Source organism: Bos indicus, chromosome 21, assembly GCF_029378745.1.
Source record: "Bos indicus isolate NIAB-ARS_2022 breed Sahiwal x Tharparkar chromosome 21, NIAB-ARS_B.indTharparkar_mat_pri_1.0, whole genome shotgun sequence".
Taxonomy (NCBI): domain Eukaryota; kingdom Metazoa; phylum Chordata; class Mammalia; order Artiodactyla; family Bovidae; genus Bos; species Bos indicus.
Window position 1 is genome coordinate 67,374,968 of NC_091780.1, and position 564,058 is coordinate 67,939,025.

At 51.5% G+C, this 564,058-nt stretch overlaps 10 protein-coding genes, 3 long non-coding RNA genes and 3 pseudogenes across 24 annotated transcripts; 10 read left to right on the forward strand and 6 right to left on the reverse strand.

Annotated features, from left to right (window-relative positions):
* Positions 1-1,848: 1,848 nt before the first annotated feature.
* Positions 1,849-119,416, forward strand: RCOR1 (REST corepressor 1). Of its 2 annotated transcripts, XM_070775782.1 has the most exons (12): positions 1,850-2,411; positions 2,492-2,551; positions 84,425-84,508; positions 95,984-96,036; positions 97,413-97,574; positions 98,185-98,303; positions 100,560-100,638; positions 105,640-105,834; positions 110,891-110,968; positions 111,187-111,244; positions 111,945-112,171; positions 115,396-119,416. In XM_070775782.1, exons 1-12 carry the CDS (start codon positions 2,108-2,110, stop codon positions 115,435-115,437), a joined length of 1,461 nt encoding a protein of 486 aa, XP_070631883.1. In that variant the 5' UTR covers positions 1,850-2,107; the 3' UTR covers positions 115,438-119,416. The 2 variants fall into 2 exon arrangements, with proteins under 2 accessions (XP_070631884.1, XP_070631883.1); XM_070775783.1 differs by lacking the exon at positions 97,413-97,574 and having other exon boundaries at positions 1,849-2,411.
* A 47,828-nt stretch (positions 119,417-167,244) lies between these two features.
* TRAF3 (TNF receptor associated factor 3) lies at positions 167,245-283,488 on the forward strand. 2 transcript variants are annotated; one of them, XM_070775784.1, is made up of 12 exons: positions 167,245-167,463; positions 229,513-229,633; positions 252,920-253,165; positions 254,770-254,821; positions 257,709-257,813; positions 258,416-258,583; positions 263,295-263,375; positions 265,865-265,939; positions 267,689-267,781; positions 272,389-272,529; positions 277,521-277,695; positions 278,253-283,488. In XM_070775784.1, exons 3-12 carry the CDS (start codon positions 252,921-252,923, stop codon positions 278,822-278,824), a joined length of 1,707 nt encoding a protein of 568 aa, XP_070631885.1. In that variant the 5' UTR covers positions 167,245-167,463; positions 229,513-229,633; position 252,920; the 3' UTR covers positions 278,825-283,488. The 2 variants fall into 2 exon arrangements, with proteins under 2 accessions (XP_070631885.1, XP_070631886.1); XM_070775785.1 differs by lacking the exon at positions 265,865-265,939.
* Positions 210,693-211,497, reverse strand: LOC109575255 (ferritin light chain pseudogene; annotated as a pseudogene).
* Positions 283,489-291,054: 7,566 nt separating the features above from the next.
* AMN (amnion associated transmembrane protein) lies at positions 291,055-301,683 on the forward strand. 2 transcript variants are annotated; one of them, XM_070775787.1, is made up of 12 exons: positions 291,055-291,144; positions 291,860-291,978; positions 292,080-292,124; positions 299,427-299,514; positions 299,610-299,827; positions 299,960-300,097; positions 300,279-300,387; positions 300,508-300,590; positions 300,770-300,947; positions 301,039-301,225; positions 301,310-301,403; positions 301,475-301,683. In XM_070775787.1, exons 1-12 carry the CDS (start codon positions 291,102-291,104, stop codon positions 301,559-301,561), a joined length of 1,389 nt encoding a protein of 462 aa, XP_070631888.1. In that variant the 5' UTR covers positions 291,055-291,101; the 3' UTR covers positions 301,562-301,683. The 2 variants fall into 2 exon arrangements, with proteins under 2 accessions (XP_070631888.1, XP_070631889.1); XM_070775788.1 differs by lacking the exon at positions 301,039-301,225 and having other exon boundaries at positions 301,310-301,543.
* Positions 301,684-303,378: 1,695 nt separating this feature from the next.
* On the reverse strand, positions 303,379-401,701 carry CDC42BPB (CDC42 binding protein kinase beta). Of its 4 annotated transcripts, none has more exons than XM_070775789.1 (37): positions 401,416-401,700; positions 358,423-358,514; positions 352,732-352,815; positions 350,004-350,099; positions 347,498-347,646; positions 341,872-341,965; positions 339,845-340,045; positions 337,960-338,208; positions 336,487-336,566; positions 334,067-334,233; positions 333,872-333,991; positions 333,026-333,159; positions 332,420-332,662; positions 330,235-330,345; positions 328,985-329,229; positions 328,805-328,910; positions 328,306-328,430; positions 327,822-327,927; positions 324,153-324,301; positions 322,832-322,926; positions 320,906-320,985; positions 317,846-317,935; positions 317,491-317,568; positions 316,236-316,341; positions 315,590-315,726; positions 314,927-315,066; positions 313,709-313,790; positions 312,387-312,603; positions 312,211-312,273; positions 310,691-311,287; positions 308,252-308,349; positions 308,092-308,176; positions 307,891-308,008; positions 307,699-307,816; positions 307,243-307,348; positions 307,079-307,149; positions 303,379-304,586 (listed from the first exon to the last, which is right to left on the reverse strand). In XM_070775789.1, the coding sequence occupies exons 1-37, from the start codon at positions 401,588-401,590 to the stop codon at positions 304,455-304,457; spliced, it is 5,139 nt and encodes a 1,712-aa protein (XP_070631890.1). In that variant the 5' UTR covers positions 401,591-401,700; the 3' UTR covers positions 303,379-304,454. The 4 variants fall into 4 exon arrangements, 3 of the variants coding, with proteins under 3 accessions (XP_070631890.1, XP_070631892.1, XP_070631891.1); XM_070775791.1 differs by lacking the exon at positions 401,416-401,700 and adding an exon at positions 380,641-380,659; XM_070775790.1 differs by lacking the exon at positions 317,491-317,568 and having other exon boundaries at positions 401,416-401,701.
* A 19,752-nt stretch (positions 401,702-421,453) lies between these two features.
* Positions 421,454-429,849, reverse strand: LOC139178266 (uncharacterized). The gene is made up of 2 exons (XR_011562739.1): positions 428,796-429,849; positions 421,454-421,928 (listed from the first exon to the last, which is right to left on the reverse strand). It is a non-coding gene; the product is annotated as an uncharacterized lncRNA (long non-coding RNA).
* Positions 429,849-433,888, forward strand: LBHD2 (LBH domain containing 2). Its single transcript, XM_019984030.2, has 3 exons — positions 429,849-429,932; positions 431,444-431,600; positions 432,648-433,888. Exons 1-3 carry the CDS (start codon positions 429,861-429,863, stop codon positions 432,746-432,748), a joined length of 330 nt encoding a protein of 109 aa, XP_019839589.2. The 5' UTR covers positions 429,849-429,860; the 3' UTR covers positions 432,749-433,888.
* Positions 433,889-433,952: 64 nt separating this feature from the next.
* LOC109575744 (uncharacterized) lies at positions 433,953-434,623 on the reverse strand. Its single transcript, XR_011562738.1, has 2 exons — positions 434,537-434,623; positions 433,953-434,416 (listed from the first exon to the last, which is right to left on the reverse strand). It is a non-coding gene; the product is annotated as an uncharacterized lncRNA (long non-coding RNA).
* Positions 434,624-438,488: 3,865 nt separating this feature from the next.
* Positions 438,489-453,605, forward strand: EXOC3L4 (exocyst complex component 3 like 4). The gene is made up of 12 exons (XM_019984029.2): positions 438,489-438,650; positions 444,451-444,872; positions 445,736-446,387; positions 447,321-447,432; positions 447,672-447,794; positions 448,148-448,248; positions 448,451-448,531; positions 450,050-450,164; positions 450,951-451,070; positions 451,143-451,295; positions 451,939-452,060; positions 453,063-453,605. Exons 2-12 carry the CDS (start codon positions 444,467-444,469, stop codon positions 453,253-453,255), a joined length of 2,178 nt encoding a protein of 725 aa, XP_019839588.2. The 5' UTR covers positions 438,489-438,650; positions 444,451-444,466; the 3' UTR covers positions 453,256-453,605.
* A 3,192-nt stretch (positions 453,606-456,797) lies between these two features.
* On the reverse strand, positions 456,798-456,916 carry LOC139178518 (5S ribosomal RNA; annotated as a pseudogene).
* A 1,592-nt stretch (positions 456,917-458,508) lies between these two features.
* On the forward strand, positions 458,509-469,084 carry LOC139178267 (tumor necrosis factor alpha-induced protein 2-like). Of its 2 annotated transcripts, none has more exons than XM_070775793.1 (11): positions 458,509-459,153; positions 459,440-460,082; positions 462,687-462,801; positions 462,939-463,061; positions 463,221-463,321; positions 463,459-463,557; positions 464,147-464,270; positions 464,657-464,779; positions 464,935-465,090; positions 465,278-465,399; positions 466,047-467,252. In XM_070775793.1, exons 1-11 carry the CDS (start codon positions 458,526-458,528, stop codon positions 466,321-466,323), a joined length of 2,511 nt encoding a protein of 836 aa, XP_070631894.1. In that variant the 5' UTR covers positions 458,509-458,525; the 3' UTR covers positions 466,324-467,252. The 2 variants fall into 2 exon arrangements, with proteins under 2 accessions (XP_070631894.1, XP_070631893.1); XM_070775792.1 differs by lacking the exon at positions 466,047-467,252 and adding an exon at positions 467,317-469,084 and having other exon boundaries at positions 458,511-459,153.
* Positions 469,085-477,956: 8,872 nt separating this feature from the next.
* Positions 477,957-492,873, forward strand: LOC139178329 (exocyst complex component 3-like protein 4). Its single transcript, XM_070775937.1, is given in 14 exon segments — positions 477,957-477,967; positions 478,078-478,184; positions 478,302-478,350; positions 478,488-479,399; positions 480,332-480,443; positions 480,683-480,728; positions 480,731-480,804; positions 481,160-481,260; positions 481,460-481,540; positions 483,061-483,175; positions 490,234-490,353; positions 490,428-490,580; positions 491,195-491,316; positions 492,331-492,873. Coding segments are annotated over 14 exon segments (2,196 nt in total). The 3' UTR covers positions 492,524-492,873.
* A 10,396-nt stretch (positions 492,874-503,269) lies between these two features.
* On the forward strand, positions 503,270-514,190 carry LOC109575533 (tumor necrosis factor alpha-induced protein 2-like). The gene is made up of 11 exons (XM_070775799.1): positions 503,270-503,587; positions 503,867-504,509; positions 507,085-507,199; positions 507,336-507,458; positions 507,618-507,718; positions 508,309-508,407; positions 509,004-509,127; positions 509,979-510,101; positions 510,257-510,412; positions 510,599-510,720; positions 512,429-514,190. The coding sequence occupies exons 1-11, from the start codon at positions 503,425-503,427 to the stop codon at positions 512,835-512,837; spliced, it is 2,178 nt and encodes a 725-aa protein (XP_070631900.1). The 5' UTR covers positions 503,270-503,424; the 3' UTR covers positions 512,838-514,190.
* LOC139178268 (uncharacterized) lies at positions 511,756-521,667 on the reverse strand. The gene is made up of 2 exons (XR_011562740.1): positions 521,581-521,667; positions 511,756-514,393 (listed from the first exon to the last, which is right to left on the reverse strand). It is a non-coding gene; the product is annotated as an uncharacterized lncRNA (long non-coding RNA).
* On the forward strand, positions 521,570-552,134 carry LOC109575658 (tumor necrosis factor alpha-induced protein 2-like). Of its 5 annotated transcripts, XM_070775794.1 has the most exons (13): positions 521,570-521,693; positions 522,627-522,733; positions 541,108-541,468; positions 541,808-542,462; positions 545,022-545,136; positions 545,273-545,395; positions 545,555-545,655; positions 546,246-546,344; positions 546,944-547,067; positions 547,910-548,032; positions 548,188-548,343; positions 548,530-548,651; positions 550,374-552,134. In XM_070775794.1, the coding sequence occupies exons 1-13, from the start codon at positions 521,657-521,659 to the stop codon at positions 550,513-550,515; spliced, it is 2,265 nt and encodes a 754-aa protein (XP_070631895.1). In that variant the 5' UTR covers positions 521,570-521,656; the 3' UTR covers positions 550,516-552,134. The 5 variants fall into 5 exon arrangements, with proteins under 5 accessions (XP_070631895.1, XP_070631896.1, XP_070631897.1 ...); XM_070775795.1 differs by lacking the exons at positions 521,570-521,693; positions 522,627-522,733 and adding an exon at positions 538,294-538,364; XM_070775796.1 differs by lacking the exons at positions 521,570-521,693; positions 522,627-522,733 and adding an exon at positions 538,314-538,467.
* Positions 524,078-528,352, forward strand: LOC109575532 (exocyst complex component 3-like protein 4; annotated as a pseudogene).
* Positions 552,135-564,058: the final 11,924 nt, after the last annotated feature.

Here is a 564,058-nt window from a genome sequence, read left to right on the forward strand (position 1 = left end):
CAGCCCTCAGCCAGGTGTGAAGGCCACTTCTGGTTCCTAACCTTTGGCTTTGCTGCCTGTATCCTCCCACTGCGGCTGGTGGGGAGTTATCCGGGGGGAGTGGGGGGCACACACCTGCACCACCCGGGCTCTCGAAGGAGACGGGTGTCCTTTTAAGGGGAATCCAGGAGTTGAGACCCTGAACTCGGTGAGGGCACGTCTCCTCCATGGTGAGGGCACAGTGCCTTTTCTTACAGGCCCTTTGGGCCGAAGTGAAAGTGGTCACTTCATTGAAGTAATAATGACGGTCCATTCTGCAGAAAACGTGGAGGAGAACATCCTGCTTATTTATTCAGACTTTTAAAACCATCAAACTCCAGATCTCTCCCTGTAGCTATTTATAACCAGAGCTGGTGTAAACTGTCCCCATATTAAGCGCAGGTTCGAAGTAACTTAAAAAATAGCCATCCGCTGCATATAAAATTAAAAAAAATTTTTTTTCATTTATAGACCTTCTCTCGCCTCCGATTATGTGTGAAGAGCGCTCGTTGTTCGGAGGAATCGGTGGGGGTGGGGCAGATACAGACCTGGGGGGGAGGGGGTCACACACTCTCCCATCCACCCCTCACAGCTATAAAAGCAGCCCTGGGCCCACTGGTCAACTGTCCAGGGCGAGGATGTTTTGGCCTGGGTCGAGCGTTTCCTCACCGGGGTGCCCAGGGTGGAGCGGCGGAGGCCGGGCAGGCGGCAGATCCGGAAAAGTGGCTCTTGCCTCGGAGGAAGTTGACCCTCCTCCCCCTACCGAGGGCTTGGGATGAAAACGGCTACTGCCCCCTTTACCCTTCTTGGACCCCCCAGCCCGTTTCTGTAAGCCCCCCGTCCCCGTTTTCTAAGGGCTCCCCTCCCCCCCCGGGGACAATTCGGCCCCTTCACAGCTCTCCAAACGGCCATCTGGGGTGGCAGGGGGACCCCCCCACCCCGCGCCCCGACTCTGCGTCCGGGCAGCGCCCCAGCTCAGGACCCTATCCTCCGGCCTCGCAGGCGCGGCGGCGCCCCGAAACTCGGGCGATTGAGGCGACTTCCAACGTCTCCCGCACCCCCCAATTAGCAGAAAGCCCCACCAAAACCCCACCCCGCACCCCGAGCTCCCACACTGCCTCCTCCGACTCCAGGAGACACTGCCACCTGGGAACTCTGTCCCCCGGCACCGGCGCTGCCCCCAGCGCTGAGGCACCCCCCAAAACCCCGTGGGAACCGCGGGGCCGCAATTAGTTTCTTCCAATTAGTTTCCCTTCTTTGTATAAGAACCCATTCAAACTGCGAGAGGTAGTCCTCCGCGCGAGGGGGAAAGTAGTCCCGACCTCGCCTTCGGTCTCCTCTCTTGCGTCGCGCGTGTTTCCCTTCAGGAAACCGGTGGGGCTCTCGGCGGAGCCCTCCGGGGAACGCAGGGGCCGGGGCCGCGGGGTGGGGGTGGGGGTGCGCTCAGGGGAAGCGGGGCGGGGGGGTGCCGGCAGAAGGAGGGGGCGGGGAGGGCGGCTAACTCCTCGCTATTGCCTAGAGAGATGGATCATGGGGCGTAGAGAGACGGCAAACCTCAAACCACGTACAGCGGGCGATACGCGTCAACCGAACCTGACCAACGGAAGCCTGGCGCCACCCCCCTCCCCGCTCTCCCGCCCCGGCCCCTCGGACGGACGGCTGCGCGCAGCCAACTGGGCTGCCGCTCGCCGTCCAAATCGCACGAGAGCCAATGGGGGCGCGCGGGGGGCGGAGCCACTCCCTCCCCGCGCCGGGTTGGGCTGCGCGCGGCTTTCCCCCCCGCCTCACCTCACTGCTGGCTCAGGCCCCGCCCCCCTCCCCTCCCGCTCGCTGCTCCCGGAGTAGTTAGAGCCAGTGAAGTGCGGGCGGCGAGGAGAGCGAAAGTTGCGCTGGGCTCGGCGCCGGGGGGCCTGAAGCGGCTCCGCGCTCCGCCCGCCAGGGCCGCCTCAGCCCCAACTCGCGCCCGCAGGCTCCGGCCGCGCCCGCCCGCACCCCCTCCCCGGGCCCGGCGCACCCCCCACCCCCACCCCCGCCTCCTCAGGAGCCGCGGGGTCCCCCGTCACTTTCGCCCGGCTCGGGCCCCCCGCCGATGCCGGCCATGGTGGAGAAGGGCCCCGAGGTCTCAGGGAAGCGGAGAGGGAGGAACAACGCGTCCAGCGCGGCCGCCTCGGCCGCCGCCGCCGCTTCGGCCGCCGCCTCGGCCGCCGCCGCCGCCTCGGCCGCCGCCGCCTCCTCGGCCGCCGCCGCCTCCGCCGCCGCCTCCGCCTCGGCCGCCGCCGCCCCCAATAATGGGCAGAATAAAAGTTTGGCGGCGGCGGCGGCGCCCAATGGCAACAGCAGCAGCAACTCCTGGGAGGAAGGCAGCTCCGGCTCGTCCAGCGACGAGGAGCACGGTAGGTGGCAGCCGCCCGCGCCGCCCCCGCGCCCGCCCGCCGGTCCGCGCGCTGACCGCCCCCTTCTGCTTTTCCCGCAGGTGGCGGCGGCATGCGGGTCGGACCCCAGTACCAGGCGGTGGTGCCCGACTTCGACCCCGGTGAGTAGCGCCCCGGGCCGGCCGGCTGGCTGGCCGGCCGGCCGGCGACCCGAGGGGGCGGACGGCCTCGGACAACTTTTCTTTCTGTGGATGTGGGTCCTGCCGTCCGCGGGGAGACGCTCGCGCCAGTGTGTCCTGCTGGCGGGCCGGACCCCCCACCCCCCACCCCGGGGAGGCCCGAGGGTCGCCCGGGCGGGTCGGACGCGAGGCGGCGGTGCGCCGGCCACACCTGGCCACCTGGCCCGGGGTTCCGGCGTCCCCGGTCCGCGCGAGCCGCGCCGGGGCCGGGCGGGGGTGGCCGCGCGCCGGAGACTTAGCTTCCTGCGAGCGCCCCAGGGCTCGGGACGGCCTCGGACCCACCTCTCCCCTGCGGAAGGTTGCCCCGCGTGCCCTCTCCTGCCGGCTCCCGGGCTCCTGCCTGCCCCCGACTCCCCTCCCGTCCTGAGATTCCCCCCAAAACCAGTTAGTAAAAGAAGTGTGCTTCCCAGAGGGCGCCTGACTGGGGAAGAGAGGCTTGCTGGCGGCAGTTTGATTTTAAGGACCTATTTGTAAATGTGTGTGTTATTTCCTTTTTTTGTTTGTTTGTTTTGTTTTAAAGGAAGAGGTTGTGAAAGGTTAGAACCCTCAGAAAGCTTTAGCCTAACACCTCCAAGGCATCCCAACCCCCTTGCTTGGAACATTTGTTACCCTTGCTGCTCTTCTGTGTGCAGGCAAATTCAAAGTACCAGAAAAATCCTTCCAGACAAAGGAATTCGTCAGTGAGATTCTAGCTTGTCTCCGTATAAGACTGTCTTTAAAGATTGTTGGCGTGGAAAATGTTTGAAAGGACGTGGGTTTTATTTCAGAAATCAAATTCGAAAGAGAACCTTGTGGAACTGGAGTTAACAGTCCTCCTGGTTGGAGGGCTTTAGAACTGGTGGTTCTCTATGTAGGTTACACAACGAGTTTATTTGAGAGAATAAATGCATAAATGCTTTTTCCTTGGAAACAAGACTGCAGAAAATTGCAAGGATCTAGCCCTTGAAAAAGGCGATTGCTCTTAAGCTGTTATTAAGGTATGAAACTCTGGGTGTTCTTTGAAGTGAAGATACGTAGGCATCCCTAAGTGAGCTGTTGGGTTCTCTGGAAATAAATGACCTTTCCCACATTTGCTTTCTACAGTTTTGGTCTGTTGATGATTTAAATCTCTTAGAGTATCTGTAGTCTGACGCCCAGGTTTGTATTCCTTTTAAACTTCGGTTAGTCTTCCTATAGTTTCCCCTTCCCCCACCTCTTCCTTTTTTGGTCGTCACTTCTCATTTATAAGAGCGACAGGATGGGACTCCCAGGCCAGGCTGCTTCTCCCCTGTGCATGCCTTCTCCATTCCTCGGTTGGCCACCAGGGGAAGCATACTGTTTTTTGGTTACAGTTGACCCTATCTTCATTTTGTAGGTCAAGTCCATCTTTGTTTTAATACACAGACCATAAAGCAAAGCTCTTCACCAAGTTTCCCCCACATATTTTTAAAAAATATCAACTTGTACACATCTTTTAGTAAGTTGGTCAGTTTTGGGGTACATTTTGGTTACATTTATTTTGAAAGCTTTGTTTAAATATGTTGGCTGTGACTAAAGATAAGTACATATTTGATGGCAGCAGCGAGAATTAGATTTCTGATATTGTTCTAAATGTTGACGCCTAGCTCTGCATTGTTAGGAATGAGGCAGACTTCTTCGGAGTTGTTCTCTTTGAAGCAGCACGTGTAGTAGGATCATATTTTGAGCTGTCCTTGCAGTTTTGGTGGACTAAGGGCAAGCATAAATTTGTCAGAGACCTGCCATTCTAAATAGTGAAACGCTGCAAATGTCTTGCTGTATGGTCTTACTGTCAGTTGATTGGCTCTTGGCGTTAACATTTCCTATTTTGTGTTTGTTTTAATCTGGAAAGGAATCTAACTGATGTAAAATAATTTGAAGCCTTGTTTTGCTATTCTGAGCAGTGGGACAAATTCCTAGGCATGGCTGGAAATTGTAGGATTTTACTTTTTACTACGTATTTATTTATTTAAAAGATGTGTTCTCATTTAACTTAAAATCTAAGGGAAGGGGAGACTTCCATTTTGGAATAGAAATGACACACCAGTTTTGTTGCATGTCAAGCACATTTTTTTTTAGGTCTGGATTTAGTTTTTTTCCACGAGTACAAGTTAGGAATAATATGGAATTGAGATTGTGATTGTTACTGCTTTTTCTTTTTCTCTTCCTGAGTTTTGAATGCATGTTTGTTTATTTATTTTTACCACCATATGAACAGACTAGTGAATGTGAAACTCATCAGGAAGCCACTTTAAAAAAAAAAAACAGAAAAACCTATCTGTAAAGATGTATGAGTGGAAGAATGTTAATTTTTTTTTTTAAGGTCAGGTTTTGTTTACCCACAGTCTCCTAACTTGACCCTATTTAGCTTTAAGAACAAATGGTGGAAACTAGATCCTCTTGAAATCCCCTGTAGAGCCCAGGGAAGGTGCATTTCTGTCACCCCTCACACATGGTGAGCAAAGTGGACCGCGAGTGGCCATCCTAAAATGCTGATTCATGTCTTATTACCTAATTAAGACCTAAACTGGACCACTGGATCAGAACTTGGTAGTTAAAATAACATCTTTGTTTATAACGGTGAACAAGTTTTATCAGGTAGGTTTAAAAACAAAGACCAGAATGGAGTTTCATATATTTAACTTTGTCTTTGTTCCCGTGTGGGGTCCAGACTGTCCATACTCTATTTCATACTTTATGCCATGTCGTATGCTGAGTTGGCTTTGGATTCTTTTAGAATTTAATAAACATACAGTAAATAAGAGGGAAGAGTGCTTATGCTAGCCTTCCTCTGGTCAGTTATTTCCTGCATTTGCAAAACATAATTTATTTTGAAACTGGTAGTGTTCTTCTATACAAAAATGTAAGTAATTCCATGGTCTTACCAAGAAACGTGCAGAGGAAGAAGCGGTAGCCTCCGGGTTTCTTTGATCCCTTGTTTGGTACTCTTCCTCTTTGTTGTCTTCTAACTAGAGGAACACAGTGGCAGGATTTTAAGATTGACTCAGGTTCTTTGTTTTCTGAAGCATGTGTTGTTATTGTCAACTTCTCTCCGAGTTAGTGATCACAGTACACGAATAGGAAAATTAAGACTCTTACAGAAGAGGAAATGTTAATGGTAAATTTTTTTGAGGTAATGGCTCTTTAAACATGCAACCTGTATTTGGAACATTGAATCCAATATATTTAATCAGATTAGAAAATTTGTGGTTGTCATTGGTTCAACTGTCACTTTCAGAGTTGACTTATATTAATAAAATGTAGAATAGTTTTCCTGAACTATTTAGGGTATCTTGACCTGCTTTTCATTTCTTTTTGGTGGTGATTCTGTCTTCCTCTTTGAGCACATTATTTGCTTTGCTTTAGTTTCATTGTAAAAATAAATTTTATAGATATCCAAAAATTCATAGGTTATGGTGAAGCCTTCATGGTGGAGGCATACTTGGAGGCAGTGTTTACCCAGATGAGAGGTGAGGGTAATGAGAAGTCCTGTGTGTGATCCCCTTTGTGATGCAGTGCAGTAGGAGGCGCCTAGAGCTGTCTCTCGGGAGGTCTAGTGCCTTGTCTCTGTGATTAAGAAGGTGGTTTAAAAAGGTCAGGCTGGTCATTTTATCTCAGGAGCCTCTGTTTCCTGCATTGTGAATCAGGTTCTTTCATCACTGTGGCCTGTGATTATGTCAGTTACAGTCATCTTTTTAATTTCAGGCTTCTTTCAGAAGCAACATAGAGCAGACTGTGAGCTTGGGTTGTGAGAACCATCAAACCCAAGTTCAGATCTTGGCAGTGCCTCTTGACAATTGTGTTTCAGCCCTGGGCAGGTTTCTTTATTTTTCCTTTCATCTGTAAAGTAGAGGTAATGGAACTTCTTCCTCAAGAAAAGAAATTAACTGAGTTAATACATGTAAAATGTCCAGTGCAGTGCCTGGCACTCAGCAAATGCTAAGCAAACATTTTCTGCTGTCTTAATTTAGTTATCATTTGAAGGACTTAGTTGCCAAGTAGTGGTCCTTGCGTTGCCTGCTTTACTGCAAAGGTAAGGCTGGATTATTAATGAAGCTGTAGATTTGAATGCGAATTATGCATTCAAAGATACTTGAAGATGATTGCTTTTAAGTTACAGTACCTGCTGCAATTTAGGTAAATACCCTTTGCTGGGAGAGAGAACTAGTCCAAAACATTTTTATAGCAGAAAAGTACACAGAGATCCAGAGGGAATAGATAGCCCTGTTCAGCTCAAGTTTCAGGGTAGTATGAAAGAAACGTTGAGTCCATCCCTGGGCCAAAGTGAAGTACACATTAACTGTGTTCTGAGTCAGGGAGTTTTTACTCTCAATTCTCAAGTTCTTGTCTTTGAGAGTTAATATTGAAGTGAGGTTCTGCTGCTGCTGTACTTCCTTGGGTGATGAGTACTTCCTTGGGTGTGATCCAAAGGTTAGTTGGTGGAGGCTCATCAGAGCAGAGTTGTTTTAAAAGCAGTGTTGAAAGTCATTGGTACTGAAGAAATGTAAGCTTACTCTTTTCTTTTTTTAAAATATTTTTATTCGTTTGTTTAGGCTCTCTGGGTCTTCGTTGCTGCCTGGGCTTTTCTCTAGTTGCTGTGAATGGAGGCTGCTCTCTTGCTGAGCAGCAGGGGCTCTAGGGCACCCGGGCTTCGGTAGCTGAGCGTGTGGGTTCGTAGTTGCTGCTCCTAGCTCCAGAGCATGCATGGCTCGGTAGTCGTGGTGCGCCGACTTAGTTGCTCTGCAGCAGGTGGGATCTTCCCACATCAGAGACTGAACCTGTGTCTCCTGCAATGGCAGGTGGATTCTTTACCACTGAGCCACCAGGGAAGCCTTAGGCTTATTCCTTTTTCGTTTCCTCCTTCTTTTTCTTTTTTTCCCTAGGCTTACTGTAAGAAACCTAGTTTCTTTAGTGTTATAAACTTCTATGGTTCTATAGGGCAGTTTAATTGACAAAAATCTTAGTCTTTGGAAATGAAACATCGAAGTCTATCCAAATTACTGTATTCTTCCCCAGTTTATTTTACTTTTTATATTTTACTCTCTGCTATATCGATTGTTATACTTAATTTATAATTTAGCCCTCACTTTCTTCTGAGCCTTTCTTTAGAGGTTCCATGCATAATGTTAAAGTAAGAAATAAGGCTTCTATTTGTCCCCTTACTCTGATAGAAAACAGCTATCTTTGCTAAGGAGGATGTGTTCCGTGGGATTTACATTAAAACAGAGCTGGAAAAACCTTGCCGTAGAGGGAGTCTCTGGAACAGCAGTAAAGGCCCAACTGAGGCAATAATGGGGATTGAGTGCCAGCTCAGTAACTGGGCTGAGTCACCTCTACAGCCTCAAATAGCAAGTACGGAAAATACGTGTCACCTAGGATTGATTAGGGATAATGGTTGTAATTTAACAGTTTCTGTTTTATGTTCTGGAAATTTTACTAATACATATATCAAACAATACATATATCTTCTAGTTGAGTTTTATGTTTTTTATTGTTGATTTTTTAAAAATATAAAATAGAATGTTTTTAAAAATATAAAATAGAATGTTTTAATGTGATAAAAAGTGTTTTGATAAAATGTTTGAGATAAATATTTTTAAGTAAAATTAAAATGCCATTTAAGTGAAATGTTGATAGTAAACCCTAAAACGCCTACTTTTTTTCAAATAAGTCAAATTTTGTTTTTTCTTTCTTTTTGTTTAAGTTAGTCATATTCTTTATTTAATATGAGGATCCTGTAAAAATTGCATGCTAGACATAATTCTTTGAAGTTTCTGGATTTTCTCTCCCTCAGAGCAGTGAGAGAGAAAATTGTAGTGTTCACTCAGTGCAGCCTTCCTGTCTTCTAGATGAGGAAGGTGAGGCCTGCAGAGACAAAGTGACTTGTATTTGTCTTTCAGTCATTAAAAGCATCTCCAGGTAGGTTTGAGGCGTGTGATACCAAATTTTATTGTTTTACAGCCTTGTTCTGGGTACAATAACATGTGTGTGTAATTTTAGATAAAGGTAGTGGAGGTGACGGAATTCCAACTGAGCTGTTTAAAATCCTAAAAGATGATGCTGTTAAAGTGCTGCACTTAATATGTCAGCAAATTTGGAAAACTTAGGACTGGAAAAGGTTACTTTTCATTCTAAGCCCAAAGAAGGGCAATACCAAAGAATGTTCAGACTTCCATACAGTTGTGCTCAATGCTAGCAAAGCAATGCTCAAAATCCTTCAAGTTAGGCTTCTGCAGCACATGGTCTGAGAACTTCCAGATGTATAAGCTGTGTTTTAAAGAGGCAGAGGAACCAGAGATCAAGTTGCCAACATTTGTTGGATCATGGAGAAAGCAAGGGATTTCCAGAAAAACATATTCTTTTGCTTCATTGACTATGCTAAAGCCTTTGACTGTGTAGATCACAACAAACTGGACAATTCTTAGAGGTGGGAATGCCAGACCATTTTACCTGTCTCTTAAGAAACGTGTATGTAGGTCAAGAAGCAACAGTTAGAACTGGACATGGAATGACTGGTTCAAAATTGGGACAGGAGTATGACAAGGCTGTATATTGTCACCCTGCTTATTTAACTTATATGCAGAGTGCATCATGTGAAATGCCGGGCTGGATAACTCACGAGCTGGAATCAAGACTGCCAGGAGAAATATCAACAACCTCAGATATGCTGATGATAAAACTCTAATGGCAGGAAGTGAAGAGGAACTAAGGAGCCTCTTGATGAGGGTGAAAGAGCAGAGAGAAAAAGCTGGTTTGAAACTCAACATTAAAAAAAACTAAGATCATGGCATCTGGTCCCATCACTTACTGGCCAATGGAAGGGGAAAAAATGGAAGCAGTGACAGATTTTCTTTTGGGCGCCCAAATCACTGTGAGCAGTGACTGCTGTCATAAAATTAAAACATACTTACTCCTTGGAAGAAAAGCTATGACAAACCTAGACAGCATATTAAAAAGCAGAGACATCACTTTGCTGACAAAGGTCCATATAGTCAAAGCTATGGTTTTTCCAGTAATCACATACAGATGTGAGAGTTGAATCATAAGGCTCAATGTGGAAGAATTGATGCTTGCGAACTGTGGTGCTAGAGAAGACTCTTGATAGTCCCATGGACTGCAAGGAGATCAAACCAGTCAATCCTAAAGGAAATCATCCCTGAATATCCTTTGGAAAGACTGATGCTGAAGCTCCAGTACTTTGACCAGCTGAGGCATAGAGCCAACTTACTGGAAAAAGACCCTGATATTGGGAAAGATTGAGGGCAGAAGGAAAAGGGGATGACAGAGGGTGAGATGGTTGGCTGGCATCACCGACTCGATGGACATGAAACTCTTGTGTAGGAGTTTCATAGGTGTAAATGCCTGAGACCACAGGAGGGAAGAAGGTGAGGCAGCAGAGCCTTCAGCTTGGATGCAAATGTGACACCTGTGAAGGAAAGCAGAAGGAAGGGTGATAGATGATGAGATCCAGGAGCCTAAGATTGCAGTGCAGCCAGAGCAAAGGTGCTTTGTTAGAGTGTGTTGGGCAGGACTGGGCCTTCTCTAGAAAACCGGCTGCGTTCTGGCGTTGGCCTGGAGTTAGCATGCAGCGTGCTGCAGTGGATCCCGAAGCTGCTGGGCAGCTGGGACTGTCAGCTACTTACACTCCTCTCAGCGCTCTCTCTCTTGAAGAGAAGTCTGAGTGGCAGGCTCTCAAGGTCATCAGAATCCCTGTGCCTGTTTTTGTCCTTGAGTACATACTTAGTATGAAAAGCGGTATGTTTTGTTATTGTCAAAGTATTTTTGTAAATGGAATTATTTGTGCATATTCCTCTAACAGGCACAGAAAATTCCTTTCCTTCATTCAATTTTCACTAAGGTGTTAGGCTTGTTAACTTTTTACAGTGCTATCTTTTTGTAGTCTGTGTTGGCATTTTTCTAATTACTGGTGAGGTCAAGTGTGCTTTTATGTGTTTTTTCAGCTACCTGGTTTCCCTCTGTGTATATATCTTTTGCTGCTTTTCTGTAGGGTGTTCTTTTTCTTACTGATTTGTGTGTGCTCTTTGTATATTTGGATACTGATCCTTTCTTAGGGTTGTAGAGTTGTAAAGTTTTTGTTGTTGTTTTTCTCTCTAGTGTGGGAGTTGATGGAGTTTCTTTTCAGAAAGGAATAAAAACATATCCCTGGTTGGATATATTTCTGCTCAGAGACTGGACTTGGTACATAGCTTCTTACCCATTGTCACTAGGACTCCTGGTGTCTAAGATGATTGCCACTGAGAATTTGATACGTCTTTTTTTGTTATGTTGCAACTTTTTTCAGTTAATTTGGTGTACTAATTACTAACCAACTGACCTAAATTATAGCGCTGGATGACTTGAAAAGCTCTGATTTAATTTCTGTTCAACAGCAGAAATTTTAGTTTTTACAGCTAGTTTTAATAGCATACTAGCTTTGTTCATAGTGACTTGTGAAGTCAAGTGGGCCTTAGGCAGCATCACTATGAACAAAGCTAGTGGAGGTGATGGAATTCCAGTTGAGCTTTTTCAAATCCTGAAAGATGATGCTGTGAAAGTGCTGCACTCAATATGCCAGCAAATTTGAAAAACTCCGCAGTGGCCACAGGACTCAAAAAGGTCAGTTTTCATTCCAATGCCAAAGAAAGGCAATGCCAAAGAATGCTCAAATTACTGCACAATTGCACTCATCTCACACGCTAGTAATGTTCAAAATTCTCCAAGCCAAGCTTCAGCAATACGTGAACTGTGAACTTCCAGATGTTCAAGCTGGTTTTAGAAAAGGCAGAGGAACCAGAGATCAAATTGCCAACATCCGCTGGATCATGGAAAAAGCAAGAGAGTTCCAGAAAAACATCTATTTCTGCTTTATTGACTATGCCAAAGCCTTTGACTGTGTGGATCACAATAAACTGTGGAATATTCTGAAGGAGATGGGAATACCAGACCCCCTGACCTGCCTCTTGAGAAACCTATATGCAGATCAGGAAGCAACAGTTAGAACTGGACATGGAACAACAGACTGGTTCCAAATAGGAAAAGGAGTACGTCAAGGCTGTATATTGTCCCCCTGCTTATTTACCTTATATGCAGAGTACATCATGAGAAACGCTGGGCTGGAAGATGCACAGCTGGAATCAAGATTGCAGGGAGAAATAGCAATGACCTCAGATATCAGATGACACCACCCTTATGGCAGAAAGTGAAGAGGAACTAAAAAGCCTCTTGATGAAAGTGAAAGAAGAGAGTGAAAAAGTTGGCTTAAAGCTCAACATTCAGAAAACTACGATCATGGCATCCAGTCCCATCACTTCATGGCAAATAAATGGGGAAACAGTGGAAACAGTTGATGACTATTTTTTTGGGCTCCAAAATTGCTGCAGATGGTGATTACAGCCATGAAATTAAAAGATGCTTACTCCTTGGAAGGAAAGTTATGACCAACCTAGACAGCATATTGAAAAGCAGAGACATTACTTTGTCAGCAAAGGTCCATCTAGTCAAAGCTATGGTTTTTCCAGTGGTCATGTATGGATGTGAGAGTTGAACTATAAAGAAAGCTGAGCGCTGAAGAATTAATGCTTTTGAACTGTGGTGTTCAAGATTCTTGAGAGTCTCTTGGACTGCAAGGAGATCCAACTAGTCCATCCTAAAGGAGATCAGTCCTGGGTGTTCATTGGTAGGACTGATGTTGAAGCTGAAACTCCAATACTTTGGCCACCTGATGCGAAGAGCTGACTCATGTGAAAAGACCCTGATGCTGGGAAAGATTGAAGGCAGGAGAAGGGGATGACAGAGGACGAGATGGATGGATGGCATCACCGACTCAATGGACATGGGTTTGGGTGAACTCCGGGAGTTGGTGATGGACAGGGAGGCCTGGCGTGCTGCAGTCCATGGGGTCACAAAGAGTCGGACACGACTGAGTGACTGAACTGAGCTGAGTTAGAGATTAAAGTCATAACTTTAGTTTCCATGGTGGTCAGTTATTTTTCCATAAAAGGTGAATGTGCTGTGGACTAAAACCCAGTTCAGCTGTCTTACGGTTTTGTCACTGATTGTGAGGGAGTGGGTGAGTGGTGTGGTGCCACTTGTCATCACAACAGAAAACCCTTGAAGGAATAATGTCAGTGCCAGGTTAGTGTAGTGTTTGCTGTGTGCAGACTGGTTTGAATACTTCATTAATAATTTAACTTAACAATCACAACAATCACATCAGATAAAGTTGTTATCACCATTTTCCATATGAGGAAACAGAGGCAGAGAGGTTTACTGTTATGGTTCACCCTAGTAACCTGCCCAAGGTAACCCATTCTAAGATGCCATCTGTTGTCAGAAGCATCATTATTTTGTATATTGCTAAGGAAGGAAAAATACCAGGATACCACTAAGATAAGTTGCAGTTGGACTGCAATCTAGTGTGTTTCAGGGAGACTTAGCCAGAAATCGTCTCTTAAGAAAAACCACTTAGAGCAGCACTTTATTGGATCAATTGCTTAGTTGTTTGCACGTGGTCCCAGGTATTGTGGAGATTTTTGTGTGGGGTGGCCAGAGCCTGATTCGTGCCCAGTTGCATTCCTTCTCCTCTTCTCAATGAAAGCACAAATGAAATGGGAGGTGTCTGGCTTGGTTGACTGAGGTGAATTGGAATGAGTTGCTTTACTCTTGCACGTATGTTGAAATAGTCATTTTCAGAGTGTAAAACAGTTGTTTTTTGAGGGGAGTGATTTTTTGTGATTGGATGACTTAAGGTTACAAAGGACCGTGTTATGTTGGTTACCTTTGAGTTTAACAGATGAGAGTATAACATTTAAATATCTATTTTCCCCCCTCCCCATATGTTTTTCTGCAGGTTCACATTGAACTTGAGCTGTGGGATGAGTTTAAGAACCATGTCTTGAATAAAGTGTGAAAAAACACACACATTAAAATATCTAAGAGTATTTTTAAAAGCCATTGGTTTCACCTGTACAACTATCTGGTTAGTATGTTCAGCACCTAATTCTCCTTCCTTGTATATTATTCCCAATCTCCTCCCCCATCAAAAAAACGAAAACCAAACTAACTGCCTCTCTCCCCTGAAATAACCCTGATGTATGTATTTCTTAGTGTTATTAGCGAATTGTGTTCTGTTTTTCAAAGACCAGAGTATACTTACAGAAAATTGTAAGCTTTATTCTGATTGACTTAAATGTGAGGTTTGCCATGGTTGGTTTGATCATAAGGTTAACTGAGGACTAGCTTCTGTCTGCCCAGAAACCAAGGCTTGCCTCGGGGGACTGGGTGAGCCTCTGCCCAGGAGTCTGGCTGTGCTTGTCTTCAGCAGTTGCATCTAGTGACCAGCAAATAGTCCCTTCTGGCCTTCTTTATGTTTGAAAAGGTTAATTAAAATTTTGGGATTGGTTAAACATTCTGTTCACTTGAACTCGGGGTCTTTCTATGCTGTTTCACACACACACACACACACACACACACACACACACACACTTACTAAAGGCTGCACATCCTGTTTTACTGGCACAGAAGCTTCTGGGCTGGGACTTGTCTGCTTTCAGACTTAGCGTGCACGTGCGGGAGCAGGATCGTAAGACGGGAAGGGTAAGGCTTGCTAGTCTGATCTCAGGCGGTCCCGTGAAGTCTTCATGGTGTCATGCACTTCTGCTTTCTGAGTGTTCTGAGCCACCAATTCTGTTAATATCTAAGGTTTATCTTTCTCACTTGACATAGCTGAATGTGGTTCTGCATTTAATAAGAGCACTTGTGTGCACTGATTGACTTTGCTCGAATAGGCATTTTGTAGTGGACAGTTGATAACTAAGAACCAAGTTTACTTAAAAAATGGAAACCTAAGGGAAAAAGTGAGCTTTAAAGTTGCATTTAAAACCTGGCGTTGCCTGTTTTAGGTGCTTATTTAATAATGAAGTTGTGTGAGTTAGATATACATCTTAGATACATTCTTACACTTTTTTTTCCCAAGGTGAATTTCATACAACATGGGGCTTCCCTGGTGACTCAGATGGCAAGGAATCTGCCTGCTGTGCAGGAGACCTGGGTTCCATCCCTGGGTCAGGAAGATCCCCTGGAGAAGGAAATAGCTACCTACTCCTCCAGTATTCTTGCCTGGAGAATCCCCATGGACAGAGGAGCCTGGCGGGCTACAGGCCATGGGGTCCCAAGGAGATGGACATGACTGAGTGACTAAAACACTTTCACTTTCATATAACATAAAATTAACCTTTTAAAAAATTGTTTGTTTATTTATTTGGCCACACTGCACTGCTTGTGGGACCTTCGTCCCCAGACTAGGAATCAGACCTGGGCCCTGAGCATTGAGAGCACAGAGTCCTAAGCCTTGGGTTGCCAAGGCATCCCCAGAGTAACCATTGTGAAGTCAGTAATTTAGTGGCATTTAGGACACTTAACGTTGTTGTGCAACTACCACCACACCATCTAGTTCCAGAATGTTTTCATCACCCCAAGAGAAAATCTCAAGTCTGTTAAGTGGTTACTTCCCCCTCCCCCTGCACATTGCTGATGACAGAGGGCGCTACGCAGCACAGTGGGGCGGGGGGAGGGTCACCTTACTTGGGGCTTGGTGATTGAAGAAACCAGGAAGAAGTTGTAGGTGAAGTAGTTCTTTGAGCCAAGTCTTGAAAATAGGGGTTTTCCTGTGTTTATGAGTTTATAATGTTTACTAATTTAAAAATTAATAGTAAACTATGAAGTTTAAAACTATAAAACTGTTATTTTGAAAATGTTAATCTTTCTGAAAATTTCAATCCAGATTTCCTTTTAAATTGTTTTAAGCTGTGCTGTCCAGTAACGTAGCCACTAGTAATCTATAATTATTTAAATTTATTAAATAAAATCAAACTGAAAATGCACTTCTGTCGCGCTAACCACATCATTCCAAGCACGTGGCCCCTGGCTGCTGTGTCGGAGCGCAGAGCGGGGCATTTCCCATGCTGTTGGGCAGCATGGAGCCAGAGACCTTAGGAGTGAAAGCTTCATTCTTCTTAATTTTTATAATTAGTTCAGAAGTTCTGCCTCTAATCAGGGTGCATGGTGAAATGTGATACTGGAATGTGATGGTTGTGTATGGAATTCCTCTAGTGGAGTATTTGTTAAAATATTGCTATTAAGGTATTCAAAATAAGGCTTCTTAAGAAAGCAAGTAGAAATTGAAAGCTTTTTTTGTGGAAGTGGGGGAGATGGTTATATAACACCTAGTTAAACCAAAAGGATAATCAAGATGTGTGACTATATTGAAGAGAAATGTAGAACTTAAAAAGTCAGCAATATGAAGGCTTACCCTTGTTTGAAAAGGTTAGGTTTCATATCTCTCCTGAACATACTCAGCCTTTGCTCCAACTTCTCAAACACATTTAAACACATTATAATTGTTCTAATGCCCTTGTCTAGTAATTCTCTTATCTGTCTCATTTCTGAGTTGGTATCAGTTGATTGATTTTTTCCCTCATTATGAGTTGTCTTTTCCCGTTTCTTTGCTTGTTTGGTAATTTTTGTTTAGATGCCAGACATTATGAATTTTATTTTGATGGATGCTGGATATCTTTATATTCCTATAAATATTCTTGAGCTTTGTTCTAGAACATGGTTAAGTTCCTTAGAAGTGGTTTGTTCACCACCCTTATGGCAGAAAGTGAAGAGGAACTAAAAAGCCTCTTGATGAAAGTGAAAGAGGAGAGAGAAAAAGTTGGCTTAAAGCTCAACATTCAGAAAACGAAGATCATGGCATCCGGTCCCACCACTTCATGGGAAATAGATGGGCAAACAGTGGAAACAGTGTCAGACTTTATTTTTTGGGCTCCAAAATCACTGCAGATGGTGACTGCAGCCATGAAATTAAAAGACGCTTACTTCTTGAAAGGAAAGTTATGACCAACCTAGATAGCATATTGAAAAGCAGAGACATTACTTTGCCAACAAAGGTCCGTCTAGTCAAGGCTATGGTTTTTCCTGTGGTCATGTGTGGATGTTAGAGTTGGACTGTGAAGAAAGCTGAGCGCAGAAGAATTGATGCTTTTGAACTGTGGTGTTGGAGAAGACTCTTGAGAGCCCTTTGGACTGCAAGGAGATCCAACCAGTCCATTCTGAAGGAGATCAGCCCTGGGATTTCTTTGGAAGGAATGATGCTAAAGCTGAAACTCCAGTACTTGGGCCATCTCATTCGAAGAACTGACTCATTGGAAAAGAGTCTGATGCTGGGAGGGATTGGGGGCAGGAGGAGAAGGGGACGACAGAGAATGAGATGGCTGGATGGCATCACTGACTTGATGGACGTGAGTCTGAGTGAACTCTGGGAGTTAGTGATAGACAGGGAGGACTGGCGTGCTGCCATTCGTGGGGTCGCAAAGAGTCGGACACGACTGAACGACTGAACTGAACTGAACTGAATCGTTTTTGAATTTATTTTTGTATATGGTGTGAGAAAGTAGTCCAGTTTGATTCTTTTGCATGTTGCTGTCCAATTGTTCCAGCACCATTTATTGAAGAGGCTGTCTTTTCCCTATTGGATATTCTTGTCTCCTTTGTCATGGATTAATTGACTGTGTAAATGTAGGCTTATTTCTGGGCTCTGTATTCTGTTCCATTTTTCTGTGTGTCTGTTTTGGGTCCAGTAGCATACTGTTTTAACGACTTTAGCTTTGTAATATAGTTTGAAATCAGGCAACATGATACCCTCAGTTTTGTTGTTTTTTTCTGAAGATTGCTTTGGTGTGTTACAGCTTTTAAACTTTTGAGTCTTATGTTCATGGAAGCCTTCTGTAAATGCTTTTAGAAACCAGGATATTAAAATTTCATGTTTTTATATAGCCACTATTCATTTTAGTGTCCATGACAAAGTGCTCAGACTAACTGCTTGCTCATTGAAATCTGATGATTCTAGCCCAGAATTTTCCAAAGCAGAATAGTTTTTTTTTTAGTTCACTATTCTTTATAAAATAAATTATTAGTGTAAATTAAAACTATTAAAAATTAGCTTTAAAAGTTATTAGTCCTAGTTAAGAACTAATTTTTTTCAGAGAAAAGTGTATGTTTTTCTTTGAAAAGTGTAATTTAGGAAGTATCTCCTTGGACTGTGTAAGATCTCCATTTGCTGTGCTTAATCACTCAACTGTGTCTGACTCTTTTGTGACCCCATGGACTGTAGCCCACCAGGTTGACTGAAAAATCCCATGGACGGAGGAGCCATCTTGCTGGGATGTAAAAAAAATGAGTATTTGTAATAAAATTGGCATTTCCTTTTGAAGCCCTTATAGAATTTTGATTGTTTCCTAGTCATTTTCAGCTTGATGTCTTCTAGATTTTGAACATCTGCTGCTTTCATATGCCATGTATTGATACTCCTGAACTGAATTAGGGTTTTGTATAACTGATGAACTCTCATTCTGAGCCTTTGCTGGTGTTCTGCTTGTGTGGCAGTGGGTCAGTTTCCATGGCATTGCCATTTTGTAGAGCCTTGTTGGTGGAGCAGAGAGGTTGAGGGTGGGCATGCAGGCCCTTACCTGTTAACACAGGGTCTGAACTGGAATAATTGAGCTTTTATTTAGTTTTGCATTTTAAGTTTCTAGATAATTTTAAAAGTAAGAGTTCTATTTCTGTAAAAAAGTTTTAAATCACACTTTCTGTCTTATGTAAACAAGTAGCAGTAGCAAAGTGAAAGTGTCAATACCAGTGATTTGAAGTGTAAGTTCTAGAAAGTTCGGTGCAGATGAGACAGGCTAATGATCAGTAGGCAGTCTAAAAACATACAGTTTTTGCCTCAGTTGGACACATTCATTGGTGGACTGTGTTTAATTGTGAAGGAAAAAAAATTTAAGAACATGTATGAAATTGGAATTATACTCTGGAAAAAGCAGGATGAGATGTAATTAGGTGTTTTTTAGTTTTAGCTTTTCAGAAACATAATTCCCCTCTGATGTGTATTGTCTAGCTTTTTACCCATTGTACTTTTGTACTATTTTAAGGAACTCGTGTGAAAAAATGATGGACTGCTTTTACTTCTGGTGGTCTAAAAACACTAATTTTTCTCTCTGTTACAGGATTTTACACTTGCATAGTTTTCCTAAACATTGATGAGTTGCTTTTTTGCTTATAGAAAATTTGAACATGTAGAAAACAATAGAAATATTATGGAGTCCTGTATTGTCTGGCAGCTGTCTTTAGCCAAATAAATAAAAACACTTTTTTTTTTTGCTAAAGTTTAGTGAATTTGCTTTTTCACATTATAGAAAATGAAGTTGTGTGTTAGACTTTTGGATACTTTAGTTATAGAATGCCTCGCCTGGGGTGTGGCGAGTGCTGTGTGATACAGGCGTGCCTGTGTTCTAGGGGCGGGGTGGTGGTTGAAATCTGTGTGGAGGGGAAGGCTTTCCCCAGGTGATCGTGAGGTCAGTCTGGAAGAGTCGATAAAGGGAAACTCTCCAGGACTGAGAGATGTGACGTTTTTGAGGAAGCTTGATCTGGCTGAGGCTGGGGGAGGCAGTCAGGAAAGTGGTGGAAGGAGAGACTAGAGGCACTGAGGCTGTGTGTGCTAAGCTGAGGAGCTTATTTAATTTTTAAATAATAGCTTTACTAAGATATAATTGACATCCATAAAGTTTACTCTCTTAAAGTGTACAATTTGGCAGTTTTCAGTGTATTTACAGAGTTGTGCAACCATTACCACTCTCTGATTTTGTTTTCATCACCTCCAAAGAAAGCCTGTACTTATTAGCAGTCATTCCCCATTTGGAATTTATTTTAAATGTCATTTAAATGGGGACTTCCTGCTGGTCCAGTGGTTAACTCTCTCAGCTCCCAATGCAGGGGGCCCAGGTTCGATCCATGGTCAGGGAACTATATCCCACATGCTGCAACTAAGACCTGGTGAAGCCAAATAAATGAATAAATATTAAAAAATAAATGTCATTTAAATGTTTTTATTTTATTTTATTATTTGTTTTTGGTTGCATTGTGTGGCTTGCAAGATCTCAGTTCCCCAGCCAAAGATTGAACCTGGGCTGTGACAATGAAAGCGTGGAGTCCTAATCACTGGGCTACCAGGAAACTACCTATTTTATTTTACTTATAGTTGGTTTACAATATTGTGTTAGTTTTGAATGAACAGCATAGTGATTCAGTGTTTTTACACATTATACTCCATTTATAAGTTATATAAGATAATGGATATAGCTCCCTGAGCTATGCTGTAAATCTTGTTTATCTATTTTATATACAGTATTTTACACCTGTTGATTCCCTACCCCTACCTCTCCTCCCCTCTCCTCTCTCCCCGTTGGTACCATGAGTTTGTTTTATATACAGTATTTTACACCTGTTGATTCCATACCCCTACCTATTCCTCCCCTCTCCTCTCTCCCCGTTGGTACCATGACTTTGTTTTCTGTGTCTGTGAGTCTGTTTCTGTTTTGCATGTACATTCATTTATTTTATTTTTCAGATTCCATGTGTAAGCAGTATAATACAGTTTGTCTGATTTATTTCACTAAGCATAATACTATTCTAGGTCTATCCACATTGCCACAAATGGCAGTATTTGGTTCTTTTTTTTTGTGATTCACATTCTTGTGTGTGTATCACATCTTCGTAATCATATTGTCTGTTGTCAGGCACTTGAGTTACTTTCATGTATTGGCTGTTGTACCAAAATAGTGCTTCTGTGAACATTGATATGCTTTTTTTTTTTTTCATTTATCTTTTTGAATTAGTGTTTTTGTTTTTTTTGTTTTTTGTTTTTGATACATACTCAGAAGTGGAATTGCTGGATCATATGATAGTTTTATTTTTAGTTTTTTAAGGACCCTCCATACTGTTCAGCACCCCACTCCAGTACTCTTGCCTGGAAAATCCCATGGACGGTGGAGCCTGGTAGGCTTCAGTCCATGGGGTCACTAGGAGTTGGGCTTGACTGAAAGACCTCACTTTGACTTTTCACTTTCCTGCATTGGAGAAGGAAATGGCAACCCACTCCAGTGTTCTTGCCTGGAGAATCCCAGGGACGGGAGAGTCTGGTGGGCTGCCGTCTAGGGGGTCACACGGAGTCAGACACGACTGAAGCGACTCAGCAGCAGCAGCAGCATAGTGTTCTCCATAGTGACTGCACCAATGTACATTCCCACCAGCAATGTTCCAGGGTTCCCTTTTCTCTTCATCTTCTCCAGCATTTGTTATTTGTAGACTTTTTGATGATGGTCATTCTGACTGATGTGAGGAGTTACCTCACTGTGGTTCTGATTTGCGTTTCTTTAATAATTAGTGATGTTAAGCCTCTTTTCGTGTGTCTGTTGGCCATCTGTATTTCTTCTTTGGAAAAATGTCTGTTCAGGTCTTCTGCCCATTTTTTGATTGGGTTGTTTGGGTTTTGAGTTTTTCTGATATTGAGTTTTATGAGCTGTTTGTATATTTTGGACATTAGCCCCTTGCTGGTTGCATCATTTGCAAGTATTTTCTCCCGTTCTATAGGTTGTCCTTTTGTTTTTTTTCAGTTGTTCTCTTTGCTGTGCAAAATTAAGTGAGCTTTAATAACCACTTAAGACTTATTTCTCTTAAAAATAACCCTCCTAACGTTTGTGTTATGGAGGCAGTAGTGTAATATTTTTGTGAAATAATACTGTGTCACAGGTGTTGACCATGTGTGTTTTTTAAAATGCATTTCATAACTTCTTTTTCTAAAAAATGTTGTGTTTGTTTATTTATGGAGGTGTTGGGTCTTAGCTGCCATATGCAGGCTCTGCACTGTGGTGCTCGGGCCGGTCTAGTCGCGATGTGGGGGCTTAGTAGTTGTGCTGGGCTGGTGGGCTTAGTTGCCCTGAGGCACGTGGAGTCTTATTTCCCTGGTTAGGGATGGAACCCACGTCCCCTGCCTTGGAAGGTGGATTCTTAATCAGTGGACCACCAGTGAAGTTCAAAGACTAGAGAACTTTGAGCCACGGAGTGCTGTGAATGTAATTGCAGTTGGGAAAGATCATTGGTTATTGTGATGAGGAGAGCTTGTGAGAATGAATTAATGGAAGGTAGAGAAGACCACTTATTCAGAAACTCGTACATGAGCATGTACTATGTGCCACACACTGCTGGCACTGTGAACAGACTGCACACCCGGCCCTCCTGGAGTTAAGTGGTGAGGGGATGCTGTGAGGGTGACTGGGAGACGAGGATGTGCTGGCAAGCTCTTAAGTGGTTATGGTAGACAGACTGGAACGATGGATTTAATGTGTGGCACGGGGGGACGACAGCTCCTGGGGTCTTGCTGATTGGTGGTACCATTCCAGCAATAGAGGATGTAGCTGTTTTGAGGTTGAGATACCCACACATAAGTCAGGCAACATTTATGGGGAATTTTCATGGATGGTTCTGCCATCTCTCCTCTAACTTGGGTCTACCTCGTCTGTCTTCCTGTTGAACCTTGGATTTAAGTCTGTTATAGCGCTTCTGTCTCTTTAGGTAATTACTGACTTCCTTGTTGTCTTCTCCCTGCCCATTGAGGTGGGAACTGCCTGTATCATTTTCCCATCCCTCCCTGCAAGCCGACCCTGCCAGCCTAGAGAACAGATAACTCCTCTTGGCCTCCGCTGCGGCTGTCGTCCTGTGCACCGTTGTCTGTAACGTGAATTACTGAGCTTGCTTCCAGGAAGTGTTCTGCTTCCGTGTGCTGAAGTGTAAGTCAGCATGTTTCTCTACTGCCCAGGACCTCGCAGTGGCCTTAGGAGACCTGTTTAGTCTGGTGCTTGTGTTACTGTTTTAACTTTTGTCTCCTTTGTGTCTTTCGAATCTTTGCTTAAATATCACCTTCTCAGTGAGGCCTGTCTTGGCCTACCTGCTGTCCATCTGTAAGTATGCTGTCTCTAAAATGGAGACAGTCTAGCTTCTTACTGTATTCTTTCAACTCGATGATATCCTGTGAGAGTCAAAAGATGAGTGGCTGCCGGGGGTTAGAGTAGGAGGAGGAATGATTAGGCAGAACAGATTTTTAGAGCAGAGAAAAAACACTGTTGAATGCACAGTAATGGATACCTGCTGTTACACGTTTGTGCAGACTCAGAGTGTCCGGCCTAGAAGTGGGCCCTGGTGTGTGCTGGGCTTTGTGTAACTGTGATGTGTCAGGACAGGTCCGTCAGTTGTGACAGATGTCCTGCTCCGGTGGGGTGCTGATAGTGGGAGGAGCTGTTATGGGTGGGGGCAGAGAGTATATGGGAGATCTCTGTATCCTCCTCTCAGTCTTGCTGTCAACCTGGAGCTGCTCTAAAATAATTGTCTTTAAATGTAAAAGACAACAACAGTATCAGCAAATATATAACCACAGATAGCACAATTAAATAAAAATAACGTTTGTTCCTTCGTGTGATGAAATCTCCAGTCAGCTCTTTTTAAACAGTTGTTTAGCATTCGAACATGATGCACATGTTGCATTAAAAAAAGTAGCTTTATTGAGGTGTGATTGACACTCAGTAAACTGTCATATTTAAAGTGTACAGTTTGATTAGTTTTGACATATGTACACACCTGTGAAATTATTACCACAATCAAGAGACTGAATATATTCCTCACCCCGAACCCAAGTTTCCTCATTCCCCTTGTGATTCCTGCTAGTTGCCCTTCCTCCCCCAAGCAGCCACTCATCTGCTTCCTGTTACTGGAGGTTAGTTTGCATTTTCTTGTGTTTTATATAAATGAAAGCTTAACTTCTGTACTATCTTGACATCCGGCTTCTTTCAGCATAATTATTTTGAGAGTCATCCACCTTGTTGTGTGTATCATTTGATTAATTTTTATTGCTTAGTCATATTACCTTGTATGGGTACACCAGAATTTTTTTATTCACTCACCTCTTGATGGACATTTGAGCTATTTCCATTGTTTGGCTGTGACAAATATTAGTATGAATAGTATGTGTCATTTAGAAATTCCAGAATGATAGAGTGATACTTAACAATATACCTTCCCCCTTATATGTATTTTATTAAAAGAAATTATAGATAGGTGGTGATGACCTTGGCTTTCCAGGTGGTGCAATGGTAAAGAATCTGCCTGCCAATGTAGGAGATGTAGGTTCAATCCCTGGTTCGGGAAGATCCCCTGGAGTAGGAATGGCAACCCACTCCAGTGTTCTTGCCTGGAAAATCCCATGGACAGAGGAGCCTGGTGGGCTACAGTTCACGGGGTCACAAAGAGTCAGACACGACTGAGCACGCATGAATAATACTCGTGTACAAGTCTGTGTGTGAACATGTATTTCCTTCTCTTGTGGTAAATGTTCAGGATGAAATCATATAGTTGTATACCTGAGTTTTTAAGAAACTGCAAACTTCCCCAAAGTGGGTTTATCCAATATAATTTTGCATTCTTACCAGCAGTGTATGAGAGTTCCAGTTGTTCCACAGCCTTGCTAACATGTGGGACGGTCAGTCATTTTAATTTTAGACATTCTAATGTGTATGTAGTGGTATCATACTGTGGTTTTAGCTTACGTTTGCCTACTGACAGATGATATTGAACAATTAAAAATAAGTATATTTGCCATGTCTGTAGCCACCTGTAACGGTTTACTTCACTCTCCCAGCTCCATGGCGTGGAAGCTCTCAGAACAGGAAGCTGGGACAGCAGTAGGGCTCAGCTCTCTTGTTTCCCATCTTTGAGCTATCACTGATGTGCATTGTCTGGAAGACCCTTGTTTCATGTTTGTTTGGATTTTTCAAGGAGGAGGGTAATTCTGGTCTCTGCTACTCCCATGTTGGCCAAAAGCACACACATGAATTTTAACATCTAAATTTCCCCCTTTCTTTTTGATTTCTCTCATAGTTTCATTATAGAAAACCACTAGAGTTTCCCTCATTCTAGGTTTTCTCATTACATCCCTGTGCTTTTTTAAAAACATGTTCCTTTGTGCTTTCTGTAACGTGTGTGCACTCACTTAGTCGTGTCTGATTATTTTGCAACCCTGTAGACTGTATGTAGCCTGTCAGGCTCCTCTGTCCATGGGATTTTCCAGGCAAGAGTACTGTGATGCATTGCCATTTCCTTCCCCAGGGGATCTTCCCAACCCAGGAGCTGAGCCCTAGTATCTTGGATTGGCAGATGGATTCATCACCACTGAGTCACCTGGGAAGCTCTTATCCTGGCTTACTGTTTCTTATTTTCATAGCACTTACTAACATAAATGTATACATTTGTTTAATATCTGTTCTAAAATTTAGACTCCATAAAGGCACAGGTCTTTGTTTACTGCTGTATCCCCAGAGTCTAGAACATTGTTGAGCATCTAGTTGACACAGAATACAAATCTTTTGAACAACAACAAAAATTAATGCAGTACAAAGGTGCAGAACTGGTGAACTGTCCTTACCTTCATTCCTTTGATAGAAAAGTAACATTTTCTTTTGTGAGAAGAATTGTGTTTAACAACCCTGTTAAAGACAGTGTAAACTCTTCTGGGTCTTGGGCAGTTAGAAACTCCCCAGGTAGATTTGGGAGAGGGCTGTGTAACCAGATCTGCTTCTTCCTCTGAGACTAACCCTCCTTTTGGTAGCTACCAGAGATTTATTGGCCCTTTAAAATCCCAGGTCAGAGTCCCAGCCTTTTTCAGGGGATCAGGAAAGCGTTCCTGTGCTCAGAGTGAGATCGCTGCCCTGCCAGCCTTAAGGCTTCAACAGAATTCAGAGGAAGCCCCAGAACTTCAGGCGTTCCTGGCGGATCCTCCCCCCACCATCCCCTCCCTCAGTGCTCCTAGCATCTCTGTCGCGCTTTGCCTTTGGTATTGATCTCATGATGTGCTTTTTTCCTTAGTAGTCAGTCACCAGGAAGGCCAGGGTTCCTAGGGCATTCCCTCGTTCTATGGGCTCTCTAAGACCCCTGACCTTCTCTGGACACTTTTATATTCAGCCTTAAACTCAGGGTGCAGCAGCAGAATCCCTCTGACCCTCTGTTTCTTTTGTGACGTCCCTCACCTTGTTCTTTCTGCAGCTTGGTGGTTTCCTGGTGACACCGTTTTCCCTGCAGCCCTCTCAAGTGGACCTTGCTTTCCCCCTACATTCCTCCTGGCACGGTGCCTGAAGTGGGATGTCTTCCTTGTTCTGTGTCACCACTTCTGTACCACTTTTTTCTCTTCCATAAAGCACCACAATGACTGTGATGTCAAAGATTACACCACTCACTACTGCTTTCTGCTGCCTCTCCCAGGATCGCTGTGGAGGAGCCAACCCCAGTGACGGAGTGTCACTCCTTCCCTCTCCTAATGCTTCTTGCCTCGTCGGTATAATTATCCCAGTTTCTTCTCGTTGGTGTTTGCATAGTGACTTTTTTCATCTTTGTCCTCTCAGTCTTTCTTTATTCTTATGTTTTAGGTATGTCTATACACATTTTTATCCGAATCTTAAAAGCAAATCTTTGCTTTTACCTTGGACATTTAGTATCGTTCAGTTTCTTTTAAGTATTCACTCATATATTTGTAGTTCAGTTCAGTTCGGTTGCTCAGTTGTGTCTGACTCTTTGCGACCCCACGAATCGCAGCACGCCAGGCCTCCCTGTCCATCACCACCTCCCAGAGTTCACTCAGACTCACATCCATCGAGTCAGTGATGCCATCCAGCCATCTCATCCTCTGTCATCCCCTTCTCCTCCTGCCCCCAATCCCTCCCAGCATCAGACTCTTTTCCAGTGAGTCAACTCTTCGCATGAGGTGGCCAAAGTACTGGAGTTTCAGCTTTAGCATCATTCCTTCCAAAGAAATCCCAGGGCTGATCTCCTTCAGAATGGACTGGTTGGATCTCCTTGCAGGCCAAGGGACTCTCAAGAGTCTTCTCCAACACCACAGTTCAAAAGCATCAATTCTTTGGCGCTCAGCTTTCTTCACAGTCCAACTCTCACATCCATACATGACCACAGGAAAAACCATAGCCGTGACTAGACGGACCTTTGTTGGCAAAGTAATGTCTCTGCTTTTCAATATGCTATCTAGGTTGGACATAACTTTTCTTCCAAGGAGGAAGCGTCTTTTATCATGGCTGCAGTAAATCTACTGATTCAAAGCTTTCTATTTATTTGACCCACTTGTTCTCTTTCTTGTTCCTTTGATCTTCTTTTGCATTTTGTGTTTATTATTATTCTACCCTCTCTCCCTAGCTTGGTACTTATATGTTTTTTCAGAATACTATTCTCTTAATGGTTACCCGAGAGGTTTAAATTTGGATTTCAAATATTTTTATTGTGCTAAAATACATGTAATAGAAAATTTACCATCTTTAATCATTTTTAAGTGCACAGTTCAGGGTATTCAATAATTCATGATGTTGTGCAACCATCACCACCATCCATCTCCAGAATGCTTTTCATCTTGTAAAACTGAGACTCAACCCATTCAATACACTCCATTCCCTCCTCCCCGCAACCCTTAGCAACCACCACTCTACTTTCTGTCTCTCTGAAATTTGACTACTCTAGGGACCTCATATAAGTGGAATCATACCGTTTTTGGTTGTTTTGTGTGTGTGCGAGAGAGACTGGTTTCTTCATTTGGCATAATGTCCTCAGGATTCGTTCATGTTGTCGTGTATGTCAGAATCTCCTTCCTTTCTAATGCTGTTTAAAGAACAGTGTTGCCAGATACAAGGTGTTTGGTTGATGGGTCTTTCCTTTTCGCACTCTCGAGTATACTGACCTGCTGTCTTCTGGCCTCCAGAGTCTCTGATGAGAAATCTGCCTGTGATCTTACTGAGGACCCTTGGGATGTGATGTGTCGTTTCTCTCTCTTGAGAATCTCTTTGTCTTTGACTTTCAAAAGTTTGACTGTTTCTGCTGTATAGCAGAGTAATTCAGTTATGTATACTTTTTTCAATTCTTTGCCTTTACGACTATCACAGAATATTGAGTATAGTTCCCTGTGTTGTACAGTACAACCTTGTTGTTCATCCATTCTATCTGTAATGGTTCGCATCTTCTAACCCCAAACTCCCTACCCATCCAGCTGCCACCTCTCTCCCCCTTGGCAGCCACAGGTCTGTTCTCTGTGTCTGTGAGTCTATTTTTGTTGTGTAGATATGTTCATTTTTGTCATATTTTAGATTCTGCGTGTAAGTGGTGTCATACAGTATTTGTCTTGCTCCTTCGGACTTTGCTTGGTGAGATAATACTGGTTGTACCCATGTTGCTGCATGTGGCATTATTTCATTCTTCTTTATGGCTGAGTAATATTCCGTTTATATATCTACTAGGTCTTTATCCATTCTACTAGGTCTTTATCCATTCATTTGTCGATGGACATGTGTTTCCATGTCTTGGCTATTGCAAATAGTGCTGCTATGAACACAGGGATGCAGGTATAAAAGCTGAAGTTGAAATTAACACAGTGTACCTTTTTCTAGAAGTTGCAAGCCTTCGGTAGACCCCAGAGTTCCTCAGGAGTTACATCACCAGATTCTGCCAGTGCAGTTGTGGTCCAGTTGGGGAGACAGATTTCTTGTGCTTCTTATCCCACCATCTTCCCAGAATCTTCTCCCCTAGCGATTACAGTTTTTACATACTTATCAATCTGATGTAAACTAAGTGCTTTTACCCTCTTGAAGGACAGTGCGAGGACTGTAGACCCCTTCAGTTACCCTTTCTGCTCTCTGTGTGCCTTGGTTGTTTTATATTTTAAGTCTTACATGTTTTAATTCCTATAAGAAACAGTTTTCTTACACAGTTGTTTCATTTGGACTTAGTCACATATTTACCCTTTTTGTTGCCCTTTGTTTCTTTGTGTCTTCTCATATTTTTCTATCTGGGTTTATTTTTCTTCTGCTTGTGGAATATCCTATGATATTTCTTTTAGGGTACACCTGTTAATGATGAATCTATCTGAAAATGTTTTTGTTTCAGGTTTATTATGAAAGGTTGTTTTTATTGGGTTTCTTTGAGCACTTTCGAAGTATTTCATTGTGGTTTGTCTTCTTTTTTAGTAAAGTAATATAATTGTAACCTGCCTTTTTTTTTTTTTAGGTGACTTAAGTTTTTTTCTCTTTGTTTCAGCTATTTTATTATGATGTTCCTAGATATGATTTTTTTTTTTAATTTGCTCTGAATTCTTAGGCTTCTGTGGCTTGCTGTGTTTCATTGATTTTAGAAACTTCTCAGTCATTGTTCAGTTATTGCTTCTGTTCCATTCTCCTCTTCTTTTTTGGGATTTCAGTTTCATATATGTTCTGTATCCCTGTCTCTTAGCCTCTGGTCCATGTTTTTCAAATTTTAATATTTTGGGCTTCATTTGACATATTTTAGTCTAATTTGTCTTTCTCTGTCTGCTTTTAAATCCATCCATTGAGTTCTTGGTTTCAGTTGTATATTCTTTTTTTAATTTTAGACCTTCCATTTGGTTCTTTTTTTTTATATATATAGTTCCTAGTTCTCTGCTAAAATAGTATATTTTGTTTTCTATCTCCTGGAACATTGTAAGTACAGTTATTTTAAAATCTGGTAACTCTTAATATGTGGAATGCTTGTGGATCTGCTTCTATTTTATATTTCTTCTGTCTTTTGTTCATGTTGTATTTTTTCCTCATATGCCTGGTCATTTTTATTGCATGTTTTATATCAAACTTGCAATTTGCAAAATTGATTATAGAAGAAATTTGAGGTCCAGGATAATATCTTACACTAGCACCCTGGAATCACCTTAATCGAGTTTCAGAGGAGCCAGTTTGAAATGGTTCAGAACTAAGGTGCAACGCCTTGGAAGGTCTGCTTTCCTCAGTTTCATCTTTAACTCCTGGAGGCTAGCCTGCTGGAGTGTCCACCAGCAAATGGGCGTTCTCTCACCTCCGTCTTCCTCTCCTCTCTCCGGGGCAGTGCTAGTGCGGTCCAGTGTCTTTGCCTTAGCTCCGTAAGCCTGTCAGGTGCATTGCTGTCTCTCAATGGTCCCCTGTGAAATTGGCAAACAACCTTGGGGGAAAAAAGTGACCTCAGTGGCTGGCCTTCCCTCCCCAAGCCTGCCTATCCTGCATTCTGACCTTACCTTGTCAGTTGTCTTGTTGCTTCAAGCGCGTGTTTTAAATACTTCGCTCAGTTTCTCTAAGTATCCTCAGTGGGCGGGGTCTGAGTTACTAGTCTGTCCCTAGAACAGGAGTAGCTTCTACCTTTCTGTGGCTGAGGACAGTCCAGTGTCTGTAGTCCTCTGTCATTTCAGTATCCGTGAAGACAACTGATCTCAGAGCTGCTGTGAGTGGCTGGGCAACGGTTACACTACAGTGACCCTGGTCCTTAAGCACCTCAGCTTCTTACTTCTTTGACTCCTTTCCCTGTTCTCTGCCCTTCCCTCTCTTGCCATTCCCGTGGATTACCGTCATCTGAAACTCCTCTGTCATCTTAGTATCAGACTTAGCACTCTGACTGTTCCTCCTTGATCTTTTTAGCTCACATCTTCCAACATCCCACTTCCTACAGACTTAAGCTCCATCGTGACTTTCAGTTCATTGATCCTGCCACTTTTCCTCTGAGCGTTGTTGTGGTTTTGTTCACTTAAGTTCCATAGTTGGTTGTTACAATCCCATCCTCTACTCCTGTTCGCTTATGTTCTGGTTTCATCTACAATCTTGGCTAAGCCACAACCTGTGTCTTAGCCTGGATTTGCCAGAAAAGAGAGCATAAGACAAAGCTTATATGCTAGTACTTTATGTGAAGTTAGAGTAAGAGGGAAACAAGAAAGTGAGGCAGAGAAAGAGAGAAAGCATATATGAAAAGGTATGTTACCAAGCTGGCTACTGATTCACAAGAACCTTAGCTGGTTTCTCAGCAATGTTGAAAGTCCCCAGAGAACCATAGCACCTCTGAGAACACTCCCAGGGGCGGGGTGTGGGGTGGACCACGGAGACATGCCTTGGCTCCTGTCTCTTAATGGTCAGAGTTGCCTCCCAGGGTCTAAAGTATTCTGTGTATTCGGGTTTGTCTCTTGGCTTCCTTAAGTACCTGCTGGAAAAGCAGCTGAATTTGGGTGTTGGAGCTGGTGTGGCTTGTGCTAGAGTGGACAGAACAAAGCCCACCAAAGTCCGACCCTCACCCCTGGGGGAGGTGGGGACAGCTGGGGTGTTGGGTGTGGGCTGGGGCTCTGTGAGCATGTGAAGCTTGCGAGCCTTGGCAGCCTGGTTGGATGTGGGGTCTGGGGGAGGGCACAGCTGCATCTGTCATGGCCTTGTTTAATCCAGCCTCTTGCTTATCCTTTGCTTGTGTCTGCACAGCTGAAGAGTGGCTGAGAAAGCCTAGTGACTAGTCTGACTTTAGAATCCTGGTCACCAAACTCAAGCAGGCCAGTTCTCGGTTACATTCTGTTTTACTCTAGTTACTCTCTTGAACAGTATTTAAATATCTCACTTTAAACCTTCCAATTCTTCCTTCCCCATCCTTCCTTTATTTCACTGGGAAAGAAACTGAAGCCATTGGAAGGAAACGTCCACAGGCTCCCACGGGCATATGTGCCCCTCCCACTTGTGTGCCTGGCCCTCTGCCTTGTCTTGTGAGAGTGTTTATGCTCCTGGCTGAGACCACCACCTCTTCACGTGCACTCGACTTTCTTCCTACTCGAAGACTCACTCCAGTTATTCTTCTTTATATAATGCTATTAGATTTTTCTTCTTTATTGTACCATTCTTAGTAGCCTATAAAACACTGTTACTTTTCCTTTTTTTTTTTTTAATTCCTCTTGTAGTTAATTGTCTATATTCTCTTCTTTCCTATCCCTTTATTCTTTCTTGAACACATTCCATTTAGGCCCCACTCCTCTAAAAGTGCTCATAACATCACTTGTGACTTCCATGTTGCTAGATCCAGTGGTCAGCTTGCAGTCCTCATGTTATTTGACCTGTTTACCCCCAAGAGACCCTGTAGATTACTCCTCTTTTTGAAGTCTGGTCAGGCAGGGTTCTCCAAAGACACAGAATCAATAGGAGAACCATCTGTATTGATATCTGTATGGCTTATTACAAGGAATTGACTCATGTGACTCTGGTGGCTGAGAAGTTCCAAAATATGCTCTCAGCATGCTGGAGACCCAGGAGAGATGATGGTGTAAGTTCTAGCCCGTGTTCAGAGGCCTGAGAACCAGCTCAAGTCATCAGGTTGGAGAGGTTTCCTCTTACTCAGTGTTTTTGTTCAATTCAGGCCTTTAACTGATGGGCTGCTGCTGCTAAGTTGCTTCAGTCATGTCCGACTCTGTGCGATCCCATAGACGGAAGCCCACCAGGCTCCCCCGTCCCTGGGATTCTCCAGGCAAGAACACTGGAGTGGTTGCCATTTCCTTCTCCAATGCAGGAAAGTGAAAAGTGAAAGTGAAGTCGCTCAGTCGCGTCTGACTCTTAGCGACCTCATGGACTGCAGCCTACCAGGCTCCACCGTCCATGGGATTTTCCAGGCAAGAGTACTGGAGCGGGGTGCCATTGCCTTCTCCGATGGGTTGCAGGCCACCCAAATTATGAAGGGCAGTCTTCATAATAGGTAGGCTTTATTCAGCCTTCCGATTCAAGTGTTAACTTCATTGGAAGCAACCCTCCCTGACAAGCCACAGTCATGTGTGACCAGTATCTGGGCACCCTCTGGCCTGGCCCATCTTCTCGTGACATCTAGAGCAGGTTCCCTGGTCATCCCTCTGAGATCTGGTCACTGTCACCCGTGACCTCAGCTCCAGCTTTGCTCCACTCCGGTCACAGATACCTGCTTGCTGTTTCTTGACCATTGTCAGAGACGCACGTGCCTTAGGGTCTCTGCACTCACTTTGATTCTTGTTCCTCTGCCTCCCCTCAACCCTTAATCTATGTGGCTCATGGCCTTATCTCTTTCCCTTTGCACTGAGATACCACATTCTCACTGAAGTTTTTCCAGGGTCAGTCTGTCTAAGCATTTCAGCTGCTTCCTGTTCCCTCTCCTTGCTTTATTTTTTTCTTATTCACTGTCATTAATCAGACATAGTTCCTAGTTTATTTTGTTTATTGTCTGACTCCCTCAGACACCCACTAGAAGGGTCAGCTTTCTGAGGTGAGAGCTTTTCAATTTAGTTGCGTTTCATACCCCAGCTTCTGGGATAGTGCCTGGTGCAAATTTGTCTCTCAGTAGCAACTTTCTTTTTGTTTAAAGACATGGACAGAAACTCTTCCCAGGAAGTTTACAAAATACAGGTTTCTAGCCTGAGTTCTCAGCAGTGAATACCTTTATTGGCTTGTAGGTGCTTTTTGTATATGTCCTTTTTAGGTATGTCTTTAGTAGTCTAACTGTGAAAGAACTGATGTCATTCTGAAGGCACATTATCAGCTTTCTCACCTTTGTTTCTAGCTCTGTGTGTGTGCACGCTCGTGTGTGTGTGTGTGTGTGTAAGAACCAATACTGCTGAAGCGCTTTACAGACAAGATCTTATTTAATCCTTAAAAAAATCCCACAACACAAGTTGTATCATCCCCATTGTACAAATGGTGAAACTGAGATTCAGAGAGCTTAACCAGCTTGCCCAAAGGTCTCAGTTGCTGAGTGGCAGAACCCAACTTGGAGCACCTTGGTTTTGACCCTGTCCTGACGACTAGTAGAGGTGTTGTGTTGTGTTGTGGCTTGCAGGACATGCAGGAATTTAGAAATCTTGGGCAGGCTATTTGTTGCATTTCAGCCATCGTGGTGATAAATGGTCAAGGTGTTTGAGGTTCCACTGGAAGTCAGGAATCCTCTCTGACATCAGTGGAGCAGTAACTGAACCTCAAGCCTTTTTCAGCTTTAGCCTTCCCAGGTCTTATTGGGCCCGTCTGTCTGTTATGTTAAGTTTCTGGATCTGAGGTTCATACCTTGTCCAGGAGATTAGATGGGAAGTGGTGACTGCCATCACCAAAGATCCTGCCCTTTCTGGCTCAGGTTATCGAATCAGCTCCACCTACCTCTGGAGTATTTCATAAGGAATTACAGAAAAGTGTGACAAACCACTCAAACCTCTAAGCTTTAGATAACGATGCTTATTTTGTGGTTTTTGCGGAGCCTGGATAGCTGTCTTGTTGTGCTTACTTGGGGAGCCTCATGTGGTTGCTGTCTGGGAGTCGCCGGGGTTGGTGTTGTCTGCTGGCTTCACTGAGGAGCCAGGACACCTGGACTGTGTTCTCTGTGCAGTCGCAGGGCCTGTGCTTGGGACGTGAGATTTCTTATGCAGTGGCTCAGGGCTTCCAAGAAGGAGGAAGCAGAAGTTGCCAGTTCTTTTTATAAAAAACATTATATGCTTTTACTTTATTTTGTTTTTTTTTTTTTTTTTTGCCACACTGTGTGTCATGTGGCAAGCTACCTAGTTCCCCAACCAAGGGTCGAACCTGGGCCCCCTGCATGGGGAGTGTGGAGCCTTAGCCACTGGACCACTGGGGAAGTCCCAGAAATTGCTAATCTTTTTACCCTGTAGGTCCAAAATGGGCACCTTGTCAGTCCTGTCACATGTGCTTGGTTAACATGGGTCACGGACCAGCCCAGATGTGTTGTGAGTTCACTACACGAGGCGTGGAGCAGGTTCGTTGGTAATAGACTAGTCCAGACTACTTCTGAGAGTGAACCGGGGCCTGTTAAAGATCATGTTGAACTGGTGGGTATAAACTGAAGCTGGCTAGGCCTCGCCTGCGTATGTGATCATCATAGTTGTACCTGCGCCCTGGAGGAGGCAAGAGCTGGGGGTTACCCTCAGTCTTGTGTTTCTCTCACTCAGTATGAAGTTTGACCATGTGAAGTTCGGGTCTCATGTTTTAAGTGGAACATGACTTTTAAATAACAAGCCAGCAACTTTGTTTGGATGCTCACTGAGTGAGTATAGGAGTTATTTTGACAGTGAAGGCTTTACGCTTTCTGAGATGACTTTGCTTTTTGGCCTCCAGTGGGGAGTTTTCCTGAGGTATTTTTCAAGATTGATTTTGACTGTGTGCCTTTTTCACATTACATGGTAACTTGGAACCTCATCCTTTCATAAGATAGAGCTTCATTCTGCAGTTAATCAGAGGATCTCAGAAGGTCTGTTTGCTCAGAAGCTCCCTCTCACCTGGTAGGAAGTTGTTACAGGTGCTCACAGGACAGCGGGCACACCCGCAGCTCCCACGTGGTCTGGGGCCAGGTGGGATCCAGAAAGCTGTGTGGGTGGAGTTCTTTTTACTCTGTACTTTGAAGGAATGTCAGTTTGCAATCCAAAATGGAACTTGTGCTCAGTAGAATATTTCATCTGTAAAAGAAAATTCTAAAATTAAAAATCTTGTTTTTCTGTATAATAGAAGGTGCACTTCTGAGGTGTGACCTTTAAGATCCCATTTTGATGTGAAGCGCCTCCAGAGTGTCTTGCACCGACATGCTTGTGCACCCACACGTAGCTGTGCTGGCGGAGTGTGGGCTGAGGGCCGTTCTGTCTTCCCTGAAGTTCACTGGGGAGGGATGGACTTCTGAGGAGGGCTTCCTGATGCCCTGTGCTGTCTTGCCCCAGCTGGTGAGGGGGAGTGTCAGTGAAAATTCTAGGCTTGAATGCAGTGTAATAGCCTCTTTATTAGCCCTGACTGTAGTGTGAAAACCAGAACAAAACCAACCTCTCCAAACTGGGTTTCTACAGATTTGAGTAGCTGGGAGACCTCTTTTTCGCTCAACAAGTTGAAAAGTGGACTGTGGTCAAGTGAAGCGCTGTGCTTTCTGCCACTGGGGGCAGAGGGTTTCAGGTAGTATACAACAAATGTTTTGGTATTTATGACGCTTTACCGCAGTGTGTTTCAAGTTACATTTTTAATGCTGCAGCAGCTCTGACACTAGTTGTGTTTGTAGTAAGGGGCAAGGCTCAGTTTAAATATTGCTGTTGGTCTGTTTCCCACTTGCAGGATGGGGAGAAAGGTGGCTGGGGTGACTAGTGGGCTGGGATGTGCTTGGCAGACTCGTGTGTGTTGAGGTTCAGGGATTAGTAGCTAGTTTGTTCGCTTTTCAGATGAGTTTGGCGGCAGCGTTTAGTTGCTCAGCGGAGTCAGACTCTTTGTGACCCCGTGGGCTGTAGCCCGCCAGGGTCCTCTGTCTGTGGGATTTCCCGGGCAAGAATACTGCATTGGATTGTTGCCATTTCCTTTTCCAGGGGATTCTCCTGGATCAGGGATCAGGGATTCACATCTCCTGCGTTGGCAGGTGGATTCTTCACCGCTGAGCTACCAGGGAAATCCTGAGTTTGGGGTAGGTAATGTTAATTTTTAAAATTGTTAAGTTATTATGTAGGGAGAGGATTATCTTTTATAGAACACCCTTTAGATGTACATTTATAGCAATCTTGTGAAGAACTCTGGCCTTTTACCCAGAGGGAACTAAGACTGACTCACCCAATGTTACATAGTTAGTCATCTGTCAAGCTTGGATTGAGCTCAGGTTTGTTTGACTTAAAAATTCTCATGGATCACCGCTTCCGCTCTCCCACCCCCAACCTTGGTAACTTACACGAAAATCCTTCCCAACTAGACATGGTCTGTACTTTGTCTTCCACTGAATATGGAGACCCACAGCCCAGAATAGAGCGGTTCCACCTGGCTGTATTGCCCTGTGTTTTCCATACGCCTGTTTCTTACTCTGTTGTAAACATACTGATCACACAGGGTTTTTTACCTGGGACCTAGGAACCCTCTGAAGTGGTGTGCAAAATGTTGTGCTTTTTTTGTGGAAAATGTCAGCATTGATAACTTTCATTAAATTCTCAATGGTTTCTGACTCAAGTAAAAGAAAATAAACCAACCCCCAATAGTAATGCTTTGGACCATTAGTATTGTCTCAGCATTATTATTTCTCACTTCCACTGTATAATCATAAGGGATTTGATTTAGGTCATACCTGAATGGTCTAGTGGTTTTCCCTGCTTTCTTCAGTTGAAGTCTGAATTTGGCAATAAGGAGTTCATGGTCTGAGCCACAGTCAGCTCCTGGTCTTGTTTTTGCTGACTGTATAGAGCTTCTCCATCTTTGGCTGCAAAGAATATAATCAGTCTGATTTCGGTGTTCACCATCTGGTGATGTCCATGTATAGAGTCTTCTCTTGTGTTGTTGGAAGAGGGTGTTTGTTATGACCAGTGCATTTTCTTGGCAAAACTCTATTAGTCATTGCCCTGCTTCATTCCATATTCCAAGGCCAAATTTGCCTGTTACTTCAGGTGTTTCTTGACTTCCTACTTTTGCATTCCAGTCCCCTATAATGAAAAGGACATCTTTTTTGGGTGTTAGTTCTAAAAGTTCTTGTAGGTCTTCATAGAACTGTTCAACTTCAGCTTCTTCAGCATTACTGGTTGGGGCATAGACTTGGATTACTGTGATATTGAATGGTTTGCCTTGGAAACGAACAGAGATCATTCTGTCGTTTTTGAGATTGCATCCAAGTACTGCATTTCGGACTCTTTTGTTGACCATGATGACCACTCCATTTCTTCTGAGGGATTCCTGCCTGCAATAGTAGATATAATGGTCATCTGAGTTAAATTCACCCATTCCAGTGCATTTCAGTTCGCTGATTCCTAGAATGTCAACATTCACTCTTGCCATCTCTTGTTTGACCACTTCCAATTTGCCTTGATTCATGGACCTGACATTCCAGGTTCCTATGCAATATTGCTCTTTACAGCATCAGACCTTGCTTCTATTACCAGTCACATCCACAGCTGGGTATTGTTTTTGCTTTGGCTCCATCCCTTCATTCTTTCTGGAGTTATTTCTCCACTGATCTTCAGTAGCATATTGGGCACCTACTGAGCTGGGGAGTTTGTCTTTCAGTATCCTATCATTTTGCCTTTTTATACTGTTCATGGGGTTCTCAAGGCAAGAATACTGAAGTGGTTTGCCATTCCCTTCTCCAGTGGACCACATTCTGAATTAAAGTACATAAAGTCCTTAGAACAGTACCTGACAAGAAGTAAGCTCATTATTAGTGTTATTATGACATTAATAGTTTTCTATGTGTATGGTCTTCAAAACTTTTAATAATTGGATAACAGTATCAATAACCTCAGATATGCAGATGACACCACCCTTATGGCAGAAAGTGAAGAGGAACTAAAAAGCCTCTTGATGAAAGTGAAAGTGGAGAGTGAAAAAAAGTTGGCTTAAAGCTCAACATTCAGAAAATGAAAGATCATGGCATCCGGTCCCATCACTTCATGGGAAATAGATGGGCAAACAGTGGAAACAGTGTCAGACTTTATTTTTCTGGGCTCCAAAATCACTACGGATGGTGACTGCAGCCATGAAATTAAAAGACGCTTACTTCTTGAAAGGAAAGTTATGACCAACCTAGATAGCATATTGAAAAGCAGAGACATTACTTTGCCAACAAAGGTCCGTCTAGTCAAGGCTATGGTTTTTCCTGTGGTCATGTGTGGATGTTAGAATTGGACTGTGAAGAAGGCTGAGCACCGAAGAATTGATGCTTTTGAACTGTGGTGTTGGAGAAGACTCTTGAGAGTCCCTTGGCCTGCAAGGAGATCCAACCAGTCCATTCTGAAGGAGATCAGCCCTGGGATTTCTTTGGAAGGAATGATGCTAAAGCTGAAACTCCAGTACTTTGGCCACCTCATGCGAAGAGTTGACTCATTGGAAAAGAGTCTGATGCTGGGAGGGATTGGGGGCAGGAGGAGAAGGGGACGACAGAGGATGAGATGGCTGGATGGCATCACTGACTCAATGGATGTGAGTCTGAGTGAACTCTGGGAGTTGGTGATGGACAGGGAGGCCTGGTGTGCTGTGATTCATGGGGTCGCGAAGAGTCCGGACACGACTGAGCAAGTGAACTGAACTGAACATGAAATAGAATATTACCAGACATACCCTCTCTTTATTGTTGGTAATATTCAGGTTTAATTTCAATATTCAGTTTTAATTTTTTTTCTTATAAGCAATTTGAGATGAATCTCCATATATATAAAACAGTTCCCTGTATTTTGGATTTTTTCTGTGGATTCCCCAAAGTGAAATTACTAGGTAATCATGTATGAACATTTTGAAGATCTTTAGACACATTGCCAGGCTGTGTTCCAGAAGGCACATAAGTAGTGCATAGCAGCAGTAAATTGCAGTGCTGTATATATTTTTGCTTGCACTAGACAAATAGATGAATAAACAAGAGTGCCTTGTTTAATAAAAACTTTTGCAGCTTCCAGAGGTAAAACATTTTCTCTGTACTCTTTTGAATTGTCTCTACGTCCTTTTATCATTGAATCTTTTTTATGATTTTCTTATCAATGTGATACATTAGTTATCTGTTGCAGATACATGTTCTCAGATTGCTTGCCTTTTAGATATTTAGAAACAATTTTTTTTAAAGTAAAATCTGTGGCTTTTTTTTTTTTTTGCATGTACTGCTATTGTTTTTAATTTCTAAGTCCTCCTTCTCTGTCCCATATCTCTAGTTTTTCTCATGCCAACTTTAAAATTTTCCTCCATATAAATTTCTAAAATCTCCTATATAGAGAAATATTGAAGCAGTATATACTTATTAGACTGTATATATACACGTATATAGAAATGAACTATAAAGGCAGCTATTTTTCTTCATAATGACTGTGTAGTGTTTGTGTGGATTTAATCATAATTTGACTTCCCTGGTGGTTCAAATGGTAAAGAGTCTGCCTGCAATGCGGGAGACCTGGGTTCGATCCCTGGGTCGAGAAGATCCCCTGGAGAAGGAAATGGCAACCCACTCCAGTATTCTTGCGTGGAGAATCCCATGGACAGAGGAGCCTTGCAGGCTACAGTCCATGGGGTCACAAAGAGTCAGACACCGCAAAGAGTCAGACACAACTGAGCAACTTCACTTCACTTCAGTCATAATTTAACCCTATTGATAAACATATTCTTGTTTCTGGTATTTTCTGTTACAATTTCTGCATGATTGTCTTGCTACATGCAGTCTCTGCTCACTTAGGTTCACTTTTCTGTACAGTAGGTACCCAGGTGGCTCAGTGGTGAGGAATCTGCCTGCCTCACAGGAGATGCCGGTTCGATCCCTGGGTTGGGAAGATCCCCTGGAGAAGGAAATGGCAACCCATTTGAGCATTCTTGCCTGGGAAATCCCATGGACAGAAGAGCCTGGCGGGCTATAGTTCATGGAATTGCAAAGAGTCAGATATGACTGAGAGACTAACACAACAACAGTGGATTCCTAAAAATGAAACAGTTGGATCAAAATTTAGATAGAAAACTATGAAATTGCCTTCTGCAGAGGTTATTCTCATTCCATGTAGATTTTGAAAGTGTCCTTATTTTAAGAATGATTATCAGTCTTTTTATATAAGGCAATGGCAACCCACTCCAGTACTCTTGCCTGACAAATCCCATGGACGGAGGAGCCTGGAAGGCTGCAGTCCATGGGGTCGCTGAGAGTCGGACACGACTGAGCGAGTTCACTTTCACTTTTCACTTTCATGCATTGGAGAAGGAAATGGCAACCCACTCCAGTGTTCTTGCCTGGAGAATCCCAGGGACGGGGGAGCCTGGTGGGAAGCCGTCTATGGGATCGCACAGAGTCGGACACGACTGAAGCGACTTAGCAGCATACATATATTTATGGATCATTTGTTTTTTCTTTCTATGAACTATTTGTGACCATTGCCCATTTTATTTTCTTACTGATTTATGAGGACTGTTTGTACATTAAAGGAACTAGCCTTTTGATACATATTCGTGCATTTATAACAACAGCACTGGCTCTTGATTGCTGTGCCCAGGCTCTCTCCAGCTGCGGTGAGCAGGGCTGCTCCTGGTTACAGTGTGTGGGCCTCTCACTGCAGTGGCTTCTCTCGTGGAGAGCAGGCTCTAGACACCTGGGCTTAGTAGTTGTGACGCACGGGCTTAGTTGCTCCACAGCGGGTGGCATCTTCCCAGACCAGGGATAAAAGTCGTGTCCTCTGCATCGGCAGGCAGATTCTTGACCGCTAGACTACCAGGGAAGCCCTTGATACCAGTTTTGTAAATGCTTTTATTTTGATGATGTAAGGAGTTTAGCTCTTAAAAAGTTAAAAAAAATTTTTTTAAGTTTTAGATTTTATGTAGACAAATTTGTCATTTTACTTACGACTTCTAGGATTTTTAGTTTTTGGTCAGATTGCTAGGAGAAAGATGGTTTAAAGAAAAGTCTTTGCCTTTTCTGTGTTAGAAGTTTTATAGTTTGGGAAAAAGCACATTGTTATGAGGGAGCATTTCTTTATTTTCTCTAGTTGTAGTGTATTTAAATTTAGTTTTTTATAGTTTCTGTAGTGTTTAAAAACTGGAAATAAACATCCAAATTTAAAGTAATTGTCTTCACAATTTGTATTAGGTACTTCTTTTACTTCAAATATCAGTACTTAAAAAAAATTAGTTTAAAAAACCAATAAAAACATTTAACTTTCCTCGGATTATAGATTTCATACATAGAATGGGTTTCCTCCTTGTGTCCAAGCCAATTTGACAAATTTGCTACATCAGAAAGAACTATGGGAACCAACCCTGGGAATATACAGATAGGCCAAGGTCAGTATCAGTCTGATGTGGACGTTGTTACTGAATTCTTATTAACAGTTTTTTTCAGAAACACTGATTGGGGGTCGGTTTAAGGAGGGAGATTCTAGCAGAAGGATGTTTGGACTTGTAGGTAACGGAGAAGGGAATTTTAATGGGAAGGGCTCTAGACACTGTCCCTACCTTTGTAGCACTGTTTTCCATTCAAGTTTTCAGTATGAATCTCTGGGGGATCTTGTCCTGATTTTGTGCAGCTGCCACTGTACTGTTCATGACTGTATCCATGGGAACATAAGTAGGTGACATAAGTTTATAACTTGTTGCTAGGCAGATCTAGCTTGAAATGTAATAAAATTTCCTCATTAAAAAGTGTTTGGATGTTTTACCTTCTGTGGGGGAAGGTAACTAAACAGAATAGTTTGGAATTAAAACTGTGAAATTGTATAAACCTTTTATAGTGTAAAGAACTGGTCATGTTTTTAATTAATTGAATGTTTGAAATTGAAGAGAATAAGATAACTCTGTGCTGCAGGCTTGGTCTTTTAGGTTTAAACGGTTAGTATTCAGCTGTGTAGGGACTAGATGTGGACCCCTAAATCTATCTCAGAACACATGTTTAATTCCAGAAAGACGACAGATACTCTAGGTTGTCCTTCCCAGACTTGGCAGACTCATGAAGGAGGCCTTGTAGGGCATCAGATGCCTCTCTTATTTTGGTTGAAATTTCATTTTTTTAATTAAAATCTTTTAATAGGTAATGTGTCAGTGGTGTAAAACAGCTAAATTTGAAAAAGGTAGAGTGAAATATAATTGGTTTCTTACCCTTTTCCTCTTGAGTCTCACAGTTACCCAGAGACCACCATACTTATTAGCCTCTTGTCTGATTATAATTTAAAGAATATGTTTGAGTAGTTATTTAGAAATAGTAGATGACATTTATGCATTTTGTATGCCAGCCACTGTGGTCAGTGCATCGCAGGACAACCTAGGAAGTAGTTTCTACTCAGTGTTTTACAGATAGGGAAGCCTACTCTCAGGCTTCAGAAAGTTAAATAACTTGCACAAGGTGTCATATTTCTTGCCCACAGATTAATCCATGTTTTATTTCTACTCTGTGCTCCTGTGTCTAGTACAGTGACTGTGGGACTGGAGTAGTGTGTCAAGTGTAGTGTGAAGGCTGGTTTTACACAGGTGGTCATATCCTCATCTGGTAGCTTTGAACTTGTGTAGCTGTGACTCACTTCTCTTTGTAGACAAGTTACACTGAGGATTGGCGCAGCATTGTGTCTGAATATTCATGAAAGTAATCTTATATTTCTGGATCTCATGTTGGGAACATTTGGGAGAACCTCCCTTGTGATTGGATAAGCTCAGTATTTGGGGATGAGGGTATTAACATAGGCATTGATATAATTGTGACTCCATTCCCTGTAGGTGTGTTCGATTTTTATCCCCCCTTCTCCTGCCTCAGCTGTATCTTGGCCCATGTCCTTTCAGTTTCCTCATGTAAGAGAAGGAATAAGTGGGACTAGGAGTCATCTAGAAGGAGTAAAGTGTTTTGTTAAATGCCAATATTAGCAAATGTCTGTGATTTTGAAAATCTGTGTTTAGTGTAAATTGTGTGTAGTGCCTCCAATTTTTTACCTTTGAACTGTAGAAAATAAAATTTTAGAGCTTGGGTGAGACTATTGAGATTATTTGGCAAGAGAAAAATGAGAAATGATTCAATTCCATAGGTAGTTGTTGAACTACTTTCTTTGTTAAGTGAGGATAATATTTATCTCATAGGATTGGTATGAGGATTAAGAGATAATCCTTACGAAAGTCTTGGGCTGATTATTTAATGATAATACTAATCGTTAAACTCACTGAACGCTTAGTATGTGCTAGCATAATAGGAGCAGAGGAGTATTCTGAGACATCATAGGAAGGCCTGGGTAGAGTGTAGAAGAGAGTTAGGAAGGCCATTTGAAAGATTTTTAGTGAGAGTGAAGGCTGAACTAAGAGATTAGCTTTGAGGGAATGTGAACAAAGCATATAGAGCTGGCAGACGGGTAGAGGGTAAAAAGACTGAGTTTTGATGCCTTCAGTAATGGGATACTGGAAAGAGTAGAGCAGTCTGGAGATGTCACTAGTGTTTTGGAAACTGAAAACAGGCTAATGTAAAGTAACTACCTTGGCAGAACTGAGGAGGCTGAGCCAGAGGGAGGGAGAGGTGGTGTGAGGCCCTAGGAAGCAAGAAGGCTGCTGCTGCAGCGCCTCCCAAAGGCCGGGGTGGGGGGCAGGTGGACATGCCAGCTGTCTGCAGGGCCTAGTGTGTTGTGGGCAGGGCTCAGCTGCAGGGCTGACTGGAAGTCTGGCTCCACTCCTGTCACCCAGCAGCTACCCTTTCCCTCTCCCAGCAGAGGGCCAGTTTACTCATAGTGGAGTGTGAGCCCCAGGGATGCTGGAGGGGAAGGCTGGAGTGTGGGTGCCTAGACCAGAGACGGTGCTGGGTGCAGAGATTGCGTGAAGTTTCCACGGTGAAGGGTGAGAACCTCAGGACATCCCAGAATTCTTGCAGCCTGGTTGTTCCCTCCGGGCAGCAGATAAGATTCTTCTTTGAGAGAAAACTGGCCCAGATGTAAAGGCCTACAGCCTCCAACAACTGTCAGCCTGCATCCTCGTCACTGTTTGTATAGCTGTTGTCACAGCTATTGCCTGAAAACAACAACTGTTAGTTTACTATCTCACACGGTTTTTGGTGGTCAGGGTTTAGGAAGGGCTTACGCGTGGGCAGGTTTGGCTTGTATTTCTCTTCAGGTTGTGGTCACATAGTGGCTGCACACAGATCAGCAGGGCCACTGAAGCGGCTTGGACTGGCCTGGCACCTCCTTTCCTGGGTCTCAGCATGGGCACGTGCCAGGAGAGCCAGGTGAGAGTCAAATCACCTTTGTGACCTGCCTCAGGAGCCTCACAGCCTCGGTTCTGCCCTAGTCTCATGTCTGTTCAGCCTCAGAGGGAGGCAACATAGACTCCACCTCTTGATAAAATTTGAATCAAAGTCTGATTCTGAGGAGAATGTGTAGGAGGATGTTGTGACCACTTTTGGAAAAGATGATTTACCACAATTTACCTTTTGATTGTAAGATGTTCCCATTGTTGATATTCAGTCGCTAAGTCATGTTCCAAGTTGTCGCAGCCTCATGGACTGCAGCACACCGGGCTCCTCTGTCCTTCACTGTCTCTTGGAGTTTGTTCAGATTCATGTCCATTGAGTCAGTGATGCCATCCAACCATCTCATCCTCTGTCATCCACTTCTCCTCCTGCCCTCAATCTTTCCCAGCATCAGGATCTTTTCCAGTGAGTCAGTTCTTCTCATCAGGTGGCCAGAGTATTGGAGCTTCCCCTTCAGCATCAGTCCATCCAATGAATATTTAGGACTGGTTACCTTTAGGATTGACTGTTTGATTTCCCTGCAGCCCAAGGGACTCTGAAGAGGCTTCTCCAGCACCACAGTTCTAAAACATCAGTTCTTCAGCTCTTAGCCCTGTTTATGGTCCAACTTTCACATCTGTACATGTGAAAAACCATAGCTTTGACTATATGGACCTTTATCTGTATAGTCAAAGATGTTCCTACTACATGCAAATTATGTTCATACCCTCCCCCAGCACCCTTTTCCAGTTGTGACATCAGATCCTGTCCCCTAAATCAGGCCAGCTGTGGCCAGATGTGTTTCCTCAGGTATAGTTCTGGATCTGGACACATGTGGACTTAAGAGCCAAGTAATCTGTTTTCTCCACATGGTGGGTAAGGCTTAGGATAGATGCTGCAGGCACACCTGTTCAGAAAAGGAGAAAACAGGCGCAGCAGTCACGGGTCCAAGGTGTTCCTGAAATCCAGGCGGGCACAGCTGCCAGCCCTTTATCAGGACTCAGTTCTCTCACCTGGGAGTGATTCTCCAAGGCTCTTGGCTCTACTCTGAGAGTTTTGTTTTGCCTTCTGAGTTATCCTTTACTATAGTAGTGTCTAGGTTTTAATAATTGGGTTAAAATACATGTAAGATAAAATTTACCATCTTAACTATTTTCCCTTGTGGCTCAGCTGGTAAAGAATCTGCCTGCAATGTGGGAGACCTGGGTTTGATCCCTGGGTTGGGAAGATCCCCTGGAGAAGGGAAAGGCTACCCACTCCAGTACTCTGGCCTGGAGAATTCTATACAGTCCATGGTGTTGCAAAGAGTTGGACATGACTGAGCTACTTTCAGTTCTCTTCAGCCATTTTTTACCAAAGTACAGTTGGTTTACAGTTCATAACGCCATGCCAACCCCTGCTGCGCAGCGCAGCGCCGCGCCTCAGTTTCACACATGCATGTTCTTTTCCACAGTCTTCTCCATCATGCTCCATCCCTGGAGACTGGATGTAGGTTCCTGTGCTCTGCACAAGGACCTTGTTGTTCCGTCTTAACCACTTTTAAGTGAACAGTTCAATGATATTGAATACCTTCATAATGTTGTACAGCCGTCAGCAAAAATCCACCTCCAGAATGCGTTTCATTTTGTAAAATTGAAGCTCTGTATCCATTAAACACTTAAGCTCTCATTCCCACGATCCACCTCCCCCCAGCTCCTGGCAGTTGCTGTTTTGCTCTCTGTCTCTGTGACTTTTAACTACTCTAAGCACCTCATATAAGTGGACTCATACAGCGTCTGTGTTTGTGTAACTGGCCTGTGTTTGTTAGCATGATGTCCTCGAGGTTCCTGCATGCTGTAGCCTGTGTCAGCATTTCCTTCTGTTTTCAAGGCTGAATAATACTCCATTGTATGGATGTGCCATATTTTGCTTGGGTATTCTTCTGTGGATGGAGCCTTGGATTGCTTCCATGTTTTAGCTGTTGTGACTAATGCTGCTATGACATAGGTGTACAAATATCGCAGAGATCCAGCTTTCAATTCTTTTGGATATATATACCCAGAAGTGGAATTACTGGCTCATATGGTATTTTAATTTTTTTTTTAGGAACTGCCTTGCTGTTTTCCACATTGACTGTACCATTTTACATTCCCAGCACCATGTAAAAGTTCAGATTTCTCCACATCCTCACAAATGCTCGTTATCTTCCTGTTCTTTTTTTGGTGGTAGCCATCCTACTGGGTATCATTTTGTTTGTATTTACCTAATGATTAGTGATACTGAACATCTTTTAATGTGCTTCTTAACCATTGGTGTATATTCTTTGGAGAAATGTCTGTTGAAGTACTCCGCCCATTTTTAAAATCTGTTGTTGATACTGTTGAGTTTTACAAGTTCTCTATGTATTCCGGTTATTGATCTCTTATTAGATCTATGATTTGCAAATTTTTTTTCAAGAAATGGCTGGTTTTTAGAGAGGGATAGATTGGGAGTTTGCAATTGACATGTATTCTGGATTGACTACTGTATTTAAAATACATAACCAACAAGGACTTACTGTGTAGCACAGGGAACTCTGTTCATTACTCTGTAATAACCTGAATAGAAAAAAATTTGAAAGAGAACAGGTACGTGTATGTGTATAACTGGATCCCTTTGCTGCGCACCAGAAGCTATCACAACACTGCTAATCAGCTGTGCTCCGGTGTAAAGTTAAAAAAAAAGGAATGGCTGGGTTTTATAGCTGAGTGAAGTTTTCTTAGTCTGCTTCATGCTCATAATATTTTGGGAATAAAAAAGGCCTTTGTTCTATATTATTTTTGTCTCTTTCAGTCCAAACTGGTACACTTCCTTAAAAATTCGTGTAGGTTTTCTGTGTGTCAGTTTATTAATCCACTCCAGTTAGACAAAAGCCACCTTCCGATGGGTCCTTCCCTTCCTCCGGCTCCTTGTGCATCTGCTGCGGGACAGCTGCTCCTAACAGTCTGAGCAGCTCCACTGCTTCATTGAAGAGGCTCTTTAGAAGCAGCCCTTAATGTTTTTAGAAGATCCTTGGTTTGTTTTGAAATGCCAATTTGGAACCTTCTTGGATCTTTCTGAGGTATTTTAAAAAGTTTTTCAACCATAGCCTGGATTTGATTTCTCCCCCATAGCCATTTCTCGTTTTGATGTATTCATTTATGTGTTTATTTAGACTGTGCTCGGTCTTTGCTGCTGCACAGGCTTTTCTCTAGTTGCGGTGTTCGGCTTGTAATCGCCATGGCTTCTCTCGTTGTGGAGCACGGGCATTAGGCTCACAGGCTTTAGCAGTTGCGGCACTCAGGCGCAGCTGACTTCCTTTATTTTTAGCAATCCGTTTTCCCTAGCTACTCCTCTCTCCCCTCTCATTTTATCATAGGCATTGTGAAGAGACTGGTGACATGTTCAGTGTCATGCCCGGGAGTCTCCTTCGATGGGTCATTTGAATTGATTAGGTAAAAGATTCCACATGACTGCACACCACATTTCCCACCACCACATAACAAAGGTCCCCTTTTTTCCAGTGTATAGTAGTATTTTTCTTACTTTCGTGCCTAAAAAATGACCCCCCCCAAGCTAATTGCATGCTTTCTGTGGGTCAGGAATTTGGGGGAGCTTTGCTGGGCGATTCTGATGCTGGCTCAGGTAACGTCTTGGCTGCTGTCAGTCGGTGGAGCTGGAAGAGCCGTGGGCACAGGGAGGTGGGTCTGTGTGTGTGGTGGGGGCACGGCAGGCTCCTTTCTCAGCGTGTAGTCTCGGGACCTCTCCACAAGGTCTCTGCGTGTGGACTAGATTGTGCTGCTGCTTCAAGGCACTCAGATCACGTACTCAGACACACACTTTGCAAAGGTGTATGTCTCAAGAGAAACAGGTAGAATCTGTTTTGTCTCTGTGCCTGAAAGTCAAAGCATGTCACATGCTTTGGTTACAAATTTGCCCAAGTTCAAGGGGGAGGGAACATAAACCTCACCTCTTGGAGGCAAGAGCTCCAGTTGGTCACAGTGTTAGAAGATCACATGAAGTAAGAGGTACTGTGGTCAGCTTTAGAGAACACAGTCCATCGTGGCTCTCAGGGAAACAGATGGATCCATGTCCCATCACTCTGCAAGCCTTGCTGCTTAGGAAGCCTTGTGTGCACATGCAGGGAAAACCTGCTTTTTAAGACTTCCTTCCTAATTGTGCCTCAGCAGTCAAGGATCATTGTAAACATGAAGAAAGCTTCTAACAGTAATGCAAGCAGATAAAAAAGAAATTGAATGAAGAGAGAAAACGTAAATTGCAGAAGGAAAGTTCAAAGTTCAAAAACAAAAGGCTAAAAGAACTTAAAGAAAATGTTAAATTCATGATACAAAAATAGTATTTTAAAGGGACTTCCTTGGCAGTCGAGTGGTTAACACACACTTCCATTGCAAGGGGCATGGGTTTGATCCCTGGTCAGAGAGCTAAGATCCTGTGTGCTGGACAGCCAAAAAAAAAAAAAGATTATACAAAATAGGGAACCATTCAGAGAGTAAGAAAGAGCTCTTGGAAAATAGAAGAGCAGAGGAAATTTTCAATAGGAAACTGAAAAAAAATCATTCAGAAAGTATTAAGCGAAGACCGATGAAAATGTACAGTGCCTGAGCCGTGATGAGATCAGTGAAGAGTATTGTTTGGGGAGGAGGAGGAGGTGGGGAGATGTGGATGTGGACTGTGTATCAAGTGTCGGTTTTCTTCAAGTGTGATAATGGTGCTGAGGTTTGTAGCAGAAGTGTCCTGAAGCAGCAGCACATGCTGTCTGCTTCCCTCAGGTGTATGCGTATATGCACAGGGAAGAGAGACGCCATGCCAGGAGAAAGAGAGGACCAAAGCAGTTATGACTTTATGTCAATCATTAGTGATAAATGCAGACGCAAAACAGAAAGAGTATATCACAGTTGATGGATCAGTTCAGGAGAGCCTACATCTGGATTACTAGAGAGAGGGGGAAAAAAGAAAATTGAAAGGACACAGTGATTAAATTAGTCCTTAAAAAATTTTCCAGAACTGAAGGTCATAAATCTCTAGATTGAACAGATCCACCAAGTGCCCAGCACAGTGAGTAAAGGAAAAAATAATGCAATTTCAGAACGTTGAGGTTGGAGAGGATCCCACAGTCTTGCAGAGGGGACAGATGAAGTTCAGCAGTGGACTGGGGTCTGTGTGGCTCTGGAATCTCGGGGACAGTGGACTGGCGCCCGTGGGTCCTGGGAGCATTGCTTCCAGTCTTGGATTCCACACCAAGCTGTTTTCCATTCTTGAGGGGCTGCTCCACTTCACGTTCCTACCGGCAGTGTATGAGGGTTGCATTTTTTCCACATCTTTGTCTACACTTGTTATTGTCTGTCATTTAAATTATAACCACCCTGGTGGTGTGAAGTGTATCTCACTGTGTATGTGTTTCTGTTTCTTTCTTTGCCCTGTGGCTTATGGATCTAATTGCCTGAGCAGGGATCAAGCATGGGCCATTGCACTAATCACTGGACCACCAGAGAATTTCCTTGGTGCTTTTCATTTGTATTTCCCTGTTGATTGATGATATTGAGTATCTTTTCATATGCTTATGTGGATGAATACTTTTTTAGATCCTTTTTCCACTTTAATTTGGTTGTCTTCTTATTATTGAGTTGTAGATTATTACTTAACGTATCATTGTTTTTCCTATAAAGACAGACATTCTCCTTTATATAAAGCACGGATCAAAATCAGGAAATTGGAACATAGATTCAGTAATACCTCTAATCTTTTTGGCCACCAGCACCTTTAGAACACTGTCTTTGGGGGGAGTTTCCCACATCATTCGTCCTAAAGCGGAAGCTATTGCTGTGCTTTCCCGCCCTTCCGTGCAGTTAGCCATAGGCATGTGGCTTCTGCTCCATGAACCAGGGCAAGACGGAGGGTGGGAAGGAGCCAGAAGAGCTGAAGGGACCGGCCTCAGGCAGCAGTTTCTAGGAGTGGTGTTCGCTGCCCCTGTCCTCATTGTGAGGAGCACTTGTGGCTGTAAGGTCTCCTCAGAAGCAGTTGTGTGGCATCTGGCCCCGTGACTTCTAAAGCTGAGTCTTTGGCCCTCTTAGAGATGGTGTGAGCAATTGAGTTGCTGGGTTAGAATGCAGTCTGTCTACAGTGAAAAAGTCTGACTGAGGAAACGGGCATTCTGTCTATGATCCACCATGGGTTGGTTCTCTAGCATGGCGGTGTGTGAGGGCAGGGAGGCAGAGGGAGCTAGAAGCAATGTAGTGATCAGCAAGCAGTGCTAACGACTAAGGTTACCGTGAATCAGTGTGTAGTAAAGCTTCAGGAGGAAGTGAGTGGAAAAAAGCACACAAACCTCACAGACCTCACCACACCCATCAGTGAAACAAACCAAAATAAAACCAAACAGGATTTCCCCGGAGAGCGGGAAGTGGGGTGGGGGGGGGGGGCGGGGCGGGGGAGGCTTTAAAGTGCAGCAGGTAGGGTGATGTCCTCTCTTGTCTGTTAGTGGAGTCTAGAGGTCAGGTCCAGTTTTCTCACTTTACTGATGGGGAAACAGTCCCAGATACTTTCTGAAATTTCTGTATTTTTGCAGGAGTTTGATTATTCTGCAGTTGTTGTATTAATATATGAAGGAATGAACTCGGGGTTACTGAACTCTATTTTGTCTCATTGGTATCATAGATATTCTTTCCAGCTGAGTTTGGAACTGAGATATTTTAACAACACGGAACTCTCTTTTTTAAAAAATTAAATGAATTAATTTATTTAGCTGTATCAGATCTTAGTTGTAGCCCACAGGCTTTAGTTGCCCTGGGGGCATATGTGATCTTACTTCCCTGACTAGGGATGGAACCTGCATCCCCTGCATTGGAAGGTGGCTTCTTAACCACTGGATGGCCAGGGAAGGTGCCCCCTTTTAGAGTTATTAATTATTCAGTGTTGGATGGCTTGCCATGTACTGAATAGTCTGTCTTCTCACTCCTGACTGCTGTGTAAGTATTAGGACTTGGACTCGTAGTAGAATGCATGGATTTTAATGAGAATGTTCTCAGTTTTAAAGTGAACTCCTAATTTACCAGCAGCTGATAGAACTCTCACAGCTGCATCACAGATCACCGACTGTGATTGGGGAAAATAATTTGACTTGTAAGTTTTGAGTATTGCCATTTATGAGGGATATAGAGTTAAAAATAGTTTCAGACTGAAGTAGAAATTCTTGATATGAGTAAGCATATTTATAGACTGAATGGGTCCCCTCATTATTTAGAGACTTGCATGTATCTGATCTCTGGTGGCTGAGAGTTGCCTGAGTTGATTATTAGTAGTAGGCCTTTTAAATAAAGAAAACTTATTCTAGAGGATCTTTATGCCTGGAATAAGTAGAATTGTTAGGTTTGCTTTCGATGGGAGCAGGGTAACCGGGTCTCTTAGAAGCAGCTTTAGGATTGAATCTAGTTCTGATGTCTGGATCGTTTATTTTAAGCCCCTCATATGTGCTAAATAACCTTTGCTGCTTGTTTTAAAATGCTATTTTATTTAATCTCTATGAGGAAGAAATTGTTTTTTCCATCTTTACAGTAGAGAAAACTGAGGCTTAAAGATATTAGGCAACTCTACTTCAGTCTGGACAGTCTTGTTGCATTCCAGAACTGTTTCACTAAACCCTGTAAATGGCTGCATCAGAGGATGACTGGCGGGATGGAAGAAGGGTGCTGAGAAGTGCCCTGTGGGTACCTTCCTGCCCCCTGTCTCCTTTGGGCAGTGCTTAGCTTTCTCAGACCTTTGCCTGATTCTTGTGTCCTCAAACTAAGTGTTTTGTGTGATGTTGTTTGTTCCGTCCTCTTATTAGTCTTGCCTATCTTCTTGTCCTTCTGAACATTTCCCTTCACATATTGTTGTACCATCCAGCTACATTTGTATTTAAGTATTTTATTATGTCCTTTCATTGAGGCCTTACTTTGGGGGAAAATTCTCAAAACTACATTTCTCTCTAGCATATTCTGTTTTTGTCAGCCTAGAACCAGCCTCCCAGCTGAGATTTTTTGCTTAGAAGCATAACAGCCACTTACTGTTAACATTTTCTGTCTTCCAGTTGACAAAAATATTACTATTGATAAGTAGTGAATGTGCTTAGAATGTATAGGTAACATAAATTGGAAGGGTGTGTGTGTCCATTTGAATATAGCTGCTGTCAAGGTTTAGTGTTATTTCTTAGTAATTTGTAAAAGATTCTTGTTACATATTTGTTGGCATCAGGTAAAATGTGGATTCCATTTTGAGTTGGGCACTTGCATAAAGCTGAAGAGGAAGTAAAGACAAGACTGAATTCTGATTTGAGCTTGTCATTGAGTAATGCCTTATAATGGCTGTGGGTTATGACAACACCCCCCCTTCCTGTGAGCTGGAAGGCCTGGATGTTTGCGGGAACCATGGTGTTCCCAGCCAGAGGGTGGTGGTCCAGCCAGTCTCAGTAACTGAGAATTGGTGGTCGTGGCCACACCTCGTTCCCTGTAGTTCACTTTTTTTCTTCTTAAATAAAAATTTATTGAATATTTGGATAGGTATTATAGGCATGTAGCACACAATTCAAAGATGCAAACGGGCATGTATGATGACAAGGAGAGTTCTCCGGCATCCTCAGCCTTCTGTTTCTCCTCTCTGGAGGCAGCCGTCTTACTCGCTGCTTCTGTGTGTGTTGGCACCGGCTTCCTGGAGTGTCTGACCTGTCGTCCTTTAGAACGACTCGTATTCAGACGTTTCTTTTTTCCTTTTATGGTGCTCATTGGCATCCATCTTCTGAGGACCTTGTCTATGGCAAGCCTCGTAATTTACTTTTCCCACTTTATCATGACGTTTTCCTGTGTTTTTATGATCTTTCAGTTTTTAAGAACTGACTTTGGTATCTTTTCTAGAGATGATTATAAGTTAATGTTTGTGAAAGTACCTGGCACATAATAGTTGGTTAATAAATATTTCCTTTTATCTTGCCCCATCTCTTCCTCCCACTTGGTTTGTATAAAACAAAAGACAAGATGAAAAAAAATCTGTGAACCAGGCAATACAGTAAATTCCAAAATTAAGATTAAGCTTGTGTGAGTAGTAATGTTTCTTGGTGAGCCCATTCGAGTAGAAATAAATTGTTTTTATTATTTTAATTCACTTTGCCTCAGCTGTTAAAAAAAAAAAAAAAATTCTTCTAGTTTTGGTTTTTGCCCTTAAGTAGTTTTGTTAGATTGACTTTGTAAGCCCAAACACATACAAGGTAGGAATGTGTTAAAAAGGCTCTTGAACATATCTTTGCAAGATGTCTGGAGGAGGAAATGGCAACCCACTCCAGTTTCCTTGCCTGGAGAATTCCTTGGGGTCTCAAAGAGTCGGACATGGCTAAGCAACTAACACACCCAGCCATCAAAAGGCATTTTGTTTCTTTGTTTTCAAGATGTTCCTCATCACAGTGGTGGATACTTGCGTGTGCCCAGTGTCTGGATTTAGGATTTCCCACCTATATTGTTCTTTTGGTGCATCTTCGGTTTAAGGCATGGAGACATAATGGCTTTTTGTTAGGTGCTTTAAAACCCAAGTATTTTGATCTAAGCCTGATTTACTTCCACTTGAAGCTGACTTACTTAAACCTTTTTAGGCAGGTTGTCTTTGCTTTGAATAAGATTGCTATAACACAGAAGTATTGTGAGGATTAATTAATTAATGGCTTTTGAAGATGAAAAGGATTTTCATAATTGGCATATAATTAAAATGGCTGTCATCATCCTGGAAAAGCTATCTGTAGTATAAAGCAAAACTTTAAATCTTACCCATCCTTTTTGATATTAGACAATTTGATTTATTTATCTAGTGGGATTTTAAACTGTATATGTTTCTCCTAAGGTATGATTATGAAGGATAAAATTTTAACTGGACAGCTTCCCATTGCATTGTTGCTCTGAAACAAGTGCAGGGTTTTTCTTTCTTTTTAAAAATGATCTGCAAGTTGTAGTTTTGACATTTTCTTATGTTTATTGCACTAATTCTATAAGTTTTGGGGGTGTTACTTTCTCAGAAACAGATGGCTACTCACCTTCTCCCCTTCCTGTACACTGCAGATTATCAGGTCCCTCTCCCAGTGTCCTTGGTGTTGACCTCTTACATTACCATTCAGTCTATCACAGCATCAAAACCAAGAGGCCAGCACTGGTGCGTCACTGTTACCTAAGCTTGATTCGGTTTTCACTAGTTTTCCCATTGATGCGCCTTTTCTTTTTCAGAATCCAGTCCAGGTCTCCATATTGCACTGAACTGTCTTGCCTGCCTGGTCTCCTCTGGGCTGTGACAGTTAATCAGTCTTTCCTTGTTATTCATGATCTTGAGAGTTTTGAGGAGTTTTGTAGAATATTCCTGAATTTATCTGTCCTTTTTCTTACAATGAGGCTGGTGTAATGGGTTTGGGGAAGACTGTACAGCGGCAGACTGCCCTTCACTTCTCATCACATTAGAGTGTGTCCGTGTCGGGGGTAGAGGCAGCAGGGATTGCGTACGTGCTGGAATCATGAAGAGAACCATGCCATGTTAACCTTGATTACCTGGCCAAGGTAATGATAACCAGATCTCTCTCCCGTAGGGTTACCCCGCCCTCTTTCCTGCTCTGTTCTTTGGAATCCAGTTACTAAGTCCAGCTCACAAGCCAGTGGTGGGGAGTAAAGCTCCACCTCCTGGAGAAAGGGAGTATTTACATAAATTGCAATTCTGCAGGGAAGCCACTTTTTTCTAGGAGGTAGCTTCTTTGCCCATTTTTCTGTTGGCTTTTTGGGCTTTTTAAAATTTAACTTAAATGAAGTGTTTTACATAGGATCTTAACAAATATTTGGATAAATTATTGAGCTTAGCTATTTGCATATAAATAAGTTGGTTTGTTTGGTTGGTAGAAAGTTATGAGATCTCTACTATCAAAACAAATATATCTTCTTCTCATCAGCATTATGAGTGGCTAGGTAGTAGAATCGTTACAGCTCATGAGCCTTCCGTTGGTATTTTGGCTCTTCTGGTGGCAGGTAACATAATAGTAACAAGAACAATTACTTTGTTTTCCCAGAAATTTCTGTGAAGTCCCACAGCACCATGACAAGGAACCATGCTTTTTTCCTGAGCATGAAAGGTCTGGACTAAGTGTGATCATGTGTGGCTGAGACCTGGGGACAGAAATAGTAGTGGGAGCCTGCATTAAAGACTTAGCCTTGGCATTGAATCACCTTGGGCAAGACACTGCATGTCTCTAGAGGATGGTCTCCCCACTTGTAAATTAGGCAGGCTCTGTGAAGTTCTTTGTAGCTGTAACATTATGAGTCAGGTTAGGAGCCGGCATGAACTTCGGAGAAATTCTTGCAGGAAAATGTGAAGTAGAGTTACACGAGGTAATGTGAGATAGAATTACACAGACAAGACAGATGTTTCCTGAATCTGTTTGGAACAAGTTTGGATTTGGAGGCAAGGGGAGGAGGCGGAGAGTTTGATAAGGATGTTGTTGCGACCTGAACAAGCCACTGAGGGCCTGGGTCAGTGGTTTGGAATGTAGGAGAAGAGAGCCATAGCTGGGAAGCACTTAGAAAATTATGTTCAGTTTTTCTCAGGTGGTGCTTTTTGCTTGTCTTACTCCAAACACTGGCTTTCATAGTAAGAGTAGTCAGTTTTTCATTTGAGAAAATGAAGACTTCTTTCCAAGGGACTTTTTCAGTGTCTTAAGCTTTGTAGGCAGCACACCTAGAATTCTGCCCTACGGTGATTTGGGTTTGAGCCCGTCTATTTAACCGGCTCATCACCACGGGTTCTCTGTGATGTGAACCAGAGTTTGTGTGCTTTATGTGATCTGATGAACGTGAACATTTTGCTGCTTTTTAATAAAATTGTTCTATGAATTTGATGTACAGTGTAAGTGGTATTTGTTGTGATTTCCCTAACAAGTATGAAAATTTGAACAGATATTTTTGCATAGGTTACTTTTGGGGGCAAAAATAATTTTTGTTTATAATAAACTTATTATAATTTAATAATCTTATATAATAAAGTTAACTTTTCAATTTGTGCTAAATTAAAAAGAGATGTGCCTTTTCTAAGACTAGTATTAAGAAATTGAAGGCATCTGGTTTTCCAACATTGTTAAAATGTGATATTACCAGATTAGTATGTTAATGAAAAGATTGTATGACAATTTTCAGTTTCAGCTGTAATATTAAGGATAGAGGTTTTGTTAATATGGTGTGATTTGTATAAATTGGGTTAGATTTGTTTTTAAAAGAAAACAGTAAAATTGTATATTGTGGTATTGCTAAACTCTTCTGAGATATGATGTGATTTTTGTATTTATATGTTACTGTTTGAATTAGACTAGTAATAGTCCTAGCTTCAGACTGTATGCCCAATTAAGATCATTTCTTACAGGAGTGAGATGGTACCCACTCCCCAAAGTCTATTACTAAGTTGTTTGTATATCACTGTATATCAAAAAGAGAGGAATTCCCTAATTTCCATTTAAAACTACAACAAAAAGTTATTTTAATTTCGGTTTCATGTGTTCTGTTTTAAGCATAGATATTTAACCTTTTGGGTGCAAAGTGTTTTACAGTATTCTTGGGTTCAGTTAGGTTAATGGCATTGTAGTCGTAGAAAGTATGCTTATTCTACATATGTTATATTTCTTGTAGTGCTTTTTTTAAAGACCATTTATGGGACCAAGGGGGGCTTCCTACGTGGCTCAGTGGTAAAGAACCCAGCTGCCAATGCAAGAGACACAGACGAAGGTTCAATCCCTGAGTAGAGAAGATCCCCTGGAAGAGAACATGGCAACCCACTCCAATATTCTTGCCTGGAGAATCCCATGGACAGAGGAGCCTGGCGGACTACAGTCCATGGGTCTGCAAAAAGTCAGACACGACTAAAGCAAGTTAGCATGCACCCATGTGGGACCAAGGATGTCCAAAATTTTTTCAAAGGGATAAAGCACTGTAAAGAGAGATTGAGGAGGCAGGAAGCTAATAAAATCCTCACAAATCTGGATTAGTTATGGAAGAGTCAGTAATAATTATGAAGATTTAAAAAAAATTTGATCCATAGTGCTGTTTTTTAATTCCATCAATAGATTGGGTAATCATTCCTTTTTCTTTCATTAAACTGTGTCATTGGGTTTAAACTCTAAGCAACTCCTAACTTCCTAAGACATCAGATGGAAGGAAATAATTTCTTACTAAGTGTCAACAATTTAATGATTTATTAAGTCTTCAGCTGTGGGAGCAGCCTTGGGGAGGGAGCCTCTGCGAGGACAGTAGGCGCTCTTGTTAGAAGGCAGCCCAGCCAGGTGAGTGGGCTATATTGGGCTTTTCCTAGATATGGAGTTACGTTAATAGAAACGTAATTGTAAGTGGACGTGAGTTGTTACCTTGGATGATTCAGTAACATACAGTGCTTCTTGTAGTCTGCTCTGTTTTACTTGGTGTATTGTCTCTTCATGTAAAATGTACATTAAATGGACAGTTTAAAAAAGCAACTTCTTTTAAAGTGTTCGTCGTTTCCCTTGTATCGTTACATCAAACTTTTAAAGTCTCTTGGACCTTTGAGTTGTTCCCAATTTACTGCCATTTTCAGCAGCACTTGATGAGCAGCTTGGTAGATGAATTTTTATGTAACTCTGTGATTATTTTGTTTTAGGATAAATTGCTAGAGGCTTTGGTAAACATTGCCAAACTGTCCTTCTGAAAGCTAAACTAATTTATGTCAATTGTCAGTATTCTGTTAATGCTTTTTGCCAGTTTTTCTGTATTCCTCTCTAACATCTTGCTCTGCCAAACTTTTGGAAAGAATTCCATGTTCTCATTTCCCCAACCCAACTCTTTATAAGTAGATTCTAATTAATAAATGGGTACAATATTAAAGCTGTGTCCTCAGCTGGTAGTTCAGTGACTGAAATTTTCCCTGGGCCATGCAGACGTGGGGATGATGGTGTAGGTTAAACCAGCCCTGTGTATTTCTCGTGGTGGTGGTGTATCACCATTAGTCAGACGGTGGCCAGAGGGGCTTTCCCTTCTTGGTGTGCCCGGTGGTGAAACAACAGTAGTTCTGCCCATTGGGACCCAGTGTACTTTTGTGACATTGCTGGTTAGAATGGTGTTAAGAGAAATAGGGAGACCCAGAACACAAAACTTTTCACTGTGTATTTAAAGGGTGCTTGAAGTGTTTTGTCCGTCCTTGTTTTGGTTTAAAGATTATATACATAATGATATTGCATTGATTAAGCAATGAGTTTGCTAGATTGACAGAATGGAAGGAAAATGTTTATCTTTTCTCTAGAGAAGACTGATTTTGAGTTCAAGACATCTGTAGGCTTCAACAATACGTGTGAACTGTGAACTTCCAGATGTTCAAGGTGGTTTTAGAAAAGGCAGAGGAACCAGAGATCAAATTGCCAACATCTGCTGAATCATCAAAAAAGCAAGAGAGTTCCAGAAAAACATCTATTTCTGCATTATTGACTATGCCAAAGTCTTTTGACTGTGTGGATGACAATAAACTGTGGAAAATTCTGAAAGAGATGGGAATACCAGACCACCTGACCTGCCTCTTGAGAAATCTGTATGCAGGTCAGGAAGCAACAGTTAGAACTGGACATGGAACAACAGACTGGTTCCAAATAGGAAAAGGAGTACGTCAAGGCTGTATATTGTCACCCTGCTTATTTAACTTACATGCAGAGTACATCATGAGAAACGCTGGACTGGAAGAAGTACAAGCTGGAATCAAGATTGCCGGGAGAAATATCAATGACCTCTGATATGCAGATGACACCACCCTTATGGCAGAAAGTGAAGAGGAACTAAAGAGCCTCTTGATGAAAGTGAAAAGAGGAGAGTGGAAAAGTTGGCTTAAAGCTCAACATTCAGAAAACGAAGATCATGGCATCCAGTCCCATCACTTCATGGCAAATAGATGGAGAAACAATGGAAACAGTGGCAGACTTTTATTTTCTTGGGCTCCAAAATCACTGCAGATGGTGACTGCAGCCATGAAATAAAAAGACACTTTCTCCTTGGAAGGAAAGTTATGACCAACCTAGACAGCATATTAAAAAAGCAGAGACATTACTTTGTCAGGAAAAGTCCGTCTAGTCAAGACTGTGGTTTTTCCAATTGATGCTTTTGAACTGTGGTGTTGGAGAAGACTGTTGAGAGTCCCTTGGACTGCAAGGAGATCAAACCAGTCAATCCTATGGGAGATCAGTCCTGAATATTCACTGAAGGACTGATGTTGAAGCTGAAACTCTGATACTTTGGCCACCTGATGCGAAGAGCTGATTCATTGAAAAAGACCCTGATGCTGGGAAAGATTGAAGGTGGGAGGAGAAGGGGACGATGGAGGATGAGATAGTTGGATGGCGTCACTGACTCAATGGACATGAGTTTGAGTAGGCTCCAGCAGTTGGTGATGAACAGAGAGGCCTGGCGTGCTGCAGTCCATGGAGTCACAAAGAGTTGGACACAACTGAGTGAGTGAATTGAACTGAACTGATAAGTCAGGGGGAATGAGAGAAAACATGATATTTTCTTAGGGGAAGCACACTGACGGAAATTGCCCACCCTGGCCAAGCACCACAGTAACCGTTCAATGTGAGCTATTTTACAACAGCAGGTCCTGTTAAGAAACATGGAACTAACAAGCCACCACTAACAGAAAGAGTTTGGGAAAGGTCAAAAAGAGATTCCACGTGTCCAACCACCTCCCAGAATCCTTCTCGCTGACATACATCTTGGCTGAGCAATGTGTGCCACCGGAAAGGACCCTGAGACAGAATGATTGGCCAGAGACAACCTGGAAACTATTCATGTCACCATAAAACCCGAGACTGCGAGCCATGCAGCAGAGCAGTTCTCCTGGGTCCCCTTACCTGCCTGCTTTCCGCCCGGGCGCCCCTTCCCGATAAAATCTCTTGCTTTGTCAGCACGCGTGTCTCCTTGGACAGTTCATTTCCAAGTGTCAGACAAGAGTGCCCTTTCCAGCCCTGGAAGGGGTTCCCCTTCATGCAACATTTTTTAATTAGAAAGGATCCAAGTATACACGTGCATTTTCTAGTGTAGAGTTTACTTCAGTAGCATTTTATCGGAACCTAAATTCCTTGAGGAATCAGAGGGACAGAGATCAGGATTGGCTGGACGCAGGTTACCGGAACTGAGGAAGGTTTGCGCCTGGTGTTGTCAGCTGGAAACATTGTACATTGTTGTATGTTTGAAATGGCCTTCTTGTCAGGCTAGAGCCTTTTCCTCTCTTTGAGGAGAGGTGTCAGGGGTGGGGGTGGGGGGAGGTGAGGCCTGCCCTCTAGAGGTGGAGGGGTTCAACATACTACCCCCTCCTAAAACTTTCCACTAGTTGGTGGCCTAACTTGTTACTTTATGCATTCCAGTTTATTCAGCTTTTATGAAGCCCTGGTCACGGTCCAGACAGTGAAGACACAGAGGTCTCCAAGGCCTCAGTCTAAGAGGGGAGACTGAAGGGAGTAATACGTGTGTATTGGGTACTTAGCATGTACCCTTCTGAATCCTCAGAGAAGCCCAGGCTCTTGGTACACACATGGGTCCATGAAGCTGAGTTCAGCCTCACCGGGCAGCAAAGTGGCCAAGTAGGAATGCAGTCTCAGACAGGAGCTCAGATAATGGCCACTGGATGGAAAGACTCAAGGATAAGGTAAACCAATTCTTATCTCACAGGGCTGTTTTGTGTGTTTTATGACATAGATATGTACAGTACTTTAACCCTGTTACTGGCACATAGTATTAATAATAGGTAATAATTAGATTGTACTGACCCCAAAGCCACTGGTAATAATTGCCACCAGTAATAATTGAGTTTAACTTATAAAGTCATTGTTCTTTCCACAGCAGCTTGTGTCTTTATGGAGACCATTATCAAAGTCTGAGCTGTGACAGAGGCTGTCCCTGGTGATACAGGAGTGGTGAGGGGGTGGACTACTGAGCTGTTCTGGGAGAGTCAGGGCAGGCGGTGATCCTAAGGCTGTCTTACAGGACTAGTAGTAGCTAGCTGGTGGGAAAAGATAGGGAGGGACATTGCAGTGAGAAGGAAGTGTGAGAGGAAATACGTGAGAGAGCAGAAAGGCTTAGTGACCCAGGTATCACATGGGGATGATTGTCGGCAGAGTGGGGCGTGGAGTTAGAAAGACAGGGTGGCCAGACTGTTCAAGGCATTGGAATGCCCTGGGTTTATCCTGAAGACAGTGGGGAAGCTGTGCATGGAGGTTTTTCAAAGTAAACTTTCTATTTTAGAATAGTTTCAGGTTTACAGAAGTTACCAGGACAATCCAGAGAGTTCCCACACACCCAGCACCCCTGCTGCTGTCTTAAATTAGTATGGTGCATTTCTTACAATTGATGAAACAATGTTAATACATTGTTATTACTTGAAGTCCATGTATGTCCTGTTTTTACTTCCTTAGTTTTACTTTTTCTCTTCTAAGATCCCATCCAAGATACCACCACATTACATCTAATTGCCATGTCTTCTTAGATTCCTCTTGTCTGTGATGGTATCTTTTAAAAACTTTATTGGGGTATATAGGCTTCTCCAAGCTCAGCTTCAACAGTATGTGAACCGAGAACTTCCAGATGTTCAAGCTGGATCTAGAAAAGGCAAAGGAACCAGAGATCAAATTGCCAACATCCGTTGGATCATAGAAAAAACCAAGAGAATTCCAGAAAAGCATCTGCTTCTGCTTCATTGACTACGCTAAAGCCTTTGACTGTGTGGATCACAACAAACTGGAAAATTCTTAGAAAGATGGGAATACCAGACCACCTTACCTGCCTCCTGAGAAACCTGTATGCAGGTCAAGAAGCAAATTAGAACATATGGAACAACAGACTGGGAAAGTAGTACATCAAGGCTGTATATTGTCACCCTGCTTATTTAACTTACAGTCTGAGTGAAGTGAAAGTCTCTCAGTCATGTCCAACTCTTTGTGACCCCATGGATGATACCGTCCATGGAATTCTCACTCATAGTGGGAAGCCCACTATATTGTGTAACAGGAACTAATATAGAGCTGCAGGTCAATTAAAAAAAATTTTTTTTAATCACAGAAAAAGACACCAGATTTGGGATTACAAGGTTTGGGGGAGAGGAGAGATGGGATGAAGGTAGTCAGACGGTTCAGTTCGATTCAGTTCAGTCGCTGTCCAGCTCTTTGCGACCCCATGAATCACAGCACACCAGGCCTCCCTGTCCATCACCAACTCCCGGAGTTCACACAAACTCATGTCCATCAAGTCGGTGATGCCATCCAGCCATCTCATCCTCTGTCGTCCCCTTCTCCTCCTGCCCCCAATCCCTCCCAGCATTAGGGTCTTTTCAAATGAATCAGCTCTTCGAATCAGGTGGCCAAAGTACTGGAGTTTCAGCTTCAGCGTCAGTCCTTCCAAAAAATCCCAGGGCTGATCTCCTTCAGAATGGACTGGTTGGATCTCCTTGCAGTCCAAGGGACTCTCAAGAGTCTTCTCCAATACCACAGTTCAAAAGCATCAATTTTTCGGCACTCAGCTTTCTTTATGGTCCCACTCTCACATCTGTACATGACTACCGGAGAAAACCATAGCTTTGACTAGAACGACCTTTGTTGGCAAAGTAATGTCTCTGCTTTTCAATATGCTGTCTAGGTTGGTCATAGCTTTTCTTTCAAGGAGCAAGCGTCTTTTAATTTCATGGCTGCAGTAACCATCTGCAGTGATTTTGAAGCCCAAGAAAATAAAGTCTGTCACTGTTCCCACTGTTTCTCCATCTATTTGCCATGAAGTGATGGGACCAGATGGCATGATCTTCATTTATTGAAAGTTGAGCTTTAAGCCAGCTTTATCACTCTCCTCTTTGACTTTTATCAAGAGGCTCTTTACTTCCTTTTTGCTTTCTGCCATAAGGGTGTTGTCATCTGCATATCTGAGGTTATTGGTACTTCTCCCAGCAATCTTGATTCCAGCTTGTACTTCATCCAGCCCAGCATTTCGCATGATGTACTCTACCTATATCAGGCTTCCCTGACAGCTCACTTTGTAAAGAATCTGCCTGCAATGCAAGACACCTGGGTTTGATCCCTGGGTTGGGAAGATCCCCTAGAGAAGGGAAAGGCTACCTACTCCAGTATTCTGGCCTAGAGAATACAGTCCATGGAATTGCAAAGAGTCAGACATGACTGACTGACTTTCACTTCATACAACATAGTGATTCAGTATTCTTACACAGTTCAAAATGGTCACCACAATAAGTCTAGTAATTGCAATATGTCACTATAGAAAGATACCACATAATTACTGATTGTATTTCCCGCACTGTACATTTCATACCTGTGACACATTTTGCAACTGGGAGTTTGTACCTCTTACTCTGTATCATCTACTTCTTTCCTCCTCACCCCACCTCTTGCCACCACCTGTTTGTTCTCTGAATCTATAACTCTATTCTGTTTGTTCATTTCTTTTTTTAGATTCCATATATAAATGAAATCATACAATATTTGTCCTTCCGTCCCTGACTTACTTCATTTAGCATAATGCCCTCTATGTCCATCCATGTTTTTGCAGCCAACAAGGTTTCTTTTTTTATGGCTGAATATATTCCATTGCGTATATATGCCACATCTTCTTTATGTGTTCATGTATTGATGGGCACTTAGGTTACTTCCGTATGTTGATTATTGGCTGTTATGAACATGTTGTTGTTCAGTCACTAAGTTGTGTCCAACTCTGTGACCCCATGCAGCACTCTAGGCTACCCTGTCCTTCACTGTCTCCCAGAGCCTGCTCACACTCCTGTCCATTGAGTCAGTGATGTCATCCAACCATCTTCATCCTCTGCCTCCTTGTCCCCCTGCCTTCAATCTTTCTGAGCATCAGAGTCTTTTCCAGTGAGTCAGCTCTTTGCATCAGGTGGCCAAAGTAGTGGAGCCTCAGCATCAGTCCTTCCATGAATATTCAGGGTTGATTTCCTTTAGGATTAAATGGTTTGATCTCCTTGCTGTCCAAGAGATTCTCAACAGTATTCTCCAGCACCACAGTTCAAAAATTGTCAATTCTTCAGTGCTCAACAGTCTTTATGGTCCGACTCTCACATCTGAACATGACTATTGGAAAAACCATAGCTTTGTCTATATACACCTTTGTCAGCAAAGTGATGTCTCTGCTTTTTAATACACTGTCTAGGTTTGTCATAGCTTTCCTTCCAAGGAGCAAGTGTCTTTTAATCTCATGGCTGCAGTCCCCATCCACAGTGATTTTGGAGCCCAAGAAAATTATAAAATCTGTCACTGTTACCACTTTTTCCCTTTGTATTTGCCATGAAGTGATGGGACTGGATGCCATGATCTTAGTTTTTTGAATGTTGAGTTTTAAGCCAGCTATTCCACTCTTTTTTACCCTTACCACGAGGCTCTTTAGTTCCTCTTCACTTTCTGCCATTAGGGTGGTATCGTCTGCTTATCTGAGGTGGTGATATTTCTCACAGCAATCTTGATTCCAGCTTGTGAGTCATCCAGATGGTTGTTTCACTTAATGTACTCTGCATATAAGTTAAATAAGCAGAGTGACAATATACAGCCTTGATCAAGTACTCCTTTTCCAGTTTGGAACCAGTCTGTTATCCCATGTCCAGTTCTGACTGATGCTTCTTGACCTGCACACAGGTTTCTGAGGAGGCAGATAAGGTGGTCTGGTATTCCCATCTCTTGAAGACTTTTCCACAGTTTGTTGTAATCCACACAGTCAAAGGCTTTAGCATAGTCAATGAAGCAGAAATTTTTCTGGAATTCCCTCGCTTTCTGTATGATCCAGTGAATGTTGACAATTTGATCTTTGGGTCTTATGCCTTTTCTAAATCCAGCTTATACATCTGGAAGTTCTCAGTTCATGTACTGTTGAAGCGTAGCTTGAAGGATTTTGAGCGTGACCTTTCTATCATGTGAAATGAGCACAATTTTGTGGTAGTTTGAACATTCTTTTGGCTTTGCCCTTCTTTGGGATTGAAGTGAAAAAAGACCTTTTCAAGTCCTGTGGCCACTGCTGAGTTTTCCAAATTTGCTGACTTATTGAGTGCAGTGAACGTAGAGGTGCTTATATCTTTTCTGATTAGTGTTGTTTTGTTTGCTTTGGATAAGTACCTGGAAGTGGAATTGCTGGATCATATGTTAGTTCTATTTTTAATTTTTTGAGGAATTTTGTTCCATATTGTTCCATAGCAGCTGCACCAATTTACATTCCCAACAACAGTGTGTGAATATTTCCTTTTCTCCGCATTCTCACCAAGAATTATTATTTGTTGTCTTTTTGATAATAGCCTTGCTGGTGGATTCTTTACCACCTGAGCTATCAGGAAGATCCTCTGGAGAAGGGATAGGCCACCCACTCCAGTATTCTTGGCTTCCCTTGTGGCTCAGCTGGTAAAGAAGCCACCTGCAATGTGGGAGATGTGGGTTCAATTGCTGGATTGGGAAGATCCCCTGGAGAAGGGAAAGGCACATACATACACAAACACAAAACAGTAGGGCTTCCCTGATAGCTCAGTGGGTAAAGAATCCACCTGCGATGCAGGAGACCCCGCTTTGATCCTGGGTCGGGAAGATCCACTGGAGAAGGGATAGGCCACCCACTCCAGTATTCTTGACTTCCCTTGTGGCTCAGCTGGCAAAGAATCTGCCTGCAATGCGGGAGACCTAGGTTCGATCCCTGGGTTGGGAAGATCCCCTGGAGAAGAGAGAGGCTACCCACTAAGTATCCTGGCCTAGAGAATTCCATGGACTGTAGTATAGTCCATGGGGTCGCAAAGAGTTGGGACATGACTGAGCAATTTTCAGTTTGATAATAGCAATTCTAATAGATGTGAAGTGGTAATCTCACTGTGGTGATTTACATTGCCCTTATGGCTAGTGAAGTTGAGCATCTTTTCATGTGCCTGTTAGCCGTCTGTATGTTTTTCTTGGAAAAGTGTCTCTTCAGGTCCTCTGCCCAGTTTTGATTGGGTTGTTTGCTTTTTGGATTTGAGACCTATTCATTTTTGCTTTTGTTTGACTTGTCTGGGGAGACATATAAAAATAATTACCAAGATCAATTGATGTCACAGAGCTTACTGCCTATGTTTTCTTCTAGAATTTTTATGGTTTGAGGTCTTCCATTTAAGTCTTTAAGCCATTTTGAATTTATTTTTGTGCATGATTTGAGAGAGTTGTCCAATCTGATCCTTTTGCATATAGCTGTCCAATTTTTCCAACACTGTTTTTGAAGAGGCTGTCTTTTCCCTGTTGTTTCTTCTCGCCTCCTTTGTTGTAGTTGTTGTTCATTTGCTGAGTCTTGTCCGACTCTTTGCAACTGCATGGTCTGCAGCACGCCAGGCTTCCCTGTCCTCGACTTGTTTCCTGGAGGTTGCTCAGATTTATGTTCATTGAGTCAGTGATGCTATTTAATCATCTCATCCTCTGCTGCCTTCAGTCTTTTCCAGCATCAGGGCCTTTTTCAGTGAGTCAGCCCTTTGCATTGGGTGGCCAAAGTATTGGAGCTTCAGCATCAGTCCTTCCAAATGAATATTCAGGGTTTATTTCCTTTAGGATTGACTAGAGTGATCTCTTTGTGGTCCACAGGACTCTCAGGAGTCTTCTCCAGCACCACAGTTTGAAGGCATTAATTCTTTGATGCTCAGCCTTTTTTATAGTCCAGCTCTCGGATACATATGTGACTGGAAAAGCCATAGCTTTGACTGAACACACCTTTGTCAGCACATGATGTCTCTGCTTTTTAATACACTGTCTAGAGTTGACATTACTTTCTTTCCAAGGAGCAGACATCTTCTAATTTCATGGCTGCAGTCACCGTCTGCAGTGATTTTGAAGCCCAAGAAGGTAAAGTCTGTCCATGCTTTCTTTTTTCCCCCTTCTGTTTGCCATGAAATATATTATCTGTGTTGTAGATTAATTGTCAAAAAAAAAGTGAAAGTTCATTTCTAGGCTCTCTATTCGATTCCGTTGATCTTTGTGTGTGTTTTTGTGCCAGGATCATGCTGTTTTGGTGACTGTAGCTTTGTATTATAGTCTGAAGTCTATAATAAGTCTTTAGTCTGTAAGTCTAAAGGAGCATGCACCTTCAGTTCTGTTCTTCTTTCTGAAGATTGTTTTGGCTATTCAGGGTCCTTTGTTTTGATAGAAATTTTGGAATTTTTTTATACCATTGGTATTTTGATAGAGTTGCATTGAGTCTGAACATTGGCTTGAGTAGTATGATCATTTTAACAGTATTAATTTCTTCCAGTCCATGAGCATGGCGTACCTTTCCTTCTGTTTATATCGTTTAGTTTTTTCATCATTGTCTTATAGTTTTCCATATACAGATCTTTTACCTCCTTATTAGATTTATTAGATATTTTATTCTTTTTGATGTGATGGTAACTGGGGTTTTCTTAATTTTTCTTACTTATAGTTGGTTGATTGTGTATAAAAATGCAACAGATTCAGTATATTAATTTTGTATCCTGCAACTTTTCCAACTTTATTGAAGAGTTCTTTTAGTTTTTTGGTGGCATCCTCAGGGTTTTTTATGTATAATATCATGTCATCTGCAAAAAGTGATAGTTTTACTTCTTTTCAGTGTGGATTCCTTTTATTTCTTTTTGTCTTATTGCTGTGGCTAGGACTTCTGAAACTATCTTGAATAAATGTGGCAAGAGTGGGCCTCTTGTCTTGTTACTCTTCTTAGAGAAAATGATTTCAGCTTTTCACTGTTGAGTGTGATGTTAGCTGTGACCTTTATTATGGTGAGGTATGGTACCTCTGTACCCACTTTGTTGAGAGTTTTTGTCATAAATATATGTTGAATTTTGTCCATAGCTTTGTCTGCATCTTTTGAGATGATGATTTGATTTTTTTATTCACTTTGTTAATGTAGTGTACTGCATTGATTGATTTGCAGATAGTGAACCATCCTTGCACACCTGGGATAAATCCCACTTGCTCACAGTTTATGATCCTTTTGGTTTATTGTTGAGCTTGGTTTGCTAATAGTTTGTTGAGGATTTTGTGACAGTGTTCATCAGTGATATTGGCCTGTAATTTTATTTTGTGTGTGATATCTTTGTTTGGTTTTGGCCTCAGAATGATTCTGGCCTCATTGAGTTGTGTTCCTTTTGCAATTTTTTGAAATAGATTGAGAAGAATGGGTGTTGACTCCTTTCTAAATGTTTCATAGAATTCACCTCTGAAGCCGTCTGGTCCTCAGCTTTGTTGAGAGTTTTTAAAATTACTGGTTCAGTTTCATTACTGGTAATTGGTATGTTCATATTTTGTATTTCTTCCTGGTTCTGTCTTGGGGGATTGTACATCTCTAAGAGTTTGTCTGTGTCTCCTCTAAGTTGTCCATCTTATTGGCATATAATTGTTTGTGGTGGTCTCTTGTGATTCTTTGTATTTCTGTGGTGTCAGTTGTAACCTTTTCCTTTCTGATTTTATTGATTTGAGCTCTCTTTTTTCCTTGATGAGTCTATCTAAAGGTCTATCAATTTTGTTTATCTTTTCAGAGTCAGCAGTCAGTTTAGTTGATGTTTTCTATTGTTTTTTTTTTTAATTTTATTTACTTATTGATCTTTGTTCTTTTATACAGTTGATAAGGTTCTCAAGGCATGTATATTGGGTGGTTTGCTATTCCCTCCTCCGGTGGATCAGATTTTGTCAGAACTCTCCACTATGACCCATTAGTCTTGGGTGGCCCTACGCAGCATGGCTCACAGCTTCATCGAATTATGCAAGCCCCTTCACAACGACAAGGCAGTGATCCATGAAGGGGATATTACACCGAAAGATGAGTCCCCCAGGTCTGAAGGTGTCCAGTATGTTACTGGGGAAGAGTGAAGAAGAACTACTAGTAGCCCCAGAAAGAATGAGGTGGCTGGACCAAAGTGGAAACAGTGCTCAGTTGTGGATATGTCTGGTGATGAAAGTAAAATCTAATGCTGCTAAGATCAGTATTGCATAGGAACCTGGAGTGTTAGGTCCATGAATCTAGGTAAACCGGACATGGTCAAGCAGGTGACGATAAGCAAAAATATCGACATCTTAGGAATCAGTGAACAAAAATGGGTGGGAATGGACAAATTTAATTCAGATGACCATTAAATCTACTACTGTGGGCAGGAATCCTATAGAAGAAATGGATTAGTCCTTATAATCAACAGAAGAGTCCGAAAGGGAATACTTGGGTGCAACCTCAAAAACAACAGAATGATCTTGGTTCATTTCCAAGGCAAGCCATTCACTATTACAGTGATCCAAGTCTATATCCCAACCACTAATGCCAAAGAAGCTGATCAGTTTTATGAAGACCTCCTAGAACTTACACCAAAAAAAGATGTTCTCTTCATCATTGGGGATTGGAATGCAAAAGTAGGAAGTCAAGAGATACCTGGAGTACAGTTTGGCCTTGGAGTACAAAATGAAGCAGGGCAAAGGCTCACTGAATTCTTCCAGGAGAATGTACTGGTCATAGCAAATACCCTTTTACAACAACACAAAGAGATGACTTTACACATGGACATCACCAAATGGTCAATACAAAAATCAAATTGATTACATTCTTTGTAGCTGAAGATGGAGAAGCTCTATATGGTCAGCAAAAACTAGACCTGGAGCTAACTGTGGCTCAGATTATCAGCTTTTCATAGCAAAATTCAGGCTTAAACTAAAGAAAACAGGGAAAACCACTAGACCAGCCAGGAACGACCTAAATGCCCTATGAATATGCAGTGGAGGTAACGGATAGATTCAAGGGATTAGAACTTGTAAATAGTGTTCCTGAAGAACTATGGACAGAGGTCTGTGATATTGTATAGGAGGCAGTGAACAAAACCATCCCAAAGAAAAAAAAGCAAAAAGGCAAAGTGGTTATCTGAGGAGGCATTACAAATAGCTAAAGAAGAGAAGCGAAAAGCAAGGGAGAAAGGGAAAGGTATATACAACTAAGTGCAGATTCCAGAGAACAGCCTGGAGGGAGAAGAAGGTCTTCAATGAACGGTGTCTAAAACTAGAAGAAAACAACAGGATGGGAAAGACTAGAGATCTCTTCAGGAAAACTGAAGATATCAAGGGAGCATTTGCCCTAAGATGGGCACAGTAAAGGACAGAAATGATAGAGACCTAGTAGATGCTGAAGAGATCAAGAAGAGATGGAAACAGTACACACAAGAGCTGTTCAAAAAAGATCTTAATGAACTGGATTAATATGATGGTACAGTCACCTAGAGCCAGACGTTCTGGCGAGTGAAGTCAAGTGGGCCTTGGGAAGCACTGCTGTTCCTAAAGCTAGTGGATGCTTTTAGGATGGTAGTGGAATTTTAGTAGAACTCTTCAAAACGCTAAAGGATGATGCCATCAAGGTGTTGCATTCAGTATGTCAGCAAATCTGGAAGATGCAGCAGTGGCTACAGGACTGGAAAAGATCAATCCTCATCCCTGTTCCCAAGAAGGGTAGTACTAAAGAATGTGCTAATCCTCGGACAATTGCACTTATCTCCCATGCTAGTAAGGTCATGCTTAAAATCCTGCATGCTGCACTTCAGCATTATGTGAACCAAAGAACTTCCAGATGTCCAAACTGGGTTTAGAAAAGGAAGAGAAACCAGAGATCAAATTGCAAACATTCGCTGGATCATAGAAAAGGCAGTGGAATTCCAGAAAAACATCTACCTCTGTTTCATCGACTACCCCAAAACATTTGACTGTGTGGATCATAATAAACTGTGGAAAGCTCTTCAAGAGATAGGAATACCAGACCATCTTACCTGTCTCCTGAGAAACCTGTATGCGGCTCAAGAAACAACAGTTAGAGCCCTGTATGGAACAACTGATTGGTTCAGGGTTGAGAAAGGAGTGTGACAGGGCTGTCTGCTGTCCCCCTGTTTGTTAAATCTATACGATGCCATCATGAGAAATGCTGGGCTGGATGAGTTACAAGCTGGAATCAAGATAGGTGGGAGAAACATCAACAACTACAGATACGTGGATGATACCACTCTAATGGCAGAAAGCGAAGAGGAAGTAAAGAGCCTTTTGATGAGGGTAAAGGAGAGTGAAAGGGTTGGCTTGAATTTTAAAAAAACTAAGATCATGTCATCCAGCCCCTTTACTTCATGGCAAGTAGAGGGGGACAAGGTGGAAATAGTGACAGATTTCCTCTTCTTGGTCTCCAAAATCACTGTGGATGGTGACTGCAGCCATGAAATCAGAAGATGTTTGCATCTTGGCGGGAAAGCTTTCAACAGTACTCTTGCCTGGAAAATCCCATGGATGGAGGAGCCTGGTAGGCTGTAGTCCATGGGGTCGCTAAGGGTGGGACACGACTGAGCAACTTCACTTTCACTTTTCACTTTCATGCATTGGAGAAGGAAATGGCAACCCACTCCAGTGTTCTTGCCTGGAGAATCCCAGGGACGGGGGAGCCTGGTGGGCTTCCGTCTATGGGGTCGCACAGAGTTGGACACGACTGAAACGACTTAGGAGCAGCAGCAGCAGCAGGCTCTAGGGCAACCTGGCTTCAGTAGTTGTGGCTTGGGAGCTCAGTAGTTGTAGGGGTGTGGGTTTTGTTGCTCTGTGGTGTGTGCGATCTTCCCCAACCAGGGATCAAATCCGTGAGCCCTGAATTGTCAGCTGGATTGTTAACCACTGGACCACCAGGAAAGTCCTGTATCTATTTTTTCCAGATTATTTTTCTTTATAGTTTTTTACCAGGGTGAATATAATTCCCCAGAGGAAAGTGAAAGTGTTAGTCGCTCAGTCACGTCTGACTCTCTCTGACCCCATGGACTGAACCCCCCAGGCTCCTCTGTCTATGGAATCCTCCAGGCAAGAATACTGGAGTGGGTAGCCATTCTCTGCTCCAGGGGATCTTCCCGATCCAGGGATTGACCCAGGTCTCCTGCATAGCAGGCAGATTCTTTACCATCTGAGCCACCAGGGAAGCCCCATAATTCCCTGTGCTATAAAGCAGAGACATTACTTTGCCAACAAAGGTCCGTCTAGTCAAGGCTATGGTTTTTCCTATGGTCATGTATGGATGTGAGAGTTGGACTGTGAAGAAGGCTGAACGCCGAAGAATTGATGCTTTTGAACTGTGGTGTTGGAGAAGACTCTGGAGAGTCCCTTGGACTGCAAGGAGATCCAACCAGTCCATTCTGAAGGAGATCAGGCCTGGGATTTCTTTGGAGGGAATGATGCTGAAGCTGAAACTCCAGTACTTTGGCCACCTCATGCGAAGAGTTGACTCATTGGAAAAGAGTCTGATGCTGGGAGGGATTGGGGGCAGGAGGAGAAGGGGACGACAGAGGATGAGATGGCTGGATGGCATCACTGACTTGATGGACGGGAGTCTGAGTGAACTCCGGGAGTTGGTGATGGACAGGGAGGCCTGGCGTGCTGCGATTCATGGGGTTGCAAAGAGTCGGACAAGACTGAGCAACTGATCTGATCTGATAACAGTAAATCATTGTTGCTTACCTGTTTTATGTATAGTAGATTGTAGATGTATCTGTTAGCCCCATGTTTCTAATGTATCCTCTCCCCTTTTCCCTTTTAGTATGTTTGTCTTCTATGTTTGTGAATCTATTTCTGTTTTGTATATAGATTGATTTTTATTATTTTTTAGATTTCATATTTAAGTAATACCATAAAATGTTTTTTTTCTTGAATTACTTCACTAAGTATAACATTCTCTAGGTCCATCCATGTTGCCAGAAATGGCAATATTTGATTCTTTTTTTATGGGTGAGTGTTTATATGTATTTACATGTATACATTTATATGTGTTTATATGTATACACATATGAAATGGATGAAGCACAAGCTGGAATCAAGATTGCCGGGAGAAATACCAGTAACCTCAGATATGCAGATGACACCACCCTTATGGCAGAAAGTGAAGAAGTAAAGAGCCTCTTGATGAAAGTGAAAGAGGAGAGTGAAAAAGTTGGCTTAAAACTCAACATTCAGGAAACTAAGATCATGGCATCCGGTCCCATCACTTCATGGCAAACAGATGGAGAAACGGTGGAAACAGTGAGAGACTTTATTTTCTTGGGCTTCAAAATCACTGCAGATGGTGACTGCAGCCATGAAATTAAAAGACACTTGACTCCTTGGAAGAAAAGCTATGGCCAACCTAGACAGCGTATTAAAAAGCAGAGACATTACTTTGCTGACAAAGGTCTGTCTAGTCAAAACTATGGTTTTTCCAGTAGTCGTGTATGGATGTGAGAGTTGGAACATAAACCTGAGTGCCAAAGAGTTGATGCTTTTGAATTGTGGTGTTGGAAAAGACTCTTGAGTCCCTTGGACTGCAAGGAGATCAAAACAGTCAATCCTAAGGAAAATCAGTCCTGAATGTTCATTGAAAGGACTGATGCTGAAGCTGAAGCTTCAATACTTTGGCCACCTGATGCGAAGAACTGACTCATTTGAAAAGACCCTGATGCTGGGAAAGATTGAAGGCGGGAGGAGAAGGGGATGACAGAGAATGAGATGGCTTGATGGCATCACCAACTCAATGGACATGAGTTTGCGCAAGTTCTGGGAGTTGGTGATGGAGAGGGAAGCCTGGTGTGCTGCAGTCCATGGGGTTGCAAAGAGTCAGACTCGACTGAGTGACTGAACTGAACTGATACGTGTACACACTGCATCTTAAGGCAGTCATCTGTCCATGGCACTTGGGTTGTTCTCATGTCTTGGCTATTTAAATAGTGCTGTGTGAACATTGGGGTGCATGTATCTTGTTGAATTTGAATTTTCATCTTTTCTGGATTTATGTCCAGGAGTGGCATTGCTGGATCATCTGGTAGTTCTTTTTTTGTTTTGGTTGTACCACATAGCATGCGGGATCCTCGTTCCCTGACCCTTGCATCCCGCGTTGGAAGCATGGGGTTTTAACCAGTGGAACACCAGGGAAGTCCTATTTTTTGCTTTTTAAGGAGCCTCCATACTGTTTTTCAGAGCAGCTGCAGGAAGTGTAGGAAGGTTCTCTTCTTCACACCCTCATCAGTGTTTATCATTTGTAGACTTTTTGATGATGGCCATTCTTAGTGGTTTGAGTTGATACCTTGTTGTCCTTTTGATTTGTATTTTTCTAATAATTAGCAGTGTTGGGCATCTTTTCATGTGCCTCTTGACCTTCTGTATGTCTGCTTTGCAAAAATGTCTGTTTAGATCTTCTGACCATTTTTTGAGTGGGTTCTTTGTTTATTTGATGTTGAATTGTGTGAACTGTTGGTGTGTTTTGGATATTAACACTTCGTTGATCGTATCATTTACAAATATTTTCTTCCTTTCCATAGGTTGTCTTTTTGTTTCACTGATGGTGTTCTTTGCTGTGTAGAAGCTTTTAGGTTTAATTAAGTTTCATTTGTTTATTTTTGCTTTTATTTCTTTGGCCTTAGGAGACCGATATAAGAGAATATTGGCATGAATTTATGTCAGAGAATGTTTTGCCTGTGTTCGCTTCTAGGAGTTTTATGGTGTCATGTCTTATATTTAGGTCTTTCAATCATTTTGAGTTTATTTTTTGTAGTACAGTATTATTATAGTCACCATGCTGTTCATTACATCCCCATAGTTTATTCATTCTAGCACTGAAAGTTTGTACCTTTTAATCTTCCCTTCATGATATCACCCCGTTCCACCCTCCACCCCTGGTAAGCACCACTGTTTACTGTGTCTGAGCTTTTTTCAGATTCCACATTAGTGAGATCATGTGGTGTTTGTCTCTGCCTTGCTTTCCTTAAGTACTGCCCTCAGGATCCACCCAGATTGTCCCAGACGGCAACGTTTCATTTTCATAGTTGAATAGCATTCCTGTGTGTCCATGTTCATTCTTTTATCCATGGATACACACTGAGGTGGTTTCCAGCACTGGCTGCTGCATGTAGTGCTGCTGTGAACACTGAGGTGCATGCATCTTTCTGATCTAGTACTTTCCTTTTCTTCAGACAGATGGGATTGCTGGATCATTTGAGAGCTTTATGTTTATTTTTTGAGGAACCTCTGTACTATTTCCCATAGTGGCTGCACCGGTTTACATTGCCACTGACAATGTGCCTTTTCTCTACCTTCTTACCAACACTCGTCATTTCTTGTCTTTTTCATAATAGCCATTCTAACAGGTGTCAGATAACACCTCATAGCATGTCCCTGATGATTAACAGTGTTGAGCTTTTTTTTTTTAATGTACGTGTTGGCCACCTATATACCTTCTTTGGAAAGCTGTTTAATTGAATCTAGGCTTATTTTTAAATTGAATTTTTTTTTTTTTTTTTTGCTGTGAAGTTGTATGAGTTCTTTTTTATTTTGTGTATTATTCACTTATCAGATATTTGGTTTGCAAGTATTTTCTCCCAAAATTTGCAAGTATTTTCTCTTTTGATTCAGTGGTTTTCAGTAGGTTGCCTTTTCATTTTGCTGATAAACTCCTTTGCTTTGCAGAAGTGTTTTATTTTGATGTAGTCCCACTTATTTATTTTTACTTCTGTGCTTTTGGTTTTGGGCTAACATTGTTATACATGTCTTTGTGTTTGCTCGTTTGTTGCTTACTCATTTCTGTGATTCCCACTTCTGTTTCTTGAAAAATTCCATATATGTTTATAATTCTGTGTTTGTTAATTGCAATATCTGAAGTCCAGTATGTGCAGACTGTTGCATGCAGTGTTTTGTTGAGTATTTGTCATCTTTGAATGTATTTATATTGTGGCAGTCTGAGAGACTAATCCTCAAGGAAAGCTAGCTTAAAATTGTTTTCCTCCTGCTGGTCAAGGAGCGTAAACAAGAAATAGGTTATAGATTTTTCAGGTTGCTTGTTTGTTGCCCACGTTTTTAGGCGCTAGTTCTGCGGTCATGCGCCTCCCTGTAGTTACACTAGGAGACCAGGGGTGAGACGGCGTTGCCTGAAACTGAGTGAGGTTCTGCTTTCCTTTATTCTGTTGTAGTGGGTTTCCCCCTGAAAGCTCTAAATTCTTTAATTCTGGAAACATACTTAGTTTTCTTTTTGTAAGTAATCGGTGCAGGTTTTCAAGTTTTTAGGAAATGAGCAACATAAGAAATACAAAATTGCAATCATGAAATAATTCTCTGTAAGTTTTAAATGAATTCTCTTTTCTTTTGTAAAAGAGAATTTAATTGTGTATTACTTGAATGCATTATTATGAAGAGAATCCAAACAATAAGAAAGTATGTGGAGCAAAAAGCACAAATTTCATTTTTTCCTCTCAATCCAGTGCCCCCACTTCTTTTCTAGGATTTATCCACTGTTTAAATTTACCGGGTGGTTTTTCTTATCTCTGGTTTGGTATTTTTGCATTTTAATTGATTTACTCATTTAAAAAATACTTAGGCTAGAAACAAGTATTCTCACTTTTAAAATAATGGTTTTATTAAGATATTCACAAAATGTACAATTTCGTTGTTTAAAATGTGCAAATCGCTGGTTTTCAGTATGTTCACATGATTGTGCAGCCGTCACTACTCAGTTTTGGACCATTTCTTGCTGCCCCATGAAGAGATGCTCCACCCAGTAACAGTCGCTCCTCCTTCGCCCAGACACCGCCCACCCCCCGCCACTAGCAGCCACTCATTTACTTTCTGTCTATAGAATTGCCTACTCTGGACATTTCATGTAGATGGAATTGTATACTGTGTCTTTTTTTGTGACAGACTGCTTTCACTTTTAATATGATTTCAGGTTGAATCTATACTGAACATGGATCAGTACTTCATTCTCGCTTATGGCCGTATAATAGTCCATCATACACACAGACTGAAATCTGCTTATTCATTCATCGGTTGATGTACATTTGGATGGTTTCCAGCTTTGGCTGTTGTGAATAGTGCTGTGAAAGTTTGTATACAAGTTTTTGTGCAGCTACACACTGGTTACCCACTCCAGTATTCTTGCCTGGAGAATTCCATGGACAGACGAGCCTGCCGGGCTACAGTCCATGGATGGGGTCACAAAGAGTTGAACATAACTGAGCAACTGACATTTCCACTTTTCACTTTCACGTTTTCCTTTCTCTGGGCTGTACACCTAGGAATGGAATTGCTGAGTTACGGTGACTCTGTTCAGGCTTTTGAAGAAGTGCTCGACTCCTTTCTTTTCTGTGCTTGATTGCTTTGGATATCTATACTGTGATTCAGCCAGTTCCTGTGGATGGACTTAGAAGATTTTGCCGCATTACAGCACTGTAAACAGTGCTGTAATGACCATCCATGTTAGAGTTCTCCAGAGGAACAGAAGCAGTGGTGTGTGAGTGAGTGTTTAGACATTATTTTATGGTATTGACTTCTGTGATCGTGGATGCCCAGCACATGTGAACTTTGTAGGGCAGGTCCTGCAGGAGGAAGCTGAGGCTCAGTGTTGAGGCAGAGAAATCTCAAGTTTTCCCTGTAAGGCCTTTCAGTGATTAGACAAAACACACCCAGGATGGAGGGTTTCTTCCTTACTTAATGTCAGCTCATATAGCCAAAGCTATAGCGCCTAGATTAACGCTGGATTCTGTGCCTGGTGCTGTAACCAATCCAGTTGATACCTGTGTTAAGCAATCTCTAGGCAGGTACTTAAAAGCTTTGAAAAATATGCTGGTGTTTTCTATTCTTCTTCTTTCTTTCTTTTTTTTTAAATGCTGACTAGGACCCAATCAGTAAATTGGCCCAACTTGCACTTTGAAAAGCATTGCTACTGATACACGTATTATATCTAGAAATGGGTTGCTGGTTGCAGCAAAGCTGGTTGCTTCAGCTTTCTCATACATTGCCAGCGTTCCCTGAAGCAGTTGTACCGATGTACATTCCCACTGGCAGTGCGAATTCCCTTGATGGCAACTGATAATTTCAGTTTCCTTGTCTTTCTTCAGCTTCCCTCCAGGTAGGGAAGGTTTTTAACACTCGGTAATCAACTTTAAACGAGGAGAATGTTGTGAATCACTGTGTTGTACAACTGTAACTTATAAAAATCTTGTACGTCAATGACACTTCAATAAAAGCTCTACTAAACAAAAGAGAGCAGCTGCAGAGTTATTAACACCTCCAGCAGATATCAGTGTCTGTCCAGAAATGAATGGCACTGCTTTCTTTGCGTTGTATTTGTATTCAGATTGCATACAGCGAAATGGACTGGTGTTTGGTGTCCGTATTTGTGAGAATCAAGACGTGTAGTTTCATGTAACCACCCCTGCAGCTGGGATACAGAATGGTTCCATCTCCTCACAACATTACCTTGCACAACTCTTCCCTTCCTCCCTGCCTTGTGGTTTTCACCTGTCCCAGACTGTCACGTGGATGGAATCACACAGCGTGTGAGCTCTTGCGGTCTGGCCCCGCTGCTGCGCTGTCAGTGCTCCATGTGTTTTGAATGCTGGGTGGTGCTGCCGTGTGTTTAACCTCTCCAGCCTGTTTAACCTTTTACTCTTTGAGGACATTTGGGTTTCTTCCCCGGTTTTTGACAGTTGTGAATTGTAAGTCACTGTGTGCAGGTTTTATTGTGAACATGTATTAACTCTCCCTGGAGAAGGGAATGGCAACCCACTTCAGTATTCTTGCCTGGAGAATCCCATGGACAGAGGAGCCTGGCAGGCTACAGTCCATGGGATCACACAGATTCAGACACGACTGAAGCGACTTAACATGCATGCATGTATGTTAACTCTGTAGGGTATATAGTCAGGTAGAATTGTTGAGTCATTCGTTAAGTATGGTTGTATCTGATTAAAGCTGAAGAACTTTTCTTGAGTGATTTTATGATTTTGCACCGATCCCAGCACTGTCAGAAGGCTTCAGTTGCTCCGTATTCTTATTAGTACTTGGTATTATCTGTCTCTTTTATTTTAGAAGTTCTAATAGTTATACAGTGGTTTCTCATCGTGGCTTTAGTTTGCATTTCCCTAATGGCTAATGATGTTGCTTTTCATGTGCTTATGTGCCATCTTTGGTGAAACAGTTGTTAAATCTTTTGCCCATTTTTAAAGTTGGGTTATTTTCTTACTGTCGTGTTTTAAATGTCTTTTCTATGATCTGGGTACAAGTCCTTGTCCGGTGCTGTGCTTTGCAGATGTTCTCTCACAGTCTGAGTTTTTATTAAGCTCAGTTTATTGTTTTTAACTTTTATGGATTGTGCTTTTGGTGTTATATCTAAGAATGATTTCCGTAATCAAGTTCATGAAGATTTTCTCATGTTTTTTTCCTAAAAGATTTGTAGCTTTAGGTTTTACTTTTATATTTAAAAGGGCTTCCCTGGTGGCTCAGAGGGTAAAGTGTCTGCCTGCAATGCAGGAGACTAGGGTTCGATCCCTAAGTTGGGAAAATCCCCTGTAGCAGGAAATGGCAACCCACTCCAGTACTCTTGCCTGGAGAATCCCATAGACGGAGGAGCCTGGTAGGGAACAGTCCACGGGGTCGCACAGAGTCGGTTTATATTTAAGATCCATTTTGAATTGAATTTCTGTAAGGTATGAGGTATAGGTCGAGTTTCACTTCTTTTGCATATAGAGATCCATTAAAAAAGAAAATACTTCTTGGTCACACCACACACTATGTGGGATCTTAGTTCCTGATCTAGGATCAAACCCTCGCCCTCTGCAGTGGAAGCGCAGTCTTGACCACTGGACCACCAAGAAAGTCCTTCTGATTATTGAAGTACCCTTTGTTGAAAAGGATATCCTTTCTCCATTGAGTTGCTCTTGCATCTTTGTTTCATATCAGTTGGCCGTAGTTCCGTGGGTTTACTTCTGGTCTGCATCTGCCCACTGGCCCGTGTGCCTCTTCACCAGCACCCCACCGCCTCGCGTGCTGTTCTACATAGTGAGTCTTAGAGCGGGGTGGTCTAAGTTATCCAGCTCCAGCCTGGCTGTTGTAGCCTCATTTGCCTTTATGCTGTCCATTTGTCTGTGTCGGTATGGACTCATACATCATTATTACTTCATGATTTATAGAGTATTATTTTATTATGATCATTTATTTTGCTCAGATTATTGCAGATTTGATCTGTGGTAGATAGATTCCATCATTCTTTGAGCACTCTGCTAGCGCTTGGGATTCCCCAGTGACTCAGCAGTAAAGAATTTCCCTGCAGTGCAGGAGATGCAGGAGACACAGGTTGGATCCCTGGGTGGGGAAGAGGAGGAAATGACAACACGCTCCAGTATTCTTATGAGGAAAATCCCGTGGACAGAGGAGCCTGGCAGGCTAAGATCTATGGGGTTGCAAGAGGCATACACTGAAGTGACTGAGCGTGCACGCTGCCTCCTGGCATAACAGAATATTCCAGGTTCTCTTACACTTTTCCTGTCCTAGCCCTCCAAGGCCTGGAGTCAACCATTTTCCTATGGAGATCTAGTTTCCTTTATTGTAGAACGATATTTAGAGACCAAGGTCTGACAGCTAAATGTGCTCACCTTCTTACTAGGTTGTCATTGTGTCTAGAGTCTTGAGGTGGACAAACCGGGATCAGTAATGTATTTATGTGTGCGCACATATGCACGTCTGTGAACACTAAAACCAGTTGGTTCTTAACGATAAGCACCTGTTTCTGTCCAGCACCTGAGAATCCTTTCTCACCTCCCCTTCTGTGTCTGTAATGCTTTCACTCAGCAGGGTTCTTCTGAGATTCGTTCATACCGTGTGCCTGAATAGTTCATTCCTTTTTATTGCTGAGGTTTATTCCTTTTAATGGACATACTGCAATTTTAGGAAGTTTGCTGGGCTTTCCCCCAAAGTGATAGTACCATTTCGCACTTCCGCCAGCAGCCTTGGAGCCTTCTGATCTCTCTACATTATGCCCCCTGTGGGCATCGTCAGCCCTTTGAACTTCGTACTTTGTAGTAGGTGTGTTGTGGCGTCTCGTGTGGTTTTGCCTTTCCCTAATGACTGTTGGTCTTTAATGCCTTTCCATGTGTTTCCTGTCCATTGCTTGGTATTTATTCAAATCTTTTGCCCATTCCTTGACAGTTGAGGTTTTTCTTATTGTTCAGTCTTGAGAGTTCTTTATATATTCTGGATACAAGTCTCTATAAGATGTGTGGTTTATAATTACTTTCTCTTAGTCTTTGGCTTGGCTTTTATCCCTTTAGTAGTATTTGAAAATAAGTTGTTACCTTTGATGAATCCAATTTATAAACTTTTTTCTTTTATGGATTGTGCTTTTGGGTGTTTATCTAATAAGATCTCTGTAAACCTAAAATCAAAAATATTTTTTACAAGTTTTATAATTGGGGGTTTATATTTAGTCTTGAATAAATTTTTGTATATAGGGTAAGACTAGATCTATTAATTTTTCTAAGTATGAATATCCATTTGTTCAGGCATCATTTGTTTAAAAGATTATTTTTCTCCATTGAATTTTACCTTTGCACCTTTGTGGAAAATCTATTGATCCTATATGAGGGGTTCTGTTTTGGGACTCCGTTCTATTCCATTTCTTTCTCTATGTGCCAGTACCACACTGTCTTGATTACTGGATCTTCATAATTAGTTCAGTTCAGACAGTATGTTTTCCAGCTTTGCTTTTTTTCAAAGTAGTTGTGGCTATTTTAGGTTCTTTACATTTTCCTGTGGGAGAAGGCAATGGCACCCCACTCCAGTACTCTTGCCTGGAAAATCCCATGGATGGAGGAGCCTGGTAGGCTATAGTCCATGGGGTCGCTAAGAGTCGGACACCACTGAGCGACTTCACTTTCACTTTTCACTTTCATGCATTGGAGAAGGAAATGGCAACCCACTCCAGTGTTCTTGCCTGGAGAATCCCAGGGACGGGGGAGCCTGGTGGGCTGCCGTCTATGGGGTCACACAGAGTCGGACACGACTGAAGTGACTTAGCAGCAGCAGCAGCAGGAATTTTAGAATGTTTGTCAGTTCCTACAAAAAAGTATACTGGGATTTTGATGGGGTTGTGTTGAATCTATAGAGCACTTTGGGGAGAGTGCTATCTTAATATTTGAGTCTTTTGATCCATATAATGATATATCTTATTTACTTAGATCTTTAGTTTTAGTTTCTCTCAAATATTTAGCAGTTTTCAGTGCATGTCTTCACTCTGACGTGTTAGTCACTCATTCATGTCCAACCCTTGGTGACCCCCTGGACTGTAGCCCATCAGGCTCTTTTGTCCATGGATTTCTCCAGGTAAGAATACTGGAGTAGGTTGCCATTCCCTTCTCCAGGGGATCTTCCCCACCCAGAAATCAAACCCAAGTCTCCTGCATTGCAGGCAGATTCTTTACCATCTGAGTCACAAGGGAAGCTCAAAGTGAAAGTAAAGTTGCTCAGTCGTGTCCGACTCTTGCAACCCCATGGACTGTAACCTGCCAGGCTCCTCTGTCCAGGGGATTTTTCAGGCAAGAATACTAGAGTGTGTTGCCATTTCCTTCTCCAGGGGATCTTCCCAGCCCAGGGATTGAACTCCGGTCTTCAGCACTGCAGGCAGACTCTTTTATTGTCTGAGCTACCAGGGAAACCCATGTCTATCACATCTATCAACTAAATAGGGGTATTCTTTCATTTTGATTTTTGATTACACACATATATAGAAATTGAGTTGAAACAACTTGTTTCCTGCAACTTTGCCGAAACTCATTCATTCTAACAACTTTTCGTAGGTACAGTAGATTTACTACACAGGTGATCATGTCATCTATGAATAAAAACAGTTTTAATTCTGCTTTCTCAACGTGGATTCTTTTATTTCTGTTTGACTTTGGATTTTTATTTGAAATACCGAAAGCCTGTATTCCATGTCTGGTCCATCCCCACACAAGTATTTGTTGGCTTTATTTTTACTTTTAGATTTTGTGTAGCCTTAACATTGTTCTAAAAGTCAGACCCGTATTTAAAAACCGTATAAAAAAGTGACTTAAAAGCAGTCACTCCCATCTGTTATCATACTCCTGTGTCCCTCTTCATTACACCCTGTTCCTATCCAGCCGGTAAATTCCACCTTTAATCTTGCCTTGTTCATAGTCTTGCCTTCCCACCATTCCATCAGTTTTCTTTAAAGTAGTTGCCCCACAGATTTTAGCAAAAGTGCAGAAATTCATTAAAATCAAGACTACGTTGTTATACAAAGTTATATAAAAGATAAGATTAAAAGATCTGGCAATTTCATAAAAGCACGAATTCTTAAACAAGTCTTTATAAATTTTATGAAAGTATGTTTATATTGGTGTGTGTGTTTAAGTTGAATTTTTTTCTGGAAGTAGATTGCAGAACTTTCATCATGTTTCAGAGGAATTTATTTAAAGAAAAAAAGGTCAAGTAAGAGAATGTCTTTAGAATGAATGAGTTTGGATCTAAATCAATCTAAAGACTGATTAGTGAGCCTTTTGTCTCTTGAGTCTTTTGTACCTTTTGAAGATAACATCTTAATTGTCTCTATTGTAATTTTTGACTGTCGTTTGTGGTCAGTCCAGTTGTACGAGTCATTTGTATATCTTTTGACCTACTGTTTTGTATCAGATTTTTAAGAATTTGAATGCACTTCACACATTTCCTTTCAGTTTAAATCTTTTTAAGTGGTTGGTTATTCTTTCTAAAAGGCTTCCCTGGTGGCTCAATCGGTAAAGAATATGCCTGCAGTGCTGGAGATGTGGCTCTAATCCCTGGGTTGGGAAGATCCCGTTTAGGAGAGCGTGGCAACCCACTCAAGTATTCTTGCTTGAAGAATCCCCATGGACAGAAGAGCCTGGTGGGCTACAGTCCATGGGGTCGCAAAGAGTCGGACACTGAGCAACTAAACACATACGTAACATTCTTTTTTAAAGTTGTTAAAAGAATTTTTGAATTCCTGCTGTCAAATCACTAAAATACCCAGTACGCGAATGGCAGTGAAGGGTAAGGTTATTCAAAGCACACGTGAAAAATTCAGTTGAAAAGAATCCTTGAACAACTTGCCACATGCAGCTTCCCGTGCCGCATCAGCTTCCGTTCTCTGTGTCCCCTTAGTCCGTGGTGACGAAACCCTCAGGCGCTGCAGCTGTCCTGGCTGAGCGTGAGCTCAGTCCGGGTCTGCCTCCCAGCAGCTGAGTGACCTGTTCGTCTCCTCACCTAGCAAATGAGAATAGTAGTCACACCTACCTCATATATGCCTGTTTGTTACATAAATAAAAGTTTAGGTAGAAGAAGACTTGGAAGCAGAAATGTTTCCGCAAACTTCAGGACTCTTCCCCTGCACCCACCCATGTTAAATGCGCAGGTTCCAGTGGGGCAGATTTCAGGTGGCTGGGTGATGTCATCATCTTCTGAGGTTTAAAACAGACCAGAGTGGTGGTGTTAGTTGTCACTAGTTATGTCTGCTAAATTTTTAATAAGAATTTTCTTTTTTTATTTCTCCCAAGCCAAACTAGCAAGACGCAGTCAAGAACGAGACAATCTTGGAATGCTGGTCTGGTCACCTAATCAAAATCTATCAGAAGCAAAATGTAAGTTTTAAAGCACTTTTGTCTTCCATCTTTCTTATTTACTGCAAACTTTTAGACTTACCTTTGTAGCTAAAAGTCTATAGGTATATTACATTTATTTTACATTTTTTAAGTAATTTGAAGAATCTGAAAATATGTTCTTTGTTGTATCCTGTCATAATGATTTAAAGATTCTTAAAGTATGGTTTCATAATTTACTTTATATGTAAAATGTGGAAATAGCTAATATTCTGAAGTAACTAGAAGGAAAGGTTCAGAGTGGAAAGAAAATGATAATACAGTGTATAACTCCTTCAGCTGGGAATTTATAGATCTATAAAGATGAAAAGTTGAACAGAAGATTACTTCGTGGAAGGATTGCAGAGGGCACATGCATTTACTGAAAACAGATTTCATGATGTACGGTTTGGCCTGGCCAGAGGCAGAGCTTGGCTCTTTTGTGTTTACATTTTGGGAGCATGAATATTCTGAGCTACTTTGGGGTTTCTTTTAAGGGGTGGGGATCCTAGAGTGAGATTAATTGTATTTCCCAAGTTTGCCTTTTCACTTTTTCTGTCCCCTCTGCTCAGATGATCAGGCAAGAATAACTTTATATTTGATACATTGCCATAAATCTTTGCTGTTTTCAAAGTTTTTGTTTTTGTCATAGCTTTAAAGACAGAAAAAACCCTAAATTCTCCTCTTTGAGAATTATTCAGTGTGTGTGGGGTTGTCCATGGACAGAATTTATGGGGATTTGTGAACTTGGAAATCACATGCCTTTTTTTTTTTTTTTATGGTTTATGCATGGTTTTCTGGAGAAAACTGGGTTTTTCAAGGGCTCTTTGAAAGAAATTGGATAAGAATCAGTGTTCTAAAATGTATTAGGGCTTAGAAAGCATCAGTGGTAAATGTTGGTCAGGAAACTTGAATTGTGAATGAAGGCTGTACTCTCAGGCTTCGATCAGAATTTGCCAGATTGTGTTTTACAGTCGATGTCAACAGGTTTCCTCCATCATGTAACAGTTAGAGGTGATGCATATTGAATGTACACCTCTTGTACAGGTAACACGCATGTTTGCACATTTAAGATGCAGAGAGCTCATATGGTAAAGAAATGTTTAATTTTGACCAAAAAGGATCTTTTTTTTTAAATACAGTACCTTCTGTGGAGCACAGGAAATTCAACTACTCTTAGTAATGCTAAATTTAGCAAGAATAAAGTAATCTCAAATCTAAGATTTTTAGAGTATCTTAATTTTGCCTCTATGCCAAATCCTTTGACTGTGTGGATCACAATAAACTGTGGAAAATCCTGAAAGAGATGGGAATACCAGACCACCTGACCTGCCTCTCGAGAAACCTATATGCAGGTCAGGAAGCAACAGTTAGAACTGGACATGGAACAACAACAGCTTTCCAAATAGGGAAAGGAGTACGTCAAGGCTGTATATTGTCACCCTGCTTATTTAACTTATATGCAGAGTACATCATGAGAAACGCTGGGCTGGATGAAGCACAAGCTGGAATCAAGTTTGCCGGGAGAAATATCAATAACCTCAGATATGCAGATGACACTACCCTTATGGCAGAAAGTGAAGAGGAACTAAAAAGCCTCTTGATGTGAAAGAGGAGAGTAAAAGTGAAAGAGGAGAGTGAAAAAGTTGGCTTAAAGCTCAACATTCAGAAAACGAAGATCATGGCATCTGGTCCCATCACTTCATGGCAAATAGATGGGGAAACAGTGTCAGACTGTATTTTTGGGGGCTCCAAAATCACTGCAGATGGTGATTGCAGCCATGAAATTAAAAGATGCTTACTCCTTGGAAGGAAGGTTGTGACCAACCTAGATAGCATATTAAAAAGCAGAGACATTACTTTGCCAACAAAGGTCCGTCTAGTCAAGGCTCTGGTTTTTCCAGTGGTCATGTATGGATATGAAAGTTGGACTGTGAAGAAAGCTGAGTGCCGAAGAATTGATGCTTTTGAACTGTGGTGTTGGAGAAGACTCTTGACAGTCCCTTGGACTGCAAGGAGATCCAGCCAGTCCATGCTAAAGGAGATCAGCCCTGGGATTTCTTTGGAAGGACTGATGCTGAAGCTGAAACTCCAATACTTTGGCGACCTCATGCGAAGGGTTGACTCATTGGAAAAGAGTCTGATGCTGGGAGGGATTAGGGGCAGGAGGAGAAGGGAACAGAGGATGAGATGGCTGAATGGCATCACCGACTCGATGGACATGAGTTTGGGTGGACTCTGGGAGTTGGCGATGGACAGGGAGGCCTGGCGTGCTGTGATTCATGGGGTCGCAAAGAGTCGGACATGACTGATCGACTGAACTGAAACTAACAAGTATGGGTGCACCATAGTTTAGTCTTTTCTTCTTGTATTTTTATTCTTATTTTTTAAAAAGCACATTTCCTCCAAAAGTATCTCAATTAGGGTTATATTGAATTTGTGTTTTTTCAGTGAGAATTGATTTCCTTCACATTTTTATTGAGCCGTCTTGTGTGCCTGGTAGGTACCAGGAGGGAGGGATTCAGGAAGTTTATATTCTGATGCACAAAGAGGGGGGCAATGAAATGTAAACAGATCATTTATGTGTATTTTCTTTAGTCCAGCTGCTTCCTTTTAGTTGCAAAAACCTGGGATCTGGAAAAGTTAGGTCAAATGTTTAGGGTCCCTCAGCTAGTTAGTAGCCAATGTTGGTCTAGATTTCTGGTTTGAGCTCTTATGACACAGGTCTCCCTTGGTGTGCTGTCTGATTTAATAAACGAAAATATTTAAAGTATTACTTATATTACATAGTTGCTCTTGTGTGTGTCTAAGTAAAACTTCCTTAAGGAAAGATGCAACCTTTGGAGTATGCCTAGAAAATGTGCAGAGACGCATTTCATGTAGAGGAAATATGGACAAGTCCAAGTAGCATAGATGAGAACAATGGCATTTGGGTATTATTATACACATTATTGTAGCAAATTACATGATTAAATGGTGACATGATATTTAGGGGGCAAAGGCACAAATGATGGTTCGGTCCTATAAGGGAATCTGGAGGTCGGGCAGTGAGAGAAACCGGAAATCATCACCTCTCCAAAGACAGCCACACTGGAAGGTTGGAATTTGCTGGCCGAACTTTAAAGAAAAAAATTAACGCTTTCAACAGGGTAGACATATAGAACTTAAAATCGTGTCAAATTAGGGATTTTAAAGTAAGCTTTAGCTTTTAGGGGATGAGAACCCTCCTTGGACCTGCATATAAAAAGTTATTTCTGCATTAAGTCATATGACTTCAGTACCCATTTTCAAAATTATAAGTGAAAGTTTCACAGGTATGTAGTAAATGCCTAAACTTTCATAGAAATATATATAGTAAACGTGTCGGGGTCTCTATTCACAACTTTCTAGATGACTGTAAGTTGAAGTCAGAAGACCTGACAGTTGCCACTAGGCGCCCTGGGGTCTGAGCCCACCTCTGCCCTCTGGACGCAACCAGAGCCCGCTCCCCTTGTCCTCATCCCTCTTGCTGAGTTCTCCATGGTGCTCTCCCCTCACTTCCTCCTGGGCATGGCTGAAGTGTCCCTGGGGGCCCTTCTTGACCACACACAGAGACCATACTGCCTGATCTCCCTTTCCTTGGTTCCACCTTTCTCCCCTGTTCATAACCCCTCAGCTGGAGGTGGGCTTGAAAGGAAGTTCTTTTACATGGTTGAAATTCACAACTCACAAATTTAGAAACTTCATTTTATATTAACAGTAACATAAAAAGCACATTTCTCCTCCTTTTTGTGGTTCTGATATTGGCGTAATTGTTTAAAATACAAAACCTTAAAATTTTGTGTTCATTGAGGTGGTTTCTGTCACATTAAAATTTGGGAACTGTTCTTTACACATCAGTGTTACTCTCTAATTCATTGATTCATCATAGTCACCTGGGATCATTATAAAAACAAACCCATAACATCAAGAGTACATTGGCTTCTTTCCTTGATCTGAGTGTATTCATTTCCTGAAAATGAACCCAGCTGTATCCTTACATATGTGCTCTTCTCTACACACATCATACTTTACTAGACCATGCACACACACATATGTTCATAAACATGAACACAGATACATATTTATACACATACATTACAAAACAGGGTGGAACCCGAGTCAGTATTCTAAAGATGCTTATCAGACAGTTCTTATCAGTCAGGATTGGGAACTGTGAACTGGGACGCAGGTCTGGTGGTGTTCAGGGACTGAGTCGGTGCCTCTAAGTATTTATGTATATGTATATTTTTGTACAGAGAATTTATAAAAATACTTCTTATTTTACAAGTGATGAAATGGACTTAGCTGCAAGTTCCTGATAGAAAAAGGACTCTTACTCATCGTCCAGGGCTGTTTGCACTATAGCTCACTGTGAGATTATAGGTGAAACAAGGGTTAGTCTTTTTCTCCCTCTTTTAATGTCAGGAAAAGTTGCCTTTAATTGAGGAAGATGCAGACCTTGTGAGCGTGGTTCCTTCCTCAGCTTGTGGCACAGAACAACTCCCGAGAGCAGACAGGACAGGCTTGAGGGCACAGCCGCCTGCTGGGGCTCGGCCGTCAGGTGCTCATGTGCTGCGACAGGGGTGCAGGCGGCTAGCAGGCTAGTTGCCACTGCGTGCGTCTCATTCCTTGCCACAGACTTGGGGCGTTTAAGGAGAAAGATGGTTATTTTGATTAGTCACAACTAAATGTCCTTCATTCCAGTGATGATCAGTTTCTACAACAGAGAATATGCATATGCCTTTCTGGAAAATATACCAGTGTATAAGTACTAGAGTAAATGGGGAGGAGTGCACTTATCTTTTTATTGGAAAAAAATTTAATGCAACACACAAGCAAGTTTAAATCTAACAGTTAAATGGTTAGTCCTGGAAGGCATGATGGGCCGCCTACTCTTAGATGAGGAGGGCCCTGCAGCACTGAGGCGGGGGAGGACGTGATTCGGGGTGGACCAGGTAGGACTAGATGCTCGAGGCTGAATTCCATTGTTTCTTATTTCGCTTGATGAGATTGTGAGATTGGGCTGGATTTGTAGTGTTTACTGGGATGCAGAGGATGGGGAAACTTTTTCTATGAAGTGGGCTTTTAACAAAACTACATGAAGAAATAGCTTTGTTGTAAAGGAAGCATGTTGTATCCCTGATGAAGAGGGACTGGTGCTTTCATCATAGTCTGGCTGAGTCCCTGGCTGATCTTACTTCTTAAGCCTACTACTCCCACCTCGAGATACCACGGGGATTGTTGAAATGTTGTAGTGATGTCTGTGCCCACCAGGTGGCACAATTGCTTTACCTAACTGATTCAAGCTCATTTTGATTCTCAGTGAGTTACGGTGATGATTCATTTCTTATTTTAATAGCTCAAGGAGACACCACAATGTTTGTTATCATATTCTTGAAGAAAACTTTAGCATGCTGTTTTTGAGTTATGAGAGAGAAAGTGGTACCGTATCTCCTTTGCAGCACCTGCAGCTATAGTAAATTGGATGGTAAAAACTTTACAGCTGTCCTAAGGCTGTGGGTTTGTCCTCAGCAAAGGTGCCAGCCTCTTGCTCTGCACAGACTGTGCAGGATCACAGGTATTCCAGGTTGCTGCAGTATCTGGGGAGGGAAGGGTGAGCTAAGGTTACTGTGGCAGTTTTCTTCTGCATTCTTCCCAGTTTTGCAGTCGAATTTAAGATTCTTACTAATGATACTGGGAGCATTTAGATCATTGGGTTAGAAGATGAATATAGAAACTTGTGAAGCTTTGCTCAAGGCGGTCCTCGGTCTGTTAGCCTCTGTCTCCGTCACGTCCTTCATCAACCACAGTTTTGTTTTCTTGACTCCATTCAAATGGAATGGACTGTGTTGCTGCCTTGCTCAGCATTCTCGCCATGGAGCTGTCTTTATCTGAAGTGAACCTCTCCTGACTCCCTTACTCAGGGGAGAGGATTGCTAACTGAGGTTTAACTCAATGGGTCCTGGGGCCAGACACTCGGGGTGCATTGATACAAGAGTCCTGTGTCTGCCTTTACCAGCTGTGTGACTCTGGCCAAGTGGTCTAACCTCTCTGCACCTCAGTGTCTTCGTTTGTGGATAGGAGTGATAGTAGAACTATTGGAGAGGATTAAAAAGAGAAGCCTAGTAAAGAGCTTAGAACAGTGGCCCGCAAGTAGCAGATTCTCAGACGTTAGTGACTTTTGTTAATCAGTACAGCTCCATGGGGTCGCAAAGAGTCGGACACGACTGAACTACTGAACTGAACTGAACAGCTGCTGAGGCTTCAGGAAGTTTCTCTTGAATGCCCGTCATCACCGCCGCTGCATTCTCAGGCTGTCCTGCGACTGCGCTTGTTGCCATGTGTATTTACGTTCTCTTCTGTCACCTGTGTGTTGGTTCAGGGTACTGCAGGGAATCGTTTTTCTTTTGTATTTGGCCTGCTGTTTAATACAGTGTTCTGTACGTAGTGAGGGTAGTTCAGTAAGTGTTTGACTAAGCTCTGTTAAATTTTGTACATTTTCTTGATGAATCTTACACACATTCTACCTTTAAATGATGTTACCCCTCCAACAACTCATTCAGTTGTGCTATGCATAATGGTAAGTTGTTGTCAAAAAAGGCATGGTTTGTGTAGTTCTTTAAAGGATGCATCCATCATGATCTAAGATTGGACCATTCTTCCTGGCTGTTTCTGTAGGAGCTTTCAAGTTTTTAAAAACACGGCATTATGCAATGATAGGATTGTTTTTAAAGCAGAATACACTTAACCCTGTGTCTGAGTCTCCTGCTTCTGATGCCAGATTAGAGTGTCAGCTAAGCTACACAAGGCAAGTCTGCCTGTGGCTCCCGATGACCCTGGTCCTGTCCCGAGCGCACTGGGGAAGGCTGCTGGGGGCGGAGCCTGGGCCTTTCCCTAAGCCCCGGGGACTTTGCTCGTCAACCTGATCACACTCAGTCAGCCTCTCTGCCTGCAATGGCTGTTTGCCCCAGATTAGGATGAACTCTGGTTAACCTTTAATCTTCTAGAGACAAAATCAAGATTATTGTTGCCAGGTAATAGAAAGTGCTGGGAATGCCCCCCCAACTCCTGCCGCGTTCTTTGTCTCAGGCAGCTGGCACTTCTCTCGTTTCCCTTGTTTCATCTTTGTCCCCCACCTCAAGTATCCAGGCATCCTTTGTTTTTCATAGGAGCAGGTGGGAGTCAATTTTGTTTTCTGAGATTGAAAGCTCATTTTTGCTTAAAAAAGCCATGCGGGAGGTTTTCAAAATGTTCCATTTTCTTCATGACCTGCCAAGAGCTCCTGGCAGGCTGTGTAAAGCAGCCAGGCAGGTGTTGGGGAGGGCCTTGGGAGCACAGAAGCTGAGGTGAGGGTCCCTGTCCACTGCTGCTGAGAGGGAACAGGGGCTGGGGACGGCTCAGAGAGGGCAGGCAGGGGAGACAGGCCTGTCACAGCACTGTCTGTGCCTGTGGCTGTACTGAATTCACGCTTGTCCAGAACGCTCTTTGAGTAGCCGGGGACCGGAGGCCTTCCCTCCGTGGTGTAGTTTTCAGTCACGTGATAACCTAGCTCTGCTGGTGTGAGCAAGTTGCTGGGGGTAGCACAGTCTTAAATACGGTGCTTGTCAGGCACCACTGGATACGAACTCATTTTATCAACAGACAGAGCCAGGATTTGACCTGAGTCTTTCTTACCCCATACCTAACCTGTGCTGCCTCTCTTTACTTCCCTTTCTTTGTTTTAGTTAAGGTATAGTTAATTTACAGTATTGTGTTAATTTCAGGTGAAGACCAAAGTGATTCAGATTTATATATATATATTTTTCCAGATTATTTTCCTTTATAACTTATTACAAGATACTAAATATAATCCTCTGTGCTATACAGTAAATCCTTGTTACTTGTCTTAATGTGTATAGTGGTTTGTATTTGTTAATCCCATGCCCCTAATTTATCTACCCCTTCCCTCTCTCCTTCGGTAACCATAAGTTTGTTTTCTATGTCTGTGAGTCTGTTTGTTTTATGTATAGATAGATTTGTATTATTTTTTTAGATTCCACATACACATGATATATAATATTGGTCTTTTTCTGCCTGACCTCATTTAGTATAATAATCTCTAGGTTCATCCATGTTGCTGCAGATGGCAATATTTCATTCTTTTTTATGCCTGAGTAGTAGTCCATTGTATAAATACACTGCATCTCCTTAAGCCATCTGTTAGTGAGCACTTGGGTTGTTCCCGTGTCTTGGCTTTTGTAAAAACTGCTCCTGTGAACATTGGAGTGCCTCTATCTTTTCCAGATACGTGTGCAGGAGTGGGATCGTGTGTTCTGTGGTAACAGAACCTCCGCACTGTTCTCCCTGGCTGCCACACCAGTTTACATTCCCACCAGCAGTGTGGGCGGGTGCACTTTTCTCCACACTCTCTCCAGCATTTGTTATCTGTAGCCTTTTTGATGATATGTGCTGCCTTTCACCTTGCTAGAAAAAGAACCTAAGATGTTAACATTGTACATATCACAGTCCGCTAGCATCCATTCAGCAAACGTTTGTCTAGCTTTTATTGAACACTGGGCAGGGGGACTATGAAAGAATAAAGAACTGGGTTTTCACTGGCAGGTGTCAGACGGTAGTCCTTTTCTAAGCTGCAAGGCCCCCGTATGTTCACTTATTTCATCGGACCTTCAAGGCCAGGTGATGTCACCTCAGTAGCTGTGATACAGTTCTTTCTCCCTTTGCTTCAGGTTTGAGTCCTGAGGGTGGTCTCTAAGAGCACCTAGAAGATGTGACTTAAAAAGCCACCTTATGCTGTTTGCTGTTGTTGCTCAGTCGCTAAGTCACATCTGACTCTTTGCGGCCCGATGAACTGCAGCATGCCAGGCTTCTCTGTCCTCTGTCTCCCGGAATTTGCTCAAACTCATGTCCATTGACTCGGTGATGCCATCAACCATCTCATCCTCTGTCACCTGCTTCTCCTTTTGCCTTCAATCTTTCCCAGCATCAGGATCTTTTTCAGTGAGTCGGCTTTTCACATCAGGTGGCCAAAGTATTGGAGCTTCAGCATCAGTCCTTCCAATGAGTATTCAGGGTTAATTTCCTTTAGGATTGACTGGTTTGATCTTCTTGAAGTCCAAGGGACTGTCAAGAATCTTCTCCAGCACCACAGTTTAAAAGCATCAATTCTTCTGTGCTCAGCCTTCTTTATGGTCCAACTCTCACATCCATACATGACTGCTAGAAAAACCATAGCTTTGACTATGCACACCTTTGGTGGCAAAGTGATATCTCTGCTTTTTAATATGCTGTCTGGGTTTATCATAGCTTTCCTTCCAAGGAGCAAGTGTCTTTTAATTTCATGGCTATAGTCATCATCCACAGTGATTTTTGAGCCTAAGAAAAGAAAATTTGTTACTATTTCCATTTTTCCCCCTTCTATTTGCCATGAAATGATAGAACCGGATAGATCTTAGTTTTTTGCATGTTGAATTTCAAGCCAGCTTTTTCATTCTCCTCTTTCACCTTTATCAAGAGGCTCTTTAGTTTCTCTTCACTTTCTGCCATTAGAGTGGTGTCATCTGCATATCTGAGGTTGTTGGTATTTCTCCCGGCAATCTGTGTACAACATGGCACATATTACATCCACATTTAGCAGCAGCAGCTGGGATCCACTGTTTTAGTCTGTTTTACTGGTCCTACCACCAGTTAATTTCTTATATAAAAACAAAAGAACAGATAAAGATAGAAAAAGCATCTAAAGGATGGTTTTGTTTCCCTTGTAAGGTTTTTAGGTAAATCTGATCAGAAACAATGGGGACCATTTTAGTGGACTGTTACTGATGTAGCAGACTGTGGTTCTGCCCTGAGAGGGTGGGCAGGGCAGGCTCCCAAGGGCTCCTGCATAACAGCCGGCCTGTGTGTTTACTTGCCTAAAGACCATGTGACTGACTGGGGATCACATGACTGAATGTGTGCACACACCACACATTCCATATCTGTTAAGGTAAGTAAGAGCTTCTGGAAACCTGTATGCTCACAGAGACTAAATAGCAGAGGTTTGAGGTGCGTTTATTGTTCATTCAGCAGATATTTATAAAAAGAAGGAACCCATAAAGCAGACCTCCAGGGCTGACCATCAGTTGACTCTAGTTTCTTTTTCTCTCTTCCTCTCACGTGTTCTTGACTTGAGCACATCTCATTACCTGGCTTTTGTCCTCTGACCTGAGGTCCACCCCCAGGGTCTGGGGTGCCTTGGGCAGCATTTAGGCTTCTCTCAGGCAGCCATGCAGCCACCAGCTTTAGCAACCTTACTTTTCAAGGCTTTTTTTTTTTTTTAAAGAACCTTCCATCATTTTTCTGTTATTTGGCATAATACCCTGTTGTGAAGTAATAAGCAAGGGATGTACTTTGAAACATTTCAGCCCCCAATTAAAAAATCACCAGTTTCAACTTTGGGGATAAACGAGGGCCTTTATCATTTACTGACTCTCAGGTAAATTGGAATTTTACTCAGTGGAGTAGCCAGTCAGTTTGTGAGTATATTAGATGTAAAAAAAAAACAACCCAGAAAATTAGTGCCTTACTATTAAAATGCACTATATGTAGTTACTATCTGAATTAAATTGGGTCTTTTGTCAGTGGAAAAAAATCCCCCCTGGTATTAGAACATATGCTAAAGAATTTGCATTCACTCTCAGAGTTGATTTCTGTTTCCCACTTGGTGGTCAGCTTGACCGCAGCTAGGGAGGATGGTACCGTGGAGCTGGATCTCGTGCTGAGACCAGGCGCTGTGACTCTCTCAGGCGTCTTCTGCTGGCTCTGTCGCCCTCAGCCTGTCCCTCAGCTCGGGTCTGGTCGTTGCCCCTGGAAAGTGAGATCTGAGGGAAGGGCCTTGTGTTTGTTTCCTGCAATTCTGTGCTCCCTGCGTTTTCCTTTCTGAGTTCGCCTTGCTTTTGTAGTTGGTAAGGAGAGTCACACAGGAGCAGAAGGAGGTGCTGTTTGTTAGCGGTCTCTTCCTGTTCTGGGGGCAACCTGGGACGTGTAGTTCCTGGGGTTTATCTCCTAGATTTTCTTTAACATGAAAGTAGGTTGCTTGCTCTTCCATCTGAGAATAAACCCCCATTTCATATTTCTTTTTATTTATAAATAATTATGTTTTCAAGTACCAAAGTAATATTTGCTTATCATAGAAAATTTAAGTAGAACCTTGTTTTAAAAAAAGAAAAAACCAGAATCACAACCTCACCATCCAGAAATAAGCACTGTGAGTATTTATTTGTCCAGCCACTTCTCTGTGAGATCTGCATATGTGAGATCCATCACGAGGTGACACTGTACGACTCTGCTCCGCTCCTGTCTTGCCTTTGTCTTCATCCTCGTGCATGGCAGGCCTGAGTATATATGTAGTCAACAGCAGTTCTGGTGCCCGTAGACCGTGCCCTCCTGCTCCTGTTCACGGCCTCCTGTCTTGTTTTTCAGTGGATGAATACATCGCCATTGCCAAAGAGAAGCATGGGTACAACATGGAGCAGGTAATGGTGGGATTTTGTTGTTGTTAAAAATGGGTTTTATAGCTCAGTTGTTAGGTGTCTCGTGTTCTGTGTGTTAGGCAGCATGGTTTCCTCATTAGCCATGTCTGGTGGTTACTGGCAGTGCTACAGGGGCTCTGATCTACTTGTTACTGCCTGAGATGAGCAGTAGAGACCCTTGGCCTGGAGGGGCGTCTGTGGGCTCCGCCGGTCCTCCCTGCTCAGGTCTACTTGGGCACAGTGCTTTCTTACTTGAATATATGATTTGTTTCTTGATCTTGTGGTTTCTTGACTCATGTTGTCACACTCAAGTCTACTCAGACCTGTTTTAATTGTTTTGAATCATTTTTCAGGTTGTAAAATTTTACTCAGTTGTTAAGAATTGTTTGGAGCCAATTAATGAGAAATCCACAAGATTAATTTTTCTCCAGAAGCATGATATCTTATTTCAACCTTATTTTTAGTTACAGTTTTTTTCAGATTATCACCTTAAGTCAGATTAATACTTTCCTTTGTATTGATCTAGATTTTACAGCCTGTAAATAATCTTTTTTCATTTACCCTAATGCCCAAGGATACCACTAATTTTGGTTACATAGACATGGACCCTTTCTTTCTGCCATGGCCTCACTTTTGGTTGTTTTATCTGGTAGAACTGTTAGGGAAGGCAGTTACAAGAAGGTAGTTCCAGAATCTTTTGAAGCAAGAAATGTATGTCTCTTTCTCCAAAACCTGCTCTTGAACCTCACAAAGCTGCTTAGAAAATCATTAATTTTTCATTTTGTTTAGAAAGTGTAACTGTTATTGGGTGACTGCTAAGTGCACTTGTATGAAATTTGTGAGTATTTTGGTCTCCCAAAGTATGATTATTTCCACTGTAAAGTAGAATTGCGGGGAGTTTTCTTAGAAAAGTATTCCTGAATTCTCTTGTTTCTACTTTGTTCCTTACTCATTTGTATTTTTTTTCCTTTCTGGGCTGAAAAACGAAACTCTTTATGTTTGAACTTTTTGGCCAAAGGAAAACAGTGGTGTGCTTTTTGAGTCACTTTCTCTTTTCATGTCCACTGGCACTAGAGTGTGACCCTTTTACGAGCGCAGATTCCAGAGCCCGCTGCTTCTGCCATTGTCCACTGTGACCATCAGCAAGTTACTGGGTTTCTCAGGCCCCTGTATTCCAGTTTGAGTCATGAGAAGATGGGGACTTACCTTGTGGGGCCTGAGCTGGACGGGTTAGTGCACAGAGGGGCACAGCAGCAGTGTCTGTGAGTTCCCATGTGTGTTCGTCAGGGTGTAAAATGTGCTTCCCTTTGCCAGCCTCATTTCCACGATGTTTTAGTCACATTGTTGGTCTAAAAATTTCACTGATACTATTTTTCTAGGCTCTTGGGATGCTCTTTTGGCATAAGCATAATATTGAAAAATCATTGGCTGATTTGCCCAACTTTACCCCCTTCCCAGATGAGTGGACTGTGGAAGATAAAGTCTTGTTTGAGCAAGCCTTTAGTTTTCACGGGAAAACTTTTCATAGAATCCAACAAATGGTGAGTAGGTGAGACCACTGTGTGTGTGCGCCAGCGCCCCAGGAGGGCTGCCCTCCTCCAGTGTGAAAGGTCCTGTGTTTGGTGCAGTGGGAGCTGCTGGGTGGGCAACATTTCCTCGCACCTCCCCGCTTGATAGCCCCTCGGCCCAGCTCTTGGGTCAGGACTGCCCAGAGTGTCCTGAGAGAAAGGGTCTCTTGACGGGGAATGGGTGAGGCGCAGCATCGGAGGCACTGTCTCCTCGAGGAGTTCTGCCGATCCCTCACGTTTTAGAATGGTATTTGGTGGACTCCTACCATGAACACTAATTGACGGTCACATTAGTGTTAAAATGAATTCCTTAAAAAACAACCTAGAAATTGTTAGAAGCTTCAGCTGTGTGAAAACCCTGATTCATCTTAAACTGACTCTGCAGTCTTTCATGGGCCAAGTTTCACTTGGAGTCAAAACTTCAGTCATTTGAAACTGTATCGATGAGGGTTCTATGAATTCAGAGAAAAATGACTGTGACTTACGACATTTCTGAATATGTGAGCGTGATCCTTACAAAATATATGTACATACATTTGATTTTTAAAGATTAAACCTGAACCAGCTCATCTCTTCTGTCTAGCTTCCTGATAAATCTATAGCAAGTCTGGTGAAGTTCTACTACTCCTGGAAGAAGACGAGGACTAAAACCAGCGTGATGGACCGCCACGCTCGGAGACAGAAGCGTGAGCGGGAGGAGAGGTCAGTAGGCACGGGTGGTGTCCCAGCCGTCCGGGGAGCTCTGACGGCCCTGGCATCTCTAGGAGCAGGTGGACACACAGAGGAAAGGGAGGGGAACCAGTTTCCCCAGGGCCTTCAGAGTGGACCCAAAATTTACACAGATGAGCTGCGTTCAGGGTGTTAACGTTCTGAAGGCATCTTTCCTCAGCACTCTGCAGTCACAGTGAGTGAACTTCCCCACACGTTCCTCTCTTCCCCTTAGGGGGGTGTATCCTTTAGCAAAAAGGAATCTCTTACTTCCCGGGTTGAAATTTACTCATGTACTTCTGCAGGATTCAGCTGACATGTTTTTATGTCTGATTTGTTAAAAATCTGCAGTTGAGATTTCCTTCCTCCCTTTCTCGACCATCTGTTCTGTGTATGTGAGCGAGAGCGCTGGTAGGGGATCCTTTTATGACTTCTTTATAAGGAGCTTAGTCTTAGGGACAGCTCAGTGTGCAGGACACACCTGAGACGCCACACCCGCAGCCTTTTGTACACAGAGGCATGGAAGTGGCCTGTGCTTACCCACAGAAGTGGGTTCTGGTCTCAGTGAGAGGCCTGCTGGTGGGGTCCATGCACTCATCCCCAGGCCTCTGTCTCCTCAGGTCTGAAGGCAAGACACAGAATGGGTTTTGTGTTAGTGGGAATATAGGTGGCTTTTAAAAATTATGTTTCTATATTACTTTTATAAATTAACAATGCAAAAATAAAATGAAGGAATAAAGTAAACTCTATGATCTTCATGGCCCTGTCTCAGAAGAGTGTTTTATGATTTCAAATGAAAGGAATGATGTGTGGGGACAAGTCGATAATCAGGTGTCACTTCTGGAGAATTCTAAGGTCTGGGCACAAGTATAAAATGAGAGCAATGTGAAGAACATGTGCAGAGCTCTTTCCAGCTGTAAGATTCTGTGAAATTGTTGACCTTGACAGTCTGCATATTTTTTGGTCTGTATCACGTGTAACCAGTGGGTCTATTTATGGGTCAGTACTCTCTGTAACCAAAGAAAAGCAGCAAACTATTGAATTTGTTTTTAGTGTTAGCAACTTTTGATTAACATTTTTTGTTTTTATTATACCTTAGGTTTAATTCACTGTTTGTGAAGTAAATCTATTACTACAAACAGGTGCAGTTTACTAAGTTGGAATCAGAATTAAATCTAAAAAAGAAAGATTGGGATTTGTCATCCTTGAGGATGGAACCATAATGGTTTGGCGAACATGCCCGAGTTCTCACTTTCCGTCTGCCTACGGGTGCTCCTGTCTGCCCTGTGCACCTGTACCACCATCAGGACGCAGACAGAGGAGGGACACGGGCCCCTGGAAGACCCCAGGAGACAGCTGACTTTCTGGCGGGACCTGCCCGTGAAGGGAATGGCAGGGCCGGGGAGAATCCCCTCCGCCCCCAGCCCTTTCTCCTCTCAGCGCCTTCCTCAGCCAGAACTGCTTACAGTGTGGGCCTGGGTAGAGAGAAGAGGACGGGGTGCCGGTGGGCGTCCCACCGGGGTGGGCCCATGAGACAAGGGGTGTTGACACTTGAAGCCCTGAGTGCTGTGCCACCAGCCCTGCTCAGCTGGCTTTAGCTGCGGGTAGACATGGCAGCTGTCTGGCCTCTGGGAGCCGTCATGCTCATTTTTTGTAAAGCTCCTACCCCGGACAGAGCTTTTTTGTTTTTTTAATACTTCATGGAAGGATATAAACAAAAGCATTTGAAGCACCGTATCGGTGTGAGCGTTCTTTTTGAAGTTCACTTTGAGTTTTTTAGGCCACCAGAAACTTTCTCAAATTCTCAGAATTGTGTAGCTGTGGGTACACAGATGGGACATGAAAATGAGTTTTTACTTGTGGGTGAATTTATTCTCAATATCATGAACCTGTATTCTTGAATAATTTCTCAGTTATATCTAATGATCATGTCCTGGTCCTCTACTAGATAATTAAGGAGAATTAAAGTCTTAAATTTGATATTTTTAGTTGAGAGAAAACACTTTACAAATATAAAGTGACAATGTTCTAGGCTTGGTTTGGGAGGTAGAAACCTATTTCAATAGCTTTTTAAATCATTTAGACTAAAAGAACTATGGCGTTGGTATTTTATTTGAATTGTAAAAACATTTTTCTCAACATTCTGAAAACATATACTAATTTTATATTAAATCAATTTCTTGCTTATATTTGTATATTAAATAGAATTAGCACAAAATAATCTTTGAGTAACTTGTTTTTGTCTTCCAGTGAGGATGAACTGGAAGAAACAAATGGAAATAACCCCATTGACATGGAGATTGATCAAAACAAGGAAAGCAAAAAGGAGGTATTTTTTCCCCTAGTATTACTAAGGCAAATACATTTCATTTACTAGTTTCAAAGTAAAGCGTTCTTTTTCCTTAGTCTACTTAATATATTAAGTGCCACATGGGAGACTTCCCTGGTGGCTTCCCTGGTGACTCAGACGGTAAAAGTGTCTGCCTACAATGCGGGAGACCCGGGTTCAATCCCTGGGTTGGGAAGATGCCGTGGAGAAGGAAATGGCAGCCCACTCCAGTATTCTTGCCTGGGAAATCCCATGGACAGAGGAGCCTGGCAGGCTGCAGTCCATGGGGTCACAGAGAGTTGGACACGAGTGAGCGACTTCACTTTCACTTTCAGGAGACATCGTGGTATGTATGAGTTTTGAAACAATATTACCAATAACCTCAGATATGCAGATGACACCACCCTTATGGCAGAAAGTGAAGAGGAACTCAAAAGCCTCTTGATGAAAGTGAAAGAGGAGAGTGAAAAAGTTGGCTTAAAGCTCAACATTCAGAAAACGAAGATCATGGCATCTGGTCCCATCACTTCATGGGAAATAGATGGGGAAACGGTATCAGACTTTATTTTTGGGGCTCCGAAATCACTGCAGATGGTGATTTCAGCCATGAAATTAAAAGATACTTACTCCTTGGAAGGAAAGTTATGACCAACCTAGATAGCATATTAAAAAGCAGAGACATTACTTTGCCAACAAAGGTCCGTCTAGTCAAGGCTATGGTTTTTCCAGTGATCATGAATGGATGTGAAAGTTGGACTGTGAAGAAAGCTGAGCTCCGAAGAATTGATGCTTTTGAACTGTGGTGTTGGAGAAGACTCTTGAGAGTCCCTTGGACTGCAAGGAGATCCAACCAGTCCATTCTGAAGGAGATCAGTTCTGGGTGTTCTTTGGAAGGAATGATGCTAAAGCTGAAACTCCAGTACTTTGGCCACCTCATGCGAAGAGTTGACTCATTGGAAAAGAGTCTGATGCTGGGAGGGATTGGGGGTAGGAGGAGAAGGGGACGACAGAGGATGAGATGGCTGGATGGCATCACTGACTCGATGGACATAGTTTGGGTGAACTCCAGGAGTTGGTGATGGACAGGGAGGCCTGGCATGTTGCAATTCATGGGGTCGCAAAGAGTCGGACACGACCTAGCGACTGAACTGAACTGAACTGAACCTTGCTTTATAGAACTTAAGAGTTTTGTTTGCCAAGAAATATAAGAAAGGAAGCCTTAAAGGGGAAGATGGCATTAATGAGAGGTTTTCTGTAGGGTAGCAGTCCTCACTGCCCTCTTTGCTGGGCACTCGCTCAGCAGGTTAGAAAGGGGCCTCTTGCCCTCCTCTCGGCCGTGGGCTCCTTCCTCCTGTGGGCGCCCGGGGCCTGTGCCCTCTAGGTCATGGAGAAACTTTAATCTCTCTCACGTTTTAAAAACCATGATGCCAGAGGTGTTTAGTCTCTGGATTCAAGAGACCCACAAACCCCTACAATCATATATGACTTTGGGGGGTATATTTATAGCATTTATTTATTATAAACTGTTCACTGAGAACAAGGGGGTATCTGGGTGATCTTAGCCTTTGAAATGAGGGTGATAAACTTGGATTCTTTTGCTGATTCATAACTGAATAAAGCACGTGTAGGATCCCTGAGGACCCTCTGAGGACACCAGGCCTTGTCACTGTGGCCCAGTGGAAACCCCCACAATGCAGACCTCCCTGCAGGCGGTCCCTGATGCGGCCCCCACCGCTTGGGCAGAGGTCCCAAGCCCTCTGGTGTCCGTCCGCTGGAGTCCCATTCAGGCTGGAGTGTGGAATCCCAGCATTGGTATTACTTGTACATGTGTTCAAATAAGTGTCTGTTGTTTCATTAAAATCTAAAAGTTTCTGTCTCAGAAGGTACTGAAGTATGAAAAAAAGAAAAGAGTCTAGACATACCTAAACTAAAAATATACCAATAATAAATGTTTTTTTATAGATATGTAGGAAATAACAGCTAAACAAAAGGGAAAAAATGAAAATGATTTATAACATCATCACCCTTTATCAGGTCTTTGGTAAAGAAGCCGCCTGCCAATGCAGGAGTGAAAGTGAAAGTTGCTCAGGCAACCCCATGGACTATACAGTCCATGGAATTCTCCAGGCCAGAATACTGGAGTGGGTAGCCTTTCCCTTCTCCAGGGGATCTTCCCAACCCAGGGATCAAACCCAGGTCTCCAGCATTGTAGGCAGATTCTTTACCAGCTGAGCCACAAGGGACGCCCAAGAACACTGGAGTGGGCAGCCTATCCCTTCTCCAGCGGATCTTCCCGACCCGGGAATCTGACTCAGGGTCTCCTCCACCACAGGCAGATTCTCTACCAGCTGAGTCACCAGGGAAACCTACCAGTGCAGGAGGCGTGGGTTTAATCCCTGGGTCAGGGAGATTCCCTGGAGGGGAAATGGCAACCCACTCCAGTATCTTTCCTAGAGAATCCCATGGACACAGGAGATGTGGGATGTGGGACACAGTCCATGGGGATGCAAAGAGTCAGACACGACTGAAGTGACGAAGCACCTACCCATTATCACTGTTAACATTTTGGTGACTCTTTGAGATGACCTTCTTTGTAAAATATGTGTGTGTGCCTGCTCAGTCACTTCAGTCATGTCTGACTCCTTGCCACCCCATGGACTGTAGCCCGCCAGGCTTCTCTGTCCATGGATTCTCCAAGCAAGAATACTGAAGTGGGTTGCCATATTATATAGTTCCCTGTGCTATGTTTTTGGACCATGTTTTTGCATTAAATATATAAAGCTTGTCTCTGCTAGTCCCAAACTCCCAATCCAACCACCTCTCCCCCCAGCAACCACAAGTCTGTTCTGTATGTGATTCTGTTTGTTTCATAGATAAGGTCATTTGTGTTCTATTTTAGATTTCACATATAAATGAAATCGTGTGATACTTGCCTCTCTCTGTGTTGCTTCACTTAGTATGATCCTCTCGTTGCGCTCATGTTGTGGCAGATAGCATTGTTTCCTTCTTCCGGCTGAGGAGTCGTCTCCCGCTCTTCCCCAGTAGCACACTGGACGCTTCCGACCTGGGGGGTCTCATCGTGCGGTGTCATGTCTGTTTGCCTTTTTATGCGCTCCGTGAGGTTCTCAGGGCGAGTATACTGGCGGGAGGTTCGGGGTGGTGTGCCATCCCCTCTTCCAGTGGATGACGTTTTGTCAGAACTCTGCTGTGACCCATCCGTCTTGGGTGCCCTGCACAGCATGGTGTGTAGCTTCCTTGAGTTAAACAAGCCGTTCACCGTGATAAGGCAGTGATTCCGGTGTATGTGTACCACGTCTTGTTCTATCCCTTCATCTTGTCAGTGGACGCTTGGGTTGTCTCCATGGCTTGTCTGTTGTGCATAGTGCTGCTGTGAAGAGAGGGGTGCACGTATCTTCCGGATTACAGATTTGTCCTTATATATGCCCAGGAGTGGGGTCACTGGACCACGTGGCAACACTGTTTCTAGTTTCTTGAGGAATGCTACTGCTAAATCTTGATGTATTTTTATGTTGAATATATTTGTATGCATAGCAGTATGTTTGTTATTCTGTCACAAATCTTTTATAATTGAGTTAATTTATACAAATTTTTAACAATCTTTTCCCTATAATTAATGCTGAAATCTGATACCATAACTACATATTTGTGCACTTAATTTTTTCTATTAGAATTAATTTCTGGAAGTTGAATTATTGAGTCAAAATGTTCTAGATATATTCTTAAGGCTTCTTTTGGCATAAAATATTATTATCAAATAGGAAACTGGTCATACTCTCTGGATGGCACTCTCACCAGTGATCTATATGAGTGCCCAGATCATTTTAAGGATTAGTTAAATTACATTGTTTGTGAAATCAAATAGAACTTGAAGTTTTTAGTAAGCTTTGTTTTTGATGCATTGTTATTTATTAGGTTCTTCAGTGGAACATTTTAAATGAAAGAGAAGAGGCTTGGTTTTATATTAATTTCTATAATTCTTATTTATATAGCACAGTTTCTGATCTGAAAAGAAAAATGGTTAGTTTCTTCTTTAGTTTCTTAGCTTCTTAACGTGCTGAAATGTCTGAACACAGACCTGGTCAGTCGGTGATCTACACTGACCGTGCTGTTACAGAGCACAGGTTATTGCTGACTCAGATTTTTATGTGTTGTTTATTACCACTTGTTTGAGAGCTTATTGCTACCATCATAGTCTGCATGGTGTTTTTATCTGTCTTAAAATGTGAAGCAACAAGCTTGAATGTATTTTCAGCTTTACCAGCCAGTGTTAACAGACTAACAAGATGTCAGTTAACCTAAACTTCTTGTTAAAATGATTACCAATAGATGTTATCCTTTCCTTGCCAAGATGTGAGTGCATTTCATTTCCAAAGGTTTTGGTTTTAGAAAGAGCATTTTAAAAAATAAGCAGCAGTCACACATTTCTAAATGACAGCTTATAGTTTTTGAAGCAGGTTACATGCCATGAAAAGTGTGTCATCCCAAAAAAGGGGTATATAAACAAGTTTCATATTCAAGTTTTTATTTTTATAGCCTTCTATCAAGATTTAAGGAGTTTAAATGGATCCTTAAACAAGTGCTGACTCATTTTTTTTCTTTCCGTGGCCATATGTCTGTCCACATTGCTGGGGACTCTTAGGATGAACTCATTCCTTATTCATATATATACAGCTCACCAGAAGGGAGCACAGGTTATTTTTTTTTCCTGTGTTCCTCCCGGAAGCTAGGCATGCTTCTTGTCAGAGGTTTATAGAATAAAGATGTGTCTGGAAAGGAAGGAGGTGGAGTCCACTTTGAGTTGTTTCTTTAGCTGATGTTCTTTGTCTGTTAACTGTGTTTTAGAATTTGTGCGTGGTTATTTTGGTATGGTATGGTATATGTCTTAGATTGTTTGGAGCCATGTTAAAATATGCTTATTGCTATTCACTTGACATTTTAATTTTTTCACTTTCTCATTTATCAAATATGTGTACCATGCAGGTGCCCCCTACTGAGACGATTCCTCAGATCAAAAAGGAAAAACATAGTACTCAGGCTAAAAATAGAGCAAAAAGGAAACCTCCAAAAGGAATGTTTCTTTCTCAAGAAGACGTGGAGGCTGTTTCTGCCAATGCCACTGCTGCTACCACGGTGCTGAGACAACTGGACCTGGAGCTGGTGTCCATCAAACGACAGGTGCCGTGCACCCCATCCTGGCGAAGAGTGGCCCTGCACTGCAGCCATGCTCTCGCTGCTCACTCACTTCACAAGTCTCAGAGGGGTGTTCTGTTTCTAAGGAATTGGACAGAGGATCTTAGGCCCATTGATTTTTTTTTTCTCCTAACTTAACCATGAAATTGAAATTTTACATATCTGTATCAATCTAGATACAGATCTCAGTGATTTTCATAACATGAACACACCCATGTAGCCTCTATCTGGTCAAGACCTGGAACATGGTCTCCGGCACCCCATTGACCTCCCCTTTGTCCCTGCTCCTCTTCTCCTTTGGGTTTGGCTTGTCTCCCCTTGTTGACTGTTACTGGGCACTGATAGGAACGAGATTGATGTGCCTCTTGGTGTGCTGTGTGTGTGTGCTTGTTGGAGACACCCCTCAGGGTGCAGTTGCCAGGTTGTTGAGTGTGCACACATCCAGCGCTAGAGAACTGTCTCCCAGGCTGGTCGTGTCACTTTATGTGAGTGTTGGTTGCACCCTGGCAGGATTTCCTAATCGTAGCACAGCTGACTTTTTGGGCCAGATAACTCTCTTTGTGGGAAGTTGTCCTGTGTCTTGCAGGACATTTAGCAGCAGCTTTGGCTTCCACCCACTGGACACCAGCAGCGCCTCCCCCCACCACTCTACTGTGCCCACGTTGTGGAATTACGGGGCTGGCAGGGGGTTGTCTCACGTTCCCATTGGAGGCCTGCCTTGTTACGCACTCAGTGGCATCTTTTTTTTTCCTTAGTATTTATTTGGCTGCACCAGGTCTTGGTTGTGGCATGCGAATCCTTAGTGCGGCTGTGGGATCTAGTTCCCTGACCAGGGGTCGAACCTGGACCCCCTGCACTGGGAGTACGGAGTCTTAGCCACTGAACTGCCCCCAGCCCCTCCTAGTGGTATCTTTGATGAACTGATGCTCTTAGTCTTGAGGTGGTCCAGTTTCTTGTTCTTGTCTTGTGTGGTGGGTACTCTTGAGTTCTGTTAGGAACCCTTCCTGAGGTCATGAGGCACTGTGTTACAAGCTTGGTTTTGCCTTTTGCGTTTTGATCTTCAGTTTACCTGGAATGTTTTTCTTTGTTGTTACGTTTGGGGTTGTTTTTTTTTTCCACATGAGTATCTAGTTTACCAAGCAGTAGTCATTAAAAACTGCCCTCTTCCTGTTAGAAGGCTGTGGGACCTTTGTTTTAAATCTAGTGTCCATCATGTGTATGGGTCGGGTCTGGAGTTGGGTTTCTCCTTTCTTCAGCAGCACCGCATGGTCCTGACGATACACAGATTATAAATGGCGCTTTGTGGTAGGGGAGTCTTCCAACGTTGTCATGGATCCCTGCCCTTGTGTTTCCATATAAAACTTAGAATCACCTTCTCAATTTCCAGAAAAGTAATTTTACTAGAGTTTGATTGGGATGCTGTTGAATCTGTAGATCAAGGTAGAGAGTTAACATCTTCTCACCCACGAACATGATTTGTCCCCGCACTTCTGTGATCTTGTTTCTTCCAAAATTTTGTAGTTCTTGATGGGAACAAGTCTTCTGTTTCTTTTATTGGAGTTACTCCTACATGTTTGGTACTTTTTTGGTGCTCTTGTAAAGAATAGTGCTTCTAAAATGAATCCTTTCCTGATTATTTGTGCCTCGTGTGGGAAATGACTCATCCTTTTGGTCTCATTTTGCACAGAAGTCAAGCTGAGAAGTCAGCCGAGTGGCCCAGTGTTGTCCTTGCCTTAGTCGTCTCCCCCGACCCCCACCCTGACTTCTAGGTGAACTGTGGACTGGCAGTTCTCGCTGCTTGGACGAGATGAGAAGAGCAGGGTGGCCTGCTTCCTCTGGTGCAGGAAGCGCACAACCCAGGACCGAGCCAGCCCCACGCACTCACGGGCTTGGCTATCTGTCCCAGCTGCTGGCAGAGCTGTATTCTAATCTTAGGAGAATCAGTTAATCTCTCTGGGCCTCTTCTCAAACAAGGAGATTGCTCCTTGTCTGCCTGATGGTACAGGATGCATGAGGACTTGTAGGCTGCATGTGTGTGCGGAGGGCTCTCTGGTTAGGGCCGGGGCTCCCCTCTGCATTTCATCTCCCTCTCCTGGGGCTTAAGTCCCATGGCCAGGTGAGTTTCTGATGCTTGCTGTGCAGTATCAACATGGAAAGGGGATGAGACCCTTTCACACAGAGCCGTTACTGGTAGATAGAGAGCCTTCAGTTTTCAGAGCCAGGATCAAGAGCAAGAATGTTTTATTTAAAGGTAGCTGCCCAGAGTTGACATTACTAAAGAGCGAATTCTCAGAGTCTTCAGTTCCTGGGAGATGAGGCCAGTTGTTTGCCTTCTGCACCCTTTAGCTCTCCTGCCCGCTGCACTCCCAGACGGCCATGGTGGTCAGTCACATGGTAGGCCCCCACGTCTGGTCGTATGTGTGGGACACATTCATCCGATGGTAACAGAAAACATGACTAACAATGGCTCAAACAGTGAGCTGTTTGTTTGTTGTTTTTTATTTTTATAAAACAGCAAGAAATTCCAACATCAGTGGTTGCTGGTTAGTTCCTCTGCTCAGTGCTGCTCTCGGAGGCCCCAGATTCTTTCAGGGTTTCCTACATCCTTAGCTTTTAGGGTTTTCATCTTGCTTGTGGCCTCACGCTGGACACTGCTGAAGCCATTTCATCACCTTTGTGTCTCTGTTCAGGGTAGTAAGAAGAGGGGGGCGAGCGGACCTGTCCCTTTCAGCAGGAAAAGCTCTTGCCTCCCCAGAACCTCCTAGACGTTCTGTGCACCAGGGCTCTGCAGCCCAGCTCCTCCTAGCTCCAGGGAGATCCTCAGTTGCTGTCAAAGATACAAGTGAGACGGGGACTGGGGGCAGGTTTGCCAACAGTCACTGCCTGTTGCATCAGGACTTGCTGGGTGGAGGGAATGAAAAGGTCTGACGTTAGAGAAGAATCACTAAATACTCAGTAAAGCAGGAAAAAGAAAGTTGTGTTCAGCCAGGAGCCCTCGGTAAGACCCCAAGCCAAATGGACTGCTTTGTTTGGTTCTTTTTTCCATGCTGGTTACTTTCTTATCCTGTGTCTTATCCAGCTTGTTGCCACTCTGGCTTCCTTTCCAGTTGGCATAATTCTGTCAACTAACCCCTATTCTTGCACTTATTAGTAAACACAAATGATTAGAAGAAGGCCTGTAGGTAAATGAGAATATTGAGCTAACTTTTAGTTCAGAACTTGTGGATATTTTACCTTGTAGCCACTCATTTAATGTCTATGCTTTTTTATCCACTGATTTTAGAAGATGCATGTGTTACTTAAACAGATTGGTCTCCTTGGAAGATGCATGTCACTTCATCCCAGTGCAGTATAGAGAGATAGATAGATCTCACACACTCTCTCAGCTTTGTGTCGTATGAACAGCCAGCTAGAGTGAATAGAGTAACTGGAGTGCCTGAGGAGAGGGGCAAACATGGGGTATTTTAGACCCCTGACTTGAGAATTTGCTCATTGTATATAGGAAGTTTCTAGGCTTCATTTGCAGAATTCAGGGAACGTAATCTGAGTGCCTTGCAATATTTTGTGGTTTGTTGGTAACTGCAAGGTCTGAGAAGAATCTAAGATTTTGCTCTATATTATCAAAGAGTGTTCTATTAACTAATGCTGGTATGAGAGCTTGGAATTACTTACTCTGAATAAGTTTTGGGTATTTTCTTCTGATTTGTATACCTTTTCAAAATAAACTAAAGCAAATTTCAGTAAAGTATGGTCCTAGTTTATGGTTTTTACTGTAGAGTAAATTTTGTGCATGTTTCCAGTATTTTTCTTTTCAGATGTTTTTGTGTTCTGACGTGACACTGTTATCAAAAGATGTGGAGTGGGCTGTATGACGGGTAGACTATGAGGCCCTTCTAAAGGCAGACAGGGTCGGTTCTGGTCCTTAGGAGTGCTGGTCTTATTTACTTGCCTGCTGGTCCCATAGCATCAAAAAATCTTTCCTGTATTCCTCCCCCGCTACCCGATGCCTTTAAACCTTTGAGAAGTAAAACACAGGAGGAAAGGATCTGTGAAACTGGAAATCAGTGAAATCTAAGTAGTTGAAAGTGGGATTTTTGGAAATTGTGTAAGTATGAAAAGTTTTAGAGAGACAAGTATTAGAAGTGCCCATATGACAGTATCTCCACCCATCTCCCAACTCTTCCCTGGCTCTGAGAGTGCTGCTTTTCTTCATTTGCCTAGGGCACTTTCTGGTCACAAAATGTTTTTGGTGTTTCCCTTGGAAAAATGAACCTGTTCCTCTGCTTGCTTTCTTATTTGCCCAAGTGATATTCAAGAATGAAAGTGCCAGGGCCAGAGTTCCCCTGGTGCTTGGCACAGAAATTCCCCTCCACCTAGAGCGGAGTGAGAAGGGCCCCATCTGTGACCCCACTTGCTCAGGAGTCTGAGCAGAATTAAGGAGCAGCCCTGGATTGATGGAATGGTTTGTCCTGTTGTGTCTTTCTTTTGATTAGGCAAGCTCAGTGAAAGATTAGGTCCACTGAATCAAAGCAAGAATGTGGAAAAGATAATTTGTGAGAAAATGAAGAAGTTACAGTTGCTCAAAATAAGGTTGGGGAAAAATAGCTTTTCCCTCCCCTTAAGGAAGTCTGAAGGGCGGGCTTCTGCCTTTATTCTGCCTGCTCTGCTCCCCCAGCCCCACTCTGTGTGGTGGGGGCCCAGGCGCGGTGTCGGCGTCAGATTCAGATTGTGCCTTCTGTTGCCCAGGTGGGCACCTGTTAACGAGCTATTGGATTAGGATTGTGTGTGCAGGAACCTTCTTGCCACCATCCCTTCTTTGTTTGTTCCTTGTTTGTTGCCCTCAGCAAGTTAATTAAAACATCTATTAATAGTTAGCTGCTCTCAAAGGATGCAACAGGGGCCTTGTATTTGGGGCTGTCATATAGACCAGGAACTTCTTTCCTCTTGGCTTTTTGTTTCTTTTAACTTTCATAGTTTTGTTTTCTTTTCATACCTTTATAAAAGTCTTTCATTTTTAAAATGAGAATCTTGTTTCTCTTAGATTCAGAATATTAAACAGACGAATAGTGCTCTAAAAGAAAAACTTGATGGTGGAATAGAACCATACCGACTTCCAGAGGTAAGATTATGTAAATATCATCTTTGAAGTCACACCTGAGTTTATGTGTTTAAGAATTTACTGTGTCTCCAGTACACATCTTCTAGAAGGAAAGGTATAGACATCATTCATTATAACCCTAGCAGATGTTAACATTCTGATATAAGATTGATTAATCCTCATAAGGACATGCCCGCGCCTAAATGTAGTATGCTAACAGCACTTGTTTGGATGTCCAGGTCATTCAGAAATGCAATGCCCGCTGGACCACGGAAGAGCAGCTGCTCGCTGTACAAGGTAGGAAGCTTGTACTTATAAACAAGAAGCTTGTACTTATAAACGTAGAAGCTCTGCTTATAAATAGAGAGCTTAGGCAGAGCAGTCGCCTCAGGAGGCAGTTGTGCTCCATCCTGCTCCCAGGACATCGCTTGCCTTTAACAGACTCCTGTGAGCTGACATCCTTCTAGTGAACATCATATTAGCTGAATTTCTGCGTTCCCTTTGGGCTTTGCTTTTTTCCTTTCCCGTGTCTCACAAGATGTAAACATTAATCTGGAAGTCTCGGTGTCTAAATTTCATTTTAGCAGCTGCTTGTTGGGTTCTGAATAGTCAGAAAGGACCGATTGAGGGTTAGGGCTGTAAGGTTGGATGTAAGGTTGTTCTAGTCCTGGGACCCTGGAAAGGCCCGTGTGGAATGTCCACAGCACAGGATAGCTGCTGGGTGACCTCAGTTGTACCACATGGTGTGTGGTGAGAAGGTGCAGACCCTACACGACAGATAGCGCAGACTGTGACCGGTCTTGCACGCGGACCATGTGACTGGTCTCGCACGTGGACTGCCGTGCTACTCTTCCCATTGGTTTCTACACTAAGATAGTGTCTGCTATTAGGAGCCCCCGTGCTGCCTTATCTAGATCAAGGGTGAGTCTCAAGTGTGTGTGTGTGTGTTTTATTATTTTTCTCTTGTGTTGAAAAAGACGCTTTCTTCCATCCTTAGCCATCAGGAAATACGGCCGAGATTTCCAGGCCATCTCAGATGTGATTGGGAACAAATCAGTGGTGCAAGTGAAAAACTTTTTTGTAAATTATCGACGCCGCTTCAACATAGATGAAGTTTTACAAGAATGGGAGGCAGAGCATGGGAAAGAAGAGAATGGTCCCAGCAACCAGAAACCTGTCAAGTCCCCAGACAGCTCCATCAAGATGCCTGAGGAGGACGACGAGGTAAGTCTGAAGCCAGCTGGTCTCTGCTGGATTCATGCTCAACCCCCAGTTACTTTCTTCACTGATGACCTTTTCCAGCTGTAGAAGTAGATTTAGGCTCCGGCTGTGTCAGTAATGACTCTTACCCGTAAATGCTGTAGTATGTGTTGGCTTTAGTCACTTCTTGGTCACTGTGTACGTTATTCATGTTTTAATTCCTGGACAGATTCTTAAGTCCACCCTACTTTCTCTAGCCACAGAATATTTCACATTACCAGTATTTCCTTAAATACAGTAACCACTTGGCCCTGAAACGATAAGTCAGAAGTGCCCTGAGGATCGGTAGAGTCCAGTCATGTGAACTGTATGTTGTCCCCTGTGAGGTGTGTGAGCTCACAGGGGCGTCTGCAGGCTCCTGGTGAGTCTCTGCTGCCACACCTCCAGCCTGGCTGCTGTTGGGGGGCCAGCGGCTGAAGGACTGATGGGGACAAGCCTAGGTCCTGGGTTGCCTGGCATTTCCAGACTGGAACTGATGTTCCTGTGACCTCCTGGGTGGTGGCACTGAGTCCACTGGCCCAGTTGGCAGAGATTGAGGGGAGGTTCCTGAGGCTGCAGGGTCCGTCTGCTGCCTGCGTGCTTCCTGCGGCAGGGGGCTGCCCCCTGCACGCCCACCCTTCCCCATAGACAGTGCGGAGGGCCAGGGGGTGGGAGTGCATGCCATCCACTTTATTTTTGCGTTTGTTCACTGACATGGTGGGCTTCCCTGATAGCTCAGTTGGTAAAGAATCCGCCTGCAATGCAGGAGACCTGGGTTCGATTCCTGGGTCAGGAAGTTTCCCTGGAGAAGGGATAGGCTACTCACTCCAGTATTCTTGGGCTTCCCTTGTGGCTCAGCTGGTAAAGAATCCGCCCGCAATGCGGGAGACCTGGGTTCGATTCCTGGGTTGGGAAGATCCCCAGAGAAGGGAAAGGCTACCCACTCCAGTATTCTGGCCTGGAGAATTCTAATGTGAAGATTAATTTACTCATTACTTTATCATCAAAATCTTCCCCAAACGAGGCAGGAAAGACTTGGAAGTCACTTCTTCTGTGCTGTCCTGTGACTCTTCGCTCCCAGAGCCTGGCTGCAGGACTTGGAGGCCCCAGCCTGTGCGTGCATGGGCCTTGTGAGGAGGGCGCCCTGAGAGCACGGCATTGCCAGCCACCCCCATCCTCTGCGTCCATATGCCAGTTTGAGAAAGGGCCCTGAGGCATCTACACCTGTCAGAAGAGGTCGTTTTAGAAGCATACTAATTTTATCAGACTGTTTAGATTTTGCTACCAGCAAATATTTGCAGTCGTCTTCACAGTCTCTAGTACTGGCAGTGCAAGTGGTTCCTTGACTCACACCCACCCAGCCCTGCCTGCCCACCAACAGGACAGCACAGAAGCAAAAGAGGTGTTTTTATCTTGGGGCAGTGACTTTATCTGACAGCTAGTTGGCCCTTTAACAACAGATTACCTTCCCTGAAGTCCTGGACTCAGTTCAGGAAGCATTGAGAACATGAGGATTACTGGGGAAGGGCCATTAGAACTTGGAGAATGAACGCTTTCTTCCAGGTCTGTTTTCTGACTTAAGGCTCATGAAGCAGAAATGAGAGGAAACTCCGATCTCTTTTCGCTTCAGGTTTCATCCCAGCCGGCTCCAGCGGAGTTAGCGTGAAAAGTGTGACCACAGGTTGAGGACCCAGAGTCGTCATTTTCTTAGGCCTGATCCGTTGATTAATGAGCTTAATCTGTCAGCTCATGTTTCCTCCTGTCTTGCTAGCCCAGAAAGTCTGTCCTTCCTTTTCTTTAGTCCCTTTTTTCTTATGCTTCTTAAGGCGCCAGGCCTCCTGCTTTGCCACCCTGGTTTTCCAGTCTCTGTGTGTTAGCCCGCAGAAGGAAATTAATCTGTAAGGACCAGCTGCTTCTCTGTGTCCACCAAGGGCCTAAGGGAACTAGCTAATCGTCTGTCTGATCAGTGCTTAGAACTTAGTGTGCTTGTAATTTCTCCATTCCTGTGGAGTCCAGCAGCTCAGAAAGATGTCTGCTGGTATCCAGCCTGCCCACAGGTTTTACCTGTTTATGCAGTGCAGACAGATTTGAGAAGTTTGTGGTCATCTATCAGCTGTGGGCTTTCTTCCTTTGGAGCTGAGGAGGGAGAGTAGCCCACGAGGGTTGAGTGTGTGAGACTCAGGGTTCTCTGGGGAGGGGCGGGCACAGATGGAGCCCGGGGAGGTGTCAAGAAAGGCGTGGAATGACGCTGAAGGTGACTGGTTTGGAGGTAAACATTCTAAAGTGTAAAGCGATTAAGTGTATTACTATTAAGGAGAAATTGATTTCACTAATAACAGTTCTCATAAATTGGGATTTCACCTGAAGGCACAGCTGTTTTCAGATTTTGGACTCTTAAGTTTGGCTGTTTCCTTAGAAATAAGACACCACGGGGGAGCAGCAAGCTCTGAGACCCTCGATGATCTTGAGGCCTAGGTCCAGCAGTCAGTCTTTAAAAATGAGAGTGGAGAACTAGAAAGGCCTGTGAAGTTTATACAGAGAAGGCAATGGCACCCCACTCCAGTACTTTTGCCTGGAAAATCCCATGGACGGAGGAGCCTGGTGGTCTACAGTCCATGGGGTCGCGAAGAGTCAGACACAACTGAGCGATTTCACTTTCAACTTTTCACTTTCATGCATTGGAGAAGGAAATGGCAACCCACTCCAGTGTTCTTACCTGGAGAATCCCAGGGACAGCGGAGCCTGGTGGGCTGCCATCTGTGGGGTCACACAGAGTCGGACACAACTGACGTGACTTAGCAGCAGCAGAAGCAGCAGTGAAGTTTATAAGAAGATCCTACAATCTTTATGTTGTAGCTGTCTGCTAAACAGGGTGGGTGCTGGGACTCCCAGCAGTGCACCTGAAGGCTTTGTGCGGAAGTCCGCCTTAACCCTGTGAGGTAGACTGCAGTGTTGGGGTACCTTCTGCTGATCAGGACCCTGATAACTCACCCCGGACACACAGCTGGAAGGGCATAGTGGGGCCTGGAGGTCCAGGCATGTAGCCGTGGAGGCCTACTCACCTGCCCACGCGGCCTGGCACAGCCTCCGCCTCTGCGCCCTGGCCTGGGAGCCATGGGGCCGGAGATGGTAGGGGGGCTGCCCCAGACCAGAGTCAGCAGTGCGTTCTGGTGACCTGTCTTGTGTTTCTCTGTTTCCTCCTCGCTCAGGCTGCTTCTGTTCTTGATGTCAGATACGCGTCTGCCTCCTGAGACGCTCTGGTGGCTTGAGCGCTTGGTGTGGACGCCTGCATTTTCCAGGATTCAGGTACCTCCAGACTTCACCCAGCCATCCGCATCACAGCTCTGTGGACAAGCAGCTATTACCAAAAAGGCACACACTCGCAGTCCTGGGCTACACCTGCCTTAATTCTCCGCTCGTTCCTCGTGCGGGGCCGCTTCCCCGAGAGCTCTCTGTGTCTCTCACTCCGCCTCAGTGCGGGGATCCCGTGGCCTGCACGCTCCTGCGTCGCCGGGGCCCGCCGCCCCCATGGAGCCCCGGCCCACCTACGGCAGCTCTTCCCCGTTGGCGGCTTCGGAGCAAGGAGTCACTCGGAGGTGCGACTCTGTTCCTGCATGGCCTGCAGTCCCTACTTTGTGCATAATGTGATTTTCAGAGTAACTGTGACCCGTTGGCCTTCTGGGAAGTTTCCTTTGTTCTTTTCTGAGGCATCCACCTAAGTGATACCATGCTTCTTCGGAAATCACCGTATATTGGCAGACTGCGTCATAACCTTTATCGTGCCAAACAGCTTGATACAACTCCCCTTCCCCTCAGTGTAGGTATAATTATGGTTTATAAATTCACTTGGCTTAAATCTCTCCCCTCTCCCTGCCCGCGTGGTAGAAAGCTCATTCTCTGCACTGTCCTTGGAGGATCGTGGACCCCAGCACTCGCTGCCTTCAGCGTCGTCACCCCAGGACGGGCGCCGCCCCGTCTTCTCCTTCCCCTGCCTGCCCCCAGCTCCAAGAGTGTCCATACACTGTACCTGGTGCTTGTACATTGGGAATTGGTGCCTTCTCCTTTTGGCAACCATGTTTTCAACCCTCTTTTCTGTTTCAGTGTCTTATTTCTTCTTTAAAGTTGATTGCTTGCCAAAGATGACATCACTGAGATGAGACGGGGAGGCCTTGCTGCAGGTGCTTGACAGAGTGCAGATGCTCGGTGTCACGTGGGGCGGCAATAAGGGGCGCGAGGCTGGCCGGCGATGGTGTTCTCAAGGCTCTGTGCTCTTTGGGCGCTGTCCTCTTGTCCCTCTCTCCACGCGGCCTCTTGTCTGTCACGTGCGCGCCGTGCAAGCACCCCCTCCTCGATGTTACAGAACAGGCAGGGACGTGTTGGGTCACTGGTTCTAGTGGGTCCAGGTGGGAAGAAACCATCTGCAAAGGGAATGTGATGCCTTCTGGTTGGGCTGGGAACAAGTACAGCTATTTAACAAATGTTCTAAAACTTCCAGAATCACTTTTACTCTCTTGCCAGGCCATGGGCCTGTGGAGCGGCTGAGGGTAGACTGCGCTGCGCCTCCTGGTGTGCCCCGTTCCCTGGCCTGTGGTCGGTTCAGTCTGCACTAAATATGTGGAAGGAGCTTTTCTGTTGTTGGTTTTTGCATCAATGAAGTATTTTTTGTGCTTTCAATACCAAAAAGAAAAAAATTCCAGATGCTTTAAGGCATAAACAGAATTCTTAAGAATTTGAAATATGCAATTAAAATTTGTTGTTTTGACTCCCACGCACCTTGCTTTTTTTTTCTTTTTTTTTTTTTTAAGTCAGCTGATTTTCTCTTTAGGAAGAGGGTCAGCAAGACACCTAGAATGTTTGGAATTGTACTTCTTTTTTTGAAATCTGGAGAAAGGTTATCAGAAAGGGAGTGAGACAGGACTTTCCTGGCGCCCATCACCTACCCATCCCTGCACGCAGTGTCTGTCGGTCACGTGAGGGCTGGTGAGGAAGAGCCTCCGAGCAGCCCGGCACCCCCGCCACTCGTGCCAGGCGGGCAGCACAGTAACAGTGGGCACTGTGCAGGGTCCGTTCTGTTTTTCTCGTGAGCCTGCCGCCTAATTGGAACATGGCAGGAAAACACGGGCAAGAGGTGGCAGGAGTCTTGCACGTTGCTAAAAGGGGACAGGCGGCCTGGAGGCTCCTGCCGCACCTGGCCTCTTCTCCAGACCTCCTTGCTCGTTAGAGAAGCAGCGGGTACCTCGCTGCAGCGGTCTGTCTGCCAGTCGTGCTTCCTCTCTTCACCCCCAGGCTCTGTCCCTCAAGAGTCGATCCCGCTTGGCAGTGCTTCAGGGCTGGCGCTGGTCTGTGCTGCACGGCGGGCACACCGGCAGTGCCAGGCCCGTCTGTGCTCAGACGTCCCCTGATCTGGCTCCTGGCAACAGGTGGTCTCCAGTCCCGAAGAGTCACGGTGCCGGTGTACCTGCCATCATGGCCACTGGCTTTTGGCTATCTCGCCAAGGGAAAGGGGTGTGTTGTTTTCATTTGCTAGAAGGAAAAAAGATAGTTGTCTCTGCCTGACTGCCTTCGTTGCAGTTTCATGCATAAGATGGCACTGTGTTTTAAACTGTTTCATTACACTGTCTTTGCAATGATGTAAATGCAAGAAATCACTTCCCTTTAGAAGCGAAGTGGTTTGGTCTTATTTATGGGACGACCCTTTTTAACATACCAAGACTTGGGTGCGTCCGCAGGTTGTGTTTGGATGTGTAAGGGTCCATGATGACCGCTGCTTCAGATGCAGTGTTCACTTAAGCTTTGTCTTCTTAAAAATTATCAATGTGAATGTCATAATTATATATATTTTTTGTGGAAAATTTCTCCTAAGTATAAGTTATTGTGCAAAATATAGTACCATTGCAGCAAATGATAGTTTACCTTTTAGTTTAGAAATCCTGAAAGATATAAATTGTATTGCATATGCATTAAAAGTTTGTTTTATTTAATTTTATGTAGATGTGTAAAGTGTTAGGTAAACATTTTTTCACTTACTCATTTGAACACCTTGTTACTTGAATATTGTTTTGACTGGTCTGAAACAGTGATGGATTCTGTAGGATCGCTCCGTAAGCAGGAAGCAGCCCCGCCGGCTCATGCTGAGTGGGGAGCCGTGGGGCGGCAGCGGTGGAGTCAGCCGGACCCCGAGGTTAGGGTAGACCCCCGCCTCCCCACGTCGTCTCCGTGCGTCTGCGCCCACCAGACGTCAGTTCCTCAAGATGGCTTTGGATAGTTTTTAACCTGCCAGATCCTTTGATGGTCGTAAACCTCCGATCAAAAAATGAAAACGTAGTTGAGTTTGGAAAGCTGACTGTTGCCACATGCCACTCTAAGTGTGCTCGTTGTCACTTTAATTTCAACTATGCCCTATTTTTGTCTTTCTGATTATCAGATTGTACTATTGGTATAATTGCATACCAAAAATAAGCCAAATAGTGCATTACACTAACTGGATCCCTGCTTATATGAGCAAAGGTCGGATGCAGCCAGCTCACCCGAGAGCCTCGTGTTTCTTGTCTAGCCTGATCTAACCTGAGTGACCCCGGATTCAAGCTTGTGATATCAAGTGAGACTTTATCTCAAGTTGACTCGAGGTGGTTAGCTAATTTGAATCTAGTGATCTTGTGCAATGCTCAAAACAAATCCTCTCTCTGCCACTCCCCGGACCTCTGCAGCGTTCCCTCCTTATAGTGAAGCACAATTGCAGTAACGTTACAGTCCAGCGAAGGAAGGTCAGTACAGCCTATGCATGTTGTATGATAATGAGTGTTTACAGCCCTTCTCCTGAACTCAAGTCTGTACTGGAGCGGATAGTATTCCATTACGTAGACTTATCAACTTTGCTAAGTGCTTTTTAGATTGCTTAAAAATTTTTTCAAGATTTTAAAAGATGTATAAGGTTAAGTTTGCAAATATAATGGAAATGCTGTATATCTTTTGAAGTGATAAAAATTCATGTTGGAATTTTAAAGAAAATATGTTGTAATAATGCTGTTGTAAGTAATATTTTAATGTCTCTTTTTGCTTGTTTTCTATTTCAGCACATTCATTGTGGTGAATGTTCATAGCATTATAATTGCTTAGCCATCGAATGATAACATTTGTTAGTAGAGACTGAAAAATTTATTTGTGAAATTCTGCAGAATTCATTTTTCTATTTCCAATATTTGCTGAAGTTAAATAAAAATTTTCAAGCCATTGATGTAATAAAATATGAAACAAAAAACTGTTCTGACCCTCCAGGCTCCATCAAAGCAGCAGCCCACCCTGACTGGCACCAAGTGGGCTTTCCCTGCCTCTTGCCCGGGGCCTTTGGGTTTCTGAAAGCGTCCATTCCCCAGCACTGCGCACTGTGGGAGCACACGGCTGGGGTGCTTTTGTTTTTAACCTTTAGATCTACTTGAACTACATTTTTTATTTTATAATATATGATCATCTTACGGTTGGGATCAAATCAGTGGACATGAATTCGTTATGTTTGTGATAGTTGAGGACTTAAATGTATAGGTTTGATGCGAGGAATTTTTTTCCTGTTAGTGGTTTTTTGGCTCCACTGGCTTTGACGCGTGGCTGCCGACCTGAGCACAGACTGTGGGGGAGAGAAAGCGAGATGACTGCCTGTGTTGCGTCTGGTCAGCCCAGTGGGCACAGCCCAGGCCTCAGCGCCTCTCTGAATCACATGAGGACTCTGAGTGCCCAGTGGCCATCTCTGTGGTCCTTTTTCGCCAGAATGTAGGATTTGGTTAGATAACGCTTGTATAAAAATCTGCCTTGCCTCACACAACATGTAAAACACATAGGTGGGCTCGCTCTGTGTGGTGACTTCCCTTAGCGAATGGGGTTTGCGTGACGCTTCCCAGAGGCCCTTCCCTGGCAGACATGGTCGCTGCGCTGAGTGTCCGCGGAGCGTGTGTGTGGTGCTGTCGGGGGTGGCCCCTGGGAAAGGAGCTCAGAGGCTCAGAGACCTCAGCACGTGTCTCTGGAGGTGACTCCGGTCCAGACTCAGAGGGAGCCAGGGCCTGGGCTTTCCTCCAGGAGACCGAGAGGGTGTGTGGGCAGGGACAGAGGAGGCCACGTTGGCTCTGGGGTGGGCCCGGTGAGGGCTGTTTGGGCTTCTGATGAAGTTCCCACTCCTCACTGCGCTCTCTGAGTTCTCCTCCTCCGTGTGTGGCACTGCTGTGTCCGAGCTCATCAGACGAGAAACAGTGTCGCCTGCTTCTGGCCCCCTACTCGAGGGCCTTCCTCCATTACTACGTCCTGAGCTGATGCTCTTGCTCCGAATTCATCTTGACCCTGACATGCCTCTTTTCCTGCTCGCTTACACCCCACGTCTCCCAGCCGTAATCAGGGCGCTTTCCTGCTTAAAACGCTCTCTCTGCCTTCCAGAAAAGCTCATTCATTCCAGAAAAGCCCTTCATTCTGTCTTAAGCCACATCACATGCCTATGCAGGGCCAGTCTCTGCTTTTCTTATAAACGATGCCACACCCCACTGCAGGGCCCTGAAGTCCTGACCCGCAGCTCAGGCCTTCACCTTCAGCAGAGGAACCAGTCTCAGGGCCTCTGCCACTTACGCATCTCTGCACTTCCTCTTCCTACTGTACCGCAAAGAAATGGCTTTACGTTTGCTCTTCTTTTGAATAGGTAACCAGCATGCTTGTTACAAAAGGCAGACAGTGGGACGCAAGCTCCCCGCCTGTGGCCTCCAGCCACCCACCCTTTCCGCGCCTCCTCTGAGAGCGTATCAGCAGGTGTACAAGCACGCGTGCTCACTTGCACGTGTCACATACGTTTCCATGCAGATAACATGCGGTCGTCTCTCCGTCAGTATGTGGGGGATTGGTTCTAGGACCCCACAGACGCCGGGATTCAAGGATACTCCAGCTGCCCCTGTAGCAGGGCGCAGTCAGCCCTCCCCGGCCGCGGGCTCCCTGGCCGCGGGCACGTGCAGCGGCGGACTGTACTGTGTATACAGTTCTTACCTCACACAGCGGTACCTTAGTCCGCTACCCCAACCCATGGATAGGAAGTTGCTTCATTCCTCTGCACTGGTTTCATGGTATCCAGTTACGACAGTAACTGTTTATTTAAACTGTGTCATTTGATAGTCAGTGAAGAATCATGTAATATCAGCAGATTGGAGCCAGCCTATGTTATTTTGCCTACAGGCAAGTGTAGTTCTGGGGATAAATATCGAAGATTGGAATTTGAGTCCAGAAATTGGTTCACTTTGACACTTGACATGTAATGCTGTGTTTCTCCCAGAGGGGTTGTACCAGTCTCTCTTTCCATCGGCCGTGAATGAGGCAACCTGTTGCCCTGTGCCCTTCCTAACGCTGTGATAATTAAACATTTTGATCCAAGGTGTTTTATAAGCTTTTCATGAGATCAAGACTGTCATAGTCATCTCTGTGCCCACAACTGGCAATAATAGGCTCGTGGAATAAAGAGCTGGGATGTCAGCACGTAGAAGAAGAAGAACAAGCGCCTGCTGGCCCTCGTGTGCAGGATGAAAGGCCCCATTGTGGTCTGTGATGGCCGCCCCCGGAGGGGAGGGGCACTCGGCAGCCGCTGGTTCCTGGGCATCCAGAGACGGATGAGAGGAGAGGTTTGGGGTTTTCTGGGCCCTTTGCTTCTTTCTCAAACTATTTGCCTTGTTTTAATTGCCTGAGGACTGGGGAAAAATGAACTGGAATTAAAGGTCTGGTGCTGGTACATTAGGAATGAGGTTGGAGAGTGCTCTGTGCAGCCTGGTTTTCTGGTCCTCCATCCCCGTGCGCCATGGCCACCCCGCCTCGGTTAGGTGCCACATGTGCCGTGCCAGCTGACCAAGGTCCTGCCGGAGACGCTGCACGGACACCTTCCAGCTGAGACACCACAGGCAGTGCTTCTCAAACCCAAGTGAGCCATGGGGAGAGAGCGTCCCGCTGGGCACATTCTTGGAAGGCGTCCCCGAGAAGGTGACAGCTGGCCCAGCGTCCCTGCAGACCCCGTGGTTATGTGGGACGGGCCTGCTTCCTCGCCACCCACTGGAGGGTGTTGGAGCTTCCTGTGGCTCCATGGTGATCCCTCTGTCAGTCTGGTGAATGTCGCTGCTGCTTGGAGATGGGGAGCAGCCACGTCACCTGCAGGCACCACACGCAGACTCCCTCCTGCAGGCTGGCCCGTGGCCGTCAGGGTCAGAGGACGGGGTAGGCTGAACACTGCCACGTGGCTCTCCAGCTGTGGTTTCTGTCAGGGATTCCCCGGCCTCTGGGTTGGGCAGCTGCTGGTTCCCGAGGACAGGCGTTGCTGGAGGGGGCTCCTTGTCCTCCTGCCAAGACTCTTCATGGAATGAAGTTGTTTGGCAGACGGTGGCTCGTGACGCTTAACTTATTGAAAAGTAAATCTAGTAGTAATTAGCTCTTATATTCTGCATAATCATGAATAGGAAATTATTTGTGGTTTTTAGTATTAATTGCTTGATTTGTTGAAGATGATCTTGGCCCCAAGGGACCAAACCTGTCTTGTTTGAGGTAACGCTCATGGCAGCCTCACGCAAAGGGCCTACCATCCTGGTCTTAGAGGAGATCGAGACTAGGAAAAGAATGTCTTCCCAAGTTAGGTGAGTAGAAAGGGCCTGAGTTGGGGCTGGACATGCCAGAGGCTGTGCTCTACGTGTGGCCTCCTCCTCAGGCCCCGGGACACGGCCTCAGTCTCCCCTCAGCCACCTCATCTGTGAAGCAGGGACGATAGCCGTCTGACTTACCCGAGGCAGTGCCTGGAGATGGCTCGGTCCAGCTCAGGGGCCTGCAGAGCAGTGGTGCCCCACAGAAGGCTCACCCTTCCCTTCCACAAAGACCAGTTTTCTCAGGAGTGTGTGTTGCCTCATCTCCTGTGAGCAGGGGATGAACCAAAGTTTTTCACAGTTCATGGGCCTTCAGACAGAGCCCTCGTTTCTCTTCCCCAGTCTCCATCTCCAGTCCTACCCCAGACCAGTGGCGCTCCTGTGGTTCTGGTGGCACACTCTTATCAGACAGGAATTTACTGACTAGGCACCGCCGTGTTCATATATTCGTCTGTAGCATTTGTATGGGCAGTGCCTGTAATTAGTATGTTCAGAATTGGAAAAACCCCTGAAGCCATTTTCTTCTGTACCTCTATTCTAGACAGCTCACTGACACTGATGGTCCCTGGCGGTCTCTGCTCCGAGGCTCGGGAACACTGTGCTGTGAAGGAGGCGCTGCCCGTCCCCCTGCCCCCGTGTCTGCGCGAGCCAAGGCTGGAGTGCTGCAGTGATGCGCAGGGTCACTCAGCCGGCAGCGGGTGGGCGTGCCTTGAGACCGCTCCTCGCCAGGCCTATCGCTGTGGCCGCCGAGTGGCTGAACTGCTGTGCGGAAGGTGAGGGGGGCCTCTTCAGTTTGGCTGCCCCCGAGGCCAGGCCCGTTCTGAGCCCCCCCATTGCCAGCAAGCACGGTCCAGCTCCCCGTCTTGAGTCCAGGCCCCAGGGCCAGTGCTCAAGTGTCCTTTCCCGCCTTCAGCCTCTGCCGATGCTGGCCATGGGCACTCTCTTCCTGCAAGGGAACTCATGTCTCTGGGGCCACTCGTCTCTAGAACGGATCCCGATTTCACGTTGCCACCATCACAACAGTTGGTTTCGGATGCCCTGCTGCTCACCGCACACCTGCCCCTGAACCCACATAGTGCCCAGGGCTGACTGGACGTGGTGTCCAGCTGTCCTCCTCAACTAAGTCCTGGGCACCCCCATCTCCTCCCATGGCACCAGGCTATCCAGAGAGGACTCTGGAAATTTCCCCACCTTGTCCCATTTCAGGCCGCCCAGCCATTGAGGCCTCCCAGGCCCTTCCTCCTAGGGTGATCTTTGGCTCCTCTGTAGCCCGGGGCTCTGGGCCCAGGGCCTGGTGGTGCCCGGTGAATCCTGCCCAGCAGCACCGTGAGGCCCGGGCTTCCGTCAGCCCTCTTCACAGCAGCACTGGGACGTAATTCTGCCCTTGTGTGGCCCTGACCACAGAGGTGGCCCTGATGACCCCTTTTCTCTGACGTCGCTGGTAGGAAAGACTCTTGGAGGAGTGGCCCCAGTGAGTCACATCTCCGAGTATGCTCACCACACGCTGTCACTCACCCCAAGTCTTCTCACTCGTGGGCTTGCTTCACCCCACAGAACCTTAGCAGTCGTAACGCGAGCGTCAGCCTGTGCTTTCTCTTGTGGTTGAACACTCTGCCACCCTATGGAGAAGCTTTGCAACCACCTTCTGTACACACTGTGAGAGTCCCAGGCAGAAAAGAAAGGGGCAGAGAGGGTATTTAGAGAAATAATGGCCAAGAACTTCCCAAGTTTTATGAAAGACACAAATATAAACATCCAAGAAGCTCAACGAGCTCCAGGTAAGATGAAGTCAGAGACCCACACGAAGACACGTTAGAATGACGGTCAAAAGCCAAGAGGATCCAGAAAGCAGCAGGAGAAGAAAAAAGCAACTCTGCACACAAAGGGGATCCTCAGAAAGATAATGAGCAGATTTCTCATGAGAAGCACCAGAGTCCAGAAGGCAAAGGGCTGAGCATAACAAAAGCCGTACGTGAGTGAACGTCGTGTTCAGTCGTGGAAGAGTGAAAGCGCCTACTCTAAGATCAGGAGGAAGGCGAGGATGCCTGCTTTCACCGGTGTAGTACTGGATGTCCTCACCAGAGCAGTTAGGCAAGAAAAAGTGTAATAAGAGGCATCCAAATTGGACAGGAAGAAGTAACATAATCTCTGTTCATGAATGATATGATCTTATATGTAAAAAATCCTAAAGATGCCACAAAGGAACTTAAAACCAATAAATGCAGCAAAGTACCAGGGTAAAAAATCACACGAAAATCGGTCTGTAATTTTTATACACTAACAATGAACAATCTGATAAGGAAATTAAGAAAACAATAAACAATTCCATTTACAGTGGCTTAAAAAAGAATAAAATACCTAGAGCAATAAATTTAACCAAGGAAGGAATAGGTTTGTACACTGGAAACTACAGAACGTTGCTGCAAGAAATTAAAGACAAAAGACATCCAATGTTCATGGGTTGGAAGACTCAATATTGTTAAGATGTATGGTGAGAACATTTAAGATCTATTTTCCACAAATTTCAAGTATACAATAGAGTACATGTATTTATTCATCAATTTTTGGCTGTGTCGGATCTTCACTGTGGCTTGAGGGCCTAGTTGCTCTGCAGCAGGTGGGATTTTAGTTCCTCGACCAGGGATCAAACCTGAGTCCCCTGCACTGCAAGGAGAACTCTGGACCACTAGCCCACCATGGAAGTCCCACAATACAGTATTATTATAGAATAGTCACCATGCTGTGCATTAGGTCCTCAGAACTTACTAACCTTATAACTGGATACTTGTACCCTTTTCTCCACCCCATACTACATTCACTTTACACATCATCCTAGACCTGCCCACATGCTCTGCTCTCTCTTCCTTGCATCGGCTGGTTTGTTACCATGATCACGGACTCGGGTGTGCTGCAGTGGCAGCGACTCCTGGACTCCTGTGGCTCAAGAAACTCCAGTAACGCTTCACCTCGTAGCTGGACTCAACCCCTTGCCTCTGGCCCAGAGACTTTCCTGCTGCCGCTGAAGTACCAAACACAGCAGGATCTTCTCGGTAGCCAGGGTACTGCGACAGGCGTTGATGCCCTCCCTGAACTCCAGCCGTAGAGGATGGCTGGACTCAGCCTATTAATTCTTCTCCCTCACACCCTGGACTCTGCAGAGATGTATAGCTTCATACAGCCTCACTGACAGTGTATCATGAGGTTGAACAAATCAGTTTGTCCTGAAGCTGTGGCTGGTTCAGTAATGGAAGTGAAAGTGCTAGTCGCTCAGTCATGTCCGATTCTTTCTGACCCCGTGAACTGTAGCCCACCAGGCTCTTCTGTCCATGGGATTCTCCAGGCAAGAATACAGGAGTGGGTTGCTATTCCCTTCTCCAGGGGATCTTCCCAAGCCAGGGAATGAACCTGGATCTCCTGCACTGCAGGCAGATTCTTTATCACCTGAGCCACCAGGGAAACCCCTGCACCTTCTTAAATTTGCTCTTGTTGCTTGCTTTATTCCTCACTTTCCTTGCCTTGCACTTGCTGATAAAGAGCTTTTACCTCTGGCTCTAGTTCCCAGGGAGCCTGGCAGTCTGCAGTCTTCTGACTTGTCATCCATAGTGAGCACGCTGCAGGCTGGGGTGCGGGTGTGCATCTGCAGGACTCACGCTTGCTAGTGACGGGAACAAACTCTGGCCAAATTAAGCAAAAGAAGGGAGTTCTTAGAAGGGCCTTAGGAAGTTAAAGACAGAATTGGGTTCCTTAAAGTTAAAGATAGAATTATCGTTTGACCCAGTAATTCCACTTCTGGATACATGTCCAAAGAATTGAAAGGAAGGTCTTGAAAAAGAATTTGTACACCCATGTTTACAACAGCGCTATTCACGATAGCCAAAAAGTGGGAGCAACCCAGCGTCCTTTGACAGGTGAATGGATAAACAAAATGTGTCCAGTGAATACTGTTCAGTCTCAAAGGGGCTCTGAGATGCACTACAGTGTGGAAGTACCTGAGGACTGTCTTAGTCCACTTGGCTTGCTTATAGCAAAATAACGAACTGGGGAGCTAATAAAAAAAATGTATTTCTCACAGGCCTGGAAGCTGGGAAATCCAAAATGCAGGCATCATCTGACTTGGTTTTTGATGAAGGCCTTATTCCTGGTTTCTAGACAGCTCTCCTTGCTGTATCCTCAAAAATGTCCTCCTGAAATGTCTTAAAAGAGCACTAATCTCATTCATAAGGGCTTTACTCTCACGACCTAATTACCTACCTGCCAAAGGCCCCACCTCCAAATACCATCACCTTGTATCAAAATAAGAGTTTTGTGGGGACACAAACATTCAGTCTATTACAAGGACTTTATGCTAAGTCAAATAAGCCACAAAGAGAAAAATACCGTATGATTCCGCTTACATGAGGCATTGAGAATAGGCAAATTCAGAGACAGACGGTGGAATCCTGGCTCCCGGGTGCTGGAGGGGAGAGGGTATTTGTTTCATGGGTATACTGTGGATTTTGCAAGGTGAAAAGAGTTCTGGAGATGGCTGGTGATTGTTAATGTGAATGTACTTCACATCACTGAACTGTACACATCTAAGTGGTTAAGAAGGTAAATTTTATCTTACACGTGTTTTACCACTGGAAGTATTGAAGACTTCCAGTCTGATGGTGGAGTGAAGTGGTCAGGCCGCCCGACCTGCATATAACTATGATAAAATTTGAGCGAAATACTCAAACAAATACATGCAAACTATTTAAAAGACCTGGAGATGCAGGAGACACAGGTTCGATCCCTGATGCAGGAAGAGCCCTGATGCGGGCCGTGGAGCAGCTGAGCACGTGCACCACAGCTGCTGAGCCTGTGCTCCAGAGCCCGGGAGCCGCAGCTACTGAGCCTGCGTGCCCCAGAGCCCAGGAGCCGCAGCTGCTGAGCCTGCGCTCCAGAGCCCGGGAGCCGCAGCTACTGAGCCTGCGCACCCTAGAGCCCGTGCTCCACAGCAAGAGAAGCCGCCGCAGTGAGAAGCCCGTGCACCGCAACTACAGAGCAGCCCCCACTCACTGCGACTAAAGAAAGCGCCTGCACAGCCATGAAGGCCCAGCACAGCCAATAAATAAATACAGAATAAAAATAAAAGAACTGCAAAGCACCCAAAGCAGAAATGAGAGGCGTATTCTTCCTGAAAACTTAACAACCACAAGAGCTAAGAATCGAGAGTTTGTTTTTCCTCCTGATGATGCTGCCCAGTGCCCCTTGCCATAGAGGAGGAGAACACGCGGAACGCCACATCCCTGTCAGCCTCAAGTAGTAGAGAGCAGAGTTCAGAGCCGAAAGAAAACCCGGGCGAGCCTCTGGATGTGAGAGAACCACAGAAGGGATGACGCCAAAAATCTGAGTCAACCTGCGGCTCAAATCCCTGGCTGACCACAGTTCTACCCGTGTGCTGCAGATTCAGTGAAAAACAGGCAGGAATCTGTCTACTCTTAGAAGGCAGCTACACTGGATGATATTTGCAAGTTTACTGCTTTTTATCTGACTGTGTTCCCCGACTGTGCACAGCATGAGCGGTAGAAAGCTGCAGCCTTACACGTGAGATATCAGAGGATATAACCTGGTGCTGGGAATAAGCTGAGAATTCCGGAGGGAATGCTCAGAAGGAAGGAAACCACAGAGGATAAGCTTCTGAGTGTCAAGTTTACTGAGATCCTTGACTGATGGCCAAACTATGCAGGCAGAGGGGAGTATCCCCAGTGGAACAGCGAAAGTAAAGTTGTGACTACAAGCTAAAGAGACCAGCTGCCGCACCCTCCCATGGGAGACAGAATTCAGTGTGAATATAGGCAAATTAACTTTCCTCTAAAACAATAACAATAGCGAAACAATCATGCTTAGAACACAACAAAATCTAGAGACACTACAATATGTTGTCTGACATGTCTAATTTTCAACCAAAAGTTAGACATGCAAAGAATTGGGAAGATATGTTCACTGTCAGGGAAAAAAAAACAGTAGAAATTGACTCCAAGTGGATTCGGGTATTGAATTTAGCAAAGACTTCAAAACATCTGTTATAAATATGTGTCAATAATTAAAGGTAGTTATTTTAATTGGTGAACAGGTAGGAAAAGTCAATAGTTAAAAACTATTAAAAATGGAATTTCAAGAGCCAAACAGTATGAAGAGTGAAATTAGAAATTTGTGGGGTTTTTTGGATGGTTTGAATGGCAAATTAGAGATGGCAGAAGAATGAGTGAGCTTCAAGATCAATAAGAACCCCAAAAATGGAGAGAAAAAAGAAGAAAGATGAACAGAGCCTCAGATGTGGGGCAATATGAAGGAGCCGACATACATGTAATTGTCTTAGAAGGAAAGGAAGTGGGGAAAGGGACAGGTGATATTTTTAAAGAAATAAAAGTGAAACCAGCCGAAATTTTGTGGAAAACATTGAAGATCCAAGAATCTTACTGAACCTAGAGCAGGTAAAGACACTCCTTGGAGCATCATAGTCTAAGTGCCAAAAGCTAAAGATAAAGGAGAAAATCTTAAATGCAGTGAGATAAAAACAACAGGTTGTATGGAACAGTTCTCTGGCTGACAGCTGACTTCTCAACAGAAAAGCCTGAACATTTTGGAATGTCATATTCAAGGTGCTGAAGTTTCAAACTATCAAAGCGAAGGCAAAATAAGGACACTTTTCGGCAAACAAAAATTGAGGAAATATGTCGCAAGCAGATCTCCACCATGAGAAATGCTAAAGCAAGTTGTTTAGGGTAAGCAGAAATGACCTCAGATGACACGTCCGAGCTACGGGTCGGAATGGGCGGCACAGGGGGTGGTAAAGGAGTGAAGGGCTGGATCTACCAGTCAGCATCCAGGCAGAAGACAGAAACCACTCAGAATCTGAACAGAGAGCTTTTAGCAAAGCATTACAGATTGGTAAACGATGGTTAGGGCCTCCCAGGGGGCTCAGTGGTAAAGAACCCGCCTGCCAGTGTAGGAGACACAGGAGACTTGGGTTCAATCCCTGGGTCAGGAAGATCTCCTGGAGAAGGGAATGGCAACCCACTGCAGTCTTCTCGCCTGGGAAATCCCATGGACAGAGGAACCTGGTGGGCTATAGTCCATGGGGGTCACAAGAGTCAGACACGACTTAGCAACTAAACGACAACAACGAGATGGGTAAAAGAGAACTTTAAGGATTACAGGAATACAAATGCGGGAAACAGCTCAGGGATAAATGGAGAAGGTCGGATGCCCCCCCACCACCACAAGGCTGAGCTTCAGACCTCCGTGGCACGTGCAGCTGGCAGTGGTGAAGAAGCAGAACAGGGCTGGCTGAAGCTGGGTCCTCGGCAGTGACCACAGTGGCCAGGGAGCCCGCTGGGCCTCCTGCCAGCTGCTGGCAGCTGCCCTGCCGCGGGATGAAAGCCCCGGGCCTCGGGGAGGAACTGTGGCTGACTGGCCCTGCGGTGGCCCTCCTGTGCCCTCTATTGACAAAACCTAGCACCGTCCAGCAGACAAGAGAGAGCTTCCTGTGATCGGCGCCAGCTCCACAGAGCAGGGCAAAGGCGGGTACACGTGGAGCTGAGAGCCAACAAATGTAACTGGCACGCCCCCTTTTTTTTTGGCTGTGCTGGGCCTCCATTGCTACACGTGGGTTTTCTCTAGTTGTGACTTGCAGGCTCTACGGCACGAGCTCAGCAGCTGTGGCCCACGGGCTCCGTTGCCTCCTGACACGTGTCATCTTCCTGAGCAGGGAGGGAACCTGTGTCCCCGTCACTGGCAGGTGGTCTTAATCCCTGGACCACCAGGGAAGCCCCGGGCACGCTGTATGATGTCCGCTTGTCTTAATTCCCTTCTTCACGAATGTATTTATTTGGTTGCACTGGGTCTTAGTTGTGGCAGGTGGAATCTTCTAGTTACGGTGTGTGAAACCTTAGTTGTCACATGTGGGATCTAGTTCCCTGACCAGGGTTTGAACCCGGGCCCCCTGCGTTGGGAGTGCAGAGTTTTAACTCGTGGACTACCAGGGAAATCCCTCTTAATTCCTTTTAGAGGAATTATACACAGTCTGGGCTTCCCTGGTAGCTCAGCTGGTAAAGAATCCACCTGCAATGCGGGAGACCTGGGTTCGATTCCTGGGTTGGGAAGATCTGGAGAAGGGAACAGGCTACCCACTCCAGTATTCTTTTTTTTTTTCCACTCCAGTATTCTGGCCTGGAGAATTCCAGGGACTGTATAGTCCGTGGGGTCGCAAAGAGTCGGACACGACTGAGCAACTTTCACTTTCACTTCTTTCATGTGCATTGCTGTGTTTATGACATAAATGCGATGTGGATGGCAGCGTGACTAGAGAGGCTCGTGGCTGTATTTTACCTGAAGGAATCCAATACCAATCCCGTGCACACTGGGACACATTAAAATGTGTACTTCATCTCTAGAGCAGTCACTGACTGCATATGCAAAGACAGCTGGAAATCCAATACGAAAATTATGGGATCCGAAGAAATACTGTATTAACACAAAAAAAGGACTAGAAAGAGGAACCAAAAGAGATAAATAGCAAGATAGCACATCTAAATCTAACCTAACTGCAACTGAAATTCTATGTAGATGGAATAAAACTCCAATTACAAGATATGTACTATTGTACTAGATCAGTGCAAAGAAATAGAGGAAAACAATAGAATGGGAAAGACTAGAGATCTCTTCAAGAAAATTAGAGATACCAAGGGAACATTTCATGCAAAGATGGGCTCAATAAAGGACAGAAATGCTATGGACCTAACAGAAGCAGAAGACATTAAGAAGAGGTGGCAAGAATACACAGATGAACTGTACAAAAAAGATCTTCACGACCCAGGTAATCATGATGGTGTGATCACTCACACTCACCTAGAGCCAGACATCCTGGAATGTGAAGTCAAGTGGGCCTTAGGAAGTATCGCTATGAACAAAGCTAGTGGAGGTGATGGAATTCCAGTTGAACTATTTCAATTCCTAAAAGCTGATGCTGTGAAAGTGCTGCACTCAATATGCCAGCAAGTTTGGAAAACTCAGCAGTGGCCACAGGACTGGAAAAGGTCAGTTTTCATTCCAATCTCAAAGAAAGGCAATGCCAAAGAATGCTCAAACTACCGCACAATTGCACTCATCTCACACGCTAGTAAAGTAATGTTCAAAATTCTCCAAGCCAGGCTTCAGCAATATGTGAACTGTGAATTTCCAGATGTTCAAGCTGGTTTTAGAAAAGGCAGAGGAACCAGAGATCAAATTGCCAACATCTGCTGGATCATCGAAAAAGCAAGAGAATTCCAGAAAAACATCTATTTCTGCTTTCTTGACTATGCCAAAGCCTTTGACTGTGTGGATCACAATAAACTGTGGAAAATTCTGAAGGAGATGCGAATACCAGACCATCTGACCTGCCTCTTGAGAAACCTATATGCAGGTCAGGAAGCAACAGTTAGAACTGGACATGGAACAACAGACTGGTTCCAAAAAGGAAAAGGAGTACATCAAGGCTGTATTGTCACCCTGCTTATTTAACTTCTATGCAGAGTACATCATGAGAAACGCTGCTCTGGAGGAAGCACAAGCTGGAATCAAGATTGCCGGGAGAAATGTCAATAACCTCAGATATGCAGATGACACCACCCTTATGGCAGAAAGTGAAGAGGAACTAAAAAGCCTCTTGATGAAAGAAAGTGAAAGAGGAGAGTGAAAAAGCTGGCTGAAAACTCAACGTTCAAAAAACGAAGAGTGTGGGATCCGGTCCCATCACTTCATGGCAAATAGGTGGGGAAACAGTGGAAACAGTGGCAGACTTTATTTTTGGGGGCTCCAAAATCACTGCAGATGGTGACTGCAGCCATGAAATTAAGACACTTACTCCTTGGAAGGAAAGTTATGACCAACCTAGATAGCATATTGAAAAGCAGAGACATTACTTTGCCAACAAAGGTCCGCCTAGTCAAGGCTATGGTTTTTCCAGTGGTCATGTATGGATGTGAGAGTTGGACCATAAAGAAAGCTGAACACTGAAGAATTGATGCTTTTGAACTGTGGTGTTGGAGAAGATTCTTGACAGTCCCTTGGACTGCAAGGAGATCCAGCCAGTCCATCCTAAAGGAGATCAATCCTGGGTGTTCATTGGAAGGACTGATGTTGAAGCTGAAACTCCAATACTTTGGCCACCTGATGTGAAGAGCTGACTCATCTGAAAAGACCCTGATGCTGGGAAAGATTGAGGGCAGGAGGAGAAGAGGATGACAGAGGGTGAGATGGTTGGATGGCATCACGAATTGAATGGACATGGGTTTAGGTGGACTCCGGCAGTTGCTAATGGATAGGGAGGCCTGGTGTGCTGCAGTTCATGGGGTCACTAAGAGTTGGACACGACTGAGCGACTGAACTGAACTAGATGAAAAGCAAATTTCAACTTTGTGCTGTCTACAAGAGACACACTTTATACACAAAAGCACAGACAGTAAGTAAGAGTGTGGAAAAGGAGACACAGAGTGACCTCAGAGATCCTGTGGGTTCAATTCCAGATCAACTGCAATAAAACAAATATCACAATAAAGCAGATCATGGGAAGTTTCTTATTTCCCGGGGCATATGGAAGTGGCCTTTACTCGGGGAAGAGTGAGTTAGGGAGTTTGGGAGCGTCATAAACACACTGCTGTATTCAAAATGGATAACCAACAAGGGCCTGCCCTGGCGGCTCAGACGGTAAAGAATCCGCCTGCAACGCGGGAGGCCTGGGTTTGATCCCTGAGTTGGGAAGATCCCCTGGAGAAGGGAATGACAGCCTACTCTAGGATTCTTGCCTGAGTATCCCCACGGACAGAGGAGTTTGGTGAACTACAGTCCATGGGTCGCAGAGCCGGACACGACTGGGCGACTAAGAGCAGCACCACCAACAAGGACCTGCCGTGTAGACACGGAGCTCTGCTCGGTGTTTTGTGCCAGCTTGGACGGGAGGGGGTTTGGGGAAGAACGGATACATGTGTATGTATGGCTGAGTCCCCTACCTCTTCACCTGAAACCACCACAATATTGTTAATCAGATATACCCCAGTACAAAATAAAATGGTTTAAAGTTTTGGGGAAAGAAGTTGTTTTTACACTACACTAATCTATTAACTGTGCAATAGCATTATCTAAAATACAGTGTACATACCTGAATTTGAAAATGCCTTATTGCCCCCCAAAAAAAGCTAACCATCATCTGACAATACTGTGTTGCCACAAACCTTCAATTTGTAAAAATTCAATACCTGCAAAGCACAATAACGTGGGTACGCCTGTACCTTGCAAGCAGCCTAGGAAAGCTAGAGAGATTGTGTTCATATCACACAAAATAGATTTTAAGTCAAAGCATATTATTAGAGGCAAAGAGGGACAGTTCTTACTGATGAAAGGGCCAGTTCATCAGGAGGACTTGAAGTTGTAAGCGGTTATGCGCCTGAAAGCAGCTTCCAGACATGGAGCACAGAGTCTGATGGCGAGACGGCAGAGGCAGGTCTGTAATTGCAGCTGGAGGCTTGAACCCCCGTCTCACCATACTGAGAACGGCTGGGTATGTAAGTGACGCAGGACCCCAGGAAGAGGATCAGGAAGTCCAGAGAACCTGCGAGGGGCTGAGAACCCGGCCAGGAGGCCCAGCTGCTGGGAACCGCCCCACTGACATCGCAGCCTAGAAGCACCTCCACGGGGACTCCGCTGCCTTGGCTCCTGGGCAGCGACCCCACAGGCTGCACCCGCCCCGGCCACTGAGACCGGCCCCTGGGCTTGGAGCCACGGCCACCTGGGCCCTGCCGCCTCCCCAGCCCTGGCTGTCCCCACCACCTGCCTCCAGCCCATCCTCTGAGCATGCCCCCACCCCGGAGCCTGCGCCATGCCCGTGAGTCACCCTCTGGGGCTTCTTCTTCCAGCAGCCGTTGTCTTCCTACTTGTTACTGAGACCAGAGTTTGGAGAATCCAGCAGCAGGAAGAGCCAAGGCGGGATTTCAGCCCAGGCCGGGTCCTTCCAGGGCCCCTGATCCAGGGGCCTCCCTCCCCGCCACCCCCTGTCAGGACGGGGTCCTCTCTGGGCCTCTAAGGGCCCCCGTCTCTGGGACCATCAGCGCTCTGGGGCCGGGTGGATGCAGCCTGGATGGGCAAAAGCCTGCTGGGTCTCCATGGCTGGCCAGGGAGGGCATCTGCTTCCCGGGAGAGGTCCTGGCAGAAGATGGAGGGAGCATCTGGAGGAGCCCCCCATGCGCTGTCCACCCTCTTCCGCCAAGGACCCCTGTTCTGGGACCCAACCCCACACCTGAGCCCCTGGGTGCCGGCCTGGGCGAGGCTTTGGACGGTAGCGGCAGGCATGGCCCTCAAGCCTAGCCGGGACCCCAGGTCTAGGGGAAGGAGCTGCCAGGATGGGGGCTTCTCCTCCATATCCAGGGGGAGGCTGGTTCTGGAAGGGCCCTTGGGCGGTGGTGCAGCAGCTCAGCGCCGAGGCGGTTGGGGGCTGCGCCTGCTGGACGTGGTTTCGGCAGAGACACTGCCCTACCCGGCTCCCTGGGGGGTGCCTGAGGCCCACACGGTGAACACAGGCCTCTGGTGGGCTGCCTGGCTGTGGGCTGAACCCACTGAGACCTTGGGCTCCAGGAACTTCCAGAAGCACCCTTGGAGGCACCGTGTCGGGCGTGGGAGGGGCACACGGTTCCTCTGGGGCCCTTTGTCCCTGGGACCCCCCCAGCGGGACTGGGCTGCAAAGTCCCCCAGAAGCCACTGTGGTGGCTCTCCAGGGGGGCAGGCACAGGGACCCCAGGAGAAGTCTGGAGCGAATCCCTGTCCTGCCCTCAGCCCACCCTTGAGGGGCATCAGGTGTGGGTGGCAGCCCCAAAGGCTGAGGGGAGGGGCCTTTGGTGGAAGCCAAGGGTACTCGTGCCCTGTACCCCCTCCGGGGGGCTGCTGTGTCCCTGGACCCTGCCCTTGAGCCCTTGAGGGCCCTCCGTCCCGCCTGGACCGTCGGCCTTTGCAGCCTGGGCCCTGGGCATGCAGACGGTAGCTCAGGCATGGGGCGGGGTCCTCGGGGGAGGGGGCTTCAGTGGAAGAGGGTGGACTGTGCACAGGGGCTGGGGGGTCGCTCCAGACCCTCTCCTCTTCCTTCCACCCTGGGAAGCAGACTGGGAGAGCCAAGCCGGATGGGAGAGGGGTGAGGGCCGGGTCCCAGGGAATGCCTGGGCCTCACGGGGATGCTGGCCCCCGTCTGTCTGCTCAGGAGGCCTCGGCCAGGGCACGGGAGGCAGGAAGGGCTGTTTGCTTGGTCCGCTTGGGACTGCAGCGACTGTCTTCCTGGGGTCCAGACGGACCAGCTCCATCGCCTGAAGTGCCTGCTGGCAGGAGGCCCTCCGTGAGGGCCAGGCCCTTCTGGGAGGCCCCGGAGGCAGGGGGCCGCCGCCTGTCCCTACCCCTCCAGCCTGTTTGTCCCTCTGTCCTGGCCACAGTCTGCTGCAGAGAGGGAGCCCACGCCTGCTGGCTGCAGCCTGGGCATGTGCCCCCCGCTGCAGGCAGCTTCCCGCGTGTCTGGCTGTGTGGGAACGCGGATGCGTGCTCTTGGTGGATTTGCCACCTGGAGGGAGGGTGGCGGTCTCGTGGGGACAGGGCTGGGCTATGGGCACCCTCTCAAAGCCCAGATTAGCCTTGAGAGTCATCAGCTTCTCCAGGGGGCACGTGGGATTCTCCTGACCCCAAATCTGCACCTCCTGGTGATGGGCCAGGAGTCAGCACCCCACCCCATGCCCTACCCTGGCCGTGTACCTGTCCCAGCTCCCAGGCGCCAGGCCCTGCAGGGCTCCAAACCCAGGCCGGGGAGCCAGGCTGCCCTCTGGCCACGCCGGGAATAGTCCCGGGCTGTGGTATTTTGAAGACATGAGCTGAACGACAGAGACTGTGGGCTGGCCCTCCACCCCGGACGTCTGGCGCCCTGGCTGTTGTATTTTGGTGACCAAACCATTTTAGCCTCCAGAATGTGTTGCTTCTCAGAATTTCTGGATGGGAACTACCACTCCAGTGGTAGCTTATTCTTATCAGCAGGGCGGGGACCCCAGGCAGGCTGGGTGGGGGCCCAGCCTCCTTCTCCTCTACGCTGGGAATGGAGTGCTCGTGCCCAGCTCATGTCCGCCTTTCCCACCCTGGCCGGAGAAGCGTCACCCGCAGGGGACCGGGTCCTCCCTTGACCCCTAAGCCGGGAGCCAGGCTCGACTGCCTGCTCCCTGCAGCCCCCCATTCCCATCCTCCTGTGAGGACAGGCTCACGGTCCCCGAGGGCAGGTGAGGAGGTGCGCCCCGAGAGTGCAGACGCCCCAGTCTCACATGGCCAGGACCCCCGGCACTGGCTCCGCTTTGGGGCTGTGCTTGGCCCTCAAGCTGGGGGGCCTGTCCCGTCGTTATTGTCTGTTGATTCCGGGTCTGCACAGCCGCACATATTCATGTATTGCAAACCGCGTTCCCTGCTGTTTGCCAGCTCGTTCAGGCAAACCCCAGAATGTTTTGCCTGCGCGCTCGCACCGGATCATGGACAGGGAGAGGGCCCTTCCCCCACCCATCCTGGGAAAGCACGCGCCACTTGGTGGGAACTGCCTGCCTCCGGGCCCTGCGGGACGAGGGCCCGATCCCCCCTCGCTCGTCCCCGCTGCAGCTCAGCTCCCGGACCTGGGGTCCAGCCGCCAGGCTTCTCCTCTGCCGCAACTGGAGGGTGACCCCCCACCCCCCACCCCATGAGGTGCCGGCAGCCTGTGCCCACCATGCTGGGGGTCTATTCCTGTCCTACCACCTGCTGGGCAGCCAGGAGGAGTGGGTTCAGGGGTAAGGCTCCAGCTATTTTTAGCACCTTGGGCTCTGAGGCTGCTGTAAACACTGTCCCAGCCTCTCTGGGCCCCAGATACCTCTCTGCCCGCAGCAGCACTCTGCCCTGCGTCCCTCAGCTCCCAGGTCAGCGATTTCTTCCACAGAGCTGTGCATCAGGGCCCAGCCAGAGCCTGGACGAGGCTGCACCGCAAGGCTGCAAGTGCCACAGAGCCGGACCTGGAGTTGTTGTGAAAGAAGCAGGGCTGGGACTTCCCTGCTGAACCAGTGGTTAAGGCTCTGTTTCCATTTCAGGGGGCATGGGTTCTATGCCTGGTCAGGGAAGTTCCACATGCCACACACAAAACCTGTGGCTAAAAATAGATAACAAAATTAAAACCCATTAAAAAAAATACAATCTTCAAAAACAAAAAAAAAAGCAGAAGGGTTTCCCTAGGGGCTCAGTGGTAAAGAACCCACCTGCCAGTGCAGGGACCCAGGCTCGGTCCCTGGTCTGGGGCGATCCCGTACGCCACAGGGCTACCACGCTGTTGTGCTCTAGAGCCCGGAGCCACGACTGCTGAAGCCCGTGCTCCACAACTAGAGAAACCACCGCAATGAGAAGCCTTCACACTGCAGCAAAGAGGAGCTCCTGCTGGACGCAACTTGAGAAGCATCCGCACGCAGCTACGAAGACCCAGCACGGCCGGAACTAATTAATCGATTAATTTAAAAAAAAACCTCAGGGCCCTGTGCGCCAGCTGCCCGCATCCCGGGCTGTCAACCGCCGCACCCTGCCCGCCGTAAGCAGCCGTGCGGGGCCTCCATAGGGAGGGCGCTGGCTGTCACCCATTCTGCACACCCTCCTTGGCATGCTGGCGTGTCACGATTTATCGCGACAACCCAGGTGGCAACTGGTAGGTGCCAATCCCGGGGGCTGGACCCAGGGGAGGGGGAGCAGAGAGGTGTGTGGCTGCCCGGGGTTAAAGTGAAAGTCGCTCAGTCGTGTCTGACTCTCTGTGACCCCATGGATTGTATAGTCCATGGACTTCTCCAGGCCAGAATACTGGAGTGGGTAGCCGTTCCCTTCTCCAGGGGGTCTTCCCAACCCAGGAATCAAACTGGGGTCTCCTGCATTGCAGGCAGATTCTTTACCAACTGAGCTATCAGGGAAGCCCATCCCAAAGCTTCAGCGGCGCCTGCATGGAGGGGGGCCCCTCCACTGCGGTTGGCTTTCTGAATGCGCGGAACTGGCCAGAACTGACCTCTCTGTGAGCTGCTTACCCGCTGGCAACACCTTTCCCACTAATCGGCACGTGTTCTCCCAGAGCGAGCGGGGGAAGGGCCCTCTCCCTGTCCATGATCCGGGGGGCGAGCGTGTAGTCAGGATGTTCTGGGGTTTGCTTGAATGAGCCGGCAAACAGCAGGGAACGACGTGGTTGGAGACACGTGAATATTCGTGGCTGTGCAGACCCGAAATCAACAAATGATAATCAGCACATCAACACAAATTACACCAACAATCAACAAATAAGAATACACCAGGCATCCACAAGTTCCAAGAGCGAGACTCCGCGTTAGGACAGTTCTCAGCTTCCGTGTCTCGCCCTGGAGTTTGCAGGGCCCGGCGCCCTGTGGTCACAGCCGGGGCCACACCGGGGTCAGTTGTCCAACCTCCCGAGGTGGCCCTGTGGTCTTTTATGCCCCCTTGTGGGTGAGGAGGTCGGGGCTCAGAGGTCCCAGTGCGCAGCGCGTGCCTGGGAAGCAGAAGTTGAAGAAAAGCTTGGGAGCAAGTAGTTCCGTCTGGGGTGCTGGAGCTGGACTCCGACATAGGGGAGCCCCGGAAGCGTGGGGACCCGCAGGCGGAGGGAAGGCCCTGGTGTCCCAGGGGCTCCTGGGGCTCAGGCTGCTGTGGACACCCAGAAAGCGTGTATCACACGCCTCGGATGGCTGGTCAGAAGAAGGGGAGGCTGGTGTTTATCCAGTGGCTCCTGGTCCAGTTGGTTGAGGGTCACCCCTTGGGGGGTTAAACTGCATTACTTTCTACTGGGAGGGGCAGGGTGGTCTCCCTGGCTTCTGAGAAACCTGTGACCCCTGGGGCCAGAAATCTGTGACCAGCTGGGGCAGGCCTGACATAGGACCTGGCCTCGCCCGCCACTGTCTGCTGGGGCTGTGCAGAAATTGGGGTTCAGGACAGGGACGCCCAGAGAACGCGTCAGATCTGGGCCTTGGGGCCTGGCCCTGGAAAAGAAGGCTGTGATGCTGACAAGGAGGTCTGCTTCTACAAACGCCCAGAGGGCTAAAGATCAGCAAAGCCCTTTGCTTTTCAGCACCAGGACCGCATAGAACGGGCTCTGCGGGGAGCTGCCTGCCCAGGACTCAGAGACCCCCCGGAACCTGGTCTCCCATGAGCAGGAACAAGGAAGAGGTCACGGGGTGACCCGCTCAGAGGAGGACACACATCCCAGTGCAGCTCCATCAGCGCCCATATCGGGAGAGGAGTCGGGGGGCTGGGAGGTCAGGACTCATGGAGGGCTCTGATGGGCAGTCACTGAGGCCCCAGGAGCCTGTTGCGGGGTTGTTAGGGCCGGGATGACACACCAAGCCCATCTCAAAGTGCTCTGATGCTGTGCGTGCTTGCTGGGTCGTGAGCTTGCCCTTGAGCTCGGCTCACTGCCGGGGCCGCTGGTGATGGGTCGGAGGCCCAGGCTTCCGCGGCTGCGCTCGGATCTCCGCTCCAGGGTTCAGGTGTGTGTAACCCTGGGTGGGTTACTTCCCCTCTCTGGGCCTCATCGTTCTCCTCTCTAAAACAGAGATGATGCAAGCTCCTGTGGGGCGGCAGTGAGGATCAAGTGAGGTGATTCTGAGGTGTGCTCAGAGAGCTGGGCCCAGCAGCAGGGGAGGGGCAGCCTCTTATTATTTTATTATTATTATTAATGGTGTCCATGGGACAGAGGCACTTCCTTTTCAGATGCGCATTACGGCTTCTCTGGGAGCCACGCTCAGGGGCTCCCATGTCCCCTTCTCGTCCCTCACCACCCACCTCCTTCCCCACGAGGGTTTGAATCGGGAAGAGCCAGCCGGGCCAAGGCTGAGGTCACCACTGAGGGCCACATCTTCCTTCTCCAGAGACTGGGGACAGGGCTGGAGGGTGGGGTACCGGCTGAGGGGGGAGGGGAGTTGGGGTGCCCCAAGGGGTTGCTGGGGTTGGGGGCCAGGGTTAGCAACTGCTGCACACCTAGGGTATGGGGACAGTTCTTTTTTAAAATGTTTATTTGGCTGTTCAGGCCCTAGTTGCAACATGTGGAGTCTAGCTCCCTGACCAGGGATGGGACCAAGGTCCCCTGCATTGGGAGCACGGAGTTGTAGCGGCTGGACCACCAGGGAAGTCCCGGGAGGGTTCTTTTAACCCAGTGACAAGTTAGGAAAATTGAGCATCATGGTTTTTCTCCCAACTCAAGATGAAAATAACTTTACTGAGACCCACAGACAAAAATCGTCCAGAGAGATCTGAGATACTGTGAGATACCAGATACCAGATACCAGAGAGATACTGAGATACCGTCCCAGACCACAACCGTAATGCAAATGCCACCATGAAGGGACTCACATGAGTTCCCTGGTTCCCCAGTGCATGTGGAAGCCATGTTCACACTAAGGTGTAGTCTGTTAATATGGAGCAATAAATGCATTACGTCTAAAAGAAGTGCATGCCTCAATTAAAAAATGCTTTATTGCTAAAAAGTTCTACACCATTGTCTGAGCCTATGGGGAGTCACACTGAGGCGCACAGCTCACCGACCAAATAATAATGAGAAGCCCGAACTATTTCAAGAATTAGCAGAAACGTGCCACAGACACACGAGGTGAGCACATGCTGTTGGCAGAATGGTGCCGACAGGCCTGCCGGAGGTGGAGTGGCCACAAACCTCCGATTTGTAAAAACGCAGCATCAGCAAAGTGCAATCAATGAGGCACGCCCCTCGGTTCAGTTCAATTCAGTCACTAAGTCATGTCCGACTCTGCGGCCCCATGGACTGCAGCACACCAGGCCTCCCTGTCCATCACCAACTCCTGGAGCCTGCCCAAACTCATGTCCATTGAGTCGGCGATGCCATCCAACCATCTCATCCTCTGTTGTCCCCTTCTCCTCCTGCCTTCAATCTTTCCCAGCATCAGGGTCTTTTCAAATGAGTCAGTTCTTTGCATCAGGTGGCCAAAGTATTGGAGTTTCAGCTTCAGCATCAGTCCTTCCAATGAATATTCAGGACTGATTTCCTTTAGGATGGACTGGTTGGATCTCCTTTCAGTCCAAGGGACACTCAAGAGTCTTCTCCAACACCACAGGTTAAAAGTATCAATTCTTTGGCACTCAGCTTCCCTTATAGTCCAACTCTCACACCTGTACATGACTACTGGAAAAACCATAGCTTTGACTAGACGGACCTTTGTTGGCAAAGTAATGTCTCTGCTTTTTAATATGCTGTCTAGGTTGGTCATAACTTTTCTTCCAAGGAGTAAGCGTGCCCCTACTCTTACAATAAACACCCCTAGATTATTTCACAGAAAAACTGGCCTGCGCGCTCTGTCCCTGCAACGTTCTCATAACCTGAGAGATTGATGGGCCCTAAGCTGTTGACTGCAGCTGAAGGCCATCCACCTGGCCTGCTTCCTGGGTCACATGTGGGCTGGAGGTCAAAGCCACCTGGGGACCCTAGGGAGTCAGCAGCCAGATGTTCTCGTGCCTTGATCCCCTCACTCTCGGCTGAACTGTCCCTTCCCTGTCCCCCCTACCATGCAGGGCCCAGGCCCAGGGCCCCGTTTCTGCCTCTGCGCAGACCTCCGTCCTGCCGAGGCCCCGTGCAGTCCTGGCTCCTCCAGCCCAGCCGCACCTCCTCCCTTCCCAGGGCCGCCTGCCCAGTGGGCTCCGGTCCCCACACTCGCTCCAGAGCAGTGGTTTTGTCCAAGGTCTTCTGGACCCTCCCCTTTGGCAAGTGCACCTGTGGCCGGGCTGTCCCTCATGACCCCCAAGCACGATTTGGAAGGGGACACCCCTTCCCCAGGGCCCTTCAGAGCACCCACAGGAAAGCCATCAGAGCACACTGTTAGAGCACGTCCCTTTGCTGTGTACGGGTCCCAGATGTCTGCACTGAGAAAGGTACCTGCTCAGACCTCTGACCTTGTGTGGTTCACACATGGGGCTGCCCCAGAAAGGTTCCTGCCATCCTTGTCCTGCTCTTGCTGGGAAGCGTCTAGCTCAGGTGCTCATTTAACAGGGCAGTTTGGCTCACGTGAGCATTGCCCACGGACAACCTCTGGGTTTCTCTCCGCAGGCCCTCCCACTCCTCCAGGGATCTCCCCGCTCCAGGCTCAGCCAGGCTTCACCTCCGAAAAGCCTCGGGGCCCCCGAGCACTCCTGGAGGGCCTCGCTCTGTCTGACCCCGGGCACTCCTGGAGGGCCTCGCTCTGTCTGACCCCGGGCACTCCTGGAGGGTCTCGCTCTGTCTGATAGGGGATTGTACGTCCGCTCGGGGTGGGGAGGTCATCTGGCGGAGGTCTCCAGTCTGTGTGCTGCGGGGACCCGGGTGCTAATGGCCCACGTGGGCCCGCCTGCACAGAGCCTGACCCCCGCAGGTCCTAGGAGGGACACCGCTGGATGACTAACCACGCCGTCCTGGAAACTCGCTTTTCTGCTGTTTCCCAGCACCTGCCCCCGCCCAGCCCTTTTCACACAGTCCGTGACTTCTCCCAGGCCCCCATTTCAGCGGGTGGCACCCCCGTCGATCCAGCCGTCCAAACTGCCATCCGGAACATCACCTGGCTCGCCAGCCCCCAGCCCATCTGCCTCCGACACCTCCCTAAACCGAGCCTTCTGCTCGTGGTCGAGTGCTGCCCCGAACCTGCTCCCCGATTCCATCTGCCCCGATCTCCTGGTCCAGGCCCCATGGGGCCCCCAAGGGACTCTCCAGGACGCCCATCAGCGTACATCTGACCAGGCCCCTCCTTCCTGAGGCTCACCCGGGCCTCCCCCGCCTGTGCCCCCTCCAGTTCTTGCTTCTGCCAGGCCCCCTGCCTGGACCCCTCAGCCAGCTCACTCTGCTCAGGCCTCCCCTCCACTGGGGAGCCCCACTCGATGGCCCCAGGCCCTGAGCCCTGGGTCCCCCACCTGTACTGACCACACTGTGTGCCTGTTGGCTCCTTCCCCACTAAAGCAAAGCCCTTTCAGGGTGATGCACGTGTGCTAAGTCACTTCAGTCGTGTCCGGCTGTCTGCGACCCTGTGAACTGTAGCCCGCCGGGCTCCTCTGTCCATGGGATTCTCCAAGCAAGAATACTGGAGTAAATTGCCATGCCCTCCTCCAGGGGATCTTCTCTACTCAAGGATCGAACCCGAGTCTCCTGTGGCTCCTGCGTTGGCAGGTGGATTCTTTATGGCTGAGCCACCAGGGAAGACTGTGTCTTATTTGCTTTTACATGTCCACCCCCAAGAGGCTGACACAGCCCCCGAGCTCTTTAATTAGCCGCTCCGGCATCCGGACTCACTCTGTGAATTCAGGAGCGGAGTAATGTCTGCGGTGGTTTCGGGAGGCTGGAGCTGTGGGGCCGTGGGGGTGCTGGGAGGGCCCAGCCGGCAGACTGCACAAAGCGGCAGCCCCTGGTTTTCCAGATCAGGGCTCTGTGGGGCATCACTGGCCCTGGGCATGAGAGCCTGAGTGGTCAAGCTCTTGGCTTTTGGAGGTGATGAGCTCGCTGGCATTCAGTGAGGTTGAATTCCGCCTCCTAAAACTGCATTCTCAGAATATATGTATAAATCCTTATTTTAGGATTGGCCAATTGGTGTCAACATCTGATATGGGCATGATTTTTTTGGGCCTGTCTTCAGGACGGCGGCACATTGGGAAGGTCAGTAACTTGGCCAGTGTCCTTGCGGACAACCCAGGCCTGAGAGAAGGAGAGAATGGATTTAGAAAGGCCAGGACTCTAAGCCAATTCCTCCAGGGACAGAGTACACAGAAGAGAGCTGGTGGCCGAGAAGTCACTCGAGGACACCCCAGAGCCAAACATGCCTTTTCATTTATTTTGATAGGTGGAATTTAGTTTTAATTATTTAAGAGAATACTTCATGAGATATTTTCAAAGAGAAATGAGATCTTAATAATCTAAGCTCTCATTACAGCCCTCAGCTATTAAATCTTTATAAATCTCTGCTGGAAGCTTGGAGAGGAGGCTCAGTTTTGGAGGCAGGAGCAAGCGGGGAGCAGGGGCTTGAAAGTGGCCGAGGCTCATTGTCTCATCCGGGGCCTCAGGTTCAAGGGTGAGGGCTGCTCCGTGGGTGACATCGAGGGAGGGAGCAGGTCTGACGATTGCGATGGGTCACGGGGAGACTGAGGCCAGGGTGGAGCCAGCCGGCCCGGAGGAGACCTGGACGGTCTCCCAGTGAGCTGGCTTCACCTCGCTCTTGCTGGAGCTGCTGCTGCTGCTGCTAAGTCGCTTCAGTCGTGTCCGACTCTGTGCGACCCCATAGACAGCAGCCCACTAGGCTCTTCTGTCCCCGGGATTCTCCAGGCAAGAACACTGGAGTGGGTTGCCATTTCCTTCCCCAATGCATGAAAGTGAAAAGTGAAAGTGAAGTCTCTCAGTCCTGGTTCTAAAGTGGGGAGTTCCAGCACCTCGGGGAGAAATTCAGTCTGAGTGATTTTTACCACCCTAAATTAAACGATGAGTGTCCACGGGCGATGTCTATCACTGAGGCCTCCTTCCTGCTCTCCTGACTCTCCCCTCGTCCTCTGAGGTGTTGAAGCTCACGGGAACCAAGCGAGGCCAGGACTCACCAGGCCATGGTCTACCAGGCTCCCTGCTGAGAAGGACCGCCCGGCTGGGGCCCTGTGGGTGCATTTCCTCCACTGCGGGGCCCCTGTCTACACATCCACAGCCCCCAGCCCTAAGCTCCAGCACCCCTGCTGCCCCACAGCTCCCTCGGGTCTCCCCAGGACATGGGACGGGAGCCTCAAACTGCCCACGAGCAAGGTCGTGCCACCCGCCCTCCCCAGACCCACTCTTCCTGCACCTCCGCCCCAGGCGCCCAGGCCACGGCCCTCGAAGCCTCAGCGTCCACCTCGACTTCTCCCTCGATGGCCAGGTGGTCACCAAGTCCTGTTGCTAACAGAGCCTCCGCCCACCTCACACCAGCCCCGACCTCCCACCTGCTCGTGGCAGACCCAGCTGTGCTGGTCCCAGGCTTGCTTGGTCATAGCAGCCCGCCCCGTGGCCGCCTCGGTCCACACTCTGCCCAGAGATTCGAGCATCCTGCCACTCTTCTTTCATCGACCTGTGCCCGGAGCCACAGGTAGGATTCAGAGCCGCTCTGAACCTTCCCAGCACAGCTGGTGACGACCCCAGGGGTGTCCCTGCCACTCCTCTGTGTCCAGAGTGCACGACACTTTGGTGTCTCTCCACCCCAGCCCGTCTCGGGTTCACTGCCTGAAGACCCCTCCCTCTTTCTGAGTCTGGATGGCCCCAGCTGGTCTGGAGAAGTCGTTGAACCATTGCTGCCTTTGTGGAGCCTAAGACCGGCGCGCTAAGCGCAGGCGGCTGCGACCGGCGCGCTAAGCGCAGGCGGCTGCGACCGGCGCGCTAAGCGCAGGCGGCTGCGACCGGCGCGCTAAGCGCAGGCGGCTGCGACCGGCGCGCTAAGCGCAGGCCGAGAGGAGCCACCCCACGTTCGAAGTCAGGGGCAGAAGCCGGGAGGACCCCATGCCCGAAGGGCGGCGGCCAAGAGGAGTTACCCCACGTCTGAGGTCAGGGGCAGCGGCCGAGAGTACCAGACTGCGACGGCACAGGAACGGCCGAGCGGAGCTAGCCCGTGTCCGAGGTCGGGGGGGCGGCCGAGAGGGGATACCCAGAGTCCGAGGTCAGGGGCAGCGACGAGAGGAGTTACGTCGCGTCCGAGTTCAGGGGCCGCGGCCGGGAGGAGATACCCCACGCCCCTAAGCCCGAGGCCAGGGGCGGTGGCCGGGAGGACCAACCCCACGTCTAAGGAGCCGTGGCTGCGTGGGCGCAGGAGGGCCTAGAGGAGCTATCCCACGTTGAAGGTCAGGAAGGGTGGCGGTGAGGAGATACCCCTCGTCCAAGGTAAGGAGCAATGGCTGCGCTTTGCTGGAGCAGCCATGAAGAGATACCCCACGCCCAAGGTAAGAGAAACCCAAGTAAGATGGTAGCTGTTGCAAGAGGGCATCAGAGGGCAAACACACTGAAACCATACTCACAGCAAACTAGTCAATCTAATCACACTAGGACCACAGCCTTGTCTAACTCAATGAAACTAAGCCATGCCCGTGGGGCCACCCAAGACGGGCGGGTCATGGTGGAGAGATCTGACAGAATGTGGTCCACTGGAGAAGGGAATGGCAAACCACTTCAGTATTCTTGCCTTGAGAACCCCATGAACAGTATGAAAAGGCAAAATGATAGGACACTGAAAGATGAAACTCCCCAGCTCAGTAGGTGCCCAATATGCTACTGGAGATCAGTGGAGAAATAACTCCAGAAAGAATAAAAGGATGGAGCCAAAGCAAAAACAATACCCAGCTGTGGATGTGACTGGTGATAGAAGCAAGGTCCGATGCTGTAAAGAGCAATATTGCATAGGAACCTGGAATGTCAGGTCCATGAATCAAGGCAAATTGGAAGTGGTCAAACAAGAGATGGCAAGAATGTTGACATTCTAGGAATCAGCGAACTGAAATGGACTGGAATGGGTGAATTTAACTCAGATGACCATTATATCTACTACTGCGGGCAGGAATCCCTCAGAAGAAATGGAGTAGCCATCATGGTCAACAAAAGAGTCCGAAATGCAGTACTTGGATGCAATCTCAAAAACGACAGAATGATCTCTGTTCGTTTCCAAGGCAAACCATTCAATATCACAGTAATCCAAGCCCCAACCAGTAACGCTGAAGAAGCTGAACGGTTCTATGAAGACCTACAAGACCTTTTAGAACTAACACCCAAAAAAGATGTCCTTTTCATTATAGGGGACTGGAATGCAAAAGTAGGAAGTCAAGAAACACCTGGAGTAACAGGCAAATTTGGCCTTGGAATACGGAATGAAGCAGGGCAAAGACTAATAGAATTTTGCCAAGAAAATGCACTGGTCATAACAAACACCCTCTTCCAACAACCCAAGAGAAGACTCTATACATGGACATCGCCAGATGGTCAACACCAAAATCAGATTGACTATATTCTTTGCAGCCAAAGATGGAGAAGCTCTATACAGTCAGCAAAAACAAGACCAGGAGCTGACTGTGGCTCAGACCATGAACTCCTTATTGCCAAATTCAGACTTAAATTGAAGAAAGTAGGGAAAACCACTAGACCATTCAGGTATGACCTAAATAAAATCCCTTATGATTATACAGTGGAAGTGAGAAATAGATTTAAGGGCCTAGATCTGATAGATAGAGTGCCTGATGAACTATGGAATGAGGTTCGTGACATTGTACAGGAGACAGGGATCAAGACCATCCCCATGGAAAAGAAATGCAAAAAAGCAAAATGGCAGTCTGCGGAGGCCTTACAAATAGCTGTGAAAAGAGAAGCAAAAAGCAAAGGAGAAAAGGAAAGATATAAGCATCTGAATGCAGAGTTCCAAAGAATAGCAAGAAGAGATAAGAAAGCCTTCTTCAGTGATCAATGGAAAGAAATAGAGGAAAACAACAGAATGGGAAAGACTAGAGATCTCTTCAAGAAAATCAGAGATGCCAAGGGAACATTTCATGCAAAGATGGGCTCGATAAAGGACAGAAGTGGTATGGACCTAGCAGAAGCAGAAGATATTAAGAAGAGGTGGCAAGAATACACAGAAGAACTGTACAAAAAAGAGCTTCACAACCCAGATAATCATGATGGCGTGATCACTGACCTAGAGCCAGACATCCTGGAATGTGAAGTCAAGTGGGCCTTAGAAAGCATCACTACGAACAAAGCTAGTGGAGGTGATAGAATTCCAGTTGAGCTATTCCAAATCCTGAAAGATGATGCTGTGAAAGTGCTGCACTCAATATGCCAGCAAATTTGTAAAACTCAGCAGTGGCCACAGGACTGGAAAAGGTCAGTTTTCATTCCAATCTCAAAGAAAGGCAATGCCAAAGAATGCTCAAACTACCGCACAATTGTAGTCATCTCACACGCTAGTGAAGTAATGCTCAAAATTCTCCAAGCCAGGCTTCAGCAATATGTGAACCGTGAACTTCCTGATGTTCAAGCTGGTTTTAGAAAAGGCAGAGGAACCAGAGATCAAATTGCCAACATCCGCTGGGTCATGGAAAAAGCAAGAGAGTTCCAGAAAAACATCTATTTCTGCTTTCTTGACTATGCCAAAGCCTTTGACTGTGTGGATCACAATAAACTGTGGAAAATTCTGAAAGAGATGGGAATACCAGACCACCTGATCTGCCTCTTGAGAAATTTGTATGCAGGTCAGGAAGCAACAGTTAGAACTGGACATGGAACAACAGACTGATTCCAAATAGGAAAAGGAGTTCTTCAAGGCTGTATATTGTCACCCTGTTTATTTAACTTCTATGCAGAGTACATCATGAGAAACGCTGGACTGGAAGAAACACAAGCTGGAATCAAGATTGCTGGGAGAAATGTCAATAACCTCAGATATGCAGATGACACCACCCTTATGGCGGAAAGTGAAGAGGAACTAAAAGCCTCTTGATGAAAGTGAAAGTGGAGAGTGAAAAAGTTGGCTTAAAGCTCAACATTCAGAAAACGAAGATCATGGCATCCGGTCCCATCACTTCATGGCAAATAGATGGGGAAACAGTGGAAACAGTGTCAGACTTTATTTTTCTGGGCTCCAAAATCACTGCAGATGGTGACTGCAGCCATGAAATTAAAAGACGCTTACTCCTTAGAAGGAAAGTTATGACCAACCTAGATAGCATATTCAAAAGCAGAGACATTACTTTGCCAACAAAGTTTCGTCTAGTCAAGGCTATGGTTTTTCCAGTGGTCATGTATGGATGTGAGAGTTGGACTGTGAAGAAGGCTGAGCACCGAAGAATTGATGCTTTTGAAGTGTGGTGTTGGAGAAGACTCTTGAGAGTCCCTTGGACTGCAAGGAGATCCAACCAGTCCATTCTGAAGGAGATCAGCCCTGGGATTTCTTTGGAAGGAATGATGCTAAAGCTGAAACTCCAGTACTTTGGCCACCTCATGTGAAGAGTTGACTCGTTGGAAAAGACTCTGATGTTGGGAGGGATTGGGGGCAAGAGGAGAAGGGGACAACAGAGGATGAGATGGCTGGATGGCATCACTGACTCGATGGACCTGAGTCTGAGTGAACTCCGGGAGTTGGTGATGGACAGGGAGGCCTGGCGTGCTGCGGTTCATGGGGTCGCAAAGAGTCAGACACGACTGAGCGACTGATCTGATCTGATCTGAAGGAATCCAGCTCATGTCACAGAATGAATGAATGTTGGGCTCTTTTCTGAGAGTGGCCCTTTGTTCCTCCTGCCACCCGCCACCATCATGGTGGAATCATAGCACACCTGTGATAGGAGGGGGATGGAAATCCTCCAGGCCTCTTGGTCAACAGGAGAAACTGAGGTAGAGGTGGAGCTGGCCCCAGGCTCCTGACCTCCAGGACAGACCAGGGTCTGCAAGACCACAGTCTCCTAAAGGGGACCCCCAAGCTGCAGGCTGGAGCAAGCATCTCTCCAAGGCCTTATGGGAGCTTTCTCCTGGCAGCTCCTCTCTCAGCCAGGAAGAAGCATGTGATGCCAGCTCCAGCCTCTCAGGGTACCTCTGAGAAGAGTCCTGGGTCACAGCATCAGCGGGGTTGATATCCTAGTCCAGGGTCAAAGATCAGACACCCAGAGAAAACTTCAAGTGAATGGTGAAGTTCATATATAAGCAAGGCGTCATTTTTCTTTTCTAGCAACTAGTCCTAGAACCCAGCACACGTATCCATCATAGAAGGAGAAATATACTCTCTGCAGCCACGGGCTGGATAAAAAAGCATGTGACTCCAGGAGAGAACAAGCCGGTGGCTTAGTTAGAAATCTACCGGGAAAACATGCCTACTGGCGGTCCCTCTGCTGACACAAGACGCCCTGTACCAGTGAAATCACCCCTCGTCATTACAGGCTGGGGTCCTCTGCGCTTCACACACTGTCAGCTGGGACGCTTCAGCTACAAGTAACAGATCCAACCGGATTAAACAAGGAGAGCCACATGTCCTTTCCCAGGGACAGCAGCTCTGTGCTGACCAGTTCCCCCCACAGTGGCATCTTTTTTTTAATATATCATTTTATTTTTATCAGGGCTTCCCTGATAGCTCAGTTGGTAAAGAATTTGCCTCAAATGTGGGAGTCCTGGGTTTGATCCCTGGGTTGGGAAGATTCACCTGGAGAAGGGAAAGGCTACTCACTCCAGTATTCTGGCCTGGAGAATTCCATGGACTGTATAGTCCATGTGATACAAAGAGTCGGACACAACTGAGTGACTTTCACTTTTCACTTTATTTTATTAAAAAAGATTTATTTATTTATTGCTGTTGGGACTTAGTTCACTTTTCACTTTATTTTATTTGAAAAACTATTTCTTCACTTATTGCTGTGTTGGGACTTGCAGCACACAGGATCTTTCGTTGCAGCGCGCAGGCTTCTCTTTACTGTGGTATGCAGGTTCAGTAGTAGTGGCTTGAGGGCTTAGTTCCCCCCACCACACCCACACCCTGCGTGGGGCATCTTATCTCCCCGACCAGGGATCCAACCCAGGTCCCCTGCAGCGGGAGGCGGATTCTTAACCACTGGACCACACAGGGAAATCCCCCACGATGGCATCTTGAAGGGCCATTCTCCACCTCTTGCCCTGACGTACTCAGGTGGCTGCAAAGTGGCTGACACGACTCTGTGTCACCTGCAGCCCCAACCAACAGAATAAGAAAACAAATCATCTCTGCTCTCTGTTGCTTATCAGCCAAGAAACCTTTCTTAGTATCCCTCAGAAGCCAGCCTCTCCCATCTCACTGGCTAGGATTGGGTCATGTGCTCTGTGGTACGCCAATCATTGGCTAGGAGAACTGTGGGCTTAGCCAATCAGCAGTTACTTCTGAGGCTCCCGGGACGGATCTTGGACTACAGCGCAAAGGTGGGCTCTGTCAGGGAGGTGGGCCCGTGGAGTCTGGGATGCTGATCCCTGGGCTTGTTCTGCTGAAGGCTGTCGTCAAAGCGACTTGTACCTTGTGGTGACAAAACTCTCAGATGGCGCTGTGCTCTGCCAGGGTTGAGGTCAGTCTGAGGTCCCTGAGGGAGGAGAAAATTCTTTCTAGAAACTTCTAGAAACTGGAAGGACCTCCATTGAGTGTTGCCTGAGGCCGCCTTGTTTAAAATCCCTGCTGGTCCCAAGCCCAGCTCCCCAGGTCGCTCACTTGATCACCTCAGCAGCTCCAGAGCTGGGGAGATGGGAGGGCAGAGGCCGAGATAAATCACCCAAAGCTCCACAGCTGGTCAGTAGCTGGGCGGGAGTTGGACCCGGAGCTCCCAGTGTCAGCCATGCCCGTGCAGCGAGAGTCCTTTCTAAAAAATTGAATGTAATCTGCATACCGTACAATTCACTCCTTTGAAGTGTACAGTTCGGTGGTTGCTGGTATATCTGCAAGGTTGTGCAACCATCACCACACTCAATTTTAGAACAAGGTCATTACCCCCAGAAGAAACCACTCAGGCTTAGTGGTCGCCCCCCGTTTCCCTCCCTCCAACCCCAGGCAACCACTGGTTTACTTTCTGTCTCTGTAGATTGGCCGATTCTGGACATTTATAAACGGGAATCCCACAGCACATGGACCTTTGTGTCTGACGGTCTTCCGCTTGACGTGGTGATGTCAAGGTCATGCACGTACAGCACGTGACAGCGTTTTGTTCCTTTTACCTGTAGCCCATGGCGCGGACACACCACGCTGCATTTACCAGTCATCAGCTGCCGGGTGTGGGAGTGTCTCTGGCTTTTGGCTGCTGTGACTAATGCTGCTGAGAACAGAAGTTTTTATTCCTCTAGAGTAGATACCCAGGAGTGGTGTCATGGGTGAGAGTCCTTTTTCCGAGGTGGAAGCACATGGTTATTTAAGGGTTAGCAGGTGGGCTCAGAGTGTTCCGAGCACTGGAGTGGGAGTTAGGAGGTTGTGGTTTGGGCTGCGCTGTCTGGGGGCTCTGGAACCTTGGGCAGATCTCAGCCACCTGTGTTCTGGAACAGATGCTCCCAGCCCTGCCCTAAGAGGGTACCTGCAGGCCCACTTCTTTCCCGACACTGTGCTAGGGAGAGATGAAGGTGCCCGCCCGCAGAGGGTATAGAAGGCCGCAGAGGTGGACTTCTGTCCTGGCATGGGCTCCCTGAGCAGGCCCTTTGCTCCCAGAGACAGGAAGACCCTGCCCTCCTGCTGTGATCAGCATCCCTTTCTCATTTGCACGTTCGTGTCTTCACCGCTTTGCTCTGTGGTATCCATTTAGACTTGCAAGTAAACTTTAGCTAATTCCAATAAAATAGCCGTGCCAAGCGCTGCCAGAATTCTAATTGTATTTACTAAGTAGCTAATAAATATTTACTACAAATCTCATTGCTCCATAAAATTGAAGACTGCACCTTCTGCATATGTTCTTGGTGGCGAGGCAGGGCTGGGGGAGAGGGAGAGAGGCTGGGAAGGGGAGGGAGAGGGCTTGACCTGTTTCCTTGTTATAGCATCACCAGGGTCCTTCATTTGGGTTCTCAGTAATGAGATCTGATCATTCACCAGCGCCTTTGATCTGAGGTTGATCATTTGAGTCAGAAAGCAAGCTCTTACAATGGTTCATTTCAGTTGCAATTCCAAACCAGATCTCTTTGATTATGCATGGAAAGCTTACAAAATTTTCCACTGAGATGATTTTTGAATTAACTGAAAACTTAGTGGCTTCATAATTTTTGAATTGTAGATTTTCGCCTCCCCTTCTTGGTCTTGTAAGCCCATCGCTGGGTCTTTTTAAATCTGAAATTTGCCATAGGCTGAGTCCTCGAAGAAAGATATATACCCTTGACATTTAAAAAAAATTAATGGAAAATCACTAAATCCCTTCAAATGCTACATTGAAATGTAGTTACAGCTCTTTCCTTGTGCCCAGTGAGAATTTAATCATAGCAAAATCTTAACGTTTAATATTGAAATCCTTATCCAAGAGACCCAAAAAATATTTTGCAAGGGGCAGCTTGGCATTACCCAAACCTGCTGACAAAGCTCCCTGGATCTAATTTGAAGCTGTGGCAACTGGAAAGATCACCCAGTGACCCTGCCTTTTACCTGGATCCCAAATTTGGGGCCCCAGAGGTCAGAGACCTAAGGGCAAAAAGTATGGGCTTGGAGATCATTACTCTGGGAATTCCTTGAGGGCTTGTTCCTACATACCTCCAGGATCCTTAGTGCCCCCAATCTCCAACTTGGCCACAGGTTTCATTTATGGGGTGGTGGCCTCTGGCTATGCAGGGAATAGCCTTGGTCTTTGACTCACTCTGCAGGTCAGTGTGAGTAGCATGCCAGAGTTAGAGGTCCAGGACCAGACCCGAAGAAAGTCCCTCTTTTTCTCCCTCCCTGCAATTATAGAGAGTTAGCAAGCCTTTAGGGAAGCTAGATTTCTGTAGTGGACACCATTGATGCCTATATTAGTCAGCTTTGATGTGTGGGAAACAATTGAGAAACTTAATCTCTTCAAATAACAAGCATTTATAACACTTTGATTCTGTGAGTTGGCAATTTGGGCTGGGCTCAGCTGAGCGGTTCTACTGGTCTTGCCTGGGCTCACTCATGTGGCCCAGCTGAGGCTGAATGATTCAGGATGACACACATTTCTGGCAGCTGAAGGCAGATGAAAGCTGTTGGCTAGAATGCCTTGGTTCCCTTCTATGTGGTTCCTTGGGAGTTTGCTTGGATTTGTTCCCATAGTCTCAAGGTTCCAAGTGCCACAGGAGAGCATAAACCAATACATACACAAGTACTTTTTAAAAAGAGACAATGTGTTCTAATTTTTAAAAAAAATATTTTCTTAGCATGTGGGATCTTAGTTCCTGCAGGGGGTCAGGAATTGGACCCACTCCCATTCCATTGGAAACGCAGGGTCTTAACCTCTAGACCACCAGGAAGGTCCCTACATAAGCACTTTTCAAGCCTCTGCATGCATCATGTTTACTAATGTCTCATTGGCCAAAGCTAGTCCCATGGCCAAACCCAGACTTAAGGAGTAGGGAACAGACTCCTCTTGAAGGGCATGAATGCAGGGACAGGCGGAACTTGTAGCCATTCTGCAAACTACCACAGAGCCCCCAGACCAGCTTCACGGGGCCGGCACATCGATTCCCCAGCTGCTGTGAGTGCTGGCCAGAAATCCAGCTGCCTTCTTCTCCAGAGAATTGCTTCAGCCCATGAGAGTCACACCCCCAGTTTATATCCCTCCTCTCTGCCTGGCTGAGGGTACAAAAGGCTGGCCCCCTTTCTGCAGGGAGCAAGTAGCTGTGGTGTGATTTGTGCTCCCAAACCCACCGGGCACCAGTCTGGGGTCAGACTTCACCTGACTCACACCCGTGCTGGGTTCTTTCCCCTTCCCTCCCACTCTCTCCTTCCTTCCCTCCCTTCCTCTCAGGTTTTTATTGAAAGCATAAGCTGGTTCAAAATTGGGAAAGGAATACTACAAGGCTGTATATTGTCACCCTGCTTATTTAACTTCTATATAGAGTACATCATGCAAAATGCCAGACTGGATGAATTACAAGCTGGAATCAAGATTGCTGGGAGAAATATCAACAACCTCAGGTACGCAGATGGTATTACTCTAATGGCAGAAAGTGAAGAGGAGCTAAAGAGCCTCTTGATGAAGGTGAAAGAGTAGAATGAAAAAGCTGGCTTAAAACTCAACATTCAAAAAACTAAGATCATGGTCCCATTTGGTCCCATCACTTTGTGGCAAATGGATGGGGAAAAACTGGAAGCAGTGACAGATTTCATTTTCTTGGGCTCCAAAATCACTGTAGATGGTGACTGCAGCCATGAAATTAAAAGACACTTGTTCCTTGGAAGAAAAGCTATGACAAACCTAGACAGCATATTAAAAAGCAAAGACATCACTTTGCCAGCAAAGGTCCGTTTAGTCAAAGCTATGGTTTTTCCAGTAGTCATGTATGGATGTGAGAGTTGGACCATAAAGAAGGCTGAGCACCAAAGAATAAATACTTTTGAACTGTGGTGTTGGAGAAGACACTTGAGAGTCCCTTGGACAGCATGGAGATCAAACCTGTCAATCCTAAAGGAGATCAACCCTGAATATTCATTGGAAGGACTGATGCAGAAGCTGAAGCTCTAATACTTTCACCACCTGATGCGAAGAGCTGACTCTTGGAAAAACCCTGATGCTGGGAAAGATTGAGGGCAGAAGAAAGGAGAGACAGAGGATGAGATGGTTGGATGACATCTGACTCAATGGACATGAGTTTGAGCAAACTCTGGGAGATGGTGAAGGATAGGGAAGCCTGGCGTGCTACAGTCCACGGGGTCGCAAAGAGTTGGACACGACTGAGCGACTGAACAACAGACCACACGCCCCCAAACCCCTCTCCAGTGCTGCTTCCAGGGAACCCTGCTGTGGTGAAGGCATTTCCAGGCTGGCCCGGCGACACTTCCTGTCCCACGTGTGTCTCCACCACGTGCCCTGGATGCTCTTCCTGTTGGAGGTGGGGTCTGTGTCCCCTCCCCTGAAACTGGGCAGGCTGGTGACTTGCCTGGAATCACGGAACAGCAAAAGTGACAGTGTGTGACTTCCAGTGGAAGGTTATCAAGGGCCACGCAGGTCCTGCCTGTTGACTGCTCTCAACTGAAGCTCTCCTCCCGCCCAGCTGCCCCCAGGCTGCCTCGTTCTGGGGAAGCCCAACCCGCCAGCCCCACCCTGTTCGCCTCTGCTATTATCTGATTGTGCCTGAGAGAGACCCTACCCAGCTAAACCCTTCCTGGACGCCTGACCCACAGAAACCTTGAGAGACAATAAGATGATCGTTGTGGTCTAGGCTCCGATTTTTTTTTTTTTTTAATTAAACTCTTTGTTTTGCATTGGACTATGATGGTTCGCAGAGAAGGCAATGGCACCCCACTCCAGTACTCTTGCCTGGAAAATCCCATGGATGGAGGAGCCAGGTGGGCTGCAGTCCATGGGATTGCTGGGAGTCGGACACGACTGAGCGACTTCACTTTCACTTTTCACTTTCATGCAATGGAGAAGGAAACAGCAACCCACTCCAGTGTTCTTGCCTGGAGAATCCCAGGGACGGGGCAGCCTGGTGGGCTGCCGTCTATGGGGTTGCACAGAGTTGGACACGACTGAAGTGACTTAGCTTAGCATGATGGTTCAGATGGTAAAGAATCTGTCTGCAATGCAGGAGACTCAGGTTCGACCCCTGGGTTAGGAAGATCCCCTGGAGAAGAGAATGGGCTACCCACTCCAATATTCTTGCCTAGAGAATTCTGTGGACAGAGGAGCCTGGTGGGCTACAGTCCATAGGTCGCAAAAGTTGGACATGACTGAAGCAACTAACATTTGACACACACACGGTCGATTAACAATGTTGCTAAGCCCCTTTTGATCTAGTTTTTGATGCACTGATCTTAGATAGTGGAGAACACAGATAAGGAGGAGCTTCCCCAGGACTTGGGGTTTGTGTCCAAACTCATGTGTGTGGGGGCGGGGGGCGGGGGGCGGAGGTTGTTGCTATTTTGTTTTTTGCTTGTTTTTGCAGAGATGTTCAGGTTTTCTAGCACCATTTGCTGTTCCCTACCATGCGGTATGTGGGATCTTAGTTCCACAAACAGGGATCAAACCCACACTCCCTGCCTTGGAAGTGTTAATACACAGTCTTAACCAGTGGACCACCCGGGAAGTCCATGTGTGTGGCTCTTTTGTCTCATTTGTCTTTCTGCCCCCAGAGCCTCTCAAAGCACCTGGCTCATGGCAGTGTCAGTGAATGTTGGTGAAAGTTCCTGCACCTCAAGGCCCTCTGGTCAGACAGATCCTCCTAGTCCCCGGCAAGCCCTCCTGCCCTCTAACCTCCTTTCCACTAGACGATGCAGGAGAGGAGCTTCCAGAAGGGTAGGTGCCTCTGTGGTTGCCCAGCAGAAGGGACGGTGGTAAGGGCTGGTTAAAGATCTCTCTGTCGGGAACTCTGGAAGCGGCCATTTCCAAAGGAACTGAAATTTGTCTGGACTTGCTCCGCGCCGGCAGAGCCTGTTAGAATAGATCTGCAGCCCTGGGAGGGCAGCTCTGCAAGACAGGAGGACCTACAGTCTTCAAGGCCTAGGAGAGCCGGCAGGGCCAGGAAAGTCGTGGATCCTGGGGTTGCGGCTTTCAGGGTTACAATGCAATCTAGAGGTGTTGGCATCTATTCCCAGCCCCACGGAGACTGCCTTCTCGTCAGCCTTTGCTTAACAGCTGGGTCTGGGGCTGAGTGACACCCTTCACCACCCAGGAGGTGGAAAGTGGTAGACGGAGGAAGGGTCAGGGGAGAGACGTGGGCATGGGGGTGGACAGAGTCGGGGAGGGGAGGACGAGGGAGGGTGGTGGAGATGGTGAGGGCAGGGCATTCAATAGGAAGGTATGATGAGGGGTTGTGAGTGGCAGGGAATGGCTTGGAAAAAATTCCAGCGCTTTTGAAAGGATGCTAACTAACTTCTACGTGTGTAGCTAAACGATGCTACTGGATTTTGCCTGATTACAAAATGTATCAGGAGTTGCAAGTTTAGAATGTCTTGTTTTTCTGGGCAAATGTCAGAGATGCTATTGCATTATTGGGGTTTCAGGTCTTTTGACAATATGGTGACAGCTGGGTCCTTGTCCAGGGGCAAAAACCTCAGAACACACAATTCTGAAGACAAATTCAGCAAGTTCATGGCTGCCCCGTGTCCAAGTCCATCCCAGGGGGTCAAAGCTCAGGCAGAGTGAGGTTAAAAAAGAGGAGAGTGGGGGAGATGCCTTTCAAGGCAGGTACCAGCCACATTAGTGGGGCTCACAGGATGGGCAGCTGCAGTGCCCCTGGGCCCAGGGCTGGGCAGCTTTTGGGGTTTTACAGGTAGACCGGGCTTGGGCAAAGCCCAACTGTCCAGTGAATGCCATAGTGTCTGAATGGATGAAGGAATGGCTATAGAGATACATAGATGGATGTTAATTTTTACTGATCCTGGGGCAAAATCAATCTCTTTTATCCTTAAAAATGGTGGGGAAAAGTGGAATCAAGGCTCTGGACAAACTGGGGAGTCTTCCTTAATCCTTTCCTGATTTCTGTTTTCTTAGGGGAATCAACAGATGTCACGTCTGCCTGAGTCCCATCACCTAACTAGCAACTTCACACAGACCCCTGCCTATTCAAATTAGTTCCCGAGAGCGTGGGGTCAGAGTGAGGCCTGGGGTCCCAGGGGCCTTTCCGGGGAACCTGGAAGTGGCTGCCCAGGGCAGCCTGTGTTCTGAGGCGCGGTTTCTGCATTCGGAATTGCAGAGTCAAGTGGTCCCTCTGAGGAGTAAAATCCCCCCAGGCGAGTGAGAGTGTCCGATTTTGGTTCCTTAACCATCTGTGGGGGAATTTTGTAGTTTGCCTCACACTCAAAAAGAAACAGCAAGGGAGGAAAGGCCGTTTCCTGTCACAGAGCCACCGGGGCAGCCGCCCCGGCTTCGGTGCCCAAGCGCCCCCCGCCCCCGCAGGCCTCGCTTCCACCGGGGCCTCTGGTCTCATGCGAACCCACTGACTTAAGCCGGCGGGTGCCTATTATTATCCCCAGAACAGCACCTGGGAGGTGCAGGGGGCAGGCCCCAGGGGCAGGAGAGAGCCCGGGGACCCACGCCCGCCCCTTCAGTCATGTCCTCAGGGCTCCTTAAGCCAGCTCTGCCTCTCCTCGCTCCCTTCAGAAGGACAATCCAGCTGGCGCACTGCAAACTCTTGTTACACGGATAAAGCAGGGTTATTTAGGAAGCCTGCTAATTACAAAGAAACGAATTTTTACTTAAAGAAGCCCCGAGACTGTCCTTTTAGTACCTCGTACACACAGTACAGTTAGACTCCCCCTGTGAAATGAGCTTATTTGGGTCCACGTTGAGAAACAGAGGGAAATTCACACTTGGTAGTTATGAAAAATCACCTGTGTTGCAAATCACTCATGGAAATTAGCATTAGAACAAGTGGTTAGCTAGAGGTATAAGAGGAACCTAAATTTATGAATCTGCTGCTCTTTTTATCCCTGTTCCCCAGCATGGAGGAGATGTGACAGTTACAGGGCTAAGTAGATCCTTCCAGCCTCCAGAAATCCCAGTCCCCACTGTGGAAGGACAGGCCGGACACATTCCTCCACGCCAGCTCACCCACCAGTGGCCTCAGTTTATGCTTCTGGCCTTAAAACACCCCCTCAGTTTGGGAACTCCAGTTATTGTTGACTTTGTAATCACAGATTTCAAGTGAATCACAAGATTCAAGTAAACTGGGCCGCCCCACACACAACCTGGGAAGAAAGAACAAAGTCAGACTGGTCATCATGGCAGCTCCCTGGAGCCTGAGATCCACAGGCTTCTAGAGTGGATTCCGTATGGGCCTGGTGGCGGGGAGGGGAGGGCTCGGGTTTCTTCTGAGTCCACACTCAGTGGTGAGGCTAAAGGGGGGCCAAAGACCCCCCAGTCTCCAACAGCCCCAGGCCTACCCCAAATCCACATGTTAAATAAAGGACTCGTGCTTGTTCCAGCAGTGAAGATTCAGGACAAGTCCCTCGGACGCTCCTCTAGACAGCTGACCACACCATAAACCTTTCCTGTGTGGAGACCTGGAGTTGGCCCCAGCCCTGCGTCCATCCTCAGGCCAGAGTCCTGCCTAGGGACTCACTGATGAAGTGAAATGAGGCACATGGAGTGGACAGGAATGATTCAGCCTGGGGCAGGTGCCAGTGATTCATTCATTCATCCATCTGTTCATTCATGCTTTGCTTCACTTAGTCACATGTTTTAAGGGCTGCCCAGGGCTTTCCACCAGGGAAAGAGCGAGGAAACCACTTTGGCCAAGTGGACCGAAGCCTCTGGCAGTGACATGGAGAAGTCACTTGTGGAGAAGTGGGCCCAGCGTCCTCCACTCAGGAATCTTCAGGAGGATGCATGCGAGTCCAAACGCACCATCGTTTATTTTGCTTAATATAACAAACCTCATTAACTCAAACTCTGCTAATTTTGAGTATTTCACCCAGAGCAGGTGGAAGTTCCAATTGGCAGGACACACAAAACAGATGTCAGCAGGTAACGAGGAAAATAACTTTTAAACAAGGCACCCGAGTCGTGACTCCATTAGCATGGCGGCTTTTCAAACGTCTGCTCCAGAACCCACAGCAAGAAATATGTTTTACCTCAAGACAGCCCAGCTTAGCTGTGTATACCCATGCAGAACAAAAAACCAAAGTTCACAAAACTACACTGATCCTAGTCACTCACACCTAGTAAGCGTGAAGCGTTTTGCTATTTCCTATTTTTGTTTTATTTCATTTTTTTAAAAAGATACTGGTCACACCCACTCAACTGATTTTTCAACCAATTAATAGATTGTAAACTGCAGTTTGAAAAACACCACCTCTCCGGTAAAGGGGCTGGCGCAATTTCAACAGCTTGTTGTATCCATTGTGTGGGTCTGAGGACCAGTCCCCCAGAAAATCCTTTTCAGGGAATTGACAAGGAAGTTTGTCATCAGTTTAAATCACACAAAGGGCTGGCAAAGTGTGATGGAAAAGCATTAATAACATCCCTGAAAAAAAGTGGAGCATTTGATCTTTATTCATGGCAACTGATCACGGACACCTGATAATAAAACAATCCCTCCGGCTCTGGGAAAGCCGGGTGCATCCTTTACATGTAATAAAAGCAACAGCATCAGAAATACAGTCCCTGCCTCCCTTCCGGGGACCGTGGTCCCTCCCAGGGACACGCTGGCTGCATGGTCCCCACTGGCACCAGGCGTCTTCTCAAAGCCCCCTGGGGTCGGGCAGGCCATCATATTTCCGCTCTACAAAAGGGGAAACCCGGGGCCAGGGAGGTAAAGTGCTTTCCTAACATCAGTTAGTCATGAGTTGAGTTCTGCTTTTTCGATTCCTGGTCTTGAATTCTGCCACTTGAGTGAATTCCTCCCATTCACCTTTCCAAGGGAACTCATCACTAGGATATCTAGGGAGCTCATCCCTGGCTTCTTTCCACTGTGTCGGGCCAGGGGGCATTTGGAGGTGCACTGTGGTAAGCCCCAGAGTCAAATCTTTGATCTAGAATCCTCACAGCTGGCTCTGACCCAAAGGAAGAGACAGTAAATCCTGTAGCTAGCTGGGGGGGAGCGTCCTGGGCCATGGGAGTGGCGTGGGCCAAGGCCCTGGGCTGAATCAGCCTGGGTCCACGAGGTTCCCTGGAGACCAGTGTGGGGGGAGCAGGTGAGCACAGGCAGCCATGGGGCCCAAGGTGAGAACCACGGGACTTGGCCACTGAGAGCCGCTCTGCAGAGGCTGCTCTGTGGGGACAGCGGGGCTGCGGCTGGAACCTTGGCTCCAGGCAATGGGCCGTAGGTTCTCGCCCCCATCTGATGGCAAATCCAGCACTGAGTCTCGCCTGGGCTCAGCGCGTGGCCCTGCTGGCTGCCAGAAAAGGGCCCGCTCCCTTTCTTTGGCTTTGAAGGTGGGAGGTGCCTAGTAGTCTCCTAGTGTGTGGTCTTATTTCTTTGGAAGCGTCCCGGATGGGGGTCACTGGGTCCCAGGGCTCCCCTCCCTGTCCAGTGCTCCAGTTGCGGGCTCACACCTGTGTGCATCTTCGCCGGAGCTGAGTATCCTCGGCTGTGACCTTGTTCACCCCACAGCCAAGTCATGCCCCGCTGTTTGGATTTGCCAGGTGCTGAAGGACAATAAAAAGATCAGCTACAGGATTCGTTTGGATAGAACACGTTATCCATCAAACTTCACAGTGGCCCCCACCTTGGAGCAAAACCAAGATCCTGCTGATGACCCCACATGGCCCTGCCTCCTTACCCCCATCCTCTGTGACTCTCCTTCTCACTGGCTCAGGCCACACTGGTCTCCCCAGGCCTTGCTGACCTCAGGGTGTCTGCCTACGCTGTTCCCTCTGCCTGGATGCTTTCCCCACCCATACTCACAGGGCGCCCTCCTCTCTGCCCTTGGGCCTGCACTCAAATGGCCCCTGATGCGCCAGGCCCCCTGACCACCCGCTCCAGGCCTCCCTCTTCCCCTCCTCGGCTCTGGCTGTCGCCACAGCTCCTGTTACAGATTCGCTTGTGATTTGTTTGCTCGGTATCCACCTGCTAGAAGGTAAACTCCCAAAGGACAAGTGCGTAATTGGTTTCATGCTAGAAGAGAGGCGAGCAGGGGTCACGATCAGCAAGCAGGTCTTGACCACACGAACGGAAGGACCAGGCGAAGGGGGAACAAGCTGTCCTGATCCAGCAGCCTGTGACATTTCAGGCTTGCCGTCACCAGCCTTGAGAGACGCCTTTATTCCTAGGGAGATGGTATATTGCATTTCTGACAGTTTAGAATCCTTGTACTTTTCAGACCATTTATCTCATTAATCCAAGACTTGATTTGGACCCGGTCATCTTCTCCCTCCTCGTTTCTAATGTGTGTCGGGGGGAGCACCGCTCACTGTGGAGCTGCCAGAGTGGGATGTGCTGGGTACCCCAAGGGGGCGGCTCCAGGAGCCCCTGGGTTTTGTTTGCTGAGTGAGGTCTGCCAGTTGAGGCCAGAGCTGAGTTGTTGAGGGGGGGGGAACACAGAGGCTATGAGGAGCCCCCAACCCTGGATGGAGGAGAGGAACAGTGATCACAAAGACAGGTGGAGCCTCTGAGTGGGACTGAAGGCAGGCACTGAGCTTCCATGGGTTTTGGGATTTTGCTGTGTGACCTTGACACAAACCCTCTTCCCTGTCTCCCGTGAGGCCTGCAATAACAAAAGTCCCTTTTCTTGGTGGAATTGAGTCTATTTTTCAGAAGTGAAGTATGAGTGGGGGGTTCCAATCAAGGCTGCCTGTGGGAGGCTGGCCTTACCTGGAACTCCTGTTCTCCTGAAGGATTGGGGGAAAGAGCCAGAGATGGTGGTGGTTGTGGCGGTGGTGATGTGTGTACAGTTGTGCACACAAGTCCCAAAACAGGTTTCCCTAAAATAAGGACAACTTCATCTCCCCAAGAGGCCCACAGACTGAGAGGAAATTAAAACCTGTGGCCAGTTACCCAGACCTCCCACCTTGCCTTCCCTTTGTCTCATCACTTGCATGAAACCCATGGCTGTGTTTGCATACCCTGCTTAGGCCTCCTGGGCCTCTCCAGGCCCCATTTCCTCTGCATTTGTTTTTGGCAGTCCTTGTCCGAGAAGGGGGACTGGCAGCCTGCTTCTTTGCTGGTACACCTCTGATGTTAGCCAGGGCCTACTTCAAGGACAGGCCTGGGCGGGAGAAGGGGGATTGGTGTCCTTGGCTTTGCAGCCCCACATTGCACAGCAAATGTGTCATAGAGCAGGAAGAAGAGGGGTGCCTTCCCACGACGACCACCCCAAACCCCGGGCCCCTTCCGCCATCTTCAGCAGCTCTTTTAATCTAACGTGGTGTTTTCAACTTCAGGCCATGAACCCACGATGAGTCGGGACAGTCAAAACCAGCGTTAATAAATAAATGGAATGAAATAGAAAATATCGGAATACATGTTTGAGATGAAGCATCTGCTACATGTATGTGTATATATGTGTGTATATAAACGCACACATGTTACACACAACCGGTTTGTAAAGTGAATTGCATTCAAAAGTTTGGAAGACACTTGTCTGAACAATTAGTTTAACGGTTTTTTATTTTGCCAGGTGCCCAGGCGTTTGAGTGGGAGAAGTTGCCAGCACATTTGAGTCCAATCGGACACACCGGCCACCGGCATTTGAGTGGGGAGCTGTCCCTTGCGGGTCTGATTGTCCGGGAGAGTCTGAGGAAAACCCCTTTAGAACCCTAACACTAACCAGTGGACACTTTCCCTTTCTCTCTGAAGAAAAACAGGAATGGCTTCTGAGCCATTGTACTTAAGTGAGTCACTCCAATATCCTGTGTGCACTGCTCCCAGAAATGCAGCAAACAGAACATGTAATGCTACATAAATTCCTGCGAGAAATTTCTTTGTCCAGAAATGGTGTCAGCTTGTTGTTCCACGTTGCCATAGGGAACAGAGAGCTCAGCCTTTGAAATGCAGTGAGGAGCGCTGTGATTGGCCAGCCTCGCTGTCCGTCACTGCTGCCCAGCGGCCGTAACTGCGGAGGACAGAACGCTCGCCCCCCAAAGCGGGTTCCTGCTTCGGGGCAAACTTTGTGCTGCAGCCCCCTCCAACTCCCCAAAGCAGGGGGTCCAGAACTGCTCAGACAGTTGGAGAAGAGAAAGAAGCGGGGAGGAAGCGGGGAGAAGACAGGGAGCAGGTCCTCACTGCCCAGCAGGGGGCTCAGCCACGGTCGTACCTGAGCCTGTTCACCCTGCATTGCTTCTTGGCACCGCTTTGGTGGAGAGCAGAGAGAGTTGTAGAAAACCCTTCTGACGGGTCTTTGAAACTTCTAACCTTGTTATTTGTGTTAAAAGAGCCAAAAAATGGTCCAGCCTAGAGAATTTCTGGCCAAGTCCTAAAAAGACCCCAGTCTAGCTTGAGGCAGGAGGTGGGAGTGTGGCCCGATCCGGCCCTGGAGACCTGTGAGGAGATGAGCAGATACACAGAGGCTCGGAGCCCGGGCCCTGGTCTGAGGAGCAGCGGCAGCCATTAAGGCTTCTGACAGGCAGGAAAGGACACCCAAGGCTCGGGAGCAGAAGGGAAAGCGCCCCTTGCCGCCGAGAGGGGAGCTCCTCTGGTGCCCGAGGTTCCAGTCAGAGCCCTGCGGTCTGCGCAGGGCTGACCGAGGCTGACCCGCCACCTCAACATGGTTGCTGGGCGGACGACAGCCATCTTGGGTTCTCCGAGTTGAACTCAGGGAGCTGTGCCCTCTCAGCAAGTGGCCCGAGCAGGGGCGCTGCTGCAGACTTCGAGTCTAGAGAGCGAGGCCCCACCTCTGCAGCTGGAGAACAAGCACACCCGGCGGGCTGATGGAGCCAGAGCCGGGGTTCCAGCAGCCTGCCCAGACTGTCGGGGGTTCTGGAACGTTCCACTGAGAAAGCCTCTGGAGGAGATGCTGAACTTCCTGCCTTTATTCGACGAGTCATTGGAGAAGGGACACTAGCTTAAGCTGGTGACACTGGTCTTGGCTCTGTCTGGAGATCTCCATGAACCTTATGAGGAAGAGAAAACGGGGCAGTCCATTCTGTCCCCTCTGTGTTGACTGTCAACTGGTGCAGAGATGGCCTTGCTCTTTGGTTGGCCTGGAGCCTCACGGAGAGACAGGCCCTCTGCCGTTGCCCATCTTGCCAGGCCAAACAGGTCAGATACACAGACCTAGAGCACTTTGGGGAATCACTGATGGCTTGTGGGGGGCAGGGGGCGGGCAGAGAGCCGAGGCCTGTGGAGAAACGGGTGGCCCAGAAGGCCTGGGGCCCAGGGCGGGGAGGGGGTTCACAGGGCAGCGGACTCTGTCCTGGGGCCCCCAGGCCAGCAGGGCGCTCTGGGAGCTTGTGGCAGACTGGCCACGTTGTTCACACTCGATCAAGACCCAACTTCCTGGGTGTGGGAGGGGCCCCGGCAGCAAGGAAAGGCCAACCAAAGGGTTAGGAGCCCCCCTCAATGGGGAGCAGGGCCCAGACAGTCTCCCTTAGCCCCACCACCTGGTCCTGTGTAGGAGAGGGAGCGGTGTAGAGGAGCGAGTGTGTATGTGTGAGTGTGCACAGGCGTGACGGCGCATGGCTGTCAGCGAGTGTGTGAATGCATGTACAAGTGTGAGCGCATGAGAGCATGTCTGTGACCAAGTGTGTCTTGGAGTGTGTGTGAACTGTGTGTCTGCGAGCGTGTGTATGTTTTGTGAGCATGTGTGTCTGAGCATGTGTAAAAACGCGAGTTGGCTGTGTGTCGGTGAGTGTGAGTAGTTGTGCGAGCCTCTGTGCTCAATGTGTGTCGGTGTGAGTGAGGGTGGCCGCGCTGGTGAAACGCGTGACGCCATGGCTCCCGACCCTAAGGGGACCTGCACCTTTCGGGCCCCCACGCGGCTTGCGTGGCTTTTCGACCCGGAAAGGGGGGTACGCCCGGGGCGGGGGCTGCGAGGCGCCGGGGGCCGGGCGCGCGCGCGCGCGGGGGCGGGGCGGCGCTGGGGGCGGCCGGGCCCGCCCCCGCCCGCGCCGCGGCGCCGTTGCTAAGGCCGGGCGGCGGGCGCCGGGGGGAGGGCCTTAGCGACGGGCGGCGGGCGCGCGCGGGGCCGGGCGGGGGCGCGCGGGGCGGGGGCGCGGAGAGCCGGCCGCTCTCGCGGGCTCCCGCAGCCCCCGCGCGCGCGCGCGCGCGGGCCGGCGGCGGGGGCGGGGCGCGCGCGCGCCCGGGCGCGCTCTGGAGGCCGGCGGGGATTTCCAGCGCGCGAGAGGAAGTGCCTGCGAGAGGGTGCGTGAGGGCGAGGGAGCGCGGCGCGGCGCGGCCGCCGCGTGCGCGAGCCGGGTTGCAGCCCAGCAGGGACTTTCCAGCCGGCGGCGGCGGCGGCGGCCGCCGGCCCTTCCCCGCCCCCCGACATGGGGCTGCCCGGGGAGCAGGACGCTGCGGACCGCGGCGGAGGACGCGCTCGGCGCTGCTGAGCCGGCCGGGCGGCGCGGACGCGGGTAAGGGGCCTGGCGGGCGGCGGGCGGCTCCATCCCCGGCGGCTCCATCCCGCGCCCTGGGCGGCGGGCGGCGGGCGGGCGCGGGGTCGGTCGGCGCGGGGCCGGGGCGGCGCAGGCCCGGCGCCCGGCGGCGAGTGCCCGGTGCGGCGCCGTCTCGCCCCCGCCCCAGCCCGCGCCCGCCCGCCCCCCGGACGCCTCAACTTCGGGAAACTTTGTCCTCCGGCCCGGCCCGGCCGAGGGCCCCGCGGGCCCGGGCTCCCGCAGCTTTTCAGGAAACGGGGCGCCGAGGCCGCTTGGAACGTGACCCCCCCCCCCCTCACCCCGAGGTGGCGAGAGACCAGCATCTCCGACGAGGCTGTGTGTTTTGCGGGGTGAGGAGCGGACCGTCTCGGGTGTCTCCATAGCCGAACATGTTCACCCTGGGCTGGCTTGGGTTCTTTTTTTTTTTTTTAAGCCATTATTTAAAAGTTTATACTGAGTCATTCCTCTGCAGATGAACCTCTGACTGATTCATAAGCGAAGAGCTGCAGCGGCCTCGGAGGCAGCCGGGTACTGGGATCCAGTTTGGGGCGAAAGGCACACATTCCGCCTTCGGTTAATTGCTCAGGCACACTTTGCCACGTTTTCACCCCGTTTGGGGACATCTATTTAATATTTAGGCTTTTAGACAGAATCTCGTGGGGAAAAAAAATTCTTTACCTTTCTCTTGAAAACATAGCAACAAAATGGTAATCAATGGAGTGTTGTGGACGTGCTTTGAAATCTAAGAAGCCTTCATATAATTGTCCGTTGAAGGAAGCAGTTTTATTTCATGGTTTTCATTTTAAGCTGAGAATTAGTTTTCAGAATGAGATGAGGGGGTGTGTGTGATTTATTCATTTATTTTTGTGGATTCATAAAGGCTGTGTTGAGCGTTGTTGCCGCTTGTTAATTTACATTCACAGCATACAACTGAGGGGAGCCATAATTTTTATTTTTTTCTTAGCATTTGCTGGTGAAGCTTTTGGGAATGTTGTGTGTTCTGTAATCTTGCATTTGTGTATAAAATCCATATGTAAAGAAATGACCAAGTGGACCATCAGTTGGTGCTAAAATCTTTTCCTGTCTTTCACATCTTTGAAAATGGCCTGTTCAAAAGACTGCATCATGTGTAGGATGTCTGGCAAAATTGTGTACGTTCGTTTTTCAAATGAAAGGAAGTGTTTGCTTTTTCACTATTGTGTGGTGACAGTATATACATACTGAAAATCAGTTCAAGATGAAGAATTTTTTGGCCAAAACAAAAATAAGCCTTATTAGTGTGAAAACCCTAAAATGGACAAGATTGGAAATGTGGTGAGTAGGTGTTCAGGACAGAAACCTTGACAGACCTAGGATTCCAGCACCACTAGTCAAAATCAGACCTTATCAGGGATGAGGTTTAAGATGTAAGGTGTCTCACCCAGACGCCATCTGTTCCAGCTGTCACCATGCAGAAGCCAGGGAAGCAGAGAGCTGGCAGGGAGAATTCCAGCATTTTTTTTTTTTTTCTTTTTCTGAGACATTCATGTGAATTTTTCTGTGAGGGGGAAGAAAACCAGTTATTTTTCTTGGATGCTGTCCATTCATTTTGGAGCTAATAAGATGGCCTCACTCGTTGTACAGAAGGATGTCAAGATCTTCCACTGGAAACCAGCAGTAGCAGCTGGCCAGTGGTTTCTGTTAATACAATCAAAATATTCCTACTCTTTTTTGTGTCTTGAAGAGAGTCCTTAGTTTAACTGAAACATTTGAGCTGCTTCTAGCTGTTCTCCCCTGTGTTTGGGGTTTTGATTCCGTAAAGACCCCTACTAGAATCCCTTTAATTTTTCACTGTGCAAAGCGGGAAGGACCTTGAGGAGGAGGAGGGGGTTTGTCGGGGATAGATAGATACGCCAATACGCTGAAGGACAAGAATGATTTATCACTCTGGTGAAGTCCTTTTTGATGATGCTAAAGCTGTACTTTAAGAAAAACTGTCACTGTGGTGTTGCAAGTCTGGGCTAGCTCAAGCAAACAAAGGAAATTGCGTTAAATTTGTCCATCTCTGTTTTCTCATCTCTGTAGAGCAAGACTCTACAAACAGCAAGTGATCTAACCTATCAAATATTATGCAATAGCTGAGTTTCCTTGTAATGGTCAGTTTAAGAATTGTTAACTTAGCAGAGGAGACCTCATATAGCCAGGGCCTCTGTGTCAATCCCATGGATTCTGGACCCCCTGCATGCTTCTTTACAAATGTTCTGTGAGGAAGGAAAATTACTATTATTATTATTTTGCTGGTGGAGGAGAGTCATCATATTGACTTGAGATACAGAGAGACACTGAGGAAAGAGCTCCAAAGTGAGAAAAGAAGGCAGCGAGGCCAGTGGTTTTGGAAGGTGACCAGAGAGAGGCAGCCGAGGCCTAAATGTGGAGATGATGCTCAGACCTGCTCTGGGCAGAGGGAATGGAGCCAGCGAGAGAGTGCTGGACGCCTGCGGGCAGGAGGGCGGTCGAGAGGTGAATGGGGACAGGATGGCTCGTGCCATCGCAGCTGGCTTTAGGTCCACAGCTGCTCATGGAGTAGGGGACAGAGCAGCTCTCAACAGAAAAGGAAAAAAATGTAAGAAAACATGTGTGCTCGTGTAAGGTCTAGTATTCATAATTAAACAGTACAAAATGGCTTTCTCACTTTAGAGGGCCTTCGTCGACTGTGGTCTGCACAGCACAGTGAGGGGTTGGGGACTGACCACTCTAGGAAGGAGAAGGTGATGTTTTTGTCATCAAGCGTCAAAATCTCCTTTTGGGCCAGAATTGCTTGTCTCCCTGTGCAGGCTTGTTGGGGGTGAGGCTGGCAGGTGGTGAGATGTCATAAATGCAGGTGACTGTTGTGGGTTTCTGTCAACTCTAGAAATCAGGTTGGAATCCCTTGCTGAGTATCTGTATTCTGCAGGATAAGTAGATCATTAGCTGGAATGGGGGAGTCTTTTTCTCCTTGAATTTGATGTTCAGTGAATGTGCCTTGAGTTCTCGTAACTCTCTGGTTCCAGTGCTGGGATGAGGGAGTTGCAGCACCTGCCTTTGAGAGCATGGTCTCAGCCCCTGTGCGTGGTGGAGGAAGATGCGGGAAACCAGCGCTGTTTGACCAGGTAGCACCAGGACTGAAGCTTGTGCCCAGAAGGGAGAGGGAAAATGAAGTTTTCACCATCCTGCCTTCAGGAAGTTGGCTGCTCAGCTGGAGAGTGCAGTTCCATTCGGAAGAGGCAAGAAAAGTCCTACAGAGTAGACTAAAGTGGATTAGCGGGTCGTGTGGAGGACTGGAAGTATGGTGGAAGTTCGGGAAAGGGTAGACAGCTCCTGGCTGGCGGGGTAGTCAGGGACAGCTTCTGGGAAGTGGGTGTTGAGATCCAGTGCCAAGAAGGCCGGTGCAACGGGCCCACCTTGAGATTGGCAGGAAGAGGACTTCTCCGTGCTCCACTTAGTTTTGGGAAGATAGCACCTGACGGTTTGTGGTCCTGTTTGTGCCAGTAGACACGGTCTTGGTGATGCTGGTGGTCATGCTGGTCATGCTTCCGGTTATAATGATTCCCATGCTGTCCCCTGGCCCCCGCCAGGCCCTTTGTGACCAGGTCTTTGGCGGGAGACGGAGCGGTGGTACCTGGCCTGGGCGGCTGCACTTGGCTGTCCCTGCCTTTTCTCACTGTAGGTGGAAGGTCTCAAAAGGTGGTGGGGAGGGGAGTGAGTGTTAGAGTGCCCCTTCCCCAGGGGACACCCCCAAACCTGCTGCTCTGTCATCCATGCTGAAATGACGTAAATCTTTAATTCTCAAGAAATAAAAAATCTCCCTGTAAGTTCATTTCATGGCTTACTTTTTATAAGGGTTCCTCCATGCTGATGCATAACTCCGTGGGTTTTTTTGTTTGTTTTTGCCTGCATCGCACTGCTTGTGGGTTTGTAGTTTCCCATCTTGGGATTGAACCTGGGCCCTAGGCAGTGAAAGTGCAGAGTCCTAACCACTGGAGCATCAAGGAATTCCTGACTCCATGTATTTTTTTTAATGGGGGCTACTTGGTAACTTCTCTCATGAGGCCATTCTACCAAGAAAGATATCATGCCTGCTGTTCTGATATCCTGATTTCTTTTCCAATTAAAACACCCATTCTGTGGCAAAAACCATAAGCATATTTATTGGAAACTTGGTTTCTTTGAGTGGAGAGAAAAGCTAAATTCATTAATTGATTGGGATAATGTAATCATCAGGATGACAGTGGCATCAAAAATACTAAAACGTTAGTTTCCAGGAGTCAAAATTGTAGTGAAGGTTTTCAGTGACTGTGCCCTGGAATGCTAACGTCCGGTAGGAGGCCTGCATATGCTTGAGGCAGCGGGGTGCTGGTTAGACGCCCCCAGGGCCCGGCACGCCGGCCTCTGTCAGTGCTTGTGTCAGGAATCCGCAAGTTTGGGAAGGAAGAGGGATGTAACAGATGCTCGCCTCGTGGCTCCGTGTGGTTTGGCATATGTGTCTGCAGGTGGGGATGCCCTGTGGCTGTGTCTCTGGACTGTGCCCCTCCACCCCCAGTTCTGATAGCGCTTAGCTCCCAGGTTGGTTGTGTGAGGGGGCTTGTAAGATGGGGGTCTTCATCCAGCATCTTAACTTCCCTGGGTGCTTTGAATGACTTAAAGAGGAAATGCAAGGAAATCTGTTCTCCTGAGTCCTGCCTTGCCCAGTAATGCCCGGGAGTCACAACTTTATTCTGGAAATTAAATTCTGTCTTTTTTGGATTAATATAGCCTGGTGTTTGAAATGTTATTATGGGGTAAATTAAGTGTTCTGGTTTCAGAAGGCTTTTCTCTGTGGGAAGGGCATGGTTTTAGTTCAGTATGTCTCAAACCCTTGATAGGAGTCCAAGCCCATTAAGTTTTATCTTAAAATTTAATAGGAATTTTACACTGTACTCAGTAATATGTCTGGTTTTCTTTTTCTTTTGCTGTAAACATATGTTGCCCCCTTCAGTTGTTGAGTGCATTGGATTCTCCAGAACATGCGTTGTGTTCATCCTTGGCTCCCCCAGGTTTGGTGAGGGGTCCCCTGGAATTCCTGCTATGAGTCCTAGGGGCCATCCACCTTCTGGCTTGAGAAGTGTGGGCATGGTGGAAGGCTCCAGCTTTAAAGATCGGAATCCCAGTCCTGCCCTTTCGCACACCAGCAGAACCACCCAAAGTGGCTGCTGGGCCTCTCTGAATTAGTGTCTCCATCCGTAAAATGGGACGAACAGCAGCAGGCACAGACTTGCTTCTTATGAAAGAAATGGGCGAGAGAACCTTCTACTGATGTTAATTTTTGTAGTAATAGAGGACTGAGAGCTAATAGAGGAAGAGGGTTGAGACCTTAGAATGCCTCAACCCTAAACTAATGCGTCAGATGGACGGGACCGAGAGAAGTTTCCTCCTTTTACACGGGAGGCAGCTGGCTGAGTGTTGGGTGAGGAGGGCTCCCACGTCAGTCCATTGTCTGGCAGGCGCACACTGTTCACCCAGTGTAGAGGTGGTGTTTTTTTTTCTTCCCCCCTTGCCCCCTGCGGTCTTCATTTCCCCAGGATTGGCCCCAGGGAAGCTGCTTGGCCTCTATCCAATTTGGGATAATTGAAAATTAATGAACTCACATTTTTGGGGAGAACTTACCCTAGAGCTAGGCTAGTTTGCCAGCACTTAAAAGTGAAGTAAGACGCTGTGTGAGCACTGCCCTCAAGGAGCTTCTGCGAGGCGAGTAAGCCGGGGAGTGGTCCGGTTACAGCACCGCGTGGTGGGCGCCGTGGCGGAGGGGCAGAGCCGTGGGAGCCGGGGCGCCGGGCGCAGAGGTGTTTTCCGGGGACGGTGAGCGAGAGCGAGAGGGGCGGGCCCGAGAGCCCGCGGGGCTCTCTGTGGCTGCCGATCAGGGTGCCTCAGGGTGCCGGCCTCAGAAGGCCTTTGTGCCAGCCTGGCTCTGGAGGGAAGACTTGTCCCCACTTTACAGATGGGGAAAAGGAAGAGCCTCAGGCCTGCTGGACTCGAGTCCATGTTTTCACCACTCTGCTCTGTGGTCAGTTTAGGCTGAATTTATAATCCGTTTTTAGATCTTGTTCTTATTCTAGACTTCTTAGTTTTGCTTTCAGATTCTAGACATTTGACATCGTGTGTTTTTCCAGCATATGCTTTTCACACGGCCCTTCCTCTGCTCCAGCATCTATTCTGCCTGTATGGACTTCTTTCCTGCTGGTGCTCCATCCCCTCTCTCTTTCATTTTCCTACAGCAGCTACCCTGCATTCCACTTCCTTTCAATAAGATCAGTGAAGGCATTCTTTGCTCTGTGGTTCTTGCTGAGGAGCAGTCCCAAACTTGATTTACTAATGTGTTTTCTTTCCCCTTTCTCTCTTAATTTACATTTAAACCGGTGTCTAGTAATAACGATAGTGTGTAGTCATTATGTCTTTACAGGGTTTTACAAATATTAGCTTGTTAGTGGTGAACAAGTCCCGGAGGCCTGGTCACTCTAGAGAGAGCTGGTTACAGCCCAGCATGGACAGATTCCACCCATTCATGTGGAATTTAATTATAACTGCGGATTGCTTATGGGAATATGAGTTAAAGACAAAGAAACCTCCACAGTTAGCAAGGAAATGATGTCACTGGTATTTTGTTGAAGATTTTACGTGGCTCTTCTGCTAGAACCACCGTAAAGGTTTGAACATGAAACTGGCGATGCCTGGACTGAGGGGCGGGGGCGTGTTACACAGCCATCCGTGCCTGCCGGGGGAGGGCTGTGTACTGGGGTCACAGCTGGGCCCTGAGGTCTCAAGAGGCAGAGGGTAGGTCTTCTTTGTCCTTAGGCCAGGTTAGAGGCAGTGGGGTTAAGGCAGTGTGTGGGAGAGATGGCAAGGGCCTCATGTTTCTGGGGAGGACTGCCCTGCCTTCTCCAGCTTGAGGAAGGTTCTAGTGCATCTGGGATGGATCTCTAGTGTTGTGATGACAAGCTTCTTAAGGACAGGGCTGCTTCATTGTATTTTCCCAGTCTGGTGCAAAATGTTCTCAGGCCATCTCAAATGGGATGAATTTATGTGTGGGAGGAGTTTGGGTCTGAAGTCAGACCCAGTTTGAATTCTGGTAAGTAAGTTATTTATCCTTTCTGAACCTCAGTTTTCTCATCTATGCAGGGGCAATTGTGAGGACTGAAAGTGAGAATGTGAGTGGATGTGGGGACCTGGCAGGTCATGAGTGGGAATTCCTTTCCTGTGTGGGTTCCTGAAGGGAGAACATGCTTGTTAACAAGGTGAACAGTAAGCTGTCTTGGGAGTGAGCCTGGCACTGGAAGGCAGGTAGGGGTAGAAGAAGCACATTATTGGACTGTAAAGAAATTATTTTTAACAAAGAATAAAATATCTGGAAACTAGAAATCACTATTTGCAGAAAAAAGAATGTCTATAGATAGGCCCTCCCTTTTAAAGCAATTTTTATATATGATTTTTTTGATAAGTTTAAAACTATATTTTAGTACATTCTTTTCTTCTGTTATTTAGCGTAATAATATGAAACTTGTTCTGATCTCTGTTCAGATGTCAGCTCTCCTTGGTTTTCCCTCAACACCCTAGTTAGATGGCCCCTGCCTTCACTCTCTAGGCACTTACTTGCATTTTTAATTTTTGTCCATCATCTTAACCCATTTCCTAGAAGAGTACCTGGAGTATGTTAGATACTCAGGTGTTTGTATGAGTTGATCAGTGGTTCAACCAAATTTTCTTTTATTGAGGAAAAATTTACATAACGTTCAGTTAACTATTTTGAAGTGTACAGTTCAATGGTATGTAGTCTGTTCACAATTTTGTGCAACCACAGGGCTTGCTCTAGTTTCAGAACTTTTCTATCACCCTGTAAAACATTCTGTACTCAATAAGTAGTCATTCCTTATCCCCCCTTTTCTTCTAACCCTAATAGCCTCTAATCTACTTTCTGTGGCTATAGATTGGCTTGTGCTGAGTATGTCATATAAAAAGGATCATACAGCCCCTGACCCTTTGTGTCTTTTTTCATGTAGCATAATGTTTCTGGGGTGCATCTGATACATGGGGTAGCATGTATCAGTATTTTGTTCCTTTTTCGTGGTTGAGTAGTATCCCATTTATGTATGTATCAGTTTATTTATCCACTGTTGGATGTTTGGGTTTTTACTTTTTGGCTATTACGAGTTATATATATATATATATATATATATGTATGTATATGTGTGTGTGTGTTTGTGTACACACACACATACATATATGTTTCTATGTAGACGTAGTGTTTCCATTTCTCTTGCGTAATATACCCAGGAGTGGAATTGCTGGGTCATGTGGTCATTCTGTGTCTAACTTGTCCCCACCTGCAATGTACTAGGATTCCAGTTTCTGTACATCTTTGTCAACATTTGCCTTTTTTTTTGGATTAAAGCTATTTTAGTGGATGTAACATGATATCTCATGGTGGTTATGTGCTTCCTTAATGTTCAGTGATATTGAACAAATTTTCATTGTATGTCTGTTTTGAAACAACATGCCTTCCAATCCTTTGCCTGTGTTTTAACCAAGTTGTCTCTATTGTTGTTGAGTTGTAGGAGTTCTTTGTATGTTTTGGGTATTTAACTCTTAATGGATTTATGATTGACAAATATTTTTCCTATTCTGCTGGTGGTTCTTTCACATTCTTGATAATGTCCTTTGATGCACAAAAGGTTTTAATTTTGATGGATTCCACTTTATTTTGTTGTTGTTTTTCCTTTTGCTTTTGGTATCAAACCTGAAAATCCATTGCCAAATCTGAGGTCTTGAAGATATACCCGTATGTTTTATAGTTTCAGTTCTTACATTTGGATCTTTGGTCCGTTTTGAGCTAATCTGTATAACTGATGCAGGACAGCCTCTTCGTCTTTTGATTGTCCGTGGTCCCAGCACCGTTTGTTGAAGAGGCTGCTCTCTCCCCGCTGGATGGTCTCGGCGCCTTTGTTGCAGAAGAATTAGCATGTGTTTGCATTTACGTCTGGACTCTCGGTTCTATTCCACTGGTCTGTATTTTTGTCCTTATGCCAGCAGCATACCATTTTGATTATCTTAGCTTTTTGAAAAGTTTTGAAGTAGTAAGTTTGAGAAGTGTGAGTCTTCCAACTTTATTTTTCTTTTTCAATATTGCTTTGACTACTTGGCACCCTTCATAGCTCCATATTAATTTGAGGATCAGTTTTTCTTTTTCTTCAAAAAGGTCATTGGAATTTTGACAGGGATTGCATCTGCTTTGGGGAATTGCCATGTAGTACTGAGTCTTCCAATTCATGACCGTGAGATGTCTTTCATTTCTTTCAGTAAGATTTTATAGTTTCAGTATATAAATTTTTCACTTGCTTGGTTAAATTTATACCTGGGTATTGTATTCTTTTGGATGTTATTATAAATGGAATTGTTTCTTTAATTTTCTTTTTGAATTGTGCTGGTTTATAAAAACACAACTGATTTTTGTGTGTTGATAATATACCCTGCAACCTTGCTGAATTTAGTTATTATTACCTCTATTAGTTTTTTTGGTAGATTCCATGGGATTTTCTATGTATATAGTGATGTCATTGGCAAATAGAGATACTTTGTTTCTTTCTTTGCAACGTTGTTACCTTTTATTTCTTTTTCTTGTCTCATTGCTCTGGCTAGGACTTCTCCTGCAGTTTGAATAGCAGTGATGAAAGCAGACATCCTTGTCTTGTTCCTGATCTTAGGGGAAAACTTTTCGGAGTGATTATGAAGTTATATGTGGTTTAAAAAAAAATAAGTGCCCTTTGTCATGTTAAGGAAGTTCCCTTAAATTCCTAGCATACTGATTATTTTGTGATGAAAGGTGGTTGAGTTTTGTCAAATGCTTTCTCTGTGTCTGGTTTTCGCCCCTTCCTTCTATTAATGTGGTATGCTCCTTAGTTGATTTTTGTGTGTTGAACCTCCCTTACTTTCCTAAGATATGTCTCACTTTGTCATGGTGCATAATCCTCTTAACGTGTTGTTGGATTTGGTTTGCTACTGTTTTGTTGAGAATTTTCTCATCTGTGTTTATATAGAGTATTGGTCCTTCGTTTTCTTTATTTGTATCTTTGGCTTTGGTATCAAGGAATCAACTGCATTGTGACTGTACATTGTATTTCTTCAGAATTTTGAAACCTGTCCTCAGTAGTGTGTAGAAAATTCTAGGAGGGTTTTGAAGCAGACAGGAAAGCTCTCTGATGATCACACTATGTACCTCCTTGCTTCCCAACATGAGGCTTCCCCCGTAGCTAATAATTAGCAAAATCCTGGCTGACATTACCATCTTAACTCTGTCAACCCTGGAGAATGGAGGAAGGGACTCTATTCCTGATGCCAGCACCAGGGCTTCTGTTGTTTCCTGAAAAAACCACAGATTGTTCTAGATAATGATTGCTGAGTTACAAACCATCCTAAGCATCTGTGACCTAACACAGTCATTTGTTGTTATTAATAGGTAGTATGGTTCTGTGGTTGGTCAGGCAGGGCTCAGCTGGGTGATTCTTCTGCTCTACGTGGCATTAACTGAAGCTACTAACTGGCATTGATCTGGTCTCTGGTCTGGTCTGGAGGGTCCACAATGGCAGTGCTCACGTGTGTGGATGGTTAGAAGGCCAGGCTTAGTGGTTCCTCACTTTCCACCTAGTGTCAGGGCCTCGTCAGGTGACCTCTCTGCTTGGGTGGTTGGACTTCTTACATGGCAGCCAAAGATTCCTAGAGTGACTGCTGTGAGGAGGTGGGGCGGACAGATGGGTGTAGCGTTACTCTTGTTGTGTCTATCAGCTGAAGGGCCCACAGCGTACTCCCAGATTAAGGAGAGGGGACACAGCCTGCCTGTGGATGCGAGGAGTGGCGGGGAGCTTGTACCCTCTTTAATCCATTACCTGTATGGTGCTTAGATTCCGTGGTGCTGGCAGCAATATGCGTATTGTGTATCCTCTCTGAGAGAGGCTGCTGTGCGCTAAAATGGAAATGCCAGCTGTTGCATGTGACCTTTGGTGAGAAAATGCATTCTGTGTTCTGAACCAAGAATTCACGAATGGACACACCCATTCATAAAATGGTAATTGCCTATATGAAATGTGTGATTTATATTTAATCGGGCATCCTTGATCATCTATTGTCAGAGGTTTCTCAGGTATAATTTTGGGTCTATGAAATTTCCCTCCTATTAGTTCATTTTAAAAGTTATTTAAAAACTTCACTTTCATTTTGAAGAGTATTACAATTCTCTGTTCTTAAAACAAAATTTCATCAAGAATATATTAGTAAGCCTATATCCCAAATTTCCTTTTTTTCACTCTAGATCATTCTAGTAGGGATTTATTAGAATAAAGTTAGGGTTTGACAGCATGTGCAGAGGTGCATCTGCATTGGTTCTAACTAGAAATCTCATTTTCTGTAAGTCTGCCTTCTCTGCCTATCTCAGCAGATGATTGCGACACTGTTTGAGTGGGAGCAAATGTGATGAGGTCAGAGAGGATGGAGGAAGTGGATTTAAATCATGAAACAAGGAGTCTGCATCTTTGGTTCCAGTGGAGCCACCAAATATCGGGATAATAGGGGTGCAGAGGGGTGGAGCTGTGTCCCACGTGTGCCCTCTGCTCGCGCCCACACAGAGAGCCCTGCCTGCCCAGTGCTGCCATGGCAGTGTCCCGGCCCGGGGCAGTGCCACAGCCGCCCAGGTTCGTGTTTCCCAAGCGTGGCTTACCTATGTTCCCAAATGCCCATCACTCCTAGGTATCTAAGCTTTGTCCAAAGTAGTGTGAGTGTAGAGTCACCACCTTTGTGGGGTGGGTACACTGGGGTGACTAATGCATGGGATTTTAGGGAGTCCTGGGAGCCTCTGGATGCCCCCCATCAGGCCTGATGTAAGAACCTCTAGTCTAGATGATCTGAGGCCTCTTATAGTAAAGTTTTATGTAAACATATATGTGTTTGCTCCGTCGTGTCCAATTCTTTGTGATTCCCCTAGACCTTAGCCCGCCAGACTCCTTTGTCTATGGAATTTTCCAGGCAAGAACAGTGGAGTGGGGTAGCCATTTCCTGCTGCAGGGGATCTTCCCCACCCAGAGATCAAATTCTCCTCTCTGCATCTCTTGCATTGGCAGGCAGGTTCTTTACCACGACTGCCACCTGGGAAGCCCATAAACACATACGCATATACATACGTGTATACACACACATACTGCATACACACGTGCACACACAAACACACATACATGTACATACACCCATATTATACACCACACACACACCCCTGCACGTTCATACCCATCAGGCTCCTCTGTCCATGGAGAATTCTCCAGACAAGAATTCTGGAGTGGGTACACATTCCCTTGTCCAGGGAATCTTCATGACCTAGGGATTGAACCCAGGTCTGATCTCCTGCATTGCAGGCAGATTCTTTACTCTCTGAGTCACCAAGGAAGTCCTCTCTCTCTCAACATATATATATATATATATATATATATATATATATATATATATAATTTTCTGGCTGTGGGCTTCCCATTCCTTATTCTTTTATGAATTCCAGAAGTCTTCTGGCCGTGGCCTTCTCATCAGGGAGAAAGTAGTTGCTCTCTGCAAGTTTGGTGGGGATGGTTCTTTCGATATTACTTACTTTTTTCATTCATTATTACCCGTAGGAGTCGGTACCAGAAGGCGGTGACTGTGTGACTGTGGCCCAGGGGTGACCAACATAGGGGCTAAAGAAGGGTAATGAGACGAGCGGACTGGGGAAGATGAGGGGTCAGGAGGGCAGTGGCATTCACGGTGAAAGGTAGGACTCTGAAAGCATTGACATTGTGTTCTAAGTGTAACACTGCAGACGTAAAAGTTTCTCAATTACGTGAAGTGATGGGAAGCATGGAGACCACCTGTTGGTGGGCCAGGGTCTGGAGAGGTGGAGGTCGGGGGATAGGGGCCTCCCAGCAGTAGAAGCCCTGCTGCAGGGGGACGAGATTCAGGCAGGCGTCGGGACCCTGCACAAGACCCACCGTCTTTGTGGCCTCCGGCAACTTATGTTACCCTTTGGAACCTCTGTTTTCTTTCGTGCTAGACAGGAATAGTGGTGACAGGAGTGGTTATTGTGATAATGGAATAGTAAGCCTTAAAAAAGGAGGTCACCAGAGAAAGGCAGTACGGTGCTTAAGGCTAACGGAGCCTGCAAGTTTCAGCCCAGGAGAGAGTCGAGGAGGTGTCCAGCGGACACTCACTGTTTGAGCACGTGTTTATCTGCTGGGTGCTCGGCTGAGCTCAGTGCTGTATGTGTGTGTGTGTGTGAAGAGTATAAGGGAAAACATTTAAATGAACACTGACCAGATTTTGTTTAGCTCAGGAAACTTTTTAAAAGAAATTTTATTGAAGTATAAGTTGATTTACAGTGACATTGGTTTCAGGTATATAGCAGTGATTCAGTTATTTATATATGCATACACATTTTCCCTCATAGGTTATTATAAAATATTGAGTATAGTCCCCTGTGCTGTGCAGTAGATCTCTGTTATTTATCTATTTCATATATAATAGTGTGTTATGTGTTATCCCTCTCTCGCCCTTTCCCCTTTGGAAACCATAAATTTGTTTTCTATGTCTTTTGGTCTATTTCTGTTTTGTAAGTAAGTTAATTTGTATTTTTAAGATTCTACAGGTAAGTGACATTACATGACACTTGTGTTTCCTCTGTATTGCTTAGTGTACTCATACCTCGGTCCATCCGTGTTGCTGCAAACGGCATTATTTCATTCTTTTGTTACGGCTGACTAGTACGCCACTGCTCGGTATATACACACACAACGTATTTTCTTGTCCACTCCTCTGTTGATGGACGCTTAGGCGGCTTCCGCGCCTCGGGCGTTGTAAGCAGTGCTGCTGTGAACGCTGGGGGCATGCGTCTTTTTGGATTACAGTTTTCTCCAGAGATATGCCCAGAAATGGGATTGCAGGATCAGAGGGCAGCTCGTATTTTCAGTTTTTTAAGGACCCTCCATACTGTTCTCTGGACTTCCCCGATAGCTCAGTTGGTAAAGAATCCGCCTGCAATGCAGGAGACCCCGCTTCGATTCCTGGGTCAGGAAAATCCTTTGGAGAAGGGATAGGCTACCCACTCCAGTATTCTTGGGCTTCCCTTGGGGCTCAGCTGGTAAAGAATCCGCCTGCAATGTGGGAGACCTGGGTTCAGTCCTGGGTTGGGAAGATCGCCAGGAGAAGGGAAAGGCTACCCACTCCAGTATTCCGGCCTGGAGAATTCCGTGGATGGTGTAGTCCATGGGGTTGCAAGAGTTGCACACGATTGAGCCGCTTGCACTTTTCATACTGTTCTCCATAGTGGCTGCAGCGATTTACACGTCCATTAGTGGTGTAGGAGGCTTCCTTTTTCTCCATTCTTTTTGGTGATGGCCATTCTGACCAATGTGTGGCTTGGTTTGCATTTCTCTAATGATTAGCGATGTTGAGCATTTTTCATGTGCTGTTTGCTGTCTATATCTTTGGAGAAATGTCTAGGTCTTCTGCCCATTTTTAGATTGAGTTGTTTTTATTTTTTATATTGAGTTGTTTGAGCTATTTGTATATTTTAGAAATTAATCCCTGTTGGTCGCATTGTTTGCAAATATTTTCTCCCAGTCTGTAGGTTGTCTTTTTGTTTTGTTTATGGTTTCCTTTGCTGTGCAAAAGCTTTTAAATTTAATTAGGTCCCATTTTTTGGTTTGTTTTATTTTCATTACTCTACGAGATGGATCTGAAAAGATATTGCCACAATTTATGTCCAAGAGTGTTCAGTCTATGTTTTCCTGTAGGAGTTTCATAGTATCTGGTCTTATATTTAGGTCTTCAATCCATTTTTAAAAGACTTTTCCTGTTTTTTTTAATTTATTTTATTTATGTCTGTGCTGTGCGTGGGCTCTCTTCAGCTGCAGTGAGCAGAGGTCCTCTCCCGGTGCCGTGCGCAGGTCTCTCACTGTGGTGGCTTCTTGCTGCAGAGCATGGGCTCTGGAGCACACGGGCTTCAGCAGTTGGCAGTGTTCGGGCTCCGGTGGCGCAGCACGCGGGCTCTGGAGTGTGGGCTCAGTAGTTGTGAGGCGTGGGCCTGGTTGCCCCCTAGCATGTGGGATTTTCTCGAACCAGGGATCAAACCTGGGTCCCCTGCACAGGCAGGTCGATTTTAAACCACGGGACCACTAGGAAAGTCTGACCTTTAATCCAGTTTGAGTTTATTTTTGTAGGTGATGTGAGAACATTCTAATTTCATTCTTTTAGATGTTACTGTCTAGTTTTCCCAGCACCACTTGTTGAAGAGACTGTCTTTTCTCCAGTGTACATCCTTCCCTCCTTTGTTGTAGGTTAATTGACCACAGGTGCATAGGTTTATTTCTGGGATGTCTGTCCTGTCTCATCGATCTGTGTTTCTTTGGGTACAGTACTGTTTGGAGTATTGGAGCTTTGTAGTATAATCTGAAGTTAGGGAGGCTGATTCTTCCAGCTCCCTTTTTCTTTCTCAGGATGGCTTTGGCTATTCAGGGTCTTTCAAAATTTTTTCTTTTTGTTTTAGTTCTAGTTCTGTGAAAATGGCCATTGGTAATTTGATTGTCTTGGCTCTCTAGATTGCCTCGAGTAGTATAGGCATTTTAACCATATTCACTGTTCTAATCTAAGAACACAATATATCTTTCCATTTATTTGTACCATCTTCAGTTTCTTTCATCCGTGTCTTACCGTTTTCATAGTACGGATCTTTTGCCTCCTTAGATAGGTTTTCCCCCTAGGTATTTCATTCTTTTTGATGCCATGGTAAGTGGGGTTGTTTTCTTAATTTCTCTTCTTGCTAGTATATAAGAAATGCAGGCGATTTGTGTATATTGATTTTGTATACTGCAACTGTACTGAATTCATTCATGAACTCTGATAGTTTTTGGTGGTGTCTTTAGGGTTTTCCGCGTATAGTATCATGTTATCTGCAAAGAGTGAGTTTTGCGTCTTCTTTTACAATTTAAATTCCTTTTATTTCCATTTCTTTGCCTGCTTTCACTAGGACTTCCAAAACTCTGTTGAATAAAAGTGGTGAGAGAGGGCATCCTTGTTTTGTTCCCGATCTTACAGGAAATACTATCAGCCTTTCACCACTGAGTATGATATTAACTGTGGTTTTGTCATATATGGTCTTTGTTATGTTGAGGTCTGCTCCCTCTCTGCTTACTTTCTGGAGTCAGCAAACTTTTATGAAGCACTTCATGAATGCCAGTTATTCTGTTACATGCTAGAGGTGTGTGTGTGTGTGTGTATGTATAAATAACTGAGACACTCATGTTCTTGAGAAACTCAGACTGCTCATTTCAACCTGGGAGGTTATACTTTGTGAAAGAGGCATGTGTTAGCTCAGGCTGTCCTAACAAAGTATCATAAATTGTGTGGCTTAAGCGATCAGAGCTCATTTCTCACAGTTCTGGAGGCTGGATGTCTGCAGTGAAGCCGCCAGCCGGGTCAGTCTCCGGGTGAAGCTCCTGTTCCGGGCGTGCAGGCATGTCCCCTCTCCACTGTGTCCTACATGGTCGGAAGACAGGAAGCAGGCTCTCTGGTATCTTCTCTTATTGGGCCCCGAATTATTTCCCAGAGGCCCATCTCCAAATGCTATCACACTAGGAGTTAGAATTGTTGTTGCTTAGTCGCTTAGACGTGTCCGACTCTTTGTGACCCCATGGACTGCAGCATACCAGGCCTCCCTGTCCTTCACCATCTCCCGGAGCTTGCTCAAACTCATGTCCATCGAGTTGGTGATGCCATCCAACCGTCTCATCCTCTGTCATCCCCTTCTCCTCCTGCCTTCGATATTCCCCAGCATCAGGGTCTTTTCCATTGAGTCAGCTCTTTGCACTAAGTGGCCAAAGTATTGGAGCTTCAGCTTCAGCATCAGTCCTTCCAATGAGTATTGAGGATCAGTTTCTTCTAGGATTAGAGTTTTCCTTTAGGGGTTAGAGTTGCAACATATGGATTTTGAGGGGGCACAATTCAGTCCATAGCCTTCTCTTCTGGACCCCAAAATTCATGTTTCCTGACATGTAAAATATATTCATTCCATCCCAACAGCCACAGAAGACTTAAGCTCGAAAGTCTACAGTCCAAGGTCTTAGGTATTGGGTTAGTCACAAAGTTTGTTCGAGTTGTTAGATGGTATGGAAAAACCTGAATGAACTTTGTGTTCAGTCTGATAGATATCCTCTAAATAACATGTGGGTGAGATGGGAGGTGTGATCCATCTTGAGCAGAATTCCTCTCCACATGTGAACTCAGTGGAGAAGGCAGTGGCACCCCACTCCAGTACTCTTGCCTGGAAAATCCCATGGATGAAGCGGCCTGGTAGGCTGCAGTCCATGGGGTCGCGAAGAGTCGGACACGACTGAGCGACTTCACTTTTACTTTTCACTTTCATGCACTGGAGAAGGAAATGGCAACCCACTCCAGTGTTCTTGCCTGGAGAATCCCAGGGACGGGGGAGCCTGGTGGGCTGCCGTCTATGGGGTCGCACAGAGTCGGACATGACTGAAGTGACTTGGCAGCAGTGAACCCAGACGGGTTGTGTGCTTCCAACATACAATGTTGGGACAGGCGCCCCAGCATTCACCTTTGAGAAGCGAGGATGAGGGGAGAAGGAGTAGTGACAGCCCTGGGCGTGTCCGCAGAGTCGCACGGCAGATTCATTTGCCTGAGACTCGAGGGTCACCCTCTCTGGTTTGGCGTTCTGCCTCCTGGGTCGCTGGCGTGGGGGTCGTGCTGGGCAGCTGCCGTCGGCCTTTTGAAGCGCAGGTGATGGCCACCCTCCTCTGAGACCAAGGAGGCAGCCCTGATGCTGTCCTGTGTGGCCCAAAAAGCTGTGCAACAGAAATAAAAGGGGGTGAATGACAGGCTGGGTCTGTAAGTTAGGGATCAGAATGGGATTCTTGTTTGGTTTCTACGAGGCCTTTGACCAAAGGAGCCTCTGCAGAGACCTGGCGGCCGGGTGGTGAGCAGGCTGGAATGAGTCCGAGTCCCTTCGGGAGTGGCTTGGGTCTGCGTGGAAGGTGACCGTGCACTTGGGATTTGGGAGATGGAATTGGGTTTGCCCTGGCCGAGGTGGGCAGACGCGTGTGGTGGAGGCTCTTCGGGGCCTCCTCGTGACGGGTGCCTTCAGCGGACGCCGGCCTCCCTGGCGGCGGGAAGAGCAGGCCGACAGCCCTCTGAGTCAGAGGCTGGGGGACACACGGCGAAGTCCAGCTTGACGGCTGTGTGCAGTTTCTCTCTGGTCACCCATGATGTTGCAGCAGCCTGAGCGCCTGAACTTCTCTCCTCGTTGCCTTCTGCCGCTCGCCCCCGGCGGGCGGGCAGCGGTGACGTCTTGATTCTGAACCGACGTGCGGTTTCCCCTTGCGCGTGGCCTCTGCTGTGGTGTGTCTTGGGTCTCATTGGTTTCAGGAGAGGGAAGACTCCCGATCCACAGAGCCCGGTGTGGCTGGACTGTTCATCCATCCCTGAAGAACTTCGTAACGTGTCCTGGTTGTCCCTGGAAGCGTCCCAGTCCCCTCGGATGGGCAGTGGGGACTCAGTGGCTCTCCTGACGATGGCAGGCTGCCTTCTTGGAGGCTTCCGTTCCCAGCGACTCTGAGTCCCAGCTGTGCGTTAGACTGTTAGAAGGGGCCACAAACGCGGGGGCCTCTTCAGACTACTTCGCTCTCCCAAGGCCCCGGACGTCAGATTTCCTGGGCATCTTTAAAGGGCCCCGAGGGGCATGCTGCTGTGCCCCCAGTGGGGCTGAGAGCCTGTGGTGAAGTCAGAAGGCGTGCTTCTCTCTCCCCAGAGGACGTTCCTGGCCCTTGGAAAGGCGGGGTCACAGGCCTGCCTCACACCTGTGAGTCCCAGGGGCGCCTCAGCAGGCGCGCAGGTGAAGCGCAGGCTTTGGGGCCGAGTGGACTTGAGCCCCTTGACCGTCGTCCCGAGCCTGGGCCCGCACGCACGACAGGGACAGCACGGCGGCCCCTGGTGCCTCAGCCGCGGTCTGAAGCCGCAGAGCTCTGAAAACACACCGGCTTTGCCACAGGTTTGGTGCCAAAACCTGGCCTGAACTGATGAGATGCTTTTTATAATCTTTATTCCGCTTGGTATGACTATCCCTGTACTTCACTGCAGACTGTTAGTGAACGTGTGTTCTTACAGCAGCCGTCCCAGACTCCAGTGGGAGTGTAATGTAATGTATAATACATACACTATTTCCTTTCTAAAATCCAGACAGTTCTGAACTCTGAAACACGTCTGAGTTCTGAACTCTGAAACACCTCTGCCCTCAGTTTGGGGTAAGGGCTTGTGGAGCTGTAGAGACTCCGAATATAGGTGGTCATAGCGGTCAGTACAGATCATGTTAACATGTGAGTACATGTGTGAAACTCCCCGCCACAAGCAGGCGTCCTGCAGACGCAGCTGTTAATGCTCTTGTAATTCCTCTGTCTGTGGGCTTACACTTTCCCCATTTGGTTCCTTTGTTTTCCCAGCACCTTTATATTTGGTATGCCAGACTTTATTCTTCAGGTAATTCAATATTTTCTACGAATCAGAAGTAAATTGAGTCTGCAACTGGGTATCCATCATCTCTTCTGTACATGTATCTGGGCTGTATGTCCCAGGAGAGTAAAAGTGTGTGTATAACATGGCCCCTGTTGGCAGAGGGCTTAGAAATTAGTCCTGGAAATAGAAAACATGGGGAAGTTGTTTTTTTTTAAGGCACCTACTTAATCAGATTTCAAGCCAAGGGAAGAAGGTGCCTTAGGAGGAGCCTTTGTAGAGGAGGGGGTTCTTGTTGGGGATGAGAGACCTGGGGGCTTTGGATGATGGAGCCTGCCCTGGCGGCCTGTGCCCGGGGAGGCCCCTGGGGCAGTGCCACGTGGTGGCGGAGGCCGTGGGCCCGGGAGCCAGCTGGCTCCCACCGTGGTGCGGCGGTCTCCGTCTCTCTCAGTCTGTCCTTTGGTTTGTGAAGCATCCGACCACTGCGTGTACCATAGGAACATGCACAAGTATCAGTCTTGACTTGTAGGAGGTGACCCTATGAAATTGACTAAACGTTCAGAAATAGTAGTATGTTCACGTCTGTGCCTTTATAAACAACACCCCCACCCCCTGCGCCCCCACACTGATTTTTCTCTCTGGAGATGTAGAACCTTGGGTTCTCGGGCGTGTTTATCAGGATGCCTCCGATCCGTGACCCTTGCAGGCTAGGAACATGGGCGGGCTGTTCTTGGTTCACAGTGGCGGATATTGAGTGTCAGCGTGTCCCAGCCTTCCCACCAGGAGGCCCCTGGCGCCAGTAGAGTGGACCGTGGACGCGTACCCTTCAGAGCGCTGAGACGCAGCTCACGTTCCAAAGCAGTGCGTTTGCCACACGGGGCTCTTGTGGTCTGTTTTTTCCTGAAATTCGTATGAATTTTGCATTTACCTATATATGTTCTAATATTACACACCTCTAAAAAATTTTTCTGTGTATCAAAATTGACCCTCCAGACAAGAAAATGTACCCGTGTTCCCGTGGCCCCCTTGCCTGCCCCTGCGCTTTGACAGGCAAGAGGAAAAATCTTGACCTTTGGGCAGAGCAGTCTGTGTTGAGACTGATGTGTCTTTAATCCATACATTTCTTGTCTTCAGTTTTCTTTTCTTTGGATCCTTAAGGGAGTGTTTGTTCTCCATGATTACTTGGTGTCTTTTGATTTAGATAATTTAGGTAATTGGCAGCCAGTTTTGAGCTTACTAAAAATTTTGATTTGGGTACCACCATCACCAGTCACCTTGGGGGCATGTTGAGGAACTGGATGCTGGCTCTGTGTCTGAGTGCTCTTTTAAGATGGGAGGGAAAAGTTAAAACCTCAAAACTCCGGTAAACTGATGTGGGAATCTGATATTACAAAAGCCTCCAGTGATTTTAGTAAGACTTCCTAACCTTTATAGAGAGCAGTGAGCGTGAGAGCAGTGACAGGGAGAGAGAACACCCGTGAGAGGCTGTCTCTGCCCGTGGTCCGTGGATTCTGGGGTGCTTGCAGCCCCCTTGAGAAGGGCCTCACCCCTGGGCTGCAGGCAGCCCTCCTCGGGGTCCCCGTGCCGCGGGGCCTGGAGCGAGAACTGCCCGAGCTGTCTGGGGGGTCCGCCTCCGGGCTGACGAGCAGGGAGGGTGCTGAGGGCTCCGGGAGCCTCCTGTGCGCACGCTAACGTGCTTCCGCCTGCTGCGCGCGTGAGAAGGACAGCTCCCCGGGGCTGTGTTCCGGCATGTGCCTAGAGGGCCTTGGGCACGTGGGCATTCTCCTTGGGAACCTTCGTCCTGGGGAAGTGGACAGGCTTGTGATGAGCTCTTCACAGGAAGCAGGGGACAGCCCTTCCAAAGATTCCAACGTTCAGAGTCAGACTCCCCCCGAAGGAGGACGTGCCAGCCACTTCTTGCTGTCATGGTTCAGAACCTCACCAGGATGGGGGGTGTGTGTGTGTAAGTATCTGTTTTGCTTCCAGTTTCACTGTCTGTGTTAGTCGTTCAGTCGTGTCCGACTCTTTGCGACCCCCTGGACTGTAGCCCTCTAGGCTCCTCTGTCCATGGGATTCTCCAGGCCAGAATACTGGAGTGGGTTGCCATTTCCTTCTTCAGGGGATCTTCCCAACCCAGGGATCGAACCCAGGTCTCCTGCATCGCAGGCAGATCCTTTACCATTTGAGCTACAAGGGAAGTTTCACTAGAGGATGTAATTTGGGTCAGTTTTTAAGTGAGCGGTTGAAACTTAGAATTTTTTCCCTGTTTCCTTGGTTATGTCAATAATACGGAAAAGACTATTCAGGCTGGATAGGCATTTTCAGCTGGGGGAGGGGACTGCGGTTTTGTCCCCAGGGGACACTGGGCAGTGTCTGGAGATTCACCAGGGGGTGGTAGGAGGGGGTGGGGGTGCTGCTGCTGTCCAGCGGGCATGGGGCAGGCTGCTGTGGGCCTTCTCCAGCTCCCAGGGCCTGGAGTATCAGTCCTGCTGAAGGAGAGGGTGCGTTACAGTCAGCAGCGAGAACAGAAGCCCGGTGTCCTTCACGTCAGACTGGATAAACCCTTTCACGATGCCCTAGTTTACACTGAAACTTTGGTCAGCAGGATGGGAATTTTTTGGTAGCTATCATTAGAAAAATAAAAGAATTTTCCTGCTGTGGTTCCCAAGTTCCCCAAATTCGTGTCCTTGACCTGTAACTCTCTTCGAGCTTTAGACTGGCCCAAGTGTTGATTTCACAGATGTTGGTTGGGTCCTCGGCGTGTACCAGGTACCTCTGAGTGCAGGCAGCTCCCCGTTGTCCTGAGGCCTGGGCCGTGAGGAACAAGAGGGACGTCCACAGGCGGGTTCTGGGGAGAGAGGGTTGGTGGGATGAGGGGAGGTGAGGGTAGGCCAAGAGCAGGGCGCCTCGAGGAGCTGGGTGACCCGCATGTGCCGAGGAGGAGGGGCACATTGTCCGCGAGCCCCGAGCGGGCGGGACCAAGCACACCTGAGGCTGCCTGGTTTCACCTGGCTCTCTCGTACCTGATCTCAAGAGAACTCTTGACTCCTTCCCGCCTCCCAGCAGCTGCTTGGCCAGGAGACCGGGGAGCGGGCCTTGATCCCTCTCGTCCCCTTGCAGGCGCTTGGGCCTACATCCTGGTCATCTCCACCTCCTGGGTCCCCCGCCCGGGCTGGGCCTCTCGCTGACGCTGGCGGCCCCTGACTAGTTCTGCCTCTCCCTGGGTCACTCGGGCCCTGCTCTGAACAGTGGGCAGAGAGGTCATTTAGAAGCCCAGGCTGCCTCCTGCCCTACACTGAAAACCCTCCGGTGGCTTCCCACTGCTGTCCAGAAAGTCATCTTCCCACTCACCAGGCTCTGAACCATCCTTCTTGGCTGAGTCCAGACGGTCTGGCGTCCTGTAGACCTCTTCCCGTACGAACCTGCCTGGCCAGGCCATGGCCGTCCTCCCCTGGACTCTGCTTGCCCTGCCTGCATCCTCCTCAGAGGGCCCACGCCGTGCTCCCGCACCCTGCCTGGATTCCCATCCTGGCAGCCCGCATCCTCCAAGTCAGAAGTATTCAGGTGAGAAGTCACTCACCTGGCGCGTTCCCGGGGAGGAGGAGTGGGTGACTCACGGGAGCCACCCTCCTCCCTCAGAGCTGGGGTTTTTGCAGAGGGGATTTTTCTGTTAGGTATTTTTTCCTCCCCCTTTGGAGCATTAACAGCTGCGGCAGTAGTGTGTGGGGCGGCGGTGCCCACACCTCCCAGGGGTCCTCTGATCCCTATAGCTAGCTTATATCCCACCGTTTCACACAGCACAGGGAGATGGGCCTGCATGGACTCTGTTGCTAGCTTTGCAGTAAAGCGTGGTGAGCTAGCAGGCCTTGCCTAGTCCAGAGAAAGGAAATGGCAAGTTGGTGCCACAGTTCTGGTGTGATTGCTCCAGCATGCAGATGGCTGCTAGAAGGAAGGCTGGTCATCTCCGTGTATGCCCTGCTGGGCCCCAGTCGGGTCTGAAGAAGCGAAGGCTTGTTTTGTTAGAAAGAATGCCCACTTCAGGCGTTCACAGCCGAGTGTGTGTAACTGGCTTGGGCTTTCGGATGAGCAGGATGTGGGAAGTGGGCACAAAGGGGCCAGTTGGCCCTGTCCCCTCTGCCACAGGCTGCTGGTGGAGAATTCACAAGTTTCCAAGGGGAAAGCTGAGTATGAGAGAAGGCCCAAGCTAGTCAGGAGCTAGAGGGATTCCCAGCCTCTGAGAAGGGAAATGGCAGAGAAGTTATGTAAAATGATTTGCTGCTCAAGAGACGCTTCTGCGCCTGTCTAGCAGGTGGACCCCGGACACAGAGCTATTTTACAAGAAGTAATAAGCCGGAGATGCTGAAGGTCAGTTTTCTAATGAGGCAGTGAGACATCCTCTAACACCTGATCATTTCTGGAAGAATTCGAGTCCTGGTCTCAATTTGCATTGTTCTGAGCTTGTTGATGAGATTGAGGATTATACATCTCCTGGAAGCAGAGTGTGTATACCTCAGGAGGATTATTTTTAGATTTTGTAATAAAATGTTTCACAGCATAGAATTTTAAAGACCTGTGTGGACAGAAGCAGATCTTTGAAGGTAGACCTCAGTTTGGCTTAGGAGTTCATCTCATTGAAATGAAACCAAGGAGGTTCACCACGTCTGCCTCCAGGCAGTCTTCACGTGTTCAAGCGGCTCAGCAGAAATCTCCTATCCCAAAAACAAGTTCTTTAGCTACTTGTGATGGAAAATGCTTAAATAAGCAATTGAAAATTCAGCATAGTCTATTCGAAGGGGATCATTTTAAAAGTTTCCTGGACAAAGCCCCTCCCACGTGTTAGTATTTTACAGTACAGTAGGCTCTGCGCAGGCTCGAAGACTGTGAGCTGTTGGACAGGGCAGCAGTGCTGAGGGTGTGGTGGAGGGCGTGTGAAGAGCTGGGGCGGGGCCGGCGGCGTGGGGGTCACGGTGCTGAGAACCGCGGTTGGAAACGACAGGCTTAAAGATGGTTTTTAGGCTGTTAAAAGGTTGTAAAAATAAGCAAAGAAGAGTATGTGCCAGAGACAGCCTAAAATAGTGGCCCGCGAAGCCTAAAATATTTATTATCTGGCCTTTACAGAGAATGTAGAGTTTGCTGACTGTCAGTTTAAGGGTCGGGAAATGCTTTACAAAGACTAAAATTTGAGCAGACATTTTATAGGATAAACAACATTTTGCTTTTTAAGGTGGCATGGTTGCGGTGCTGCAGGAGGGCCAAAGGGGAGAGAGAAGAAGGGGTGGGGAGCACAGGTGCCCGGAATCATGCAGAGTGGGCTGGAGACTGGGCGCGGGGCCTAAGGGGGCAGAGCTAAATACCAGCAAGCTTGAACGCGACACTGAAGTCACCCATGAGCCCCCAGAAGCTTCTGAGTAGAAGAACGTTGATGTCATGATTAGACTTAATTGTGAGACATTGAAATAATAGTCCTTTTTTTTCCCTCTGAGTCATGCTCTCAAACTGTAAAAGAGTTCTTCAGAAGTGATTGTGCTGCTTAATAGGCCTCTGACTCGATGGTGCTCAACGTGCCCTTGGGTCCGGCATTGCTGGTGTAGACTGGAGCTTGGTCCACGTGCTTTTCACACTTGTTTGTGTTTCCTGGTCAGCAGCAGACATGGGTGAGGTCTCAGTGATAACGACAACTGAGGAACTTGAACGAGTCTCTAGAAAGGTGGAAGAATCCTCGCTGCAGTCCATCATTGTATGTCCACCGTTAAACCTCTGCATGAGAATTTCAGTTTTGTGTGCTCTGTCAGTCCACCCAGGCGCGTGTTCTCTGAGAGGTGAAAAGTAGAAGGGGTGCCCTGAGGAGGGCCGACGGTCTGGATTCCCCGGGACAGACTGTCTTCTCTTCTGAGCAAAGGAGGGGCACTCCTGACTGATTCTGAGCCCTCACTAATGGGGAACCGTTGGTGTGTGGACTGTTTTTTGCAGAAATCAGAACCCTGGTCTCTGTACGAATATGAAGCTGGTGAAGGCCTTCCTTCTAACATCTGGGCTCTTGGCGTCATCCAAAGTTGCTCAGATGGGCTGACTTCGTAGAGATACTGTTCCAGCCAAATAGATGTTGCTTTTCTGAACCAAACTCTTCAGAAAGGTCTTGTTTGCACTAGGGTCATCCCTGAGGAGTCCTGACAGCGAGTCCTGGGAGAGCAAGGCCCCAACCCACCCCCACCCAGGCTTGTCCATTGGAGCCCCCTCCGCACCATGTCCCCGAGACCTGCCGTGGTGTTGGGATGCAGCCATCACCTTGGTGGGGCTGTGTGGCTCCGTCTGCCCTTGTTAGGACCCCTTGTCTGGGAAATTAGCCCCGCTGGAGCTCAGGGTGCACGCACACGGATCCCTGTGGGCTTCAGAAGGGGCTTATCCACTCGGCCAGCCTCTGCTTACACTCACTCTTTTGCTGAGCTTCCAAGAGCCACACTGCCCCCATACCAGGACTTTAATGCTTGAAAGAGTGGTGTGGGGGTGTGTTTTGTTTGTTTCAAGAAAAAAGCCAATGTAGTCATGGTAGAATACTTAGAAAAAGCAAATATTTCCCATCACCTCCCCACTGTTAATGTTTTGATATGTGGTATGTGGTCCTTCGCGCCTGGTGTCGTTCAGGAGTGTGATCTTTTCAAGGTTCATCCCTGTTGTAGCACGTAACAGTAATTAGTATTTGTACGCAAATACTATTCCATTGTATGGATAGACCACCTTTGTTTATACAGTCATCATGTTGATGGACATTGGGTTGTTTCCCCTTTTGGGGAAAATTATTATTTTTATAATAAATAATGCTGCCATGAAATATCCTATAAAAGTTTTTGTGAGAACCTAAGTTTTTGTATCTGTTGTAAACAAAGCTGGGTCACGTGGTAACTCTATGTGTAACATTTTGAAAGACTGTAAGGCTGTTTTTCCAAGTAGCTGGGACAGTTTCCATTCCCGTCAGGAGTGTATGCAAGTTCCGCTTTCTGCGCCTCTTCTCCAGGCACTGTTACTGTCCATCGTTTTTATTTTAGACGTTCTAGTGGGTGTGAAATGATAGCTCATTTTGGTTTTGGTTTGCACCTCTCTAATGACTAGTTTCTGTGACCAACCTAGATAGCATATTGAAAAGCAGAGACATTACTTTGCCAACAAAGGTCTGTCTAGACAAGGCTATGGTTTTTCCAGTGGTCATGTATGGATGCGAAAGTTGAACTGTGAAGAAAGCTGAGGGCTGAAGAATTGATGCTTTTGAACTGTGGTGTTGGAGAAGACTCTTGAGAGTCCCTCGGACTGCAAGGAGATCCAACCAGTCCATCCTAAAGGAGATCAGCCCTGGGTGTTCTTTGGAAGGAATGATGCTGAAGCTGAAATTCCAGTACTTTGGCCACCTCATGCAAAGAGTTGACTCACTGGAAAAGACTCTGATGCTGGGAGGGATTGGGGGCAGGAGGAGAAGGGGACGACAGAGAATGAGATGGCTGGATGGCATCACTGACTCGATGGACGTGAGTCTCAGTGAACTCCGGGAGATGGTGATGGACAGGGAGGCCAGGAGTGCTGCGATTCATGGGGTCGCAAAGAGTCGGACACGACTGAGCAACTGACCTGAGCTGAACTGAATGACTAGTTATGTTAAGCATCCTTTTGTGTGTTTAGTGACCGTTTAGATAAACTTCCTTGGAAAAATGTGTATTTGTCCATTTCTAAAGTTGGGTTGTCTTTTTTGTCCTTGAGTATAAGAGTCCTTTACGTAATCTGAGTACAATTCCTTTATCAGATATATGGTTTATGACTTCTTTTCTCCATTCTGTAAGCTGTCTTCTCACTTTCTCGATGGTGTCCATCTGTCCTTTGATGCACAGATATTTTTTAACCTTGATGACATCTACTTTATTGGTTTTTTTTCTTTGGTTGCTTGTGGTTTTGGTTATGATTAGGCAAATCATTGCCTAATCCAAGATCAGAAAGATCGACTCCTGTTTTCAGCTCTTACTTTTAGCCTGTGATCCATTTTGAGTTAATTTTTGTGTTCGGTGTGAGGTAGGGGTCTAGCTTCATTCTTTTGCAGCTGGACATCCACTTATCTGTTAGTTGTAAAAACTGTTCTTTTCCCCATCAAATGGTTTTGGTACCCCTGTCAAAATGAATTGACCACAAATGCAAAGGCTTATTTTTGGACTCTAAATTCTTTGCTGTTGATCTTTATGTCTGTCCTTATGCCAATACTGTCTTGATTACTTGCTTCATAGTAAGTGTTAAAATTGGGAATAATGAGTCCTCCAAATTTGTTCTTGTTTTTCAAGATTGTTTTGTCTGAGTCCCTTGCATTCCCTCATGCATCTTAGGATCAATTTCTGCAACATGTAACTTCCTCTGTTTCACTTATTAAATCATGAGCATTTTCCTTTTTCCTAGTCTAAACTTGGGCTGACACAGCAGCCCTGAACCACAGTGAGCACGTGAAATGTGGCCAGTCCAGATTGAGGTGTGCTGTAAGTGTAGCCTGGAAACAGAGAGTGTGGGGGAAACCCACAGAATAGCTCATTAATAATTGTTTATATTGAGTACTTACTGAAACAACAAATTTTATATTGGGTCAGATAATAGATATTACTGAAGTTGACCTGTTTCTTTTTACCTTTCCAGTGTGGCTACTAGTAGATTTAAAGTCACGCGGTTCTCATCTCCAGGTTAGCCGGACTTGCTTTTGCTAGAAGGGCACCCTGTTTGATAGGCTGCATGGTTACATGATTGTGCCAGTTTTCTTGTTTCAGTTCTCGGTCGTTTGAACACTTAGGCTGTTTCCGGTTTCTCCACGTTATCCAGTGTTGTGATAGTTGACCGTGTAGCTGGGTCTGAATTCATAAGGAGGACTTTGGAAGCGTGTTTGCTGAACTGCTAAATCAGGGGCATGCAAACTCTTGTGTTAAAGTGTTGAATGAGTGAATGAATGTTTCATATGAACAAAAAATAATCTTCCAAAATAAGACTGCAGACAGATTCAATGAACATTGACTGAGCACCTTCGCTTTGAGCTGGCTTCTGTTCCAAGAGTTGGGAACACAGTGGTGAATGAGTCTAGGTTTCTAGCCCCCTCGAAGTTGGTCTTCTAATGGGGGAACGGGACAGTCAGCCAACTGGTAGCTGCATCGGGGGCTGGTGAAGAGTGACTGAAGAGGATGGAGAAGTAGGCTTATGTAGGCCGGCGTGTGGCAGGGGCATCTGGGAAGCCGTGCTGAGCGGGTCACGGTTATTTAGGGACTGAAACAGAAGCAGGGAAGGGAGGCATGTGAAGATCTGGGAGAGGAACGGTTTTAAGTAGAGAGGTCAAAGTTCAAAGACCTTGCAGTGGAAAGTGTGTTTTAGAAACAGCAAGGAGGCCAGGGGGGCTGGAGCTTGGGGAGAAGTGTAGTTGGATTGGGAATATACTTGGATGGAGCTGACGGTCTTTGCTGGTGGACCGGGTGTGGGGCGTGTGAGGGAAGGCCAGTTTTTATGACCTGAGCACATGTGTGGGGCCTTTTCCTGAGCCAAGGATTGCTGGAGGTGGGTCCGCGGGCAGGGGGCTCACATGGAGATGCTGAGTTGGTAACGAGATGGACCAGCCTGGAAGTCACAGGGCAGGTGAGACTGGAGTCAGGAAAGCTACTGGACATCAGGCAGGTTGAGTGAGAGCCACCCTCTCCCTGGACTCGGGAGCCTGGAGGTCTTTGAGGACTTCTACCCAAGTGGTGTTTGGTCAGCTGCCGTAGGGTGGCAGGTGCAGGATTTTAAGGGAGAATGGGTTGTGTGTATTGACAGCTCCTTGAAAAGTTTGCTGTGAGTGAACAGCATGATGGAGGTGGGGAGCTGGGGCTAGACAGCCTCTTCCACCTTCCCCTCCGCCCACCCCATGCTGGTGGGAGTGGTCCCAGAGAGAGGCTGAGACGCAGGGGCTGGGGTCCAGGACCAGGGTGGAGGGTGGGCTTCTTGATGGGCTCCAGAGAGAAGGCGAGTAGCCTCGCAGGCCTTCCATTCCGCTGGGGGAGGATGAGGAAAGTTCAGATTGCCAGTGTTTCCGAAAGCTAAGAGTGACGAGAAGGGGAAGGGCATGGTAGGAGTTGCTGTGGGGTTAGATGTAAAATTTGCATGAATTTTTAATATGAAACCTCAAACTTCACTTCAAAATGCTTACCCTCGGGGTTCTCTCTCCGGTGCCTTGGGGTGTATTTTGGTGGAAAAGTTTGAGAAGCCACTTCATTATGGCATTCTATTGTTATGCTGTTAAATCTCACCCAAGTGAGCATTTAACCTTAAAGAGTTTGAGATCCACTTACCCATTTTGTTACCCTTAATAGAGCTTTTGCAGCTGCTCCAAAGCTCCCTGTTTGTGCGTCTTAATGGTTGCTTGGCAGGCGCTGCGCTGTGCGTGGGGGAAGCCGCGGGGCGGCCGTCGGAAGCGCCGCCCTCGGCTCCGCCCCTTCCCAGGTGAGGACGGGGAGGAAAGCGGGCCCTGCGGCGCCACACCCACCGGAGACGTTTTAGTGAACCTTTTCCTGTTTCTGCGAAACGGTTAACAACGGCACTGCGCGGCTTTTAATTCTGGCAGAGTGGTTTGGGGGAGCCGCGGGCAGCGCATCAGCCAGCCTTTTAAGAGACGTAATCGCGTGGCCTGCTTTCTTTCCTTCCTTTACAATTTTAATATAATTAAATCCCCTCCCGCCATGGTGGCTCAGACGGTAAAGAATCTGCCTGCAATGCAGTAGAGACGGGTTCAGTTCCTGGGTCGGGAAGGTCCTCTGGAGAAGGGCACAGCAACCCTGGAGAATTCCATAACAGAGAGGAGTCTGGTGGGCTACGGTTCATGGGAGTCGCAAAGAGTCAGACACGACTGAGCGACTAAAAGTTTGCCTTTCCCGCCATTTCAGTTCCGCGGGACGGGAGCCTGTGGGGCGTACTCTTCCCGCTTTGTGTTGACAGATGAGATGGCCAGGGCTTAGAGGGAGCTTGATTTGTAACCGGACGTTCATGTGCGTGACTGGCTCACAGGCCCTTGCTTCCCAGTTCTCCCGACCTCCTGAGGACCTGCTCCTTCTTCCGTCGCCCTCTTGAGCTCCAGAGCAGGGCCTGCCGGGCCTCTCGAGGTGCCTCTGCAGGGTCTCCGCTGCGGCCACCCTCTCCTGACCGCAGTTGGCGTCTGTTTGCCAGGTGTGACTCTCTCTTTCCTCCCTGGTCTCTCCTTGGGGCTCTGAGCTCCACGAAGGCAGGGACTGCAGCCTCGTGTTCAGCTGGTGTGTCCAGCCTCTGCTAGGGGTCTACTACACGTGTGCCCAGAAAGTGCACACAAGAACCAAATGCGTGTGTGAACCCAGACTTTGAGTCCAGATCGCTGCCGTCTCCTGGCCATCCATGGGCGCTCGGGTCACTGTGCAGCCTGGGCTTGCCCTGTCGTCCTTTAATGACCCTTCACGACTTGGGGGCCAGGGTGTCTGGGACTTTGGAAGTTTTGAGGTTTAGGATGGAATGAGTGAATAGACCCTACACTAGAACGCCTAGTACCTTGTCATTGGGCAGTAAGAGCTTTGCAGCGGGTGTGACCGGTCCAGGTGAGTGGGGCGGGCGCCGTGCCAGGGCGTGTTATAAACATGTTTTCAGAGCTTCTGGGATTTCGGGACTCAGGTGAGAGATTGTGGGCCAGTTTGGTGCATGTCTGACTTTTAGGCATTGGTGCTGAAAAGAAGGAAGCTGGCCCCAGCCCTCCTGTGATATCCTGGGAGGAGCACACTGGGGAGGGCGCCTCTGGTGGTCACAGGGCTTGCTGTCCCCACCTGCCTCCTTTGCTTTGAGAAGCGTGTCCCCAGGGAGGTGGCTGCAGGGCGTGTCGGTGCCAGGCTTGCAGACATCGGCTGTCCTGGGTCGTCCTGGGTCCCTTCCCAGCAGCCTGGCGGGGGGCTCAGGGGTGCTGCACAGTGTTTGGCGGGGGAGGGGGGGGTGTCTTCTGTTTCAGACCCTTTTACCTCTGTGCTCTCCATGGCTGCAAGTTAAGCTTGGGGCCGGAAGGAAAACGTGAAGGCCCTCCGCCCTGGCTGGCCTGTCTGTACCCTCACACCGTGCCCTCTTGACCCAAGAGTTTTCAGCATTTGTTGTTCAGTTCAGTCACGTCCAACTCTCTGCAACCCTGTGGACTGTATCATGCCAGACTCCCCTTTCCTTCACTGTCTGCTGGAGTTTGCTCAAGCTCATGTCCATTGAGTCCGTGATGCCGTCCCATCCTCTGTCGTCCCCTTCTCCTGCCTTCAGCCTTTCCCCAGCATCAGGGTCTTTTCCAGTGAGTCAACTCTTTGCATCAGGTGGCCATAGTATTAGAGCTTCAGCATCAGTCCTTCCAGTGAATATTCAGTGTTGATTTCCTTTAGGATGGATTGGTTTTGATCTCCTTGCTGTCCAAGGGACTCTCAAGAGTCTTCTCCCGCACCACAGTTTGAAAGCGTCAATTCTTTAGCACTCAGCCTTCTTGATGGTTCAACTCTCACATTCATACATGACTACTGGAAAAACCATAGCTTTGACTTTTCAACATTGAATGGATTTAATAGGTGTTTTCTGACTTTTAAAATATGAATATAGTTTTGCTTTACTGTCTTTAAGATGCATTTTTGGCATAAATGGAACTCTTTAATGTAAAAAACTTTACCTGCTTTTTGGTATGGTGCTTGCATTTTGTAAAAAATGTTTAATTGCCAGGCTGCAGGAAAGGCTGCCCTTTTTTGTTAGAAAATGAAGACCCAAGACTGAAGTATGTCTCAAAATGTATATTTCAGGCATTTGAAATGGATATGGGGTCCAAAAGTTTATTCCTGAAGCAGATGTCACTTTGTATTATTTCTGACAGTTTTCTGTGGTCTTTGATAAATTATGTAGATTGTATTAACTCTCATCTGAACATGTGTATTAAAGATTAGCCTTTCCAAAGATTTAGAATTATTTTTGTCCAAGGCACTGGACTTAAGATTTAATGAGCCATGACACTGAATCAGAAACACACTTTCAGTCTTTTAGATTTTATAAGAGATATTGTAGTTTTCAGAAAGTCTTGTCAGAATGGTCTTTTGCGATGTATTTTAAGATAGTTAAGAATAGAGTTTGTATTGTAAAATCTTCTTTCAAGACACATTCTGGGGTTTTATGAGTGATTAATGTTGGCATTACCCAGAGTTTTGTGGTCAGTATTTGCAAGTAATTTACTTAACAGGGTTTTAAAGAGACGCCTCCTCGTGTTTTATAATTACCCTTTTTGGGGGACTAACCTGTAACATAGAAAGTATCTGGTGGTGTTACGTTCGCTACAGAGGAGTTATGTGTATGGACTTAGAAGCATCTGATTCTTAGGACGTGTGTACAGGTAGAGCGTGCAGTTCCCACCTTTGCATCTGCACTGCGCGTGTGAACAGACCTGTTTCCCAGTGTTGCCTTTAGAGTATCACAGAAGACTGAGGGTTTTTTAAAAGGTCATAATAGAAAAGTTGTGTGTGTTTTAATTGCTTATGTGTTTTTCCCTCCTGGGATTGTTAAACACACACACACACACACACACACACACACCAGTGACCGTACCACGTGAGAAAATGTTAAGTGTATGCAGCACTACGTGTAAGATTTTCCACAGAAGGTTTTATTCACAGTGAGGCACACTGGGAAGGCTCCATTAATTCACTCGTTAGATGGTATCATAGTTCTGGAAAAACCACTTCACCGTAGGGGTGTTTACAAAACTGAAGCCTCCTCTGCCAGGTCTTGACATTGCTTAGCTGTTTAGGTAGCAAGTGACGCAGCGTCAAAACCAGTTTCAAACTGCCTATGTTGTCAGCATGCAGATTTTCTTTATTCAGTACTTAAAGTATGGATTTACCAGTCTGAGTAATTTGAAATGCATACAGTAGCGTTTAAAAAAAAAAAATTAGATCTACCAAACCGAAAATGTGTGTATATATGAGTTAGTTTCTTTTCTTGATTTTGGTTAAGTTAACAGAAGAATCTTCACATCTGTAATTTCTGGTAACTTAATGAGAACACGCTGAACTTTTGGGTCACGATAAATTTTCCCATTATGTAAAATATTTTACACACTGGTTGACTCATTGTGAATTGTGAGTAGACATGATTCTCTTCCTGCGGAAAATAGAAACACAGATTATCGTGATGACGGGTTCAGCCAATGACAGAACCGCTCAGATGGCGCGTCGCCCCCTGTTGGCCGGGTTGTTGAGGACGTTGAGACGGACACATGGCAACGGGGTGAGTGGGAGCTGTTTGCTGGGTGTAGAGGAAACAGTCTTTCTGTCGGTCTGTTACTTTATACAGAAGCTTGCTTTTGTTTTTGTGAGTTTCACGTTCAGTTAGCGCGTGTGTTTTCTTTGACTGTATTGACTTGAAGTCTTATAAATATTTCTGGATGTTAAAAACCCCAGTGCTCATATTTATTTCATAGCGGAAAAAACTAATGAGCACTTTTTTGGTGATGGTGGTGGGGTGCCTGGTTTCCCTAATTAGCATCCTCCCTTGTGTTTAAAAGTGCTACATTTGCATGTAGGTGTGATTTCTATTTTACATGAAAGTTCAAATCAATTTACTTGTTATAAAACTGTTGAACTCTGAGATTTGGGGGAGAAGGAGTTACCAAAAACAGTGTGAGTTGTTCTAAACAGTGAGAAGCTTATTTACTACCATTTGGAAGGGGCACCCCCAGAATAAGGCATTTTGGGGGGGCAGAATGAAGACTCACAGCATTTTCCCTGTTTTGTTTCTTTAGATGATGCGCTGTCTCAGTAAGGGAGGCTGCCTCCCAGACACGTGGCCTTGTGCGCGACTGTAGCCGCACAGCGCGCAGCTGACCTGCTCCCAGCGTCCAGTTCAGCAGGGTGTAGCGTAGTCACAGGGCTGTGCGGCTGCTGCCCGCTGTGAGCGGTTCACACGCCTGGGGTCACACAGCATGCGCCCGGCCTTCTGTGTCTGGCTTCTTTCGCGTAGCGTCGTGTGTTCAGGGTTCGCCCGTGTGGCACTGTGCGTCGGCAGGCCGCTCCTTTCTGTGCTGAATCATACGCCTCCATGTGGACGCACTGTGTGTCGGGGGCAGTGTTCATCAGTCCGCAGGTGCCTTTGTGCCGCATCGCCTTTCTAGCTGTTGTGAACAGTGTGCCTCGGGACAGTCACCCGCGGGTGTTCGTGAGGTGGACGTCGTGTCTCGGGTGCAGACCTGGAGGTGTTGGCATCAGCTGGGGGTGTTTCTTGGCTGTACTGTCCAGGTTCCCATTTAAATGTGTAAAGCGGCTTTGCTGCTTGTAACTGGGGCCTCTCACCTTTGTTGGTGACCTGGTGGCTCCTGTTTCATGTTTGAAGTGCCTTCTTTCCTGAGATCACATCACATCTGACACTCATCGAGTGAGTGTCCCCGTAGATTTTCTGCAGCTAATTAAGTCTGTTCTGCTTCTAAGCCAACTAACCCTTACCTGTATTTTGTATTTTTCTTGGGTTCTTACCCCCGCTTTTCCTGAGGGACACCCCTTTGTTCCCTGGCCCCAGCTGCACAGGGTGACTGAGTGAGTGGTTTATCTGTGTCCTCTTCAGGCAGCATACGCTCACTCCTTTGGCTCTTTTCAGGTTAACTTTGGTAACTGGGTTGTCTGTTTTGAAGTAATAAACACCTTAAGTTAGCCGTGATCCTCTTGAGCATTTTCGTAAGTATCCAAACGAGGCCTGTAGGGATGTTTCCATAATTTGTATGGAGCTCATGTAAATGTACGTTAACAGCATTAGCTGATTGCCTGAGTTGGTTGTGAATTTCGTCACTGCTCTTTAGTGAAGGAGCAGGTTCTGTGTGGTCATTTCAGTGAATGGGGAGAGCCCTTCAGGCCTCTCATCGTGTATGTGAACTGAGTTAAGCTTGGAGAAGTGATCGAGCGCTCTGCGGATGCGGGCTTTATTTTGTAACGGTTGTGTCTATGTTTTGAGAAGCCTGTGCTTTCAGCAACTTTTCACGTGTGTTATAGCAGTGAATCGAATCAACTAAGGTTCATAGGACAAGCCTTACTCCTTTTCTGTCGGCAGGAAATTCCAGATTCAGAAAGAGCGAGCGGTCGACTGGGGGACCGTGTCAGAGGGAGACGGGGCGCCCTTTCTGCTCTGCCCCAGCTCTGGGCTGAGAGGCGGCAGGCTGTGTGCCCACCCCAGGAGGTTCGTGCTAGGCCCAGGGCGGACAGCAGGCAGCTCTGCTCGGTCCCTAGCTGTGCACCCGACGTTGCTCCTCGTGTTGGAGCCTGGCTGCCTGCTCAGCGGACGGTGGAGACAGCAGGAAGCCGGGGAGGCGGGGGCCTGGCTCGCCAGCCTTGGTGTTCAGGCAGTGAACCTGGCCGGCGGTCCTGTGGGGTCCTGTAGCCTGCTCCCCCTCCTCCCCCATCTCCCTGGGGATGCTGTCTCCCCCAGGGCACTGCCCTGAAAGCGCTCTTGGTGCTGGACCTGGGGGCCGGGTCTCAGCCCCGGGCAGCTTCCCCGGCCTGTCCTGAGGTATTGCTTGTTCCAGGAGGCACAGCGTCTTGAGGTGAGACCCCTGGCCCCTCCTCCAGACCCTCCTGGGAGAGCCTGCTCGGGCCAGAGCACTGGGTTCTGGTGGCCAGACAGCGGTGCAGCTGCAGACAGCAGCCTTGATCCCCGATCTGAAAGGCAGCATCTGGGGTAGAGTCTGTGGGGAGCTTCTAACTGTGCCTAGAGACGTTTGATGGAAGTTCCTCTGAGTCCATTAAACCACTCCAGTGAGTGTCTGTAAAGCGTGGTGTCCCCACGCCGCCTCTCTCTGCCTTCCCTTCTGATCAGCCACCTCGTGCTGTGAGTTATCCAGCCAGTCAGGAGCTGACTTGAGGTGACCTGGTTTGATCCAGGATATTCATTTATTCACATTGCCCCTCCTTGGGGAGAGACGGGGTGGGAAAGCTGTGGTGTTCCCATAAATGTGCTCCGTCCCGGAGTGAAGCCCCTGGAGGGTGGCTTCCCCAGGCGGAGCCCCTGGACCCAGGCTGGGGGCCCGTGTGAGGGGTGGGGTGACGCTGGGGCTCCCACCTGGGCGGTGGCTGACATCCTCTGGGCCTCGGGTGGAGGTGACCCAGGGGGCGCCTCCCGGTGTGGGGCCGGGGGTCTGCCTTGTGCCCCTGCCCCTGCGCACCAGTGATGCTGGGCCCTGTGGGCACTCAGCCTCATTTCCCCATGGTGTGGTCGCTTCCAGGGCAGACGGGAGCCCAGAGGAAGGGCCTTGCTGCTTGCTGCTTGTGGTGGGAAGAGGTGCAGTGGTGAGGGCTTCCTGGAGGAGATTCCGGGGCTGGAGGCGTGAGGGGAGCCAGGTGGGCAGGGGAAGGCGGAGCAGGACCCCCCACCCGGGAGAAGAGCGTACGTCTGCAGGCAGCTGCGGGTGTCCCTGGAGGAGGGACCCCTCACTTGCCCCTCGGGCCCGGCTCAGCATGGGGCTTGGCGGGGAGCGGCCGGAGCCGGGGCAGGCAGCTGGCGTCTCTGAGAGGTGGCGGTGTGGGGAGGCTGGTGCAGGGTGCCCCGCTCGGTCCAGGCTCTGCCCCCTGCACTTGGTGGCCAGGCGCTCAGGGCGGCTGTGTGCTTCAGGGACTGGGTGCCTGGGTGTCTGTGAGGCGGTGGCGGTGGCGCTGAGGGTCCCATGGGCTTCAGGGCAGAAACCGCTCTCGCTGGGGGTCGCAGATGTGTGCTGGGGACACTGCACCATCTTGAGGGCTGCCGCCCTCATCCCCCCTTTTCCCGGGGGTGCCCGTCCGTCAGCTACTGCCGGGCACTCCTCCTCGCCGAGCTGGCCCACCTCCAGCCCGCCGTCCCGCCCCCCCAGCCCCCACGCCCAGGGTGGCCTGTCCTGGGAGTATCACCCCCAGCCTGCCCTCGCCAGCAGGACGGTGAGCTCGGCCTCGGCATGGCCGTTCACAGGCAGCACGTGGGTAAGGGTCACCGAGCAGACCGAGTGGAGCAACGAGAGTTAAAGGTCACTTAGCAAGCACGCTGCTACTCTCAGTGTCTTTTCTGAGGCTGGCTCTGTGGTCGCGGTTCAGTATTTCAGGCGCGCTGTCGGAGGCGGTAGCTGGGCGCTCAGGGTGATTGCTGCCACCCGGGCGCCCGAAGCTCCCGCACCTCCTGGCCTGAGTCCTCTGGCTGCTGGGGGCTCCCCTCGGGCCCCGGGGCTGGCGGGAGGCAGCAGGGGTGCAGGGTTGTCATCGGGACACTTGAGCAGTGAGGACGGTGTGTCATCAGGCGCGTTCATTCCTCTCTGCATTTCCACCCAGCATAGCACATGGTCAGAGCCGTCCTCCAGCGAAAGCCACGAACTCGCCAGCCTGCAGGAAACAGGTTGGAAATCTAGAAATGCTCTCCTCCCCCTCACCCCAGGTTTTCGCAACATTTATTTTTTAAAAGATCTTTAGAAAATCTTTGTGATTCAGAAGGCAGCTTCCTGTGCTGGGGAGTCTCTCTCTGGCGCTCCTGCTTCTGAGCTTGGTGGCTTGCTTCAGAAAGACTGCAATGCAGCGGCTACCAAAGTGCCTGTTAATATGGCAGCAACCGGCGGGGAGGTCTTCTGCCCCCCTCCACAGCCGCGGCCCGCGGCCTGGAGTCTGAAGGAGGAGACTGAGAAGGCAATGCCCCCCTGGACATAGCCGGTCAGTGGTGAGGCTGGAGGTGGGTTTTGTGGGCACTGTGGCCAGCACAGGCCTGTCCTGCAGCAGCTCCGTGAAGTTACTGATGCAGTGGGCTGCCGGGGGACGCGAAGCTGAAGATGCCTTTGCAGTCTGTGCACGGCAATTTTGTTTCCTTCTCTGTGCTCACGGTGGATTTTGAGAAGGTAAGGGACTCTGTAAACCATGCATGATAAGTATTTTAAATATTTATCAATATCCCCGATGAAGGCAAAGAATTATGATTGAGTAGATGTCTTCTGAACCTGAGAGAGAAAAACTTTGGTTTCTTATTAAGGACAGTTTGGACCTTTGAACAGCCACCTTATTTGTGTTGACAGATGTGCTGGAAATGAATCATAAAATATGTTCTTTAAAGGGATCTGCATTTTCTCTGCCTTGCTAACAGCCATGGTCGAATTTCAGGGATGTGGCTATGGATGTAATATGCTGTATCTTTAACTTAGGGAGCGACAGTTCCGTGAATCTGGCGTGGAACGTTTTGGTTTTCAAAATCGCAGCGTCCGGCCGGACGGTGAGGTCTGGTGTCCTCAGTGCTCGTCGGCCTTCAGTTGAGCATCTCCGTGTGTGCAGCCTCGTCCCAGCCCGGGGCCAGCTGGATCTCCCTCCAGCTGTTCCTCTTTGTTTATCTAAGAGGCAGGCTGAGAGTCAGAACTCAGATTTATTTTGCTTTGAATTGGTGGCCCCAAACTGTATTAAATGCATTATGGGTGGTAATTTATATGTGCAGTGCCAAGAAATATAATGTCAGGGTTGCCATGGTGACTGCATGCATTCCGGAAAGCTTATGAATGGGTTTTGAACCTTCTGGCATTTTAAGTGAGATGTTCCAGCCGAGAGCCTGCATTCAGGATGAGTGTAAATGAATCCAGCCTCCCCGGAGCTGCGCACCCCCCGCCCGTTACCAGAGCTGTCCGTCTGGCTCCGGTCTTCCTCTGCTGACATCCGCCTCGGTCTCTCAGTTCCTGGTGACAGACTCCGGTTGAGAGGTGGTTTTTCGACTTGCCTGTGTGTGCGTGTGTGTGTGTATGCGTGTGTGCGTGCGTGCAGTGTCCTGGCCCCGTGGCGTGGGCTGGCTGTCCTGAAGGCTCCCAGCATGGTCGCCGCCCCGTGTGCTGGTGTGGGCCTGCCAAGCTCCGTCCACCTGAGGATCTCTCCAGCGACACTGCGGGGCACCCGGAGCGCCTGGCTCCAGGGAGGCGGCCCTGTCTGCTTCTGCTTCCAGGAGGTCCAAGAGGTTGGTTTTGGAGAGGGAGGCCCTGGTTAGAAAGACGTGCGTTCAAAATGCTGAACTTGTGAAAATAATAAGCAAAGGCCTAGTATCTATCTTCATTGGAAATGTGTGCAGTCTGTTTGTTAGAAAATCAGTTCCCCTGTGCATTGAAACTGTACTGATGTCTTGACTGCATGGGACTGAAATACCTGTTTGCTTTTATTTTGTAAAGGGAGTCTAGACAGCCTGCTGCCCGGAGGGCTGAGGTCTGAGGCAACCCCGGGGCAAGGACGGCTCCTGAGAGAGCCCTCGGGTTCCCGGAGGACACTTCACCCTCCTTCTCGCTGTTCACAGACGTGCAGACCGTACAGTTTAAACTTTAATCCTGAAGAAGACTCGGCCTCCAGGCTCGTGCCACTCGGTGTGCCGCCCACAGTCATCATCTGACAGTCCTTCATCTCGCAGGGAGGAGACTGAGGCCCAGACAAGTCAGGCCGCTTGGTCAGGGTCCCAGGGCAGGTCACAGCCAGCTCGGGGACCAGAGCCTGCCCGGCCTCCTCCCGAGGGTCCTTTCCTGACAGTAGAGGCGTGCTCTCAGGCCGCCGATTTCTGCTTTCCTTTTTATCCAAAGAGACCGACGGTAGGGACTGGAGTAGTGCTCTCTAATTCACAGTTGTGAATATTCCTGCCTTCCCCTCCTTCTTTCCTCCGCCATTCAGTGAGCACGGTGTGCTGGAGACTTCAGGGGTGGGGTGGAGGAGGGCACAGCTCTGCCCCCAGGCCACGTGCCATCCTGAGAGGTTAGTGCCCTGTGCGTGGGGCGTGCGGCCTGTGGGCCCAGATGATTCTGCCTCCACAGCGGCACTTTCGCCTGTCTGAGGTGTTTTCCAGAGAAGCTCGCTGCCCAGTGGTCACCGGGGGTGAAGCTGAATCATCACCTGTTGACTCAGGGTCACAATACTGTGTTCACTGGGGCAGAGCAACCTAGCAATATTGGGTGCAGCCTCAAAGTTACACCTTGTTACGGGTAATAAGAGGTTCACTCACGAGGTGTAAAGTACAACTTGATGGGGTCCTGGTGGCTCAGATGGTAAAGAACCTGCCTGCAATGCAGGAGGCCTGGGTTTGATCCCTGGGTCAGGAAGATTCCCTGGAGAAGGGAATGGCAACACACTCCTGTATTCCTGCCTGGAGAATCCCATGGACAGAGGAGCCTGGCGGGCTACAGTCCATGGGGTCGTAAAGAGTCGGACGTGACTGAGCGACTGACACATCATCGTCATGTTAAATGCTGGGTAACCCAGATTTTTTAAAAAAAGATTTTGGTCACCTCACCTGGCATGCGAGGTCTTAGCTCCCGGAACAGGGAGCAAAGCCACGCCCCCTGCACTAGAGGCTCGGAGTCTTAACCAGTGGACCGCCAGGGGAGCCCACCAACCCAGACTTTTAATTTGCTGGTCTTCCGGAAGATTGAGATTGCATTACAGACTCTGTTCTCCTCAGTGGCCCCAGTGGCGCCTCCCGTCCTGCAGATGGCCTCACTATGGGACTTGGCCAGGAGGCAAGTCTCTGCTCCTTCTCTGTGACCCCGGGGCCAGGCGTGTGACCCACCTCACCCGCTGGTGTGGCAGAAGTGATGCTGTGTGACTTCCAAGCTAGATCTTAAAAACACGGTCCAGTTTTCGCCTGGCTTCTCTTTGAGGACACTTGCTGTGGGGAAAGCCAGCACCGTGCTGTGAAGGTCAGCCAGCTCTTGCAGGAAGAGCATGTGGCAAGGCCCTAAACGAGTCATCCTGAGGCCCCAGTCAGCAGCCTCCCGGCAGGCGAGAAACACTGGTAGGTGTTTCTGCCAGTGACTGGCAGGTGACTCTGCGTTCTACTCTTCTTGCTTCTCAGCCAAGACCCCAGACACCATGGAGCAGAGCTGTGCCCAGTCCAGATCTGCAGCCCACAGAGGCTGAGGCAGGTGGAGGTTTAGGCCACTCTGTTTGGGGTGATTTATCAAATCCCTTACGATTATGCAGTGGAGGTGTGAATAGATTCAAGGGATTAGATCTAATAGACAGAGTGCCTGAAGAACTATGGATGGAGGTTTGTAACTTTGTACAGGAGGTGGTGACCAAAACCATCCTCAAGAAAAAGACATGCAACAGGGCAAAGCGATAGTCTGAGGAAGCTTTACAAATAGCTGAGGAAAGAAAAGCGAGAGGCAAAGGAGAAGAAGATATTCCCAACTGAATGCAGAGTTCCAGAAAATAGCAAGGAGAGATAAGAAAGTCTTCTTAAGTGAACAATGCAAAGTAATAGAGGAAAACAATAGAATTGGAAAGACTAGAGATCTCTTCAAGAAAATTGCAGATATCAAGGGAATATTTCATGCAAGGATGGGCAGAATAAAGGACAGAAATGGTATGGACCTACAGAAGCAGAAGATATTAAGAAGAGGTGGCAAGAATACACAGAAGAACTGTACAAAAAAAGGTCTTAATGACCTGGATAACCAGGATGGTGTGATCACTCACCCAGAGCCGGACGTCCTAGAGTGCCAAGTCAAGTGGTCCTTGGGAAGCTTCACAACAAACAGAGCGAGTGGGGGTGGTGGGATTCCAGCCCAGCTATTTTAAATCCTAAAAGATGATGCTGTCGAAGTGCTGTACTTAATATGCCAGCAAATTTGAAAAACTCAGCAGTGGCCACAGGACTGGAAAAGGTCAGTTTTCATTCCAGTCCCAAAGAACAATGCCAAAGAATGTTCAAACTACTGCACAATTGCGTTCATTTCACATGCAAATAAGGTAATGTTCAAAATCCTTCAAGCTAGTCTTCAGCAGTACATGAAGCTGGAACTTCCAGATGTTCAAGCTGGATTTAGGAAAAGCAGAGGAACCAGAAATCAAATTGCCAACATCCGTTGGATCATAGAGACAGCAAGGAAATTCCAGAAAAATATCTGCTTCTGCTTCATTGACTATGCTAAAGCCTTTGACTGTGTGGATCACAACAAACTGGAAAATTCTTAAAGATATGGGAATACTACACTGCCTTACTTGCCTCCTGAGAAAACTGTATGTGGATCAAGAAGCAGCAGTTTGAACCAGACATGGAACAACAGACTGTCTCAAAATTGGGAAAGGAGTATGACAATGCTGGATATTGTAACCCTACTTATTTATTTTATATGTAGAGTACATCATGAGAAATACCAGGCTGACTGAATCCCAAGCTGGAATCAAGATTGCTGGGAGAAGTATCAACCTTAGATATGCAGATGATAACCACTGTAATGACAGAAAGTAAAGAGAAACTAAATAGCCTCTTGGTGAAGGTGAAAGAGAAGGGTGAAAAGGCTGGCTTAAAACTCAGCATTCAAAAACTAAGATCATGGCATCTGATCCTGTCACTTCATGGCAAATAGAAAGGGAAAAAGTGGAGGCAGTGACAGATTTTCTTTTCTCGGGCTCTACAATCACTGTGGAAGGTGACTGCAGCCATGAAATTAAAAGGCATTTGCTCCCTGGAAGGAAAGCTGTGACAAACCTAGATAGCACATTAAAAAGCAGAGACATCACTCTGCTGACAAAGATCCATAAAGTCAAAGCTATAGTTTTTCCAGTAGTCATGTATGGATGTGAGAGTTGGACCGTAAAGAAGGCTGAGCCCAAAGAATTGATGCTTTTATTTTATTTTATTTTTTATGCTGCAAAAAGCTTTATTGTTTCCATATGGTCCAAGGCTTGAGAGAGGGCTCCAGGGTGTTAAAAAAGCTGCCTAGTAGCTGCAGAGAGGGGCTTCAGGCAGCCCTGATGTTAGGTGGGTTCTTCATTGGCCACTGGTCTCCAGAAGCTCCTAGTCGTGCTTGAGGGTGAGCCTTTCGAAGAGATACTCGCCCAACCCAGCCTGGGGACCAGCCAGCCTGCGGAGGTTGGTCAGGTGGTCACCCATCTTCTTGATGAGTTTCACTTCCTCATCTAGGAAGTGGTTCTCCAGGAAGTCACAGATGTGGGGGTCTCCGCGGGCAGAAGCCAGGCCATGCAGATCCAACAGGGCTTGATTCAGGTTCTTCTTTACGAGAAGGGCGGCCTCCATAGTGTCCTGGGTTTTACCCCACTCATCTTGAGATGGCTTTTGCACGTCCAGGAAGAGGGCGCAGCCGCCACGCTGGTTTTGCAGTTTCAAGAGACGCTCCGCGCCCTCGCGCTTCTCCTTGGCCAGTTCGTGAAAAAAGTGACCCACACCCTCCAGGGCCACATCGTCGCCGTCGAAATAGAAGCCCAGAGAGAGGTAGGTGCAGGAGGCCCGCAGTTGCATGTTAACCAGGCGGTTGATGGCCGCCTCCACCTCGGTAGAATAATTCTGACGAATCTGGGAGCTCATGATTGGTCGGTAATAATAAGGAGTTAAAAAATGGTGGCTCGTCCCAGTGATCGCGGACAGCTGAGTGGCTGACTCCGAAGGTTGCGACTGGAAAAAGGGTTGGGGGGAGGTCGGAGGCTGGAGCAAGGGGAGTCCCTGGGTCTGTTCCGTCCAAACACTGCTGAAGCAAGAGACAGATCCGCGGGGCCGCCGAGCGCACTTCTGATGCTTTTAAACTGTGGTGCTGGAGAAGATTCTTGAGAGTCCCTTGGACAGCAAGGAAGTCAAACTAGTCAATCCTAAAGGAAATCAACCCCAAATATCCATTGGAAGAACTGATGCTGAAGCTCTAATACTTTGGCCACATGATATGAAGAGCTAGCTAATTGGAAAAAACCCTGGTGCTGAGAATGATTAGGGCAGGAGGAGAAGGTGGTGGGGACAGCAGAGGACGAGATGATTAGATAACATCACCGACTCACTGGACATGAGTTTGAGCAAACTCCAGGAGGTAGTAGAGGACAGAGGAGCCTGGTGCGCTGCAGCCCGTGGGTCACAAAGAGTTGGATATGACTTAGAAGCCTAGTTACGGCAGTCCTTAGTGTTTCCATTCACCAGTGTTAGATAACGGCATTTTATTACATGCTGCTGCTGCTGCTGCTAAGTCGCTTCAGTCGTGTCCGACTCTGTGCGACACCATAGATGGCAGCCCACCAGGCTCCCCCGTCCCTGGGATTCTCCAGGCAAGAACACTGGAGTGGGTTGCCATTTTAGATGTAAAAAAATTAAGAAATTACTGTTTTTTAAAAAAATAATTTGCTATAGAAAAAATTTTAATAACAGCTTTTGGGAGATAATTTGCATAATGTAAGCTCTACCCTCGTCTAGCGCACAGTTCAGTAGTTTTCTGTATATTCCCAGTTGTTCATCCAGCGCAATTTTATCACCTCAAAATGATAATCAGACTCTTAACCTAATTTATTCAGCAGACAAATACAAGCGGAAGATTAGCATTCGTGTGCATTGTGTTAAGCTGTGGTGCTGTGCATCTGGGACCTAGTAGGTCCTCAGGCCGTGCTTATCGAGATGTGTGCATGCTCAGTTGCTCAGTCTTGTCCGACTCTATGCGGCCCCGTGGACTGTAGCCTGCCAAGCTCCTGTGCCCATGGAATTTCCCAGGCGAAAATACTGGAGTGGGTTGCCGTGTCTTCCTCCAAGGGCTCTTCCCAACCTCTGAGCCACATGGGAAGCTCCCTTCATGTTACAAAATGGTGTTTCACAGGCAGATTCATTGATTAGGGTCATTTCACAGGGGTCTTCAGATGCTTGTCAGCACAAGTACCCCTTTCACACGCTTCCCTGGTAGCCTGTGCTCGGCGGCAGGACATCTGAAACGAGGTGACTCCTGTCTCCTGAGAGGCTCCACTGTTGCACCCTAACTGTGTCCCTGAACTCCCAGCTTACAGAGGAAGGGTTAGTCAGGATGGGGCTTGGGTTTGCCACGCCCTGAAGACACACCTTTGATACTCTGGGGGATTGAGACTTCGATTGTGAAATGTTAAAACCTCAGGAAAGGATTTCGTTCTGTCTTTCCCCCCAGCCGTCTGTTTCACTGAAACCCACCCCAGGGTGCAGAGGGGCGTGTCTGAGCCCTGGCCTCTGGGCTTCCATCCCCCTCCCGGGGTGAGCTTCGCCCGCACCCCCAGCCATAGGTCTTGTTGCCCAGGGTATTGGGATCTTAGCCTGGAACCTCAAGTCCAAACCCACAGTTCATAGCACATGGCTTTCCTTTTTGTTCTGCCTCGGACTTGGAGAATCGCGCTGGGCGGCTTTGTCACTCATCACCAGGAGTAGTGTGGCTTGTTGCAACACATTTGTTTTCTACATTCAGATTTGCGCCACTAGAAGTTCTGTTGATGATATTAATTTAGAACAAGGCTTCTGTTAATGAGTTGTTGACAACAGCTCCTGTATCACCTTTAATAATGTACTTTTGAATGTAATTTAATGCATGAAAGTGAATTACTTTGAAGGTTTTAGTTTGTCCCTTGCAAAAGAATGTGAGAAAAAAAGTATCTTTCTTTTTTTTTTGCACATGCAGCATGGCTTGTGGGATCGTAGTTTCTAACCAGGGATTTGAATCTGGGCCCTCAGGAGTGAAAGCACAGAGTCCTAACCGCTGGACTGCCAGGAAATTCCCGAAAAATATCTTTTCAATGAACATATTTTCTAAGCTCTGGCCAGCAACCCACTCTTTCAGTTAATATTTATTAGTATTTATCAAGCACTAATGTTTGTTAATATAGTATATTATTATATTTGTATATGTACTTACATCCTTGTGCTAAATATATGTTAGTGTATATGTTTATGTATGTGTTATACACTTACTGTATGTATAAATATATATACGCTCATTATATATACATACACACACTCATCAAAATCAAGCAGAAGTATAGCAAAATGTTTGATGCCCTAGGATTATCATGGGATTTTTTTTTTTCCCTATAAAACCAGAAACTGAGTTGATGTTCAGCATGAGCCCCTTTGAGAATTTCGGAAATCGTTGATTTCTTCTGCTCCTTTGGATGAGGCGTGCCTCCCTTGGGCGGGTTTCGTGTTGCTCGAGTCCACTCCCCCCGGGCAGGCAGCTCTGGGAAGCAGGCCCTCTGCTGCCTCCCCCTGCTCCTGTGCTGGGCCTGCGCCGCCCTGGGCACTTGGATGCCCGGGATTCCCGGGGAGGTGGTTGTGATCTGTACCCATCTTGCCTCTGTGGGGCTGTCTTGGAGGTTTTCAAGTATTTTCTGATTCAGCCAAGAACTCTTTTTTCCATTACTAGCTTCCTATTTTTTCAAGTCATTGAATAGTTCTATTTTCTTCCTCCTCCAAGAACGTGGAAACCACTAGGAATAGACGACTCTGTGTGGGTTCTTCCCTCCTTTGCTCTCTCTCAGGTTCTTCTTCATCTAAGTGGACCAGTGGATTGTAGGGGGACGGAGGTGGAGGGATCCTTCCAGTTCAGCAATAAAGATTCTTTAGGAGGATGACGTAGTTTTGAGAAACTAGTAAAACCTGTCCTCGTACTTTCGATACTTTACAGGAAATTCTCCTTCATTTTTCTCATGACAGGTGCCAGATGGTGGGAAGGGACAAGTCATTCAAGAATATCTTATCAGGCACCTGTGAGAATGGCCCCTGGGGTCGCACAGGCCTGCCTTTGCCCCACCTGCCCTGGACCACCTGGGCCTCGGGGGCTGGGTGCAGGGCACGGAGCCAGCGCTCTGGGGCCCCAGTGTGGACGGGTGTGCTCCCTGCCCTCCGTCAGGGCGTGCTTGGCTGGCCGGGTCCTGTCTGTCCTGGCGTCGCTGATGGCACTGCTCTAACCTGCAAATAAGGATTTATTTTCATGTTATTCTGATGGAAAATTTTATTAATGTAAGTATTTTATTCATATAAAAAGTGTTGACAGAGTATTTTGTGTTCAAAATATTAATTTGGGGGAAAACCTAAGAGATTTGATGTTGCGTAAACCTCTATTTAAATTCACTGAGTGAATCATAACTCTATTAAGCAAAAGCCAACATTGCAGAATGGGGTTTGTTTGAAAGACCGATTAGGTGAAAATTTCAGGGTGACTTGACAAAGTTTCACATTTTTGTATAGATCTAAGTTAAAATGATGTGAACAGGCAGGTGCCACTTCAGAAACTTTGCACTGGGGGGCCTAGCAATCTTAGCAACAGGGGTCACATTTGATTAGGAAGTACGTTTATTCTAGAGGCTTTATGTACCGTGAAGAATATTAAATTCAAAGTGATCACAAAAATACTACACTAAATATTGATATCATAAATTTTCAACATGACTGTATAAAAATATTTCAGGCGTATATTTTAAGACTAAAGTGAGTATGGAGTGGTAATGGGTGTTCATTCACCATTTCAGGGGAGTAAGAAGACTTCAGAGAAACTTACGACAATGTCAGAGACAAAACCAAACTCACCATTGCCTCTTAGTGCCAGACCGTGGCTTGTTGCACCCAAGGGCAGTTCTCACCAGCTCTGTTACCCAGCAGCGTGGGGTAGTCGTTTTACTCTTAGCTAGCTCTTTTCCTCCTCCTCGTTCAAGTCTATTTGGATAATGGTTTTCAAAAGTAAGCAAAGCAATTCTATTCAGTTCTCATATTAAAGTAGCTGGAAACCAAGCAAACAATTATTTAAATGATGTGAGAAAATTCATTTTAGCCTCACCAAGGTCTCAGCATCTTCCTTGAAGTCAGAACTAGCCTGGCTTGGTGCAGCTAAAGGTGCTTTTTCAAGTCCATCTGGTCGTGAATGCCATATGTTAGTCGTAAGGGAATAAATAAACCCAGGGATGTCAGTGCTGACATTCTAAACAGTGAAGAAAGATGCTTGGTTTTAAAAAGCGCAAATGCTTCCATTAGGTATTACTGGCGTCTCGGGAGTTTTGAGGTGTGTGTTTTGCTTCTTGAAGAGCCATGATGGCAAGCTCGCACGGAGGGAGCACTGGTCCTTGACGCCAGGCTTTAGTCCTGGTGACTCTGAACTTTGGACAGGTTGCTAAATGTCATTCTTTTAGTTCCTCAGTAGACCAAGGAGGAATTTGGACTGTATTACCTTTTACAGATAATTTGAGTGTGCAAATAGCAAATCGGATTTTCCGGCATAAATCTGTATGGATTCCCACGACAACCTGAGTCAACCACCATCCAGTGATAGACACGCAGGTGAAGAAGAGAGGTCCCGGGGGCAGACAGCGCCCCTCACTTGCTCGTGGGTGATGTTGCGAAGTTCCTGAATCTTTGTTTCTGTGTCTTCATCTCCATAACGGAGGTGGGAAGGCGAAAGGTATTTGTAGAGTTGTGAGGAGTAAACGAAGAGCTGCAAGGTTGAGTTAATAATAACTGTTAAAATAGAAGCTGCAATATGTATTGAGTGTGTCCAGTGTGGTGGGCGCATTGCAAGTGCTGAGGATGCAAGCCTGCAGGGGACACGGCTGTGTCTTCAGGAGGCCCACCGTCAGGTGCGACTGGCGTCCTCGTGGTGCAGACCAGGGTGCGCCGAGGGTCACTCTCCCTGGGAGGGAAGGATGGCAGAAAGACGCGGGTCTAATCCACCTTCGTTAAGAGGAGTCTCGTTCCACGGAAGTCAAGGGCTTGCCCTGTGTGCCTGGCACCTGGGGGAGACTACAGGGACCGTGGTCCCAGCCCTAAAGCTAGTGAAAAACTGAGAATTAGTGTGAAGAGTTAGATTTCAAGGCCCTTGAATGTAATCCTGAGGATGAAGCGTCTGCCAGGACAGTGGAGGGTGCGAGAGAGGGGGCACGGCGGGCGGGGGTGCGGTGAGCCCCCTCGTGGTGCGCGGGGCTGGGTCTCCGCCGGGCGGGGTCTGCTGGTCAGGCTTGCACGTGAGCACGCTGGGGGGTAACTGGCCTCAGGCCAGGTCAGGACACACGGGGAGAGCAGGGTGTGAAGCACTTCATGAGTGTGCATTGTGTTGTTACATGTATTTGAGTTTCATGAGTTCTAGACTGTTTCTTCACAAAAATTAAAACCTTTCCTTTCATAGTTTTTTGTTTCTTCACCAAATTTAACACCATAATATTTTCAAAAATACCTTGATTTTATTGGAGTAGAGTTGACTTCCAGTGCTGGGTCAGTTTCAAGTGTACAGCAAAGTGACTCAGTGACACGTGTACACGAATTTATTCCTTTTCCGTGTAGATTGTCACAGAAGGCTGAGCAGCGTCCCCTGTGCTGTTCAGCGGGTCCTCGGTCGCCCGAGTCACATGGAGGAGTGGGCCCACGTCCATCCTCAGCTCCTAGTGTATCCTTCCCCGCCACGTCTCCCCTTTGGGAACCATAGTTTGTTTTCAGGATCTGTAAGTCTGCTTCTATTTTGTAGGTAAGTTCATTTGTATCTTTTTCTTAAAATTAGATTCCACATATAAGTAATACCATATATTTGTCTTTGTCTGACTTACCTCACGTAGTGTAATCATCTCTAGATCCATAGTTGTTGCTGGCATAATGTTTTAAATTAAGAAAAGAAACTCTTTTGGAGGACACATACCCAGAAAAAACGAACAAACCATAGTTCAAAAAGATACACGAGCCTTAATATTCACTGCAGCACTGTTTATAATAACCAGGATATGGAAACACCCTAAATGTCCATCAACAGAGCAGCGGATAAAGAGGATGTGGGGGTGTGTGTGTGTATGTATATACACACAATACACAATGGAATATTTCTCAGCCACAAAAAAGAACAAAATTGGGTCATTTATAGACATAGATGGACCTAGAGACAGTCATTGTCGTACAGAGTGACGTAAGTCAGAAAGAAAAAAACAGATGTCATTTATTCACACATATGTGTGGAATCTGAAAAAAGCTGGTGTAAACAATCTTACTTACCAAGCAGAAATAGAGACTTAGATGTAGAGGGCACAGACGAATGGATACCAAGGGGGAAGGGATGGCAGGGCCCGGGAGACGGGCACTGACGCGCACACACTGTTGGTACTATGCCTGAGAGACTAATAGGGAGCTGGCGAGAACCTGCTGGGTAGCACAGGGAACTCTCAGTGCGCTGTGGTGGCCTGAATGGAAAGGAAATCCGGAGCGAAGAGGTTAGATGTACATAAAGGAGAGGATCTAGCTGAGTCACTTTTCTGTACGGTAGAAACTTAACACCACATTGTAAAGCAACTACTCCAAACAAATCTTTTGAAAAGAAAAATGCTCTTTTTGGTCATCACACTTGCAGGCATGTTTTTGCACCTGTGCCTTAGAAAATAAAATAGATCATATGCAGAAACTGGACTCTGTGTAGCAGCTCTGTACCTGGCGCGTGGATGGGCGTCTTCAGTTTGCGCAGTGCTCTTCTGCTCCATTCGCCATAGAGGAGCGGGAGCGGGGGATACTTGGGAAATGAGCTGGCTGGCTTCCGAAGACGGTGCTCCTACAGCACCAGGACAGGGACTTTGCTGGTTGATTTGCTTTGAGTTGGATTCGTGTGTTCAGAGCTGGACTCCTGCTTTCACCAGTCAATACATTGACTCGGTAGCACTTGCTGTGGATGGTGTTCTTGTTATGTGTCATAATGCAGATGTGTTGACTAGATGTTACATAATTACGGTATTGTTTTATAGTCCCATTGTCTGTGTGCATATATATTATTTAATGGTAAGTGTTTATATTCTTACACTGTGTTCCTGTCTACAACATGGATACGTATGGGAACTGTTCACAGAAGACTGCAGTTGCAGATAGAAGTAATTAGAGCAGAATGGCTCTTCACATTGCAGCATTTTCTGAGAAAGAAAACATTGAAACCCTTGTAGTTGTAACACATTAGTATGATTCTGCTTGGCAAGAGACTTGTTCCTGGAGTCATCCATTCCCCCTTTGATGGAATAACAGACACCGGGTTTACTGTCCACCGGGATTGGGCTGGGGGCTTCCCAGGTGGTGCTAAGCAGTAAAGAACCCACTTGGCCATTTCGGCAATGTAAGAGACGCTGGTTTGATCCCTGGGTTGGGAAGATCCCCTGGAGGAGGGCATGGCAACCTGCTCCAGTATTCTTGCCTGAAGAATCCCATGGACAGAGGAGCCTGGTGGGCTATGTCCATGGGGTCGGAAAGAGTTGGACACAGCAGGAGGGCTAAGGAGAGTGAGTCACTGGCCTCAGGTGCCGAATTTCAGGATGCCCCAGAAAACTCAGTAATTGAGATCGGTAACATTTTAATGCAATACTTTGAGAAAATCAAATTTGATGCAAAAAAAAATAATCCATGTTGGAAAAAAGTCAAATTTTAAATAAAGACAGGGTCAGTATTAATTTTTCCTTTTGCTTCAGCTCCAGTATGGCTTGGCTCCACACTATTACTGATACTATCCTTATTTAAAATTTTGATATTTTGCTTCACATAGATTTTTTGCATTAATTTTGATTTTACCCCTATTACTGAGTTTTTTGTCACTCCCTGAAAATTTGTACCTGAGGAAAGTGCTTCACTAACCTCACCCTGGCCCCAAACCTGACTTTCATCTTAACAAACTTGAAAACCGGACACAGCGTATAGAACAATAGTTTTCAGACATTGGTTAACAGGAAGGTTAGGATTGTGTTTCCTGAAATAAGGGAAACAAGTGGAATGAGCCCTGTAAGTATTCTAGGTTATTCTCTAGCGCTAGGAGTAAACAGACTTTTTGAAATAAAGGGCTGGTTAGTGAATCTCCAGGCTTTGCAGACCAGGTGGTCCCTATCACACCCCCATTCAACTCTGGTATTGTTCGTGGCTGCTTTCATACCAAGTATGTAAATGAGCGGCCATGGATGTGTTCCAATAAAACTTTATTTATAAAAACAGTAGCAAGTTGCATTTAATCCTCAGACTATAGTTTGCCAGTTCTGGTCTAGAGACAGTTTCTGCGTTACAGGTCAGGGGCAGAGAAACGAAACAGAGCCCCCTAGCCTTACTGAAGTGACAAAACAGATCAGAGTTTGGGGAGGACAGGCAGCTAGAATTTGAGGGGCAAAGTATAAGAGAGTAGAGAGCTACTTAGGGAAACCCAGGGGTCTGCAGAAGGACCCCCACCTCCAAGATTTGGGCTGAGTGTTGGTCTACACAATCACCAGAGAAAGCACCTCAAAACCGGGAAGAGAAGCCCCGGAAAGGAGTGGACACCACACGAGCTGAGACGGTCTGTGTTCCCACCACCCCCGGGGGTGCGGCAGGCCCTTGCAAGGGTGGTTTTTAATCTTTGTGAGGGTGGATTCAGAACAGCTCTTCGGTTTAGGGCATCAGAAGGGTATCACTGCAGTAATGGGGCTGAATTAGACCAGGACTAAAAGACCACTACACACCTGCCTTAACTGATTCCGGGTAACTTAACTGCATTTCCAGAATAAAGCCCCAGCTGTACTTACAATGATATGGTAAAATCCAGCACCCAACAATGTAAAAACGTTTCAGTGTCCAGCATCTAATAAAAATTACCAGGCATGCAAAGAAGCAAGAAAATATGATAGTAACCAGGAGGAAAATCAGTCAGTAGAAAGCTGTGAGATTAGCAGACAAGGACATTAAAATAACTGATATAAATAAGTTGTACACGTTCATGAGGAAGATGAGCATGAGTGACAGATATGAGAAAGACTGAACTAGGACTTTAGAGGTGAAAAACACAGAGACTAATAGCAAATTGGCAGTACAGAAGAAGAGATCAGTGAACCTCAAGACATGGCAATAGAAATTATCCAAAATATGGTGCAAAGAATAAGGAAGACTGAACACGGTGACAGCATTAGTGACCTGTGGGGCAAAATCAATGGATTTAAGATCCACGTAACTGGAGTTCCAGAAGAAGAGGAAGCAATGGAAACAGTATTTGAAGAAATAGTGGCTGAAAGATGTCGACATTTGATGAAGATTGCAAACCGTGAAGCTCACAAACTCCAGATAGAGTAAACAAAATCATACCAAGGTCCACACAGTCCAGTTACTGAAAAATCAGTGATGAAGAGAAAAAAGTCAGAGGAACAAAAATCAGGTCAGTGACTTCTGATCAGAACCGGTTGCCAGCCAGCAGACAACTGCCGTGTTTAAAGTACCAAAAGGAAGAAAGCTGTTAGTTTATCATTCTGTACCCAGTGAAAATATCTTTCAAAACGAAAGTGAAATAAAAATTTCTGGACCAAGAAATGCTGGAAGAATTTATTGCCAGCAGAAGTGCACTACAAGAAATTTTAAAGGAAGATCAAGTAGAAGGAAGATGATAGCAGATGGAGATTGTACCCAAAGGAATGAAAAGAATTGGGAATAGTCCATGGATTGGTGAATATTCACACTTGAATCTTTTTTGTTTTAGACTATTTAAAGCAAAATTAACAATGTATTTTGGAACTTACAATACTTGTAGAGGGAAGGAATGACAATATTAGCACAGAGTCTGGGAGCGAAGAAGGGAAGTGCAGTCACTGTGTCTCAGTGGTATCATTTGAAGGTAAACTGATAAGTTAAAGATGCATATTTCATCCAGAAAGATCTCTTGTCTGTGGGGGGGAAAAAAACATTAATTGCCGTTGAAAGTGAAAGCAATTCTCTCAGTCATGTCCAACTCTTTGAGACCCTGTGGATAGTCCATGGAATTCTCCAAGCCAGAATACTGGAGTGGGTAGCCTTTCCCTTCTCCAGGGCATCTTCCTAACCCAGGGATTGAACCCAGGTCTCCTACATTGCAGGCGGATTCTTTACCAGCTGAGCTCAGTTCAGTTGCTCAGTCGTCTCCGACTCTTTGCGACCCCATGAATCACAGCATGCCAGGCCTCCCTGTCCATCACCAGTTCTGAGTTTACCCAAACTAATGTCCATTGAGTCGGTGATGCCATCCAGCCATCTCATCCTCTGTCGTCCCCTTCTCCTCCTGCCCCCAATCCCTCCCAGCATCAGAGTCTTTTCCAATGAGTCAACTCTTCGCATGAAGTGGCCAAAGTATTGGAGTTTCAGCATCAGTCCTTCCAGTGAACACTCAGGACTAATCTCCTTTAGAATGGACTAACGGTTGGATCTCCTTGCAGTCCAAGGGACTCTCAAGAGTCTTCTCCAACACCACAGTTCAAAAGCATCAATTCTTCTGTGCTCAGCTTTCTTCACAGTCCAACTCTCACATCCATACATGACTACTGGAAAAACCATAGCCTTGACTAGACAGACCTTTGTTGGCAAAGTAATGTCTCTGCTTTTGAATATGCTATCTAGGTTGGTCATAACTTTCCTTCCAAGGAGTAAGCGTCTTTTAATTTCATGGCTGCAATCACCATCTGCAGTGATCTTGGAGCCCAGAAAAATAAAGTCAGCCACTGTTTCCACTGTTTCCCCATCTATTTCCCATAAAGTGATGGGACCAGATGCCATGATCTTAGTTTTCTGAATGTTGAGCTTTAAGCCAACTTTTTCACTCTCCTCTTTAGAGGCTCTTTAGTTCTTCTTCATTTTCTGTCATAGGGTGGTGTCATCTGCATATCTGAGGCTATTGATATTTCTCCTGGCAATCTTGATTCCAGCTTGTGATTAGTTGGATGTAAAAGAGGACATTGTTACAGATCCTGTAGACCTTGAAAGGGTAATAAGGAGTATTGTGAATAATGATATGCTAATAAATTTGACAGCCTCAATAAAATGAACAAGCCCGTTGAAAAACATAAACCACCAAATTTACTCAAGAGCAAGTGTATAACCTTTCATAACTATATTAAAGAAGTTTAATTTGTAGTTAAAATCCTTGCCTTGAAGAATACTCCACGTCCGAATAGCGTCACCGATAATTACTAAACACCTAAAGAAGAGTACCAATCTGACAAAAGCTTCTTCAGAAGACAGAAGAGGAGGGAACGCTTCCTGTCTCCTGTGAGGCCAGCACTACCCTGAAAGCAAAAGCAGCGCCATTATGGAAAGGAGAACCACCAAGCCCTGTTTGTCGTACGCACATCCTCCGTAAATGTTGGCAAATAGAACCAACTAGGCAGTATATAAAAAGCATAGTACATAATAATCAAGAAAAGTTTATCTCAGGAAATAAAGGTTGTTTTAACATTAGAAACTCAATCAGTGTAACCCCAGTCATGGACCAAAAGGAGAAAAGGGAGCGTGAGGCCCAGAAACGGGGGTGTGGGAAACATGAAGGGAAGGCAGGGTAATCGCATCAATTGCATAAAACGTTAATCATGACAAGAGCACATACACATGCATGCATACACATTCTACAACAGTAAAATTTAAGTTGGAAATTATGATAAATGGGGTTAATGTTTCAAGGCTCTTGCTGTCCAAGAGAAAGGTAAATGTATTGGTTAACATTGGACTTTGATAAGAACCTGTACATTAGAATTTCTAATGCAATTACTAAAGAGTAGAAACAGTATGTAACTTGCAGACTACTGGGGGACTAGAATGATAGCAAGTAATCCAAAAGAAGCAAATAGAAAGAAAATAAAATTAAACCTAAATGTGAGTAATTGTTTCCAAGGTAAATGGAATTAAATGTTCCAAGGAAAGTTATGACCAACCTAGATAGCATATTCAAAAGCAGAGACATTTCTTTGCCAACAAAGGTCCTTCTAGTCAAGGCTATGGTTTTTCCAGTGGTCATGTATGGATGTGAGAGTTGGACTGTGAAGAAAGCTGAGCGCCGAAGAATTGATGCTTTTGAACTGTGGTGTTGGAGAAGACTCTTGAGAGTCCCTTGGACGCAAGGAGATCCAACCAGTCCATCCTAAAGGAGATCAGTCCTGGGTGTTCATTGGAAGGACTGATGTTGAAGCTGAAACTCCAGTACTTTGGCCACCTCATGCGAAGAGCTGACTCATTTGAAAAGACCCTGATGCTGGGAAAGATTGAGGGCAGGAGGAGAAGGGGACGACAGAGGATGAGATGGTTGGATGGCATCACTGACTCAATGGACATGGGTTTGGGTAGACTCCAGGAGTTGGTGATGGACAGGGAGGCCTGGCGTGCTGTGGTTCATGGGGTTGCAGAGAGTCGGACATGACTGAGCAACTGAACTGAAATGAATTAAAAGAAAAAGATATCAAATAAGGTTTTTTAAAAAATCAACTGTATTTTGTTTATAAGAGACCCACCTAAAGGATGAAGGTTAAGAGATTTGAAAGAAAAGAAAAAAACAAAACTGCAAACTCTAGCCAACAGCAAGATTGTGTAGTGTCAGAGGAAACACAGTTTAAAGCAAAAAGCAGTTCTGGAGATAGTGTCATTTCACTTAATACAGTTGGCAGCTGGCTCTGTTAACAAAGCAGTCAGTAGTTTAAGCAAATTCATGTCTTGCTTGCATGAAGTTCAGTACACATAGTGCTGGTTGGCAGATGTTTTTTCGATGGTCGTTTGGGGATTTAGCTGCTTCCCCACCCCCATCTCTGCCATCTCCTGAGGCCCGGAATACTCTGCAGGCGCCTGTGTGTGGGGCCGAAGGAGTGAATCAGGCAGGTGTTCACAGCTGGGCTGGAGGGCAGGGCGGTGCACATTAGGATTGCATCCTGTTAGGCGGAGCCCAGGTCGTAAACCAGATTTCACTGCAGGGGAGGCTGTGCCCAGGAGGTAGAAGAGAAAAACCTGGTCAATATGTAGTCTCTGCTGCAGTTTGTAATGATAAAAGGTTCAATTCAAAAGGAAGTCATAATAATTCTATAATATTATGGGTAAGCCATAATATGACTTGTCATAAGTACGGGCGGGTTGGGGGGGGGAATAGACAAATTTACAGTTACAGTAGAGATTTCAGCACTTCTCAGTAATGGATAGAATAAGCAGGCAAAAAAAAAAAAAAAATCCTGTAAGCACAGATGTTTTATGTAGGATCAATGCCCTTGGTCTAATGTACATATAAGTAACACTCCATCCAAAACTGCACCATGTACAAGGGGTTAGGAGAAGGCAGTGGCACCCCACTCCAGCACTCTTGCCTGGAAAATCCCATGGACGGAGGAGCCTGGTAGGCTACAGTCCATGGGGTCGCTAGGAGTCAGACATGACTGAACGACTTCACTTTCACTTTTCACTTTCATGCACTGGAGAAGGAAATGGCAACCCACTCCAGTGTTCTTGCCTGGAGAATCCCAGGGACGGGGGAGCCTGGTGGGCTGCTGTCTATGGGGTCGCACAGAGTCCGACACGACTGAAGCGACTTAGCAGCAGCAGCAGCAGCAGCTCTGGTAGACTCAGAGTGCCTGAGGCAGTGACCAAAATGGTTGTCTAAAGAAGCCTTACAAATGGCTGAGAAAAGAAGTGAAGCGAAAGGCAAAGGAGAAAGGGAAAGATTTACCATCTGAATGCAGAGTTCTCAAAGAATAGCAAGGAGAGAGAAGAAAACCTTCCTAAGTGAACAGTGCAAAGAAATAGAGGAAAACAATAGAATGGGAAAGACTAGAGATCTCTTCAAGAAAACTAGAGATACCAAGGGAACATTTCATGCAAAGATGGGCACAGTAAAGGACAGAAACAGTAAGGGCCTAAGAGAAGCAGAAGATATTAACAAGAGGTGGCAAGAACACACAGAAGAACTTACGAAAAAGATCTTCATGGCCCAGATAACCATGATGGTGTGATCACTCACCTAGAGCCAGACATCCTGGAGTGTGAAGTCAAGTGGGCCTTAGGAAGCATTACTGTAAACAAAGCTAGTGAGGTGATGGAATTCCAGCTGAGTTATTTCAAATCCTAAAAGATGATGCTGTGAAAGTGCTGCATTCAATATGCCAGCAAATTTGGAAAACTCAGCAGTGGCCACAGGACTGGAAAAGGTCAGTTTTCATTCCAATCCCAAAGAAAGGCAATGCCAAAGAATGCTCAAACTACTGCAAAGTTGTGCTCATTTCACACGCAAATAAGGTAATGTTCAAAATCCTTCAAGCTAACCTTCAGCAGTACATGAACCGAGAATTTCCAGATGTTCAAGCTGGTTTTAGAAAAGGCAGAGGAACCAGAGATCAAATTGCCAATATCTGTTGGACCATAGAAAAAGCGAGGGAATTCCAGAAAAATTTCTGCTTCATTGACTATGCTAAAGCCTTTGACTGTGTGGATTACAACAAACTGTGGAAAAGTCTTCAAGAGATGGGAATACCAGACCACCTTACTTGCCTCCTAAGAAACTTGTATGCAGGACAAGAAGCAACAGTTAGAACTGGACGTGGAACAATGGACTGGTTCCAGATTGGGAAAGGAGTACGTCAGGGCTGTATATTGCAGAGTGAATGAATGCTGGGCTGAATGAATCACAAGCTGAAATCAAAATTATTGGGAGAAATATTAACAGTCTCATATATGCAGATGACAACCACTCTAAATAGCCTCTTGAAGAAAGTGAAAAAGGAGAGTGAAAAAGTAGGCCTAAAACTCAACATTCAAAAAGTAAGATCATGGCATGTGGTCCCATCCCTTCATGGCAAATAGATGGGGAATCAATGCTAACAGTGGCAGACTTTATTTTGGGAGGCTCCAAAATCACTGCAGATGGTGACTGCAGCCATGAAATTAAAAGACACTCCTTGAAAGGAAAGCTATGACCAACCTAGACAGCGTATTAAAAAGCAAAGACATTACTTTGCCAACAAATATCCTAGTCAGAGCTATGGTTTTTCCAGTAGTCACATATGGATGTGAGAGTGGGACTGTAAAGAAAGCTGAGCGCCAAAGAATTGATGCTTTTGAACTGTGGTGTTGGAGAAGACTCTTGAGAGTCCTTTGGACTGCCAGGAGATCCAATCAGTCCGTCTTAAAGGAAATCAACCCTGAATATTCATTGGAAGGACAGATGCTGAAGCTGAAGCTCCAGTACTTTGGCCACATAATGTGAAGAGCCGACTTTCTGGAAAAGACCCTGATCCCAGGAAAGACTGAGGGTAGGAGAAGGCAGCGGCAGAGGATGAGGTGGCTGGATGCCATCATTGACTCAATGAACATGAGTTTGAGCAAACTCTGGGAGACAGTGAAGGACTGGGAACATGGTGTGCTGTAGTTCATGGGATCTCAAAGAGTTGGACCTGACTTAGTGAACAACAAACAACAGTTTATAGTAGAGATTTCAGTACATGTCTCACTAATCGATAGATTAAAAAAAAAGCCTGTAAGCACAGATGATTTACATAGGATCAACACCCTTGGCCTAATGTACACGTAAATAATATTCTATCCAAAACCTGCATTGTATACTTTATTTTCAGGCACGTGTAGACATTTATAAAAATTGCCCAAGACTGGGAACCTCCCTGCTGGTCTCGTGGCTAAGACTCTGAGCTCCCAGCACAGCGTTGCTGTTAAGTTCAGTCGCTCAGTTGTGTCCGACTCCTTGCGACCCCATGGACTGCAGCATGCCAGGCCTCCCTGTCCTCCACTGTCTCCCAGAGTTTGTTCATGTCCATTGAGTCATTGATGCCATCTAACCATCTTATCCTCTGCCCACCCCCTTCTCCTTTTGCCTTCCGTCTTTCTGAAAGCATCAGGGTCTTTTCCAGTGAGTCAGCTCTTTGCATCAGGTGACCAAAGTGTTGGAGCTTCAGCAACAGTCATGATTTGAAATAGCATCGTGTCAGTAAATTTGAAAATTAGATGAGATAAACAAATTCCTTGGAAAATGTAACTTTCTAAAAGTAGCTACAGAAAAAATTCCTGTAACCACTAAAAAAAAAACAGAATCAGTAATTAAAATTTTTAGGCACAGATGGCTTCATTGTTAAATTCCACCAGACTTTCAAAGAAGAAATAATTCCAGTTCTACCCAAATACTTCCTCAGAATAAACCAGGGAACACTTCCTAGTTTATTTTATGAGGTTATCATAACTTTGTTACTAAAATCCAGTAGGGATGGTATAACTAGTGTGTTTATAGCAGACAAGGACAAATACTTTACAGCTATTGATTTTTCATTCTCTTGCCAAAGAAACATTCAGAGTTAACTTGCCTTTTGGCAAGAACTATAGTCCAAGTTTGAGTGATAAACCACTTTGATTTATAAAATGTGATTGAAAAAATATTAAGGTTGTGTATGTACACGTGTTGCCTTAATTGACCTATGTGGCTTACTGGGCAGATTAACACCCATGTTTTATAGTGACTCATCATATCAGTTCGGGCTCTTTGGGATGTACCTGGACCTTAGTTGTTACCAGCAAAGGGGGATTTATTGGTCACCTAATTAAGAACCCCCAGGCAGGGCTGCTGCAGCTGGGTCCTTCCCCTGCTGTCTTCCTCCTTGTTTGCTCTGTTCTCAAAGAGCCTCTTGACGCCCATGTGCTCATGTTCAAGTTCTTCAGGAAAGAGGGGGAATCTCTGTAAGTCCCAGAGGAGGAAGAAAAGACTTGGTTAATTTTGACTCGGGTTTTGTGTGCTCACAGAGACGAACCAGCTCTGGCCAGTAGTAGGATGCTCTTACTGGCCAGCCACACACACACACACACACCATCCCCTTGTGCCTGGGATTTGTAACCAGTGTCTCTGGAAGCTGGTGGACCGAGAGTGCGGGGTTTCAACTGGTCAGAAATTGGAGTGCGGTGACACCTGGAAAAGTGCACGAGTGTTTGGTTTTAAAATACTATCTCGCAGCAGCTGTCAGATGAAAAATCTAATGAGTTTTTCGTCAAAATAATTATAAAATTCTACATGATAAAGAATTTTTAGGACCCTAGGACATAACCATCCAGTTACCAAGAATTAAGGAGTCTGACAAGTTTTGAAAACCTTGAGCAGTGGAAACTCTCATGCCCTTCTTGTGGTGTAAATTACTACAGCTGCTTTGGGAAGTGTAGTGCAGTTGAATATACGCTTACCTCACAGTCTGGCAGTCGCTCTTGCATGTATATATGCACTGGATGTATCCCCAAATGCTTAAGAAATCTGTGCCAGAAAGATCTTAGGAGTGCTTATGTCGGCTCCAAAGCAGAAACCGAGTGGGTAAGTAAACGACGGTGTGTCGCAGAATGGAATCATATACAGCAGTGAAAATAAACAGCAGGGCCCGCAGCAACAACGGAGCAAAACCAAAGCAAGACAGAGGAATATACACTATGTGATCACGCCTGTGTAAAAGTCAGGAGCTGGCAAAGATAAATGACCAGAGCTACAAGCTAAAGAAAAGCTAAAGCTAAAGATAAGCTAAAGAAAAGCAAAGGAAAGGTCACAGTAAGTTAGAGGGATTGATACTTACAGGGGAAGGAAAGGGCTAGGGATCAGAGAAAGGCACCCAGCTTTTTGGGGATTCTAGCAGTGCCCCATTCCGTGGCCTGGGTGGTAGTTGGAGTTCTGTTTGTGTAATAACCTTATGAAACTGTACATACGTGCTTCCTGTGCTTTACTATGTATATGTAGTATTTCATGATAAAAGTGATTTTAAAATAACTTACCTGAAGTTATCCAGCCTTTGTAATTTATGTTCACCTCAAAAAATGCAGAAAATCCAAAGCATATGTTTATATAGAATGTTTAAAAATGTTTTCTCTTAAGCTTCTTACTTTATCACGTTTTAGAAATTTCCATTTTTGAAATTCAGTTTTTTAAAAGCTTTAAAAAATTTTTCCGCGTGTGAGTTAACCACGTGTCTTACTTCCTAGGTGAGGGACTCCACTACATTATCTGAAGAAGGATAAAGTTGACTCTGCTTTGCTTCTTTACTGAAGTCTCTTCCTGCCTGGTCAAGCTCAGATATATCCTCTTGCAGCAAACGACACACAGGTATGTCACTAGAAATCTCCATTTGTGTAGGTTTTGCTTCTCCAGCTGTTCCTGGTGTGCCTTTGCATGACAGTGAAGTAATTAAATTCAGAAACATCCTGAACTTACTCATTTTCGACTTTAGCAGTATCCTTCTATAACAGGTGTATCTGAGTGTCTTCTGGATCCGTGGCAGCGTATTTGAGTGTATGTCTCTGACTTCTTTTCTTTTCTTTTAAACCAGCGTTAAACTCTGTGAGTAATAGACATTACCCCTGATGGCTTAGTGACAGTTGATGAGATTGGAAACCGGGGCTGGTGGCGTGCGCCTGCCCCGGGAGGGTGCCGCTGCAGTAGAGGTGCCGGTGCTGAGCGTGGAGGCCTGCCCAGCCGGGGTTGCATCTTCGATACAGGAACTGCTTACTCCTTCACCGTCTTTCTCTGGGAGTTTGAAAGGAAACAAAACACCCTGTGTTTTAATCTCTTAATTTGTGATTGAGTGGCATTTTATTCTTGAAATTAAGAACTCTTTCATATCTTAGAACATTAACGTGAATATAAAATAGGTTTGAAATGTTTGCATCCAAAGTTAGATTTAATACACAGCTATTTTTGATAACATTCAGAAGCATCAAGAAAACTGGTATTTAAAATTTTATTCATAATCACAGCACCATTCAGTTTTCCCCAATCGTCTCAGTTTTTTTAGTTTGAAACAGGGTCCAAACAATTGCGTTTAGCTGCTCTGCCTCCTAAGTGTCACTCAGCTGATTGCTCCACCCCGTCCCTTTTCTTCCTGGCATTTTCTGTGTCGGTTGTTTTGTAGTCAGGTGTGTCCCCGTTTACGTGGAACACATTCTTCTGTCCTTTTATTTCCTGGGAGGTGGGAGGTGGATCTAGAGGTTCGAGCGGCTCAGCCTTTGAGCTCAGCGCTCGGAGGTGGTGGTACGTGCATCTGCTCTGGTCCGCGTGGCGCTCGGCACTCGGACCCGTGGTCGTTAGGGGTCATAAATGATGATGGTGAAAGTCTCATCCTTTACTTTGCCTTGATTCACTGAAATCCTATTTGGTTACCCTAAGGGACAGTTAGATAGAAGCAGGAGGACGAATGCCTGATTCTTTCTCCTTATGGGTTCTCAAGACAATGAGACAGTCTCATAGCCGCTTCACAAGTGACCAGGGAAGAAGGGCCAGTATAAACTCGTGAATGTAAACATATGTGGTGCGTTTCAGAACACGGTAGCTGTTATTCTCGTAGATGCGAGGATTGTGCCACTTTTGCGGTGGAGCCTCTGTAAGTTGACTCCTTGTCCTTCGCTCTCTGAAATGGTAAGAGGTTGTAGATTCGTTGTGTGCTTTTTCACCCCAGACCTGGAACTGGCTGTTTGTCTAAGCAGCTCTGCCTCCCTCTTGTAGAACATGGTGTCTTGCGACCACAACCTGTACACTCGGAATCATCGTTGCCGCAGGGCTGGTTACTGTCCTGGACCTTTTTGGTGGACAGCCAGAGTATTTTCAGAAATCTAGCTCTCTTTCCTGATCCTTATAGTCTGTTTCTTCTCTCTTCCACAGGTAACATTTAAAAAACTTTTGGTTTATCTACTGTAATATGGGCTTCCCTTGTAGCTCAGTCAGTAAAGAATCTGCCAGCAGTGCAGGAGACCCAGGTTTGATCCCTGGGTTGGAAATATCCCCTGGAGAAGGAAATGGTAATCCACTCCAGTATTCTTGCCTGGAAAATCTCATGGACAGAGGAGCCTGGTGGGCTGCAGTCTATGGGGTTGCAAAGAGTCGGGCACGACTGAGCAACTAACACTTACTTAGTATAATATAAGTACTTGTGTGTGTCTGTGCCCACAGCCCTCTTTCCTTAAAAATAGTAGTGTACAGTACAAGCTTTTCTCCATATTTTTTAAAATTTAACAACATATCATGAGCTTGTGGCATAGTCATATACAGGGATTCTCCTCATCCATTTTAACAGCTGTTTAGTGTTCACTGTGTTGGTTGTTATATTATAGAAGAAGACTAACTTAAAAATATGTTGGCATTATTCAATATGTGTTTCTCCTGCATATAAAATTCATCAATTTGTCCAGCTGCAGATTTCCCAGTGATTTTGGGACCAGGCAAGTACATTGCTAATCTTGGCCTGGTTTTCCTTATGGGTAAACTAGAAGACTTGGACTAGAAGCTCAGGATGAGTTATTTTAGCTGAAAGAGACTGCAGATGAGGAAACTGTACCTCAGAGCATCTCCCTGGCCACGGAGTGAGCACCCTATAACCAGGGTTGTGACGTGCCATGGAATCGGCAGGTATTGTTGAGTGATCGTATGTCAGAATCAGGGAGGCAAGGGCAGGTCTGCCGTGGGCAGCTAGCCGGGTGACAGCATCACTCCCCGAGATGAGAGCGGGTCTCTGAGTAGGTCGAGGCGTGCCGAACAGCCATGGGAAGCGCCAAAGACAGCAGATTCTGTCTGGGCTGCACTGACCACGGGCCTCCTGTGCAGCTGAGGGGGAGTGGGTTGTCCGGGAGCTCCGCGAGCGTGGGGCTCGGAGCGGGGGCTCCTCTGTGCGGGTCTGATTACCCAGCAGGACAGAGAAGGGGCCTGGATCAGCACCTGAACAGCTCCCACCTCAACACCACCGGTGGCAAAAGGGGAGCTGGTGAAAGAGAGGGGTCAGGAGCTCAGAGCTAAGAGCCGCTGACTTTTGGCATCTCATGTCGTATTCTCCAAGTGATTTAAATATTGTAATCCACTCCTGAATGGTGCCATGTTCCATGCTTTCACTCCGATTTCCTAGTAAAGTCGTTGCTTCAGGAAAGCGCGCCGTCTCACAGCCTGCAGCCCCAGAGCCTCCAGGCCGGGCATGGCTCGGGGCAGCCTCTCCAGGAAAGGTGCTGCCCGCTCTGAGTCGCTGTCAGGCGGACAGAGCCCTCAGCTCCTTCCTGTCCAGATGGCTGGGCTCTGGCTCTGGTCCAGAAGCGGCCAGAGTTGAATGAACCCTTGTTTAACATCCTAAGTCATTTGCACCGAGCGATATTGGCAGTGCTGGGTCTCAGGCAGCTATTGTTTTCCTAAAGAATTTGAGACCAAGTTTCGTATTATGGTTTGATCAGGTTCCTTTCCAGCCATCTGCCTGCGTCAGTCTCTCTCTCCCCCTCCCTCTCTCCTACGCGGGGCTTTTTCATGTGCGATGAGGAGCGGCCTGTTTGTCTGGGTAAGAGTCCAGGCCCCTCTGTGCTTTCCCAGTGAGTTAGCCACAGGCGGCTCCCTGCAGAGCGTCGGGCATCAGGTGTCCTGAGCAGTCAGTGTGCTGAAATGTCTGCATAACTGTGGATTGCCAGAGCGCTTTTTTATCAACAGGGCACACCTGTCTGCCTGTGGCTTTCTCCCTTCCTCGGCCTCGCATGGATGATGTTTTAATCTCCCTCGTGGGCTTGACGTGGAGCGGGTTTTCCTGCGTCTCTGTTGTTTAGCACTTTCTTGCTGGCAGGAGCCATTTTCTTTGTTTATCTGATGCTTCCCTTTTTTGGTTTTCCCCGGGCTTTCCAACCCTTGGAGCACCTTCTGTCAGCAGATGTGCGTTTGTTTCCAGTTTCTAATCTCCAAGTGTAGCTCAACTTAAACCACCAAAGCAAGGGACATAAAATAAATCATCAGCGTAATGGAAATGCAGAGCAAAGTCGCTCTTCACTGTGTTTCTGAGTCCAGGTACACCTCAGCTTTGCCAGCAAAGGTCCGTCCAGTCAAAGCTATGGTTTTTCCAGTAGTCATGTAAAAATGTGCGAGTTGGATCATAAGGGAAGCTGAGCGCTGAAGAATTGATGCTTTTGAACTGTGGTTTTGGAGACTTCAAGGAGATCCAACCAGTCCATCCTAAAGGAAATCAGTCCTGAATATTCATATGGAAGGACTGGTGCTGAAGCTGAAACCCCAGTACTTTGATCACCTGATGCAAAGAGCTGACTCATTGGAAAAGACCCTGATGCTGGGAAAGACTGAAGGCGGGACGAGAAGGGGACAACAGAGGATGAGATGGTTGGATGGCATCATCAACTCAATGGACATGAGTTTGAGTAAGCTCCAGGAGTTGGTGATAGACAGGGAAGCCTGGCATGCTGCAGTCGATGGGGTCGCAAAGAGTCAGAAACAACCGAGCAACTGAACTGAGTGAGTGATGCCTCAACTGAGTGAGGAGCTGGTTAGAAGCTAAAACTTTATGAAACCGATTTCTCAAATAGAGACTTTTTTCATTTGGATAAAAATATGGCCTCAAAATACAATAAATTCATACCTAAACACACAGCAAGCAGTAAATAATATAGTAACAGAGCAGTAATTCTGCTCCGTCGGAAGCTGCAGCATCGGAATTCTCGCCCTGTGAACGCCAGGCCCCACATTCGTTCCTGCCCACCTCCCCACGGTGTGGGCCTGCGCCCGCACCTAGGCCGCTGCTTCCTGGGGCTCCAGCCCCGCCTCCTGTCCGGGTCCTCCGGGCGCACCGACGTGGGGGCCATCCTTGAGCCCACGCTTGCCCTTCACGGTCTCTCCCTTTGCGCTGTCTCCGCCTGGCGTGTCTGCCGTTCCTGTTGGGCAGGACGTTTCTCTGCGTGTGGAAGCAGATGTCCTCTTTCCAGACCTAACGCTGGGGTGAGGCCGGGAAGGTGAAGCGACCACCGGGCCTGGGGCTCCATGTCCCATGACCCCGTGTGCTCACTTGCGCCACGTGCTTCCCGTCTGTGGGTGCTGCAGCCCCTGAGTCTCTTCCCCAGATCAGGCTGTTCAGCACCAGTCTGCAGGTCCCTGAAAGCTGCCTCCACCATCTCTTTAAGGCCTCTGACTGCGTTTGCATCATTTTTCTTCATCAGCACAATCATTATTTTAAGTATAATTTTTGTTAACCTGTAATTGTCACATCTAAACTTTAGGATTAACGGAAAATTTAATTATTTTATACCCACATATAAGTAAGTGAAATAAAGGTATTTATTTTAAATCAAGAAATCTAGTCAAAGGTTTCCACAAGTCCCCCATTTTAGAAGCTTCCAGAGATGGGACTTTGCTTACTCACCGATGCTTCTGGTGGTCAGCCTCTGCATGGGGCACAGGTAGGCTTCCTGGCCACGCCCAGGTGGGCGTGAATGAACAGATACAGATGTAGGTGAGAAATGACCATCACAGGTATTCTAGATAAAATGAGCAGGTTAATTTTGTATGTTTGTTTTAGAGAATTATAATTAGAACCAAGGAGCTTTTTTTTAACAGTGGTTTTTAGTTTGGGGGTCTTTGAGCATAGTGTTAGCTCTTATTGCTGCACTTAGAGCAGATATTGTTCCAGCCGAAGATCAAGAAGGGGTTCTGTTATTTTTTTGCCAGGGTCAGTGTGGAGTGGTTATCAAGCTCAGTGATGAAGAAAGACATCAGAGTGTCTAAGCTCTTTAGATTCCATACTTCTTGTTAAAACTTTTTTTTACAGTTTTTTATTACGAAAAATGTCATTTAAACCATTCAAAATGTACAGTGAGTGGGTTTTATTTAGTATATTCACAGTGTTGTATGGCCATCATCGCTGTCTATTTCTAGAACATTTTCATCCCGAGAAGAAGCTCCATTCAGTCTCTCTTATTCTCCGCTCGCCTCAGCCCCTGTCAGCCATGCTCTGCCGTCCGTCTCGTGGATCTGCTTGTTCTGGACGTGACACACAGGTGGAGGCAGGCGGTGCGCGGCCTTCTGTTTCTGGCTCCTGTTACTCTAGCGAAACGTTTTCAGGGTTTTCCCATGGTGCACCATGTGTCAGCGCTTTATTTTTTTATGGCTAATGATAGTACATTATATAGACACATATACCTTTTGTGTATCCAGTCATCTCTTGACAGACCTTTGGACTGAATAGTCTTGTCTATTTTGAAGATTGCTGCTCTGAACCTGCATGTCAAGTCTTTGTGTGACGTACATTATTCACTTCTTTTGGGTGTATACACAAGAGTGGGATTACTGGGTCATAGGGTCACTCTCTGTTAACTTTTTTGAGGAACTGCCAAATTGTTTTCTACAGTGATGATGAACCATTTTATGTTCAGCAATGTATGGGGGTTCCAGCTTCTTCATATTCCTCACCAACACTTGAAGTTTTCCATTTTTTTTAATTACAGCCACCCTAGTAGCTGTGAAGTAGTATCTCGTGATGGTTTATTTTTTTAAAAAGTAGGTTTTTTTAATTGGCATAAAACTGACAGAACATAAGATTAACTGTTTTAAAGTAAGCAATTCAGTGGCATATAGTACGTTCACAGGTTGTAACCACAACCTCCCTCTGGTCCCAGACATTCTCATTTCCTCAAAAGGAAACCCTGGACCCATTAAGCAGGTAGCCCTCGTTGCCTTCTCCTCGTCTCCTGGGCAGCCTGGCTCTGGACTTGCCTGTTATGCACGTTTCATACGAATGGAGTCGTGCATGTGCGACTTTTGGCTTTTGACGTCTTGCACATAGCATGCTATTTTCCAGGTTCACCTATGTTGCAGCCTGTATCACCATCACTTCATTTCTTTTTATGCCTGAGTAATATTTACACTCCCCCCATTTTGTTTCGGAAAAGGTAGTGGCACCCCACTCCAGTACTCTTGCCTGGAAAATCCCATGGACGGAGGAGCCTGGTAGGCTGCAGTCCATGGGGTCGCTAAGAGTTAGACACGACTGAGCGACTTCACTTTCACTTTTCACTTTCATGCATTGGAGAAGGAAATGGCAACCCACTCCAGTGTTCTTGCCTGGAGAATCCCAGGGATGGGGGAGCCTGGTGGGCTGCCGTCTATGGGGTCACACAGAGTCGTACACGACTGAAGTGACTTGGCAGCAGCAGTAGCAGCATTTTGTCTATTCGTTCTTCTGTTGATGCTCATTTGGGTTGTTTCTACTGTGAATAATACTACTATAAACATGTCTGCACATATGTTGATTTGAATACCTGTTTTCAGTTGTTTGGGGTATACACCTAAGAGCACAATTGCTGGGTGCAGATGGTGACTGCAGCCACGAAATTAAAAGACACTTACTCCTTGGAAGGAAGGTTATGACCAACCTAGACAGCATATTAAAAAGCAGAGACATTACTTTGCCAACAAAGGTCCGTCTAGTCAAGGCTATGGTTTTTCCAGTGGTCATGTATGGATGTGAGAGTTGGACTGTGAAGAATGCTGAGCGCCGAAGAATTGATGCTTTTGAACTGTGATGTTGGAGAAGATTCTTGACAGTCCCTTGGACTGCAAGGAGATCCAACCAGTCCATTCTGAAGGAGATCAGCCCTGGGATTTTTTTGGAAGGAATGATGCTAAAGCTGAAACTCCAGTACTTTGGCCACCTCATGCGAAGAGTTGACTCATTGGAAAAGACTCTGATGCTGGGAGGGATTGGGGGCAGGAGGAGAAGGGGACGAGAGAGGATGAGATGGCTGGATGGCATCACTGACTTGATGGATGTGAGTCTGAGTGAACTCCGGGAGTTGGTGATGGACAGGGAGGCCTGGCGTGCTGCGATTCATGGGGTCGCAAAGAGTCGGACACAACTGAGCGACTGAACTGAACTGAACTGATTGGTAATTCTGTGTTTAACTTTTTGAGAAACTGAAAATGTTTTCCACAAAAAACTAATCCATTTTGTTTCCACCAGCAGTATATGAAGATTTCAGTTTCTCTGCATCATCAACAATACTTGTTGTTTTACCTTGTTAAAAAAAAATCATAGCCATCCTGGTGGGTGTGAAGTGATAACTCACTGTGGTTTTGATTAGTAATTCCCTAGTGACTAATGGTGTTGAAGATCTCTTCATGTGCTTATTGGCTGTCTCTGTGTTTTTCTTGGAGAAATGTTTATGCACATCCTTTGCCCGTTTTTTAGTTGAGTTGTTCGTCTCCTGGTTGTTGAGCTGTAAGAGCTCTTCGTATGTTCTGGGTGTTAGACTCTGACCGGATACACGGTTTGCAGATCTTGTTGTTGTTCTTTGTTCAGTCACTGCGTTGTCTGACTGTTTGCGGCCCCGTGGACTGCAGTCCACCGGGTTTCCCCATCCTTCAGTATCTCCGAGTTTGCTCATACTCATGTCCATTGAGTGAGTGATGCCACCCAACCATCTCATCCTCTGTTGTCCCCTTCTCTTCCATCCTGAAATCGTTCCCAGCATTAGCGTCTTTTTCAGTGAGTTGGCTCTTTGCATCAGGTGGCCAAAGTATTGGAGCTTCAACTTCAGCATCAGTCCTTCTGATGAATATTCAGGGTTGCTTTCCTTTAAGATAGACTTGTTTGATATCCTTACTGTCCAAGGGACTCTCTTAAGTCTTCTCCAACACTACAGTTCGAAAAGCATCTGTACTTTGGCTCTCAGCCTTCCAAGTCTCACCTCTGTACATGACTACTGGAAAAAACATAGCTTTGACTATACAGACCTTTGTTGGCAAAGTGATGTCTCTGCTTTTTAATAATGCTGTCTAGGTTTGTCATAGCTTTCCTTCCAAGGGGCAAGCATCTTTTAATTTCATGGCTGTAGTCCCCGTCCTTAGTGATTTTGAAGCCCAAGAAAATAAACAGCTCTCCCATTTTTTTGTCTTTTCACATTCTTGGTAGTGTCCTTTTATATACAAAAGTTTTCAAATTTTGTGAGACCAATTTATCTTCTTTTTCGTCATTGCCTGTGCTTTTAGGGTCATATCTAAGAATCCTTTGCCAGATTCCGCATCATGAAAACCTGTCCCTATGTTTTCTTCTAAACTTTATGGTGTTGCATGCGTGCTAAGTCACTTCAGTCATGTCCGACTCTGCGACCATAAGGACTATAGCCTAGGAGGCTACTCTGTCCATGGAATTCTCCAGGCAAGAATACCAGAGTGGGTTCCATGACCTCCTCCAGTAGACCTTCCTGACCCAGGGATCAAACCTGCATCTCTTACATCTCCTGCATTGGCAGGTGGGTCTTTACCACTGGCGCCACCTGGGAAGCCCTTTACAGCGTGAGTTCTTATATTTTAGTTGCTCATCCATTTTAAGTTAGTTTATGTGTCTGGAGTGAGGCAGGGGTCTAAGTTCATTCGTCTCCCTGGATACCCAGTTGTTTCAGAGACTGCTTTTTTCCAACTAAATAGTACTGACATCCTTGTCAAAAATCGTTTGCCTGTGGACGTATGGATTTGTCTCTGGGCTCCCAGTTCTGTTTTCTATGTGCCGGTCCTTATGCTAGTATTTCACTATTTTGATTACTGTCATTTTGTAGGAAGTTTTGAAGTAGTAAGCTTGAAAAGTCTTTCAACTTTGTTTTGCTTTTTCGATACTGTTTTGACTCTTGCCATTCCATGTGAATTTTTCAAATTTATTTTTTAATTGAAGGATAATTGCTTTACAGAATTTTAGAATCAGATTTCTCACTTCTGTAAAAGGCCACTGGAATTCGGATAGAGATTGCATTGACTCTGTAGATTGCTTCAGGCAATATGTTTGTTATGGGTCTCTAGAGAAAGAGAAGCAATTTGTATGTAAAGAGATAGTTATTCTAAGGAATTGGGGCTCACACAACTATGGAGGCAGGCCAGTCCCAAGATCTACAGTGTAAGTTGGCAACTAGAAGAGCCAGTGGCTTAGTTCCAGTCTGAGTCAAAAGGCCTGAAAATCAAGAGGGCTAATGGCGTAGTTCAGTTCACACACTCAGTCATGTCTGACTCTTTGCAACCCCATGGACTGCAGCACACCAGGCTTCCCTGTCTATCACCAACTCCCAGAGCTTGCTCAAACTCTTGTCCATCAAGTCGGTGATGCCATTCAACCATCTCTTCCTCTGTCGTCCCCTTCTTCTCCTGTTTTCAGTCTTTCCCAGCATCAGGGTCTTTTCCAATGAGTCAGTTCTTCCCATCTGATGGCCAAAGTATTGGAGCTTCAGCTTCAGCATAAGTCCTTCCAGTGAGCATTCAGGACTGATTTCCTTTAGGATTGACTCTGATCTCTTTGCAGTCAAAGGGACTCACAAGAGTCTTTCCCAACACTACAGTTCAAAAGCATCAATTCTTCAGCGTTTAGCTTTATGGTCCAGCTCTCACATCCAAAATGACTACTGGAAAAACCAGTAGTTTGGGCTTTGACTAGATGGACCTTTATCGGCAAAGTAATGTCTCTGCTTTTTAATATGCTGTCTAGGTTGGTCATAAGTTTTCTTCTAAGGAGAAAGCATCTTTTAATTTCATGGCTGCAGTCACCATCTACATTGATTTTGTAGCCCACAAAAATAAAGTCTGTCACTGTTTCCATTGTTTCCCCATCTATTTGCCATGAAGTGATGGGAACAGATGCCGTGATCTTAGTTTTCTGAATGTTGAGTTTTAAGCCAACTTTTTCACTCTCCTGTTTCACTTTCATCAAGAGGCTCTTCAGTTCCTCTTTGCTTTCTGCCATAAGGGTGGTATCATCTGCATATCTGAGGTTATTGATATTTCTCCCGGCAATCTTGATTCCAGCTTGTGCTTCATCTAGCCTGGCATTTCGCATGATGTTCTCTGCATGTAAGTTAAATAAGCAGGATGACGATATATAGCCTTGATGTACTCCTTTCCCGATTTGGAACCAGTCCATTGTTCCATGTCCAGTTCTAACTGTTACTTATTGTCCTGCATGCAGATTTCTCAGGAGGCAGGTCAGGTGGTCTGGTATTCCTATCTCTTGAAGAATTTTCCACAGTTTATTGTGATCCACACAGTCAAAGGCTTTGGTATAATCAATAAAGCAGAAGTAGATGTTTTTCTGGAAATCTCTTGCTTTTTCTGTGGTCCAGCAGATGTCGGCAATTTGATCTCTGGTTCCTCTGCCTTTTCTAAGTTCAACTGGAACATCAAGAAGTTCACGGTTCATGTTCTGTTGAAGCCTGGCTTGGAGAATTTTGAGCATTACTTTGCTAGTGTGTGAGATGAGTACAATTGTGCGGTGGTTTGAACATTGTTTGGCACTGCCTTTCTTTGAGATTGGAATGAAAAGTGATATTTTCCAGTCCTGTTGCCACTGCTGAGTTTTCCAAATTTGCTGGCATATTGAGTGCAGCACTTTCACAGCATCATCTTTTAGGATTTGATTCCATCACCCCCACTAGCTTTATTCATAGTGATGCTTCCTAAGGCCCACTTGACTGCATTCCAGGATGTCTGGCTCTAGATGAGTGATCTCACCATCATGGTTATCTGGGTCATGAAGATCTTTTTTGTATAGTTCTTCTGTGTATTCTTGCCACCTCTTCTTAATACCTTCTGCTTCTGTTAGGTCCATACTTTTTCTGCCTTTATGGTGCCCATCTTTGCATGAAACATTCCCTTTCATCAAAAGGGACAGGAAGGGTGTGTTTTCTATCCAAAACGCAGGCTTCAGATCCAGGAAGAGCTGATATTTCCTTTTCAGTTTGAATGCAGGAAAAAAGCCAGTGTGTCAATTTGAAGACAGGCACAAAGACTCCTCCTTATTTGGGGAAAGGGCAGACTTTTTTGTTCCATTTAGGTATTTGATTGAATGAGGCTCACCCACATTAGGGAGGGCAGTCTGCTTTATTCAGTCTACCTATTTAAATGTTAATCTCATCCAACACCCTCACAGGAACACCTAGAATAATATTTGATCAGCTATCTAGGCACCTTGTGACCCCAACAAGTTCACACATAAAATTAACCATCAGAAGTAGTATTGCGATCATAATATTGTCTTCCAGTCCATGTACATAGATTTGTTTTGGAGCAGACCCATACCTTACCGTTTAATAGTGTGTTCTTTCTTTCAGCAATTGTGAACAAATTGTTCACATATTGGTTAAATTTATTCCTAGGTAATTGATTCTTCTGGATGCTATTATAAATGGAGTTGGTTTCTAAATCAGTTTGTTGCTGTTGTGTAGAAACAGAAATGATGTTTCTTTGTTGGCCTTTGTGTCCTGCAACTTTGGTGAATTCTTTTATTAGTTCTGGTTACTTTCTTGTGAAGTCTTTGGGGTTTTCTATCCATAGGATCATACCGTCTGTGAATAGGGCTGGTTTTCTTTCTTTTTTTCTAATTTGGATGCCTTTCATTTCTTTTTCTTGCCTAATTGCTCTGGATAGAATTTCCATATAATACTGGGTAACAGTGGTGAAAGCTTGCATCCTTCCCTTCTTCCTGATCTTTCACCATTAAATGTGGGTTTTTCACAAATCCCTTTTATCCTTTATCACGTAAAGGAAAAGTGAAGATGCAAGTATTGATTGCTCAGTCGTATCCGACTCTTTGTGGCCCCGTGAACTGTAGCCTCAAGAAGGTGATGACACCCCACTCCAGTACTCTTGCCTGGAGAATCCCATGGATGGAAGAGCCTGGAAGGCTGCAGTCCACGGGGTTGCTGAGGGTCGGACACGACTGAGCGACTTCACTTTCACTTTTCACTTTCATGCATTGGAGAAGGAAATGGCAACCCACTCCAGTCTTCTTGCCTGAGAATCCCAGGGACAGGGGAGCCTGATGGGCTGCCGTCTATGGGGTCGCACAGAGTTGGACACGACTGAAGCGACTTAGCAGCAGCAGCAGCAGCAGCAGCACTGTAGCCTGCCAGGCTCCTCTGTCCATGGAATTCTCCAGCCATTCCCTTCTCCAGGGTATCTTCCTGACTCAGGGATTGAAACCGGGTCTCCTGCATTGCAGATGGATTCTTTTATCATCTGAGCTACCAGGGAAGCCCCATATCAAGGAAGTTCCCTCTTATTCCTAGTTTCTAAGGATTTTTTTAATGAAAGGGTATTTAATTTTGTCCACTTGTTTTTCTACACCAGTTGAGATGATCATGTGTATTTTACCCTTGTTCTGTTACTGGGTATATTACATTGATTGATTTTCTTATACTGAACCACTCTTAACCTTCCTGGGACAAATTCCACTTGATCGTGGTGTAGAATACATTTAATGTGCTTTAGGGCTTAGTTTTCTAGTATTTTGTCGAGTCTTCATTTTTGAAACATGGTATTTTGGGGGGGTGGGGACAGAGGATTCTTAGTTGATATTTTTTTCTTTCAGCCATTCAAAAATATTATCCTATTGTCTTCTGTCCTCCATTGTTTCTGATGAGAGGTCAACGGTTAATCTTCTTGAGGAAATCCTTTTATGGAAGGAGTCACTTCTCTTGCTGCTTTCAGAATTTTCCTTCTTTCCTCCAGCAGTTCAACAATAATGTGTATTAGTATAGATGAGTTTAACTTGCATAGAGTTTGTTGAGTTTCCTGAATGTGCAAATTAATACTTTTCATCAAAAATAGGAAATTCTTGTCCATTATCTTTTAAAATATTCTTTTCACCTTTTCTCTCCCTCCTCTCCTTTCTAGGACTCCCAGGATAATGTATATGTTGGAATGATTGATAGTGCCCCATAGGTCTCTAAGCTCTTTGCATTTTTCTTTATTATTTTTCTTTATTACTTTTTCCTTCTGTTACTTAGACTGGATAAACTCGATTGTCTTATCTTCAAATCTCAATTGGCCTGTCTTCAAGTTCTCTAATTCTTTCTTCTATCTATTCAGTTCTCCTGTTGAGCCCCTTTATTGAATTTTTCTTTTCCATCATTGTGCTTTTTAACTCCAGGATCTCCATTTGGTTCCTTTAAAACTTTATTGATTTTTATTGATATTTTGTGTTTCATGAGACACTGTTCAGATGGTTCCTTTTGCTTTTCTGGACACGGTTCCCTTTGTCTCTTTGAGCTCATGCACAGCTGTAAGTCTCATGTCTGTGTTTCCTCCTAGACAGTTTCTATTACTTGCCTTTTTTTTTTTTTTTTCCCTGTATGTGGGCCATGCTTCCTTATTTCTTGCCTGACTGACAATTTTTTGTTGAAAATGGACATTTTGAATATTATAATATGGCAAAGATAGAAATGAGATTCTCCCCAGTATTTCTTGCTGCTTGTTTTAGTTACTATTTGCATAATGACTTTTTTGAGCTGATTTTGTAAAGTCCACATGCTTTATCATGAGTAGTCACCGAAGTCTCTGTTCCACCAGTGTAGTAGTCAGCTAAGAATCAGATAGAGATTTTCTGTAAGTGCCTGGAACCAAAATTATCTCTGAATCTCTTCCCACAGGGTATACGTGGGCATCAGGGTATGTTTTCAGCACCCAGCCAGGCAGTTGGCAAGTTTGCCTTAGCATTACTTCCTGCTTGTACAGAACCTGAAGATCAGCCAGAGGTGAGAGTTCAGGGTCTTCTTGGATCTCTCCTGAGCGTGCACACAGCCCTGAGCATGTGCATGGCCTTCTGGGATCCTGGTAACACGTTGGAGCTCTTCAGAGCCCTCGTTTCCCAGCATTTCCTGTCAACCTTTTGGTTTGTCTCTCGTTTTCTTCTACCATTACTCGTTGGCCCAGCCAGCAGCGACTAATCCATTTGCCTCTGAGTGTTTTTAGGACAGTCCCCCAGCCCCACCATGGCTGCCTCAGCGCTGGGAGAGTCCTGAGTCTGATGAGGTCAAGCCGTTTGAGCGGGTCTTCTGGGGAGCCACCAGATAGGTCGTAACTACTCCTGAAACTCTTTGCATGTGAGTGTGTTCCGCTCCACCTGCCCCTGGCATCCAGCCAGTACCCCGTGCTGGGATTGCAGGCTTCTGTCTTCCAGGCCACTGCCTCTTAGGGAGAGGGCCGGGGCTGGGGAAAGTGCTGCAGAGCTCACTGTCCTCTCCGAGATGCAGCAGGTTTCTGTTGATTAAGCATCCCTCTGATTGCTGTAAGCTTTCCGTTTAGGTTTTAGAGTTCCACACAGGTTGTTTCTGACAGATCTTGCCATCTTTTTTCTTGCTTTTTTTGAAGGATGAACCTTTGGAGTTATGTACTCAGCCGTCTTCACTGACATCACTCACGTCTGTTCTTAACCTGGCGACCAATTTTGAATTTACCTCATTTATGTCCACCCCACCTGATTTCAGAAAGGAGTTAAGTTGGCTTACAGTGGTGAACAGTATGAGAGATAAATTAATATTCGTGTCCTCCCTGGTTGCTTTTGAAAACTTTGGTCTTGCAGATAGACGTTTTATTTCCTTTGATGATCTTGAGGTTTTCACCCTCCCTGCCACGCAGATGGGCGGGCACCTGAAGCAGGTTCACTCTGGCGGTTCCGCTGCCCGACCTTGTGTGTGGCCTTAGAATGGCACACCCATCGGTGGCCAGGTTGAACAGTGCTCAGTCTCACTGCCGTCTGCCTCTGGGCTTGTTGGGGAAAATTCGCCTCCAGTGACGGTCTTCCTAGATCCGAAACTTCCTTTTCCTCAGGACACAGTCAGCGGATAATTGTCTTAAGACTTAAGATACCATCCTGTTGTCTTGGTTGTTTCAGGAGGTGATTAGGTGATTTCAATCAGAAATTAGGTTTGCTTTCAATCAGAACTGGCATCTTACAGTGACCTTGATCGTCGGGGAGTCTGGGATTGGCGGTAAACCTGAGTGGGTTTATTCATCCACCTGTCCTGGTACCAGGGAGGACCGTGGGCCAGCTGAGGCCCACATCTGCCATCTCACCGACAGAGCAGGGCGTGGGCTTGCCCCCTGGGCCCTGCTCGGGGTCCATGTAATTTCTTTTTTAAACAAGTTCTTGTTTAGGTAGAAAATTTCCCTTGAGTAATGTGAGTCTGTTTGACATAGTTGGTGGCTCATTATTTGAGCAGAACACCCTTCTTTTGGGAATGATTCTGTGATAGAAGTAGAACTGCTTTCAGTTTGGTTCCCTATATGTTAGGTTGTCCTTTTTCATCAGCATCACCCATAAGCTAATCTGAATCTTTTTAAAAGGCCAAGAGGTACAGATAAAGATATCCTTTAAAAGGATACATTTGACTACATTAAAATTAAGAACTTCAAAAAAAAAATAATAAATAAAATAAAATTAAGAACTTCACTTCATTAAAATGCAGAAAGTTAAAGTGAAGCCACAACCTAAGGGGAAAACATATACATATAACTAACAAGAGATTAGCAGTCAGAACATATGAATCACCGCTACAAATCAATATTGTAAAAGACCAATAACCCAATTAAAAAATTCAGACACAGTCAGGCATTTCAACAGAAGGAAAAGCACAAATGGCCAGTGAGCACATGAAAATATGCTAAACCTATTTAATTATCAGAGTAAGGAAGAAAAGGGACCCTCGTACCTGCTAGATTGGTGGAAATTAAGCTGTCCAATGGTGCCCAGCGTTGGTAAGAGGGTGGGTTAGCGAAGCTTGTGAACTGGCCATGCCAACACCCTGCAAACCAGCCGTTCCTGTGAACTCTAGATGTGAAGCTCAGGGCAGGAGTTGGCAAATTCTCTAAAGGCCGAGAGGTAAATATCCTAGGCTTTGTGGGTAATGTGCACAGTTGTGTCACGTAGTTGCCTTGGTTTCATTTGTTTGTTTGACTCTTTAAGAATAAGTGTTTTAAGCTTGAGAGCCAAACAGAAACCGGCGACTGACCATATATAACCCACAGCTTACAGTTTGCTTAACCCTAGTCCCGTGATCTAGAGTGTGTACCCTAGAGAAGGTTCCCCAGGACAGATGCTCCAGAATGTTCAGAACAGAGTGTCCATGCCAGCAGAAAGCAGTGTGATAAAAAGATAGGTAAGTACACTGTGGAGTATTACACTATAGTAAAACATGAATGACCTCTGTCTACTACACACAGCACACGTGGCATAACATTGATACAACACTGATTGCAGAGGCCTGTATATGGTATATCATTTTTATGAGGTTAAAAAGAGGCAAAAATGTTTTAAGAAGAAAAATGTGTGACAGTACGAGAACTGTAGTTGCAAAGTTGAGGCTGACATGGACTTGGAGCAAGGCGGGGGATGGCTGAGGTGGGGCGTGCTGGGCGATGGTGACTGTCACATGGGTGCTGGGTGCTGGGGTTTGTTGTTGCTGTATTCCTATTCTCACCTTGCATGGACATCGCCCAGCATCATTTTTATGTGTCTGGAAAAGACAGAGGAACCAGAGATCAAATTGCCAACATCCACTGGATCGTCAAAAAAGCAAGAGAGTTCCAGAAAAACATCTATTTCTGCTTTATTGACTATGCCAAAGCCTTTGACTGTGTGGATCACAATAAACTGTGGAAAATTCTGAAAGAGATGGGAATACCAGACCATGTGACCTGCCTCTTGAGAAACCTATATGCAGGTCAGGAAACAACAGTTAGAACTGGACATGGAACAACAAACTGGTTCCAAATAGAAAAAGGAGTACGTCAAGGCTGTATATTGTCAGCCTGCTTATTTAACTTCTATGCAGAGTACATCATGAGAAACGCTGGGCTGGAAGAAGCACAAACTGGAATCAAGATTGCTGGGAGAAATATTAATAACCTCAGATATGCAGATGACACCACCCTTATGGCAGAAAGTGAAGAGGAACTAAAAAGCCTCTTGATGAAGGTGAAAGAGGAGAGTGAAAAAGTTGGCTTAAAGCTCAACATTCAGAAAACTAAGATCACAGCATCTGGTCCCATCACTTCATGGGAAATAGATGGGGAAACAGTGGAAACAGTGTCAGACTTTATTTTGGGAGGCTCCAAAATCACTGCAGATGGTGATTGCAGCCATGAAATTAAAAGATGCTGACTCCTTGGAAGGAAAGTTATGACCAACCTAGATAGCATATTCAAAAGCAGAGACATTACTTTGCCCACAAAGGTCCGGCTAGTCAAGGCTATGGTTTTTCCAGTAGTCATGTATGGATGTGAGAATTGGACTGTGAAGAAAGCTGAGCACCGAAGAATTGATGCTTTTGAACTGTGGTGTTGGAGAAGACTCTTGAGAGTCCCTTGGACTGCAAGGAGATCCAACCAGTCCATCCTAAAGGAGATCAGTCCTGGGTGTTCTTTGGAAGGAATGATGCTAAAGCTGAAACTCCAGTACTTTGGCCACCTCATGCGAAGAGTTGACTCATTGGAAAAGACTGATGCTGGGAGAGATTGGGGGCAGGAGGAGAAGGGGACAACAGAGGATGAGATGGCTGGATGGCATCACCAACTTGATGGACGTGAGTCTGAGTGAACTCCGGGAGTTGGTGATGGACAGGGAGGCCTGGCGTGCTGCGATTCATGGGGTTGAAAAGAGTCGGACATGACTGAGCGACTGAACTGACTGAACTGAACTGAACACACACTACGTTTTCTTGAAAGGCAGAGAAGGATATCAGCCCGGAAGGACTTAGAGCCCACCCCGCTGTTCTCCGTGAAGCGCACTTTCTGTACCAGAGTTGAACTGGATTGCCCACCTGGGAAGGAGGACGCAGGTGTCCCGAAGCTGTTGGGCAGTGGCTGCCAGCATGGCCTGCCAGAGCCGTGAAGAGACACACCGGGGCACAGCCCTCTCCACTCTGTGGCGGCCGTGAGCTCGCCGGCCCGAGCACACCCTACTCCTTCCCCAGCAACGAGCTGGCGCCCTTGTCTGAAACCAGCTGGCCATAAACGTGAGCATTTCTGTCTGGACTCTTGGTTCTGCTTCATTGACTGTCTGTCTGTCCTTCTTACCAGTACTACAGTATCCTCATTCATCTGTAGTAAGTTTTGAAATAAGGAAGTGTGAGTCTTCCGACTTTGTTCTTCTTTTTCAGGATTATTTTGTCTATTCTGAGTCCCTCATATTTCAATGTGAATTTTAGGTTCAGCTTATTAATTTCTGCAAGAAAAAAAAAACCCAGCTAGGATCCAGGTCTGGGTATAGACGGGTCTGTAGGTCAGGCTGAGTGGCAGTGCCACCTTAGCAATGCTGAGTGTTCCGGTCTGTGAGCATTGGGTAGCTTTCCACTTAGGGTAAAAACAATGTTTTATCATTTTCAGAATATATTTTATTCTTTTTGATACTCATAATTGTATTGCTTTCTCAATTTTATTTTTGAATTGTTCACTGCTAGTGTATAGAAATGCTGCTGGGCTTTATATGTTGATATCAAGCTGTGGGAGATGGTGATGGACAGGGAAGCCTGGCGTGCTGCAGGCCATGGGGGTCTCAAAGAGTCGGACATGACTGACTGACTGAACTATTATATCCTGCAGCTTTACTGAACAAGTTTATTAGTTCAGCTTGTTTTTAGTTGATTCCTTAGTATGTTCTGTGCACAAGATTATATCATCTGAAAATGGAAATAGTTTTACTTCTTCTTTCCAGTCTGGAAGCTGTTTATTTCTTATTTTTCTTGCCTAATTGCTGAGCAAGGGCTTTTTGACAAGGCTTTAAGCTGTCCAGAGTGAGGAAGCAGCTGATGCCCGTGGACTCCCCGACCCAGCGGGAGGAGAGTGTGTCATCTGGGTGCAGTGCTGCAGTTTACAGGGGATCCTGCATGCGATGCCTCAGTGATGCCTGAAAATGCCAGAGAATCGGGGGCGCCATCTGCTTTTCACGGGAAAAGAAAAACAGGATAAAAGCTGTGCCCGAGGACTTGTCTCAGGGCAGGAGCGCCAGGCCTGCCCTCCCAGCCAGGCCACTCGCAGCTGGACGCCCTGCCTATCTGACCCCCAGAGCCCCTAGGACCTGGCCACCCGCCACACCCACCCAGCTGTGCTGCATCTGTGTGTGTCTGCCTTGCCCTCCGCTAGAGCTGGGATCATCCTGCCCCAAGTCCCGCTCGGGAAGCCCCATCTCCCCAACATGGGGCGCAAGCCTCCCAGCCTGAGGATCCGCAGCCCCTGTAAGCTCTCAGGGGATGCTTCCCGCTCCTGCCGCCATTACCCCTGCTGACCCTGGAGTGCCCCCCTTCCTCAGGACTCCCGCAGAGCTCCCGAGGGGCGGGGACAGTCTCCCTCACCACCTTTCCCTGACAAGCAAGGCAGAGTGCCATGTACGCTGGAGGTACCTGGTTATCTGCTGAGATGAAATGTGGTTGGTTCGGCAACCCCTGCAGAGCCACTCACCTGAGAAGGCCTCTCCCGCCTGATGGGAGGCCAGTGGGTATGCCCTCCCACGTTGCACGGCCGAGCCAACTGGCGGCTCTTCAGGAGACGAACACCCGTGGGAGAACCTGAGACTTGCTCACGCACGGCTAGCAGTGCCTTCCAGAAAACACGGCTGAGGCTGAAACAAAGTCAGAGCTTCAGCGTTGGAGCAAAACTGGCTGTTGTCCTCTAAAACAATGTTTGTTTAACAGTTTACTAACCATTGGAGGAAGTATAAAGTGGGCAACCCTTTTAGAAAGATGTTGGGCAATGATTCTATATGGACATGAGTCTGAACAAACTCAGGGAGTTGGTGAAGGACAGGGAAGCCTGGCGTGCTGCAGTTCATGGGGTCGCAAAGAGTCGGACACAACTTGGCTACTGAATAACAATATGTTTTAAAACGGACGTGATCTTTGACCCAGCGGCCATGTTGCTGTGTGCTTGCCTAAGTGTGCAGAGATGTGTTCAGGAGTGTTCTCTGCAGGTCGTTTATAATATCAGCTGAAACCAGCCTCATTGTCCGTGAGCAGAACTAGAGAACCCCACGTGGCATGCCGTGTGGCCTTTCCCGTGATACGGTGCCTGTTCACAGGCCGCTGTGGAGAAATGCCCGGGATGCAGTTGGTGATGCAGGAGAGCCGTAGGTTAGTTTGCATGTGTTGCACACGCAGTGTGGTTTGTGTGGAGGAAGGAGGAGATGCGTTCCCTCCACGTGTGTGTGCTGATCCTAGGTGTCTGCACACTCGCACGGAGACCAGCAGAGCATCCGCCTCTGGGCCTCATTGTCTTCTCTGCGAGTGTCTACTCTCATAGAGAAATCTTCCTGAGGCCCTTCCCCAGCATCGGGCATAGCCACTTAGATTCTAGTCTTACATTTAAAGTGTATGACGCCACGTATAAATGTCACAAATTAACCAAACCTAAATAGAACTGGCTTAAACAGTTACTTTGACATATTCTTTGTTTAGATTTCAAATTGAAGTATCATTCACATACCATAGAGTCCACCCCCTTTAAAGCGTATGGCTCACTGGTTTTTAGTCTCTTCACAGAATGTGCAGTCACCTCTGTGCCCAGTTCCAGAACCCTCGGGTCACCCAGGAAGCCCCGTTCCCGTTAATAGGTGCGCCCACCCCTGCCGACTGAGCACCTGCTCTGGGGCTCTGGGATTTGCCTGTCCTGGGTGCATCGTGTTCAGATCATCTTCTCTGACCTCACTTGCGAGTATTCAGGGAGGGCTGATGCTTTTCCTGTCTGTCCTGCCCAGGTGCTTCTTTCCCTCCATCCCTGGAAGCTCGTTATCCAGCCAGCAGCTCAGCTCAGGAATGGACCGTGCATGGGGCAGGACGGGGGCCTTGGGCGGGGTTTCGAGCAGCCCTTGGGGTGTGTTCCCGGTCAGCACCCCACATTCCAGGGGAGTCCTGACAGGCCTGTGCTCTGCCTTTCAGGACAGGCTGCAGGGAGGTTCTCCTCATGTGCTTGCGATTCTTGGCGTGTGCTCACTTGTCTTAAGCAGCCTGTAAAAACCGAGGAGCCAACCCTGCGTTCTTCACGTGTCTGCAGAGGCCGTGTGACCCACACCTGTTACACGCAAACAAGCAGTGACTGTTTGTCTGAGCTTCATCCTGAGTTGTCTCTTATGTTTGAAGTAGGAATTCACAGCCGAAGAATCAAACATGTCTCACTGAAAACTGTTTACTTATGGAACACACGTTCCTCACGCATTACAGGATAACACACTAAACCACAGTTGCAAGTAGCGTCTGATCTAAGCGCAGGTTTTCAAGGCATGAAGCTATGAGATTAGTTCTGAAAAATGAAGTTTTCTTTTTTCTGACTTCACAGAAACACAGTTTGCTATGAGTGGCTCAGACCTCACCTTTCCCTCTGTTAACTCAGCAGATGTGTAATGAGAATCTTTTACCTCAGGCCCTAGTGATTCCAGGTGCCCAGGGTCTGTTCAACAAAGCAGATCCAAACCCACGCCCTGCCTCAGGGAGTGAGGCAGTAAATAAACCACAAGCAGCAGTCTTGGGAGGATGGACCGCGGGGGTGGGCCTTGAGTGGGCTGACCAGGGTGGGCTCCGTGAAAAGGCAGGAGGGGTGTGGAGAGGAGGGCGGCGGAGCTGGGGTCAGCATCTGCAGGAGGACGGGCAGGCGACCCGTGGCAACAGCCTGACTCCTGGTTGATCCGTTTCCCAGACAGGCACCTTCCCGTTTAGTGTCTTGACAAACAGGATACTAATCAGTGATGGTGAGCAAAGGGTTGCTGGGGGTCACTTTGAAATCTTTTTTTTTTTTTGGTGTCACTAATAGATGCCACAGGAGGCTCCTGCGCTTAGCACAGTAGTGTACTGTTTTGTTAAAAGTAACCCCCGTGTGGCTGGAACACGGGTCATCTTCCTGTCATGGGCACTGCCTCCTGCGTGGTTCCTGCTCGTCCCAGCCACGGGCGCACCTCCCTTCGGCCCTGTCCAGGGGCGGGAAGAGGCAGCGTGAGGAGTGAGCCTCGGGCAGCGCGGCCTCTGCCCCCGGCCCACCAGGTCCCCTGGGGCCGGGGGTGCAGTGTGCCCCATTCCTGCAGAACCCGAGTCCGGCCTGGCCTGGCTGGTGGGGAGCCTCGGGCTGAGGGGGGGCGGTGGACACCCAGCGCCTCATAAGGAGAAGGCATTTGGGGAGCCTCGGGCTGAGGCGGGGGTGGACACCCAGCACGTCATAAGGAGAAGGCATTTGGGGAGCCTCGGGCTGAGCAGGGAGGGGTGCCCAGCACCTCATGAGAAGGATTTGGGGAGCCTCGGGCTGAGGGGGGGGCGCCCAGCACCTCATAAGGAGAAGGCATTTGGGCCTTAGTTGTGTCAGTAGCAGAAGTAGAAGGATTGAGGAGGAGCATAGCTGGTCTTGAGAGACCCGGTGAGTTTTGAAAGGAGCTCTGTTGTGTCTCCAGGCACCTTCTCCTTTGCTGGGACAGGGCGTCGCAGGTGGGGACTGGCCATGTGTCACTGTGTGGTTGGCCAGGCCCAGCATCCCCGCCGGCATCCAGTCCTGGGCACCGGGTCCCGCACACCCAGGGCGGGTCCGAGGCTGCAGGGCAGGCTCGAGAAGGGGGCCGGGCAGCCCGCCCAAGGGAGGTGGTTGCTGGGTGACAGGAGCCGCACCGTCAGAACGGTCCGGTCCATAGAATCCGAAGTGACGCAGAGCATCATCTGCATTTTAAATTGAAGAGCCTTAACAATGCAATCTGCGCCTTGCAGCAGGCCCCGGGCGGAGACCTGGGTGCTGGAGGCTGGAAGCCCGCGGGGAGCCCTGGCCGGCTGCCGGCCCCCCGCCACGTCCCTGCTCTGATGGACCCCCTTCTCCTAGGATGGAGCCCAGTAAGAAGCTGGACGCGGCCGGCGCCCTGCCTGCCAACCCCCCGCTGAAGCTGCACCCCGAGCGCGGAGCCGGGCCCGCCGTGCTGGTCCCCGAGCAGGGTGGCTACAAGGAGCGCTTCGTCAAGGCCGTGGAGGACAAGTACAAGTGCGAGAAGTGCCGCCTGGTGCTCTGCAGCCCCAAGCAGACGGAGTGCGGGCACCGCTTCTGCGAGACCTGCATGGGCGCCCTGCTCAGGTGCGTCTGGCTGGAGGGCCTGGGTCCGGCTGCAGACTTGGGGCGCCCCCCCAACTCCCCCCGCAAGGTCTTTCCCCTGGGGCCCCTGTCCCCTGTCTGCCTGGCCCAGTTTTGCTGGAGGCGCTCACGTTCTGGGGAGGAGCCACCCCGTCCACCAACGATGGTGGGGCCCTTCAGGGCGATCCCCCAGGATAGGGGATGTGCAGCCGGTTCGGGATGTGGGGGGCAGGTCCTCAGTAAGGACAGGACGCCCTGGAGCTGAGTGTCAGGGAGTCCGCAGCAGCCCTCGCGGGCACGTCGTGAATTAACGCGTTCAAAGCCCCCAGCGTCAGGGAGGCTGGAGTTGTATAGCAGAGCGTGCTGGTTCATCCCGCAGGTTTCACCCGGCGGGGTGCTGAGCACTGTGCTCAGCCTGGGCCCCCACCAGCGAGTGGGAACCGGGAAGGCTGCCCTGGCTCGTCCAGCCCTCCGCTGGGGGCAGCCTCCCTCCCCAGGGCTCCCTCTGGGGACTTGCGGCTGAGCTCTCGTCCTCTCCCCCCGGACTGAGGACTCAGCTCTGGAACGGAGTTTAGTGGCGCAGCCCCAGGGCGCCTGCTTTCCCTGTGCGGGGCACCGTGGGCCGGGGGCGGGGTCTCTTCCAGTCTCTGCCCTCCTCTGCTCCTGGCGCTCCTCCTGCTCCGGCCTTCGGCAGGTGTCAGGGGATCCTGCCCAGGCGCCCTGGGCTCTAAGGGCGCTCAGAAAGTCCCGTGATTAAAACAGGTGAGCACAGGCTCCGTGCTGGTGAAGTCTGGATGAGCGAGCTATCATTTTAAAGCCTGTTAATGTCCCTGCCCCCGACCCTCAGGTCTCCCACCCTCTCCCCAGGGCCCCCCTGCCCACCTGCCTGCTGCTCCCGGATCCCCCACAGTGCCCCTGGCCTGGATGCCAGGTGCTCTCAGGCTGTCGAGGGCAGGGGCCCTGGAAGGAAGGAGCACTCAAAATTAGTTTTTTATTTTTAATCTCTCGGAGGTGGTTTCCAGCACAGGATGGGGGTGAGACTCAAGTCCAAAAAAGGGCAGCTAGGGAGCAGTGGCTCGTGTCCTGAGTTTGGGGACAAGAATCATGTAGGAGACTCGTGGTCTCTGTAGACAGGCTCAGCTTTCGATTCCCACGGGATTCAAGTCCGTGGAATTCCATCAGCCTTTCAGCGGCTGTGAAGGAGACAGCCTGTGGATCCAGCACTTTCTGTGCTGGTAAGGCAGCACTGTTCAGAGGCCCTCCTGGGAGCTGGGGACACTCATGCCACAGAGCCCCTCCGCGCGGAGCTGCTTTTGGTTTCTGAAATGAAATTTCACTTTTAATTGAAAGGGACTTTCCAAGAGGGACTGATCTAAGCTGCTCTGCTGAAAAACTTCCTTATGAAAAATCACTACTAAAAAAGAATCTTAGCCCTTTTCTCCCATTTAAACCGTATTTAAACCAAACTTACCCTGGCATCCTGAAGCCCTGGTGCTCTGAGCTCTGCACAGCAGACACGACCCCTAAGTGAATGGCTCAGTGTTCCCAGTGGGTTCAGATGAGAAGGTGCTCACCCTCTAACACGTTTACTGTGTCTCTCCCCTCAGCTCCTCCAGCCCAAAATGTACTGCTTGTCAAGAAGTCATCATCAAAGACAAGGTATTCCTGGTTTTTAAAAAGCTGTTTAGTCTCCGTGTTGCGCTGGGTGGTGCCTTCCGCAAGGTTCGCATCTTGCGCGCTGGCTCTGAGTTTCCCTGGCTCTGATGGCTGGCAGAGCAGGGTCGAGGCAGGGGGCTGTAAGCACCCCGGCACACCGGGCAGATATGCTGGGCAGGTGCTTCAGCCCCGAGCCTGCCTCCTCCCCTGGGTCAGTCATGGTTTCACCTCCCAAGACCCCGGGTGGGGGATGTGCACTGTTGTCTCAGGTCCTCCTCCCAGATGGCTGCACTCAGGCTTCAGACGGTGCTGGTCTGCAGGCCCTACCGAATGTGCTGTCTCCCGTTCCACGCAACGCCTGGAAGTCATTAGACACATGCGCTTTCAGCCCTCCCGTCCCCTGCGTGGCTGAGGGTGCCTCAGAGCTTGTGAGGGTCCCGCAGCCCAGCACCCAGGGGCCTGGGCCCTTCTCACCCACCGTGTGGTCGTCTGCACCCTGCCAAGCTCTCCCAGGCACACTTCTCATTTGAAACCACTCGTTCTTGAAGTACTTAAAAGATCAATAAAAATACGTGGTTCTGATATTTTGATTAATGAACCTAACCATTTTTTAAGTGTAGGCCATTAAATTGTACAGTGAAGTTCTCACTCGGGTTTTCCCGTGGCCTTGCTGTTTGGCAGCACCGGTGCGCGTGGGGACTTGGGGCTTGCTGGTGACGGGGGCCCGAGGGCTGCCAGGATGGGCCCCAGCATCAGCTGCTCCAGGCAGGTCAGAGACAGAATTGTCCGAAATCCGCATACCTGTGCCTCCTCAGCATTTACCTGCCCAGCAGTAGGGAGGGGATTTTTTGTAAGAAAAACAGGTCACTCAGCTCTACCCCTTGTTTTAACATGGCAACCTGTTAGCGATTATCTAACCAATGTAACAAGCTTCCCCAGTGGCTCAGTGGTAAAAAACCCACCTGCCAATACAGGAGACACAATACAGTTCAATCCTTGGGTCAGGAAGATCCCCTGGAGAAGGAAATGGCAACCCACCCCAGTATTCTTGCCTGGGAAATGCCCATGGATAGAGGAGCCTGGTGGGCTGCAGTCCACGGGATCACAAAGAGTCAGACACAACTGAGCGACTAAATAACAACAGCAAACCAATGTGACTGGGAGAGGAGGTTGAAGCAGTGGGCTGAGGTGAACTTTTTTAGTGCCTCATTTCATTATTCAGAGTTGTTACCCCTGTTTTTCAATGGCATTGATAGCTGAAGAACGATTATGGAGTTTGATGAAGACTTGTAAATGAGACTGAATAAGCCAGGGATCCTCATGGGGAAATGTAGGTCTGGTTGGGCCCCAGGAGACTCACCTCAGCCACTGGGCAGGTCACTGAGGCGGGCACCGCCCCAGGGCCTCTGCTTCCCCATCTATAAAATGGGATGGTTGCAGAAATGATACGAGCTCTTTCTCAGCCCTGAAGTTCTGTACTTTTATTGTTCTTAGGTTTTCAATCTATGAAAAGTTATGAAGTTATGTTAGTCGCTCAATTGTATCAGACTCTTTGTGACCTTATGGACTGCTGCCCACCAGGCTTCTCTGTCTGCGGAATTCTTCAGGCAAGAATACTGGAGTGGATTGCCATTCCCTTCTCCAGGGGATATTCCCAACCCAGAGATTAAACTTGGGTCTTCCGCATTGCAGGCAGATTCTTTACCATTTGAGCCACTGGGGAACCAAAGTTAAACTCAAGTGATTTAAGAAACTTAGGGAATTCCCTGGTGATCCAGCGATTAAGACTCTGTGCTTCTGCTGACGTGGACCCAGTTCAGTCCCTGGTCAGAAAACTAAGATCCCACAAGCCATGAGGGGCAGCCCAAAGAAAAGAAAATAAACTTAGCAGCACAGAAAGATCATTTTCTGTGATCACATTATTTCTTACTGGTTCAAAATACCTGTTCTGTTGACTTCAACATCTTAAATTATGACCTTTTAAAAAAAGTCATGTTTACCTAAGATTAGATTTGGCTCCAAATTAGTTTATTTTTAACTCTTAGCAGCTGTTGATTCTATTTCTTTACTTTTGGAGTCAAGAAAGAGCTCTCTGGTTTTCTGCTGTTACAGAGCATTAGTGCGTGGGGGTTTCTTAGAAGTGTCTGAGTACTAGGGTGGTGTAGCTTGTGTTGTTAGAAGGACTGAGAGTACTTGCTCTCTAAGGGAAAAAAAATTCAAGGAGGGTTTTCATTTTCAAAGGGGGACATTTTCGTTGTTGGATTAACTATATCTTTGCAACATGTTTTTAAAAGTTGCTTAAATAGCACGCTAATGCCTTCTTTTTGGTGAAAAATGAGTTAGTTACAAGTGATAATACCCTTCAGAGCAGGAACCAAGATAAATGTTGTACAAACCGTCTGCAGCTCGTTGTCTTTTAGGGTTGATTCTCTGTTCCTCCGGCGAGGATCTAGCAAGGCCTCCCGCTGTAGCGCCCACTCCCACCGCCCCATTCCTCCATGGGACGTTCCGCTCCCAGCAAGGCTGGGGCCTGGCAGTGTCCAGGATCCAATGTGAACTCGGTCCTGGTGTGGGCTCGCCCTGAGAATGTGAGTCCATCTAAAACGCTTGGATGCTCCAGAGTGATCTTCAGTTGTTCAGTACAGCTTGCTTACTCTGGGTTTATCCATGAAAAGCTGGTAGTTAAGGTTGTATCATGTAAACTGTGTCTCTTAGTGGGGATGGCTCCTTCTTTCTGCTCACTTAGACATTAAAACGGTCCTTAGTGCTTTGTGAGCCCTCTTCAGAGATGTGCTCGTGACTTTTTAGAGTGGTCTTGCCTTGTCTAAAGTAGCAGCATGTGGAGATTAAGAAATCTTAATCCTCTAAAATAGCTGTCTTTCAATTTCAGGTGTTTAAGGATAATTGCTGCAAGAGGGAGATTCTGGCCCTTCAGATCTTCTGTCGGAACGAGGGCCGGGGCTGCACGGAGCAGCTGGCCCTGGGGCACCTGCTGGTGAGTGCGGCGAGACGCCCAGAAACAACGGCCCCGGTCAGCACCGTGGAGCCCCAGACCACGCCTGCATCCGCCTCTCAGACACAACCAAATAGGAGAGCAGACAGAGCCACTTGGGTGGCAAGTGTTATTTTTATGATATCACAGGCAGAAATGTCAATTGGTTTTTGAGCACCCTACCCTATTTAGAGTAGAAAGAAATCTGAATTGACTGTTAATTATAGAAGGCCCATTTAAACCTCCTTTTTATAACCATAAAATTCCATGTAACTTCTTATGTTTTTTTTTTTTTATTACTGTCATATTTAATCCTGGAAGGATATTTGAATTAGAATAAAACTAAGTCCTTAGCGGATAACCATTTATTTATCCAGGAAGAAAGGTTAATTGACTTAGTTCTTCAAAAGCAATATAGTTTGAGTAATCACTAAATGGAATATGAAATTCAGTATCTCTTGATAGGTTGGTCACTCTTCTCGGTGAGAAACTGGTCTAGCGGCCGATAAGAGACGCTTGCGTAGGATTTGACACCCTAGAGGCTGCGGTTGGTATCTCAGCCTGGAGGCCTGCCGGCTGAGAACTCCGGATGGTCTGCCTTCCAGGTGCATTTGAAGAATGACTGCCAGTTTGAGGAGCTCCCGTGTGTCCGTGCCGACTGCAAAGAGAAAGTGCTGAGGAAGGACCTGCGTGACCACGTGGAGAAGGCCTGTAAATACCGCGAGGCCACGTGCAGCCACTGCAAGAGCCAGGTCCCCATGGTCACACTGCAGGTGCGGTGTCCCCCACCCCCCCTTGGCTCTGTCCAGAGCCTGCTCATCCATAGGATCGCTCGCCCAGTGACTGTCCTCTCAGAAATAAAGAGAAGAGATAGGTGTAACCAGCAACTTTCATCTGACTATTTCAGAGCTAAGCTGTATTTGTTTTGCCCATTTTGATTTACGCAATTAGCATTTTCCATTGCCTTGATCGACTGTCATTTGGGGTGCCAAAAAAAAAAAGGTAGAATTTACCACTTGTCCCAGGGAATAGCCTCCTCTTGTCGGATCGCTTAACCATTCTACGGCTCCGAGACAGAACCATCACTTCAGCAGGGTGATTGATCCCACAGCGTTGAAGTACAGCTGTCTCTCTTGGAGAGAGAGGAGAAGTTAACATTTCTTCGTGCCTCCCTTGTTTCTGCACGGTTTTATATTGTGCGCATGTTAGAATCAGATCACTTATGTGTAAATTAAAGAGAAACAGATGTTGGGATGAAGGACAAGCTTCCAGAAGAGTCAGTGGTGTGGACAGTGTTGAATATTTGGTTGTTGAGTACATATTTACTACATGCCTACTGTGTGCTGGGCGCTGTTCTAGGGGTTCAGGGTGACCTCATCTTCCAGTGGGAAGAGGTCATAAGTACGACAAAGACGGGAGGAGGGGTGGTGAGGGCGGGCCCCTCCAAGGCCGTCGGGACGATGCAGAAAGAGCATTGGGGCAGGGGGAGCGGCCACGGGCAGCTCTGGCTCCAAGACGGAGCCCACTCAGCAGGTGGATTTCAGGGGCTGCCTCGCACAGGGCAGGGGCGAGGTGGGAAGTTGATGGGAGCAGGCTAGAGGTGGGCGTCTGGGCAGCCCTGAGCAAGGGGCAGATGTGGTTGGTCAGCATTACACGGAGCCAGTGGGATTAGCTGGTGGCTTGAGCACAGACTGTGAGTTGAGCGGATGCCCAGAGCTTGTAACTAGAGCAGCGGATGAACCAGAGTGCCCTGTCCAGGTGTGGCTCAGGGGGAGAGAGTGGGCTCTGGGAAGGAGGGAGTGGTCTGGGCCACAGTGTGTGAATAGGTGGTCCTGGCAGCCCAGGCCCTAGAGCGAGTAGAGAGAAGGGCCAGTCAAGGCCTGAGGCCTGGGCGCCCAGTGCTTACAGCCTGCAAAGCAAGGGGGTCATCCAGCGGAGGGGCGGCCAGCCTGGGAGGGCCCCAAGGGGAACGTCCCAGAGGGAGATGTGGGGCGTGGCAGGGCAGGTGGGGGCGGAGCTGGGGCTGGGCAGGGCTTCTGAACCCAGCAGGCCAGTGACTGGTGGGTCAGCAGACAGAGGGGCCCTGGACAGGCAGCCAGGCCTGAGGACCACCAGCTTGTTCCTGGCAGATGTTCAGGAGCACATACTGACCCCATTTAGAAATGGTTGTCTTAGTTTTTCTGTATGAAGTGAGAATAATCACCGTAACCTCCACTTTACCTTCTTTGCTTAACTTTTCTGTGCCTGTGACTTTCTTCCCTCATGAAGTCTGTTTCCTGTATGATTGTTGTTTCTGGTTATTAATAACCTTTAAGTGACCTCCCCTTTGTAAAATAGCAATAGTATTTTTCATAATTGAATAACTTCTTCAGTAATTCAATTTGAGTGAAGGCAACATGTACCCAATGAGCAATCCTTCCGACCTTACACATATTACCATGTTGCTATCAAAGTTATACTTTGCTTCTTGCAAAAATCAATTACCTCTATTTGCAGAATAGAATTCAGAAACTAATTTTCATTTGATAAAGAATTGTAGAGCATGTGAGTGAAGTAGCTTGTCAGTAACCGATTCTGAGCTCAGTCAAGCCTGCGCAGAGGCAGGTTTTGGAACAGCAGCATCGCTGGTGGTGGCTTGAAACGCTGGGGCAGCAGACCCCGAGCTAGTTGCCCAGGACACACAAGAGAGCATATCACAGTCTCGCCCCTTCACGCCACCGTCTGGCGGGGGAGACAGCCAGCTGTGTAAATGCCGGTGTGGGAAGGGCCAGTTCACCTGGCCTGACAGGGTCGGTGAGGGCTGTCAAGAGGAAGTGGCATTTGACCTGACGGGGGGTCTTAAATGTGTTGACTGCAGAGAGGAGGCAGGTGCAGAAGCACAGAGCAGTAATTGCAAGTTTGGGGCCTGAGTTGTACAAGGAAACCTTCCTCATAAATCTTCCTACCCTTCAGTGATGGGGGCATCCTGGCGTGTCCTCAGGGTGCTGACCCTGCAGTGCGTCTTGGGGCAGATCTTGCTTTCTGTCCGCCTGTGATCACTGTGGGGAGCATGCTGGTGCCCCCGCTCTGGGCCCCGGGGCCCTGGCGCCAGCAGGCAGCCACACCCGTACTTCCTGCCCCGCCAGGAAAGGGCCCTCATCTTGTCAGTGGTGGCGGAATTCGACTCCCAAGTCTTGTTCTTTCAACTCGCATACAGTCTCGTCCTCTCAGGCCTTAAGTCTATTTTTCAAAAGCACAGTTGTTTAACTTAGGCCTGAAGCCCCAGGTCATCCTGACTTTCCTCCTTGTCCTGCGTCCTGTGGTGTGACAAGTACATCAAGTGTTGATAAAAGTAGACTGATACAGCACGGAGACCCTCAGGGTCTTATGAGCAGTTCTTTTCTATCTTTAAACCATGGTATTGGCGTGCCAGGTATTTTTGAGTTTGTGTTTTTAATCTGTTAGCATAAAGCATCAGAAAAAAAATTCTTCCATTTAGCCCAGAGATTATAGAGTATCATTCTCTTTGAACAGTTCTGTTAATTTGTTAAAAGTCAAAGAGTTGTAAAGGGTGGCCAAGGGTCACCTCTTAACTCATTACATCTACAGAGACCCTCTGAGGTCCAGGGGGAGATATTTCAGGGGTCACTGTTCAACCCACTGAAGTGGGCAAAGCTATAAATGGCAATTCACAGGAAATAGAAATGCTTAAAGTAAAGAGCGTGCTGATAGCTACACGTTAAAGAATTACAAGTCACACCATTGCCTTTTTCACCCATCGCTGTTGGAGATGGGAAGGTTTGACAGAACTGGCAAAACCCCCCAAATCCCATGTGAGACGCTTACCCTCCAATAGCCAGAAAAGCCTGTTTTGATCATCCTTGCACAAGTCTGCAGGCTGCACATGAAGCTCCTGACTGGCCTGGCGTGCAGGCCCCAGCCTCTCCTCCCGCTGCCCCCTGCCTGCCCTCCCCAGCGCACGGCCCCTCCCCTGAGTTGTCTCAGCGCTCCCCCTGCGACCCCACCCCCAGGCGCTCTCCCCGCACCCCTGCCGCGGGGTGATTGTCCATCCATGCTCCTCGCTGTCCTGGGCCAGGCTGACCCAAGGCCAGGGCAGGCCCGGCCTGGTGAATGGGAGCTTTGGGAGGGGGTGTGGCACCTGGAGCACTGGCCACATCCGTTCTCCAGGCCCGGGACTGACTCCATCCTTACCCCTGCCCTCCGAGGGACATCTGGTCACTCCCCGCCTATAGATGACACCGTCTGGCCGAGACGTCCCACTGAAAGATGCAGGAAGCCTTGACTTGGCACCGGGGAACTTGTAGGGATTCTGAGCAGTACCCGGGGGGGTCCCCTCACGGGAGGTGCTGGTCAGGCTCAGTCCAGCCAAGAGCCTTCCAATGAGCTCCAGACAGCCATGGGCTCGCCCACTGCAGGCGCTGGGGGCTCTGTGGGCCTCCAGGACCATGCTCAGGAGCAGAGGGGTCCTCTCCACACTGCCCACCTACCAGGCTGATCCAGACCAGGGACTGCTGGCGGCAGGATGACTGGCCTCGCGGGCCAGAGAAGTGTCCTTGCGGGCACTGTGTCCCTGGCCCACACATCTCCCGGTCAGACAGCCCGTGGCTAGCGCTGCCCCGATGCAGCCTGGCTGGAGGCCCTGCCAGCAGAACCGGAGTGTCCTAGGCCTGAGGGAAGCCCACCATCTCTCCTCCTGCCAAGTGCTGCCCTCTGAGGCCTGGCTCCACAGTTGTGTTTCATGGCAGGTCTAGGATCTCCCTGTGTGGCCTCTGTCACGTGTCTGGAGGTGCTGTCTCCAGGCCCGCTTGGGCTTGCTGGCCTGCGGGAGCTCTGGCCCATGCTTTGCCGGTGGCAGGTGTACCGGACAGGTGCCAGCAGGTGCCCATGGCACTGAGTTTGGCAGTGGCCATCACCCAGGCTCTATGTTGAAATCTGTGCCATCAGAGAATGGCCACACTGGAACATACCTACATCGTCCTTGCATTAAAGGGAATCCAGGCACGTTCTCAGGACAGAATTTAAATTCCCGGGGATCACACTGTTTTCAGGCTCTTGAGAAGCATTGTTTCCAGACTCCAAGCTGAGAAGCAAGAGGGGAAATGTCCACCCCAGCCAGCAGAGGCTGGGCCCCGGCATCCACCCCTGTGTGAGCGAGCTTGCTGGGCGCAGGTGGCAGGGCGGCGTCGGCCTGGGGGACACGGCTGGAGGGCATGCAGGTGGGCTGGGGCAGGACTGTCCTAGAGTGTCCCCCTCTTAAGTCACTCCGACCAGTCAGGTCTGCGGAGCTCTGGGGAGAGCCCGCCTTGTCAGCACTCACACTTCTGTAACACAACGGCCCATGCAGGTGTGATGGGAGTCTGAGGACACACGGGCATGACTATGGACAGGGGGCACCCTCTGGGGCCTCGTGGGGGCGCTGGCGGCCTCTGAAGGAAGGCAGGTCTTGTGTTTCAGAGTTAGCAACGGTCTCTCTTTCTCCTCCAGAAACACGAAGACACGGAGTGTCCCTGCGTGGCAGTGTCCTGCCCACACAAGTGCAGCGTCCAGACCCTCCTGAGGAGCGAGGTGAGGGCTGCAGCTGCGCCCCTGCAGGGGCTGGGGGTCCTACGGGTCCCCACTTCCCCCTTGACGCCGAGGCCTGAGGTCATCACAGTCCATGGTGGTAATAGAGTAGAACGATGAAAAACCTCTTGCTGTTATTGAAAATCAGATATTTCAGAAGCAAGCAGTTAAAAGCTACAGAGTGGTGGATTCAGAGCAAAAATATTGAGAACTGAGGAAATGGGAATATATTCAGTACAAGCGTGGGCGACACTTCTTAGGTTTAAATCTGTAGAAGAGGAATTACTCTATGACTGTCTCAGGAAGATCAGTTGACTGAGAGATACTCATGAGCGGTTTCCGCCACACGGGCCGTGCAGGGTTTGCCCTGGGGTGAGAGGGTGGCAGGTGGCGGGGGGCACCTTGTCTGACCAGGGTATATCCAGGTGGAGCAGTTCCATGGCTTCTTGGTGCTCTGCACCTGGCCCTGGCCTGGGTCCCTTTGGCTGCTGTTCTGGGAGCTGGCGGGGCGCCTGTGGGCTTCGGGGTGCCTGCAGGCCTGGTCCCCACACTGAGCGCCCTCGGGCCTGGGCGCTCTGACCTGCGGAGCCTGCTCACCTCAGCCCTTTTCAGCCACCTGGGATTTGACACTGCAGGTACTGCAGTGGTGGGGGAGGTCGGTCTCTCCCGTCCCTGAGGCCAGGGACACGGGTGCAACAGGACCCCGGAGCCCCTCTCACCGAGGTGCCCTGTCCCGGAATGTCCCTGCTGGGAAGGGGCAGGTCTTGCCGGGTGTGATGGTGGTTCCTGGGCCCCTGGCTATGCCTCAGAGAACAGCGAGGGCACTGTCTCCACAGCTAGGAAGCCCCTCTGTTAAAGTGAACGTACGAAGAGGCTGCTGTGGAAATAACTTCCAGGGTTCCATATGCTTTCCTCAGTTTTGACTCAGGCAGGGCTATCTATATTAGGAACAAAATTGTCTCCATTTGCCTTTAAGTTATCTTTATTTTAAAAAATGTTTAAACCTGCATTGATCTCGGGTTTCTGGTGAAAGGTGCCCTTTTACAGATGGTTCTTGCTGTAGTCTCAAGCTCCCCTAAATTCTGTAGGGCTCTGAGAGTAATGATGATGAAGCCAATTTAGGGAAAGTACAACCCTGAGCTTATAGTTGTAGAAAATAGTGCTAAACTCGATATGTCCCCAATTTTAACATTACAAGCATTAGCTGGTTAGATTTATGACTGTACCGATGGCAGTGAAAGAAAACGTTTTACGATTTTCAAACTGACGTCACGGCACACGGCCGCCTGTTGAATTTCTGTGCCTGTCACCCGCCACGTGCCTCCTGGGCGCTTCTTCCAGGTGCGGCCACCACCACCCTGCCCAGGCCCAGACCTTCCTCCGGGTTGGCCTTGGCAGCGGGCAGCTGGGTCCCTCGGGCCTGCCCTGTAACTGGCACGGCCGGCAGGAAGGCTGTGCTTTGAGCCTCTCCCTCTCGCCCTGAGTACGGACCTGGCGGGAGGGGACTGTGTCCCAGAGAACAGAGGAAAAGGCATCGTGGCCACCTTCACCCACCAGAGCGAAGTCCTACACGCGCTGGCTCCCGGGAGAACACGCTCCCGGGCCCCCACGCACTGCGCTCACAAGCTGCTCTGCTAATTCAGGGTCTGATCGTTTTCTCTAAAGAAAATCTGTCCCTTGAGTTTCCAATAAAGAAAGAGATTATTTTTTAGACTGTGTTAGTCTAACGCAAAACTCCGTGTCTATAAAATGCAGATGTTTCCATTACCTCCTCCCCTGCGGGGCATCCCAAGTGGTGTGTGTTTGGCCATTTGCCGACGTTGTAGCGGAGCACGTGGCTCCTCCTGGTTGTCCTCCCGAAGTGGAGGGGAGCACGTTCAGATCCGTGCCATTAGGATGACTCAGGGGTCTCTGAAAAGCCACATGAATTTCTGGGCAAACTGAGGGAGGGGAGTCTTTTCAGAAGGAGAGTCCCCTCTGCAGTTGTTGTGAGTGTGGGGGGCCGGGAGCGCCTGTGTGCGCTTCCCTGGAGAGAGAGACACCTACTTCTGTGTACTGTATACAGGTGTGTGGCCCAGCTACATCGGAATGCTTTCTATTTTTTGTGTTTCATGCAATTTTTTTGTTTATAGTCTTTAAATGTGCTTTTCAGTTTTTTTTTTCCTTCTTAAAATTCTGCGGACAGCGTGTCACAAAACAAGTTGTTCTAAAAAAAGCCGCAAGTGTAAGAAATGTTACAGTAAATGTATTTCTGTATATGGTGTATATATGTGTATGCACGTGATGATACTGTATATTTAGTATATATGTGTATACACGTGATGATGCTGTATATTTACTGGGTAGAAGTCCAGGAAGCAGGTGGTGTAAACACACCTGCTGATGAACCCCATTCGTGATATTAGAACGCAGATGCTACCTGTGCCCTTGATATGTTTGAACATTTTCATGCAAACGTTTGTGCCACAACTCACGTCTCTTTCCCGTTGCAGTTGAGTGCACACTTGTCAGAGTGTGTCAATGCCCCCAGCACCTGTAGTTTTAAGCGCTATGGCTGCGTTTTTCAGGTCAGTATCCGACATTCGTCCTTCCCAGTCGCTGACATTCCGCCATGAGAGAAAGTTAACTCTGTTGACATTTTAACGTGCAGGCTCCGAGCTTTCCGTTCTGTTATGGCGCCGAGTCACCAGCTGCGCACAGTGGCAGAGCCGCGTGCAGCAGCCGTTGGGCCCACTTTTCAGGCCGGGGGTGTCGTGAGACTTCAGGTGGACACCTGTGCTGAGGGGGAGTTAATGCCTTAGCAGAAGGATCACACTGAAACCAGCAGGACGTGGGGTGGGGTCTCTAGGTAGACTGGCGCCCCGGACATGGCTTCGGCAGCACACATGTGTGCCAGCGCACAGCCGTGAGCGTTGCACACGCGTGTGTCCTTAGTGCGTCCCATGCACACGCCACACCTCCCGGACTGCCGGGCGGAGAGGAGTCGCCTCCACTGCCACGCCTGTGCCTGCTCCTGGTTTTTTTGTTTTTTTAACACACCTGAGACTCCTGGTGGATTTGAACTAGTTTTCATTTAAATGTATGTCTTGATTTTAGAACTATCAACGGTCAGTATATACTTCAATTGAAGAGTTTTATATTTGATTTTTATGTATTATCAATACATTATTGTGAAATCAGTACAGGGATATTAGCATCTCAACATTTTCTTAGAAAGTGATTTTTTTTAACACACCTGAGGTTGCTAGTGGATTTGAACTAGTCTTCATTTAAATGCATATCTTGATTTTAGAACTATCAAAGGGCAGTATATACTTCAATTAAAGCACTTTATATTTGATTTTTATGTATTATCAATACGTTATTGTGAAATCAGTGCAGAGATATTGGCATCTCAGCATTTTCTTAGAAAGCAAAAAGCCTGAGAGTGAGAACGAATGTAGCTTGCCCTCTGCTCGGCTCTCAAAGAGACTGAGCCCTCACCGCTGTTATGTCGTATGTACTTACACACCATTCATTCTGTGTATGTATATATATATGTTGATATTTAGCAATACTTGTATGAACATATATATATGAATATTCTATGTACAGAGTATATGTTTTGGAGATCATCAAAATGCTTTCCATGGCTTTTAAATTTTCCAGTATCCAAAACAAATTACATTCTTATACCAATTATTTTCTTAAATATATGAAGTACTGTTTCACGTGCTCATTATCGACTCTGAGATGGTCTACATCTTATGTACTCTGTAGATTGTTTATGTTCTGTACGTAACTTTCTAAGTATACTTAGAATAGTTAGGGACAGTAGATTTTCTGATACTAGTGTTTCACTAGTAAGTTAATATCCTAATAGATGACTTAGAATCCTACTTGGATTGCACATTCACTAGATTATTGTAGGACCATCTAGTTACGACTTGCAGATGTCTCGACGTTTTCCATTTCTATTTTAGTGCAGAAAACTTACTAAGGAACAAAAGGGATATGTCTGAAATTTAATTTCTTAATGTTGGAAGTCTGAAGCCTAGGTAAATTGAGGGGTGAGTGAAGCCCACGGCCTCGAGGCAGTGGGCGCAGAATCGCAGCGCCTCATCTTTGAGCTGCTCGGTTCCTCTCGGTACGGCCCCCTTGCCTGCACACAGTAGCTCAGGGGCCACTGAGCACAGCCCTCCTGAGGCTGGAGATGCCCTGTGACCCTTCCCCGATTCAGTCCCCCCCTTCATGTGTGGTGCTGGCGTGAGGTCGTCTGAGGGTCTGAGCCTCTGACCGAGGGAGGCTGGCTGACCGCATCTCCTCTTCATTCTCAGGGGACAAACCAGCAGATCAAGGCCCATGAGGCCAGCTCCGCAGTGCAGCATGTCAACCTGCTCAAGGAGTGGAGCAACTCCCTGGAGAAGAAGGTACGCCCTGCCGTTTCTGGCTTCTGCCGGCTTCTAATAATTTCTTCATATTGTGTGAAGAAGAAAATCTTATTTTTATTTAGTAAGGGGTTTTGGATAAAAGAAACACCATGAAGTGTCAAAAAAGTAAAGTTCTTTTCAAGCGATCTTGAGTTTATAAATGAAGGTATGTGGTTTTGTTAGCTTGCTAGCTTGCTCTTTGTTTTTCAGTTGCCAAGTGTGTATGAAGTGCTTTTTAAACTCACATGGTGATTCTCTTAGTATTGAGTTAGAACAGGGATTGTCGCTTCCAGCCTGCACCCCCCAACGCTGTCTTTTTGTAAATAAAGCTTTATTGAAACGCGGCCACGCACACTTCGTCAGTATGGCCCATGGCTGCTTTCACACCGGGATGGCAGCGTTGACACGGGGCCCGTGTGGCCCGCACAGCCCCCAGTCACTGCTCTCTGGTTGTTTACAGAAAGCCCGCCAGCCGCGATCTGGAAGGGCACCGGTGTCCCGTGCGTGACCCTCCTCTAAGAGATGGGAGGGAAGGACGTTTCCACATCACCAGTCACTCCTGTTCCGTTTTTGTGTTTGGACCGTGCCAGGCCTTTACTGCAGCGCACAGGCTTAGCTGCCCTGCAGCACGTGGGATCTTAGTTCCCCGACCAGGGATACAGTTGATTGTGGAAGTTTGGGGGCCACACAGCCCCTCCCCAGACACACCTGCCCTCCTGGGCGTCTCCTCGAAGCCCCGCTGTGGGGTCTGCACTCCTTAGCAGGCGCCTGCCCACAGAACACTCCTTCCTGGGGGAGTTTGTTCTGTGGTGCTCAGCTCGCCAGGCCTGTTTTCTCAAAGGATGAAAACCTCCAAGGCTTGACAGAGAAGAAGGTTATAGATCTCCCACTGTGGCTTGTGGCTTGTATACAAAAATAAGAACTTAATTTGATATTCAGCAAACATGTGTTGAGAACGTGTGATAGGAGGCCGCTGGGATGAGTTACGGCAGCCCCAGGAGTTGATGTTTGCTTTCTAAAGGTTTGTAAAGATTTGAATATCTTGTTTTGAGTGTTAAACCCAAGCAATTTAAAATGTAAATGTGCTTGAAGGAGTGTAAAGTTTTAAATCAAAAGATGTTTATTAAATATGACATTAAGTATTTCTTAGTATAAATGCTTAAGCTGGAGATGAGAAGCTGTGACAGGCATTGTGTGCTGTGTGTACACGCGCGTGGGACAGGAGGAGCTTCTGTTTGACCGTGAGGTAGAATCTGTGTCACATGAATGATTTATAACTTTCCCATGAGCACATATTTGCTCTGAGTTCAGCGATGGTTTACCTATAAATGCCTTTTTCTCCTCTTTTTGAAGAATGCTTTGTTTCTGCGTTTTCAAACTATAGGCGTGGATCGCAGGGCTTTTGGTCTCTCACAGATACAGCTTCTCATTTATCTAAAAGGTTCTCCTTCCCTGTAGAGTGAATTGTTTTGTTCCAGCTGTGCTGGTTATGTAACCGTGGCGCGGGGCTCAGGGGTGTGCCCACCCCCTCAGTGGTAGGCGGGGCTGTCACCAGGAGGGCTTCCAGGGGTGCAGGAGGGGGAGATGGGGGTCATCCCATCCTACGCCCTCCTGTCCTGCCACCCCAGCACCCTGAAAGCATCCTCTTTGCACTGTTGGAAACCCCGGGACCCGGCTGCACGGCCCACATGCCCTCCCCGGCGGTCCTCCCCCTTGCACACACCACACACCAGCCAGTGGGGGGCAGATTTGAAACGTCTGTTCCCGTGGCTTTGCTCAGGGGTGAGCCCCTCCCTGAGCCCCCCACTAGGGACAGCCAGGCCCCTGCCCTGCACATCTTTCCTTGTGTCCATGAGGAGCTGGCATCTCTTCTCTGGGCCCAAGAGCAGACCCGGACAACAGATGGAGATGTTTGTGTTTTCTTAAAGTGGGAATTTGTTTCTCAGCATGGAATTGTTCAGTCGGATCTTGATATTTTGTTCATCAAGGGTAGAAAATAGAATATTTGAGTTGATTCAGAAAGACCAATTACTACATTCACAGTCAAACTTTAAAAAAAAAAAACAACAACAAAACTGTAAGTCCAGACCTGAAAACACCCATCTTACATTTTAGGAAAGCTTAAGTCACAAGGAAGTCTTAGAGTGCCCCCAGACAGGTGGGGGTGGAGGGTGTGCTCAGGGAGGAGGGTCTCGGTGGGGACCCTGCTTGGTCTGCTGCGTGGATTCTGGGAAACACGGCTGCCAGTGGGCTTCCCTGTGCCTGCGGCGTCTACCTGGTAGGCAGGTGAAAGCGGGGGTCTGCTGGCACCCAGGGGCTGGGATCCTTGATTAAAATATGTAAATAAAACTGAGTTTAAGGACAATCCCTCCATAAAGACATTAAGAGTTTGCTGAGGCGGACTCCCCTGGGGGCACAGTGGGTAGGAATCTGCCAGTCAGTGCAGGGGAAACAGGTTCAATCCCTGGGTCGGGAAGATCGCACATGCTGTGGAGCAAGCAGCTCAGCCTGCGCACCCTGGAGCCCATGCTCAGCAGCAGGAGAGCCACCGCAGTGGGGAGCCAGAGCCTGGCACCGCAGAGCAGCCCCAGTCAGTCAGTGCAGGCGCCCAGTCACGTCCAACTCTTTGTGACCCTGTGGACTGCAGCACGCCAGGCCTCCCTGTCCGTCACTGACTCCCGGAGCCTCCTCAAACTCATGTCCATGGAGTCGGTGATGCCATCCAACCATCTTGTCCTCTGTTGCCCACTTCTCCTGCCTTCAATCTTTCCCAGCATCAGGTTCTTTTCCAGTGAGTCAGCTCTTCACATCAGGTGGCCAAAGAGTAGCCCCAGCTCACTGCAAACAGAGAAAGCCCATGTGCAGCAAGCAGCACAGTCCCAGCACAGCCAAAGATAAAGTTAAATAAATAAATAAAAATTTTAAAATGGGAGAGTTTGGTGTGGCAGGATGTGTGATGGTCAGTGTAGGTCAGGTGGCCTGATCCGCGGCAGAAGTTGCCGTTGGTGTGGGGAGTATCACCGAGAGTCGTGTGAAGGCGGCTGGCCCGTGTGCACGATTGCTCTTTGTGGGGTTGTGAGGCTACGGGGCCCAGGAACCATGTCCATCTTCAGCAGATGGGAATGAGGGAGTTGTAGCTTTAGAAAAAGCAAAACACCGCTGCCAGCCACCCATGCCCCAGGCTGGATGCTGCAGGCTGGTCCTGTGTGGGAAGCCGGGGACCAGTGAGGCGGCCTATTTTAGGAAGGAGAGTCCGTTTATGCTGCATGAAACCCTAGGGGAGTTGAAATATATATTGCGGGTTTTGTATTCTTTTGTAAATACATTTGTTATAAATAAAACAGACTGAGACAGTGCCCGAAAGGCACTGCCTCCCAGCAGGATGCTGACTTTGGGCTGGTGGTTCCTCACAGGGATGAGGTCAGGAGCCAGATGCCGCCCGAGATGCCTGTGAGCTGTCACGTGGCCAGGCGGTCCTCAGGTGCTGGCAGCATTAGAGGGCACCTCCGAGTGCAGCCGCGACGCAGCGTGCTGTCTTCCGGGTGGGGGGAGGGAGGTGGGGGACCCCAGCGCTTGTGGGCAGAGAAGGCCACGGGCAGAGGGAGGCTTTCAGAGGGTCTGCCCTTGGTTTCCCGCATTGGCTGGTGGATTCTTTAACCACTGAGCCTCCAGGGCCATCCCGAGTGCCCTTGTGGGAACATTGTGAGGAGACGCCTTGTAGAGTCGTCCTTGAATTCCTCACCCTGGGGCTTTTAAGTCCTGTGTAAATTGGTTCTTGGGAGCTGATTATTTTTCAGAAAGGAACTTTGAAAATGTCAAAGGTGGGCTTGGAACTGGCCCCAGCAGGCCCTTCCTGGACCACCGTGGTCTCCCGGCCATCCCATCCCCTGGTGTCCCTCCCATCCCCCCAACACCGCCATCCCCTGGCACCCCCAGTTACCCCGACACTCCCGCCCCCCGGAACCCCCTTCCGCCTTCTGCGCCTCCTCTCTGGGGCGGCGGGCTGCCCCAAGGATTCCCTGCGCCACGTGTGGGACCCTCCCCTTCCTGCTCCCGCATTCTGCTGAGAGCTCCTCACAGGGCGGCGAGTGGTCCACTGGTAGCTGTGAAATAATTTAGTGGGTTGCAACTAGCATTTTTTAAAGTAAAATGGAATAAAATAGAAAGTGCCAGGTACGTTATAGTTGATTAGGACAGGTTGGTTTGGGGATCCTGTTTTTAGGAATAGGCACCTGTGTTCAAGGCACGCACCGAGAAGCTGAGCTGCAGGGAGGCGTTTCCCACTGTTTTCTCATCAGAGTTTGAAAGCCACTCTGATAAAAGATTTATGTGTTTTCAGCAAAATCTTTAGAAAGCGTCCTGCTTGTTCTGAAAGGCACTCGGCTCATCTTACTTGACTCCTAGAAAAGGTTCTGAGAACCACGGTTTGGGTCCCTGTTGAACGGCCAGAACCCCCCTTTCCTGTGGGGAGGGGTTTGTTCCTGAAACTCCTTCCAGTGAGTGCACAGAAGGCCCGTGTTGTCAGCATTTCATGACTCATGTTAGAATTGTTGTCAATTCACATTAAGACCGTGGTGTTTGCTTAATTGGAGGCTCTCTTTTTTCAGGTTTCCTTGCTGCAAAACGAAAGTGTAGAAAAAAACAAGAGCATACAGAGTTTGCACAACCAGATATGCAGCTTCGAAATTGAAATTGAGAGACAGAAGGAAATGCTTCGAAATAATGAATCCAAAATACTCCATTTACAGGTAAGAGGTGTAAGACTATGGCTGGGTCGGAGGGAATACGTCTGTGTTCTCCGCCAGGACTTTCTCAGGGAGACATCTGAGCCAAAACCCTGACCTTTGTCCACAGGGCAGCTTGTTTCTCTTGCTTAAGTGAAACTCGGGGAAGTGGCCTGGGTGCATGGGTGGCCTGGGTTAGTGGGGTGCCCTGGGTTCACAGGATGGCCTGGGTTCGTGGGGCACCCTGGGTTTGTGGCTGGCTTGGGTTCATGGGTGATCTAGGTTCACAGGGCAGCCTGGGTTTGTGGGGCACCTGGGTCTGAAACTGGCCTGGAAGGCTGCAGGCGCCCCTTCTGCCTGTTCCTGGAGGCCCAGCCCCATCCCCTCTCCCCTGTGGCTTTGATTCATTGTTGGTGAAATAAGACCAAAGCCTAGGTTTTTTAAAATTAGCTGCTTTTATGAATATTATCTAAGATTTCATGTTGTTCCTGAGTAGCTGTGTGTCAAGTTTCACTTCCTAAAGTGAACTAAAGCCAAGCTGTTTTGTTCTGAATCTTCCAGCGACGCAGGTACTCACATCATTTTATCTCGCCAGAGTGACCCAAAGGTACCTCCATCCCAAACACGTAGGCCCTCGCTGCTCTGAGAAGGGTGACGCCTAAACAGCCGGATTAGATTGTGGCTCCTTGTCTCTGTGACCCGCTCAGGATTCCATCAGGTGCTTGTTGTAGGTTATTCTTCCAGACAGCGTCCTCCCACTGGCCGATTCGGGGTGCCTTCAGGCTGATCGTTCTGTGTGTGTCACACACTAGGGTGAGAATCATTCCTGTGTCGCCAGAATGGTCCTCTTGTGCCTGTGGCCAGTGTTTCCCTAAATTGCCTGGAAGATAAAATATTTCTAATAGCTCAGAGTCACAGCATCTTGGAGATCATCTTGCCTCCCATCTTATTGTTGAGGTTAGTTATAATGCTTTGAATTGCATAGGGGTTTATTAAATTAATTTCACTTGTATTAAACTTGGTGGTTGTCCAGAGACAAGGAAAAGCACTATGAAACATTAGGTTATAGTCGAAAAGGTGCCAGACACAGGTATTGAATCAAGCCAGGAAAGCACGGTGCCGCGTGAAAGAGCCGCAGGGCTGCTGCGGGAAGCCCCGGGTGCTGCTGCGGGCCCGGAGGCAGCGGTCAGCACGCTGGGACCGAGGCCTGCGCTGCCGTCGTGAGCAGGGCCCGCGTGCGCAGGCTGGCGGCGGCCCAGGGCCTGGAGGTGCGTGGGAGGGCCGAGGAAGTGACCCCGTGTTCGAAACCACTTGTTAAGCATATCGGCAACTGAAGGAAGAATGAGTAGGTAGGGGTTCATTTTTTTTTTTTTATTTAGTTCTTATTTTAATGTAATGGTTTCCAAAGTTTTTTATTGAAGTGCAGTTGGTTCACAGCGTTGTGCTAACTACTGCTGTACGGCAGAGTGACTCAGTTACACATCCGTATGTTGCTGTTCAGCTGCTCAGTCGGGGCTGACTCTTTGCGACCCCCTGGACTGCAGCACCCCGGGCTTCCCTGTCCTTCACCATCTCAAACTCATGTGCATTGAGTCCATGATGCAATCCAACCATCTCATCCTCTGTCACCCCCTTCTCCTGCCTTCAGTCTTTCCCAGCATCAGGGTCTTTTCCACTGAGTTGGCTCTTCGCATCAGGTGGCCACAGTATTGGAGCTTCAGCTTCAGCATCAGCTCTTCCAGTGAATGTTCAGGCTTGATCTCCTTTAAGATTGACTTGTTTGATCTCCTTGCAGTCCAAGGGACTCTCAGGAGTCTTTTCCAGCACCACATTGGAAAGCATAAATCCTTCAGCACTCAGCCTTTTTTCTGGTCCACCTCTCACGTCTGTACGTGACTATTGTAAAAACCATAGCTTTGACTAGATGCTTCTGTCAGTAAAGTGATGTGTATACATTCTGCCTTTGTTTAACTTTTGATTTTGTATTGGGGTATAGCCAGTTAGCAGTGTTGCCACAGGCCAGGTGAGCAGTGAGGGGACGTAGGCTGGCACTCTTCCTGTTGTGACTCTCCTCAGGCCGTTGCACACGGTTCCCCGTGTGACACAGCAGGGCCCTGTGTGTCCGGTCTACATATGATAGTTTCGTTTGCTGACCCCAGCCCCCCACGCCATCCCTCCCTCAGCCCCCTTTCCCTGGCAACCACCAGTCTGTCTCTGTGTCTGTCGGACTGTCTCTGTTTTGTGGAAGAGTTCATTTCTGTCCGATTTTATATTCCACATGTAAGTGATATCATATGGTATTTGTCTCTTTCTGACTTCACCTGATAATCTCTACTTTGATCCCTGTTGCTGCCATCCGGCATTATTTCACTCTTTTATGGCTGCGTAGTATTCCATTGTGTGTATGAAGAAGTAGGTTCATTTATAACCAAAAAAAAATGAGAGTCCATACTGAGGCCATGGGTGCCCTCCACCACCGTTTCAACAGAGCCTGGCTCAGCCCTGCACCTCAGTCGCCACCGCAGAGCCTTCCGGCCGCCAGGGGAGGGCTCACTGGCTGGACTGCGGTTCAGGACGCCGCCTGCCTGGCCGCTGTTGCATATGGCCACCTTGCCACTCTGTCCGCGGTGGGCCGGACCTTCTTCCCACCTCCTGTCCCGACTCTGGCTCCTCCTGGGACACCTCAGATGGCAGGGTAGACGCCACGTCCTCCAGGAAGCCTTTGCCCAGCCTGTGCCTCGGACCACTTACTGGTGACCAGCCTGTAGCTCTCTGCGTGGTGTCCTCCCTGTCTGAACCCTGAGGACGGACTTGGAAGGAGTCCACACGGAGTGCAGCGTCCTGACAGCCCTGGGCAGGGCAGCCAGAGGGGCTTAAAGAAGTGGAACCAAAGAGTGTGTTTGGTTTTCCATCCCTGGAAGGGTAGTTTGTTAATACTTTACTCGTAAAGAACGTTTCTGTTTTGTCTCTTGTTGTGCCACGCGGCATGTGGGTCTTGGCTCCCTGATGGAGGTTGAACCTGTGCCACAGCACTGGAAGCGCACGGGTATAACCACTGGACCGCCAGGGAAGTCCCTTTCTCCTTAAACAGTTGGATGACGCGGTGGTCCCCCAGTCAGTGAGTCCCACCCTGTCCCCAGGCCCCTTGCTGAGCCCGGAACCCACCCGCGTCGCCCGAGTGATAGACGGGGATGTGAGCCCCAAGGGGCCCAAGCGCGAGACGGAGAGGCTGGCGCCCTGTGAGCAGGTCTCCTGACGAGGGTGTACTTAGTTCTGAACAGTCTGTGCCATGTGTCTCAGCTCCTGAGCCCTTTTTTCTGATAAAACCCTCACCTGCATTTAAGGTCTGTGTTTACAGAGACACTGCGGCAGCTGGGTGGAGACGACTCGTCAACCATGAGGTCGTGTTCGCTGCATCCTCCAGGGAGGGTGGGCGGGTCCACATGCTGCCCTCACCCACAGCCTCCACCCAGCCAAGGGGCTGCTCGACAGCCACACGGTCCCCTGGTGTGGGAGGAGCGCCTCCTAGGTAGTGGGTGGGCCGTGTGTGTGTGTGTGTGTGTGCGCGCGCGCGCCTGCGGTCCCATGTCCCCTCCTGCCCGGCCCCGCCCGCTGACTCCTCGCCCCTGGTGTGTAGTGGGGGCGTCACAGTCGCTTCTGTCCCCAGAGCGCCTTGTGGCCTCGGGCCGCTGTCCCGTGTGGTCCCCGCGGCAGGGCTCAGAAGTGAGGAGCACCAGCCTCGGCCACTCCGCCCTGCGCTCACCCCGGGCTCCAGCAGCCCCACGGGCCCCCTCGGAGCTGCGCTGACCGTCTTAGATGTCCGTCAGCGCCCTCCATCCTCACGAGCCCCCACAGCAGCCCGGGTGGTCGCTTTGTCACTTGAGCAGGTCGAGGGCGGTCAGACACTCATGGTGGCTGTAAGTGTTCATGCGTGTCAACAGCACTGGCCCCAGAACACAGGCTTTGTGAGCCGGCCGTGCCTCGCCATGTGTATTTAAAAATGAAGTGCTCCCAGTGTGCAAAGCAGTGTTCTTTGGAGAAGTCATCTTTACTTTTTAGATGTTAGCTGATATCAGGGTTTCTTGGAAAGATGAGGAACATTAACGCTGTACTTTTTACCCCGAAAAGTAACGCATGCTTACGTGTTTGTTCTTTCACAGCTATTAAGAGCCAGCAAAGGCGCTGAAACCTTGAGGTTTAAAAATAGGCCCCCAAAAGGAGAAGTGATCTTGGCAGGCCCCCGGGGCTCCCCCTGCTTGGCCCGCGGCTTTGGGGGTGGCCCCCTCGCCCCACAGCTCCAGGGACTAAGCCGCCCCACTTCAGGTGCTCTATTTCAAAAATGCAGATTGTTTTTAGAGGTGAAAACCCTTCAGGTCCCTGGCTTCATCTACAAGTGGGCAGGCCAGACCTGCTGACTGGACCCCTCCGTTCAGCCCCAGGCCCCCTCCTGTGACGGTTACAGGTGTGCTGGTCACGTGCTTCTGGAAGAGGGGGTTTCTGAGTGGTTTAAATCCAGCCTCACGTCGACAGCCACGAGTTTGTGAGCAGAGCTGCCACAGGGGGGCACAGGGCACTGGGCACCAAGCGCATCAAGGGAGAGACCCTCCCCCCATAGGCACTGGCCTCTTGGCTTCACTGGGGGCCCGAGGACCCACCACCCACCCGGGCCCTGTCCTACTGGGGGGCGGTTTCTCTCTGCAGCAGGGGCAGTGTGGGGACTCAGGGGTTCTGGCGCTCTTGGCAGCCACAGAGACAGTGGCCCCGGAGGCTCACAGGTCCACCCCTGCTGGTCACTTGATCTTTTATGGGACAGAGGCCTTCACAGGCCCAGCTGAGACGCTGGGAGAGGGACATGGGGGTTGCATGCCCTGCAGTTGCACCTCGGACCTAGGTCCCTGAGGGCCCGTGGGCCTGAGCTGAGGCGCCCTGTGGGGGCCGGCGGGGGGTCTGCAGAGGTGCGGCCCTCACAGCAGGTCCTAACCGTGTTCTGCCTTTCTGAAACTTTGATTTGGAAGCGAGTCATCGACAGCCAAGCAGAGAAACTGAAGGAGCTCGACAAGGAGATCCGGCCCTTCCGGCAGAACTGGGAGGAGGCAGACAGCATGAAGAGCAGCGTGGAGTCCCTCCAGAACCGGGTGACCGAGCTGGAGAGCGTGGACAAGAGCGCGGGGCAGGCAGCGCGCAACACAGGTGAGCCCGCGCGTCCCAGGCCGGTACTGGGGCCGGCTGTGCGGGAGAGCGGAGCGCCTGCAGGTGACCGGCTTCCTGCGCCAGGCACAGAGCGCAGGGCGGACGCCGACGGGGCCGGGCCTGCGGGCGGAGGTGCGGGGCTGCGCAGGAAGGCCAGGGGACAGAAGGTGACCAGCAGGCGGCAGGGGACCCGGCCAGCCCGGCAGCGTGGCTGATGCCTAGAAGCTGCCTGGGCGTGGAGCGGGGAGGGGGTTGCTGAGCGAGCGTCCTAAAACCGCCTGAGCAGGATTAACCGGGAGGAGCCCGATTACGGGGATGCACGTGGGGCCGGATTAAGCTGGCCAAGGAGCCGAGCAGCTTCGATTCCGGGGGGATCGCCCGGAGCGGGGAGCCGGGGGCAGCAGGCCGGTGCTCCGGGGTGTCCCTGCCCCGCAGGCTGAGGCTGGGGGTCCGGGGCGTGCGTCTCCGGCCCCCCGTGGGCGCGGGCACCCCCACCCCCCACCCTGCGGGCAGGCCTCCGTGGGTCACGTGCGCGCGCCCGCCGTGTCTCCCGCCAGGCCTGCTGGAGTCGCAGCTGAGCCGGCACGACCAGATGCTGAGCGTGCACGACATCCGCCTGGCCGACATGGACCTGCGCTTCCAGGTCCTGGAGACCGCCAGCTACAACGGCGTGCTCATCTGGAAGATCCGCGACTACAAGCGGCGGAAGCAGGAGGCCGTGATGGGCAAGACGCTGTCTCTGTACAGCCAGCCCTTCTACACCGGCTACTTCGGCTACAAGATGTGCGCCAGGGTCTACCTGAACGGGGACGGCATGGGCAAGGGCACGCACCTGTCGCTCTTCTTCGTCATCATGCGCGGCGAGTACGACGCGCTGCTGCCCTGGCCCTTCAAGCAGAAAGTGACGCTCATGCTGATGGACCAGGGGTCCTCGCGGCGGCACCTGGGGGATGCGTTCAAGCCGGACCCCAACAGCAGCAGCTTCAAGAAGCCCACTGGGGAGATGAACATCGCCTCCGGGTGCCCCGTCTTTGTGGCCCAGACTGTGCTGGAGAACGGGACGTACATCAAAGACGACACCATTTTTATCAAAGTCATAGTGGATACTTCGGACCTGCCGGACCCCTGACGCGTCCCCGGGGCGGCGGATCGAGCAGAAGGCAACTCCTCCGGGGGGTTTGAACCGGCCGTCTCCACCGAGGTCCTCGCGCTCAGAAAAGGACCTTGGGAGACGGAGGAAGCAGCAGAAGGCGGCCGCGGGCCGGCGGGAGGAGCCACGCGTGAGGACTCACCCAACACGTTTTGTAATAGACTAGCGACACTTCACTCTGGAGAATTATTTATCCTTCGACGAGATAAATACTGCTGTCAGAGAAGGTTTTCATTTTCATTTTTAAAGATCTAGTTAATTAAGGTGGAAAACATATATGCTAAAGAAAAGAACCATGAATTTTTTTCTTCCTTAAACTTGAACACCAAAAAAAAGAACACACACACACCACACACACACACACACACACACACACCTGGGGATAGCTGGACATGTCAGCATGTTAAGAAGAATTTATGAAATAATGCAATTCTGATATATTCATTCTAAAATTCAAGAGTGCAATCTTGTTTCAAATATAGTATATTGTCTATTTTTAAGGCCTCATCTGGTCTCTGTTTTAATAATTTGTTTGTCAGAAGACCCTGAAGTACACCTAGGTCTTTTTTGAAAGTCTCTAAATTCAGAATCATTTTTTAATTTAAAGTTCTAAGATAATTGTTACTGCAAACATTTTATTTTAAAACGTTGATAGACTGATATTTCTTGGAAGAAAATGTAAAATATCAAACACTGGTTATCACTTGTGATAGGAAAGAGAATATTCAATCTGTTGTTATTTCTCGTTAGAAATGTAAACCTTCAATATCTGTCGTAGTTAATGACACTACTTCAAAATTACTATGAAAGGAAAATTGCTCATGGATGCTGTGCATCATTTTCAGATTTATAATTGTTTTCACCCTAAAATAGGGCATTAGTTGAACTTTGGAGTTCTAAACAAAATCCTGTAGGTTTTTAAAATTCTGCCCCATGTGTTCAGACACGCTCTCTCTTGCTGACAACACCGACTTCCGTGTCCAGTGTTGGGGGTGGGCAGGCGACTTCGCGCTGACGGCGGCCACAGCAGAAACCGTGTTCCCCATCCAGTCATAACTGCTGCATTCGCTCCAGCCTTTGCGTAGAGATGGTGGCATCCTGTACACGTGCCTTAGATGTGACTTGCTGCTTCTCGACCCCAGCTTTGTGTTCCCCGTGATTCCAGAAGGCGATGGTTCAGCCAGACTCTCTTGACCACTAACTAGACCTTTGCCTGCTCGGGGGGCCTCCCACAGCCCCGTCCGCCGGCTCCCCACCCCCGCCCCGGAGCCTCCGCCGCTTCGTCATCCCAGATTCCAAATCTCTCGGGCCCACGGGCGCAGGCAGGGCCGGGCAGGAGCTGCGCCTTCGAGTCCCGGGCGCGGGGCCCAGACGCCCGCCGCGGGGCCCTCTGAGCATTCCAGAGACCGCCAACCCGGGCCGCAGGGCTGGGCCACGGGCGTCCTGGGGCCGCCCTCTCACGGGTAGGGCGGCCCCGGGGCCTGTCGTCCGGCTGCGCCCGCCCGGGGCGCCTCTCACCCCGTTCCCCTTCTCTCAATGGTCCAACTGTGAAGAGCGGGCCTGCCCTGTGCCCCTGCTATGCACCCCGCTCCATGGGTGCTCTTACACTGATGGGTGCTACACGTGACGGGTGCTTCTTAGGCGAAACCAATGTGTGTGAACCGCGCATCTGTGCCGCTCGTCCAAGAGACGCGCCCACGACGGGCCAGCCGGCCGCGCGCCCCAGACTGCCTGCCGCGGGCTGCCGGCGGCCGCGGGGGCGGCCAGGGGTGCCCGGCGGCCCCGCTTCTCTGGTGCTGCCGACCGCCCTGGGTGTGCCTTCGCCCCAGTGCCTGCTGGAAGCACCTCCTCTCCACCGCGTCCCTGGGCTTCCATAAGTGACCTCATGGGTTCCCAGCACCCGCCCGCCCGCAGTTACAGCTCCGTCGTCTTCATCTCCGTTTCTTTCCCTCCCCGCCCCCACCCCAGTTGCTTCGAGGGCGGATCGCGTCCTCGGTCCCGCCGCCCCCCCCCACCCCCGTCCGCTCACAGAGGAGGGGCTCCTGCAGGTGCTGCGGGACCACAGCTCCCTCGAAGGTGCCTGGACTCCCGGGGCTCCGGGCGGCCCCCACCTCCAGACGGTGTTCCCGGGAGGCCAGAGGTGACCGACGGGGACCGCCTGCCACTTCCTCCTGCTTCACTAGAAGGACGGACAATACTGACGGAAGCAGCATCTCGGTCTGTTATAAAACAGTTCTTTCCCCGCCCTGGGTGGGGAGCCTGTCGGCAGCACTCCGGAAGCATCTGGCCAGTGGTGAGGGGGCTTTCCAGGAGCCCCTCTAGTGGGAGATGGACCCCCACCCCACCCCCGGAGCCGTGGGACCCGGCTCACTGTGCCCGGGGTGGACGCTGGGTCGTGGCGGGAGCTTCAGGCCGCGGTGAGCCGCGGGGAAGCCAGCCACGCAGGGGGGCGCCGCTCTGTGGTCCATCTGACGTTGGGCCCCCTCCAGCCCCACCCCCACCAGGCCCCGGCCAAGGGACAGGTTTCAGACACGGCGCACAGATGCGTTTTCCGCATTAACTCAGTATCAAGTTCCCCACGGAACAGGCCGTTCCAGTGCTTTAGAGGAACCGCGGTGAGTCCCACGCGGGGTCAGCCCGCCTGCGTCCCAGCCCCATCGCCTGTCGTGGAAACAGAGACCTGCAGGGCCCCTGCGGCCGGCTGAGGGTCTTGCCTGTGGGTGGGGGCCGGGGGGCTGGGCTCTGGCCCACCTGGGCCTCTGTCACAGGTCAGGGGTTTTCAGTCGGCGGTTGTATCGGTGACACGGAGACAGCAGGGACGCGTGTGAATTGTTCACAAGCCCGTCCCACGGGAGGGTGGCACAGTCACTGTGCAGGTGGGTGAGGAGGGCCGCCGTCTGCCCCCTGCCCAGCCCCAGAGCCCCGCCGCGGGGTGAGCAGGCAGCTCCCAGCCGGCGGCCCCCCTGTCCTGGAGGCGGGCCCCACCAGGCCCTCAGACGGGCGGCAGGGGCCCACGTGGCCATCCTGGCCAGAAAGGGGCGGGCGGTCTCCTGACAGCTCGTCTCTGCAGGGTCCCCAGCCACCTGCGGTCCCGCGTCCCCGTCGCCCCCCGGCACTCAGTGTCGAGGGATGGTCTCCCATGCCGGGCCTGGCATCCAGCCTGCAGCCTGCGGGCAGCCGGCCGAACCCTGAAACAGCAGGTGCGGGCCCCCGAGTGTACCCCAGGGGCGCACACCTCCAGCCACCCAGGCCCGCTGTGCCTCCCGGCCCACGCTCGGAGGGGCGACTGTCACCCTGAGCTGGGCGTGGACGGCTCCAGCCCCAGCATCTCCGCCCGCCCTCACGGGCGCTGGCCAGGGACCAGGAGCCACGTGGGGCTCAGCCACACCTCCGCCCTCCGAAACCCGCCCCTCTGCTGGTGCTGACCAGCAGGGCTGGAAAGGGCTCAGGCAGAGCTGGTAACCCCGCTTTGTAACTTCTAGTCCAGACTGTCACTGACCTGGCCGCAGAGGAGAGCTGGGGGAAATCCAGGCGCTCCTTTGCTCCGTGACCTGATGGCGGGGCAGGGGGCGGCGGGGGGTCCGTCACCCAGTCTGCTGCTCAGCCCAAGACCATGGTTCTGCTTTCTGTTCGCAAATCTCGATAGCTCTGTTTCTTCCAAAGTAGATCATGTCCCCGAGGGTCCAGGCCGGATGGGGTCAGCTGGGGGCTGCAGCCAGGGCAGGTGGCCGGCCGTCTCTGCGCTGGTTGCCCCCCGGGGAGCTGGGGCGGCGGGGGTGGAGGCGTTTCTGCTGGCCTCAGCGCCCGGGGCGTGGGGGTCGGCCCACGGGCAGAGGCCCGGATGAGTGGCTCGAAGCAGTGCCCGCATTTCATTTCTGCTGCTGCTGCTGCTGCGTCTAGTCTGTCTTGTGAACTCGCAACAAAAGAGGTGGAGTCCAGGGTGGCTGCACCACTCCTGCAGTCAGTGGCGATCTGTTCCCAACTAGTCCCTTTAGACCAGTAAGATAACTTCCACAGCAAACTCAACGACTTAATTGGTAAACACAAAAAGCTGGCATTATTTTCCAGGATTTCTATGAGAATTACCTGTAGAGTTAACAGAGTCTGTGGTCAAGGAAGTGTACATCCACGTAGACACTTTTGAGAATCGGTTCTTTCTCTGATGGCACACCTCTGCGTTCAGTTCTCTTACCCAAAACAAAGACCAAAGAAGGCCAATCTCTTGTGTGACTCTGTATTTTTAATCTGCCTGTTTTAAAAAAATAAAACCTTGCGTCTGTACAGCCGCTCGCTGTGAGGACCCATCTTGACAGTCCAAGTGATTGTGACCAGTGACCACGTCCCGTGTTCTTCTGCTCTTCTGAGAAAAAAACACAAAAGGACCGTGTGAGTTATTGCCCAGCAATAATCATGTTGTTAACTGTGGGTCAACAACATGTCTGACTTCCTGATAGCATTATTATGTTTGATATTTTTGTTTACTGTATATCTTGTGTGGTTTTATTTGGTATTTATTTGTGTTTTGAGGTCTTGCAACGTTTTTGTGTTCCTGATGCTAATAACTGAAGTTTGTAAGAGTGTAGAATGCCCAACTTTGAAATGCTGAAACTGTCTCATTAGAGGAAAATAAACCTGACTGAGGAGTCTCGGCTTCTTTCTCAGCTCACTCTCGGAGGCCCAGCACCATGGGGCCAGCGTCCCCAGGTGGTCACGGGGGCCCAGCCCTGGCACAGGAAGCCCCGCTCCTCCCCTGAGGCTCCCCCTGAGTCAGCAGGCATCGGGGCTGCCCCAGTACCCCAGGCACAGCACGAAGGCCCCGGGTTCTGCCCAGCCCCCTACAACCCCTGCTCCTCCGCGTGTCACCCCCACAGCCGTGTGGCCCCCCCGAGCCCACCCTGCGCTCTGCCGTCTCCGCGTGGCTGGCTTGTGGGGCGCCGGGGCCTCGTGGGGGTGTTTCCAGGTGAGGACTGACGGCCTCTGCACACCCCCCACACACAGCATCAGCGCTGGCCCGGCGGTGGCCTGAGTCCCTGCAGAGCTCCAGTGGGCTGAGGGCCGCACCCCGAGCCTGGGTCATTCTATCAGACGCTGGAGGTTGAGGGGAAGCTGTGAGGGGCCCAAACCGCACGCCCAGCCTTGCTCCTGAGCAACCCCAGGGCCGCAGGTGGGGCCTCGGAGGGTAGAGCACAGAGACCCGGGATCTGAGGACCGGAGGGCTGCTGGCCCCAGGTGGGGGTTCAGGACTGTGGGCAGGGCCCCCGCCCTGGGCACCTCTGTTTCTTCTGCTCCCAGACATTCATGAGGCCGCAGGAGACCCAGGGGAGGGGCAGGGGGGCAGCGGGGGGGACAGGCTCAGCCAGTGGTGCCCACACCCCTGGGAGGAAGCGCCTCGGGGCGACCTCGGCCTGTTGGACAGGATGGGCAGCCGGCCACGACACAGGCTCTGGTCATGCAGCTGTGAGTCCTCCCACCATGGATGGCATGGGGGTGGGAGGGACCCTCGGCACAGCACTGGGCTCCAGGGCGCCCCCCCGACCCCCTGCCGGGTTTGGAGCCTGGTCACCCCGTACTCAGCCCCCAGGTCCACTCGCTTGTCGTGGCCCGGCTGGTCCCCTGGGTGGCTGGGAGCATCTCTGACTCTGGCTGTGGCTCCCCTGGGCCCAGCGGCCCGTGGTGTTTCCCCTGAGTGACCACCCCCCGCATACAGAGGCCGCGGGGGCAGGCGACAAGTTAACCCCCACTGGAGGGGTGGGCAGGCAGGACAGTGCAGGCCCCTGACCGACCCTTGCCAGAACCCTCCCCAAGGTGGGGGGCTCAGCGACCCACTGGGGGCGGTCTCCTGGGTGTCGTCTGCCTGGCGTGCACACGTGGGGAAGGGGCGGCCTGGCCGGGACTGAGGCCCTCCTGGGGTGGCCCTCGCACACCCCGCGCCCCCCAGGCTGTGAGCGGGCACTGCTGCCTGGCTCTGCAGACGGAGGAGGAAACAGACCAGCTGAGCCGCCGGCCCACAGCACTCACACCGGGCACAGCCCGCATCCGAGCCTGGCACACCCCCGCCTCCGCTGAGCCGCCAGCCGCCCACCTGGGCCCCGATGGCTGACGGGCGGTCCGCTCAGGCCCTCCCAAGCCGGGCAGAGACCCCGGTTCACTCCCTCCTGCGCTCCGGCAGTGCCGAGCCCAGCCCCCAGCACGCCCCGCCTCACCTCTGCGCGCTCCTGCCTCAGGCTCTTTGCGCCAGCTATTTCTGCCCAGGTAGGGCTGGTGTAGCCCCTCCTCACACAGGCCTGCCTGGCCACCTTGCCTGAGGGCTCGCACACGCCCTGCCCCCCGCAGGCCTGGCGCCAAGCGTGTGGATGAAGGAGAGGCCCACCTCGAGGCCCAGAGGTTGCAGGGAGGCTGCAGGCCACAGGAAGGAGTCTCCCAGGGCTCCGCACCCCTGGGCTGGCAGGACTGAGCGGGACAGCAAGGCCTGGGAGGTGTCCGGCCAGCCTTGGGGGAGTGCCAGCCTTCCCTCCCCCTTGTGAATATTTTTGAGCTTCTGGTGTTCCAGGCGGTTCCCGTGCAGTGTGAACAAAGCCCCAGGAGCCCCACTGGGCAGCGGTCAGTGGCGGACGCTGACAGTGGGTGTGTGTGTGGCAAGGGTCGGGGGGTGGCCCTGTGCAGACACTGAGAGAAGGGGGCCCTGCTGATGGGGGCCGTCCTCACCCCTCCTCCCGGGATCCAGGAAGCGAACCTGCGAGTCGGAGCTTCGGGCCCTCCAGAGGAACACTAAGGCCCAGAGAGGTGCGGGAATCCGCCCAGGGTCGCACAGCGAGTCAGAAACAAACGTGCGGGAGAAGGAGCGGGGACACTGGCCTGGGGTGGATCTGTGCCCACGGAGTGAGGGTGCGGGGGGAAGCCTGCGGACCATGGCTGCGGGCAGGGGAGGGCCACCCCGACCCTGGGGGCAGCGGGACAGTCGGTGCCCTCAGCCAAGGGGCGCTGCGGTGGCTGCTGAGGCCACAGGACTGGTACTCAGCTGGAAACTGGACCCTTCAAGGGGGCGCGGTGGCCTAACGGGGGTGGGGGCGCTCCAGCTCTGCCAGGGGAAGGTGACCGCAGAGGGCAGTCAAGCCAAGGCAGAGCCGGACACACACGGGGACCTTGGACCCACCTGTGCCCAAAGCAGCTGTGCAGTGGACCTCCTAGTTACTGGGAGAAGTTCTTCGGGATGTGTGTCTTTCCCCACTCTGACCCCGTCCTGCCTCCACTCAGAATGGCGCGTTGGGCAACGGATGCTCCTACCCCGAGCCCAGCAGCCCCGGCTCCTCCTCTACTGCCCCTGTCAGTCCGACCTGGAGCTTCAGCTGTGACCTCATACTTCCAGTCTGGCTTTACCACCACATCTTCCAGGAAGCCTGCCTTGACTGCTGTGGAGGATGGAGCTTCCTGTCAGCCCTACAGGTGACCAAAGTCAAACTCAGGACCACAAAGATCCACCTTCCATCCCAGGCTGGGCTGGGGGCCAACCCATCAGGTAGATCCTGCACCGCTGAGCTCCTGAGTGCCCCATCCCAGCCAGGAGAAAGGGTGGGACAAGCTGGTGGGCTCGCTCCCTCCCTCCCAGTCAGAGAAGTCGCTGTGCCACGGCAGAAAGTGATCTGAGTGCCCCCAGCAGTGGGCTCCATCCTTGGAGGAGATACCTTGTGTGGGGGAGAAGCAGAGACCATCAGGGAGAAAAGCGCCCAGGACAGGAGGTCTGCAGGGAGGGTGGCCTGGAGACAGGCGGGGGGAGCCGCTCCCCTTCACTCCGCCTGCACACCCACCTCCACAGTCTACCCTTTGACCCGTCCTTGCATGTTAATTCATCAACCACAAGGGCATCCTGAAGCCAGGGGCCCACCCGCCATTCCTTTCCCTCCCATCAACGATAACCAACCAGGCATCATGCGTTGGTCTCCCACCATCCACCAATCACCCCATTCATCTCGCCATTCTTTCCCAGCCCGTCCCCTAACAATCAGTTCACCACCCACCCGTCACCCATAAACCCGTCGTCCAGGTTACGAAGCCCCATCCATCTGCCCACCCACTCCCTCTCTGCCATCCCATCACCAGCAAATCCATCCACTCCCCACCACCCACCCCCATTCCTGTCTCCCATAGAGAGAGCAAGGCACCCCTCTCTCTGATTAAACACAGCCGTCCACCCGGTCTCATCCTTCCACATCTCCCATCCTCCACCCATTCACCCATCCTGCACTCATTCACTCTGCTCACCTGTCCATCCACCCATCCATTTATATCCAGTCACCACTCTACTCTCAGCCAGCCAGCCACCACCATTCTACTGATCGACCATGCTCATTCACCTGCGTCCCATTTGCCATTCATTTATCTGCCATCGATACCTTCATCCACCATTCGGCTCATTTACCATCCATTTCCATCCATTCACCATCAAAAATCCACAGACTTGTTTTCATCATTCAGGTATGACCTAAATCCCACTATACAGGGGAAGTGACCGATTTAAGGAATTATATATATATAATATATATTTACATATATAATATATATTTATAATATATAGTATATAAAAGTATATATAATATGTATGTAATTTAATTTATATACTATTAATATATTAATATATTATAATTTATATTTATAGATTATATTAAATATATAAACAATATTTTATATTAATATATTATATATATAATATAATGATATATAATATATATTATATATAATAATACATTAAATATAAATTATATATAATATATCTAAATATATATTATATATAAATTATATATTACATATATATGTAATATATACATATATTACACATATATTACATATAATATGTGTTATATTTATATTATATACATATACTATATATAATATATATTAATATTTAAATATTAATATTTAATATATAATGTATATTAACATCATATATAAAATTATGTTACTATATTGGTTATATATAGATTATATATAGATAGATTCAAGGAATTAGATCTGATACACAGAGCGCCTGAAGAACTATGGACAGAGGTTCGTGACATTGTACAGGAGGCAGTGATCAAGACCATCCCCAAGAAAAAGAAATATAAAAAGGCAAAATGGTTGTCTGAGGAGGCTTTACAAATAGCTGTGAATAGAACAGAAATGAAAGGCAAAGGAGAAAAGGAAAGATATACCCATTTAAATGCAGAGTTCCAAAGAATAGCAAGGAGAGATAAGGAAGCCTTCCTCAGTGATCAGTGCAAAGAAATAGAGGAAAACAATAGAATAGGAAAGACTAGAGATCTCTTCAAGAAAATTAGAGATACCAAGGGAACATTTCATGCAAAGATGGGCTCAATAAAGGACAGAAATGTTAGGGACCTAAAAGAAACAAGATATTAAGAAGAGGTGGCAAGAATACATGGAAGAACTGTACAAAAAAGATCTTCATGACCCAGATAATCACGATGGTGTGATCACTCACCTAGAGCCAGACATCCTGGAATGTGAAGTCAAGTGAGCCTTAGGAAGCATCACTATGAGCAAAGCTAGTGGAGGTGATGGAGTTCCAGTTGAGCTATTTCAATTCCTAAAAGATAATACTGTCAAAGTGCTGCACTCAATATGTCAGCAAATTTGGAAAACTCAGCAGTGGCCACAGGACTAGAAAAGGTCAGTTTTCATTCCAACCCCAAAGAAAGGCAATGCCAAAGAAACTTCAAACTACTGCACAACTGCACTCATTTCACACGCTAGGAAAGTAATGCTCAAAATTCTCCAAGCCAGGCTTCAACAGTACATGAACCATGAACTTCCAGATGTTCAAGCTGTATTTAGAAAAGGCAGAGGAACCAAAGATCAAATTGCCAACATCCGCTGGATCATTGAGAAAGCAAGAGAGTTCCAGAAAAACATCTATTTCTGCTTTACTGACTACGCCAAAGCCTTGGAGAAGGCAATGGCACCCCACTCCAGTACTCTTGCCTGGCAAATCCCATGGACGGAGGAGCCTGGTGGGCTGCAGTCCATGGGGTTGCGAAGAGTCGGACACGACTGAGCGACTTCCCTTTCACTTTTCACTTTCATGCATTGGAGAAGGAAATGGCAACCCACTCCGGTGTTCTTGCCTGGAGAATCCCAGGGACGGTGGGGCCTGATGGGCTGCCGTCTATGGGGTCGCACAGAGTCGGACACGACTGTAGTGACTTAGCAGCAAAGCCTTTGACTGTGTGGATCACAGCAGACTATGGAGAATTCTTAAAGATATGTGAATACCAGACCACCTGACCTGTCTCTTGAAAAACCTGTATGCAGGTCAAGAAGTAACAGTTAGAACTGGACATGGAACAACAGACTGGTTCTGAATCGGGAAAGGAGTATGTCATGGCTGTATATTGTCACCCTGCTTATTTAACTTATATGCAGAGTACATCATGAGAAATGCTGGACTGGCAGAAGCACAAGCTGGAATCAAGATTTCCGGGAGAAATATCTATAACCTCAGATATGCAGATGACATCACCTTTATGGCAGAAAGTGAAGAGGAACTCAAAAGCCTCTTGATGAAAATGAAAGAGGAGAGTGAAAAAGTTGGCTTAAAGCTCAACATTCAGAAAACTAAGATCATGGCATCTGGTCCCATCACTTCGTGGCAAATAAATGGGGAAACACTGGAAGCAGTGAGAGACTTTATTTTTCTGGGCTCCAAGATCATTGCAGATGGTGACTGCAGCCATGAAATTAAAAGACGCTTGCTCCTTGGAAAGAAAGTTATGACCAACCTAGTCAGCTTATTAAAAAGCAGAGACCTTAACTTTGCCAACAAAGGCCCATCTAGTCAAAGCTATGGTTTTTCCAATAGTCATGTATGGATGTGAGAGTTGGGCCATAAAGAAAGCTGCTGCTAAGCTGCTAAGTCACTTCAGTTCAGTTCAGTCGCTCAGTCGTGTCCGACTCTTTGCAACCCCATGAATCACAGCACGCCAGGCCTCCCTGTCCATCACCAACTCCCGGAGTTCACCCAGACTCACGTCCATCGAGTCAGTGATGCCATCCAGCCATCTCATCCTCTGTCGTCCCCTTCTCCTCCTGCCCCCAATCCCTCCCAGCATCAGACTCTTTTCCAATGAGTCAACTCTTCGCATGAGGTGGCCAAAGTACTGGAGTTTCAGCTTCAGCATCATTCCTTCCAAAGAAATCCCAGGGCTCATCTCCTTCAGAATGGACTGGTTGGATCTCCTTGCAGTCCAAGGGACTCTCAAGAGTCTTCTCCAACACCATAGTTCAAAAGCATCAATTCTTCGGCGTTCAGCCTTCTTCACAGTCCAACTCTCACATCCATACATGACTACTGGAAAAACCATAGCCTTGACTAGACGAACCTTTGTTGGCAAAGTAATGTCTCTGTGTCCAACTCTGTGCGACCCCATAGACAGCAGCCCACCAGGCACCCCCGTCCCTGGGATTCTCCAGGCAAGAACACTGGAGTGGGTTGCCATTTCCTTATCCAAAAGAAACCTGAGCGCCAAAGAATTGATGCTTTTGAACACTGGTGTTGAAGAAGACTCTTGAGAGTCCCTTAGACTGCAAGGAGATCAAACCAGTCCATCCTAAAGAAAACAGTCCTGAATATTCATTGGAAGGACTGATGTTGAAGCTGAAACTCCAATACTCTGGCCACCTGATGCCAAGAACTGACTCATCCGAAAAGACCCTGATGCTGGGAAAGATTGAGGGCAGGAGGAGAAGAGGACAACAGAGGATGAGATAGTTGGATGGCATCACCAACTCAATGGACATGAGTTTGAGTAAATTCTAGGAGTTGGTGATGGACAGGGAGGCCTGTACCTTCCCACCATCCTCCACACACCAGACACCAGGTGCCACCCGTCTGCCACCATCCACAGTCCACCAGCCTAGGAGGCAGGAGGGCCTGCCTGGACCCGGCCCCTGGACAAGCCAACACACGGCCCCAAAATGCAGGCAGCTGAGTGCAGTCCGAGCTGCATCTGGGGCAGAGAGGCGCCCCGCCCGCAACGCACCGTTTCCTTGGGAAGTGGTGCCCTCAAGCTTCCTTTATGAGCGCCCAAGGTCTTCAGGTCCTGGAGCTGGGTATGTGGGAGGGGCCAAGGAGTCGCTGCGGGCGGGTCGGAGGTGAATGTGTAACCCTCCCGGCCGCCCCCACCCCCCCCCCCGACCCCGCCCGGTCACGTGGGCCCCGCAGGGCAAAGTCTCAGGGTCCCAGACGCCGAAGTCCGGCGGGATGGGCGCACCGGGCCTGGTGCTGCTGTGGCTGCAGCTGTGCGGTAAGGGAATTTGGGGGTGCGCCGGAGGCCCGAGGCACCCGGAGACCCATGTCCCCGGGGGGCGCGCCGCGGGAGCGCGAGGGGCTGCGAAACCCGGCCAGCCGTCGGGCTCCTCCTGGCGCAGCGCCCGCGGGGCCGAGCGGGAGGCTCCCCGGAGCCCCCGGGCCAGACCGACGGCCGGCCGCGCCCGCCCTCCGCCCCTACCCCGCCCGAAGCTGGTCCCCCACCCCGCCCCCGCCCCCAACCCCCGGGCCCAGGGCGCCTCTGACCACCGCGTGGCGCCTAGGCGGGGGCGTGTGCTCGGGGCGGCCCCCTACGCCCGGGAGCTGTGAGAACTGCAGCCCTTCCCGGTTCCCCTCTCTGAGCCCTGGGCAGATCCGGTCTGCCGGCCGCCCCCCGCCCGGTCCCCCAGTTTCTTCCCCTGGGCCGAGGCCTCCCTGCCCCGATGGCCTCAGTCCTGTGGTTGCCGCCGTTCTGGCAGGGCGAACTGGGGGCCTGCGAGGAGGTGATCTTGGGGCGGGGAGACCCTGAGGAAGGCACGTTTGAACGGGCTCTGCAAATTCAGAAGAAGTTGGGGAGCCTCGGGGCCAGGCTGCCACAGGGTCTGGTCCCACGCCTGGACCCTCTAGCTCCAGGTCTCTCTGGGCGAGGTCATCCTTCCTGGGCACTGGGGGCTCTGGGCAGGAACGCCAGTGCTCAGCCGTCCTCTCCCCAGCCCTGACGCCGGCCGCCTACAAAGTCTGGGTCCCCAACACCAACTTTGACGATGCCACCAACTGGAGCCAGAACCGGCCCCCGTGTGCGGGCGCTGCTGTGGAGTTCCCCGCGGACAAGGTGCCTGACCCCACTCCTGGGGCCGTGGGGGGGTCCCGGCGTGGTCCAGGCCCATGGAGCCCAGTGAGGGGGGCACTCGCTGACGTCCTTTCTGCCTGCAGACGCTGTCAGTCCTGGTGCGAGAAGGTCACAGCATCTCAGACATGGTGAGCAGGGCTGGGAATGGCCCCCAAGTCAGAAGGGGGCCCACAGGTCCCGCCCTGGTCAACTCGAGGCCTCTTCCTGACTGGCCTCCACCTGGGGGGCAGACCCTTCAATCCACTGGCCCTTAGCCTGTGGAGGGGTTTCTGGAAGGGTGGGGAGCCACAGGGAGGGGACCCCGGTCGTACAGTCGCAGCCCAGGCTGTGCCCAGCTTCGGAGCAGGTGGGGGCGCCTCCTGTCCCTCCTGCCCCTGCCTCTGGGTCCTGTCGCCCAGGAGTCCGTCCTCTCTAGGTCTGCCCCAGGGAAGTCCCCTCCCTGCCCCACCAAAGCCTTTCCCTGTCCTGTGCCTCGGAACTCCATCAGGGGGCCTTTTTCTCAAACCGCTTCACAGTGTGAGTTCCAGGGCGGGGTCCTCACCCAGAGGCCACTGGACTTTGTCGGTGAGGGGGGGCTGCTGGTGGCCTAGGAGGCCTGGGCACCACTCACTCGGCTGCCCAGATGCAGGGTCTGGGTACCCCTTATTTCCACCTGGAGGCAGCTCAGTTAATTGATGGTTTTCGAAAGCGGCATCAATTCTGGGAGTCTGGCCCCACAGGGGACAGGGCAGGGGGCGTTAGAGACCCCAGCCCTCACCTGCAGCCTGGGAAGGGGCCTTGGGCGGGATGTGCCAGTTCCTGTAGATCCCGGGTCCAGACGCCCTTCCCACGCGTCCAACCCAAAGACTCAGGTGTGGAGGGGGCAGTGAGGGGGACGAGGAAGTGGCAGAGCCAGGGGGGAACCGTGGCTACACTCAGGAGCCCCCACAGCCCTGGCGACCGTGGCAACCAGACAGGGGCCTGGAGAGGGCAGGGGGCGCCTGGAACTGGCAGGAACCCGCGTATAGAGGAGTCAGTTGAAGATGGGGGTGCTGGGACCTGGGGGTCCCTTCTGGCCGTCTTAGTTGCCTGGACGATCTCCTTGGGGAGTTCTGTTCAGTTCAGTTCAGTCCAGTCACTCAGTCGTGTCCAACTCTTTGCGACCCCATGAATCGCAACACGCCAGGCCTCCCTGTCCATCACCAACTCCTGGAGTTCACTCAAACCCATGTACATCAAGTCGTGATGCCATCCAGCCATCTCATCCTCTGTCGTCCTCTTCTCTTCCTGCCCTCAATCTTTCCCAGCATCAGGGTCTTTTCACATGAGTCAGCTCTTCGCATCAGGTGGCCTAAGTATTGGAGTTTCAGCTTCAGCATCAGTCCTTCCAATGAATATTCAGGACTGATTTTCTTTAGGATGGACTGGTTTGATCTTGCGGTCCAAGGGACTCTCAAGAGTCTTCTTCAACACCAGAGTTCAAAAGCATCAATTCTTCGGCGCTCAGCTTTCTTTATAGTCCAACTCTCGCATCCATACATGACCACTGGAAAAACCATAGCCTTGACTAGATGGACCTTTGTTGGCAAGGTAATGTCTCTGTCCCTTCTGGCCCTTAGTTGCCTGGATGATCTCCTTGGGGCGTGCTTGGGGATCTCAAAAGAGACAACAGTCATGCATTCATTCATTCTTCACTCCCTCTCTCTGCCCTGTCCCCGCCCTGGCCCAGCCAGCCCTCCTCTTTGTCCCGCATGTCTGTACCCCTTGCATGGTCCCTTGGGGTACCCCCCTCACTTCCCCTGCTTATGCTCTGCCCAGAGAGGTCAGCTCCCAGAGGTCCTGGGTGGAGACAGCCCAGGGGCACAGAGACGGGGGGCCGAAAGGACCCAGTGCTGTCTGAGGGCCTTCCTCCAGCCCTACCCATGGGGCCCCAGTGTGGTTCAGCTGCTGAGATGTCGCCTGTAACGAGGCACAGCAACTCAGTGATTTAATTTGCATTTCTCTTGGTTTGGAACGTGGGCTTCCCAGGTCGCTCAGACGGTAAAGAATCTGCCTGCAATCCAAGAGACCTGGGTTCAATCCCTGGGTCAGGATGATCCACTGGAGGAGGAAATGGCAACCCACTCCAGTATTCTTGCCTGGAGAATCCCATGGACAGAGGAGCCTGGCGGGCTACAGTCCATGGGGTCTCAAAGAGTCAGACACGACTTAGCAACTAACACTTTCACTTTTCACTTTGGTTTGGAACTTCTCTCCCTGGGATTTTTCTCTTTCTGAACACCTCCCCTCCCATTTCTGGGCAGATTGCCTAGGAATCTATTATTTTCTACCCATTAATTGTTGAGTTACTGCAAATGTCTTCTCACTATGGATTCTGCCTGTGTTTCCCTTTGCTGATAAGAAACCCCTGTTATTAATCTATCAGATGCAAGATCAGTTGCTTTAAACCTGTGTTTTCGGTGTTTTGTTTAAGCGTCTCTTCCCCTTTTCTTGGTCACAACCATAATCAGCCATATATTATGTCTCTCGGGTCATGGTTTTCCCATCAGGGGCACATGTCTGAGTCAGACGCTAACTAGGAAACCAGCTGTATTCTTCTCTTTGGATTAAGCCCAGTTTCTCATGTCCTCCTCCAGCCACCAGCCTTGCCCCTTGCTTTTCGGCACTGGGGTCACTGCTCGCCAGCTGCCCAAGGTGTGGTGGGGGTTCTCCTCGAGCTTTGCCTGTAGTTCCTTTGATCTTTCTGCCTGTTCTCCTGCCAGCACCACAGTGTCCCCACTCAGGCTCTGTGAGTTGTCTTAAAATCCACTGGGTCAATTTCCCCCGCCTCTCCCCCACTCTGAGAGGCCAACCCTCAGAGGACCCAGGTGGAAACCGGCCCCCCTGCGCCACCTTCACCCTTCTGTTTCAAGGTTGACTAGTTCTTTGTGGATCTGACTGTTGGAGAGAAATCATAGCGTAGGTTTATCAGGTAACACCAGTTCAGTTCAGTTCAGTTCAGTTGCTCAGTCGTCTCCGACTCTTTGCAACCCCATGAATCACAGCACGCCAGGCCTCCCTGTCCATCACCAACTCCCGGAGTTCACTCAAACTCACATCCATCGAGTCAGTGATGCCATCCAGCCATCTCATCCTCTGTCGTCCCCTTCTCCTCCTGCCCCCAATCCCTCCCAGCATCAGACTCTTTTCCAATGAGTCCACTCTTCACATGAGGTGGCCAAAGTACTGGAGTTTCAGCTTCAGCATCATTCCTTCCAAAGAACACCCAGGACTGATCTCCTTTAGAATGGACTGATTGGATCTCCTTGCAGTCCAAGGGGCTCTCAAGAGTCTTCTCCAACACCATAGTTCAAAAGCATCAATTCTTTGGTGCTCAGCTTTCTTCACAGTCCAACTCTCACATTCATACATGACCACAGGAAAAACCATAGCCTTGACTAGACGGACCTTTGTTGGCAAAGTAATGTCTCTGCTGTTGAATATGCTGTCTAGGTTGGACATAACTTTCCTTCCAAGGAGTAAGCGTCTTTTAATTTCATGTCTGCAGTCACCATCTGCAGTGATTTTGGCCACCCAAACCCTGGAATTTGATTGGGAATGAATGACAACTTTATATATGCAAGTCATCCACTTGAGAGCATGGATTTTCTCTTCAAATATTTCAGGTCGATGGCTATAAAACTCTTTACTAGAGTCTTAAAATGGTGCATGTAGAGGTTTTGTGTAGTAGTGGCTAATTTATAAATCCTTTATATAATTTGGTTCCTGTTGTGAATGGTGCCCTATTTTTAAGAATGATATCGTCTATGTGGTTATCTTTGTAAACAATGACCATTGTTGCTCTTCCTTTCCAGTCCAGACTCCTTTTATTTCCTTTTCTTTCCTTATATCGCTGTCCAGGATCTCTACCCCTATGTTAAACAAAAGTGACGAAAATAGGCCTTCTTGTCTTGTTCCAGCACAAAAGAGAAGACATGTCGAGGTTCTCCGCTGTGTGATGTTTGCTGTAGTATTTTGTAGATAACTTTATTTAATTGTGGAACTTCTGATCTATTTCTAGTTTGCTGGCAGCTTTTTGAAAAATCATAGATGGGTTGCTGAACTTCCCAGTTTTTTTCCCTGCATTGACTGAGATGTAACTCCCCTCCCCCGGTAGCCTGTTAATGGGGTTTTCTGAGGCGGAACCGTCCTTGTGAGCCGGACGCCTTCCTGGCACCTTCCTTCGGGTACAGGTTGAAGTGCGCCTCTTCCAGACACTTGCCTTCCCTGTCACACTGATTTTGGTGGCACAAGACTCTCCACTGCCATCTGCTGGGACACCGTTGCACACGCTGCAGAGAACTTGGGATGGGGGCCTTTCTTATCCCTTCCTTCCTGCGTTCTTGGGACGTGATACATTATTGGATCCAATCAGCTAATAGTTTATTTAGAATCTTCACATTTCTGTTTGTAAGTCAGCTGGGCCTGTAAGTTTTCTCCTTTTGTCGTTCATTTCGTTTTGGTTTATTTATTGTTGGTTGCAGTGGGTCTTTGCTCTTGCGGGGACTTTCTTGTTGCGGGGGGCTGCTCCTCTTTCTGGGGCATGGCTTCTTGTCGCAGTGGCTTCTCTTGTGGAGCGCAGGCTCCAGGGTGCACAGGCTTCAGTAGTTGCAGTGCACGGGCTTAGTGGCTCCGTGGCATGTGGAATCTCCCCCAACCAGGAATCGAACCTGTGTCCCCTGCATTGGCAGGTGGATTCTTACCCACTGTACCACCAGGAAGTGCCTTTATTTGGTTTTGGAATGAAGGTTACAGTGGCCTCATGAAATGGACTGGTGATTTTTCACTCTTTTTCTGTTTTCCAGAACAACTTTGGGAAGAAGAAATTAAATTTTCCTTGAAGGTTTAGCAGAGCTCACCTGTAAAACCCTTGGTTGGACTGGGAATTTGGGGAATAGGAGGTCTTTGACTGACATTTAAAATTCTTTAATGCTTACTTGTCAGTTCAAATTCCCTATTGCCTCTTGCATCAATTTTTATATTTTAAACTTTCCTAGAAATTGGTATATTTCATCTAGGTTTTTGGCAGTCTTACTGATTTCTTAACCTTTTCAGTATCTGTATTTTCCCTTGAACAAGTGAGGTCTTTACTGTATGTCCATGACCTTTTGGTCTCTCCCTCCCCCATCACATTTTAGTCCTTGATTTAAACATTTATTAAGAGACAGCAATAAGTATTTTTGTTATTTCATCACGAAAGTATGTCACAAAAGTATTTCATCACGCTGCTTCCCATATCTCTTCTTAGCTTCTGTCCTTACTTCCTCTGAGCATGTTTTCAGCGTAGGTTTGTCTGCGGCAATCCTTCTGAAGTGTTTGTCTGCGGCAATCCTTCTAAAGTCTTTCAGGCTTTCAGATCAGATCAGTTCAGTCGCTCAGTCATGTCTGACTCTTCGCGACCCCAGGAATCGCAGCACGCCAGGCCTCCCTGTCCATCACCAACTCCCGGAGTTCACTCAGACTCACGTCCATCGAGTCGGTGATGCCATCCAGCCATCTCATCCTCTGGCGTCCCCTTCTCCTCCTGCCCCCAATCCCTCCCAGCATCAGAGTCTCTTCCAATGAGTCAACTCTTCGCATGAGGTGGCCAAAGTACTGGAGTTTCAGCTTTAGCATCATTCCTTCCAAAGAAATCCCAGGGCTGATCTTCAGAATGGACTGGTTGGATCTCCTTGCAGTCCAAGGGACTCTCAAGAGTCTTCTCCAACACCACAGTTCAAAAGCATCAATTCTTCGGTGCTCAGCTCAGCCTTCTTCACAGTCCAACTCTCACATCCATACATGACCACTGGAAAAACCATAGCCTTGACTAGACTATTACTTTGTTGGCAAAATAATGTCTCTGCTTTTGAATATGCTATCTAGGTTGGACATAAGTTTCCTTCCAAGGAGTAAGCGTCTTTTAATTTCATGGCTGCAGTCACCATCTGAAGTGATTTTGGAGCCCAAAAAAATAAAGTCTGACAGTGTGGATCACAATAAACTGTGGGAAATTCTTTCAGGCTTAGAGATTGTTTTATTATCCTTTAATATATGACACACTATTCTGGAGGGCAGAGCCATGTCCAGGGCAGTGTCTGCTCTACGGACTTGGGACGTCTTCAGGCAGCCTGTTCCGCTGTCTGCGTGCATCGTTGCTGAGAAACCCAATCCCTGAATGTTTTTCCTTCCTGGGTGATTTCTTTCCCTCTGCCGCTTTTACAGCGTCCTCTTTGTCTTTGATATTCATAAACAGAGCGTTCTGTGATTTTCCTTATTTGGCATTCAATGAGACCTTTCCTTTTTAAAGTATTTTTTCTTTTTTACATACATGGTTGGTGGTGCTGTGTGGGATGTTAGTTCCTTGACCAGGGACTGTACCGGAGCCCCTACACTGGGAGCAGGTTTAACCACTGGCCTGCCAGGGAAGTCCCCAGTGAGAGCTTGCAGGCGGTTTCCCAGCTTTCCTCGGATGCGGAGAATTCCTCTTCCCGGTTTCTTCAGACTCACCCTGCCGTCGTATCCGAACGCTGGCGCTGGTGTCGAGCTCCCACCTCTCCTGGTTTCTCTCTCTCGGCCCTTTCCTACTGTCTTCCAACTATGGCATTCATCGTGTATTATTCACACTCCCCCTCTTTGGCTCGGTTGAAAACCAAGTTCTTGTTGGAGCCTCACACTGCGGACACCCACCGCCCCTCCCGATGCGCCTGCGCCCCTCGGTCCCCAGGGCTCGGCCCTGGCACCTGCAGGGGTGGGGGGCGGGGGGTCTGCCTGGCTGGCACGGGACTGCACCCCCAGCCGCGGACGAGGCTGGCCCGTGACCTTCACTCTGCCCGGTGTCAGCCTGCCGGTCAGGCCCAGTGCCTGGGGGGCTGAAGAGCAGACCCTGCGGAGCAGGCTGGAGCCTCTCCCCAGAGGTGTTAAGCGTCGGGGACCCCCACACCGAGCAGCCCCCCGGTCCCGCCCTCACTTCCGCCCCGACCCCACGGTGGGGTGGGGTCCCCCGCTCCCGGCCTTCGCGCGGCCTCTGACACCGAGGCCTGGGCGTCTGTGAAGGAGCTGCCCGCGCCCGAAGGGGGCGCGCGGCCCCGCGGCCCCACCACCCCAGTTCCCTCTTCCCCAGCCGCCCCGCTGCCCTTCCTCACGGTGAGGGCTGCTCCAGGGGCGCCGGCGGCTTGGCTTCGTGGAGCCGACGGGCCCTTGAATTGTAGTTTCTCAGGGGGCCGGCCGCCCTGACGGGAGCCACGCTGCCGCAAACTCCCCGCTCCCTCGGCCCGGCGGACCCTCAGCCCGGGCGAAGTGCCCCCCGGCCCCGACCTCAGCGGCCCAGGCGGCGGCCTAGACTCTCCCGCCCACGGGGACGGGGCTCGGGGGTGGGCGCACAGCCGGACCCTCCGGCGCCCACGCGCCGCCTCAACCCGTGCCTCCTGCAGCTCCTGCCGCTGGACGGGGAATTCGTCCTGGCCTCGGGAGCTGGATTCGGCGCCGCGGACGCCGGCTCGCGCCCGGACTGCGGCCCAGGTGAGGGGGGCGCGGGGCCAGCGGGGCGCGGCCGCGGGAAGGGCCGGCCTGGAGGGCGCGTTCCCGGCGCAGCTCAGGGTCGCGCGCCCGCCCAGGAGCCCGCGCGCGCTTCCTCGACCCCGACCGCTTCCTGTGGCTCGATCCGCGCCTGTGGCGCCCCGGGGACGCGGGGCGCGGCCTCTTCTCCGTGGACGCCGAGCGCGTGCCCTGCCGCCACGACGACGTCGTCTTCCCGGCCGACGCCTCCTTCCGCGTGGGCCTGGGCCCGGGCGCCGGCACCGTGCGCGTCCGCAGCGTCCAGGCGCTGGGCCAGGTGGGCCGGGCGCGCGCGGGGCGGGCGGGGGTCTCCCAGGAGCGCCTCCCACCCTGCTAGCCTGGTGGGTTCCGGGCGCTCAGGCGCGGTCTCTGCTCCGGCCGGCTCCCGGGCTCACCCGGCCACCTGCAGACGTTCGCGCGCGACGAGGACCTGACGGCTTTCCTGGCGTCCCGCGCGGGCCGCCTGCGCTTCCACGGGCCGGGCGCTCTAAGCGTGGACCCCGAGGCCTGCGCGGACCCGTCGGGCTGCGTCTGCGGCAACGCCGAGGTGAGGGCGGCCCGCCGCGGGGCGGCCGGAGTGGCGCGCGGCCGGGCCCGGCGCTGGGCGGAGGTCGGGGCTCTGCCGCCGCGCCCCGCCGTCTCCCGCTCGCTCTCTCCCAGGGCGCGCGGCGCTCTCTCCCGGTCTGGCCCTCGCTCTCTCCACGCTGACCCCCGCTCCCCGTTTGCAGGCGCAGCCGTGGATCTGCGCCGCACTGCTCCAACCCCTGGGTGGCGGCTGCCCCCAGGCCGCCTGCCTGGAGCCCCTCCGGCCCGAAGGGCAGTGCTGCGACCTCTGCGGTGAGCGCCCCGCCGCGCCCCTCAGAGCTGGGGCGAAGCGGCCACCCTGGCTCGCCCCAGCCTGCTTCCCTGCTGGGCTCGGACCTACGGGGCTGACCCTTCCTTCCCTTCCTGCTGCAGGAGCTGTCGTGTCGCTGACCCACGGCCCTGCCTTTGACCTGCAGCAGTACCGGGCGCGGCTGCTGCACGCCTTCCTGGCTCTGGTACTGAGGCCGCGCCCCCAGCCCAGCCCCCACCCTTCTGCCGCCGGGGTCTGGGAGCACCCCCTCCGCCGCCTCCCTGATGCATCCGCTTTCCGCCTGCAAAGCTCTTGTCCCTGCCCCCTTTGTCCCCACAGGTCCGAGGGACGGAGTCCCCGGACCAACTCTGTTTCCCTCTCCAGCCCCAGTACCAGGGGCTGCAAGTGGCCGTGTCCAAGGTCCCGCGCCCGCCCGGGCTCCGCGAAGCCTCAGACGCGAAGGCGGACACGGAGATCCAGGTGGTGCTGGTAGAGGCCGGGCCCGAGACCGGCGGCGCGGGGCGCCTGGCCCGGGCCCTCCTGGCGGACATCGCGGAGCACGGTAACCGCGGCGCCCCTTTCCCAGTCCCCCCCCCCGCCCCGCCCCGGTCCCGCCCCGTCCCGGGATTCTGAGCCGGCGCCCTGCGTTGCAGGCGAGGCCCTCGGAATCCTCTCGGCGACCGCTCGAGAGTCGGGCGCGCCTGTCTGGGGTGGCTCGGCGGCGGGGTTGAACGCGCCGGCGCGCGCGGGGCTGGCGGGCGGCTTGGCGGCCGCGGGGCTGCTGGTGCTAACGGCGCTGCTGGCGGGGGCGCTGCTGCTGCGCCGCGAGGGGAGGCTCAGGTACGCGGGGCGCGGGGGCTCGGGGACGCGGGGCGGGGGTTCGGGGCTCGAGTGTGTCGGGCTCACACGTGTCTTCGCCTCCAGGTGGAGGAGGCGCGACGAGGCGGCCCCCGCTCGGGCCGGGGCGCCGCTGGGCTTCCACAACCCGGTGTTCTACGCGGCGGACTCCGCGGAGGCGGTGAGGGGCGCCCGGGGTCGGGGCTGCGGGACCTCCCTGCGGCCGGGCTCCCTGACTCTGCGCTCCCGCAGCTCCCGGCCCCGAAGTCGGACCAAAGGAGCTCCAGCCGCAGCTACTTCCTTAATCCGCTGTTCGGCGAAGCGGAGGCCGAGGCCTGAGCGGCCACGTGACCGGCCCGTCGCACCGCGACCCCAGCCCCATCCAGCGGGCCCCGCGGGATCCCCCACTCTCTGCTGGCCTAGGATGGGGGTGTCCTGGCCAAATAAAGCGATTTCTTGCACCTGCTGTCAGCGTGGACTCCCCGCGCCTGTCCCGCGCCCGTCTGGCCCTGCCTGGTCGGAGCTGGGAGGGCCAGGTCAAATGGTGAGGGGTGGTCCTCAGAGCCCGTGCCCGCTGACGCCTAGCCACCCAGGGCAGTCCTGGGTGCTGCCTGTCGGCTGGGGCGGCCCAAGGTTCCGGCCTGAGAAGGTGTTCCCAGAACTAGGACGGGCCTGCTGTGTCCCGGAGGAGCCCAGGAAGAAGCCCTTACTGGGGGCGTGTGGGGGGGGGGAGTCGGGAGCGGAACCGAAGAGGGTGGCAGAGCCGGCTCCCAGCTGCTCAGGCCCAGGTTGCGTGGGCTGTGCTGGGGCCAGACAGTTTGGCCTGGACTTCCAACGGGCTGGGCACTGGCCTGCCCAGCAGGCTGGCCCAGCAGCACAGTGGATCTGTCCCCTCTGCGGGCGGGGGCAGAGCTGCCCGCTCACCGTGGTCACAGGCGTTGGTGCGCTGGTGTGTGTCCTGCTGGGTGGGGGCTCTTTGGTGTTGGAGGCCAGGCCTGGCCCGTGCCCCGCTCCTGCGGGCGGCTGTGAGGTCCGCGGTGGGTGAGAGCTGAGCCACTCTGACTTGGTAGGTAATGACAGACCGGCGTGGGATGGATGGTGGGGTGTGGGTGTGTGTGTGTGTGTGTGTGTACGGATGCGTGCCAGCTTGAACTGTCAGGGAGACACCTGTGTGACCAACATTGGGCACACCTGCCCGCCCCCCCCCCCCCCCCACCCCGAGGGTGACCACCCGTGACCTTCTGACGGTGAATTGGCTTTAAAGCTCCCGTGGCTCTGTGCTCTGCGGCCAGTACCTTTTGAAGCTCGCCCACATTGTGGGCGGTGGTTACTTACAATAGCTAGTATTTCATTTAAAGACGGCTCACACTTGAGCACCTGTGTTTCAGGCCGATAACAGGTGCTCCTGTGGGGCAGATGTCCGGGTGGGTGGGGCGGGGTGGGGGCAATGCGCCGTGCCCTCTGACCCGGCTGCCCACCGCCTGCCGCTGTGGCCTGCACTCGCGTCTGGTTTTCCAGGTGCTGGACGTCGCCTCGGGGGCGTCTGCCTGTGCCTTGTGTGGGGACAGGGGGAGGCAGCTCGTGGTGCCTCTGCCCCAGCGGGGGCGGTGGCGGGCCCGCTGGCCGAGCTGACTGGCAGAGCTGCAGGGGGCCCGGGACGCCGCTCCCCAGGGACAGCGCACCAGCTCTCTGTGTCCTGTCCATCCTCAGCGCCCCCTGCCCGAGTGTCACCAAGAGCTGACTGCGGGTCAGAGCAAACAGTGTACCCAGCCAGCCACAGGCTCCTGGGCCCCAGACCCCCGCCCAGTGCCATGTACCCACCCCTGCCTCCCCATGAGCACCCCCTCCAGGGGGTGGTCGGCCCATCCTGTTTTCTCTCTCTGAAGCCTAGCAGGGACACTGGCCAGACAGCCCCCTTCCTCCAGCCAGAAGCCCACCCCAACCCTGCCTACACACCACGCAGGGCATCCCCGGAGGCCCCCTGGGATCTGCACAGGCGAGAGGTCCCGGCCCTGGAGGCCGGCTCCTGCCACATGGACTCCGTCCCCCGCCGCTCCAAGGCAAGAGGGTTCTTTCCAGCACAGGGTGGGCCTTCCAGTGCTGGGGTACCAGGCACCAGCTGACTGCACATGCCATTGAGACAAACCACCCAGAACTTTAAAACTGCCGTCTTCTGCTTTATTGACAGGTAAATTGTTCAAAAATGTTCTCACAATTCAATAATTACAAAGACTCAGACTTACATTAAAAAAGTAAAAACCAGAACCCCCAGCAGGTGCCAGCCCCAGCGGAAGGCCCGGGGGGCAGGCAGGCTGTGGTGCCCATGTTGCTCAGTGCCGACTCATGGAAAATGCGCGTCTTCCACAGCGTCACGAGGACGTCGGCTGGCAGAGGGCAGAGGGAAGCCTGCCGGTGGCTCCCGGCGAGCTTTCAGAGGCCGCCCCGGGCCCTGGCGCTGGGAGGGGAGGCAGAAGCGCGTGGGGTGGAGTGTGGCGGTGTCTACACCATCCAGTAGAGGGCACGAATCATGGGGCTCCATGCGGGGCGGGGCGCCCCCGGGCGCGGCCTCTCGGCCCGTGGGCACAGGGCCCAGCTACCCGCCACCCACTGGTTTCAGGGCAGGAGGCTGAGCGGTGGAAGCGAGCAGGACAGAGCACAGCTGACTTCACAGTAGTAGAGACTGGTGACACGTGTGGCTGTGACTGGGAATGGACTGACTCCAGAGGCCTCTGTCCACGGCTACACGGTCGGCAGGAGGACTCCCACCTCTTGACTATGTACGGGCTAAACGAACAACAAGGCCACAACCTCACCTCCACGTTTCCTGTCTTCAAGACTCTAGTGACACTGGGAATGATACACAACTTCCTATGATGCTCCTAAGCGCCTAGGAAACAGTTTCAGGGAACGGGCCGGACGCGGCACTGAGGCTGTCCTGAGCTGCCTGCGTCCCGCGGGGGCCGCGGCTGGCCCTGGGTGGGCGGGAGAGGCCGGGGGCGTCCTTCATGTGCAAACGGAGCTGCGTTGCCTCACAGCCGCGCAGAGGGTGATCTGGTCTACCGCCAGACAGTGCAGCACGGAACTGGTCACTGTTATAATAAAGCGTTTTCTTCATCTCCATATCTACACGTCGACTCTACGTTTCCTGGGACGACACTGGAGGCTCAGCTCAGTCTTGGCGCTGGCGCTGGAGGCCGCCTGGGCCCCGGCCCTGTGGCGGGAGCCGGTGGCTTCAGGCGTCGCGGGACGGCTGCTCCAGGCTCTCGAGGGGCAGCTGGCTCCTGTGGGGGGAGTTGGGGCTCGGCGGGCCGCTGGGGTTGGAGCTGTTGGATGGAGTCGAATGTTTGGTGGAATCTGAATCAGGCTGTGAAGACAGAACGGGGCCAGCGTGAGAACCGTCGCCTGGGCCTGAGAATGCAGCTGCCTGGGCAGGGGCGGCCCCGCTGTCTCCTTCCGAGATACGAGGACACACCCTCTCCAGACTTTTCATGTGGCCCCTGCAGGAGAGATCACAGACCAAGGCCCACCACCACCGACGACTCGTGCAACTGTCACAAAAAGGAGCAACCTGCCGTGAGGAAACCAGGCGGTGTGGCAGCCACGTGGTCCAAGGCCACAGACGTAAGGCTCTTTCATGGTAAAAGCACAGGGGATAGAGAGGGACTTTCTCCACATGACAGAGGTGTCAGGGAGCAGCCCTCTGACTGCACGCCCTGTGGCGAGAGGCAAAGCTCCCATTCAGAGCAGGAGCGAGGCCAGGCTGCTGCCGTCATGCTGCTCAATACCGGCTACAAGGTCCAGCCACCGGGCAAGTAAAGACGGCGTCCACGAGGGACAGTAGAAGGAAAAGCATCTCTGCTCACAGCTGACCAGACTCTGTAGGGATATAAACGCTAAAGACCTTAACGAGTTCAGTAAAGCTGCAGGATGCAAGGTCAACACAAAAATCAGTTCTGCTTCTATGGAATCTGAAAAGGAAACTAAGAAAACAATTCCATTTACAATAGCATCCAAAAGGATAAAATATATCTAAGAATAAATTTAACCAGAGATGAAAGATCTGTATACTAAGACTATAAACACTGCTGAAAACATTTTAAAAAGACCCCGTGAATAAATCAAAGGCACCCCGTGTTCTTGGATCAGAAGACTACTGTTAAGATGGCAACATTTCCCACGTGATCAACCTACAGATTCAATGCAGTCCTTACCAAAATCCTAAAGGACTTTTTGGGGGAGGCATAGAACTGGAAAAGCCAATCCTCAAATTCACATAGAATTGCAGAGGACCCAGAAAAGTCAAAAGAAAACTGCGTAAGAAAAAGCTGGAGGACTCACACTTCCCAAACTTACTACTTCAAAATGTACTATTGGTACATCCCTGGCGGTCCAGAGGCTAAGAGCTCGCCCGCCAATTCAGGGGACATGCGTTCGATGCCTGGGTGGGAAACAAAGATCTCACACGCCACGGGCCAACTAAGCCCATGCTCCACAGCAGAAGCCACCGCGATGAGAAGCCTGTGCGCGACTGGAGAGCCGCCCCCGCGCACTGTAGCTAGAGAAAGCCGGGCAGCCACCAGTAAATCAAGCTGAGCGAGAAGCTGAGCAACTCCTGAAAATGGGGGATGAACAGGTGCGTTGTGCTAGCTCTCAGGTTACAGGTGCTGCAGCACAGGCTCCGGGAATAAAAACATGTAAACAGAAGAATTTACTAAAGGGTAACCCCACAAGACAGAGGGAAGTAAGTGGTGCCACGTGCTCTAGAGGGAAGGCGGCGCAGATCCTCACCACACACGCAAAGACACACTTACACACTCTCACTCCCTCAGACACTTTCACCACACAGGGACGAAGGAAAAGCCTGCCAAGTTCTCAGAGTAAAAGAGAATCTACCTTAATTGAAAAAGACAGACTAGACTGTGTAAGAACTAAACATTTCTATGTGTTAAATTTCTACATGACAGCACCTTTACAATTAAAGACAAAATTAAGATGTCAGTGATACTGGGAAAAGTACTTGCAACAGGTAATACCCACAATCCATGAAGAGTTTCTGTGAACAAGGAGGAGGACACAGTCCCTCAAGAGCAGCCAGGTGAAGGGTGCAGAGCTGGACCTGGAGGAGCGAGCGGCCGCCCCACACACCCCGAGTTCCGGGCGTGCCAGGAAGGTGAGGGACTCGTGCAGCGGAGCCCTATTTCTACTGTCAGCTCAGCAGCCCTGCACCCCTGGCCTCCTGTCACGGAAGTGCCGCCGGGGCCCAGCCCTCAGGCCACCCTGCCTCCTGCTCTCCTCCCCCACCACACAGGGGGACTGAGGACACTGCCGTCTGCAGTGGGACCGCCCGACAGCACTGTGTTGACCCTCCACACTCCGATCCCACGGGGCTGTCGGAGGAGGAGAGAGAGGGCAAGACGCACAGGCTACCTGTGCGCCTTCTGGCGTTCCAGCCGTATGTGCAAGACCACCCAGAAAAGTCTAGACGGGAGCAGCCTCCCTGCATGCTCCAAGCACGCGGACGCCCACCCAGTCAGTGCCCGGGAGGAGAGATGGGCCCCAGCACCTCAGGGGCCCTTGGCTGCACCCTCCTCAGCTAGGCCAGGGGGCCAAGCCATGGGGCACCCGGGCCTGGAGGCGGCCTTGGTCTCCTGACGCCACGACGAGGAGGGGAGAACTCTCATCTTTCTCCCGAAAGACTCACGGCAGCGGAGCCCGTGTCCTCCCCTCTGGGTGCAGCCTGAGCAGTCCAGAGAAGGCGGTTCTGGGGGGCTAGGGACCACGGAGGCCCGAGGTGGCCACTCTAGGGCAGACAGAGCCTCAGACCCCAGGCCTCCGCCTTCGCCAGGCGAACCTCACCTCTTTGTCAAAGTCCTGGTCAGGGTCAGACATACTCCTTAGCGGCACAGCCACTCCGGGTTCAGATCCCCCTACAAAACAAAGACGGCCATCACCCTGGGGAAACAGTTGAGAGCAGAACCGCAAGCCCAGCCCCGTTTCCAGGTCCCCCTCTGGGCCCCTACCTGACGAGGGCCACGAGACGTAGGGCTTGTTCCTGGGCGGAGGTGGGCGGGACAGGCTGGCGGGGGCAGGGCCCGGCCTCTCCTCCTGGGCAGGGGGCACGGCACTCTGCGCAGAGAGCAGTGCGTCAGCTCGGGAGCATGCACCGGCTGCCGGAGGCGGGCAGCCAGGCCCCGGGCAGAGCGTGCAGGCCACGTGTGGAGCCTGCGGCACCAGCAGGCGGAGGCCCTGGGCCTCCGTGGGGAAACAGGCTGGGAAAGCCCTCTGGACAGCTGCTTTGGGCCAGCTGTGGGCTAAGAACTGGCGGTGAGTGAGGGCAGTACGCCACCTGCCCTTACTGCGCTGTTCCAGCTGTCATTTCTGACAGCGATTTCCTCAGGACACCGTAAGAAGCGGTGAAGGCCGCAGACCCTTAGGGAGCCGCGGGCAGGGGTGTGGCGGGGGCGGCCGGGGCTCACCAGAGGCAGGTCCATGAGCACCTGCATGCCGTCGCCCGGGCCCATGTGGGCCACGTGGTTGAAGTTGGTGGGGTTGGAGATCATCTTGGACCGCAGCTCCGGGTCTCTCAGCATCTCTCTGCGGAGGGAGGGGCATGAGGCCCCGTCCCACCCCCAGCCCCCACGGCCCCGTCCCACTCCCGCGACTCCTACCGCCGCTGCTGCAGCCGCTCCTCCTCCGGGACCTTGAAGACGAAGCGCCTCTTGCTCCGGGTCCGCAGCATCTGCTTCCGGCTGTTGTCCGAGGTGTCGGGCACGTTGAGCACGGTTCCTGCGGGCCAGGGAAGGGTCGCACGGCTGCTGACTCCTGGGAAGCACCCCCCACCCCCTCCATCCTCTGCAAGAAGGGCTCACCCGAGGCCTTGCTCTTGAAATAGATCAGGCGGGGAGGCTCGCAGTTGAGGAGGTTGAGGCTGCCTTCCAAGTTCAGGGGCCGGATCTGTGTTGGGAACCAGATGGGTAGGTGGCTGCCCTGCGTGGGCGGCGGGCACCGTGCACGCACCCCGAGCCTTACCCTGCGCAAGCCGACCGTCTGCACCCACTCCATGGTGCGCACGTCGAAGACGTCCACGCCGTACTCGCTATACACCGTGACGTGCGTGGGGCTGCAACCTGGCGCACACGGAGCAGAGGGGTGAGCCCGGGCCGCCCGGTGCCAGAGGCCACCAACCCGCACGGGCGTGCCTTGGCCCAGGCCCCGGGGCCCCCACTGCGGAGGGAACCTCCGCTCCTGACATCTGACAGCGTTAAATACCACCGCACATTGAGCACTGACGACGACCTACTCAAAACTTCGTTTTTCATTTAGCTTGCTTATTATACAGTTCCAGCAGAAGCTTATTACTGTTCAGGCTGAATGCATCGCAAATCCAGACAGGGACCTAACGTTTTTTCCTTAAGGCAAACAACTCCTTTGAGATTCCAGGAGTCAGACTTCTGAGTAAACAGTTAAAATCTCCCCCAAACTATCGCTGTGCTCTGAGTGAGGTGCTGGCCTTCCCTGAAGCTGTCTGCAGGCCGCCCTCCTACAGTCGGTCTGAACATACACGATGACAATCACTCTCCTGCACGGGCTGGGGGCCTGCTGCTCTCCCCCTCCCGCCACAGGTCTGGATGGAAAACCCTCCTGGGGCAGGACTAGGAGACGGAGGCCTGCTGGCCCGAGGCACCTGCGGTCCATGGGGACTTTCCCACTGCTAGGACAGCGGGGCAGACGTGAGCCGGCCCAGAGAGCATCCTGGAGGGCGCAGCTGTCATGCCAAGCAGGCAGGGGGCTCTGGCTCAGCCTAGGTTCCTGTCCTCCTACGTCCCAGGGCTGAAAGTCACTCCTCGCCACATCACACTTAACTGAATTTCTAAAAAGCTTCTGCTATGTTGATATTAGATTCCAAACGGGCCGCCTGATCACACCTGTTCTTTGGAGCACAACAAAGAAAATACAACAGGGTTTAGGGAACAAAAGACGCTAAACTAGTCGCCAAACCGTCCTGGTGGTGACATTTCAGACAAACCGTGAGGCCTGCTGAGTGCCACACCTGACGAAGATGGCCAGAGGGCCCTGAGAGACCTCAGAGACCTCGCCCACGCGGGGGCTCCGGGAGCTGCTCCCCTCATGCCAGAGCACGTGGGGCTCCATCTGCAGACAGTTTACTGACAGACTGATACACTCAGCTGCCCAGTTAAAAAAAAAGTAACCGGTTAAATCAGCAGGAAGGCCCCTGCTGTTGGTGGGCAGGTCACTGCCCTGTGTGGCTCCCGGAAGGATGGGGCTCCTGTGACCGGGGTGGGGTGGTGTCTGTGTGTGAGGACATGCGCGTGCTCACGTGGGGCTCGTGATGAGCAGGAAGCAGGGCTAGGTCTCCACCCTGAGAGCTCCTGAATGAGTCCTGCAGCTCTAGAACTGGCTGGCGTCTGTACTGTGCACAGATGAACCGAGCACAGAGGAGGGGAGAGGGCTGGACTCGGAAGAGAATGCAGCAACCTCACGGCCGAGATCAGAATGCACGGCTCCCAGCGACCTGTATCCTGCTGGAGTTACCAGGTGGCCACGAGCCCATTCTTGCACTGGCCACCCACAAGGACAAGGGGGCACGGCGGGGGAGACCAGGAGGGGAGATGCTGAGGCCACAGCTGCCCGCATCATGCCCGGGCCCCGGCCAAAGGCGAACAAGGCCGAGAAAGAGCCAGCTCCCCTTGGCCCCTGGCTCCTGGTCCCAGTGCCCGTGGGTGTTCTGCCAGTTTGGTGAGGCCAGCGACAAGGCAGACCCAAGAAGTACTTCTAGGGAATCAGGGAAAAACAGAACACCTCCTCCTACCCTGCCAGCTTGAAATAGACGTGTGACCCGCGGGTGACCACGCAGACCACCTGCTACGCCCTGTATTGAGTGGGTGGGATCTGAGGTCAGGCTTTTTGACACAAGAGCAGACGGCAGGCCAGCAGGGCGTGGAGCACAGACTCCAGTCGCCGGCGCCATCATCCTGGCAGAAGGACACTCGGCTGACCACCCAGAGTGGCTCCTGCCTGCAGCACGGCGTCTGTCCCGAGAGGACCCCGGCCCAGAAGTCAGGGCCGTGTACTTTCTGCCCAAGGAAACCTTTAGCTTATTGTCATGACTGTGTAAAGTTTACACGTCATCAAGAACGTCTTTTAAAAAGTGAAACAACGCAGGTCCTTCTCCCATTCGCCTTGCTTTCCCCCTGGCGAGGCCAGCCGGCTGCTTGGCTCCTCAGCTGAGGGCCCCCCGAGGGAGGGGGGGGCAAGCCCCGCTGACCGGCCAGGGAATGGCCCAGGCCCACCCTGTCCTCCGCAGCAAGCTGGGGAGTCCGCCTCTCCTGCCGCCCACCCTGAGCACTCGGCTGAGGGGCAGGAGGACAGACCAAGGCAGAGAGGACACGTGCTGACCGGCGGGGCGGCAGCGGCGACGGGGTATGGCAACAGAAAACATATACATACTACAGGCAACGGGCGCCGCAGGCCACATGAGCTCCTGAGCGCGTGACCTCCGACCTTGTGGGTCCACGTACAGTCCCATGTGGCTGAAGCAAAGCAGGTACTCCTCACTTTTGAGCTCCACAGCACAAAGGGCATCAAAAGACTGTTGTGAGAGGAACGTAAGCGAGGGGTCATTGGGATTTACCAGGTTTAGAGCCTGCCCATCTCCCTGGGTGCTCAACAGAGAGAACCCGGAAGGGTAGCCAACACAGAGCCTGTCCTTGACTGCGGCCATCCACTGCACATTGCCAGGGGCCACAAGCTCGCTGAGCTTCCTGTGCAAAGGCTTAGTTCTCTGGATCTCATAGCAAAGGACCAGCCGCTTCACTGCCACAAACAGGCAGGTGGGGCCGCTCTTCTTCAGCGTCCCGGTCGCTATGAGCTGGCAGCCTTTTGTCTCCGGAAGCTTGATGTCCATGTTGCTCTCGGCCCCATCGAAGGAGGACCACGGACAGAGGTGGACGTGGTGGTTCCGGCCGCAGAGGAGGACGGCGACTCTCTCTTTGGGGGCGAGCTCGATCTGGTACACCTTCTTGTAGTCAGCCACACGGACGATCACTGTGGACGGGGCGGGAGCATGAGGCCAGGGTTCTGCGGACGCCCCCCGGAAGGCCTCCCGGTTCACGCCCTGCTGTCTCGTCTTTCTTGTACCCCCGGCCCAGACCCCTGGCTGGGAGGTGCTGAGTGCAGGGAGGCTCTGAGGGTGCACCCTGGATTCCCCTCATCCCTGAACCCAAGACCCTGCATCTGGAAAACAAAGGGCTGTCACCAGCTTCACTGGACCCTTAGATATACTCAGAGGATGCAGCCACCTCCTCCTGGGGACCCCAGACCAACCCAGGACCCTCGACACCCTCCCTGGGTCAGGACCTCCACTGGGGTTTCAGTCAGAGCCCTGGGTCTGGATCCTGATGGGGAACAGCTCCGCAAGAGCAGCCACCACCCCAGAGCCACACATGCTCCCCACTCTTCCCTGGGGCAGGAGTGCCGACACCCCAGGCTCCCGGGGAAGGGGCCACTGCCCTCTCAGGGAAGCCCCCTGTTCACCAGGGAGATCCCTGGAGCCAGGCCCGGGCAGACTTGGGGATACTCCTGCTTTTTCTTCTGGGAGGAATGAAAAGTCAAAACGTGAAGCGAAGGAAGGAGCATTTTGTCTGATAAGGCCTCCGTGTGCCCGGGAATTAAGGACCCGTCTCCCCTCGCCCCGTTCTTCCCAGGAGGACTCTCAAGACCGCTCTCGGCATCTCACTGGACCAGGCGGGCCCTGGGGCAGGTGGACAAGCGCCAGACAGCTGTCCACCGTCGGTCTCATTTGTGGCCTATTCCTCTCCTCAGCCGCTGGCCAATCTCCTTCTCTGTGAAGCTCTCTGATGCGGAGACTGAACTCCGCCATCCAGGGAACCCACCTTAATGCCCACGCGTCCCCACCGCTGACCCCTGCCTGCGGCACAGAGCGGACGGCCCAAGTGCCACACACTCACCATCCCGGGTCACCTCTATGACGTAGAGCCCTTCCTCGAGGCCAATGGCGATCCGGTCCCCGTCTGTGAACGACGCAACGGAAGTCACGATCCTCTGTCTCCGGAGTAACTACGAGTCCCCACGCTGCCCACCCGCCCTGGCCCCCTGCGTGGGCACCGCAGCGCGGGACACGCACCCAGGATGGCGGCCGTGAGCACGGCCTTGATGAGGGGCAGCGAGCTGTCGTAGGCCTCCTGGGGCACGTGCACCGCCTGGCTCTGCAGGCGGTTCTTCTGGAGGATGGCCTGCAGGCCCTCCAAGATCCCCACCCATTTCCGCTTCTCATTTTCGTTCTCTGTCAGGATGAGCAGCGAGCTGGTCTTAGAAGGGGCACCTAAGAGAGAGGCCGTCACCTTCAGGACAGAAAACAAGACAAACGATTCATAAGACAACGGCACACGGAGCCAGTGCCAGGCAGCCTAGAGGGGCCAGCACGAGGCCACTGCCTGGAGCGCTCCCTCTGGGGGCCGCTGGGATCCGGTCCAGCCGCCCGCAGGGGCCGTGCGCAGCCTGATCTCTGAGTGCAGGGCACTCCACTCTCACCAAAACCGGCTAACTGTTCGCTCTAACTGCTCGTCACAGCCAGGAAACCCACTCTCAGAATGCGTCCAGCTAGAGTGGGAGTTCCCTGGCAGTCCAGTGGTCAGGATGCCACACTCTCACTGCCAAGGGCCCAGGTTCAACCCCAGGTCAGGAAACTGAGATCCCAAAAGCTGTACGGTGCAGCCAAAGCGAAGAAAAAAGACAAAAAGAAAGGGGAAAAACAACACAAAACAACATCCAGGGACAAGGCACTCTCACACACCCACCTCCCTGGGGGCTCCCCAAACACCAGGCACCGCGAGCGACCCTCGCTGCCACAGAATCATCCGGGCACAGTGATGGCGACTCTCTGTACCACATACAGAGGCAGGTTCTGAATAGAGACGCGATTTAACAGAAAATGACCCGTGGTCTTGGTTTTGTGGTCAACCAGATTTTACTGTAGCTGTGAAAATTCCCAGTGGAGGGGGAACTCAGTCTTCTGGAAGCTTCCTGAAGCCACAGCACCCACCACCAGCCCAGCAGGGTGCGCCCCACCTCCGCCAACAAGACTGCTGACAGCAGCATCTACCGATTTCTTTCCTGCTTTGCTCAGGTTAATGGCCAGTGAGTCCTGGGAGGGAGGCTGAAGGGCCCGTTTCCCTACAGCCAACCCGTGAGGCACTTCAGTGTCCAGTGCCCTGGACGGAGGGGCCAGGACAGACTGCAGATGAGGATGGAGCTGGAAGGCCTGGCACTGGGGGGCTTGTGGCTGGATGAGCCGAGGCCAGCAGTCTAGAGAAACAGGAGGTCCCTTCATGTGGGCCCCTTGCTACCACACTAGGAAATGCTCAGTAACGTTACCCTTTCATTTTAGCCACATGCACTTCTTTAACGATTAATGAAACACGTTGAAAAACCAGGAAGAAAACGTACCCTGAATATACATGGAATATCTCGGCGTGAGGCATGTATGACGTCTGAAGCCAGGACGGAGCTCACAGAGAACTCTTCATCTCTGTAAGAAATAACACGTTCAGAACACAGGGCCTGTCCTCCACCCATGGGACCACAATGAGAGAGGACACCTCTGGGAAAACCTCCCTGCCTCCACCCGGATATGAAACACTGATACTGACAAAGCCAGCCTACAAAGGGTGAGACTCTTACACACACTTCGGTGGTGGGGGGCGTCGGGGACTTAACCCCTCCCCAAGCCACACTGCTCTGGCCGTGCCAGGCCGCGCGGCAGGCACACACCACGTCTTTGCTGTGTCCTCTGCTTGGCCGTAAACAGGGGAATGAAGTCTGCTGTGGCAGCCGGGGAATCCCAGCCACTCTCGACCCTGGGCTGTGAGCAGCAGATGCCCGGGACGCCCAGTGCATCCTCAGCACGGCTGGGCTGGGCACATCTGTGTGTGTGTGTGTGTGTGTGTGTGTGCACGCGCGTGTGCGTGCGTGTGGGGGGGATGGGCAGGACCACCTGGGGACGTTTCCAAACCGCAGGTGCCCCCGGTCACCCCTGCCCCACGGGCCCCCAGGTACCAATGCTGCCGAGGCAGCTGCAGGGCAGGTGGCACAGCAGGTGGCTGGGGCAGGTGGCACAGGGGCAGGCTCTCCACGTGGGGGATGTGGCCGCCGTGGCAGCTGCACCCCCAAGCTCCAAGCTAAGCTCGCCCTGTTTCTTAACTGGCTTAGCCTTCCCACAGCCCCAGGCCTCAGAGTGCTGCTATTCTGCCCATTCCAGGGACTGAGGTGTTAATGGGGGCTCCGCGCTTTCCTGTGCTGATGGCAGGAGGGAGCTGACGAGGCACGAGGGGGTTACGAGAGGCGCCGCTGAGTTGGAGTGGCGGCCCCAGGGAGTCAGGGCTCCCAGAGGCAGAGCACACAGGCCGCCCCAGCTGCGCGCTGCCTGGGCTGGATTCTCTCTGTTCCGGGGTGCATAATTTTCTCATTAGATGCCTACTTGGCACATCTTTCAGGGCAAAAACATCCACAGCAGGAAGGTTTCTAGCGGGCCCCTGTTTCAGAGTGGCACAACGACTAAGGATGTGAAGGAAGGAACAAGGTTAAAGCGACCAAGCAGTGAACCCCCGCTGTAAGATGCGCAGGTCAGGTGACAGGCCCAGGACAGGGCGGGCCACACACACTGACCTGAGGTCCAGGACTTGGCTGGCCAGGACGCCGGGCTGGGCGGACTTGCCCTCGGGCAGGTCGTACAGGAAGAGCCTGCAGTCACAGACCACCGCGAAGGCTCGCTGCCACCCCTTCTTCACCCCGGTTGGTTTGGGGATCTGCAGATCAAAGTGACCGTGTTCCCCAGGGCCAGGGCGCCAGCCGCAGGCAGTGGAAAGGCAGGCCCGGGAGACTTCTTGGAGGCGGCTGCCGTGCCAGGGTCCTCCCCCGCTGCTGCTTGGCCGGCTGAGGCTGGGAGCAGAGCTGCGTCTGGGCCCAGGAAAGCTCGGGACGCTGCTGGGGAGGAGCCCCCCATCACCGAAGGGATTGCAGGAGACAAGGTGGGTGGCTCAGTGCATGGGCGTGCTCATAGCAGACGTGGCGTGCTGTGACACGTGGCGTGTCATGGAGTGCTGGGCCCGGCGCAGCCCCTTCAGATGGCACTGGGCTTAAAGCCCATCAGCCCAGGAGGTGGGACAAGAGGCCTTGGATGAGTGTTTCTGCGGGGTCCGAAGGACCCAGGAGGACAGGGCACCCAGAACTGGCACGTGGGGCAAAAGGATGGATTTCCAGTGCAGCCGGGCGTGGCTATGGTCAGCAGGCTGGCCGCGCACCTGAGCATGGCCGTGGGTCACGTCCTACCTTCACGTAGCCCTTGTAGGCTGTTCCGATGCCTCTCTGCACGTCCACACCTAGAGGCCGCTTGGACTGCTCGGGGGGGATGGGGCACACTTGGGGGGCGCGGTCTCTGCAGGACACGTGGCAGGCAAACGAGCACACTGCAAAGGCACAGGGGGCGCCGTGAGACCCGCGCCCCCGAAGCGGCGGTCACAGGGGACACGTGGCACCCCCAAAAGGGACAGTTCCCACAGACACTCGGGGACACGGGTGTCAATTAACTTCTCTGCACACTCATTGGCCCTGGCACAGGGCAGGCACACGACTCGGAGGTGTGAAATGCTAGTAACGACAGACCCGGAAGAACAGGCCACACGGCGGTGCTTCTCCAGATGACTTGGTAGTGAAATATTTTAAAGCTCTTTTTACTCTGCTTTCCCTTACTTTGGAAAACAGATGTGGATGTTAATTTTACAGCAAACAAGGACGAGCAGGCACCCTGGCCACCCCGGAGCAGCGCACTGTCCGCTGCAGCAGGACTTCAGCCTTGGCTGGGCCCGGCTCAGCCAGCGGAGGAGCCTCCGGTGCCCCCTCCCGGTTGGGCCACCCCGGGCTCCAGGCCTTCACCACCCCTTCACCCCGGGCCCTCGTGGCGGGCGGGCGCACTCACCGTCGCAGGCGTAGCCCTGGCGGATTAGCCCCACCATCAGGGAGGTGCAGTGGCTGCATTGCGTGGGGCTGGAGAAGGACTTGATGCTCAGCTGGTGTGCCTTTGGCTGCAGGAAGGACGTCGAGGGTGAGACAGGGAGGTGGGGATGGGGCCACCTGCTCGTGAGCAAACGTTTCAACCTCCAGGGCGCGACCTCGAGAGGCTGAATCACGTGCTTTCACCATGAGGTACATGGCTCCCAGGGGTGCCATCCACGGAGAGGCTGACCCAGAGAACGAGCCCACATGCGCCTCCCACAGTGAGCACCCTCTCTGCCCACGCCAGTGAGGCTGGTGGGCCGGGGCGCCGCAGAGACGCCGCTGAAAACACACTGGCGCGAGCCCCTTGCCTGCAGGGGCTCCAGGGCTGGCCTGGGCCACATTTTGGGGTGCACAGCCCCCCCACTGCAGTTCATTCCTCCCAGGAAGAGTCTGGAAAACCCCAACACTCCTCACTGGGAACCGCGGCGCTGGTGAAGCTTAAGGCAGCAAAGAGGAGGGATCAGCGCCCTTCAGGGCACAGAAGACATGGAGCCGTTTGTCAGAATGAGGGCTCAAGCAGCGCAAAACCCAGAGCCCGGTCTGCTCTCTGCCTCCCTGAGAGCCGCAAACCCACAGCCTGGCTGTCGGCTAGACTCAAGTGAAACCAAGCCCCGTCTCTAGCAGGCACGGCTGTCTGCAGCTTCAGCCTTAAGAGAGGCCGTGCCTACGTTAAAGAAGAAAAGCACCCAGCACGTGAGGCCAGATGCCTGCTCAGCTGGGAACCTAGGGCCTCATCACACCCTCAACGTCGGGCTCAGCTCTCCAAGATACACTGACGAGCACGACAAGTTAGGAAGCGGCACGTTCAGCAGCTTTCCATTTACGTGGGGGGAAAATTGCCTCCCCAAAACCACGTGGTTCTCTAGGGCTCCAAGTGCAACCAGATACACGGGAATATGTGTGAAGCAGGGACTGAACGACACGTAACGGAGAGCAGCACACTACCGGCGGGGAGACGTGGTCTGGGGAGAGGGAACAGGACCGGGGAGACCAGACTCTGAAATTTTCCAATTAAAATGCGCTCATGTGTCACTGGTTTAATTAAGAAAACACAGGGTCCTGACACTTTATGGCTCAACACAGTACTCAGAACAAAACACTACTCTAAGCGAAAACATTAGGCTCAGCGTGTTCACACAAAGCCCCGCCGCCCCGGGAAGAGCAAGCAGGCCTACCTTTGGCCCCGCCAGAGCAAGGGCCTGTGCGCTGGGCAGCGGTGCAGCGGGCAGCCTCTGAGGGGCCCGGGCCACGTCCTGGGGATAAGCGGGGACAGGTGAGCAGCGTCCAGCTCAGCGCACGCCTCACTCGGCAGCACCGATGAGCAGGAACCGTTCTGCAGTCTCAATCTACTGTGCTGTCGGGACAGCCGTGGAGCCGCCCTCAGCAGGCTGAGGCCCCAACGGGAATTCTCAAACGAGGCTGCCTCAGGGGGACAAGCTGTCAGGGCAGCGCCTGTGAGGGTCTGCGAGGCGCGCAGACATGGGGAGGGGTCAGAGCCCGGCTCTCGGGGGTCGACGGGGCGATGCTCACCTCCGGCTGCTCTGCGCCCGCGGCCACAGAGACCCCTAAGGACGCCTCTGGCTTTGGAGCTTGGGTTTCTTGCTCACTAGTGGAGCTGGTCTGAAAACAAAGGCAGAGAAACACTGTGGGGATACGGGAACTCATCCTGTGGAAGTCAGAGGCTAACTGCACGTTCTTCATTTAAAAAGCGCGTTTCACTCGGGACTTGGGGTCCCAGCCCAGACTCAGTCCCACCACGGACCCCACCTCACTCACAACTGTCTTGCCTTCCCGAGACCACTGCCCTCAGCGTCCTGGGGTGGGGGCGACTGTGAGGGAGGGTTACCACTGAGGCCTCACCCACCAACCGCAGCCTGGTCCGCCCGCCCTCTGAGCTCGCAGGCCGTGACTCACTCTACACCCGGGAGCCCTAAGCTGAAGTGGCCACATGCTCCAGAACCTCATTTCTGGGACCGAGAATAAATTCTAACATTGAAAAGGGCTGTGGACCTATGACCAGAAGGAGGAATTTCCCTTTAAGTTCCATGACACAGGGAAGCAATGCTTGGTTCTAAGAATTCAAGACTCTCAAATTACTTTTACAAGCTGAAGCTAAAGCCACATTCTAAAACCACCTATAGATAACCTCAGGAGTGCTCCCGACTTGAACACTCCCTCGTCACCAGCAACTGTGTTTTACAAACACACACAATTTACATAGCATTGTCAACAGGTGACCCAGGGTAGCTGGGCAGGTAGTTCCACACCGAACTCCCATCGAACCACATCAGAGAAACACTTTCCACTGGCTCGAACTAACCAGGCTGCTGCCTAAGGAGCCAAACTCACAGGGAAGGCAGGGGGCACACAGAGACACACGCACGACTATGTGCTGCGGTGTGTAAATCCTAAGCACACTCGTCAGGGAAAGGCCAGATCCATTAGGCACAGGTATAAGCAACCTTCCCCCATAAACGAGGTATACAAATGAGTTTTTAGATAAACGAAGGGCAAAAGAACAGTTCGTAATTTAACTGCAGCCAAGGAACAGCCCCGCTAGTTTCATTTGGCCGGACAATTAACCGAAAGGGTGCAGACGGGATGGGGAGGGGTCCGCACTCGGAGGCGATGAGCACGGGCCCCGCGCCGGCAGTGACTGCCTTCTTCCCAAGAGGCTGGCAGAGAGGACACGCGGGAGGAGACGGAGCCCTTGCTTGTGACAGACGGGAGGAACGAAAACCAGCATTCCCACCCGATATAAACCTCCAGGAAAACCTACTGATTCAGTGCTGTGGCCAGCATTTTAGTGTAAACCACAGCTTCGCACGGGGAAGGCAGACCAGGAGCTTCTATCAGAAGATTCTCAGGTCTGCAAACCCTCCTAACACACCCGACTCTGACCAAGGAGTTTTTCATCAGTAACTGTTCTTCCTACTTAAGTCACGGGATAGCGAGGGGTGAAAATTAAACGTGAAAAACAGCAGGAGTGCTGGCTACAGGGGACGGGGTCTCAGATCACGTGCAGCCTGCCCCTCTGGCCGCCCCCTGTGACAGAAGGGACGCGCTAGAGGCCACCTGGCCCGTGGCCTGCCGCCGTCCACGAGCTCTAGAGAAAAGCCACCCCATCCTGGCCACAACCCAAGTCTCAGCCTCTCGGGAGTCTGTGTCTGGCCCTGCAGTGCTGGGAGGAGGCACGGGGCTGACCAGCAGCCTGTGTCTGGAAGAGCCGCCAGCGTGAACAGTTACATGTATTTGCTTCTTAAAAACTGAGGACTTAAGGGAAAAGGCAGCATCACACATTCGATAAAAACCCCTCTTGACAGGTGCATGTCAATAGGTGGGTGCCCAGAACACTGAGAGCAACGCAGATCTGCTGTGGTTTTGTAACGACTGGTCTAGGCTAGGATCACGGTGGTCCGCTAACCTGCAGATGACCACTGGTGCCTCCTGAGTCCCTCTGGGGCAGGTCCGCAGACACCACCTCCACCTGAGGGCCAAGAAGCTTAGCATCCCCAGTGCTGAGCCAAGTGGCCTCCACTCGCAGGAAGAACACACCATCTCCGGTATAGAGTTCACGTCAAAACTTCCAACCCATGTCTAATCGAGAGGAAAAGTGGAGGACAATCTACAAGACAACCGGTTTGGACACTACAAAAATATCAGGTTATAAAGAGGGGGTGGGGGGCGCGACTCCAGGTGGAAGGACACCAGAGAGGCGCTGGCTCCTGGGCAGAGGGGGCGGCCTGTGCTCAGTGACCTCAGCAAAGAAGCACCGGGCACTTTGGTGTCTGGGGGTCCCGAAGCTCGTGCTCAAAAAGCTCCGTGTGTACAGAGAGGGAGAAAGCAAGGGGCAGATCGCCAGGAGGGAGGCACGTGTGTGTTCACCGTGCTGCCTTCAGCCTTCCTGCAGGTGTACAGTGTTCTGGTAAAAAGGAAACAAAAGCAACGACAAACACATCGGGGGCCCGTTAGTGAGACCTGCCGTCACGATGTTCACCGGCTTGTCTCAGGGGTGGCCAGGAGGGGTCCACCCTGCAGTTTGGAGGAAGGAGGACCAACTGCCCCGCCTCCAAGGGGTGCCGTGAAGAGCCTCAGCGGCCGAGAAGGACCGGCCCAGCCGCTCCCAGGAGCTGCTTCCTGCGTCACGGGGGCTCTGGCTGCCTCCGGTGCGGTCACCCCGAGCGGAGGCGCTGAGCTGCACCACCAGGACCCCAACAGGGGGCCCAGAGCCGGGCTGTTCTTCCATACCACCCACCCCACCCATCGGCGAGTCTGCACAGAAGCCCCTGAAGGGGTAACGTGACCAGCTGCAGGGGGAGAATGTGTGTTTTAAAAACTGTCTGAAACACTCACTGCCCAGGCGGAGGCTGGCGGGGGTCTCTTTCCTGAAGGTGCCAAGCACTTCCTTCACCCCATGTGATTTGAGGAAGTGGGAACGCTTCTCTGGGTGCACTTCACGTACCTTAACTGTCTCAAACTGTCACATGTTAACTTACTGGTATGTTTGTGGTCACAGGTAGCCAAACCAAATTAAACTATTAATATTTCTAATTTATCATAAATTCATTTGTCACTTAAAAAAATACTTACTCTAAATGTCAGATCATGTGCAAGAGGTGCAGTGTTGAAATACTCAAAAATAGAATCCTGAAAATCTGGAAGTTTGAGTCCTGTAAGAATAAAACGAGACTTGTCAAGGTACAAAATTTAAGACTGTTTCTTAAGCTTTATGGGAAGAATCAGTATCATCAAAATAGCAATGCTCTGTAAGTGAACTGACAAATCTGATGCGATTACAGTAAAAATACCATTAAACTTGCCCCAGAGCTGGACATCTGGAATAACCAAGGAAGACTACCTGGCAAAAAGGTGGTAGGAAGACTACCTACCACCCCTCTAAAAATTAGGGGGTGGTAGGGGAGGAGACCTACCAAATACTGACGCAGATTCACTGAAGCACATGTTCTAATTAGAAGCATGGGTCCTGCCCGTGGACAATGAACAAGGTAGAAACCCAGAAACAGCCCTCAGCCCCCATGGCAACTCATCTCATCTACGGTGAGACTGACATCTGAAGTCAGCATCGAGAGGAACTTTTTAATGACTGGCATCAGACAGCTAACAAGCCTCAGAAAAAAAGACAGAATGGGTCCTCCTCAAACTGTATGTCACAGTAACTTCCCAATGGGTCAGTAATCTAAATTTTAAAAATGAAGTCACAGAAGTATCTGAAGAAAACATGGGTGAATTACTTGAACAACTGGGGATTTGGGGAATATTTCCCTATGACTTAAAATAGGGAAAAAAACTAACAAATCTGACACATAAAAATTAAAATAGCAAAACAAAATGAAAACGATAACAAAAAAACACCTAATGCTTGGCAAAAAAAAAAAAAATCGGGCTTCCCTGGTGGCTCAGTGGTAAACAATCTGCCTGCAGACGCAAGACGCACGGGTGTGATCCCTGATCCAGGAAGATCCCACTGGCCGAGGGGCAGTTAAGTCTGTGCGCCACGACTACTGAGCTCTGTGCTCTAGAGCCCAAGGACCGCAGCAAGGGAAGGCCACACGCCCCAGAACCCGCGCTCTGCCGTGAGAGAGGCCACAGCGACGAGAAGCCCACCGCAGGGGCTCCTGCAGCAACGAAGACCCAGCACAGCCAAGGATAGATAAAATAAAAAAAAAAATAAGCCAAGGAAAAAGACAAAAACACAAACTAAGATTATTTGCAACTTTTGTCAAACAAAAGACTCTAGCCCTCAACATATAAACAGCTTCTAAGAATTAAGAAAAAGCCACAGTCTGAACTTTTACAAATGAGTAGAAAATACCAATCTATAAACCACAGAGTGAGGTACAAACTGCCCTCAAACACATGAAAAGATGCTCAACCTTGCTCGTAAGAAATGTGAATGTGGTGCCACTTCTCACCCGCTCCAAGCGAGGTCACCCCTGGTGGGTGAGGCTGCAGGGCAGGGACCCCCGCCTGCCCTGTGCCAGGGACATAAACCCACAGCCCAGGAGCAGAACCCAGAGCCGGCACGGCTGAGCCTGATTGTGCGCACGCTCCCCCTCCACCAGCAGCCCTGCAGCAAATGTCGCACGCACGCGGCACGCCCCGCCGCAGGGGACTGGAGCAGCAGGACTCCCAGCGGGTACTGTGCCGAGCCGGCTGCACGAAGACCCGGGCCGCCAGCCAAGGGTCGTGGCCTCGCCCGAGCACAGGTCAGGGCAGGCCAGGCCTCTGTGAGGCCTAATGATACAGACACAGGCACCTGCTTTATATTTTTAAGATGGAACAAAGGGAAGAATACACCGAAAACTGTGGCTGCCTTTTTGGGAAGGCATCTTTGGACATACCCTATTTCAAAATTTGGGCTTTGGGATTAGGGTAAGCGCTTTCCTTATAGAACTAAAAACCATTAAAATTAAAAGAAATTAAATCTAAAATAAAACCATTTCATTAAAAAAGGTTTATATGTAAACAATTCAGAAGCTTATGATACTAATTTACCAGTATCTGCTCTAAACTTTTCTTCCATCTTCTTCTTCAAAATTTCCATTTCTTCTAGTAGTTCTCTATTTTTGGCTTCAGAATCCTTTAGTTTGCTAAAATACAAAATAAAAGGCTTTAAGTGCCCTGAGCTCAGGTCATCTCTGTGCTGGTTCAGAGTGTCAAAGTAGGCAGGTTGGTAGGAAGAGGGTGTGTGTGTGTGTTGGGGGGGTTGCTTCTCCCAGGCGTCTGGGAAAGCACCCAGACCCAATGGACAGACACTCAAGCCCACTCTCAGCATCAGCTGCTGCTCACTGCATCATGGATCATACACGAGCTTCACTTAAAAAGTCACAGTTTACAAAGTGTATCTCATGAGGCCCTAATGGAGCCCCCGACGGCCCCACCTCTGAGGACGCACGGCTCAGCTGTCCTCAGTCACTCAGCTGTCAGGCCCCAGGCGTCTTCCCTGGAATGAGCGCAACAGTGGGCCGCACAGAAGAGCCGCACCACTGCACGCACAGTGGGGCCTCTGCTCCCAGCGGGGCGAGGACGGGCCAGCACCGGGCCCAGCGGACCCTGGCGGGGAGGCAGGCAGCAAGCCTCGCTCAGAGCCCTGTGGTGATCATGGTGACGCCAGGGGAACCGGTCACTGCCCGCCCCTCACCCCGCTCTGTGAGGCCTCACAGGGATGCTGGAAGGGTCATGTGTTTTCACAGTAACGGTCTCACAGCAGCCCCAAGCAGAGGCAGTATATTTAAACAGCAGCTGTTACCACCATCAGTTTTTCAGCCCCAAACTGACACGATTTCCTGTCAGTGACACCATCACTTCCAGGTCCCCCCCATGAAGACGTGTCAGGGCTTGGCCAACCACGTGGACAGGTCCACCGCAGGCAGGTCGGCCCAGCTTTCTTAAGGCTGCAGCTCATTACAGACCCTGAGGGAACAGAACAGAACCCACAGACGGCAGGCTCTCATCAAACGTCTGCTGAACTCACTGCCTCGTCAAACAGTGTTTTCTATGACTGCTTGAAGGTGGGGAAAAATTCTGAATATTTTAGTGTGTTGATTTTAGCTTTTAAAGAAAAAAACGCTAAGCTGAAGAGGTGGACAGGAAGGCCAGAGAGGTGTCCATGGATATGTGGGTCCTGTCACCCAGCTCAGGGCGGCAAGCACCCTGTTCACACTCAGAAAGAGACACAGACACTTCAAAACTGCAGACTCACACACGCTCATTCTGTCCTGAAAACCCTGCACATGCTCATCCATGCCCCAGGCCTGAGCACCGAGCGCCAGGAACAGCACTCTGCTCGTCCCAACAGCCCCGGGTTGGCAGGCACCTTTCAAAGGAGAGGTTCACGTCCTTGACCTTCCTCAGCTCCTCCTGCACAAGCTGCTTGGCCCGGATCTCCGCTTCCAGGGCCGACTGCAGTTCCAGCCGTGCAGACATGTCCAGCTTCTGACTGCGGCGAACTTTCCAGAGCGGGTCCTGCAGAGGTGGTTTCAGATGTTAAAACACATTCTGAACCAACTCACTCCTTTAACAACATTAACGCTAACAGGCAATTTATCTTCTTTGAATCTTAAGACTTTATTATATTTAAATATTAACTCTCGGATGTTATTAAATTCCATGGGACCCAATTTTAGTTTTGGTATTTTGTAAGTTCTTTCTTAGAGATCTTCTAAAGAATAAAATTTACTTTCTTAAAAATAAAACTGAGCTGATAGGGTAATTTCTCTACATGGTCCCAGTACACTCTTTTACCAATTTAAGCTATATTCTAGGATCAGAGTTATTCTTATTTTTCTACCTCTTGAAACATCGTGCCCTGTTATCATCTTAGTAATTACATCATTAAAAGACTAAAATAATAAGAGAAAGGAAGCGCGATGGGATGAACTGAAGGATGAAGCTACAGGGAAATAAACCAGTTGAGGACAGCTTCTTTCTTATTGAGACTCCAGATGTATTTCACTGACTTTCAAGAGTATAAGAGAAATCTGGAGAGACTGTCTTGGTAGGCTTTTATTTACGTTTTCACTGAAAACAGTTAAGAATTTTTCATTTTTCCTCCGTAGGAGTAAAGAGGAGACGGGGGTGTGGGGAGCACGTGGGGCGCCACCTACTGGCAACAAAGGGACCAGCCACAGGGAGGCTCAGGTGAGCAGACCCAGGAGGAAGCAGGTAACACTTCCAAGGATGGAGCATCGAGCTGCGCGGCGCTGGAGCGGCGAGCGGCCGAGAGGAGATACCCCACGTCCAAGGTCACAGAAACCCCAGTAATATGGTAGGGCGCTAAGAGGGCATCAGAGGGCAGATAGAAACCACAATCACAGAGAACTAACCAATCTGATCACATGGACCACAGCCTTGTCTAACTCAATGAAACTATGAGCCATGCCATGTAGGGCCACCCAAGAAGGATGGGTCATGGTGGAGAGATCTGACAGACTGTGGTCCACCAGAGAAGGGAACGGCAAACCACTTCAGTATTCTTGCCTTGAGAACCCCATGAACAGTATGAAAAGGCAAAAAGATAGGACACTGAAAGATGAACTCCCCAGGTCAGCAGGTGCCCAAATGCTACTGGAGATCAGTGGAGAAATAACTCCAGTAAAAATGAAAAGACGGAGCCAAAGCAAAAACAACACCCAGTTGTGGATGTGACTGGTGACGGAAGCAAGGTCTGATGCTGTAAAGAGCAATATTGCATAGGAACCTGGAATGTCAGGTCCATGAATCCAGGCAAATTGGAAGTGGTCAAACAGGAGACAACAAGAGTGAATGTCGACATTTTAGGAAGCAGCGAAATAAAATGGACTGGAATGGGTGACTTTTACTCAGAAGACCATCATATCTACTACTGCGGGCAGGAATCCCTCAGAATAAATGGAGTAGGCATCATAGTCAACAAGAGAGTCCGAAATGCAGTACTTGGATGTAATCTCAAAAACAACACCACCCTTATGGCAGAAAGCAAAGAACTAAAGAGCCTCTTGATGAAAGTGAAAGAGGAGAGTGAAAAAGTTGACTTAAAGCTCAACAGTCGGAAAACTAAGATCATGGCATCTGGTCCCATCACTTCATGGGAAATAGATGGGGAAATAGTGATAACAGTGTCAGACTTTATTTTTTGGGGCTCCAAAATCACTGCAGATGGTGACTGCAGCCATGAAATTAAAAGATGCTTACTCCTTGGAAGGAGAGTTATGACCAACCTAGACAGCATATTAAAAAGCAGAAACATTACTTTGCCAACAAAGGTCCGTCTAGTCAAGGCTATGGTTTTTCCAATAGTCATGTATGGATGTGAGAGTTGGACTATAAAGAAAGCTGAGTGTCGAAGAATTGATGCTTTTGAACTGTGGTGTTGGAGACGACTCTTGAGAGTCTCTTGGACTGCAAGGAGATCCAACCAGTCCATCCTAAAGGAGATCAGCCCTGGGATTTCTTTGGAAGGAATGATGCTAAAGCTGAAACTCCAGTACTTTGGCCACCTCATGCAAAGAGTTGACTCATTGGAAAAGACCCTGATGCTGGGAGGGATTGGGGGCAGGAGGAGAAGGGGACGAGTGGATGAGATGGCTGGATGGCATCACCGACTCGATGGACATGAGTTTGGGTGAACTCCGGGAGTTGGTGATGGACAGGGAGGCCTGGTGTGCTGCGATTCATGGGGTCGCAAAGAGTTGGACACGACTGAGCGACTGAACTGAACTGAATTTGTAAACATGATGGCAAGAAAAAAGTAGAAATGAGGAACATAAACTGCTTATTCTAATCGGTGTTTATAAATGTAAATACGAAAATGCTTCCAATCACAAAGAACACAGCTGTTTTTTTCCTTCAATAAGATCATGAACCGTCAATGTTTTCCAAAGTATTGTGTTTTGATGATGGAAGCGTGAGAAGAGTGAGAGGTGAGGATGCGCTGGAACCCGTCTGGGAGGGACTCCCAAGGTTCTGGGTCTACAGGCCGGGTGTGCTGCGGGTTCTGTGTGCTGGGACAGGCAGCTCGGTCTCCCTGGCCCCCGCCTCAAACCAGAACATGGAATAAAACTGTGGGTCCACAAAGTTTAATTCTAGCTGGAATTCTAATGAGGTTGTTCCTCTTTCCCTGCACTCTTACTCTGCGATTCTCACACGCGCATGTTTAACAAGGGGGACAGAGGAGAGGGACCAGCACCAGCAGCCTGGCGCTGGCCACACTCTGGGCTCACAGAGTCACACGGGCCACCGGACACCGGATCATCACACTGACGAAGCACCCGCTACAAGGGCGCTGCTGCTGCCGAGTCGCTTCAGTCGCGTCCGACTCTGTGCGACCCCATGGACTGCAGCCCACCAGGCTCCCCCGTCCCTGGGATTCTCCAGGCAAGGACACTGGAGTGGGTTGCCATTTCCTTCTCCAATGCATGAAAGTGAAAAGTGAAAGTGAAGTCGCTCAGTCGTGTCCGACTCTTAGCGACCCCATGGACTGCAGCCTACCAGGCTCTGTCCATGGGATTTGCCAGGCAAAATACTGGAGTGGGGTGCCATTGCCTTCTCCATACAAGGGCAGAGTCCCATGCTAACTTAAGCCTGCTAACTCAACAGGGATTTGCTAGACAAATGAATGGTGGGGAAGCAATCTGTGATCCCCTGACAACTGACAAGGTGCTGGCTGCAGGCAGTAACGAATCCGCCTGCCAACGCAGGGGACATGGCTTTGACCCCCGGTCTGGGAAGACCTCACCTGCCGCAGAGCAGCTACGCCTGTGCACCACCACTACTGAAGCCTGTGTGCTCGCAGCCCGTGCTCCACAGGAGACCTGCCCAGCGAGAGGCCACGCACCGCAACTAGAGAGCAGCCTGTGCCGCCACTAAGACCCCACACAGCCATCGATTCCTAAATTAGAAAAGACACAGGCCTCACAGGAGCCTCTGATGTCACTGAACTCACACTAAGGTGGAGCCACTGACAGCCACAAAGCAACACAGACGCGGCTTCCAGACCCAGACCTACCAGCGTCCTCGACCCCAGACTGGAGCTCCGCAGCGTCTCGAGCTCTTCGGTCATCTTAGAGGCCAGGGCCTGGAGGTAACCCCGGGCGTCCTTCTCGTCGCTGACCCTAGAGGGGAAAGGGCCGTCCTGTGAGCGAACACTGCCTGCTGTCCCTCCTCAAGACATGGAGGCTCAGCACCTCACCACCCAGGCACCGTGACCACTGACCCCTGGTCAGGACAGTCCCAGCTCACTCTCTGGGCTCCTGGAAGCTCTGCTCCATCGCCACATGTGGGGCCAGCCCGACCCACACCGTGGGCCACGTGGGGTGCTGCCTCCCACTTGCAGTCCCACATCACGGTCACAGGACTGAACTCCTGCCCCCGGATGTTACCGATTTGGGGGAGACGAGGTGAACTGGGTACCGAGCCCGCAGAGGAGCAGCGTGAGGTGTGGAGGCGGGGGAGGTGGCTGGGGAACCGTGACCAGGCCCGCGGGCACGTACCACTGGATGATTTCCGCAATCTGGGCCTCCCAGTGGGCGACCGACTCCTTCTTGGCTGCCAGATCCTGCAGCTCATCCTCCAGCTGCCTATTCTGAGCCGTGAGCTTGTCCACAAAGGAGCAGAGCTGGCGGGAAACGGTCAGGACACACGATTCATTACTCGTTTACACATGACGTCAGCACCGCAAAACTGCAGGCTCTTTTGAAAGGTCTTCACATTTTCATTCACCATTATGAGGGTTTGCCAACCTAACTTCCAATGTGGGGTTCCTGGCCATATGTAACTTAAGCCCTGCTTCAACAGAAATGTGAGTGTCAAAGTGATCAGAGCTAGTGGTTACAGATAATCAGCAGCTCGTAACTAAATGAAGACATCCCACTTTGAAGACTAAACATATTCCATCATTTAGAAATTAAGTTACTTAAAACCCCAACTTCTAAGACTCAAGAGTGAAAAGAATGGCAGCTTCCACAGAGCGACACTCAGCCCTTCGATCACCTTCTCGTTCTCGGCAGTCAGCTTCTTGTTCTCCTCGAACAGCATCGCCCTCTCCCGCTCGTATTTATCCCTGATGGTGCCCACGGCCTCCTCCATCTCGCTGTGCCTGAGGACGCAGGACAGGCGTCAGGGCCCCCGGCCGCGGCGCGCCCCCGGCCCTGCCCCCACACGCGCACTCACCGCTCTCGCCGGGACTTCTCCAGCTTGTCCTTCAGCACCATCACCTCTTTCTGCAGGGCCAGCTGCTGGCTTTCGGAGTCGTGCACCTCCTTCTTCACGTTCTTCACCTCCAGCACGTGGGAGGCCTCGCGTCTCACTAGCTCCTCTTCATAAAACAGAACTTTCTTCTCGAGCTCAGATTTTATCTTGGAAATCTCCTGCTGATGTTCTAGGGCGGCACCTGGCCCACGGCCCCCCTGCTTCATCTGAGGACAAAGGTTGGGACAGATCAGAAATCTCTGCATCCTCCTCGAGGGCCCCGCCTCACCCCGCCCACAGCAGACACAGTAAGGGCTCCCGACGGCACGCACTGATCCTTCCCACGGCTGCAGGGCAGGCTTTGCGGGGGTGGGGGGTTCTGCCCTGGAAAGGTCGAGTCCAGATTTGCCTGGGACCCCAAGGCCCTGCTCACACTCTGATGTGAGTGGCCCTCAAGGTCTCCTCATGTGGTCTGTTCATTCACACCAGAGGATTCTCTGGAGGGCCCTGAGTCAGGCACCTCCTGCTGACAGGGTCACACAGGGTTTCTGCTGTCATGGGTGGTGACGTGGGCACTGAGCTGTCAGGCTAGGAGGGTCGTAGGGGTGAGGGGGTGAGGAGAGCGGGGTGGGGGGCGAGCTGCACGAGGCTGGACAACAGGAGGGCGTCGGGGAGGCTGGAAGTTGGGGTCGGGGTTATTCGAGAGCGCAGGAAGCCATCAGCGGCCAGCAGAGGCGTGACGGGCTCTGACTCTGGAGTGACACGCTGCCTGGAGAGGACAGACTACAGAGGTGAAGAGAGGGACCGGGAGACGCAGTCACGGCACCAAGTCTAGGCGAAGGGCCAGCTATGAGAGGGAGGAGACTGCTGTCTCCATCGCACAGATGAGGAGAAAGGCTCAGAAAGTGGAGGCCCGTATCTGAGGTCTCTCAGCTAACAGGGAGCTCCTACAGCCCCACCCCACCTCAGCCCCCTGCGGACAACCAGCAGGACATGGGCTGTGAGGAGCCCTTCCAGAATGACCTGCACTGAATTCACAGACCAAGACACAGAGAAAGCAAGAGGTGTCAGTGTACGAGGGCTGGTTCTAGGAGGTCAAGTGAAGGATCTGGTTCTGAAAAGCGAAAAGCTCCCACGAGCTTCCACGTCGGGATCCCGGGACTCCCACCCACCGGCTGCCAAGGACCACGGCCTGCCCCGCTCCCTCGGTGAGGAGAGACTCAAAGCGCTACCTTGAGGGCCTCGAGCTCGCTCTCCACTTGCTTGGAAAAGTTCTCACTGTGCTCCCGCAGCTTGCGCTCCTTGGAGGCCTCGGCCACCGCGTCCTCGAGCTGCACCTCCAGCTGAGGAGGGAGAGAGTGCTGCTTACCGCAACCCGCCAGGCCCACCGTGGCTGGAGCCCTCCTGGGGAGGCAGTCCCAGGGAACCGAGTCTCCAGAAAGCTTCCTGATTCTTCACGCTCCCTCAGATTCCATCACAAGTTAATGGCTGAGAAATACACGTTGGGACTTAACTAGAATGGCTGGTTAGCTTAAATTCTAATTTAAACGGATACACTGAAACTGAATTTCAAGAAAAGATACAAGTTTGTGAAAACAAGGATTTCTGATGCCTGCAGAACACAGATTCATTGTCCAAAGGGGAGATTCCAAACACACACCAGCGTGGAGAGAGTAAGGAGGTCTGTGTACCATGACCCTGCCTCAAGCTGAGCACCCCGAGCCCAGCTGCTTTGGCTGCAGGGCTACCCCCAGAACCAGAAGGGCTGTGCCCAACCAGGGGTTCACTGAAGAGAGCTGTAGTTGGCTGTAATTATTAACACAAGTGTCCTGGGGTTCCACAACCAACTGTCTAAGAAGAAAGCACAGCCATCTTGAGGCCAAAGGACAAAGAGCCCTGAACATGAACGGAACAGAACAGGTATTTCCAGGCCCTCCTGGCAGTGTACTGAGGGAACCCCAACAAATTTATAGGTAGGGCTGCAGGAAATATGCTGCCTGTTAAGAGCAGAACATATCGAACCTTCTAGGATAGCAGTTCTCAAAGTGGGGTCCTGAGGCCCTTGAGGATCTGCAAGGCCTTCCTCCTCTAATTCCCTATCTTAGGAGCTAGGTTTTCTTCATGTAAATTATACAGCAAAGGTTATCACTACAGACAACACAGAAACACATATGAGAATCTGGGTGCTTTCTACTAAATCAGACATTAAAGAAATGCACAAAAATGATCACGGCATCCAGTCCCATCACTTCATGGCAAATAGATGGGGAAACAATGGAAACAGTGAGAGACTTTTATTTTCTTGGGCTCCAAAAATCACTGCAGATGGTGACTGCAGCCATGAAGTTAAAAGATGCTTGCTCCTTGGAAAAAAAGCTATTAAGAACCTAGACAGCATATTAAAAAGGAGAGACATTCTTTTGTCAACAAAGGTCTGTCTAGTCAAAGCTGTGGTTTTTCCAGTGGTCGTGTATGGATGTGAGCTGGACCATAAAGAAAGCTGAGCACTGAAGAATTGATGCTTTTGTGGTGTTGGAGACTATCGAGAGTCCCATGGACTGCAAGGAGATCCAACCAGTCAGTCCTAAAGATCAGTCCTGAACATTCACTGCAAAGACTGATGCTGAAGCTGAAACTCCAATACTTTGGCCACCTGATGCGAAGTACTGACTTCTTGGAAAAGACCCTGATGCTGGGAAAGATTAAAGGCAGGAGGAGAAGGAGATAACAGAGGATGAGATGGTTGAATGGTATCACCGATGGACATGAGTTTAAGCAAGTTCCTGGAGTTAGTGATGGACAGGGAAGCCTGGTGTGCTGCAGTCCATGGGATCGCAAAGAGTCAGATACAACTGAGCGACTGAAATGAACTGAACTGAATCCGTCTGTGGTTATGTGAACATTTTTCAGTTTTAACTTCTAAGTTGTTAAACATTAAGGCCTGTAACCAAATACACATAAGCTCCCTGGGGCCTTGGTGACCTTCTGAGTGTCGAGGGTCCCAGAGTCAGTCTCGGTCCCTGGGCTGAGATGGGCCCTCCACCCGCTTCTAGCCTTCAGTTCTTGTAAGCCATGCCACATCACGTCACGGCATGTTTCTATGGTACTTCTGGGGCACAAAGCCCTCTACTTTACTCTAAAACTTTACTACTACAGAGACCTGTTTTAATAATTTCACAAATGTATGTATGTATCTTGTACTACAGAGACCAGTTTTAATAATTTCACAAATGTATGTATGTATCTTGTACTACTACAAGATAAACACTTGGCAGAGAAACTTACTTGGCTTCACATGAAATTTAAGATCCATTTTACTTCCCAGTGATTTACGGGATGCAGCCCGAGCTCTCAAACCCACCTTACCGGGACCCTCCAGACACCCCATCAACACAGCCCGACTCCGCGAGACGCTACCTCCTTCCGGCCCTTGTCGGCCCTGCGGACCTCCTGCCGCAGTGCGTCGATCTTCTGCATGGCCGCCTCCACCTCCTCCTCTCGGTCCCGCAGCTGCCGTGACACCTTCTGCTTCTGGGAGCGCAGCTCGGCCATGCGTTCGTTGAGCTCCGAGAACTCCTGCAGGGCCAGCTTCCGCTGCTGGTGGGCGTCTTTCAGCTCTCGGGCCTGGGACTTTAACCGCTCGGAAGCCTCGATCAATTGCTGAACACAAGGAGTTACAGGCTGTTTACATTTGCCTAACAAGGACCGGAAGGTGAGAAGCATCACCTGTTGCTGTGTCAAGGGTTTGAAGTGACAGCAAATGCTGGTGAAAAGCTGCAGCCTCAGCCTCGAAAACTGAGCTCCCCGGGAAGGCCCTCTGTCGGCCCCAGCACAGCCTGAAGGCCACCAGGGCCCAGGGAGCCCACGAGGTGCCCAAGCTTGCCTGGCTCAGGAATCCCGACCTCTCCCGTGTCATCACACCATCACAGAGGTGGATGAAGGCCTGCAAGTCTCCGACGTTCCCACGAACGCAACTGCACACTCCGCGAAGCCATGCACTTTCCCACAGACGGGCCCGCCTACCTTGTGGAGGTCCTCCTTCTCCTGCCGCACCACGCGGTACTGCTTCTCCAGGCCCTTCAGCCGCTGCGCGGAATCCTCGTGCTCCTGGCGGAGAGTCACCGTGTCCTCGAGCTGCCGTTCCAGCCGACTGGAATCTGAGCGAAACAGGAAACAAGCCAGGATCCCTTACACGCGCGTGGCCGCCAGCACATCTGACAGACCCCCCAGACTTGGCTCTGACGTGTGTCCACACCCTCTCCCCGGGGACGTGAGCCCCGGGGCGCCTGCGGCCCGTCTGGCCCTCGCTCCCGTGTAACAGACAAGCACAGCTGGGCAGTGTGGGAGGGTCTCGGTGAGTAAGGCACTCAATGGCAGCCTTTTCTCGGATCAGGAAGGTGGGTCCCAGAAGGAAGCAGAGAGACGGCCACTGACTCGGGGTTGATTTGAGATGAGTCAGGTGTAGCGCCGACCCACATGTCAGGCTAAGGGCTGGGACTTAACGGTGCCTTGAGTCTTCAGGAAGCTCTGATAACTGGGAGCCACAAAACATGATTCTGGTGACACCAGATCTAGCACTTTAACATTGAAGAGGAAGCCCAGCTGTGGGAGAGAGCTCCAGAAAGAGAGAGTTATGGCTGTTCTGTCTCATATATATAAAGCATTAATTCTAACAGCTCAAATCAGTTCCTATAGTGTTAAAGTTAGGCACGTTAGAGAAATCATTTAAAATAAACTGGCAAAACTTTGCTAAAGTTTAACTTTTTTTCCCTGCTTTTCCATCCAATGGAAAGGACTCCGAGAATGTTCTTTGCAGAAAGGAAGATCTGAGAACAGAGAGTCTAAGCAGGGTGACCTTAGAACACTCACCTGCTATCTTATTCTTCAAACGTTCGATCTCTTCGTTCAGCCGTTTGATCTCTTTGTCCCGGGCTGCACCTCCCAGGGTCCGGGCTGAGCCATGGAGGGACTGGACGGTCTGTGTGGACTCTGGGGAGGAGACGCATGTGAGCACGGGCCGTGGGGGGCAGAGGGCGGTCCCCGAGCAGAGGCCCCACCCCTCACCCTGCAGCTTCCGGCTCAGCTCCAGCCTCTCCTGCTCCAGCCTCCGGATGCGTCTCTCGTAGGCCTCCACCTGCAGGCTGGCCTCCAGATCGCGCTGCACGCCCTCATCTCTGGTCAGTGTGCTGGACTGCAGGATGCTCTTCAGAGAGCCCCGGTCAGAGAAGCAGCTGCAGATAAAGCAACAGCGTGTTCTCACCCACGGAGACTTTACAGGGACTTCATTAATGTTTAGAAACTTCCTGGGGTAAAAGATAAGCCTTTTCAAACTGGCAAACAAAATCACCTGTGAAAAGACTATTGTTTATGGAGCCAAAACCAGACAAGAGTCTTCCTTGCCCCAAACCACTGGGTGGCAATGGGTGGTGAGAGGGCTGGTTAGACAGAGCACCTCTGCAGGGCTGGGAAGTATAATTCTCTTTCTTTTATTGAAGTACAGTTGATTCTGGAGAAAGCAATAGCAACCCACTCCAGTATTCTTGCCTGGGAAATCCCACGGAGAGAGGAGCCTGGTGGGCTATAGTCCGTGGGGTTGCAGGAGTTGGGCGTGACTTAGTCACTGAACAGACGATGTGGATTCACTTCACTGTGATGGCGCCGAATGTAATCTCTAAGTCACCATGCACACCTAACCATGAACTGAGGGAGAAGGCCTCCTGCACGAGGACCTGGGCTGGCAGGGCCTGGGGGGCTGTGGGCAGAGGCGCCCTGATGCTCAGTGGCGGCTGCAGCATGATGAGGGGCGAGGGCACGCTGGCTCTGCCCTCACCGGGACCGTCCCCTCAGCCTCTGGGGCTTGTCGTCCCCCGCATACTGTCAGCACCCTGCACGGCTCCTTCCAGTCCAGCCCCTGGACCAGCACAGCCCAGGTCCTCACCAACCAGCAGCGACTCACGACGCGCCTCTGCACGAGCGCACTCTGATACACAGATTCGGGCTGAGGAAGGTTCTCTCCGTCAGAGCTGAACTTGGGGACAAGCCACTTAGCTCCTCTTGCTTTTAACGTGATGACAATGTCAGGGGCGTTTCTGAGTTCTACACAGTGAGGGAGTGTGCACATACACATACACAGAAGGACAGTCAGGGACGCTTTTCTGAGTTCTACAGTGACTGTGCGTGCACGCGCACACACACACACACACACACACACACACACACACACACACACACTCTCCCTCACAGAAGGGCCTGGCTGGTGTTTCTCAAAGGTGGTCTGTTTCAGGAAGAGGTCCCTGGGTTAACCTGCCAAACCTGGAGCCTCCCTGGGGGCCAAAGGTCCGCAGGTGTGACAGGCACCCAGTGAGCTGAACGAGGTGGAAGGGCCTAGAGCCTCTGCAGAGGGGCTAACAAGTCAACACGTCCAGCACACCCAGAATGCCGCCACTGGGCTGGAAGGCATCTGCCGTCACTCTGGTCTAAGCACTACTAACTCCAGCATCACACCTGAAGAGAGCTTTCACAAGCTAGGGCAGAAGTAGGCCGCTTCCGCGGAGAAGGCAATGGCAACCCACTCCAGTACTCTTGCCTGGAAAATCCCATGGATGGAGGAGCCTGGTAGGCTGCAGTCCATGGGGTCGCTAAGAGTCAGACACGACTGAGCGACTTCACTTTCACTTTCATGCATTGGAGAAGGAAATGGCAACCCGCTCCAGTGTTCTTGCCTGGAGAATCCCAGGGACAGTGGGGCCTGGTGAGCTGCCGTCTATGGGGTTGCACAGAGTCGGTCACAACTGAAGCTACTTAGCAGCAGCAGCAGGCCGCTTCCGTAGAAATTTATACCAATTTAGGCACCCGCGGCTGGAGGCAGCCAGGAACCAAGCTCAGTGACCTCGCTCCAGGCGCCGAGGCAGCCCCATTTGTCTTATTTTACTGCCTTTCTCCCTCAGCCCCCTTTGCTTGGCCCAGTGTCCTTTTAAAATCGAGTTAGAGCACCATGAGCACCACAACTCTGCGGAAGCCCCTGGAGACAGGCCACACACACGACCCCCAGCCAGGGCTCCCGCGGGTGTGCTCACAGGCGGGGTTCAGCTCTCATCTACAGCCCCTCCCCGTGCCCCCGGGAACCCCAGGGCTGCAGCAAAAACCCCCACGAAAGCCAGCAGAGCCCAGATGAAGGGGACGCTCAGCAGGGGTGACCAGACAACCTGCTGCCGGCCAGGGCCCCCGGTGTCCCACCTGCGCAAACCCCGTCTGGCTGAGTGGCCAGCAGAGGTCGTGGCCAGCAAACTAGGGCCTGCAGGCTGAACCCCCTCAAGTCTGAGGTAAAAACGGCTTTTCCACTTTTAATGGGTTGTTAAAAGAGAAGCTCCCTCAAGCACAGAACACGTCCAAGTCCCTGGCTCTGACGGGGCTCTGCCCCACATGGAGGCTCCTCCACCCAATGGGAAGACCCCCACCTTCGGGGAAGGCAGACGAAGACGCACCTTTCCGTGGTGAACGTGAACCCGATGAACGGCAAGTGCAATCCAGAGAAGCCCGTGTGAGAACCAGGAGGTAACACTTCCTGCAGGAGAACACAGCCGACGTGAACAAAACCATGTTCAAACCAACAGAGAACAGGAGGGGAGAGCGTTCCAGGGGAGTCACGGTGCAGCGGGGAGCCCCACAGGGCCTCTCAGAACGCTGCCCACGCGGGGCTGGGTGCCGGCCGGTTCCCGCTTCATTCCCAGCTTGAGCCAAAGCACGAGGCTGTGAAGGGGATAAACACACTGCTTCTGAGACAGCGAAGCTCAGGCTGAAGTGGGATCAGGTAACTGCAAACCTTCTAAAGTGGCAGGAGCCGCTGCTCACCGTGACCCTGAGCAGGGGGGACACGGGGCGGAGGCAGGGGTGCTGGGTTCCTGCCCTGAAACAGGCCAGAAGCGGGGTCTGGAACCCAAGGGGAGACTGTTTTACATGGGTTTACTGCTATTTTTCAGTTTGAGGATCCTTCTCTATTAAAAATAAAAGCAAAGTTATTTACCTGGGAAATTTCAGTGTGGAAATACGTTTATCTGAAGTTCAGGAAAAATCCTTTCAAAAATAATATTAATACTTTCCTCGGTCTTTTCTCACATCATCTAAAGTTCCACTCTTATTTTACTAAGAAAGAGCCTCTAAAGCCTCTAAATCAAACACAGTTTTCTTTTCCCTGGTTAAACCTCAGTTTCTCTATCCCCAACACTCATGTTAAAGGGCTTAAAGTAACACATACTGAATGTTGAGTCTGATGAGACCAAAATAATTTCACAACATGTGAGCAAAACTCTCCGGGCCCAAAAAGTACAATGAAGAGCTCCTCAGCGGCCCTGTGAGACCAGGTCAGATACCAGGTGGGCCCCACGGCCAGCACCCAACGTGGAGAACCACAATCTGAGACATACACTAGGTGGGCCCCACGGCCAGCACCCAATGTGGAGAACCCAGGACCTGAGATATCAGCGCCTCAAAATCGGCCTCTCATCCCTGTTGCTCCCGACCTCCGGCCATGCAAGCAAACAGTCACGCACATGCTGAACACACGTGTCGGCAGAAGAGCGGACATGTCCTCGAGCACAGGGACAGTGAGGAGGAGCGGAGACCCAGAGACCCATGCCACCGTGGGGCCACGGGCAGGCCCCTGGCAGGGGGACAAGGCAGAAGGGACACTCTGATGCAACAGAGAACGTGACACTGTTCACAAAGGCACAAAAGCATCAAATAATTCTGATGAATCCTAAAACAGAACAGCTATTTAAAACTGAGTAAGCCATCTCTTTAAGGACCAAGCTGAAGGCTAGAATGAGAGGTGCATTCCTTGAGGCAACCGCCACAGTTTCGGAAGTTGGCACAGTTCTCAGATTCGCCACCTTGATGAGCAAGCCGTGTGCACGCAGACCTGAGACACGGCATGGAGGGCAGGGTGCCGCCACACTTACGATGTTCCGCAGCACGTCGTCGTCCACGTCGAAGTTGGACGTGTCGGAAGGACTGCTCACATCCGGAATGTAGGGCGCCTCCAGGTTCCGGATGTTCTCCCAGTTCAGCCCTTGGAAGAAGGCGTGCTTCTTGAAGTCCTCCACCCCGTTCTGCCCCAGCCGGCGCTCCCGGCTGCAGATCAGCCTCTGGATGAGGTCTCTGGCCTCCTCGGACACGTCTGTGACGTGGGACGGGAACTGAAACCGCTCCTGGGGGGGCAGGGGGGCAGTCAGGGGACTCGCGGCACGCAGGCATCACGGGGAACAGAGCAGAGGCGCAGCTGCAGCGCTACAGTCCCTTTCTGCGTCCCAGTGGCCAAGCGCAGCCGAAGCTGATGGAGCTTCATTCCAGAAAACCCTCAGTCTCACTGGTTTAGTCACGGTGGACTTGTCATCACCCTGCACGTGAACTAAAACGGTGATAAATGCCCACCTATCAAGGTGGCAAAGAACACCGACAGCAGGTTGCAGGTGGGCGAGAAACGGGCACACCTCCAGTACGCGTTTTGCCCACAGCATCAATGAGAACACACGACATGCTCGTGACGCCATTCTGCTCTGACCAAGGAAATTGAAAAGTACCTCAAAGCTCATCACAGAGGGACTTGCTAAAACGAGATACACTGCACACATACACACGGTAAGTAAGGTCTGCCTTTGAGCACTGAGGAGAAAGATGAGCGGAACCCTGGCCATATGTGACCGTGATCCCATTTATTTAAACAGTCCCCACCTCCCACATGCTAGGAGGTTCACAAGGCCACACACACACCAGGGCACCGCGGGCCTGTGTGCTGAGCCACCCCTGCAGTTCAGGCCTCACCTGTAATCTCTAGAAGGGACGGCAGCGCTGCCTCACGGGGCTGCAGCGGAGACGGAATAAATGATCAGAGACCACCGGGGTGGGGGTGGGGGTGCCCACAGGCGGCAGGCGCTCAGGGAGACAGCAGGCCTTAATATGCAAGCAAGTCCCACTTATTCCCTTCACCACGCTTACCACCAGAAGTTCATAGGGTGCCTTTCATCAACTTACTGCATGCACTTCGGCATGTCTGAAGTTTTTAATAGTATATATTAATTTATAAATAAAAATACATTCCTACTTTGAAAACAAATTTTTTAAGGAATAACTTTTCTTGAGTTAAGAGAAAGATGCTTTAGGACTTTAATGTTAATCTGCTCCTTATCTGAGCAAATACTGGGAGACCAGGCTGGGAGGAGAGAGCAGACAAGTGAGCACCTGTCTGGGTGAGTGACCGAGCAGGTGGGGAAGGGTGCTGTGAGCCAACCGGCAGAGAGGCTGACCCTGGCGTCAGAAGGACGTGGGGAAAGGCGTAAAAAGAAAAAACACAGATGACAAAAATCTTAGAAGGAAGAAGAAATAATAAACAGAAAATGAGGGAAATAGAAGTGAAAAATGAGTACCTGGGAAAAGGGGGGAAAGCAGGAGGAAAAGAAACAGGCTCAAGAAAGGACTAAGAGCACTACTGTGCTGAGACGTGTGATCCACTCCTGACGACTTCGGGGCAAACAGGCTGGAGGGGCAGAGCTGACGCCTAAGGAAGGGCGGGCACACAGGCGGCAGGGGCCCGAGAGCCCCCTTGGGCAGTTCCCACCCACCTGGCCCCGCACGGACCTGGGTCTAGCTCCCGAAGCCCACATCTCCTGCAGGGGTTCTGGCCCAATGGACCCACCACCCTCCACCAGGGAACGGGAGCGTCCCCCTCCGCTCTCGTCTCCCGGGTCAGCAGCCCACTCGGACACCCGTCTGGCCGCCCAGCCTGCTCCACCCATCCCTCTTCCCCAGGGACTCGAACACACACGGGGTGGAAGTGCGACGGCTTACTTCATGGTTCATGATCTTCCCGTAGGTCTCCACGAGGGACTCGGCGTAGAACGGGGTCTCTCCATACAGCATCTCGTACATGCAGACGCCCAGAGACCACCAGTCGCACTCGGGGCCGTACTTGCCCATGCCGTCCTCCATCGCTTGCAGGATCTCTGGGGAGATGTAGTCCGGGGTGCCCACGGCCACGGAGGACTGCACCTTAGGGGAGAGGGCGGGCAAGGTGAAGGGAAACCCGAGGACGTCTCTAGGAGACAGTGGATGAAGAAACAATCACAGGATAAACCTGGCACATGGTCATGATTTAAAAACCTCATAATGAAAAATTCAATGCAAATAAATGTTCCTATAGCACTAAACCGGGGCTTCCCGCGTAGCTCTGTCAGTAAAGCGTCTGCCTGCAATGTGGGAGACCTGAGTTCAATTCCTGGATCGGGAAGTTCCCCTGGAGAAGGAAATGGCAGCCCACTCCAGTACTCTTGCCTGAAGAATTCCATGGACAGAGGAGCCTGGTGGGCTACAGTTCATGGGATCGCAAGAGTCAGAGACAACTTAGAGCTATTTTTATAGCGTTAAACATCGGACAGTTTCCAGAATGCACCAGACTCTCCTGCCCGCCGGGTTTTTCAATCCCTAGATGCCCACCCAGCCCCACACAGCACTGGAGCCCCACAATCCCCATCGCGGCTCAAAGTGCAGTCCAGGCACCCCGTGCGTCCAGGCCAGGCCGCCTCAGACTTGTACGTGCATGGACACCACACGCTTGCGAGAGAGATTCTAAGATCCTGCCTTTCTGACACGCTCCCAGGGGAAGCTCGGGCTGATCACCCACACCCTACCCTCGAGCTCCAAACTGGAACGTCTGGAAGTAGGTCCAGGGACCCGCTGGGTGCTGGACACGCCCTCCGTGGGGAGCTGCAACCATCATGGAGACAACGTGGGGGCTGGGTGTGCTGAGAGGCCACAGACCGGCCTCAGAGCATGTGGAGTCCAAAGGACTGGGGTCAGCAAGACGTGACGACAACAGCCAAGAAGGCCCGTCCTCGAAAAGACCAGCCTCTCCCTGGTCACAGCCCAGGGCCCGGTGGCAGGACTCAGTGGGGAGTCCTCAGGAGTCGGACAGGGCAGCAGGGGACAGCTACTGGGAGGTGAGGTGGGTGAGCCCCCGGGGAAAGGTGCCCAGTGCGTGGGCTCAGACCAAGGCCAGAGCTCCCTCGTTAGAAGACTGGCTTTGGGGACAGCACCAATAGACCCATCACATTAGAAATAAGAGACTGGCTTTGTGGAGAGAGTTAACCGACTCGCTCTTTTTAAAACACTGTCACGTGCTGCCAGCTTTATGTTCTTTTACTGCTGCTTGAAAACCTACAGCAAGGGGTGGGGCAGGGGCTGCTCTCTCTGGAGAAGCAGTTACAGTAGACTTTATGACTCGTGTAGGTTTTTAAAAGACTCCCAAAACACCTAAAACCCAAACTGCGACGGGGGCCACCGGGAAGGATGCAGACGAGTCCCTGACGCAGTGGAGCTGCGTGCTGGAGCCAGCCGAGGGAGGCGGGGGGCCCACCGAGGCCACCTGGCCATCGGGCTCGGGATGGCCACTCTTGGGGTGTCCTCCCGCTCTGCAGAGGGAGAGTCCGCTGGCCCTTGGGGGGGGGTACCCCCATTCAGGAAGTCCTGCCCCAGACAGAAACGAGAAGGCACCGACACCCAGCTCAGGTCTGCCCACTGGCCGGCTGCCCCTCTCTCACCGTGGGGTCGGCGCCCGGGAGTGGCCCCGGGGATCTGAGGACACCTGAACTCCTCTCTGCAGAAGGCACACAGATCACTTTCTCGAACACAGGAAGCAATCAAGATGTTTTAACCGTAAATAGAAAATTTCAACTGTTTTCTAAATGGACTTGTCTTCTTAATTTACATTAATAAACTTGGTTTCTTAATTGTATCTCAAATTGAAAATGCAAACAAGCCCCTTCTAACTGCAAGCAAAACACAAAACCAAATGGAAAAGTTTCAACAAAAATACCTACAGTTCCATCGTCATTCATCTTCAAACAGGATCCAAAGTCGGCCAGGCGGATATGACCATTTACATCCAGAAGGACATTGTCAGGTTTAATGTCTCTGTTAGTAAAATAAATACACAGGTGAACCGTTTCCATGCAACACTCAGGTAGGTCACAGCCCTTCACTAGTAGAGAATCACCACAGGAAGCGCTAGTTCGTCACGACAGGACCTAGGAGGGCACCCCTGGGGCGGTGTGGTTGGCGTGCAGCAGTTAATGGTGAACCCCCATTAACCGCTGGGACTGGTCACGGACCCCCCCCCCCGCCCCCCCGCCAGCCCAGGCCTCCTGCATGCTGGGCGCTGCTCTCGACCGGGCCCACAGCAGGGGCTGGACAGCACTTCCTGCCTTCAGGAAGCCTCCCTCCGGCCAGGATGTCAAGACATGAACACGCCAGGCACAGCCGCACAGGGCCTCGGCATCACAAGGCACAAGCCGTGTGGCAACTGCTACGAAGAGACACAAGCGAACAGAGGAGGCAGAGGGACAGCGTGCAAAGGGGGCCAGGTGGCCGAGGCCACCGAGGAGACGCCTGGGCGGGACCTGATGCATATCGGGTCGCATGAGGAGCCGGGGCAGGACGGTGTCGCACGTGTATCCCGGAGCACCACGGGCCCCTCCCCAAGTGTATGTTATAGACGATGACAGGGAAGCTCAGAGCGCAGCAGTCTGCCAGTCACCCCGCACAGGAAAGGGAAGTCTCTCACTCAAGCCGTCATCCTACCGACCGTCCTGTGTACTGGCCAACACCGGGCGGGGAGTGGGGGGCGGTGCGGTGGACTTCAAGGGACTAGTCCTCCTTCCTGGCAGAATAAGTCTGTGTGACCAGACAGCATGACAAGGAACACAAACTTTACAAGGAAGGTGTTCACCAAGAAGACCGCAAGGATGCTCCCAGCAGCACAGCTGGTAACAGCCGCCAAGAGGGGCTGTGACAAGGCCCACCTTCTGCAAGGGGGCTTGAGCATGGACCACCTCAAGTCCCCCTGCAGAAGGGACACAGAAGCCGGGCCACTCTGGCCTGACACAATGCTACACCCTGATGCAAACACACAAAAGCCCCTGCTACTCCCACAACACAGAAAGTCTCACAAACACATGTGAGCAAAAGATGATTAATCCAAAAAAAGTAAAGCAAAAAAAAACAAACCCAAAATCCCTCTAGCCAAGCACTCCAGACTGAAATAAATCTTAAATAAATACTCAGGAGTACGAAAGAGAAAACAACCATTTGTAAAAAAACATTCCAGATAATTCCATAGTTCTGAAGCAGCAGTCTAATCCCTTTCTCACTTTTGGAAGGTACATTTCAGCTTAATGCATATTGCCTTCTCCAGAGAGAAAGAGAAAAGGCTTGGGCCTGCCTTACTGAGAGCCTAGCAGTCCAGAGAAAGGCTCCATTTGGGGAAACCTCATTGCCCTGTAAAAAGTACCTGCCAAACCAGAAAGATGATTACAGGAGGAGTTAGCCAAAAAAAAAAAAAAGTGCTGTTCAGGTTTTCAGCTTTACAGTATCTCTGGACAACCTTTTCTTTCTTTTTTCATCAGAAGCGACCAAACAATTAAGATGGTGAAACCTCTGAGACCAAATCCTTGTCCCAGCTCTACCCTGTTCCCAACTGCTCACAGAATGGATCATGTGCCCCTTATGCTGAAGTGGCCACTTATTTGCTCTCCTGCCTCCTTGAAAGAAAGGAAAGAAAATTATGTTTTGCCACTGATTTAGCCATATGAAACTCATCTCATCACCCTTTTCTGGGTCTGAAGCTGCTGTCTCTAAAAGTGCCATCTCATTGTGCTTTGTATCGGTTAGTGCTGGAGAAATCTTGAAAAGCATATGTACAAAACTTTTAAATTTTATATTATTTTGGAACTTTGCTTCTTTGGGGTTGAGGCACACTGGTCACCCCTCTGCCTGTAAGAGCTCTCTACAGTCTGTGGGCTAGCAGTGTGCTGATCTTTTAAAGTTTCTTTCCCTACCCAATCCCCCTTTTTTGATGAGGTTTCAGTGAGGTCTGTTAGGTGTGCATCCTGCAGCTTAATTGGCTTAAAATGTTCTCTCCTTTGGTGTCTCTTTGGGGACCAACTGGGAGAAAAAAAAAACCAATAGTGTAACCGTTTTGATACTGAAAATTGATAAATGTCTTTTTGAAATAAAGAACCAGTTCCTCCAAAAAAAAAAAAAAAAGAATCCCTTGATGACTCAGAAAAATAAAAACTACTTTCCTGTTCTAGTGGTTAAAACTGAGCTTCCACTGCAGGGGGCAAAGGTTTGATGCCCAGTCAGGGAACTAAGATCCCACCTGTGACAAGTCATGGTAAAACCAAAGAACAGAACTAGACAAAAATAAGGAGAAGAGAAAAGAGATTTGATTTAACCCAGGGGAGAAATAGAAGAAAAAGATGATCTTAACAGAAATGAAAACTAAAGTGTAAGATGCCACAGAAGAATCAATGTAAATAAAAATCTAGGGCTGCTCTGGCGGCTCAGTGGTAAAGAATCCTCCCACCAATGCAGAAGACACAGGTTCAATCCCTGATGTGGGAAGAGCCCATGTGCCTCAGAGCAACGCAGCCCGTGTGCACGCCACAGCTCCTGAAGCCCCGCGCCCTAGAGCCCGCGCTCCGTGGCGAGAGAAGATAGCCTGATGAGGTCCACCCGCGCGCTCTGCAACCAGAGAAAAGCCTGTGCAGCAACCAAAACCCAGCATAGCCAAAAATAAACAAAAAATTTAAAAAAAAATCAAATGAAAGGCAGTGAAGAAACAGAGGAAAGGATCTGAAAAAGTAAAAATGGGACAAATAATTAAAAAGGGTCAGGGACAAAGCAGCTGGAGACTGAAATGGAAGACAGGTAAAGAAGGCACAACATATTCATAACAAGAGTCCCTGAAGAATCAAAACAATAAAACATCATATCTGAACCTGAAACCCAAGACAACTTTCCAGACATTAAAAAAAAAAAAAAAAAGACCTGAATCTACAGACTGAAAGGCTCATCAAATTTAAAAATAAGTAAGTGTCCTGCTTTTTTTGGAGCCAGACCAGTTGATATTGAAAGCTGATATGGAACAACCAACATGTAAGAACAGCTAGGAAAACACTGAAAAGAAAGAGGTGTGATGGGAGACTTGGGCCCATGGAATTTCAAGCCTCCAAGATGTGGTCCCAGAGCAGAGACAGAAAGACAATGGAACAGAATAACATATCCAGAAGAGACCAAACTCAGAGAAACTGAGCATATCATGGAGATGCTGCTTCAGATCAGTGGGCAAAGACATCTAAGTTCATGCTGGGACAACCGAAGAGCCTTTTAATTAGAGATAAAATCAGATCCATTCTTTATATAAGAATAAACTCCAAATGGAGTTTATGTAAAAAATAAAACCATTAGAAGAAAACAACCAATAAATTTAATACATTACAAAACCTGCCTGTGGGACTTCCCTGGAGTGGCTGAGACTCTGGGCCCCCAGTGCAGGGGGCCTGAGGTCAATCCCTGATCAGGGAACTAGATCCCTCGTGTCACAAGTAAGACCCGGCACAGCCAAATAAACAATTTTTTTTTAAAACAAAGAGTTGAATGGAAATGTTAAAATTAAAAACAAAACCCTGCCAGGCTGCAATCCCTGGGAGCCTGTGCCTCTTGGGTCTCTGCTCTGCTGGTTTCTGAGGCTGACCTCCTAGGAACGGTGGTGCCCACTGGCGTGCTCGGCCAGGTCGGAGGTCACTGCTGCTTCCTGCAGTGAGCCTCGAAGGGGTCCAGCTGCCAAAGGCGGGGCGCAGCCGCTCTGTCTGCAGGAGCCCGGCTCGGGGGCAGTGGGCACTGCCCTAAGAAGTCGCCATGGCCCACATCCTCCCATGAGAAAGGGGCCCAAAGCTATGGTCTGAACCCGCCGTTATGAACCTCCCGTCATTCTGATGGGAGTCACTCACCTCCGGCCCCACCACAGGCAGCCTTAACTTACTCAGGCACACCCCTGAGACAGGGGTAGGACTGACTTCCTGTTCTATCTAACTCTGCGAACTGTGTTGTTAGACTAGGTCATTCAAGCACTTGGTCTGAATACTGCGTTGACTTTAAGAATGTCAAATTATGCATTTTAATGTTTCCTACTATGCCCTGAAGTTAAAAGATAGAGCAAAGTTTCTACACAACCAATTAAGAAAATCAACAGAAAGCCTTCTACTTAGGGAAAAACAGGAAAGAATAAACTGTTCAAAAGGCAGTCAAATTAATTTCCCTGGAGATCTGTGACAACTACAAAGACATTCATCTCTCCGTAGTGAATTAAGCAAAATTCCATCAAGAAGAGTATAAAATCTGATGTTGAAAACAGAAACAGTGACTGTTATAAAAGCAAGCATAGTGACATTACAGGACACAGGAGAGGGAAGAGCACCTCTGGCCCAGACCTCGGTGCCCTGAAAGCACCACCCGCTAGGGGGCAGTACCCCGGGCTCCCCGTGGCACAGAGACCAGTGCCCAGGCAGGACCGCGTGGCCCCTGGAAAGCTGCCCCCTCCCAGGGCAACACGGTCACACTCATGGCAGGGCTTGAAGGGCTGTTCCTTTGACACTGGGCACCATCGCCACCCTAGAAGCACGAGCTGCATCTGGTTAGGAAAATCCCTGAGAGGCTCAGAGGCGTGGAAAGTACTTAGTGAAAGAAGCCGGTGTAGAATCTGCGACCCGTGCAGTTCACACTCAGTTCACACTCACGGTGTTCGAGGGGGAACCGCATGACACTAACTGGGCCCAGGCGGGAAGGAGGGATGAGAGAGATGTACCTACTTATGTAAAAGAGTCAAACCTCCACTTAAACAGATGTGCTCTGAGACCCCCGCCCTCACCCCACAAAATGCAGCAGCAATAGAAACACATTTCTGTTAGTTGGAAATATGCAGGCAAATACCAGAAGAAACAACTATAAATTGACGATAGTTACCTATGGCAGGGGCGTCAGGGTGGAGCAGGACTGAACACTCATTTTTGTTATAAGCCCTGTACAACTATTTGAATTTCTAAAACTACCGCCATGAAACATTTTGATGAAAAGAAGTAAAACAGAACCAACAACCCCTGCCCCTACCACCACCCAACCCCGCAGGACTGAATCCCTGTCTTAAACAGCAGACTGAGACGGACACAGAGGTGCAGGCTGGGCAACGACTAAGGCCGCGGTCCTGGCGGCGGGGGCCGTGCGGCGAGCAGCAGGGGGCCTGTCCCACGCTGCCACCCCCGTCTGCCACGCAGGAGCAGTTACACTCGTTCGAGTCCTTTATACTGCTGTGATGGGAGCCCCCTCAACTCAACCCCCCTAATGTTCTGTGCGTGATCGGGAACGAGCTCTGGGGGGGCGGGCAGGGCAGAGCACGAGCCAATGGCAGGCAGACACCAAAGGACAAGGTGACCTTAGCTGACAGCAGCTGCCACAGAGCAGTGACCCGGGAAGGCACCCCACATCGTGGCAGCCAAAGGGAGGACCCCAACCTCCCAAATTCTCCGCAGAGCCTGGCGATGGGGCTCTAAAAGGAATGCTTCAACACGTTAATGGTGGTTTCCATAAAACACCTAACAAGGTGATTACCTGTGTACGTAATGAAGCTGATGGATGGAATCGATCGCCAACACCATTTCACCAATGTAGAATCTTGCCATATCTTCCGGAAGCTTGTCCTCAAATTTACTGAGCAGGGTCAGTAAATCGCCACCCACGTAGTAATCCATGACCAAGTACTGCAAATAGGCAGGGAAGACAGCATCCATCACCACCAGACCTCGTGATCAGAGGCCACGCTCCTGCCGCAGAGCTTCTGGACCCGCGGAGTCTGGAGGGAGGCACCCAAGTGGCTCCTGTTGCCCAGGACGCGCCCCCGGAATGTGGACCTTGAGGCACTCTGGGTGTGAAGTGACGCATCCACCAGGGAACAGAGCTCAGTAAATATCTATTCTTGTCAATAAAATTTCTGCCTGCACAACATAACCAGATGGTATCAATACAGAAACCACACTCAATTTACAAATTGATCAGAGGACTGTTGATTTAACCCTAACCCTGGACCCAGAAACTGTTCATACAATGGTGAAAAACCATGGATGCCTAACTCGCCCAGCCACTGGGAAGACTGACTGATAACCAACAGGCTGTGCCCAATAAACCCCAGCTGTCCCCCCTCAAAACAAACATGTATTTTTTCAAATCTAAACAGTCTAACACACCATGTTACCTAGTCCTGGCCTACTGAATCTAATGGATTTCTCTGAGGTCTGAAAGAGATTATTTTAAGATAAATGCAAGAAATTCTACATGACTCCACTTCCTGGAAGCACATGGAGTCCACCGCTCACAGTGAATTCACATGTCACCTGAGGCCCTGCCCTGCAAGTCCCGTGCGGCCACAGCTGGGGAAACGTGCCGGCCGCTCCCCAGGCGGAGGAGCTGGGCTAAGACCAGTTTCCCCGAGGTCCGTGCAGACTCCGTCCACTCAGAGCTCCATGGCGTGGACATTTCCAGGTTCAGGCAAACCTGGCAAGTCCTTCTCAGAGTTAAAAGTCCTAACAAAGCCATCATGAGTCATTCGGGGCCCAAGCCAAAGGTCTGATTTACCTTTCACTCCAAACTGGTTGTCCTGCACCTGTTCGCTTTTTTAATTAATTTATTATAATTGGAGGCTAATTACTTTACAATGTTGTGGTGGTTTTTCCCATATATCGACATGAATCAGCCACAGGCGTACGTGTGCCCCCTATCTCAAACCCCCTCCCCACCTCCCTCCCCATCCCCTCCCTCTGGGTGGTTCCAGTGCACCGGCTGTGAGTGCCGTGTTTCCATCAAACCTGAACTGGTCATCTATTTCACATATGGTAATATGCATGTTTCAGTGCCATTCTCTCAAATCATCCCACCTTGCCTTCTCCCACAGAGTCCAAAAGTCTGTTCTTTATATCTATGTCTCTCTTGGTATCTCACATATAGGATTGTCGTTATCATCTTTCTAAATTCCACATACACGTTAATATACTGTATTGGTGTTTTTCTTTCTGACTTACTTCACTCTATATAATAGGCTCCAGTTTCATTCATCTCATTAGTACTGATTCAAATGTGTTCTTTTTAATGGCTGAATAATACTCCCTTGTGTATACGTACCACAGCTTTCTTATCCATTCGTCTGCCGATGGGCATCTAGGGTGCTTCCACGTCCTAGCTATTGTAAACAGTGCTGCGATGAACACTGGGGTACACGTGTCTCTTTCAATTCTGGTTTCCTCAGTGTGTATGCCTAGCAGTGGGATTGCTGGATCATACGGCAGTTCTATTTCCAGTTTTTTAAGGAATCTCCACACTGTTCTCCATAGTGGCTGTACTAGTTTGCATTCCCACCAAGAGTGTAAGAGGTTCCCTTTTCTCTGCACCCTCTCCAGCGTTTACTGTTTGTAGACTTATTGATAGCAGCTGTTGTGAGCGGTGTGAGACGGTATATCGTTGTGGTTTTGATTTGCATTTCTCTGATAACGAATGATGCTGAGCATCTTTTCACGTGTCTGTTAGTCATCTGTGTGTCTTCTGCACCTGTTCTCTTACACGTCCAAGCTCATGCTACCCACACGCACGAGTCACAAAGTGATGAGCTGACACTGCAAGTAAGCCCCAGCTCCAGTCGGAACAAACAGCTGACAAGAACACGGGGACCAAGAGTCACCCCCAAACCTATGTCAGCAGCCCCAGTGGGCAGGGCTGCAAACCAGCATTTGTTGTTCGACGCGCCCGCCAGGGAAACTCGATGGAAAAGCCACTCAGGTCAAGGCGCCAACGTTCTGAATTCCCAGTTTCTTACTCTTACATATAATTCAAGACAGAAAACCCCCATTTCATAATAAACCAAGTGAAGAAAATAAGCACGCTATCTAATGATCAGAGGGAAGAAGTTCACCTGCATGATCACACTGCAACCAACCCTCGGTTTTATCGTCAGATGCACGTTTGGGCAGTGACAGTCCCAGAGAGCCTTGCTCATTCTCAGTGCTGGCACACAAGAGTCAGAACCCCTGGCATGACGTCACGGGCCGGGGCCCTCGGGGCCCACACTTACCAGGTAGTTCTCGTCCTGGAAGGCGTAGTGCAGCGTGGTGATCCACTGACAGTCCCCGTTCACCAGCACGTCTCGCTCTTCCCGGAAACAGGCCGTCTGTGAAGTGGGGAGAAAGCCAGGCTGTGTCCACTGGGATGGCGCCTGCAGGGCGCAGCCCCGAGCAAACGCAGGCTCCGAGGCCACGGCCCCCGCCCTGCAGTGGACAGAGGCTCTGAGCAGATGCAGGCTCTAAGTGGACAGAGGCTCTGAGCAGACGCAGGCTCTGAGGCCACGGCCTCCACCCTCCAGGCCTGCAGTGGACGGAGGCTCTGAGTGGACGCTGGCTCCGAGGCCACAGCCCCCGCCCTGCAGTGGACGGAGGCTCTGAGCGGATGCAGGCTGAGTGGACAGAGGCTCTGAGCAGACGCAGGCTCTGAGGCCACGGCCCCCGCCCTCCAGGCCTGCAGTGGACGGAGGCTCTGGGCAGATGCTGGCTCCGAGGCTATGGCCCCTGCCCTCCACGCCTGCAGTGGACGGAGGCTTTGAGTGGACGCTGGCTCTGAGGCCACGGCCCCCGCCCTCCAGGCCTGCAGTGGACGGAGGCTCTGAGTGGACGCTGGCTCCGAGACCACGGCCCCACCCCCCGCCCCCCAGGACGCAGGGACCAGGCACATGGCGTCTCCCCGTGAGGGCTCCCACAGCAGCAGCGGGATCTCTGCTCTCTCCTGCCCCCGTGGCCCCACCCCGAGTGTGTTGGGGCTGCTGAGAAGTCACCTCCCCGCAGGGGGCTCGCACCCACCCCTCCACACGCCCCTTCCAGGGCCAACACGTGAGATTCAGCCCAGCTCACACTTGGACTTGGTGCACAGCATGCCAATTACAGGTTCTGTGTAACCAGGTTTAAATTTAGAAAGCAACATTCAACTCTTTAAATGTGCTCACGCACCATGACTAGTGTGATAAGGTGAGTCATCTACGCCTAAAGCTTTTATAATTTTTAATGTTTACCTTACACATACGTCACTAGAGATTAACGTAACAAGTTACATTACATGTGGCCCAACTAGCTTCTTTCATAAGTCAATCCCTTCCGTAAAAATTTAAACTTCAATAGAATTTGCTACTAGTATTTCTTTCCCCGAGTACTTTATTCAGTCCCCAAACTTTCATGTAACAGTATCTTTTCCCCTGAGAAATGCTCCAGTGACTTTCCTGTGTTCACTGACCTGCCAGCGATGACAGGAAGAAGGGCTGCTGGGGCCGTTGGTGATGGATAAAGACGGAGAGGGGAGACACGCAGTGGACGGGGCGGGGCTGGGGGAAGGACGTGGAGTGGACGGGGCGGGGCCGGGAGGGGAGGGGGGGACGAGGAGTGGACAGGGTAGGGCCAGGGAGGGGGGGGGGGGGACGAGGAGTGGACGGGGTGGGGGCCGGGGCGGGGGGGACGTGGAGCGGACAGGGTGGGGCCGGGGGGGAGGACGCAGAGTGGACAGGGTGGGGCCAGGGAGGGGGGGGACGCAGAGTGGACAGGGTGGGGCCAGGGAGGGGGGGGACGCAGAGTGGACAGGGTGGGGCCAGGGAGGGGGGGGACGAAGAGTGGACAGGGTGGGGCCGGGGGGGGGGGACGCAGAGTGGACAGGGTGGGGCTGGGGGGGGACGCAGAGCGGACAGGGTGGGGCCGGGGGGGGGGACGAGGAGTGGACAGGGTGGGGCCGGGGGCGGGGGACAGAGAAGGCCGAGTCACGGGACGCCTGCATTTCGAGTCGGGTGACCCTGACACTGGTGACAACACACGTTTGAACAATGACACGTGTAAGGCCGTGTGACGGGTCCAGCTGCAGATGGAAAGAGGACACGAGTGTGGACAGGGGAGGGGAGAAGCAGCATGTGGTTTAAAAGGACAGAGCTGGGTGGCCAGCAGGGAGCTGAGGCGGGAGCACTGGTGAGGGAGGAGGGACGGCCTGCGCTCAGGAGAGCCTCGTGTGTACTGTCCACACGGCGTGGCCACTAGCATCAGCAGGTAAACATTCATGAAAACAGCAAAGGGGCCACCTGGAGTTACCAGGAGGCGTCAGAGTGACGGGATGAGAAGGAATTTCCAGAGGAGGAGGGGGTGGTTCTGGAGGGGAGTGCCCGGGGCAGACAAAGGGCAGCAGCGGCCTGGGGGGGGATGGGGGCGGGGCGGGGAGAGCGAGGCCAGGGGCATGAAACAGCCGCCACCCAGGTGGACAAGGAAAAGAAACAGGCTGCCCTGCAGTGGTCACCTACTTTTATTTATAACCTTCCCTCCTCTAGAGGAGGGAGGGCAAAACATTCCCAGATTCAAGAATCCTTCTGCACCGGTAGCAGAACTGAGATAAGATGCCTGAGGGTTTTTTCCTGGCTGCATCAGGCCCGTGACATCTCAGCTCCCTGACAGGGGCTGAACCCACGCTCCGTGCAGTGGAAGCTTGGGAGTCCTAACCACTGGACCGCTGCCCCCGCAGACACACCCAAGGGGGCTCTCAAGAGAGAGGCACCTGGCCGGAGCCGACACCGAGAGGGATGGGTGGGAGAGGCTGAGGGCCTGCTGACAGAAAGCAGCAGCTCTTGTCAAGAAGGGAAGGACGGACAGACAGAAGGAAGGACAGACAGAAGGAAGGAAGGTCCAGATGTGCAAGGACTGTGGTTCTCACCAGCTGGGCTCCGTGAGACCTTTCCTGACATATAAACTGCCTGTTTATGGATTTATTTAAGGCGCCTCACTTACCTCTGCTCTTTTCAGCATTTCCCACTTGTTAAGGATTTTCATGGCGTATATTCGTTCAGTGTTCTTCATTTTGACAACAGCAACCTGTCATACAAATGTGAGTTCAACAAAAATTCAGTTAACGAAGCACAAAAGGTCAGCAGCACATTTCATTAATTACAGAGAAAACTTAACTGCCTGGAAACCCTGGAAAATGAGCTGTTAAGGAAAGTAAAATTTTCTATTTAGGTAAAGATTTGCCCTTTTAAGCATCAAAACTCGATTCTAGGACTTCCCTGGTGACACAACGGGTAAGACCCCACCTGCCAACGCCGGGGACAATCCCCAGCCTGGGAAGGCTGCATGTGCCTCGGGGCAACTAAAGCCCGATGCGAAACCCCAGAGCCCACGCCCCGTGCTCGGCCACAGGGGAGGCCACCGCAGAAGTCTGAGCACCACACCCAAGACAGCCCCTGTTCTCTCGCAGCTAGAGAAAGCCCGAGCAGCAAAAAAGGTCCAGTGTAAACAAAAATAAAAATAAATTGATTAAAAAGAAAGTCGGTTCTAGCCACATGCGGCCTGAATGACCTCCGTCGCCGGCTCAGCCCCCATCACTTCGGAGCTGAAGCACCAGAGCACGCGGTCTGCTGGCCTCTCTCTGGGGTCTGCACATTTACACAGCGATGGCTTTGCATTCTGTCAGGGGCTCCCAAGCTCCCCTCCTGCATTCTGGGGCTTCATCTCCCGGCACACCCACCCCCCTCCACCTCTCAGTCCTATGGCCAGCCCTGCACGTGCCAGGACTTGCCTCTGGGATTTTTTCTTCACAAGAGCAGTGAGTAACTGGGGTAGGGGATGTCTTCCTATATCTCACTGTTCACTGAACCCAGTGTGGGCAAGACGCACTGGGCAGAGCAGCTGGTGCTCTCTCTGGGCTGGTGCAGCAGCCCTACCGCAGACCATCATGTAGCTCCAAGGGCTTTTCAGGTGGAGCTTATACACGTTTACAGAACAAAAGTGGCCCATGGGGTATGTCGAGACACGCACGTGCGGTGCTGTATGTGGTCTCAGCTGTTACATAACCATGTATTTACAAAACGAGGGTGAGAGGCTGTGGGACAAGATAGCCTGAGCACCACCGTCTCGGCTAATTTGCTCTTTCCCTACAGGGAGCTCCAAAGTGTAAGCTGGGCAGATTCACTTCTTTGTGCCTCAGTTTCTACAACTAGGAAATGGACAACAGCAGGACTGTCCTAAGCCTGCCGTGTGAATCAAGACTCGACACGCTCAACACGGCTCAGGGTGGTTTAGGAACATAGGTATTAGCCCTCAACATGCTGGCTGTCAGCCATATTCGTCAAGGTACAACTCAAATGCCACCTCGTCCAGGAAGTCCTCTTGGACTGCTGCTGCTGCTGCTGCTGCTAAGTCGCTTCAGTCATGTCCGACTCTGTGCGACCCCAGAGACGGCAGCCCACCAGGCTCCCCCGTCCCTGGGATTCTCCAGGCAAGAACACTGGAGTGGGTTGCCATTTCCTTCTCCAACACATGAAAGTGAAAAGTGAAAGTGAAGTCGCTCAGTCATGTCCGACTCCTAGCGACCCCATGGACCGCAGTCCACCATGCTCCTCCGTCCATGGGATTTTCCAGGCAAGAGTACTGGAGTGGGGTGCCAGTGCCTTCTCCTGGTCCCCATCAAATCTAAAATGAATTCTTCCATTGCTGCACATGAGATGTGATGTCTGCACCATCGTATGGCACCTCCTACCCTATATAAATAAATCACTCACTCGTTGCCCTAAGTCCCCATCACAAAACCATAAGCAGTGATACTGACCCAGGCACCTGGGCTCTGCTGCCAAGGACTGCCACACACAGGGATAGGACAGAGAGTTACAAAAGCGAACCACTTATTCCCCTGCTTTCTAATCACCACCACACAGCAACATCATCGCAGCGGCCACAGGGGTGACATGCACAGAACACCGCCTGTGCCTGGGCTGTGCGGAGCAGCAGACCCTCTCCCTCAGCTCGCCCTCTCCAGTCCTAGATGGTGGCTCCTTCTAATACCGTCACAGGTGTGCCATCTGAGGTGCAGAGCCTCATTCCCACAGGTGAGTGCTGGGAAGGACTGTCTTAGCACAATGGTCACAATTAGATATAATCCTCCCAGAGCCTGCAGAGGGTCGGAGGTACGTGCCCTGCACGGCTGGGCTCCCAGCCAGGGTCCCCTCCGCATGAGTGCCCACGACCACCCTCTGGCCCTCACCCCCCTTCACCTCGTCACCGCCACTCCAAGGGCCGCTCCCCTCACACCACACCTAAGCGGCTGTCTGTCCGCTGCCGATTCAGAAATCACTGACCAAACTCACTACAATTCTGAATAAATTAAGAACAACAACAAATGAACATTTAGTGGGCTCTCCAACACGTCTAAGGACAGGAACTCTGAGCACACGCTGTCATCATCTGAGGAGTGTCTATTTCTTCCTGGGAATCAGCTATAATCTGGGTGGGTAAGATATTAAGTGGAGGAAAAAAACCTGCTAGTACTTAGTACAGAAACGGTCTAACCTGGTAAGCAAGGCAGAGCTGCTGACCTTTGAGAAAAAGAACGCGATTCTGAAAACGACAAGCATCAGTGACGACCCAGACCTTACCGGGAACGACACGCAGACCACAAGAGAGCTCGGCTCTCGAGAGGAGCCCTGCCGGGGCACAGAAAGCTTTCAGAGAGCACCCAGGACGGTTCTGATAAAGTACACGCGCACAGAGGCAGGGGAGGAGGGGGAGGGAGCGCAGGCGAGAGCAGCACAGCTATGCCACGATCAAGAAAATGAGATGAAACGCCAACAAAACGGTATCTGAGTAAAGGGCTGGACCGGTCTCTGAACCGCTCTATGCACACAGCTGTTCTCTTAATTTGAACCTGTTTCTAAACAAAGCTTTCACAGCTCTGCTTCTTTAAGTCATCCTAGGAACAAGGGGCAGCAGCGCAGGGTGGCTGGACATGCGGGCTTTGCGTCAGGCACAGGGGTCAGCGCTGCCCCCCACCGCCCACCTGCGGCCAGGCCCCCGCTCTGCGACTCAGCCTCGCACCTTCTTCATGTCCATGAAAGCATGTGAGGCCTGTGGTGCCCAGCACACGGTCACCCTCAGGGACCTGCCGTCACGTCCAAAGCCACGGCCCTGGGCACCGCACCGCGGAAGCCGGGGAGTAAGCCCCCACTGCAGTACAGGGTCGGAAGAACCTCCCGGGCCACTTCTCCACACTGAGGGGAGGACAGAGACTTGTTCAAAGCTCAGCAACAAGCCAACACCCTGAGACTCCAAGCCCTGGCTGAATAATAACCTAGAAATTTCACTGAGCTCTGCTACAATTTTGAGATAAGAGGGACATACTCCACTCCAAGCGGACTCTCCAAGTTCTTTCTACAGGCAGGGCTCTTGAACAGTGCCGTCATAGTGTCAGAGGCACAGGTGCACACACCTGTCTACGCACGGTACACACACCTGTGTACAGCTGCACACACAAGGCGGATCTGCACACAGACTCTCCCCCATCCCTGGCTTGTCACGAGGAAGCAATCATTCAATTAGAACCACGTGTGAAGAACACTCAGGACACAACAATGATTAGGGTATTCCCATTCCCACTATCCGCTGGGTGCTCTGGAGACAGAGGAGCTGAAACGGGGCCACATTTCAGGCACGTGATGACAAGACCACTCCTGGGAGGAACGTCGGTGATGGGAAGGGGAGCCGCAGAGCCCAGAACTCCAGCTGCGCTGGTGAGGGCGGCGCCCGTGTGCAGGCGGGCCAACCGACACAGGACGCCTGGCCGGGGGAGCTGGGTGAGGAGGGCTGGTGTGGGGGCCCAGGCCACAGAGCCCAGGAGGGCTGACGATGTACCTCTCACAGAGAAGCTGCTAAACCTGGAGAGGGAGCCAAGGCTGGACTCCAAGGATGCATCTCTCTTGATCCGGGAGGAACTGAAAAGTGATCAACGTTATCTTCTATGAAAATCGGAAACTGACTTTTGCATTAAGTTCTTTGGCAAAAAAGAGCACTGAAGATAACTGTCAAGTCTTCTGGCACAACAACGTCCCCCCTGGTGCTTTTGTTTTCTCCTCCCGAAGGCCATCCCTGTCCTGCCCTGGGGTCTCCTCCTGCCCCCCACCCTGACACCCTACAGGGCTTGCTGTCAGTGTGGAGCTCTGCGTGGCCAGCGCTGTGCCCAGCAGACCACCCCGCTCCTGGCACAGGGGAGACAGTCGGTGGAAGGGTATACTGAACTGAGCTGGGTTTCAGTTTGAAGAGAGATCTGCTGTTTCTCCGTGTAGCTCTCTTTTTCCCTGCTGGGGGAGGGCAGGGCTCCCAGGAGGTGGGGGCTCCGGGGAGAAAGGGGAAGGACTTCTCCAGGAACAGGATGCTCCATACTGACTGGGGAGCTGGTTGCAGAGGAGCAGATGACTGTCGTAACTAGAACCGTTCACCCAGATCTATGCATCTCATGGGGAGGTACACCTCAGTATCTGAAAGCAACAGCCAACGTCCCCGTCCCGCCCCAGCCTATAGCCGGTCTGGGGTCGCCCCGGGTCAGAGCTGCCCCCAGTGGCAGGCCTCCCCCTCCCTCTGCAGCCTGGAGAGATCTGCTCTCAGGTCTTCGGGGGGAGAGGAAGGTATGAGGACGACAGGTCCCCCACAGAGCGTGGGCCGGGGCCTGACGTGAGGCCAGGGGTTTCCACGGAAGAAAAAGAGCGCGACACACAGCCACCCACGTGTATGCCAGCAGGCCAGGCTTTCTCACGCAGGTACTCTGAAGGCGTTTTCATCGCAGCTGTCTCCTTCTGTGTATTCTACTCAAGCCCTGCAGATACAGCAGGGCTGTCCTCAGGTGCTGGCAGCGCAAGAATCGTCAAAAATGCTGAGATGTTTTCTAAAACAGATGCCAGTCCGCAGCAGTCATGAGAAGCTCCAGGGCAAAGAAGCCATCTCATTAAACCCTGCTCTGCTTCCTTCCGCGTGTAGTGTGAAGTGTACGCCGTGCACGCAGAGTCACTGGCGAGCAGAGCACACGCGTGGCTGGGACGTGACAGGGCGCTTGGCTCACCAACACACACAGCTCCCGGCCCAGGAGCACTGAAGCAAATCTGAAGGAGCGGCATTACTGCCGTTCAGTGAAGGGCCCCCTGCGAACGCACCGGATCCCGGCCCGCTGCTGGGCGCTGAGACAGGAGGTCAGCGGCTCTGGCCCGGGTGCACAGGCTGCTCCCATCTGTACCCACCCCCACACACACAGGCCTGGACTCAACCCCACAAGGACAGACGGGCGGCGGGCAGGCTACCAACAGTGAGCACCGCCGAGACGATCGTTCCTTTTTTCTAAAATGGCTGCCAAGACTTTTTTCAGCTGACAAATGGATAATTTTAAAAACTTACTCTGTCAGAAAGAACTATTCTGGTCCAGACAATATTTAGGGTAATTCACCAGTCACCACCTTTTGTTTTTTTTTTTTCTCCTTTTTGTTTTTTTTTTCTCCTTAATTCTATCTTTCAGATTTTATCCACCAAGAACTCTCCAAATGATACCAATAAATTACCTCATCTCAAAAATCAACGTACAGGACCCTAGAAACGCTAGATAACAGTTGATAGGCAAAACTGAAGGATGGGAGGGAAGGGAAGAGGGAGGGAAGAAGTCTACCTTACCTCACCAAAAGCACCTCTTCCAATCACTTTAATGATCTCAAAGTCTTCTCGATGAAGCTGCATTTCCTTCACCAGTTGTGTAAACGGTTTTGCTACAAACGAAAAGAAGTCAAATTAACAATTTACTCTAATAAGTTGATAACAGATAAAAATTTTATAATTGGGGCATTCTAAGAAGTTATATTTTACTTAGAAGCAGTTTACTTTGTAAATGAATACTTTTTAAAACATGTAATATATCTGTAAGGATTCCCTTGGCAACTCAGTGGTAAAGAATCCACCTGCCAACGTAGGAGAAGTGGGCTCAATCCCTAAAGAAGGAAATGGCAGCCCACTCCAGTATGCTTGCCTGGGAAATGCCATGGACAGCCTGTGGGGTTGCAAAGAGTCAGACACAACGTGGTGCCTAACACCAACACTTGAGAAGTCATGGACAGCCGGAAAGTCGGCGTGTACACCAGACTAAGGTGGGCATCCGTACTGGACACGCACTTCAGCATGTGTCATAACAAACACCATCACAACAATGGCCCCCTGGGAAACTCGGGGCAGTGGGGCTCTCCCCCCGAGCAAGCTGTGGACGCTCAACTCTCCCACAGGGCAGCACAGGCCAGCGGACCAGGTCCGTGACCTCTGGGTGCCAAGAATCAGCCTGCGGGACTCCCGGTAACCGCCTTGAGTTGCTGGAGCCCCTGGCGGTGCCGGGGGCAGGCTGGGAGCACTGCACCCCGACACGGGCCGCACGCCATTCTCAAGGTTCACTGTGTGATCACCCACGCTTCAGGGAGAAGAAAACGGAGCCAGGTTTCTGTGCAACGTGGACTGGGTCAGATAGTGTCTCCCCAACAACCTGTGGATGTGATCTGACTTGGAAGTGCGGTCTCTGCAGATGTCATCAAGCTAAGAGAAGGTCCCAAACAGGAACGGGGTGGGCCCTAAACCCAGCATGACTGGCGCATACAAAAAACCTAAACCAGAGAGATGATGAGGGGAGTCACGTGAAGATGGAGGCACAGAGCCCAGGGGTTCAGCGACAAGCAAGGGGCGCCCCCAACTGCTGCTGCTGCCAGTCGTTGGGAGAGGGAGGGACAGGCTTTCCCCAAGGGCCTGCAGAAGGAGCACGGCCCTGCTGACCCCGACTTGGGACTTCTGGCCCCAGAGCTGTGGGAGAACAGGAACTCTCTTGCTCCTCTGGGGCCCCCAGCTGGTGGTGAGCTGTCAGAGCAGCCCCAGGGCCGGGAGCCCACCGACGCAGGACGCAGCGTGACCGCCGTCCGCCCCGCCCTCGCCTGGCCTGTCACAGTGCTCACACCCTCAGGCCTACAGCCCTGTGTCCGGCCGACCTGGACTTGTTCTCCACAGCTCTCTTTCAGGTCCTCCACGATGACAGCTTCACGAGCACTGCCCTGGGGGGACATGGGCACACGTATGAAGGTTCTCTCTGGGTTGTCTATTATAACTGCATGTGCACCTACATTATCTACCCCCAAATCCTGCAAATCTCATCTCTTCTGGACTTCCAATTGAGCTCCACATTCTTAATCTAACTCAATTATTTTCTCCTTAAGTAGCTGCTTAGTCCACCAAGGTTTGACAAGCAAGGTTTGCTGATCCAAGGAACAAAGAGCAGCAGAAGGTTCTTGGCTCCTGCTGGTAGTAAATTACCACCGCCGCCACTGTAAACACCCATCAGCACTGAGATTAGGGAACAGAACACACCAGGTCTGAATTACGTAGGGCAAAAAGCAAGGCTAAAGAAAACCCCTGAGCTAGAACTTAAAAGGTCCCCATGGCGCCTCATGATTTATTTCAAACATCACCCAAAACATCCATTCCCAGGAATCCTCATGGAAATGCAGACTTTCAACAGCCACTGAAGACCATCACCTCTCTCGGCATCTTCTGGGGGAACCACATGGTACCTTCGTTTTACCGTGAAGAAGACACTCCCGGCAAAGCTGACGTGCCCAGCACGTCCTCCCCCAGCAGGAGAGCAAGCCTGGGAAGGCGATGCTGCGGCGCTCCTGGGAAGGAGCTGAGCCTCGCGCATGCGGCGTGTGCCCGGCAGACACTCCTCCTGGCAGGGCGCGCGGCACTCTGCTGCAAAAACCCCGAAGACTCACGCAGCCTGCTGGCCGCTGTCATAAACGCGCAGGTCCAAAGGCAGTGTTCATGGAGGTCAAAGGCAACTCCACCCCACTGTGCTGCAAATCCTTGTAACTTCCCGTTCCCATTCCCGCCCTGATTGTAGACACAGTAAATGTTCATATAGCTATTTTTCATATTTTGCCTTCAATTTCTCACATTTTTCATGTTTCTAAACCACTCAACTATCATTTTAACAGTTGCATAACATTTCAGTAAGCTGACACACCCACAACTTAAAATTGTGTCTACTTAATGCAGAGGTTAAAGGTTTAATTCTTTAAAATTATTTCCTTATGATGAATAAATTTGCAATAAACTTTTCATACACACAGATTTTTCTTTCTTTTTTTTTTTTTTTAACTATTTTAAGTTAATTTTTAGGATGAAATTCCAGGACTCTCCTCTGGGTGCTAACATTTTATCCGGTTCCTAACCTGCCTTTCACCCCACAATGATGCCTCGTCTCCCTTTGAAATTAAGATTCTTTGACGCCTGGTGAGGTAATGTTCTCCCATATCCGGCTGTATGCCCTGGGATGTTAACTATCCATTTATGACATCTGCTCATTGATCTCATGACATCTGCTTCACCCTTTTGAATCAACTGTACTCCAGCACTCTACTTTGGCTTTGTCAGATGTACAACCGTAAACGCCAGGCCTCCACTCTGCTGCCTCTTTTCATCTGAATTGCGCTATTTTTATTTTATAGCAATTATTACTTTTAATAAAACCAACTTCACGTTCCCTGTAATCCTATTATTAGGGCTTAGAAAGTTGTAACTCTAATAAAGATCTGATAGTCAACCCTACTTTTGGCTAGACGGTTTCTTACAACAGTCAACCCACCATTCATCTGTCGTTCAGAGCACTCCGGAACCTGGTGTGAAGTGTCTGTCTTGATTGCCAGGGGTGACTATCTATAAGCACGTAAACGGTCCAGGGAAACATCCCGAGTTCTGGGAAACATCACTCCTCCCGAATGGGCAGGAGGTGGCCACGCGGCTGCAGGGACCAGGGAAAGTCCTGGTTTCCTTCCATTCAGGGGAGTCAAGTTCAAAGTGGGACACTGGTAGCCCTGCTACCTTAGAAAAGGCATCTGCTCCTCTGACTAAACTTTCCATAAAACAGGCAAAAAGCCCCTCCTCCTCAGGGACCCATCCGCAGCGAGGGCTGAGGCAGGGGCGCAGGAGGCCCTTGGGGCAGAGGAGCCCCGGCTGGCTTTCTCGGCGTCTCTTCTTTCCGCATCAGCGGTCCTACCTGATGTTCCCCAAGGTGTCCTCTTACTCTCTTGATGGAACCATTTTACTGCTTATGCATTCTACACAGCTCTGAACAACTTCCCTGAGATGCATGAACACGGACTTACAAGGTCCAGCCTGATAAACAGGGGAAGAAACATGGAAACACCCCAAATGAAAGCTTGAAAAGAAAAAGGAAGTAAAACTCAAGCAATAGGAAATTAACTAGGTAAAAAATCTAATTTTTAAAATAAAGAGCACTAAAAAGAATCCAGAAGGAAAGTGTCATCTCTGAAGAATCCTAAATATTTTCAAACAGTTCTGAAGACACAGTAAAAATATTACAGTGCTAGGTTAAAAAAACAACCATTGAGACTGCATTAGCTGGAGCCTGAACAGAGAATCACACCAGAGCAGCAGACCCCTGAAACCACAGCAGCACTGAGGCCAGAAACTGCTCTGGCGGGACAGGACCGAGGAAGACAAGGAAAGGGGAAAGAGCCACCTTTCCAACAGGGCGCCAGTGTCAGCGGAGAGACCAGGGGACCCTGCCGTCCGGACCGGGCAGCGTCTAGGGACAGAGCCCACGGGGGTGTTTGAGGAAAACGTAACAGACAAGGCTGGTGGCTAGGTAACCAAAAAGACGGAAGCGCATGGGATTATCATGAAACAGCAGGAGCAGGAAGCAGCCGATACACCCGGGGACCAGGAGACCCACGGGGAGAAGCAGGACTGGTGAGGCCGGGCACAGGGCTCCGCACTCGGGACTCGGAGGGTGGGCGGCGGCTGGGGCTGGCTGCCAGCGTCTCTGAGCACAAAGGCAGGTTGTAGGGGCTGGAGGCCCGCAAGCTGAGAGGGACACTGGCCAGCTGCTGCTGAGGTCTCTGCAAGCGTGGGAAAACACCCAAACCGGGGCCGCGGCCCACGACCGGAAGACACTTCCTGCCAGGAGGAAGTTGGGGGCCAGGTGTCCCCTGCAGAGGTGAGCCCAGATTCAACTCTGAAACTCGGGAAGGAGTCTCAGCTGTGCGGAGCATTCTGCCCAGGGTTCACAAATGCCCCTGGAAGGAAGAGGAGCCGGCAGGAAGCTGCCAGGCCATTCTCCCTCCTCCAGCCCTCTCTGTCTCCCTCCGGTGCGCCCTGGGCAGAGCCCAACAAGGAGCAGGTTTAGAGCCCAAACTGGGTGATACTGGGGTGAGGAAGACATCCGTGCGGGGGACATGGTAACAGCAGGGACAGGGGGCTTGTTACACACGGAAAGCCTCATGCCCTCAGTGACCAGCCCCAGGACAATGGGAGCCAGGGTCACGACTGTCAGAAAAGGGAGAACAAAGGCCCTGCAGTACTGGATTAGCAGTGGAGGCAGCAGGGAGAACTCATGGCTTTCAATGTGTGGACGTAATGGCTGTACACACACACCCACCCCCACCCCACCCCCACACCCCCCCCCACACACACACCCACACCCACCCCCCCACACACACACCCCCCCGCTCTGTCTCCATGGAGGGCCAGGAGGCAGCATCACCTCAACAAGAAGCATCATTAGGGAAAGATCTTGGTTTCTAAACACCATTCTCCAGCTAAGGAACCTCCAGCTAAGGGCTCCTCCGTCGATTCCAGAGCTGGGTCAGGCAAGCACAGGTGAGCCTGGAGCCCCCTGTTGTGCCCAAAAGTAAGCAAGCACTCGAATGAGAGTGAGTGGAAACAGTCACAGATCATCCCGCCCATTAAATAAAACAAGGTTAGGAATACACATGGATAATAAATTCATCAAGAAGTTTTAAAATCTGATGAGAAATGGGATATTTACAGTTTTAAAGTACATCCAAAAAAAATAAATAAATAAAATAAAGTACATCCAAACGGATACTAATGGATCAAACAGAGAAACAGTGACCTCACAGTGCAGCCTGGCCGACACGCCGCCGACCCGGGGATCGGAGTGAGACTGCGCCACCCAGGGGACACAACGAGAATCACCGAGTTCTGTACCCTGAATTCAATCGCGAGGACACAGGACGGAAGCCTAAGCTGTGGAGACAGTCCAGGAAATGACTGGCTTACAGAGGGCTCAGCTGTGACAGTTAGGCGAGGCCAGGCACATCCCCAGCGAGGGAGGGACAGGACGGAAGCGCAGGGCTGGGATCTCAGCCCCTCTGCTGCGGGAGAAGGCGGGACGGCGGGCCTGGGGGAGTGCAGTGCTACAGTCCTGATCTGGGGGTGCAGACTATGGGGTCCAGGGAACACACACTCAACTCAACCTTCGGGGGGGGTTATGTAAGCAACTCACCCTCAAGTTGTTGAGGGAATTCTTTATACCGCTATCTGCAGCTTTTCTGTAAGTTTGAGACTGTTTCCAAAATATTTAACCTCTTTTTAAAGATCATCAGCTGGTATCTGGAAAGCGGGTGCGGCTGTAGGGCAGGCGGGGGTGGGGGGGCCGCCTCCCACCAGACGGAGCACAGTTGAGGCTGACGATGCTGCACCGGGTCACGCTCTGGAAGAGCACTGCCTGCGACGTGGGCGGAGCAGGGGAGACTCCAGGGCGAGTGGGGGGGGGGCAGTGATGGACTCTGCTGCAGAGTTGGAGACAGAGACGAGACCAAACGCACTGTTCTCACAAGAGTCTACTGCTGTTTCATGTTTTCAAACAAGAGTCTCACTTCAGAGCAGCCAGCTGACCCCAGGGTGGCTTCCTATTGGGAGGAAACTGGAGCTCACTGGGAGGGAGCCGGGCAGCAGCATTTTGAAGGCTGCTCCACTGACTGACTACGCCTAGAGCTCCGCTGCTCCTCAGAATACAAGACCAGGATTCTATGAGCTGTGCCCAATGGGGAGCAAGCAGCTTGTCATGACACTCTTAAAACAGACAGGTTGCAAAGCAAAATCACAGCAACCAAAACACCATTAGGGATTCATTTTAAACATAATTTATATTAAGATTCTCTCCAAAGTCAGATATTATGGGTAGCTTGAAGAAAACAGATTCATTATAATGCTTAAGATAACATTTGCTTTTTCACAGTAATAATGAACCCGTAGATTCTGAAGTAAAACAACACAAATACTCCAAACCTTAGAAAGAGTAAGGTGACCTCTCCTCTCATGCCAGCAACCGGCAAACACAGGAGGGCCCCTGCACTGAGGCAGTGCCGCGGGCAAGGGCTGCCCGGCCCGTGGGGACCCTCGCTCAGCGACTGCTGGGGTGGGCACCACTCGGAGCCCCACCCCACACGCATGGTGACCTGCAGCTGCGGCCTGAGACGCCCCCAAGAGCCCACCCCATCAGGCAGTGACAAAGCCACCACCCCGCCCTCCGGTGCTGGCCTGCATGCACCCTCCAGCCCCCAGCACCATCTTCTCCCAAACCAGCACCGTCCCAGCACTTCCCTGCTGCAGACTCTTGAACATCCGTCAACAGAGCTTGCCGCCACCCCTCCCCCACAACACCCCGCGCGCCCCTCCCCCTCAGTTCCACGACACCCACCTTTCAGTGCCTCGGGCCTGAATGTGGTGTTCCGAAGCAGGGCCCTGTGAGGGGTACCCCGCCCCCCACAAGTGGAACACAAGGGAACCAGCAAACACAGCTGCCTCAGCAACCAGTCTTCAGGAAAGGTGACCATCTCCACTGGGAGCGCCTTTATTTTTTTTCTAAGAATACATTCAACAACTTGGGATATTTTCCAGCAAAAAAGACAGAATAAAGCTTAGCCCTTAGACAGCTAAACCTTGATTAGGAAAAAAATTTTCCTATTCTCTTCATTCTACAATCTAAGACTCTTTCACAGAACTTCTCATGATTCTAAAGGGCAATGAATCAATCAACCAAGCAACGACAACCACTGGCAAATGTGAGGTCCCAACTGCAAGGGAAAACGGGGATTCCCGTGTTCCCTCTAAACAGAGACTGGCTTTACCAGGAAGGACTGGGGCAGAGGGAGACACTTTAGCTGAAATTGACTCAAAATGTGAAATGAGAAACTGATGCCCCACCCTCTGGTTTGTTTATCTAGAGAGGAAAGAGCAGACCAACTGGAAGGGGTGCCTGGAGGGGCGGCCTGGTGTCGCAGGGTGGGGCATGCTGGGCCCCACCCCCGGGCCCGGCCTGAGCCCCGTGGCACTCACACCCGGGGAACTGGCAACGGCCTCTCAGATCACCCAGTCCAAACAGTACACGTACTGGGGAGGAAACACGAGCCCAAGGGCCAGGAGACACGCAGAGGATGCAAGGGGCAGCTCTGCTTCCTTTGCGAACAGTCAGCCCCAATCCTGGGGAGGTCCGTTGGCTCCGGGGAGCTCATGCTTCCCAGACGGAGTGAAGTCTGTCCCCACAGCACAGATCCGACACCCCAATGGGAGTCACACCTGTCCCAGAGTTTGTGGAAAATGTGCTTACGTTACATTAAATGGACTTTACTTGTTGTAGCAACGATGATCTTTTGTTAAATGACAGAATACTATACTTCATAAGAAGCTGAGAAAGTGGAAGCTTCCAAGAAACCCTGTTAACTCCCAAATAAAAGTTCTCCAACCATGAACTCTTCAGATAAGCTGATAATCAGGGACTACAATACTGTGAAGTGAACACACATTAATTTTAACCTAAAGCAGTGTAAGATTTTAGAGGACTGAGAAGGAAGTCCTTTAATGCTCTGACTCAGAAGACAAGTAAGGTTCAGACTGAGTCAGTGAAAATCTGAGAAGCAGGGGTGGGGAAGGGGTGGGGAGGCCACAGTGAGTCAACAGAAAACCAGGAAAAATCTCATTCCAACTGCCTGCTGTCATGTGAAGGCGGCGAGCCTTCCCAGACTGACCCTGGGGTCAGTCACGTGACCCTGCATCCTTGCCTCCACTCCAGAGTTGATGGACTGCTTTCCTCAATTCCTCTTCATGTGGTCCCTCTTGCTTTGACATCACTGCAATAAAATCCTGCTGCCTCACTGACAGGCATCACTCAGAACTGCCTGCCTTCCTGCTTGCAGCTCCCAGTCAAGGAGGCCGTGACTCTGAGACTACCAAGTCTTCCCCGCGAGCGGCCATGGCCCTGTCCTTTAGGGTTCCTTTGTCAAAGCAAAGACCTGTGTAAAGTGAGTGACCTTCACAACACACATCTCTTTTCTAAAGCCAGATCCCTTGAGGATGTGAATACAAATATATGTTTTGTTAAAAAAAAAAAAAAAATCCCAGTGTACAATGCCACGTTATGAAAAAGCCAACTGTCATACACAGGTTCCCCCCTACCCAAAAGAGAGTGCTCCCAGGAAATCTTCCCTGGGGCTTCCCCGATGGCTCAGATGGTAAAGAATTTGCCTGCCATGCAGGACACTGGGCTCAATCCCTGGGTGGGGAAGATCCCCTTGGAGAAGGGAATGGAAATCTTTCCTAAGCTGAGATGCCATCGCCTCAGGACACGTCTGCTAAGTGATCCACAGAGACGATGCAGAGACACTCACAGATACTGCAGAGCTGGGGGGCTCCTGAGGAGGGAGCCTGGCGGGGCCCCCTCACTGCTGGGGGTGCTGCCTCAATAAACGGTGCTCTGCAACATAAACACTCTTCAGTATTTTCACTTTCTGACTTTTTTTCCTAAGCATGAAAACTGTCCTAGAATTTCTCTTCGTTACCAAGAACAGGTACTAATGTAGGTCCTGCACAAAAACCTAATTTTTGACGAGCAGGGAACACTTGTGCACATGTTGCAAAAATGTGACCTAAGAACAAGAGACGACTGCACGATGCTTCGATGGGTGGACCATGCAGACTGTGCACGTCCAGGCCCTTCCATCTGAGCCATAGTCATCCTGGCCACCTACCTGCTAAATTTAAGAAAAAGAAAATTCAGGAGTACAGAATGAATAGTGGGTAACCAGCTGGCGGGGGAGGGGGAAGCTCGCTGAAGATCACTCTCCCGTCACTCAGTGGAATGCACACCCACGTGGCCAGGCCAACTCCAACCACTGTGGGTCCAGGGGTGAAGCCCCAACAGCACAGGCCGCTGCAGGAGCCTGGCAGACTCACAAGGCATCCCCGAGCTTGTCTCCTCCCCTGCAGACCGAGAGTAAGAGTGCGCACCCAAGGAGTTACAGGAGCGTGAGACCCGATCCACCCACAAAGCTGGCAGCACCGGGCCAGCACACGGCGCATTCTCACTGCTCGGGAGCTCTGCCATTACTACTGGGTGACACGTCTCTTTTTGTTTTTGTTTATATGTCATATTTACCAACAGGTCCCCTGGACTGCAAGGGGATCAAACCAGCCAATCCTAAAGGAAATCAATCCTGAATATTCAACTGGAAGAACTGATGCTGAAGCTCCAATACTTTGGCCGCCCAATGCAAAGAGCCGACTCATTGGAAAAGACCCTGATGCTGGGAAAGACTGAAGGCACAAGGAGAAGAGGGCAACAGAGGATGAGATGGTTGGATGATAACACCGACTCGATGGACATGAGTTTGAGCAAGCTCCGGGAGACACTGAGGACAGAGGAGCCTGGCGTGCTGCAGTCCATGGGGTCATACAGAGCTGGACATGGCTTAGTAACTGAACAACTACAACCAGCAAATCAACAAATGATGCCATCGCCTACATTATCCTAGAATCCAGCTATATTACCAACCAAGAAGGTACACGCATTATGAACAAGCTCTACCAGGCAGGTTACATGTAGAAGACTCCTGGGTAGCACTCAGTAACTGCCACTGAGCAGCCCTGCAAACCAAGTACTCCAAGAGGGCCCTACACAGCCCTGGAGGATGGTCTCCAGGAGAAGGGTGTGATGCGACTCACAGGCACGCCTTACCCAGCAGTGCTGCCATGGAGTGGAGCTGCCACGTTAGTGGAGGGAGGGCAACTTCACCCGCAAGGTCCAGACCACCGACAGCGCCCTTCTGCCTCCCCCACCCCCAGGGAACTAGCGTCGCTGACCCCCCACTTTAATCAGCTTTTCTATTGCCCGCCCTGGTCACAGCACAGCAGCTCTGACTCGTGGGAGGCGTGGCAGAACCTTCTGACTGTAATGACCTTCACATCTCCACACACGTGACTTACTTTCCTTCAGTTTAAGAATCTATTTCTAAACCTAAAACACAAAGGGTCACTAAAGTAAAACTTCTGCCTGAGGCAGAGACCGATAGGCCCCTGGGTCAGGGCTTTCAGCCGCTGTCAGCTTCCCAGACCTGCTCAAAGGCTCGGCATTAATCACAGTATGGTGACCAGCAAAACGCAGGTGCTGCAGACAGGCCTGAAGGAGCACAGCGGGTACGTCGCCCTTCTGCTTTATGGGGAAAATGGGACAAAAACCTTTCAAGAGATTTGTATTTTTTTCTGCAGTAAATAGAATTTCTGATATAAAAGTTTTAGCTCTCTTTCTGTTCTGTTTGACCTCATTTTGGTAAGACAGGTAGAGGGCAGAGAAGAGGGCGAAGTCTACAGGAAGCGTCACTGTGAAACAGGACCCCACCAACTCAGACTTTCCTAGCATGTCCTCGGCTGAGCCAGTGGCCAAATGGCCACTGAACGGCAGCCCTGAGTGGGCGCCAGACCTGGGCAGGTACGGGCTGAGCCCCACGCCCGCCGCCCCACAAGCCTGGCAGCCTCACCGCGTCCTATGAGCGAGAGGAGTGTGGATCTGCACCCTCACCCGAGAGCTTCTCGAAGCCAAAGCCAGCGCAGTGCCTCAGGCCTGGGTCTTCTCAGGGCCCTGCGGTCAGGTTTCCAGGGCTGGCGGGAGCGCTGTCTCGCCCTTCTGTGTCGTAGATAATCCAGCGGAAGAAAAACGAGGCGCCAGCTAGAAGCTTAGGAGGTGCTAGGGCCGAATCAGGAGGGTCAGTTCTAGTAATCTTCCCCAAGAGACCACCCAAGCTACCTTCTGGCTTTGGGGGATACACTGGAAAAACAGATATAAATGGAGAAAAGCTTTAGGTTTTGTTACCCTTTAATGTACCCCATTCCAGAATTTAACTCAAAAAGTTTTCACAATTGAACAGAATCAGGGAAACAGAGAATAGACTGTGGTTGCCAAGGGGGAAGGGGCTGGGAGAGGGCTGGCCTGGGAGCTTGGGATCAGCAAATGCAAACTATTCCGTACAGGATGGACAGACAGTGAGGTCCTCCTGTACAGCACAGGGAACTAGACTCACCATCCTGGGACAAGCCGTAACGGAAAAGAAGGTGGGCGATTAATAAATATCTATTTAATGGACTCTGATTTTGCGATGTGTAAACAAAGCCCTTTGGGTTCTTACTGGTTAGGTGGTAGCCACTGTATCACTAGAGCAGGGACAACAGCCTTTACACAGGACCGCGCCCACTACTTGCAGAGAACGACACTAAGCGGCGTGAATACACCTGTGAACAAAAATCCCTAACGTCATCAAGCTTACATTTTAGTGGAATAAGACAGAAAAGAAAAAACATGTATAAGGAACAAGTAGATGATACAGAAAATAGTAAACCCTTTGGATTTAAAAAAAAAAAAAAAAGGCAGGGAAAATGGGAGTGTGGTGGGGCAGGGAGATTCACATACAGCTCGCAGGGTGACAGTGGTCTCAACAGTCGGATCCTGGTTGTATTCTGAAGGTAAACCCGACAGGATTTCCTGCTGGACTAGATGTCCGGGAGAATTATCCAAGGTGTGGCCTAAGCAAGCAGGAGGAGGGAGCTGCCTCGGATGAGGCGGGGCCGACCGGCGCTCGAACCACGGGGTGAGCTGCTGTGTCCAGCGGGCGCTCCGAGGTGGCCGCTGCAAGTGTGGATTCTGGAGAGACCAGGCTGGGGGTGGGAACTGGGGTCTTGGGACCCAACTGCATCAGGGTCAGGAGCCTGGACGAGGCCCCGGGGAGTCAGTGGGGCAAAGGAGGAGAGCAAGGACGGAGCCCAGGGAGCTCTGGGAGGAGGAGGACAGGCCAAGAGAAGGAAGCAGCGGGAGCCTGGGGGAGCGGCCAGCATGGGCGCAGGAAGCCAGGACTCCAACCTGAGGCTGAGAACTAAGGGCCACCGGCGGCCCTGACTAAGGTCTGAGGGGGCAGCAGTCTGATTAAACTGAGGCTGCGAATGGGGAAGCGGGAGTGAAGATACAGAACAGACAACTCCACAGAGCTTGCTGTTTTAAAGAAAAAAAACAGGGGGAGGGGAGCCTAGTTTAAATGTCTGACTTCATTTTCACCAAATGTTTTGTTAAGGAACGAGGGGAGCTCCCTGTGGTCCAGTGGTTAGGACTCTGTGCTCTCACTGCCAAGGCCAGGGGTCCAGTTCCTGGTGGGGATCCTAAGATCCCTCAGGCCATATCCCCACTCATCTTGGAGTGGGGGGAAAGTCCGTCTACTTCAAACCCGTGCTGGCATCACAATGACCACCTAGCCCACCAGCATGGGGCTGGGGTGAGTATTACTGACGTATCAGAGGTTGTAAACAAAAAGTTCATTTTCACTGGCTTGGCATGACTCTAGGTTACAAAGATCAATGTCTCAAGCTCCCACCATAGCAACCCACAGAACACAGCGATTTCTTTAAAACGAACTCAACGGCCCAGGATGCGTCCTTGGCTAGCGCCAGAGCCTGGCAGTGCCCTTCCCGGATAGGCCTGCTAGCCTGCATCAGGCTCCTGCCCAGGCACCCTCCCGAGCGCCTTGGGGGAGAAACGAGTGATTTTACAAATTGTTTTTCTTCAGTTTTTCCTGTTCGATCTCCAGGTCGGGAAGATCCCCTAGAGAAGGAAATGGCAACCCACTCCAGTATTCTTGCCTGGAAAAATCCCATGGACAGAGAAGTCTGGGCTACAGTCCACGGGATCACAGAGTCGTGTGGGAACCACGACTGAGCTATTACCACCACCCACGGAGAAAGAAGGCAGCACCCAGTGCACCCTGTGGTGACAGATGACGCCCTGCAGGTCACCTGGTCAGGAGGCGGAACACGCCCAGGATGAGACGCCCTCCAAGGGCGAGGCCGTCACCAGGAAGAGGGATCAGGAAATGAGCTGAGTGCTGTGCGGAGCAGGAAGAGAAATCCCTGATTCCTCACCCTTTCCCAGCACAAAGCCAGACCTGCCGCCCTCCCACGCACTGACAACTGGGCAGCGACCCACGGGCAGGAAGAAGGCGTGAGCAGGACAAGGAGGGGGGTGTCTGCAGCTCTTCCTCCCAGGATGCGTCGGATTCACAAAGCCCACCAGACTGAGACAGGAGGACACAGGAGCTCAAAGCTCCCACCCCCAGAACCCTGTACCAGAGCGAGTCCTCATTCGCTCTTCCTGGCCCCCAACTCCCAGCCTTGCTGGCACATTCCTAGAAGACACTGCTCTTTAACAAAGGACGTTGATAAAAATACTATCTGGGAAAAAAAGGGCAACTAAGAAGGAGTGGGAAGAGTGAAATAATAAGTTTGCAAATCACCAGCAAATTGATACACTGAAAAGAAGGCAACTTATTTTCAGTAATCAGTCATTGGGGGAACTTTTAGCAACCAAAAATATCCACTGGCATTCCGTTATGATTACATCAAACTTACGGCATGGTTCAATTTAAGAAACCTAAGAACATAAAATCTTGACTTAATACTTTAAATTTGTCTTTTACTCTCTCTTGCACCCCAAATAGTTTATAAAATCATCACCACTTTCTGAACATCTACATACGTTTCAAGAATTTCATAAAATAGTCTCTAAAACCTGCAGGATAGATACCATCTGCTTCTGATTAAAAAAAAAAAAAACTGAAAACACAAAGCCCAAGTTCATATAAATATACAGCATTTTTATCCCCTTGTTATTTATCTTTATTTCCCACATAAGTGACTCTTCATGTTTCATAAACATTAAAAATTTTCAATTTTAAAAATCAAAGGAAAAAATTAACTCCACTATTTTTGCTGTTCTTAACTTAATCATTGAGTAGGTAGTATTTTATCAAAATTTTGTGTACTACTGCTGGCAATTCAGAAAAGCCTGGTTTTCTTTCTGTACAGGAAAGCAATAGCTGCTTCTAATTTCGTGATTAGTAAAGCTTCTGAGGAACTAACAGTCAATGGTAGCCAGTATGATCTTAGGTGAAAGCGAACTGTCTCATTCAAATTCTTTGAAAACTGGTAATCCAAGTAAACAATTCTTTCACTATCCTCTAAACAGAGTATTTGATTTATTGTCCTTCCATTCGCCCATTTGTGTATCTCTTAAGTTAACATACCCTATGACCTAGTTAGTTACATCTACCAAAAAGATACAAGAATTTCCACAGCAGCTTTATTTATAACCCTCAAAAACTGAAAGCAACCCAGATGTCCGCTAACAGGGGAATGGAGAATAATCTGTGATAACAGTTGTTACTATAATAATAATGATTTAACAATATTATATTATTTATAATATATAATATACAATAATCCTATTCCTGCAGTGGGATACTTCTCATCAAGAAGAAAGAGTGACCCGCTGCGGCACAGAGCACTGATGTACCTCCAAGGCAGAGCGGGACGCTCAAGAAATCAGACACAGGGCTTCCCTGGTGGCTCATTGGTTAAAAAAAAAAACCCGCTTGTCAATGCAGGAGACACGGGTTTGATCCCCGCCTTGGGAAGATCCCACATGTCACGGAGCAGCTGAGCCGGTGCGCCATGACTCCTGAGCCTGGGCTCTAGAGCCCGGGCGCCGCAGCTACCGAAGCCTGCACACCTAGAGCCCGTGCTCCACGGTGAGAAGTCACTGCCAGGAGCCCAGCGGCCGCCACTGGGGAGCAGCCCCCCCGCCCCGCTCCAACCAGAGAAGGCCTGAGAGCATCAAGACCCAGCACAGCCAAAAATAAAGCACACACTATGATTTTTAAAAAAAGACACACGTCAGACACAAAATACTCAATTTCATTGTATGAAGCTCAAAACAGACACAACTTCAAGAAAACTCAAAGGGTTGAAAGAAGTCTCTTCAACCAATGGTGCGGGACAGTGGACAACCACACGCAGGAAAACAACTGTACTCCTACCTCAGACCAAAGACGAAAACCAACTAAGGATGCTAAGAGTGGGTCAAAAACCTACAGTAAGAGCTAAAACTATCAACCTCTTAGGGAAAAAATGCTATAAACCTCTGTGACCTTGGATTAGGCAATGAATTTTTGAAAGCACAAGTGAGAAAATATTTTAAAATTTTAATTAGGCTTCATCAAAACTAAAAATGTATGCTTCCAGTCATAAGATGAGTAAGTACTCTGGTGCAATGTACAACATTATAAATATAACTAACACTGCTGTACATTATATATGCAAGATGTTAAGAGTAAATCCTTTTTTAAAATCTTTTCAAGTTTAAGGTGCAGAGAGTAATGATCGGACTTACATACAGTGTGAAATGATGACTGTAACAGGTTTAGTAAATATCCATCATCTCATGGACATCTCAGTGACAGACTTTCTTTTCTTGGGCTCCAAAATCACTGCAGATGGTAACTGCAGCCATGAAGTTAAAAGACACTTGCTCCTTGGAAGGAAAGTTATGATAAACCTAGAAAGTGTATTAAACTGCTGAGACATCACTTTGCTGACAAAGGTCCTTAAAGCTATGTTTTTTCCAGTAGTTACGTATGGATGTGAGAGTTAGACCATAAAGAAGGCTGAGCGCCGAAGAACTGATGCTTTTGAACTGTGGTGTTGGAGCAGACTCCTGAGAGTCCCGTGCACTGAAAGGAGATCAAACCAGTCAATCCTAAAGGAAATCAGTCCTGAATATTGGAAGGACTGATGCTGAAGCTGAAGCTCCAGTACTTTGGCCACCTGATGCGAAGAACTGAGTCATTGGAGAAGATCCTGATGCTGGGAAAGATTGAAGGCAGGAGGAGAAGGGAATGACAGAGGATGAGATGGTTGGATGGCATTACCAACTCAAGGACATGAATCTGAGCAAACTACGGGAAACAGGAGAGAAAGGAGCCTGGCATGCTGCAGTCTAGGGGTCTGAAAAGAGTAGGACATGACTTAACAGGTGAGTGACAACAATCATCTCATACAGACAAGACATTAAACAAATTTTTTAAAATGTACTTTTCCCTGTGATGAGAACTCTTAGGATACACACTGCTGCTAAGTCCCTTCAGTCGTGTCCGACTCTGTGTGACCCCATAGACAGCAGCCCACCAGGCTCCCCAGTCCCTGGGATTCTCCAGGCAAGAACACTGGAGTGGGTTGCCATTTCCTTCTCCAATGCATGAAAGTGAGAAGTGAAAGTGAAGTCGCTCAGTCGTGTCCGACTCTTAGCGACCCCATGGACTGCAGCCTACCAGGCTCCTCCATCCATGGGATTTTCCAGGCAAGAGTACTGGAGTGGGGTGCCACTGCCTTCTCTGCTTAGAATACATAATTACACATAATTACTGACTATATTCCCCATACTGTTCATTTCATACCCGTGACTCATTTATTTTGCAACTGCAAGTTTGTGCCTCTTTATCGTATTATAAGGAAAATTTCTTTTCTGTTTCTTTAATTGGATAAATGTGGTCTGTCCATACAACGGAATATTAGTAAGCCACAAAAAAGAAATGTTGATATACCCTACAACATTGATGACTCCTACAAATGTTATGCTAAGTGAAAGAAGCCAGTTTCAAAAACCACGTGTTTTATGATTCCATTTATATGAAATGCCTGGAACAGGCAAACCCATGGAGACAGAAGGTAGACTACTAGCTGCCGAGGGCCAGGGGCAGGGGGATGGGGAGTGACTACTGATGGGTATAGCGTTTCTCTGCGGGGTGATGAAAATGTTCTAGAATTAGGCAGTGGTGATGGTTGTACAACTCTGTGAATATTAAAAAAAGAAAAAAAGCACCAAATTGTATACACATGAAAAAAATAAACTTTAAAAAAAAACCCGGGCATTAACTAACGTGTGATGCAGGTCACGCAGTGCTCCCCACTCTGGGGAAGAGTCGTACACTGAGGGGTGAAGAGGGCACGGCAGAGCCTGTGTGAGTCCCTGACTCATTCATTCATTTATTCACAAGGTATTAGGGATATTTAAGGAAACTACTGGGATTTCCCTAGTTAAGGATCTACCTTCCAGTGCAGGGGACGTGGATTCAGTCCTGGGTTGGGGAACTAAGATCCCACGTGCCGAGGGGAAACTGAGCCACTGCCTGCCGTGACCAGAGAGCTTGTGCACTGCAACAAAGACCCAGTGCAGCCAAAAAAAAAAATTACTGAGATGAAGCAGACAGTGACTGACAGCATGCACTTGAGCTAAGACTTAGCTGCCCCGCTGGTGTTGCAGGATGTGTGATCCGAGCCCCGGCTTCCTGAATGGCAAATTAGGGATAATGCAGGACTGAGGATTATCAGGAGAATTACGAGAGCCATGGACGGAGACCATGAGCTCAGTGTCTCCAGACTCGGGTCCCTATACTCGTGTGTGATCGCAGGCTCACCAGAGAAGACTCACTGTGCCCCCCACCTCGACTCTCCTCCCAGGGTGAGCCCACGCCCAGGCAGGTGTCCTGGGCCCCGCCTGCCTTGCTGCATCAAGCCCCGCCCGGCCCCACGGCACTGCCTGCGCTGCTCTGCTCTGCTAAGGGCCACTCCCTGCCCGGCCCTGAGGAAGAGCCCCTGAGCGCTGACCCAGGCTGAATAAAGCAGAATCTACTGCTTCCAAGAAGGCTTTCCCAACACCACCGTGTAACCCTCTTTATACTCTGTACTGGTGATCTGTGCATATGGCGTGGACTCTCCTGTCTGGGCGCAAGTGTGTGGAATTCTTGGTTAACAGGAGTGTTATTTACTCTTAAACTCATACAACTGAAAACAACAGAAAAACAAATTTATGTCACGGTTCTAAAAAAAAATTTCTAGCACACGTCCTGAGACCAACAGGACATGTTATTTAAGCTCCTAAACTTTCTCCACCTAAACAACATCAGTGTTCATAACAACTGTACAGAGCTGAATACTAAATGATCCAAGTCCAATCTGACAAAGTCTCTAGTTGCAAGGAGTACTGTGGTGTTAAAAAAAAAAAAAAAGTTAAATCTTTTCACAGGTAATCTTCTCTTATCCAAAATTCGTTTGAGCTGTTTACCACACTTAGTGACTAGTTTTGTATATTTTTACACAAGGAATAACTATCTCTGGAAGGAAAATAAGTGTTTTTACCAAAAATTATATGCATCTTCCAGAACCGAATCCTATGTCAGACATCTCAGGAGACAAAAATACGGTAGCCTGAAGCCCCCCGTGGCCAGACATGAAGAACAAAAACATTCAAAACAGCAACGGTAACTTGCCCAGCAACTGCAGTCCTTAACCTACTCTCAAGGCAACTGCTTCTGAACCAGAGGAAGAACCAAGCAAGCAGCCCTCGGAGAAACGAACTCACTTCCCTTCCCACAGCGGGAAATGAGGAGCGGCCGGCCCCTCCGCCTGCCCCGGCGGCTTTGACCTCTCACCGGCTGTCACCCACCTCAGTCCCACACAGGCCTGTGCTTCTGGGTGCTCAAGGCAGTTTCAACACCTTTGCCCTGCAAGGTTAAGATGGAAACCATGCATTTTCAAAATGCTCATGAATGTACAGAAGAACCAAGTTGTGTGATTTTTTTTTTTTTTTTTAAGAAGCTTGTTTAAGGAGAAGTTGTATTTTACATGTGACAAAAATAGCTTCACTCATGTTCAGTGCTGTTCATTTGAACATCAACAATTAGATGTGTCCACGACTGGACGCCACACTATCTGCACTGAATTATCTGATGAACCTATGCATTTGAGGCACTTTTTATTTATTTTTTTTTAATTTTTATTTTTTAACTTTACAATATTGTATTAGTTTTGCCAAATATCGAAATGAATCTGCCACAGGTATACATGTGTTCCCCATCCTGAACCCTCCTCCCTCCTCCCTCCCCATACCCTACCTCTGGGTCGTCCCAGTGCACCAGCCCCAAGCATCCAGTATCATGCATCGAACCTGGACTGGCGACTCGTTTCATACATGATATTATACATGTTTCAATGCCATTCTCCCAAATCTTCCCACCCTCTCCCTCTGCAACAGAGTCCATAAGACTGATCTATACATCAGTGTCTCTTTTGCTGTCTCGTACACAGGGTTATTGTTACCATATTTCTAAATTCCATATATATGCGTTAGTATACTGTATTGGTGTTTTTCTTTCTGGCTTACTTCACTCTGTATAATAGGTTCCAGTTTCATCCATCTCATTAAAACTGATTCAAATGCATTCTTTTTAATGGCTGAGTAATACTCCATTGTGTGTATGTACCACAGCTTGCTTATCCATTCATCTGCTAATGGGCATCTAGGTTGCTTCCATGTCCTGGCTATTATAAACAGTGCTGTGATGAACATTGGGGTACACGTGTCTCTTTCGATTCTGGTTTCCTCAGTGTGTATGCCCAGCAGTGGGATTTCTGGATCATAAGGCAAACGTAAGACCAGAAACTATAAAACTTCTAGAGGAGCACATAGGCAAAACACTCTCCGACATACATCACAGCAGGATCCTCTATGACCCACCTCCCAGAATATTGGAAATAAAAGCAAAAATAAACAAATGGGGCCTAATTAAACTTAAAAGCTTCTGCACAACAAAGGAAACTATTAGTAAGGTGAAAAGGCAGCCTTCAGAATGGGAGAAAATAATAGCAAATGAAGCAACGGACAAACAACTCATCTCAAAAATATACAAGCAACTCCTACAGCTCAACTCCAGAAAAATAAATGACCCAATCAAAAAATGGGCCAAAGAACTACATAGACATTTCTCCAAAAAAGACATACAGATGGCTAACAAACACATGAAAAGATGTTCAACATCACTCATTATCAGAGAAATGCAAATCAAAACCACTATGAGGTACCATTTCATGCCAGTCAGAATGGCTGCGATCCAAAAGTCTACAAATAATAAATGCTGGAGAGGGTGTGGAGAAAAGGGAACCCTCTTACACTGTTGGTGGGAATGCAAACTAGTACAGCCACTATGGAGAACAGTGTGGAGATTCCTTAAAAATCTGAGGCACTTTTTAAAAAATAAGCAAACAAGCCCCCTGCTTGATATTTTTTAATAAAAAAATGTCAGCATAAAGAGAATGAAACACAAAGGAAAATAATCAAGCCACGAAGTAGAGAAAGAGGATAAATGCCTTCCTTTGTCTTTTATCTTTAGCTCACCATCACAAAATATATGAGTTAGTATGTAGGAAGAAAGCTGTTCTGTACATAAGACTTTTTAAAGTGTCACTCTGGTTTTATCCAGCCATTGGTAAGCTGGTCATCTTCCCACTAGACGGCCAGAGATGAGACACACTGAAAATTAGCAAATGACAAAAACTTCCCATAAATCAACAGAATTTTACTGAAAGGTGGGCACATTTAACATTTCAAAAAAAGAACACTTAGCTTTGTGCAGCCTACATTTGCATGCTCTAAGAACCAATCAAAAAACAGCCTTCTTCTTAAACAATCCTTCGTTAAAAATGAAAGATTTATATTACAAGTGTTAGTCGATTTTTTGTTGTTGTTTAGAAACATGCTTTCCCAGGATGTCTGGTGATTGAGTGAACTGACTTTGCACACACACTCCTACTTAGTTCTTCCCCTGAATGTTCTCAGCAGGAAGCTGCCCGGCTGTCCTAGTATTTCCAGAGCACAATATTTGTCCGGCCTGTTGACTTCTCAGAGCTGGATTAAAGAAAAAGTAAGACCTGGATGCACTGCAGGGTACAGCACCACTGTCAGACACCGACAAGTAGGAAACGCTTTTTCGGAAGTCAGATTAAAAAGACAAAACCTTAAGATGTTTTAAAAACTGAGAAGTCACAATGTTAATTCCAAAGTGTCTCCAGCAAACAACTGTTATGTTCCGTGTAAGACCTGTCTTGTATTAAAAACATATCTGATGCTATGAGCCCAGGGTGTCTCTCAGAGCTCCCTGCCGGTCACCCAAGCTGAACAAGCATCTGAAAGGGCAGCGCGGGAATTTCTGACACGAAGGACCCGGGGGAAGCGACACCGCACCTCTCGCTTCTCACGCTGCGGCTTGGTCTCAGGACGCCATCCCAGTCCCCATGGGGAGGTGCAGATGACACGCTCAACCTCCCAACCGGCCTCACGGACTCGTCCCATCCTGACCCTGACCATCCGAGCCCCAGTGTGAGAGGAGCCTGAGAGTCACGGTGACTTCCCCGTGGGACAAGCCCCCGCACGCCCAGAGGCCCTGGACCTCTGCAGCGGGTCGGGGAATGGAGCACCCGACCGACACAGGACGCTGAGCGGCGGGGTGGGCAGGCGGCACAGAGGGACCCCGAGCCCCGTCTACCGCCGCCTCCGGCTGGGCTCCGGTCTGCCCTGCATCCCACGCAGCCCTCCAGAAGCCTAGAGGAAGACGGAGAGGAAGACGAGCGGAGAGGGCACCCCCAGGTGCAGACCCGAGTAGAGGGGCCACACTGGCGTGAGCGGGCTGGCAGTTAGAACTGGCAGAGGGGAGTCTGGAGTCGGGTGAGGGGGTGTGCGGTGCCACCTCCTCTCCCATCACCCCAGGGCCCCTCAGGGAGCGACTGCCGGGGGACGGCAGGTGGGATGACCTGGGGCTGGCCTGGCTGCCACACGCGGGGGCCTGAGGCAGGCAGTGGCTTCCAGACCTGTCTACACCTCCTTCCGCTCCCAAAGTGGCTGCCGCCCTGTGAGGACGGCTCTCGCTCCTCCGTCTGCCCTGACCCACCTTCCCTGCCTCCCAGGCTGTACCTCCACGAACCTCTTTGGCACCTTACAGTCACCCCCACCACCCCGCTCCCCACCACCCAGCAAAACTCCATCTTCCCCTGGGACTAGCTCACCTCAGCGAGGCCTCTCCTCCAGATGGAGGAAGCTGCTAAGGGAGCTGGTGACAGGGCCTAGCCTACCCACCATCCGGCACGGAAAAGGAGCGGGGCACACCTGACACAGAAGTGGGGGAACCCACCACAGGAAGTGGGGCATCTGACACAGGAAGTGGGGACGCCACCACAGGAAGCGGGGATTGCGACACAGGAAGTGGAGGAACCCACCACAGGAAGCGCGGGCATGTGACACAGGAAGTGGGTGAACCTACCACAGGAAGTGGGGCATCTAATACAGGAAGTTGGGAAGCCACCACAGGAAGCAGGGCATCTGACATAGGAAGTGCGGGAACCCACCATAGGAAGTGGGGGAACCCACCACAGGAAGCGAGGCATGTGACACAGAACTGGGGGAACCCACCACAGGAAGTGGGGCATCTGACACAAAAGTGGGAGAACCCACCACAGGACGTGGGGCATCTGACACAGGAAGTGGGAGCATACGGCACAGGAAGGGGCCAGAACGGGAAACGTCAGACCCTGGCACCCTCCACTTCAACTTGCAGTATTAAAACTAAGAACAAAACACCAATAAGTGTTGACAAAAACCAAAGGAAAACTATCAAGTACAAAATACAGAAAAGAGGCTAGGCTAGGCTAATTCCTGTAATATAACAGGGACATATTAGGGAATATTAGAACATAAACAGAGAAGGCAGTGGCACCCCACTCCAGTACTCTTGCCTGGAAAATCCCATGGGCGGAGGAGCCTGGTAGGCTGCAGTCCATGGCGTCGGGAAAAGTCGGATACGACTGAGCGACTTCCCTTTCACTTTTCACCTTCATGCATTGGAGAAGGAAATGGCAACCCACTCCAGTGTTCTTGCCTGGAGAATCCCAGGGTCGGGGGAGCCTGGTGGGCTGCCGTCTATGGGGTCGCACAGAGTTGGACACGACTGAAGCGACTTAGCAGTAGTAGTAGTAGTAGTAGTAGTAGTAGTAGTAGAACATAAAGTTTTAAGAAATTTCTAGCAACAATCCAATATGAAGTGTGGAGAAAGGGGAAGGATGTCAGCTAGACACTAGTCAAGTCTTCAAATAGTCACACAGTGTTCATTGGGGGAGAGGGGCAAGGGGACAGAAGGGGCAAATCAGACACGTGGGCTCCAGAGAAAGGCAGGTGCCCACTGCCAAATTGGTGCCTCCACGTCTCCATAGGGACCGAGGGGAAGGGAGGCAATAACTGCCCCAGCCCCCACCAAGCCCCTGCACCACCACCCAGAGTGCCAACCACTGACCTCTGGCACAGCACCCTCGGGCACCCAGCCCACACTCAGGATCTTAGGCCAAGTCAGGTACTGACTGCAATACTCCTCACAAAAGGGGGATTTCAAACGAAGTATCTTATTTTTTTTACATCAGTTTGGTCCCCTAATAGCTCTATTTTCCACAAAATATACAGGGCCAATAGTATAGAAATGATTTGCCAAAAGCCAAATTTGTCCAGCTAGAAATAAATTCGAATGGTAGGAGTATAACAAGACAAGTGGCCTGGTTGCTTCAACAAATAAACTGCAACTGGGGAGAAGACAGAGAGGGGGCCTATAGATTAAAGGAGAACCGGGAGGCGGGCAATCCAAACGCCCCGAGTGACTTTGTTTTGGCTGCTACAGAACAAATTAACTGAAAACAGCAGCAAAAAAGGAGAAATTTAAACCCTGACTGCGTACTTGATGGTACTGAGGACTTATGGTCATGTTTTCAGTGACGTGACACTACTACGTTTCTGTGTTATGTTATGTGTATATGGCTAAGGCCTAATCTTCCTGAGGCACACAGGGAAATACTCACAAATGAGGTGACACATGTCTAGGATTTGCCTCAAAATCACTCTTTTTGGGGGAAAAGGGTATCAAAATGGAGACGGGGTGACTTAACAACTGTTGAAGGGAGTGACTGAAACAAAGGGTTCATTAGTCAACTCTCTCTACTTTTTAACTTCTATGCAGAGTACATCATGAGAAACGCTGGACTGGAAGAAACACAAGCCGGAATCAAGATTGCCGGGAGAAATATCAATCACCTCAGATATGCAGATGACACCACCCTTATGGCAGAAAGTGAGGAGGAACTCAAAAGCCTCTTGATGAAAGTGAAAGTGGAGAGTGAAAAGTTGGCTTAAAGCTCAACATTCAGAAAAAAAAGATCATGACATCTGATCCCATCTCTTCATGGGAAATAGATGGGGAAACAGTGAAAACAGTGGCAGACTTTATTTTTCTGGGCTCCAAAATCACTGCAGATGGTGACTGCAGCCATGAAATTAAAAGATGCTTACTCCTTGGAAGAAAAGTTATGACCAACCTAGATAGCATATTCAAAAGCAGAGACATTACTTTGCCAACAAAGGTCCATGTAGTCAAGGCTATGGTTTTTCCTGTGGTCATGTATGGATATGAGAGTTGGACTGTGAAGAAGGCTGGGCGCCGAAGAATTGATGCTTTTGAACTGTGGTGTTGGAGAAGACTCTTGAGAGTCCCTTGGACTGCAAGGAGATCCAACCAGTCCATTCTGAAGGAGATCAGCCCTGGGATTTCTTTGGAAGGAATGATGCTAAAGCTGAAACTCCGATACTTTGACCACCTCATGCAAAGAGTTGACTCATTGGAAAAGACTGATGCTGGGAAGGCTTGGGGGCAGGAGGAGAAGGGGACGACAGAGGATGAGATGGCTGGATGGCATCACTGACTCGATGGACGTGAGTCTGAGTGAACTCCGGGAGTTGGTGATGGACAGGGAGGCCTGGCGTGCTGCGATTCATGGGGTCGCAAAGAGTCAGACACGACTGAGCGACTGATCTGATCTGATCTACTTTTTAACATGTTCAAGATTCCTATAATAATTTTTTTTGTTGTTGCACTGGGTATTTGTTGCTGTGCAAGGCTTTCTCCAGTAATGGTGAGCGGGGGCTACTCTTCCTGGTGCCGCACAGGCTTCTCACTGTGGTGGCTTCTGTCGCAGAGCAAGGGTTCTACAGCACATGCTCAACAGCTGCGTCACATGGGCTTGGTTGCCCCATGGCGGGTGGGATCTTCCCGAACCGGGGACAGAACCTGTGGCTCCTGCATTGGCAGGTGGATTCTTATCCACTGTACCACCAGGGAAGTCCCTATAATAAAAACTTTAAATGGAATTATAATTAATAGCTATCACTTTTATTAACACTAATTATAAAAACAGAGTATCAATATATGAAAAATTCAAGCCCCTCCAAAAAGGAACAACGACGTTTTCAAACATGGTGTCCTTGACTATTTCATATCTAAATGGAGGACAGTTGAAGGCATGAAAAGGGATATTAGGTTACAAGTTTTTGAAAAATTAGTTTCCTTTTACAAATACTCAAACCAATTGAATTCCAAACAGAATGAATCCAGATCACCAGAGCTCTTCTCTTGTCACAAACCACACAGCAGTTTTCCTCACTGGAAGCGTATCTGGGCACGAAAATCAACTACATGCTCAGGTTATTTGTTATGAGTTCGTTTGCTTTATTGCTGGAATTCCTTCTGGGTCATAAAACAGTTTTATGAGCTGGTAAACATTTCATACGAACTCTGAAAAGCTGCCATGACTAACAGCTTCAGTATTCGGTGTAACAAATCTCTCCCCTGACCTGACTGATGCTAGCTGAGCACTGAGTCTTCTAGACTCCACTTTCAGAAGGGCCAGGTGATGCTCTGACTGCTCAATGTTTACCTAAGGATCCCCTTCACTGTGGAGAAATGAGAATGCTATGGGAAAAGTGGGGAAAACAGTTAAATTTCTCCACTCCAAACTTCATTTTAAAAAACATTTAAAATTCATTTTATTGCCAGATATTTTTCTCAGATAATAAATGTAATATTTTAAGCATCATTAAACTTACAATACAATCCAAAATAATTACTATAGTAGGGAAAAAAATAAGTCATAAGATACACGCGTGGTACTGCAAAATGGACATTAAGAATGGCATGAATTTTTTTTTATTCTTATGAAGTTTTATCTACATTACAAACTAGAGTTGTTACAAAAATGCTATCAGAGAAGAAAAACTATCAAACCTGATGGACTAAGAATCTAGAAGTACTCAAAAACATCACCCCTCAACAGGGACAACTAGTAATTCTCTATTATTTTTAGGGAAGCTTTCTAAATACTACAGGCAAAAAGAACAACCAAGGATTATCAGTAATTGAAGGAAAATCATTAAGAGGAAAAGTTCCAAGGTGAACAAAGAACTGACTCCAGAGAAAACAGATACATCGGGAAGAAGAAAACTTTAAAAAATTCTAATTAATGGACTTCCCTGGTGGTCCAGTGGCTAAGAATATGCCTGTCAATGCAGGGGACATGAGTTCAATCCCTGGTCTGGGAAGATTTCACATGCGTGGAGCAACTAAACCCATGGGCCGGGATTACTGAGCCTGCACTCTAGAGCCCATGCACAACTGCTGAAGCCCATGCACCTAGAACCCACACTCTACAACCCAAGAGAAGCCCGCAACTAGAGAGTAGCCCCCATTCACTAGAGAAAGCCCGCCTGCAGCAACAAAGACCCAGTGCAGCCAAAAAAAAAAAAAAAATCTGATTAATATTCTCAGAAAGAGGAGAGATTCTAGCCTCCTACCACCCCGCACCTCACCACAATCATAGAGCAGTGTCTTCTCCAAGAGGGAGACATTCTGACCCCAGCGTTCCATTCTCAGTCAAACACACACCACTAAAATGAGGGTAAGGGAAGACATTTTTAGAAATGCAGTAACTTGGAAAGATTACCACCCTTGATCCTACATGGGGGGAAATGCTATATACACTTATGTGTGTGTGTATGTGTAACATATACATATCTCCCCCTCCCCCCCACAACCACGAAAGGCTTCCGAGGTGGCGCTAGTGGTGAAGAATCCGCCTGCCAATGCAGGAGAACTAAGAGAATGTGGGTTTGATCCCTGGGTGGGGAAGATCCCCTGGAGGAGGAAATGGCAACCCACTCCAGTATTCTTGCCCGGAGAATGCCATAGTCAGAGGAACCTGGCACACTACGTACGGTCCATGGGGTCACAAAGAGTCAGACACGACTGAAGCAACTCAGCATTAGTCCACCAGGAAAAGGCTCTAGCCAATCATCAAAATGAAAGAATCCAAGAAAGTGACGTGAGCATAAGAAACAGAGGCAGCTGTGTATGACCCAGAAGCAGCAAAGGAAGTTAGGAAGGAAGTCCAGGGACTCTTCAACACCAGCACCTAGATGACTCTCCCGCTCAAGACACAGGACGGGTGCCTTCTCTCTGAGTCCAGTCACACAGCTGGGTTTTACAGTGGATAACAGTTACATACCTATGCTGCTAAGTCGCTTCAGTCATGTCTGACTCCGTGCGACCCCACAGATGGCAGCCCATGAGGCTCCCCTGTCCCTGGGATTCTCCAGGCAAGAACACTGGAGTGGGTTGCCATTTCCTTCTCCGATGCGTGAAAGTGAAAAGTGGAAGTGAAGTCGCTCAGACGTGTCCGACTCTTAGCGACTCCATGGACTACAGCCCACCAGGCCCCCCGTCCATGGGATTTTCTAGGGAAGAGTACCGGAGTGGGGTGCCATTGCATATTTTAAATTCTATTTATTAGTTTCCAAATCATACAACCAACTTAGACAAAACAAAAAAGACTTCTCTAAGTCACAACATAACATAAATGCTATAAACTCTGACAACATAAAATTGGTGAAAGTGAAAGTCGCTCAGTCATGTCCAGTTCTTTGCGACCCCATGGACTATATACAGTCCATGGAATTCTCCAGGCCAGAATACTGGAGTGGGTAGCCTTTCCCTTCTCTAGGGGATCTTCCCAACCCAGGGATCAAACCCAGGTCTCCCACATTGTAGGTGGATTCTTTACCAGCTGAGCTACAAGGGAAGCCATATTCCAACATTAATTTCTTATGAAAAATTTTAAATAAATATAAACAAATTTGATGTTAAAAAAAACCTTTCAAGTCAATATTTAATTTTAATGGAAACTCTAGATTATGCTCTAAAATCTAAAAAGAAGTTAAAACATTTGTAACACAACTGGAGGGAAGAAGACTCTTTACTGTGACATACCCTTTATACTGCTTGAATTCACTAAAAGCATGAGCATGCGTTATTTTTTATAATTTTAACACTATTAAAATAAAAACTGTACTGGCCAAATACAATTTCTGTGATACAGGTGCTGACATTTTTAATACTCGGTACAAAGGACAATCCTAAATGACAAAGAACTGTGACTTGAACCGTCTGTGTCCACCCTCCACAAACAATAACAGAATTCAACATTAAGGGAAACAGGCAGTGGATTTAGAAAAATCATTCATTCTCTCTGGAGAATTTTAAAAGCCAAAACAATTTCTGGGAGTATCACTCTTCATTAATAGCCCCAAGCTGGATAGCTGAGATGTACCTTGAATGCATGGATAAACTGTGGGGAAGGAATTCAGTGGAATACAGCAACCAGAAAGAACTAGCTGTTGTTACTTACACTCAATAACATGGATGGATTTCAATTACTTTTACTTGCAATTACTTTTTGTTAGGGTAAAAGATATATAACATAAAAGTTGCCATTTTAATCTTTTTTAAAAAATAAAAAAGAGACTCAAATGTCTAAAACTGAAAGAGGGACATTCCTGCAGATCTTACAGAGATAAAAGGATTAAGAAATACGACAAACAACTGTATGCCAACAAACTACGTGAACGAAACGAACAGATTCCTAAAAAGACAAAACCTACCAACTGACTCAAGAAGGAACAGAAAACGTGAACAGATCTAAAAGTACAGAGACGGAGTTAGTAATCAAAAGACTGATCACAAAGCAAGCCCAGCTGGCTTCATAGCTGACTTTTATCAAACACAGAAAAAAGCATACTTAATGGTGGAATAAGCATGCCCATGCTTGCCACTTCTATTCCACACTGTCCTAGAGGTTTTAGTCAGGACAAATAGGCAACAAAAATAAGCAAAGGGCACCCAAACTTTTGGAAAGGAAGGAATAAAACAACCTGTATTCACAGGTGACATGAATTTGTATATAAAATGAATTTGTATATAAAAATACTAGAAAATCCACTAGAACTAATAAAAAAAGTTAAGCAATTTTGCAGTATACGGAATCACTTTTTTTTTTAATTGTACTTATATAAATTTACAACAAACAATCCAAAAATGCAATTAAGAAAACAATTCTGCTTATAATAGAATTTTTAAAAAGACATTTGGGAATAATTTAACAAAATAAGTACAAATCTTACATGTTGCATTGCAAAATGAAATTAATGCAACTAAATGAACACTTAAAAAGGCAAATTTTGTATCATATATATTTTACCACAATAAAAAAGTAAAAAAAAGTTAAACTCTGAAAACTACAAAAAATATATATATATATACACATTTCAATTTGGAGATGTAATTAAGCGGAAAGTCATGTCATGTTCATGCACAGGAAAAGCTAATACTGTAAGACGGCAATACTCCCCAAAGTGATGTAGAGATTCAACGTGATCCCTCTCAAAATGCCAGATGGCTTCCTTATAGAAACTGACACACTGATCCTAAAATGCATATGGAAAGTCAAGGAACCCAGAATAGTGAAACACTCTTAAAAAAGAACAAAGTTGGAGAACTCAAACTCCCTGATTCCAACACTTAGCAGAAAGCAACAGTAATCATGAGAGTGTGGTAGTATATTGTACAAAGACAGGCATATACATCAACAGAACAGAACTAAGAGCCCAGAAATAAGACCACACATTTATGGTCAAGGGGGCCAACACTATTCAATGGGGGGAAAAACGTCTCTTCAACAAATGCTGCTGGGAGATCAGGACAGCTACATGAAAAAGAATGAATTAGAACTTCCCATCTCACACCTTATTTCTAAGAAAAAAATCGAAACAGATTAAACACCTAAATGTGAAAGCTAAAACTATAAAACTATCAAACTCTTAGAAGAAAACACAGGTATAAAATCCTTGTGACCTTGGATTTAGCAACGGATTCTTAGATATGACACCAAACACAGCAAAAGTTAAATAGGATTTCATCAAAATTAGTAACTTGGGCCTCAGAGGAAACCTGTAAGAAAGTGAAATGACAACCTACAGGAGGAAATATCTGCCAATCACGTCTGATGTAGGATCTGTATCCAGAAGGTACATAACTTACAAAACAGACAACACAATTAAATAATGAGCAAAGAAACGGAACAGACATTTCTCCAAAGAACATATACAAATGGCCAATAACAAAACAATATCCAAGATACTCAACATCACTGGCCTTTAGGCAAAAAGCAAAACAAAACCGCAATGAAACACCACTTCACACACACACCAGGATGGCTAGAAGGAGAAAGACAAATAACGCAAGCGTCTGTGAGGATGAGGAGAAGCTGCCGGTGAGAACGTAAACTGGGACAGCTGTTGTGGAAATCCACCCGCAGGTCTTCAAAGTGCTAAGCATAGTCTTACCAGAGGACCTATCAACTCCACTTCCAGACACACACTCAAGGGAAAGGAAAACGTGTCTCGTAAAAACTGGCGCGTTAACGTGCACGGCAGCGTTATTCACAACAGCTCCAAGATAGAAAGGGCCCAAATGCCCATCAACTGAGGAATGAATGCGCAAGCAAAATGTGCACAGCCATACGACGGAACATTATTCGGCAATAAAAAGGAACCAAACACAGATATACCCTTGAAAACACTACACTAAGTGAAAAGAATGCCATCACAAAACACCACGTATTGAATGACTCCATTTGTAGGAAATGGCCAGAATGTGCAAATATGTAATAAAACTAGATGTGTGGCTGCCTGGGGGTGGTGAGAGAAAGGAGGAGTTAGGACTGATAGCTAAAGGGTTTAGGATTTCTTTTTAAGGTGATGAAAATATTTGGAAATAAATAACAGAGATAGCTACCCAATTCTGTGAAATACTAAAACTACTGAACTCTACAATTTAAATAGGTGATTTGCATGTGGATTGTATCTCAATAAAACTGTTACAAACAAAAGAAATCATTTGGTAACTGTAAATGGCAGAGAAATCTTCTTTTCACTAAAATAATCAGTTAGCTGTACAGTTCAATTCAAGCTTCATATCGTCGACAGACTTCTTGTTTCTGTTCGGTAACCTTAACATATCATTTCACAAGGATTATCAAAACTTCTTCATGAACACAAATCTTGCTTTTTTTAAAAAAAATTATATATTTGTAGAAGAAAATTTATCCAGGCTTATCACTTTGATTACATAAAACCACAATAATGCCTGACGTTTTGAGAACATTTTTTATGTCCTAATACAGTCTAATATAAATGCTACCCTTGACAGCTTAATTGGTGAAACTGGCATAGAGCATTCTCAATAATTTCCCAATCTGCTGCCAATTAGACAACATATCCTACATATTTGAAAGCAATACTTCATCAGCATTCTCCCAGCTTCATCTGAAAGATGATTTGTTAATATACTTAAAGATGTTTCAACAATCTGACTTCAAATAGAGTTTAAAAAGAAACAAATCTGAGCTGTAAAATTATTTTTTTAAGAATTGCTGCAAACCCATTAATTATAAAATCAACACCTTTCTCAACAAAGAATCAATACAAATGCTATTTCACCTTAAAAATAGTAAGTTAAAAAATTAATTTGGCCCCCTAATTTAAATTTTTTAAACAAAGAAAGAGAGTAACTCAGTGTTTTCAAATGAATTATTTCATATGAATGAGTAAAGCACAAGAGAACAACAGTCTTAAAATGCAGTTTGGGTGTCATGGTTAAGGGAGGCCTGTCTACCTTTGGATTTCATTTATTTATGGTTTTAGAAAATCATGACTGGCAAGAGCATTTATTCTATTTTTTGTTTTAAATTAGTGATTTCTTCCTACGTACCAAAAGCCTTGGAGTTAAACAGAACCAGTCTGTATCACTTCAAGAAAGATCAAGTTCACACACAGGGTCCCTGAGGCACAAGCGGCCAATTCAGACACCACCCCTGCCTCGGCCCCAGCCCACCCAGGGCGCCGCCCCAGCGTCCCTCCAGCCACTTTCCAGCTTTCAAAACATCCAAGTCCCCTGTCTTCACATCGTTTTACTCTTTCTCCTTTCTTTTTCTTCCAAAGCTGTGCAATTACCGGAAAAAAAATGTTGCCCTCCCATATTTGCATTTCTCCCTTCTACTTAGAGGGAAAGCTTTCTAATAAATGAGTAAATGTACCAGAAACACAATCTGGCCAATAAAACTAAAATGGAAACTATACACCCTGACTTCATTTAGAGATGAAAACCAGGGTGCCTTTCAGTTACCTCTAGTGTACAGAACAGCCGTATCTCTGCACCATCTGGAGGCCCGACTAAAGTGATCACATGGATTACAATGGGACGTAGCCTCAAGGATAACATGGGCTGCAGAGAACAGGAATTCTGTTCATCACTGCGGTGCCTGGGCACTCCTTAAGTCCTAAAGAGTACTTGCTGAAAAAATGACAGAAGATGACGTAACTTTTCTAGAAGACTAGAAAAGTCAACACAGTTTTGCACAGAAGAAATGGACAAGCAGCATCTAATTCAGCAAAGATAGAAAAGTGGAAGTTAACCATGTGAAGGAGGGGTAAGAAACAGCAATCACCCACAGCACCAGTATTTTGCAGACTAAACAGAGATGAGCGTCACCAGGCAGCACAGCGGTGAAGAACCCCCCTGCCGACTCAGGAGACACCGGAGACGTGGGTTCAATTCCTGGATGGGGAAGATCCCCTGGGGAAGGCAATGGCTACCCACTCCAGTATTCTTACCTGGAGAATTCCATGGACAGAGGAGCCTCGCGGGCTACAGTGGGTCAAACAGGGCTGAGTGACTGAACACACATACAGTAAGCGACAGGGCACAGAACGGGCTGTCAGTCTGCAGGAGGAGCAGTTACACTCCAGATATGTCCCACCCCCAACCTATTGCCCCCCATCCCCAGCTTGCCCTACTTTCCCAGAATGCTGGCAGCTGGGCCTGTACCACACTCGCCACCATCTAGGCTGGAGACCAGAAGCCCTGCTCTGGGAAAACCGACAGGCCCAGAGAAGGAACTACTCTAGCAACTCTGCTAGTGCCCCTCAGATGGGCCAGGTCCCCGTCCCATTTCCTAATGGTGAGGCTCACATTTACAGTTTATGCACAGAGAGTTTCCAATCAGTCCGCTCATAATTGTGGAAGACAGCCAATAATCACCAGGCATTTGAAGAGCTTCTGACATCAAAGACAAAGACCAAAGTAGGAAACCGGATAAAAAGGACTCAGAAGAAACAGAGACAACGTAGGGAACAAAAGGAAACATCTACATAACTCAAGTGTGTGCACATGCAGAGCACATCATGCGAAACGCTGGGCTGGATGAATCTCAAGTTGGAATCAAGACTGCCAGGATAGATATCAACATCCTCAGATATGCAGATGACATCACTTTAACAGCAGAAAGTGAAGAGAAACTAAAGAGCCTCTTGATGAAAGGAAAAGAATGAAAAAGCTGACTTAAAACTCAACATGAAAAAAACGAGTATCATGGCATCCGGTCCCATCACTTCAAGGCAAACAGATGGGGGAACAATGGAAACAGGGACAGACTTTATTTTCTTGGGCTCCAAATTCACCGTGGATGGTGACTGCAGCCACAAAATTAAAAGATGCCTGCTCCTTGGAAGAATAGCTATGACCAACCTAGACAGCATATTAAAAAGTAGAGATACCACTTTGCCGACAAAGGTCCATCTAGTTAAAGCTGTGATTTTTCCAGTAGTCGTATAAGTATGTGAGAGTTGGACTATAAAGAAAGCTGGGTGCCGAAGAATTGATGTTTTTGAACTGGGGTGCTGAAGAAGACTCTTGCGAGTCCCTTGGACAGCAAGGAGATCAAACCAGTCAATCCCCAAGGAAATCAGTCCTGAATATTCACTGTAAGGACTGCTGCTGAAGCTGAAGCTCCAATAGTTTGGTCACCTGATGGAAAGAACTGACTCATTAGAAAAGACCCTGATGCTGGGAAAGATTGAAGACAGGAAGAGAAGGGGACGACAGAGGATGAGAGGGTTGGATGGCATCACTGATACAATGGACATGAGTCTGAGCAAACTCTGGGAGATACTGAAGGACAGGGAGGCCTGGCATGCTGCAGGCCATGGGCTTGCAAAGAGTCAGACACAACCTAGCGAATGAACAACAAAGAGAAATGGTTTTTAAGATGACTGCCTTCATGAAACAGAAACAAGATGTTATAAAAAGGAATACTAGGGATAAAAACATTTAGAAATGAAAGATATGATGATGGCAGAAATAAAACTGCAATGTAAGGACTAGAAGATAAAGTCGAAGCTCTCTCCCAGAAAAAGAAGGATAAAAGGTCAACAGCTAGAAAAAAGTAGGAGAAAGGAAATTAACAGAAAACTCAGAAGATCTGACATATGAGTAACAGGCGATCAAAAAGGCTAGAATGAAGAAATCAGAGCTCATAGAGAATACAGGAAAGTTTTAGAGAGCTGAAGGACCCAAGTGGCCCAGCCCCCCCCAGAAAGACCCCCCAAGGAACACTAGGGATGAACAAATCTCACCAAGGCGTGGGGATCACAACGGTCTCAGGCCTCCCCTTGTAACAAGAGCCAGCAGACACCTGAGTCAGGCCTTCAAAGTTCTGCGGGAAAATGACTTTTAACCTAGAATTCAGTATGCAGGTAAACTGCCATTCAAATACAAAGGAAGAAAAGGCATCTTCAGACAGTTTAGTTCTCCAAAAAATTTCTCTCTGATGGACTCTTTCCAGGGAAGCCACCACAACATAAGACATTCAGTTCAGTTCAGTTCAGTTGCTCAGTCGTGTCCAACTCTTTTCGACCCCATGAATTGCAGCACGCCAGGCCTCCCTGTCCATCACCAACTCCCAGAATTCACCCAAACCCATGTCCATCGAGTCGGTGATGCCATCCAGCCATCTCATCCGCTGTCGTCCCCTTTTCCTCCTAACATAAGACATGGGGTCCTGGAATTCCCATTCAACAGAGGAGAGGCACAGAAAGAATTCCCATAAAGAATGAAGAGAAACCCCAAGATGGCAGCGAAGCAGCAGGCCTAGAGAAGACACAGCCTCAAGTGGAACAGGAAAATGAAAGGCTCTCCAAGGGCTGAAAAGTGAGAGATCACTCGAGGTGGCTGACTGCTCTGGGGAGTTCTAGTTAAAACCTGCACTGAATTCATGACTATACATTTGCATCCACACTAAGGGAGAGAAAAAGTAATTCATCCCAATTAACACAAAAATAATTCCTTGTCTTAGTAGACTGGGAATTAACTGCATCCTATGTGGCTTAGCCATTAAGATGTTTACCCAGTGGTAACAAACACTGAATATCAATTTAAACAGTAATTATTATCTAGCCAGATTTGGAAAAACAAAGAGGAAGGAAGGGTCTGTGTGTCTCGGCAATGCAGGGGAGGAGACACCTAAAATTCTATGGCCTTCTCTTCCACAGGAGAAGTTAACAGATAGCATATGAAATGGAAAATCAGAAATAAGCAACATAAGCATGCTACAGAGACGCACGAAATTTGAGGCAGGAATTGCTAAATAAGTAACCATCACTGCCAAAGATCTGATGCTTCCAAATTGTGGTGCTAAAGAAGACTTTTCAGAGTCCCTTGGACAGCAAGATCAAACCAGTCAATCCTAAAGAAAATCAACCCTGAATACTCACTGGAAGGACTGATGCTGAAGCTTCAATACTTCAGCCATCTGATTCGAAGCGCTGACTCACCGGAAAAGACCCTGATGCTGGGAAAGAGGGCAGGAGGAGAAGGGGACAAGAGAGGATGAGATGGTTGGATGGCATCACCGACTCGATGGACATGAACTTGGGCAAAAACCAGGAGATAGTGAGGGACAGGGAAGCCTGGTGTACGGCAGTCCATGGGGTTGCAAAGAGTCGGAAACGACTTAGCGACTCAACAACCCCCACCATTAGCATCCAAGGCTCTTCCCCCATCCACCTAATAACACCTTCACCCTCTGCCTGACCTAATAACACCTTCACCCTCTGCCTGACCTAATAACACCTTCACCCTCTGCGTGGAATGTAGGTCGGAGGGTCACCCTCAGACCAGACAGTGGACTGAGCAGGAAAGGGCAGGTCCCTGAAGACTTCTTGGAATGAGGCTGTCAAACCAGCCATGGACTGCTCACAAGCTGCATGAAAGGCAAATCAACCTTGATTTTGTTTGAAGTGAAGTGAAACTTGCTCAGTCATGTCCAACTCTTTGCAACTCCATGGACTATTCAGTCCATGGAATTCTCCAGGCCAGAATACTGGGGTGGGTAGCCTTTCCCTTCTCCAGGGCATGTTCCCAACCCAGGGATCAAACCCAGGTCTCCCGCATTGCGGGTGGATTCCTTACCAGCTGAGACACAAGGGAAGCCCAAGAATACTGGAGTGGGTAGCCTATCCCTTCTCCAGCAGATCTTCCCAACCCAGGAATCAAACTGGGGTCTCCTGCATTGCAGGTGGATTCTTTACCAACTGAGCCATCAGGGAAGCCCTGATTTTGTTTAGGTCACTGTTATCTGGTTCTCTGTCACTGGCAGCCTAAGACAGTTGATTATAAGGAGAAATAGAATGGTTAAAACTGGTTGCTTCTGAGAAGTGAGAACCCAGAGCAGGCCGGCTGGTAAAGGGACTTTTGTCTTTCATCCTAACTCTGTAGAACTACTTCACTTTTAAAACTGAGTAAATGCATTACTTTGATAAAAGTAAAATTACATTTAAAGAAAATCACTCCACAGGGTATGGTCAGATGTGCCGTTCATCTCAACGTCTAAAACTAGGATTAGCTGTTATCTCTTTAGGTCTTTATTCTTCTCTCTTCTTTTTCTGTTGTGCTGTGCGGTGTGCAGGATCTTGGCTTCTCAACCAGGAATGGAACCCATGCCCTGCTCTGGGAGTGCAGTGTCTTCATCACTGGACCAGGGAAGTCTCTCAGGTCAATTTTATTTATTTACTTTGAAAGAGTAATGTTCATTCATCCATTTTTGTGTGTGTGGCTGCAGCAGGTATTAGCTGCAACACGCAGGGTCGTCGAGTCTGCAGGATATTCTGCTGCGGCTCCTGGGCTCTGGGTTGGGGTGTGCAGGCTCAGCAGTTATGGCCCACAGGCTAAGCCACCCCACAACATGAGGGATCTCGGTTCCCTGAGCAGGGATAGAACGCAAAGGCCTTGGCGTTGCAAAGTGGATTCTTAATCTCTGGACGACCAGGGAAGTCCCCTTTAGTTCAATTTTAAATTCCAACGTTGGACTGCAGATTTCAGATCTGATTTTTCTCAAGGCAACAGAATCCACAGTTATAGCAGAAGTTTTGAAAAGGCGAGGGATGAAATGCAAGGCAGTGTTGAAGACTAATCAAGCAGAGATACTGAAATCTTCAAGGGAGAAAGGCTTTCATTTAGGTCTTAAGACCTTCAGCTAGGCCAGTGAGGATGGGAATGAAGGGAAAAAAAAGGTTAAAATAAAACAGAGATATTACATAGCAGGTGCCGGCAAGGCAACCCACGGCCGACCAGGAGCCCATGCAGGAGAGAAACCCTGGCTGGAGGGCGAGCTGCTCAGAAATGTTCAGGGGAAAAGTCCAGAGCCTGGTTTACCCAACAGAGAGGGGAGATGTGGGTGGTGGACAGACCAGGCCATCTCTCAAATTCCCAACAGTTTTCAAACCCATAGCTTGGAAGCGACAGGAAGCATCATCACATCAGTAATGTCAGTGGTGCCCTTAGAAGAGTAAATCTCATATGTCTTCAAAGATGCTCCAGTAAAAGCAGTTAGCCTCCAATTAAAATAAATAAATTTATATTAAAAAAAGAAATTATATTAATTCAAATTTTTCTTCAAATCTAATTCAAATTTTTCTTCAAATCTCTAATTCTTTCCTAAAGATAACAAAATATCCAAAGTCTCCTATTATATTACATACTGATCCTTTTCACAAAGTTTTAATCTGAAAACAATTTTGTTGGCAGTTACCTACCACTTAATAACACTGACCAAATACCTAATATGAAACACATTTAAAATCACGTGTGACCCTCATCTCATACATAGTATCTGTCTTATTGACTTAATAAGGAGAAGGCAATGGCACCCCACTCCAGTACTCTTGCCTGGAAAATCCCATGGACGGAGAAGCCTGGTAGGCTGCAGTCCATGGGGTCGCTAAGAGTCGGACACAACTAAGCGACTTCACTTTCATGCATTGGAGAAGGAAATGGCAACCCACTCCAGTGTTCTTGCCTGGAGAATCCCAGGGACGGGGGAGTCTGGTGGGCTGCCATCTATGGGGTCACAGAGTCGGACACGACTGAAGTGACTTAGCTTCTATTGACTTAATAAAATTTCTCCAATAGATTTTAAACCTAAATAAACCCTTCAAAAATTACCATACAAAGTTTATGTTGGCCAAACACTCATGATTTTGTTAATTAAAAAAAAAAATTTGGCCACACCCTCAAGGTCCATGGGACTTCAGTTCCGAAACCAGGGGTGGAACTCCGTCCCCTGCAATGGAAGGTTGAGTCTTAACCACTGGACCTCCAGGGAAGTCCCCAAATACTTATGATTTTAAATCTAAGGAAAGTGTATTTTCCTCTCATGCATTTTCATTAGCAAGAGAGCTTCTCACACAAATTTCAGGTAACACTAACATACTGTCATTTGGAACTTAAGAATCAAATTCAGGATAGGGACTAAAAGATGTCATATTATGGGGGCTGGGGTGAGGGAATTACAGGGAATTTTGTCTTTTTAATTCTTTCAAAATCTTCTTTACTTGCATTTTATCACCTTTTTGATGGGGGAAAAAAAAGGGTAAAAATATGTATTTGGTTTCTTCCAGCATGATCCTTTCACTTTATTACTCTCAAAAAAATACGTTTTGCCTCTTTACCAAGAAAAGAGTCTAACAGTTTTGTTGTACTTAATCTAGTTTGGAATTAACAGTCCTGTTTGCTCGCATGTTTATCCGGCATCACTGACGTCAGCACAGACAGGACGAGGCTTCAAGGGCAGCAGGTGCTACAGCAGCAGGTAGAGCAAGGCCAAGGGGGGCTCCCGTCCACACTGCACTGTGTTGGGAGTTTCTGCCTGACGTGCATTTGCAATTGAAGAGCAATGCACCGCACCTCCCAAGCTCTTCCAGGCAGTGGTATCTTCAAGTGAGGGCAACTCACTCCAACTCCAGTTTCATTTACCGCAGGTCTAGACTTAACAGAGACACTGCTGAAGTCCAACTGTCAGTGGAGGAGGTTTCAAGAGAGAAAAGGTAAGGCTGGCTGGTTAATGTTTAACGGTTTCAGCTGTTCCGTCACAGTGCCATAGTCAATATCGTTCTGTACTTCAAATAGCTATTTACAATCCAAATTGTGTTAACCTAATTTTTATTACACAATCCCAGTATTCCTCTACTAAGCTACATCTTATTATTCAAAAAATGTTTCTCAATATCTGTTACTTTAAAAAATAAAGTGTTCCCATGTCATGCAAAAATTCTATCTCGAGAAGCCACTTAGATTGAAATGTATGTTGAGATATTTAGCACCATCAGTTAAGCCCTGAACACATTCAATTTGGTAGAGACATCCCACTCACACTAGGTGCTGAGCATCCCCATGCCAAAAGCTACAGGAATTCACACAGATGAGAGAGAACTCCGACAAGGTAATGCTTCATTCATAAGAAAAATCACCAATGAGGAAATTAAACAGAGGGCTACAGAGATGAATTCTACCCCTTCCAGAGGAAGTATGGTGGCACAGAGCGAGAAGAGGGCCTGGACTGGGCATCGGGGAACCAGGCTGAGGCCTGCCTCCGGCCTGGTCTGCAAGCCACATGGGGGCCGGGGCAGAGGACCACCATGGTCCATCCAACGCCAATCGGCCGGAACTTCCAACATCGGCTCTGTCCAAACATAATAGCCGGCATTATTTTTTTAAGTCAGGGAAAAAAATTTTAACACATGTACAAGTATTTTTATATAACGAAGATGAAAGACAACTTCACCTCATCTAGTCGTCCATATTTGTCGCTGTTTACTTGTGGAAATTTCAAAGTGTTTCACATGCTCTGCTTCAAACGGTATCAAATTTGCATTTGAAAAATAGCTTAAAGAAATACACATGCAAAGCAGGGTACTTCCAACTTTTAATTAAGGTCCAGGATTTCATAGAGGAAACTAATCAAACTATAAACATAATCAAGGGAAAATTAAAGGCAAAACCTACAGTGAAGGCTAGGATGAGTCTAGTCCCATGCAACCACTGCAGAAAATTCTCTTTTAAAACTTTATTACTTATACCTTCCAAATTTCCTCAAAAATCCCCAATAATTCTCAAATCTGGGCTGAATCGGGTATTTTTCTTCACTGAGCTTCCAGACTTCTACATAACTGTCAGCAGATACCTACCAAGGTTGGTCCTCTGCATGCCAGCACTCGATACAGTAGAGGTCGCAAACATTATGCAGGTGTAAATCAACAACTCGCAGGGTGACAGCCTATATATATGTTTCTTGAGTAGAGTAGAAGTAATTCCACTAGGAAGTCAGAGTACCTAATAATGCTCCACAAACAATTCCATTTGAAAGACCACTCTTTGCTTTCCAACGCAATAACTGGGCGTCCCGAGCAACACTAAATACTGACCGCCCACATCCTAACGAGTGATACACACTGTGGAGTTACAATGGTGCATATGGTAACACACATGACATTAAATGCTGCTTCTTAAATGTATTACTATTCCATGAAAAATGCCACCTAAAATAGAGTCCATTCCTCTTCTCTGTAATTTAAAGCTCAATGCAGACCGAATTCTTAGAAGATAATGTCATTTATTTGTAATCATAATTTCCAAAGAGTCAAAATATTTCTATACTACACCACACAGCTTCTATTTAGACTTGGGAAAATTCAAACCTCATAAAATAAGACCTCCTCACATGCTGAGAGCTTCCTCCAATGAAACCCACCAGTTCACAGTGGCTGGGCTGCACGGCAACCACTGGCTCAGCCTTCAGGATAAGGAAGCCCCTCCTAGGCACTGCAGGTTCCCAGGCCAGAGGATTTTGGGACCACACCTCACCTGCTAACTCAAGCTTCCATCTGCTTCCTCCTTTCAGTCACACATTGACTCACATGCCAAGCACTGAGTTGAACCTGATTGTGAAACTGTCTGGATTCCAAGATCAAATGCTCAGCAAGGAAGAGCAAACAGGATCCTCAGAAGGCTGGGATGTAAGAGGCCCCAAAGACTTCACTTTCAAAGCAACTGTGAAGTCAAGTTCATTATTCAACTGGCGGTCACATCACTAATGAAGGACGCCAGAAAACGAATAGTACTTTCATTTTATTGATACTGTATGTAACCAGGAAGGGTGGTCAGCACCAAAACGAAGCCCAAAGCAAAGCCAAGCAGGCTGTCCTGGGGCTGTGGGCCTCCTTTTCCTGCTGCTCTCAAAAAATTTCAAAATTTCACTAAAGAGGGAAGAAGAGAATGCTCTCTAAAAATGTAACAACTTAAGTTTTATTTGGTAAACAAAATCCCAAATTCCAATTACCATTTTGGCAGACCAGGGGTCCTAACTACAGAACACATTCATTTCTTTATGTAAAAAAGTCAGCTTTATCAGCCCCAAAGGTTAGAAATTACTGGTCCAAACGGCACAGTCTGAGCCCAACGAGGCAAACGACCCAAGGCTAAGATTTTCATAGCTTTGACCTGAACCCTGAACAGAAGCATGTCATCTTCCTTCTAGGCAGTTTTAAACGAGGCTGAGGGTCTTGACAAGACGCCCAAGTTAGAGAGAGAGAAAGATAAGATGTCGCTTTACACGTGTAGTTGTTTCTGGGGTTCTAACCATTACACAGCTTAATCAAATTTCTGTCCTAGTAGAACATAATAATTTAGCTGACCAATTATTAAAAAGCACGCAGAGGTCTGGTGAAGAAAGTTTTACAGTGCCTTCCATAGAGTAACAGTTCCAGCTGCCCTCCCCGCCCCAAGCATTACCAGGGTCTGGCAAAATTACAATGAAAAAAATCAACCGACTCTCCCATGGCGTTTCAAAACAAGGCTTTCAACTTTAAAATTCCCTTGGAGGTGGTACACTAAAATGGATGTTCAGGCCCTGGACACCAAGGGATGCGGACAGGCTGTCACCTAGGAGGGGCTCCCAGGAGACGCGCGGGGGTGGGGAGGCGGATGCAGAAGGCACGCGCCGCTGCCCATACGACCCAGGAGGGCGAGTGGCGTGAGGGGAGCGAATAACTCGACGCGGACTCGGGACCCCAAAGGCGGGGGCCGGGGACGGATATCCCGGGGAGGGCTGCAGGAAACGATATCCAGGCTCGTGGAGGGTGGATCTAGGAAGCGGCCGGGGCGCGGGCCCGGCGGGGCGGTGGGGGCGGGGGTGGGAACGGAGGATGTGGCTCCGAGGGGCAGGATGAGGGGGCGGGACGGCCCAGCGCGGACGTGCGAAGGCCGGGGAGGAGGGCAGGGACGGGCCGAGAGCCGCCAAGGGCGCGAGCAGCGGCCGGGCGGGCCTGGGAGCGGTGACGAGGCGGGACGGGCGGCCGCCCGTGGACCGGGAGGGCGCGTCCGGGCAGGGGTCGCAGGGCCGCCGGTCACTTACCCCACTCGAGGAACTCGGCCACGTACTTGTCGCGGCGCAGGGCCGAGTGGCTGCACTCGGTGTACAGGCAGACGAGCACGTCGAGCAGCGTCTCCACGCTCAGGGCGCTCTCGTTGCGCCAGGGCCCGTCCAGGAGCAGCTGCTCCAGCTTCTTGAGCCGCACCTTGGCCGACATGGTGCCGCGCGGCCCGCTCCCAACACGCCGGGCCTCTTGCCGGCCCGCTCGGCCGGTCCGTCAGGGCGCGCCCGCGGGGGCCCGGCGGCCGCGAGCCCCGGCAGCCGCGGCGCCTCGCCGCCGCCCCGTCCGCGTCGTCGCGCCCCGGCCTAGGCCGACCTCCTGGGCTCGGGCCCGGCGGCGCAGCGTCTGGGGCGCCGGGCCCCGCGGGTCCATGGGCCGCTCCCCTCCCCTCGCCGCCGCCGCCCGCCCCGCCCGGCGCCGCTCGCCTCGCCCCCGCCGCGCGCCCCGCGGCCCCACCCGCGGCCGCGCCCTCCCCGCCGCCCGCCGCCGCAGCTCGCCGTCGGCCTGGAGCAGCGCGGAGGCCAGCACTGCTGCGCAAAGCCCGGCCGGCGCCCGAGCCTCGACCCCAGGCCCCGACCTGGCGGCCCAGCCCCGCGGCCCGCAGCCAACCAGGGCGCGGCCAGCTCGGGCGCAGCCAACCACGGCGGGGCCGGCCGCCGCCGCCGCGCTGACCTCAGCGCGCCGCCCCGCCCCGCTCTCCCGGCTCCCGGCTCCCGGCGGGGCCGGACCTCGCCGCTTGCCGTAGCGGGGCCGGGATGCTGGGAAGGCCGGACGGGCGGGGTTGGAGGGCAGCACCGCCTGGTGGGGGCGGGCCGAGCGAGCGGCCAGCGAGCCGCCGAGATTGCGGGGCCGGCACGCGCGCAGGGGGCGGCCGGGCGGCGCGCTCGAGCGCGTGATGCGGGATCCGGCGCCTGTGTGCGGGGCCCGCGCTCCCGCCGCGCGCGCGCGCGCGCCGCGGCTCCAGGAGGGGCCCCCGAGGCGCGCGAGGCGACGCCCGCGGGCTCTGGCCTGCCCGGGGGCTTCGGGGTTGGTGCGCTGAGGCGAGCGTCAAGGCTGCCCCGCTCCCGCAGTGCTGGCGACTTCGACCTCACGACGGGGTGTTTTAAAGCCGGGCCACCTCTGAGCTGGGAGCGGCCTTTGGGAAAAGGCGGGCCCTGCTCCTACTTGACGGGCGGGAGACTGAGGCCCGGGCTGGGTGGGGTTGCCGGAGAGGGGCCACCCAGCGCCCCATGAATTCGTGATGCACCCGCTTCAAACTCTACTGCCCACCGTCCCCCCCTTGCAGATAGATGCCTTGGGGTGGCAGTTTGGTAGGAAGCGGCCTGCCGTTCCCTCTGGGCTGGTACTCAGATTGCGTGTGTCTGGGGAAGGAGGGTGATGGTGAATATCTGCACCCAGAGAAACCCTTGGCATCGGAAGAGGAGGGGCAGCCTAGAACTCGTGGGGGATCACAGTGAGGAACCCTACTGAGGATATAGGGTTCAGTTCCGTTCAGTCGCTCAGTCGTGTCCGACTCCGACCCCATGGATTGCAGCACGCCAGGCTTCCCTGTTCATCACCATCTCTTGGAGCTTACTCAAACTCATGTCCATCGAGTCGGTGATGCCATCCAGCCATCTCATCCTCTGTCGTTCCCTTCTCCTGCCTTCAATCTTTCCCAGCATAGGGTCTTTTCCAATGGCGTCGGAAGTTCAGTTCAGTTCAGTTCAGTCGCTCAGTCGTGTCCGACTCTTTGCGGCCCCATGAATTGCAGCACGCCAGGCCTCCCTGTCCATCACCAACTCCCGGAGTTCACCCAAACTTAGGGGATCCCTGAAATGGGAGGAGGGGCGAGCGGGCAGCTTCAAGAGGAGCCGGGCCAACCAGGCGGACCAGACGAGGTTGAAGACGGCGCACTAAAGAAGCCTGTGAGGAAACTAACCTACGGACATAAAATAGCGGCTACCTTTGTTGGGGAGGCACTGAGGGCCATGGGTAGCAGCGAGCCTTGTGGGCTTCTAGGAATGTTCTGTAATTTGACTTGGATGGTGGTTATGCAGGACTCCATATAAAGAACAGTCTTCAACTGTACACTTGAGTAGTGCACGTCACTGCTATTATACCTTAATTTTTAAAAAGCAGGCATAAACAATCTTTGGTGTTAGAGGTCAGAGTAGTGGATACGTCAGGGGAAATATGTGCTGCAGGACTAGGAACATTCTGTATCTTGATCCATCTTGCTATATGGGTCTATACATACATAAAGTTTAATCAAGAAAAAGGAAAAAAAAATTTTTTTAGAAGTCACTTAGTCCTGTCCGACCCATTGTGACCCTATGGACTGTAGCCTACCAGGCTCCTCTGTCCGTGAAATTCTCCAGGCAGGAATACGGGAGCGGGCTGCCATTTCATTCTCCAGGGGATCTTCCTGACCCGGGGATCGAATCCAGGTCTCCCTTGCTGTGGGCAGAGTCTTTACCGACTGAGCCACCAGGGTACAAAACAAAGCAATGACCATGCTCTTAAATATTGTACTCTCGTGTGTGTTATGGAGCTTCCCCAGGTGGCTCAGTGGTCAGGAATCCACCCGCCAATGCAGGCGATGCGTATTCAATCCCTGGGCCAGGAAGACCTCCTGGAAGAGGGCACGGCAACCCACTCCAGGATTCTTGCCTGGAGAATCCCGGGGACAGAAAAGCCTGTCAGGCTACAGTCCACAGGGTCACAAAGAGTTGGACATGACTGAAGCAACTCATCACACAAACACATGTATTATACCTCAATTAAAAAAAAAAAGGCCGAGCCAGCAAAAGGCCCAAAACCGAAGACGCCCCACTGGTTTTGGGTGAAGACCAAACTCTTCACCTTACCTGGTTTTGTTTGTTTGTTGGAGTAGAGTTGGTTTAAAATGCCGTGTTAGTTTCTGCTGCACACCTTACGTTTTAAGTGATCAAATGTCTGAATTTATCTGGGACAGTCCCAATTTTTTGCCATTGTCCCAGCGTACATATAACAATGTCCTTCCTTCCCGCCATGCCCCCATTTATACAGTATGCTCTCTCATCCCCAGACACAGCACGGGTGGCCTGGGCCTGCTCAGTCCTCTGCTGCTGCTAAGTCACTTCATTCATATTCGACTCTGTGCGACCCCATAGACGGCAGCCCACAGCCTCTAGCCCTGTCCTTCTCTCTTCTCTTGGGTCTCTGACTCCAGTCTCACTGCCTGCTTGCTGTTCCTCTGCCGTTTCTGCTCCCTGCTGCCTCGGGGCCTTTGCACTTGCCAAGCCCTTCAGCTTGGGTGCCCCTCTCTGGCCATTTTCACTTTGTCTGCTCAGAGCAAATCTGTTTCAGAATTGTCCTTTCAGGGCTGCCTTGCCTAACTCCCCAGGCACCACTCCACAGTTTTCCTTAGCACTTGGCAAAGTGGGTACCCGTGAGTCTTGCCCATTAGTCAGGATACTAGAAATCTTCCCGTGCCTCAGTTTCTTCAAAGATAAGAAAGAGAATGATAATAGGACCTACTCCAGTGTTTCAGTAAGTTTCTGGAAGAACTAAATTAATACCCCAAGAGCACCTTGAACTGCCTTTTGGCTCACATGCTCACACACTGATAGCTGGTGTCATGCACTAGAATTGTTATATCTAAAACCAGGGGCAGGGGCTCTGTGACCAGCTTATGGGTGGAGTGTCTTGGGTTCCCCAAAGCAGGGAATCCCAGTGTCCTCAGGCATCCATCCTTGAGGTTCCTCTGTGTCTCTTAATCACTTTGGGCTGCTATAACAAAGCACCATTGGCTGGGTGCCTTATAAACAACAGAAGTTTATTTCTTACAGTTCTGGAGGCTGGAAGTCCAAGATCAGGATGCCAGTGTGGTCTGGTTCTGGGTGACTGCACTGTCCCTGGTTACAGAAGGCTGTATTTCTGTGCTCTCACATGATGGCAAAGGGTAGCTCTGGCCTCTTATAATAAACAGGCACTAATCCATTCACAAGGTCTCCAGCCTCATGACCTAATCATTTACCAAAGCCCCACCTCCTAAATATCACACTAAGCCTAGCCTTATCCCTAGGCCCTGAAACATGCACAACATACAGTAATCAAGCCACAACACAGTTTCACCTAATGAGTGTAACAACAGGTCAGCACTCACAGAACACTCTCGCCTGACCTCTCTTCTTACACAGCTCTGAAACTGCAGGGAAACTTGTTTTTGTGAACCTGAGAAAGGGGGCCCGATTCCAAAAGCAGTGTTTCCCCCGTGAAAGCTGGATAGTTGCAACCTCACTCCTTCCAGAAAAACACACAGGTTCATTTTTCTCTTCTTTCAACAACAACTTTTTCAAGTATTTGAGTTTTCTGAAACAGCCTACGTGCCATTTCTTGCCGGGAAGTCTTCCAGTAGTACTGCTGCTGCTGCTGCTGAGTCGCTTCAGTCGTGTCCGACTCTGTGCGACCCCATAGACGGCAGCCCACCAGGCTCCCCCGTCCCTGGGGTTCTCCAGGCAAGAACACTGGAGTGGGTTGCCGTTTCCTTCTCCAATGCATGAAAGTGAAAAGTGGAAGTGAAGTCGCTCAGTCGTGTCCGACTCTAGCGACCCCATGGACTGTAGCCCACCAGGCTCCTCCGTCCAATAGTACAGTTTCGCCTAATAAAGGTAACGACAGGTATGGCAGTCAACACTCACGGAACACTCTCCCCCAACTTCTTTTCTCATGGAATTGAACAGTGTGTCTTAAGAGCATCTTTACACAGCTCTGAAACTGCAAGGAAACCTGTTTTGAGATGAGGAAGCAGAGCTGAAAGTCTGGCAAGTAGAAGACTCGGGACAGAGTACCCAAGAGGAGTGAACTGCACTGAGAGAGACCCCTGGAGATCTGCAGGGGGTCCCCCAGGTTTCCAGCAGCATACCGACCAGTGCTTGTGCAGAAGGAAACTATCAAAGGCTGGGGAAAGGAGCACTCAAAGGGCTGCAGCAGGTAGCGCCTGGTACTCACATATACTGGAGCTAGTGTTGGTTTTCAGCAGCCAGACTAGAAAAGCTCGATAATTCAGTACTGGGCAGAATTCCCTAGAAGTTTGTGCTTTGGGTGTGCAAACTAGCCTGGGACTGAGGATTGCTCCAGATCTGCCTACTAACAAATCATAAAAACAAGACCCCAAAGTATCAAACTGTTTCCGGGTAATTTAACCGAATCCCAGAACCAAATTCCAGAAAATTTATAAGAACACAAAAACTATCCAGCACCCAAAAAAGATCAAATCACAATGTCTGGCATCTATTCAAAGACTTCTAGGCAAACAGTCAGGGAAACTCAACCCATAATGAAGAGAATTATCAAATAATCAAAACTAACCCAGAACTTCCACATGTGTTAGAATCAGCAGAGAACGACACTAAAGCAGTTGTTATAGCTGTATTCCACATGTTCAAAACGTTAGTAGAATCATAAAAGACATTTTCTAAAAAAACCTAATAGAATTTTTAGAGATTAAAACTATACTTTCTGAGATGAAAAACATACTGTATGGGATTAATGCCACATTAGACATTGTGTAAGAAAATATTATTGCATTTGAAGGTATAGCAGTAGAGCTTATCCAAAAAAATTAAAAAGTGAGGAAAAAAAAAATAAGGGACTTCCCTGGTGGTCCAGTGGTTGGGAGTCTGCCTTCTAGAGCAGGAGATGTGGGTTTTATCTCTGGTGGGGAAACTGAGCCACCACTGCCCCACAAGTGGGGCAGCTAAGCTTCTGCACAGCAACTACTGAGCCCAGGCCGCAGCTCATGAGCCTGTGTGCCACAAGGAAGACCCTGAACAGCCAAAAAAAAATCTTTAATTAAAAAAAATGAACATCATTGAACTGTGGGACAATATCAAGTGATCCAATATATGGATTGGGGTTCCAAAGGAGAAGAACAAGAAAGAGAAGGGACAGAAAAAAAAAAAATCTGAAGAAGTAATGGCTGAAAAATTTCCAAACTCGATCAAACCCATAAATAACAAATCCAACAGGTTCAGTGATCACAAGCACAAGAAACATAAGAAAAAACAATAAAACCCCCCAAACAAACAAGTAATACTAAAGCACATCATGATCAAATTGCTCAGAACCTGTTGATAAAGAGAAAAAAAAAATCAGCCAGAGGGGAGAAAAGACACATTATATGCAGAGGAATAAAGATGACATCAAATTTCTCATTGGAAATTGTGTAAATGAGAAGACGTCTCATTGGAGTGGCATCTTTAAAGTACCAAAATAAAAGCAAAATAACTGCCACCCCCAGAATTCTATACCCAGCAAAAATATCTTTCAAAAAATGAAGGTGGAAATAAAGACATTTTCAAATATATGAAGGCCCACCAAGAAGGCAGAGGAACAGTACCTGATTGCCTTCTTTGGCTTTTCTAGATATGTTTACCACTTGGGTAAGCTTCTCTGATTCATTTGCTGGGTACCCATGAAGACTGTCAATTTTGAGGGAAGCCCAGAGAAAAAGTGGATTCAGAACAATGCAGGTCCAGGCTTTGGTGCAAACTGCCCTGCCACATAAGCAGTTAAGCCCCAAGACCCAACAGACCCTGGGTTTGTTTGCTTGTCTGTGGGGAGAGTGCTGTGCTGGGTCTTTGCTGCTGCACGCAGGGCTTTTCTTGCTGTGGAGCACAGGCTCTAAGGTGTGGGGGTTTCAGTCATTGTGGCACGTGGGCTCAGCCGTTGTGCTGCACAGACTTAGTTGCCCCACAGCATGTGGACTCCTCCAGGACCAGGGATCGAACCTGGGTCCCCTGCGTCGGCAGGTCGATTCTTAACCACTGGACCACCAGGGAAGCCGCAGACCATGTCTTCTTCTGCCAACAACTCTTCTCCATTTCAAGGTCTGTTCCTGGCTTGCTGTTGGGTCTAGATGGAGACTTAATGCCTAACCATGGATAACCAAGAAACTATGACTCAAGATGTCCATCATAAAATAGATATTGTCTTACCTACTAAATCTTAAATGTAGATATGTACATAGCATTCCATTGTAAAATGAAACTGATCCCAAACAGACTTGGAAGGAACAAGTAAACTTCATGAATAGGTGACTTAGACTCCATGGTATCTGTTTTACCAACTCTTAAAAACCCCACAGCTATGCTCCCATGGGAAGTGTTGTGATCAGTCAATGGAGGATGAAAACATGCATGTCCGATTTAAAGATTGGTCTGCCTGGTGTGGTGACTGCCACAAAAGATGGATGGCTGTGGCTTTACAGACACACTCAGGAGAAGCCCTGAAAGACTATGGTGAAGAGCAATTCTTCCAGAAGGCAAATATGTTGATTCTAAAGACTAGATATCTCTTCAAGAAAATTAGAGATACCAAGCAAATATTTCATGAAAAGATGGGCTCAATAAAGGATGGAAATGGTATGGACCTAACAGAAGCAGAAGACATTAAGAAAAGGTGGCAAGAATACACAGAAGAACTATACAAAAAAGATCTTCACAACCCAGATAATCAGGATAGTATGATCATTCACCTAGAGCCAGACATCCTGGAATGTGAAGTCAAGTGGGCCTTAGGAAGCATCACTACAAACAAAGCTAGTGGAGGTGATGGAATTCCAGTTGAGCTATTTCAAATCCTAAAAGACGATGCTGTGAAAGTGCTGCATTCAATATGTCAGCAAATTTGGAAAACTCAGCAGTGGCCACAGGACTGGAAAAGGTCAGTTTTCATTCCAATCCCAAAGAAAGGCAATGCCAAAGAATGTTCAAACTACCGCACAATTGCACTCATCTCACACACTAGTAAAGTAATGCTCAAAATTCTCCAAACCAGGATTCAACAGTACGTGAACCATGAACTTCCAGAGGTTCAAGCTGGTTTTAGAAAAGGCAGAGGAACCAGAAATCAAATTGCCAACATCTGTTGGATCATTGAAAAAGCAAGAGTTCCAGAAAAACATATATTTCTGCTTTATTGACTATGCCAAAGCCTTTGACTGTGTGGATCACAACAAACTGTGGAAAATTCTGAAAGAGATGGGAATACCAGACCACCTGACCTGCCTCTTGAGAAATCTGTATGCAGGTCAGGAAGCAACGGTTAGAACCGGACATGGAACAACAGACTGGTTCCAAATTGAGAAAGGAGCACATCAAGGCTGTATATTGTCACCCTGCTTATTTAAATTATATGCAGAGTACATCATGAGAAACGCTGGGCTGGAAGAAGCACAAGCTGGAATCAAGATTGCCGGGAGAAATATCAATAACCTCAGATATGCAGATAACACCCCCCTTATGGCAGAAAGCAAAGAGGAACTGAAGAGCCTCTTGATGAAAGTGAAAGAGGAGAGTGAAAAAGTTGGCTTAAAACTCAACATTCAGGAAACTAACATCATGGCATCCGGTCCCATCAGTTCATGGAAAATAGATGGGGAAACCCTGGAAACAGTGACAGAGTTTATTTTGCGTGGCTCCAAAATCACTGCAGATGGTGACTGCAGCCACAAAATTAAAAGATGCTTACTCCTTGTGAGAAAAGTTATGACCAACCTGGACAGCATGTTAAAAAGCAGAGACATTACTTTGCCAACAAATGTCTGTCTAGTCAAGGCTATGGTTTATCCAGTAGTCACATATGGATGTGAGAGTTGGACTATAAAGAAAGCTGAGTGCCAAAGAATGGATGCTTTTGAACTGTGATGTTGGAGAAGACTCTTGAGAGTCCCTTGGACAGCAAGGAGATCCAACCAGTCCATCCTAAAGGAAATCAGTCCTGAATATTCATTGGAAGGACTGCTGCTGAAGCTGAAACTCCAATACTTTGGCCACCTGATGCAAAGAACTGACTCATTGGAAAAGATCCCGATGCTGGGAGAGATTGAGAGCAGGAGGAGAAGGGGATGACAGAGGATGAGATGGTTGGATGGCATCACCGACTCAATGGACATGAGTTTGAGTAAGCTCCAGGAGTTGGTGATGGACAGGGAGGCCTGGCGTGCTGCAGTCCATGGGGCTGCAAAGAGTCGGACACGACTGAGCGACTGAACTGAACTGATGTGGACTCATGGGCAGTGGTTAACAGGTTGGCCAGCTGATTAGAGACTTGGAAAGAATAAACTTTTCCTTGGAGATCTGGGGGAAAGGCACACAGATGGAACTGTCAGAAAGGGCACAAAGCGAGAATGAATACACACCAAAGGACATCTGCCAGGGAGGAACTCCTCAAGTGTCGAGTGAACAAGGCGATCTGTTTCTGAGGACGTCAGCCTCTCCCCTCCCCTGCCCCAGTGCTTGCTCATCAGGTACATGTACAAGTGACCAAGAGGGCAGAAATGGAGTCTATGCAGGGACTCGGCCGTATGAACTGCCCTCACCCTGGCTGACTTGGCTTCCATTATGGCTGCGTGCCCACTTTGTCACCAGCGGGGACCCACACTGAGTTCCTAATGTGGTACCATTTCCCAGAGGGACAAGCCTGGTGCCTGGTGGTCAGCTTGATGACATAGGACTCCTTTCATCATGGAAAGGGCAGCAAATTGCCCTTGGGAATTTCAGGTGAGGCCTTTCCAGTCACATTTCTTCTACCGGCAGCACCATTTGCGGACTGGGAGAATGCTTTATTTATCCATCACCATGGCAACCCAGGCAACATTGCCTCGGGCTGAAGGACTCACTTTCTGATGAAGAGAGTGAGGCAGAGAGCTCCTGCCCAAGAAATTCCCTGGACTTACCCCATGCCCCATCCTCCAGAAGCAGCTGGCTTGGGAGAACGGTGGGACGGTCTGCAGAGGCTACTTACCATGCTGGGTGAGAGACAACATCCTGCAAGATCTAAGTGCTGCTCTCCAGGGTGTGGGGTACGCCTTGACCCACCAGGCATTGCAGGGCGCCCTTCCCCCACAGCCCAAACGCCTGGCTCCAGGAATCCAGCAGTGGAGGTGGGAGTCGTCCCTCCCACAATTACACCAAAGAACACACTGGAGGAATTTTTGCTTTCCTTCCTGTGACCTTGGACTAGTGTCCAAGAAAGGAATGTCTCCATCAGGAAATGCATCCATGCTTCGGATGAATTAAAGCTGAGGCTGTCTCCTCCCCCAGCCGGGTACTTCTGGTTCCTCATGCCACTGAACCAGCAGGCAGAGAAGGGCATATTGATTCCAGTCATCAGAGGGGATCTGATCTGAGCTACATGTTGGGGCCAGGTGGACTACATGTGGCACCCTGGGATTTCACTGTGGCGCTCAATGCTTTTTACTGGGCAAAAGGAAGGGCGCTCCTTAAAGATAGGCTCGGAAAGCACTCAGGTCCCGAGGGAACAAAAGTTTGGGTCATCCCACCAAGGCTAAAAAATAAGCGCTGCTGGCCTTCCCTGTTGGGTCAGTGGATAAGGATCCACCCGCCAATGCATGGGATTCGGGTTCGATCCCTGGTCCGGGAAAATTCCACATGCCACAGAGCAACTAAGCCCATGCCCCAAAACTACTGAGCCGGTGAGCTGCAGCTACTGAAGCCCGTACACTTAGAGCCCGTGCTCCACAGCTAGAGAAGCCACCGCGATGAGAAGCCCACGCACCGCAACTGGAGAGTAGCCCCACTCACTGCAACTAGAGAAAAGCCCTCGAAGCAACGAAACCCAATACAGCCAATAAATAAATAAAGCTGCAAAAAAAAAAAAGTGCCACTGAAGGCCTGACCCAGGGCTCAGCGGCTGCAGAGCATGTCAGAAGCAGGCTCTGTCCCAGCAAGCACCCCCCGGGGAGGGGTGGGGGGTGGCTGTGTTCTTCCCAGCTGTCCGGTTCCACCCCCTGAGACCTTATTGGGGGGGGGGTGCCTCCAGCTTCAGGCCGGCCCCCTTCCTGGTTGTTATCACCCAAGGTGATCAGAGGCTGGTGCAGCCCGTGTGTCCTGAGTGTTGAGGACACGTGTCCCCCAGGGAACAGGGGTGGATGCTGAAGGCTGTGGGCTGGGTGCCCCTCCAGGGCCACTCTCCGCCCTTCTCTGCCTGTTCTGTGTTCCAGACGGGCCATACCCGTGGGAGGGGGAGCTCAGGAGAGGAAGACTGGGATCTTGTCCCCACCATCCCCCGTCCCATGGCTGCAGCCACAGCCTGCCCCGGGCCCCTCTTTGACACACCTGCCCCCAGGTTCCAGCCACCCCTCCCTCCACGGCCCCTCCCCACCTACCTGTCACCGCCTTCGGAGCCGCCGTCCCTCCCCGAGTGTCTGGGATCCTGCTCAGACCCCAGTAAATAAACCCACTTTTATGCTTTCCTGGATTCGCCCGCTTCCGTGGGCCTCTGCTGGGACTCTGATCAGTGCAGTCCTACGTACAGTAACACTCATGACCCGGTTACTTACAATTAAAAGAATGAAAACTAAAGTGTCCTTCAGTAGATAAATAGGTACATAATGGTACCTCCAAAGTATGAAATTCCATGGAGCCACCAAAAAAATGAAACAGGGACTTCCCTGGCAGTCCAGTGGTTGAGACTCCATGCTCCCAATGCCGGGGGCGAGGGTTCGATCCCTGTTGAGATGCCACACGCTGAAGATATGGCAAGAGCCAAGACTGTCACCAGAGCGTCCTCTCTGGTCCAGGGACAGATTACAGAGCAGCGCACAGAGGAGTCGAAAGAGAGCATCTCAGAGAGTGAGGGCTTGGGAGGACGTGCTCACGGTGATGAGACGGGGGTAGGGGGGTTGCCTTGCAGATGGGGGCGACTCCTGCCACCAGGACACTGTCACTGAGATGCGAATGGAAAGGAAGCAGAAGCAGCCCCGTGAGGCTTCCCCGGCTCAGAGCAGGAACCGAAGGCGGCCCAGGTGGCCCAGCAGAGAGGCAGGCAGGCCTGCATGTGCATGGCGGGTCTCGGCTGGTAGGCCCAGCGACTCCCGCTTCCCTGCCAGCCGCCACCTGGGTCCCTTGGCCACGGCGACCCCGCCAGGGGTTCCTGAGGTTTCCTGCTGCCTGGCTCACTAGGCCACAGCTCTTCCTGAAGGGTGTTTCTCTTCCTCTTCCTCAGCCTCCCAGCTGACGACGTGGAGGACTTCGAAGGTCAGGGGCATGAACAAGTCCTCTGCCAAGGGTGGACCCGAAAAAAGTGCCCCCTGGATGTGTGTGCAGGAAGCAATGGGGTGGGGAGTGGGGGCGCGGGGTGGGGCGGGGCAGTGACCCAGGCCTGGTTTGTGAGCCCCGCCCCACTGGTCCCCTCAGGCACAGCCTTGCAGGAAACGCCTGGAATGTTCTCTGCATCTAAAAGCACCCGTCCCCCCCAGCCATCCTCCGAAGCTGCCCACGCGGGATGCTCCACGGGCTGGGTGAGGGCACGAGACCCGGGCCAACTCTGGGAGCCCAGCTCCCTGTCTGAAAGGGGGCTGGAGACCCTGACTCGCAGTCACGGGTGCAGCCTGCTGCCACACTGGGCACCTGATGGCAGCTCGCCCGGTCACACGACCAGGCCAGAGCTAACGACAGTGATGCTGGTGGAAGACGAGACGGAGGTGGCCCCCTCTCCCCCTGCTCCCACCACTGGGGCCAGGAGTCCCCCACCCGCCACTGGCTGCCACGCATATCTTCCCGAAGGTGGGCTCTGACCACAGCTCTCTCTTGCTTCCGTGGCTCCCCACTCCCTCAAGGATAAGGGTGCCCTCTTGAGCCTTTAATCTAGGAGCTTCCCTGGTGGCTCAGTCGGTAAAGACTCCGCCTGCAATGCAAGAGACCTGGGCTCCATCCCTGGGTCAGGAAGATCCCCCTGGAGAATGAAATGGCAACCCACTCAGTATTCTTGCCTGGGAAATCCCATGGACAAAGGAGCCTGGTGGGCTAGAGTCCATGGGGTCGCACAGAGTCGGACACGTCTGAGCAACTCAACCACCCCCTCCCAGGGCCTACAGCACTGCCCTGCCAGAGGCTGGTGTGGAGGGCCGACCAGGAAGTGAGGGAGAAGGCGTGGGGCGGGGTGGGGTGAGGGTGGAGGGGCTTCGGGGGGGACTTCAAGGTGTCACAGCAAAGACTACAAGCACTCTACGCGCCCGATGCACAGCTCTTTACAGACTAACCTGCTAAGAACCCAATGAAGCAGGGGCAGGAGTCACCCCATTTTCCAGAGGTGCAAACTGAGGCTGGGTGAGGTGAAGTAACTGCTGGGACATGGCAGGGCCTGCTTCAGAGCCCAGACACCCTGGCCCACTGCTGTGCTGCCTTCCCTGCCTCCTTCTAGCCCAGGCTGGGGGTGAGGAACGCTAGCCCCAGTGCCATCTGCGTGCCAGCACTTTCCACAGGGCCTCGCACTTATCTGCACACAGCATGTCCTCTTCCCCACTGCAGACAAGGAGATCTTGGCTCAGAGTGGGTGAGAGGCCTGTGTGGGGGCACACGGAGTGGATGGAGGGGCCAGGGCTCCGTCTAACCCCTGGGAACTTGCTACCAATGCATCCCAGACCTGAGGACCCAGAACCACCAGGCCAGGGGCCGCCATGCCATTCTGTTCCATGATCAAGCCTGGGGACTGCCAGGACCTGTTTTCCTCCCAGGGCCTCTGCCCTGGGCCCTGGTGGGCACTCACCTCCCGCCTACCCCCCTCAGTCCCCCAGAGCTGAGTGAGAAGGAGAGGGGGAAGCCCCGGTGACCTCTGGGGGGACATCTAGTTTGGACACGGCCCAGCCAGTCCCCACTTCACTTGATTGAGTCCGAGGGATGATCACACCTGACAGCCAATCCCTCTTCCCTGCTGCACGTCCCCACCTCCCAAAGTTGTGAGGAGTAAGGGAGGTAATGGGTGGAGTGGGCACAAAGGACTCCTCCTAAACCACCTCTCCATCACCATTGTTGGTGTTGCTCAGTCACTCAGTCGTGTTCGACTCTTTGTGACCCCGTGGACCGCAGCACGCCAGGCTTCCCTGTCCATCACCATCTCCCGGAGCTTGCTCAAATTCATGTCCATCGAGTCGGAGATGCCATCCAACCATCCCATCCTGTGTCGTCCCCTTCTCCTCCTGCCCTCAATCTTTCCTAGCATCAGGGTCTTTTCTAATAAGTCAGCTCTTGCATCAGGTGGCCAAAGTATTGGAGCTTCAGCTTCAGCATCAGTCCTTCCAATGAATACTCAGAACTGATTTCCTTTAGGATTGACTTGTTTTAGCTTCTTGCAGTTCCAGGGACTCTCAAAAGTCTTCTCCAACACCACAGTTCAAAAACATCAATTCTTCAGCATTCAGCCTTCTTTACAGTCCATCTCTCACATCCATGCAGCTTCCTCAGTTGGTAAAGAATCCACCTGCAATGCAGGAGACCCCGGTTCAATTCCTGGGTTGGGAAGATCCGCTGGAGAAGGGATAGGCTACCCACTCCAGTATTCTTGGGCTTCCCTTGTTTCTCAGCTGGTAAAGAATCTGCCTGCAATATGGGAGATCTGGGTTCAATCCCTGGGTTTGGAAGATACCCTGGAGAAGGGAAAGGCTACCAGTTCAGTATTATGGCCTGGAGAATTCCATGGACTGTATCATCCATGGGATCGTAAAAAGTCGGACACTTCTGAGGGACTTTCACACTTTCACATCCATACATGACTACTGCAAAAACCATAGCTTTGACTAGACAGACCTTTGTCAGTAAAGTAATGTCTCTGCTTTTTAGTACGCTGTCTAGGTTTGTCATAGCTTTTCTTCCAAGGAGCAAGTGTCTTTTAATTTCATGGCTGCAATCACCATCTGCAGAGATTTTGGAGCTCAAGAAAATAAAGTATATCGCTGTTTCCATTGTTTACCCATCTATTTGCCATGAAGTGATGGGACCAGGTGCCATGATCTTTGTTTTCTGAATGTTGAGTTTTAAGCCAACTTTTTCACTCTCCTCTTTCACCTTCATCAAGAGGCTCCTTAGCTCCTCGCTGCTTTCTGCCATTAGGGTGGTGTCGGCCGTATTACCTTTAAAATCGCTATTTTTACGGTGGAACTAACACCCGCACCCCCCACCTTCCGCGGCTGCTAGCAGAGCTCAGGGATAATCTCCCTACAGCAGCCTTCAGGACCCAGAGCCGGGCCCCCTGCTGACTCCCCTGAGTCTGGGGGTCTCAGCTCAGGGGACTTGCTGCCTGGTCACCCCTCCCAGCAGTTCTTCCGGCCTTCCCCCACCCTCCCGCCCAACTTGGGAAGGGCCAGGAGCGCAGGGTCCTGGGGCGCGGGATTAGGGGGCCTCTGCTCCCACTGGCGAGGTGCGCCCGGAGCAGCGGATGTCACCCTGGTTCTCGGTGAAGGAACGCAGGAGGAAACGGTGGCCCCGAGGCTGAAGGACCAGCGGGAGGTGGGCGTGGCGTTGGGAGCGGGGAGACTGGTGTCCGGGCCTGGGCTTGCAGCTCCGCCAGGCCTCCGGGCCTTGAACCCTGCTCCGCCCTACCGGCAGGCAGGGCTGGGTCCCAGAAAGGAGTCCGGCCCACGCCTGCTCTCCACCGGCGCCCACCTCGGTTTTGCTCGGGACTTGCTCCAGCAGTCAGTGCTTTGCCCCCAGGCGAGTAGCGGGGGCAGTCACTCCGGGGCTTTTTTTTTTTTTTTTTTTTAAATTTTAAATTTTCTGTCCGCGCACCTTGTGGGCTCTTAGCCCCCTATCAGGGATTGAATTCACATCCCCTGCAGCGGAAGCGGAGAGTCTTAACCACTGGCCTGCCAGGGACATCTCACTGTAGTCGCTTTTAGAGTCCAGCTCTGGAGAACCAGTAAACAGAGGAGAGGGAGCCGGGAGTGGGCAGTTTCCACAAGGTCAAGGACTTTACGTCCATCCTGTTAGCCGCAGTGACTGGTCACCCCTGGGGCAGGGATGGTGGGGGGAAGCGGGGGGACTCCAGGGTTCCCCTTGGAAGGCAGGAGGGGCTGGGAAGACTCAAGTCCCAGCTTGGGTTCTGTGCTGGGAGCCCTGGGGCAAGCCATTTCCCGCTCTGGTCTCTGGTCGCGGTGTCTGAGCCCCTCGATTCCAGGCTGCTGTGATATCTGGAGGACCCACCGGACTGGCTGGCCCCGACCAGCCTGTGGCCCGACAGTGTTAAATGGATGTGTGGGGAGAGGTGTGCCGCCTTGCCCTCTCGAGCCCCACACCCCAGGACAGCAGCCTAGCCCAGGGGTTTGCAGCAAGTCTCACGTGCCCACTCAAAGCAGAGCCCCGCCTCGCAGCTCTGTGACCCCGGGCAGGTTCCTCAGCCTCTCTGTGCCTGGTCTTTTCATGTGTAGGATGAGGTCATAAGATACCATCTCACAGGGTTTCCGAGATTACATGAGCTTGGCAAAGCACCAAACCGTGCCTTGTACACAGGAAGAGCCAAGCAGGCTCAGCTAGAATATCGCTGGACTTGCAGAACATTTCAATGCTGTACAAACATGTACATGCATAAAAGGGCACAGATTTTAAACTTTCTGTTTATTACACAAAGGGGCTCAGGACCGCAGGAGAGGCATGTTCGATCCCTGAGTCAGGAAGATCCCCTGGAGGAGGAATGGCAACCCACTCTTGCCTGAAGAATCCCATGAACAGAGGAGCCAGGCGGGCTACAATCCGTGGAGTCACAGAGTCAGACTGAGCTTAGGAACTAAGCACACACCAGGCTCAGGACAGTCACTGCTCATAGACCAGGGCGGCCGGGCTTCCCAGGCGGCACTAGCGGAACCCGCCTGGCGATGCAGGAGATACAAGAGACGCAGGTTGGACCCTTGGGTCGGGAAGATCCCCTGGAGGAGGGCATGGCAACCCATGCCAGTCCTCCTCCCTGGAAAAATCCCAAAGGAACCTGGTGGGCTACACAGAGTCGGACACACCTGAGCCAGGTGGAACACGCTCACCTGAAGAGCAATCTGCCCCCCGGACCTGTGAAGCAGAAACTGCGGCTGAGCTGGGGTGGCCACGTGGGGCAAGACCTGGAGCCTCCGGGGTGCAGGCCTGCTGCGTGCTGCCCTCTGTTCCTGGCCGTGGGCGAGCCCTTGGGAGGCTCTAGAGACTAAAACCCAGGACCAGGAGCCCTGCCCAACCCCATCCTCGCCCTGCGGACAGCGTGAAGAATTGTGGTGAGGCAGAAAGAGGGGCAGGCGCTAACACCGTCCCTTCTGCAGGCGGAGCACCGTGGCCGGGATGACCGGGTGGCCCCTGCGGCGGTGGCCTCGGTCAGCACCGCGGTGGCCCGGGCTCTGGACCCCCCGCAGCGTCCCTTCGCCCCCTGGCCCGCGCGGTGCCTTCCCCTTCTTGCGTGGCCTCTCTCGCTCCCATACCCGCTCCACCCCCTCCACGCCCCCCACCTCCCCGTCGCAGGTCACCTGTCCTCCGGGCGCGGCGGGTGGAGCCATACCCCAATCGCCCCCTCTCCTCCTGAGCGGAGCTCCCTGCGCGGGTCGGGGGTGGGGGGCGGGGGCGAGCAAGCACCCCAGGGCTCTGAAATAGGGAGCCAGCCCTTCCTCGGCCAGAGGGCGGGGTGTCAGGGCGCCGGGCCCTGGATCCCGTGCGGCTCCGCCTTGGGTTCCCAGGCGACCCGCGCTCCCCGAGCCTCTGTCTTTCCGGACGGGCCAGGGCTGCGGCGCTAAGAGAGGAAGGAAGGTCAGCCCGACCCCCGCTCTGGCTCCCGCAACCGGAATCCCCGCCCCGCCCCGTGGAGGGAAACGGGGGCCGGGACCCGCAGACAGACAGGGAGACAGACTCCGGGCCGCCCACGTCCAAGCCGAGAGCGCGTGTCCGGCGGCGCTGGGCGCTTTCTCCGCCGCCCGCCCCCACCGTCGGAGGCGGGCCAGGCCCCCAAGCCCACAAGCTGCCTGTCCCGAGTCTGGGCTCGCGGGTGCGAGCAGCCGGGGCCGCGCAGGGAGCCGGCTAGGAGCCCGCGCTCGAGAGAAGGCCCGCGGCCCCGAGGACCGCCCCGCCCGCACCCCAGAGCCTCGGGGCCGTCGGCCTGCTCGGCGGACGCGTGACTCAGGACCCCAAGATGCCCGGACCCCGCTCAGGCTCGGGGCAGCCGCAGTGCAGGTCAAGGAGGGCAGCTCGGGTCTGGGGGCAGGCCCGGGTCCCCCCCACCCATCCCCACTGCAGCTTCACTGGGAGGACAGGTTCCCCCAGCCCCCACTTGTCCTGGTGCGGCTCTCAGCCTGGGTGGACACGTCACAGGCCTCGAGGGGTGCTGTGATGGGACTGATGGCCACGTCGGCAGCTCCTGGGGACCTTGAGCCGCAGGGAAGGGCGCCGGTGCCTCCAGGGGCTGCCTCTATTGGTGTGATTCCCTTATTACTGCATTTAAAAGGCTGAAATCGGATTGTTTACGTTAAAGAGAAACGTCCAGAAACATTGTGCGGTCAGCCAGTCTAATTTAGGGGCTGGGGATTCAGTGTTGGAGCTAGACAGTTGGAAATCCCTCCTCAGGGCCCTTCCCTCCAGCTCCGGCCAGGAGCTGTCTCTTGCCTCTTTGTCAACCCATCCCCAGGGCCGGTCCACTCCTCCCTTGGGGTCATTACTTAGGACCCTCCGCCCAGCAGCCCACCAAGGGCAGAGGCGCTGCGTCCCAGCCCTGCCTCTCACAGAGGATCCGCACCTGAGGACAAAGTATAGGAACGAGGTGAGAGTGAAGTGTTCATCACTCCGTGGTATCTGACTCTTTGATCCCAGGGACTGTAGCCCGCCAGGCTTTTCCAGGCAAGAATACTGGAGTGGGTAGCCACTGCCCTACCCCCAGGGGATCTTCCCAACCCTGGTATCGAACTTGGGTCTCCTGCATTGCAGGCAGATTCTTCAGTCTGAACCACCAGGGAAGCCCTGGACCATGGTGCTCACTTGAAATTAACACCGGAATTTCCCTTTGCTCTTGTTTTGTGGTCTGGGGTGTTTTACACCAGAATTGACACAAGAGGGCGCCAAGAGCAAACCTCCCTGCCCCAGAGCCAGGCCTCCACCCACTCTGAGTGCCCCCAGCCGCGCGGTGCCATCACCTCCATTCAAGCTTTGGAGGGTGCGTGTAGGGGAGGGGACCGGTAGGAGAACTGCAGCCTCGCTGAGGCCAGGGAGCCTCAGGGATGGTTGGTCCTTACTCTTCATTTGGCACAACACTGTCTTACTGCATTGGCAGGAACACCACAGCCCAGAGCAGGCAGGGCCTCCCAAGGGCACACAGCGAAGGCAGGGCACCACCGGGACACACAGCTCCCTCCTCCAGATCTGTCTGTCCCTAGTGGAGAAGGGCCCACGGTGGAGGGCAGCAGGGAGGGGGAGAAGCAGAATTGGAGGCTGGAGGCAAAGACTGGCCCCAAAGATGGCCGCTGTGGGCTCAGCTCTGGGCCTCCAGGTCTGTCTTTAAAGAGGCTCCCTGTCCCCATTCCGCTGTTCCTCCACCAGGGCTTGGAGCCTCAGTGGCCCTGAGCACCTCCTGAGAGCCCTCTTAGGAGCCCTTGTCGGCTAACACCTTGGGTGAAAGGCAGCACCTTGGGTGACAGCTGACACCCTCGTTAACAAGGAGAGAGAGAAAATCCCGCCCAGGTGGAAAGGAAGTGACATGGCCTTTTGGGGGATGGGGTGGTGGTGGGGGCATGCCAGCAGGCACTCTCCTGACACAGGGTGCCAGGGTGTTGCGATGGTGTAGTTGCAGCCAGAGCCTGCCCCAGCATTGCTGCATGACCCTAGAACAGCACCCCACCATCCTTGAGGTTCAAGTTCTGTCCAGTGAGGAGGTGGATGTGTGTATGGGGGTCCTGTCTCAGCACATAGCTGACTGGAAGACCTGCCTGCCTAAAACCCTCCCAGAGCTCCCCGCTGTCATCAGGGACCAGTCCCTTGGCTGCTCCTCCCAGCATCGCATCGTATCTGCCGACCGCTTTTCGCACCTCACCTCTTTTCTCACCCACATCATCAGGCGGCCCCTGCTGCAGCCCCCTTGCCCAGATCAGGCCTCTGCTGATCCTGCCCTGACGCTGTCTCCCTGGGCCTCCTCTTTGGAAACTTGTGCAAAGAGCTATGGCGGCCACCCCATGGCCAGAGGGGGACACACCAAGATTCGGACACAATATACATTTTTACACTGATCATTCTCTGTCTGACCTGGTCCATTTAAAACAAAATTTTTATTTTATTGAAGTATAGTTGACTTACAATGTTGTGTTAATTTCTTCTGTAGAGCAAAGTGACCCAGATATCCAGATGAATATATATATATATATAGCATGGTAGGGTGGCGGAGAAGGCAGTGGCACCCCACTCCAGTACTCTTGCCTGGAAAATCCCATGGGCGGAGGAGCCTGGTGGGCTGCAGTCCATGGGGTCGCTAAGAGTCGGACACAACTGAGTGACTTTACTTTCACTTTTCACTTTTATGTATTGGAGTAGGAAATGGCAACCCACTCCAGTGTTCTTGCCTGGAGAATCCCAGAGACTGGGGAGCCTGGTGGGCTGCCGTCTCTGGGGTCGCACAGAGTCGGACACGACTGAAGTGACTTAGCAGCAGCAGGGTGGCTCAGACGGTAAAGCGTCTGCCTGCAATGCAGGAGACCCAGGTTCGATCCCTGAGTCGGGAAGATCCCCTGGGAAAGGAAATGGCATATATATATATTTTCACCATGGTCTGTCACAGAGCACTGACTGTAGTTCCCTGCGCTACATAGTATGGCCCTGTTTCTCCATCCCAGATGTAATAGTTGCCTCCGCTACTCCAAGTTCCCAGTCCCTTCCTCCCCACCCCCACAAACACAAGGCTGTTCTCTGTATCTGTGAGTGTAGTTTTGTTTCACACCTCTGTTGGTTTGTATCGTATTTTAGATTCCACAAATAGGTCGTATCATATGACGTTCCCCTTCCCTGTCTGACTTACTTCCCTTAGTATAACCTCTAGGTCTGTCCATGTCGCTGCAAATTACATTATTTCATTAGTTTTGATGGCTGAGTAGTGCCCCACAGTATATATATATGTTCTTCCAAGGTGGTGCTCGTGGTACAGAAACTGCCTGTCAATGCAGGAGATGTAAGAGACACGAGTTTGATCCCTGAGATGGGAAGAGCCCCTGGAGGAGGGCTTGGTCAACCCACTCCAGTACTCTTGCCTGGAGAATCCCATGACAGAGGAGCCTGGTGGGCTACACTCCGCAGGGTTGCACAGAGTTGGACACGACTGAAGCAACTTGGCACGTGCACACGTGGGTGTGTGTATGTGTGTGTATGTGTGTGTGTGTGTGTGTCTTCTTTATCCATTCCTCTGTTGATGGACATTTAGGTTCTTTCTATGTCTTGGCTATTGTAACATTTCCCTTTTTTTAACCATCAGACTGAATTCATCAGACTGAATATAGATGGGATCTGTTTCATCTTGATGATTCCAGAATCCCACACTAGCACTGAGTAATAAGTGTTTAATATTTATGTTTAATATTAACAGTTATTAATAAATAAATGCTTAGTTTATGAATGCATGGACAGAAGACGAGTGGATGGGTGAAGGGTGGAGATGGGTGGTGGAAAAAGAGAAGTGAGAAAGATTTACTCGTATTTATGTGTAGGGATAACACAAATATAATCTAAGGATGATAGATGAATGTGTGGCAGAGTGATAGATGGGTAAGTCACTCAGTGGATAGATGGCTGGTGGGGGATGAATGACCGGATGGGGAGGTGAACTAACAGATGGATGACGGAGGCAGAAAGTGTGTATGGGTGGGAGGCTGGTGTACAGATAATGGTTGGCTGGGTGCTGGAAGCATGGTAGATCCTGGTGCTGATGCTCAGAAGATGGTGGATGGTGGATGCATCTATAATGGTACTTAAGTGATGATGAGTGGATAGATTGATAGATGGAGGGCGCGTGAACTTGGACACTAAATTGGGACTGATTTATACTGAAATAATCCATAGATAGTGCATTATAGGCAATAAGTGGTGAGTGGTGGATGCTTGTTCAATAACTGAATCATGGAATTATGGATGGATGGAGGATAAATAGGGGATGCTGGTCAAGGATCTAAGCCACAGAGAATGGATGGCTAGATGGTATTAATAGATACATGTGAATGGATACATGATTGATGGATGGACCGTGAATGGTGGAGAAGTAAATGGTGGCTGAATGGTGCATGGATGGCAAATAAATCGATGGTTGCTGGGTCAGCAGATAATGGGTTGTGTGCTGTGGACATGTAGATGGAAGGTGGATAGTGGATAGAGAGATGTCAGTTAGGTGGTGAATGAATGATGGCTAAATGACAGATACATCTTGGAATATAGATGCATGAAAGGTGAATGGTGGATGGGAAGATGGTGGAGAGATTTCAGATGGATGGTAGGTGGTCAGCAGCATATTATAAATCAATGGTTTAATTTATAGAGGGAAGAAGATTGGTAGATGGCAAATGGATGGTGAATGGATGATAAATGAAGATGGTATTGAGTGAGTAGTGAATAATGAATGGGGGATGATGTGCAGATAATTACTGGGTGGTTTGTAATGGTGGATGGGTCTCAGTGCTGTCTCTCTGCTCTGTCCCCAGCATCTAAAATAATGCTTGGTGTACAGAGGGCACTCGATGAATTCTTCTAGAATGGATGAATACGGATAGATGGTAGATGATACATGAATGGGTTTTGAATGAATAATGAATTATGGCTGGATGATGTATGGATGGATAGATAGAGGATATTGTGAGATGGGCAATGAATGGATAGATGGGTGGTGAACAGAGATAAGAAGTGGGTGGATGGTAGATGGTGGCTCATAGACATATGAATGGGTTAGGGATGGGGCGTGACTGGTGACTGAATTGTGGATAGATGAATTGTGACTCAGTAACAAAGCATCCGCCTGCCAATGCCAGAGTTTGATCCCTGGGTCGGGACAATCCCCTGGAGAAGGAAATGGCAACCCACTCCAGAATTCTAGTCTGGGAAATCCCACGGAGAGAGGGGCCTAGCAGGCTATAGTTCATAGGTTCGAAAAAAGTCAGACAAGATTAGTGAGCAAACAACAACAAACTGTGACTGACCGGCCGGGGACTAATGGGTGAGTGGTGAATCAATTCAGGCAAATGGACAGCAGCCGTAGGTTAGTGACTGACAACCAGATACGTGGCGAACGAGTAAACCACCCGTAGATGGATAGACAGCTGTTAAACACTGATGGAAAGCTGTTAGGTAGTCAGTGATGGTGGATAGATGGATGGTGAATTATTTAGGACTGAAGGGTATTTTCCTGGTGTACTGACGCTTGTAAGTGGTGGGTGTGGTGGTGAATGGATGGATACATTTTGTTGTTGCTGACTCTGATCCCATGGACTGCAGCACGCCAGGCTCCCCTGTCCTTCACCATCTCCTGGAGCTTGCTCAAACTCATGTCTATTGAGTCAGTGATGCCATCCAACCATCTCATCCTCTGTCATCCCCTTCTCCTGCCTTCAATCTTTGCCAGCATCAGGGTCTTTTCACCCGAGTCAGTTCTTCCCATCAGGTGGCCAAAGTATTGGAGTTTCAGCTTTAGCATCAGTCCTTCCAGTGAATATTCAGGACTTATTTCCTTTAGGATTGACTTGTTTGATCTCCTTGGTGTCCAAGGGACTCCCAAGAGTCTTCTCCAACACTACAGTTCAAAAGCATCAATTCTTCAGCACTCAGCTTTTTTTATGGTCCAGCTCTCATATACATACATGACTACTGGAAAAAAACATAGCTTTGACCATATAGACCTTTGTCAGCAAGGTAATGCCTCTGTTTTTTAATACGCTGTCTATATGGCAGCCCACTCCAGTGTTCTTGCCTGGAGAATCCCAGGGACAGGGGAGCCTGGTGGGCTGCTGTCTATGGGGTCGCACAGAGTCAGACATAACTGACGCAACTTAGCAGCAGCAGCAGGTTCGTCATAGCTTCTCTTCCAAGGAGCAAGCGCCTTTTAATTTCACAGCTGCAGTTACCATCTGCAGTGATTGTGGAGCCCAAGAAAGTAAAGTCTATCACTGTTTCCATTGTTTCCCCATCTATTTGCCATGAAGTGATGGGACTGGATCCATGATCTTGGTTTTTTGAATGTTGAGTTTTAAACCAGCTTTTTCACTCTCTTTCACCTTCATCAAGAGACTCTTTAGTTTCTCTTTGCCATAACAGTGGTGTCATCTGCATATATGAGGTTATTGATATTTCTCCTGGCAATCTTGATTCCAGCTTGTGCTTCATCCAGCCCAGCATTTCACTTGATGTACTCGGCATATAAGTTAATTAACCAGGGTGACAATATACAGCCTTGATGTACTCCTTTCACAATTTTGAACCAGTCTGAACTAAAATGGACTGGAATGGGCAAATTTAATTCAGATGACCATTATATCTACTACCGTGAGCAGGAATCCCTTAGAAGAAATGGAGTAGCTCTCATAGTCAACAAAAGAGTCTGAAATGCGGTACTTGAGTGAAGTCTCAAAAAATGACAGAATGATCTTGTTTCGTTTCCAAGGCAAACCATTCAATACAAGTCTATGTACCAACCACAAATGCCAAAGAAGCTGAAGTTGAATGGTTCTATGAAGACCTATCAGAGAAGGCAATGGCACCCCACTCCAGTACTCTTGCCTGGAAAATCCCATGGACGGAGGAGCCTGATAGGCTGCAGTCCATGGGGTCGCTAAGAGTCGGACACGACTGAGCGACTTCACTTTCACTTTTCACTTTCATGCATTGGAGGTGGAAATGGCAACCCACTCCAGTGTTCTTGCCTGGAGAATCCCATGGACAGAGGAGCCTGGTGGGCTGCTGTCTATGGGGTCACACAGAGTCCGACAGGACTGAAGCGACTTAGCAGCAGAAGCATGAAGATCTATAAGACCTTCTAGAACTAACACCAAAAAAAGATGTCCTTTTCATCATAGAGGACTGGAATGCAAAAGTAGGAAGTCAAGAGATACCTGGAGTAACAGGCAAGTTTGGTCTTGGAGTACAAAATGAAGCAGGGCAAAGGCTAACAGAGTTTTGCCAAGAGAATGCACTGGTCATAACAAACATCCTCTTCCAACAGCACAAGAGAAGACTCTGCACATGGACATCACCAGATGGTCAGCACCGGAATCAGACTGATTATGTTCTTTGGAGCTGAACATGGAGAAGCTCTATACAGTCAGCAAAAACAAGACCAGGAGCTGACTGTGGCCCAGATCATGAACTCCTTATTGCAAAATTCAGACTTAAATTGAAGAAAGTAGGGAAAACCGCTAGGTCATTCAGGTATGACCTAAATCAAATCCCTTACAGTGAAAGTGACAAATAGATTCAAGGGATTAGATCTGATAGACAGAGTGCCTGAAGAACTATGGACGGAGGTTCATAACATTATACAGGAAGCAGTGATCAAAACTATTCCCAAGGAAAAGAAATGCAAAAAGGCAAAACGGTTGTCTCAGAAGGCCTTGCAAATAGCTGAGAAAAGAAGAGAAGTGAAAGGCAAAGGAGAAAAGGAAAGATATACCCATTTGAATGGAGAATTCCAAAGAATAACAAGGAGAGATAAGAAAGCCTTCCTAAGTGAACAATGCAAAGAAATAGAGGAAAACAACAGAATGGGAAAAACTAGAGATCTCTTCAAGAAAATTAGAGATACCAAGGGAACATTTCATGCAAAGATGGGTACAATAAAGAACAGAAACGGTATGGACTTAACAGAAGCAGCAGATATTAAGAAGAGGTGGCAACAATACACAGAAGAACTCTACAAAAAAGATGTTCATGACCCAGATAACCACAATGGTGTGATCACTCACCTAGAGCCAGACATCCTGGAGTGTGAAGTTAAGTGGGCCTTAGGAAGAATCGCTACAAACAAAGCTAGTGGAAGTGATGGAATTCCAGTTGAGCTATTTCAAATCCTAAAAGATGATGCTGTGAAAGTACTGCACTCAATATGCCAGCAAATGTGGAAAACTCAGCAGTGGCCGCAGGACTGGAAAAGATCAGTTTTCGTTCCAATCCCAAAGAAAGTCAATGCCAAAGAATGTTCAAACTACAGCACAAACCCACTCATCTCACATGCTAGCAAAGTAATGGTCAAAATTCTCCAACCTAAACGGTACATGAACTGAGAACTTCCAGATGTTCAAGCTGGATTTAGAAAAGGCAGAGGAACTAGAGATCAAATTGCCAACATCTGTTGGATCATAGAAAAAGCAAGAGAATTCCAGAAAAGTATCCAATTCTGCTTCACTGACTATGCTAAAGCCTTTGATTGTGTGGATCACAACAAACTGTGGATGGATGCATGGTGGATGGAACTTGCATGGTGGAAGTCAGGTGGTGGGTTGTATGGGACAGTTGTTGGTTTATTGGTGGTGGGGGACGCATGGCAGATGGCTGAGGCTGGCTGGTGGTTGGATGATGATTGGATGGTAGAAGAGACATGAATAGATGGGCATAGTAGATGACAGTGCCTGGGTAGCGGATGCTGAATGGTGGATTGTGGGTGTGGGCTGGGTGTTGGATGTTGGGTAGATGATGGTGGATGTGAAGTGCGGATGGTGGAAGGCTGGGTGGACCAACAGGCATGCATCCCGGCCTCAGGAGTCAGGTCTACACGTCAGGCTGAATGAGACTGTCCCTTTGGGGGCCTGGAATCAGGGATGAAGAGAGGACTGGTGTGGTGACGCTCTCCCTGCACACACGCACTGGCCCTCACACTCGAGTGTGGTCCTTGTCCTCTACACTCCTCCTTCCAACTGGAGGGTGTCCTTGCTCTGATATATCTAGTCACCCTGAATTCCACCCCCCCCCCGAATTCCGGAACCTCAAACTTGAGGCTGTGTGCCTCGAGTGACCAGGATCAGGTTCTGGGCGGCTGCGGTTTTGGCAAGGGGGTAGATGGCGCGGGGTGCTACCTGGGAGCTGGACCTGGGAGCGCGAGTGTGGACGAGGGGCCGGGCGAGGGAGCGCCTGTGGGCGGAGAGCGCGCTGGAGGAAGGCGGGGACCCAGCCAGGGCGGGCAGACCCGCGAGCGGTGGAGCAGACAGTGCCGGCCCCGCGCAAGCACCCGCTGGCGGTGAGTGTGAGCGAGACGCGGGGCGCGCCCCCTCCCCACCCTCGTCCGGCCAGCGCCCCACGGTTCGCGGCGTCTGGGAGAGCAGGAAGGGGCGAGGAGTGGGTTTGAGTCGGCGCTCCCTGGAGAAGGGGAGGTGTGGGGACCACAGCCAGCCCTTGGCTGCCGGACGCCGGGCTTTGGGCTGGAGCAGCGTCTCTATGGGCTGGCCCGCCACACCTGGCAGCCGCTGCAGGTGTGGGTGGCCGAGCCTTCACTGCGGGGATGCCCCACTGGCAGGGGCCCCTGGTGCCAGGCTGCGGGGAGGCAGCCCTCCGGCATCTGCCCACCGCCCGTCGCCCCCTTGGCTCCACCGCCTGTCTCCATCAGCCGCCCTCTCTCATGTGTCTCCATCACCTCTCACCTCTTTCTGTCGTCTCTCTCAATCTCGCCCTCTAGTTCTGTCATCCCTCCGTCCTCTCTGTGGCCTGCGCGGTTCTTTCTGCGTCTCCCTCTGGTCTTTCTATCTGGATCTCTGAGTCCACTCTCCTGGGATTGGTCCTGGCTGCCCTGGGCTCCAGTTGAGCTTCTGGGATCCTGGGGTGGAATCCCAGGAAGGGGTGACCTGGAGCCTAGGGGCTGGGGGAGGGCTCTCACGTGCTCTGGGACTGGGTGGAGGCTCGGGTGGGTATGTTGGCTGCCCACTGCCCTGGAGGCCCCATGCTGCACGTGGCCCACCCCCCACTCCCCAGAATCCCTGGGTCCCAGCGGGACCTGAGCTGACCCAAGCTGGGTTTTGGTCAAAGGAACTCATTTCCTGGAATAGCTGCCCCCCACCTCTTGCTGGGTGTGCACAGCACCCCTCCCCCACAACCAGCAGGGCATCGGGAGCCTTGCAGCTGGCTGGCCAGCGCCCTCCCTCTGCCCGGTGCCCTCCCAGCACTCCTGCCCCTTGTCGGAGGCCTCCTGCTGCCTCCCAGCCGGCGCCCAAGTTAGCTGCCTGCCCGCCAGATCTAGCCCAGCCTGGTGCAGGTGGAACGTCTTAGTCTGGTGCCCAGCAGTCCTGGCAGGGCCCCTCTTCCCAGCGCCCTCGCTGTGTGGTTTCTGGCCAGGCTCCCTGGCGCTTGGGCCTGGCCTGAGGGGAAGTGGCCACAGGCAGGCAGGGGGTCAGTCTCCCTTCAGCTGTGGGTGTTGAAGGCGGGGCGTCGGGTGTGTGTGTGGGGCGTCTGTTCTCGGGGAGGAGTGGACCCTCCTGCTGCAGCCTAGGGCCCCCGACCTGGGGCCTGTCCAGCGCCTCCCTGATGGTGGCTTGGGCGGGCAGCCACAGTGGTGGAGGCCCAGCCTGGGCAGTGGCTGTGGGCCTGGGGTGGGGTGGGTGTGGGCTGGGGCAGTCTGGGGCTTCCAGGAGTGGACGGGGCGCTACATCCGGGCCCTAACATGCACCCTGCTTCTGCTCCTTGTTTCCATGCAGCCGGACGGCAGCTGCAGCATGAGTGGCCCCCGGCCCGCTGCCGCACCCAAGCTGGGCCCAGACAAGGAGGCTGGAGGCCCGGCAGCAGAGGTATGTGTGTGGTTGGGGACCGGCCATCTGCCGCTCTCAAGCCCTGGCCTGTGACAGCACGTGCCTCAGTTTACCCATCTGGGTGGGGGAGGTGGTTGCCCCTCCGCAGGAATCTGATGCACACAGTCATTGAAGGCCCAGCTCTCCTGACTCAGGGAGCACCCTGGGGAGCCCTGGGGAGCCCAGGGCCTGCGCCAAGGTCAGTCTGCTCTCTGCTGAGTGAGGCCATGCCAGGGTCTCCTGCTCTCGCCTCAGCTTCTCCAGAAGGTGTTGATGGAGCTAACATGGGAGGTTCTTGCCCAAGAGGCCCAGGCCTGTCGCTCTGAGTCTGGAGTTGGGCTCTTCTCCTTGTTGGGGCCAGCAGGCACTGAGGGGGCACAGCCCAGAGCTGCACGAGGGCCTGTCTGGAGCCTGGGGTTGCCCTCCTGGCAGGGGGTGGGGGGCGGATGGAGAGGGTGGACACCAAACTCCACTGGCAGATCTTCCCGTACCATCTGGGCAGAGGAGCGGCCCTGGGTGGGGCCCGGCAGGGCTTCCGGGAGGAGGGCAAGAAGGAGACTGGCGGGGTTGGTGGAAAGAGGGTTCCGGGGTGGGGGCAGGGAGGAGCCCCTGGATGGGCAAGGCCAGCAGTGGAGCCCAGGAGATCCAGTCACTGGGCCGTAGTGGGGTCGCTGGTCTTGTCCCTCTGATCCCACAGAAGTCCCAGCCTAGCGACACACTTCAGGATCTCTGCGGTACTTTGTTCAAAGGCTGATCAGACAGTATACTGAAACACGAGTTCAGACTGTTCTGCTGGGCAGGGGGCGGGGAGGTGCGAGGGCCATTTAGCAAAGTCCTGCCAGCCGTATGCCTGCTCTTCCCCACCTCGACATGCCTTTGGGGAAGGCAGAGTGCACAAGCAGCCGGCCTTTTGGGTAAGAGGTTGGGGACCAGCCCAACCGACTGGAGCAAAGGCATGGAGGTGGGTTGGCGCAGGAGAGTCAGGGCTGCAGGTCTGCGTGCAGCACGGGGTGCCTCGGGGCCTCTACCTTGGAAGGCCTTGAATGGGAGGCGGAGATGCTGAGGGCTGGCTCCAGGAGGGCTTGGGGAGGCAGCCCCCGCATGCTCTTGTGGGCACTGAACAATGAGCCCAGAGAAGTTGCTCAGGTTGCCATGGCAACAGCTTCCCAGCTCCCCTGAGCTGGGAGGAGGCCAAGAGCCCGTAAGAGAGACCCCAGGAAGGGGCCCGGCGGGATGTGGGAGGCTGCCTGCCGGGGAGGCACAAACGCCCTGAGCTTGCTCACTGTGTGACCTTGGCCTTTCACACAACAGGCCCTTCTGTGAAACAGGCCTGAGGGCCGAGCCCAGGTGGAATCCGTGTGGCTCTGGCGCTGAGCACCCCAGCTCCAGGGGTGGGAGGGGGAAGGCGGCGACCCTCTGGGGGATCCCGTGGACAATGCAGGACAGGCGTGGCAGGCCGTGGGGAGCTCAGGCCTACTGTTGCTTTGACCCCCTGTCCATCCCCCTTGCAGGCTATGGTGGGTGCCTGGGAGAAGGGCCCTCGGCTGGGCCAGCGGCTACCCTCGATCGTGGTGGAGCCCAGCGAGCTGGGTGTGGTGGAGAGCGGGGAGCTGCGTTGGCCTCCAGAGGGCTCCCAGAGGGGGTCTGCCCAGACCCAGGCTGCTGCTGGTGAGTGAGGGGCGGCCCGTAGGGGTCCCGAGAGAGGTCCGACGCCCGGTCCTCCACCCCTCCAGCCAGCCTGCACCCCGCCCATCCACCCGCCCGGTGAGCTTCTGCCGCCTGGGCACTGCCTGCCTGGCCTTCCTGCCGCCCTCCCCACCATCTGCACAGGCGTCTCCCTCGTCCAGGTGTGGCCCCAGGCCTGGCACACAGGTGCACCCTTGCTCTCACCTCTCAACACCCGGTCCTGGCCCCTCTCCCCTTCCTCTCACGATTCATCACCTTGGGACAAGTGTGCATTGCCCACTAGGGCCTGGAAGGGGTTAGGGTGTGGGTGCAAGGCGGGGTGGGTGGGGGTGCAGGAGCTGCTGGCAGGCTTCTGTCCTGGTGTGGGTGCCCTGGTTAAAGGCCAAGGGGCTGCCGGGGCCAGGGAGGTTTCTGGGAGGAGGATGTGTGGGCAGGAGAGGGATCAGCCAGGAGTCAGTCTGCCGCGTAGGCGAAACAGCCGGCCGGGCCCCCGGGGAGGATGCTCGAGGGGTGAGCCGTGCCCTGGGCAGCTTTGTCCCCTGAGCCCCGAAGGGTCAGTCCCGGGGGATTCGGCCTCAGATGGGGCTGCTCCTCCCTGCCTGCCCTCTTCTCCTCCGCCATCGGCCCCTGGCCCAGCCCTGCAGCCCTCATGGTCCGCCGCTCCCCGAGCTTGGGCCCAGAAGAGCTTGTCTGCACCTTAACCGCCACCTCTCCCAAAAGTCCCCTCAACCTCCAGCAGGTCTGCCCAGGGCCTGCCCCTTGGGTAACCACTGAGACCTGGGCTCTGGGGCAGACCCCGGGTCTCCACCCAGTCGGCTACCCCCAAACTGGTAGCTGTGCCGGGGGTCAAGGTTCTCCTGCTCCTGGAGCCTGGTCGTGCCCTCCCCCTGCACTGGGAGCCGCGCACCCAGTGACCCCCCTGCCCCCTCAGCGGCGGGGAGCTTGTGGCCTGCCCACCCTCACACCTCTCCTGGCAAACCTGTCAGAAATTCGCGCCCCGCCGACATGGAGGCCTGCGTGTTTCCTCAGCCCCCTCACCGCGTCCACCGGGAGCACCAGGGGAGGCTCCAGCTGACACCGACGGCGAGTGTGCCAACTCCACGGGCCAGGCCCCCTGCGCCCAGCCGTAGGACAAGGACCGGCTGGATCCTGCCGTCGCCAGGCTCTGACAGCTGAGAGGGGGCCTCCGCCCTGGAGGGGCTGGGCTGATGCTTCAAGAGGCCTGGGCCTGCCCGGGCACCCAGTGGGCACAGCCGACCACCACCCCTCCTGCCTCACCAGGTCCACTGGCACCGCCCCCCCCGCCCCCTCCTGGCCACGGCCCAGGGTTTGGGTCACACCCCTCCTGCTTCTCTGGAGGGAAGCACAAATAAAGGCTCTTCCTGGTGGTCAGTGGCACACTGGGTGGGGATTCCAGGGGCTGAGGACAGTTTGGGTCCTGCCAGTGGCCTTCCAGGCGAGGGTCTCTGCTCAGAGCCCAGGTTGCCAGACCAGAGTGACTGGGTGTCCCACACTGGACGTGGGCATGGCTGGTGCGGCTGTCGTGTCCGCTCCTCTGGCGCCCTGCCGAGACCCTCTGCCCCGCTTCAGCTGAGGCTGAGACCAGCATCCTCCAGGTGGCCTCCCCACCTCTACCTAGGACCTCCAGTCCTGGCTGGCCCCTGAGGGCAGGACTCCTCCTGTCACCCCTTACCCACTCTGGGTGCAGTAGGTCACAGGAATGGTACATGGGTGGGGTGCCCTGTCCCAGGTTGAATCTTGCATAGTCCCATTGTACAGATGAGGAAACTGAGGTGCCCGAGGCTAGTGCTGGCCTCAACTAGTGCAGGACTCCTGAAGTTGGGAAGCCACCTACCCAGCCAGACAGACAGTCCATGTGGGAGACTGGGTAGCACCTCTTCCTGAGCCACGTGAGGGGCCTGTCCCTCCAAGGGGTCCAGCGACATGGCTTCTTGGCTCTGCTGACTGGTCAGGGTGGACCTGGGGTGTGGAAACCTGATCACTGCCTGGGCTCACTGTCCAGGTGTGCCACCCTCTCTCCCATCACCCCAACCTAGCCCCCTGCCCTTGGCCAGCCTGACCCAGGCCTGAGGAAGCTCAGGGCCTGGCAGGGGGAGCCCTGAGTAAATGTTAGCTCAGTAAATCCACAGGCCCAGTGGGTGGTGCAAGGTCAGGGTCAGCATGGAGGAGGCAGAGGGAGACACAGGCCCCTCTGTTCTCTCCCGGAGGCCTTGCTAACCTCCAGGATGAATAAAGCACTTTCCAACCCGCCTGCCTTCTAAAAATAGCCCACCCCCACCCCCTCCCAAATGCAGGAGAGGTGGGAGGCGGAGGTGCAGAAGTTTGCCTGGCAGCCCGCTTTAATTTTAAACCTGTGGCCAGTATACAGGCCCAGGCTGGCTCCTCTTGGGGTGGGGGGTTGAGGGGGTTGGGCTGTCCTTCAAGGTCCCTCCCGTCCTCCTCCGGCCCTTCCTGTCGCCTCCACAAGGGGGCAGGTGGCAGACATTTCACAGAAAGCCTTGCCAGGACTTGCGGACATGGGGGATTTGGGTCCAGGGCTCGAGCAAGCCGAGAGTCATTCCCAGGCGGGGGTTTCCGGGTGTGGAATGTGTGTGTGTGGCGGGGGATGGTGCTGAGATTTCATCCTCGCCCCTCCCGGGCAGGGTGTCACAGCGACGTTCCCGAGGTCCCGCGGCTGATAAAGAGCCGGGCTGAGGCGGAATTCCCGGTGCGCCTGGGACCTAAGCGCCAGCATGCCCGCAACGCCACCCTCGAGCTCACCACCGATCAGGGCAGATCTGGGGAAGAGACGCCGCCTCAACTGGGGGTCCCGGGACCCCGTCGTGCCCCGGGAGCAGGGGAACGGGGGAGTCAGGCCCAGGGAGGAAGCCCGGTGGGGCGGGGCAGAGGAGCCTTACCCTGTGGGCCTGCCCTGTAGCGACCAGAGCGGGCTGAGTCCACGCGCATGGCGACTGACCCGCGAGAAGCCGTGATAGGTGCAGGGGGCGGTGCCAGGCGTATGCCCCGCCCACCGGAAGCCCCGCCCCGTCTCCACGGTCCCGCCCACTGTCAGGCCGGGCCAGGGACACCTAAGCAACGCAGCGTCCGGCTTCGGCTTGAGAGATCCAGGCTCGGAGACAGGCACTGTCCCTCGCGCAGGCCCACAGCCGGTGAGGGGCAGAGACCCGAGCCTCGGTGTCCTGTTCCCGGGCAGAGCTCTGTCCTGGGCCCCGCAGCAGTGAAGCTGGAATTCGGGCACTTTGGGCCTCTGTATTCAACTTCACTTTGACTTTTCACTTTCATGCATTGGAGAAGGAAATGGCAACCCACTCCAGTGTTCTTGCCTGGAGAATCCCAGGGACGGGGGAGCCTGGTGGGCTGCCATCTGTGGGGTCGCACAGAGTCGGACACGACTGAAGCGACTTAGCAGCAGCAGCAGCAGCATTCAGCGTGCGCTAGCCTGGCTCCTCCCCAGGAGCCTCTAGGGCGCGGGCTAGGCCTCCGGTGGTGTGGTCCTTGTCCCTCCCCTTCCAGTTTTGGGCACCAGGTGGCTCTGCCGAGGTAAACCTACTGGATCCCAACAGCAACCTCGTTTTATGGAGAAATAACCTGAGGCTGGGTGCTTCCCTGGTAGCTCAGCTGGTGAATCCGCCTGCAATGCAGGAGACCCCAGTTCGAGTCCTGGGTGGGGAAGATCCCCTGGAGAACGGATAGGCCACCCACTCCAATATTCTTGGGCTTTCCTGGTGGCCCAGTCGGTAAAGAATCCGCCTGCCATGGGGGAGACCTGGGTTCGTCCCTGTGTTGGGAAGATCCCCTGGAAGAAGGCATGGCAACTGACTCCAGTATTCTTGCCTGGAGAATCCCCATGGACAGAGGAGTCTGGTGGGCTACAGTCCATGGGGTCGGTCGCAAAAGAGTCAGAAAGGACTTAGCAACTGAACAGCAACGACGACCTGAGGCTGACTCAGGATTGCCTCTCTGAAGGCGGTGCAGTCCAGCACGAGGCAGCAGGACTTGTTCTCATCGTTGGGTCCCCAGCTATGTGCCCCTTTCCATCTGCCCCCTCAGCCCAGCCTTCTCCTGACCCAGGCCAGACCAGCCCTGCGCCCAAGGCTCCTCTGAGACAAGGCTGGGACTTTGCTGAAGGGATTTTACTGAGAAAGTTGGGGAAAACCACCTAGAAATAGGACAAAAGAAACATCCCAGCCTTGTGCTGAAAAGTGGGCACAGGTTTGGGCAGGGGTGGGGTGCAGCTGGCAGCTGTCTGGGAGAAACCACCCCCCCCATCCTGGGCTCTGAAGTGGAGGTGACCCACAACGGGAGGTCCCAGCACCCAGATGAGCCTCGTTGAGCTGGAGAACAGGAGGGGCGGACTGAGGACCTTCCAGTGCCCACGCGTGGCCCCATGGGAAGACCCAGGCCTCACAGGCAGAGACCTGGACTTGTCTGCCACGTAGCAGGTTCCTGTTTCTTTCTGAGCTGGTGACCCAGTGCAACAGGGGTGGGGACCAGCTACCCCACAAAGTCCCAGGGCCCTGGGTGGTCTCCTCGGGGACCCCTCCTTCTGTCAAGAGTTGTCCTTGGCCCTCTGATCTGTTAGCCTCTGACCGTTGGAGAGACGCATGGGACAGGAAGCCAGCAGGCAGGCTAGCCTGAGCTGGGGGACGGCTCACCCAAGTAGCCGGTGCCTCACAGGCTTGAGCTGGGACTCTGATGGCCTTACCGCACAGAGGGGAACCCAGGGATCTAGGATCTAATGACTCAAGAGGAAACTAGAGGGCTTCCTGGAGGAGGTGCTGGCAGCTCCAGGAACAGCATGGTCTGTCTGCAGATGACACAAGGTCCTGCAGCATCTTGGGTGCCTTCCAGTCTGCTGTGGGCTGGATTTTATCCTCCAAACTTCCTTCTGTTGAAGTCTTAACTCCCAGGGCCTCAGAATGGGTTTGTATTTGGAGATAGGTCTTTAAAGAGCCACGGGGTCGCAGAGAGTCGGACACAACTTAGGGACTTGTCGGACAACCACAAGTTAAAACGAGCCCATTTTAGTGGGTCCTGGTCCACCATGTCCTATGGGAAGGGGCGGTCAGGACACAGACCCACAGAATGATGACCATGTGCAGACACAGGGAGAAGACGGCCAGCCGCAGCCCAGGAGAGGGGCCTCGGGAGAAACCAGCCCTGCCAGCACCTTGATCTGGGACCTTGCAGCCCCCAGAACTTTGAGAAAATGAATGTCTGCGTTGGCAGCCTGGGGATGGCCCACAGGCTTGTGTCTGCTCTCTCCAGGACGCTATCTGGAGCACCTCCGCTGCTCTGCGCCATGGCCCTGTGGCTCCAGGCCGAGTGAACAGGCCTGGATCTGTCCTCCCTGGATTTTCCCTAAGTTTTTTTTCCCTAGGATGCCAGCAGCGGAATCCCCCCAGGAAGGTGTGGGGCCTGCCTCTTCTGGGAAGTCTCAGTGACCCTTCCCACTAAATGTCTTTAACTGGAGCCACCGTGGGGAAGTGGGCTGCATGCTCGTGGCTGATCAGTCTCAGGCCCACCTCCGCGCCTTCCCTCACGGGCTGACCCCTGCCATCCCTCCTTGTCCCTGACTTCGAGCCTGTCTGTCCTCTGGGGCCCTGTCCTTCTCCCAGCTCCTGAAGAGTGGCTTACAATGTTCCTTGTGCTGTCACTGTGTCCCTTCCCTCTTTCTGGTGCCCCATGTCTGCCCTCGGGGCTCTTAGCACCAGGCAGGGCACAGGGGCTCTCAAGATGAGCTTGGCAGGGCACAGGGCTGGTGCTGGTAACTCTGCCCTGGAGGGAGGGGTCCTTCTGGGCTTGGACACCGTGGGCTGGGTGCCCACTTCCAGCCGGTTGGCGCCTGCTCCTTCGAGCCTCAGTCTGACCACAGGAGGGACAGGCTGTCCCAGCCGTCCCCAGCGAGGTCAGCTCCCTACAGACCCCAGAGTGCTGCCCCCTCATCCTCTCCTTTACCCTGAGAAATTGCTGTTGTTTAGTCACTAAGTTGTGTCCAACCCTTTTGCAACCCCAGGGACTATAGCCTGCCAGGCTCCTCTGTCCATGGGATTTCCCAGGCAAGAATACTGGAGCGAGTTGCCGTTTCCTTCTCCAGGGGATCTTTCTGACCCAGGGATTGAACAAGTGTCGCCTGCATTGGCAACTTTACCACTGAGCCATGGAAGGAGCAATGGAGTACTTCCTGTTGTATCAGTAAACAGGGTGTCACAGTCGACAGCGGTTGCAGCCCTTCAGTGTGAACCTGTGAGCCCTAAGGGGACAGAGGAGGGAGAAAAATACCTGCTGTCTAGCCTACAGCTGTCAGGCGACAGCCACCCGCGACGGTGAGTCCTGAGAAAAGGAAGGAAGCTCAGGATGTGAAGATGCAGAGGACCGGCCCTGGCAGCTGAGGTGCAATGAAAGGAGTGATTTCAGTGACAGACTCTTTCGTCTTCCCACACACAGAAAAGTGCCGAAGTCCGTGACTTGGGATATCTGGTTTTCTTTGACAATAGTCTATTGGTGTTCAGACTACCACCTTTCATTGCGAAACTTCAATATAACCAGTCCCCCGCTCCCCTCCTCGGAGCAGTTCTCTCAGGGTAGTTGATGTGCTGCCTCCCAGGCTTGAAGTCCTAGAACTTCCCACCAAATGGCATGCAACTCTCAACTTCTAGGCTGTGAATATTTTTTAAGCCGACAGCCACCAGGGCCCCTGACCTGAGCTTGGGCTGGGCTCCCCACTGCTGCAGGAATCAAAGGTTGGCCTTATTGCCTCTGAGCAGGGCGGGGGGTGGGGGGCAGGGGGGAGGACATCTGAAAGTGAAAGCAGGGCTCGTGGTGGGGTGGGGCTGGGGGTGGGGCGGGGGCCGGCCGGTGTGACCGCAGCTGGAAAGCCCCAGCCGTCGGTCAGTCCCCCTGGCTGCTCCAGAGGCCCCATCGCCCGGGTCCCGCTCTGAGGGCCCGGCCCCGCCGGCTTCTCCTGGTGGCCCTGCTCTGCCTGGGGCCCAGCGTCTACTCACCCGGCAGGTATGTCCACGCAGGTAGAGGAGGAGGGCCTCTGGGGTGTTGTGCGCAGGAGGCGGGGATTCAAGGGCTTAGGGAAAATTCCGGTTCTGCCGGTGGCCTTCCAGGCTAACGGCTTCAGCTTAGAGCCCAGACCAGAATGCCAGCTCAAGTCACAGTGAACACGCACACACACATAGAAGCAGACAGACAGGGACATGGAGACACGCAGACAGAGGGACACGCACGTACACAGCCACTCACAGACCCGCTGAGGCACACACCCCAGGGGACACCAGTCACAGAAGTGGCTGCACACCCAAGGGCGGATGCGCCTACATGAAACTGCTTATCTGTGTTCCTTGGGCACCTGCCATGGTTGGACGCTGGGTCAGGCCCACTCCCTGCCCTGGGGGGCTCCTGGTCAAGGGGAAGATGCCCCCGACCCTGGAAGTGCCCCTCCGTCATGGGAGGAGGCATGCGCAGGTCAGGAACCAGGCGCGGAGCAGGAGGTCCTGACTGTGGTCTGGGGCTCAGGGAGTCGGGGAAGGCTTCTTGCCGGAGGAGCCACCTGAGCTGAGCCGTGAAGCAGCCGCGAAGCAGCTGGAGAAGGTGAGGGTGAGGTCACTGTTGGCAGAGAAGACAGTCTGTACAAAGGTGCGGAGGACACGTGAGTGTATCCGAGTGATCAGAGTGGGTGAGCCAGTGAGTGAGAGAGAGTAGAAGAAACTGGAGGGGCCAGGTACGGCCTTGAATGCCGAGCTAAGGAGGAGCGTGTGCTTCTCCTGAGGGGGAAGGCAGCGGGGGGTGGGGACAAGGGTTCTATCTGGTTGCCGTATTAAGGGAAGCCTCTTTAAAGTTGGTATTTATTTGTTTTTGGCTATGCTGGGTCGTCACTGCTGCAGGGCTTCTCTGTTTCTGGCCAGTGGGGGCTGCGCTCGTTGTGGAGGGCAGGCCTCTCTCATCTCAGTGGAGCACAGGTTCTAGGCACGCGGGCTTCAGTACCTGCCGTTCGGGGCTCTGGAGCACAGGCTCAATAGTTGGGGTGCAAGGGCTCAGTTGCCCCGCAGCATATGGGATCTTGCCGGATCAGGGATCGAAGCCATCTCTCTTGCGTTGGCAGGTGGATTCTCTCCCACTGAGCTACCAGGAAAGCCTCAAGAAGGGAAGGCTTTTACGTGCCCTTTTGTTGTTGTTCAGTCGCTCAGTCGTGTCCGACTCTGCCACCCCATGGACCGCAGCACGCCAGGCCTCCCTGTCCTTCACCATCTCCTGGAGTTTCTCAGATTTATGTCCGTTGAGTCCGTGATGCCATCCAACTATCTCATCCTCTGTCGTCCCCTTCTCCTCCTGCCTTCAATCTTTCCCAGCATCAGGGTCTTTTCTGATGAGTCAACTCTTTGCATCAGGTGGCCAAAGTACTGGAACTTCACCTTCAGCATCAGTCCTTTCAAAAATCATTCATGATTGATTTCCGTTAGGATTCACTGGTTTTGATCTCCTTACAGTCCAAGGGACTCAAGAGTCTTCTCCAACACCACAGTTCAAAAGCATCGATTCTTCGGCACTCAGCCTTTTTTGTGGTCCAACTCTCACATCCATACATGACTACTGGAAAAGTCATAGCTTTGAGTATACAGACAATTGTCAGCAAAGTAATGTCTCTGCTTTTTAATATGCTGTCTAGGTTTGTCATAGCTTTTCTTCCAAGGACCAAGAGTTTTTTAATTACACGGCTACAGTCACCATCTGCAGTGATATTGAAGCCCAAGAAAATAGACTGTTGCTGTTTCCATTCTCCCCATCTATTTGCCATGAAGTGATAGAACTGGATGGCATGATCTTCATTTTTTGAATGCTGAATTTTAAGCCAGTTTTGTCATTCTCTTTCACCTTCATCAAGAGACTCTTTAGTTCCTCTTCACTTTCTGCCATAAGGGTGGTATCATCTGCTTAGCTGAGTTTATTGATATTTCTCCCAACAATCTTGATTCCAGTTGTGCTTCATCCAGCCCAGCATTTCACACGATGGACTCTGCTTAGACATTAAATAAGCAGGTTGACAATATACAGCCTTGACGTACTCCTTTCCCAATTTTGAACCAGTCCATTGTTCCATGTCCTGTTAAGAACTTTTTGAAAATAGGCTTTTCTGGAGTTTCAGAAAGCTATTTCTAAGCAGGTAATCATAGCACCTCCAAATAATGACATTCTCATCAGGTCCTTCCCAATATTTATACCTCTTATTCATTTTTCTTGCCTTATTGACTTAACTAGTTCTTCTAGGCAAATGTTGAATGCCCTCAGAACACACATGCTTGTCTTCTTCCTTATTTCAGAAGAATCTTACACAGCAGAGAAGGGCTTTAAGGGAGGTTTATATTCTGGCAAGACCCCCGACCCCTCTAAGGAGATGGAATCCAGGGGGTCTAGGAAGGAGTACAGTTAGGACCTGTGACCAGGTGATGGGGGAGGTACAAGGGAGACGCCGTCCTCTGCCCCAGCTGGCTACTTTGGAGCTTTGAAGGATGGGGTGCTGGCCCAGGCCCTGGGGAGGTGGCAAGATTGGGACTGCGATGGGATACCTGGGAGGGGCCGCTATAGGAGGGCAGGCCTGGGAAAAGCAGGGGGAAGCTGGGGTGGAAATACCCAGTGCTGAGGGGAGCCCAGACCTGACTTGGTCACAGACAGGGTGGCCTCAGGTGGGAGCTTCCAGTAAGCATGGCCTCTGGGTGGTGCTCCCACACCTGCTCCTGGCCCTGCAGTGGGCGCGATGCCCTGACCTGGAGAACATGGGCCTCAGGGCACAGCCCAGGCCTGCGTCTCCTGGCTCTTGAAGCTGAGGCCAAGGTGCAGGGGCCAGGGCCTCTGAACACTCAGGGCAACAGAACAGAGAGAAAGACAACCAGGAAGAGGCCCCATGGGTGGGGAGGCAGGACCGGGACAGGAGCTCCTGGCCCTGCAGTGGGCGCGATGCCCTGACCTGGAGAACATGGGCCTCAGGGCACAGCCCAGGCCTGCGTCTCCTGGCTCTTGAAGCTGAGGCCAAGGTGCAGGGGCCAGGGCCTCTGAACACTCAGGGCAACAGAACAGAGAGAAAGACAACCAGGAAGAGGCCCCATGGGTGGGGAGGCAGGACCGGGACAGGGGCCACGGCAGAGTCAGCAGGGAGTCTGCAGCCCAGAAGACACCAGCCTGATGCCCGAGAGGGCCCGCACAGGCAGGGGTGACCCTCACACTGAAGGCTCACTGCCCCCGCAGGCTGCCTCCGGGGAGACGGAGGGGTGGATGGACAGAGGTCCCCAGGCCAGTGAGGAGGCCCCATCACCAGGGGGCCAGTCCGGGGGCCTGATGAGCAGGCAGGTGGTACAGAACAGCCCAAGGACTGCTCGGAGGTGGAGGCAACTGCACCCCAGCTTCTGAAATCCAGGTTAGCTGTGGGGAGCAGAGGGAGAGGCTGGGAGAAAGATCTGCCTGAGCAGAAGCTGGGAGGCTGGCTGGGTGCAGGCCCAGGAGGCCCAGGAGTGAGGCTGGAAGAAGTACAGACCATGATGGGGGGCGAGGGGGCTTCAAATGCCAGGCTGTGGGGAGCCACGGAAGGGTTTAAAGCAGGAGAGTGACCTGATTGACTTGTGCCTCGTGAAGGTCAAGAATGACTTGGGAAGCTGCTGAAGCAGGATTCGGGGAGCAGGGGGCAGAGGAACACCAGGGGGCCCTGGATGGGCTTTGGGACGAGGTGGTCAGGCAGGGTGGCTGGGTTTCAAGTCTTTGCCTCTGTTACCTCCCGTGAGACCCAGCCGGCAGCTGCCCCTCTTCCCCCAGAATTTTCCCCTCAGCTTCCTGGGAGAAATCAAGTCTGATGCCACTCCTGGCATCTGGCAGCCTGCCCACCTTCGGACCCTCTGCCAGGAGAAAGGGTTCCCTGGGCAGCAATGCTGGGCTGCTGGTACTGGGAGACAGGGTTCAGCCTCTGCTCCCAGCTTCCTAGCCAGATCTGGGCTGATCCTGACTCCCCGCCCCTGAGCTGTGTGGCTTAAGGCAAGACCCTGCCCCTCTCTGAGCCTGTTCCCTTATCTATGAAGTGAGGTGAATGACACCCTGTCACTTTGTTGTCATGGAGATCTGACACGTGCCAGGCATTGGACTGAGCATACAGTAGGTGCTTACTAAGTGTGAGCTCTTGCCAACCAAGGTAGTCTGGCTCGTCCTGCCCCCACACTCCCTGGAGACAGAGCCCAGAGCGGGGCAGGCTGGGCCCGGCTGGAATGGATCCTGCATCACCACTCCTGCCCCTGCTGGGCGCTGGGGGGCACGGTGGAGGGTGGGGGCGGGGGAGACAGACGGCCGCTGGCACGATGCTCCCTGCTGTGTTGGGGCTGATCTGAGGGCACGGTCCCTGAGTCCTGGCATCTGGGAGAACCAGGACCTGTGGCCGGGGCGGGGCTGATAAGGCCCGCATGGAGCACCTGGGCCGGCCCCTCCCTCCGGGCAGCCTCCTTCCAGCTGCTCAGCCGCCTCTGGGAGAGGAAGGTAGGCCTCAGTGACCCCCTGCATGTCTGTCCCCTGGACAGACATCTTGCTGGCAGGTGCGGGGAGGGGGGTGGGTTAGGGGCTGGGCCCTGCCCGTCCTGGTGTCAATCACCCCAGGCACACCGGGGCCTGGGGAGAGGCCGCTCCAGCCCAATATCACCCAAGGCTCAGGTGCTGGCTCCAGCCTGGCCTTTGTCCCCGTGGTGGGGGTGGCCGGGGGAAGAGGGGTGCTCAGCCTCTGGTTGGTCAGTGATTTCAGCAGGTCCTGCCCTCTTTTGGGCCCTAGTTCCTTGGACTGAAGTGAGAACTTGCTGGCCCCCACCACCTTCAACTTGTCTTTACACAGTGGGGTGGGTGGGAGGTCCCAGCAGGCCAAGAAGTTTCTCTTCTTTTTCCCCAACAGCCAGGTGGGGCTGAAAGGGGGTGGGGAGTGAGCGGAGCCTGGGGCAGCCTGGCGGTGGTGAGGGCCCTGCGCCCAGGCCCGCACGCCCTGGAGACCCCCTCCCTGTCCTCTACACGGGGGGCATCGGGGAAGAGAGTTGGGAGCCTCCAGCCCCTGGTTAAATATAGAACCATGGCCCCTCCCACAGCCTTCCTTGTGGGCTGCAAGGCCCCGATAAGCCCCTGGTGGCCTGGGCCAGCCCCCTCCAGCCTGACCCCACCCCCGTCCAGTGCTGGGACACCCAGGGAAAGGGGTGGACGTCCTCCTTGGGGGCCGTTGAGCTCCGCTTTGAGCAGAAGCAGTGAGCCTGATGGCTGAAAGGGGGTGAGCTGAGGAGTGAGGGGGGCATGAAGGGGCTGTGGAGGGGGTGGACCCGCTAGGCCTCAGGACTCATGGTTCAGGAAGCCCTGGACGTGGTTGCTGGGCCCACTCTGGGGACTGTGGGCTGCGGGCTGGGCTGAGACCCAGAATCTGCAGCTTTGTTTCCCTCTCCAGCTCTGGTGGGAGGGTCTGGCCTGGCAGACCCAGCGCGGGTGGGTACTCAGGGGAGACCGTCATGGAAAATGGTGTCAGGGGAGGCTTCCTGATAGAAGTAGCTGTCCGCCGTGTCTGCAGAAGTAGCTGCATCCTGGCACAAAGACGGCTCAGGCCACGGAAGCTGCCTGGTGACAGTTCCTTTTGACAGCTTTGGGGTCACCTCTGGCCCGGGGAGGCAGGGGGAAGCTTCCCTGACCAGCGCCTGGGCCCCCACACGCCCCCCGGGATCTCATGGGGTTTCGGTGTGTGCTCCCGGAGACTGGTCGCCCCACAGCCACCCCGCCCCGGCTTCCTGAGCTTCCCTTTCACCCCCAGCTCCGCTGCCGCCAAGATGCCGTTGCCGCAGACAGAGGCCTCTGGGCCGGAGCCGCACCGCCCCCAGGAGCCGGCGGAGCCGCACACCCCAGCCCAGGGCGCCCGGCGGGCGAGTAGCGAGGACGCGCCCGGCGCCGGGCACGAGGGCTCCAGGCCTGGCCTGGGCACCTTGCGGCGGGCCTTCTCGAGAGCAAGCCAACGGGCCTCGGTTCGAGCCCCTCGGGGGGATGCAAGGCTGCTCAGGCTCAGCGGCCGCTTCCTGTTCGGGTCTTTGCGGCGCACTCCAGACAACGGCCCTGCCGGGGACCAGACCGGGTCGACCTCGGAGCCAGGGCCGGCCTGCGGCAGGAAGGGGTCCTCCAAGGCCAAGGAAGGTGTTAGCCGGCGGTCGTCCACGCGGGAGGGGCCTGCGGAAGCCGAAGGTGAGGGCTCCCCAACCCCCCTCACTGAGCAGAGGAGGAAACCAAGGCCAGAGAGGTGGGGGCGGGGCCCAGGCTTCTTGATGGGTTACCCTCCCCAGCCACTCCAAACCCCTGCCCCGGCACAACTGCAGGGTAAAATTCTTCCAGCGTTTCAACATGGGCAGTGGAGAAAAGTGAGGCTCAGAGAGGTTAAGTAACTTGCCTCACGTCTCACAGCTGGGAAGTGGAAAAATGAGATTTGAACCCAGATCTGCAGGGCCCCAGAACTCCATGGGCTTCCACAGCCTGGCTCCTGGCCAAACCGGACTGGTGGACAAGGCACTGGCCCAGTCAGATCACAGGATCACGGAGGGTGCCTGTGACCCTCCGGAGGCGAGATTAGGGGGCCACCCAGGACATGAGCCCTGAAAAGGGCGTGCAGGCGAAGGTGGAGGTCTCCCGGGGGTGGAGGCTGGCCCAGAGCGGGGAACAAGAAAGGCTGAAGCTGGACACCGCGGGCAGGAGCCTGGGCATCCAAGGGCACGCCCAGCCCGAGCTCTGGCGCCACAGGACCTGAGTCAGGACTGCGCTGGAGGCCACCAGGTCCAGCTCCATGCAGGGAGCAGTGGCTGATGTAGGGGCTGAAGGCAAGGGGAGGTAGGACCCATCCCAGGCACGATCTGAACCAGGCTTGGGACCTGGGATCTGCCTCTTCAAAGGCAATTCCGAAGGACATAGGGCAGTCGGGTCCCTTGCTCCTGGAGCAGGCCTTCCGTAGCGCTCTGGAGCCAGGCAGCCCAGCCCGGGGTGTGTAGGGTCGGGGCCGACAGGCCTACCTGGAGCGCCCCCTTCACTGGCCCTCTTCTCGCCCGACCTTGCAAAAGGCACATCCGTGGCCGACCTCATCTCTGAGCGGCAACTCCTGGCTGCCTTCGAGCAGCTGCGGCACCTGGAGACGGGGCTAGTGGCCGAGAAAGCCTCGTGCACCTTCCAGCAGGACCCCACGGGCTTCGCGCGGCGTGCCATGGACGTGTGCCTGCACTACGACGGGCTGGCCGCGGAGATCGGCGCTATCGTGCGCGAGACGCTGGGCCCGGATGGCGTGGACGCGGCCGCGCTCGAGGAACTGGCCCGAGTGGTGCGCGCGGAAGAGGAGGCCCACCCGGAGCCCCCCGCAGACGGCGACTTTCTGCGCACGCCGCGCCGCTGGCGCCAGTACTGGGAGGACGCCGTGCGGCGGAGCGCGGAGGAGCGCGTGCGGCAGGCGGGCGCGGGGGAGGCCCCGGGGGCGGCCGATGCTGCCCCCGACTTGGCGCGGCTCCTGGCCGAACTCGGCGCTTTGGTTCGCCGCGACCTGCAGAAGGTGCAGCGGGAGGTGCACCCCGCTTACGCGGCCGCCGGCTTCCCGGCGTGGGAGGCCTACCTGCGTGCCTTCCACGGCGCGGTGGCCAGGCGCCTCCAGGAGCTCGCGCACGACGCCCGCGGCTGCGAGCAGCTCTACGTGCTGCTGGACTGGGTCGCCAACGTCTACAGCAGGTGAAGCCCGGGCCGGAGGCCGCGGGGTGGGGCGAGGGCAAGGAGGGGCTGGCACTGCCCGCGCGCGAAGCCTTCAGGAACCTGCTCTGAAGGGCACAGGGCACCTTTTCCTCCCCAGGAGAGTGCTGGCTGTTAGGCACCCAAGATCCGATCCGGGAGCCCTTTGACATTCTCTCTTCCCCATCCCAGACCCTGGTGCTCTCCCTCTCGGGTTCCGAAGCTGGAAAGCGTTCCGGGCGGGGTTGCTTCCGAGGCGGTGAGCCCAGTGAGTCCCCCCTAGTCCACGTGGGGCCTTTGAGTGAACTGGCCAAGGGCGCCTCCTCCAGGCTGAACACAACCACGGGCTCACCGCGCTCCTTGAGGGCTGGCTTTCACCCCCACTCTTGCTTTGGATGGACACCTCGGTTCAGGGCTGTGCAGAAGGTGATGGGGTGGGTCGCCCGTGCCCCTGAGCGCTCCCCAACTCCCCAGGCAGACGGGCAGTTGGAGGGGGCGCCAAAGTGCTGGGCTCCTTAATATTCTGTGTGGCTGCAGACAGGCACCCGCCCCGGTGTGGGCTGGATCCTAGCTGGATCCAGAACTGCAAGATCCTGGGGACGTTTAGAGCTCAATCTTGGGTGAACCCGAGCGTGAGGGTGGAGGTCACTCCCGAAGCAAGCTGGTGGAGGTCCATCCGGACTGCCATCTTTATGCTTTCGGGGCACGCTCCGCTGACTGCTTAGCCAGGAAATCCTGAGGTGGGAAGTTGGGCGGAGGGGCGTTTGGCACGGAATCCTGGAGGGCGGGGTGGCGGGCCAGGCGTGTGAATGGAATCCCAGATTCTGGGCCTCACAGCGATGGCCTTAGGCTTTGAGCCAAGGCAGAGGGCAGTGGGGGCAGCCGCAGTGGCATCAGAGTCCCGCCCCGACCTTCAGGCCCCGCCCTGCCTTCCAGTCCTGATTTCCTGGGCTCCCAGGACCAGGCTCTGCCCTCGGAGCCGCTGCCCCCGCTCCTGGCACCGGAAGTGTGGGCCCGACTGGAGGACGACTACACCAGCTTCCTGGAGGTGAGACCGGGGCCGGGCCGGAGGGGGCGGGGTCCAGGTAGAGGGTGGTCAATGCCAGCAGGCTAGGGAGGCGCAGTGCCCAGGGCCCGAGCCTCTCTGCGCCCTGCGGCCTCGTGCATGGGCCTGTGTCCTGGCAGGGGTGCCCTTGTCTCTAAGGGCGCGCCTTAGAGCCTGGAGGTAGGGGGGGCCTCCCTCCTGGGAGGGTCTCACTCACCGTGGCCCCTTCCCTGGCCCTACAGACCAAAATCTCAAGCTGCTTCAATGGCATCCTGCAGCTGGAGCAGAGTCGCTGGGCGGCTGCGGACGCCCCCGAAGTGCTGCAGGGCCTCTACCACACGTCGCTGTCCTTCGACGTCTGCATGGTGCGCTGGAGGGAAAGATGTGTGTTTGGGCCTCGGGCAGTGGAGACTCTCCTAAAAGTCACAGTCACAACTGCCTCTCCCCATCGGACAGGAGCCTGAGGCCCCACGTGGGGACGCGGTCAGAGGTCCTCGGGTCTCATAGCCAAGCTGGGAGAGCAAGGCCACAGCTCCCAGCTTAGCGGGGGGGACCCTGTGGGTGTGCGGAGCTGGGAGGGCTGACCCCTGGGAAATCGGGGCCCCTGGAAGTCAGAGCCGAGACGGGGAGGCAGAGCGAGGAGGGTGGAGATGTCCCTCCGCCACGAGGTGGGCGCTGGGGCCATCGGGACCCAGGGCTCAGACGCGCTCGTTCGCAGCTAGTGGCGGAGCATGTGAAGGCGGCCGGCGCCATCTCCGCAGAGCTGGAGGCCACCACGTTGGGGATCTGCGCCCGGGCGCTGGGGCTCTTCCTGCAAAAGTGCGGGCGAATCCTGGGCCGGGATGTGGTGGGTGGGGTGGCCAGGGTGTGGACACTGGTTGTCCCTGGGGAGGAACCCACCCATCCTGTTTCCTCGGAATCCGAGACTCTGGACAACTGGGAGGGAGAAGCCTGGAGGGCGGACTCGGGGTCTTAGCAGCCAGGGAGAGTCTCCAAGGCCCCTGCGTACCCCGCTCCCCAGGTACGAAAAGGCTTTTCTGGAATCGGGGGCGGTGAGCGAGCCTAACCTGTGCGCCAGCATCAATGCCTGCCAGGAGCTCAGGTGGGTTTGTCCCGCGGTGCCCAGCGCGACCGGCAGGGGGCGAGAGAGCCCTGGGAACCGCGACGCAGACACCGACCCTGCGGCCCCTTGGAGGCCTTGCCTGGAGGCCTCCGGAGGGGACCCCCTCTCCGTGCTCGTCCCCGCCCCTGTCCCCGCTGTAGGGTCCTCCCTTGGCCCCGCAGAGCTGAGGCCCTGGCAGGGACGCGGGGAGCTTCAGGGCTGAGCAGAGGCCAAGGTTCCAGCCACCCTTGCCCAGCTCATCCTTGCCACACAGGGCTCCATGCTCTCCTCCCTTCATCCCGCTCAGCCTTCTTCCTTTTAGGGACCCTCTCTCTTCTTGGAAGCCCTCCCTGACACTCCCCCTCGGCCCCCGATCCCCAGGGCTTTGCTGGTGCCAGGGCCTGGGTTCCTCTGCCTCAGGGGGCAGTGGCCCTCCGCTGTGGGCTGCCAGAGCCTTCAGCCCAGGCTAAGCCATAGTGTCCCCCAGCTGAAGATGCATCAGCTACTGCTGATGGTGTGATGTCCCCACGGCCAGACGGGACTGCAGTGTGGGGGCTCAGAGAGGCATCGCCGCTGGTCCTCGGTCACGCAGGCAGTACTTGCTGCACCTGGGAACCCAAAGCACGACCGTGATAAGGCGCTGGATCTCTAACACTCTTGTCCCTAGACTGTGCCAGGCTGGCCCTGGGCACAGGGGACTCTGGTGTAGGCCATCTCTGGTCAAGCCCCTGGTAGAAACTTAGCCTGTCTTTCTGGAGAAGGAAATGGCAACCCACTCGAGTACTCTTGCCAGGAAAATCCCATGGATGGAGGAGCCTGGCGAGCTACAGTCCATGGGGTCACCAAGAGTTGGACTCGACTGAGAGATTTCACTTCTGTGTCCCTGGCCTGCAAACTGGGAGAGCCTAGCCCTGCCTCCTCAATGATGAAATGGGGACATTGTGATATTTGGAGAGGCAGTTATGAGGCTCAAAGGGCTTCCCTGGGAGCTCAAAGGATAAGGAATCCACCTGCAATGTAGGAGACCTGGGTTCAATCCCCGGGTCAGGAAGATCCTCTGGAGAAGCAAATGGAAACCCACTCCAGTATTCTGGCCTGGAGAACCCCGTGGACAGAGGAGCCTGGCGGGCTACAGTCACGGGGTCACAAAGAGTCGGACACGACTGAGCGACTCTCACGAGCATCTGAGCAGGGCCTCTGGGCCAGGAAGGGCTGTGCTGCACTGTTCTGTCACCAGGAGGGATGGAGGTCTGGCTCAGCCCTGCCACAGGGGGGCCCTGCCATGCGGTGGGACCTCGAACACTCCCTGGCCCACCCCCCTGTGCTCGGCTCCCAGGTGCAGTGCTGCCCCCTCACGTGACCACTCCCAGGTCTTCTCCACTGTGCTGCCCCAGGGGGCTGCCCCTCACACTATAGTCTGAGTGATCGGAGCTGGGGTGGCACCCAGCCTTCACGGCTGTATGCCAGGCCGTGACCCCTTGCCCACTTTGCCCCCTCCTGGCCCCTCCCCCTCCCCAGGACTCACCTTCTGGCCAAGTTCCCGGAAAGCTTTGGAGAGCTGGAGAAGGCCCTGGGGGCTGCCGCCCGTGCCTTTCAGAAGCGGCTGCTCCAGGGCTTGCAGGGCGCTGTGCAGGTGAGGGGGCGGGCCCTTCTCTCCCCACTTTCCTAGCCCAGCACGTGCGCCCTGTGTCCTGAGCCTGGGACCCAAGTCACAGCACTCATTTACCATAGGGGCGTGTTGGGGTGGTGTTTCGGGTGCAGGCAGGGAACCCAGACATATTCCCAGCTGAGCAAGAACAGTTGGGAAACAATTACCTTCGTCCTTCACTCTCCTTGGGCTTCTCTGGTGGCTCAATGGTAAAGAATCCACCTATAATTGCAGGACACCCAGGTTCCATCCCTGGATGAGGAAGATCCCCTGGAGAAGGGAATGGCAACCCACTTTAATATACTTACCTGGAGAATCCCATGGACAGAGCTACAGTCCATGCGGTCACAAAGAGTCAGACATGACTAAGCGACTAACGCTTTCAGTCTCCTCTCAGAGACAAACTCTGAGACTCTCTGAGGACCCTCTCCTCAGAGAGGGTGCATCCAGGGAATGGCACCTCATCCAGCCCCTCAAGGCGCCCCCAGGACTCCCGAGGCAAGGCCTGGCTAGAGGCTCAAACTCCAACTTTGCCCACGGGGCCTCCGGGCCTGGAGGAGGCAGTCTCAGGGAAAGGTGTAGAGCCAGGAGAGGGGCTGTCCCCAAGATACCCTAGAAAAGGGGGTCAGCTCCCCAGACTTTCTTTCGGATGCCAGCTCGACCTTTGGCCTGAATCGCCCCTGTCCGGAGCCATGCCCTGGGTGCCCAGGGGAGGGTCTAGTGGGTGCTGGGGGTCAGCTCTTGGCAGACTGCCCACCCCTCTGCCCCCAGCCGCTCTTCAGGGTCCTGTGCACCAAGGCCTGGCTGACCCAGGACCTGCTGCAGCCCCTCATGGACAAGGTGGTGGCCTTCTCGGGCCTCCTGGAGCACATGGCCCCACCCCTGGCCCAGGTATGGCGGGGGGGCGGGTGCTGGTGGGGGTGTGCCCAGGGCTCCTCCCTGTGACCCTGCTTCCCCCCTCAGGAGACTCTGCAGGAGGTGCACCGCTATGTTGTCCGCGAGTACCTGGAGCAGGCCCTGAGACCCCGCGAGCGGCTCCGGGGTGCAGACCGCCGGAGCGGCTCTCAGAAGATGGGCCTTGAGGCACAGGCCATCAGCAGCACCTTCCAGGGCTTGGTAGGAGCATCGCCCAACTGCCCCGGGGCGCTGGCCTTCTTGGGGGTTCTCCAGCCCCCGGACCCTCCAGTAGCGCCCCCTCAGTCTGGTTTCATCTCGCCCCCTGTAAGAGACTCCCGGTGTGCGGGCTTTGGCGTGCGGTTCGCCCCACTCTCCGCGTGCCGGGGCAGGGCCAGGTGGGGAGGACACGTTGCATATATTTGCGTTGATTTGCATGTACTTTGTGGGCGGTGTAGGGGATGGATGAGGGTCACAGCCTCGTCTGATGGGTGGGGACTGTGTCGGACCTCTCCTCCACCCCACCCCCAGCAGAGCGAGCTCAGGCATGTCCTCCCCACACAGACACCCTTCATCTGGGCCGCTGATCCCCGACTCCCCGTCTGATGCCAGGCAGGCCTTCCCCGCGGGATCTGGGCTCACCCACCTGAGCAGACACGGAAAACCTCCTCTGCGCCGTGTCCTGGGGAGGGAAGAGGAATCCTGAGCCGGGGCCACGTCCCCTTCCGCGGGGCCGGAGGCGGTCCTGGTGGGGCCGCGGTGGTGGCTGCAGGAGGGCTAAACCAGGCACTAACCGAGGGGCTGCAGGTGGGGGCGGGAAGGGGGCTGGAGGCGAGGGTGGCCCACCGCGCCCGCGTCTCCGCAGGGCTCCGAGGCCACGTGGCTGGGCCAGGCTATCCCGTGCGTGGCTGACATACTGGGCGAGACTTACAAAGACGACATAGGGCGGCACCTGGAGACGCTCATCAAAAGCTACCCCGACATCAGGTTCGTACACGGAGCTGGTTCTGGAGACGGGAGACAGGGAAGGGGCCTCTCGGCGGGGCTCGGACGAGTCCCGGCCTCTGTGCGCAGGTGCGGGCGGCGCGACCTGCGGGCCCCGGACCCCCAGGCTGTGGGGGCCCTGGTGGGATCGTCTCTGCCCTTCCCCGGTGTTCTAATCTCGCCGTCCTCATTCGCTCTTGTGGTCCCTGGAGTCTGAAGGGAGCCGGAGCCCTTCCTCCAGCGAGTCTTAGGGGAAGGCACAGGCCCCCAGCTCCGGGAGAAAGCCCTTTCTGGAAGCCCCGACACCTGCCAGGAGGAAGAAGGCTTTGATCCTAGGGTGTGTGTTTGAGGGGGTGCTGAGTCATCACGCACGTGGAAATCCCAGCTGAATCTCTCCATGGCCTTGGAGATTCCAGGATGGGGAGGCTACCGAAAGCCCCTTCCCGGTCCCCTGCCCCGCCCCGCCCCACCGGAGAATCCTCAGATCCCAGCCTGTGCCGTCTGTTTGGCCTTGATTCAGAGTAACTGCGCATAGGCGGAAGGTTCCCCTTTGGACCTTCGGGGCTTCCCTGTGCAGGCTGGTCGGCCCTCCCTTGCTGGGAGACAGTGCTTCCAGCTCCTTGGGGTGCTCGGGGCGGGAGGGGCGGCACACTGGGCCAAGCCTCCCACCCCCCACGTGCCTGTCTGCTTGCCGCTGGGCTGGGGCGGCTCTGACTCCCCTGCCTGTCCCCGCTCCGTCATTGCCTCATCCGCATCGCGGCCCCCTGCTGCCTCCCTCAGCGCACTAGGTTTCCGGAACCTCTGCCTGGGCCTCAGAGGCCGTTCCCATCAGGCTTGCTTCTTCCCGTCTCCGCCGGTCTTTGCACCCTTCAAGACCCAGGCACCCCCCAGGAATGCTGGGTGCCCTAATGCTTCCAGTCCGAGCCCCGGGGTTCCCCTCGCCCTGGGGTCCTGGGTGTCACTGTAGCTGTCGAGTCTACAGCGGGGGCCTGCGTGTCTCTGCAGGCGGGACCACGTGCTGGCCATCCTGGCGCTGCGCCGACTGGGCCGTCGTCGGAACCAGCACTTCCTGCGCCATGCCCAGGCCCTGCTGAGGGCTGCGGCCAAGGCCGGCGGCTCCGGGGCCGCCGGGGGCCGCGTGCTCTTCGAGGAGATCGAGTTGTCCACCTCCATAGACGTGCTGGTTACCTGCATATAGTGCTGCTGGCCTGCGAGGGGGCGGACCCCGGTGGACGGAGGGCGGCCACCTTCCCCTGGCACCGAGCCCCAAGCTGGGACACCCGGAAGGCAGCCTCAGCCCAACCCCAGGCCTGAAGCCCCCCGTGGTGGACCGTCCATCCTCCTCCTTCTGGTGGCCAGGAGGAGGTCATGCCAGGCATGCCAGCAAGCCTGAGAGGCATTCCAGGCATTTGGAGGAGGGTTTGGCGCAGAAGTTCCCTTTGGTACTGCCCACCCGGGAAGGCCTCCCTACCTAACTGTCTCGCACCACCCCAATGTGAAAATGAAGAACAGAGTATTTATTTTTTAAATAAACATGAATTAAAATGGTATCTCTCTAAGGGGGGGCGGGGCCAAGTTGACTTCAGACAGAAGGTCTGTGTCCCCACCCACCAGGGGCCGGCCAGAGGTTCCGTGGTGACTCCCTTTTCCTGCCCACTGTACCAACGGGGAGACTGAGGCAGGTCTGAACCGGGAAGGCCCACCGCTGTGGTTACAGAGCAAAAGAAACTTCAAACCCGGTTCCCCAGGGGACCTGGCCTCATGTGCCTAGTGAGCTTTGCCCCGCAGGGGTGGGCACTGCTCTGTCCTGTTCTAAGCAAGCCTGCACCCTGGCAGATAAAGAAAGGCCAAAGCTTGTTCTACAGCTTGAGATATTTGGGTTAGATGTGCGAGGGACTTCCCAGCAGTGAAAGTTGTGTGCTGCTGCAGGGCAAATGTCAGCCTGGAGTGAGTGTGTGGAGGGGTGGACCCTGCAGGTCCTGGCTCTGGACGTGAGGCTGCAAGGAGCTTACTCCGGCCTGACCCCTGCAAACCTCCCTCTTCATCTTTCTCTCTCGAACACGTGACCTTGAAATTTGGCTCCAGCCTGCAGGCAAGCCTGCTAGGAAACGCCGTTTGCGTTGGCAACCTGGGGCTTTCCAGGAAAGCGGAGCTCTGAGATGGGGCATTGACAGGGAGGCGCTGAGGGAGGCCGCACCAGCTGCCTTTCCCCTACCCTCCCCACTACGGATCCTGGAGGGTCAGGAGTAAGCGCCAGGCACAGCCTGCCCAGGCACGGGGCCGGAAGGAGGAAGAGGAGAGGTTGGGGTTCCAGGCCCAGTGATCAGGGGTGGGGTGGGGGCGGGGCATGTGAGTGCTGACGCTGGCAGCTAGCGTTAGTGTCAGTGGGGAAACTGAGGCCAGCACAGGATGGAGGTCTGCGCTGCTTCACGCCAGGCCCCAGCACAGGTGGCCTGAAGTCCTACAGCAGGCAGGGCGGCGGGCAGGTATCCAAGGGGTGCCTCTTTCCCTGGGAGCGGCAGGGGACTGACAGGCCAGCCTGACCCCACGAGTCAGCCCGGTGGCCGGCAGAGGTCGGGTAGGGGCCGTGCCACAGGAAGCCTTGCCCTGGTTTGGTCCTGGCCAGCTTCTCCACAGGGAGCCCCTGCCACCCCCGACACCTTTGCGTCCCCGGCCCCTCAAAGAGACCCCTCCTGCAGCCTCGGCCGCAGCCCTGACCGACGGGCCTGGCCCTGCCTGAGCCCCTGGGCTGCAGGCAGAGGGTCCAGGCTGGTTTCTGAGCCAGGCGTAGTCCTTGTTGTTCCGCTTGCTTTCCAGTCAGGAGACTGTAAGCAAGTTTCTTCATCTCTCTGCACCTGTTTTTTCCAGCTGCGAAATGGGGGTGCTGTCTGTGCCTCCCAGGCCAGGAGGAGCGAAGCAAGGGCCTGCCATAAAGCCAGGTTTGGGGCCCCTGTAACCCCACGTTAGCAGCAAAGACCCTGGGTGTGGAGGTGGGGGGCTCCACCAGTGAATCCTGAGGTGGGTGGGGCCCGCGAGTGGGGAACACCCCCAGGGGGAGGCCAGGGGGAAGCAGGGGCTATGCAGCCTCTGAGTGGTAGCGGGAAGGATGTAGGCGGAGACCCAGGCCCGGAGCCAGAAAGACAGGGTTTTCCTGGCAGGACCCTCCGTGCCCAGGTGGCTTGTGTGCCCTGGCTGTGTTCCTGTGAGCCCAGCAGAGCGTGAGGGGCTGGGGTCGGCTTCCCAAAGCCGAGTTGGGGTGAATAGGAGGCTAGACGGCAGCTCCTATGAGGGGTGCAGCAAGGGATCCAGGAACTGCAGGGAGGGCTGAGGCCAGGGCACCCCAGCTGTTTCAGGTCCAGGGCCCTGGCCATTGGCCATCCTGTCCCGGGCTGGGGGGCTGTGCTCAGGACCCTGCCGACCACCAGGTCCCAGGAGGCCTCGCGAAGAGCCAATGTGTTTCCCTGGCCATTCTATTGTCCGGGCCTAGCACAGGTTGGGGAGAGGTCTGGCTCTTTGAGCTGCTTCCGGACTTGAGGACCAGATTGTCTGGCTGATAATGAAGCATGTGTGCGTGTGTGTGTGTATGTGTGTGTGTGTTCACGTGTGTGTGTGTTCCTGGAACGTGCCAGCCCTTGTTAGCTCCCAGGGATGGTGGTGGTGGGGCCCTGCCCAGTGTCTGTTCCTCTGTGCAGCAGACACCCTGCGTGCCCCCAGAGCTCGGGTCCCAGGCCCCACCTCTGCCTGGCCACCCCCTTCCCCCTGTGCCGCCCCCTGCTCTTCCCCCTTGGGCTCAGCTTGGCTTTGCCATTGCCCACATTTCCTGGGGCTCCTTTGTGGACGGAGTGTCATCTCTTGCACTGAGCCTGTGGCTCCTTGATGAGGCTGGGGGTGAGAGGGTGCGGGGGCCAGCCTGCCCAAGGCAGGATGCTCAGCTTCAAGGACAGGAAACCCAACCTGCTGGCCCAAGACAGCCTGGGTGACAGGAGGGACCTGGTGTCCCCCTCACTCCACCTGGGCATGTTCCCTCTGTGGCCCTTCGCCCAGCCTGGGGCCAACCCTGCTCAAGGGTGTTTGGGTCTCAGCTGCTCTCTCCCGCAGCAGGTGAGCCGGCCCGGTCCTTTCTGAGGCTGGGTCCCATCCTCTGTGACACAGGAGATGCTGGGAGGCTGTGCCCAGCAGGAGCGGAGCTCAGGGGTAGGTGGGATCGGCCGGAGATCCTGCAGCTAGTCGCCGGGAGGGGCAGCCGGCCTGCCACCTCCGTGCCCGCGCAGCCTCTCCCTCCTCCTCCCTGGCCTGCTGACCCTGGCCCCTTCCTTCCTGGACTTCATGGGGCCCCTGGATACGTGGGCGGACCCCTTGGCGGCCGGGCTGCAGTCCTCACAGAGCCCCCATTGCTGCCTCAGGGGGAAGAAGGGGCTGCAGGGTGCCCAAGGCCACGCTGTCCCCTCTCTCACCTCCTCCTTTTCTACCTCAGAGCCCTTTAGGGACCTCCAGCAGGTCAGAGGGTCCCCCCTCCCACCAAGGTCAATGTCTGCCCACTGTCCATTGGCCCAGGGGGAGGAGCTGGGACTGGGTCTCCCTGGGCTAGATGGTGCTTCTCCAGCCGTCTCCCAGTGTGGAGCGCTGGGTGGCCGGCCTGTGCCCCTGTACTGGGCAGGGTGATCAAAATTACTATAGATTAGTTGATTGCAGATCAACTGTAAATCAACTGTGTTTAAATTTTTTATTTTTTATTTTTTAAGCCTCCAGCACCCGGTATTCCCAGGTGGTCTCCCATCCAAGTACTAACCAGGCTCGACCCTGCTTAGCTTCTGCGATCACAGGAGATCTGGCGCCTTCAGGCTGATATGGGCGGAGACTAAGTTTTTTAAAAAAAAAGGATTAGGCTGTGGATTCAGACCCCTCTGGGCTGGGAGCCCACCTCTGCACCTTGCTAGCTGTGTGACGTTGGGCAGGTTACTCCACCTCTCTGGGCCCCAGCTCCTGGTATAACGTTGGGAGCATTAGGGGAGAAAGTGCAAATGTGCAGGACCAGGGCCAGCCTGCCTGTTTGCACTCCCTCAGGATGGCGATTATTGCTATTTACATGCACCCTCTCCTTGAAGCCCTTCTGGCAGCCCCCTAAGCGAGTGTCTGCTCTGTTTCCAGAAAGGATTGAGGCCACAGGGATGAAGCAATGTGTCTAAAGCCCCAGATGGGGGACTTCCCGGCAGTCCAGTGGTTAGGACTCTGCTCTGTCACTGCCAAGGGCTCGGGTTCCATCCCTCCTCAGGGGAACTGAGCCCCCCACAAGCTGCTCAGTTCAGCCAAAAACAGGAACCATAGATGGAGGTGGTGGGATGCCCCAGGGCCCAAGTGGTCTCCATGCCCGAGCCCCCACCATCGTGCCTTCCGTCTCCAAAGTGCAGAGGGCAGAGCTCCCCGGATGAGGAGGGGTTCCAGCACCCACACTGGAGGAAGGGGAAGGCACGGTGGTGGTTTGGGGCAGGTTCTCTCTGCCCTCAGCCTTGGCTGGCCCTGTGGAGCACTGGGATTCCCACAACTCCTGCCACGTGACCCGCTCTGTCCCTGGTGGGACTGTATGTGGAGCAAGGCTATTTTCCCGGAAACTATGCCTTGGAGGAGAAGAGCCCGGTTGCCGGGTCGGGGCAGCCCCGGGTCTGAAGCAGGTCATCTTGCATCACCACCAAAAACTGCTGACAAAAACTGCTGTGGAAAGTCTGACAGGCCTAATCCCAACACCCCCCACCTCCTGCCGCCTCAGTTTCCCTTTCTGCAGGGGTGGATCACCTTGTGTGCCTTGCAGGACTGCTGCAGGGGCAAGTTGAAGTCGTGCTGTGTGAGTCACGACTTGGTGTTTTTACTCATGGGTGGTGGGGCAGGCCCTGTTATGGCTCACTCAAGTTACCAAGGAGGCCTGTTCCCCTCTGCTCCCCTTTCCAAGCCCTGCCCCGCTCCCTCCTTTCGATTCAGCCAGTTTCCCCCCAACCGGTCCTGGCCTAGCTTCCCCCACGGTCAATGCGCTGGGGAGGGTGCTGCTTCTCTGGATGGTGGGGGTACCCAGTGCCTTGTGAGCTGAGTTCCAAGCTATTGACCATGGGGGCATTTTAAACCTCTCTGAGCTAGTTATGGGAGAAGGCAATGGCACCCTACTCCAGTACTCTTGCCTGGAAAATCCCATGGACGGAGGAGCCTGGTAGGCTGCAGTCCATGGGGTCGCAAAGAGTCAGACACGACTGAGCGACTTCACTTTCACTTCTCACTTTCATGCATTGGAGAAGGAAATGGCAACCCACTCCAGTGTTCTTGCCTGGAGAATCCCAGGGACGGGGGAGCCTGTTGGGCTGCCGTCTATGGGGTCTCACAGAGTCGGACACGACTGAAGCAACAGCAGCAGCAGCAGCAGAGCTAGTTACGTGAGATGAGGAAAATAACACCCTTCCTGGAAGGCAGTGTGGAAGTAATGGAATGGGCACTCGGGAAATCCCAGCTTCTGTGGTGGTGATGTCACCCAACTTGGGGAGGAGGCAGGGTGTGGTGCAGCGAGTTTCCTGTGTGAGCTGCTGTGTGACCTCAGACAGTCCTGTGCCTCCTTGGGCCGCTTGTCCCTCCGACCTGGGAAAGGGCTTGAGGGGGCACTGTGGTTTCTGTAGACCTGAGCCCCCCAAGGTCATAATAGGGGTCTGGCCCTGCCTGCCTCGTGGTCCCAGCGGGAGCAGTCCTGTTTCTGTTCATCGCATTCCTCTGGGACCCCAAGGCACTCGAGTCAAGAAAAGAACCCAGCAGAACGGAGGATGGAGCTGGGGCTGGATTCCTGCCTCAGCCCAGCCTCTAGCGCTCTGTGACTGTTCTGGACCTCGGTTCTCGCTCTGTGCAGTGGGCCAGCAGCCCAGCTCTGCCCCCTCCCCCAGGGTCCCCAGGGAGGTGGCCCCGGACATGGAGGAAGAAGAGGCCGGCAAGAAGAAAAAGTCGAAAGGCCTGGCCACAGTGTTCAGCGTCTTCACCAAACGCAGGAAGAAGAAGGGTAAGCCCAGCTTAGCAGAGACTGAGGGCGAGTCTGAATCCAGTCTGCAGCCGCCTGCTCAGCTGCCCACAGGTAGGCGGGAACCCCTCCCCAGGTGGTCAGGGTGTGGGCAGGATGGGGGCTCATTGGAGTGGATGCCCCGCTCAGCCGGGACAGAGGGGGCAGGGCACGCGGGCGTGAAGGGCCTCCCCTCCCTGCTTTCACCTGCTGCCCCTGATCTCAGGATCTGAGCCTGGTGTGCCCTGCCCGGGCTGGGACACCCCGCATGTTTTGGGTGGTCTCGGTCGCCGGGAGGTGACCGGGGCCGAGGGCGGGTCTCAGAACCCCGGGCCGCGCTAACGCCGCGTTCTGGCCGCAGTGGAGGAGCTCAAGGCCGACCTGGAGCGCGGGCGGCTGGAGGCGGCGGGGCCACTGCTGGCGCTGGAGCTGGAGCTGCAGGAGGCCGCGGCGGCGGGTCGCGCGAGCGAGGAGGAGCTGGTGCGGCGCCAGAGCGAGGTGGAGGCGCTGTACGCGTTGCTGCGCGACCAGGTGCTAGGGCAGCTGCGCCGGCCGCTGGAAGCGGAGCCCGAGCGGCTGCGCCAGGCGCTGGCCGTGCTGGCCGAGCAGGAGCGCCAGGACCACGCGGCGGCGGCGGCGGCGGCGGGGCCCCCAGGGTGCCCGGGGCTGGCGGCCACGCGGCCCCGGGGCTGGCTGCAGCTGTGGCGGGACGGCGTGGCGCAGGCGGCCGCGGAGCGCCTGAGCCGGCGGCCGGCCGCGGACGCCGAGGGCCGCACGGAGGCCGAGCGCGCCTTCCTGCACATGGGCCGCACCATGAAGGAGGACCTGGAGGCCGTGGTGGAGCGCCTCAAGCCGCTCTTCCCCGCAGACATCCGCGTGGTGGCCGCCTACGCCGAGAGCTACCACGCGGAATTCGCGTCCCAGCTGGCAGCCCTGACGCAGTTTGAGCTGTGCCCGCGAGACACCTACATGCTGCTGTTATGGGTGCAGAACCTCTATCCCAAGTGAGCTTGGGCGCGGGGTGACAGGCGGGGGTCCCCAGGCGGGCAGGGCCTGGGTGTCACCAAGTTCAGGGAGTCCCCTGGGAGAACGGCCCAGGCGGGCCTGGAATCAAAGGGGCAGGGCCTCCGCTGGGCCTGCTTTGCCCCGGGAATCCTTAGTCTCTCCGGCCTCAGCGGCATCCCATAGCTGGGGAACCTGAGGCACAGAGAATGGGGGCAAGGACCTCATCTTTCATTCCTGAGTTTCCAGTCTGGGTTAGGGGGTGAAGCCGCCTGTGATCCAGAGTCAGGAAGGGCTGTGGCCAGGAGCAGGGGCCCTGGCCTGGCCTGGCCTGCGTCAGCCCAGGAAGCCAGCTCGGAGGAGGAGGTGCAGGATTCTACCTGCCTCAGGAGGCAGCGGCCCTGCTCTGGGGCTGCTGACAGTCTAACAGAAGTAAGGGAGTCAGGCGAGGGGGAAGCAAGGACAGGCTGGGAGAGGCAGTGGGGGATGGTGTTCCTGGCAAAGGGAGCTGCCCTACAGGGCCCAAGGCTGGGCTGGGAGGCCTTCTGGGAGCACTGTGGTTCAATACCCCCAGCAGGCCCAGGGAGCACTCCCAGGCAGGATGGGGGGCATTGGGCCTGTTGGGGAAATCCCCATTGTGCAAGGTCTCTCCCAGTGGCAGAGCTGAGTTCTGGCCACCGAGGCCTGGAGCTCTCAGTTTGGGAGGCACCTGGTACTGCAGTGGAGAATCCCTGGTACCAACTGTATTCAGATGCAGGCATCCCCTGATACACTCAGACCCCATGCATCCCTGAGCATGTTGCTGCCAGTATCTTGGCTTTCTCTGCCCACCGAAGCTAGATAAGAAAATCCGGAGACAGAGGCAAGAACACAGCAGGCTCCTGCCTCCAGTACTGTGTCCCTGCCTCCATGAGGAACCTAGGGGATCATATAGCTGGGGGCTCGCAGTCTGGGGTTGGAGATGAACAGAGGGGTAAGGATCCTGCATGCTTCTCCTCACGCTGTTTCAAAAACAGTCATCAGGCTGGCGTTGAGTAGCCTGGTAATTTGGGTCTGGCAGTCTGCTGGCCCAGTCGTTGGGTCCGTTGTGTTTTGTGGACTGTACTGAGACTTTCTTTCTATAATGCAGAAGGAGAGAAAAACTCGAAGGGGTGGTTTGCAGAGAGGGCGCTATGAAGTTGAGCCCCAGATACAAAATGTTTTGAGGGGACGATAGGTGCAGCATGTGATTCTCAAATCAGGTTTAATCTTTTGATAAAGAAACTTAGTTACAGACTGCAGATCAGGAACAGGTAAAGAACTGGAGAAAAAAAACAGCACAACACCTCTTTTTTCTTCTTTTTTCCCTTATTGTACTGCAACAAGCATGTCCGTCATTCGTACAAGCTGGGTGGGGAGAGACTTAAACCGCAGTGTGGATCGGCTCGGGATTTCTGGTAGGGGCTGGCCCCGCCTGTAGCGTAAAGCCTGCAGGAAGCCTGGGGTGTAGGCCCTGTGAGCGATGTCTGAGGCTCTCAGGGATGTCAGTGGTCTCGGTTGGTGCTGGTGGTTCAGCCTCCAGCAGGGGCCCAAGGAAGGACCAGGCGGGGGTGCTGGGTGAGAAGCCAAGGAGAGCAGGGGAGCTGGCCAGGGCAGGGGATGCCGGAGAGGCCCGCTAGCCAAGCCGGATCCTTCTTGTTGGTCCTGACTCACCAGCAAGTGCCGGGCCTGTCCCCTCTGCTCCTTCACCTTCATGTCCCAGTGACCTCAGGGGCTTTAACCTGGGGCCCCCTGGGGTCAGTGCAGGGGGACGCTGAGCCCTGAGAGGGGGCGACCAGGGTGGCTCCATGGAGGCCCTAGTGGCCAGAAGTCTGGGGAGCAAAGGGACACAGCGCATAGGGATTGGGGTGCGGGTGCCGGGTAGCAGAATGGGCTATTCTTGAGCCTCCGGGCAGACAAAGGCCCTGAGGAAGTGCCAGGGCTGGACAGTCCCCAGGAGGCTCTGGGACCCAAGGGAAGCGCCACAAGGATGGGTGGATATGCCTCCGTCCAGGGTGAGGTCGGGGAGGGGCAGACAGCCTTTCCTGCTGGGACTGGCCCTCCTCTGGGGGCAGCAGAGATGGTCTGGTGGGGAAGGCGGGGCAAGGCTGGTGGGATGCAGTGGGAGCAGTGTGGGGGATGGTGGGAAGGAGACAGAGGGTGAGAAGGGGAGTGGGAGCCCTTGGAGCAGGGAGCCCTTGGAGAAGGGAGATCAGACAGGAAATGTGGTTCTGCCCACCACAGTGGGGAGAAGGGACTGTTGGAGGCAAGGCAAGGAGCCTGGGAGGAGGGTCCTTCGGTGTGCCAGGCGGGAGATGGGGGCTGGGCTGTAGGGTGCCTCTGGCAGGGTAGCTTGAGGCTGATGGGTTTCGGGAGCATAACCCGGAGTAAGAGTGGACGGGGCTGAGAGAGTGAACGGAGGCAGGGTGATTCCGGGCTTCAGGGCCTGGATCGAACTGAGATGGAGAGGCAGGAGTGGAGGCACAGGAGGGAAGGCGACTGAGCTGTGTGCAGGGCTCTGGCTGGGGCGGGGGCTGGGGGTGGGGGGACAGTGCTGGTTTTCCTCACGCCAGCCCATCTGCCCACAGCGACATCCTCAACAGCCCCAAGCTGGCGCCTGAGCTGCAGGGAGTCAGACTGGGGACCCTCCTGCCCCCAACCCAGATCCAGCTGCTGGAGGCCAGGTTCCTCTCCAACGAGGTGGTGAGTCCAGGGCCAGTGCTGGGCGGGGCTGAGCGGGAGAGGGAAGGAAATGGGGGGGGGCAGGGGGGGCAGGGAGCCTGGCAGGGATACCCCTGTGGGCTTCGCCCTACCCTGAGCGGGCCCCTCTTCCCTTATAGACCAGAGTGAGGGAGCTGATGGCCCGAGCTCTGGAGCTGGAGTCCAAGAGCTGGACCAAGGATGAGGCCCCACTGAGGCTGAACAGCCGCTGCTTCAGTGAGCTGGCCATCCACATCATCCAGGTAGCGCCCGCTGCCCCGCCCACACCAGCCTCGTCCCTGTGGGCAGACGCACTCACCACTGAGCACACACCCCCTTGCACCATGTCTTACCCATGCCCACCCCTGTCCCAGCCCTAGAGCAGGCGGGCTTCTACTCAGTTTCACCCCCAACCCCTGCAGATCATCTCCCAGGGCCAGGCCAAGGCTGAGAGCATCACCCTGGACCTGGGCACGCAGATAAAGCCCTTGCTGTTGGAAGAGCTGGCCAGGTTCCTCAGGAGGTGGGTGATGGGCATGCATGCCCGGAGCGGGGCTGAGGGCTGAGGGGTCCCTGCCGCCCCCTCTCTCAGAGCCCCAGCCCCTCCCTTGGGCCCCAGTGTTTGTGCTGCTCCTACGTGTGCCCTTTCCCTTTCACCAGCTACCAGCGCGCCTTTGATGGATTTCTGGAGCGATGCAGACAGCTGCGCAATTACAGGGCCAATGTCATCGCTAACATCAACAACTGCCTCCCTTTCCGGTAAGGGCGCTGGGCAGTGGGGGGAGTCACTGCGGCTGCCTGCCTGTGTTGGTGGAGGGGCCTGGAAGCCGGAGGGGGGTGGGGGTGCAGAGGGGAAGGGGGAGGTGCCTGGGATGGGGGATGGGGGAGGGAGGAGGAGCAGCCTAAGCAGAGATGTTGAATTAAAATAAGCAGGGTGGAAAGGAAATACCCAGGCTTACAGCTGCAACAGCGAACATTTGTCTAGTGCCGGTGGGTCAGGCGCTCACGCACAGGGCTTCATTCATCCTGTTAGCAACCTCGTTAAGTAGATACAGTGACTGTGTCCACTGATCCATGCGCACCCTGAGCTATGGAGAGGCTGAGCCACTTGTCCTCAGTTAGAACAGGATGTGGTGTTAGGTGGGTGTTAGGTGGGAAGGCTGGGTCCCGCCTAGGGAGCCTGGATGCAGTGTCTTGGTCTTGCTCCCACCGGGCCTGGGGAGCCAGGGAGGGTTCTAGAGCGATGGTTTAGGGAGATTCGCCTGGGGCTCCCGGGCTCTCTGGGTTTAGGGCTGCAGGCCGGGCAGGGCTGGGGCTGGCGTGACCTCCCTGCCTCCTGTGTTTCCAGGACGTCCCTGGAGCAGCAGTGGCAGACACCGCCAGACCTCCGGAGCTCCCTGCTGAGGCCCCTGAATGAGCTCAAGAGCCATGGCTTTGATACCCTGCTCCAGAGCCTGTTTGGGGACCTGAAGGTAGTCCAGCCTCCTGCCCCGCGGCAGTGCTGAGTCTAGTGCTGGAGGCTGCAGGTGGCCAAGCAGTGACCCTGGATGACTCGGCAGGGTCATCGTCATAGGCCCAGCCAAGCACAGGGCTTTGTTTATGCAGGAATTTATTTATCTAAGGAGGGAGATGCTGGAGAAGGCCTCAGGGCAGGCAGATGGCAGTCCTGGCTGGTCGGCCTTGGAGAAGGGGACCCAGACCCGGCCTCCACTTCCTGCTGGAGCGCCCGGGGAGTCTTTAATATAACCCGACCCCTGTCCCGGCCCCGTGTGTGTCTGTGCGTGTCTGTGCGTGCGTGTCTACTGGGCTGGCCCGTCCTCTGCCGGGTGTGGCCACACAGCCTGACCCTCTCTCGCAGCCGCTGTTCAAGAGGTTCACGCAGACCCGCTGGGCTGCCCCCCAGCAGACCCTGGAGGAAATTGTCTCCGCCGTGGCCGAGAGGATGCCTGAATTCTCAGAGCTGCAGGACTGCTTCCGGGAGGTGAGGGGGTGCTGGGCTGCCGGCTGGGGACACGCAGGCAGACGTGTGTGTGCGCACACCCGGATGCGCTTTTTGCTCTGGCCACCGCCCCTCCCTGGACCCTGGCCTTCAGGGAGGTGGTGGGTTCCCATGGCCCTGCCCACTCACCCACCCAGGAGCTCCTGGAGGCGGTCCACCTGCACCTGGTGAAGGAGTACATCGCCCGCCTCTGCAAGCGGCGCCTGGTCCTCAAGACGGCAGAGCAGCAGCAGCAGCTGGCGGGGCACGTCCAGGCCAACGCCCAGCTCATCCAGCAGTTCTGCACCCAGAATGTGAGCCCCCGCCCCCCCTCCCAACCTCCCATGGCGGTGGGCTGCCCTCCTGCTCCAAGCTCTTCACGGGCTAGGACATCCTCTCTGGGCCTCTTCAAACCTGATCAGGTCCGACCTGAGCCTCTCTGGGCCCCTGGGCACGATTCTGGGCAGGGCCAGCCTCTCTCAACAAAGCCTGTGCCTGCAGGGCTCCCCAGCCACCTGGCTGCACGACGCCCTCCCCAGGCTCGCAGAGATCATTCGCCTGCAAGACCCCAGTGCCATCAAGATTGAGGTGGCCAGCTACGCCACCTTGTACCCTGACTTCAGGTGAGAACCGGGGCCTCCGAGCACCCGGGGAAGGCAGTGTGGCCCTGTGGTTACCTGCTGCGGTCAGAGCCTGTGGGGGATGCAGAGTGAGTCCCTGCAGGGTGGGCAGAGCGCAGATAGATACTGGCTACTGTGCCCAGATCTTTACAGCAGCTGTTCACTCGGTCCTCGCTGCTGCCTGCTGGGGCTGAAACTCTTCATCCCCGTCGTGCAGGTGAGACCTGGGGGGTGTGAGGAATGTGTCCAGGGTAAAGCAGCTGGTCAGTCGTAGAGCCGAGATAGCAAAGCCAGGCATTCGGCTCCACACTGCATCCTCTGAGAATTTCCTTAAGAGGGGGATCCGAGACCAGAGGGACCACGGACCTGCTGGAGGCCGTGGCACGTCCGTAGTGAAGCTGGGGTCCGCCGGTCAGCCTAGGGGTCCTCAGAGGCTTGACCTGTGTCCTGGGGCCTCTGTTCTACAGTGGAGGCTCAATCCCTGACTGCTTGAGGATCTGGTGAGCCAGGGCAGCAGTCTCTGTGGGTTGAGTCCTCTGGTGTGGCCGGCCTGTCCCCGCATAGCCTGGTCCAACCGCTGGCTGGTCTAGTCCACCTGTTCAGCCACCCATCCACTTACACACTCACCCGTCCAACTACCCATCATACAGGCACCCGCTTACCCATCTGGACGCCCATCTAGCTATCCAGCCATCTGGTCACGCACTCATCTACCCATCTGTCTGTCTTTCGATCTATCCATCCATCCACCCATCTAGTCATCCACCTGCCCACCTATCCGTCTATCCATTCATGGATTCTTGTATCCACCCAGCCGGCCAACAGTTATCAAGTGGTCTCCTACTAGCTACCCGGCTGTGTTTAGGCACCAGGATGGGAGGAGGTACAAGACAGACCAGGCCTTCTGACAGACAGATAGTCAGATGAGGGTTAGCAATGATGAGGTCATCCGGCGAAGGAGTACTATTTGCAAGTTTTAAAGATTGTTTAACCAAGGTTGTGAATGGCGGGAAGTGCTGACTTTAGAGCTGGAAAATCCTCTCTGGGGAGGTGACTTTTTAAAACAATTTTTATTGTTTACTTTTGGCTGTGCTGGTCTTTGTTGCTGCGTGAGCTTTTCTCTAGCTGAGCAAGTAGGGGACTGCTCTCGAGTTGCAGCGCACGGGCTTCTCATGGCAGTGACTCCTCTTACTGCAGAGCGCGGGCTTCTCATGGCAGTGACTCCTCTTACTGCAGAGCGCGGGCTTCTCATGGCAGTGACTCCTCTTACTGCAGCGCGCGGGCTTCTCATGGCAGTGACTCCTCTTACTGCAGCGCGCGGGCTTCTCATGGCAGTGACTCCTCTTACTGCAGCGCGCGGGCTTCTCATGGCAGTGACTCCTCTTACTGCAGCGCGCGGGCTTCTCATGGCAGTGACTTCTCTTACTGCAGAGCGCGGGCTTCTCATGGCAGTAACTCCTCTTACTGCAGAGCGCGGGCTTGAGGGCTTGAGGGCTCTTGAGCACAGGCTCAATAGCTGTGGTCCAAGGGCTTGGTTGCTTGGTGGTATTTGGGATCTTCCCAGATCAGGGGTCGAACCCGTGTCTCCTGTACTGGCAGGTGGCTTCTTGACGGGGAGGTGACATGTTAGTTAAGTGCTAAGGGGTGAGAAGGAGTTGGTTACCTCAAGGGCCTGGGGACGAGCATTCTGGGAGGAACAGCCAGTGCAAAGGCTGGACCGGGCAGGAGCTTGGCACCCTCTGGAGGCACTGTGGCCGGTGCCACCCGAGTGCAGTGGGTTAAGCAGAACGGGGCACCCTCTTGGGCAGGGGCGTTGGCTGCCGGCCCCTGTGGCTCCAGCCAGGAGTCTGGGATCTGGGGAGGGGTGTGAGCAGGGGTGTTGGTGAGCGGGCTGCACTGACGGGACCCTGTCTTTGCCAGCAAGGGCCACCTGAGTGCCATCCTGACCATCAAGGGGAACCTGTCCAGCAGTGACGCCAAGAGCATCCGGAGCATTCTGGACATCAACACAGGGGCACACGAGCCCTCCAAGGCCCTATTTTCACTTATAAAGGTTGGTTATCTTTCCCTGTATACTGATCTCCTTAGGAGGGCCTGGCTATCATGGGGCACCACTCCATGTTGGGCCCGTCAGACCAGCACCAGCGTCACAGCCCCACGCGGCCCCTCCGGGTGTCCTGCCTTCTTCTGCCGCTTCTGCCCAGGCCTGGCTGAGGAGTTGGCCCCTGAGCCGCTGGAACTGGAACAGCTGTGTCCTGATGACCCCTCCTGTGGGGCAGGAGCCGTCGGGGGAAGCTCTGTGGATGAGAGTGGAGCTTGCACGCCCTGAAGGAGGGGTGAGGAGGGTGTGTGGCTCGGGGACCCAGCTCCGGGATCACCGCCTGTCCGCGAGGTCCTGCCACACCTGCCTGAGGACCGCCCTGCTCAGGCTGGGTCTCCAGTCTCCCCATCTCCTGACCGGGGCCCGAGCCTCACCCCTTCTGCCTGCTGTGGTGCAGGATCACGTCGAGCCGGCCTCAGCCTCTGAGTAGAACAGAAGGAAGAAGTGGAGGAGGAAAAAGAGAAAGATGAGCTCTTATCGGGGAAGGCGTGGGGGGACTGGAAAAGGGCCTGTGGGATGACAGGCCAAGTGGGGGCAAAGCCAGTGTCTGAGCCCCTAACCCCCTCTCTGATTCCCCTCAGGTGTCCCCTGAGGACGGGCCTGGGAGGGCCAGGACCTGCTGGGTTTTCTCGGGGTCTGCCTCCCCTGACAAGGTGCAGACCCAGGGATGCCTCTGTGGGTCCTCCCCTGGAAGTCAGGCTGCGGTCGGGGCAGGGCCATCTTGACCTCTGACCCTTTGGCTCTGGGTCAGTTCCCTGTTGCCAGGCTAACAAACTTCCACAGCTTGGGAGCCTAAAACGAGACCTTGCTTTCAGTTCTGGAGGTCAGCAGTCTGATGTGGGTCTGGTGGGCTGAGCCAGGCGGTTCCTCTGGAAGCTCTGGTGGGGAAGTTCCTTGCTTTTTCCAGTTTTTAGAGGCCAGCCTCCCATATTTCTTGGCTCGTGGCCCCCTTCCATTTCCAAAACCAGCAACGGCCAGTCAAATCCTTTTAGGTCTCAGGACTCCCCTTCTACTCCCTCTTCTGATTTAAGGCCCCTGGTGGTGACCTTTAACCCACCAGACAATGACCTTTGACCTACCCAGGAACTCCAGGATCCTCTTCTGATGTTAAAGTCAGCTGATAATTAATTCCACCTGACAACCTTAATTCCTCTGCCGTGGGAACTAACATAGTCACAGTCCCAGGGATTAGGATGTGAGCATCTTTATGGGGTGGACATTATTTTGCCACCCGCAGCCATCACCCATCCCCTGCCCTGTGGAGTGCCTTATCCTACCCAGGAAAGCAAAGGTTCACTCATCCTCCTCGGCCTGGGGCAGTTGAGATGCAGGCGTGACCCACCCCGCCTGTGCCTGCGGGAACGCCCCTCTGTGACTGGGTTTGTAGCCGGCCCTCGTGGACTTGTCCCCCTCTTTCCAGGTACTGTGGCCAGAAATTGGCCCGAGTAAATGGTTCATGAAGGCCTTTGTACGTTTGTAGAAGTTTGCATGTTTGATGTTATTATTTTTTGATAGTGTGCTTTTGTATGTTTTTTAGGAACAAACTGTTGGTTTATATAGCTTAATATAAAACTGATTTCAAAAGTGGCTGTCGAGTGATTTCTCTTGGAGAGGCTTTCTCAGCCTCTTGGGGTCTGGCAGACTCTGTCCCCCAGCGCCTCCTGCCCAGCTCTCACCTGTGAGCGTGACCTTTGGGAGGGTCTGCTGTGGGCCAAGGCCCCTCACTCCACCCTTCAGTTTCCTCACCTGGAGGTGGTGATCACGAACCTGTCTGACGTCCCCCACAGTCCTTTACAGAAGAGGGGGATGGCGACATTTCAGCTCCATGCATCGGGCACAGTGGGAACTGGCTCTTGTATTCCTGGAACTGACCTCGAAGGGCCCAGCTGTGATTACAGCTGGCCCCAGCTCTCCTCCACACCCCCATCCTGGCCCAGGATTTGGAGAAGGGCAGAGTCCCTGGGAGGCAAAGGGGAACCTTGGTGAACTCATTCCACAGAGCTGGAGGCGTGTGGAGTGGGGGGGTGGGGGAGGGATGACTAAGCGGAGGGTGGGCGGAGTCTGGGGTCCAGCTGGAAAGGCGTGGACATCAGGGGCTGGAGCGGCTGGAGCTGGAGGGAAGGCCGTTTGGGATGAGATGCGGGTGGGATGGACCCACTGATCCTGGGGAGCATTCAGGAGAGGGGGAGGGAAGGGCCGCCCCAGGCTGAGCTCCGAGTGTGGGCCCTGGGCAGGTTGGAGCCTCGGGGTAGGGGGATGGCCAGTGGGGGATGCCGAGTTCCCCCTGCGGAGCTCCGGAAGAGGGGGCCGGGGGAAGGGGGAGCTCATGGAAGCTGAGGACCAGATGGAAAGTTTCTGATCCAGGCAGATATTCATGGACCAAAGAGAATGGACTTGGGCCCCAAAATGCAGAGGGTGCTGAGATGCACCCCCCAGCCTCCCTGCAGCAGCGTGGGCCAGGGTCCAAGGAGAACAGAGGTGGTCAGAGGCGGGGCCCTGGGGTCGGGGAGCCGGCCGGGTGGACTCCATGCTGGCGCTGTGGGAGGGGGAGAGCCGCTAAGGTCCCGCGGGGTCACCAGCTCCGGCCCCTCCACCAAGGGCTCTGCATCAGTAACTTCCTGGTCACAGAAGGAAAATTCCTTTAAGGGAAGGATTTGCCCCAGAGGCGAGGAGTGGGTCGCTGGGCAGAGGGGACAGAGGGCAGGTTGTGGGTGAGGGACCCCATCCCCGGCCCCCATCCAGGCTCCTGTGAACTGGGAGGGAGGCCATGGTCAGCGGTGGGACAAGCGTGGTTGGGACCCTCCAACCCCGCCCCGTCCCTGCAGGGGAGCAGTGGGGAGGGCGGGCCGGGCTCTCCCTGAAGGGCTCACATCCCTGGGAGGCCCGGAAGGAACAGGGAGCAAGTTAATAAACAGTCCAGGTTGAAGTGCCCAGCAGATGACGTGGGGTGATGTAGCGGTTATGGGGTGGGGCAGTCCCGATGTGGCCACGGGCGGTACTCACTGGGGGGTGGGGACCGTGGCGGGGGACAGGCACGTGCACAGAGCAGGGAGGGGCAGCACCGGAAGGGAAACAGCCGAGGACCTGGGAAGGGCTCAGGTTTTAGGGAAAGAAAGAGCTCAAGGCAGGGTTGGCCGGGAGTGGGGATTCAAGAAGCCCCCTTGAAGTGGCAGGCTGGCAACGAGGGGGCCTTGGTTGGGGCTGGGCGTTGGGGTTCACTCACTCCACTCACTGTAAAGGGGGGAGCACTAGGGACTCTGAAGAGGCAGTTTGCTGGGATCTGTGACTGGGAAAGAACTCTCTGGCTGCTGTAGGGAGAGCGGGGATGCCACAGGGAGGCCAGAGAGCCCTTGAGGAGTGCCAGGGTGCCCAGGAGGAGGCCTGGTCTGTGAGGGCTGGGACAGGGAGGTGAGGCTGGCCCAGGGCAGGGAGGCAGGGGAAGCCTCATTCCCATCCCAACGGGGACCACGGGGCCTTCTTGCAGCCAGGGGAGTCCTGGGGAAAGCCTGGGGTTTCTGGTTTGAAAGATGTGCAGGAAGGGAGGGTGGTTCATTAGGCTGCCCAAATCTCCCGGGTCTTCCCTGGTGGGCCAGTGGTTAAGACTCAGAGCTTCCACTGCGGGGTCACGGGTTTGGTCCCTGGTTGGGGAACTAGGATCCCTCACGCCACATGGCATGGTCAAAAAATTAAAAATATTTAAAAAGAATAGACTGCCCAAACCCCTAGTGTGTGGGTGACGACAGTGTCTGGCAAGGCTGACAGTCACCAGGAGCCACCCCCACAACTACTCTGGAAGTGTGATTTCACAGCCCCTACGGAGGGCCACTCAGCAAGATCAGTGAAACCCACAGAGATTCCTGGGAACCATTCTGCTCCTATGAATGAATCTTATCAACTCTCTAACATCCATGAGAAAGGACAGGTAGCAGGACAGTCACTTGCATTGTCGTAGCAAAGCACTGGGAACCCCCCGAGTGTCCATCAGTAGACGCCAGGGAAATTATTGCCGTGGTGCAGACGGTGGCCTGTGGTGCTACGTGGCCCGTGGTGCGGGACCTGGCGCCTGTGTTCGGGGCCCGCGCTCCCGCCACACGCGCGCGACGCGGCTCCAGGAGGGGCCCCCAAGGCGCGAGGCGACGCCCGTGGGCTCTGGCCTGCCCGGGGGCTTCGGGGTTGGTGCGCTGAGAAGAGCATCAAGGCTGCCCCGCTCCCGCAGTGCTGGCGACTTCAACCTCACGACAGGGTGTTTTAAAGCCGGGCCTCCTCTGAGCTGGAAGTGGCCTTTGGGAAAGGCGGGCCCTGCTCCGACTTGACGGGAGAATGAGGCCCGGGCTGGGTGGGGGCTGCCGCAGTGGGGCCACCCAGCGCCCCATGAATTCGTGATGCACCCCCAACGGCCGCTTCAAACTCTACTGCCCACCATCCCCTCCTCGCAGATAGACGCCTTGGGGTGGCAGTTTGGTAGGAAGCGGCCTGCCGTTCCCTCTGGGCTGGTACTCAGATTGCGGGTTTATGCATGTGTCTGGGGAAGGTGGGTGAGGGTGAATATCTGCATCCAGAGAAACCCTTGGCATCGGAAGAGGAGGGGCAGCCTAGAACTCGTGGGGGATCAATGAGACTGTGGGGATGATCAGGCAAGGGCTGGGGAGCCAGGATGTAGGGTTCAGTTCAGTTCCGTCCAGTCGCTCAGTCGTGTCTGACTCTTTGCAACCCCATGGATTGCAGCATGCCAGGCTTCCCTGTTCATCACCATCTCTTGGAGCTTACTCAAACTCATGTCCATCGAGTCGGTGATGCCATCCAGCCATCTCATCCTCTGTCGTTCCCTTCTCCTGCCTTCAATCTTTCCCAGCATAGGGTCTTTTCCAATGGCATCGGAAGTTCAGTTCAGTTCAGTTCAGTCGCTCAGTCGTGTCCGACTCTTTGCGGCCCCATGAATTGCAGCACGCCAGGCCTCCCTGTCCATCACCAACTCCCGGAGTTCACCCAAACTTAGGGAATCCCTGAAATGGGAGGACGGGCGAGCGGGCAGCTTCAGGAGGAGCCGGGCCAGCCAGGCCGAGCAGACGAGGTTGAAGACGGCGCACTAAAGAAGCCTGTGAGGAAACCAACCTACGGACATAAAATAGCGGCTACCTTTGTTGGGAGGCATTGAGGGCCATGGGTAGCAGCGAGCCTTGTGGGCTTCTAGGAATGTTCTGTAATTTGACTTGGATGGTGGTTATGCAGGACTCCATATAAAGAACAGTCTTAAACTGTACACTTGAGTAGTGCACGTCACTGCTACCTTAATTTTTAAAAAGCAGGCATAAACAATCTTTGGTGTTAGAGGTCAGAGTAGTGGATACGTCAGGGGAAATATGTGCTGCAGGACTAGGAACATACTGTATCTTGATCCATATTGCTATATGGGTCTATACATACATAAAGTTTAATCAAGAAAAAGGAAAAAAAAATTTTTTTAGAAGTCACTTAGTCCTGTCCGACCCATTGTGACCCTATGGACTGTAGCCTACCAGGCTCCTCTGTCCGTGAAATTCTCCAGGCAGGAATACGGGAGCGGGCTGCCATTTCATTCTCCAGGGGATCTTCCTGACCCAGGGATCAAATCCAGGTCTCCCGTGCTGTGGGCAGACTCTTTACCGACTGAGCCACCAGGGTACAAAACAAAGCAATGACCATGCTCTTAAAGATTGTACTCTCGTGTGTGTTATGGAGCTTCCCCAGGTGGCTCAGTGGTCAGGAATCCACCCGCCAATGCAGGCGATGCGTATTCAATCCCTGGGCCAGGAAGACCTCCTGGAAGAGGGCACGGCAACCCACTCCAGTATTCTTGCCTGGAGAATCCCGGGGACAGAAAGGCCTGTCAGGCTACAGTCCACAGGGTCACAAAGAGTTGGACATGACTGAAGCAACTCATCACACAAACACATGTATTATACCTCAATTAAAAAAAAAAGGCCGAGCCAGCAAAAGGCCCAAAACCGAAGACGCCCCGCTGGTTTTGGGTGAAGACCAAACTCTTCACCTCACCTGGTTTTGTTTGTTTGTTGGAGTAGAGTTGGTTTAAAATGCCGTGTTAGTTTCTGCTGCACACCTTACATTTTAAGTGATCAAATGTCTGAATTTGTCTGGGACAGTCCCCATTTTTTAAGCTGACAGCCACCAGGGCCCCTGACCTGAGCTTGGGCTGGGCTCCCCACTGCTGCAGGAATCAAAGGTTGGCCTGATTGCCTCTGAGCAGGGCGGGCGGGGGCGGGGGGAGGACATCTGAAAGTGAAAGCAGGGCTCGTGGTGGGGTGGGGCTGGGGGTGGGGCGGGGGTCGGCCGGTGTGACCGCAGCTGGAAAGCCCCAGCCGTCGGTCAGTCCCCCTGGCTGCTCCAGAGGCCCCATCGCCCGGGTCCCGCTCTGAGGGCCCAGCCCCGCCGGCTTCTCCTGGTGGCCCCGCTCTGCCTGGGGCCCAGCGTCTACTCACCTGGCAGGTATGTCCACGCAGGCAGAGGAGGAGGGCCTCTGGGGTGTTGTGCGCAGGAGGCGGGGATTCAAGGGCTTAGGGAAAATTCCGGTTCTGCCGGTGGCCTTCCAGGCTAACGGCTTCAGCTTAGAGCCCAGACCAGAATGCCAGCTCAAGTCACAGTGAACACGCACACACACATAGAAGCAGACAGACAGACAGGGACATGGAGACACGCAGACAGAGGGACACGCACAGACACAGCCACTCAGAGACCCGCTGAGGCACACACCCCAGGGGACACCAGTCACAGAAGTGGCTGCACACCCAAGGGCGGATGCGCCTACATGAAACTGCTTATCTGTGTTCCTTGGGCACCTGCCATGGTTGGACGCTGGGTCAGGCCCACTCCCTGCCCTGGGGGGCTCCTGGTCAAGGGGAAGATGCCCCCGACCCTGGAAGTGCCCCTCCGTCATGGGAGGAGGCATGCGCAGGTCAGAAACCAGGCACGGAGCAGGAGGTCCTGACTGTGGTCTGGGGCTCAGGGAGTCGGGGAAGGCTTCTTGCCAGAGGAGCCACCTGAGCTGAGCCGTGAAGCAGCCACGAGCAGCTGGAGAAGGTGAGGGTGAGGTCACTGTTGGCAGAGAGGATAGTGTGTACAAAGGTGCGGAGGACACGTGAGTGTATCCGAGTGAGCAGAGTGGGTGAGAGAGTAGAAGAAACTGGAGGGGCCAGGTACGGCCTTGAATGCCGAGCTAAGGAGGAACGTGTGCTTCTCCTGAAGGGGAAGGCAGCGTCGGGGGGAACAAGGGTTCTATCTGGTTGCTGCATTAAGGGAAGCCTCTTTAAAGTTGGTATTTATCTGTTTTTGGCTATGCTGGGTTGTCACTGCTGCAGGGCTTCTCTGTTTCTAGCCAGTGGGGGCTGCGCTCCGCTGTGGAGGGCAGGCCTCTCTCATCTCAGTGGAGCACAGGTTCTAGGCACGCGGGCTTCAGTACCTGCCGTTCGGGGCTCTGGAGCACAGGCTCAATAGTTGGGGTGCAAGGGCTCAGTTGCCCCGCAGCATATGGGATCTTGCCGGATCAGGGATCGAAGCCATCTCTCTTGCGTTGGCAGGTGGATTCTCTCCCACTGAGCTACGAGGAAAGCCTCAAGAAGGGAAGGCTTTTACATGCCCTTTTGTTGTTGTTCAGTCACTCAGTCGTGTCCGACTCTGCCACCCCATGGACCGCAGCACGCCAGGCCTCCCTGTCCTTCACCATCCCCCGGGTTTGCTCAGACTTATGTCCATTGAGTTGGTGATGCCATCCAACTGTCTCATCCTCTGTCGTCCCCTTCTCCTCCTGCCTTCAATCTTTCCCAGCACCAGGGTCTTTTCTAATGAGTCGACTCTTTGCATCAGGTGGCCAAAGTACTAGAGCTTCACCTTCAGCATCAGTCCTTCCAAAAATTATTCAGGATTGACTGGTTTTGATCTCCTAGAGTCCAAGGGACTCAAGAGTCTTCTCCAACACCACAGTTCAAAAGCATCGATTCTTCGGCACTCAGCCTTTTTTGTGGTCCAACTCTCAAATCCATACATGACTACTGGAAAAGTCATAGCTTTGAGTATACAGACAATTGTCAGCAAAGTAATGTCTCTGCTTTTTAATATGCTGTCTAGGTTTGTCATAGCTTTTCTTCCAAGGACCAAGCGTTTTTTAATTACATGGCTACAGTCACCATCTGCAGTGATTTTGAAGCCCAAGAAAATAGTCTGTTGCTGTTTCCATTCTCCCCATCTATTTGCCATGAAGTGATAGAACTGGATGGCATGATCTTCATTTTTTGAATGCTGAATTTTAAGCCAGTTTTTTCACTCTGTTTCACCTTCGTCAAGAGACTCTCTAGTTCTTCTTCACTTTCTGCCATAAGGGTGGTATCATCTGCTTAGCTGAGTTTATTGATATTTCTTCCAACAATCTTGATTCCAGTTGTGCTTCCCCCAGCATTTCACACGATGGACTCTGCTTAGACATTAAATAAGCAGGTTGACAATATACAGCCTTGACGTACTCCTTTCCCAATTTTGAACCAGTCCATTGTTCCATGTCCGGTTAAGAACTTTTTGAAAATAGGCTTTTCTGGAGTTTCAGAAAGCTATTTCTAAGCAGGTAATCATAGCACCTCCAAATAATGACATTCTTATCAGGTCCTTCCCAATATTTATACCTCTTATTCATTTTTCTTGCCTTATTGACTTAACTAGTTCTTCTAGGCAAATGTTGAATGTCCTCAGAACACACATGCTTGTCTTCTTCCTTATTTCAGAAGAATCTTACGCGGCAGAGAAGGGCTTTAAGGGAGGTTTATATTCTGGCAAGACCCCCGACCCCTCTAAGGAGATGGAATCCAGGGGGTCTAGGAAGGAGTACAGTTAGGACCTGTGACCAGGTGATGGGGGAGGTACGAGGGAGACGCCGTCCTCTGCCCCAGCTGGCTACTTTGGAGCTTTGAAGGATGGGGTGCTGGCCCAGGCCCTGGGGAGGTGGCAAGATTGGGACTGCGATGGGATACCTGGGAGGGGCCGCTATAGGAGGGCAGGCCTGGGAAAAGCGGGGGGAAGCTGGGGTGGAGATACCCAGTGCTGAGGGGAGCCCAGACCTGACTTGGTCACAGACAGGGTGGCCTCAGGTGGGAGCTTCCGGTAAGCATAGCCTCTGGGTGGTGCTCCCAACCCTGCTCCTGGCCCTGCAGTGGGCGCGATGCCCTGACCTGGAGAACATGGGCCTCAGGGCACAGCCCAGGCCTGCGTCTCCTGGCTCCTGAGGCTCAGCTGAGGCCAAGGTGCAGGGGCCAGGGCCTCTTAACACTCAGGGCAACAGAACACAGAGAAAGAGGGCCAGGAAAAGGCCCCATGGGGAGGCAGGCCCGGGGCAGGGGCCACGGCAGAGTCAGCAGGGAGTCTGCAGCCCAGAAGACACCAGCCTGATGCCCGAGAGGGCCCGCACAGGCAGGGGTGACCCTCACACTGAAGGCTCACTGCCCCCGCAGGCTGCCTTCGGGGAGATGGAGGGGTGGATGGACAGAGGTCCCCAGGCCAGTGAGGAGGCCCCATCACCAGGGGGCCAGTCCGGGGGCCTGATGAGCAGGCAGGTGGTACAGAACAGCCCAAGGACTGCTCGGAGGTGGAGACAACTGCACCCCAGCTTCTGAAATCCAGAGGGAGAGGCTGGGAGGAGGAGCTGCCTGAGCAGAAGCTGGGAGGCTGGCTGGGTGCAGGCCCAGGAGGCCTGGGAGTGAGGCTGGAAGAAGTACAGACCATGATGGGGGGCGAGGGGGCTTCAAATGCCAGGCTGTGAGGAGCCACGGAAGGGTTTAAAGCAGGAGAGTGACCTGATTGACTTGTGCCTCGTGAAGGTCAAGAATGACTTGGGAAGCTGCTGAAGGAGGATTCAGGGAGCAGGGGGCAGAGGAACACCAGGGGGCCCTCGATGGGCTTTGGGACGAGGTGGTCAGGCAGGGTGGCTGGGTTTCAAGTCTTTGCCTCTGTTACCTCCCGTGAGACCCAGCCGGCAGCTGCCCCTCTTCCCCCAGAATTTTCCCCTCAGCTTCCTGGGAGAACTCAAGTCTGATGCCACTCCTGGCATCTGGCAGCCTGCCCACCTTCGGACCCTCTGCCAGGAGAAAGGGTTCCCTGGGCAGCAATGCTGGGCTGCTGGTACTGGGAGACAGGGTTCAGCCTCTGCTCCCAGGTTCCTAGCCAGACCCAGGCTGGTCCTGACTCCCAACCCCTGAGCTGTGTGGCTTAAGGCAAGACCCTGCCCCTCTCTGAGCCTGTTTCCTTATCTATGAAGTGGGGTGAATGACACCCTGTCACTTTGTTGTCATGGGGATCTGACACGTGCCAGGCATTGGACCGAGCATACAGTAGGTGCTTACTAAGTGTGAGCTCTTGCCAACCAAGGTAATCTGGCTTGTCCTGCCCCCACACTCCCTGGAGACATAGCCCTGAGTGGGGCAGGATGGCGGTACGGTGGGGGGTGGGGAAAGGAGGGGACAGACAGCTGCTGGCACGATGCTCCCTGCTGTGTCGGGGCTGATCTGAGGGCACGGTCCCTGAGTCCTGGCATCTGGGAGAACCAGGACCTGTGGCCGGGGCGGGGCTGATAAGGCCCGCATGGAGCACCTGGGCCGGCCCCTCCCTCCGGGCAGCCTCCTTCCAGCTGCTCAGCCGCCTCTGGGAGAGGAAGGTAGGCCTCAGTGACCCCCTGCATGTCTGTCCCCTGGACGGACATCTTGCTGACAGGTGCGGGGAGAGGGGTGGGTTAGGGGCTGGGCCCTGCCCGTCCTGGTGTCAATCACCCCAGGCACACCGAGGCCTGGGGAGAGGCTGCTCCGGCCCAATATCACCCAAGGGTCAGGTGCTGGCTCCAGCCTAGCCTTTGTCCCCGTGGTGAGGGGTGGCCTGGGGATGGGGGGTGGCTCAGTCTCTGGTTGGTCAGTGATTTCAGCAGGTCCTGCCCTCTTTTGGGCCCTAGTTCCTTGGGCTGAAGTGAGAACTTGCTGGCCCCCACCACCTTCAACTTGTCTTTACACAGTGGGAGCGAGGTCCCAGCAGGCCAAGAAGTTTCTCTAATTTTTCCCCATCAGCCAGGCGGGGCTAAAAGTGGGTGGGGAGTGAGCGGAGCCTGGGGCAGCCTGGGGGTGGTGAGGGCCCTGCGCCCAGGTCCCCAAGCCCTGGAGACCCCCTCCCGGTCCTCTACGGAGCCGGGGTGGGGGTGGCAGTGGGGAAGAGAGTTGGGAACCTCCAGCCCCTGGTTAAATATAGAACCAAGGAGAAGGAAATGGCAACCCACTCCAGTGTTCTTGCCTGGAGAATCCCAGGGACAGGGGAGCCTTGTGGGCTGCCGTCTCTGGGGTCCCACAGAGTCAGACAGGACTGAAGCCACTGAGCAGCAGCAGCAGCAGCAGCAAGGCCCCTCCTACGGCCTTCCCTGCGGGGTGCAAGGCCTCGATAAGCCCCCGGTGGCCTGGGCCAGCCCCCTCCAGCCTGACCCCACCCCCGTCCAGTGCTGGGACATCCAGGTAAAGGGGTGGACGTCCTCCTCGGGGGCCGTTGAACTCCGCTTTGAGCAGAAGCGCCAGTACTGGGAGTACTCCGTGCGGCGGAGCGCGGAGGAGCGCGTGCGGCAGGCGAGCGCGGGGGAGGCGCCGGGGGCGGACGGCGCTGCCCTGGACTTAGCCCGGCTCCTGGCCGAGCTCGGAGCTTTGGTTCGCCGCGACCTGCAGAAGGTGCAGCGGGAGGTGCACCCCGCTTACGCGGCCGCCGGCTTCCCGGCGTGGGAGGCCTACCTGCGTGCCTTCCACGGCGCGGTGGCCGGGCGCCTCCAGGAGCTCGCGCACGACGCCCGCGGCTGCAAGCAGCTCTACGTGCTGCTGGACTGGGTCGCCAACGTCTACAGCAGGTGAAGCCCGGGCCGGAGGCCGCGGGGTGGGGCGAGGGCAAGGAGGGGCTGGCACTGCCCGCGCGCGAAGCCTTCAGGAACCTGCTCTGAAGGGCACAGGGCACCTTTTCCTCCCCGGGAGAGTGCTGGCTGTTAGGCACCCAAGATCCGATCCGGGAGCCCTTTGACATTCTCTCTTCCCCATCCCAGACCCTGGTGCTCTCCCTCTCGGGTTCGGAAGCTGGAAAGCGCTCCGGGCGGGGTTGCTTCCGAGGCGGTGAGCCCAGTGAGTCCCCCCTAGTCCACGTGGGGCCTTTGAGTGAACTGGCCAAGGGCGCCCCCTCCAGGCTGGACACAACCAGGGGCTCACCGCGCTCCTTGAGGGCTGGCTTTCACCCCCACTCTTGCTTTGGATGGACACCTCGGTTCAGGGCTGTGCAGAACGTGATGGGGTGGGTCGCCCGTGCCCCTGAGCGCTCCCCAGCTCCCCAGGCAGACGGGCAATTGGAGGGGGCGCCAAAGTGCTGGGCTCCTTACTATTCTGTGTGGCTGCAGACAGGCACCCGCCCCGGTGTGGGCTGGATCCTAGCTGGATCCTGAACTGCAAGGTCCTGGGGGCGTTTAGAGCTCAATCTTGGGTGAACCCGAGCGTGAGGGTGGAGGTCACTCCCGAAGCAAGCTGGTGGAGGTCCATCCGGACTGCCATCTTTATGCTTTCGGGGCAGCTCCGCTGACTGCTTAGCCAGGAAATCCTGAGGTGGGAAGTTGGGCGGAGGGGCGTTTGGCACGGAATCCTGGAGGGCGGGGTGGCGGGCCAGGCGTGTGAATGGAATCCCAGATTCTGGGCCTCACAGCGATGGCGTTAGGCTTTGAGCCAAGGCAGAGGGCAGTGGGGGCAGCCGCGGCCGCATCAGAGTCCCGCCCCGACTTTCAGGCCCCGCCCTGCCTTCCAGTCCTGATTTCCTGGGCTCCCAGGACCAGGCTCTGCCCTCGGAGCCGCTGCCCCCGCTCCTGGCACCGGACGTGTGGGCCCGACTGGAGGACGACTACACCAGCTTCCTGGAGGTGAGACCGGGGCCGGGCCGGAGGGGGCGGGGTCCAGGTAGAGGGTGGTCAATGCCAGCGGGCTAGGGAGGCGCAGTGCCCAGGGCCCGAGCCTCTCTGCGCCCTGCGGCCTCGGGCGTGGGCCTGTGTCCCGGCAGGGGTGCTCTTGTCTCCAAGGGCGCGCCCTAGGTCTTGGAGGTGGGGGGGCCTCCCTCCTGGGAGGGTCTCACTCACCGTGGCCCCTTCCCTGGCCCTCACAGACCAAGATCGCAAGCTGCTTCGATGGCATCCTGCAGCTGCAGCTGAGTCCTGGGCGGCTGCGGATGCCCCCGACGTGCTGCGGGGCCTCTACCACACGTCGCTGTCCTTCGACGTCTGCATGGTGCGCTGGAGGGAAGGACGTGTGTTTGGGCCTCGGGCAGTGGAGACTCTCTTAAAAGTCACAGTCACAACCGCCTCTCCCAATCGGACAGGAGCCTGAGGCCCCACGTAGGTGCGCAGTCAGAGGTCCTCGGGTCTCATAGCCAAGCTGGGAGAGCAAGGCCACAGCTCCCAGCTTAGCGCGGGGGCGGGGGGGGGGGGGGGGCGGTCCACGTGAGTGTGCAGAGCTGGGAGGGCTGACCCCCTGGAAATCGGGGCCCCTGGAAGTCGGAGCCAAGACTGGGAGGCAGATCGGGGAGGGTCGAGGTCGGTGCTGGGAACATTGGGACCGAGGGCTCAGACGTGCTCGCTCGCAGCTCGTGGTGGAGCACGTGAAGGCGGCCGGCGACATCTCCGCAGAGCTGGAGGCCACCATGTTGGGGATCTGCGCCCGGGCGCTGGGGCTCTTCCTGCAAAAGTGCGGGCAAATCCTGGGCCGGGATGTGGTGGGCGGGGTGGCCAGGGTGTGGACTGTTTGTCCCTGGGGAGGACCCACCTATCCCGTTTCCTGGGAATCCGAGATTCCAGACAACTGGGAGGGAGAAGCCTGGAGGGCAGACTCGGGGTCTTAGCAGCCAGGAAGAGTCTCCAAGGCCCCTGCGTACCCCGCCCCCCAGGTACGAAAAGGCTTTTCTGAAATCGGGGGCGGTGAGCGAGCCTAACCTGTGCGCCAGCATCAATGCCTGCCAGGAGCTCAGGTGGGTTTGTCTCGCGGTGCCCAGCGCGACCGGCAGGGGGCGAGAGAGCCCTGGGAACCGCGACGCAGATACCCCCCCATGCGGCCCCTTGGTGGCCTTGCCCAGAGGCCTCCCAGAAAGGACCCCTTCTCCGTGCTCGTCCCTGCCCCTGTCCCCTCCGTGGGGTCCTCCCTTGGCCCCGCAGAGCTGAGGCCCTGGAAGGGACGCGGGGAGCTTCAGGGCTGAGCAGAGGCCAAGGTTCCAGCCACCCTTGCCCAGCTCATCCTTGCCACCCAGGGCTCCATGCTCTCCTCCCTTCATCCCGCTCAGCCTTCTTCCTTTTAGGGACCCTCTCTCTTCTTGGAAGCCCTCCCTGACACTCCCCCTCGGCCCCCGATCCCCAGGGCTTTGCTGGTGCCAGGGCCTGGGTTCCTCTGCCTCAGGGGGCAGTGGCCCTCCGCTGTGGGCTGCCAGAGCCTTCAGCCCAGGCTAAGCCGTAGTGTCCCCCAGCTGAAGATGCATCAGCTACTGCTGATGGTGTGATGTCCCCACGGCCAGACGGGACTGCAGTGTGGGGGCTCAGAGAGGCATCGCCGCTGGTCCTCGGTCACGCAGGCAGTACTTGCTGCACCTGGGAACCCAAAGCACGACCGTGATAAGGCGCTGGATCTCTAACACTCTTGTCCCTAGACTGTGCCAGGCTGGCCCTGGGCACAGGGGACTCTGGTGTAGGCCATCTCTGGTCAAGCCCCTGGTAGAAATTTAGCCTGTCTTTCTGGAGAAGGAAATGGCAACCCACTCGAGTACTCTTGCCAGGAAAATCCCATGGATGGAGGAGCCTGGCAAGCTACAGTCCTTGGGGTCACCAAGAGTTGGACTCGACTGAGAGATTTCACTTTCTGTGTCCCTGGGCTGCAAACTGGGAGAGCCTAGCCCTGCCTCCTCAATGATGAAATGGGGACATTGTGATATTTGGAGAGGCAGTTATGAGGCTCAAAGGGCTTCCCTGGGAGCTCAAAGGATAAGGAATCCACCTGCAATGTAGGAGACCTGGGTTCAATCCCCGGGTCAGGAAGATCCTCTGGAGAAGCGAATGGAAACCCACTCCAATATTCTGGCCTGGAGTATCCCGTGGACAGAGGAGCCTGGCGGGCTACAGTCACGGGGTCACAAAGAGTCGGACACGACTGAGCAACTCTCACAGCGTCTGAGGAGGGCCTCTGGGCCAGGAAGGGCTGTGCTGCACTGTTCTGTCACCAGGAGGGATGGAGGTCTGGCTCAGCCCTGCCAAAGGAGGCCCTGCCACGCGGTGGGACCTGGAACACTCCCCTGTCCCACCCGCCTGTGCTCGGCTCCCGGGCACAGTGCTGCCCTGTCACGTGACCGCTCCCAGGGCTTCTCCACTGTGCCGCCCCAGGGGGCTGCCCTTCACACTATAGTCTGAGTGATTGGAGCTGGGGTGGCACCCAGCCTTCACGGCTGTATGCCAGGCCGTGACCCCTTGCCCACTTTGCCCCCTCCTGGCCCCTCCCTCTCCCCAGGACTCACCTTCTGGCCAAGTTCCCGGAAAGCTTTGGAGAGCTGGAGAAGGCCCTGGGGGCTGCCGCCCGTGCCTTTCAGAAGCGGCTGCTCCAGGGCTTGCAGGGCGCTGTCCAGGTGAGGGGGCGGGCCCTTTCTCCCCACTTTCCTTTCCCAGCAGGTGCGCCCTGTGTCCTGAGCCTGGGACCCAAGTCACAGCAGTCATTTACCATAGGGGCGTGTTGGGGTGTTTTGGGCACAGGCAGGGAACCCAGACATGTTCCCAGCTGAGCAAGAACAGTTGGTAAACAATTACCTTCGTCCTTCACTCTCCATGGGCTTCTCTGGTGACTGAGATGGTAAAGAATCTACCTATAATTGCAGGACACCCAGGTTCCATCCCTGGGTGAGGAAGATCCCCTGGAGAAGGGAATGGCAACCCACTCTAGTATACTTGCCTGGAGAGTCCTGAGAGAGTCATTTCCTAGGCAGGTTGATAGGGAGTCTAGAGGTCCCCAAGGAGAGAGGGGTCTGGAATTCTCAAGGAGGAAGAAAGGACAAACTTTTTCTTTCTCCACATTCCTTAGGATTATATAAGAATAATGTATGCTGCCTAAGGACAGTCTTTGGATTAAACCTTCTGTTATCTTAAAATGTTAATTATGGGAGTAGACCTGGTCTTTACAAGGATGTATCCTGCCTGAGGACAGTGTTATCTTAAAATGTAGATTATGGGAGTAGATCTGATGAAGTCTTTACAACCTCCAGACATTCTTTGGATTATATAATTTCATTGTTAACACTAGCAAGCGGGTACTCTTTCTGCCCCCTTCTGATGCCTATGTCAGAAGCTTTCTCTGTCTCCTTTATACTTTAATAAAACTTCATTACACAAAAGCTCTGAGCAATCAAGCCTGGTCTCTGGCCCCAGATTGAATTCTTCTCCTCCAGGGGCCAAGAATCCCGGTGTCTTCGCGTGATTCAACAAAAACCTTTCATCTTGGGGGCTCGTCCGGGAGTCTTCAGGACAAGGTAAGGATGCTTGGAGCTTTAGTTCTTTGTTCTCTTAGTGAACACATTTTCTGCTGTGCTTTAGTAACTCTATGGTGTGCTTGTGTGAATGAATGGCATGCCCTGCGTGAAGCAAGTAAGGAGCCCTGTTCTGCGGTTCCACGGTGATCTCATACGACTTATGGCAGAAACCTGTCGGGGCGTTACACCGACCCGCCAATGCCAAGAGGCACCCAGTGTCTCCTTCGGGAACTGACCAGAAATGGGCAAAGCATGTGGACCGAACTCTCCTTTCTCGGTCAAACTTTTCGGTCTCTTTGACCATTTCATAACTCCTTGGGAATTAGAAGTACTAACCTAATCTATCGGATCATAGACTCATCTATACTGTTATTGTGTAGTGCGGCTTAGGTCCCAAACTTGGATTGGTATTCAAGAAAGCATCTAGCCTTGCTAGGAATCGAAAGTTCGGAAGCTAGATGGAGCTCTAGCTTGACTGCGATGGGTTTTTTCCCTTTGGTAACATCGGCTCTTAGTGGATCAGAGGAGGCTGTTATACTGGTGTGGTGATGCTTGGAAAGAACATCTCAGTTTTGTGTTCGTGTCGGTCTTATTGTGGTCAGGAAATACTCAGGGTCGTGCACAGGCACTCAGGTGACGAATGTTTCCCCTAGTAGTCTTAGCTTGGGAGGCATTCCGGAAGGTTACTCTGATTCACTCCAGGTGACATCAGAGGCAAGCAAGGTTAAAGGTGAAGAGCTGGACGTCAAGTAGGGATGCTATCAAGTCTACCCCTGGTACATCCCCACCCACCTCGGTGGTAGAACCGGGAGGAGAAGAAGAGTCCGACCAGGAAGGAGAAGCTTTTGGTGTAACATCTGTCTACACCCCCATCTAGAGCATGGAGGGATGCCTCCGGTAGAAAAAATGGCTCTGGTCGCTTTTTTTCTCTCTTACAGATGGGAGCTAACAATTCCAGCCTCACTCCTTTGAACTGTATCCTGAAAAACTGGGATAGATTTGATCCCCAGGGCTTAAAGAAGACACACCTGGTCTTCCTATGTGATACTGCATGGCCACGGTATCCATTGGAGGACGGCGAACGGTGGCCAGTTGGAGGGTCTCTTAAGTATAATACTGTTCTGCAATTAGACCGGTTCTGTAAGGAACAAGGAAAATGGGTAGAAGTAGCATATGTGTTGCCCTTTTTCTCTCTGCGAAATATGCCAGACTTATGTCCTAAGGGTATAGATTTGGGGGTGAAACCTTCAGCTCCCTCCTGTCCTCTTACTTTGCCCCCGTACCTGGGACTCCAAACTGGGATTCAAACTGCCCACATGGAGGTCCAAACAACTCCTGTCTCAGTACGACCTCAGACTACTCTGGTTTCAGTAGAAACTCAGACCATCGAAGTAAGAGATGAGATGGAGGACAGGAGACAAAGAGAAGAGGAAAAACAGGTTTCTCCAATCTATCCCTGGGATCATATGCACAGAGCAGCCAGAGAGACTGAGGAACAGCCACACAAGCTGTTGCCTCTTTATGAAACACCCACCGGGAGAAATAATCAGTCTATGACAGTTAATAAGCCTTTCTTTTATCAAGAAATACAAAGAATCAAGGAGGATCTGGGAGACTATTTAGAGGAACCAGAAAAATATATTAGAGCTTTTAAAGGTATTACTCTGCTTTATGACTTCACTTGGAAGGACGTGATGTATATCTTGGGACAAAGGCTGACTCCCGAGTCAAAGACTCGAGTTTTGGGAAAAGCGGTTGCTTATGGAGATGAATGGCTTGGTAATGAATCAGTAGGGAAGAGGGAGAACGAGATAGCGGCCCTCCCCACTGGGAATCAGGCGGTCCCAACTACAGAACCAGACTGGGACTACAACACAGCTAAAGGAAGATGGGATCAGAGTCGTTTTGTTAGATGTATTCTTGAGGGGCGGGCGCGTTCTAAGCCTTTAAACTATGACAAATTGGCAGACATAGAACAGGAGGAGAAAGAAGCTCCTGGTAAATTCCTAGATAGACTGAGAGAAGGCCTTCACAGATTCACTGAGATTGATCCTGAAAGTGAAGAGGGAAAAGTGATCTTAAAGGATAGATTTCTCACTCAGTCGGCTCCAGATATCCACGGTAAACTATTAAAATGGGTGTATGGACCAAATCAGTCTTTAGATACTCTGTTACAACTGGCTCAGACAGTCTATTATGGTAGGAAATATGAGGAAAAGAAAGAAAGGCAAAAAAAGACAAAGGAAAAGGTGGAAGCCTTCGCCATGGCTACGAAAAACATTCTTAAACAGCCTGAGAAAAATGCCCAGAGGGGCCCAGGTGAAAAGGGATGGGATTGCCCTCAGGCATCTTAGCCGCCCCCGGCTCCATGTCTGGTCTGCAAAAGACCACACCGGAAAAGAGACTGCCCCCAGAGGCGTAGGTCTCCGGGGTCGGACTCTCAAGACACTCAGGACTGAAGGTGCCCGGGGGTCCCCACACAAGCTCCCATCCTAATTACACCTGAGGAACCCCGAGTATTAGTAATTGTGGGGGGCCAATCTGTCGATTTCCTTTTAGATACTGGGGCAATTTATTCTGTGCTTGCTGAAGCCCCTGGCCCACTTTCTTCCTGATCCGCTTCTGTAATGGGACTGTCTGGACGAGCCAAAAGGTATTATTTCAGTTATTCTTTATCTTGCAACTGGGATTCTGTGCTGTTTTCACACGAGTTTCTGATTGTGCCAGAATCTCCCTCACCCCTTTTGGGAAGGGATATACTGAGCAAGGTCCATGCCTCTGTTTTCATGAATATGGAGCCCTCCCTTTCCCTCCCTTTAGTTGAACAAAATGTAAATCCTAGAGTATGGGCTGATGGAAAATCTGTGGGTCGAGCACAAAATGCTATTCCGGTAGTTGTTAAGCTCAAAGACCCACACGTATTTCCACATAAGAAGACGTATCCACTGAAACCTGAAGTTAAGGAAGGGTTAAAACCCATCATCGAAAATTTAAAGGAGCAGGGACTATTAATTCCCTGTAACAGTCCTTGCAATACTCCTATTTTGGGTATAAAGAAATCGAATGGTAAATGGAGACTAGTTCAAGATTTACGAATAATAAATGAGGCTGTAGTTCCTTTACACCCCGTGGTGCCTAATCCTTATACTCTATTGTCTGAAATTCCTGAACGGGCCAAATATTTCTCAGGAATTGATTTAAAGATGCCTTCTATTCAGTGCCTTTGGCGGAAGAAAGTCCATTTCTATTTGCCTTTGAAGACCCTACACAGCCAGCTTCTCAGTTAACCTGGACAGTTTTGCCCCAGGGATTTTGTGACAGTCCTCACTTATTTGGACAAAGTTTGTCACGGGATCTGCAAAACTTTAGTAGCTCTGAAGCAGTGGTGTTACAATATGTAGATGATATTTTGCTCTGTGCTGAGACAGAGGAAGCTTGTTCGCGAGCCTCAGAAGATTTCTTAAACTTTCTGGCAGGCTGTGGTTACAAGGCATCAAGAGAAGAGGCTCAGCTTTGTCAACAATCGGTTAGATATCTGGGCCTAATCATATCAGAAGGGACTCAGAAAAGGCTCAGCTTTGTCAACAATCTGGGTTAGATTGTTAGATATCTGGGTTAGATTGTTAGATATCTGGTTAGATATCTGGGCCTAATCATATCAGAAGGGACTAGGGCCATAGGCCCTGAGAGAATTAAACCTATACTAAATCATCCCCTACCTATGACTTTAAGACAATTGAGAGGATTTTGGGGAATCACAGGTTACTGTCGAATTTGGATTCTGGGTTATGGGGAACTTGCCCGGCCTTTATATAAACTTATAGCTGAAACTCAGCAGGCCCAAACCGACAAACTGGTTTGGTCTCCAGAAACTCAAAAGGCTTTTAAGGTTCTTCAGACTGCTCTCCTGCAAGCTCCAGCTCTGAGCTTGCCCACAGGGTCAGAATTTAATTTGTTTGTCATTGAAAGAAAAGGTGTGGCTTAGGGAGTTTTGACACAACCCCAAGGGCCTCACCAGCAACCTATTGCTTATCTAAGCAGAGAATTAGATGTAGTTTCAAGTGGGTGGCCCCACTGCCTAAGAGTAATTGGGACAGTGGCTTTATTAGCACCTGAAGCTTTAAAAATAATTAATGGACGAAACCTTACTGTACTGACTTCTCATGATGTGAGTGGAATATTAAATTCTAAGGTTAATATTTGGATGACAGACAGTAGGCTTCTTAAGTATCAGTCATTGTTAGAAGGACCAGTAACTAAGCTTAAAGTTTGTGGAAATTTAAATCCTGCCACTTTCCTTCCTGAGAAGGAAAATGAAACACCTGATCACGATTGTTCTCAATTCCTAACTTTAAACTATGCAGCTCGGGAGGATCTAAAGAATACCCCATTAGACAATCCTGACATGGAAATATTTACAGATGGCAGTTCTCTTGTTCAAGATGGAAAGCGTAAAGCAGGTTATGCCGTGGTGACTGCTGAACAGGTTTTGGAAGCAAAATCTCTCCCCCAGGAAACCAGTGCTCAGTTAGCAGAGCTTGTGGCCCTGACCCGAGCTCTAGAGTTAAACAAAGGGCAGCAGATGGGCCTGATAATCTATGTGAGTCTACTTCTGACTCCAAATATCCTGAGTCTGTCATTGGATCCTCAAGACAATGTCTTCCTGTCCTGGGCTCACTCCTATGCTGCATTCCACAATGGGTCTAACTGCTGGGTCTGCGGAGCACTCCCCTCTTCATCAGTGGAAGGCTTCCTGTGGTGGACATCTCCACTTCAAGGAAAAGACTTTCTCCAAGTCTGTGAATACTTTTGACAACAATCACATGCGATGCCTCTTCTTCATCTGATGACATCTACCAACCCTAAACTGGACTGGTGCAACACTTTGCACTTTAACTATGGACATAATGTGACTTTTTATTTTGATTCTGAATGTTGTGTTTTTGCTGTTTGCTCCCTGCATCTGTAATTGTATAACTGGATTTGTTTCTAGCCGCATGAAAGCTTTTAAGTTACAAATGGTTGCTCAAACTCCTGCTACTGCTGTAGGTTCCTCCAGCTACTATTTGGGGCCCCTGGATCAGACATCCTCAATATGAGGATTAGGAGAATATGTTGCCTCACCAACTTAGGGACAACGCCCCTTGTCAGCTCGGAAGCAGTTATGGAATGAGAACGACGCCCCTTTTCTCTAGGCAACATAATTCTCCTAAAAGAAAAGGGGGGAATGAGAGAGTCATTTCTTAGGCAGGTTGATAGGGAATCTAGGGGTCCCCAATGAGAGAGGGGTCTGGAATTCTCAAGGAGGAAGAAAGGACAAACTTTTTTCTTTCTCCACATTCCTTAGGATTATATACCAATAATGTATCCTGCCTAAGGACAGTCTTTGGATTAAACCTTCTGTTATCTTAAAATGTTAATTATGGGAGTAGACCTGGTCTTTACAAGGATGTATCCTGCCTGAGGACAGTGTTATCTTAAAATGTAAATTATGGGAGTAGATCTGATGAGGTCTTTACAACCTCCAGACATTCTTTGGATTATATAACTTCATTGTTAACACTAGCAAGCCCCCTTCTGATGCCTATGTCAGAAGCTTTCTCTATCTCCTTTATACTTTAATAAAACTTTATTACAAAAAAGCTCTGAGCAATCAAGCCTCGTCTCTGGCCCCGGATTGAATTCTTCTCCAGGGGCCAAGAATCCCGGTGTCTTCGCGTGATTCAACAACAACCTTTCAATCCCATGGACGGAGGTACAGTCCACGCGGTCACAAAGAGTCAGACACGACTAAGTGACTAATGCTTTCAGTCTCCTCCTCTGAGAGACAAGCTCTGAGATCCAGGCAATGGCGCCTAATCCAGCCCTTCAAGGCGCCCCCAGGACTCCCGAGGCAAGGCCTGGCTAGAGGCTCAAACTCCAACCTTGCCCGCGGGGCCTCAGGGCCTGGAAGAGGCAGTCTCAGGGAAAGGCCTAGAGCCAGGAGAGGGGCTGTCCCCAAGATACCTTAGAGAAGGTGGTCAGCTCCCCAGACTTTCTTCCAGATGCCAGCTCGCCCTTTGGCTTGAACTGCCCCTGTCCAGAGCCATGCCCTGGGTGCCCAGGGGAGGGTCTAGTGGGTGCTGAGGTCACCCTCGGCAGATTGCCCACCACTCTGCCCCCAGCCGCTCTTCTGGGTCCTGTGCACCAAGGCCTGGCTGACCCAGGACCTGCTGCAGCCCCTCATGGACAAGGTGGTGGCCTTCTCGGGCCTCCTGGAGCACATGGCCCCACCCCTGGCCCAGGTATCCGGGGGCGGGGCGGGCGCTGGTGGGGGCGTGCCCAGGGCTCCTCCCTGTGACCCTGCTTCCCCCCTCAGGAGACTCTGCAGGAGGTGCACCGCTATGTTGTCCGCGAGTACCTGGAGCAGGCCCTGAGACCCCGCGAGCGGCTCCAGGGTGCGAACCGCGGGAGCGGCTCCCAGAAGATGGGCCTCGAAGCGCAGGCCATCGGCAGCACCTTCCAGGGCTCGGTAGGAGCATCGCCCGACTGCCCCGGGGCGCTGGCCTTCTTGGGGGTTCTCCAGCCCGCGGACCCTCCAGTAGCGCCCCCTCAGTCTGGTTTCATCTCGCCCCCTGTAAGAGGCCCCCGGTGGGCGGGCTTTGGCGAGTGGTTCGCCCCACTCTCCGCGTGCCGGGGCGGGCCAGGTGGGGAGGACACGTTGCATATATTTGCGTTGAGGAGGGATGAGGGTCGCAGCCGCGTCTGATGGGCGGGGACTGTTTCGGACCTCTCCTCCACCCCACCCCCAGCAGAGCGAGCTCAGGCATGTCCTCCCCACACAGACACCCCTCATCTGGGCCGCTGGTCCCCGACTCCCCGTCTGATGCCAGGCAGGCCTTCCCCGCGGGGCCTGGGCTCACCCACCTGAGCAGACACGGAAAGCCTACTCTGCGCCGTGTCGTGGGGAGGGAAGAGGAATCCTGAGCCGGGGCCATGTCCCCTTCCGCGGGGCCGGAGGCGGTCCTGGTGGGGCCGCGGTGGTGGCTGCAGGAGGGCTAAACCAGGCACTAACCGAGGGGCTGCAGGCGGGGGCGGGAAGGGGGCTGAGGCCGAGGGTGGCCCACCGCGCCCGCGTCTCCGCAGGGCTCCGAGGCCACGTGGCTGGGCCAGGCTATCCCGTGCGTGGCTGACATACTGGGCGAGACTTACAAAGACGACATCGGGCGGCACCTGGAGACGCTCATCAGAAGCTACCCCGACATCAGGTTCGTACCCCGGAGCTGGTTCTGGGGACGGGAGACAGGGAGCGGGCCTCTGGGCGGGGCTCGGACTAGCCCCGGCCTCCGTGCGCAGGTGCGGGCGGCGCGACCTGCGGGCCCCGGACCCTCAGGCTGTGGGGGCCCTGGTGGGATCGTCTCTGCCCTTCCCCGGTGTTCTAATCTCGCCGTCCTCATTCGCTCTTGTGGTCCCTGGAGTCTGAAGGGAGCCGGAGCCCTTCCTCCAGCGAGTCTTAGGGGAAGGCACAGGCCCCCAGCTCCGGGAGAAAGCCCTTTCTGGAAGCCCCGACACCTGCCAGGAGGAAGAAGGCTTTGATCCTAGGGTGTGTGTTTGAGGGGGTGCTGAGTCATCACGCACATGGAAATCCCAGCTGAATCTCTCCATGGCCTTGGAGATTCCAGGATGGGGAGGCTACAGAAAGCCCGGGCCTAGCCCCTTCCCGGTCTCCTGCCCCGCCCCGCCCCACCGGAGAATCCTCTGATCCCAGCCTGGCGTCTGTTTGGCCTTGATTCAGAGTAACTGCGCATAGGCGGAAGGTTCGCCTTTGGGCCCTCGGGGTTTCCCTGCGCAGGCTGGCCGGCAGTCCCTCGCTGCGGGAGACAGTGCTTCCAGCTCCTTGGGGTGCTCGGGGCGGGAGGGGCGGCACACTGGGCCAAGCCTCCCACCCCCACGTGCCTGTCTGCTTGCCGCTGGGCTGGGGCGGCTCTGACTCCCCTGCCTGTCCCCGCTCCGGCATTGCGGCATCGGCATCGCGGCCCCCTGCTGCCTCCTTCGGTGCACTAGGTTTCCGGAACCTCTGCCTGGGCCTCAGAGGCCGTTCCCATCAGGCTTGCTTCTTCCCGTCTCCGCCGGTCTTTGCACCCTTCAAGACCCAGGCACCCCCCCAGGAACGCTGGGTGCCCTAACGCTTCCAGTCCGAGCCCCGGGGTCCCCCTCGCCCTAGGGTCCAGGGTGTCACTGGAGCTGTCGAGTCTACAGCAGGGGCCCGTGTGTCTCTGCAGGCGGGACCACGTGCCTGCCATCCTGGCGCTGCGCCGACTGGGCCGCCGTCGGAACCAGCACTTCCTGCGCCACGCCCAGGCCCTGCTGAGGGCTGCGGCCAAGGCCGGCGGCTCCGGGGCCGCCGGGGGCCGCGTGCTCTTCGAGGAGATCGAGTTGTCCACCTCCATAGACGTGCTGGTTACCTGCATATAGTGCTGCTGGCCTGCGAGGGGGCGGACCCCGGTGGACGGAGGGCGGCCACCTTCCCCTTGCACCGAGCCCCAAGCTGGGGGACCCGGAAGGCAGCCTCAGCCCAACCCCAGGCCTGAAGCCCCCCGTGGTGGACCGTCCATCCTCCTCCTTCTGGTGGCCAGGAGGAGGTCATGCCAGGCATGCCAGCAAGCCTGAGAGGCATTCCAGGCATTTGGAGGAGGGTTTGGCGCAGAAGTTCCCTTTGGTACTGCCCACCCGGGAAGGCCTCCCTACCTAACTGTCTCGCACCACCCCAATGTGAAAATGAAGAACAGAGTATTTATTTTTAAAATAAACATGAATTAAAATGGTATCTCTCTAAGGGGGGGCGGGGCCAAGTTGACTTCAGACAGAAGGTCTGTGTCCCCACCCACCAGGGGCCGGCCAGAGGTTCTGTGGTGACTCCCTTTTCCTGCCCACTGTACCAACGGGGAGACTGAGGCAGGTCTGAACCGGGAAGGCCCACCGCTGTGGTTACAGAGCAAAAGAAACTTCAAACCCGGTTCCCCAGGGGACCTGGCCTCACGTGCCAAGTGAGCCTCGCCCCGCAGGGGTGGGCACTGCTCTGTCCTGTTCTAAGCAAGCCTGCACCCTGGCGACAAGGAAAGGCCAAAGCTTGTTCTACAGCTTGAGGTATTTGGGTTAGATGTGCGAGGGACTTCCCAGCAGTGAAAGTTGTGTGCTGCTGCAGGGCAAGTGTCAGCCTGGAGTGAGTGTGTGGAGGGGTGGACCCTGCAGGTCCTGGCTCTGGACGTGAGGCTGCAAGGAGCTTACTCCGGCCTGACCCCTGCAAACCTCTCTCTTCATCTTTCTCGAACACGTGGCTCTGAAATTTGGCTCCAGGTTGCAGGCAAAGCTGCTAGGAAACCCCGTTTGCGTTGGCAACCTGGGGCTTTCCAGGAAAGCAGAGCGCTGAGATGGGGATTGACAGGGAGGCGCTGAGGGAGGCCGCACCAGCTGCCTCTCCCCCACCCTCCCCCCTGCTGGGATCCTGGGGGGTCAGGAGCAAGTGCCAGGCACAGAAGGAGGAAGAGGAGAGGTTGGGGTTCCAGGCCCCGTGAACAGGGGTGGGGTGGAGGCAGGGCATGTGAGTGCTGACGCTGGCAACCAGCCCTAGTGTCAGTGGGGAAACTGAGGCCAGCACTGGATGGAGGTCTGCGCTGCTTCACACCAAGCCCCAGCACAGGTGGCCTGAGGTCCTGCAGATGGCGGGGGGGTGGGGGGTGGGCAGGTATCCAAGGGGTGCCTCTTTCCCTGGGAGCGGCAGGGGACTGACAGGCCAGCCTGACCCCACGAGTCAGCCTGGTGGCCGACAGAGGTCGGGTAGGGGCCGTGCTACAGGAAGCCTTGCCCTGGTTCGGTCCTGGCCAGCTTCTCCACAGGGAGCCCCTGCCACCTTTGTGTCCCCGGCTGCTGGGAGCCACCACGGGAGACCCCCCCCCTCCCCGTGACAAAGGTCATGCGGAGAGAACCTGACAGGCAAAGGCGGATCCGGCCTCAGGGGACCCCCTGAATCTGCTCGAGCATCTACCCCAAAACTGGAACCTGTCTGTCTTACTATTTTGTGCCTTTACCAACTCTTCTGACATTAACAGGGGGCTGTCCTCGACCACCTTTCTCTGGAAAAAGTCAACTTAGGGCTCTAATTAATAAGTCTCCTGGGCATGATAGGAGTGTTTCAATTCAAACCCCTCTGGTGGCTTTCTAGCTTGCCTGACAGGTTTATCCATACTCTTGCAATTAACACACGTAATTGTTCACAACTCCCCAACCTTGAAAGGCACGGGAAGCCAAAACATTCTAAAAGTCCTAATGAGCATAGAGTCCTTTAAGGGATGAAAAATTATTAGAATAGATAGTACTGGTCAAGGGTTTCATTGTTGTGCACCTGGGAGTGCATTGGTTACCATGGTTGGAAGGTAAGAAAAACAAGCAGCAGCCTTGGAATTAACCACATCAGACCTTTGAGCTAACCGGTTCTTTCTTTGTTGTAACTCACTGCACCTTTGCTCCGTGAGAATGTAACTGTTTAGCACTTTCTGAGGTTGACATAGATTAGAAATACAAAGAAAAAACACTTCAAGGGAAAATAAGTTTTCTGGTTGAACAGCCTTTATCAAAAAAGGGTCATAAAATGTCCACAGGCCTCCAAGGCCAGAAGATATTGTACACAACATTGTTTATGGGAAAGGTATGCAGAAAAAATCCTGGTTTTGATAAAGACAAAACAGATGTAATGTTTGGGCTGACTCTGTATGACTTTGCATCTTTCATTTCCCTCTATGTACAAGTCAAAGTATAAAAGTTCCTTTTGGAAATAAAGTTAGGGGCCTCGCTCACCGAAGCTTGGTCTCCCTGTGTCATTCTTTTTTTCTTTTCCCCTCCTTTTCTCTCTCTGTTCTTCTTTCAGGATGACTCCTTGGAACACAAGAGCTTTATTGGCTTTCTGTGTTAAGGAAGATCAAGCCTCTTTCTCTTCTCTTTATTCTTTCTCCTTTATTCTCTTATCGTTCGACCCCGGACTATCAGGTTTCAATCCATTGTAAGACCCCTGTCATCTCTCTCTAGATCCTGCTGGGACTGGACCCCGGCAAGTGACACCCAACGTGGGGCCCCGAAAGTAAGTCTCCCCATTGTTCAGTTTTTCGGGACGGCTAGGACCCCACTCAGGGTGCTGCAGACCCCCCTACATAAGATAAGTAGGGTGAGAAGGAGTAGGTAGTGAAATCTTTTTGCGTGAACAGAAATAAACAAGATAGTAGATTTTCTGACATGGGTAACACTGAAACTAAGGAACCGCAACTCTTTATACAAGTAATCTTGAAACTGTTAAACAAAAAAAAAAAATTAAGGTTAAAAAAGTTAGTATTCAATCCTTTTTTACATTGGAACAAGAACAGTGTCTGTTGCGGCCGAGCGCCCTGGCGAGCTCCCTCCCCCTCTGCGCAAACCTTTAAAAACTTACTACACCTTGCAGGGCCCAAAAAAAGTCCCCACTGACACCTTTTCTTTATAGAACATGATTAGAGACGCTTTAAATCCTGCTCATGAATCTGAAGGGTAAGTAATTTGAGATTGTAACACGGGGCGGTCAGGATTGTACCTGTGGGTGGCCGACAAGTTTGCGAAAAAGAGAAAAAGGGAAAAGGGAAATCCGGGAGAGGAGGAAACAGTGGTCATGGAGGGCCGCGGAGAAAAAGAAAAAGAGATTGTAAGGGAGAGGGAGAGACGGAGCGAGACAGCGAGGGAGAGAGAGAGAGAAAAAAGGGGATGGAGACTTAAAGATGAAAACTCTGTGAGTCCCAGAAAAAAAACTGGACAGAAACAAGAAAGACTGGGAGAGAAAATGGTATGCGGGGTGGGGGTGCTGCAGAAAAGAGGAGTGAGAGAGAGACTGGGAGAGACGAGATTCAAACGCCAGAGACGCGGAGACAGGTGAGACTGGAGAGAGAGAGAGAGGGTAAGAAGAAGATAAAAAGTTTTTTGAACAAAGGAGCTTTTAACAGACGCGTGCACAATATACAGAGCGTGCTCCTTGGAGATAACCCCTCAGGGGGGCCTCACCCAGGCCAAGAGAAAAGCGGAACAGTAAGGGGACTTAACAACAATATTAACCCCTGAAGTGCCGGTTACTCCAATTCCAACGGGAGTGGCTGGCCCCCTACCTGAGGGCATTGTAAGATTTGTGCTGAGGCGTAGCTAGCTTTCTTTTCAAAAAATTTCAGTGGTGCCTGGTGTGGTAGATTCTGATTATATTGAGGAAATTAAAGTTTTGATCTCGCTGCCTACCAAAACTGTGCAAATTAGTAAAGGTCAAAGAGTAACACAGCTTTTGCTTTTACCTTATTATCACACAGGAAAAACCTTGACTTCTCAAGCTAGGGGCCGCAGAACATTTGGATCTAGCGATCTAGCCTTTTGGGTGCAGGAAATTAAAGCTCTAAGACCTTTAAAGGATCTTTTAATGCAAAGAAAATAAAAAATAAAATAAAATGTCAGGGCTGAGTTACGAACAGTTATTTAGGCTTTTCAACATTTAAGAGACCACACCTTCAATCTTTTGATTGGCTCCCGATATATTGTAGGGTTGTTGCCTCATACAGAGACTACTAATATTCCAAAAACTAAAACTACTATTTTCTCCTTGTTATCTGATTTACAAAAAGAGATTAAACACATAGAGAAAAAATATTCTGTGGGACATATTAGAGCCCATTTTGGCTTGCCCGGCCCTTTACATGAAAAAAATGTTTTGACAGATGCATTGACTAAAATAATTGCTTTAAATTTACATAAAATGATCGACAAGGCCAAAAATTCTCACAAAATTCACCATCAAAATGCAGCTGATTTAAGGTATAAATTTCATATCCCAGCCAGATGTGTTGCTAACTTGTGGGAGAGGGTATGTTTGTATTTTTCCTCAGGACGCAGATTCGCCAATTTGGATCCCGGAGCGGCGCCCCACACCCTCCTCACTGCACCCCGCAACCTAGAGCCGAAAAAGTTTGTGCGGCGAGTGAAGGCCGGAGAAGAGAGCGCACCCGCGAGGTGCCCTCCAGACCAACGCGGCCACGCCGGCGAGAGGGAAATGCCCCGAGCCCAGGCGGCAGCTAGCCGGAGTCCGCGGCCCCCGCTCCTCCGCCCGCCATGGGCGCCGCGGCCCACAGCCTGCCGCGTGTTCTGCCTCCTGCTGCTGGGGACGCTCCTCCCCCGGGCCGACGCCTGCAGCTGCTCCCCGGTGCACCCACAACAGGCGTTTTACAATACAGATATAGTGATAGGGCCAAAGCGGTCAGTAAAAAGGAGGTAGACGTAATACAGTAACTTGTAAACGATGTGTGCTTTCATCTTGTTTGACCCCTCAGTATAATGTCTGCTCCTTTCTGGTGCTACAACGTCCGCCCTACCTTACGGTGCCTGTGACTGTGACTTATTGCTATGATAACTATGGTCTTGCTGTGTTGCAACAATTACAAGATTTGATGCGATCACGACGGTTTGTGGGCTTACTTATCTTGAAAATATCAGCTTTAATAACTACAATTACTTCTGTCACTGTGGCAACAATATCATTGACTCAACAAGTACATACTGCTTAATATGTTAATACTGTGTCTAAAAATGTCTCTTTAACGCTGACAACACAGGAAGTTATAGATAAAAAACTAGAAATAGAGGTAGACGCCCTGGAGGAAGCGGTAATGCATATTGGAACTGAATTACAGACATTAAAAGTAAGGTTGGCACTGTCCTGTCATGCGGACTACCGGTGGATTTGTGTAACACCCCTGAAAGTAAATGAGACAGATTATAACTGAAAAAAAAAATTAGAAACCACGTTTCGGGGGTATAAAACACTTCCAACATTAGTTTAGATTTAGAAAAACTTCACAATCAGATAAAGACCATGGAACACTCCCGATTAGACTTTACTGCCACAGGAACAACAAATGACTTTTTCCATACATTTTCTAACTTTATTTCAAAAAAAACCCCATTCTGTCTACTAATTTAAGCTATGCTGCTGTGGCCGTTCTAATTCTGCTTCTCATAATTATTCTTCCTTGTATTGTCAAAACTCTTCAACAAAACACTCAAAAGCTTGCGACTAAATTACATCTGGCTGTCTTAAAAAATAAAAAAGGGGGAGATGCTGGGAGCCACCACAGGAGATCCCCCCCATGACAAAGGTCATGCGGAGAGAACCTGACAGGCAAAGGCGGATCCGGCCTCAAGGGACCCCCTGAATCTGCTCGAGCATCTACCCCAAAACTGGAATCTGTCTGTCTTACTATTTTGTGCCTTTACCAACTCTTCTGACATTAACAGGGGGCTGTCCTCGACCACCTTTCTCTGGAAAAAGTCAACTTAGGGCTCTAATTAATAAGTCTCCTGGGCATGATAGGAGTGTTTCAATTCAAACCCCTCTGATGGCTTTCTAGCTTGCCTGACAGGTTTATCCATACTCTTGCAATTAACACACGTAATTGTTCACAACTCCCCAACCTTGAAAGGCATGGGAAGCCAAAACATTCTAAAAGTCCTAACGAGCATAGTGTCCTTTAAGGGATGAAAAATTATTAGAATAGATAGTACTGGTCAAGGGTTTCATTGTGCACCTGGGAGTGCATTGGTTACCATGGCTGGAATGTAAGAAAAACAAGCAGCAGCCTTGGAATTAACCACATCAGACCTTTGAGCTAACTGGTTCTTTCTTTGTTGTAACTCACTGCACCTTTGCTCCGTGAGAATGTAACACTGTTTAGCACTTTCTGGGGTTGACATAGATTAGAAATACAAAGAAAAAACACTTCAAGGGAAAATAAGTTTTCTGGTTGAACAGCTTTATCAAAAAAGGGTCATAAAATGTCCACAGGCCTCCAAGGCCAGAAGATATTGTACACAACATTGTTTATGGGAAAGGTATGCAGAAAAAATCCTGGTTTTGATAAAGACAAAACAGATGTAATGTTTGGGCTGACTCTGTATGACTTTGCATCTTTCATTTCCCTCTATGTACAAGTCAAAGTATAAAAGTTCCTTTTGGAAATAAAGTTAGGGGCCTCGCTCACCGAAGCTTGGTCTCCCTGTGTCATTCTTTTTTTCTTTTCCCCTCCTTTTCTCTCTCTGTTCTTCTTTCAGGATGACTCCTTGGAACACAAGAGCTTTATTGGCTTTCTGTGTTAATCAAGGATCAAGCCTCTTTCTCTTCTCTTTATTCTTTCTCCTTTATTCTCTTATCGGTCGACCCCAGACTATCAGGTTTCAATCCATTGTAAGACCCGTGTCATCTCTCTCTCGCCGATGCCGTCTTTCCTGAGGGTACCCTAGGATGCTGCTGGGGCTGGACCCCGGCACCCAGCCCCTCAAAGAGACCCCTCCTGCAGCCTCGGCCGCAGCCCTGACCGACGGGCCTGGCCCTGCCTGAGCCCCTGGGCTGCAGGCAGAGGGTCCAGGCTGGTTTCTGAGCCAGGCGTAGTCCTTGTTGTTCCGCTTGCTTTCCAGTCAGGAGACTGTAGGCAAGTTTCTTCACCTCTCTGCACCTGTTTTTTCCAGCTGCGAAATGGGGGTGCTGTCTGTGCCTCCCAGGCCAGGAGGAGCGAAGCAAGGGCCTGCCATAAAGCCAGGTTTGGGGCCCCTGTAACCCCACATTCCCCTGGGCCTGGCATGAAAAAGCAGCAAAGACCCTGGGTGTGGAGGTGGGGGGCTCCACCAGTGAATCCTGAGGTGGGTGGGGCCCGCGAGTGGGGAACACCCCCAGGGGGAGGCCCGGGGGAAGCAGGGGCTATGCAGCCTCTGAGTGGCAGCAGGAAGGATGTAGGCGGAGACCCAGGCCCAGAGCCAGAAAGACAGGGTTTTCCTGGCAGGACCCTCTGTGCCCAGGTGGCTCTGTGCCCTGGCTGTGTTCCTGTGAGCCCAGCAGAGCGTGAGGGGCTGGGGTCGGCTTCCCAAAGCCGAGTTGGGGTGAATAGGAGGCTAGACGGCAGCTCCTATGAGGGATGCAGCAAGGGATCCAGGAACTGCAGGGAGGGCTGAGGCCAGGGCACCCCAGCTGGCTCAGGTCCAGGGCCCTGGCCATTGGCCATCCTGTCCCGGGCTGGGGGGCTGTGCTCAGAACCCTGCCCACCACCAGGTCCCAGGAGGCCTCGTGAAGAGCCAATGTGTTTCCCTGGCCATTCTATTATCCAGGCCAAGCACGGGTGGGGTGGGGGGCGGGAAGAGGGCTGGTTCTCTGAGCTGCTTCTGGACTTGAGGACCAGGTTGTCTGGATGATAAGGAAGCGTGTGTGCATGTGTGTGTGTGTGTGTGTTCACGTGTGTGTGTATTCCTGGAACGTGCCAGCCCCTGTCAGCGCCCAGGGATGGTGGTGGTGGGGGGCCTGCCCAGTGTCTGTTCCTCTGTGCAGCAGACACCCTGTGTGCCCCCAGAGCTCGGGCACCAGGCCCCACCTGTGCCTGGCCACCCCCTTCCCCCTGTGCCGCCCCTTGCTCTTCCCCCTTGGGCTCAGCTTGGCTTTGCCATTGCCCACATTTCCTGGGGCTCCTTTGTGGACGGAGGGTCGTCTCTGTCCCTGAGCTTGTGGCTCCTTGATGAGGCTGGGGGCAAGAGGGTGCGGGGGCCAGCCTGCCCAAGGCAGGATGCTCAGCTTCAAGGACAGGAAACCCAACCTGCTGGCCCAAGACAGCCTGGGCGACAGGAGGGACCTGGTGTCCCCCTCACTCCACCTGGGCATGTTCCCTCTGTGGCCCTTCGCCCAGCCTGGGGCCAACCCTGCTCAAGGGTGTTTGGGTCTCAGCTGCTCTCTCCCGCAGCAGGTGAGCCGGCCCGGTCCTCTCTGAGGCTGAGTCCCCTCTTCTGTGACAGGAGATGCTGGGAGGCTGTGCCCAGCAGGAGCGGAGCTGACGGGTAGGTGGGATCAGCCGGAGACCCTGCAGCTAGTCGCCGGGAGGGGCAGCCGGCCTGCCACCTCTGTGCCCGCGCAGCCTCTCCCTCCTCCTCCCTGGTCTGCTGACCCTGGCCCCTTCCATCCTGGACTTCATGGGGCCCCTGGATACGTGGGCAGCCCCCTTGGCGGCCGGGCTGCAGTCCTCACAGAGCCCCCATTGCTGCCCCAGGGGGAAGAAGGGGTTACAGGGTGCCCAAGGCCACGCTGTCCCCTCTCTCACCTCCTCCTTTTCTACCTCAGAGTCCTTAGGGACCTCTAGCAGGTCAGAGGGTCCCCCTCCCACCAAAGTCAATGTCTGCCCACTGTCCATTGGCCCAGGGGGAGGAGCTGGGACTGGGCCACCCTGGGCCAAATGGTGCTTCCCCAGCCGCCTCCCAGTGTGGAGCGCTGGGTGGCCGGCCTGTGCCCCTGTACTGGGCAGGGCGATCAAAATTACTATAGATTAGTTGATTGCAGATCAATTGTAAATCAACTGTATTTAAATTTTTTATTTTTATTTTTTTTTAAGCCTCCAGCACCCGGTATTCCCAGGTGGTCTCCCATCCAAATACTAACCAGGCCCGACACTGCTTAGCTTCCACGATCACAGATCTGGCGCCTTCAGGCTGATATGGCCGGAGACTAAATTAAAAAAAAAAAAAAAGGATTAGGCTGTGGATTCAGACCCCTCTGGGCTGGGAGCCCAGCTCCGCACCTTGCTAGCTCTGTGACGTTGGGCAGGTTAATCCACCTCTCTGGGCTCCAGCTCCTGGTATAACATTGGGAGCATTAGGGGAGAAAGTGCAAATGTGCAGGACCAGGGCCAGTCTGCCTGTTTGCACTCCCTCAGGATGGCGATTATTGCTATTTATATGCTCCCTCTCCTTGAAGCCCTTCTGGCAGCCCCCTAAGCAAGTGTCTGCTCTGTTTCCAGAAAGGATTGAGGCCACAGGGGTGAAGCAATGTGTCTAAAGCCCCAGATGGGGGACTTCCCGGCAATCCAGTGGTTAGGACTCTGCTCTGTCACTGCCAAGGGCTCAGGTTCCATCCCTCCTCAGGGGAACTGAGCCCCCCACAAGCTGCTCAGTTCAGCCAAAAACAGGAAACATAGATGGAGGTGGTGGGATGCCCCAGGGCCCAAGTGGTCTCCGTGCCCGAGCCCCCACCATCGTGCCTTCCTTCTCCAAAGTGCAGAGGGCAGAGCTCCCCGGATGAGGAGGGGCTCCAGCACCCACACTGGAGGAAGGGGAAGGCGCGGTGGAGGTTTGGGGCAGGTTCCCTCTGCCCTCGGCCTTGGCCGGCCCTGTGGAGCACTGGGATTCCCACAACTCCTGCCACGTGACCCGCTCTGTCCCTGGTGGGACTGTATGTGGAGCAAGGCTATTTTCCCGGAAACTGCCTTGGAGGAGAAGAGCCCGGTTGCCGGGTCGGGGCAGCCCCGGGTCTGAAGCAGGTCATCTTGCATCACCACCAAAAAGTGCTGCCAAAAACTGCTGTGGAAAGTCTGACGGGCCTAATCCCAACCCCCCCACCTCCTGCCGCCTCAGTTTCCCTTTCTGCAGGGGCGGATCACCCTGTGTGCCTTGCAGGGCCTCTGGAGGCGTGAGTTGAAGTCGTGCTGTATATGAGTCACGACTTGGTGTATTTACTTATGGGTGGTGGGGCAGGCCCTGTTATGGGTCACTCAAGTTACCAAGGAGGCCCGTTCCCCTCTGCTCCCCTTTCCCAGCCCTGCCCCGCTGCCTCCTTTGGATTCAGCCGTGTTCCCCTCCACCGGTCCTGGCCTGGCTTCCCCAGGGTCAAGGCGCTGGGGAGGGTGCTGCCTCTCTGGATCGTGAGGGTGCCCAGTGCCTGGTGAGCTGAGTTCCAAGCTGTCGACCATGGGGGCATTTTAAGCCTCTCTGAGCTAGTCATGTGAGATGAGGAAAATAACACCCTTCCTGGAAGGCAGTGTGGAAGTGATGGGATGGGCACTCAGGAAATGGAAGCTTCTGTGGTGGTGACATCACCCCACTTGGGCAGCCGGAAGCATGCACTGTAGTGAGTTTCCTGTGTGAGCTGCTGTGTGACCTCAGACAGTCCTGTGCCTCCTTGGGCCGCTTGTCCCTCCGACCTGGGAAAGGGCTTGAGGGGGCACTGTGGTTTCTGTAGACCTGAGCCCCCCAAGGTCATAATAGGGGTCTGGCCCTGCCTGCCTCGTGGTCCCAGCAGGAGCAGTCCTGTTTCTGCTCATCGCATTCCTCTGGGACCCCAAGGCACGCGAGTCAAGAAAAGAACCCAGCAGAACGGAGGATGGAGCTGGGGCTGGATTCCTGCCTCAGCCCAGCCTCTAGCGCTCTGTGACTGTTCTGGACCTCGGTTCTCGCTCTGTGCAGTGGGCCAGCAGCCCAGCTCTGCCCCCTCCCCCAGGATCCCCAGGGAGGTGGCCCCGGACATGGAGGAAGAAGAGGCCGGCAAGAAGAAGAAAAAGTCGAAAGGCCTGGCCACAGTGTTCAGCGTCTTCACCAAACGCAGGAAGAAGAAGGGTAAGCCCAGCTTAGCAGAGACTGAGGGCGAGTCTGAATCCAGTCTGCAGCCGCCTGCTCAGCTGCCCACAGGTAGGCGGGAACCCCTCCCCAGGTGGTCAGGGTGTGGGCAGGATGGGGGCTCATTGGAGTGGATGCCCCGCTCAGCCGGGACGGAGGGGACAGGGCACGCCGGCGTGAAGGGCCTCCCGTCCCTGCTTTCACCTGCTGCCCCCTGATCTCAGGATCTGAGCCTGTGTGCCCTGCCCGGGCTGGGACACCCCGCATGATTTGGGGAGTCTTGGCCCCTGGGAGGTGAACTGGGCGGGTCTCAGAACCCCAGGCCACACTAATGCCGCGTCCTGGCCGCAGTGGAGGAGCTCAAGGCCGACCTGGAGCGCGGGCGGCTGGAGGCGGCGGGGCCTCTGCTGGCGCTGGAGCTGGAGCTGCAGGAGGCCGTGGCGGCGGGTCGCGCGAGCGAGGAGGAGCTGGTGCAGCGCCAGAGCGAGGTGGAGGCGCTGTACGCGTTGCTGCGCGACCAGGTGCTAGGGCAGCTGCGCCGGCCGCTGGAAGCGGAGCCCGAGCGGCTGCGCCAGGCGCTGGCCGTGCTGGCCGAGCAGGAGCGCCAGGACCACGCGGCGGCGGCGGCGGCGGCGGGGCCCCCAGGGTGCCCGGGGCTGGCGGCCACGCGGCCCCGGGGCTGGCTGCAGCTGTGGCGGGACGGCGTGGCGCAGGCGGCCGCGGAGCGCCTGAGCCGGCGGCCGGCCGCGGACGCCGAGGGCCGCACGGAGGCCGAGCGCGCCTTCCTGCACATGGGCCGCACCATGAAGGAGGACCTGGAGGCCGTGGTGGAGCGCCTCAAGCCGCTCTTCCCCGCAGACATCCGCGTGGTGGCCGCCTACGCCGAGAGCTACCACGCGGAATTCGCGTCCCAGCTGGCAGCCCTGACGCAGTTTGAGCTGTGCCCGCGAGACACCTACATGCTGCTGTTATGGGTGCAGAACCTCTATCCCAAGTGAGCTTGGGCGCGGGGTGACAGGCGGGGGTCCCCAGGCGGGCAGGGCCTGGGTGTCACCAAGTTCAGGGAGTCCCCTGGGAGAACGGCCCAGGCGGGCCTGGAATCAAAGGGGCAGGGCCTCCGCTGGGCCTGCTTTGCCCCGGGAATCCTTAGTCTCTCCGGCCTCAGCGGCATCCCATAGCTGGGGAACCTGAGGCACAGAGAATGGGGGCAAGGACCTCATCTTTCATTCCTGAGTTTCCAGTCTGGGTTAGGGGGTGAAGCCGCCTGTGATCCAGAGTCAGGAAGGGCTGTGGCCAGGAGCAGGGGCCCTGGCCTGGCCTGGCCTGGGTCAGCCCAGGAAGCCAGCTTGGAGGAGGAGGTGCAGGATTCTACCTGCCTCAGGAGGCAGCGGCCCTGCTCTGGGGCCGCTGACAGTCTAACAGAAGTAAGGGAGTCAGGGGAGGGGGAAGCGAGGACAAGCTGGGAGAGCCAGCGGGGGATGGTGTTCCTGGCAAAGGGAGCTGCCCTACAGGGCCCAAGGCTGGGCTGGGAGGCCTTCTGGGAGCACTGTGGTTCAACACCCAGCAGGCCTAGGGAGCACTCCCAGGCAGGATGGGGGGCACTGGGCCTGCTGGGGAAATCCCCATTGTGTAGAGTCTCCCCCAGTGGCAGAGCTGAGTTCTGGCCACCAAGGCCTGCAGCTCTCAGTTTGGGAGGCGCCTGGTACTGTCGTGGAGAATCCCTAGTACCAACTGTATTCAGATGCGGGCATCCCCTGATACACTCAGACCCCATGCATCCCTGAGCATGTTGCTGCCAGTATCTTGGCTTTCTCTGCCCACCGAAGCTGGATAAGAAAATCCGGAGACAGAGGCAAGAACACAGCAGGCTCCTGCCTCAGAACTGTGTCCCTGCCTCCGTGGGGAACCTAGGGGATCATATAGCTGGGGGCTCGCAGTCTGGGGTTGGAAATAACAGAGGGGTGAGGATCCTGTGTGCTTCTCCTCACGCTGTTTCAAAAACAGTCATCAGGCTGGCGTTGAGTAGCCTGGTAATTTGGGTCCTGCAGTCTGCTGGCTGCCATTTTGGTCCAGTTTGGGTCCGTTGTCTTTTGTGGACTTCAGAAGGAGAGAAAAACTCGAAGGGGTGGTTTGCAGAGAGGGCGCTATGAAGTTGAGCCCCAGATACAAAATGTTTTGAGGGGACGATAGGTGCAGCATGTAATTCTCAAATCAGGTTTAATCTTTTGATAAAGAAACTTAGTTACAGACTGCAGATCAGGAACAGGTAAAGAACTGGAAAGAAAAAACAGCACAACACCTCTTTTTTCTTCTTTTTTCCCTTATTGTACTGCAACAAGCATGTCTGCCATTCGTACAAGCTGGGTGGGGAGAGACTTAAACCGCAGTGTGGATCGGCTCGGGGTTTCTGGTAGGGGCTGGCCCCGCCTGTAGCGTAAAGCCTGCAGGAAGCCTGGGGTGTAGGCCCTGTGAGCGATGTCTGAGGCTCTCAGGGATGTCAGTGGTCTCGGTTGGTGCTGGTGGCTCAGCCTCCAGCAGGGGCCCAAGGAAGGACCAGGCGGGGGTGGTGGTGAGGAGCCAAGGAGAGCAGGGGAGCTGGCCAGGGCAGGGGATGCCGGAGAGGCCCGCCAGCCGAACCGGTTCCTTCTTGTTGGTCCTGACTCACCAGGAAGTGCTGGGCCTGTCCCTTCTGCCCCTCCACTTTCCTGTCCCTGTGACCTCAGGGGCTTTCACCTGGGGCCCCCTGGGGTCAGTGCAGCGGGACGCTGAGCCCTGAGAGCGGGCGACCAGGGTGGCTCCATGGAGGCCCGTGTGGCCAGAAGTCTGGGGAGCAAAGGGACACAGCGCATCCAGGCCGGGGTGGGGGGGCGCGGGAGGCAGAAAGGGCTATTCTTGAGCCTCCGGGCAGACAAAGGCCCTGAGGAAGTGCCAGGGCTGGGCAGTCCCCAGGAGGCTCTGGGACCCAAGGGAAGCGCCACAAGGATGGGTGGATATGCCTCCGTCCAGGGTGAGGTCGGGGAGGGGCAGACAGTCCTTCCTGCTGGGACTGGCCCTCCTCTGAGGGCAGCACAGCTGGTCTGGGGGTGGGGGGAGGCGGGGCAAGGCTGGTGGGATGCAATGGGAGCACTGTGGGGGATGGAGGGAAGGAGACAGAGGGTGAGAAGGGGAGTGGGAGCCCTTGGAGCAGGACGATCAGACCGGAAATGTGGTTCTTCCCGCCCTAGCGGGGAGGAGGGACTGTTGGAGGCAAGGCAGGGAGCCCGGGAGGAGGGTCCTTCGGTGTGCCAGGCGGGAGATGGGGGCTGGGCTGTGGGGTGCCTCTGGCAGGGTAGCTCGAGGCTGATGGGTTTCGGGAGCATAACCTGGAGTAAGAGTGGATGCGGCTGAGAGAGTGAACGGAGGCAGGGTGATTCTGGGATTTGGGGCCTGGATTGAACTGAGATGGAGAGGCAGGGGTGGGAGGCACAGGAGGGAAGGCGACTGAGCTGTGTGCAGGGCTCTGGCTGGGGCGGGGGCTGGGGTTGGGGGGACAGTGCTGGTTTTCCTCAAGCCAGCCCATCTGCCCACAGCGACATCCTCAACAGCCCCAAGCTGGCGCCCGAGCTGCAGGGAGTCAGACTGGGGACCCTCCTGCCCCCAACCCAGATCCGGCTGCTAGAGGCCACGTTCCTCTCCAACGAGGTGGTGAGTCCAGGGCCAGTGCCAGGCGGGGCTGAGGCGGGGTGGGAAGGAAGAGGAGCGGGGGGCACGGGCAGGGAGCCTGGCAGGGATGCCCCCGTGGGCTTCGCCCTACCCTGAGCGGGCCCCTCCTCCCCTCCAGGCCAGCGTGAGGGAGCTGACGGCCCGAGCTCTGGAGCTGGAGTCAAACCGCTGGACCAACGATGAGGCCCCGCAGAGGCTGGACGGTCACTGCCACAGTGAGCTGGCCATCGACATCATCCAGGTAGCACCCACTGCGCCGCCTGCACCGGCCTCGTCCCTGTGGGCAGACGGGCCCGCCACTGAGCACACACCCCCTTGCTCCATGTCTTACCCACGCCCACCCCTGCCCCAGCCCTAGAGCAGGCAGGCTTCTGCTCAGTTTCACCCCTGACCCCTGCAGATCATCTCCCAGGGCCAGGCCAAGGCCGAGAGCATCACCTTGGACCTGGGCGCGCAGATAAAGCCCTTGCTGTTGGAAGAGCTGGCCAGGTTCCTCAGGAGGTGGGTGATGGGCATACATGCCTGGAGCGGGGCTGGGGGCTGAGGAGTCCTTGCCACCACCTCTCTCAGAGCCCCAATCCCTCCCTTGGGCCCCAGGTGGGGATCTTAGCTAGACCAGCGCCCCCTCCCTGCCCCTAGGGTGTCTGTTATTATGAGCAGGAGTCCTTGTCCCCCTGCACCACCAAACTGGGCGCTGAGAGCCTCAGGTCATCTGACCACCCCGCCCCCACCTTGCTCAGCAAATCCCCTGGAAGAGCAGCCTCCGACTGCAAAGATGCCCCCCGAGGGACTGAGGCCCTGGCCTCCCCTTCAGGTGATGACCCGGGTCTGTGACCCCAGAGTTATGGCTGCCAGCCTCCCTGCCTCTGCCTGCAGCTCTAGAGGGGCCTGGGGGCTCTGCCGCATCCTCTCCAGCAGCTCTGCAGGGGCCCTGGCCCCGCCTGGCTGAGCGCTGAGCGTGTGAAGCCAGTTCCGGAATGCCTGCTGCGTCCGGCCCACATGTGGAGCAGGAGGGTGATCAGGCAGCCACCGAGGCTGCCATTGCCCCAGTGTTTGTGCTGCTCCTACGTGTGCCCTTTCCCTTTCACCAGCTACCAGCGCGCCTTTGATGGATTTCTGGAGCGATGCAGACAGCTGCGCAATTACAGGGCCAATGTCATCGCTAACATCAACAACTGCCTCCCTTTCCGGTAAGGGCGCTGGGCAGTGCGGGGAGTCACTGCGGCTGCCTGCCTGTGTTGGTGGGGGGGGCCGGGAAGCCGGCAGGGGGTGGGGGTGCAGAGAGGCGGGGGTGGGGGGGTGGGGCGGGTGCCTGGGATGGGGGAGGGAGGAGGAGCAGCCTAAGCAGAGATGTTGAATTAAAATGAACAGGGTGGAAAGGAAATACCCAGGCTTACAGCGGCAACAGCGAACATTTGTCTAGTGCCAGTGGGTCAGGCGCTCACGCGCAGGGCTTCATTTATCCTGTTAGCAACTTCCTTAAGTAGATACAGTGACTGTGTCCACTGATCCATGAGCACCCTGAGCTATGGAGAGGCTGAGCCACTTGTCCTCAGTTAGAACAGGATGTGGTGTTAGGTGGGTGTTAGGTGGGAAGGCTGGGTCCCGCCTAGGGAGCCTGGATGGAGTGCCTTGGTCTTGCTCCCACCGGGCCTGGGGAGCCAGGGAGGGTTCTAGAGCGATGGTTTAGGGAGATTCGCCTGGGGCTCCTGGGCTCTCTGGGTTTAGGGCTGCAGGCCGGGCAGGGCTGGGGCTGGCGTGACCTCCCTGCCTCCTGTGTTTCCAGGACGTCCCTGGAGCAGCAGTGGCAGACACCGCCAGACCTCCGGAGCTCCCTGCTGAGGCCCCTGAATGAGCTCAAGAGCCATGGCTTTGATACCCTGCTCCAGAGCCTGTTTGGGGACCTGAAGGTAGTCCAGCCTCCTGCCCCGCGGCAGTGCTGAGTCTAGTGCTGGGGGGGCTGCGGGAGGGCCTTGGACGGTGGGGTGGGGGGGTCGGCGACAGAAATGAAGACTTGGCTCGTGGAAGGCGCGGCACGGGGCAGCTGCAGGTAGGCCCGTGATGGGGCGGTGATCCGCCCTTGACATCACCCCCGCTCAGCCTCGGGCTTGGCCTCAGAGGGCCGCTTAGGGCCCTGGGGTGCGGAAGAGAAGCCTCAGCGCCCCTCGCTGTTGGGACTCCACCTAGTCTTCAAGTTTGCCTGTAGTTTCCCCTGAGGCCCCCAGGCCCTTCTGCCCGACCCTGCCTCCCAGCCAGGAGGCTCAGAGCCTCTGGTGGCTCCCGCCACATCTGCGGGGCCCAGGGCATCCCCAGAAACCCTTAGTGCCTGTACCGCAGGAGGAGGCGGGGGTCCTAGGGGAGGAAGAGGGGGCACTCCCTGCCTGCCCCCCGGGGGAGCCCCCCTTGACCCTAGTTCCCCGCGGCTGCAGGTGGCCAGGCGGTGACCCTGGATGACTCCGCAGGGTCATCGTCATAGCCCCAGCCAAGCACAGGGCTTTGTTTAGTCAGGAATTTATTTATCTAAGAAGGGAGATGCTGGAGAAGGCCTCAGGGCAGGCAGATGGCAGTCCTGGCTGGTCGGCCTTGGAGAAGGGGACCCAGACCCGGCCTCCACTTCCTGCTGGAGCGCCCGGGGAGTCTTTCATATAACCCAACCCCCGTCCCGGCCCCGTGTGTGTCTGTGCGTGTCTGTGCGTGCGTGTCTACTGGGCTGGCCCGTCCTCTGCCGGGTGTGGCCACACAGCCTGACCCTCTCTCGCAGCCGCTGTTCAAGAGGTTCACGCAGACCCGCTGGGCTGCCCCCCAGCAGACCCTGGAGGAAATTGTCTCCGCCGTGGCCGAGAGGATGCCTGAGTTCTCAGAGCTGCAGGACTGCTTCCGGGAGGTGAGGGGGTGCTGGGCTGCCGGCTGGGGACACGCAGGCAGACGTGTGTGTGCGCACACCCGGATGCGCTTTTTGCTCTGGCCACCGCCCCTCCCTGGACCCTGGCCTTCAGGGAGGTGGTGGGTTCCCATGGCCCTGCCCGCTCACCCACCCAGGAGCTCCTGGAGGCGGTCCACCTGCACCTGGTGAAGGAGTACATCGCCCGCCTCTGCAAGCGGCGCCTGGTCCTCCAGACGGCGGAGCAGCAGCAGCAGCTGGCGGGGCACGTCCAGGCCAACGCCCAGCTCATCCAGCAGTTCTGCACACAGAATGTGAGCCCCTCCTCCCCCCCCAACCTCCCATGGTGGTGGGCTGCCCTCCTGCTCCAAGCTCTTCACGGGCTAGGACATCCTCTCTGGGCCTCTTCAAACCTGATCAGGTCTGACCTGAGCCTCTCTGGGCCCCTGGGCACGATTCTGGGCAGGGCCAGCCTCTCTCAACGAAGCCTGTGCCTGCAGGGCTCCCCAGCCACCTGGCTGCACGACGCCCTCCCCAGGCTCGCAGAGATCATTCGCCTGCAAGACCCCAGTGCCATCAAGATTGAGGTGGCCAGCTACGCCACCTCGTACCCTGACTTCAGGTGAGAACCGGGGCCTCCGAGCACCCGGGGAAGGCAGTGTGGCCCTGTGGTTACCTGCTGCGGTCAGAGCCTGTGGGGGATGCAGAGTGAGTCCCTGCAGGGTGGGCACAGCGCAGATAGATACTGGCTACTGTGCCCAGATCTTTACAGCAGCTGTTCACTTGGTCCTCGCTGCTGCCTGCTGGGGCTGAAACTCTTCATCCCCGTCGTGCAGATGAGACCTGGGGGGTGTGAGGAATGTGTCCAGGGTAAAGCAGCTGATCAGTTGTAGAGCCGAGACAGCAAAGCCAGGCATTCGGCTCCACACTGCATCCTCTGAGAATTTCCTTAAGAGGGGGATCCGAGACCAGAGGGACCACGGACCTGCTGGAGGCCGTGGCACGTCCGTAGTGAAGCTGGGGTCCGCCGGTCAGCCTAGGGGTCCTCAGAGGCTTGACCTGTGTCCTGGGGCCTCTGTTCTACAGTGGAGGCTCAATCCCTGACTGCTTGAGGATCTGGTGAGCCAGGGCAGCAGTCTCTGTGGGTTGAGTCCTCTGGTGTGGCCGGCCTGTCCCAGCATAGCCTGGTCCAGCCGCTGGCTGGTCTAGTCCACCTGTTCAGCCACCCATCCACTCCGTCCATCTACCCATCATACAGGCACCCGCTTACCCATCTGGACGCCCATCTAGCTATCCAGCCATCTGGTCACGCACTCATCTACCCATCTGTCTGTCCTTCGATCTATCCATCATCCACCCATCTAGTCATCCACCTGCCCACCTATCCGTCTATCCATTCATGGATCCTTGTATCCACCCAGCCGGCCAACAGTTATCAAGTGGTCTCCTACTAGCTACCCGGCTGTGTTTAGGCACCAGGATGGGAGGAGGTACAAGACAGACCAGGCCTTCTGACAGACAGATGGTCAGATGAGGGTTAGCAATGATGAGGTCATCCGGTGAAGGAGTACTATTTGCAAGTTTTAAAGATTGTTTAACCAAGGTTGTGAATGGCGGGAAGTGCTGACTTTAGAGCTGGAAAATCCTCTCTGGGAGGTGACTTTTTAAAACAGTTTTTATTGTTTACTTTTGGCTGTGCTGGTCTTTGTTGCTGCGCGAGCTTTTCTCTAGCTGAGCAAGTGGGGACTGCTCTCGAGTTGCAGCGCACGGGCTTCTCATGGCAGTGACTCCTCTTACTGCAGAGCGCGGGCTTCTCATGGCAGTGACTCCTCTTACTGCAGAGCGCGGGCTTCTCATGGCAGTAACTCCTCTTACTGCAGAGCGCGGGCTTGAGGGCTTGAGGGCTCTTGAGCACAGGCTCAATAGCTGTGGTCCAAGGGCTTGGTTGCTTGGTGGTATTTGGGATCTTCCCAGATCAGGGGTCGAACCCGTGTCTCCTGTACTGGCAGGTGGCTTCTTGACGGGGAGGTGACATGTTAGCTAAGTGCTAAGGGGTGAGAAGGAGCTGGTTACCTCAAGGGCCTGGGGACGAGCATTCTGGGAGGAACAGCCAGTGCAAAGGCTGGACCGGGCAGGAGCTTGGCACCCTCTGGAGGCACTGCGGCTGGTGCCACCCGAGCGCAATGGGTTAAGCAGAACGGGGCACCCTCGTGGGCAGGGGCGTTGGCTGCCGGGCTCTGTGGCTCCAGCCAGGAGTCTGGGAGCTGGGGAGGGGTGTGAGCAGGGGTGTTGGTGAGCGGGCTGCACTGACGGGACCCTGTCTTTGCCAGCAAGGGCCACCTGAGTGCCATCCTGACCATCAAGGGGAACCTGTCCAGCAGTGACGCCAAGAGCATCCGGAGCATTCTGGACATCAACACAGGGGCACACGAGCCCTCCAAGGCCCTATTTTCACTTATAAAGGTTGGTTATCTTTCCCTGTATACTGATCTCCTTAGGAGGGCCTGGCGATCATGTGGCACCACTCCATGTTGGGCCCGTCAGACCAGCACCAGCGTCACAGCCCCACGCGGCCCCTCCGGGTGTCCTGCCTTCTTCTGCCGCTTCTGCCCAGGCCTGGCTGAGGAGTTGGCCCCTGAGCCGCTGGAACTGGAACAGCTGCGTCCTGATGACCCCTCCTGTGGAGCAGGAGCCCTCGGGGGAAGCTCTGTGGATGAGAGTGGAGCTTGCACGCCCTGAAGGAGGGGTGAGGAGGGTGTGTGGCTCGGGGACCCAGCTCCGGGATCACTGCCTGTCCGCGAGGTCCTGCCACACCTGCCTGAGGACTGCCCTGCTCAGGCTGGGTCTCCAGTCTCCCCATCTCCTGACCGGGGCCCGAGCCTCACCCCTTCTGCCTGCTGTGGTGCAGGATCACGTCGAGCCGGCCTCAGCCTCTGAGTAGAACAGAAGGAAGAAGTGGAGGAGGAAAAAGGGAAAGATGAGCTCTTATTGGGGAAGGCGTGGGGGGACTGGAAAAGGGCCTGTGGGATGACAGGGCAAGTGGGGGCAAAGCCAGTGTCCGAGCCCCTAACCCCCTCTCTGATTCCCCTCAGGTGTCCCCTGAGGATGGGCCTGGGAGGGCCAGGACCTGCTGGGTTTTCTCGGGGTCTGCCTCCCCCGACAAGGTGCAGACCCAGGGATGCCTCTGTGGGTCCTCCCCTGGAAGTCAGGCTGCGGTCGGGGCAGGGCCATCTTGACCTCTGACCCTTTGGCTCTGGGTCAGTTCCCTGTTGCCAGGCTAACAAACTTCCACAGCTTGGGAGCCTAAAACGAGACCTTGCTTTCAGTTCTGGAGGTCAGCAGTCTGATGTGGGTCTGGTGGGCTGAGCCAGGCGGTTCCTCTGGAAGCTCTGGTGGGGAAGTTCCTTGCTTTTTCCAGTTTTTAGAGGCCAGCCTCCCATATTTCTTGGCTCGTGGCCCCCTTCCATTTCCAAAACCAGCAACGGCCAGTCAAATCCTTTTAGGTCTCAGGACTCCCCTCCTACCTCCCTCTTCTGATTTAAGGCCCCTGGTGGTGACCTTTAACCCACCAGACAATGACCTTTGACCTACCCAGGAACTCCAGGATCCTCTTCTGATGTTAAAGTCAGCTGATTGTTAATTCCACCTGACAACCTTAATTCCTCTGCCGTGGAAACTAACATAGTCACAGTCCCAGGGATTAGGATGTGAGCATCTTTATGGGGTGGACATTATTTTGCCGCCCGCAGCCATCACCCATCCCCTGCCCTGTGGAGTGCCTTATCCTACCCAGGAAAGCAAAGGTTCACTCATCCTCCTCGGCCTGGGGCAGTGGAGACCAGGCGTGACCCACCCCGCCTGTGCCTGCGGGAACGCCCCTCTGTGACTGGGTTTGTAGCCGGCCCTCGTGGACTTGTTCCCCTCTTTCCAGGTACTGTGGCCAGAAATTGGCCCGAGTAGATGGTTCATGAAGGCCTTTGTACGTTTGCATGTTTGATGTTATTATTATTTTTTGATAGCGTGCTTTTGTATGTTTTTTTAAGAACAAACTCTTGGTTTTTATAGCTTAAAATAAAGCTGATTTCAAAAGTGGCTGTCGAGTGATTTCTCTTGGGAGAGGCTTTCTCAGCCTCTTGGGGTCTGGCAGACTCTGTCCCCCAGCGCCTCCTGCCCAGCTCTCACCTGTGAGCGTGACCTTTGGGAGGGTCTGCTGTGGGCCAAGGCCCCTCACTCCACCCTTCAGTTTCCTCACCTGGAGGTGGTGATCACGAACCTGTCTGACGTCCCCCACAGTCCTTTACAGAAGAGGGGGATGGCGACATTTCAGCTCCATGCATCGGGCCCAGTGGGAACTGGCTCTTGTATTCCTGGAACTGACCTCGAAGGGCCCAGCTGTGAATACAGCTGGCCCCAGCTCTCCTCCACACCCCCATCCTGGCCCAGGATTTGGAGAAGGGCAGAGTCCCTGGGAGGCAAAGGGGAACCTTGGTGAACTCATTCCACAGAGCTGGAGGCGTGTGGAGTGGGGGGGTGGGGGAGGGATGACTAAGCGGAGGGTGGGCGGAGTCTGGGGTCCAGCTGGAAAGGCGTGGACATCAGGGGCTGGAGTGGCTGGAGCTGGAGGGAAGGCCCTTTGGGATGAGATGCGGGTGGGATGGACCCACTGAACCTGGGGAGCATCCAGGAGAGGGGGAGGGAAGGGCCGCCCCAGGCTGAGCTCCGAGTGTGGGCCCTGGGCAGGTTGGAGCCTCAGGGCTGGGGGATGGCCAGTGGGGGATGCCGAGTTCCCCCTGCGGAGCTCCGGAAGAGGGGGCCGGGGGAAGGGGGAGCTCATGGAAGCTGAGGACCAGATGGAAAGTTTCTGATCCAGGCAGATATTCATGGACCAAAGAGAATGGACTTGGGCCCCAAAATGCAGAGGGTGCTGAGATGCACCCCCCAGCCTCCCTGCAGCAGGGTGGGCCAGGGTCCAAGGAGAACAGAGGCGGTCAGAGGCGGGGCCCTGGGGTCGGGGAGCCGGCTGGGTGGACTCCATGCTGTCCCTGTAGGAGGGGGAGAGCCGCTAAGGTCCCGCGGGGTCACCAGCTCGGGCCCCTCCACCAAGGGCTCTGCATCAGTAACTTCCTGGTCACAGAAGGAAAATTCCTTTAAGGGAAGGATTTGCCCCAGAGGCGAGGAGTGGGTCGCTGGGCAGAGGGGACAGAGGGCAGGTTGTGGGTGAGGGACCCCATCCCCGGCCCCCATCCAGGCTCCGGTGAACTGGGAGGGAGGCCATGGTCAGCGGTGGGACAAGCGTGGTTGGGACCCTCCAACCCCGCCCCGTCCCTGCAGGGGAGCAGTGGGGAGGGCGGGCCGGGCTCTCCCTGAAGGGCTCACATCCCTGGTAGGCCCAGAAGGAACAGGGAGCAAGTAAATAAACAGTCCAGGTTGAAGTGCCCAGCAGATGGTGTGGGGTGATGCAGCGGTTATGGGGTGGGGCAGTCCCGATGTGGCCACGGGCGGTACTCACTGGGGGGTGGGGACCGTGGCGGGGGACAGGCACGTGCACAGAGCAGGGAGGGGCAGCACCGGAAGGGAAACAGCCGAGGACCTGGGAAGGACTCAGGTTTTAGGGAAAGAAAGAGCTCAAGGCAGGGTTGGCCGGGAGTGGGGATTCAAGAAGCCCCCCTGAAGTGGCAGGCTGGCAACGAGGGGGCCTTGGTTGGGGCTGGGCGTTGGGGTTCACTCACTCCACTCACTGTAAAGGGGGGAGCACTAGGGACTCTGAAGAGGCAGTTTGCTGGGATCTGTGACTGGGAAAGAACTCTGGCTGCTGTAGGGAGAGCAGGGATGCCGCAGGGAGGCCAGGGAGCCCGTGAGGAGTGCCAGGGTGCCCAGGAGGAGGCCTGGTCTGTGAGGGCTGAGACGGGGAGGTGAGGCTGGCCCAGGGCAGGGAGGCAGGGGAAGCCTCATTCCCATCCCAACGGGGACCACGGGGCCTCGGGGCCTCCTTGCAGCCAGGGGAGTCCTGGGGGGAAGCCTGGGGTTTCTGGTTTGAAAGATGTGCAGGAAGGGAGGGTGGCTCATTAGGCTGCCCAAATCTCCTGGGTCTTCCCTGGTGGGCCAGCGGTTAAGACTCAGAGCTTCCACTGCGGGGTCACGGGTTTGGTCCCTGGTTGGGGAACTAGGATCCCGCACGCCACATGGCATGGTCAAAAAATTAAAAATATTTAAAAAGAATAGACTGCCCAAACCCCTAGTGTGTGGGTGACGACAGTGTCTGGCGAGGCTGACAGTCACCAGGAGCCACCCCCACAACTACTCTGGAAGTGTGATTTCACAGCCCCTACGGAGGGCCACTCAGCAAGATCAGTGAAACCCACAGAGATTCCTGGGAACCATTCTGCTCCTATGAATGAATCTTATCAACTCTCTAACATCCATGAGAAACGACAGGCAGCAGGACAGTCACTTCCATTGTCGTAGCAAAGCACTGGGAACCCCCCGAGTGTCCATCAGTAGACACCAGGGAAATTATTGCCGTGGTGCAGACGGTGGAGTGCTACATGGCCCGTGGTGCAGGGCCCGGCGCCTGTGTGCGGGGCCCGCCCGACGCGGCTCCAGGAGGGGCCCCCGAGGCGCGAGGCAACGCCCGTGGGCTCTGGCCTGCCCGGGGGCTTCGGGGCTGGTGCGCTGAGACGAGCGTCAAGGCTGCTCTGTTGCCACAGTGCTGGCGACTTCGACCTCATGACGGGGTGTTTTAAAGCCGGGCCTCCTCTGAGCTGGAAGCAGCCTTTGGGAGAAGGCGGGCTCTGCTCCGACTTGATGGGCAGGAGACTGAGGCCCGGGCTGGGTAGGGGCTGCCGCAGAGGGGCCACCCAGCGCCCCATGAATTCGTGATGCACCCCCAATGGCTGCTTCAAACTCTACTGCCCACCATCCCCTCCTCGCAGATAAATGCCTTGGGGTGGCAGTTTGGTAGGAAGTGGCCTGCCGTTCCCTCTGGGCTGGTACTCAGATTGTGGGTTTATGCGTGTGTCTGGGGAAGGAGGGTGATGGTGAATATCTGCACCCAGAGAAACCCTTGGCATCGGAAGAGGAGGGGCAGCCTAGAACTCATGGGGGGTCACTGAGGCCTTGGGGATGATCAGGCAAGGGCTGGGAGCCAGGATGTAGGGTTCAGTTCAGTTCCGTCCAGTCGCTCAGTCGTGTCTGACTCTTTGCAACCCCATGGATTGCAGCATGCCAGGCTTCCCTGTTCATCACCATCTCTTGGAGCTTACTCAAACTCATTCCATCGAGTCGGTGATGCCATCCAGCCATCTCATCCTCTGTCGTTCCCTTCTCCTGCCTTCAATCTTTCCCAGCATAGGGTCTTTTCCAATGACTATATAGGGTTCAGTTCAGTTCAGTTCAGTTCAGTCGCTCAGTCGTGTCTGACTCTTTGCGGCCCCATGAACTGCAGCACGCCAGGCCTCCCTGTCCATCACCAACTCCCGGAGTTCACCCAAACTTAGGGAATCCCTGAAGTGCGAGGAGGGGCGAGCGGGCAGCTTCAGGAGGAGCCAGGCCAACCAGGCGGACCAGACGAGGTTGAAGACGGCACACTAAAGAAGCCTGTGAGGAAACTAACCTACGGACATAAAATCAAATTAGCGGCTACCTCTGTTGGGGAGGCATTGAGTGCCATGGGTAGGAGCGAGCCTTGTGGGCTTCTAGGAATGTTCTGTAATCTGACTTGGATGGTGGTTATGCAGGACTCCATATAAGGAGCATTCCTGAACTGTACACTTGAGTAGGTTATGCAGGACTCCATATAAGGAGCATTCCTAAACTGTACACTTGAGTAGGGCTGCTGCTGCTAAGTCGCTTCAGTCGTGTCCGACTCTGTACGACCCCATAGACGGCAGCCCACAGGCTCCCCCGTCCTGGGATTCTCCAGGCAAGAACACTGGAGTGGGGTGCCTTTTCCTTCTCCACTGAGAAGTGGAGGGTGCCATAAGGGTGGTGTCATCTGTGTAGCTGAGTTTGTTGATATTTCTCCCGACAATCTTGATTCCAGTTGTGCTTCATCCAGCCCAGCATTTCATACGATGAACTCTGCTTAGACATTAAATAAGCAGGTTGACAATATACAGCCTTGACGTACTCCTTTCCCAATTTTGAACCAATCCATTGTTCCATGTCCGGTTAAGAACTTTTTGAAAATAGGCTTTTCTGGAGTTTCAGAAAGCTATTTCTAAGCAGGTAATCATAGCACCTCCAGATAATGACATTCTCATCAGGTCCTTCCCAATATTTATACCTCTTATTCATTTTTCTTGCCTTATTGACTTAACTAGTTCTTCTAGGCAAATGTTGAATGCCCTCAGAACACACATGCTTGTCTTCTTCCTTATTTCAGAAGAATCTTACACGGCAGAGAAGGGCTTTAAGGGAGGTTTATATTCTGGCAAGACCCCCGACCCCTCTAAGGAGATGGAATCCAGGGGGTCTAGGAAGGAGTACAGTTAGGACCTGTGACCAGGTGATGGGGAGGTACGAGGGAGACGCCGTCCTCTGCCCCAGCTGGCTACTTTGGAGCTTTGAAGGATGGGGTGCTGGCCCAGGCCCTGGGGAGGTGGCAAGATTGGGACTGCGATGGGATACCTGGGAGGGGCCGCTATAGGAGGGCAGGCCTGGGAAAAGCGGGGGGAAGCTGGGGTGGAGATACCCAGTGCTGAGGGGAGCCCAGACCTGACTTGGTCACAGACAGGGTGGCCTCAGGTGGGAGCTTCCGGTAAGCATGGCCTCTGGGTGGTGCTCCCACCCCTGCTCCTGGCCCTGCAGTGGGCGCGATGCCCTGACCTGGAGAACCTCATGGTTCTCTATGAGGCCCTCATGGGCCTCAGGGCACAGCCCAGGCCTGCGTCTCCTGGCTTCTGAGGCTCAGCTGAGGCCAAGGTGCAGGGGCCAGGGCCGCTGAACACTCAAGGCAACAGAACAGAGAGAAAGAGAGCCAGGAAGAGGCCCCATGGGTGGGGAGGCAGGCCCGGGGCAGGGGCCACGGTAGAGTCAGCAGGGAGTCTGCAGCCCAGAAGACACCAGCCTGATGCCCGAGAGGGCCCGCACAGGCAGGGGTGACCCTCACACTGAAGGCTCACTGCCCCCGCAGGCTGCCTCCGGGGAGACGGAGGGGTGGATGGACAGAGGTCCCCAGGCCAGTGAGGAGGCCCCATCACCAGGGGGCCAGTCCGGGGGCCTGATGAGCAGGCAGGTGGTACAGAACAGCCCAAGGACTGCTCGGAGGTGGAGGCAACTGCACCCCAGCTTCTGAAATCCAGGTCAGCTGTGGGGGGCAGAGGGAGAGACTGGGAGAAGGAGCTGCCTGAGCAGAAGCTGGGAGGCTGGCTGCGTGCAGGCCCAGGAGGCCTGGGAGTGAGGCTGGAAGAAGTACAGACCATGATGGGGGGCGAGGGGGCTTCAAATGCCAGGCTGTGAGGAGCCACGGAAGGGTTTAAAGCAGGAGAGTGACCTGATTGACTTGTGCCTCGTGAAGGTCAAGAATGACTTGGGAAGCTGCTGAAGCAGGATTCAGGGAGCAGGGGGCAGAGGGACACCAGGGGGCCCTGGATGGGCTTTGGGACGAGGTGGTCAGGCAGGGTGGCTGGGTTTCAAGTCTTTGCCTCTGTTACCTCCCGTGAGACCCAGCCGGCAGCTGCCCCTCTTCCCCCAGAATTTTCCCCTCAGCTTCCTGGGAGAAATCAAGTCTGATGCCACTCCTGGCATCTGGCAGCCTGCCCACCTTCGGACCCTCTGCCAGGAGAAAGGGTTCCCTGGGCAGCAATGCTGGGCTGCTGGTACTGGGAGACAGGGTTCAGCCTCTGCTCCCAGCTTCCTAGCCAGACCCGGGCTGATCCTGACTCCCCACCCCTGAGCTGTGTGGCTTAAGGCAAGACCCTGCCCCTCTCTGAGCCTGTTTCCTTATCTATGAAGTGGGGTGAATGACACCCTGTCACTTTGTTGTCATGGGGATCTAACACGTGCCAGGCATTGGACCAAGCATACAGTAGGTGCTTACTAAGTGTGAGCTCTTGCCAACCAAGGTAGTCTGGCTCTTCCTGCCCCCACACTCCCTGGAGACAGAGCCCAGAGCGGGGCAGGCTGGGCCCGGCTGGAATGGATCCTGCATCACCACTCCTGCCCCTGCTGGGCGCTGGGGGGCACGGTGGAGGGTAGGGGCGGGGGGGACAGACGGCCGCTGGCACGATGCTCCCTGCTGTGTTGGGGCTGATCTGAGGGCACGGTCCCTGAGTCCTGGCATCTGGGAGAACCAGGACCTGTGGCCGGGGCGGGGCTGATAAGGCCCGCATGGAGCACCTGGGCCGGCCCCTCCCTCCGGGCAGCCTCCTTCCAGCTGCTCAGCCACCTGTGGGAGAGGAAGGTAGGCCTGGGTGACCCCCTGCCTGTCTGTCCCCTGGATGGACAATCTTGCTGACAGGTGCGGGGAGGGGGGTGGGTTAGGGGCTGGGCCCTGCCCGTCCTGGTGTCAATCACCCCAGGCACACCGAGGCCTGGGGAGAGGCTGCTCCGGCCCAATATCACCCAAGGGTCAGGTGCTGGCTCCAGCCTGGCCTTTGTCCCCGTGGTGGGGGGTGGCCTGGGGATGGGGGCTGCTCAGCCTCTGGTTGGTCCGTGATTTCAGCAGGTCCTGCCCTCTTTTGGGCCCTAGTTCCTTGGGCTGAAGTGAGAACTTGCTGGCCCCCACCACCTTCAACTTGTCTTTACACACTGGGAGGGAGGTCCCAGCAGGCCAAGAAGTTTCTCTTCTTTTTCCCCAACAGCCAGGCCGGGCTGAAAGGGGGTAGGGAGTGAGCAGAGCCCTGGGGAGCTTGGGGGTGGTGAGGGCCCTGTGCCCAGGCCCCCATGCCCTAGAGACCCCCTCCTAGTCCTCTACGGGGCCAGGGGGTTGGGGGGGGCAGTCGGGAAGAGAGTTGGGAGCCTTCAGCCCCTGGTTAAATATAGAACCAAGGAGAAGGAAATGGCAACCCATTCCAGTGTTCTTGCCTGGAGAATCCCAGGGGCAGGGGAGCTTTGTGGGCTGCCATCTCTGGTGTGGCACAGAGTCGGACAAGACTGAAGCCACTGAGCCGCAGCAGCATCAGCAGCAATGCCCCTCCCACAGCCTTCCCTGTGGGCTGCAAGGCCCGGATAAGCCCCCGGTGGCCTGGGCCAGCCCCCTCCAGCCTGACCCCACCCCCGTCCAGTGCTGGGACATCCAGAAAAAGGGGTGGACGTCCTCCTCGGGGGCTGTTGAGCTCCGCTTTGAGCAGAAGCACCGTACTGGGAGGACGCCCTGTGGCAGGCAGGTGCCAGGGAGGCCCCGGGGGCGGCCGACCCTGCCCCCAACTTGGCAAGGCTCTTGGCCTAGCTCGGCGCTTTGGTTCGCAGCGACCTGCAGAAGGTGCATCGGGAGGTGCACCCCGCTTACTTGGCCGCCGGCTTCCCGGCGTGGGAGGCCTACCTGCGTGCCTTTCACAGCGCGGTGGGCGGGCACCTCCAGGAGCTTTCGCAGGACACCCGCGGCTGCGAGCAGCTCTATGTGCTGCTGGACTGGGCCGCCAACGTCTACAGCAGGTGAGGCCCGAACCGGAGGCTGCGGGGTGGGGCGAGGGCAAGGAGGGGCTGGCACTGCCCGCGCGCGAAGCCTTCAGGAACCTGCTCTGAAGGGCACAGGGCACCTTTTCCTCCCCAGGAGAGTGCTGGCTGTTAGGCACCCAAGATCCGATCCGGGAGCCCTTTGACATTCTCTCTTCCCCATCCCAGACCCTGGTGCTCTCCCTCTCGGGTTCCGAAGCTGGAAAGCGCTCTGGGCGGGGTTGCTTCCGAGGCGGTGAGCCCAGTGAGTCCCCCCTAGTCCACGTGGGGCCTTTGAGTGAACTGGCCAAGGGCGCCCCCTCCAGGCTGGACACAACCAGGGGCTCACCGCGCTCCTTGAGGGCTGGCTTTCACCCCCACTCTTGCTTTGGATGGACACCTCGGTTCAGGGCTGTGCAGAACGTGATGGGGTGGGTCGCCCGTGCCCCTGAGCGATCCCCAGCTCCCCAGGCAGATGGGCAGTTGGAGGGAGCGCCAAAGTGCTGGGCTCCTTAATATTCTGTGTGGCTGCAGACAGGCACCCACCCCGGTGTGGGCTGGATCCTAGCTGGATCCTGAACTGCAAGATCCTGGGGGCATTCAGAGCTCAATCCTGGGTGAACCGGAGCGTGAGGGTGGAGGTCACTCCCGAAGCAAGCTGGTGGAGGTCCATCTGGACTGTCATCTTTATGCTTTCAGGGCACGCTCTGCTGACTGCTTAGCCAGGAAATCCTGAGGTGGGAAGTCGGGCGGAGGGGTGTTTGGCACGGAATCCTGGAGGGCGGGGTGGCGGGTGGGGCGTGTGAACGGAAGCCCAGATTCCAGGCCTCACAGTGATGGGGTTAGGCTTTGAGCCAAGGCAGAGGGCAGGGGGGGCAGCCGCGGTGGCATCAGAGTCCCGCCCCGACCTTCAGGCCCCGCCCTGCCTTCCAGTCCTGATTTCCTGGGCTCCCAGGACCAGGCTCTGCCCTCGGAGGGGCTGCCCCCACTCCTGGCACGTGTGGGCCCGACTGGAGGACGACTACACCAGCTTCCTGGAGGTGAGACCGGGGCGGGGCTGGGCCGGAGGGGGCGGGGTCCAGGTAGAGGGTGGTCAATGCCAGCGGGCTAGGGAGGTGCAGTGCCCAGGGTCCAAGCCTCTCTGCGCCCTGCGGCCTCGGGCGTGGGCCTGTGTCCCGGCAGGGGTGCCCTTGTCTCCAAGGGCGCGCCCTAGGTCTTGGAGGTGGGGGGGCCTCCCTCCTGGGAGGGTCTCACTCACCGTGGCCCCGTCCCTGGCCCTCAAAGACCAAGGTCGTGAGCTGCTTTGATGGCATCCTGCAGCTGCAGCAGAGTCGCTGGGCGGCTGCGGAGGCCCCCGACTACCACACGTCGCTGTCCTTTGTATGGTGCGCTGGAGGGAAGGACATGTGTTTGGGCCTCGGGCAGTGGAGACTCTCTTAAAAGTCACAGTCACAACCGCATCTCCCCATCGGACAGGAGCCTGAGGTCCCACGTGGGTGCGCGGTCAGAGATCCTCCGGTCTCATGGCCAAGCTGGGAGAGCGAGGCCACAGCTCCCAGCTTAGCAGGGGTGGGGGGGATGGGAGGGTTCTGCGGGGTGGGAGGGGGTGGGGGTGGACCACGTGAGTGTGCGGAGCTGGGAGGGCTGACCGTCTGGAAATCGGGCCCCCTAGAAGTCGGAGCCAAGACTGGGAGGCAGATCGGGGAGGGTGGAGATGTCCCTGCGCCACGAGGTGGGCGCTGGGGACATTGGGACCGAGGGCTCAGAGGCGCTGGCTCGCAGGTCATGGCGGTGCACATGAAGGCAGCCGGCGCCATCTCCGCAGAGCTGGAGGCCACATCGTTGGGGATCTGCGCCCGGGCGCTGGGGCTCTTCCTGCACAGGTGCGGGCGAATCCTGGGCCGGGATGTGGTGGGCGGGGTGGCCAGGGTGTGGACGCTGGTTGTCCCTGGGGAGGAACCCACCCATCCTGTTTCCTCGGAATCCGAGATTCCGGACAACTAGGAGGGAGAAGCCTAGAGGGCGGACTCGGGGTCTTAGCAGCCAGGGAGAGTCTCCAAGGCCCCTGCGTACCCCGCTCCCCAGGTACGAAAAGGCTTTTCTGGAATCGGGGGCGGTGAGCGAGCCTAACCTGTGCGCCAGCATCAATGCCTGCCAGGAGCTCAGGTGGGTTTGTCCCGCGGTGCCCAGCGCGACCGGCAGGGGGCGAGAGAGCCCTGGGAACCGCGACGCAGACACCGACCCTGTGGCCCCTTGGAGGCCTTGCCTGGAGGCCTCCCGGAGGGGACCCCTTCTCCGTGCTCGTCCCCGCCCCTGTCCCTCCGTGGGGTCCTCCCTTCGCCCCGCAGAGCTGAGGCCCTGGCAGGGACGCGGGGAGCTTCAGGGCTGAGCAGAGGCCAAGGTTCCAGCCACCCTTGCCCAGCTCATCCCTGCCACCCAGGGCTCCATGCTCTCCTCCCTTCATCCCGCTCAGCCTTCTTCCTTTTAGGGACCCTCTCTCTTCTTGGAAGCCCTCCCTGACACTCCCCCTCGGCCCCCGATCCCCAGGGCCTTGCTGGTGCCAGGGCCTGGGTTCCTCTGCCTCAGGGGGCAGTGGCCCTCCGCTGTGGGCTGCCAGAGCCTTCAGCCCAGGCTAAGCCATAGTGTCCCCCAGCTGAAGATGCATCAGCTACTGCTGATGGTGTGATGTCCCCACGGCCAGACGGGACTGCAGTGTGGGGGCTCAGAGAGGCATCGCCGCTGGTCCTCGGTCACGCAGGCAGTACTTGCTGCACCTGGGAACCCAAAGCACGACCGTGATAAGGCGCTGGATCTCTAACACTCTTGTCCCTAGACTGTGCCAGGCTGGCCCTGGGCACAGGGGACTCTGGTGTAGGCCATCTCTGGTCAAGCCCCTGGTAGAAATTTAGCCTTTCTGGAGAAGGAAATGGCAACCCACTCGAGTACTCTTGCCAGGAAAACTCCATGGATGGAGGAGACTGGCGAGCTACAGTCCATGGGGTCACCAGGAGTTGGACTTGACTGAGAGACTTCACTTTCTGTGTCCCTGGGCTGCAAACTGGGAGAGCCTAGCCCTGCCTCCTCAATGATGAAATGGGGACATTGTGATATTTGGAGAGGCAGTTATGAGGCTCAAATGGCTTCCTTGGGAGCTCAGAGGATAAAGAATCCACCTGCAATGTAGGAGGCCTGGGTTAATCCCCGGGTCGGGAAGATCCTCTGGAGAAGCAAATGGAAACCCACTCCAGTATTCTGGCCTGGAGAACCCCGTGTACAGAGGAGCCTGGCGGGCTACAGTCCACGGGGTCACAAAGAGTCGGACATGACTGAGCGACTATCACAGCGTCTGAGGAGGGCCTCTGGGCCAGGAAGGGCTGTGCTGCACTGTTCTGTCACCAGGAGGGATGGAGGTCTGGTTCAGCCCTGCCACAGGGGGGCCCTGCCATGCGGTGGGACCTCGAACACTCCCAGGCCCACCCCCCTGTACTCGGCTCCCGGGCGCAGTGCTGCCCCCTCACGTGACCACTCCCAGGTCTTCTCCACTGTGCCGCCCCAGGGGGCTGCCCTCCACACTATAGTCTGAGTGATTGGAGCTGGGGTGGCACCCAGCCTTCACGGCTGTATGCCAGGCCGTGACCCCTTGCCCACTTTGCCCCCTCCTGGCCCGCCCCCCTCCCTAGGACTCACCTTCTGGCCAAGTTCCCAGAAAGCTTTGGAGAGCTGGAGAAGGCCCTGGGGGCTGCTGCCCGTGCCTTTCAGAAGGGGCTGCTCCAGGGCTTGCAGGGCGCTGTGCGGGTGAGGGGGCAGGCCCTTTCTCCCCACTTTCCTTGCTCAGCACGTGCGCCCTGTGTCCTGAGCCTGGGGGCCCAAGTCAGAGCACTCATTTACCATAGGGGCGTGTTGGGGTGGTGTTTCGGGCACAGGCAGGGAACCCAGACATATTCCCAGCTGAGCAAGAACAGTTGGGAAACAATTACCTTCGTCCTTCACTCTTCTTGGGCTTCTCTGGTGGCTCAGATGGTAAAGAATCCACCAATAATTGCAGGACACCCAGGTTCGATCCCTGAGTGAGGAAGATCCCCTGGAGAAGGGAATGGCAACCCACTCTAGTATACTTACCTGGAGAATCCCATGGATGGAGGTACACTCCACGCGGTCACAAAGAGTCAGACACGACTAAGAGACTAACGCTTTCAGTCTCCTCCTCTCAGAGACAAACTCTCAGACTCTCTGAGGACTCTCTCCTCAGAGAGGGTGCATCCAGGGAATGGCGCCTCATCCAGCCCCTCAAGGTGCCCCCAGAACTCCGCAGGCAAGGCCTGGCTAGAGGCTCAAACTCCAACCTTGCCCACAGGGCCTCCGGGCCTGGAAGAGGCAGTCTCAGGGAAAGGTGTAGAGCCAGGAGAGGGGCTGTCCCCAAGATACTGTAGAGAATGGGGTCAGCTCCCCAGACTTTCTTCCTGATGCCAACTCGCCCTTTGGCCTGAATCGCCTCTGTCCGGAGCCATGCCCTGGGTGCCCAGGGGAGGGTCTAGTGGGTGCTGGGGGTCAGCTTTGGCAGACTGCCCACCGCTCTGCCCCTGGCCGCTCTTCTGGGTCCTGTGCACCAAGGCCTGGCTGACCCAGGACCTGCTGCAGCCCCTCATGGACAAGGTGGTGGCCTTCTCGGGCCTCCTGGAGCACATGGCCCCACTCCTGGCCCAGGTATTCGGGGGCAGGGCGGGCGCTGGTGGGGGCGTGCCCAGGGCTCCTCCCTGTGACCCTGTGCCCCCCCCCCCAGGAGACTCTGCAGCAGGCCCACAGCTATGTCATCCGCTAGTACCTGGAGCAGGCCCTGAGACCCCGCGAGCGGCTCCGGGGTGCGGACCGCCGGAGCAGCTCCCAGAATATGGGTCTCGAAGCGCAGGCCATCGGCAGCACCTTCCAGGACTTGGTAGGAGCATCGCCCAACTGCCCCCGGGCGCTGGCCTTCTTGGGGGTTCTCCAGCCCCCGGACCCTCCAGTAGCACCCCCTCATCTGGTTTCATCTCGTCCCCTGTAAGAGACCCCCGATGGGCAGGCTTTGGCAAGCGGATCGCCCCACTTTCCGCGTGCCGGGGAGGGGCCAGGTGAGGAGGACACGTTGCATATATTTGCGTTGATTTGCATGTACTTTGTGGGCGGTGTAGGGGAGGGGTGAGGGTCGCAGTCGCGTCTGATGGGCAGGGACTGCGTCAGACCTCTCCTCCATCCCACCCCCAGCAGAGCAAGCTAAGGCATGTCCTCCCCACACAGACACCCTTCATCTGGGCCGCTGGTCCCCGACTCCCCGTCTGATGCCAGGCAGGCCTTCCCCGCGGGGCCTGGGCTCACCCACCTGAGCAGACACGGAAAGCCTCCTCTTCGCTGTGTCGTGGGGAGGGAAGAGGAATCCTGAGCCGGGGCCACGTCCCCTTCCGCGGGGCCGGAGTAGGTCCCGGTGGGGCCGCGGTGGTGGCTGCAGGAGGGCTAAACCGGGCACTAACCGAGGGGCTGCAGGCGGGGGCGGGAAGGGGGCTGGGGGCGAGGGTGGCCCACCGCTCCTGCGTCTCCGCAGGGCTCCGAGGCCACGTGGCTGGGCTAAGCTCTCCCGGGCGTCAGGTTCGTACCCCGGAGCTGGTTCTGGGGACAGGAGACGGGGAGGGGGCCTCCGGGCGGGGCTCGAACTAGCCCCGGCCTCCGTGCGCAGGTGCGGGCGGCGCGACCTGCGGGCCCCGGACCCTCAGGCTGTGGGGGCCCTGGTGGGATCGTCTCTGCCCTTCCCCGGTGTTCTAATCTCGCCGTCCTCATTCGCTCTTGTGGTCCCTGGAGTCTGAAGGGAGCCGGAGCCCTTCCTCCAGCGAGTCTTAGGGGAAGGCACAGGCCCCCAGCTCCGGGAGAAAGCCCTTTCTGGAAGCCCCGACACCTGCCAGGAGGAAGAAGGCTTTGATCCTAGGGTGTGTGTTTGAGGGGGTGCTGAGTCATCACGCACGTGGAAATCCCAGCTGAATCTCTCCATGGCCTTGGAGATTCCAGGATGGGGAGGCTACAGAAAGCCCGGGCCTAGCCCCTTCCCGGTCCCCTGCCCCGCCCCGCCCCACCGGAGAATCCTCAGATCCCAGCCTGCGCCCTCTGTTTGGCCTTGATTCAGAGTAACTGCGCATAGGCGGAAGGTTCCCCTTTGGGCCCTCGGGGTTTCCCTGCGCAGGCTGGTCGGCCCTCCCTCGCTGCTGGAGACAGTGCTTCCAGCTCCTTGGGGTGCTCGGGGCGGGAGGGGCGGCATACTGGGCCACGCCTCCCACCCCCCACGTGCCTGTCTGCTTGCCGCTGGGCCGGGGCGGCTCTGACTCCCCTGCCTGTCCCCGCTCCGGCATTGCTGCATGGGCATCGCGGCCCCCTGCTGCCTCCCTCAGCGCACTAGGTTTCCGGAACCTCTGCCTGGGCCTCAGAGGCCGTTCCCATCAGGCTTGCTTCTTCCCGTCTCAGCCGGTCTTTGCACCCTTCAAAACCCAGGCACCCCCCCAGGAACGCTGGGTGCCCTAACGCTTCCAGTCCGAGCCCCGGGGTCCCCCTCGCCCTGGGGTCGGGGGTGTCACTGGAGCTGTCGAGTCTACAGCGGAGGCCTGCGTGTCTCTGCAGGCGGGACCACGTGCTGGCTATCCTGGCGCTGCGCCGACTGGGCCGTCGTCGGAACCAGCACTTCCTGCGCCACGCCCAGGCCCTGCTGAGGGCTGCGGCCAAGGCCGGCGGCTCCGGGGTTCCGGGCGGGGGGTGGGGTGGGGGGACCGCGTGCTCTTCGAGGAGATCGAGTTGTCCACCTCCATAGACGTGCTGGTTACCTGCATATAGTGCTGCTGGCCTGCGAGGGGGCGGACCCCGGTGGACGGAGGGCGGCCACCTTCCCCTGGCACCGAGCCCCAAGCTGGGACACCCGGAAGGCAGCCTCAGCCCAACCCCAGGCCTGAAGCCCCCCGTGGTGGACCGTCCATCCTCCTCCTTCTGGTGGCCAGGAGGAGGTCATGCCAGGCATGCCAGCAAGCCTGAGAGGCATTCCAGGCATTTGGAGGAGGGTTTGGCGCAGAAGTTCCCTTTGGTACTGCCCACCCGGGAAGGCCTCCCTACCTAACTGTCTCGCACCACCCCAATGTGAAAATGAAGAACAGAGTATTTATTTTTAAAATAAACATGAATTAAAATGGTATCTCTCTAAGGGGGGGCGGGGCCAAGTTGACTTCAGACAGAAGGTCTGTGTCCCCACCCACCAGGGGCTGGCCAGAGGTTCCGTGGTGACTCCCTTTTCCTGCCCACTGTACCAACGGGGAGACTGAGGCAGGTCTGAACCTGCCTGAAGGCCCACCGCTGTGGTTACAGAGCAAAAGAAACTTCGACCCCGGTTTCCCGGGGCCGCTGGCCTCACGTGCCAAGTGAGCCTCGCCCCGCAGGGGTGGGCACTGCTCTGTCCTGTTCTAAGCAAGCCTGCACCCTGGCAGATAAGGAAAGGCCAAAGCTTGTTCTACAGCTTGAGGTATTTGGGTTAGATATGCGAGGGACTTCCCAGCAGTGAAAGTGTGTGCTGCTGCAGGGCAAGTGTCAGCCTGGAGTGAGTGTGTGGAGGGGTGGACCCTGCAGGTCCTGGCTCTGGACGTGAGGCTGCAAGGAGCTTACTCCGGCCTGACCCCTGCAAACCTCCCTCTTCATCTTTCTCTCTCGAACACGTGGCACTGAAATTTGGCTCCAGGCTGCAGGCAAAGCTGCTAGGAAACCCCGTTTGCGTTGGCAACCTGGGGCTTTCCAGGAAAGCAGAGCGCTGAGATGGGGATTAACAGGGAGGCGCTGAGGGAAGCCGCACCAGCTACCTCTCCCCCACCCTCCCCTCTGTTGGGATCCTGGGGGGTCAGGAGCAAGCGCCAGGCACAGCCTGCCCAGGCACGGGGCCGGAAGGAGGAAGAGGAGAGGTTGGGGTTCCAGGCCCCATGAACAGGGGTGGGGTGGGTGCGGGGCATGTGAGTGCTAACGCTGGCAGCTAGCCCTAGTGTCAGTGGGGAAACTGAGGCCAGCAAAGGATGGAGGTCTGCGCCACTTCACACCAGGCCCCAGCACGGGTGGCCTGAGGTCCTACAGCCGGCAGGGCGGCGGGCAGGTATCCAAGGGGTGCCTCTTTCCCTGAGAGCGGCAAGGGACTGACAGGCCAGCCTGACCCCACGAGTCAGCCCGGTGGCCGGCAGAGGTCGGGTAGGGGCCGTGCCACAGGAAGCCTTGCCCTGGTTTGGTCCTGGCCAGCTTCTCCACAGGGAGCCCCTGCCACCCCCGACACCTTTGCGTCCCCGGCCCCTCAAAGAGACCCCTCCTGCAGCCTCGGCCGCGGCCCTGACCGACGGGCCTGGCCCTGCCTGAGCCCCTGGGCTGCAGGCAGAGGGTCCAGGCTGGTTTCTGAGCCAGGCGTAGTCCTTGTTGTTCCTCTTGCTTTCCAGTCAGGAGACTGTAAGCAAGTTTCTTCACCTCTCTGCACCTGTTTTTTCCAGCTGCGAAATGGGGGTGCTGTCTGTGCCTCCCAGGCCAGGAGGAGCGAAGCAAGGGCCTGCCATAAAGCCAGGTTTGGGGCCCCTGTAACCCCACGTTCCCCTGCGCCTGGCATGAAAAAGCAGCAAAGACCCTGGGTGTGGAGGTGGGGGGCTCCACCAGTGAATCCTGAGGTGGGTGGGGCCCGCGAGTGGGGAACACGCCCAGGGGGAGGCCAGGGGGAAGCAGGGGCTATGCAGCCTCTGAGTGGCAGCGGGAAGGATGTAGGCGGAGACCCAGGCCCAGAGCCAGAAAGACAGGGTTTTCCTGGCAGGACCCTCCGTGCCCAGGTGGCTTGTGTGCCCTGGCTGTGTTCCTGTGAGCCCAGCAGAGCATGAGGGGCTGGGGTCGGCTTCCCAAAGCCGAGTTGGGGTGAATAGGAGGCTAGATGGCAGCTCCTATGAGGGGTGCAGCCAGGGAGGCCGGGGACTGCAGGGAGGGCTGAGGCCAGGGCACCCCAGCTGGCTCAGGTCCAGGGCCCTGGCCATTGGCCATCCTGTCCCGGGCTGGGGGGCTGTGCTCAGGACCCTGCCCACCACCAGGTCCCAGGAGGCCTTGAGAAGAGCCAAGTGTTTCCTTGGCCATTCTATTGTCCAGGCCAAGCACGGGTTGGGGAGAGGGCTGGCTCTCTGAGCTGCTTCCGGACTTGAGGACCAGGTTGTCTGGCTGATAAGGAAACGTGTGCGTGCGTGCGTGTGTGTGTGTGTGTGTGTGTTCCTGGCGACGCTGTCAGCGCCAGGGATGGTGTGGTGGGGGGCTTGCCCAGTGTCTGTTCCTCTGCGCAGCAGACACCCTGTGTGCCCCCAGAGCTCGGGTCCCAGGCCCCACCTCTGCCTGGCCACCCCCTTCCCCCTGTGCCGCCCCCTGCTCTTCCCCCTTGGGCTCAGCTTGGCTTTGCCATTGCCCACATTTCCTGGGCTACTTTGTGAACGGAGGATCATCTCTTGCCCTGAGCCTGTGGCTCCTTGATGAGGCTGGGGGTGAGAGGGTGTGGGGGCCAGCCTGCCCAAGGCAGGATGCTCAGCTTCAAGGACAGGAAACCCAACCTGCTGACCCAAGACAGCCTGGGTGACAGGAGGGACCTGGTGTCCCCCTCACTCCACCTGGGCATGTTCCCTCTGTGGCCCTTCGCCCAGCCTGGGGCCAACCCTGCTCAAGGGTGTTTGGGTCTCAGCTGCTCTCTCCCGCAGCAGGTGAGCCGGCCCGGTCCTCTCTGAGGCTGGGTCCCCTCCTCTGTGACAGGAGATGCTGGGAGGCTGTGCCCAGCAGGAGCGGAGCTCAGGGGTAGGTGGGATCAGCCGGAGATCCTGCAGCTAGGGCACCGGGAGGGGCAGCCGGCCTGCCACCTCCGTGCCCGGGCAGCCTCTCCCTCCTCCTCCCTGGTCTGCTGACCCTGGCCCCTTCCTTCCTGGACTTCATGGGGCCCCTGGACACTTGAGTGGCCCCCTTGGCGGCCGGGCTGCAGTCCTCACAGAGCCCCCATTGCTGCCCCAGGGGGAAGAAGGGGCTGCAGGGTGCCCAAGGCCACGCTGTCCCCTCTCTCACTTCCTCCTTTTCTACCTCAGAGCCCTTTAGGGACCTCCAGCAGGTCAGAGGGTCCCCCTCCCACCAAGGTCAATGTCTGCCCACTGTCCATTGGCCCGGGGGGAGGAGCTGGGACTGGGTCTCCCTGGGCTAGATGGTGCTTCTCCAGCCATCTCCCAGTGTGGAGCGCTGGGTGGCCGGCCTGTGCCCCTGTACTGGGCAGGGTGATCAAAATTACTATAGATTAGTTGATTGCAGATCAATTGTAAATCAACTGTATTTAAATTTTTTTAATAAAGGATTAGGCTGTGGATTCAGACCCCTCTGGGCTAGGAGCCCAGCTCTGCACCTTGCTAGCTGGGTGACGTTGGGCAGGTTACCCCACCTCTCTGGGCTCCAGCTCCTGCTGTAACGTTGGGAGCATTAGGGGAGAAAGTGCAAATGTGCAGGACCAGGGCCGGCCTGCCTGTTTGCACTCCCTCAGGATGGCAATTATTGCTATTTACATGCTCCCTCTCCTTGAAGCCCTTCTGGCAGCCCCCTAAGCAAGTGTCTGCTCTGTTTCCAGAAAGGATTGAGGCCACAGGGGTGAAGCAATGTGTCTAAAGCCCCAGATGGGGGCTTCCCGGCAATCCAGTGGTTAGGACTCTGCTCTGTCACTGCCAAGGGCTCGGGTTCCATCCCTCCTCAGGGGAACTGAGCCCCCCACAAGCTGCTCAGTTCAGCCAAAAACAGGAAACATAGATGGAGGTGGTGGGATGCCCCAGGGCCCAAGTGGTCTCCGTGCCCGAGCCCCCACCATCGTGCCTTCCGTCTCCAAAGTGCAGAGGGCAGAGCTCCCCGGATGAGGAGGGGTTCCAGCACCCACACTGGAGGAAGGGGAAGGCGCGGTGGAGGTTTGGGGCAGGTTCCCTCCGCCCTCGGCCTTGGCTGGCCCTGTGGAGCACTGGGATTCCCACAACTCCTGCCACGTGACCCGCTCTGTCCCTGGTGGGACTGTATGTGGCTGTTTTCCCGGAAACTGTGCCTTGGAGGAGAAGAGCCCGGTTGCCGGGTTGGGGCAGTCCCGGGTCTGAAGCAGGTCATCTTGCATCACCACCAAAAACTGCTGTGGAAAGCCAGGCCCTTTCAGGAAAGAGCCCAGGCCACTGGGGCCGGTGTGGAGATTCCCTGGTGCCCTGGAGGTGGTGTCCTCCTTAGCAGGCCACTGGGATTGGGGTCCTTATGCCCAGCGGGCCCTGCCTTGTCCCATGTGGCCCCACCCACCTCTAGCACCTCCAGCCCTTTCTCCTCAGGCCTCATTTTCCCCATCAGCCAAACACAGAAGGGAGTGCAGGGCCTGGCTTCCCCCCTGGAGGAAGGGTGGGCTATTAACAAGCAGAGAGCTTTGTGGGTGCCTGGGGGGGACACTGCCTGTGTGCACCTGCCCTGATGGGGGCTCTCCTGGGGTGGGCTGGCCTGGGAGGGTGGCTCCTGGTCAGCTGACCTGACCACTCGTGGTCCTCGGGGTGGTCAGGAGACTCGGGCCGAGGTCAGGTGCAGCTGCCAATGACCCTGAGCAAGTGACTTCCCCTTTGGGGGAGGCTGGGTGGCAGCAGAGATCCCCAGCCTCAAGGCCTCAGCTTTTTGCGTCCACTTGTTGCCTCCAAGGCTCAGTTTCCTCACCTGTCAACAGAGGATCCGATGGCTCTGCCCAGCGCACTTCGGGAGCGAACGGGGACAGCCCCGAGAAACTGGAGGCCCCAGCAAGGGTCCCGGGTCAATTGACCCTGCGAAGTGCGGGGAGAAGCAGCGCGCGAGCCGGGGCTGGGGCTGTGGGAAGTGCAAAGTCATCGCCTGGAGAGAAGTGGGCGGGGCCGTGGAGGAGCCCCGCCCCCAGCCCTGCCCTCCCGGCGGTCGTCCAGGGGCGGCCAGACCCAGCGACCCACAGCCCCGTTTGTTCCAGTCCCATCTCTCGCAGGCACCGGGCTTTCTGGCACCTGCGGAGCCCTGTGGCAGGATGCGCGCCCTTCTGCCGTCTCCTCCCCCTCGTCCTGGGAGCTCCGGGAGTGGAAATCGAGGGAGGACGTTCAGCACACACCACCCGCGTTATATTCTCTGGCCCGCGTCTGCCCCTCTTGCTGCCGCGCAGGCTGAGGGCGAAGACTCAATAAACCGACCGCAGGGTTAATTGAGGTCATGAAACAGATTGGGAAATACTTCTTTTTTTCAAAGATGAAAAAGGAGTAGAGGGCAGTAAAAACAAAAACAAAAACAAAAACAACAACAAAAAAAACCTTCCATTTCTGCATCTAAGCCAGGCGGACAGTCCTTCCTTGCGGCTGGCTTAAATGCATCAAGCTGTATTTCAGTTGGTGTGTGTGTGTGCGCGTACTCAGCCCTATCTGACTCTTTGTAACCCAATGGACTGGAGCCCGCTAGGCTTCTCTGTCCATGGGATTCTCCAGGCAAGAATCCTGAAGTGAGTTGTCATTTCCTCCTCCAGAGGCTTATCCTGACTCAGGGAGCGAACCCATGTCTCCTGAGTCTTCTGCATTAGCAGGTGGATTCTTTACCACTGAGCCACTTGGGAAGCCCTGATCAACATTAGGGGATAAGAAACAGCAGGAAATAGATGGGGAAACAGTGGAAACAGTGCCAGACTTTATTTTTGGGGGCTCCAAAATCACTGCAGATGGTGACTGCAGCCATGAAATTAAAAGACACTTACTCCTTGGAAGAAAAGTTATGACCAACCTAGATAGCATATTCAAAAGCAGAGACATTACTTTGCCAACAAAGGTTCATCTGGTCAAGGCTATGGCTTTTCCTGTGGTCATGTATGGATGTGAGAGTTGGACTGTGAAGAAGGCTGAGCGCCGAAGAATTGATGCTTTTGAAGTGTGGTGTTGGAGAAGACTCTTGAGAGTCCCTTGGACTGCAAGGAGATCCAACCAGTCTGTTCTGAAGGAGATCAGCCCTGGAATTTCTTTGGAAGGAATGATGCTGAAGCTGAAACTCCAGTACTTTGGCCACCTGGTGTGAAGAGTTGACTCATTGGAAAAGACTCTGATGCTGGGAGGGATTGGGGGCAGGAGGAGAAGGGGACGACAGAGGATGAGATGGCTGGATGGCATCATTGACTTGATGGACGCGAGTCTGGGTGAACTCCAGGAGTTGGTGATGGACAAGGAGGCCTGGCGTGCTGCGATTCATGGGGTCGCAAAGAGTCGGACACGACTGAGCGACTGAACTGAACTGAACTGAACAACACACTCACTGGAAAAGACCCTGATGCTGGGAAAGATGGAGGGCAGGAGAAGAGGGTGACAGGATGAGATGGTTGGATGGCATTATTGACTCAATGGACATGAGTTGGAGCAAATTCTAGGAGATAGTGAAGGACTGGGAAGCCTGGTGTGCTGCAGTCCGTGGGGTTGCAAAGCATGGAAAACAAATGAACGACCAAACCACAATATGTTTAGTGCGGGCTCCCAGCTCCACCACTGAACGTCACGTGACTGGACCTATCTGTGCCTTGATTTCTTCATCTGTGGTAAGGAGATAATTAAGGAGCACCCATTTCATCAGATTGTCTGATGCAACCAGTTAACGCATACAAACACTTAGGAAAGAGCCTGATCCCTGTGGAGGGGGACAAAAGTCAGCTGTCTACTCAAAAGAACCAAAAGCAGGGTCTGGCAGGGCTGGTTGAGTTCCCGGGCTCACAGCAGCATTATTCACAACAGCCAAGAGGTGGCAGCAACCCAGGTGGCTGGGGACAGATGAAAAGATAAACAATGAAACGCTATTCAAGCTTTAAAAGGAAGGACATTCGGACATATGCCGCAACATGGATGACCCTTGAGGATATTATGTGAAGTTACGTAACCCCAGTCACAAAATGCCTTTGATCCCACTCGTATGCGCTGCTTTGAGTGTTCAGGTTTAGAGACATGGGAAGTAGAATGATGGGTGCCAGGCTGGTGGGAGGCTGAGAAAGGGGAGGTGGTGTTTAATGAGTACAGAGTTTCAGTTTTGCAAAGTGAAAAAAATCCTGGAGATGGATGGTGGTGCTGGCTGCATAACAGCGTATAACTTACTGCCACTGCACTGTGGACTTACAATAGTCCAAATGGGGCATTTGGTTACGTGAATTTTACAACAATTAAAAAAAAGGCACCTGTCATTTCCAATTAGAAATGACAAGTCCTGGGTTGCATGCAGGAGCTGACCACAGCTCTGGGCCAGGTGTGGGGCACTTGACGTCTGGGCTGGACTTGGGGGTCTGCTGCCAGTCCACCCGTGCCTGCTGCCCTCCTGCCCGGTGGAACCGGCCTGCAGCCTGAGGCCCAGTCCCCTGGGGAGGACGGTAATGGGACAGCAGCTGACCAGGGACACTCCCAACTCGCATCTGATGCTCATTTCCTGCTGAGGGTGGAATTCTTGGCTGGCCTTTGGCTCCTTCTGGAAGTGTCTGGTCTCCTGAGGACTGTTTCCTCATCTGTCAAGAGTGGGTAAGAATAGCTCCTGCCCCCTGGGCCCCACTGACGGTCACACCCCTTGGCTCTCCACGCAGCCCTATTGTTAGAGGGTTGCCCTTGAGCTGGGGGCTTCACGGAAGTGACCCTTGACCCTCATGCCGGAACTCAGGGAAAGGGGAAGTGACTGGGGCAACCACAGGAGGGCGAGGCAGCATCTCCCATGCCCTGGTTACAGCCTGGAGCTCGGGTGAGGCCCCGGGGAGGGAGTGCAGGCATCATGGCAGCTGGGTAAGGGGGTGCCTAGCCTGCCCGTGTGTGTTCGTTCTGCCCCTGCCCATCAGGGTCTGGGGCTCTGAGGGGGTGGTGGGTCTATGAGCCTGACGCTGTCCCCTCCTCCATGACCCAGAGCACTTTGGATTCTCCAGCGATTTCCCAATCTGGGATTAGAAGAGGAGGCTGGCAGGGAGGACTGAGGATTGCACAATGAGGCCACAGCAGACAGCCACGGAGGCAGTGGGCCAGGACCCCTTGGATCATGTCCTCATCACCCTCTCTGGCTGGATGAACTTGCTGTGGTGTGGGGGGCAGTCCTTTAGTCTTCCCCTCTATGCACTGGGAGCAGCTGGAATGACCCCCTGTGACCGTTGGTTCAGATCTGAAAAATGTCACCCCTGAGGCCACGAGGCGAGAAGGGGGTAGAGTCTGTCTTACTGCAGCCTCCTGAAGCCCCCTCTTCCCACAACAACCCCCCTCAACCCCCTCCTACCCTGTCCAGAGACAGGATCAATGTCCAAGCCCCAAACTGGTCCCCGGCTGCCTTTCCCAAGGAGGAAGAGGAAGTTTTCAGTTCCAAGGGGCACCCCCTTCTCCCCGCTGCCTTGCCCACTTGGCTGTGCCTCCCAGGCTGCAGAGCTTTGTGCCCAGTTTCCAGGGGGAGCAGGGAACAAGAGGGGAGGGGGAAGGGGGGCACACAAAAGGGAGGGAGGAGCAGAAGCTCTATTAAGGAGCAACAAGGAAGCCGGTGCCCAGACGGGAAATTCCTGAGCTGCAAGGTCCTTTTCAGAGGGCAGGAATTTCTAGGATGTGAAACAGGGAAGAGGTCCTCTTCCCCAGCTCCCCTCCGGCCCCTTGACTGACCCAGAGAAACAGGCCTCAGATGGGAAACTGAGGCCCAGAAAGCAATGTGACCTGCTCAAGGATGCGTTGCGTTGAATGAGGACAAAGCCAGGCTAAGTGAGACTCAAGCCTGAGCTGTTGGGATCCCCACCTGGTGCCTTTAGGAACCTGGCCTGACCCAGCTTGGGTCCCAGAAAGGGAAAGCGCTTCAGTGGGAGTCCTGCAGGCCTGGGTGTGGGTTCGGACCCCCATTTACTGCCTGTGTGACCTCGGGCAAGTCACTCACTTTTGTGAGCCATTTCCCCTTTTTAAGGAAGGCTGGGTGATGAGAGTGTATGCCAGGCACCAGCACGGGTACTCTGGCAAAGGCTGACCAGCACCCGGTGCCTTAGGGAGCCTCTTCCATGGGGGCCACCTCCCCAGGGATGTGTGTGGACACAGTGACCCCCAGGGTGGGAACACTCTCTCCCGAAGGGGTGATTCTCTGAGGTCAGCCTCAGAGTTAGGTGGGACAGTCCCCAGCACCTCGCGGGAGGAAGGGGACTCCCCACAGTTAGGGGTGAGCTGGGTTGCTAGGAGGTCCTCTGAGCTGCCCGAGGTGCTGGCTCTGTGACGCTGGGAAAGTGGTCCTGAGTGCAGGGCCCCTTCCAGTCAGCCAATCAGAAGCTGTTGTCGGACAATGGGTCAGCACCAAACCCATCTTGTCCGCTGGGGGGTGCGGGTCTGGGGTCCCACTCAGGCCTGGCAACAGCCAGCCCCGACACCCCGCCCAGGCTGGTGGGAGAGAGTCCCTTCCTGGACACCCCAGCTTGGCAGTCTTCGCCTCGATCAGGGGGTGCGCGCGCGCGGCACCGGACGCGGGGACCCGGGCAGCACACTCTCTCGGCTTTGGCCTCCGCCCGGGGGTTTTCCGCGGGGGCGGCGGGCGGGGAGGGCCGGCCCGACGGGGGTGGAGCCTGCGTCTATTTCAGGCGGCGCCCGGCTCTGCGGCGACAGGCTCGGCCCGGACACAGTAAGTGACCTGCGCTCGCGGTGCGTCCGGTGCTTCCGTCTCCAAACTCTCCACGCGGCCGCCCACCCGCCCCGACGAGACCCGCCTCTCCGGCCGGATCCCGGTAGGGAGCGGCTGGCGCGATGGAGGGTGCCCCGCGCGGAGAACCCCAGGTCTTCCGCAGTCCCCCTTCTAGGGAAACTGAAGCCCTATGGCTGAGCTGCTGCGTCAGGGTCGGGTTAGATGCACCCGGGAGGAGGGGCTGTGGGAAGGGGCCCTAGTGTCCCTTCCTTTGCAGTAGGAGGGGCGGGAGTGGCCCAGGGCGGGGTGGGGGGCGGCTGGCTGTATAACAGAGGCCGAGTCACTTCACCTGCCTGAGCTTGAATGTCTTCATGTTCAAGGACCAGGGGGGCTGGCGTGGACCTCAGCCCTGACCCGGGCGAGGAGAGTGAGAGTGTGTGTGCCCGCATAGAAACTGGGGGAGCTGGGCGGACCAGGGAGGTACCCCAGGCTGTGGCCACACGGTGTGATTCGGAGCATACCCCTTCCTGTCCGAGTGTGCCCAGCCACCGGCCTCGGCTGAAAGGAATGCCTCTCCTGCCCTTTTCTGTTGTGTCCGGCCACCAGGGTTAGCCTGATAGACACTGGGACACAAGACTCAGACCCTTACTGAGGCCTGGTGGGGTGGGATTCGGCCCGTCAGCTTCCCTCACATCCTGCTTTCAGCAGCACTGTGAGGTGGGGTTCTCCTCCCCATTGCACAGATGGGAAGACTGAGGTCTATGAAGGCAGGGTGGGGTCTGGTCTACACCCTAGCGGATGGTACAGCCAAGCCCACAATGGTCTCTCTTTCTGCTGCACCAGCGGCCTCAGAGTGAAGGCCTGGGTGGGGGCCAAAGGGGCTGCTGCGGACCTTGGCTGGGGAGGAGATTTTGTGCCCCAGAGGCGAGGAGGAGGCGGCTATGCCGTGCTGGGACCTGCAGGAACCAGGTCTGGAGTCTGGCGGGAGCCTCATACGTGGGGGATGGAGGAGGCGGGGCATTGAGGGCAGAGGTGAGGAAGGTGGTCCGCAGCCACTCAGGAGGGCCCTCCCCCTCCTGTGGCAGCGGAGGGGAAGGTGTGCGGGGAGAGGTGGGGCCTGGGCCCAGGGTGAGGCTGAGCGGCCCTTGCCAACCAGCTGGACCAGCTCCTGCGGGTGTCTGGCATGAAAGCGAGATGGATTGGGAGGGATGCTGGGGGAAGGGATGGGCAGGGCAGAAGTGCCCAGTGGCCTTGCACCTGGGGACCCTGGCTTTGGGGCTCCCCGGAGGACCCTCAGCTTGGTTCTGGAGGGGAACTCGCAGTCCAAATGGCACCGGCTGGCAGCTGAGACCCAGCAGTGTAGGACTCTGCCCCCGGTATCTGGTGAGGCTGTGGGAGGGGAGAAAGCCCGGCTTCCTGGCCACTGAGTGGCTCTGGTCAAGCTCGGGGCTTTGGGAAGCATTCCTGGGAGGATGCGCGAAGGTGGCTGGGCTGCTGGGAAGGCAGCAGGGGATGTGGAAAATCTGACGGGCCTAATCCCACCTCCCCACCTCCTGCCGCCTCAGTTTCCCTTTCTGCAGGGGTGGATCACCCTGTCTGCCTTGCAGGGCTGCCGCAGGGGCGAGTTGAAGTCGTGCTGTGTGAGTCACGACTTGGTGTATTTACTCTTGGGTGGTGGGGCAGGCCCTGTTACGGCTCACTCAAGTTACCAAGGAGGCCCGTTCCCCTCTGCTCCCCTTTCCCAGCCCTGCCCCGCTGCCTCCTTTCAGGTCAGCCGTGTTCCCCTCCACCGGTCCTGGCCTGGCTCACCCCATGGTCAAGGCGCTGGGGAAGGTGCTGCCTCTCTGGATGGTGGGGAAGCCCAGTGCCTGGTGAGCTGAGTTCCAAGTTGTTGACCATGGGGGCATTTTAAGCCTCTCTGAGCTAGTTACGTGAGATGAGAAAAATAACACCCCTCCTGGAAGGCAGTGCGGAAGTGATGGGACGGGCACTCAGGAAGGGCCCAGGAAATGGAAGCTTCTGTGGTGGTTACGTCACCCCATTTGGGGAGCAGGCAGGGTGAGGTGGAGCTGGGAAGCTCGAGTTTCCTGTCTGAGCTGCTGTGTGACCTCAGACAGGCCTGTGCCTCCTTGGGCTGCTTGTCCCTCCGACCTGGGAAAGGGCTTGAGGGGGCACTGTGGTTTCTGTAGACCTGAGCCCCCCAAGGTCATAATAGGGGTCTGGCCCTGCCTGCCTCGTGGTCCCAGTGGGAGCAGCCCTGTTTCTGCTCACTACGTTCCCCTGGGACCCCAAGCCACATGAGTCAAGAGAACAGAGCAGAACGGAGGATGGGGCTGGGGCCGGATTCCTGCCTCAGCCCAGCCTCTTGTGCCCTCTGACTGTTCTGGACCTCGGTTCTCGCTTTGTGCATTGGGCCAGAAGCCGAGCTCTGCCCACTCCCCCAGGGTCCCCAGCGAGCCTGTGGTCCCCCTCCCTGCCCAGAGGATGGGCTGACAAGGAAGGATTTGCCAAAATGAAGTCTCCTTCTGTCTGGAGATTCTGGGAGGGCCTGCGAGTTCTGCGGAAGTGGTCTCCAGGGGGAAAGTTAAGTTGCTGGTATCCATCTGGGCCAGGAGACAGCCAGAGCCCTGGCGGTCACACAGGTGAAAACAGATCAACCTGGCTGCATGCTTGGGCTGGGGAGCCAGGGGCCAGTCCCCCACGACCACTGACCCTCTCATTCCCTCCGCTTGTCAACCTGCAGGCCAGAGTCGGGGTGATGCTGAAGATGCTGACCTTCTTCCAAGGACTCCCAGGCCAGCAGCCTGTGTCCGGGGCCCCTGACTTCCCCAGAAGCGCCCAGAAGTTGCCCTCTACCTCAGAGGCAGAGTCTGAGGCCTCCATGTCGGAGGCCTCCTCCGAGGACCTAGTGCCATCCCTGGAGGCCGAGGTGGCCACAGACAGGGACGAAGAAGAGGCCGGCAAGAAGAAGAAAAAGTCGAAAGGCCTGGCCACCATGATCAGCGTCTTCACCAAAGGGAGGAAGAAGAAGGGTCAGCCCAGCTTATCAGAGACTGAGGGCGAGTCTGAATCCAGTCCGCGGCCGCCTGCCCAGCTGCCCACAGGTAGGCGGCAGCCCCCTCCCCAGGCGGGCAGGGTCTGGGCAGGATGGGGGCTCATTGGAGTGGATGCCCCGCTCAGCTGGGACAGAGTGGGCAGGGCATGTGGGTGTTTAAGGGCGTCGAAGGGCCTCCCCTCCCTGCTTTCACCTGCTGCCCCCGATCTCAGGATCTGAGCCTGGTATGCCCTGCCCGGGCTGGGACACCCCGCATGATTTGGGGAGTCTTGGCCCCTGGGAGGTGAACTGGGCGGGTCTCAGAACCCCAGGCCACACTAATGCCGCGTCCTGGCCGAGGGCGGGTCTCAGAACCCCGGGCTGCGCTAACGCCGCGTTCTGGCCGCAGTGGAGGAGCTCAAGGCCGACCTGGAGCGCGGGCGGCTGGAGGCGGCGCGGCCTCTGCTGGCGCTGGAGCTGGAGCTGCAGGAGGCCGCGGCGGCGGGTCGCGCGAGCGAGGAGGAGCTGGTGCGGCGCCAGAGCAAGGTGGAGGCGCTGTACGCGTTGCTGCGCGACCAGGTGCTAGGGCAGCTGCGCCGGCCGCTGGAAGCGGAGCCCGAGCGGCTGCGCCAGGCGCTGGCCGTGCTGGCCGAGCAGGAGCGCCAGGACCACGCGGCGGCGGCGGCGGCGGCGGCGGCGGCGGCGGGGGCTCCGGGGTGCCCGGGGCTGGCGGCCACGCGGCCCCGGGGCTGGCTGCAGCTGTGGCGGGACGGCGTGGCGCAGGCGGCCGCGGAGCGCCTGAGCCGGCGGCCGGCCGCGGACGCCGAGGGCCGCACGGAGGCCGAGCGCACCTTCCTGCACATGGGCCGCACCATGAAGGAGGACCTGGAGGCCGTGGTGGAGCGCCTCAAGCCGCTCTTCCCCGCAGACATCCGCGTGGTGGCCGCCTACGCCGAGAGCTACCACGCGGAATTCGCGTCCCAGCTGTCGGCCCTGACGCAGTTTGAGCTGTGCCAGCGAGATACCTACATGCTGCTGTTATGGGTGCAGAACCTCTACCCCAAGTGAGCTTGGGTGCGGGGTGCCGCCGGGCTGGGGTTCCCTGGGCGGGCAGGGCCTGGGTGTCACCACGTGCAGGGAGTCCCCTGGGAGAACGGCCCAGGGGGGGCTGGAATCAAAGGGACAGGGCCTCCGCTGGGCCTGCTTTGCCCTGGGAATCCTTAGTCTCTCCAGCCTCAGCGGCATCCCACAGTTGTGGAACCTGAGGCACAGAGAATGGGGGCAAGGACCTCATCTTTCATTCCTGAGTTTCCAGTCTGGGTTAGGGGGTGAAGCCGCCTGTGATCCAGAGTCAGGAAGGGCTGTGGCCAGGAGCAGGGGCCCTGGCCTGGCCTGGGTCAGCCCAGGAAGCCAGCTCGGAGGAGGAGGTGCAGGATTCTACAAGCCGCAGGAGGCAGCGGCCCTGCTCTGGGGCTGCTGACAGTCTAACAGAAGTAAGGGAGTCAGGCGAGGGGGAAGCGAGGACAGGCTGGGAGAGGCAGTGGGGGATGGTGTTCCTGGCAAAGGGAGCTGCCCTACAGGGCCCAAGGCTGGGCTGGGAGGCCTTCTGGGAGCACTGTGGTTCAATACCCCCAGCAGGCCCAGGGAGCACTCCCAGGCAGGATGGGGGGCATTGGGCCTGTTGGGGAAATCCCCATTGTGCAAGGTCTCTCCCAGTGGCAGAGCTGAGTTCTGGCCACCGAGGCCTGGAGCTCTCAGTTTGGGAGGCACCTGGTACTGCAGTGGAGAATCCCTGGTACCAACTGTATTCAGATGCAGGCATCCCCTGATACACTCAGACCCCATGCATTCCTGAGCATGTTGCTGCCAGTATCTTGGCTTTCTCTGCCCACCGAAGCTGGATAAGAAAATCCGGAGACAGAGGCAAGAACACAGCAGGCTCCTGCCTCCAGTACTGTGTCCCTGCCTCCATGAGGAACCTAGGGGATCATATAGCTGGGGGCTCACAGTCTGGGGTTGGAGATGAACAGAGGGGTAAGGATCCTGCATGCTTCTCCTCACGCTGTTTCAAAAACAGTCATCAGGCTGGCGTTGAGTAGCCTGGTAATTTGGGTCTGGCAGTCTGCTTGCTGCCATTTTGGTCCAGTTTGGGTCCGTTGTGTTTTGTGGACTGTACTGAGACTTTCTTTCTATAATGCAGAAGGAGAGAAAAACTCGAAGGGGTGGTTTGCAGAGAGGGCGCTATGAAGTTGAGCCCCAGATACAAAATGTTTTGAGGGGACGATAGGTGCAGCATGTGATTCTCAAATCAGGTTTAATCTTTTGATAAAAACTTAGTTACAGACTGCAGATCAGGAACAGGTAAAGAACTGGAGGAAAAAAACAGCACAACACCTCTTTTTTCTTCTTTTTTCCCTTATTGTACTGCAACAAGCATGTCTGCCATTCGTACAAGCTGGGTGGGGAGAGACTTAAACCGCAGTGTGGATCGGCTTGGGGTTTCTGGTAGGGGCTGGCCCCGCCTGTAGCGTAAAACCTGCAGGAAGCCTGGGGTGTAGGCCCTGTGAGCGATGTCTGAAGCTCTCAGGGATGTCAGTGGTCTCGGTTGGTGCTGGTGGCTCAGCCTCCAGCAGGGGCCCAAGGAAGGACCAGGCGGGGGTGGTGGGTGAGGAGCCAAGGAGAGCAGGGGAGCTGGCCAGGGCAGGGGATGCCGGAGAGGCCCGCCAGCCGAACCGGTTCCTTCTTGTTGGTCCTGACTCACCAGGAAGTGCTGGGCCTGTCCCTTCTGCCCCTCCACTTTCCTGTCCCTGTGACCTCAGGGGCTTTCACCTGGGGCCCCCTGGGGTCAGTGCAGGGGGACGCTGAGCCCTGAGAGGGGGCGACCAGGGTGGCTCCATGGAGGCCCGTGTGGCCAGAAATCTGGGGAGCAAAGGGACACAGCACATCCAGGCCGGGGTGGGGGGGGCGCGGGAGGCAGAAAGGGCTATTCTTGAGCCTCCGGACAGACAAAGGCCCTGAGGAAGTGCCAGGGCTGGGCAGTCCCCAGGAGGCTCTGGGACCCAAGGGAAGCGCCACAAGGATGGGTGGATATGCCTTGGGACTGGCCCTCCTCTGAGGGCAGCACAGCTGGTCTGGGGGTGGGGGGAGGCGGGGCAAGGCTGGTGGGATGCAATGGGAGCACTGTGGGGGATGGAGGGAAGGAGACAGAGGGTGAGAAGGGGAGTGGGAGCCCTTGGAGCAGGACGATCAGACCGGAAATGTGGTTCTTCCCGCCCTAGCGGAGAGGAGGGACTGTTGGAGGCAAGGCAGGGAGCCCGGGAGGAGGGTCCTTTGGTGTGCCAGGCGGGAGATGGGGGCTGGGCTGTGGGGTGCCTCTGGCAGGGTAGCTCGAGGCTGATGGGTTTCGGGAGCATAACCTGGAGTAAGAGTGGATGCGGCTGAGAGAGTGAACGGAGGCAGGGTGATTCTGGGATTTGGGGCCTGGATTGAACTGAGATGGAGAGGCAGGGGTGGGAGGCACAGGAGGGAAGGCGACTGAGCTGTGTGCAGGGCTCTGGCTGGGGCGGGGGCTGGGGTTGGGGGGACAGTGCTGGTTTTCCTCAAGCCAGCCCATCTGCCCACAGCGACATCCTCAACAGCCCCAAGCTGGCGCCCGAGCTGCAGGGAGTCAGACTGGGGACCCTCCTGCCCCCAACCCAGATCCGGCTGCTGGAGGCCACGTTCCTCTCCAACGAGGTGGTGAGTCCAGGGCCAGTGCCAGGCGGGGCTGAGGCGGGGTGGGAAGGAAGAGGAGCGGGGGGCGCGGGCAGGGAGCCTGGCAGGGATGCCCCCGTGGGCTTCGCCCTACCCTGAGCGGGCCCCTCCTCCCCTCCAGGCCAGCGTGAGGGAGCTGACGGCCCGAGCTCTGGAGCTGGAGTCAAACCGCTGGACCAACGATGAGGCCCCGCAGAGGCTGGACGGTCACTGCCACAGTGAGCTGGCCATCGACATCATCCAGGTAGCACCCACTGTGCCGCCTGCACCGGCCTCGTCCCTGTGGGCAGACGGGCCCGCCACTGAGCACACACCCCCTTGCACCATGTCTTACCCACGCCCACCCCTGCCCCAGCCCTAGAGCAGGCAGGCTTCTGCTCAGTTTCACCCCTGACCCCTGCAGATCATCTCCCAGGGCCAGGCCAAGGCCGAGAGCATCACCTTGGACCTGGGCGCGCAGATAAAGCCCTTGCTGTTGGAAGAGCTGGCCAGGTTCCTCAGGAGGTGGGTGATGGGCATACATGCCTGGAGCGGGGCTGGGGGCTGAGGAGTCCTTGCCACCACCTCTCTCAGAGCCCCAATCCCTCCCTTGGGCCCCAGGTGGGGATCTTAGCTAGACCAGCGCCCCCTCCCTGCCCCTAGGGTGTCTGTTATTATGAGCAGGAGTCCTTGTCCCCCTGCACCACCAAACTGGGCGCTGAGAGCCTCAGGTCATCTGACCACCCCGCCCCCACCTTGCTCAGCAAATCCCCTGGAAGAGCAGCCTCCGACTGCAAAGATGCCCCCCGAGGGACTGAGGCCCTGGCCTCCCCTTCAGGTGATGACCCGGGTCTGTGACCCCAGAGTTATGGCTGCCAGCCTCCCTGCCTCTGCCTGCAGCTCTAGAGGGGCCTGGGGGCTCTGCCGCATCCTCTCCAGCAGCTCTGCAGGGGCCCTGGCCCCGCCTGGCTGAGCGCTGAGCGTGTGAAGCCAGTTCCGGAATGCCTGCTGCGTCCGGCCCACATGTGGAGCAGGAGGGTGATCAGGCAGCCACCGAGGCTGCCATTGCCCCAGTGTTTGTGCTGCTCCTACGTGTGCTCTTTCCCTTTCACCAGCTACCAGCGCGCCTTTGATGGATTTCTGGAGCGATGCAGACAGCTGCGCAATTACAGGGCCAATGTCATCGCTAACATCAACAACTGCCTCCCTTTCCGGTAAGGGCGCTGGGCAGTGGGGGGAGTCACTGCGGCTGCCTGCCTGTGTTGGTGGGGGGGGCCGGGAAGCCGGCAGGGGGTGGGGGTGCAGAGAGGCGGGGGTGGGGGGGTGGGGGGGGAGGTGCCTGGGATGGGGGAGGGAGGAGGAGCAGCCTAAGCAGAGATGTTGAATTAAAATGAACAGGGTGGAAAGGAAATACCCAGGCTTACAGTGGCAACAGCGAACATTTGTCTAGTGCCGGTGGGTCAGGCGCTCACGCGCAGGGCTTCATTTATCCTGTTAGCAACCTCGTTAAGTAGATACAGTGACTGTGTCCACTGATCCATGAGCACCCTGAGCTATGGAGAGGCTGAGCCACTTGTCCTCAGTTAGAACAGGATGTGGTGTTAGGTGGGTGTTAGGTGGGAAGGCTGGGTCCCGCCTAGGGAGCCTGGATGGAGTGTCTTGGTCTTGCTCCCACCGGGCCTGGGGAGCCAGGGAGGGTTCTAGAGCGATGGTTTAGGGAGATTCGCCTGGGGCTCCTGGGCTCTCTGGGTTTAGGGCTGCAGGCCGGGCGGGGCTGGGGCTGGCGTGACCTCCCTGCCTCCTGTGTTTCCAGGACGTCCCTGGAGCAGCAGTGGCAGACACCGCCAGACCTCCGGAGCTCCCTGCTGAGGCCCCTGAATGAGCTCAAGAGCCATGGCTTTGATACCCTGCTCCAGAGCCTGTTTGGGGACCTGAAGGTAGTCCAGCCTCCTGCCCCCTGGCAGTGCTGAGTCTAGTGCTGGGGGGGCTGCGGGAGGGCCTTGGACGGTGGGGTGGGGGGGTCGGCGACAGAAACGAAGACCTGGCTCGAGGAAGGCGCGGCACGGGGCAGCTGCAGGGAGGCTGCTGGCCCCGTGATGGGGCCGTGATCCGCCCTTGACATCACCCCCGCTTCAGCCTCGGGCTTGGCCTCAGAGGGCCGCTTAGGGCCCTGGGGTGCGGAAGAGAAGCCTCAGCGCCCCTCCCTGTTGGGACTCCACCTAGTCTTCAAGTTTGCCCCCAGGCCCTCCTGCCTGACCCTGCCTCCCAGCCAGGAGGCTCAGAGCCTCTGGTGGCTCCCGCCACATCTGCGGGGCCCAGGGCATCCCCAGAAACCCTTGGTGCCTGTACCGCAGGAGGAGGCGGGGGTCCTAGGGGAGGAGGGGGGGCACTCCCTGCCTGCCCCCTGGGGGACCCCCCCTTGACCCCAGTGCCCACGGCTGCGGGTGGCCAGGCGGTGACCCTGGATGACTCGGCAGGGCCATCATCATCATAGGCCCAGCCAAGCACAGGGCTTTGTTTAGTCAGGAATTTATTTATCTAAGGAGGGAGATGCTGGAGAAGGCCTCAGGGCAGGCAGATGGCAGTCCTGGCTGGTCGGCCTTGGAGAAGGGGACCCAGACCCGGCCTCCACTTCCTGCTGGAGCGCCCGGGAAGTCTTTAATATAACCCGACCCCTGTCCCGGCCCCGTGTGTGTCTGTGCGTGTCTGTGCGTGCGTGTCTACTGGGCTGGCCTGTCCTCTGCCGGGTGTGGCCACACAGCCTGACCCTCTCTCGCAGCCGCTGTTCAAGAGGTTCACGCAGACCCGCTGGGCTGCCCCCCAGCAAACCCTGGAGGAAATTGTCTCCGCCGTGGCCGAGAGGATGCCTGAGTTCTCAGAGCTGCAGGACTGCTTCCGGGAGGTGAGGGGGTACTGGGCTGCCGGCGGGGGACACGCAGGCAGACGTGTGTGTGCGCACACCCAGATGTGCTTTTTGCTCTGGCCACTGCCCCTCCCTGGACCCTGGCCTTCAGGGAGGTGGTGGGTTCCCATGGCCCTGCGCACTCACCCACCCAGGAGCTCCTGGAGGCGGTCCACCTGCACCTGGTGAAGGAGTACATCGCCCGCCTCTGCAAGCGGCGCCTGGTCCTCAAGACGGCAGAGCAGCAGCAGCAGCTGGCGGGGCACGTCCAGGCCAACGCCCAGCTCATCCAGCAGTTCTGCACCCAGAGTGTAAGCCCCCGCCCACCCCCTCAACCTCCCACAGCGGTAGGCTGTTCTCCTGCTCCAAGCTCTTCACGGGCTAGGACAGCCTCTCTGGGCCTCTCCAAACCTGATCAGGTCCGACCTGAGCCTCTCTGGGCCCCTGGGCGCGCTTCTGGGCAGGGCCAGCCTCTCTCAACAAGCCTGTGCCTGCAGGGCTCCCGGGCCACCTGGCTACACGACGCCCTCCCCACGCTTGCGGAGATCATTCGCCTGCAAGACCCCAGTGCCATCAAGATTGAGGTGGCCACTTACTCCACCTTGTACCCTGACTTCAGGTGAGAACCGGGACCTCCAGCACCCAGGGAAGGCAGCGTGGCCCTGTGGTTCCCCGCTGCAGTCAGAGCCTGGAGGGGCGGCCAGAGTGAGTCCCTGAGGGTGGGCAGAGTGCAGATAGATACTGGCCACTGTGCCCAGATCTTTACAGCAGCTGTTCACTCGGTCCTTGCTGCCACCTGCTAGGGCTAACATTCTTCATCCCGGTCGTCCAGATGAGACTTGGGAGGTGTGAGGAATGTGTCCAGGGTAAAGCAGCTGGTCAGTCGTAGAGCTGAGACAGCAAAGCCAGGCATCCGACTCCACAATGCATCCTCTGAGACTTTCCTTCAGAAGGGGATCCGAGACCAGAGGGACCACGGACCTGCTGGAGGCCGTGGCACGTCCATAGTGAAGCTGGGGTCCGCCGGTCAGCCTAGGGGTCCTCAGAGGCTTGACCTGTGTCCTGGGGCCTCTGTTCTAGAGTGCAGGCTCAATCCCTGACTGCCTGAGGATCTGGTGAGCCAGGGCAGCAGTCTCTGTGGGTTGAGTCCTCTGGTGTGGCCGGCCTGTCCCCGCATAGCCTGGTCCAGCCACTGGCTGGTCTAGTCCACCTGTTCAGCCACCCATCCACTTACACACTCACCCGTCCAACTACCCATCATACAGGCACCCGCTTACCCATCTGGACGCCCATCTAGCTATCCAGCCATCTGGTCACGCACTCATCTACCCATCTGTCTGTCCTTCGATCTATCCATCCATCCACCCATCTAGTCATCCACCTGCCCACCTATCCGTCTATCCATTCATGGATCCTTGTATCCACCCAGCCGGCCAACAGTTATCAAGTGGTCTCCTACTAGCTACCCGGCTGTGTTTAGGCACCAGGATGCGAGGAGGTACAAGACAGACCAGGCCTTCTGACAGACAGATAGTCAGATGAGGGTTAGCAATGATGAGGTCATCCGGCGAAGGAGTACTATTTGCAAGTTTTAAAGATTGTTTAACCAAGGTTGTGAATGGCGGGAGGTGCTGACTTTAGAGCTGGAAAATCCTCTCTGGGGAGGTGACTTTTTAAAACAGTTTTTATTGTTTACTTTTGGCTGTGCTGGTCTTTGTTGCTGCGCGAGCTTTTCTCTAGCTGCAGCAAGTAGGGGACTGCTCTCGAGTTGCAGCGCACGGGCTTCTCATGGCAGTGACTCCTCTTACTGCAGAGCGCGGGCTTCTCATGGCAGTGACTTCTCTTACTGCAGAGCGCGGGCTTCTCATGGCAGTGACTCCTCTTACTGCAGAGCGCGGGCTTGAGGGCTTGAGGGCTCTTGAGCACAGGCTCAATAGCTGTGGTCCAAGGGCTTGGTTGCTTGGTGGTATTTGGGATCTTCCCAGATCAGGGGTCAAACCCGTGTCTCCTGTACTGGCAGGTGGCTTCTTGACGGGGAGGTGACATGTTAGCTAAGTGCTAAGGGGTGAGAAGGAGCTGGTTACCTCAAGGGCCTGGGGATGAGCATTTGGGAGGAATAGCCAGTGTAAAGGCTGGACCGGGCAGGAGCTTGGCACCCTCTGGAGGCACTGAGGCCGGTGCCGCCCGAGCCCAGTGCTTTAAGCATATCAGGGCACCCTCGTGGGTAGGGGGATTGGCTGCCGGGCCTTGTGGCTCTGGCCAGGAGTCTTGGGTGCTGGGAAGGGGTGTGAGCAGGGGTGTTGGTGAGCGGGCTGCACTGATGGGACCCTGTCTTTGACAGCAAGGGCCACCTGAGTGCCATCCTGGCCATCAAGGGGAACCTGTCCACCAGTGACGCCAAGAGCATCCGGAGCATTCTGGACATCAACACGGGGGCACACGAGCCCTCCAAGGCCCTATTTTCGCTTATAAAGGTTGGTTAGCTTTTCCTGTGTACTGATCTCCTTAGGAGCGCCTGGCAAGCATGGGACACCACTCCACTGCAGGCCGTCAGACCGGCACCAGTGTCATAGCCCCGCAGCCCCTCTGGGAGTCCTGCCTTCTGCTGCTGCTTCTGCCCCGGCCTGGCCGAGGTGTGGGCCCCTGGGCCACTGGAATTGGACAAGCCATGGCGTGTTGACCCCTCCTGTGGGGCAGGAGCCGTGGAGGGGAAGCTCTGTGGATGAGAGTGGAGCTTGCACGCCCTGAAGGAGGGGTGAGGAGGGTGTGTGGCTCGGGGACCCAGCTCCGGGATCACCACCTGTCCGCGAGGTCCTGCCACACCTGCCTGAGGACTGCCCTGCTCAGGCTGGGTCTCCAGCCTCCCCAGCTCCTGCCCAGGGCCCGAGCCTCACCCCTCCTGCCTTCTCTGGTGCAGGGTTGCATCGAGCCGGCCTCAGCCTCTGAGTAGAACAGAAGGAAGAAGTGGAGGAGGAAAAAGGGAAAGATGAGCTCTTATTGGGGAAGGCGTGGGGGGACTGGAAAAGGGCCTGTGGGATGACAGGGCAAGTGGGGGCAAAGCCAGTGTCCGAGCCCCTAACCCCCTCTCTGATTCCCCTCAGGTGTCCCCTGAGGATGGGCCTGGGAGGGCCAGGACCTGCTGGGTTTTCTCGGGGTCTGCCTCCCCCGACAAGGTGCAGACCCAGGGATGCCTCTGTGGGTCCTCCCCTGGAAGTCAGGCTGCGGTCGGGGCAGGGCCATCTTGACCTCTGACCCTTTGGCTCTGGGTCAGTTCCCTGTTGCCAGGCTAACAAACTTCCACAGCTTGGGAGCCTAAAACGAGACCTTGCTTTCAGTTCTGGAGGTCAGCAGTCTGATGTGGGTCTGGTGGGCTGAGCCAGGCGGTTCCTCTGGAAGCTCTGGTGGGGAAGGTCCTTCCTTTTTCCAGTTTTTAGAGGCCAGCCTCCCATATTTCTTGGCTCGTGGCCCCCTTCCATTTCCAAAACCAGGAAAGGCCAGTCAAATCCTTTTTGCATTCAGCACTCCCCTCCTACCTCCCTCTTCTGATTTAAGGCCCCTGGTGGTGACCTTTAACCCACCAGACAATGACCTTTGACCTACCCAGGCACTCCAGGATCCTCTTCTGATGTTAAGGTCAGCTTATTATTAATTCCAGCTGACAACCTTAATTCCTCTGCCGTGGAAACTAACATAGTCACAGTCCCAGGGATTAGGATGTGAGCATCTTTATTGGGTGGACACTATTTTGCTGCCTACAGCCTTCACCCATCGCCTGCCCTGTGGAGTGCCTTATCCTACCCAGGAAAGCAAAGGTGCAGTCACCTTCCTGGGCCTGGGGCAGTGGAGACGCAGGCGTGACCCACCCCGCCTGTGCCTGCGGGAACGCCCTTCTGTGACTGGGTTTGTAGCCGGCCCTCGTGGACTTGTTCCCCTCTTTCCAGGTACTGTGGCCAGAAATTGGCCCGAGTAGATGGTTCATGAAGGCCTTTGTACATTTGCATGTTTGATGTTATTATTATTTTTTGATAGTGTGCTTTTGTATGTTTTTTTAAGAACAAATTCTTGGTTTTTATAGCTTAATATAAAGCTGATTTCAAAAGTGGCTGTCGAGTGATTTCTCTTGGGAGAGGCTTTCTCAGCCTCTTGGGGTCTGGCAGACTCTGTCCCCCAGCGCCTCCTGCCCAGCTCTCACCTGTGAGCGTGACCTTTGGGAGGGTCTGCTGTGGGCCAAGGCCCCTGACTCCACCCTTCAGTTTCCTCACCTGGAGGTGTTGATCACGAACCTGTCTGACGTCCCCCACAGTCCTTTACAGAAGAGGGGGATGGCGACATTTCAGCTCCATGCATCGGGCACAGTGGGAACCGGCTCTCGTATTCCTGGAACTGACCTTGAAGGGCCCAGCTGTGATTACAGCTGGCCCCAGCTCTCCTCCACACCCCCATCCTGGCCCAGGATTTGGAGAAGGGCAGAGTCCCTGGGAGGCAAAGGGGAACCTTGGTGAACTCATTCCACAGAGCTGGAGGCGTGTGGGGTGGGCGGGCGGGGGAGGCATGACTAACTCCAGCTGGAAACGCCTGGACATCAGCGGCTGGAGCCAGAGGGAAGGCCCTTTGGGATGAGATGCGGGAGGGATGGACCCACTGATCCTGGGGAGCACCCAGGGGAGGGGGAGGGATAGGCCACCCCAGGCTGAGCTCCAAGTGTGGGCCCTGGGCAGGTTGGAGCCTCAGGGCTGGGGGATGGCCAGTGGGTTTTCCGCTGAGTTCTCCCTGCGGAGCTCAGGAGGAGGAGGCAGGGGGAGGGGGGAGCTCATGGAAGCTGAGGACCAGATGGAAAGTTTCTGATCCAGGCAGATATTCATGAACCAAAGAGAATGGACTTGGGCCCCAAAATGCAGAGGGTGCTGAGATGCACCCCCCAGCCTCCCTGCAGCAGCGTGGGCCAGGGTCCAAGGAGAACAGAGGCGGTCAGAGGCGGGGCCCTGGGGTCGGGGAGCCGGCCGGGTGGACTCGATGCTGGCGCTGTGGGGGGCGCCATCCATGCTGTCCCTGTAGGAGGGGGAGAGCCGCTAAGGTCCCGCGGGGTCACCAGCTCCGGCCCCTCCACCAAGGGCTCTGCATCAGTAACTGTGGTCATGGAAGGAAAAGTCCTTTAAGGGAAGGATTTGCCCCAGAGGCGAGGAGTGGGTCGCTGGGCAGAGGGGACAGAGGGCAGGTCGTGGGTGAGGGCCCCCGGCGCTGGCCCCCATCCAGACTCCTGTCAACTGGAAGGCAGGCCATGGGTCAAGCGCAGGTGGGATCCTTCAACCCCGCCCCGTCCCTGCAGGGGGGCAATGGGGAGGGCGGGCCAGGCTCTCCCTGAAGGGCTCACATCCCTGGGAGGCCCGGAAGGAACAGGGAGCAAGTTAATAAACAGTCCAGGTTCAAGTGCGGGGCAGATGGTTGGGGGGGTGGGTGGGGGTGATGCAGCGGTTATGGGGTGGGGCAGTCCCGCTGTGGCCACAGGCAGTACTCACTGGGGGCGGGGGACCGTGGCGGGGGACAGGCATGTGCACAGAGCAGGGAGGGGCAGCACCAGAAGGGAAACAGCCTAGGACTCGGGAAGGGCTCAGGTTTTAGGGAAAGAAAGAGCTCAAGGCAGGGTTGGCTGGGAGTGGGGATTCAAGCAAGCCCCACTGAAGTGGCAGGCTGGCAACGAGGGGGCCTTGGTGGGGCTGGGCGTTGGGGTTCACTCACTCCACTCACTGTAAAGGGGGGAGCACTAGGGACTCTGAAGAGGCAGTTTGCTGGGATCTGTGACTGGGAAAGAACTCTCTGGCTGCTGTAGGAAGAGCGGGGATGCCGCAGGGAGGCCAGGGAGCCCGTGAGGAGTGCCAGGGTGCCCAGGAGGAGGCCTGCTCTGTGAGGGCTGGGACAGGGAGGTGAGGCTGGCCCAGGGCAGGGAGGCAGGGGAAGCCTCATTTCCATCCCAACGGGGGGACCACGGGGCCTCGGGGCCTCCTTGCAGCCAGGGGAGTCCTGGGGGGAAGCCTGGGGTTTCTGGTTTGAAAGATGAAACCCTGGTGGGCCAGTCATGGGTTTGGTCCCTGGTTGGAACTAGGATCCTGCACACCACATGGCGTGGTCAAAAAATTAAAAATATTTAAAAAGAATAGACTGCCCAAACCCCTAGTGTGTGGGTGACGACAGTGTCTGGCGAGGCTGACAGTCACCAGGAGCCACCCCCACAACTACTCTGGAAGTGTGATTTCACAGCCCCCAGGAGGGCCACTCAGCAAGATCAGTGAAACCCACAGGGATTCCTGGGAACCATTCTGCTCCTATGAATGAATCTTATCAACTCTCTAACATCCATGAGAAGTGACAGGCAGCAGGACAGTCACTTCCATTGTCGTAGCAAAGCGCTGGGAACCCCCTGAGTGTCCATCAGTAGACGCCAGGGAAATTATTGCCGTGGTGCAGACGGTGGAGCACTACGTGGCTGGAGAGAGAATGAGGAAGTTGTCTTGCTTCCAATTTGAAAATTGTCCCAACATATAATGTTGAGGAAAAAAACCAAAAACACACAGTGTAGAAGAGTTGATGGTGTGCAGCCATGGATAAACAAAAGTAGAAAAAAATAGACATTTATGTCTGCCTGAAGCTCCAAGAATACACAGAAGAATTGTACAAAAAAGATCTTCATGACCCAGATAATCATGATGGTGTGATCACTCACCTAGAGCCAGACATCCTGGAATGTGAAGTCAAGCGGGCCTTAGGAAGTATCACTATGAACAAAGCTAGTGGAGGTGATGGAATTCCAGTTGAGCTATTTCAAATCCTGAAAGATGATGCTGTGAAAGTGCTGCACTCAATATGCCAGCAAATGTGGAAAACTCAGCAGTGGTCACAGGACTGGAAAAGGTCAGTTTTCATTCCAATCCGAAAGAAAGCAGTGACAAAGAATGCTCAAACAACCACACAATTGCACTCATCTCACATGCTAGTAAAGTAATGCTCAAAATTCTCCAAGCCAGGCTTCAACAGTACGTGAACCGTGAACTTCCAGATGTTCAAGCTGGTTTTAGAAAAGGCAGAGGAACCAGAGATCAAATTGCCAACATGCACTGGATCATGGAAAAAGCAAGAGAGTTCCAGAAAAACATCTATTTCTGCTTTATTGACTATGCCAAAGCCTTTGACTGTGTGGATCACAATAAACTGTGGAAAATTCTGAAAGAGATGGGAATACCAGACCACCTGACCTGCCTCTTGAGAAACCTATATGCAGGCCAGGAAGCAACAGTTAGAACTGGACATGGAACAACAGACTGGTTCCAAATAGGAAAAGGAGTATGTCAAGGCTGTATATTGTCTCCCTGCTTATTTAACTTCTATGCAGAGTACATCATGAGTAACACTGGGCTAGAAGAAGCACAAGCTGGGATCAAGATTGCCAGGAGAAATATCAATAACCTCAGATATGCAGATGACACCACCCTTATGGCAGAAAGTGAAGAGGAACTGAAAAGTCTCTTGATGAAAGTGAAAGAGGAGAGTGAAAAAGTTGGCTTAAAGCTCAACATTCAGAAAACCAAGATCATGGCATCTGGTCCCATCACTTCATGGCAAATAGATGGGGAAACAGTGGAAACAGTGGCCGACTTTATTTTGGGGGGCTCTAAAATCACTGCAGATGGTGATTGCAGCCATGAAATTAAAAGATGCTTACTCCTTGGAAGGAAAGTTATGACCAACCTCGATGGCATATTAAAAAGCAGAGATATTACTTTGCCAACAAAGGTCCGTCTAGTCAAGGCTGTGGTTTTTCCAGTGGTCATGTATGGATGTGAGAGTTGGACTGTGAAGAAAGCTGAGCACCGAAGAATTGATGCTTTTGAACTGTGGTGTTGGAAAAGACTCTTGAGAGTCCCTTGGACTGCAAGGAGATCCAACCAGTCCATCCTAAAGGAGATCAGTCCTGGGTGTTCATTGGAAGGACTGATGCTGAGGCTGAAACTCCAAACTTTGGCCACCTCATGCAAAGAGTTGACTCATTGGAAAAGACTCTCATGCTGGGAGGGATTGGGGGCAGGAGGAGAAGGGGACGACAGAGGATGAGATGGCTGGATGGCATCACCGATGCACATGAGTTTGGGTGAACTCCGGGAGTTGCTGATGGACAGGGAGCCCTGGTGTGCTGTGATTCATGGGGTCGCAAAAAGGCGGACACAACTGAGCAGCTGAACTGAACTGAAGCTGCAATACTTTGGCCACCTGATGCAAAGAGCCAACTCACTGGAAAAGACCGTGATGCTGCAAAAGATTGAGGGCAGGAGGAGAAGGGGGGAACAGAGGATGAGATGTTTGGATGGCATCATCGACTCAATGGACATGAGTTGGACCACACTCTGGGAGATAGTGAAGGACAGGGAAGCCTGGCGTGCTGCAGTCAGATACGACTTAGCGACTGAACAACAATGTATGTGCCTTAAGACGGCCTGGAAGAACATACCAGGAACAGAGCGTGCTTGCTGGTGAGTGTGTGTGTGCACGTGGGTGGTGGGGGAGGGTGGGGAGGGGATGGGGAGGGAGGCAGAGGTTTTGGAGGAGATACGTCACTGTGTGTCCAGCTTTAATTTTTTCAATTATTGAGCCATGTGAGTGTGTTACACAGTTTACAATCTAACATCTCATTGAGATGCTGTAGTTTCCAGGAGGAGATGAGACTTGTGAATCTCGAGTGTGAGGTGGTCCAGTGATGCTGAGACTGTGGAAGTGGTTTTGTCAGCGGCCGGTGATTTTCTCCAACCAAGCTCAGTGCTCAGGGGCCGGTTGCAGTCACAGAGTGGGCTTCAAAGGAGAACACGGTTTGGGTCGGCGTCCCTGGCGGCTCGGCGGTAAAGAATCTGCCTGCAATGCAGGAGACCTGGGTTTGGTTCCTAGGTGGGGAAGATCTCCTGGAGAAGGAAATGGCAGCCTACTCCAGTATTCTTGCCTGCAGAATTCCCTGGACAGAAGAGCCTGGTGACTACAGGGGTCACCAGGGGTCGCAGAGTCAGACACAACTGAGCAACTTTCTTTCATGGTTCAGGTCCTACGGTCACACAGAGGGTGAGCAGAGCTGAGATGTGAGGGTACCCCCACAAGAGGTTAGAACAGTAAACTGGGGTCTCAGAGGGTGGGAGGGTTGGGGGGGTGTTAGAGGGGAGGGGCTGGGTCAGAGGATTGGGCCCCAGGGGGCTGGGGTGCAGGCACAGGGGTGGGGCGACCTCGAGCATCCATTCTTCTCATCAGCTCTGGACTCCACCATCTCTCCTCTGCTCATGGTCTGCCCTCTGAGCATCCTTCCGTGACATTGGCTCAGGCTTGTAGCTGAGCACCTTTACAGTCTCGGATCATTTGGAGTCCAGTCAAGGACCACACTGTAATTGGGAGGGGGCCGCTTAGGGACGGCAGCAGGGATCAGAGTGTGGAGATGGCTACTGAGGATGGAGAAGCCGAAGCACAGGCGGAGCTGGGGTGCTGAGGGTGTAGCAGTGCCCCAAGGAAGGAGCGAGTCTGGAAGAGCCCCTCATCCCACCCCGACCCCCACATGGGCTCCTGGCCCGGATTCAGGCCTCAGTGGGGAGGCTGCAGCCCCAGCAAAGTTCAGTGAGGCACTCCGCCTGCAGAACTTGCTGGAAAGGCAGGCCCTGGGATGCCAGGTGAGCCACGCACTGGTAGGTGCTCCGCTCGGAACCTGCTGCAGAGCCTCCTGGGAGGTCGGGGGCGGGGGGGCAGCGGTCCGGGGCGAGATGCGCCAGGTGACCGCCAACAGATGGCTGTGACACCGACGACACCCTCCTGCTTCATGGTCCCTCCGGCACCCGCTACTGATGAAGCTCAGCACTCTGCAAGGGAGGAAATTCCAAAACCCTCACGTAGGGCAATGACAGAGGAGTTTGGAGCTGGGGGACTTGGACTGATGACAGGCGATTGGTCTCCAGATGCACCTCCTGTGGACTCAGCCTCCCGTGAACGCTTTCACTCAACGCCATCCACCCAGTCTTCACACAAGCGGGGGTACCCTCTCTTCCCCAGAATGAGGATGTGCTGTCCCGAGTCCCCTTATCTCTTCCCGGCTGTGCTAACTGCTTCCCACACTCAGTCACAGCCCCCCGGATGCTCTGTTACCTGCAGTCTGAACTGTAGAGTTAACCTCCAACAGACGGCAGGTACAATCACAAAGCCGAGGAGAGACAAGAGGGAAACAGTTCGCAAAACAAACACATTAAACTAGCGAAGACTTAGAGAAGGAAATGGCAACCAACTGCAGTGCTCTTGCCTGGAGCATCCTGTGGACAGAGGAGCCTGGTGGGCTGTTGTCCATGGGGTCTCACAGAGTCGAACAGAACTGAAGTGACTTAGCATGCATGCATCCTTTGGAGAAGGAAATGGCAACCCACTCCAGTATTCTTGCCTGGAGAATCCCAGGGACAGGGGAGCCTGGTGGGCTGCTGTCTATAGGGTCGCACAGAGTCAGACATGACTGAAGCGACTTAGCAGCAGCAGCAGCAAAGACTCTCAGGCGAAGCTCCCACAGCCCTAGTTTCTGTAACAGCTGGGAAGCCATGTCTCCTTCTCCCGTTACTCATTCTTCTTTCCTTACTCAGCCTGGATTTCCCCCACCCGCAGCCAGAGCCTCAGCTGGTGGGCTGGCTGCAGAACAAGGAAGTGATGAAATGACCTGAAGGAAGGTCCCCGAGGGGTCTGAGTCCTGGCTCCCCTGCCCTGCTATGGTTGATGTGGTTTTCCATTAGCCCTTCCTGCAGGTTGTAGAAATTGTCAGAAGAGCTCCAGAGAACACCCTGCTCTGCAGGCCAGCCCTCCCGTCCTCACTGCAAAGTGGCCACACAGTGGCCCCCAGGAACAGAATTGATCATGCCAGCCATAGAGCCATCCCTTGCCGGCCTTTTGCATAATGAACCCCAAAGAGCCAGGTGGTAGTATTGCCTTTCGATTTGATAAAGCCGCTGGGTGCCCCGTGGCTGCAGTATTCCCCACGGAGGACTGAAACCCTCAAGTCAGCAGAGCTCAAGGTTGGGGGTAAGAGAGGGTCCACTGCAGCTCCACTCCCTGGCCCTGGACCTGTGCATTTTGAGTACTTATTTATTTATCTGGCTGCACCAGTTCTTAGTGGTGGCATGTAGGCTCTTGTGCCTCCACCAGGGATTGGACCCTGCCTCCTGCGTAGGGAGCTCAGAGTCTTAGCCACTGGACCAGCAGGGGGGGTCCCTGGACCCATGCATTTTGCCACGGCAGAAACAGACCCATGTAACTGTCTCTGACCCAAACCCTTATGGAAGCCTGTGAAGCAGAGAGAGCCTTGTCCTTCCTGGATGTTGTCGCCTATCTGGCACCACAACTGAATCTTCCCTACGTCATTCAGCCCCTCCATTGGGCTGGTCACTTCCAGGTGTGCAGTGAGACCAGTGAAGTCCTTCCTGGATGTTGTCGCCTATCTGGCACCACAACTGAATCTTCCCTACGTCATTCAGCCCCTCCATTGGGCTGGTCACTTCCAGGTGTGCAGTGAGACCAGTGAAGTCCATGGCTGGGAGCCCATACCGCTGCACCCCCTTGGCTGTGACATGAATCCCTCTCTGAGAAGCCATGCAGCATGGAGAACCATGATGGCAGATAAGGCATTTCGTGAGTCCGTGAGTCGTGGCGCTGATGGAAGTTACAGTCAAGGAAGCCAAGCCACATCTCTGTCCAGAATGCATCTATTCCAGGAGGATGAATCATAGCCCTTGCATGATGGGAGAGGGCCAGTGTAAGCCACCTGCTCCCAGGCAGCCGGCTGCTGTCCCTGGGGAATGGTGCCACCAAGAGCCAAGTGCTGACCGCCGCCACTGTCAAGATAAGGCACTGGGCAGCTGCCAGAGCTGCCTGGGAAGAGGAAGTCTGCGTTGTTGACCCCAAGCAGAGCCTGCATCCCTGTCACCATAGCTGCTGTGTTCATGGGGCCATAGCGAACCCACTGGGGCGGCTGGGGGGAAAGAAGCTCTTCTGGGTTGATTTGTGTCCCCCTCCCCACTTCATATTGAAGTCCCGATCCGATGCCCAGTACCCGAGAAAGTGACCTCATTTGGAGACACCATCTTTACAGAGGTAATCAGCTGAAATAAGGTCATTAGGGTGGGTCTTAGTCCAATATGACTGCTGATCTTATATCAGTAGAAAGATGAGGGACTTTTCTGATGCTCCAGTGGTTGAGAATATGCCTTCCAATGCAGGGGACATGGGTTCGATCCCTGGACTGGAAACTAGGATCCCACATGCTGTGGAGCAACTAAGCCCTACACAGTGCAACTGAAGAACCTGCACGCCGCAACTAAGACCCAGCACCGCCAAAAATACATTAATTAATATATATATATTTTAAGAGAGATTTGGAAACTCACACACACATACACGGAGAACACATGTGAAGATGAAAGCAGAGACTGGGCCGATGCTCCTACAAGCCAGGGAGCACCAAAGGTCCCCAGAGAGCCTCCAGAAGCGAGGCAAGAAGCATGAACAAATTTCTTGTCAGCACTCAGAAGGAAGCACCCTCGCAACAACTCCTGGCCTTCTAGCTTCCAGAACCGTGAGGCACACACTTCTGTTCACCCAGTTTGTGGTACTTTGTCAAGGAAACTCGAGCAAACTATCACGGAGGTTGATGACAACTACACAGACCTTAGTCCTCTCACCTGATTAACGAATCGCTTCCCAAGTGAATGTCCTTTGATACGCTTCCATGCGGGGAACAGATGTGTCTGCGCCCACTCTGAGAGGTGGTCCATCTACACGCTTCTTCCCCAGGCTTTCTTGTCAACAAACCCCCAATTCTGTGTGGTGTCCTCCAACCGAAGTGTTAGCCACTGTCTAAATCAGTGTAAATCCGTCTCTCTGGCCATCTCTCCCTCTACACATAGTAGACAGCCAAACATGTTGCTCCAAGCTCTGCAGCCTGGGCGGATGCTCCTTCACCAGCATCCTTCGGGGTCACTACTGAGTGGGGCTGCAGTGCAGCGTTGTCCACTTCCAGGGAGACCCAGCGTATCGACAGACCCTCAGACAATCAGACTTGAGTTTTTCTTACTCAACAGCCCAAGAGGCCTTAGGCATAGGCTGAGAGAAGGGAGGCGAGGCGATGCAACAGGAATTGGTGTTGGAGTCACTTTCTACTCTTATTACTGGGTTGGCCAAAGAGTTCATTTGTAGCATCTTCCAGGAAAGCCCGATGAACTTTTTGGCCAGTCCAATGCTTGTGCCTCCTGGGCCTGCCTGAGCTTGAGTCTTTCATTCAGACCATGTGATGATGGAAAAGCTACTGGACACATCAACCCTTCTGGCTAAGTGGGTCGAACAACACTTAGCTCCTGATGGGAAACTCATGCTGAGTGGTCACTGGGTGTCCATGATGGGGATTCAGTCTCCACTGAATCCCAAATGCAAACCAGAAGCTGTTTCTCAGAAGGAAAATAGTCAGCTGAAGAAGAGAGCAGAGGGTTGCTCCAGAGATCTGGCTGTGCTTTTCCTACAGATGCTGTCATGGGTATTTTGAGCATCACTGGATCTGCGGGATTATAGGTGGTAATCTATACAACAGGCAGAACGGCCTGTGTGGAAGAGTGGCCTGAACCTGCAGAGCCTTCCCTTGCTCTGGTCTCTTCTTGAAACCGGCTACCAACAGGGAACTCTGCAGATGGGTCATCTCACAGCACACCAAGATGTGTTGCTTCCGAAGTCTAAAAAGACCTACCAAGAATTTGCCTCTTTTTTTTTTCATGAAAGTGAAAGTCGCTCAGTCGTGTCCAACTCTTTTCAACCCCGTGGACTATCCAGTCCATGGAATTCTCCAGGCCAGAATACTGGAGTGGGTGGCTTTTCCCTTCTCCAGGGGATCTTCCCAACACAGGGAAAAAACCCAGGGCTCCACATTGCAGGCAGGTTTTTTACTAGCTGAGCCACAAGGGAAGCCCATTTTTCATGGTAGCTGGTAAAACATGCAGCAATTTGCCTTTCATCTTAGAGGGGATGTTTTAAAATTCTCCAGACCAAATAATGCCCAGAAATTTAAAATCACAGGCCCCTAAATTTTTTTGGTGGGGGAGGGGTTATCACCCATCCTATAGTTCACATGTATCTTATTAAGGTATCTGAAGTACTTCCTATTTCCTGTTTATCAGACCTAATCAGCATGATGTCATCAATGTGGTCGACCAGTTGTTAATGTTCAGTTGAATAAGATCAATTCATAGAGATGAAAAATAGAATGGTGGTTGTGAGGGGCTAGGATGAGGAGGGAATGGGGAGTTATTATTTAATGGGAACTGAGTTTCAGTTTTGCAAGAGGAATTCTCAAGACAGTCGGTGGTGATGGTTGCATAACAGCATAAATGTACTTAGTGCTACTAAACTGTATACTTAAAATTGGTTAAAACAGGAAGTTTTATGTTATGCATCAGTTCAGGTCAGTCGCTCAGTCGTGTCTGACTCTTTGCGACCCCATGAACCACAGCACGCCAGGCCTCCCTGTCCATCACCAACTCCCGGAGTTCACTCAGACTCACGTCCATCGAGTCAGTGATGCCATCCAGCCATCTCATCCTCTGTCATCCCCTTCTCCTCCTGCCCCCGATCCCTCCCAGCATCAGAGTCTTTTCCAATGAGTCAACTCTTCACATGAGGTGGCCAAAGTACTGGAGTTTCAGCCTTAGCATCATTCCTTCCAAAGAAATCCCAGGGCTGATCTCCTTCAGAATGGACTGGTTGGATCTCCTTGCAGTCCAAGGGACTCTCAAGAGTCTTCTCCAACACCACACTTCAAAAGCATCAATTCTTCGGCGCTCAGCCTTCTTCACAGTCCAACTCTCACATCCATACGTGACCACTGGAAAAACCATAGCCTTGACTAGATGAACCTTTGTTGGCAAAGTAATGTCTCTGCTTTTGATTATGCTATCTAGGTTGGTCATAACTTTTATTCCAAGGAGTAAGAGTCTTTTAATTTCAGGGCTGCAGTCACCATCTGCAGTGATTTTGGAACCCCAAAAATAAAGTCTGACACTGTTTTCCCATCTATTTCCCATGAAGTGATGGGACCAGATGCCATGATCTTCGTTTTCTGAATGTTGAGCTTTAAGCCAACTCTTTCACTCTCCTCTTTCACTTTCATCAAGAGGCTTTTTAGTTCCTCTTCACTTTCTGCCATAAGGGTGGTGTCATCTGCATATCTGAGGTTATTGATATTTCTCCTGGCAATCTTGATTCCAGCTTGTGCTTCATCCAGCCCAGCGTTGCTCATGATGTACTCTGCATATAAGTTAAGTAAGCAGGGTGACAATATACAGCCTTGACGTACTCCTTTTCCTATTTGGAACCAGTCCGTTGTTCCATGTCCAGTTCTAACTGTTTCTTCCTGACCTGCATATAGGTTTCTCAAGAGGCAGGTCAGGTGGTCTGGTATTCCCATCTCTGTCAGAATTTTCCACAGTTTCTTGTGATCCACACAGTCAAAGGCTTTGGCATAGTCAATAAAGCAGAAATAGATGTTATGCATATATTACCACAATTTAAAAAAGAATTTCTTCTGCAAAAAGTAAGCTAAGCATAGATTAAAATAGAAAATTTTTGTGTTTTTGTGTGACTGTATTTTAAAAAGTCAGTGTGTTAAGACCTTGATACTCGTAGAGTGGCCAAAAGATTAGCAGCATGGCATTCCCCTGAACATTTTTAGAAATGCAGAATGCCTGCTTTAGACTTTCTGGATTAGAATTCATAAAGGAAGAATTCCTAGGTGACTCATATGCAAATTAAATATTTTCCTCAGCTTTTAAGAAAGCACCGGTTACAAATAATAAGGGAGGTAGTAGAGATCTCTGTGGGATATATTGTGGCAGAGAGCAGAAGAATTTCCATAGTTAAGAGGGAACATTGTTAAGGTATACTGTTGGCCCTGCCAGGTAAAAGCCAACTCTTTCTGATGGTCCTTGATGATTAGTACAA

Bases quoted from the DNA above. Each gene is read 5' to 3' on its own strand.
- RCOR1 (XM_070775782.1), top strand. From the start codon at position 2,108: ATGCCGGCCATGGTGGAGAAGGGCCCCGAGGTCTCAGGGAAGCGGAGA. The intron at 2,552-84,424 runs GTGAGTAGCGCC...ATTTCTCCCAAG, and splicing joins GGTGCCCGACTTCGACCCCG to CCAAACTAGCAAGACGCAGT. The intron at 96,037-97,412 runs GTAATGGTGGGA...CTATTTTTCTAG, and splicing joins ATGGGTACAACATGGAGCAG to GCTCTTGGGATGCTCTTTTG.
- TRAF3 (XM_070775784.1), top strand. From the start codon at position 252,921: ATGGAGCCCAGTAAGAAGCTGGACGCGGCCGGCGCCCTGCCTGCCAAC. The intron at 254,822-257,708 runs GTATTCCTGGTT...TTTCAATTTCAG, and splicing joins AAGTCATCATCAAAGACAAG to GTGTTTAAGGATAATTGCTG. The intron at 267,782-272,388 runs GTACGCCCTGCC...CTCTTTTTTCAG, and splicing joins GCAACTCCCTGGAGAAGAAG to GTTTCCTTGCTGCAAAACGA.
- AMN (XM_070775787.1), top strand. From the start codon at position 291,102: ATGGGCGCACCGGGCCTGGTGCTGCTGTGGCTGCAGCTGTGCG. The intron at 299,828-299,959 runs GTGGGCCGGGCG...GGCCACCTGCAG, and splicing joins GCGTCCAGGCGCTGGGCCAG to ACGTTCGCGCGCGACGAGGA. The intron at 300,388-300,507 runs GTGAGCGCCCCG...TTCCTGCTGCAG, and splicing joins GCAGTGCTGCGACCTCTGCG to GAGCTGTCGTGTCGCTGACC.
- CDC42BPB (XM_070775789.1), bottom strand. From the start codon at position 401,590: ATGTCGGCCAAGGTGCGGCTCAAGAAGCTGGAGCAGCTGCTCCTGGAC. The intron at 333,160-333,871 runs GTGAGTGTTCTA...TGTTTCGCTCAG, and splicing joins TTTGAAGAATAAGATAGCAG to ATTCCAGTCGGCTGGAACGG. The intron at 312,274-312,386 runs GTGCGTGTCCCG...CGTCGTTCACAG, and splicing joins GCTCACGGCCGCCATCCTGG to ACGGGGACCGGATCGCCATT.
- LBHD2 (XM_019984030.2), top strand. From the start codon at position 429,861: ATGAGTGGCCCCCGGCCCGCTGCCGCACCCAAGCTGGGCCCAGACAAG. The intron at 429,933-431,443 runs GTATGTGTGTGG...TCCCCCTTGCAG, and splicing joins CTGGAGGCCCGGCAGCAGAG to GCTATGGTGGGTGCCTGGGA. The intron at 431,601-432,647 runs GTGAGTGAGGGG...GTGTTTCCTCAG, and splicing joins CCAGACCCAGGCTGCTGCTG to CCCCCTCACCGCGTCCACCG.
- EXOC3L4 (XM_019984029.2), top strand. From the start codon at position 444,467: ATGCCGTTGCCGCAGACAGAGGCCTCTGGGCCGGAGCCGCACCGCCCC. The intron at 448,532-450,049 runs GTGGGTTTGTCC...CCCCCTCCCCAG, and splicing joins AATGCCTGCCAGGAGCTCAG to GACTCACCTTCTGGCCAAGT. The intron at 452,061-453,062 runs GTTCGTACACGG...GTGTCTCTGCAG, and splicing joins AAAAGCTACCCCGACATCAG to GCGGGACCACGTGCTGGCCA.
- LOC139178267 (XM_070775792.1), top strand. From the start codon at position 458,526: ATGGGCACTCGGGAAATCCCAGCTTCTGTGGTGGTGATGTCACCCAAC. The intron at 463,062-463,220 runs GTAGCGCCCGCT...CAACCCCTGCAG, and splicing joins TGGCCATCCACATCATCCAG to ATCATCTCCCAGGGCCAGGC. The intron at 463,322-463,458 runs GTGGGTGATGGG...CCCTTTCACCAG, and splicing joins CTGGCCAGGTTCCTCAGGAG to CTACCAGCGCGCCTTTGATG.
- LOC109575533 (XM_070775799.1), top strand. From the start codon at position 503,425: ATGGAGGAAGAAGAGGCCGGCAAGAAGAAGAAAAAGTCGAAAGGCCTG. The intron at 509,128-509,978 runs GTAGTCCAGCCT...CCTCTCTCGCAG, and splicing joins GCCTGTTTGGGGACCTGAAG to CCGCTGTTCAAGAGGTTCAC. The intron at 510,721-512,428 runs GTGAGAACCGGG...TGTCTTTGCCAG, and splicing joins ACCTCGTACCCTGACTTCAG to CAAGGGCCACCTGAGTGCCA.
- LOC109575658 (XM_070775794.1), top strand. From the start codon at position 521,657: ATGTGCTGCTGGACTGGGCCGCCAACGTCTACAGCAG. The intron at 545,137-545,272 runs GTGAGTCCAGGG...CCTCCCCTCCAG, and splicing joins CGTTCCTCTCCAACGAGGTG to GCCAGCGTGAGGGAGCTGAC. The intron at 548,652-550,373 runs GTGAGAACCGGG...TGTCTTTGACAG, and splicing joins ACCTTGTACCCTGACTTCAG to CAAGGGCCACCTGAGTGCCA.